At 45.8% G+C, this 478,017-nt stretch overlaps 20 protein-coding genes, 3 long non-coding RNA genes and 4 other non-coding genes across 62 annotated transcripts; 15 read left to right on the top strand and 12 right to left on the bottom strand.

The window, feature by feature from the left end:
* Positions 1-519: 519 nt before the first annotated feature.
* Positions 520-6,302, top strand: RFLNB (refilin B). Its single transcript, XM_032130156.1, has 3 exons — positions 520-775; positions 2,228-2,337; positions 3,594-6,302. Exons 1-3 carry the CDS (start codon positions 572-574, stop codon positions 3,922-3,924), a joined length of 645 nt encoding a protein of 214 aa, XP_031986047.1. The 5' UTR covers positions 520-571; the 3' UTR covers positions 3,925-6,302.
* A 7,338-nt stretch (positions 6,303-13,640) lies between these two features.
* Positions 13,641-46,353, top strand: RPH3AL (rabphilin 3A like (without C2 domains)). Of its 7 annotated transcripts, none has more exons than XM_032129940.1 (10): positions 13,662-13,720; positions 16,522-16,657; positions 20,473-20,583; positions 21,791-21,934; positions 23,470-23,599; positions 26,957-27,043; positions 34,282-34,462; positions 40,053-40,166; positions 40,581-40,763; positions 46,179-46,353. In XM_032129940.1, exons 3-10 carry the CDS (start codon positions 20,507-20,509, stop codon positions 46,211-46,213), a joined length of 951 nt encoding a protein of 316 aa, XP_031985831.1. In that variant the 5' UTR covers positions 13,662-13,720; positions 16,522-16,657; positions 20,473-20,506; the 3' UTR covers positions 46,214-46,353. The 7 variants fall into 7 exon arrangements, with proteins under 7 accessions (XP_031985830.1, XP_031985836.1, XP_031985837.1 ...); XM_032129942.1 differs by lacking the exon at positions 13,662-13,720 and adding an exon at positions 15,020-16,290; XM_032129941.1 differs by lacking the exon at positions 13,662-13,720 and adding an exon at positions 15,020-16,295.
* Positions 46,354-61,035: 14,682 nt separating this feature from the next.
* On the top strand, positions 61,036-89,902 carry DOC2B (double C2 domain beta). Of its 2 annotated transcripts, XM_032129936.1 has the most exons (10): positions 61,036-61,591; positions 71,388-71,467; positions 72,731-72,754; positions 76,609-76,683; positions 78,828-78,937; positions 85,052-85,178; positions 85,385-85,542; positions 86,851-86,932; positions 87,124-87,220; positions 87,838-89,902. In XM_032129936.1, the coding sequence occupies exons 1-10, from the start codon at positions 61,258-61,260 to the stop codon at positions 87,972-87,974; spliced, it is 1,224 nt and encodes a 407-aa protein (XP_031985827.1). In that variant the 5' UTR covers positions 61,036-61,257; the 3' UTR covers positions 87,975-89,902. The 2 variants fall into 2 exon arrangements, with proteins under 2 accessions (XP_031985827.1, XP_031985829.1); XM_032129938.1 differs by lacking the exon at positions 72,731-72,754 and having other exon boundaries at positions 61,051-61,591.
* Positions 89,903-90,442: 540 nt separating this feature from the next.
* Positions 90,443-95,759, top strand: LOC116454020 (pinopsin). 2 transcript variants are annotated; one of them, XM_032130106.1, is made up of 5 exons: positions 90,443-90,900; positions 91,442-91,624; positions 92,085-92,230; positions 92,419-92,658; positions 93,115-95,759. In XM_032130106.1, exons 1-5 carry the CDS (start codon positions 90,468-90,470, stop codon positions 93,250-93,252), a joined length of 1,140 nt encoding a protein of 379 aa, XP_031985997.1. In that variant the 5' UTR covers positions 90,443-90,467; the 3' UTR covers positions 93,253-95,759. The 2 variants fall into 2 exon arrangements, with proteins under 2 accessions (XP_031985997.1, XP_031985996.1); XM_032130105.1 differs by lacking the exon at positions 93,115-95,759 and having other exon boundaries at positions 92,419-93,101.
* TEX14 (testis expressed 14, intercellular bridge forming factor) lies at positions 95,753-124,234 on the bottom strand. Of its 7 annotated transcripts, none has more exons than XM_032130097.1 (31): positions 124,168-124,234; positions 123,656-123,809; positions 118,091-118,205; positions 117,661-117,826; positions 117,193-117,329; positions 116,496-116,577; positions 115,942-116,072; positions 114,997-115,110; positions 114,574-114,697; positions 114,022-114,200; positions 113,414-113,565; positions 112,576-112,766; positions 112,231-112,381; positions 110,983-111,920; positions 110,209-110,312; positions 109,156-109,235; positions 108,321-108,587; positions 107,662-107,762; positions 107,276-107,389; positions 106,830-106,920; positions 106,044-106,134; positions 104,880-104,942; positions 103,717-103,841; positions 102,809-102,999; positions 101,494-101,545; positions 100,933-101,004; positions 98,427-98,544; positions 98,146-98,241; positions 97,386-97,504; positions 96,932-96,995; positions 95,753-96,759 (listed from the first exon to the last, which is right to left on the bottom strand). In XM_032130097.1, exons 2-31 carry the CDS (start codon positions 123,789-123,791, stop codon positions 96,723-96,725), a joined length of 4,401 nt encoding a protein of 1,466 aa, XP_031985988.1. In that variant the 5' UTR covers positions 123,792-123,809; positions 124,168-124,234; the 3' UTR covers positions 95,753-96,722. The 7 variants fall into 7 exon arrangements, with proteins under 7 accessions (XP_031985988.1, XP_031985989.1, XP_031985990.1 ...); XM_032130098.1 differs by having other exon boundaries at positions 102,809-102,942; XM_032130099.1 differs by lacking the exon at positions 97,386-97,504.
* Positions 118,849-119,062, bottom strand: LOC116454178. Its single transcript, XR_004244032.1, has one exon. It is a non-coding gene; the product is annotated as a small nucleolar RNA U3 (small nucleolar RNA).
* On the bottom strand, positions 120,068-120,281 carry LOC116454179. The gene has a single exon (XR_004244033.1). It is a non-coding gene; the product is annotated as a small nucleolar RNA U3 (small nucleolar RNA).
* On the bottom strand, positions 121,450-121,663 carry LOC116454180. Its single transcript, XR_004244034.1, has one exon. It is a non-coding gene; the product is annotated as a small nucleolar RNA U3 (small nucleolar RNA).
* On the bottom strand, positions 122,670-122,883 carry LOC116454167. Its single transcript, XR_004244022.1, has one exon. It is a non-coding gene; the product is annotated as a small nucleolar RNA U3 (small nucleolar RNA).
* A 46-nt stretch (positions 124,235-124,280) lies between the features above and the next one.
* RAD51C (RAD51 paralog C) lies at positions 124,281-140,203 on the top strand. Its single transcript, XM_032130236.1, has 9 exons — positions 124,281-124,455; positions 125,125-125,383; positions 125,628-125,794; positions 126,786-126,919; positions 129,328-129,459; positions 131,561-131,627; positions 134,288-134,348; positions 136,574-136,634; positions 140,074-140,203. The coding sequence occupies exons 1-9, from the start codon at positions 124,338-124,340 to the stop codon at positions 140,179-140,181; spliced, it is 1,107 nt and encodes a 368-aa protein (XP_031986127.1). The 5' UTR covers positions 124,281-124,337; the 3' UTR covers positions 140,182-140,203.
* A 293-nt stretch (positions 140,204-140,496) lies between these two features.
* On the bottom strand, positions 140,497-148,137 carry LOC116454073. 2 transcript variants are annotated; one of them, XR_004244004.1, is made up of 3 exons: positions 147,765-148,137; positions 141,595-141,692; positions 140,497-140,936 (listed from the first exon to the last, which is right to left on the bottom strand). It is a non-coding gene; the product is annotated as an uncharacterized LOC116454073 (long non-coding RNA). The 2 variants fall into 2 exon arrangements; XR_004244005.1 differs by lacking the exon at positions 141,595-141,692.
* Positions 148,138-148,286: 149 nt separating this feature from the next.
* Positions 148,287-209,017, top strand: PPM1E (protein phosphatase, Mg2+/Mn2+ dependent 1E). 2 transcript variants are annotated; one of them, XM_032129599.1, is made up of 7 exons: positions 148,287-148,781; positions 196,473-196,591; positions 200,855-201,054; positions 202,461-202,649; positions 203,160-203,303; positions 203,567-203,660; positions 203,928-209,017. In XM_032129599.1, the coding sequence occupies exons 1-7, from the start codon at positions 148,378-148,380 to the stop codon at positions 204,989-204,991; spliced, it is 2,214 nt and encodes a 737-aa protein (XP_031985490.1). In that variant the 5' UTR covers positions 148,287-148,377; the 3' UTR covers positions 204,992-209,017. The 2 variants fall into 2 exon arrangements, with proteins under 2 accessions (XP_031985490.1, XP_031985491.1); XM_032129600.1 differs by lacking the exon at positions 148,287-148,781 and adding an exon at positions 181,182-181,285.
* An 818-nt stretch (positions 209,018-209,835) lies between these two features.
* Positions 209,836-231,168, bottom strand: TRIM37 (tripartite motif containing 37). Its single transcript, XM_032129597.1, has 25 exons — positions 230,981-231,168; positions 229,618-229,719; positions 228,266-228,306; positions 227,579-227,695; positions 227,213-227,300; positions 226,257-226,379; positions 224,992-225,115; positions 224,203-224,270; positions 223,607-223,731; positions 222,866-222,916; positions 222,521-222,602; positions 221,076-221,152; positions 220,503-220,682; positions 219,857-219,971; positions 219,523-219,735; positions 218,997-219,133; positions 218,205-218,302; positions 217,037-217,237; positions 215,106-215,417; positions 214,359-214,487; positions 213,693-213,876; positions 212,917-213,035; positions 211,321-211,473; positions 210,704-210,782; positions 209,836-210,407 (listed from the first exon to the last, which is right to left on the bottom strand). The coding sequence occupies exons 1-25, from the start codon at positions 230,999-231,001 to the stop codon at positions 210,404-210,406; spliced, it is 2,943 nt and encodes a 980-aa protein (XP_031985488.1). The 5' UTR covers positions 231,002-231,168; the 3' UTR covers positions 209,836-210,403.
* A 930-nt stretch (positions 231,169-232,098) lies between these two features.
* SKA2 (spindle and kinetochore associated complex subunit 2) lies at positions 232,099-241,691 on the bottom strand. The gene is made up of 7 exons (XM_032129503.1): positions 241,584-241,691; positions 236,841-236,930; positions 236,063-236,239; positions 234,813-234,899; positions 233,721-233,760; positions 232,978-233,110; positions 232,099-232,555 (listed from the first exon to the last, which is right to left on the bottom strand). Exons 1-7 carry the CDS (start codon positions 241,614-241,616, stop codon positions 232,429-232,431), a joined length of 687 nt encoding a protein of 228 aa, XP_031985394.1. The 5' UTR covers positions 241,617-241,691; the 3' UTR covers positions 232,099-232,428.
* A 453-nt stretch (positions 241,692-242,144) lies between these two features.
* On the top strand, positions 242,145-246,989 carry PRR11 (proline rich 11). Its single transcript, XM_032129502.1, has 10 exons — positions 242,145-242,307; positions 243,001-243,112; positions 243,531-243,678; positions 243,872-243,994; positions 244,261-244,488; positions 244,629-244,727; positions 245,230-245,339; positions 245,452-245,511; positions 245,600-245,696; positions 246,038-246,989. Exons 1-10 carry the CDS (start codon positions 242,160-242,162, stop codon positions 246,101-246,103), a joined length of 1,191 nt encoding a protein of 396 aa, XP_031985393.1. The 5' UTR covers positions 242,145-242,159; the 3' UTR covers positions 246,104-246,989.
* Positions 246,524-251,841, top strand: SMG8 (SMG8 nonsense mediated mRNA decay factor). Its single transcript, XM_032130342.1, has 5 exons — positions 246,524-246,583; positions 246,977-248,768; positions 249,531-249,676; positions 250,063-250,938; positions 251,479-251,841. Exons 1-5 carry the CDS (start codon positions 246,524-246,526, stop codon positions 251,674-251,676), a joined length of 3,072 nt encoding a protein of 1,023 aa, XP_031986233.1. The 3' UTR covers positions 251,677-251,841.
* A 1,334-nt stretch (positions 251,842-253,175) lies between these two features.
* GDPD1 (glycerophosphodiester phosphodiesterase domain containing 1) lies at positions 253,176-271,009 on the top strand. Its single transcript, XM_032129501.1, has 10 exons — positions 253,176-253,455; positions 257,688-257,730; positions 260,596-260,731; positions 261,340-261,385; positions 261,938-262,056; positions 262,671-262,760; positions 263,489-263,622; positions 264,131-264,190; positions 264,966-265,017; positions 265,526-271,009. The coding sequence occupies exons 1-10, from the start codon at positions 253,320-253,322 to the stop codon at positions 265,646-265,648; spliced, it is 939 nt and encodes a 312-aa protein (XP_031985392.1). The 5' UTR covers positions 253,176-253,319; the 3' UTR covers positions 265,649-271,009.
* Positions 271,010-272,809: 1,800 nt separating this feature from the next.
* On the top strand, positions 272,810-301,717 carry YPEL2 (yippee like 2). Of its 2 annotated transcripts, none has more exons than XM_032129731.1 (5): positions 272,810-272,890; positions 284,266-284,578; positions 298,953-298,996; positions 299,728-299,836; positions 301,110-301,717. In XM_032129731.1, the coding sequence occupies exons 2-5, from the start codon at positions 284,462-284,464 to the stop codon at positions 301,197-301,199; spliced, it is 360 nt and encodes a 119-aa protein (XP_031985622.1). In that variant the 5' UTR covers positions 272,810-272,890; positions 284,266-284,461; the 3' UTR covers positions 301,200-301,717. The 2 variants fall into 2 exon arrangements, with proteins under 2 accessions (XP_031985622.1, XP_031985623.1); XM_032129732.1 differs by lacking the exon at positions 272,810-272,890 and adding an exon at positions 273,032-273,117.
* Positions 301,718-323,361: 21,644 nt separating this feature from the next.
* Positions 323,362-337,271, top strand: DHX40 (DEAH-box helicase 40). 2 transcript variants are annotated; one of them, XM_032130211.1, is made up of 17 exons: positions 323,362-323,570; positions 324,183-324,328; positions 324,627-324,746; positions 325,853-326,083; positions 326,280-326,346; positions 326,793-326,924; positions 328,286-328,385; positions 328,700-328,786; positions 329,199-329,381; positions 330,225-330,305; positions 330,897-331,054; positions 331,891-332,005; positions 332,287-332,395; positions 332,714-332,808; positions 333,340-333,409; positions 333,749-333,977; positions 335,650-337,271. In XM_032130211.1, the coding sequence occupies exons 1-17, from the start codon at positions 323,432-323,434 to the stop codon at positions 335,784-335,786; spliced, it is 2,199 nt and encodes a 732-aa protein (XP_031986102.1). In that variant the 5' UTR covers positions 323,362-323,431; the 3' UTR covers positions 335,787-337,271. The 2 variants fall into 2 exon arrangements, with proteins under 2 accessions (XP_031986102.1, XP_031986101.1); XM_032130210.1 differs by having other exon boundaries at positions 335,647-337,271.
* A 641-nt stretch (positions 337,272-337,912) lies between these two features.
* On the top strand, positions 337,913-368,186 carry CLTC (clathrin heavy chain). Of its 7 annotated transcripts, XM_032129917.1 has the most exons (35): positions 337,913-338,062; positions 345,590-345,797; positions 346,534-346,536; positions 347,877-348,145; positions 348,460-348,621; positions 349,402-349,515; positions 349,901-350,074; positions 350,688-350,885; positions 351,532-351,732; positions 352,304-352,456; positions 352,778-352,900; positions 353,077-353,214; positions 353,304-353,468; positions 353,559-353,739; positions 354,094-354,257; positions 355,201-355,212; positions 355,923-356,048; positions 356,613-356,755; positions 357,138-357,372; positions 357,703-357,825; positions 357,921-358,066; positions 358,210-358,393; positions 358,703-358,895; positions 359,320-359,477; positions 359,646-359,810; positions 359,902-360,009; positions 360,113-360,280; positions 360,443-360,592; positions 360,688-360,819; positions 360,971-361,081; positions 361,690-361,860; positions 361,981-362,202; positions 363,284-363,304; positions 366,155-366,230; positions 366,762-368,186. In XM_032129917.1, exons 1-35 carry the CDS (start codon positions 338,021-338,023, stop codon positions 366,884-366,886), a joined length of 5,064 nt encoding a protein of 1,687 aa, XP_031985808.1. In that variant the 5' UTR covers positions 337,913-338,020; the 3' UTR covers positions 366,887-368,186. The 7 variants fall into 7 exon arrangements, with proteins under 7 accessions (XP_031985808.1, XP_031985809.1, XP_031985810.1 ...); XM_032129918.1 differs by lacking the exon at positions 346,534-346,536 and having other exon boundaries at positions 337,914-338,062; XM_032129919.1 differs by lacking the exon at positions 355,201-355,212 and having other exon boundaries at positions 337,914-338,062.
* An 853-nt stretch (positions 368,187-369,039) lies between these two features.
* PTRH2 (peptidyl-tRNA hydrolase 2) lies at positions 369,040-370,664 on the bottom strand. The gene is made up of 3 exons (XM_032129932.1): positions 370,577-370,664; positions 370,209-370,327; positions 369,040-369,691 (listed from the first exon to the last, which is right to left on the bottom strand). The coding sequence occupies exon 3, from the start codon at positions 369,668-369,670 to the stop codon at positions 369,152-369,154; it is 519 nt and encodes a 172-aa protein (XP_031985823.1). The 5' UTR covers positions 369,671-369,691; positions 370,209-370,327; positions 370,577-370,664; the 3' UTR covers positions 369,040-369,151.
* VMP1 (vacuole membrane protein 1) lies at positions 370,633-431,586 on the top strand. Of its 5 annotated transcripts, XM_032129927.1 has the most exons (13): positions 370,633-370,719; positions 373,559-373,689; positions 377,834-377,935; positions 380,199-380,334; positions 382,651-382,741; positions 383,660-383,770; positions 394,873-395,040; positions 398,980-399,111; positions 412,079-412,159; positions 415,125-415,241; positions 417,405-417,466; positions 427,452-427,554; positions 428,825-431,582. In XM_032129927.1, the coding sequence occupies exons 3-13, from the start codon at positions 377,860-377,862 to the stop codon at positions 428,966-428,968; spliced, it is 1,221 nt and encodes a 406-aa protein (XP_031985818.1). In that variant the 5' UTR covers positions 370,633-370,719; positions 373,559-373,689; positions 377,834-377,859; the 3' UTR covers positions 428,969-431,582. The 5 variants fall into 5 exon arrangements, with proteins under 5 accessions (XP_031985818.1, XP_031985819.1, XP_031985820.1 ...); XM_032129928.1 differs by lacking the exon at positions 373,559-373,689 and having other exon boundaries at positions 370,655-370,719; positions 428,825-431,586; XM_032129929.1 differs by lacking the exons at positions 370,633-370,719; positions 373,559-373,689 and adding an exon at positions 377,413-377,509 and having other exon boundaries at positions 428,825-431,586.
* Positions 414,654-425,956, bottom strand: LOC116453936. 2 transcript variants are annotated; one of them, XR_004243972.1, is made up of 3 exons: positions 425,740-425,956; positions 417,497-417,773; positions 414,654-414,790 (listed from the first exon to the last, which is right to left on the bottom strand). It is a non-coding gene; the product is annotated as an uncharacterized LOC116453936 (long non-coding RNA). The 2 variants fall into 2 exon arrangements; XR_004243971.1 differs by lacking the exon at positions 414,654-414,790 and having other exon boundaries at positions 415,124-417,773.
* A 7,657-nt stretch (positions 431,587-439,243) lies between the features above and the next one.
* On the bottom strand, positions 439,244-444,509 carry TUBD1 (tubulin delta 1). 3 transcript variants are annotated; one of them, XM_032129924.1, is made up of 9 exons: positions 444,420-444,509; positions 443,374-443,568; positions 442,931-443,078; positions 442,526-442,742; positions 441,770-442,001; positions 440,905-441,069; positions 440,122-440,253; positions 439,443-439,626; positions 439,244-439,355 (listed from the first exon to the last, which is right to left on the bottom strand). In XM_032129924.1, exons 2-9 carry the CDS (start codon positions 443,543-443,545, stop codon positions 439,253-439,255), a joined length of 1,353 nt encoding a protein of 450 aa, XP_031985815.1. In that variant the 5' UTR covers positions 443,546-443,568; positions 444,420-444,509; the 3' UTR covers positions 439,244-439,252. The 3 variants fall into 3 exon arrangements, with proteins under 3 accessions (XP_031985815.1, XP_031985816.1, XP_031985817.1); XM_032129925.1 differs by lacking the exons at positions 442,526-442,742; positions 442,931-443,078; positions 444,420-444,509 and having other exon boundaries at positions 443,374-443,454; XM_032129926.1 differs by lacking the exons at positions 442,526-442,742; positions 443,374-443,568; positions 444,420-444,509 and having other exon boundaries at positions 442,931-442,999.
* A 158-nt stretch (positions 444,510-444,667) lies between these two features.
* On the top strand, positions 444,668-459,825 carry RPS6KB1 (ribosomal protein S6 kinase B1). The gene is made up of 15 exons (XM_032129609.1): positions 444,668-444,891; positions 448,124-448,173; positions 448,780-448,900; positions 449,245-449,313; positions 449,737-449,884; positions 450,523-450,580; positions 450,900-451,000; positions 451,875-451,965; positions 452,168-452,258; positions 452,547-452,654; positions 452,949-453,011; positions 453,798-453,875; positions 455,230-455,337; positions 455,897-456,009; positions 456,515-459,825. The coding sequence occupies exons 1-15, from the start codon at positions 444,820-444,822 to the stop codon at positions 456,750-456,752; spliced, it is 1,509 nt and encodes a 502-aa protein (XP_031985500.1). The 5' UTR covers positions 444,668-444,819; the 3' UTR covers positions 456,753-459,825.
* Positions 456,177-469,767, bottom strand: RNFT1 (ring finger protein, transmembrane 1). Of its 3 annotated transcripts, none has more exons than XM_032129612.1 (9): positions 469,695-469,767; positions 467,589-467,992; positions 467,184-467,260; positions 466,506-466,606; positions 465,745-465,898; positions 463,972-464,130; positions 463,090-463,155; positions 462,552-462,653; positions 456,177-457,204 (listed from the first exon to the last, which is right to left on the bottom strand). In XM_032129612.1, exons 1-9 carry the CDS (start codon positions 469,697-469,699, stop codon positions 457,193-457,195), a joined length of 1,080 nt encoding a protein of 359 aa, XP_031985503.1. In that variant the 5' UTR covers positions 469,700-469,767; the 3' UTR covers positions 456,177-457,192. The 3 variants fall into 3 exon arrangements, with proteins under 3 accessions (XP_031985503.1, XP_031985501.1, XP_031985502.1); XM_032129610.1 differs by lacking the exon at positions 456,177-457,204 and adding an exon at positions 461,409-462,367; XM_032129611.1 differs by lacking the exons at positions 456,177-457,204; positions 469,695-469,767 and adding exons at positions 461,409-462,367; positions 469,174-469,270.
* Positions 469,768-469,779: 12 nt separating this feature from the next.
* On the top strand, positions 469,780-477,187 carry LOC116453799. 3 transcript variants are annotated; one of them, XR_004243941.1, is made up of 4 exons: positions 469,780-470,745; positions 471,337-471,412; positions 473,280-473,366; positions 476,638-477,187. It is a non-coding gene; the product is annotated as an uncharacterized LOC116453799 (long non-coding RNA). The 3 variants fall into 3 exon arrangements; XR_004243940.1 differs by lacking the exon at positions 476,638-477,187 and having other exon boundaries at positions 473,280-473,433; XR_004243942.1 differs by lacking the exon at positions 476,638-477,187 and having other exon boundaries at positions 469,781-470,592; positions 473,280-473,433.
* The last annotated feature ends 830 nt before the right edge of the window (positions 477,188-478,017 follow it).

Below are 478,017 nucleotides of genomic sequence, written 5' to 3'. Positions count from 1 at the left end.
ATCTGGCAGCTGTTTCAGTGCTCCCCAAAATCTCTGCTGGCAGCGCATTGGGATGGTGCACTGTGGGTTGGACGAGGGATGCTGGAGGGCAGCTCGTCGGGGCTGGTTTCACAGAATCCCAAAATCATTTATGTTGGAAAAGACCTCCGAGATCATCGAGTCCACCCCGGGGCCGATCCCCACCTTGTCAACCAGACCAGAGCACTGAGTGCCGCGTCCGGTCTGTCTTTAACCAGGGACGATGACTCCGCCACCTTCCAGTGCCTAACCCCACGCGGCTGCGGTCGGGCTGGGATGCAGGACGGGGGCTACGGGGATGGGGTCACCGGGAGGACAGGGACACCGGGGAGACGGCGAGAACCGGGACGACAGGGAGTGCCCGGAGGACAGGGACAGTAGCGGGACGGGGACACCGGAGGGATACAGGGACACCGGTGGGACACGGGCCGGGACACGCCCCGCCCCTGGCGTGGCCCCTCCCCGGCTCCGCGGCCGCCCCGCCCGCCGCCGCCGCCCGGGCGCAGGGAGCGCAGCGCGGGCAGGGGCCGGGGCAGGCGGCGGCGGCTCGGCCATGGTGGGGCGGCTCAGCCTGCGGGAGGTGCCCGACCTCCCGGACATGAGGAAGCGGGGCGACTCCGGCCTCGACAGCCCCGACTCCGGGCTGCCCCCCAGCCCCGGCCCGGCCCCGCCGCCCTGGCTGCTCTCCTCGGGCAGCCCCGACCGCGCCGCCGCCAACGGGCTCCCGGAGCCCGAGCCGCCCGCGCCCTCCGCCGCGGTGAGTACCGGCCCCTCCCTGCTGCCCGGGGCCGCCGGCACCCTCCGGGACCATCCGGCACCCTCCGGGACCATCCGGCACCCTCCGGGACCGCGGGACCGGCAGCTCCGCGCAGCCGCTGCCAGGCCCGGTGCCGCCGCGGCAGGTGCGGGGCCCCGGAGGAGCCGCTGCCCTTCGGACCCCGCCGTGCCGCAGCAACCGGGACCCCGCACCGGCGGCCCCGGGCATCCCGCGGGGAAAGGAGGGTGGAGACAAACCCGCGGGGGTGACCGGGGCTGGCCGGCGTGGGAATGGGTTGGAACAGCCGCCCGCCTTTTCCCTCCGTTGTAACCGAGCCCTCCGGCCGCTGTCGCGTCCCGGAACGGGTCTGCGCCAGGAGGGAAGGATCCCGCCGGGAACCGGGCCGGCCGGGGCTTTTTACAAAGCTCTGGGGTCGACTCTGGGTGCAAGGGAAGCTCCTCTCCCTCCTGCCCCAGGTCGGGGCTGGGACGGCATCGCAGCACGTCTTTGGAAATCCCTGTGGAAAGGGAACTCCCGTTATTCCGGCGCGACCCGGAGTAGTAACTTTATTCTGCATAAACAATGGTTTCGGTTAGTTTGGTTTTTCACCAAATAGTTTTTGGATGTTGAGCTGGTGGTACAAATACTTTGGAGACTTCAGATTTAGAGGAAAAATCCACTTTCTACAGGGGTGCTGCTGTGAAATTGGAAGAGGCCACAGGAGGGAAAGATGCTCACAGCCCCCTAGCCCCTCGATAGTAAGCACACGTGCAGAGCTGGCTTCAAAAACACACACGGCTTGGATTCCATCCCTTCAGGGCTGCTTTGGTTTCCTTGGGCTGTGGGATTCGGTGTCAGCTCACGGTGCTGAGTGTCCAGGAGGGGAGCACAGGGGCAGTCCATGAATCACCGCTCAGCGGGAATGAGTTCATCCTTCCCAACAAGTTGTGCGTGAATAAGGTTGGATTTAACGCCTTCCAACAGGAGCCAGGGCGTAGCTGTGGAGCAAGGAGGTGGCTCACAGCGAGGTGCCTGGTGATAATTTCCTGCTGCGGTCTGTCTGTGGGTGTATGGGGTGAATCCAGCAAGGAGAGAGCTCTCAGACACCTATAAAATGTTGGTTAGAACTTGACTGTGGGTTCATACAGGGAACACTGCACCAAGGGGTTGCATTCCTCTCTCATTTCCCAGAGTGGCTTCTCTGAATTAAGCTCCTGAAGTTAGGACCTTGTCTTCAAAAAATGCCCCTGGCCACCTCTTGGATGCTGTAGACCAGTGTGGAGTCAGGCCTGAAGGATGCACCTGTAGCACATCTTGGACTAGCAGATCCTCCTGAACCTCAACAGCTCCATACTGAGGGATAAACAAATCTGTTTTCCTGAGAATGTACTGCATTGTGACATAAAAGTTACAACAAAATGGTAACATAAACCCTTTTGCATTTTTTTGCAGAGTTCCGTGTTCTCTCCCAGCCCCGTTCTCTCCAGCTGCCCTCCAAGATTGTGTCCTTTATCTTTTGGCGAAGGAGTTGAGTTTGACCCTTTACCACCAAAGGAAATAAGGTAAATATGGTGTTACAGTCATCTCGTTTGGAAGGAGTTAGAGGAGTTAGCCTGCAAAGGAGCAGTTAGGCCTTATCAGTGCCTGTGAGTCAAGTTAATTTATTTGCAGAGCCATTGTTCACCGCAGCTCTACATTCCTGGACCTGGACATTTGTACAGGCTGAAGGAGTGTTCAGCCTCTTTTAATCCCACCCCTATGGTTGTTTTGTTGGTTATTTTTCCAGGAAGACTTTAATATATTTTACTTTCCTGCTTTTCCTTCCTTGCACTGCTCCAAAACTTTGCCTTTCAACTGATTAACCAGGAGTTAATCATCAGGGAAGAGCTTCAAAGATCTTTTTAGGATGGTTTCATTAAGGGAAAGGAATTTTGCTCTTGCAACCTCATGGTTTTATAATAAGCACTTTCTATCTTAACAGCTGTGGCTGGTTGTGTGAGCTGAAAGAAATGGTAACATTCAGAGGAGTGCATAATTCTTTTTTTTTAATGCTCTGCATCACTTCACAGCCTGTGAATTATTCCTTTGAACACCATGATTTGCAGTAATGAGAAAAGAAGGCTCTCAGTTGATGACTGTGCAATTGGAGGGAGGCTGATAAAATCATATGGAAGCCTAATGCAGGGGAGGGTAGGGCGAATTATGTCCTGGTGTGGGGAAGGAGCCCGTACTGTGGCTGGAACTGGAGGCAGTTAACTCCTTAGTTAGTGGAAAAGCCAGCACAGAGTTGTCACAGCACGAAGGAGGTGGAAACTTTCTTTAGCAACACAGGCAGGGAGGCTTTGGGTGTGCAAACTGCAGTGTTTTCCTGCCAGCTGAATCTTCAGGAGTTTGTCTTCAGAGAGTGCCCCATGCCAGGGGTGATAGCAGAGCACTCCCATGTGATTCCTGGCAGAGCAAAGCTGAGGAGATAACGTGTGCTTCCACGGGCTCGGCGCTCAGAGGAGTTGGGATGTTTGTGTGCCGAGCCTAAACGTGGATCAAGGCCTCTGGGTTTAGGAGTTTGCAGGAGGTTTGTACGTTCACAGAGCTCAGGGCTGAGAAGAAGTTTCGGTAGCGCTGGCAGCTGGGCTAAGCGGTGATAATCCTGGGAATGCTGCTAACATAAGGCTCTTTTCTCATCCCGTAAACGTGCAAGACACCAGCAGATGGTTCTGCGTGAGGTGGCAGCTCCAGGGCTGAGGAGCCACCCCGCTACCCGACAGCTCCTCTTCCCCACAAACCCCCGAGCAGAGCTCACGCCTCCCTTGCGTTGCAGGTACACCTCCTCGGTGAGATACGACTCGGAGAAGCACTTCATCGACGACGTGTACCTGCCCGTGGGCCTGAGCGTGGCCTCGTGCAGCCAGACCATCGTCTGCGTGCCCAACTGCTCGTGGCGCAGCTACAAGGCCGAGGTGCGCTTCGAGCCCCGCCACAGGCCCCGGCGCTTCACCAGCACCACCATCATCTACCCGAAGCACGCCAAGACTGTCTACACCACCACGCTGGACTACAACTGCCGCAAGGCCACGCGCAGGTTCCTCTCCAGCGTGGAGCTGGAAACCTCGGAGTACCTCGGCACCGACTGCGGCCTGGATGGCTGCTGACCGCGGCTGCCCCTCTTGCTCTGATCCACCCCTCGTGTACTGTGCTAACTCCACTTGCTAAAAGCAGGTACAGACCCTCTCTCTCAGCTCCTAACTCCTGCTTTCAAGCATCAGAACGGGCCCGAGCGCGGTTTTCTGTGGGAACATAACTTAGGAAGGGACTTGGCTCTTCACCTCTAAAAGCCGTGAGTTCCCTCCCCTTCCCCGCAGCGCAGTAATCAGGTGAAAATAATGGGAAGTGCTTTCCCAGAGGAGAAGTTGACAGGTAAGGAAGAGTGTGGGGTAGTGCCTGGTAGGTGGAGATCCATTTGATGCTTCGTGGGGATGTGCAAAAAAATAAGAGCAGTTCACTCTCTTGCAGAGAATCCACCTGGTCGTTCGGTTACACGTAGAGCTGTCAAGCATTTCAGTTTAGATTGTGTTATCTCCAGAAGAACCATCCCCTGGAAATTGCTGGAAAAGGCTAACAGAGAAAAATTCTGCATTTAACACACACAAAAATGTTAACACATGGCATTCACGTCTTGTGTGAAGGTGTAAATTGGGAAGAAGAGGGGTTCTGAGCAGAGCAGGAGATGAACTGTTTGTGCAGCTCCAGGCAGCAGAGAAAGGAGCGTGTGATTCCAGTTCTTCGGGTGATGAGGAATCCTCTGTGCTCACACCACCTGTGTTCTGTGTGACACACGAGTGTTTCTGTGCCTGCAGTACAGCTTGTAACAGAGAATACCAGGCCAGAAATTATCCCATTGTTGTCGGAAAGTCGGATCTTGGTGATTTGGAGGTGGAAAACCACAAGTGCCTTGTTTTTACCCACACTGACTGTGTGCACTAAGGGAGCTGTAACCAAAGCAAGGTTCAGATAAAGTGCTGGACAGAAGGATCCAGAATGGCAAAGGAGGTGCTGGATTGGGTGTGAGACACCGTTGTGGTGGGGTTGGGAGGAGGGAAATGGTAGCAAAGGACAGCAGGCAGGTTTTTAGCTCTGCTTCCCTGCTGAGCTTGTCATGGCAAAATCCGTGTCCTTGGGATCAGGGATGTCACTGGGATGGGGCAGCCTCTGCCTGTCTGCAGGCTGCTGAAAAACCTCTCATGAGTGCATGATGAGTTTGGGGACCAAAGGGAATAGCTCCAGATACTATGAAAGTCTGTCTGGATGTTACGTGAGTTCGTTTATCGTGTGCCTTGATGAAAATAAGACAGAGGTTTCCTTCTTTTCCCAGATTTTTTTTTCCTGTGTTGACAGAGTGCAGTGTGGAGAGCATCTGCTTTTGGGAGCGTGGGTTGTGCTGGTTTTTTGTGTGGTGTAGTCTCTCAGAAACACCTGATAGACCTGTCTTAGCTGGACACAGCTTTTCCATGTATTCCAAAACTCCTCCGAGGTGTGAGTGTGCAAAACCAGTCCTGGAGCAGCTTTTAAAGAGGACTTGGCAATGCACAGCCCCAGGGGTGAGTTTTGTCAGTGGCAACCTCGGGAGCCTGTTCTTGAGCTGTGCTTTAATGTGTGTTTGTGCAAGTGTGATGGATGGTGTGGAAGTGTATCCCAGGGAACTGAAAGGAGCTGGGAGACGAAGAGTGCAGCAGGAAGGAAGCCTTGAGTCTGTATGGTTTGGGGTTTTGTTGTTGCTGTTGTTAGGGGTTTTTACTTATTTATTAGCTCAGAATAGAACATCCTTCACCTTTGGTACTTGCCTCAGAAAGGCAGCTCCTGAAACAATCCCAGGATGAGAGAGAACATGGTCGGGCAGGCAGCGCTCTGGAGTTAAGAGCAACGCAGTGTCACCTTTAAACATCTTGGTCTCAGGCTGCAAGACTGGGGAGATGTGTCTTAAATGTGATGCAATCCTGCCCTAACTGCTGCCCCAGGATGTCCTTGTGGTGTAACAGAAGGCCCAGCTCACCCCACAGCCCGTGGGCTTTCACACTCTCCTCTGTGGGATGGGGTTGCTCCATCCCTCGCTCCCCGCACCTCGCTCCTGAAGCAGCTGGTGCTGGCCACTGTTGGACGCAGGATTCTGGGAGAACACGGACCCTGGATCACTCCCACAAATGCTCTCCCAGTGAGTCCACTTGGAACAGATCTAAGAGGATTGAAGTTGTAGCCATTAGTCGTTCCTAGAAGCAAAACAACCCACAAAATACCCCTCACGCTCTGGTTTTAGGATAAAGCACCTGATTTTTGTAAAGCAAGCAAACTTAATGTGTACCTCTTAAGAATATTTTAATTGGTAGAGATACCTTTTAAATTATTTATGTTCCAACATTTGCAAAGCTCTGATTAGCTCTGTGCAAGTGTTCTGGTGTCTGTGATGTTTCCCACCCCCCTCCTTCTGATTTTCAATTTGTCTTTTACTTATTGGTAATAAATGATCTGAAAACCATCCTGCAGGGAAGTCTCTTTATTTCTCATTCAAAGCTTTTCAGTGTTTATTGTGGTAGTTACTTAGAAATGAGTACATAATATTTCCTGCCAATCCCAGCTCCCCTCCTTTCTCTTCTATTTGTTGTTTACATATTCTAGGAGGGTGTTTCCTATATAAAACTGTCTATATTAAAAACCAAACCAACACCAAATGTTGTGGCTTTGTCAGTTTAGTAAGACACTGAAAAAGTGCTCTGGAGACAGCTGAAAATCCTCTCCATAATGTGTTTGAGTCGTTCATCTGGTATAGTTTTATTTTTAAAGAGAGTTTCTGGTATGGATTTCAGCATATCCTACAAGTGAAGAACTAATCCCTTTCAAATAGAACATGTATTTAACCAGGCAGGAATTTATTTTTAAAATGTAGATGCTCAAATGCTGCATTAGTAAACACAGCATAAATGTAAGGCTGGAGTGTGTTATGCATTAAACTTTATAAAACCAAACTAGATGATTATAAGCTATTGTGTCAAAAGAAATGCTGTGGTGTTTTTCTGGATGCTTAATCTGTTCTTTTAACCTTTCCACATTTGCAGGCGTGCTGATTTTGTTAGCAACTCTGGCAGAGCAGGAGTGGATGTAATTGAACATCAGTTAATTAATTCCTAATGGGATTTTTTTGCTTACTTTTTATTGTTCATCTGGTTATGTGCTTGTGGAAGCTCTAGAGTTGCGTGTAATGACATTATTGGGGTCTGGGGAGCCGTGGAGCTGCTCCGAAGCCGCTGCTTCCTGCAAAAGGCTCTGAGAGCTTTTGGGTATCCTGGAGTTTTGAAGTATTAAACAGGAGAAAAGCCAAATGTAAGCATCAATTCTGTGTAAAAGGGTCTATTTGAAGAGCCGTTAAGAAAAAAACTTTAAAAATCAGCACAGTGTCTTTCAGGGAAGTTCAGGGAGACTTTCAGATGTCACTTAACTTTCAAATGTTTCCTTTAGTGAGGGCTGAGCTGTTTTCCTTAAGTATTTCCATGACACTCTGTATGAAAAACATTCTTTCACTATAAAATTTGAAGGAGGGGAGTACAAGGCTGTTCAATGTGATTTTTAATTCATGTTGGCCCAATGAGCTTCTAATTAGTACCTGCCCTTCCAAGGAGACCCCGTTGTTCTGGATGTGCTGTTTCCCTCTCACGTGTGCTTATCCAGAATGTCACATCTGAGGGTCTGAGACAATAAATTTTTTGTAACAAAATAAAACATTCAACCTAACAGTTGGATCAAAAGCCAGGAGGTGAGGGTTGGATTCCCATCCTGACTTTGCAGCTCGCTCAGTTTCAAGGAAGGTAAGTCCCTGTGCCTGGAAATCATTTCAGCCTCCAAACAAGGTCTGGTCCTTCATCTGCTCACAAATCTGCAATGTACAGTGTGAATACCTGGAAAGGTCAGGAGTATTATTTAGAAATAAACCAACAGCAGTAATTAGGAATATTAGGAATACTCCAGGACAGACACACAGTGTGGCACTTCTAATTGTTGATGCAGTCTGAGTTGCATCCATATTTTAACAGGTTTGTTCGGTTTTTAAAATATAAGTGCTCTGTCCTCCACACAGACACAGACAGTGAGTAACCACTGCTAAGCTACAGAAATTGTTGGGATTTTGGGTGACACCCCTGGTGCAGCTCAGAGGCTCCTTCAGCATTCACTTCATGCTTTGCTCTTCCAGAAAATGACTGCAGGAATCTTCTTTAAATGCTGCTGCCATGGAGGGGTGGGGGATGCCTGGCAGCTGGGCAGTGTTCCTGGATATACAATTCATACCTTTTCCTCCTGTTCACCCTATAAACACGCAGCCTTTCCTCCTCTGCCACGGGATCCTCCAGAACCCCATCCCACCGGAGGCTTTGGCTCAGCTGAGCACAGAGACCTTCCTCTGCTCCACTAGAACCCAAAATGCTGCAGGTTGATGCTACAGCCTTGTTTATTTTTGCATCTTCCTGATTCTCCTCTGCAGTGTTTTGGGCTGAGTCAGGGTTCCTCCCAGGAGCTGGGATTTGAAGCGCTGGAGGGCAGTGGGCCCGCTGCTTTCTGCTTTTGTGGTGCTGGTTTTCTGTTAAAATGATAAATGCTGTTAGCAAAAAGGTGAGTGGTGCCTCTGAGGCTTTCCTGCTTATTTCATAAACCAAAAATGAAATGAGGCAACTGCTTGCTGTGCCTTAGTAAAAAGCCCAAATCTACAGGAAAAATAGTAATGGCCAAAAAATCTGATTTTTAAGTAGGAAATACCTATTTTTCCGATTGGCCAACACAGGGATTGTCACAGCTGTAAAATGTATTTATTGAGGCTGTTAATGCATTAATAGCACTTCTGCACTGGCATCAGGTTTACCGTGTTTGCCTGACTCAATTAAAGCAGGAAATTGATTCTGAGTTGTTGGGGATTTTTTAAAAGCCGTTATCCATTAATACAGAGAGCCACTTGATTTTAATTCTTTTTAATAGTAGGATTTCTGGAAACTTTCAGGCATCTTTTATACTGAGAAACTGGAGATGAATGGAATTTTTCCTTTACACAGAAGATTTTTGGAAATAACCCTTCCCTTTTCTGTAGTTTTACCAACCACTCACCCCCACTGATAGATCAGCGCTGTGACCCACACCTGTGGGAGCGTGAATATTTAAATATCAATATTAAATATTTACAGCATCCCAAATCCCCGGCAGTTCATGGAATTCTCTACTCCCTGGCAGGTGCCTTATGCCTCCTACTGCTTATTCGCTGTAGTTACATGCTCTCCATCTCCGGGATGCAGAGAATGCACAGATGCTGTGCAGGAAAATCTGTGTATGAACAGGGCTCAGGGGAAGGTTTTAAAGCACCATCGGCGGTTTCCTGGGAAGAGTTGGTTTTTCTCACCTGCCCTCGTGCTGGTGATGGTGGCACTCCTGCGTGGTGGCTTCTTCCTCCGTGGTGGCTTCGTGCCAGGTGCTGGTGCTGGAGGGGATCCCGGGTCCCGCCGCCTCCTGCCCACATCCCTCTCCTGCCCAAGGAGAACGGCGCTGGAATGGCCTCCCCGAGCTGCCACCGAGCCTGGCAGGGAGCAGGGGAAGGAAATTCAGCAGCCCCGGCATGGCCTCCCCCCTGTCTGGGACCCCTCTCCATCTTCCTTTCCTCTGTCCCTTCCCTCTCCATCTCCCCCCCCCAACCCCTTTCCTTCTTCCTCACCTTCCCCCTCCACCTCTCCTCCCTCCAGCCTTTTCCCCTCCATCCCAGCGCCTTCCCTCCGCCCTTCCCTCCCCGCAGCTCCGGCGAGATCTCCAGGGCAGCGGTGGCACAGGGACAAGCCCGGACTGGCCTCTTTGTCACCGGGTGCTGCGAGTGGCCTGTCCCCTGTCCCCTGTCCCCTGTCCCTTGTCCCCTGTCCCTTGTCCCAGGCAGTGCAGCCCCGAGGTGCCGCAGGGTTTGCAGGGGAAGCACCAAACCCCAAATCATCGCAGGCAGAGCAGCTCCCACCCCTTCCTAACACCTCAGCCCTGTAAATCAAGGTGCTGAGGGAAACCTCTCTCCCTTCCTTCCCCTTCCCCTTTCCCAGTTTGCCTTTTCCTTTCCCTCCCTCTCCACCTTTACTCCCACCAGAGTCATGAGAGCACAGTTTCTGAGGCAGCAACATCTCTCCTGAGGTTTTTGGGGCTGGTGCAGCCCTGCCCTTGCTGCTGGGTGTTGGTGGGAAGTGCTGTAAGACCCTCACAGCGAGGGAGATCAGCACATCTCCTCCAGAGGCGAAATTCATTCCTCAGAACTCCAGGAACAGCTGCTGAAGACACGTTCCTCTTCCTCCCTGGGATTAACATGTGGTTTAATCCTTTTTGGGTGTTTTCTTCTCCTCCCCGCCTGCTTCTTTTCTCCTGATCTGTTCAGATGTGGCGCTGGTGGTGGCACTGGGACAGGTGATGGTGGCATCAGACTCCTGCTCCTGCCACCGATGGTCTCATTCCCAGGCAGCAGCAGCAGCAGCAGGGGCTGGCAGTGATGGTGATCACTGATGCTGGACAGCAGCCAGAAGGTCCCCAAAGCCTGCCTGTGGATAAAAGGGATGGTGACACGGGGCAAAAGACAAGGAAAACGGCAGCAGCAGTGATGAGGTGTAAATAATTCATCCAGACTGGGAAGGGAGAGTGGTGTTTTTGGAGAGCAGCTGAGGGAAGGGGATTACTTGTTGCTAATGACAAGTGGTGGTTGTTGTTAATTTTATTATGATAAAACCTGACTCGCCAGCCAAAATTAGAGCCCAGTGGGAGCTGCTGGCCTGAGCTGCCTGTGAAGAAAATCATCTCCTGACAGCTTTTCCCTGGAATGCCAGGACAGGTAGGACCAATGTTCTCCTGCTTAACTGCCCTTTCTGCTGCTGCAGAAGGCTGGCACTTGGGGTGCCCCTGGCAGCAATTATGTTATTCTTGAAGGGCATCATCTCCAGGCAAATCCTGATGCACTTGTTGACTTTGAATGCAACTACACTGAGAATTTCCTCTAAATTTTCCAATTTATTCCCAAATGTGCATCATTTTCCCATGCCACAGAAGCACAGAAGGTGTGTGTAGATCTACACACAGGCTTGTGAAACGGTGTTGTGTGTGCTGCAGGCTCAATGGGAACAAGGAAAGGAGAATTAGACCTGAGCCTTGCCCAGGCAAGCAAAATGTGGATCAGAACTGGGAATTTTCCTTTAAAACAGATTTAAAAAGCAGCAGATTTTGCTATGAAGCATCAATATTCTTCCAGCGTTTGCTTTGTCTTGTACATCCTTGAGCAGGTGTGCTCTGTAAACAAGACCTTTTTTGGTTTAGATTAGGGACGGAATCATTGACCTTTTTATTAAGGAAAGGTAATTAGAGGGACGAACACAAATTGAATCAGAGGATTGCAATCAGAGCACCAGCTTGGAGAAAAGCCCTGCGCCTCCTGCTGTGAATTGTGAAGCAGCTGAACCGAGCTGGGGCAGTCAGGGAGATGGGGAAGCAGCGCCAGCTCCTTGCCAGTTGTCAGCCTGTTTTCCTGGGGAATGGTCGTTCAGAGACAAAGATCCAGCCAGTTTGGCCACCTGGTGCTTAAAATAGCTCATAATGAGCATTATTATTGAGTATTTACACTTTAATTGTCCACCTGAAGCCCTCATGCAAATGCTGGGCAGACTGTGACAATCCTCACCCGAAGGAGGCTGTGGTTCACCAGGGGTGAGAGCCAAGCCGTGGGAAGCAGCTCCAGCAGTGCCACACCTCAGCTCTGATCAGAGAACAGGAGCCCAGACCCTGCTCACCAGCCCAGTGTCCAAACTGGGAATCACTTCCTGGAGCACTCCAGGGCTGTTCCAGCTTGGGTCATTCTGCTGTACAACAAAGCTGCTTCTAATCACTTGTGGTTCCTCTGCAGGACACCCCAGCCACGAGCTGAACCTCTCCAAAAAGCTGCTCTCTATTTTCCATTCCTTGAGGAACGTCCCAGCCTGAGGTGACACAGGAGAGGTTCCCTGCATGCTGGGCTGGGAGGAGAAGGGATCAGCTCAGGGCACCCACGGTGCCCCGGTCAGCAGCACGGGTGAGCCTGCAGGAGGAGGTTGTTATCCCTTATTGTCCTTGTCACGGGGATATTTAAAATCTCTGGCAGCTGCGATCTGGTGAATAATTCAGTGAAACCCATCATCGATAAAAAAGAGGCTTTGAAGGGTTCTTTGGGCGGAACTGGAAGTGCCTGCCTTCTGAGCAACGAGTCTATTAAAAACTGACTTGGTGCTTTTGAAGATAAAACCCATATTTAGCCTTTAAAATTTTTTAATGTAATGTCATATTTATTCTCCGTAGCCCCCAGCTACCAAGGCCCAGCCTTGCAGGCAGACTCTGAAGCATCTGTGTGGGGACCCTGACAAGCAAATTCAACAGCAGGATGGATGCAGGCTCTGAGATGTGTGTCATTTCCCTGCCAGCACAGCTGGTTAAATAAGGTCATTTATCTTTTTCCTGAAGTTGGCTGAACCGTGTGTTTAATTTATTTATATTATTGACTGTGTGGAAGAACTACCCTGGTGTGAAATGTCATCATCAAGTGCTGTCTTCCACAGAACTGCAGGCTCTGCGTTCATGCAAAATGCATCCTCTGATGTATTTTTCAGCAGTTGCCTGAACCAAAAAGAAAAATATGTGCTAAGACTTGAACTTGATTCACGTGGAAGGTGGCTGAGGGTCCCTCAGCTTTTCCTGAGGGCTGGTGGATGTGTGGAGGTGAAAGGGTTTACAGAGGCTCCAGATTTCTCAAGAGCAGACTCTGAACAGGCAGTGGAGACACAATTTATTTTCTCTTCCGTTCTCTTTTCCCTCTCTCTCTTTTCCCCCATCCCTTCCTGTCACACGGCAAATTTACTCACAGCATCAGCCGGACATTTAGACAGTAATGAGCCCAAATTCCTGTGTTCTGGGACAAAGGAATAATTATGTTCCTGTGAATTGCTGTTGACTCACCAGAGGATCCCTTCACAAAACCAAATTGTGCTGCTGTTACCAGCAAATGTCTGTTACTGGAATTGCTCAGCAGATTTGGGCTCAGTTTTAACAGGTCTGAGCTCCCCGTGGTTGTCCCAGGCCTGGCACGTGGCCTTGTTTTGTTCTTGGTGTGAACATTTTTTAAACCCCTGCAAATTGTTGGGGTTGGGATTTTGTTTGTTTGTTTCTTGTGTGGATTTTGGGTTGGTTTTTGGTGGGGTTTTTTTTTTTGCTTTGGGGTTTTTGTTTGAGGGGTTTTTTTGGTTGTTGGAGGGTTTGTTTGTGTGGGTGTGTGGTTTGTTTGGTTGGGTTGTTTGTTTCATTTCTGTTTCAGGTGGGTTCTTCTGTCGTTATTATTTTGGGAAACTTTTTGTCTGGCCTTTCTGGGGTTGTTTTGGTATCACCTTTCCTTGTTTATAGTTGGGTATATTTTTCCTGTGGGTTCTTACTCTGTTTTGGGATGCACATCTGGCAGTACCCACCACCCAGAAAAGGTCCTGCACATCTGGCTGTGCCCACATCCCCGTTAGCCTTTCCTAGAGCACATCTTACTATGCCCACAGCCCCGTTCTGCTCTTGACCAACATCTGGCAGTGCTTGGAACTCCACAGAGGTCCCAGTGCACATCTGGCGGTGCCCGCATCCCCTCCAGCCTCTCCCAGCGCACATCTGGCGGTGCCCGCGTCCCCTCCAGCCTCTCCCAGCGCACATCTGGCGGTGCCCGCGTCCCCCCCAGCCTCTCCCAGCGCACATCTGGCGGTGCCCAGCGCCGCTCGGGGCCGCTCGGTGGCCAGCAGGGGACGCGCGGAGGGCGGGCGGGGGCGGGCGCAGGTGCGGCTCCGTTTCCGCCTCGTCCCGCCGGGGCAGCGGCTCCGCGGAGCGGCCGCGACTGAGGCCGGAGCGCAGGTGGGTGCGGGAGGCAGCGGCTCGGCTTTGCTCGGCTGAGCTGAGCCTAACTCGGCGCGGCTTGGGGCGCTCCGGGCGGAGTTGGAGCTGAGTTTCAGCGCTCGGCGCGCACCGGCTGTCGGGCACCTGTAGGAAAAGCGCCGTGCCCGGGATCCGTGGGTTCTGGGAATGGGGAGCAGCTTGGAGGGGCCCGGGGCACCCACAGCCGGGGCTCCAGGGGTGGGAGAGTTCCCGGAAAGGCTGCGGAGAGCGCTCCGGGAGCAGCTGGGTGATCGCCGGGATGTGTCCTGGGAGCCTGCGCTGGGCTCCTCAAGGGAATGAACTGTAAGGGGCAAAGATGTGGAGGGAAACCAGCCGGAGATGGGAGGTGAAAGCCATGTGGGAAAGTTACCAGCCACGTCCTGCTTTTGGGAGCTGCTGTTGGGCTTGCGCGGGTTGTGAGGTGGGGGAAGCCACGTGCATTCCGTGGAAGATGGCGTGTCCTGATTTTTGGGCGCTCTGGGATGATGGCTGTTGTATGTGCGGGTAACAACGTCATGCTGTGCCCACCCTCGGGGTTTTTGGGGTGCTGCAGGTTGGCTCAGGTGCTCTCCAGCACCTGGTCAAAGTCCACGGCTTTCGTTCTGCTCATAGCAACGATGACCAGGGCGATAAAAACCTTGGAGTGGCCACGGTTGTGGTGTTGTTCAAAGGATGCCTAAAACCAGTATTATGCCTTGAGGATGCTGAGAAAAGTTATTCCATCTTCCAGATGTGCTGGCAGGCCTGTGGCTCAGAGGAGAGGGAATTTTTGGCGAGGCCTGGCTGCTCAGCAGAGCTTCTCCACTGGCCACGAGCTGTTCTTTTCCTGGTTCACCCGAGGTTACCCGTGAAACTCCCTGGCACGTGGCTCTTCTGCAGGGGATTCCTTGACAAACGCTGGCCTGTGCTCAGCATTTCCCTCTGTTCTATTCTTTCTAAGAAACCTGATGCTTCTCTGGAGGCTGGGAGATGCCACACGCCAGCCTCGGGCCTCCCGAGCTTTTTAGCATATCAGAATAATGAAATGAGTTTCTCTAATTGGCCATTTAGATGCTAATTTGCTTCTCCTAGGCCTATGCCAGATCAACCTGCCCCAGAACGCGAGTCAGAGAGAGCCTGCTGTCTTCATGAATTATTCACTTTGCATAACACACCTGCCTGGCTGGGGATCAGGAGGAAATAGGTCCAAAGTCTGATAAATAAAGATACACCTTGGCAGGTGGAACAGTGCTGGCTTTCCTCCCCAGCATCAAGGGGTGCTGGGAGGCTGCTTTGCTTTGGCAAAACCTGTTTTTTTTTCACAACTCACCATATCTCAGGTAGCCACACTAACAAGTGCCTCTCGTCAATAAAGGATTGTTGGTGCTGGATGTCGGCTTTCCTGCAGAGCTGATTTTATCTTCCCACTCACAGGACTGGCATGGATCTCCAGGGCATTGTATTTTAAAAGCTCTTTATAAATTTCTTCTTAAAAGCAGTTTGGCTTCTTATTGCTGCTGCCGGGATTGGGAAGCAGCTCTGGTGGGTAGGAAACTTCTTGGTTTTCCCCCCAAACCTCATCCTCACACAGTTCTTTGCCAGCTTGGCCTTACACCATGAGGACACCTCCCAGCTGGTGTTTAATTTGGGCTGGGCCAACCAGAATGAGGATCTGAATGAGGTCGTCCCCATTTTGCTGGCTTAGACTGAGCTTTCATGGGGGGACAGACTGGGGAAAGTCTGTCTGATTTAGTCCTTAAGCTGCTGTCCCAAAGCTTTGTGGTGTTTGCTTGGATGACGTGTTTTGGCTTGGGCTGCAGAGCTGCAAGTCAAGCCTGATCACAGTGGCTTCCCTGTGTCTCTTGGCTCCCCATGTGCTGCTGAGGGTTCATAAGGAATGGCAAAAGGCTGCTCCTCAGCCATGCCCAGGTGTCTCTCTGCCTGGCAGAGGTGCTGGGGATCTCCTGGCTCTGCTGTGCTCGTGCTTGCTGCCTGCTTAGCCCTTATAAAATCATTTTACAGCATTTTATTGGTGCCTCCAGCAGGCTCCTGCTGGAGGGGCTGACAGACTGCTGGATGTGGGTGTGAATGAGCAGTTCAAAGTGGTTTGTGTGTGAGAAGAACTTGTCTGAAGCCCTGATTCAGCCTTGCTCTGGCTCTACTTGGCCAGACCATCAAAGCCAAGTGCGCATCTTCCGCACGCTCCTACGGCCCCCAGGGCTTTTCTGCCACTTCAAACCAGCCATGTGTTTTGAAATACAGCCGTGGGGCTTTAAAACACGAGGGGGAGAGCGGTGTCTGGAGCAAATAACCTTTCCCTGCTGTGTCTGGGAGGAAAAGGGACCGGCTGGTGGGCTGGGTTAACCTTATCAGTGCCTGCCACTCATTTACCCTCTGTCATGGCAACACGAGCAAACACTCACTCAGTTGCCAAGGTTCCCCAGGGATAATGGGGTCTGGCAGGAGCAGGGAGTGATTACACTGCTTCCTTTGAGGGAGCAGCCGCTGGAAGGGAAAAACGGGCCAGCAGGTACCTGGGAATCCTGGGGGAGGTGACGCCCCAGGAGCAGGTGAGGTAATTGCACCGGCACAGCACGGCTTGGGAATTGGGAGCTTGGCTCTAGCTGACTGTTTAGTTTTGATTTTTTTTAAATGAAGTATTTAAAAAAAAATTGTCTAATTAATTTCCTATGAAAACAAATTAATCTAGGCACAAGCTGCTCAGCTGAAATAACCAGGCAAAGGAAAGCTGACTTTCAGGCCTCCTCATGGGCCTGGGTAGGACGTTTTTGTATTTGCAGGGCTCTGAGGAATTGATGCTTCGTGGGCACCCGTAATGAGCTGGTGCAGGCTGTGCTGTCACTGCATGAGGAGGTTTTTCTGCTGCCATGAGTGCCCCAGTGTCAACCCTTCAGCTTTAAGTTTGATGTAGTCAAGGTAAAGTCAACATGTCTGAGGTGGAGGAGTGGGGAAGGGACTTGGTGTAGTGAGATGATGCTGAAAAAGCAAGCTGGTAAATTCGGGGCAGGAAAAGGTTGAGGCTGTTAAATACAGAGCTGCAGGCTTGGTCAGGCCCTGCATGATCCAGGAATCTCTGGAGGCTGGGAGGGTGATCTGGATAAGCATTGCTGTGTTGTGCTTTGCTCTTATATTCTTCTTTAAGCATCTGCTCTGGCAGCTGGTGAGGTGGCAAGTATGACCTGCTGTGTCTGTGCTCAGTTATTGAGGTACAATACATGATGTCCATGTTGATGTTCTGCTGAGAAAACCTGGCTTCCTTCTCAGAAATTCTTTGAAGAGCACCATGTCTGAGGGCTGTGTCTGCCTGCCATTGTTCCCTTTGCTCAGGCCCCACTGGAAGGCTTCTCCCTCCCAGGCTGAAGTCATGTTCTCAGTTCTGGTTGCCAGAGTACAACTCTTATCGTGGAGACAGCAGAGACAGAGCCACATCAGAGCTGCAGGCAGGGATGTGCTCGGTTCTGCATCCTCCAGGATGCTCCTGGCCCCACATGAAGGGTTGGCTCTGCAGGGCAGCGCTCCTCCCCCGTGCCAAGGGCAGCCAGGTGGACTCAGATTTAATGAGGTTTTGTTTCACATGACTTCCTCCATCACAGGAAAGGAATGAACAGGTGGAGTGGTTTTAAAGCAGGTCACAGAATATCGATAAGAGCTCCCCTTTGAATTCTGAATTCGGGTAAAACACAGAATCTTGGAGTGGGAGGTTTTCTTTCTGTGACACTCAGTGCTTGTGCTTTGCTGTCAAACTGTGTGCAGGGCACTTGCAGGTGGGCCAGGAGCTGTGGATTTCTCTTGCTCTCTCACTGGTAGAGACTGGCTGCTTCTACCCCTCAGTAGTTTGTTGAGAGGAGAGGAAGACAGGGAGGGGATGGCTCGGTGCTTACGAGTATTTCTGAGACAGAATGCAGGACTGCACGAGGGGGATGTTTCACCACAGCCCATGGAAATGACTCCCCAGGCTGGTGTGGTGTTGCTATCTGGGAGTTCCTGGTTTCCCTGTACTGCTTGTCCTGTACTGAGATAAGAGGGAAGATGCTTCACAGCTTCCACTCCTCTGGCGTCATTCCCATGCCCATGAGAGACAGTCCTTTCCCTCCAGTCCTGCTTTCCCCCCAGCAGACTGTGCCCTGCAGTCCCATTCCTGTTTCCTTCTCCAAGGTGTGTCCCCACCAGGCTTCTTCCAGAGGCAAAGGTGCAAAGGCAGCAGCTCCCATCAGAGCAGACGGCACATCCCGGTGCTGCCGAAAGACAACGCTCCTGTAAATATTTCAGGGAATAATCTCTCTGAAGGCTCTTTTGGGATCTGATGGTTCTTCAGGCTGTGCTTTGTTTGCCTTCTCTCTTTGCAGATGCTGCTCAGGGAACGGTGGAGGACAGAAAGCGTATGCTGAGTAACAAGAGGCAAAAGACCATGACATTGCTTGTTTTTGTTCAGTCACGCTGAGCAAAGCTCACTGTGCTGTGAGGCTGGAGAATGCCTCGAAGCATCTCCTGAGAAAAATGCTCAGCTCATGTGCTCTATTCTGACTCGCCTTCAGCTCTGGTAGAGCAGATAAAGCTCTGTTGAGGAGGGGCAGATGCTTCCAGCACAGCTTTTGCCACCCTGAAAGCACAGCTGCTGGCAGAGCAAACTCTTCTGCCCTGGCTGTGCTGTGGGGCTCAGCTCCAGCTTTTATTCCAAAGACCCCCCAGCCACCACAGGCTGCTTGCCTGGAGCCCTGCGTGGACACAGAGTGTGGGCTGTGCTATTCTTCAGGTGTTCCTGAGTGAGAGGGAGGAATACATGGTGCAGCTGAAGAGTAATTTAATATATGCATTTGTGTGGGGGGCTACATGTGCATATAATCCTGTAACCACACATCACAGGCTTGGGAAATCTCTGGAAAATCCCAGGTCAGCCATTCTGTGTGAAATTGTAGCTTCTCTCTGCTTCTAACCCAGGCCTGAGGGCGGGAGCCTCTGTGTTCCTTTGCTGTTCATGCCTGATTGCTCCCCGGTGTGTGAAAAGGCTGTAGGATGTGTGTGGGGAAGGTGTTCTCAGTGTTCTCTCCTCGCTTGAGATGGTGAGGCAGATTAAAAGAGCAGGAGGTGTTCTGGGACCGAATGGAAATGCAAATCCAGTGTGTGGCGCTGAGCAGAGTGGGGAGAGCAGTCGGTGCCAGGGTTCAAGGATTTCTTTTAGGGACGGTCTCTTTCAAAAGCCATCACCTTGACTAACGCAGTAAAGGTTTAAAAAATCACGTGTGACACTTCTGTCTCCTTCCTTCAGCCCTGTTTCCTGCAGCTTTCCCATCTCCTCCATGCCTCACTTTGCTGAACAGTCAGTGCTGTTCTGAGCCTTCACCCTTTTCACACACATTTCTCCTCTTCCCTCCTGCCTGTTGCAAGCACTGCATTTTCAGATTCTTCCCCAGAAACTGGATGTTCAGAGAGGAGGGAACTGGTTCCTTGTTTGTAACTCTGAGGGCTGAGGTGGGGTTTGGCAGGAGGGAGCTGTCAGTTCTGTGCCACAGGTCGGCGTTTCTGTGCTGGGGGATGTGTGAGCTCAGCACAGGAGGGAGAGTTTGATGTGTGAGGGGGCCAAGGCCATCGGGCTGTGCCTGGCACAGCAGCACAGAGCTCTGCGTGGCAGCAGCAGATAGCAGGGGTAGGTACAGCCCTGCTGCATGAGCGTGCTGGGGTTTGAGACTGGGAAAAGTGTTTGCTTGGGAACTCCAGCACAGCTGGCAGGTGACACACCCTGCCTGCCGTTGTATCTGACTGCTGGGTGCCAACCAGCATTAAACACCTTATCTCTGCCCAGCAGGTACAGTTTCAAAGCTGGCGAGTGTCTGTGCTGGGGACAAGTATTAATACCTGGAAATTCATGCATTAGGGCTTGTGAGACACTCACTCTGCTGGAGAGCAAATCCAGCTGGTTAAAAGCTCTCTACATCAAGTCGCGTTTAGCATCCATTGAAATCTTTTGGCTGTACCTGTCCCTGGGTGCTTTCCATTCATCTGAGCTGCTGATAGGACTCAGAACTCCTCAGCTGCGGAGTCTCTTCAGAGGGTGTTTCTCCCAGGAGCATCTGGAAGTTGGTTCTTGCTGCCTTTTCTGATCAGTTCAGTGGAATTTTCATTTCACAAGGAATCACTGGCGTGACCATGGTGGGGACAGGAGCCACAGCAGATCTGCTGCAAGAGGTGCTGTCTTAAGCATCAGAGAATGCAAACAAGCTGCTATTGTAGGCTGGAGTTATAAATATCAGGCTATTATGGAGGCAGTTTTAATGAAGGAAATGACTTGCCACTATTCATGCTGATTGTCGCGTGGGTTTTTGTTTGTTACCCCATTAAGAGGTTAAAAAAAAAGGCAACTGCAGCTTCTTTGTGTCCTTTGGAGTGGCTTTCTCTGTCAGAACTGCAGCGCTGGGGCTCTGGAGGTGGGGAGGCAGAGATTATTCTCACAGACAATGCTTTTCTCTAGTTTGAAATGAAAAATCAGGACTGACAAAGAGTGTCTGGCTTTTTTTTTTTTTTTTTTTTTTTTTTTTTTTTTGAGAGTATACCATAAAATCTAAACTTCCAGCCTTGCCTTCAAGGTACTTGGAGGTATGAGGTATTTATTGGCTTGTATTTTATGAGGATGATGATGGTATGTTTTTCTCTCTGTCTGTGGGTGAGAGTCTGTGTGCTGGCAGATCACTTCTGTTTGCTTTGCTGCAAGAGTGGCTGCTGTTCGCTTCTTTCAGGTGTGACCCTGCCACCCCTCCCCAGGCTGGGGCCATGGCTGACATGATTTTTGGCAGCGGGACGGGCCCCTGGGTTTGCCCCAACGACCGGCAGCTGGCCCTGCGAGCCAAGTGAGTGCTCCCCACCCTCCTCCTCCTCCTCCTCCTCCTCTTCCACTCTCAGCTCTGCTCTGCCAGCTTTCCTGGTGTCTCTGTGCAGCGCTGGGCTCTTGGCCTCATCCTGCACCCATGGCAGTCCATCCCACAGCCCTCCCCTGGGTGATAGGAAGAGCTTGGAGGCAGCCTCAGATCTCTGCGGCACCCTAAATATAATTGATAGCATCCACCAGCTGCCAGCACCTTTTTGTTTTAGGAACTTGTCATTTGATCTCATCTTCCCCTGAAGTTAAAATTACTGCATAACCTAAAGACTAAAAGGGTGGGGATGAGTCAAGCACTAGAGCTGCATTTTTCTTGGATGCTTTCCTTTCCTGGCAGCGGGGTCTGTGCCACCTCTGCTCTTGCCTGAGCCCCCTGGGCTCAGCTGCTGCTGCAGAGGGTTAGAAAATAGGGGAACACCCCATGTTTTGAGGGGGCTGCCTGGCTGGGAGCAGTGCACTCCCCTGGCACTTCCCCAGCCTGCAGAAAGCCTCAGCAAGACAGCTTTGCCCGAGGATGCGTTCTCCTTGCAGCCATAAGTTTATCCAGTGACCTCCAAACCCCTCCTGAATGGTAATTAATTAATTGAGCTGTGAAAGCTCCTGCCTGTCGCCAAGTGAGCCAAGGAGAAACATCAGCTGCTGCATGTGAGGCACAGAGGGTTTGCTGAAGTCCTCGTGTGAACCTGGGCTGCACCAAGGGAGGATGTTGCCAAATTTGTATTTCTAGGCATGCCCAGCGATTTGTGTGTTTGAACTGAGGGCATTAGGGATGTGGGACCTTCCAGGGAGGAGGGTGCAGGTGATCCCTGTGTTTGGGAGTCTGCTCTTGGCATTTGTGGTGCCAAGGGTGCCAGCGAGGGTGTCCCCAGGAGAGGCAGCCCAAGGGGCGCTGCTTCTCTTCATGGGCAAACAGGAATGGGGGCTCGGAGTGGGAAAATACAAACTGGAGCAGAAAGGGAGGTGAGAGGGCAAGGAGAGACAGCACAGCACTCGGTGCTGCTGGAAATGTGGTCAGAGAGAGGAGACTCCTGCTTTGGGCTTTAGTCATGGAACTGACTTCCCTGAGGGGACCCTCACGTGGGTCTGTGCCGGGGCAGCTTCGGTCTGTGGGGCAGGGCAGGGGTTTTGTGCTTTCCTTCCTTTCCCAGCTGAGTCCTGCCCTCCACCCCCTCCCACAGGCTCCAGACGGGCTGGTCGGTGCACACATTCCAGACTGAGAAGCAGAGGAAGATGCAGGCTCTGAGCCCGAAGGAGCTTGAGGTCATCCTGGGAGTCATCCGCAAGGCAGAGAGATTGGACATGGTGGAGCAGCAGCGCATCGGGTACGGTCACGTTCATTGTCCCCTTCCCTCCCAAGGAAAGGTCAGCACAGACAGGAGTGGCTCTCCCAGCTGCCTGAGCTCAGCCTCCATCACTCAGAGCATCCCTTAGGTCAGTGATTTTCCCCTCCCATGCTGCTTGTTTGGAGGTGACGACCATTGGGGAGGATGTCATGTTTTCCCTCTCTCTGAAGTCTTTTCATGCCTTCTTTGAGCCTTGGGGGTTGCTGAGGCTGCAGCCCTGACACAGTCCCTGGAAAATGCAGGCAGTGCTGAGGCAGTGGCTCTGGAAGAGGCAGGGAAGGTGCTGGGCTGGTGCACGGGTGGCTCAGGATCACTGCTGGCAGTGCAGTCAGGTTTTCCCTTGTCCGCACCAGGCCCCTGGGATTTTGCCTGGAGCAGAGAATGAGTTTATGTTCTAGTTGGCTGAGCCCTCTGGATGGGGTTTGCTAGCTTGAATTATTTAATTTACAGACAACCTTTTGCTGCTGCAGGTTCCTGTTTGTGCTCAGTCCTGCTGGACGTCTGGCCTGAGCTGTGTCTGTGATCGTCCTACACTGAGTGCCTTTAAAGCCGAGGAGTTGGGCAGCCCTGCAGCATTTCCAGCAGTGTTTGTGTTCATGAGACAGGAAACCCCTGGGACTCCCAGCCCATGGCCAGCAGGCCCAGCTTCCTGCTTCTCTGCTTCCCTGTGCAGCGCTCATTAGCGAGGGCTAATGAGAAGTGACAGCGATGTTTTTGTGATAAATGGGGGACCCCAGCAGCGGCCAGTGACCCTGAGCTGCAGCAAGTGCTACCCTTGCAGCTCCCATGGGGAAGCATTCTCTGAAATGCCTTTGTTCACTCCCAGGAGTTCTTTTGTGCTGGAGTCCAAGTCGAGGGTCATAAATCCAGTAATGATGGCTGGGTCTGGCTGTGCAGCCTGACCTCCCCACCACGGGCAGTACCTCCTTCGAACAGCCCTTGCTTTGCTCTCAGAATGGGCCCTTCCTGGTGGATGGGACATTAGCACTAATGAGAATGGGATTCATGGATAGCGGGATCGCTTCCTGCTGGTGCTGCTGCTGATAAATGGCCTGGCTGCTGCTGTCCCCCTCTACAGATGGAGGCCTGAAGGTTGCCAAGCAGTGATCTCATGGCAGAGCAACCTTGCTCTGCATGCTCTCCACACCCTGCATCCTAATTGCTTCTCCCGCCTTCCTCCCCTCTCCTAGCCCTGCTGTTGCAGACATTGTGCATGCCTATGTGCTTCCTGTCCTCCAAATGGGCTGTGGAACAGAGCAGGGAGCAGTTACTGGCACTCCTGTGCCATAGCCAGGCTCATTTTGGTCTTTGGATTTCAGTCTGGCCTTCCTGCTTCTGATGGGACGTGGGCACGGCAGTGCCTGCTGTGCTGCTTTCAGGGAGATGGAAAAATGGAGAGGGCTTGGCAGGTTTAACTCCTTTGCCTTCTCCCAGTGCTTTTTGACTTGCCCTGGTCTGAGCACTTAAAGCTTTTCCTGCAGTGCTGTGACTGCTGCTCTGCCTCTTGCCCGCAGGCGCCTGGTGGAGAGGCTGGAGAACATGAGGAAGAACGCGATGGGGAACGGCCTCTCGCAGTGCCTGCTCTGTGGGGAGATGCTGGGGCTGCTGGGCAGCTCCTCTGTCTTCTGCCAGGACTGCAAAAAGGTGGGTTTGGTGACACGTGCCTGTTCCTGGCAGCAGAACTCTCTAGGAAATGCCACCAGGCCCCTTGGAAGCTGGAGAGCTCTGCAGGGTTAACTGATTTTATTCTCATTGGTGCTGTCAGACCATCGAGTTTTCTCTTGCAGCCCGGGGATAGTAAGAGATTCCTCAGGATCCTGAAGTGCCTGAGGTGCACTCAGTGCTGGGATGGGCTGTGCCAGCCCCCTCTGCATCTCCCAGCTGGGGTTTGCAGAGTGGGACAAGGGGCAGAAATGTGCAGCCATCAGAGGTAACTCACAACAGAGCCTGTGAGCATTGCTGCTACTCACTGCAAGGTTTGCCCTGAGACCTTCCAAGAGGGCTCAAGTCCATCCTCAAGCTCCAAACCAGTTTAAGTTTTCCAGCCCTGTTCCTCAGGGACTGCCTGTGTTGTGTGCATTGTTGACAGGGAGAGCCCTGCTCTGCCAGCAGCCCAGGGATGACTCCTGCTGCTCTTGGCTCCACAGCCAAGGGGTTAATCTGTATTGCTGTGGAGATGATGATCTCCAAGGCAACCACCTCATCCTGCCTCTGCTGGGAGCCTGGTTTTCCTGCACTTGAAACCCATCTTCCCCTGGGGAGTCACCTCTGGGAGTTCCTTCATCTCAGCGTGCTGCCTGTGGCGAGGTGAGGGCACCTGCTGGGCGCTGGAGTGTTCCTGACTGAGTAAAACCTGCTGCTTTGCCATGGGCTGGTTCATGCTGGCACCTCTGCCAGTTGGCACTGCTGGCTCTTGTGGGACACAGTTCTCGTGCAGAGCAGGCTGCTGTGAGCTCTGCTGCCGAGCAGGTTCCTCCACTGGAGCCCGTGCACAGAAATCGCTCGAGGGATGCAGGGATGATGCAGAAGATTCCTTCTAAGGCAGTGCCTGGGAAAGGAAACACAAATCTTGGAGCCCCTGGGTCCTAAACCACGGAGACAGCAGCTTTTAAGGAAGGGGTGTGGAAGGAAGCAGCAGTGGGGAGTGAAAGGTCTGGTTGGAATGAGAGCAGCTCTGAGAGCAGCGTGGTCTCTGTGTGCTGTGGAGAATAAAGGGCTGGTGGCTGGCAGGAGACTCTTGGCTGTTTCCTGTATTTCAGGCATGTGGAATAACAGGATGTGCTCTATTCCTGCCTTCTTCCCGTGGCAGTTCTGCTCCCACCTTGTCAGGAGCCAGCTAAGTCACGTTGCCACGGGGCTTTTATCCAACTTCCTGTGAACCCTGTATACTGCTGAGGAGGCAGAGGCTGCTCCAGACACTTCCCAGCCCTGTCCATTTGCAGGAGTGACCCTCAGCTGGTGGCACAGTGTGAGCCTGAGGCACTGGGAGGGCTGTGACCAGAAAACCCCAGAGAAAAGCTGGGGTTTTTTTCCCATTTTTTTAATGTTTATTCCCTTTTTGTCTGGAGTCTGTAGGGCAGTTCAGGAGCATTCACATCCAGGTTGATTTAAGTGAGATCCTGCTTTTCCAGGGTGCATTTTGCAGCTGCTTTCAGACTGGCTGCACTTTTCAGCTCTGTGCCAGCCCAAGGCAATGCTGCCTGGATGCCCTGAGCTTCTCCCCTTCTGCTTTTTAATGTTGTGGAGTGAACTCAGGGAACAGCCAACCCTTCAGCAGAGCACAGAGTGAACTGCTTGTTCCCTCTTGTCCAGGGATATCCATCACTCATGCAGCGCTGTGTGCAATAAGCAATTTGTCAGGGAATTGTGGATTTTTGAAGTTCATCTTTTTCTGGCAGGCGCTGCTCTGTTACCGTGTCATTGCAGCCCATTTAATTCAATAACAGGAATTTGTAATGATGCACCTGAAACGCAGCAAAGAATTTACCTTCAGCAAGTCCCTTCTGCTGAGCTGAGGTCCTGCATTTCTGATGGGTCTTCTGAGTGCCACTTCCATGCTTTAAGAAGAATGCTTTTGGTATTAGTTTTTATTCTCTGGGAAATAAAGGCTTTGTGGCAAGACAAAGGTGCGTGCGAAGCCAGATGTGTTAACAACAGCAGCAGTGAGACAAAGCCCAGCGTGCCATTTACCATGCAGAGGGGATTGATGTCATGTGGAAAAGGTGAAGGATGAGTGGGAGAAAGAAGTGCTTTGTTTTGTGTATAATGAGAAATGGGGCTGCATTTAACGCCCTTGATTTTTATGTCTGCTTCCAGGGGTTGTGAGCGATGCTCAATTTCCCAGCGACTCTGCGGAGAAGGGGAGGAGGAAAACGCTGTTTTAATGTTGGGATGCTTCAGAATTCATGGCTGGGAGTAAAATCGGTTGGGAACTTCCACTAGAGGGAGCGTTTGAATGTGCTATCCGTGTGGGGATTGGGATGTTGGAGGGTATTTCAGGCTGAGCTGCTCCCTCAGGTTTTGGGTTGGGGGAGGGAGAGTTTGGGGTCGTTTAGGTGGTGCCTGTAATTGAATCTGCAAATCCCCCTTGGCTTGGGGAGCACCATGTTGAGGGTTGATGCACCAGACCCAACAGGTTGTTCATTATTCCTCTGGGAGGATGAGGATGGGGGCAGGAATAGTGGGATGGAGGAGATGAGACCTTCATCCCTGGACACAGGAGCAGCCTGGTGTGGGGGACATGTCAAACCTTACCTGGGGACATCCAGCCCTCGTGGTTTTCCTCTCCTCTTGTGAGTGGCTTTTCCTCTGTGAGGATCAAAGGTTTCATCCAATTTCTCATTCAAGCTGCACGCCAGGGCTGATAGGCATCAGCTTCATTATGTAATGTTGGGTGATTCAGGTTGTAAATGGCTTGGAATGCCAGCAGGGACTTGAAGGTTCCCTCGTGCAGCAATAAAGGCTGTGCAGAACCAGCAGACATTCAGGAAATGTGTGGAACCGTGGCCATGCCCACTTCCTAAACAGCCACAGATCAAGGAGAGTGTGCTGAGCTGGGGGGGAAGATGTGGGATTTAAGACCAGGGGTGTGAGGGGAGGGAGGAGAACATTCCCAGCCTTGCACTTGTGCCTGGTTACAGCTGCTTTCCACGCCACAGGGGCTGGGGGGTAGGATTTAGGGGAGTAAAAAAGCTGCTCTGGAAGTACACCTGTGGGTGGTGGGGTTGGATTTGTTCTTCTTCTCAGCTCTCTTCCCACCCTGAAGTCAAGGGCTGTGCTGTGGATTTGTCTTTGTCTCAGACAGACTTCAAGCAGCTTCCTACAGTCAGCGGTTCTCCAGGATAAACAGGAAAATTGTGCCATGGTTTAGGTTTCTAAGGAAAGCAAAGCAGAGCTGTTGGAGCAGGGGTTTCTCAGCCTCCTCTCCCCCAGGGGCTGTGGGGAGCTGCTAACACCACTTTTTTCCCCCCTTTTTTCTTTTTTTCTCTCTCCTTGTTTCAGAAAGTTTGCACCAAGTGTGGGATAGAAACTGTTGGAGCCCAGAAACGCCCTCTGTGGTTGTGCAAGATCTGCAGTGAGCAGAGAGAGGTAAAACACAGCTGTGGGGAGATGGGGCTCAGCGGCGTCCACCTGCCCACCCCAAATCTGTGCAGAGTGTGTGTGGGCTCTTCCCTGTGCCTTGGAAGGCAGAAAATGGCATTTGGGAGGCTTGGCTGGAGGCCAGGCAGGCTCAAACACACAGAGTGGTGACAACTTTGTTTTATGAGGGGGTGAAGGAGAAAAACCACACCTGGAGCCTGGCTTTGTGGGGTTTCTCTAGCTCTGGCCATAAAGAGACTGTTCCCTTACACGCTTTCCCTCCTCACTCTGTGGCAAATAAACTTGGCTAACTGGTTTTTTTAAATACAGCTTGAGAGATGTAGAGCATAACTGCAATATTTGTCCCACTAAAAATAACTAGGATTGCAGCCTTTAAATCTGTTTTCCTGCCTGCCTGCAAAATCCCATAACTTGCCAGTGTGTGAGACTTCTAATGCAGGTCTCTAAATTTTTATATCCTTCATCCTTGACTTTACACTGCAAAAAAAACCCAGTAATGGGCTGCCTCAATTCTTGTCTGCCAGCCAGCACCCACCAACATCAGGGCTCGTTGCTCTGTGCTGAAGAGAGGCCTGTGAATTTGTTCTGTGATTACAGACGGATTTTCACTTGTTCCCATCAATTTATTTTGGGCTTTCACTTGTGGTCCTTGAGCATCCATCCAGTCCAGCTATTTCTGACCAGTGTAACCTGGGTGCTCTGCTAAATCAAGTTTTGAAGTGTAGTGAGAGCGTTTGTGCAGGTGTTGGAGGTGCTGAATTTTTTTTTTTTGTATTAGTTGTGGAAACTTTGCATTGCTTAGGTTTTACTTTGGAGGGGTTTTTTTGTGTGGGAGCACTCACAAAATCTGTGTTCAGTTAAGATGAGGGATGCTTGGATGCAGCTGGTCTTTAAATTAGCAGCAGCAGTGTGGGTAGGGCAGGAGGAGAGCATTCCAGCTCCCTGGATTTGATAATAATTTGATACACTGAATCATCCAGATGTTTTGAATTCCAGATAGAGATCCCAAAATAGAGAGCGAGGCAGGTGCAGGTATTCTCTGCAAGGAAACACAGGGACTAAAATTTACTTTATTTCTTTTATTCTGTTTTGGTTTTTTTAAATCTCTCTGTACCACTGTGGGAGTTTTTCCTATTTCTTAAAAAAATGATAAGTAACCTGGTCACTGGACAGAGAATATTAACGTGTCCAGCACATGTTATGTGTGGTCAGAGTGTAAGGGTATGATAACCTTCAGCACTCACTCTGTGAGTCCTGAGATACAGCCAAAGTGCATCCCTGATGAAAATGGATGGACCTTTTCCTTCTCAGACTAAATTGTAGCCTCAACTTGCCTCTCAACCCTTAGCTTTTCCTTTATTTTTCAATTCCCTTTAAGGTGGGTTCAAGTCTGTCTCCTTTCTTGTTTATGCTAGTGCTGCTGCCCTGAACAGGAGAAGGTTGGAAGGGTCACAGTGTGGGCACACAGACATCAAATCATACATCCTCTCTGTCTTCCCACAGGCCCTGCCTTTATTTTGAGGGATTTGGGAATTGAGAATTAGCAGAAGCCTTGGGGCATGTCAGCCAGTGCAAGGAAGTTGAGGCAAATCAGGATAAATGCCTGGAAATTGGCTTTGATGGGTGGCTTTGGTCTTCCCTAAGTGTTTGAGGAACAGGGATCCAGGCAGGGAGCTTCAGGAATGCACTGGAGCACTGGTGGAGTAAAAAATCAGTATCTCCCTTCCTCTGTCCCCTTCTCAAAGTGACTTTAGCCACTGTGGCCCACCACCATCTCAGGATGGTGGGGCTGGACATTCCCATGCACCAGCTAACAGCTGCAGTGGGTGGTATTGTCCACACATCTTCCAGGTTATTATTTATCCCTGCAGGCTGGATTTAAACCAGTGTAAGTTTGTGACACGTGGTACCTGTCACCCCCTTCTGCTGCGTGGACAACATCAGTGCTGGCCTCGGTTGTGATTAAATAACCATCCTGCCTGGGTGAAAATGAACACCAAAGCTGTTGTTTACAGCAGTTCTCCAGTCAGAGTCGAGTGCTTGGTGCCCACAGATCCCTCTGGGAATCCCAGCCTCAGCCATTCGGAAGCTTTCTCTGCTGCTTTCTGTTTCCTTGAAAACCTCCCCTGGGAAGGCTGTGCTGCATAGCGATGAGGAACGAGTTGCTCTGACACTGTCTTATTTCTGGAGAGTGGAGGCGATGAATGGGCTCTGCCTGCTGTTTCCCGGGATTCTGACTGCATCCCAGCCATCCCGAACAGAGCAGCGTCGGGATGTGCAGGGCCAGGGTCTCCCAGGGGCCAGGAGGAGCTGGGAGGAAAGTGCTGTGTTCTGGCAGAGCCTGGATGTTCCTGCTGGCAAAGGGAACGTTCCCAGGGACCCACAGGCACCCCCCGCACCAAATATATAAAATAGACCTCACCTGCCTCAGGCCAGAGCCACTTGTCCCAGCTGTTTCCAGAGGGAGCTGATGGAAACCCCTCCTTTGTTCTTCCAGGATTCTGTGGATGTTTTTCTTTGCAACGTCTTTGGATGGCAATGGAATTGAGGATGATGTGGATTGTGGCTTAGTGTTCCTGCAAGCAAGGGTAGAAGCAAATCCAGCCACGCTCACGTTTTCTTTTGAGGGCAAGAATCTCCCTTCCTCCTTCCCTCCTCCTCGTGCCACGCTGCCTGTCCTGGCTGTGATCTTGCTTTGCCTTTCTGCACACAGAGTGTGGAGGGCTGATCCTCCCTGGGTCAGTGCTGCTCCTGCAGGGATGCCGTGGGAAGGTCGGGGGTGCTGATCCCTGGCTGCAGCCAGCACTGGCTGTGGGTTTGCAGTGAAACTTCCCCGGGAATGAGATGCCAGGGCAGGAAGGGAGCAGCTCCTGCGGTGCACAGGGCTCGTTGCAGCAGCTGTCAGAGCAGCAGAACGTGCCTGGCAGGAGTGGTGGTGGGTAAATACACAGCTGGAATGATTCCCTGCTGCCAGGCCTCTGGCAGAGCACAGTAACAGCACGGGCAGCAGTGCCCATGCTGAATTAGCTGTGTGTGGCCGAAATCTGCCTCTCACCTCCTGGCCTGAAGGGGAAAAGGGACCTGCTGGGTTTTGTCAAATCCCTGCCCAGCCCTTTAACTCTCTGCACAGCCTTATTTTGACTGATCCCACCAGGTTCTGCAGAGCACCTTCCTGAATTACCCCTTTATATATATAATTTTTTAAAAATATATATCCATAATTAGCGATGCTATCATTGTAATTAAAATCCTCTTGGAAGCACTCGTGCACATTTACATTTGAATTGACACATCTAGAACTGTAGGGATCATGAAAGCGATTTCGGTGGGGTGGGGGGAGAGATTTTTTTTTTTAAACTCCCTCGAATATGAAAGAGAGCGTCAGCTACCAGGGACAAGTTAAAAGTTTGAATTTGCCCCCTCTGCTTCGCTTTCCTTTAATTCCTTCTCCTTCACTACACGGCATTTTCATGGCTGCCTGCATTCCTCAGTTTATCCCAACAAACCACACAGGGGAAGAAGATTTTTGCGCTGGAGGAACGGAATCGTCTCCTCCCCTTTTGCCCCCGGGGCTTCCCTTTTCACTTACCCACTCCTACCACTTGGAACATTGTAAAGCAGCATAGCTCGGGGTTATTCCTGCCTGGCATGACGATTTCCTGGCAAAACATCCCACGGATGGAGAGGGGTGCTTATTTTGGGCGACTCTGGATCGACATCGGAGCGCTGTGCACCTGTTTGCAATTGAAAGAACTCATCAATAGCCTCTGCCGTATTATTTTGGGGGTGGCAGCGAGTAGTTAGACTCAAAATAGTGTCCTCTAGAATAGAGCCACGGGGGGAAAAAAAAGAGGCCTGATTGAAAGGGGGATGATAAATGGTTGAAGGCTGGCAGCCAGTGCAGCTCGAGAAGCGTCGGGGTCAGGGGGGCGATAGATTTTGCTATTCCGGAAACAAAGCCCCGAATGGTAATTTCAGTGCCTTTTAATTTCCTTCATCCTCAAGTGCTGAATGTGGGAGTTGACAACAGATTGCTGTAAATAATGTAATTGGAAATCTCTGTGTTATGGAAAAGCAGATGAATGCAAATAACGAGGCTGAAGAGCGCTCGCTCTTTCTGCGCTGCCAGTGGTGTTTGCAGCGTGCCAGGGCCGTGCTGGAGAGCTGGGACAAAGTGGCTGTGTGGGAATGTGCTGCAGGCAGGGGATGCCAGCAAGGTCCTCCCGGGGTGGCTGCATCTGCAGGTGCCTTTTTCTTTGCTGTAGCCCACGAGAAGCTGCTTCCCCACCTTTTGGTCTTTGCTGCTGTCAGCATGGGAAGCTAAACGTGGTGGTTTTCCTCTCACCAAGCTCGGGCTGCTGTGAAGGAAGGGGCTGCAGGATGGGAACAGCTCCTGCATGGCACGAGCAGGAGGTGGTAGAGCAAAATGTGGCTTTGCAGCAAAGATCCTTCCCTAAGCATCTCTGTTTAGGGGATGTGGTTTGGTGAGGAGATCTCTGGGGAGGCTGCGAGTGTTTGTTATGATTCCCTCAGCTGTGATCCATCTCTTTATCAGCAAGCCCTAATCTTTTGCCTGTTCAGGAGCTTGTTTTAGCACTTGTATGCTTGGGAAAGTTCGACCAGCAACATGGGTTTCACCAGGGCCCAGTGATTCTCTGTTAGGTCCCATTTTCAGGCTGCACTCGATGAAAATGCTCGATAAAATCCCCATCTGCTTCTACATGTGTCACTCTAGAGCTGCAATGATGGCTCGATGCAACTTTAATGGGAACATTATCAGGGTTATAAAAGGCATTTATCTGTCGTGGCCACGGCTGTCCCTCTCCCTGGTGAAATTCCAGCTCCACGCAAACTCAGACTGCCGTGGGGAACAAATTTCGCCTTAACGTGAACTGGTGGGAGCAACATCCTCCCCTCCTTGGCAAGAGTAAACTGCTCATAGACAGGAATTTTATTCTCAAGGCTCTGTTACAGATTTATTAATTTAAAATCAAGCAAGAACTTTGCTGTCAGGCCACTCTGGCCATCAATCAAATGCCATCAATAGCAGTCAGCAACATCGACCTGTTTTGATCCAAGGATGCTCAAATTGCCCCCTGTGCCCATGTGCAGAGCAGGACGTGATCCGTGGTCCTTTGGGATGGGCTGTGCTGCAAAGTGCTGCAAACCTGGAGGGGCAGAGGGACTGAATCCATACAGGGGAGAGCATCTTGCTGCAGCTGTTTTTGAGCTGATTTCAAAACAATTTCACTGCTGCCATAATAGGACCAAACTCTATTAGAAGCACCAATTTAAAGGGAATATGTATGCAGAGAATCAATTTTATAGTAGTGTTACCACATCAGATCTGGGTGTATGATGTCATTAACTCTTTCTGTAACTACTTGCTTTGGGGTAGTGAGAAACCTGGGGGTGACCAGCCTTTGCTCCAGCCATCCGTGCTGTGTCTGATTGGTTTTATGGTGTGCCTAAATTGGAGCTCGCCTGAAGATAATAGGTCTCTCCAGTGCTCCAAATTAAATTACAGATGTTGCAAGGTCTGTTCAGAGAGTGGCTGCACCAGAGGGCTGTTTCCTCCCCAGCAGTTTATCCAGGGAAGCTGTGTGTGCACCTGATTCCCAGTGTGTGTCAGGGATGGACAATTTCCACTGGCTGCCAGCGCTGTCCCTGTTCTCCCGCTGTGCCCCGTGGGTGCAGCTGCTCCCAAAACCTCCAGCCTTCCTCAAGGAGCTCAGGGCTTGCCCAGCCTGCAGCTCCTACCTGGGCCATGCTTACCTGAGCTGCAGTGGGCTGAGTGCTGTGCAGAGATGTCTGTCCCACACTTCAAAAATCTCTTGCATTTCCTGATCCTTGGAAACCAGAGCCTGTTCCTGCAGGGTCCCTGTGCTGTTGTACACACTGTACCAACTGCTGTGCAGTCCCCACATGCCAGCAGAAGGGACAGAAGGAGCTGTGTCAGCCTGTGCCTGCCTGGCTGGGTCACTTTGGCTGTTGGCACAGAGGAGAAGGAGCTGCCAAACCCACTCTGTAGAAGAACAACTTGTAGTGTTGGGAAACTGGCTTCCCAGCTTTTTGCCTGGAAGGCAGACTCACCATCCTGCTGGGTGGTTACCCAGCAGGAAAACGTTGGTGTAGCTGCAGGATGCTCTCACCTCGTGGTTTGCAGATCCTGCTGTAATGCACGAGCCTCTCCTTGCACGTGTGCTGGGTCACAGAGGTGTTTGCTTTCTTCTGCTGGCTGCTCTTCTTTTAGAAACCATATTACCAGGTCCCCCTCTGAGTTCAGATCACCTGCACTTGGCTTTCAAGACCCCAAACACAGAGATTTGAGCTCTCTGGACTGGGAACCAGGCAACCATCAGTGTCACGGTGCTGCTTTTTGTGCCTGCATGAGAACAACTCCTGAATGCCAGGTGTTGTCCTTGCCTTCTGCTTTGATTAAGCTCTAAAGGAAAAATGCAAATGTATTGCTGCAATTGGGGATATCTGCATTTGCACCCACTGCCATCATGATGAATCTGTGGGTAAAACGCTTTGGGAACTTGGAGTGGAAACGCTGATGATCTCCTTCGCTCTGAACAGAAATGCAAGAAATAAAAAATGATATTTTTACTATGTTAACTTATTTTTTGCCCTGGCTGCATCATTAGCTCATTATCAGGCTGCTGGAAGGCACACAAGAATTAGGTTTGTAGGAGGCCATTTCTCCTTGTCTGAGCTGCCACCCTTCTCCCTTCCCCTGGCTTACAGCAGGCTTTGTATTAAATATACTTAATAGAGTGCCTTCATCATAGGCTGCATTAAAGCTAAATTGGAGAGGAGAGGCTGTTCTTACAGGAGCTATTACAGTTTAGTGCTGGAGGTCCATTTCCTGCTGCAGGTTCAGGTTATTTGAGTGTCGTTCTCGTTCTGGGGTTTTTAAGCTCGTTACACGATCTGGCTTGGCCTGAATTGCTCTGTGAGATGAACACTGAGGCTGTGCTGTTGGTACGAGGCAGCACTTGTGCCATCACCTTCCTTCAATCTGTACCTGCTGCTTCTTCACAGCTGGGGTTTTGTAGCTGTGGAAAGAGGACAGAGATGAGTCTGGGCTGACAAGGATTGGGGAGGAATTTGGGGTCGGAGGAAGTGGCTGGGCCAAACTTGGTGGGGAGTTCATTTTGTGGTGGTTGTGCTCTCTTGCTGTACAAACCCAGCTTGAGCTGTCACATCTGTGTCTCTGGCAGGTCTGGAAGAGGTCTGGGGCGTGGTTCTACAAAGGGCTGCCCAAGTACATCACGCCCTTGAAGAGCAGCGCTGGCAGCAAACCCCTGGAGCTGCAGCCACAGCCCTGGCAGGGCGAGGCGGCCGTGCCGGAGCCCGAGAGCGTCAGGAGCAGCCGCTCCTTCACCTGGGCCAGGGGAAAAGGTTGGTTGTCCCACCCAGGAAGCAGGTGGGAGAAGGACCTGGCTTCTCCTGCTGCTGGCAGGATCCCAGTAATCAGGGAGGTTCTGTGTTGGAGGTGTTATCCCTCAAGGTGTGGTGTGTTTCTCACATGGATGTTGGAGTTGGTGCTGTGGTGTGTTTTTTGAGGATTCACTGATATTTAAGTGAGTGCTGATGGCCCTGACTTGTCCCAGTCCTCCTGGACTCCCCATCCTTCAGTCCACCCCTGCTTTCCTCCATTCCTTGTAGCCCCCACTGTTTTTCTGGGATGAGCCATGGAGCAGACACCTGCCTGCAGTCACAGCCCAAAGAGCTGCTCCTGGTGGACATCACTGTGCAGCCAGGGCTGACCCAAGGCTGGTCTCATTCCCTCCCTGCTTGGGGCTACCTGCTCCTGGCTTCTGCTGCTCTGCTGGGCAGATTCCTCAAGTCACTGTGAGCTGAGTTAGAAATTGCTCTGCCAGCATGTGAGTGCTGCAGAATCAGAGCTGCTGCCAGTCTGCTTTGATTTCTCTTCCCTTGTCTCTGTGTGGATTAGCAGAACTGTCTGGCCTCTCTCCCCTTCTGTCTTCTGCTGTTAGATCCCCTCAATTGGAGAAGATCTGTCGAGTGAACCAGCTGCGTGCACTCTTCCACTTATCAGAAGTGCAGGGGGAAATAACCTTTTAATAAAGAAATCTCAGGAGACTTGGGTTTACAAACCTTCCCTTCAGGGCCCAGCTAAGAAAGCACTCCCAGCCCTACTGTAACTTTTGTAATTAAAGACAAATTAGATCAGCGATAGACGGTTGTGTTTCCCTCCAGGAGATGCTTGGAAGGAGTTGTCTCAGCCGAGGGACTGATTGATGAGGTTGTTTTTTGTTCACATGATAGAGAAAACATTGAGCTGAAGCTGTTGAGCCCAGACTTGGCCTGCTGCTTAGCTCAGCTTTTCAGCTGAGTTTTGTTTCTTGGAGAAGGCTTCCCCATAAATACAGGCAGGAGCAGCAAAGGAGCAGGGGGAGGACAGCAAAGTGACCTTTGGTAAGCTTTGATGTGGGTGGCGAGCTGCCTTTCTCCCTGCCCTCTGATGTTTGTCTGGCTGCTGCTGTTTTATGGATCGGGCAATATTAATTTATGGCTTTATTTTCTGGTGCTTTCTTTCCCTGTTGCCCTTCTCTGTGAGGCTGCCTGTCCTCTGGACGGCTTTCAGTGGGCACGGCGGGCTGGAATTCATCTCTGGAGCAGGCAGCTTGTGCATCTCCCCCTCCTTTCACCTCTTTTGAAGCTGCCACTGCCAGGACTCCTGCTGTTTGTCATCCCAAAGCTCTGCCATGTGCAGGGCAGCCTCCTTCCTCCGTGGAGATGTGTGTCCATGATATTGCCATTGTGAATCTGCAGTGGGAGCTGGGCTGAGCTTCCCAAGGCAGCTTGGTTCCCCCTGCCTGGCTGATAGCATTTGTCAGCTCACACCTTGTACAGCCTCACCCAGACATGTCCCTTCAGCTCCAAGCAAAGCCCTGGTGCTTGTTTGGCAGGATGTTCCTGGGAATGAGCTCTGACAGGCTGCTCTCTGTGGGGTTTCCATTATCTTGGCCAGCCCTGTCCAACCCCTCTGCTCCTCTCTGATGTGCTGAAGGAGCCTTCTCTGAGCTCTTCAGGGATTCAAGTCAGGAGGAGCCAGCACGCTCCTGCCACGGCCCCTGGACATCCTCCATGCCAGGAGCTGCCTTTCAGCAGCGATGGGACAAACTTCAAATGTCCCTTTTCCCCCTCAAAAGGAAGGGATCAGTGCCAGAACCTGGGTATCTGCTCCCACTGCAGAAGGGTGGGAAGGCGGCAGGAACGGGCTCAAGGAAGAAAAGCCAACCCCACCAGGCAGAAGTTTTATTTTTGCACACTCGGTATTTCTCCTGTGCTCACTGACACTGGGATTTGCTGGTGCCTTTGGTTTTTCTGTTGTAAACAAGCAGTTGCCATGGGAACCCTGCTATTAGTTAAGGCACAAATGTATTGTCAGGAGGAGAATAGCAGCAGTATTTCTTGTGCTGGGCAGCAGCTCTGCTCCATGTGCTGGAATGTGGGTGGGATTCTGCGCTGGGTCAGGGGGTGGGAGCAAGAGCAGCGGGGCTTTCCTTCTTCCAGGCTCTGAGTTCTGTAGGCATAATGTGGAAAGGAGCTGGGTAGAAAGCAGAAGTGTGATCCCTGAGCTGTTGCACTGCTTGGCAGGAGGGCTGCCTGCTGCTCCACTCAATCTCCAGGGGATTTTCCTGTTCCAAGCACTGGGATGTGCCAGTGGCACCGGAGCAGCACCTGGGCAGGGGTATGCAGTGGGTTTGTCCAGTGTCTGTGAGCTGAAGGCCAAATCCCTGAGAGATGGAGCAGAGAGGGATGTGCTGGGGTGTGTCAAGTGCTCTGCAGGTCACCAAGGGGAACATCCAATTTGCCAACTTTGCAGTGACAAAGCTGCAACTTGTGCTGCTCCTGAAAGGGAGAAGGGTTGGGCCCAGTCACCTCTTCCTTCTTGGAGCAATGCTGGATGTGATCTGGCACAGGAGCTGCCCTCAGTGGGACCCTGGGCTGTAATAATTCTCATCATCTCTCACTTTCCCACCTGCAGTGACTGGGAGCTGTTGCTCTCCCTGCTCTCTGGATTCGGTGTTTGCCAAAAATTCGGGTGCTGCAGGGCAGCCCTGCTCAGGGATTGTGCTCATCCTGGCTGTGCTGGGGTTGTGTGGCTGTTGGAGCTGTGATTCCCACGTGCTTTTCCCGAACTTTTGACAGCTGCAGGAAGTGCCAAGAGCTTTGTGTGTGCTGGGCTGAGCCCTGCCCTGCGCTGGCAGCACGAGGAGCTCTCTCTGTGCCAAAAGCACACATCTAATAACAGATCCCAGCCCCAGCCAAGTGCTCCTTCCCCTTGGCCTCAGCACAGCCTCCCCACATCCTGATTTGCCTCTGGGGATGAGTACAGCCAGCACTTATGCTCCACCATTCCCTGTGGCTCTCTGATGCCTCTGGCTTGGGGATTGAACCATGTGTGGAGGGACACTGGGCTCTGCCAGCAGCTGCAGGGCTCCAGGCCCTCAGTGGGTGACCCATTCCCTGTGGGAATGCTGCTTTTCTAGCAAGTTTTATCTCGGCATATTTTATTTTATGAGCTTTTATTTTTTTCCAGTCAGCTGGAGATGGGGAGGGATAAATCTGTTCCGTTCTCTGAAGGAACAGCTGTCCAGTGACTCTTATTGATAGATCAGCAACTGCTGGAACACCAGATTTAATACTTCTGGGCTCTGGAAAGTGCCAGCAGAAGGTCTGGGAGCTTTGGATGAAAGATTACCTGAAAGGGAGACGGTGGTGCAGTGAGTAAAATACACTCTTACTGGCAGCAGAGGAAATGAGAGCAGACAGGGCTGGTCCTGTGGTGTGAGTGCCTTTGTGTCATTAGTATTTTCTTCCTCTTGTGCTGGCTCTCTCTGAGCTGCTGAATGGCAGAAGGACAGGCAGCTGAAGTCACCTCCACTGATTCACCGGGGCCTTCTACAAATAAATCCTGGCCCCCAGCATTTTCAGAGGATTCATGGAGGAAGGAGCTGCTCTTAAGCAATGGATTTTATGAATCCGGGAGGCCAAAAGAAAAAAACAAAAAGATGACGGCCAAGTGGAACAGGAGCTCATTTTCTAAGAGAAGTGAGCAATGAGATGGTCACAATGACTCTTAGAGCTGAGATTTGGATTTTAGAGGAAAAAACCCCACTCTGGTATGTATGGATTGTTTTTAGCAGTGTTTCTATAGAACTCCCCACCTCTCCCAGGGAGTTCTGGGGGAGTAATGAAGATGTTTTTTAGACAAACCTTTGCTTTGAGGACTCTTAGCCCCCCAGCTTGTAAAGGAGCTTTTTTCCCTCCCACAGCCCCTTTCCCTGCAGGTGAGAGCTCCCATTCCTGATGATGCCAGGAGGAAAAGGCAGCAGGGAGAGGCTGTGCAGGGTGTGTGTGAGGAGGTGCCTGCCAGGGCAACTTCAATAACGCTTTGCAATAACACTGGCAGCCAACTTTAATATCCTCAGAGATGTTAGCACTGCTTTGGGTGTTCATTTCTCTTTTTTTTTAATGAAATAGTTTGTGTAGTACAGATCGCTGCCTTGAATACAGGAGTGCCTGCAGAGGTGCTTGGCAGGAATGTTTTGACAGCTCCTGCTCTGTGCAAGGGGAAGGATTCCCATCCTTCTGCCCTGGGGAGTGCTGAAGGGTTTGGGCTGACACAGAGAGAGGAGCTGACAGCTCTGGGTTACCCCGTGGTTGTCACCTTGTGCCACTGCACCCACGTCCCTCTCAGGCTGGGTGCTGTGGGCAGCACGGCGTGGGGGCAACGTGGTTTGTTCAGGAGAAGAGAAAACAGCTCCTCACAGGAATGTGAGCTTCTAAAGACGTCCTGATGGACCTAAAAAAATCGTTGTGGCTTCCTTTTTCCACAGGAGGGGCTGTAGGTTGCAGTGTTGCCTACGGTACATCCCTCATGGGCCGATTTTGTACTTTTTACCAGGAGTTGTGAGCTGCTGTTTGAAGTGGCTGCTGAGCTGCCAGGAGAGCTGGTATCTGCCTGGTCAGATGGAGCAGTGCTGGAGGTGCAATCCCTCAAACAAAAGACAGATTTTTTTTCCCATTACCTTCCTCCTCAGCCCCGCCATTCCTGTTCTGAGATCAAACCATCACAAAAACCCAGGAATTGGGAAAAACACCTTTCTCATTTTACCCAGAGCAGCTGGCAGCCGAGTTATCATTTACACCAGTATAAGCAGGAGAGGTGTTTGCATAATTGCATGGAAAAGTGGAAAGAACCTGCCAGTTTGGGAAGCTGTGTCTGGCAAAACGAGGCTCCTTCAGCTCTTTTGGAAACTATGGAGAGTGGAAAGCAGCAGGACGAGAGCCAGGATTCAGGGGGAAGAAAACCACAGAGGAAAAAAGCAGCTTTGAAATGGGAGAACAGTCTACTTGAGGAAAAGGAGTGACCCTTGCCTTTGGAGCTTTGGGGATGTGGGAGTAACATAGTTCTGGGCAGTTTGCTGCTGGGGATGGTTTGATGTGCTCAGGATTTACCTGGCGTTTTCCTCTTAGATCCTGCAGGCCCTGACACACTTGAAATGCAGATTGGAGGGAAACAACCCCTCTCCCCACGTTACCCAGGGGTGGAGCAGGTGCAGCCAGGACCCTTCCACCTGCAACTGAGCAGGAACCACCCCTTAGAGGGTCACTTTGTGTGGCACAGGAGCACTGCGGTCCCCCGTGGACCCAGTCAGCTTTAGGAGAGAAGCCCTGGTGGTGTCTGCACCTGCTGCAGGTGCTGGCACCGCTGGAGTGTGTGCAGCAGAGTTATAAATCATCTGTAAAAAGTAAAACCACATCATGTCTGAGAGGAAGAGCGAGCAGCTGTGGGGGAACTGCAGGTAGGGTCTCCTTTGGAGAGGGAGAACGTGATCAGCGAGTCAGCGTTTGTTCCCGTTTTATTTGGATCCATCTGGCACCTCTTTGGGAAGTGTTATGAACATTGTGAATAACTGTCTCTCTTCTCTCCTCCCCCTGATCTTTCCTGCAGTGGTTTCCAGTGACAGTGAGAGCGACTCGGAGCTCAGTTCCTCCAGCCTGGATGACAAGCCCATCCCTACGGGATCAAAAGGCTCCCAAGGGAGAAAGCTCCAAGCAGGAATGGGTGAGGAGCTGCAGTTCCTTGTGGCTGGAGAGTGGGAAGTCTAAAGTGCTTGAATGTTTGGCTCTTGGCTCAGCTGCTTGCCTCCCCTCCTGGCTGTGGCTGTGCCAGGTGAGGGTCTGAGCCTTTCCCACTGGGATTTCTTCCTGGTGGTCATTCCATGGCCTGCAGCATTCCAGGGTCTGCCCTTGCAGCTGGGAGCTACTCCTGGCAGCAATCCCCGGCCAGCTCCTCACTCCTGGCTTTACAGCACTGGAATCACTGGTGTTTTTTGGGAGCAGAGCACAAGAACTGGGGGACACCCTGCTCCTGAGGGCTCCTGGCTGGAGCTGGGATGTTTCTGCTCCTTTAGGACCCAGCCCTACATCCACACCCCCTTCCCGCTCCCTCAGCAGCATCTCTGTCCTGTCCCTGCAGCACCCACGAGGGGACCCAGCCAGGCCATGAGCAGAGCCCTGGGGATCCCCCAGCCCCCCACGCTGTCGGGGAGCCACAGCAGCCTGGGCAGCGAGCAGGGGGTAGAGCTCAGCCCCACAGAGAGTGGCCAGAGTGACCAAGCCTCGGACAGGCGCGACAGCGATGCCGGCACCAGTGCCCCTGGTAAGCTGCACCCCATCTCCAGGCATATCCCTGCTTTTTGGGGCTGAATTCCCTGGGAGCACAGCTTTCCCAGAGGCACACAAAGCTGTGGCCTCAGGGTCACTTTTCCCTGCTCCTTTTTTGTATTGGCAGATGCTGTCTCAGTGTCGCACCTTCTTCCCTGAATGCAAAACCTTTTCTGCAACATGAGTAATCGTCTGGGGTGGGAGCTGCCTGGCCCCACGGCCAGGAGCACTCAGAACTTGGGGCTGTGCCCCTGCAGGGGTCTGGAGCTCCTCTCTATCCTGCAGAGCCAGCAGAACAGATTGAGCTTCTCCTGATGCAAAGAAGTCCAGCAGCTTTATGAGACTGAGTAATATTTTTCCTGAAGTAAGGTGGCTCTTAAAGCCAAGTATGGCTCTTCCCAGAACTCTGCAGTGCAGAAAAAAGACACTTTTCCCCCCTCAAAAACCTCAGAACAATTAAGTGACTGGGAAAGCAGAGGCTGCTATCACATCTGAAGCAGCTGTAAGAGATGCAAATGTGTTCTCTCTGCAGTTCCCACTAATTCAGTCACTAACCCCTCAAGTTATCATTCAGCACTGCTCCCTCCCGAGCATTCCTGCCCTCTGAACTGCCTCTCCTGTTGTTCCTGAGCCTGGTTAGTGCCGGGCATGTTGAGGCATAAATTGGATTAGAGAGAGCAGGTTCATCCTTCAGTGCAACACGGAGTCGAGGTCCCCTCCCCGCGCTTCCCGCTACAAACAGGCGGAATAAAATTTCTCTGCTCTTCCCTCCCTCCCCAGCTTTCAGGGACTTGCAGTTTTCTTTCATTTTAGTAAAAGTCAAACAAGTGATTCTTCTGCTCTGTCCTTCCTCCCCCTGGATTAGAGTCTGTCCTGGACTGGGTGGTTTATTTTAAGCCCCTGTTGTGTGTGGAATTAGAGAGGGCGGATTCCTGCTGTGGGTTGGCTCTACTGCCTGTTGAGGAGAGCTGCAGGTTGTCCTGTGGGGTTGGAATGGGTGGGGATAGCAGGTGTGACCCCTTTGGGTGCTGCTTCTGATGGATGGATCCACTCCTGGACAATGTGTTTGTACTCAGCGTTTTGTAGCTTCTCTGCCTGCTCTTTGAGCCAACTGCTGCCTGGCCATGACAGTGCAATCAGCATTTCAGAGGCCAAAAAAAAAGGAAAAAAAGGAAAAAAAGCTTTTTTCCTGCTAAAAACTCCTTATGCAAAGCTTGGCACAAGGGGTCAAAGCTTTCCAGGGGGATCTCCCCGTGTAGATGGGGGAGAGCTAAAATGACAGGCAGCATGGGCAGGTATTTAAAAAAGGAGAACTGCAGCAATCTCCTGAGGCCAGTTAAAGCTGGCCCTGAGATGTGGAGAGGATCCTGCTAAGGAAAAGGTTGAGCCAGGTTGGCTGCCTAGGGAGTTTCTGTAAAGATCTTTATTATGTCTGAGGTCATTTCTTTCCCAGGAGAAGGGGCTGCACTGTTCAGACCAGAGCCCTGGTACAGGGACTCTGTGGCCTCCCAAATCCAGGGGAGGGAGGCAGGAAATCAGCAGTGAGTACTTCAGGATCCCTTTGGGTGCCTCTCTTTGCCAACAAGCAGAGGCTGCTCTTGCTGTTGATCTCTTTAAAGAGTAATGGAGCTGATGCATGCTGGATGTCAGGACTGGCAAAACTCTTCCCAGCATCTTCCTTCCTGTGGGACAGCCCCCGAGCTCTGCCCTGCCCCGAAAGCAGAGCAAGGGACAAAGATCCTTCCTCATTTCAGCTGCTGAGCCTCAGCTGCAGAACGGGGCTGTTAAAAGATGATTTTCTGCGCTTCCTCTGAAGGGCTCTGCACCTTTAGAACACCATGTCAGCAGCAATTTTTGCTTCATATTATCACCTCAGGTGTTGTTCCACCGGTGACTTCCTTTGCACTTCTTTTTCTCACCTCTGCTCTGGCTCTGCTCTCGAGTGCAACTTCACAGAGCACTTCAGCATCCCGAAATCCCAGGCCACCTCCAGCACAGGGAATTGGGGAGTGGTGCTGCAAAAGCAGCTGCTCTCACAGTCCTGAGCTCTTTCAGCCTGAAGGCCAAGGCAGCAGCAGGGTGGTGGCCAAGGGAAAACAAGGAGCTATTAAAGAGGGTTTGTAGGTTTCCAGTGCGCTGCTCCAGCTCCGGCTGGGGTTTGCTGAGGCAGATAATGAAGCCTGGAGTTTGTCATAAAATGACTCATTGTCAGAGCTGCATTGGGATTTAGGCAACCTCAGCCCGTGAACCAAAGTTTCAGAAGAGTGGTGAGTTGAGAGGCTGCCAATTTTATTATTATTATTTTTTTTTTTACCACCTGCTCTCAAAGCCTTTCAAAAGCAGCATTTTCTGAGGGGCTGGTGCTGCTTCTGAAGCTCCAGTTCCTGGAGGTGCCTGCTCTGACGTGATGGCTTTCAAGAGGAAGGTCGCACACTCATTTTCCTGCAGAATGTTTTATCCTAAAGAAAATTAAATTTGCACATGTGGAAAGAGCACAATCTCCCTTTTTGCCTCTTACTTGCTCCCAGCTAGAGCAGGTGACTCACCTTGTTCTGGCTGCACAGCTGATGCTAAGAGATGCCTTGAAAAAGAGCAAAATCCTCACTTATGTTGATTATGACATTTTTGTTAAGGAAGGGGAATATTAAACAGAGTGAAACAAAGAAATTATCAGTATCTTACAGCGGTTTTCATTAGCCCAGGGAGAGCTTTTAATGGAGATCACAAATTTGAGCTTGGGACTGCTGCAGGGGTTTAGTTAAACAAAAGGCATCTCCCCTCAGTCAAGTTCTGCATTGACAGGTGCCAGCTGCTGGGGTTCTCAGCATCTTCAGAGGGCCTTGTCCCAGAAATGGGTGACTCCTGTTTGCTGTTCCATGAGCAGCTTGCTGGTGGGGAATGGTGAACGAGCTTGGCATGGGCTGTGGGGCTGGAGAAAGCTCTGATTCCTGCTGGAAGCCGGAGGTTTGAGAGGCAGCCACGAGAGAAGCTAATGAGGGAGTGCAAATCACAGCCTCCCCATCCCTGCCCGCTTGCCAATGTGTTGTCTAAATCATTAATACTTAAAGAGTGGTGCAGCAGCTGGCACTTAAACAGAGCCACGTTAAACAGGGCTGGGGCTGGGCTGGGAGCTGAGATGAGGATGGCACTGCCTGGTGAGGGGTAAGAAATGTCCTGGTTTGCAATCACAGGGTGAGACCTGCTGGAAAAACCCCCAGATGTGAGCAGGTCCAGCCTGGACCTTTCTGCAGCTCCTAGGTACCTCCCTTGAGCTGCTTTGTGCTGGGAGAGAGCTGAGAAAAGGGCTTGGAGCTGAGGGAGATGGACAGGGAGTGCTGCTTCCAGCTCTCTTTATTTGGGGAGATTTATGCCCTGTCTTTCAGGAATTGACTGAAATGAGGTGGTGTCTCTCTGTGGCATCCACTTTTGCTCATAAATATTCAAGCTGTTAATACATGAGCCAGGCAGAGCCATTCAGCATTATTTTTGTGGCAGGAAATTCTCTGGGCATCTTTGAAGTTGAAGCATTAACTGCTATTTTCCCTTCCATTCTGCTTCTCAGATGTCTGCTTTGCTCCCTCAGGGATGATGAGGAGGTAACATTTTGCTTCAGTGGGTCTGACTACTCCATTCCATGTAGGAAGAAAAAAAAAAAACTTGTCCTAACAGTAATTAGGCTCCAAATGGGGTAGTAATTTCTTTAATGACTTTCCTCATGAAGTCCTTGGGGAGTTGACTTTTGTTTTCCTGTGCTTGGTGAGAAAGTTGCTTAAATGTTTTCAGATTTGTTCCTTGTTTGTGTGAGCCATTGTGGATTTCCAGGGCTGACTTGGCAGCAGAGTGGAAGAGGTGGGTAATCCCTGCCCTGCCTCCCTCTGCCTGCATTTAGGGCCCAGTTTAGGAAGGGCAGAGGGATCAGATATAAAGGAAAGACCCTCACCCACACCCAGCCTCTCCCAGCCAAGCCTCTGCTTCCTTCACTGGCTGCCTCATCACATTTAGGGCACTGCTCTTTATGCCCTTTTTGCTCAGAGCTTGCTGGGATTGAGTTGTCCTGCTGCCGAGGAGGAGAAGTTTTCTGTCTTTCCCCAAGTGAAAAAATTGAATTGTGCCTTCATGGCTGAGGAGCTTTGAGTTGTCTCTGCCTCCTCACATCCACAGAGCACCGAGTGGTCCTGCTGTATTTATAAATAAAATACAGCTTTGGGTAGTGGCAGCGTTAGGAAATGATTCAAAGGTTTGCATTCCAGATACAATGCATTTGTGAATATGAACCTCAGGAGAAGCCTGTGCCCCCTTGCATGTTTGAGAGAATTAAAATATTTTCATCCTCGAATGGTAGAAGCAAAACATTTTCAGCTCTTTCGAGCCTGCCTTGAAGTTAAGTGAATAAAGGCTCGAGTAACTAAAAAAATAAATTACTTCAACTATTCCTGTAATTCTTTATGGAGTTTTAAATTGAAGGCTTCTTCCTTCAAAATAGAGGGATGACAAAGATTCATTCTCTCGGCTCTTTCGCTCAATATATCAGGGAACAAGTCTGCTGCTGAAGATGGAACTCCTATTTTTATGCCTTCTTTCACATTGCAGAGGTCTGTGCTGTGGTCTTTGATCAAACAGCCTGTCTGGCCTCCTGCCCCCACCTCCTCAGACTTATTCTCTGCCCTCTGCAATACGTTTGCTCCTCACGCTCCCAACTTTCTGTTCAGCGTTTACACAAAGCACCAAGGGCAAGAGTTGATGTCATCTTCCCAAACAAAGAAGGAAGGAAAGAGCAGAGGAAGTCAGTAAGATAGAAGTGAAAAGCTTGGATTTTGGAGTCTTTGTAAACACATGGAGGGGTTTTATGGCTTGGGAGGTTATCTTTTAACAGGGATGTCAGGCAGCAGCTGGTGGTCCTTTCTCCAAGAGGAGGAGCAGTGTGTCCCAGCAGAGCCTGGGTTTTGCCAGGGGTGCTGAAGTGATCAGCTCAGGTTTGTTTAGTCAACAGGAGACCAAATCTGGAGCAGAGCAGGGCCTGTCCTGTGCCCATCCCCAGCTGTGGGCAAGGGCCACATCCTGCTGTGGCTCCTGTCCATGGCCCATGGAGAGCAGGAAGGTCTCACAGCAGATCTGCTCTGTCACCCCTCAGAGCTGATGTTTCTGGGGAGCAGGTACTGAAGGGGCAGTTCTAGCAGCACAACTCCTTATTTCTCCTCCTCTCCGCTTTTCCTTCCCCTGTGTTTTCTCCCTTTAATCAAGTCTAATGGACCCTGACTGCTGGACTAATGATGCATAGATGTTCTCTTTATTATTTTTAGGAAGCTCTTAAAATGGCACCGAGCACGCAAAAGCAACGTAAAACAACTTGGTGGAGCCTCTCTCCTTCGCTGCTTTCCAAACAAAACTTTTGTCTTTGTTTATTTTGCAGGCAAACGACGGCTCCATGCCAGAACACGACTCTGATGGAGGAGAAGATGGAGCTGCTTTCTCCTGGATCCAGCACTCCCATTCCATAGACTTCACTCCAGACAGGGACTGCTGCCGGGGCCGACGTTGTGATGCTGGCTCTTCCACAGGCACTGGGACAGCACCTGCCTGTGCTCTGTGAACCCCAAAAGAGGCACTGGGGCTGTGATTTGCACTTGGCTCCCATGGGGAAGGGTCACTCCTTGTGTTTGTTGTCCTTGTTCTGGCTGGAGTGAGTTTGGTGTGGGCACCAGGAGCCAGCCCGTGAAGCTGTGCTCCCATTCCCTCCCTCTCTCTCTGCTCAGGGTAAAGAAACACTCCAAGGAACTTGCTGTGATTTTTCCACTCCTCCTGGCTGTGCACTGGCCCATGTGAGGGTGTGGGGTCAGGGGAAATGTGTGGTTGCTCACCCCCAGGCCCAGCTGGCTGCCTGTGAGCACCCGAATTGGATAAAAGCTTTCAAATGACTTTATCTTGTAAAGCTCTGCAGATTCCCCTCCCATGTGCACACCTTACATGAGCAAGGGCCTTTCTTTTGCCTTTTTCCTGTAAGTCTTGAGCATCTGGCTGACTGTGGTGGTGGTGTCATCGTGAGTCAGGCTGTTGAAAACTGTGTGCCCTGGTCCTGCTTATTCTCCGGGACAGACAATTTGCCTCAAAGATGAGAAAAATCAAATTACCTCACATCTCTAGAGAAATTAGATCTTTGAAGGCCTGAACAAAACCCACACTGGGCTGGTAGGAGTCTGTGGATTTTATTAAATGCTTTGGAGCTGACCTGTCTATTATGAAGAAACAAAGGATTCCAAAAAGTTCCCTCTGAAATCACAGAGTTAAAGGCAATTTGTGCCCATTAATGTCAGCCTTTCCCCTCAGTTATTACTCTTTTGTTCTGTTTTCCTTTGCACTGGGCGCTCTGTGTGCATGTAGTGTGTGTTCTTACAAATGGCTGCAGTATGAAGATAAATGAGATTGGGTGCTGGAACACTCCGGCAGGAGATCGGAAATCAATCCTCGACTTTCTTTTAAATGAACATGGCCCAACAGAGGACCATTCCCTCACTGCTCTCCCAGTTAATGTGCTCTGGCAGGTTGCTGGTGAAATGCTTCCAACCCTTCCTCTGTGATGTGTTCCTGCCCTTCTACAAATGAAAACAAAACCTTTGGGCCACATGGGCTCCCTGAGATGGCAGAAAAGGAAATCACTGAATGTGGGGTCCACACCATCAGTGTTGGAGAGAGCAAGGGATGAGGTTGTTCTCCACTGAGGGATATTTTATTGCATGGTCTGTGTTGTTAACCTGGCCATTAAGGCTTGACCAGCTGCTTCTCTGGAAGGGCTAATTCCAGAATTATTATCTGTATCTGAAAAAGTAACTCCAGCTGTCAGCTTTTGCTGAAATACTGGTGTGGTTTCAGAGCTGTTTCTTCTGAGAACTGTAGGGTCTTCAATTTCCAAAATGTTTAGCCACCAAAAGGAGTTCTGTTTTGCCTTGAAGCTTTTGACAGTCCAAGTGAGGCTTGTCGTGCTCATTACCTCAGACAGCCTGGCCTGCCAGCCTAAGTTAATTCCACAGCAGAAGGAGAAGGAAAAAGGCTTTTAGGAATTGACTCTATTTTCTTTAAACCTGTTACTTTCTCATCACCAGCTCTACACTGAGTTGGAAAGAGCTTTTAAAATCCAGAATGTCATTTCTAACTCCCCTTGAGTTCCTTGTGCTTCACTCCTGGGCAGTGCAGGCAGGTCAGTCGTGTCCCCATTCCCACCCCCACAGCATTTCCCCCACTGTGGGGTGCCAGCTCTGCTCAGGACCATTGGGAATCCTTGCTGGCTTGCTGTGCCATGGTGAGGCATCAGCTTGATGTTTACCTGAGGCCAGCTTTTATAAAACCCTCTCAGAGGTAAATTTGACATTGCTCTGGTGCCAGTGAGACTGGAAACTTTTCTTTCTTACCTCTGTATTTTAAGTCCATGGGGTAATTCCACCTGAGTTCAAACCAGAGTTGTTCAGTCAGCTGTGGAAAGACTGAGGGAAGGATCTGGTCCTGGACAATGTGATCCAGGCCCAACTGAATGTGATAGAGGATCATCTGCAGCCCTGTGCACTATTTTATTTTGAAGACCACTTTTCCCTTTGTGGTGATTCTCTTGGTTGTGTTTTGCAGCTTTCGTTGGAATATTATCCTAAACCTGTCCCTGTCTTTTGAGCTGGTTCAATGTGGGCAAAAAGGGCTCAGTGAATGTGCTCAGTCTGCCCTGGTCATTTGTGTTTATTATTTTCTTGTTCTCGTCTCCATCCCTCACAACTTCTGTCTGGTGTTTTACTACTGGAAACAATAAAGCTTTTGCTCAGTGACAACTTCTCGCCGTTCTTGAAACAGTAAAAAAGTTTTTTCATAGATGCTCTCCAAATCCTCCAGCAAGGCAAGACAATAACCCAGCCAGTGGAATTGTGATTCATGTGGCTGGAGTTTAACTGACTTCTGCACTTGAAAGTCATCTTTTGTCTTGTCCCCTCCTCGGTGCCTCGTGCTGGCGGTGGCAGGGGCACAGATTTGCTCCTCAACCCCTCTGTGAAGGTTTTCCACGCTGCAGCCACGACTCTCAAAGCAGCACCAATTGTCCTTTTGTCAAGTGCTGTCTCCTCAGCCTCCCGAGGCTCTCTGACAATCGGGGTCCATTTAACCTGGCCCACAGAGAAGTGCCTCTGCATCTCCTCATTGTTCGCCGAGTGCGCGCGGCCCTGGCCGCTCCCGTTTCCTCAGCACTCAGCCTCAAGGTTTCAAAGAGCTTTTTAATCTGTTTTTGCTTTCCCCATTCTAAAAGCACCTCGGTAATTGCTGTTGGGATTGTTCTGCTGGGGAGCTGCCATTAGTCCAAGGATGGAGCGTGTCAAGGACTGAGCAGCTCTTGTGTTGTTGCTTCCCCTCTCCGCTTGCCATGACAACAGCCACCAGATGGGAGAGTCGGCTGGGGGATCTCTCTGAGTCAGAAACACTGCCCGTGGATTGCCAAGTTCCCATGTTTGGTTTTTACAGTTGTGTTTCGGAAGGGGAGGGCAGTGCTTCCTCTGCGAGAGCCGTCTGCACGTTCAGCGTAGCCAAAGCAAACGGGCTAGCAGCTGGTGTTTGGGCAACATGGTTCTGGCCATTACTGAGGCTGGAGAGTCAGCAGGAGTGCTTGGGCAGTGACACAAATCGGCAAATAACCTCTGGAGTTCATTCTTTAAATTAAACCTGGCAGCAGTTGCTCCCCTCCCCTCCCAGAAGGTGTTTCCTTCAAGGGGAGGGGGCTGGTGGTAGCGGTGTCTCACCAGCCCACCTCTCCCTTCTCTTCCTCCCATCACTTTGTTCCTCTCCACCTCGGAGACTGCCCTTCCACCTTGTTCTGCAGGTGGGTGTGATGGACAGAGAGTTCAGGGAAGTTTTTTGGAAGGGCTGATGCTGCCCTCACGTAATGAGACTTTCAGCAGGCGTGGGATGGCAGGTGATGGGTCAGCACCTTGTGGAAAACTTTCATCCTGAGCTGCTCATTCAGATTCCTCCCTGACCATCTCCTCGATCAGCAGCACGTCCAGGCAGTGCTGGAATTGCAGTGAGAGGCATCCACAGAGATGAGGATCCATGGCAGCACAGACAGGGGCACGATGCCAGATATCACCTCCCCCCAGGTTGCTCTGGAGCTGACCAAATGCAGCAAAGAGGCGTCACCAGCTCCTTTTCTCATCCCTTCTCCCACCAGACTCATCACTGGAAGCACTTATTATCAGATTGCTGCTAATCAGAGCCTTATCAGGAGAGAGGTGCTGGCAGAGACACCTTCCCCCCGAGTGTGACTGACTCCTGATTTCAGAGGTGACAAATTACCACAGGACTGTGGCTGCTTTTAGCTATTTGCAATTATACAAACTCCTGTTCCAGCTATGCTGTCCCATCCCATGGGAGCAGCCCCTCATGAGTGGGAGCTGCCCTGGCCTCAGGTTTTAGGGCTGGATTTGGGAGCTGGGTGGAGAGATCACACCTCTGAGACTGGTCCTAACAACCCTGCACTGCTGCTGGGTATTTCAGAGACTCACCCTCAAAAGAATCCCCAGACTGAGCCATACCCAGCCCCTGGATGGGGACAGCAGCTGGATCACCCAGAGCAGCTGAGCCCAGCATTATTTATTTCTCAGCTGGTGAAGCCAAGCCCAAGAAAGCAAGAAAATCTCAGTGAACAGCTGAGCCCCACTGCGGGAGAGCAGGGGCAGGAGGAGCAGCCATCGAGCTGCCGGCGGGACAGACCTTCATCTTCAAATGACAGTCGTGCAAAATTAAACTCCTCCAAGCAATCACACCGTGGCCGTTCAAATGGTGCCTTGGAGGAAAGAAAAATAAACTGAGAAATGCAAATTAGGGATGTAAATCTTCCTGCCTGTGTCTGGGAGGTACCTGTTTAATTAGCATCATTGAGCAGCCTTGATGTGGTAAGTGCTAAGTAGGAAATTTGCCAGATTTCCCCGGTTTTGATAGCAGGTGACTTGTGTTCTGTTTGAATTCCCACCTTGGGATTTTTTTTCTGTGCTTGCCAGAGTTGCTGTGCTGCCTGTGGCATGAGGAATTGGCTCTTGTCACCTGGGCTGAGCAGATGCCACTGCACCAGGGAGGAGCTGGCCTGAGCCCTCTGTGTCCTGGGCACCTTGGCATCAGATTTATTTGTGTGATAAATAAGAGTATCCCTGCGAGGGTATGAGTTGGGGAGTTTCTGAGCCTTTGTTTCTCCCTCACCCCCGCCTACCCCAGCGCTCTGGTGCTAATTGGTACCACGTGAATCTTTTTAACACTGATAACGTTTGGGAGTTGTTGGATGCTTGGCCTGGGCTTGCCTGGGCATTTCAGGGGGGACTTCCCCGAGGTGCTGCCGGATCCCCCAGGCACTGCCTTGCCAGGTTTGCATCCCTCTGGCAGGCTCTGGATCCTGCTGTTTCCCAGATCCCTGCTCCTAACCTGTCACCGTGGGAGATGGTGGGATTAGGATGATGGAGTGCTTGGAGAGGATAAACAATAACGATGCTACACCCGAACAATGCTTTTCAGTCCCATCTTTTTTTTTCCTGTCGGTTCCCCATTCAAGCTTAATAAGATCAGTGCAGATAATTTCTGTATTTGTGCAAAACATCGTTTTCCCTCCTGTGCTTTGCCAGCTGCACTGCGATTGGGAAGGTGAACACATACTTTCTCCTGTATGGTTATGAATGGGTGCATCTGTTCCTCGAAGATAGGGAAAGGAGAGTGAAAGGACTGGAAAGGGAGGGAAGAAATCGGATGCAGCCTGGCACGTTACCTCTGTGGAGAGGGAAGCATGCAGGGGTCAGATTTTTGCAGCACGGGCTCAGTCCTGATGTATTGTGGAGGTGGGTGAGACAGAAAAGGGGTTTTGCTTAATGGGGCAGCACAGCCACCCCACAGTGGGGCAGGGAGCTCAGCCCCACTGCGATCAAGGTTTGTGCCTGGGGCTGGTCCTGCTCCTCCCCGGCTGGAAATCACACCTGCCTTGCTCCCTGGGCTCTCTCCCGACCTGTGCCAGGGGCTGCAGCCCCGATCCTGCATCTCTGCATCCCTCAGGATCTCACAGCCCTTGCTGAGGTCCAGCCTGGGGAGGATGCAGGGCTAGAGGTTGCTGTACAGCAGCAGAACTCATTAACTGGGCTGTCTTTCCTCCCTCCTCCGTCTTTCCCAAGACAGGTCCACTGGAGAGGAGAGGGAGAGAAAGGGGTTTAATTTTCTCCTGTTATCTGGTGTGTCCAGCTGTGAGCCACACCAGCAGCCCCGGGCTGATCAAACCCTCCAGTGGCCTCCATCCAGTGTCCCATCAATATTTTCAGTGCTCTGCCCAAGCCCAGGTCCCAGCAGTGATGCTCCAGCACGTTCCCTCCTCCTGCTGGATCCTGTTGGGCTCTTGCTTCATTGCCCGTGACACGGAGCCATCAGGCATTAGCAGTTGGCTTTGGCACCTAATGACACAATCAGCTGCAAACGTGTTCCTCCTCCAAAGCCGGGCTTTTTCAGCCAGAAACTCTGGTGCTGTCCCTGCTGTCGAGGTGAGAGTGCTTCTGACCCCTCTGTTTCTGTTTGTCATGTGCTTTTTGCTTCCGGAGGTTTCCAGATAGGGGAACAACTTTGGAATGAAATACAATGAAAACTTAAAATAAGGATAAAAGTTTCCCAAGGGGTCTTGACGTGGCTTTTATGGGTGAAAAGGTCCCCATTTAACAGCCTGAGTGGCTGAAGCAGAGATGTGCTAAATGCCAGGCTTTGAAGCTGCAGGGAAAAGGCCAGGCTGCCTTCCTCACCATCCTCACAACAGAGCTGGGCTCTGAACCCGATTCACCCAAGTGAGTGGCTTCTCAGTGCTCCTTTTCTTTCCAGTTTCTTCATTGGCAGAAAGCAGCAAGAAACCAAGTGGGTGTGGGTTGGTTTGAGTGAGCAGACCCTGGAAACACCACTTGAGCTTTTATTGAGGTGGCAGCATCGTTGTGAGCACCAGGTAAGGGCAGAGAGGGCTGCTCCAGCTCACAGCATCCCAGGAAAAAACTTCCCAGCGAACTCCCTGCAGGATTTGCTGCTCTCGTTGCTGCTGGTGGTTCAGGTAGGTTTAATCCCAAGGGCACTTTGGGGTTTTTAGCTCTTTGCACCTCGCAGGCCAGCACTGGGAGATAAATCCCTGTGATTTGCAGAGCTTTCAGTGGCAGTGAGGCTTGTGGTTCCCCCGAGCCTGCATGGAAATGCTTTGGACGCCCCTGGGCTGCTCCTGCTGTCTGTTTTCATGGCAGCCTTCAGATGGAGCCAACAGCAATTTTTTTGGGGCTGGAGATGCCTGGGAGTGAGTGTGCAGCTCCTGGCCCCTCCCAGCTCATAATTCCCGGGGCTGTGAAGGGATTTGGTGCCTCCCTGAGCAGCTCTCCTTTAGGAAAGCACTCAGGGACACGCAGCCAGGCAGCCGCCACGCAGCCGCCACCTCTCACCCTGTGATTTTGTGGGTGGGATGTAGGACTTTGTGCTCAGATGTTACTGCTCTCCTCTAAGGCTGCTGTGGAGCCCAGGAGGGGAAACTGCTGATTCCCTACAGCCCTCTAAACCTGGTGTTGCCACCAAATTGTTGCCATGCTGCTTTGAAGTGATTTTTTTGCCTTGCTGTGCTCCGTGGTTGCAGAGTCCGTGTTCCTATGCTAAGAAATCAAGAATCAAGTAATTGAATCTCCCTCCCCGTTCCTCTAAAATCAAGTAATTGAATCAAAGAGCACGTGATTTGAAAAGACAGAGAAAGGAGTTCATTTTGGGTTCCCTTTATTGGCCTCTTAAATTCTGAGCTTCGCAGCCTGCTGGGAGTGTTTTATCGATCCCTTTCCACAGCTGTGAGTAGGATGGACTTTAACTGCCCGTTATCCTGGCACCTGGGAGGCAGCAGGAGTTTGTGGGAACTGGGAAAGGGACAGCTTCAGCCTGGGTGACCCTGATGCTGAGGCTGGGGGTGCTGCTCCTGGCGTGGCAAAGGGCACAGTGAGGTGCAACCTGTGTGAGGAACACCCTGAGGAGGGAAAACTTTGCTGTTTGTCGGCACCTGAGCGGCTTGGGATTGTCCCCGACAGCAGGAGATGTCCCCTGGGGTGGAGCTGCCAATGGCCCGTGACTGGTCACCCGGGAAGCTGCTGAGGATGCAGCTTCATTGGGATGCAAATGGATGTAAATTCATGTAAACATATGTCTCCGTGCAGGTAGCAGCTCGTGCCCAAATTATGCAAATGTTAATCCAATAATGCTAATGTCATGATTATCCAGCAACACGGGGTTCATTAATATGGTTCCTTGGCTCTTACACCCATCACTGTCAACACGATTACGCTGAGGCAGAGGCTTCCAGCATCCCTGGCAGGTGGAGCCACTCTCAGGGAGGGAAGAGGACATCCAGGGCATGGTGGCACCAGGAAGGACCCTTCACCTGCCACGTGTCCTGGCCAAGGTGCCCCCTGGCTGCCCCCCCTAGGGAGGCCCTTCCTCCCAGAAGGAGACGTGGAGCAGATTTCCCAGTTCCTGCAGAGCAGCCAAACCAGCATTCCTCGATATCCGTGCTGTGATCAGATGAACAGGACTAGCAGGGCCATCTAGTGACTCCTCTGGCTGCTAAATGACCTGGGAGATGCCCCCCTCAACGGGTTTCATTTTAAAGTTTGTATTTTGAGGAATCCCTTTGTCTCCCATTTTTTTCAGCTGGTGAGTATCCTTTGCTCCAAAGTTTTGTTGTCCCAGATTCACCACAGAGCTGGAAAATGCTTGGGCTTCCCTACAGTGGAGAGGAACTTTGTCCTGAGTCGGGTGACATAAGGTCAGGCAGCTGAAGAGCCCGTGGATCCAAGAGCATCCTGCAGGCTGGCCTGCCTTCCTCAGCCCTGCCAGGAATGCTGCTCTCCAGGCAGGAATCAGCTTGTCTGGGCTTTGGCCTCAATTTCTTCCCTGCTGACCTGCAGGTGTTGCTGTGAGTTTGTGGCACATCCGTGAGCAGCCCTGCTTGGGTCAGGGAATCTGGGGTTGTTTGCCTCTGCAGCAGCCTAATCCCACAGTGAATCTGTGGGGTCTCTGCTTCCTGCTCCTCCTCTCGCTCCTCTTCCTGCTCTTTCATTTGTGTTGCTTCTCACAATGTTGGCATGATGCTGGGATTTGTGGATGGGGCCAGGAAAACGTCCTGGCATCCATCCATGATGGATCATTCTCTCACAGCTCATGGCTGAGCCTCACGATCCAGGGATGGGCAGGACATCTCCCAGCCCTGGGAGGAGCAGCAGGCAGGACAGAGCTGCCCCAGAGCTGTGACAGGTACAGGGACTGCATGGGGGGGGTGGTTTGGGTAGATTGCTTTTGACAGGATGTCGTTAGCCTGACGAGGATGTGGGAGAGGAGCAGCTATAAAGCTCTCTTAATGCAGCCAAATTGCTCTTTAACACTGCAAACCCAAGATGTTATTTCGTGAATCCCTGGAGCTCACTCTGCTGCTGGTTATTGGTGGCCTTTTCTCTCTGCTCCCATCCAGCTCCCAATTCCTGGAGCGTGGGGCGGGAGCAGTTTCCCGCCGGTGCCTCCGTGAAGCTCGGCTGCTTTCTGCCCTCACTTGGCTCCTCCTGCGTTGACTCCAGGAGCTGGTGTGACTCCTGAAATGCCTCTTCCCACCAAAATGTGAGCATAAAGTCTCTCCATTTCCATGGCAACGGGGCCAGGCCCTAAATGCTGATGGGAACTCTGTTTCTGGACATTTATGGAGTGGGAAGAGCTGGGGGTGCAGGAGGCAGCAGTGCCCAGCCCCAGCACAGCTCTCCGGGCCAGCATCCATGTCCCAGTCACCACAGGGTAAGGTGCTGCTGCCAAATTAACACCAGGCTTTGCTCCTGCCTGCCTGGGAAGTCTTGAGGAGGAATGTTCTCATCCTCCTGCAGCTGGGAGACAGTCGGGAAGAGGTAAAAGCAGGGTAAAACTCCTAAGACAAGTCAGCTGGATAATCTCAGAGGACATTGACTCCAGCTTGGAAAGGCACTGAGAGCAGATAAAATTAGTCTAATAGGAGTTGATGCTGCACAGGAGTCTCCCCTCCCTTGATTGCAAGGGAGTGGGTCTGCATTTATCTCACAGGCACACAACAGTCAGAGCCAGCACCGTGTGAGAGGGTGGCTCTGCCCAGCCTGGTGATGGCAAACCCCTGCTAAGGCTCTGGAGTTCAGAGGAACCCACAGATCATGAGGGAAATCAGAGAAGAAATGTCTAAAAAGGTTCATCCCTAAGAAAAAGCCCCTGAGGACTGGGCCCTTGGCAGTGCTGTGCCCCAGGATCGATGTCACTCTCCTCCTGGGCACCGTTTGGGTGGATTTTCCTGTGCACAGATCCACCCTGGTGAATCCCTGTGTGGATTTACTCTGTGCTGCACAGAGCTGAGATTTACAGCAGCTGATTAGCCCCTCTGCTTGGTTTGCAGGTGCCTGGAGTGCTGGCAGTGGCGTGTCAGGGTGCAGGAGCAGAGCACGGCCCCTCCCCGGCAGGAGGGCAGACATTCCCCAGGACTCCAAGAAACCAAGTGCATTAAAACTACAAAAGAAAACACCAAGTATTTTGGGATTCACATGGAAATGGCAGCATATGCTACATGCTAAACATCAGCCTCTACCAAAAGTAGAGCTATTCTGGGCCCATCCTAAAGATGCAGGGACAGCAGATGCTTCCCTCCCTCCTGGAAGCTCCTTTTCAGGCCCATGTCCACGTAACAAAATGCTGGCCAGGAAGATTCCATCCACCTTTGCTGCTGGTTGGGTGTTTCACAAAGTCTCTGGGAACCTTAAGCAGTATTTTGAGGGGAGAGGGCTCTTCCCTGCTGGCATTTGGCCCTCGCCTGGCTCTCTGCAAGGGTTTGTTTGTGTCTGCGCCGTAATAGGATGTGGGTTGTATTTCACCACAGCGATTTTGTTCACAGCTAGTAATTGCTGGTTAAATCTGGTCAAATAATGGTTGTTAGCAGGGCCTGTTGGAGCACAGATAACCTCAGATATTATCCAAGCAGAGGAGCAGTGGGGGCCAGGGTGCGCTGGGATATCAGCGCTGCTGAGGAGCCGTAATCGGCACAGCCTGGAATAAGCTCCTTAGGATTATTTTTGCCAAGTTTCCCGGTTATCATTATTATTATTATTGCTTTACTTAGCAAATGCAAAGGCTGTCTGACCAGGTAAGGAGTGCAATCCCCTGGATGGGCTCAGCCGAGCCTCCCCAGCAATCGAGGGCAGGGATCTTTGAGGGGAAGCTGCCAGGAGCTGTGCATCAGCCAGGAGACAGTGCCCTGAGTGAGCCAAGGAGCCAGGCACATGTTGCTTTTCAATTAACCCCCTTCCCATGCACACAGCCATGCTGGAGCTAGGCTCATTGGAAGGAATAAAAAATATGTTTCATAGCTCCCAGCCAGGGGAACTGAAGGCAGTGTCAGTCCTGAGCCACCCTGGAGGGATGGAGGGGTCTCTTCCAGCAGTGTTGGCATCCCCTGGCAGTGTTGATACCCCCCAGTTGATATCCACCAGATTGAGCTGGTGGTATCTGCTGGCACCCTCTCCTGCCTACAGCTGTGGGTACTTTCAGGCTTAAAAATGGTTGGGAAAAGCAAAATCCCAGCTAGGGCTGTGCAGGGTGGTGCTGCCTGTGTCACCTCCCTGGGGACACTGAGAAACCTCCCTGTCCCAGCCCTCCGAGTTCAAGGATGAGATCCAGAGGTAGTGCCTCCAAATGAAGGCTTTAATTTGGCATTATCCCTTTGTGCTCTCTCCAGGCTCTTCTCCAGCAGCACTAGCAGAGCAGGGGGCTTCTAAGAGATTTTGAGTTGACAAAGTAATAAATAAAGAACCAGTGGGTCAATCACTGAATCCCTGGCAAGCAGTGGGATGTGCTTTCCATTTGGAAAGGAATTGGTAAAACTGGAATCAGCCCCTGCTCTCATTGATTCAACCCTGGAACAGCAGCATTTGATGCTTAGCATTTGTAAGAAAATGGATTGAACTGTGTCCTTTTGGATGTGTGTTTAATCCATGTGCTGCAGTTTTGGGGGCTGTAGGAATATCCCTTCTGTTTGCCCACTTGCAGGGCAGTTCCAGAGGAGGAAGCTGGGCTGTGGCACAGGGAGAGTGAGTGCCACAGGCTTTTTCTGGATGTGCTTTGTGCCCCTGTTCAGGACAACATTGAAATTAAAAGCTGGGGGTTTTCGGAGCCTGGGTTGGAGTTGGAGTGATGGTTCCTGCATCCCACGTCCCAAGTACACTGTCACAGGTGCTGAACAGGATCTTGTTTTCTTGGGAGAAAACATGGCTTTTGACAGGCACAATTGCTCTTCCCCCTCATCCCATCCCTGCTTTGATGCTGGCCCTGTGATGGCCACCTCCACCTTCCCTGAAGGATGCCCCCACTTCCTACGGGGATGGATATTCCCTGTCAGAGTGGCTTTGCTTCCTGCCAGGCAGAGCTCTGGGTTAAAACTGGCGTTTTAACATTTAAACTCTGTCTCTTCCCTCTTGGGGGGCTGCTGGGGAAGTCAAATTCCCCCTTTCAGGGCAGCAGAGGCCACATGCGTGGGCACAGCAGCAGCTCTGACTCGCCCTGGCAGAGCCAGGGATCAAATCAAGTCACATTCCAGGGCATTAGACAGACGGTGGGAATTAAGAGCTTTACCTGGAAACTGGCTTTGTATCTGCAAGCCCTGCTTTTGTCTTCCAGCCCAGCTCTCTATTTTTGTCCCTTTCACCTTCCGTGTTGTCGTGTGTCAGTGTGTGCTGCCAGCCTCAGTCACGCTTGGGGAGCCCTCGGTAGATTTGGGGCTGTGCAGCCCCCAAGGAAACACTCAGGCAGTAAGGGAAGGTAGGAAAAGTGTGGTTTATCAAAACCAAGCTGATCTGGGACTCATTACAAGCTAAGAAAAGGCTCCAGCTGCTTTCTAGGCTTGGGATAGGGTAGGGATGAGAAATCCCACCTGGGCTATTAGCAGTGAGTCTTGGTTTTTGTTTATCTCAGTCTATGAGGCTGGTGATGGGGTGTTCCTTGAGGCCCACTCTTGCCCTGCTTCAGGGAGTTTGTCTGCTTCAATTCTGCCTTTTTTGTTCCCTTGTTGCTCTTCTGAATCCCTGGGTGAGCTGAGCATCTCTCAGTGGGTGCCGCTGGGCCCTGATCCTGGCTGTGGGCGGTGGATGCAGGAGGAAGAAGAGCTCAGAGGTTCACCTTCATTCCCCGAGCCTCGATTTTCTGTCCTATAAAATAATCCTTGCCTATTTGGGTCTTGTGCTCTTTCAGGAAACATTTGGAATGATGATGACGCTTTTGTAATGGTAGTAATGGCATTAGGCTCTCACACGTAACTTGATTTTATTCATTTATTTATTTGCCCTTTCTGAGAGGAAATTGCTGCAATTTTCTGGGCATCAGGCCCAATTTCTGCCTCGTTCTGTCTGAGTGCACACCACATCCTGGATGCTGCACCCAAAGATGGAGCCTGTGTGGATGAACACACCCGAATACGGAGGCACCTCCTTGCGCTCGCCGTGATGTTCCCACCCGGCATCGGCCCACCTGCAAGATTTTCAGCCTCCATGTGCAAAGCAGGTGGTATTTCCATCTGAATTAATGTCCTGGGAGTCCTTGGATGTGGGGAGGGGATAAAACTGTCTGAGAGTGGATCTGCTGTTAGACCTGCAACAGGCAGGAGCCACCTCCGAGTGAAAATATGGCAGGGACACAAAGGAGCAGTGAGCTGTCTCCTGTTCTCCCAGGTCATTAGAGCATCCTTAGATGTGCTTCATGTCTAGGTACAGAGCAGTGACAAGTTTGGATGCTTCAGGAGAGAAACATTCACTTCCCTGTGAGGACTAAATTAGGTTGGTTTGCCTGGTGTCAGCGTGTTACGACTCAGGGACGTGCGTTAACATTTACCAAAATCTGAATGAACTGAGCTCTGCATTAGACAGAAAGGTTGGGTGTCATTTTGTTGGGATTTGGGGGAAATCCTCTGAAGAACAGAGCTTTGTTTTTAATAGACACCTGCATGCCATGCTGCAGGAGACTGCAGCCCTGTGCGCATCGCTAAGGGATGTGCCAGGCTACCTGGTGGGCCAGGCTGTGGGCAGCTGGACATGGTGGTGGGTGACCAGAGCACACCAAGTGTCCCAGCCTCACTCCAGACCTGCCAGAACTGAGCCAGCAGAGAGGCTGCACGGGGTGTGCTGCTCCTCTGAAATATTTCAGACACATTTTCCTGGGCAGGGTGAGTTACCGGGCAGCATTTGCACCATTTTCTCACAGTGTTTCTCTTCTGGCACTCCTTGCTAAAAAGTCCACTTCCAGTAGCTTGTGAAGGCACAGATTTATTGATTTGAACACAGGGGGAGGTGAGTAAAACCAGCAGTTTGAGACCAGCTCCCTGAGCAAAGCACAGCTCAGCATTTTCAGGGGAGCCTGTGGCAGGAGCCTGTCCCTGTCCTGGCTGGTGCTGGGGCCCTGGCCGTGCCCAGGAAGGAGCAGGAGGGGTGCTGAGCATGGCCACACTGGCACTGAGCCCTGGCCCAGCCCACGGCTCGCTCCTCTGTGATGCTGTACCAGCCCCATGTCACAGCCACACGCTGGCTGGCAGAGGCTGTGCCACCCGGGCCACGAGCAGGGACCATGTGTTGCTTCGCCCCTGATGTGTTTGCAGGAGCTCGTCCAGCTGGTACTGAGCTCTGGGGGGACATTGCTGTGGGCTGGGGCAGCCAGGGCAGCAGGGATCCGAGTGGGGCTGTCCCTTCCCTGCTGAGCCACGGGGAGCGGGCAGCGGTGCCATCAGGATGTGGCACAGCATCTCCCTGGCACAGCCTGCAAGGAGCCGGGAGGGCAGGGGGGCTGCCACGGTCCCTGGGGGCTCTCAGGGTCCCTGGGGGCTGTCACGGTCCCTCTCCACGGCGCGCCGGGATGCGGCACAGCAGGACGATGGCTCCTGACACTGCCCGGTGACCTCAACCCCCTGCAGGGGTCTGGCAGGGACCAGCCCTGCTCTGGCAGGGAGGTGAATCCAAGCCCACCTCCCCACGCCCCATCACCCCAACTTCTGCCGGCTGCCCCCGGGGGTCCGGGGCTGTGCTGGGGAAGGGGCGGGGGGCCGGCTGCCCACGCTGGTGGCCGTGTGGCCGGGGCGGCGGGCCGGCCACAGCCCTCATTCCTCCGCTGCTGGGTACCGCTTTGTTGCAAGCTGGTGACATCACCCGAGAGCCCACCCCCTGCCTCTTATCCGTCTCTGTGTCTCGCTCATTTATTCCCAGGCAGCGCTGGCAGGCTCAGGGGCTGTGCGAACGCCAGGGCTGGCAGCAGCAGCATGCGTGCGGCGACCGAGGCTCAGGGCGCGACAACCACGTAAGGGGCCCGCCGGAGCCTCCCTCCTCACCTGCCTCCGCAGCCCCCGGCAGAAACTTCCCTCTCCCGCACGGTCCGGGCTTCTCCGGCAGGGCTGGGCAGCGACAGCCGCATGCATGACACTCCGAAAAGGAGAGAAAATGACCATAAGTATCCAGGAGCACATGGCCATTGACGTCTGCCCCGGCCCCATCAAACCCATCAAGCAGATCTCCGACTACTTCCCCCGCTTCCCCCGCGGGCTCCCCGCCGCCGTCGGCCGCAGCAGCAGCGCCCTGCGCCCCGCGGTCAGCCAGCCCTCGGTCAGCCCCGCCGAGGCGCCCCGGGAGGATGATGAGGATGTGGACCAGCTCTTTGGAGCCTACGGAACGACGCCCGCAGAGCAGCCGGCCAAGAGCCAAGCGCCCGAGGAGGTGGTGGACCCCGAGGGCTACGAGTCCGACGACTGCAGTAAGTTCCTAAGTTTCCATGGGAGTTTGCTGGGTGCTGAGGGCAAGGGTGGGTGTTAGGGCTGGTTGCCCATCCTGGTGCACCCTTCCAGTCATGCTGGCCGTCCCTGGGATCACACTGCAGCAGTAAGAAGCCCCCAGGTTTAGCCGGGGAGGCTCTCCCTGCGCTGCTCCGGGGTGGAACGGGGCCCTGGGAGTGTCCGTGCCGCAGCCAGGCTGGCTGCTGAACCCGAAGTAGGGAAGTCTCCTAAGAGCCACCAGTTGCTGTTGTGGTTGGTGCACTTCTCTGCCTCGTCCCTGCTCGGCTCCGTGCCTCCAAGGGCTGCCAGCTGGGCTCAGACCCCTTTAATCCGGCTCGGTGGTGCAGGCTGCTCCAGCCACCCTGCTGATGAGCTGGCGATCTGCTCCAGCATCGCCCGGCTCCACATCGGGGAGATTTGTCGGGAATCACATCCTTCCGGGCGATCTCTGCCCTCTCCCTCGGCAAACTCTGGCGTGTCATCTCCCCATTCCTGCAGAACTCTGCAGGAGACCAAGGGAGCCTTTGGAGCAGAAGCCTTTGGTTCTGGAGGATGCAGGTGTTTGCAGCAAGGGTTAACCCCTCCCCACCCAAAACGTCCTTCCCACCCGGCGCCGTGGAGCTGCAAGGCAGCTGCTGCCTGGCTCTGCCAGGCCACCGGGATAACACGATTTCCCTTGGAGTTAGAGAAACCCCAAGGGCTCGGTTCAGCCCAGCCTCCGGGGGCCGGATCCTGCGAGGGGCTGAGCACAAAGTTTGGAGCCGGGAGATGCCGAGGAAGGGAGTGGGTGCTGCTGGGCGCTGCTGCGTGCTCGTCCTGGGGGAAGGGGAGGCTGAGCTGTTTACGGCCCAGCGCCGGGCAGGCGGTGGCTTTGCCTTCGCACAATGTCACAGCCCTGCCTCGGCATCGCTGCCTCGCTGCCGGCCACTGGGCTGCTGCCATTGATTCCACAGCCCGGAGTGTGGCCCCAAGGAGGGCTCCCCGAAGGGCTCTGCTGCTGCAGGGTTGGCACGGCTCTCCCTGTGTCCCCGAACAGGCACAGCCCCGGGAGAGGCTGGGTGCCAGCCCCGAACTGCCACAGCCTCTGTCCCCATGCCGGTGTCGGGGTCACGCTCTCCGTGGAGAGGCGACAGCTCTGGCACTGCTGGGGAGAACATCTCTGCTAAGCCGTGTTTGTCCCAGCCGGGCAGTTAACGGGGACTTTAACCGGCTTTGGGTCATTTGCTGCTCTAATTATCTCATCGTCTTGGCTCACCCTGGAAGTAGAAACGGGAGCAGCTGGGCTGCAGGCCCATGGGGGTGTGTGGGAGCCAAAGCACCCGGGGCCCCAGAGTGCAGCGTTTCTCTGGGTGACTCACATGGAAATTGCCCAGGGCGCTGCATTCTGCATTTATCCTTCAGCGATGCTGGATCTTGGATGCAGGATGCTGGATGCAGGATGCTGGAAGCAGCTTGGCTCCATGCCAGGGCCGGCGGGTGTTTCTCTCACCCTGGCTGGTGCTAGGAAGTGTTTCTTGCAGCGTAACAGGTGTCAGGAAAACTGCTGAGGCTGTTTTGCCGGAGGTGCTGGGGTTTCGGCTGGCAAAGGCACAGCGGTGCCAGGAGCAGAGCAGGGAGGTGGCAATGCTGGTGTCACACCTCTGGGGACAGTGCGGGATGGCCCAGACACCCTGAGGACACTGGCTGGCATGAATGTGCAGGATGAGACTGTCACTCCCCCATGTTTAGCAGCCGAGTTGTAAATCCAGGCAAGAGCTCCCTGCACCCATTCCGCAGCCTGGGAGCAGGGAAGGGATCTGTGCAGCGTGACTCGAGCCATCAGCTACACTGGGGAATGTCATGGAGCTCCCCCACACCTCTGGAGGGTGATTCAGGGCAGCTGCATTAATCACCTGCACTAAATTTCCCCTGGAGAACCTGTCTGTGCCTGTATGCCAGGACAGCGCTGGGGTTTTGGTGGTGCCAGCCCCCTTGGGTGGCACGCGGGGTTCAGGGAGGTCAGGAGGTCCCCAGGGATGGTGGTGTCGGAGCCCAGGTGCAGCACCCACAAATCGAGGTTTTGCCAGGCACATCTTGCCTCACTCCTCAGAGATGCTCCCAGCCCCGGAGAGGCGCAGGGAGAGGGATTTTGCCGTGGCAGGATCCATCGGGAGGAGGAGGATGAAGATGGAACGGCTCCCTCCTCTTTGTCCCACCTGCCTGCGGGTTTCCCTCCTCCAAAGCCAAGACGATGCTGCCGCTGGCTGGGTGGGAGGAGGAGAGCTGCCCCTGCCTGGAGAAATGCAGCAATTGTCTGGGTTTCCCCAAGCTCCTTCCTGCCTGGAGTTACTGTTCCAGCCTGGGGGTTCTTGGGTTTTTCCAGCAGGACCGAAGATGCCATCCCAGCCCGAACTCCAGAACCCTGTCAGGGCTATGGGGAGTGGGTGGGCTAGGTCCTGCCCGGCCCTGCTGCAGCTCACTGGGCTGGTTGTCTGCACCCTGTTCCTTAATCCTTTGCTGAGTTGTGCTCCAGACCCCACCAGCAAACCTTGGAGTGTCTGTGGAGCCAGTGGGAACTGCCTTCTCCCCAGGATGGGGAGTGTCTGCTCCCATCCAAGCAGGGCGGCCTGACCCAGAGATTCGGCATCTTCAGAGAGCAGGGATGTGGCGGGGGGATGCGAGCATGGAATTGGTGCTTTGGAAAACTGAGAATCCCCAGGCTGCAGGAGGTGGGTGGAATCCTTCCAGAGCTGGGCAGGGGCCTGGCTGAGGTGGGAGGACAGGTGGGGCCAGCCATGGGAGGTGGCTGCAGAGGCTCAGCTTTGTGGCTCTGGGCACCTCTCCAGCCGCCTGTTGAATGCAGCGAGAGGCAGGGAACAGGCAGGGCCAGGGAACCAACACAGCATATAATGAGTGGAGACATCTGGGCTGACTCTGGGATCACTGGGAATTGCATGGAGCCAGCTCTTCCCATCAGACCTGCCAGCAGCGCTGCTGTGAGGATTTGCAGGGTTGCGTTGAGCACCTGCTGCCATTCCCTGGGAGAGGGACTCATCACAGGACTCTTCCTGCAGCGGGTTTGTCCCCAACAAAACTGCTGAGGAGGTGGAAGGAATGAGGCAGGAGCAGTGGGAAATGTGTATTTGGTGCAGAAGAGTGGTTTGGTGCTGTTGGACCAGTGTCTGCTGTGAGCTGAGAGGACCGGGCAGGAGGCTGGGAAGGGGGGATTTGCTCCTGCTGCCTCGGGACACGTGGCTGTCACCTCATCTTTGGTTCCCCTGGCTGGTGCCCTGTGACAGCAGCAGGTCCCTGGAGTCCCCAGCCACCAGGGATGCTTCCAGTGCACCCAATCAGGCAGCACAGTGCCAGGGAAACTTGGTTTGCAAGGAAAATAAGCAAATGCCAGCTAGATGGCAATGTGCCACCTGCGAGGAGCTGGCTCTCGCCTCCCATCTCCACCGATTTCACCCAAATGCTGCTGCCCCCTCCACTGTCTGCACTTTCCCCTTCATGGCACCAGCAGGAATTTGTACCTGAGGGATTTTTAAAGGTCTCTGGAACCTCTGCACAAGCAGAGGTAGAGACAGTCCCTGTGAGGCAGCACTGCCAGGGCTTCTCTCGCAGGGGACAGCTCTGGAGGGAGCAGCCATCCTCCTTTAACAATCAAGTTTCCAGCCCTTGGAGAAATGCCCCATTCCCTGAGCTGCTGTTTGGCTTTGGAAAGAGGCTCTGGTCACAATGGAATTTCCTCCCTTCCCAAATGTGTTTGGCTCTGGGTTTTCAGGTGCAGAAAGAGCCTGAGAGCTGGGAGCCAATATCCCTGGAAATGCTGCCCCATCCTGCTCCTGCCAGCACTCTGGGACTGTTCCTAAATGCACAGACCCAGCCAATTCCACGGCATGCCCGGTTTTATTCATGGAAGAGCAGGCTCCTGGTCTCTGGAGCTGCAGCAGCATGAAAACCACTTCTCCAAAGTGCAGCTGAGAGGCCAGTTCTGGTGCGCGGTGGCTCGTGATGCCTGCAGCGCCACACAAGTTATTTAGGAAGACTCTTATTTTGAGCAAAGAAGATAATTAGGCAGGCAAAGCCATCTTGGAGATATTAATTACTGGCTGCTTGAAGACATAAAGAAGAAGGAAGGTCTGAAGGTGTGCAGGGTTTGCAAGTCACCTGGCAGTGCTTTTGGCCAGACAGGGGGAGGCAGAGGAGACGGCGAGGAACGAGCAGGGTATTTACTTCTGAAACGCAGCTCCTTAGCATATGCTGCAACTGCTATTTATAAGCTTTGAATCGTCTTTTCAATCCAGATAAGGCCAAAAGAAGTATTTTTTTCTTGCTCAGGAAACTAAACAAACTCTGATTTCGGCAGAGCACAGCTTTGCCAAGCAGAGCACAGCCCGAGCTGAAGAAATGTGTGCGGGTACAGGGCAGTGTCACACCCAGGTGTCCCAGGGGAGCCTTGGGGCATCCCATGGGGTGGTAACTGCGGTGACTCTGGATTAGCTCCTCTCTGGTTTCCTGTGGGATAGATGGATATTTGGAATGTGCTGGTGTGGGTGAGCTCTCACTCTTTCCCACTGACCGTCCCAGCAGTGATCCAGGTGCAGCCTGCGCATCCTGGTCTCCCAAGGAGCCTTCCTCTTCCCAGGGACTGACCATGGCCAGGGACCCCCTGAAGTGCTGGAGAGGAACATGGAGCAGCAGGAGAGGAAAGCACACGAGGCTGAGAAGGGTCTGTCCAGGCATCCCTCCTCCAACATCCACGGAAGGAGCATATGGGCCATGGCCTCTGGCATCTCTGCTAATGAAGGAACCACACAGCTGCTGGATAACGAGGTTCCCTCCTCCCACCAGCCAGCCTGGCTGGCCCTTCACCTTTCCCAGTTTCAGGGTGCAGGAGGAGACACAGAACTGACACCCCTTGCTCTACCACGCTCGAGCTCAAGGGGTTCCCAGATCTCTCATCTTTGTATTTAACACTGAAGGCAGTTTTGGGGGGTTGTTAATTGCAATGCTGTATTTCATTAAAGGAGGAGAGAGAGAGAGATTTGAAGGCCATCTCTAAACTGAAATTGCTGAAAGTCTAATTGCTGCTGACATCAGGGACCATTTAGTGCTGTAAAACATAATTGCATCTCTGAACTGTTCTGAGCAGATAAGTGTTCCTCTGAACACTCCTCCTGGAGAAGACAGAAGAGCTGATGAGCATCCATCAACCAACCTCATGAAGAAGCCGTGTCTCCAAAACGAAGAAATATTCATTGCTGCAGATTTTAAGTGAAAAACCCATGGCCAGGCAGGGAGCAGTTGCAAGAGAGAGAAGTTGTGTTTGTTCCTTGCTCCTGATCCTGTTGAATTCAGCCACATCCGTGGATCTCCTGAGGAGGGAAGGTCTCCTGCCTGTGTGTTGGATCTGGTCCCTGCCAGGGTTTTTTGTGGGACTGGGAATGTCCTGCCCTGCTGGCAGCAACAGATCACAGGCTGCAGAAATTGATGGTGCTGTTTTCCAGGCATAACCCTGAGGGTTTTCCAGACCTCATGGAGCCAGTCCTCCAGCTCTTCCCCATCGTGTGCCACTGGACCTGGTCAGGACACCAGGGAGGCAGGAGCACACACACAGCCACCCACCAAAACGCTCTTCAGCAGCCCTGCTTGGAAGCAGCAGGAGGTAATTTCTGTTCCTCCCGAGGAGTCATTTACCAACATTTTATATGGGGCTGTAAGTGCACAGAATTACTTGCTGCCTTTCAGGACCTTTAAAATTATCTCCATTGCAAGGTAAAATTAAAGCAGTGGAAGAATAGGGACCTATCTTTTATAGTGCATTAAAAAATACCTAGTCTGAAGGTTACTGAACCTGTGCTTTCTGTAAGGGAGAGCTAATCCAGACAATCCCCAGCAGCCTTTTTACTGCTCCACTCTGATCTCCCTGGCACAAAATCCGTGAGCAGATTATCTCGGGAGCAGCAATGCTGATAAGCAGGGGGACTTAAGGCTTTTGGACTTCTTTTTAATTAGTTCTATAGCGGGGTTTTTGTGTGCACACCTCAACTTCTCCTGGCGTAGAGCTGTGCTGGGCTTTCTGATGGCAGTCACACCTGCCTTGGGAAGGGAAGGAATGTGCTCCATCATCACTTCCAGGCCTTGCTGAAGCTTTTTCTGTGAGTGTCAGTGGCTCTTCCATGTCTTGGGATGAGAAGTTCTTCTCCTTGGAGCATCCCAGGCTACAGAGAGGGTGGATCTGCCACCCAGGCACCTGCAAGGGCAGGGGCTGGGGAAGGGAGCAGAGCACAGATTTATCACCACGTTTTGCCTCTCATCCCCCAGGTATAGATAGAAGCTCCTTCAGCCTCGTCTCACCCTGGGCACTGCCGGGAAATGTCAGCAATAAACAATTCCTGCCGACTCTGGCGGCTGTGCCGGGCTGCCCACGGGCCCGGCCGAGCCCACGGACACATCTGCTGCTTGTGCTGCCCTCTAATAATTTCCTGACCCCCTGAATTAATCAAAACGCCCAAAAGTCAGTGGGAGAAGAGGCCACCTTCCCATGCAAAAGGGATTTATTTTCCCTTTTAGAGCCCGTGTTAAAAGCCAGGCCCTGCCCAGCACCTTCCCATCAATCTCTCCCAGTTCATGAAGAGGAAAGAGGGTCAGAACCTGCTAATGAGTTCAGCTTTCCTAATGGTTATTTTATCATTGGAACAGAATAATTGTAATAATAATGATACATCCTGCCTACTGTCTGGAGAGCGCCAAGCTGCCTTTGTAATGCCTGACAAAGGCATTTATTTATATTTTTTATTTGCAGCCTCTGTGATTAGAGGGCAGTGTTCAGAATAGCCCAGTCGAGTTAAATAATCCTGCTAACAGCGCTTTGAGTCTAATTGCTGCCCTTTTCTTTTTTAGGTACTTGCTCCCCTAATTAAGATCACAATCGAGCTGCATCTCATGTGGCAGCAGGAAAGCAATCAAAGAAGGGGGATTGGGTTGCTCTGCAGAGGTTTTGGGCCCAATTCTGCCAGCTGGGGATGCAGGATTCCCACAGCCAGGGCTGGATGTGCCGCTAGGGTTTGCAGGAGTGGGAGCAGTGAGACAGTGCTGGTGTGGTGGTGGTGGCTTGCCTGGTCACTGTCTCGGTGTGCTGACCATTCCAGGAGCACAGGGCTAAGGAGAGGCTCCTGAGGGTTCACAGGGTGCTGTTATGGGGTGCAGGGGTGGCTCCCACCCCTGGTGCAGCCAGAGGTCTCCTGCCACCTCCTCAGCCCCGAACTGGAGCTCCAGCCTTGTCTCTGCCTTCACAGCTGTGCTGGATCCATCCCTGGCTGCGCATTCCCAGGATGGAACAGAGGCTGTGGGACTGTCACCATGCCCTTAATGTGTCCCGTGAGTCCTGGGCATCTGCTGGCTCCTGGCTCTGGTGGCAGTGCTCACCTCCAGCTCCACAGCAGCACCTTGGCTGCCAAACCCCAAGGTTTTCCCCATCCCGTTTATAATCTCCAACCAGCCACGTTAGCAAATATTGTGCTGATGTTTCCACATCCCTCTGCCCAAAGGCAGACCCTTCCTTGGCAACTGAGACTTACCATCCACCAAAAAAAACCCTCTCTGTTTAGAGGGAAACCCCTCCAGGGTGGAGCAGAGCCAGGGCTGGAGCCTGCCAGTGCTGAGGCGAGCCCTGCACCCCTGTCTGTGCCCTCCCATCGCTGTCAGCTCCGGGAGGAATGGAAACTGCGGGATGTTTGCTCATGCACTACCAGTGCTGGGAGCAGGACCCGAGTCCCCACTGCAGAACAAGCTCCAGCTGCTGTGCTAAGGTGATTGTAGGTTTTGCCCATCTTGCTGGAGCAGCACTCCCCGCTGCCCTCGCCCCTGGGGCAGGCTGGGGCTTTGTCAGTGTTTCCTGGCCGAACTCTGTTTGCCTGCCAAGCTTTTTAATTCATTTTATAAATTGCCAAATCCAGCAGGCTGAACCGCTGGCCCCCTCCTGTGATAAAAATAAAATAACAGCTTGAACTCGGAGGGCCGAGCGGTGGGGCTGGCAGGAAGCACTGATTAAAGGGCAGGTGGAAATGATGAGGCTCCGAAACCGGAGGTTTCATCTTCCGCTCTTGAGTGAAAAATGCAGATCTGGGAAGTTTTGCTGGCTTGGTTTGTGGAGCCTCACACTCCTCGCACTGCCATCCTTGAGCTCCCTGTCTCCAGAGGCACTGGGGACACTGCTGCTCCTTCCTCCCTGCGGGATGTGCAGGGGGTTTAGCTGGGAATTGCTCTGGGAATGCTCATTTGAGCCATACCCAGATATGGTACCGCAGGTTTGGCCTCACCCCTCATCTTTGCCTGGCAGGTAAAACCCCACTGATTTGTGACTTACCCAGACCAGGAGCTAATGTGCCATGAAATTGCTCCACAAAGGAGGGGGGGGTACATTATTCTGGCTGAAACCTCTCTGGGTATTTACTCTGCTATGAACTCAAGATATTTGCTTGGGAGAAATGAGGTTTTTTTTGCCAGCGGGCAAACCTGTAGCTCCTTTGCCTTTGGGCTGGGAGATCACTGTGAAATTGCAGCAGGAAGGTTTCCGTCCCCTGAATATCCTTAAACTCCGTGGGTGCCTTGCTGCTATCGATGCTGGGGGGGGAAAAAAGCACCTTATTTCCTGCCATAAAGTTTGTCCAACTCCCCCCAAGGCAGCAAACCCAGCTTTGATATTAAGCAGAACTGTTCCAGGTTTTATTTTGGATTTTTTTTCACGTTCTGAACGCGGCGGGAGGGTGCAGTTACCTTGGAAACGGTGGGATGCTGTGTGGTAGCAGGGCAGCACTCAGGCAAGCCCCTTTTGGGAAGGTGGGCATGGAAAGGTGGGGGTTTGCTGGGTCCAGAGCCACCCTGGAAGTTCCAGGCTGGTGTCGGGTAAAGCTGGGCCAGGAGAGAGGCTGCTCCATATCCAGGCTTTGGTGTGCAAATCAGGCCTGGGAGCCTTGGAGAAGGTTAAGCCATGTTTTTGGAAAGCCTGTCTTTTTAAGGCTTTTCCTCTGCTTCGGATTAGTGAGACATGCTCAGACGGTCCAAAGGGAAAGAATTTCTCAAATCAAAAGTACTTTTGCTGCTGAGGCTCCTCTGGTTTTGTTCTGGTCCCCTGCCCCATCCCTGTGTCCCTTCCCTGGAGGTGCTGCCATTCCTGGGTCCTGCGGATGCCATAAAGGAATGCTGCTCTGATTAAAAGCTGTTGGTGTTTTTCATTTTAACCAGAAAAGCATTTCCATCCTCACTGGGTTTAATTTACAGTTTGCAGCCAGATTGGAGCTGGGAAAGGATCCCACTGGTGGCTCATTTGTTTGAAGGTGTCACTATACAAATACACGTTCTGGGAATGCCAGCGGCGCTGGAGGGGAGGATGTGCCAACAGCAGCTCTCGGCTGTGTCCCAGCCATTCCCAAATCTTCCCAGAGGACACCCTTCATCTCCTGGGGGATGGGAAGCTCCTGGCTGCAGTGAGGCTGCTGAGGGATGGGGATAAACCAGGTGAAAGCCCACAGAAGCAAAGCCGGCGCTGGGTGAGCTGTACCAACTCCTCCCTCTCACTCTTCCCCCAGGGCCGTGCCAGCCAACCTGAGAATGGCCACCAGCCTCCCAGCACGAAGCCACGTTTCATAACAGGGCTCCCAGCAGGATGTTTTATGTTTTATAACGTCTGCAGCCTGCTCTTCGGCATCTCCATGCACTCCTTTTGTGCTCAGAGGGAGAGCAGCCCGTGCTTGCCGGGTGCTGCGGGTTAATCACATCTCCTCTCCCTTGCAGCCACGCTGGGGACGCTGGATTTCAGTTTGCTCTACGACCAGGAGAACAACGCTCTCCACTGCACCATCAACAAAGCCAAGGTACGGCTCAGAGCTGGGTGACAGCAAGGACTGGCTGTGCCACAGGAACCCAACCCATGGCTGTGCCAAGCATCCCTGGCTTCCATCGGGGGCTCTGCTCTCTCCGACCGCAGCCACTCCTTTGCCATCCCAACACCTCTGCCCTCTCCTTCCCCTCCACCCCGGCCTCTCAGGGCGTTCCCAGCAGTCGGGAGCCGGCTGCTCATCCCCCGTGACGAGCTGGGATTGATGCTTTTTAGAGCAGCCCATCCCGATGTTGTTATTTACTTGACGCTGTGACCGGCTGTCGGTTTATAAATGGCTCTTTTAAATGCTGCTAATCACGGCCCCAAAGTGCTGCGCCTCAGCGCCTTTGCCGTCTGCGTGATTGAGGCAATTAGGGGCTTTTTGCACATTTGGGAGCAGAAACAGGGAGCTGAGGGCCTGATTCTGTCTCCGGGCCTGTGGAAGGTGCTGCTGGGTTCCTCTCTGCGTCACCCAGCCTGGTGACCAGAGCAACGAGGGCTCCAGGTGGGCTGGGGGGAGAAGACCTCAATCCCTGCGGATCTCGGGAAGAGATGGAGGGTTTTTACAGAAGGCAGGAGAAGAGGCTGTGAACTGAGCCCCAGAGGGTCAGACCACGCTGTTTGCCCTCAGAGGATGCGCCTCTCCCCTCCATGGCAGGTTTGCAGCCCCCACCAAGGTTCTCCATGTCTGGAATACAGCCTGTAACACCAAAGCTTGGGGATTTTGGGGATGAGCGTGGCAGGATCCGCCCCAGCCCTCCTGGAGCTGCTCCTGGCAAGGGCAGTACCCCCAGCTCCCCGGCAGGACAGCCAGGGCAGGGCTGAGGCAGACACTGGGCTTTGCTTCCCTCCCTGTCTCCTGTGAATCCGCCGGCAGCCTCTGGGTCAGGCTTCCCTCGGCGCACGCGGGAGCCGTGCCAAGGAGGAGATTTCTAATTGGGTTTGGAGTGGGTGGAAGACAGGGAGGAAGGAGAGCTGTGGGCAGCAACTGATAAATCTCACATCAGCGAGAGCACAGGCAGGGCTGACAAAGGAGAGCCCTGGTCCCTGCCGTGCCCACCCAGCTGATCCCATCCCAGGGGGTGTGGGGGTACCCCGGCATCGCCCCCGCCCGCAGGGAGGGCAGAGCCCCCCTCGCCACCCTGACATTCAAGCTCTCGAGTCCTGTTCATTTCCATTCTGCTCTCATTCTCCCATTTTTCTCTTTTATTTACATTGCCATCTGCTCGCTCTCATTTCATCTCTCGCCTGGGGAAAGCTGCCAAAACTTGACTACAGAAAGGTAAGGGCCAGGACCCCGCTGCCGGTGGCGGAGCCGGAGCTGGCTCCGGGGGTGTTGCGAGCAGAGCTGGAGAGGAGGAGATGGGGGAGAGCCCCAGCAGTGCTGGGATGTGATTTACCCTTGGACCAGGTCCTGGGTACCTGTCTCAGCCTCCAGGGAAAACGGCCTCGGGATGTGTCCAACTCCAGCAGCTCCTGGAGCCTCGGTTGCTGCCAGCAGCCCTTCAAACCTGGGCTATTTCAGCCACATGAGACGTGTTTTTCTTCCTCTCTGATAACCCCACACAACCTCCCTCTCTCCCTTTATTTCGCTTCTCTCTATTTTTTTTTTAATCCCCAGCACACTCATATCTGCTGCTGTTCCTCACGAGTGCTGTTATCAGCTCCTGGGGAGCAGGACAGAGGGAGCAGCCACCAGCAGCAGGTTCAATCCAACCTGTTGTGCCCCACCACCGATTCCCTGCCCTGCAAACCTCAGCTGCTGGAGGCTGGCATAGGCACTCCGTGTGGGAATTTACCCTGGTGCTGACCCTGGGGATGTGTGAGGGGTTTCTCGGTGTCAGTTCACTGCAGGATCTGCGAGATTCTGGGTGTCACCAGACAGGTGGGAGCAGGCAGGAGAAGACAGGAGCAGGCAGGAACAAGGAGGAACAGGCAGGAGCAGCCAGGAAGAGGCAGGAGCAGCCAGGGTGCCAGCGGCCACCTCACACTGATGGCTCTCGGCGCTGGCAGCAGCCCCGCCTGTCACACTTCAGGCACGGCTGAACTCAGGTTTTGTAGCTCAGCTCGGATCAATAGGAGGATAAATCAGGGCATTGTAGAAGCTCGTTCCTGGACTGCAGAAGCAGCCAGGCTGGCAGGAGGGCTCTCCCTCTCTGCTGCTGCCCTGCACGAACCCTGGCATTGTGTGGGTCTCTGCTGTCCTGTGTGGGACAGAGCTGGGATGGGCTGGGTGCCATCCCCACCTAGGAAATGGGGTGGAAAAGGATTTGATGAACGTGCAGGCACCTGGTTTTGTGCCCTGCCATGCCATGGCTTCGCTGAGGGTCTCACTTTGTGCTCAGTCCTACAGAGCCCAAGCTGCTACAGGGGATTTACAGGGGCGTGCAGCAGCACAGACACAGCAGGCTGTGCTAGCCCATAGCTCCAGTGGTCTCCTGCTTTTGGGAGAAAAGTGCCTGGGACAAGCCTCAGGGGGCTGTAGGGCAATGGTGAAGGAGCTCCTCGCCCCAGACAGGCCATGCCAGGCAGCTGCTGCCTGTGGGAGCTTCCAGAGCTGCTCTCCCTGCACCTCTGGCTGGAAAACACCCAGGAGTTTCCACCCCACTGAGCATTTGGCTGCTCCCTCCCTTCCAGCCGAGGCAGTGCTGGAGGTCTGCACTGAGCATTACTTATGGATTGACTCATAAATATTTATCACTGCAGGGAAATTCCTCCAGCTGTCTGGCTCCTTGGGGCTGTCAGGGTGGAAACGCAGATTGCCCCCTTTCAGAATGGGATGCCTCAGCCTGGGAGTTATCCAGGCTGGTTTTTGGGCAGGCAGCTCGTTGTGGGGTGAAAGATGGGATGAATCCATCTCCTGTGATCACTGGACGCCTCTAGCGTGGCATTAATCAGCAACCCGATTAGCCCAACTTGTAATTAAATCCTATTGATTAGCTAAATGTCACTGGCACGGGGAGCAGCTGGCAGAGCCTGGATGAAGGAAGCTGTGGGTCTCCTTAGGATTGCGGCAGAGATTTTGGGGTTGGGTAGAGGAAAAGATGAAATGAAATCTCAGCTCCATAAGTCAGTGCAGCAGCAGGAATTGTTGGAGCCAGTTGGATCTGAGGGGAGGCTCTGCCTCTGTGCCTTGTCCCTCTCTGCCTCTCATCCCTCTTGGAGAAGCTCCAGGCTGGTGGTCCCTCCACACAGGGGAAGCAACGTGGGCCCTCTTGTGGGAGGGATCATCCCCGCACAGGAGCAGCTTTGCAAAGCAGAGCCCTGTTAAATGCAGCTGTTTGTGCCAAACACGTATCAAGTGACACGGGAGGGAGGTAGACGTGACATTAGGAGCCATTTCCCGGGCTCCTGTCATTCCATCTTCCATAGCACATCTATTAAAAAAGCCTTTAATAGCCTCCTCAGAAGGTAATTTAATTGAGCTGAATTGATGGGTGAATTACAGAGCTGCCTGTCATTCTCCATCCATTTTCCCGGGAATCTGCCTGCTTGGTTCTGATTTCATTTGCTGTGCAGCCCAGGCAGGTTGGGCACCTCTGACCAGGGAGGTTGGGGAGAGCACAAGTGGATTGTGCAGGTGAATCCCTGAGGAGTGGGGACAGTCCAGCCCCTTCCTGCCCTGTCTGCCCATCCTCAGCATCTCCTGGGCCAGGGACATCACCCCAGAGGCTGCAGTTAAAGCAGAGCCATTTCACCTCCATTCACTGCTGATATTTTTATCCTTTGGCTCTGCTGTAGAAGCAAAATCCTCTTTGCTGGGCACCATTTGGCCTCCCTTGCCCCAGGGCAGCGCGTTTGTGTCTGTAGCAGAGCCCTTGCTCCAAATCAGAGACACTCCCAAGGTCAGGAGCATCCTGGACCGAGTTGTACAGCTCAGGGAGGGCCCTGTGGTGCTGTGGGTCAGGCTGGGTGAGTTATTCCCTACCTGGGAAGCATGGAAGTGATTCCCCCAGTATTTCCCTCCTTGGTTTGCCCAAATCCTGGATGATTGCATTCCTTCTGCACGCAGCCATTGCACCAGCATTCCATACAAACACTCCCCTGCCGCTGGATCCCTGGCAGCTGCACACACTCATTATCCAGGCACTCTGCTCATCACAAAAAGGGTGTGAGGACTCTTCAGCATCCCCCAGCCTTGTCTCCTTCCCCGGGCTGGAGCCAGGATTGGATGGGTACCTCTGCAGAGAAACCCTGCTCTGATCCAGGCACAGGATTGCCTTCAGCCAGCCCAGCAGTAATTCCTGCAGGGATCCCACAGCCAGGCTGGAAATAATCCAAGGACTTCCACGATGGAGCCATTCTCATTTCTACTTAGGACTGGTAAAATTTAGGCTCAATTTTTCACGCTCCTGCCTTGCTTCCCTGCCCTGTGGAGTTTTTTTTCCATGCAGCCTGTGCAGGTCTAGCTTTGGGCTGGGTTTGTGCATCACCCCTGGATAATTTTCTGGTGGTTTAAAAGAGGAACAGAGGCACAGCTTGTGTCCTCCCTCCGCCCAAAGCAGGATCAGCTGCAGGGCATCACTATAACCAACCTGATCCACATCATCCTTTAAGGGCTTGTAAAAAATCCATCAGGAATGGCCACAGCCAGTGTTTCCTTGGATTGGTGCTCCTGCAACCCCAGAATTCTCTGCAAACACCACAGCATTTGGCTGGCACCAGCCTCCCACTGGCCTGGAGCTGTTCTTCCTTAATATCTGGGAGTAGGTAGGTGCTATCACACCCTCTGGGAGCGCTTGGAAGTGGCACCACAACAGCAGAGGTGTGTGTTTGCTCTGAGGCAATTATTAAATGACAGAACCCTGTAATTTCAAAGCTGGGAAATCGCTGTGCTGATTTGCTTCACCCCCAAATTAATTGTGATGAGGGTGGCAGAGTCGGCTGCTGGGAGGGAGGAGTGGATGGTGCCACGTGCAGGTGAGGAGCTTCCCACAGCCCCTCCCGGGATCCACAGGCACCGCTGGAATGCTGAGCCTGGATCCTGCAGAATCCATGCTGCCCTTCTTCCCCAGTCCTGGGGAAAGCACAGCTGCTCCATGGACCAGTGAAACAGGATGGGCTCAGTGAGGCCACCCTGCCTGCCCAGCATGCCACTGTTATCCTGATTCCTGCTTTTTGCTGTTCCCTCTCCAGGGCCTGAAGCCAATGGACCACAATGGTTTGGCTGATCCTTACGTCAAGCTGCACTTGCTCCCCGGAGCCAGTAAGGTGAGGCACTTTTGCACTTCTTCCTTTCCTGGGGCTGCATTTTTTCCTTGGAAATCAGGCCTGGGAGGAGCTCCTCACCCAGAGCTGCACCAGACCTTGAATCTCTTGAGCAAAAGGTGGTTGCAGAGAGCCGGAGGTAGGAATTGGGGTTGAATCCATCCTCATAGGGATAGAAAATGCCTTTCTGGGAAACCACTGGCTGGCAGCCAGGTGCCAGCCCTGATTCCTTACCTTGGGAGCAGGAGGTGGGAATGCTGCAATCCAGGAGCCCCCGGGAAGCACCGAGTGAAACAATCTCAGCTGTAAACAAATCAGACCCTTTTAATTTTCTTTTTTTTTTTTTTTTGCCCTTACTCTTTTGCATTTAAAACCCCTCAGATCATAATAAAACAGAGTATAAATCATAAGGGAAATATTTCCATCTCCTTGGGTTCAGCACTTGCTGGAGAGAAGAGTAATTAAAGATATTGATGTGTGGTGAGAGCTTGGTGCGAGTGATGGGGACGTGGAATTTAAATGCTCGATGTGTGTGTTAGGAATATTAATTGCACTCTTATTCCACGCAAAAGGAAAGACCTTTTTTTTGGGGGAGGTGTATTTACTTGTTACGGTTCAGCTGGATTAATTCCTAATGTTCAGGGTGGCAGAGGGAGTTTTTCACTACATCCCGAGTTTCTGCTGGAAACAGAGCCGGGAGCGCTTTCATCAGCAATATTATCAGTCATTTCCATGTTTTGCAAAGCCATTGATTAGCATTTCTGCTGGAGCTGGTGGAGACTGGAGAGGTGGGAGGGGAGGGGACGCAGGAGCTGCAGGTTCACAAGCCACGGGGGTACCCTGTCCTCACCCCCTCTGCCTCTGGATTGCCCCATCCCTGTGCTTTGTTTCCAAACAGCACTGCCCGGATCTGCCCTGGGAGAGGGGAGCAGCCCTGGGGGCATCGTGGATTTGTCCTGGGCTGGATGCTTCTGCACAGCTGTTCCAGCAGCAGCAGGACAGTCCCTGAGTCTCTCAGGTGTTTCTGTCCCAGATTTGGGCTCTCAGGCACCTGGGGGTGTGGGAAGCAGGGCTGGGCTCATGCCCCATGCAGAGCTGGTTGCTGACACCTGAGTCATTCCAAATGGGAGAAAAAGGCACTTCTGGGGCTCAGCTCCTCTGATCTCACTCGTGTCCCTTCCCAGGGCAGATTTAGCAGCCGGGTGATGCTCATCATGTCACCCCCTTGGCTAAACCCGCTTTCCTTCCCAATCCCTGGAGCCCCAGCCCCAGGATCTGGTACCCACAGGTCTGAGCAGGCCATTGGGGCACTTTCCCTGCTGTCCTTGTCACTCAGGGCTCGTGAATCCAAGGTGGGGGAGGCAGAAGCTTCCCATAAACATCCACAAGACAACTTTGAGGTATTGATGTGCTGAGAGTTTCTTATGCCCAGCAGCAGCTGAGGCAGGGATTGAGTTGTCTGACACCTAATTAAAGGGAAAATTGCTGCTCTGCCAGGCTGTGCCAGGCTGGGAGCCTGCTGGAGAAGCCCAATCTGCAGCCTCAGCCTCTTTCTTCTGCTCTCGCCAGAAGTGAGGAGGGCTCAGGGTTTGAGGAGATCAATGTCCCCTGAGCTGGGGAGTGGCTGTGTGCCAGGATGTCCCATCCACGCAGGGGACACAAGCCCTGCTGTCCCCATCCTCCTGCTCAGCAGAGCTGCTGGAAGGAGCTGCTGGTGCTGACAAAATGCCTGTCAAGGAAGTTGTTTGGAGTCAGGCAGGATCAAGAGCTGTGCTGGGAGCAGGAGTGCAAGCAAACAGCCAGAACAGCAAATTGGCATTTTTTGTTGAATCCAAAAAGGATTTTTTCCCCCTCCCTTGCTCTCTCCTACTGCTTAAATGAAATCCTGGTCCGTGCTCTGCCAAGGTTCCCACTTTTCTGGCTGTTTCCAGGATGTGGGATTGGGTTGGGTTGGTTTGGAAATGAGGGAGTTGCTGTGTCCCTGCCCCTTTGGTTTTTGCTGGATTAGGGGTGGATTTGGGTGACAGCACTGGGGCAGAAGAGTGGCAGCACCCATTGCCCCTTCATCTCCAAACTGGGCTTCCTCTCCTGCCCAAACAGCCTCCTGGGGCCCATCCCACTGACCCCCACCTCCTTTGCTTTTCCAGGCAAACAAGCTGAGAACCAAAACACTGCGCAACACCCTGAACCCCACCTGGAACGAGACCCTCACCTACTACGGCATCACCGACGAGGACATGATCCGCAAGACCCTGCGGTAGGGCCCGATTCCGGGGGGACACAGGTCCCTTCCCCTCCCTCAGCCCTGTGCCAGCTGTCCCTCCCCATCCCAGTGACAATTTCCCACAGGTTCAGCCCCACAGGAGGGTCCTGGAGCTGCTCACAGCAGAGTTATCCCCCAGCAAAGCTGAGAGTTTGTGTGAGTGCCCTGCACACATCCATCACCCCAGAGCATGATTTACAGGCAGCCTGGGCTGGGATAACCAGTGAGGGGCCTGTTCCTGCTGCATCATTAACTTCAGAGCTCTCTGGCTGGCTCCTGCCTGCAGAGGTGCTGTGGTTTGGGTTTAACCTCTTCATGCCCAGCTCTCACTGGCACACGTTGAGGCTTTGCGGTCATGTCTCGCTGAGAAAATCTTCTCAGGGCAGTTCTGGGCCCCTTTCAAAGCTGAGCTTTTTGGGAGGAAGCTGGAGGCCTCTGTGAGCTACTGTCCAACTAAACAAAGAGTGCAGGTCTTTATTTTATTATTTTATTCTGTTGGTTCAGTCTGTGCATTCAACGTCTCCTGGCAGCATCTCCCAGGGGCTGAGAGAGGTTGTGTGAGGATGGGGAGGGGCAGGGGCAGAGCTTGGAATGATGCTCTGCAGGGATCTGAGTGTGAAGATTTGCATGTTTTGGCCTCTATCCCACCTGGATGAGGGCAGGAACTGTGGGCAGCCTCGGCTGCTCCATCACCACACTGATCTGCGACCCTGCTGCAGGCTTTGCTGTAAGATCCGCTCTCGAACAAAGGATTCTGCATCTTTCTCCAAGGACTCAGGGCTTTGCCAGCTCCGTGGCTGGAATCCCACCCTCCTCATTTGCAGGTGCCCTGGGAGTTTGTGATTTTCCCTACACCAAGAGCACAAAGCTGCCTTGTGAGAGGTGCTGCTCGGAGGTGAAGCGGGGCAGAACCCACCTGTTGCCTGCAGTGTGCAGGGAGAGGGGAAATTCAGCACCATGGATTATTATTTCACTTGGAAAACGTTAGTCACGCTGCAAGGACTGCAGGCTGGTGGGGCTGGGAAGCCTTCAGTTTGTTGTTATTATTGGTGGGTATTTTTTCACTCCAGGCTTTGAAGTTTTCAGCCTCCTGAAGCGTGGAAATCGGTTTGTAAGGAGATGTTGGCTGAGTTGTTTGCTGGAAGGCAACAGGGAGCAGGAGGGCTCGACCCCCACTCTTTCAGGGTCCTGGGAGCTGCTTCTCCCTTGGGAAGGGCTGTGATCCTGGAAGCTGTCGGATTGGGGATGCACCAAAATATGTGTGAGGCTAGATTTGCCTTTCTCCCCACAGAAATCCTGTGCTACCCCATCCCATTCCTGCCTGCCAGCCTGGGTGTCATGGAGCTCCTTGTGCCCTCCCCAAAGCTCAAAACTGTTCATGGACCCCTGTACCCCACCTGGGACCCCTCAATCTGCAGGGGAATGTGGCTGGATGGACTTTAAAGATCATCTCATTTGGGCAGGGACACCTTCCACTATCCCAGGCTGCTCTAAACCCTGTCCAGCCTGGCCTTGGACACTGCCAGGGATCCAGGGGCAGCCACAGCTTCTCTGGGCACCCTGTGCCAGGGCCTCCTCACACAGAAGGATTCCTTCCCAATATCCCATCTAAACTGACCATCTGTCAGTGTTTTGGTGTGGCTTGAGCTGTTTCTCTTCTATGAGCTGGCCCTTCACTCTCCCAGTGCCGCTTCCTGCAGGACACATCTCCACACGTTGTCCTGCCTTGGGTGCTCTGCTTCACCCATCCATCTTCTCCTCCAAATATCTCCTTTTCCATCAGGAAAAGCCAACTTCAAAGCCAACAGGATGCTGGTTTTCCCTGTGCTAATCAGGAGAGGCTCCTGCCAGGCAGCTGGTGCTACTTGAAAGAGCATTAGTGATGCTTCCCTAGGTCTGGGTGGTGACCATTCCCCAGGAGCCTCCCTGGTGCTGAGCTGGGCAGAGAACTCAATTCCAAAGTCTCTTTAATGTAAAAATAAAGGCAGAGATCAAAGCTGCCGCCAGCCTTCACCTCCCTGCAGCCTGGAGATGTGTCAGGGAAGCTGGAAAAGCACCCAGAACTCTTCCCTGCCCACCTGGTGGGACGTGTCCAGCATGGATTGGCAGGGTGGTGCTGGCATGGGGCACTCTGCCAGCGTCTGCAGCCTTTTTGGAGGGGACAAGTGGCATTTGTCAGAGCAGCTGGAGTAGGGACATCCCGGAGAGCTGGGAATTGGATCCCCTCCTGCCCAAGCCCCCCAGCCCCAACCCAGAAAGGTTCTCCCTCATCCCTGTGTGGCCTTGTCCAAACTGGTGGAGTGACTTTGCTGTCACAAACCCCAGGAGCCATCAGGGTTCTCCTCCCCAAGGCGAAGGAGAGGTGAAGGCGGCACTGGCAAGCAGGATTTTGTTAATGAACCAACCCCCTCAAAAAGCACCAGATATTTGGGATTTCGTGGAGCGTGGCAGGTGGGAGGATCTCGAAAGGTCTCATCCATTCATTGAATTAAATATCCCTGAGCGTAGCCCAAGGCTTAGCAGGGATGAAACCACCCACCAGCCTGGGAAAAGGCAGGTTCAGAGCCATGCAGAACACACTGCAGTGCACAGATGGATGGGACTGGGGACAGATTCCCTGCCAGCACTGGGGGGAAATCCCACCCTGGAGCCCCCATTCCCACCTGGACTCCGACCACAGGGTACAATGTCAGGGGGAGGCAGAGAAATGCTGCAGGGGAAACTGGAATAGGCAGAATACAATCGCCTCCATTTAAATAATACATGTAATATGCAATAAATAAATTGCATTCATAATAAATACCCGAGCTGGCCAGATATTGGATACAATTATTCATATCCAGATATATTGGCGAGTTGATGCATTATTCATGGGGTACTCAGCTAGCCCACGAATGCCAGGAATTCTTTGTTTAATCATGTGTTTGACAAACATCATGACTCATTAAATGTATTATTCAGAAAATACTATTCGATCAGGACTAATGAGCGGAGTGCAGCCACTTCAAGGTTTGGGGTCCCAAATTGCTTTACTCTGGATGAATGGGGTTTGCTTGGAATTGCAGGTGCACTTGTAATTATAACTCACTGCTGCTGTGGTTTCTGCACTCAGACTTTGAGGCATTTTGTGATGGAGCCCAGGATGGAATCCTCCTTTTTTTTCTGGCCAACTGGACTTTCTCAAGATATTATTTTTGTCTCCTTGCCTTTGTCTCCTGTCCTTAAACCAAGCCAGCATCACCTGCTCCTCATGGAGAGCCTCCTGTGTTGCCATAAGGGATCTTGGACACAGGGGATGCATCTCAGGCTCTGCTCTGTGTGGTTTGTGTGGAAAAGGGTCCTTGCTGACACCCATTTCCCCCTTTTCATGCTAGGAAAGAGGCCGAGGAACTCGTGTGAGGGAGCAGAAGCCATGAGTCAGCTGCTGGAGCTGAGCAGTGAGTCAGGACTCTAACCCAGGAGCCCGGGCTGAGTAGGAGGGAGGAGAAGTTTAATGAGCAGTGATTGTTCATTTGCTGCTTAGTTCCCTTCCAAGGTGCTTTTCACAGCCCTTAATGTAAAGATCAGGACCCCACAGAGAGGATATCCAACCCAACACTGGGCTGGAGGGATTGGGATTAATAAGGAGAGATGAGAAAGGGGTGATGCTCCAGTTACAGGCCGGGGATGGAAGGTGAATGAGGCTGCCAGAGGCATCTCGTGCTGCTTGTCATGGGGCTGATTTTCTAACCCAAGGCATAAAAATTCCATCACATCGATTTCTTGTAATAAAATCCAAGCTGCTGTGATTGCATTACGCCTTTTCCCAAAGGGAGGGCTGGGGCTGGAGCTTCCTGCTCCTCTCACTCAAAGCTCGCTGCCTTCACTGAAGGGCCAGGGCACTGCAGAGCTGGAAATCCCATTCCAGTGGGGATGAACTGCAGCTAGGAAGAGGAACTGGGACTGGGGGCTGAGCCTGAGGCACTGGGAGAGCTGACACAAAACCCTCTCTGGGCGTCGCACACAGATGGGCACAAAATGTGGGGACCCACCTGAGAGGTGACCAGAGGTGCCACAGGGACAACGGGGCTGGGAGAGACCTGGAGGCGTCTCCAGCTCCATTGTGCTGCTCAGGGCAGTTCCCAGGTCCTGCAGATGTGCCAAAACCTACTTCCTAAGGGACTTCCCATGTCCCTGAGGGCACTGAAACAGGGCCCAGTGGGCTCTCTCCCAGTGTGACACAGGAGATGCCTCCCCTACCACCACCACTGGAGTTTTCCATGTTTCTTTCCTGGGCTCTTGCCCATCCTAAGGCTCCTGCGCCTTCACAGCAAGCAGGACATTGTGTTTGGGATCTTGCTGTGCTTCTGGGGTGTATCTGGACATTGTCAGCAGAACCCTTACTCACATTTTTGAGAGTTAAACCATCCCAAATCCTGTCTCCCTGAGTGCCCAGGAGCCAGCACCGCTCCACAACTGCTGGGTGTACACAGAGATCCCGGGCTGCCAGCTCCCTGTGAGGCCATGTTCCCTCCTGTCCCTCCCCATCTCTGCCCAGATGGAGTTCCACATGCCTGGCAAGTTGACTCTGGAGCTGCTGTTTCTCCTTTGTAGGTTTTGTTCTTTACAAGAAAGACAAGAGGAAATGGGGAATATCGTGCCTGCATTTGAGATTCTCTTTGAGGATTTTACCGTGGTGGTGGGGTGTTTTTTTCGTGGGTATCTATAGTAACGCTGCATCCAGCCACAGTTTTCTGGAGAGCAGCATTCCCTGTTTTCCTACTCGATTTTTTTTTCCCAAATCCCTTTCCTCTGCTGCTCCCCAGCCTTGATGATCCTTGTCCCGTGGCTTCCTTGCTTCCTTGTTACTCGTTTGTGTGAGGGTGATCAAACCATCCTTGGATAAGCCACTAAACCATCCACAGATAACCCATCCATGGATAAACCGTGCAGATGCTGAGCAGGCCAAAGATGTGGTGTGCAATTCGTTGCTCTCAGGTGGGATCACAGGGCATTATTTATCTTGAATTGCTTTTCCCCCTTCCCCCAGTGGTCCCTGGGGACAGAGGTGCCACCCATAGGAGATGGAAACCAAAGGGAGTGGGTGAAAGAGGAAACAATCAGGTACCAAAAGGATGAGAAGACTCTGTAAGAGCATTTTTTTAAAAAGAAGAAAGGATGTAAGGGCAGGGAAAGGAAATGCCTTCATGGGCAGGGAGCCCAGCCAGTCCCTGCATGGCTCCAGAGGGGATGCAGGATGCTCCCTTTGGAGGGGGGTGGGGTGGCTTTCCCCATCACCAGCACTGCTGGGGAACAGCTGCTCCCTCAAGGGACCCTTCTGGCCCTCTCTGGGATTTCGGGAGCTGCAAGCAGAGGCTCTCTACAAGCACTAACTTTGCTCTTCTGTCGTCTCTCCTGACGCCCAGAGCGGGCTGGGAAGCAGCAGAGGAATGACTCATTAGCTGCCAGCTCAGGGAAAGGCATTTATAGCTTTTTCATGGAAAACAGCGTCACTGCCCTCGGAAGCAGCTGCCGTCACTGGGACCCCAGCGGCGCTGGGAGAGCCTCACCTGGCCGGGGTGTGATGCTTTCCATGGGCTGGGTGTGGAAATCACTGCTGGCATTGTGGGTTTGCTGGGACAGGAGGTGGCAGACCTGCTCTGTGTCCCAGCCAGGTCACCCTGGGAGCTGCCACGCTCCGTGCAGTGCCTGAGCCCCTCGGGAAGGGGCTGTGTGGGAAGCAGGCTTCTCCTGGCCATGCTGTCCAAGGGAGGCTTGAGGGAGAGCCTCCATGGCGGGGCAAAATGCAGCTCCAGCAACTCCGAATAATTTTGCTTTAGTCACTGATGACTTCGATGTTTTAATGGAAGAGTCATTAGGATGGTTGAGGCTCCAGCTCAGTTTTCTGACAGTGCCTGGGCTGGGATGGGAGTTTAGACCAGCGACTCACACCAAGAGCTGCCCTGGCCGGCCGTGCCAGCAGCTGGATGCATTCCAGCTGTTTTCCAGCTGCCTGCAGAGGAGGTGCCCTGTCCATGGCCTGGGGAAGGGTGACCTCAGCTCTTCCCTCACTGGGGGGACCTGCAGTGCAGGGGGGCAGCCCCTCCCCTCAGCCCGTGCCCATTGCAGGATCTCGGTGTGTGACGAGGACAAGTTCCGCCACAACGAGTTCATTGGGGAGACGCGCATCCCGCTGAAGAAACTGAAGCCCAACCAGACCAAAAACTTCAACATCTGCCTGGAGAAGCAGCTGCCGGTGAGTGAAGGGGGTTCAGAGCCTCACCCCACCATGGAATCACAGATACAGCAGCTTCTCCTGTGGCATGTGGGAACATGGAGCTGTTTGGTCCCTCAAACACCATGAGGGACGGGGAGAGGGGAAGAGCATCCCTTGGCTGGGGAGGTGTCTGGCTGTGGCTGTATCCCAGTACAGCCCCCAGACTGGGTGCATTCCCTCCCCAGATAGATAAAACAGAGGACAAGTCGCTGGAGGAGCGTGGCAGGATCCTCATCTCGCTCAAGTACAGCTCACAGAAGCAGGGCCTGCAAGTGGGCATCATGCGCTGCGCCCACCTGGCCGCCATGGATGCCAATGGCTACTCCGACCCCTACGTCAAAATGTGAGTGTGACAAATGTGAGTGTGACCCACGGCCACCCTGCTGTCCTCTCCCTGCTGTCCCCTCCCGCCTCTGCCCGGAGCGGGAATTAATTGCTCTCATTAGGAGATGCAAATGAGGCCGTCACGGCAGCAGCTTGCCTCTGCCTGGAGCGTCATTCCCTGGCAATTATTTTGGCAGAGCTTCCAGGTGAGGTGGGCGCAGGGCTTGGTGGCGTGGGGCTGTCCCTGCTGGTTTGGCCCTGACTCACCACAGCTCCTGTTTTTTGGGGGGATGGCATTTTTCAAATTCTCTGCAAAGAAGGGGTGGCCATGGCGAGGAAGGACCCTGTGCCTGTCCTTCCTCCCTGTCCCCACTGTGCTGACTCGAACTTGGGCACTTTCAGGGATATATTTGCTAAGGCAGAACTACTGGGATAAACCACACCTGGGAGACCAGGAATGGAGTTCAGCAGCAGCACACTTTCACCTTCTTATTGAATTGTTTTTTAGGGGTAGAGGTGTTTGTATAAAAAATCCCTTCTTGCTTTTTTAGATGCCCATGGGAGGCTCAGTCCCTGAGCAACACAATTCCCATCACACCCAGCCAGTTTTGGGTGCCCCCTGTGCCATCCACTGGAGATTGCATCTGCAGGGCTGGGATCAGAGCAGATAGAAAAGTGATGCTACTCAGTACAAGCCCTAATTTTTAAATTATGAGCAAGATGTGGAACGTGTAGCAAGGAAGCAGAACCGATGTTTAAAGGCACAGCACCAGCACAAACCCACAATGGATTGACTTTGGCCTGGCCCATGTTTTGGGTCCCCTCTCTTCCTGGTGACACTGTAATCTCCTTTGCTGTCCAGCTCTGGTGCTGTGCTGCAGAATACCTGCAGAGAACAGCTCAAAGCTGCTCCCTTCTGCTCCCTTTTCCACACTGATGTGGTTCCTGTCTCCTGGAGAGGTTCTGGATGAGCAGGCCGGTCACACACTCCTGAGTGTGCACTGGTCCTGGGCTGGGAGTGATGGATTTGGAGAGCATGTGTGCAGTGCCAGTGTCCCCTAGGGACTGGAGATGGGATAATCGGTGCTCTCTGATTGCAGCCAGCAGCTGGCTCAGTTCTAAGGTGGGGAAATGCTGCCTCCTCCCAGCCATCCCCAGCATTTTGACAGGGGAGAGCAGGGGAGGAGGATCTGGAGGTTCAGGGGGCTCAGCCACCCACCTCACCCTGGCTCTGCTCAGGAGCTGGTCCTGCAGCCACAGATGTCCCCACCCGTGGCCTCCTGTCCTCCTCACTGGGACTCATTGGGCTGCTTTGGTCTCGTTGCAGTTACTTGAAACCAGATGAGGACAAGAAATCCAAGCACAAGACAGCAGTGAAGAAGAAAACGCTGAACCCCGAGTTCAATGAGGTGGGTTTGGGGTGGGTGTGGCTCTCACCAAGGGGCTTTTCTCAACCTCAGACTTAAAAGATAAAGAAACCCCACTTTAGTCACTGTGTGAGGGATTGGGGTTAGGATCCCCATGGGCAGCAAAGCCTGAGGAGGAGGATGGACAGCCCCAGCCCCTGTTTCATCCTGACTTTGCCTCTGCTCCCCCACAGGAGTTTTTCTATGAGATCAAGCACGGTGACCTGGCAAAGAAGACCTTGGAAGTCACCGTGTGGGACTATGATATCGGGAAATCAAACGATTTCATAGGTGAGTGGTACACTCCAGAGGGTGTCCTTGGCCTCTTCTTTATTTATCTTCACTGTCTGTGCCTCCTATTTTTCCTGCACTCCTCCAGCCTCCCGGTTTGTTCTCCATCCCCACATTCATTCTCACTGGGTTTTGTTTCTGCTTTTATCCCTCTCCTGCACCTGAGCCTCTCAAGGAGCATCCAAGCAGGGAGAAAATGTGTCTGCCTCTCCCCTTCTGTTTTCAGATGTTTTCCTCTGAGTAAAAAACATCTTGAACAGGGAGGTTTCATTTATCTCTGTTGGATGTCCTGGCTTGTTGTGATTTTGTTGCTGGGCACTGTGATTTATCACTAACAAGTGCCCGGTACCTCTGACAGCTGCTGTGATTGCAGTGAGCCCTTGGCACAAGGGACAGGGCACTGCCTGGGACAGGGGCACTGCCTGGGACAGGTCCCAGATCACAGCCATGAGGGGGTGGGGAGGATGGGCTCTATTTCGCATCAGGTTCGATGCTGTGAGGATGCTGAATCACCCGGTTCCCTCCAGCATCCCCTGGCATCCCTCGGCATCTCTCAGCATCCCTTGCAGGGCTGATGCTCCCCCCCCACCTCTCCCTCTCTCTGTCTCTCTCCCAAGGCGGAGTCGTGTTAGGAATTAATGCCAAAGGGGAGCGGCTGAAGCACTGGTTTGACTGCCTGAAGAACAAGGACAAGAAAATCGAGCGCTGGCACACGCTGACCAACGAGCTGCCAGGCGCCATCCTCAGCGACTGAGCCCCACGAGGCTGCAGCTCCACAGCCTTTGGACTCCTCCCAGCTTTGGCTAACGGGGGATCCCGGGACAGCCAGGAGAGCAGGACACCCCACAGCAGGGCCTGGCTGCAGGGAAGCCCTTCCCAGGGGAGAAGGCACAGGTGATTTGCTCCAGCGGCCGCTCCCGGCTCCCAAGGCTTTTCCAAAATGCCTCTTTGCACCCTGCCACACTCACAGCCCCACTCTTGAGCATGCACGTGCACACAAACACACACACACACAAACACACACAGGTGTGCACCCCTGCATGCACTGCAGTCTGGCTCCTCTCCCAAATCCTGGCTCTACTCAGTTACCTTCTCGCTGCCTTGCAAGTCAGTGGCAACAATGAATGCGTCCGTCTGCGTCCGTGTGTCCGGCATCAGCAAAAGGCGTCCCTAAAAACACACAAAACCCAGAACTGTCTCCTCAAGGCAGCTTGTGCCATATCTCTGGTGGTTTGTCAGTCTCTGTGGTTTGGCCCTAAACAATCTTTTATGCATTTAAAGCTCCTCTGTTGGAATGATCTTGTCCCTGGTAAACCTGGAAGGAGTGTTTGCTTTCCTTCCAGGAATGTTGTGCTCGTCCTCTCCAGTAACTCATGGGAAGTCAGCAGAGCTGTGCAGACCATGGCTTTCTTCCTGGGATCGGGCAGCCTCACGTTTGGGAGGCAAAATAAAAAGCTCAGTGGAGCAGCCTGGCTGTTCCTGCTTCCCAGGATCAGCAGCAGCCGCTCTCCTAATGAAACCATGCCATGCAGCAGCACGGCTGTTTTTCCAGCAAAGCCAGCCTTCAGGCTGAAATTGTGTCATTTTTCCCTTTTTCATCCCTTTCCAATTCATCCCTTAAATAATGAAGATGCTGAGCCTCGGGGCTGAGCTGGGGTTGTGTTTGTGGTTCGGCACGGCCATGAGGTTGATCCGTTTTCTGCCTCAGACAGCATCCAAATCAAATAAATTTCTGTGTATGGCACAGTAATATTAATATGGCACACTAATAATATATTAATATCATCATAATAATCCCAGATATCATCCTCTGTGATCCACCTTGGCTGGTCTCTTCATCCTCATGCCACCAGACATCTGGTGGGATGAGCTAAAACTTTCTAGGAAATGCTGCACCGTTCCCAAAATTTTTGGAAGCCTTTAAACAATGATTTCTTAGGAAGAGCTGCTCTTTCCCTACAAGTGTCAATCACCCTCAGCTTCCAAGCCCTGTGCACGTGTTGCCAACTTCTTTTATTTTTTTTCCTGGGAAGCAATGGAATCTCTGGAAACCTACGTTTACTTTTCCCAGTGAGGATTGTGTTACGCCTTGTTTGATATGGGGGGGGAGAAAAGATAAAAAACCAACGTTCATAGGGGGTTTTTTTTTAATAACTTAATATTTGTAATGCATCCTGCAGATCTGCATGGATTTTATTGGAATGCTGGCAGCCTGTCAAGTCGGATGTTCCCACTAATCCTTTCTGGTCCAGCACCTTAAAACCTGGTTGGGATCTGAGCTTCCAGGGAAGCTCCAGGAGCACCAGGTTTGGCTGTGCCTCCCTTTTCTGGCAAAGTTCCTTTCAATCCATCCTTTGTTCCAGCACCTCAAACTGGTTTATGCCTGAGGTGGAGTAGGACATGTGCGTGTGGGCTCCTTCACTTTGTATCCCAGCCTTTTCTAAGTGGACACTCCGTCCGTCCGTCCGTCCATCCCAGCTGCATGCAGAGTTGGTGGTTGTCATGCCAGGCCTCGTGAAATGTTTGATACCAATGTTTTGCTACCATGTGAAGGCTGCAGAAACCGTCCTTCCCTGCATCCTGAGAGACTTTTGTATTTCAGTATTACCTATCTGTGTACTTTTGGTCAGGTTTGTTAATATTTATAATAAGAACCGAACATAAAAAGGTTAAAAAATAAAATTAAAAAAAAAAAAAAAAGGTTGACGCTGGTGCTGCAGCTTTTGAGTTTGGGGGATGGCAAGGATTTGGGGATAAATGGTTTTTAAACCAGAGCATTGGGGGCTGCTTGGCCCAATATAGCATAAATACTATATATGTACTTTAAAGTATTTATAAAAATATATATATGGGGATATCTATATATCTATATATCTATATGTCTATATCTATATAGATAGATAGAGAGAGAAAATACGTATATATGGCCCAATGAAGTATATATACCACATGTGTACTTATATTTATTTATGTTTATGTTTGTATTTAGTCGCCTTGAAGCCCAGCCAACCCAGGGCACAGGGAACGATGTCCAGTCCCAGGTGCCGAGGCCGGGCTTACAGGAAACTCCAGCTGGAAAGCATGAGGAAAAAAAATATTTACTCAATTAAATTATGCTCTGTTAAGTCATCAGATTTTTGTTTAAGTCACTCTTTATCCCCTTGGGAATAAAGAGCTGATTATAAAAAGAGGGAGGGAGGGAGGGAGGACAAACCCTTCAGATTAAAATAAAGCTTAAGATATTTGAATGCCCAGCTGCTCTGGGGCACGTCAGACCCTCCTGCTCTATAAAGAGGCTCCGCTTTTGGGGAGGGTCACCTGCCCCAGCTGCTGCTGCTCCATGGACAGCTCCTGGGAGCCCCCAAACAACGGCACCCCGGGGCCTTTCGATGGCCCCCAGTGGCCCCACCAGGCCCCCCGGGCCATGTACCTGGCGGTGGCCGTGCTCATGGGCCTCGTGGTGGCCTCGGCCTCGGTGCTCAACGGCCTGGTCATCGTGGTGTCCATCAGGCACAAGAAGCTCCGCTCGCCCCTGAACTACATCCTGGTGAACCTGGCCGTGGCCAACCTGCTGGTGACGCTCTGTGGCAGCTCCGTCAGCCTCTCCAACAACATCAGCGGCTTCTTCGTGTTCGGGAAACGGCTCTGCGAGCTGGAGGGCTTCATGGTGTCCCTGACAGGTAAGGAGATGAACTCCACACCTGCCTTGGGCTGCTGCTTCTGGGTTTAGCAAAGGGGCTTTGGAGATGTTCACCACCTAAAGTCGACGCTTGCATGTTGTGAAACTTGTGTCCTTCAGCTCTTTGTTAGCACAGGGAAGGGCTGGGGAGACTGTTGGCTGTGCCAGGTCACCACATATCCAGTCTTGGTCTTCACAGAGTGGGAAATGCCGCTTGGGGGCATGGGGAATCCTTGTTCGGGATGCATTTCATGGGTGCTGGCTGCTCTGTCAGCACTCATGGGGCTGGCTGTGCACCAGGGACAGGACACTGTGCAAAACCCCTCCTCGAGGACACTCTGTTGTTGTAACCACCAGGCATCCCAGCCACCCATTGCCATCTTCATTTCTAAGGGCCAAATACCACAGCTCTCCCTGCTGTAAGAAAAAACATCTGACTTCTTGTTCAAACAACATTTACTTGAACTAAATCATCATCTACCCAGTCCCAGCAGAGGCAGCAGAACCTGTCCCTGAGACACGACCCCTCCCTGTCCCCCCAGGCATCGTGGGGCTGTGGTCCCTGGCCATCCTGGCTTTGGAGAGGTACCTGGTGATCTGCAGACCCCTGGGAGACTTTCGGTTCCAGCACCAGCACGCTGCCAGTGGCTGTGCCTTCACCTGGGGCTGGTCCCTGCTCTGGACAACCCCACCACTCCTGGGCTGGAGCAGCTACGTGCCTGAAGGTAGGGGAGGTGACAGACTCCACCGTGTTGTCCTCTGGCATCTTGTTTTCAAGCCTGGGGTAGCTGGAGAGTGTCTGTGCTGGAGTTTAAAGGGCTAATGTCTCCTGTTAATATCTGCTGCTTGCCCAGCCAATAATCCTCTCCTGGAGGCTGTTCTTTGGAAGTTCCCCACCACAGGACACTCTGCAGCCACTCTTATCTGAGTCAGGATCTGCTCTGGCTGCTGGAGCAGCACCCAGCACACACCCAGCCCAAACCTGCTCTTGTAGGGGCTTGGCACAACTCCCCAACAAATCACAGAGGGCATCTGGCCAGCCAAAACCCCACCGTGCCTGATCTCCAGGCCCTTGGGGATGGAAAAGTGAGAGGTGCTTGGGTGCCATGGCTGTTCTGGAGCCCATTCCTGAGCCTTTATCCAGGCCCGTAACTGGTTCAGGCTCATTCCCGACCTTTATTCCAGGCCTGAGAACCTCCTGCGGGCCCAACTGGTACACGGGTGGCAGCAACAACAGCAGCTACATCCTGGCCTTGTTTGTCACCTGCTTTGTGATGCCCCTCAGCCTGATCCTCTTCTCCTACACCAACCTGCTGCTGACCCTGCGGGCGGTAAGTGCGCCCAGCTCAGGTGAGTCCGCGCTGTTCCTCTCCCAAAGTGTCCCCATCGGCATGAAGGGCCTCAGGGCAGGTTTTGGCAGAGCTGGCACCTCCTGGTGCTGCCATCAGGGCTCCCAAGGAATGGAAATGCTGTTCCAAGCTGCTGACAGGCATCTCCCTCTGTCCCCAACTCCCCGCAGGCCGCGGCGCAGCAGCAGGAGTCGGACACGACGCAGCGGGCGGAGAAGGAGGTGACACGCATGGTGGTGGCCATGGTGGTGGCCTTCCTCACCTGCTGGCTGCCCTACGCCACCTTTGCACTGGTGGTGGCCACCAGCAAGGACATCGTCATCCAGCCAGCCCTGGCATCCCTGCCCTCCTACTTCTCCAAGACGGCCACGGTTTACAACCCCATCATCTACGTCTTCATGAACAAACAGGTGAGAGAGAAAGCTCCAAACAAACAAGCAAACAAATCCACCACAGCTTCACTGGGGCTGCTGGAGAACAGCTTAACAGCCTCAGAAAAACTGGAGGAACTACCTATCCTATCTGGAAGTGTGGCCACAGGCTTGATCCCGGGGTTGCTGTGTAAGCAGCAAGGATTTGGGGAATAAAATGGAAAGGGAGGGAGCAGCCTGCGAGCCCGAACAAGAGCTCATTTTCCGCTTCCATGGTTTTATGGGGTCAGGCAACTCAATGTTGGATCACAGGCTGCTCGTTGAAGGCACTAAGCAAACAGAATGAAACTTTTATTGTCCATAAACTGCAAAGAGTTGGGCTGGGAATAGACAGAGATCTTTCCCAAAATATAACCAGTGTCCAACCCGCCGAGTCTTGAGGTGACACCGGGTTTCTGTTGCCACAAATAACCTGCTCCTTCCTTCCCTGCCCAGTTTCAGAGCTGCCTGCTGGGAATGCTGTGCTGTGGTTACCACCCCTGGGGGCTGGGGAAAACCTCTCCAGCTGCCCCCAGTCCCCAGGTCGCTGCAGAGGGGCTGAGAAACAAGGTGACACCATTGCATCCTGTGTGACGGCTGCCACATCCTGCCTGCACCAGTGCCAGCTCCAGGATCTGCCTGTTCCACCCACAGCAGCACAGAAGGGATCAGGGTGCAGCTGATGGGGGGCTCTCAGAGGTTGGAGAGGTCCCCAGCAAAAAAAAAGACATGACAGTGTCTTCTTGCTGGAGAGAAGCCATTCCATCATGGGAGAAACTGCAGATTTTCACTATTTCACTCTCCTAAGGAACCCACTCCCTCCCAGCCCCTCTCCTTGGAGCCTTTCAAGAACACAAAATAAAAATTTTTTCCACAGTGCACAACATCCCAGGTTGCTGTTTGGCCCAGAGTTGGGTGGAACGTGGTCTGTCACCATCCCCAGAGAGAGCAAGCCCTGCCTGCACTGCCTGGTCCTGTTGTGAAGTTCAGGGTGATGCTGTAAGTCTGGCATAAATCCAGCAGGAATGTTTAAGAGCCAACTGTGTTAATAAACACCAATAAATACTAAGCAGTTCAGCTGTTTGACTGGTTGACAGAGGGCTGGACAGAAAACACATCCCCTCCTGCTACCAGAGCTGGCACATCCCTCACGTCAAGCGCCACAAACATGGCTACAGAAAACCAGAAAAAACCCAGTGCAAAGACACAAAGTTAATGGGTTTTTTATAGTTAAGGCAATAGGAAAAGGTCTTAGTCCACTGATTTCCCAGCAAGGCTGAAAACACAAGTGGTAACAGCCCCCAAGGCACCACTGCCCATTAACAGCAAACAAAAAATGCCAAAGCCTGAAAGGATAAAATAAAAGATAAAAAACCTCCAGGAGGCTCTGCAGCTTCACACCTCATCTTGAATCTCAAATCACAGTGTTTATCTACCCCAGCTGCAATCACATTTCTGGTTTTGGAGGCAGATTCTGTCATTTAGGAACCCAGGAAAGGCTTCTAAAGGCGGTACTGAAGACAGCAAGTCGCTGAAACCGGGTTTCACCCAATTCCTCTGTCTCTAAAAAAGCCTGCCTGCCTTCAGAGTTGTCTTACAGGTTTTTGAGCCTGAACCCCTGAATTGCTTTCAAAATGAGGTGATCCACAGCCAGGCACCCCAGCAATTTGCACTAGGCTGGAGAATGATGAGATCTGGGAGACTGAGGGGTTTGTTTTTTCTCCATCTGAGATTCTCTGCTCCAAACCAAAAACAAAACAAAAATCCCCACACCAGCCCAGTACAAAGGAATGAAACACATTCGATGGAGCTTGGGGTGGAATTGAATTATCTTTATGATCCCCTCCGACCCAAACCATTCCATGATTCCATGACCTGGTGTGGGGGCACAGGACACCAATCCCCATCCCCGTGTCTCAGCCTCCCTCTCTCCTGCTGAGCACAACAGCTCAGCTCACAGGGCTCAGAGAGGAATTAGAACAGCTCAGTATCACTGTTTTAATTTAATTAATTGGGCTTTCATTCTCCGGGAAGCTGAAAAGCAGCATTAGATGGGCCCCTCTGATCTCCTCTGCTGTCTTGCACTGGTCCTTGTTTAATTGTTCCTGTTAATTACAGCTTTTGTGCCTTTGCTTTATGTTATCAGGATGATTTACATCCATGCTAAACTTAAATCTGGGAAAGTACAAGCAGCTGAGAAACTGAAATCTCTGTTGTGTTCTGGCCCCGATAAGGAGATCAGACAGGCTATGGGGCTACTTGAAAGGCCCTCCACCAACAGAAATAAAAATTCTGCACATTAAGATTAAAAAAAGATAGGGAGATGGTTCACAGTCTGCTCACCATTTGGTCCCACAGATAAAATAGAACAAGAAATGCAGGAAGCTGAGGAGATTGCACATGTTGCAGCCCAAAATGATGGATAATTCTGTGCGTGTGAAAACGCTCGTGTGCTGCTCTCCTCCACACTGCTGCAAGCCCCACAGGCTTTAGCTACTTTTTATTCAATTGAACAAGGCTGAAACACAACAAAAACACTGCCCAAAGTGAGAGGAAATGACCCTCAGTTCTGAGTCATGAGCCACCAAGGACAGGATCACACAATAAAAATTTGCAATTTAACTTTTGCACTCTGTCCCTGCAGGTAACACAGCCCCAGGGCCATGGGGAGCAGGATCTTGTTCCAGCAGCTCCTACCAGGAATAAAAATCCTTCTGCCTGGAGCACAAAAGTCCCACACAGAGAATCCAGGTTGGTACAAGCCTGGGTTAGAGAATATTAAACCTTTTTTTGGACAGAATTGTGTCACAGCCCGGGGCGAGGCCTGTTCTAGGCCTTGCTGCTATCCTGAGGCACCATCACTGCCACAACAGGACAAACACATGAAAGATTTTTATTTTCTCTGATCTATCCTCAGAAAGCTCCCCCACCTCTGCAGCATCCTCCCTGGATACTGCAACTGGATACTCTGTCAGCATCTGGTTGTATCGTGGTCTGATGATGGGAAGCAGCGTTAAAAACAAGTAAAAAACCCAACAGAACAACCCCAAAAAAGAACCTCCCAAACCAGAAAAAAACCCACATGGCAGCACAATAACCTTGGAAACTTTTATTAGTGTTGCAAAACCAAATTAACAGGTACAGAACTGGAGAATTTCCTTGCAAAAACAGGAATGAAGATGCAAAACTTGGCACACCCAGATGTACAAAACCAGCTCAAATCCCTGTGTCTGTCACATAGGGAACAGGACAACTTTCACTCCTGCACCTGAACAGTATTTATCACAAGAAACGTTAAATATGAAGTTGCTGTGCCCATCAAAATTCTAATCCAAAACTCAATTATATCCAGGGATTTTTGGGTTTGTTTTTTTGGATGAGGCCTACCAAAAATGGGGTTGAATTAAACATCAGGTATCTTCATAACAAGCACATTTTTTTCACATTCTTGTCTGATGCTGGCAGGGAACATATTGCTGCACTTGCAATCTCTGGAGAACACTGCCTTTTCCTCATTAGCTTTTTGCACAGCAATTAATCCCTTTAATCAGTCAAATCAGTTCAACACTAGATCACAAAAGCACTAAGTAAAGAGAAAACAAGAAATTACCTTGTTAAATTTAATGAGCAAGGAAAAACAGACACTACATGGGCTGTAACACTCCAGCATGGAAACATTTCAGTGCCTGAGCAGCACCAGCAGCCCACAGAACTACAATCATTTTGTCTTTAATGTGAAAACTGCATAATGCAACAGAGCAAGAAATTCTTTAGCTTCTGAAAAAGTGCACATGCAGAATAAAAACCAGCTTCATAAGGATGTGACAGTAAAAAACAGTTCACTTCTGCAACACTGACACTGCCTGGGCATGCAACAATGGCATAAAACCAGTACAAACCATATCAGAGCATAGAGCATTAGATTTTCTTCTGTACCTGCTGCTGTTAAAGGAAATCTGAGCTTTACAGGTACTTGTGTAGCCAAAAAGGGCTGTAATTCACAGACTAAACACTGTGCAAGCAGCAGCAAGCAGGTGATGTGTAGAACTTATTCACTCTGTGTTTTAATCATGGAGAGAGCTCTCATCCAAAACAATTATCCTGCAGGGGACAAAAAAAAAAAGGAGGGAAAAAAAGGTTATGCAGTTGTTTTTTTCTGATAGAAAACTACCAGTTGAAGGGAATGGGACTTCATACTGCCTCTTTTTCATGGGAAACAGGAATGCAGCTCATGCAACACATAAATTTCAGTTTAACTCACAGAGAGCCTCACCTGAAGGGTGGAGCTGGAGCCAGCTGCTGCTGGGGGTGGGGTTTCTGATCCTCGGGGTGCTCGTCTAAAAAACAGGGAAATTCAGCTCAGAATGTGAAAGCCACACAACACTCCAGAGACAGCAAGTGAATCAAGTGCTACAGGTTTTTCTGCTTGATTCCTTCAGCCACATTTGGAATCAGAACTCAGCCCCAGCTCTGGTGCTCCTGGTGCATCCCACAGGAGCCTCATCATCATCAGAAACCAATCCTGATTTCCATCCCTGAAGCCCAATCCCAGCTCAGTGCTGAGGTCTGACAGAAAACAGGGGCACAGCTGCAAATGCTGTGCAATAACAAGCACACTGATGTCACCTCCCAGACTTCTACCTTTAAAAACTACCATCAATATTTCCAAAAGTCACCAGAGATTTGGGACATTTCAAACTTTGGGTGCATCCAGCAGCTCTACAGACCAAGAGCACCTGCTGAAGTCCCTGCACAGCTTCCTGGTGCTCTGCCTCCAGCCCAGGCTCTGCTCTCCTCTACTCCATTCTTCCTTTCAGCATCTTCTGGATCCTGCAGGCTTGCAGCCCTTGAATGACAGAGTTTTGTGTATCATCCTCATTTTTGTTTTTTTAACAGGATGAAACAGAAAATTCTGATGCCAAACACAAGAATGTCTTATGTTCCTTAGTGAGACAGAAGTTAGGGATGACTTATGGCCACTCACTGTGGAGCTGTTCAGAGTTCCTGGGCTCTGATCTTTAGTTCTAAGAGGAAAAAAGGTTATTTGGGATACAAATTTTTACCTTAAAATGATGTTTAAATGACTTCTGCCATGTTCTTCAAATTTCCTAATATACTGCCATGAAAGCAGAACCATTTTCACAAACTCTTCTTTATAAAGAGCTTTCATGATTCTGTTCTCTTAATGCACATTTTTTCTACCTCAGAAAATTCTCCCATTCTGTCAAATTATCTCTGGTTTCTGTGAAGACCAAGCCCTGCCTTCCAAGCCTGTTGAAGTATTTGCTTTCTACCCACAGGAAACTGTATTAACAAAACATTATTTTCCCTCTCAGTTTAGTAGGTGAGTTCATACTGATGTCTCCAGGCAAGTTCCCTGACACTACTCCCTAAGGAGTCACAGCCCATTTTCTGAGAAGTGCTGCCCAGATCTGTACACACCACACAAAATAAACCCTTGAACACAAATATAAATTATCAGCTCACCCAAGAGTGAGTCCCCGAGGTTGTTCTTGGATCTCCCCATCTCCAGGAACTGCATGGAACATTCTTTCCAAAACATCATCGAGGCTGGAGTGAGCTCTGTTAAATAAAAGATTCAAAAGTGATGGTGACAAAGTTCATGCTGCAAATTTCCAAATAAAACAATCACAATTATCAGGGCATTTAAAGCTTTCTGTAAGCTTTGAAGCTTTGAATATGCTGAAAAGAAAATTTTACATCTTTGTAACTCAAAGCCAAACATGCCTTCCCATCCTTTTTCATACCTTTCTGTATCCTCTGCTAGATTAAATGACTCCTTAGTCCATAAACTCTGATTTGTCTTCTCATTTCTCTCAGATTCTTTTTCTGACTCTCTGTTTTCCATTTTAACTTGATCAGGAGCTATTCACATAAACAGCAAGATTTTAGTATCAAAGGAAGACAATAAAGACATTAAAATGTTGTTTTCTTTACTGCACTTGAGGAATTTCCAGTTGCCCACTTCTCAATCACTCTTTCCCCAGTGGCCTGATTTTCTGCCAGCTATACAAAATGCCATTATCTGCAGTCAAAGGTGGCCAGCAGAATAAATATTTCACTCCAACACATTTCCAGATTCACAGGACTCAACATTTTGTTTCCCACTGAAATCAAAAATGTATGTGGAACGAAATCTTTAATCTTCCCCTTTTCAATCCCAGATATGGGAGAGAAATCAACGGGAAACCTGAGGATGGGAGCTTGGTTAGCCTATTTATCAAAATCCAGTGATTTCCCCTCAAAGACTGATTTATCAGCAAGTTCTGATCCCCACAGAAATTAGGGTTAGGGTTGGGTTGAGGGTTGAGAGAGTTAAAGACCCTACAGCTGCAGGAACACTGGGCTGGAAAGGGCATCCCATGGTGATCCAAGCAAGGCCCCAACATTGCTGCTCCTCCAACTTTCTGATCTGGAAATTCATGGTGATGGGGTTAGACTTAGGCTTAGCCTAACGGGGGATATTTCAGCCCCTTCTGCCGGGCTGAGATAAGCAGGAGGCACGAGGCTGCCACAACAAATGGGAGTCTGAAATAGCTGTGCTTTATGCAAAACCACAGTGATTGAGCAGCCAGCAAGAGCCTGCTGCAGTCCTCTCCACCTAAAAACAACAAGCTCCAGTGAACTTCCATCCTTCAGGATAAGATTTAACAAAGCTGTGGGATAACCAAACATGTGCCAGCATCATTCTCAAGTGACTGTGCTATTTAGCTTTTTACAGACTTAACTCATGTTCTGCCTTTTTTTTTGTCTTTTTTTTTTTTTTTTACTGCTGCTCACTTTGTGACTCATTGAGGAGAAAAAAAAAGCACAGCCTATAAACATTTAGGCTTTCTGCTCCTCTGACACGACTTGTTGTACATCTAAAAATGATTCCCACTTAGCACCATTTGCATTTGCAGCAGCACAAAGATTCACCACTCTGCTGTCTTTGTAACAGAGCAGGAAATACAACATTCATTACCCCAGTGGAAGCTATTTTCTTACTCTGTGAAATCAGAGGCATCATCTCATGCTGGAGAATTAGGAACATTAACAGGTAGGGTGCACTGGCCACTTTCTGAACTGAATCACCCTCCCAGAATGGAAACTTCAGTGGTTTTGACATCACCTGCCCACCACCTCTCCTTCTGTGGGTGTTGTCACCTGTGTTTCAACACAGCCCAAGCTACAGTGGCATAATAAAAGCAGAAAATCAATTCTCATGGTTAGACCTGCAAACCTCCCACACCAGCTCCCTGTGGAGTTCAGAGGGAACGCACAGGGAAAGGCAGCAAACACTGGTGGGGGGGGACCAAACTAAAAAGTGCAGTTTATTGTCACAGCTGAACACACAGTGACAAGGACTCAGAGTCATTTTGCAGCACAGCAAAAGGAATTTTCTATTTTTAATCTCTACATTGGGACTATTAGCAACAAACCATTCATTTGCACTCCAGAGTCTTGCAATCCCATCCCTTTCAAGTCTGGAGAGAGGGAATCTTGCTGCTTTAAGTGTTCTGTTAAAAACAGCATTATTTCCATATTGATCTTGGTTGGCTATACACTAAAGTACCAGATGACTTTATGCATCCAACTCTAGAGGAAAACCTGTACATGAGTTATAATTATTTTATTTATTAACCTACAAACTGCCCCTGACCATCATCAATGGCATCACTGATGATGCCAATCTCCACAGGTTCTTCTTTTGGTGAATGAGGAAATTAAAATAAGCTCAGGATGTGTCTGGGTGTCTCATTTCTGAGAGCTGCGGACATTTTAATTATCCCAACGTCTGGTGTTAATTTAGGAAGAGCTCAATGAGGAATAAGGAAAGCAAACTCTTCTCTAACACCCTCCCAGTGAAAAAAAGGCAGAGTTTTTACACTTTCTGCCTGGAGATGTGAGTACAAAAAGAAATGTAAATCACTGAGCTCTGCACAGACACCCGGGGGGGTGCAGCTGCCTCCTCTAATGGGGAACATGAATTGCTCCAGGACACCTTTGAAAAATTCAGTGTACACCAAATTCCTCTCTGTGTTCAACTCCACCTGCACTCAGTGTGCTGTCAGCAGCAGCAAGGAACCACTCAGTGAAATGCAGAGGCTTCAAGAACTGCCAGTTATTTAAGCTGTTGATGCCCAACTTCCTAATCATTGACTGCAACTAATTTGGAAGCTCTTGTGTATTTTGGCAGTGAATTGTTTGGGAGAAATCCTGATTGAGCACAGCTGGAAAGCCTCCCACCGTTTGGGGTGAAGTGCCTCTTACCAATTTCATCCAGCAGCTCTTGGGCTGATGAAGGCAGCTCATCAATGGTGGGGGGAGATGCCTCTGAGAGTGCTGAGACAGAGAAAAAAAGCATTCTAGTTAATTAGCAGTGATTAATCCTTAATAACTGTGACATAGGCTTACACTCTGATAGCATCTTGCTTACATATTTCATTTAGCACGAGCCTGGCTCATTCACATTTTATCGAATTTCCTTAAATAATTCCATAATGGAAAAATCATTTCGAGCCACACTCGTACATTCAGCTCTCAATGCTGTATCAGAATTTGGAGGCCAGGAATATTTACACTTCAAACAGAGGTTGATTTAGAGGCCAGAGTTCTTGGTCTGCAGGTGCAAACACAAAATCCACAACCCAATTAGCACCAGCAGTACATGGTTGAGTGCAAAGCGATTTATCCCTCTAAAAAGTGACATCCAGGAGCAAAAAAAGAAGGGGAAAAAAAGGGAAAAATAATTAATAAACTGCAAAATTTCCTTTCAAGTCTGTTTCTCTTGAAAACAATTTATTTTGGCTGGGGTTGGGATAAAAGACTTACCAGGTGCCTGCCTGGTGTTTCTCAGGGATGAAGCAACTGGTGGCAACCCAACCTGTGTGAGATCAACCAGAACGAAACACAAGAAGGTAAATTGAAAAACTGCTGGCCTTCAATCCTCTCCTTCAACATTCTAAATCCAAAACGAGGTAGAACCTTCAATTAAAGCCTGAGCTGACCATTAAGTTTTAAACTAAGCTTTTCAATCTGTTCAGAATATGAACTAGAGTAAGATTGATGTGTCAAAAATTTTGCTTGGGTTGCTGTGCACCCCTATTTTAGCTTTAAGATACCATCAGCTACATAATCTTTATTTCAACGCTCTGAATGGACAGTTGGATGGGAATTTTCTGACTGGACAGTTCCAAGATTTCTTCAGTTCCCATTCTCTGCTTGGAATCTTTCATTATTAAAGCCAGGACAAAAATTAAAAGCCCCCCAAAATTAAGAATTTGTAACCAGAGGCAAATCCCCACTGCCCTCAGAATGGAAATATGCACTTAATTCTAGAATAAGATTTTGGACAAGAAGCGACACCATCGGCAGAGCCACTTAGGGCAGCTCTGCCTTGTAAATGAACTTAATGAATTCCAAGTGTTCTGGCCCAGGAGCAGCACGACACAGAGCTGCCTGTGCCAGGTCAGCCACACAACGAGCACTCCCTGCTGTCCTGCCCGAGCAAACTCTGATTTCATCTTTAAACGACAACCCCAGCAGTGAAAATAATAAGAAAGGTGAAAAGGCAATTATTTTATACAAAACTGTCTGCAAAGACAACTGAGATAATTCTTTGTGGCTCGGGAACACCTTCAGTGCCAAAAAGATCCCTGGAAATCACTGCAGTGACCTTGGAAACTCTGCACTCCAAAGGGAGGGGGTTTGACAGAACAGAGCTGATGAGATTGGGCACATTTGACGTGCAGGAAAAGGACAAGCCCCTGATAAAAGGGCTCATTCAAGCCAAGCTTTTCACAGGTTTTTATCACTTCGCTGTTCTGGCATTCCAAAGGCTGGGAAAGGGCAATTCCTTACAGCCAGAGAAGGGATGGAGGGCAAGGAAGGGCCACTTGGAGAGCGGCCAACATTTATGAGCAAAAGGAGCCCAGATCTTTGTATAATCAGTGGCAGCACTGCCTTGAAATCAATCAGGACTTTTATCATTTTATCAACAGAGCCACGATTCCAAAATACTCACAGCGACCCACAAGCATTTCTCTACTTGCATTTATTTTTAGGGAAAGTATTTTCAAAAATATTTTCAAGGAACATCAAACGAATATTTAAAGTAACTCATGGCACAAGTTATTTTCTGACTTACAGGCTCTTTCAGTCCAAATGGGCAAACTCTTGGAGCCACCACTGGAATTTCCATGCTCCTCTCCCCTTCATAGGCTGTGGTGAAAGTATTGAACACTGTGGAGGAGGTCTCTTGAGAGTCAGAAAAGGAAGAATCTGAAGAAAATTCATGGCAGTGTTTGTATTTCTCAAGGGCTAATGGAATTTTTTCTTCTAGAATTAAAAAAAAAAGGAGAGGAAAAAAAAGAAAAGACAGAGAAGCTGGAGAATTATTTTTGGAATTTTTGTATCTCTATCACATTTCAACAGAAGCAGAAAAAAGCTTAAAGGGAACAGGCACCTGCACAAGAAACTCTTGAGAAACTGTTACCCATAAAAGAGAAATCTGATAACCCAGGAGTTCCACCTCAGACAAAACTTTGCCAACTGAGAAATTTCAGCCACTGTTACACCAAATTAATGAAGCACAAATGTTAATTCATTACCCTTAAGCACTTCAGTTCAACAAACGTTTATCACCTTATTTAACTTCTTTTCCACACTCAAACCATACGGAGTGCTTATTAAATTGCCTTTAAAATGCTGAAATCCACAGGTATCAGTTCGAATTTCAGTGATTTAAACAATTCCTGATTTATGAAGGCTGCCAAGTAAATATCTTCCAGAGACCTTTCAGGCAGGGTTTTTTTCAGCTGTGCCCCTGTAAATTGTCCTTTAATTCAATGTCTTTGGACAATGAGATTTCAAACAGGAACAGCAGCATTTCTTGTGGTTACTCACTGCAAGCCTGACATTTCTGCACGGTGTGAGTGGAGCTTCCATGATTCACCTTGATGATTTGAACATCAAAAAGTCCTGGCAGAAAGGTCTGGCTGGCACAGAGAGGTGAAATCATTCCCTGTGAATCCTCTTTTCCCCTCCCTGCATTACCTGAGCCCAGGGGGGTGCTGACACTGGTGGGAGCGTGGCTCAGCCGAGGTGTTTTACACTCCACACCCCTCTGGAAGTTCTGCTCGCAGGGGATGCTGGACAAATCCTGAATATCTGCCACTGATCTGAATTATTGAGAGATGTTCTGACAGTTAGAATGGCCACTTCCTGCACCTGTGAATCACCAGATCCTGCTATTTTCAGAGTCTTGAAATTTTAATTTCGTGCAGTCTTATCTAGTTCACTGGAACGGAGGGAGATGTTCCCTTTGAAACTTCCCACAGGAATCTGGGAAGGCCCAAAATCACCATCTTCAGGAATGTTGCAGAGGCAGAAAAGGTTAATTATTTGCTTCCCCTTCCTTTCCAGGATTTCTTAAATAATTCTCCTATAGAACCAGCTCAGGAAGCTGCCTCCAGAAAGTGCAGGAAATACAAATGTGAACCAAAAGGTGGAAAAAACTCCCCAAAGCCAAGGGAAGTCCTCAAGGGTTAACAAAAATTAATGGGTCATTAACTAAGACTAAATCTAGGTCTTGAGAGCATTTAAAAGAACGACTCTGATAAAGTGAGAGTGCTGAAGATCTGCACAGGCACTGACACACACCCAAGTGACAAAAATGAAATCCAAATTAATCAAACCAACATTTTGGGGAGATACACCCTGGATTACATCGTCCTCAAAGAGCCATGAAAAGAACAGACACCTCCTGTAATCAGTAATTACATGCAAATCTCCATTAGCTGTAAAAATAAATTAACGTTATTAGTTGAGTCACAAACATATTCTGCTATTTTTTTTTCCCTGAGAATCACAGGACTATTTCTGCAATAAAATTTATTTGGCTCCACACTAACTATTTGCTCTTTAAAGTGATTTTATTTCCCCATGCCATATGGAGAGAAGAAACGAGGAATCCTCACACTTTAATGGGAAGAAGCACAGACAGATTAACAACACGTTAATTACTTATGAATATGAAAATATTTCACACTAAGGACAACTCATTTACACCAATCTCACAACTTTTCACAGGAAAACACTCTCTCAATGCTCTGGGGCGTTTTCTCTTGGTCTGTCCCATCTCCCTGTCTTGCACCAACACAGAATTTTGCAGTTAATGACCAATTTGCTGAAGTTTTGCTATAAAATGTGGCTCTTACACATCTTTTTCTTGGCATTCTTCCTGTGGCTCCCACAGTGTTGCTTCTCGTGCTGCATCCACACTGAAATGAGGGAGGAAAGGTCATTTTCACCCTCAGAAAATGATGGAAATAGAAGGATTTGGTTTCCTTTCTCTCAGGAAGTTTAAGCACTACCTTCTCTCTGAGGTAGACTGAAGCTTTTAAAACTTATTGCTTAAACATGGACAGCAGTAGGAGAAAAAAGTCATTTTCAAGAGATTATGGATTTGTTTTCAGTAAGGAGAAAACTTCTAATTGACATTTGCAGCTTCAGAACAAAGCTGAAATTAAAACAAATCAAAATCTAGGAATACACATCACTCCATTGTTTCATCATCCTTTGATCTGTCTCAGACTGTGCTGAGCCCACTCAAGGTCAAAGAGGATTAGGCAGATGCTCAGAGAGCAACATCCCCTCTGTCCTGCTAGCAAAAGTTCCTAAGTGAAGGGAGCAACCAAAACGATTCTTTTCTATCCCAAAGCCAAGTGATTTCCACTGCTGGTGCCTCCCTTTGGCCCAGGGAACTCAGCTCCTGTGAGGGGAGGAGGGAGCCCAGCACAGGGCTCTGCCCAAATATTCTCCATGCTGGTAAAATACAAAATTTACAGGGCAAGAAACCTTCCTGTTTTTCAGAGGAGACAACCAAATCTCCAAGATTTCAGAGACTGCCAAATCTGATGTTACCCCCAGGCAAGATCCAGTGAACGTTCCTGCACTGGGCTGGGCTGATCCCACTGGAAGGGAGAAGGCAGGATCTTCATTGCACTTGAGCTCCACAACCAAAGCACAACAAAATTAAAGCAGATGACTGAAGCCTTAATTTGAATTATCTTTGCTCTGTTTAAGGCCGTGGTTTATCAGTGGAAAAGGAATTCTGATACGTACATGGCTTTTTCCCCCTATTTTAGCTCCCTCATTAAGGCAAAAAACCCCCACCAAACTCTGCAAAAGACAAAAACCCCTTGAGACCAGTGAAAAACCCTTTCAGTATTTTCTTGGCAAGGAGCTGAGTTATGTAGATAATCATTAAAAAACACCACTGGCATCTCATTTGAATATTAGATATGTAAGCAGAATTAATGAAGAGAGCACACTTTATAAGCTAATTTATGCCTGGAGGAACAATGAAAATCAGTCTCTACCTGGCCACAGGCACTTGGCTCAGCTGATTCACTCCCAGCTTGTTACTGCCACAGCTCTGTGGGCTTGGGCTGCAGAAGGGTATTCTTCCTCCTGAATACAAATAACAAATGTTCCCTGTTACTGGCTTTTGCAAGTACAAAAGAAAACAACACAACTCATTGAGCAGGAAATTGCAACTTTATTAAAATTCTTTTTCTGGTTTTGTTTGAGTTCTTGCGACCCTTGTTGTTATCGAGAGACAAATGTGTTTTAAAGATGCATTTTCATAAACATGGCACAGCTGCCAGACAGTCACTGAAGCACTGGGGAATATCACAACATTTACAAATTCGAGCTAAAAGAGACAAGAGAGTAAGGAAACAACAATGACTCCTCCATTATTCTGCACACGCACTCTGTCAGCTCTCACTGTTTTTAAGCCCGAGATCCTCCCAGCAATGAGAATATTAATGTGTAAGTACAACTCTAATTCAGTTTCCAGCTCCACAGCAAGTTGCATAAAAAGATTAAACTTAGCCCCAGGGTAAAAATAAAAAGGTTTCAAATAAGTTTTTGTTTTGGCTTTTTAACTGAAACACAGCAAGTACATAAACACTGCATCTGGAATTATTTCAAACCCAAATCCTGAGTGTCCTGAACTCTCCCAAAAATAATGAGGAATAAGAGATCAATTAAGCCTGAAGAATGAAGGTCCAGTCCTGTGACAGGAGAGCTGCTGGCAAAAGTATCAATGCAACCACTCTGTGTCCCTGCCTCAGAAGTGCTTCAAGAAAAAGGACATTTACCTGGAGCCTGAATTCCTGATCCTGCATTTCCAGGTAATTTCTGTAAAAATCCTTCACAAATATCTTCTGCTTTGCCCTCAGTGTTTGAGGCCTGGAAAGGGAAAGGCATTAATTAAATTTTTGACACAGAAGCTGCAAAGGGCAGGACAACCCTCCCAGGATGATGTTCCCAACAACGAGAGTGAAGAGAGAAACTTTTCAGGAGGTCTTCAAACAGCCCAGACTGGATTTAAAAGTAATACAGAAAAGTTTTGCAGCTTCCAGAAATCAATGAAGATTAATTTGCTTACTCTTATCAAAATCTTTATTTGCAGGTCCTATTTCAAAAGAAAAGAATAACAATTAAAAAAAAAAATCTCTCATTTTCCACAGCTCTCTTCAAACCAAATGGGAGCACAATTAAACCACGTGTTGTGGAACTTATGTCCAAAAAATGTTATTTTTACCTCTGGTTCTGAACTTCCCTCAAGAGTAGGAGGAAGGAAATAATCAGGAGTGAAGAATTCTTCAGTGACATCAGGAGGTGAATTAAGGGAACAATGTAATTCCCTTGAACATCCCTGTGAAAGACATCACCTGAGACGATCCCAGTAACAAATACACACTTCAGCCAACAAAACACTGAAATTCTGAAATTCTATTTAATTTGTTCACTGACTTTCAACCCACCTCCTGCTCCTCGAATTACCTCGGCGGTTGACAGAACAGAACAACATAAAAAGGGGGAAGGAGGAGGGGAATTGTTACTCAGATCAGCACAGGATGCGACACCAGGCTAAAGTTTTCCACGGATAAGCAGCTGCAACTAAATTCCTCGGGTTTCTGTACATACTCTAGAGAGATTCTCAGCTTGCTGAGGAAGGACTGAACTCTTATGAATGGCTGTTCCAGACTCTGCTTGTTCATCTGGTGCTGGGGACTGGCAGCTCCTCCCTAGGATGTCAGAATTGAATAAAATTATTAACCAAAAAAAAAAAAAAAGGTGATGTGAAGTGAGTGATCTGAGGCACTGCTGGAATATCAGTGAGAGCAGACAGTGACACTAATTGTCTGTCAGGAGCACGGAGAAATAATGACATTTAAATGCTCACCTCATTAATTAATCTAAGCAGGGGAACCTTGCCCTGTTCCTTTGTCCTGAACTTTTTCAAAAGCTTTGCCCACTGAGCTGCTACAGAAGAAGCAGCTGTGTGGTGAGACTGGAAGAAATAAAGTGTGAAAGCACACTCGAGGGTCTGAAAGCTTTGGGTTTCTCATGCTGATAACAACAATCAGTAATGATGAAGGTCTCCAAGTTCTCATTCCCTCCACCTATTAACACCTAATACTCATCTCTGTTTATGCCCATCAAGGAGTGACTGACCTGCTCTGAGATAAAAACTCTGGAAGATAGAATGGACAATTCTTGTAAAAAATCACAGAAGCAAAAATCTGATCGGAAATGGAAAGAGACAAAAAGAGAACAGAGTATTTTTTGTTTCTCAGCCTCACCTGTAGAACTCCTGAGTGAGGGCTCCGGATCACTCTCCTCAGATTCAGTTCTATCCTCACTGCCCAGGTCCCAGGGCTCAGCAGCATCACCTGGCTGCCACCTGCACCTCTGCTGCTCGTGACTTTTTGGGGCTCTAGCAGGGACATGCTGGGAGGTTTCCTTTACACTTTCTGCTTCACTTTCAGACATGCATTCACTGGCAGGGTATGGACAGCTGAGCCCCAGCCGTCCTGAGGCCACTCTCCGGGCCATTCGCTTTACTTCAGCTACACAAAAAGAACAAAATTATCACTTCACACCACAGAACCTGGACCTTCAAAGCATCCCCTGTGTTCCATTGTGCCTGCAGACTTGGAAATGCTGAAGTTAGAGCTGGTATGAGGACAGCCTTTGTCATGGAAAGAGCTAAACACTTCCTTCCATTTTAAATAAAGCTTAAAACCTGCACAGATTGATATGGACGAGTCTCTACAGGAACCGGGTTTGTTAAGTTTGATTCTCTATTATCCATGCCCGTGCTGCCATCCACTGGGCACTGCCATCCTGCCCTTCCTGAATCCACACACTGTCCAAAACCAGGCTAGAAATTCCTTCAGCTCCACAAACCAAACCACCTCAACGTGCCTGGGATGATTTTATGCCTGGAATGTGCAAGACACGGGATCCCACTCACTTGGTTTCCATCCAAGAAAGACCTCATGGAGCTTCAGCACTAAAGGCACAGAGACCAAGGCACAGAGACCTTCCCTCGTGTTAGGGTTTAATGCAATGCACTGCAGCAACATTTCTGATATTAATGCTGAGTTAACACTGATTTAACACTGATTTACTCACTCCTCCATTCCGACTGCATCACCCTCCTCTTCTCACTGTTTTTTTTGCTGCAGAACTCAGCCCTTGGTTTTGGATAGCACCTGCAATAAATGATTGTGAAATGCACAAACTCCTTCAGAGCACGAGCATATTGTGTCAAGTATTCTCCAGCCAGGAAAAGGCTCCAAGTTGTTTTAACATTAATTAGAGCACGTGTGCTCTCAGCCTTTTAACAACCCGGCAGAACCAGCAGATTGAGCTGCCAGAAGCTTGGAAAGCACCGACAGTTATGTGGGTCTATTACAGATTAACCAGACAAGCTGTACACTCATCTCTGCATCTCAGAGCTGTCAACTGTCTTCAGCTGCTGCAGCTCCAAAACCACACCATGGATGGTGTGGGGATTGTTTTATTGAGGTGATCACAATTTTAGACCTGGACAACAACCACTTTCCCACCAGAGTTCACTCCCTGACCATCACTGACCATGTCAGCACCTGGAATATTTCTGTTCTAACCTTTAGCAACAGGTCTTTCTGATTCAAACAGGTCATGAATCCATTTTAAAACTGCAACAGTTTTCCTGATTTGACCCAAACATTGAAGGAGGCATCTGTCCCCCTCTCTCCAAGATTAATCTGCACAAGTTTTGCCAGGTAATTTTAACATGTCCTTTCCACTCATGCTTAGAAATACAAAGAGATGACATTAAAAGCATTTCTACTGGGAATTGAAGGAGGCTGTGCCCAGAGAGGAGAACCACCTTTATTAATACCTTCCCAGATTGCTCTCCTTAGGCACTGGTGCAGTTTTGGACCACTGACCTCCATCCCAGAGGCATGTGAAATCTTTTTTAACACCAGTCTTTAACACAAACTGCCCTGTCACAGCAGCTCCCCAGCAGCTCTGCAGCTGACAATGACTCACAGCAGGCTCTTCTCTGTACAGATGGTTTTTGGCTTCCTGAGAAACATTTAATGCCAGCCTTGATCCTGATGTGCCTCCTTCTGACAGTGTCTCTCTCCAGATGAATCTGTCAGAATTAACTCTTCTATGAATAAGATCAAAACTCACCACTTCTCCTCTTCCCTTCTCGCTGCAGGATGTGAATCAGCTCCTCTCTGACACTGCAAGTTGAACTTTTCTTGGCATCTCGCAGACACGTGTGGGAGTAAATGCTGAAATGAGTCCAACAAGCCCTGATTCAGCACACACTGGGCATTCTGCTAATTACTGGCTGAGCTGTCTGTGAGGCAGCCTAAGAACAGGACAGCACAAACTTTATTGCCCGAGTTGTATTTTAGCTGCTCTGCTCAGGAGAAAGGACAACAGCCCCAGGCCTTGGCCTAGCAAAAACCCTGCCCTGCATTTATAGCAGGTTTCAGGCGCAGGCAGGCAATCAAAACATGCAGCTTCCAGGGGGGATGAGTGGACCTGAATGACTCAAGATTGTCCCCACAGGAAATACTTGAATTTCTCTCTTTCTCTTCAGTCTATGTATTTAATAATGAAAGTGATCCAGAAGCCCTTCCCTGTAACAGCTTAGGCCTCAACACAAAAATATTTCTCCACTGGCCTTTCCCTGAGAGTCTCACCTCCATTTTAGTGCAAGATTTGGATTTTAACCCCACCCTGAGCCACTGGATCAGTATTGTCCTGGGAGGAGAGGAGAGAAAGAGGAAGTAACACAACTGCACTGCTGAGCTGTTTTCATTCCTGTATATAACATGCATGAATACATTTTAAAGGACAGATTCATCCCTCCTCTTGGACACCACCCATCCCTACATCCCTTGGCCTGCTAAGAAACACAGAAATGATAAAAAGGCCTCCTGCTCAACACTTTACCTCCCAGTTTAGGCTCACTTCATCATCCAGGCCCTTCCCCACGCTGCAGCCGGGATCACGATGCTTCGTCGCAATTTTACTCTTCCACTTCTCATTTTGAATGGCCTCTATTTCCTTGGCTGTCTTGGGAACAGCCTGGAAGCTGTTTCTGCCTGGTGCCTGACACGTTATTGGTGGTGGAATGTAGTCCCTGGATGGTGGAGCTACAGCCTTGTGTAAAAAAATATCAACTGCAGAAAGAGGGTTGTTGGTATTTTGGGAAGCAGCATCAGACCCATTCCAGTGCCTTCCTTGAAAGCTTTCCTTAGGAAGCAGATTCATCCTGATTTCCTGGAGCAGCTCCTTTTGCTTTCCCGTGGCCTTCAGCCTGTCCAGTTTCTCCCCTGCCCTGCACAGGGAATCTCCTGCCTCCTGCAGCAGGCTCTGCATAATCTTGAGGTTCAGGGCACATTTGCTGATGTGCTGCTCGGTTTGGGAAGGGCTGCTCAGCCTCCTGCCAGCATCTCCTCTCACCTGTGACAGGGCAAAGGCCTCTCTCACCCTTTCCTCTTCTTCCTCATCTTCTTCCTCCTCCTCCTCCTCTCCAGTGAGCCTTGTGCTGGACCCTGAGGATTCCCGTTCCTTCTCACCCTCCCACGGGCTCTGATCTTCCTTTTGCTGCCTTTCTGTATCCTTTAGAGCTTGGCCTAATCCAGGTCCTCCTTCCAGGAAGTCTTGGGGACCTTCTGGATAACTGGCTAAGATTTCATTCATTTCGAAGCTGCACAGGCTGCCATCCACATCACTCTCACTGGAGTGAGAAGCTCTTGTCTGCAGTTGAGAGGACACATCGAGACTTCTGTCCTGTGCAGCTGGCGCTGCGCTGGCTGCTGCCTCTTGCCCCACCAAACCACTGTTCTCCTTGGGAAAAACAGAGTCTTTGGGGGCACAAAAGCCACCTGAAAAATTCAATTTTAAGCATTAAGTCATTTCTCCACAAGTCTGACAACCACGCTGCTTTTGCACACTTAGGAAATTTTTTTAGAAATTTGGAAATGCTGAAAACTGTACCCGAACAAAACAGATTTAGAGCCTTGAGTCTACATTAACAATTAAGTGGTAGCTAAAATCCAAAGCCAACTGCTTCCTATTTTCAACTTACAACATCATAAAATCTGTGAGTGCCCCCATTTCAATGATTTATGTCAGGCTGTTGTGGGCTGAGGAACACGTGAAGGACACGTTGACACCCTGCTCCAAGAAACTCACCAGCCTTGCTGATCTCTTTTCCCTGGAATTCCAATGTTCTCTTCTGGAAGCTAAAAGCTGATGCCCAGCAGATGTTCACATCTGCAAGAACAGCAGGTCTCTGTGCTTTGGACATTTCATCAGCGTGGCCACTTTCAGATTTAACCAAGTCCTGTAAAACAAAAACAAATGGAATAAAACACAACTGTATTTGACAGCTGTGTGTCCCTGTCTGCCCTTCTGAGGGGGGGTCAGCTCCATGGTCAGAACACTCAGTGTTGGAGCACTTCCTCTAGATTTAAGCATTACAACTTGAATCTGAATGGACACAGCGTATCCGTCACAGGTGACAATGCTGGGAGGCACCTTTAGGTCGTTTTTCAGGACATATTGAATATCCTGAAGTTTCATGGAACGCTTCCTCTGCTTGGGTTCCAGCCCTGACTTGACAACATCATAATAGATCAGGGGGAGTCTGACATCTGCTTCCAGCTGCTCCCCTGACAGGATGAGCTGCTTAACAGCCGAGTCTTCCACACCTTTCCAGGGAGGGCTCTCTGCAAGACACAAGTACAGAGTTTATGTCACCAGCTGTACATTCATGTTAATGGAAATTAAAAAAAAAAAAATCACATTATTCCCTGTCCATTCCCTAATTTACAACTGAAAACAAGCTGGCATCTCCTCCCTGTCTTACTCCAACAGTGGATGCTTTAAAGGGAGCTGACAGAAATATCTGGAGGAGAGTGACACTGCAAACAACCCTGCTCTGGATTCTTCAGTGGGATTAATTTTTAGGGTAGTTGTTTATCCCATTTCACTGTCAGAATAGTCCAAGTGAATACAAAACAGACATTATCTGTAACAACAGCAACAATAGAGTAACAATAACTCATCTCTAAGCTAGCACAGAGATCAAAAACATGAAAGCTGCACAAGCTTGTTCTGAACACTGAAAAGATTTAACTGAATGTTTTGCTGTGCTGGTAGGAAGAAGAAAAATAAACAGTGACAGAAATACAGAAAATCACTGTATTTCTCCCATATCCACCATTAATTTAATCTTTTAGCCACACAATTTTAATTTTTCTGATCATATTTACAGAAGTTCCCAATAATCTTTGTTATTGTCATTAATTTTTGGGGGTTTTTGCCTGGTTCATTTTTGAAGTTAAACCATCCCAGCCCACAGCTGTGGATTCACCTGTCAAGGCCTCCTGCAGCACTGCACAGAAGCTGAAAACATCTGATTTGACTGTACCAGGTTTCTCCAGGATTATTTCAGGGGAGCACCAGCGAAACAGCTGGACTGGGACAGGAATTCGGGTCAGATCACTGTGCTCTCCACTGTCTTTGCTGCAAAAAGGGAAAAAATTGTAAATTAGGACATAAAACACATTCAACTACAAGGTTTATATTTAGGAATTAAACACCTGAGTGTGTTACAGCTTTTAGTTTAAATACCTTAAAGGTTAAGGGCACGTCTGCAAACAGAAATGTGCAGTAAATGTCTTTTGGCAGGGAAAGCAACACCTCCTTTAACAAATTTACACTAAAAAGAACTAAAAAAGAGCTGAACATTTCCCATCAGGAGCTTTACAAACAGCCCTTTAGCTTTGACCGTGGATAAAACACAGGAAGCCTGTAAAAATTTGTATTTCCATGTGTCCAGAGGAGCATTTCAGTAATAATTTACTGAAGTGAAATGAGTGGGGTCTCTCACACTCTTTATCTCACTTAATTACCACCAGTCCAACGAGGTGTTGGACGTTCAACCACACCTTTCACAGCAACCCTGAGGGAGTTTTTCACCTCTCTATCATGTACTCCAGGTTGCAGATCTTGGCCTCCCCAGAGGACACAATTTGGATGGCATAGGAGGAGAGGGAGCGATGGATAAATCCCCGGGAGTGCAGGAAACGCAGAGCGTCGATGATCTGGAGCAAAATGTGCAGAATGGTCTCAGTCTGCAGCACTGGGAATTCTGTACGCTGGGGAAAAAAAACCCAAAAGCACCAAATTTGCATGGCAGGTCTTTAAACTTGATGTAAGAGAAAGTTGTTATTATTTATGATGGTTATTATTTGCTGCAGAAGGCAGCAAAGAGAGCAAACAAAATTAATTGGAGGAAAAAGAGGAAATACATTTGTTTGCTCTCAATACCAAACCAAATAACATCACCTTAAAAAGAAGAGAAAGATATCAAATGACAACAATAAAACACAGATAAATTGATTTAAAGAATAAGGAAAGAACCAGAAACTCAGATACAGACTGAGGATTTTGTCTTCTTGAGTAAAGATGTCAGATGTAGTCACTAAACTTCTAATTAACTATTATTTAGAATTCAAGCATCCCAGTTACCCTTTCATGGAGGATGCTGTAGAGAGAGCCAAAGTGAACCCTTTCATAGACCAAACGAGTTTTCTCCAGGTCACTGGACAGACAAACAGACATCAACTGCAGCAAGTGAGGGTGGCGGAGTTTGCTGCAAAGGGAGAGTAAAAAGTAAATTTACAAGGCAAATCTGAGATGAAAAGAAGAAAAGCCCTGGCCTGCTCAGTGTTTTTATCAACAGGACATGAATGTTGGGTTTTCATTGGAATATATTTCAGTGTAAATGCATTTTTCACCGAAACACTCCATTTTAAAAGATCAGGAGCGGGAAGAGACAGAAAATTGTATTTCTGATCTGGGGAAGAAGTGCAATCCCAGACTAACAATTCCCCCAAGGTTAATCCCATTCCTCCCACCCCTGGAGACCCCAAACCCCAGAGACTTTCCCACCTGCTGTGCTCCTGCTCTGCCAGGAGGAGATCAGCCAGGCGCAGCTTCCAGCTGCTCTGGTGGGGCTGGAAGCTCAGCTCCTTCACTGTCACTCTGCTGCCTCCCCACATCAAGCTGCAAGGAGAAGAGGAATTCCTACCAAATGCTTCCAGCAGTGTTTTTCCCAGTTATGTGGTTATTTACCAAGAATTTTGTGGTGCTCTGGTGCTGCCTCCCGCTGTCAGGAATTTTAATCTGAGGGTCCTGCTCTTTCAAATGGACAATAAATTCATCCTGCTGAAGATTGATGCAGCAGGGCAGGGTCACTGCCCCAAATCCCACCCCTTCCATGACAAGGAATCCCCCTCACCAAAGGCCATCAGCCCCCTGTGACATAAATCAGAGTTTTGGGGACATTAAATCCCCAACCTGTCAATTCTCTGGCTGCCTCTGAGACACACTTGCTTAATACACAATAATTAGACAATAGAATATTATTATAATTGTTACCGATAATTACAACAATTACTGGATACCAAAGTTTTTCAACCAATACTCAGCCTGCCCTTGCAACTCTCATTTCACCACAGGTTTGAGCAAGTGGGCTGAACACCTGGATATCCAGAGGATTTCCTGGACCAACATTTACAAGGATTAAATGCTGAACAACATAATCTGTACAACCCCAAACATTATTTCCCACCACAAAGGGATCAATACTGAAACACTGGCATCAATGATTAGCCATAATTGGGTTAATACTGCCTGTAGGGTTGTTCTTGGCCTCTCAGATAGCAGAGTCTGACTCAGATATTAATCAATGAACAGCAGAAAACAAGGTGCAAAGCAGGAAATGGGGAATAAATATAGAAGAGACGTGGAAAGTTACCCAAACAAAGCACTGGTACAACAATTTGCTGTGTAATAGTAACAGAGAGGGGCTAAAATCCCTTTAATTCCACTTACTTGGTCATGACCATGTAGGGCCCAACGCGGTAAGAAAATGCTGGTTCATCATCAGCCTGAACCACATCTTTCTCCCCAATAATTGGGAGAGAGGCCAGGTAGCCCAGGTGGCCACTGCCTGCGAGATAGAACTGAAACAGGGCATCACCAAAAGGAAAATCCCACAGTTCCCAAAATCCAGCAAGTTCATTAACAACCTGAGTGTAATCAAGGGCAGCATTAGCTCAAAGATCACCATGAAATCTGAAAAATCAGTGCCAAAACCTAAACTTCCCAGTGAAGCTGGAACAGGCAAAGCAGAAGTAGCCCTTAGGAACCCCCACAGGGGACATTTAACAGGAATTTCTCCAGTTCCAAACCAAACCAGGACCTGTTAACCACCAAAGGCCTGAATATTTGTGCCCTTCACGGGTTTGTTCCCATCTTTTCAGCAGAAATAAGAATGCACTAAAAGTTAAAAATAGCACAGGTGGGATAATTACTGTGAGGAATAGGAGATTCTGGGAAAAAACTGCTCTGGTATCATTGGAAAATCACTCCCCACAGCATCTTACCTTCCCAAAACCAAAGCTGTAAATGTTCTTGGCCACACTGGGTTGTCCTTTCAGTAATTTACCCAGAGGACTGTCAGCAGTTCTAAGTATCAAAAACAAAAGCAGTAGGAGTAACTTACTGACTCCAAGGCTTGGAGTAAAATACAAATACAGACAGAGGGAAAAAAGCAGAATTTCTGCCAGAACCCTGCATTTGATTGGTCCCACACACATCATGTGGATGTTAAAATTCCAAGTTATTGTGCAGCTCATTAAAACTTTTTAGGTGCACTTTCATGATTGTTATTTATTTAAAGCAATATAAATAAATATATATATGCATACACAGAAGCATCCTGCACTGCTTTTTTGTTCACAAGTTTGTATTTTTCCCAACATGTATCTGACACAAAATCCCCTGAACAGCTGGAAACACCCCCCAAGAAAGATCTGCAGTGACCTTAAAAAGTCAAAACCCAAACTACTTCATGTTACCACTTCAATGCTACTAAAATCCAGTGTTTTTAATGCTGGTTTCGAGTTTATTTAATAAAGTTTCTCTTAATATACAGATATTTACGACTATCAAGTTTCTGTTTGGAACAGTCATGACAGAAATAAAATTTATCACAGTGGATTTAAATCTACTATTGGCAAAAAGACACAAGAACTGGTTAATTCTAAGAAAATAGGATACGGAAATAGAATCTATTGTTACCCTTGGACAAGGCCACCAAACCTCGAGGGGCTGCAGATCAAGGCCTTTGAGGAGCCAGCTTTCCTGAGCAGATCAGAGGGAAAATTCCAAACGGCAGCCTGCATGTGCAGTGTGCACTGCTGGATAAATTCCAGCATCTGGGCAGGAGGAGGAGGGAAAAACAATAAAAATATGGCTTCAGAAGAAGAAAAACCATTTCAGATTCATAAATCAGGACTATTGAAGAAATAACTGGTTACTCGCAGTGTGGAAATGGACATTTTGAGAAATGCATTAAGAGAAAAAACTTGAGGAAAATCAATTACATGACAATGGGAGAAAAGCTGACTTCAAACAGGCCACAAAACTTGAAACTTCACCTACAGAAACTCGTAATTTCGGGTTTCTTTTTAAGAGGAGTGTTGTCATAACAGGAAAGAGGAGTTTTAAATCAATATTGCAGTCAAGAATAAGCCTTGACACAAATACCTGAGCACTGCTTTCCTTCCTGGCTGACAAAGCCCAGTACTGGGGAGTTTTCCCCTCTCTGTCGTGGACTCTGAGATCTCCTCCTTCATCCAGTAACTTGCTGAGGATCCACTGGTTTCCCGAAAAAGCAGCTGCATGGACTGGGGTGCTCCCATCGTAGCAGCGACTGGGGAACAGCAAAAAAGGTTCAGCTGCACTCAGCAGGGGGAAAAGCAGTATCCTGGAATGCTTATGCGCTCCCAAATAACAGAATAAACCATGAAGAAAGGAAAATTATTTCTCTATTTACCTCTGAGGAGCTTTGGCTAAAATACCAATGTGCACCTTAAGCACTTGTTCATTTAAGCCCAGGGAATTTTGTGTTTTACACCGACTAAACCCAAAGATTGATTTCTATTTAAAAAAAAAAAATAAATGTTTGATACTTAACTGATTGGCATCCGAGCCATATTCCAGCAGCACATCCACTATTTTACCAAGCCCCAGCAGTGCAGCAGTGAAGAGAGAGGTTTGGCCCATGGAATTCACGGCATCCACAAAAATTCCTGCAAGGAAACCGAAGATTCCGAGGTGGTGCTTGTTTTAATAAAAGCAGGTGGTTGATCACCACTCAACTGACTGCTCTGAGGTGCTACAGATATGAAAATACAGCAGCAGAAGTTCAGAAAAAAAAAGAGCAAATGATGTTTTTTGTGACTTTCTATAAGGATTGAAGGCACTGCTCGTTCACGAGGATTTTAAATAAGGGTTGTGTAAGTAACAAATGGTACTTTTATGTGTTGTGTAAGGAAGTAGTAAGTGCTTATACGTACTGTTTAAATCAGAGACATGGATGTATAAGTATATATATAGAGATATATATACATATGATGGATATATAAGGAGAGGTGGATGAGCACACAACACAGGAGGACAGAATTAATAAATAAGTAAGGAATTGCTCAGAGCATGGTGCTGATAACACCGAGCTCGTGGGTTCAATCCCCTGCATGGGCCATTTACTGAAGAGATGAACTCTGCTTGTGGGTCCTTTTCCAATCAGAACCCTCTGGGATTTCCAGTGCTCTGTGACTTTGATTTTACTCAAACAGGACAAGGATGGGTCTGACACTCCAGTGGCTGGGAGAGGTGAATTGTGGTAGAAATTAATCTGTTTTTAAACCCAGATAAAAAAAAAAAGGGCCACAAACCACTCAGCCCGTGCTCTCTCCCTCCCGAGCCCCACCACGAGGGCCGGGAACGGTCATCAATGGCGAGCGGCTCCTGCCCAAGCAGCGCCGCACGCCCGCTTCGCGCTCAGGAGAGAACACCCCGCTCCTCCTCGTGGCTTGTGACGCCGGTCAGGTGCGATCACTCTCCTCTAGTGACCAACTACAGAAATGATCCCTGAAAGTATAGTCTTAACCCGCTCCCCGCGCACCCACAGCCCCGCCCCGCGCGCACCCACGCTCAGCACACCGCGACACCGCACCCCCCACTCCCCGCACACCCGCCACGAGCCGGCGCGGCCCCGCCGAGCCCCCGCGGCCGCGGGAACGCGCCCCGAGCCCCTCGGGAGCGCCCCCGCCCCGCGGAACGGCCGCGCGTGGCGCTCTGAGGGACGCGCCCCCCTGATTTGCATGTTCTGCCTGCGCTGGCCAATCAGAGGCGTCCTCGGCGCCCGCGCGGTTCCGCTCCCGCTCTCCGCCCCCCCCACGAGAAGTGGCGCTGCCGCCCGAGCTCGCGCTGTGACGATTGTCGCGACACGACAGAAGGCACCGTCACAGCCCGTGCTGCCGCCGCCCCGCGGCAACAAGAGCCCCGGTAGCATCACCAGCAGCGCGGCACGACTGTCGCCTGCCGCCGCGGCGGTGCACTGGCTCCCAGCCGCTCCCGAGGCTTTCAGGGACACACGCACGAACCCACCACAAGCACCCCACAGAGCATCGTTTAATGAACTCCGGCCTTTACATCTCTGCACTCAGCCAGAGCACCCCGGACACCCGCACCACGGCCCACTGCTCGCTATAAAGAGCACAACATGGAGCGGTTTCTCCCTAACCGCCATCACAATCTGCAGCCTGAGCGACACCAACTTCCACAAGCGATGAAAGGCAAACCCTCAACAGATTCCCCTCAGTCCCGTGTCACCTTCTGATCATCACCGTTCATCAGAGACGACTCCACCGCACCCAAAAAGTCCCGCTGCCCTGCACTGATAAATGCATCGGGAATACCATCGGCCTCAACACCCTCACCGGACATTAAAGCCTAAATCCGTGCGGCTGCTCCCGCCCTCTCCGGGGATCGTCCACAGCGAGAAGCGGCGTGTTCCGTAGGAGGAGAAGGAAGCACGCCTAGCAGGGAACATCCCCCTTTACTCAAAGCAAGTCTTTTTTTAGAACCAGAATAAAAAAAAGGGCCACAAACCACTCAGCCCGTGCTCTCTCCCTCCCGAGCCCCACCACGAGGGCCGGGAACGGTCATCAATGGCGAGCGGCTCCTGCCCGAGCAGCGCCGCACGCCCGCTTCGCGCTCAGGAGAGAACACCCCGCTCCTCCTCGTGGCTTGTGACGCCGGTCAGGTGCGATCACTCTCCTCTAGTGACCAACTACAGAAATGATCCCTGAAAGTATAGTCTTAACCCGCTCCCCGCGCACCCACAGCCCCGCCCCGCGCGCACCCACGCTCAGCACACCGCGACACCGCACCCCCCACTCCCCGCACACCCGCCACGAGCCGGCGCGGCCCCGCCGAGCCCCCGCGGCCGCGGGAACGCGCCCCGAGCCCCTCGGGAGCGCCCCCGCCCCGCGGAACGGCCGCGCGTGGCGCTCTGAGGGACGCGCCCCCCTGATTTGCATGTTCTGCCTGCGCTGGCCAATCAGAGGCGCGTGCCCGGAGCTCCCCCCCGCCCCGCCGCGACCCCGCCCGTGAGCGGGGCTGGCGCGGCCCCCGCAGCCGCTCCTCCGCGCTGGGCTGGCAGCGAGCAGCTCCTCGCCCATCCCCGACACGGCGGCTCCACGGACACCCAGCCCCCAGGGACGCGACGAGAGCAGCGGCTCGCTGGCCGCAACGCACTCGCCCCCCCACCCCCCCCCGCCTTGGCTCGTTCGCCAGTGTGCGGAGCCCATTCACGCACCGAGGCGAAGGATTGTTGTTGCTTTATCCTAGTTTAGGCCAAGCAGGGAACGGGGTGGTTCACACAAAAAGATGGCTCCCCGATTATCAAGACGTTACACAATTTATACATTTTTATGAAGGCATCGGCATTAACCGGTTACAAATTGCATCGCTACATTAATTACTACTGATCCCTTTATTTACTAGCTATATCTCTCGTTTCCCAGGGTAATTAGTCCGCTTCTGCTGTTCATCCCTCCACTTGGGCCGGGGCATTGTTATGAGTAGGTGGTCAGTGGGTCAGTGTTTGCGATGTCCCACGGCTGGAAGGAATTACCTTCCCCCAGGTACTGCTCAGTCCTGCTGACTTCTCCAGACCCCATTCCTCTGGAGACCGCGACCCATTTTCCTTTAAACAAAATATGAGCGAAGCCTCCAAGATTCCTAACGCAATTGTTTAATCTTTGCTGCTTCGCTGTAGTCACTGCTTACTGATAAAAAATGGAAGAGTTTGGTTGAGGGGCTTGGAACCAGCAGCTCCCGCAGCACTGCGCGGCTCTAATGCACCAGAAAGTCTGATCCCTGCACGGCACGACTAAAGCCAGAGACACAACTTTAAATAAACTGCCTACTGATAGATTAATGCCAAAATCTGTTTTTAAACCCAGATAAAAAAAAAAAGGGCCACAAACCACTCAGCCCGTGCTCTCTCCCTCCCGAGCCCCACCACGAGGGCCGAGAACGGTCATCAATGGCGAGCGGCTCCTGCCCGAGCAGCGCCGCACGCCCGCTTCGCGCTCAGGAGAGAACACCCCGCTCCTCCTCGTGGCTTGTGACGCCGGTCAGGTGCGATCACTCTCCTCTAGTGACCAACTACAGAAATGATCCCTGAAAGTATAGTCTTAACCCGCTCCCCGCGCACCCACAGCCCCGCCCCGCGCGCACCCACGCTCAGCACACCGCGACACCGCACCCCCCACTCCCCGCACACCCGCCACGAGCCGGCGCGGCCCCGCCGAGCCCCCGCGGCCGCGGGAACGCGCCCCGAGCCCCCCGGGAGCGCCCCCGCCCCGCGGAACGGCCGCGCGTGGCGCTCTGAGGGACGCGCCCCCCTGATTTGCATGTTCTGCCTGCGCTGGCCAATCAGAGGCGTCCTCGGCGCCCGCGCGGTTCCGCTCCCGCTCTCCGCCCCCCCCCACGAGAAGTGGCGCTGCCGCCCGAGCTCGCGCTGTGACGATTGTCGCGACACGACAGAAGGCACCGTCACAGCCCGTGCTGCCGCCGCCCCGCGGCAACAAGAGCCCCGGTAGCATCACCAGCAGCGCGGCACGACTGTCGCCTGCCGCCGCGGCGGTGCACTGGCTCCCAGCCGCTCCCGAGGCTTTCAGGGACACACGCACGAACCCACCACAAGCACCCCACAGAGCATCGTTTAATGAACTCCGGCCTTTACATCTCTGCACTCAGCCAGAGCACCCCGGACACCCGCACCACGGCCCACTGCTCGCTATAAAGAGCACAACATGGAGCGGTTTCTCCCTAACCGCCATCACAATCTGCAGCCTGAGCGACACCAACTTCCACAAGCGATGAAAGGCAAACCCTCAACAGATTCCCCTCAGTCCCGTGTCACCTTCTGATCATCACCGTTCATCAGAGACGACTCCACCGCACCCAAAAAGTCCCGCTGCCCTGCACTGATAAATGCATCGGGAATACCATCGGCCTCAACACCCTCACCGGACATTAAAGCCTAAATCCGTGCGGCTGCTCCCGCCCTCTCCGGGGATCGTCCACAGCGAGAAGCGGCGTGTTCCGTAGGAGGAGAAGGAAGCACGCCTAGCAGGGAACATCCCCCTTTACTCAAAGCAAGTCTTTTTTTAGAACCAGAATAAAAAAAAGGGCCACAAACCACTCAGCCCGTGCTCTCTCCCTCCCGAGCCCCACCACGAGGGCCGGGAACGGTCATCAATGGCGAGCGGCTCCTGCCCAAGCAGCGCCGCACGCCCGCTTCGCGCTCAGGAGAGAACACCCCGCTCCTCCTCGTGGCTTGTGACGCCGGTCAGGTGCGATCACTCTCCTCTAGTGACCAACTACAGAAATGATCCCTGAAAGTATAGTCTTAACCCGCTCCCCGCGCACCCACAGCCCCGCCCCGCGCGCACCCACGCTTAGCACACCGCGACACCGCACCCCCCACTCCCCGCACACCCGCCACGAGCCGGCGCGGCCCCGCCGAGCCCCCGCGGCCGCGGGAACGCGCCCCGAGCCCCTCGGGAGCGCCCCCGCCCCGCGGAACGGCCGCGCGTGGCGCTCTGAGGGACGCGCCCCCCTGATTTGCATGTTCTGCCTGCGCTGGCCAATCAGAGGCGCGCCCGGAGGGAAGCGCCCGGCCCCGCACTAAAAACCGGCGGCTCTGGATCAGCACAACCCATTGAGATCTGTGATCCTAAAACCGAACCAGAACGGCACCAGGTATTGGGTTTCATTTACAAAATCCCCTGTTCCTATGTGGTACAAATCTGGTTGTCAAAATCCCCAGTGTCTAAGCCGTCCCTTAAGAATTTGGCAATCCCAATTAAAATCCCATTTAAAGAGAATATTCCAACACCTGACTTTCAGAATTTTAGTTTTACAATGCCTCTATCATTTCCTTATGAGCACTTTACTAATAAAACATCAGTTTTCTTTTCAATTAACTTATTTTAATACATTTTTTGATTCAAGAACTATTCCCAGTTAACTGAAAATGGCAGCTATAAGTCATTTTGTTAATATATTTCGCTCAGAAAACTGGGTTCTAGAAGCAGTATGCTGACTATTTTTTACCAGAAATAACAGAATACAGGAAAAAGTAAATATTTTCTGCCAGTACTTGTCTAAACTTAGTTTTTACCTTTCTTCAGAAGCTTCTTCACTTTCACATAGTTCCCTTCCCTGACATACTCATGCAGCTCAGCTTCCAGGGAGTCTCCTTTTATACTTCCAAGCTTGACTGGGCATGGAAAAGGGGGAGGGATGGGATGAGCCATCTTCTTTCCTGAACAGAACTGGGGAAAGGTAGGAAACATTATCAAGCTGCAAAGCACTGCAGCTTAAGTAACTTATTTCTGACTTCAGAACCTGTAGTAACTTAAAGTTATGGCTGCTTCCTGCAGGAATATCCAAAGACGGAAGGGGAAAACAGCCTCCTGCCTTCCCTAAGAGGTTCCTCTCGCACCGGCCGGTGCGGGAGCACAGCGGGGACGTGAGAGGCGACAACCAGGGAATCACAGAACCTGCCGGGTGCAGCGGCCTCTCCGCGAGCACACCGGCGGAACGCACCCAGCGGCATTCCCGGGTCGGGAATGAGCGCCCAGCCCCTTCCCAGAGCCCACGGCCACACGCGGCCCACGCGGTCCCGCTCACCCGCCGCTCCAACGGCCCCGACACGCGGGCAGCGCCCCGCGCATGCGCGGCGGCCCCGCCCGCCCGGTTCGCGCCAGGGTGGGGCTGGGGCGGGGCCGGGGGTGGGACCGGGGCGGGACCGGGGCGGGGCCGGTGCCTCCCGGTGCCTCCCGGTGCCTCCCGGTGCCGCCATGCAGCGGGAGGTGGGCACGTTGCCGCTGGCTCCCGCCCTGCGCTCACGCCTCGCCGCCGCCGGCTTCCAGACGGCGCAGGAGCTGCTGGACACCGGCCCCTGCGGCCTGAGCAAAGGTACCGGCGGCCTTCGGCCCCGCGGGGCCTCCTCTGGATATTCCGGGCCCTTCCCCCTTCCCCATCCCGGCCCCTGGGACGCCCCAATGAGGCCTCTGGGAAAGGGGCACAGTGAATAATAATAATAAAAAAAAGACGATTCTGGTAAAAGATCAGCTGACACTGAGTGATGCAGGAAAACGAAAGGGTTCTGTTAGGCTCATTTCCTCTTCTTTCCCCAGCTTCCCTCTTGTTTTTACTACGTGATTTAAACAAAATAAGCTTCTTTGATGTCAGAAAATTGCCGTTTTCAAGGAATGTGTCATGATTCCTCCCTGTGAGGGTGGTGAGGCCCTGGCACCGGGTGCCCAGAGAAGCTGTGGCTGCCCCATCCCTGGAAGTGTCCAAGGCCGGGTTAGATGAAGCTCTGAGCAATCTGGGGTAGTGGAAGGTGTCCTAGGATGGAACTGGGTTGTCTTTCAGGTCCCTTCCAACCCAAACCAGTCTGGGATTTTGATTATGGGTAGCTTTATTATCTATGATAGTAAAAGTTTAAAAATCACACCGTTAGTGCCAGGGCTGTGTGCATGTTGTCCTGAGAGGGTGAATAAGAATCATTTTGTGTCATGCTGCAGAATCAGTCACTGCTTATAAAATAAAGGTGGTGTTTTGTGGTTTTGGCTTCTCTAGAAATTGGAATCTCGAGGGAAGAGGCACTGGAAGCACTGCAGGTGGTGAGGCAGGAATGTCACAGGGACGCAGCAAGGACGGCTGGGGATTCAGGTGCCACCAGGAGGTGCACAGCCCTGGAGCTTCTGGAAGAAGAGCAAACTCAGGGCTTCATCATCACCTTCTGTTCAGCACTGGACAACATCCTGGGAGGTGGTGTGCAGCTAACAAAAATCACAGAGATCTGCGGAGCACCCGGTGTTGGCAAAACACAGTTGTGGTATTTTATTTTTCCATGATTTCTGTGCAAGCAACAATCACTTTTTGTTTAACTCAGCTATGAAATGAGTTCATTTTTCTTGTTGTCATGCCTGCAATCCCTGATTCTTCTCCAGCATTGTAAATATAATAATGGCTGTACTGCTCCCTGTTCCGTGTATTCCTCAGCAGGAATATCACTCCAGGAGTGAGTTGGGACAGCTCTGGGGTGTAAATATTCCTTTTTTTCCTGTTTCCCATGGCAGTATGCAGCTGGCAGTCGATGTCCAGATCCCAGAGTGCTTCGGGGGTGTTGCTGGAGAAGCCGTGTTCATTGACACTGAGGGGAGCTTTATGGTGGACAGAGTGGTGGACATTGCAGCTGCCTGTGTGCAGCACTGCCACCTTATTGCTGAGGCTCAGCAAGAAGAAGGTACGTTGCTAAGTCATTTCTTTCTGCCTAGCAGGCAAGGATGGAGTGAAACAAGTGTCTCGTAGGCTGCAGTGTTACTTGTGGAGTGTTTGCTGACAGCTTTTTATTTCCACCTGTGTGTGTCAAACCCTGAACTACATCTGTGTCTGGAGAAGACTGAGCTGGTCTACTTCAAAAATAATTATTTTTCTACATGGAGATTTTGTGATCATTTTGATCTTGGGGGTTTTAGGTGCTGTGTGAGGTTTTGGTGTTTGCTCTTCCTCCCTTCCTCCCTTCTTCCATTTTTTTAATACCTTAATGATCATGTTTGCACCAACACTCAAACCCAACTCTCCTGAGCAAAACTGAGTGTTTTGTTTCAAAACACAGGAATAGGTGGGGAAAGAAAAAAGGAACAGCAGAATTTTATGAGGCAGTGTTGCTGCTGAAGGCCCATACAGTAAAACCATAGCTGGAATTCAGCTCCTCCATAAAGTCAATACAGCCAGGCTGCATTTAGTAAGAGTTTTCTTCTCTAAGTCATCAGTCACTTGGGGATAAGGACACAACTTTTATGTTACTCATGGAGAATTTATGCACCAAACTTCTGTTTGAACTGAGGTAAAAAGACACTGTATTAAACGAGCTACTGCCTGTATATTAAACAAGGGATGATTAATAGTCCCTGATGTCCTCTGGTGGTGTTCTGGCTTGAAAATGATTTACTGGAGAAGTTCTTGCTTCAGAAATAAATTTTTCATTGTTGGAGGCCTTCTTTGGAGGCTCCAGTGTGTCTGTGTGCAAATGCTGGGATAGCATGTGCTCACCACCTTCCTGACTTTCAAGCCAGATGGAAAATATGTTTCCACACTCCTTACCTTGCCTGTTCTGTTTCTGGGGGCTTTGCTGTTGCTATGTGTGGAGGGCAGGGTTTGGTGGGATGATGAAAGTAACAATATGCTCGTACAGACTTCTGACTCATTTACTCATCTGTTTGTTTTGTTCTCAGATCATCAGAAAGCTTTGGAGACTTTCTCTCTGGAAAATATCCTCTCTCACATCTATTACTTCCGTTGTCGTGACTACGTAGAGCTGCTGGCCCAGGTCTACCTCCTGCCAGAATTCCTGTCAGAGCATTCCAAGGTAGGGGTTATTGCAGGCTTGTCAGGAGGTGTCACTCATCTTCACGCTGAAGATTTTTGTCTGCTGTAGTAACATGAGTAAACACCTTGGTACCTCGTCAGCTTGGCAGTAAAATATTGGCTGATAGCAGAGTACAAATGTAAAGCCTTCTGCTTGTTTGCCTTTTCATTCCCATCCCAATTACTCTTGAGAGTAATTTGCTTTTGCCGTCCTCCTGAATTTCCACTCTGAGTTGAGGACGCTGGGTCTGTGCTGCCACATGTTCCATTTCTGTGAGCACTGAGCTGTGAATCACCACAGAACTGCTCCACACAAGAGCCTCTGAGCCACGGGGGTGTGTAGTGACCATGAGGGTGGCATCAGAAAGGCTTAGTGCCACTTTTTTTGCCCTAGAAGATCACTGAGGACCAGAGACATCCTGCACCATCTGGAAAGTGACTCTTCTTCTTTTCAGTGCATCTTCTGTTGCTACAAGCAACCAGAGCCTGCAGCTTGACTCTTGGGTGGACTGCAGCCAGAAAGTTTCCTAGTACCTAATGTCTTAGAGAAATGCTATTGTAAGGCAGATTTTCACCACCTCCCCTCCAGATTTCTAGGCTCTGCACTGCGGATCACTCCCTGTCAGGATCTGAGGAACATGACTGTGCCTCCTTCTATCAGAGCACAAATCAATGTTGGATTAGATTGTCTTTTGCGTATACTCCAAAATTTTTCATTTATGGGAGCTGCTGTGTTCTTGAAAACACAGATGGGAGCCTCACTTTTGCCTGGTGTAGTCTGGTATTTCCCTTTCCCTGCCAGGTACTAACGGTGCCCTGTTGTGTTTGCTCTTGTGGAAAGTACATGGCTTCATTAGCACAGTTCCACTGGGCTGCAGTTCCCTGGAACCATCTGTGCTGATTATAAGGGCTTGGCCTGCAGCCTGGAGTTGGTTGCAGGAGAACCACAAGACCTTCCTCTGATTCTTTGGACAGGCTGAGAGTGACTTGACAGATTGCTCATTGCAGTCCAGCTCTCATTAAAATTAGTCTGATCCCTCTGGAGCCAGGTCTGGGATCACAGGAAGCCTCCAGATTTTAGGGGTTTTTATGAGAGAGACAAAGTTGTAGAGGTTTAAGGATAAGAAAGATGTAGAGTTAGAGATCCAAATGTGCCGTTTGGAAATAAGAATTAGTTTGAGATCTTGTTAATAATATGAGAAAGACTGTTAGAAAATATTCTTGTCATAAAAAACCCAATTCTTTAAGGTCTGCTAGAGCCAAGCTGGCATGGACAAGGCAGGTGTTACCAAGCTCTCTTTATACTTTAAATACTTTAAGTTTTCCTGTCTCCTATCTTAAAACAAGTGCAACTGGGAGAAATTTAACTAAATTGCATCCTACCTGGGCAAATTTGTGATAGCCAAGTTATATAACCATGTATACATTCCTGTCTAGCATGTGTCATGTTGATGCTGTTAAACTGGTTGTTCTTAAAGAAATGATACATGAGGAAGATGTACAGACTCATGGGAAAGAATTTGCAGGAAGGAGGGGAAATGAGAATACAGATGAATATCTTCTTTTAATCCCAACTATTTAATCTTCTTTTGCAAATTAAGGGTCTGTTTTTGTCAGCTGGAGGCCCAGGACGATCTCATTGTGATGTTTTTGCAGGCTTGTATGTTCCAGTCATAAAGAGACTTCCCAGTAATGAGTTAAATCAATACAGCAGAAAATCAGGATTCTTGTGTTGTTTCCAATTTGTTATCTTGTGCAGTAATGCAAGAACTTGTAGACACTAAGGATTTGAGTGACATCTGAACATGCAGGCACTGTAAGACCATCCATCTCCCTCCTGTATTTCAAACTTGGGTCATCAAAACAGCCACAACAAATGAAGATAGAATAAATCAAAATCCCAGACTAATGTTTATACAGTGTCTTGAGGGTGATGAGCCAGCAGCTGCAGTGCGCTCTGACTTCAGCTAATGATTGCTACAAAAGAAGTAATTCAGCAAAGCAAACATCTTGAGGCAAGATAGATCCTCAGCTCCAGTGCAGTGTGCCTGGAATATCTTTAGCATCTGTTAAACTCTGTGTTTCCAAGACAGATCACTGATAAGAGCTGAGTTATCTCAGCAGTGGCTTCAGACAGCGTGTATTCTGATTTTGATTTGGATTTGATTTTTTAGGGAGAAGGTGAAATAAATTACTGTTTGTGGAGAGTTGACTGAAGTACAGTTCTGATGTTTAATGAATATTTTCTCCAGCTTCTCCCCTGCAAGGCTTCGAGTCCAGCTTTGCCCATCATATTCACCTAAGTCGGAAATGAAACATTCCACTGCACTTAAAAACAGGTCTGGCTGCTTTTTGTCATTTTTTTATAGGATGGTAATGGCAGTTTTTTATCTTTTCTTCTGCATTTAGGTCCGGCTGGTGGTGATTGATGGAATTGCCTTTCCCTTTCGCCACGACTTTGAGGACCTGTCCCTCCGCACGAGGCTGCTGAACGGGCTGGCACAGCAGCTCATCATCATAGCCAACGACCATAAATCAGCAGTAAGTCCAAGGCAGGCTTAAATCCCAAAAGATGCTACTTTTTTTTGCAAATAATCAAGGAGATGTGATTTGCTTTTGTCTCTAAATAGCAAAATAAAACTGCAGTAATGTCCTCTGCCTTCGTTCTTGCCAGTTTAAATGTAGAGGGATCACAAAGGCAAAACACCTAAAAGGTGGGAAATTCCTAGACTTGCCCAAATAAGTAAAATTTGCATCAACAGCATCCTGTGGATCTTAAGTAAGTGGTAGAATGGCATTTTTAATGCTGTTTGCCATCATCTCCAATGATTTGGTTGGACAAAGGATGCTCCTCTGATGACTTTACCTACAAAAATACCTCAGAGTATTCAGCAGTTCCAACACAACTTTCCACTCTTTGTTTAAAAATGAACTATGGAACCACTTTATCTGCTGGATTGGCCTTCTCTTCTGGCATCCATGGAAACCCAGAGCTTCCTTCCTGGGCATTGTTTCCACGTCACTGATGGTCTGGAGGCAGCAGAGCCGCAGCCAGCAGATGGCACTGGGAAGCTGCAGCTGTTCCAGAAGTTGTTTTGGAAGTCTCTGGCAGCTCAGAGAAGCATTGTTCCGGAATTAGAGCTTCCCCAGCCCTCAAAATGGTGTTTTTGCCTCTAACAGTATCCAGGTGACTTGTGACCTTGTCACCCACAACCCTCTGGCGCAGTTGGCTTTTGTTCCAAGCAGCTAAAAATAAAACTCCCCTTGTGCTTCCTTTGGGAGCTGTGGGAAGGGAAGAGCCCAGCATTCCCAAAGTGTCCTGCCATGAGCTGTGGAGCTCCTTCCTGCTGCTCTGGGCACCAGGGAGATGATGTTCCAGGGTCTGCAAAGCCTCAGGTTTCCTGAGTGCTTTCCATCACAGCTTGGTACCTGGTGACCTTGAACAGCAGCTGCTGTCATTGGACAGTTTTTCTTTGGTCAAGGATAAAATATAGAAATTATTTATTCTCAACCAGGCAGTAGTTTGGTGCAAACTTGCTAAATAAACTCTTGCTAAAGGAGTCAGAGCTTCAGGAATGGTTTTGCTTGGATTTGCCCTCTTGTTAGTGGTGTCTGAGTTAGTTCCACGAGCTGTGAGCAGGCTAAATCCAGCCTGCATGCCAGGGATTGCTTGTCAGGCAGCCTGGATGCTCTAATATGGAAGGAAGTCAGATCCTAAACCTGGACTCGGAGTGAGGATGCCCAGCCCTTCTCCAGCAGGGAGATGAGGAGGCTATTTGGGGCTGTTACCATGCACTTGTGATGAGTTACTTCTCTAAAATGTGCAATATCTGTGCTGGGCTCCCAGCTGTGGAAATGTTTTAGGGTGTGCTCAGCAGAATTGTTTCCTCTCACACACTTTCCTGAACTGCTCCAGCACGAATCCTCTGAGCATGTCAAACAATGGAACTCTCTAGGGTCTAAGATGGGTACAATTTTTCATTTTTAATGAAGTTTGTAATTAATATTCCTGGCTCTTTTCTGTCTCACCCACCCCCACTTCTACCAGGGATCTAACCTAGACTGTCTGTGAGCCTCCTACAAGTGATTGGGGCTGTGAAAACACTCCCCCGCTCTGTCTGTTCACTTCCATTCTGCTTTGTGTTGTACCCACTTGTGCATTTTTAGACTACAAGGCACAGAAATTCAGTTAATCACCAGGCTAATGCGCGTTGTGAGCAGCACCACCAAGTTCATTTACCCCAGGGACTGAGAGCTGGCTCCTCATGGAGCAAGTCACCTGCAGCTAAACATAGATCCAAACAGCATTTAGGACAAATGTTGTGGGATAAATAAGTTGTGTGGGGTTTGCATCCCTTGGAGAGGATGAAATGGAGGTTTCTTTAAAGTCTTGAATGAAGGAAATCTCCCATTCAAACCAAAAATACATTTTGCAGGGTTCTCTTAATTTGTTTTGAAAAGATGAGGCACCTTTACAGTTTCTCCTCATTAACACAGGAGCTTCATCACAGTTGCCAAGAGTTTTGCCTGAGTAACTGCTTCATCAGTAAAAGCTTTTTGAAAATTCCCTCTCTTCCCTCCCACCAGTATGGTGCTTTTCCAGGACATTTTCTTATTTCTTTGCTTCTGCTTCCTCTTTCAGGTGGTTCTGACAAACCAAATGACAACAAGGATTGGACAAAGCCAGTCCACGTTGGTACCTGCTTTAGGTAAGTGTTTAGCTTTGAGTTGAAAATTGATATAGGACTTCCTTTCCTTTGGCTTTATGTACAAAGAAAAATCATCCAAAAAATGTACCTGGGAGGAGTAATCCTGTAGCAGGAATGTGGTGAGGAAGAGGTTAAATCACTAAAAAAGAACCCAGCTTAATGGTTTCATACCCCAAACTAAGCTGCAATTTCCTAAATTCCCTGAGAACCATTCACTGCCTCTCCCAAACAGTTTAAATTGTTTATTTTCCCATTACCCTTGAACATGTTCCATTAATTATTTGCAAAGGCATTTCATATTTGCTGCATCACTGGAATTCTCTGCAGTTATGATGTAGAGGGAAGTTCTATGTGGGATCCTCAGGCACAGCCTGCCCTGAGCCAGGTTAAAGAGTTTTTTTTCTAGCTGCTCAATTTTGCCCTGTAATGAGCAGATACCTCATCCAGACCTTTCTGCTGCAGTCACAGGGGAAAATAAAACAGTTCTGAAGTGGAGATTTCTACAAATTAAGGAAAGGTTCAGCATTTAAATCTTATTTCAGGCTGTAGCTTTGCATTATTTTATGATTCACTTAAAGGGCACAAATTCTTCAGGTTCTGTGAGCTAAGTAATAATTCCCTTGTTCTGGAGAGGAGGGAGAAGGGGACAGTACAAAGACAAAGATGTTCCCAGAGTCTGTACAGGCACCAAACCATTTGGCACAGATGTAGAGTAAAATGAATAAACACAGCCCATCTCCTGCAGGAATGTGAAGAACGTGGAATTTGGAGCTGTGCAGGCAGACCCAGCTCGCAGGATCTGACCCTTTTTGTCAGTTTTGCCTCTTGCTCTCTGATGGATTATTTTTGGCAGCCTTTCTTGCTACAAACTCAATTAAAGCTAATAGAGTCTGTCTTTTTTTCACTGGCCAGCATTGTTTGGGAGATGTTGTGTTTATTGAGTCATGGGGACAGTAAAGAATGTGAAGACATTCAGGGGAGGTTATAATTCACAGATATCCTGCATTGCCTTGTGCATATTTTCTTTCACAAACAATTAATTTGACATGACCTCCCGTGGAGCTGACTGTGACTCTCCCCACATTAACAGCATTGTTAAACTGAGTAGTGTGAACTCTTCCAAAAATGCAATTTGGTACCAGCTGGTAAAATATTTAACCAAGTGGTTTTGATGCCCTGCTCTGAAGAGATGGTATTTCAAAAGTCTCATCATAAAGGCCTAAAGAGCCTCCCACTCCATGGTTTGGTGGAGCCAAAGGAACTGTTGAGGGAAGGGTCAGCAGCAAATCCCCAAGTAAAATCAATCAATCCTATTGCCTCCACTAAATAGGGGTTTTTTCCCCCATTGATTGGTAAGCCTGAAAAACAGCTTTTTCATGAAAGCATTAATCTCTAAACTCTTATTCAGCTCCTGTGCAGAAGGGAAGATCTTAATTATGGGGGGGAAGGGGGGGGGAAGAAAAGAAAAAAGCACAGATGCTGCAAGGTATTAAGTCAAGAGCTTTATGAAGGGGACAGCTTTCTTTCCCACTAGTGATAGCTAAGCTGGGTGTTCCTAAACTTTTCTACGAAATATATTTAGAAAGGAGGTCAAATATTAATCTACAGGCAGTTCAACTCAGAAATACCTCATTTTACAGTAGCATTTTTCACTCATATTCAATGCAGTTGGAAACGTGCTGGTGTGGAATTTGTAGCCATTGTAAAATGTGTTTTGATCTCTGCCTCAGAGCCATATCTGAGAGCCAAAATCTTTAATCTCAACTCAGATGTAGTGGAGCAAGGTCTGGCAAGATGCCTAGAGGGTCTAGGTCTTCATTACAGTGGGATCATTTTTTTCCTTCTCTGTGCTCTAATAAATACCAGAGCACAGGGGGCACGAGGGGCTGGGGGTGTGGTGGAGGCCAGGGAGGGATGGACAAGAAAGAGCAGGTAGACAGGGGAGACTTGACTGGTTTAAAGTGCAATCCATCTTTGGACTGCTGACAGGGATAAATAGAGGAAAAAGCACCCAATAAAGCTGTCTGTACATTGATTTGTGGTCAGGTGGGAGCTGACACAAGTGACTGTGCCCCTGAATCAGGATAACAATCCAAACTTCCTTCTCTCTTTCCACCACACTTCCCTACTCCTTGCTTTTGGTTGTGTTATTTTGCATTTTGCTGTCAGAAGCAGAAGACTGCTTCAGGGGCCCTTAATACTTTAATAATCATTGACTTTCTCCCAAAGCTGCTATCCCAAAGGGAGTGATGTTTGCTCATAATTATGCCTGAGAGACAGAATATTGCAGTTCTGAAGTAGGATTTAGACCTTCTCACCAGACTTCTTCAGTAGTAATTAGACACATCTCTTCTTCAAGCTGCCTCTGTTTTCAAGATTTGTCTAGTACCTGTCCTTTATTAGGCATCCATAACATTTTTCTACGAATATGGAAGTATTGCATCAAGATTTCTATAAAACACACTGACTACAGAAGTTATTTCTTGTCTCGGTGTATTTGTTGTGCAATCCTTGCAAGTATGAAAAAGATGTGATGCATCACTGCAAGAAGGACATGTTTTGTTTTAATCATGGGGGGTTTTTGAAGATTAATTTCATTTCAGCTTGCTGACAGTGGTGGTGGTATAAGAGATAATGATCTGTCATTTTGTGTCCCTCAGGAGAAAGCTGGGGACACGCTGCCACCGTCCGTTTAATCTTTCACTGGGACAACAGTCAGAGGTGAGTGAAAACGTGAGGAAAATCCATGTAATGACAAGTGTGGCACTGGAGAATCTTTCAGACTGAAGCATGGGTTTGAATTTGGCTCCTTGCCTTGCTCTGGTTGGTTGTAGCCACTATAATTTCTTCAGGTAGAATTTTTTTGCTTCAGTGTTTTCATCCCCTGTCAGTCCAGAGCTAGAGATGCCAAGGAAGGCATTAAAACCACCTAGACAGTGACCCTCAGGACAGGCCGCTGACCCTGAGCTTCAGGGGCAGCCACTGGACCCTTCTGCTTTGGAATGCAGCAGGATCCTGCAGAGCTGTGCAATTCCAGGTTCCAGTGACCTGCAGAGAGGCAGAAGGGGCTGCATTGATGGCCAGCACAGGGCTGAGGTGTGGAGGGTGGGTTGAACCCTTCTAAAAACAGTGTGAAATTCTGTCTGTTGCAATGAGATCTCCTCTGTTTCCTGGTTCTCCTTTCCCCTCTTTGCATTGCAAGGTCATTTCTCGTTCCTGGTCAGTTAAATTTGTCCTGTGTATAGTATCACCATGCAGCAGCTTGAGATTAAGGAGCTGTGCTGCAATTCCCTAATCTTCTGCAGTGAGCAAAAATGCTGCAGGAATGTTGTTGTGCAGAGTTTTGCTTGTTGAATTTGAAAGAAAAATGCGGTGACACTTTCTTGGGGAGTTTTGTTTTTAAATTCTAAGTTTGAAGGCAATGCAGAATGATTACAGCAGGCTGTTTAATTTGGAATTAAATTAACATCACTGATTAGTTAACAGTCTTTTTAGGACAAGTTGCATCAACATAATGATTGCAGTGAACAAAAGTTAATTTTATATATGAAAAGAACTTTTTTTCTTCTGCAACACAGCTAGGAAGGCTGCAGATAGAAGTTGCAGAAAACAAGCCAAGGATAGACAAACATGGCTTATTTGCTGATGTAAATCTGCAGCTAACATGGAGTGGGGCCTGCAGAAACAGCAATTCTGGATACAACTGTAAAAGCAGAAATAGCTCAATGCTGTCTTATTTTTGCAAAGGCTGCCTATAGCTGATGATCCATTGTGGTTTTGTTGTTTTTATGTCAGGTTATTGGGCACAAAGATCACTTGAGGATCCATTTGCCTTTTTTTAAAAAAAATTTTAAATGTGCTTTGGCCAACTCTGGTACCTGTCTCCTCCTTTCTGTCTACTACTGAAAATATCAGAGCTTAATTCTAAGGGTTCTCTTTGCTGGGAGGAAAGATCCTGTTGAGTCAGAGGCTCCAGCTGAGCTCTTGTGAAAGCCTGGCTTCTGCAGCTCCAGATTTGGGCAATTTTGTCAAGTATAACCCAGCATTTGAGTGTTCTGAGGAATTCCCTGTGTAGCTAACATGAAGTGGCAGCGTTCCTCAGGCTGTAATTACGTGCTCTCTAATAGAATGGCACCTCAGGGAGGAAAAAAAACCCCAAAAATAATTAACAGGATTTTTGGCAGGGTGTCTTGCTACAGAGAGCTGAACACTTTCTAGATTGGCTTATGTAAGTGTGAGTTTTGGGGAGGTGGGCACGGTGCAGACCAGCAGCACTGGCAAGGGTTGAAAACCCCTTTGCTTTTGAGCTGCTTTGCAATTTTCTCTCTGTATTATGCAAGCATTTACTGTAGAACACAAATCAAGGTGTATTGCTTAGAGTCTAAATGCACCAAATCAGGGAAGTGTCAGAGGAGAAATGAAAGGGGAACTACTTTCTCAAGGTTATGCTGTGTGTCAGTGGCAAGGGCAGGCATAGAAATAGAACATCTTCTCTAGCCTCTGGGTTATATTGACAGGCTTGTGAAATCTCTGGAAAAAGCCTCCCTAGAAGTACTGGAATTCTTGAGGGTCTCTCCCAGCTTTGAGAAGTCAGTGAACAAATGATTAATGGAGTAGGGAAGAGTTGTGCTCAAAACCTTTTTTGTTTGCATTTTAAGAAAGTGACATTTGGATTTAATTCATAATGAATATTGTTCCAAAAATGTCATCAAATTCTGTGATGAAACAAGGCTAATTAATCATTCACTCTTTTTAGTAGGTCTAGATTGTGTTTGAGCTGACAGGTCATGTAAGGATGAGAATCCACAGTTTGAATGACCTATATGAAAATACATCCATAAGAATTCCACTGGTACTGTAGGAAAACTTGGGTCTGGTCACTGAGCTATTTGGAATTTTTATTACTCTATTAATTAATCATAATTACCTGGGGTTTCTTTTACCAGGTTGGCCACATTGTACAAATCACCGAGTCAGAAGGAGTCCACCATAGCCTATCACATCACAGTGAGTATTCCTCTGGGGATGGAGATTCACAGATGGGAGCACATTGTCAGCTGTAAAGGAATTTTCAGACAAATCTGAGAATGGTCTTTGCTTTTTTAGTGTTGCTTTTCAGCTGCCTTCTGAAGGGAACCAGTAATACTGGGATATCTCCAGATTTAGGGGTAATTTGCACCTTTTCTCTTTAGAAAAGTGACCCAGCATTTTTTCCTCTCAGAGTTAAAATGCTTTTGATTTCCAGATCAAACTTCCAGGCAGCCTGTCCCCACCTGTTCTGCCGCTAGTGCTGCTTATTTTATCTGCCCTTGGTGTTAACTTTTGGCCTAAGTGCAATTACCAAGAACGATCTTAGCCTTCATTTTGGGAGACCTGAACTGTTTTTTCCCTGGTCAGGTAGGGTGTTGTTTCTCAGGTGGTTCTTTGCATCTGTTCCAGCTGAGTTCATCTTTTTAGGATCAGGATGACCAGAATTCAACCCAGTATTCCAGAGGCCTCACCAGTGCTTTGTTCCATAGGTATTTCCCCATCTCTGCTTTATGTGTGGTATCAACCATGTTGTGTTTATCCTACACTGACCCTACACCAGCCAATATACACAGAGTTTTCAGCCACTATCATGTAAGGAGCTTCCAGCTTATGGCTGGAGCCCTTATTCATCCCTAGTTAAATCCTGTGATTATTTCCTATTGTGGAGTGCTTAGATACATATTAATGAGAAGAGATGCTGTCTAAGCTGTATTTAGGTTTGAAAAGACAGCACCACTCAACTCTTATCTCCTCAAACGTCAGATCCATAGGTACAACTCCGTAACTATTTGCTGCGTGTCCTCATGGAAACACGTTGCCATAGCATTTTCTGCAGATTTTAATGCTGCCATCAGATGAGATCCTCAAACTTTCAAAGAGAAATCAGGTTTTTTTTTTTCCCCCCCACTCCTGAATGTGTTCACCTGGACAGAAGAAATACTGCAAATATATACTTTGATAAAGATTGGAAGGGGAAGTGGGATTGCATCCCAAGGTTGTTTGGATCATGTGATGTGAGTCCTTTTTTCTCCAGCTGACAAACAGATGGATTTTATCTCAGACAGTTTAATTGCCTTTTACTTTCACTTTTATGAGCACCATAAAACACCTATGCTCTCTTCTGTGTGAATGCACACAATCTTGAAATAGAGTTGAGAGTGAATCCTAATCAAAGATTAGTTAAAATTTAAGATTATCCCTGTGTTTTTTCCCTTAATCCTGATGAACTGCTTCAGCAGATGATTTCTTAAGTAAAAAATGTATTATCCCCATCTCTTTCATGAAATTCAGGTCTGAGAACAGTCTGCTGTTACCATTTCTCATTCCATAGTAAAACTGGGAGATGTCAATACATCCAGTGTTTCCAAGTCAGATTTGTGTATAACCAGCATACAAAAAAAAGATATTTAAAAACCAAAAAATAAATTCCTTAGGACTTAGAAATGTTCAAATGATGTGCTTTGGTACCATTGGCAAAGTGGCTGCTCAGTGCCCATGAGCTGATGAGATGTGTAAATTCATGACTGAGCTGTGGGGTTTTTTTATCCCTGTCCTTTCCAGCACTCTGGCATCAGTCACCACTCTGAGGGGGCTGTGGAACTCCTCTCCCATGAAATCCTTTCTTCCACAGGCTGATAAGGATTCATTCTTAAATGCAGAGTATAGAAATGGAAATTGATTTATGCACAAGGGAGTAAGCTCAGCTGATTCACCTGAATTTCCCAGGAATGTGACCTGATTATTTCATAGTGAAAGACAGAGACCCAGGATCTAAATTCCAGGGAGGAATTGTGTTTCCCTGAGCTGTGGAGGGTCTGCCAGGCCAGCAATGGGAACGCTGCTCAGGTAACAAGCCCATCTACCCTTGCCAGTCTTGCTGCAGAGGGTGTAAATCCAGAGGACATTAAGGAACAATTCAAAATGACAGAAGTCTGAGCTTTGTCCTTGGTTCCAGCAGCCACCTCCTCACCATCTAAAACCCACTCCCAAACCTCACAAATATACACAAAATTCTTGTGTTTTCAAGGTGCCTGCCTGTAACCAAGTACAACCATCCTGGGCAGTCTACTTTATGTTCTGGCCCTTATAACCCTTGGAATGCTTTCACTGGGAGTCAGCATTCTGGATTAAGTGGATAGTTGGCTACAGATCCACCTTTGTGCCTCAGGGAAATGGCAGAGATTAGATGCAGCGAAACATTAAACTTGAAGATTCCCCATTATGCTCTTTAGAATAACACTTGAGTTGCTTATAAATAGCAGAGGGGCTGCACAGATCCTGCCCTTGTGGCACCTCTTGTTGGTTGTTCCTTTAAAAAACCCGGGTTGGGTGAGGTGAGGCTTTCAGAAATAGAAATACAGGAAGGGGAGACTTAAACAAGACATTTTGCTCGGGTTTGGGATTGATCTTGGTGTGGGACACACTGGCATTTGGGAAGAGTCACGTCTGATGGTAATTCTGCCTGCTTTTTTCACGCTGCACCAACCCAAAATGTCAGCATTCCTGAAATGCTCTTGTCCCCACATTGTCTCTACCTGAGCGTTTTGGATCAGCAAAGCAACTTTGTGTTCTGATTAATGCCTTTTCCTCTCTAAGTCTGCACTGAGAGTCTTCACTGAGCTGTCAGCAGTGCTCTCTGCACAGCATTTGTCTGGAGATGGGAATTCAGATAGTTGCAGGCTTCACACAACGTCTCATCATCTCCATCTGCATCCATGACATGTTTAACTAACTGACTTCGAGGTCTTTCATATTTTAAAATGGTTAAAAATTAAATTGTGAGCTACAGTAACAGAAAATATGAGTGGTACTAGGCCAGCTAGAACACTTCAAGCACTCTCCTGGGTAGCAGCATGTAGTTTTCACTTCTACATTTAGTTTTTGGCAGTCAAAGGTTTTCATCCTATTGTGTCCCATAAATTACTATGCTGGAACAGTCTTTGCAGTCTAGAGGCAGATTCAGCTCTGCTGTTCTCTTACAATGTCTCATTGATGTTTTCAGTTCATTAAGTAGGTACATGGAACAAAAATATCCTAGGTTGTAGAAATTCACAGTTTTGTTTCTGAAAATGACTGAGGCAATTAATCCAGTCATCTCCTTGCTTCTGTGGGAGCTGATGGATTTGTCTTTTGATTTATTTAAATAGGCAACATAAGTTAATTTACAGAGAAGCAGTTTTTCATAGCCATAGGGGTGATAAACAGTAAAATGAAAGTGATAGCCTAGTTGGTGAAAATAAAATATCTTTAAAAAACAAAATGAGGCACATGTGTTGTAAAGTATGCAGTGCTGAGCTTAACCTGGTCTATAAACATAAATGGCAGCATCATCTCTCATTCTGATCTTCTGGGAACTGGTTACTCATGCTTTCTATCCCTACAAGCCTTAGCTCATGCTTTTCCTTCCATCTTCCAGTCCCATGGCTTCCGAGATGTGCAGCCTCCAGCTGTCACTCACAGCACAGAAGGGACTGAGATGAACCCTCGGAAACGGCCACGGACAGAGGAGGAGAAGCAGCAGTGATTCCAAAGTGGAATGTTAAAAACCTGCAGGAGAGCAGTGGCAGAGTGGATGTGCAGCCAAAGGCAGCCTGAGAGACTTTCAACTTCAGTTCCTGCTCTGGACTTTATTTTAATATTAAGACTGCAACGTGCAAGTTTCTGCAGCACAAACTTCCTTTGTGTATGGCATAATTGTACTTTTATAATAAAAATCTATGTTTTCTATAACAAGTGGCTTCAGCTTTGGCGTTGGGTTTTTTTTGTTTGGGTTTTTTTTTGGGGGGGGGCTACAACTCCATCTTTTCACACTGGGTAAAAAGACAATGAAATGAGAGCCTTCAGCACAGCACATTTAATGACAGGCATGTGGATCAGTCATCTGGCTTTGTGTGTACCTGAATTTTAAGGAGGTGGATGCAGCACTGTGCTCACCACAGGCTCAGAGCAGGACACAAGCAGTGGATGCTGGAAGAGAAATGCAGCTTTCAGTGCTACACCAGAGTGGGGCTTTAGCCCTCACCTGCTGCAAAGTCCTTGGTCAAGGACAATCAAAGCTCTGCTTTGAACTTCTCATTTATCCTGTAGTGGCAACAACAGAGATGAAAGACTGGATCTGAAGGACAAAGGATTTAATCCAGCACGATAATTTTATGTTCCTGTCTCAGTAAGTGGGAATATTTTACCATGACTCAGGCTTGAACCAAACTGCTGCATAGCTCTGACTTCCATGTTCTTCATTTCATTTCAGGCTGTAATCAGGATCTCTTTTGTTCGTGGCTGTAATAAAAAGGAAACCCAGACTTAGGCACCAGCAATATCAGCAGCTCCAGAATCTAAACCCAGAGAATGAATGTACTCTGAAAGCACAGCAGCTTTTTGTCCTCTTTTTATTAAGAGAAAACAAATCGAGGAGATTATTAGAGGAGAAGAAAGGTGCTGCACTGCAAAATAGTAATTACTTCAATTATGAGAAGTGTTTGTACACATGCACAGAGATGACCCCTTTTGGCAGAGCATTCGGTAATGTTAGAGCTGAGGAAACTCAGCCAGCAGCTAAATGGAGAATTCAAGTTGTGGGAGTCACTATCTTAAATTTTTAATTTAGTATACACTAAACTGACTTTGCCTTGAAACAAAATTCAGTGCTGAATCTGAGTCATAAAATCTCTCTATTCAAAAAAGGCTGCAAAAAAAAAAAAAAAGGCAGTGTTTTTTGCATCATTATAGGGTTTAAATAAAAATTACATAATAAAGTATTAAAGGGAAAAGTATTGAGTTGCCATGCAGCAAACCGGGCTGTGTCAAAATTTAAAAACTGTGAGTCAGGGAGAAGCTCTGAAGCAAGCAGCATGACATAAGGGAAGGGAGGCAGCGGGATCTGTGACTCAGACAAACATTTCAATGCAGAAGACACAGGCAAACAAAAGGATCCTACCGCATGTGATGTCAGCAAGCAAACGCTCCCGTTTGGGAATAAAGGCTTCCTACGTATTGCAGTGCGGGAGGAGGGGGGAGCTGGCACCGAGCTCTTGCCTACGTAGCCACAAGGAAAACCATCCATTAGGAATGTTGGAGCAATATTTTCAGGAGCTCTCCTGGTTCCTGGTGATAGCTGCTATCTAAGGGGTTTGGTAATTATGGAAAAATCCATTTCTCTCAATGCATTGTGCTGGGATTTAACACCCGCCCCACGTCCTTCCATGTGTGAGCAGAGTAACTGTGGCTCCCATATACTATTAATTTCAGCTGACTGTGGTTTTAATTTTGTTTGTAGTAGAGTAGCATCCAAAAGCCCCAGCTGAGATGCTGATCCTGTTATAACAAGATAAATGGTTTTGGCTGAGTAAATGTTAGAGCTTCCAGTGTTATGGGCATCATTATTCAAATAAAAAAGATGCACGGTTACTGGTTAACAGTGGGAGCTACAAAATGTCCAGAGGAAACATTGGAGGCTCTCTATGCTGAGATTTTTAAATTTTTCTCTCTTTTTTTCCTATTGAAGCTATTATAAAAATCAGTTCTGCAGACCAGAACTGAGAGAAGGATCTGTTGGCGGAGACAAAATTAGATTAAATGAGCCAGATTTCGTTCTCATCTGCTGGAGACAAGGAAGCTGTTCCAGGCTCAGAATTGCAGAGAAAGAAAAAATTTGACCATTGCCTCACCAGTAAATCTTCCATGGCAAGTTGGTTTTTTTCCATGTGCGCCTGGAATTCTCATGCATGTCTCACAGCATCAGTGCCCAACAGCGAGGGGCAGAAGAGAATTTTATTATTGCACAAAAAGTAAAATTCTAAGTAGCCAACCTCATGGCACTGCATCAAAAAGAAAACGGGTTGTTTGATTTGCTGCTTAAGTCCCAGTTTGCTGAAAGCCAAGGGCTTTAACTGTCATGCTGAGTTTGAAATGATTCCATTTTTTGTGGGGACGACATTTACTTGCGGTGGAGGAACTTATTTTGTCACCACAACAAGAATCCAGATCCCACCACAGGCCTTGGCAACAGGCAAACACTGCGGTCACAGGAGAATTCTCAAGCCCTGAGTCCTGCTTCAAAACTCTTTCATTTGGACAGGGAAAATAACAATTTATTTATTCCTGATTTGATGTGTTCTGCACCTTTTCCATTATGAAATACTGAGGAACCAGCTAGCCTCTAAGTAGAGTAAATATAAGAAAATGTGGAGAAGAAGTAGCTTAACTGGAGGTACAAAGGTGTAGCCAAGGTTCAAGGTAGGAAATCGGTCTCCTATTGAAGTCAATCACAAAGTGATTGATTTGTGTGGAAAGGAGATTTGGCCTCTAACCTGAGTGTTGAGTACAGAGCTGAGAAAAGTACATTTAAAATATAACAACCATTTTCCTGTTGAATTTCAGTTACTGTTCCTTTACTTATTTTACAGGGGGACTAAATTTAGAATTAGATTTATTCTCAGGTATTTCATGGATTAACAACAAAGGTGAAATCCTTACTGCCTGCTTTTTGAACTCCACCCTTTTTCCTGAACAAAAGAAGATAGGAAAGTTGGAAGGACAAGTCATTGTGCTCCAGCTTCCCAAAAGAGACTGTCTTTACCATGCTCAGGATAATAATTCTTTAGAAAGGCACATTAAGATGTGTTGTACTGGTTAATTCTATGTGAAATATATGTGGTAAAGTTTGAAGTATGGTTTGATGCTTTCTTATCCTTGAAGGAAATGGAATAAACAGAGCGCCGACATGGCACTAACACAAATATTACAGCAGAGCACAGAAGGGAAATAACAGCTTTTTAAAAGGATGAGATCCAGGGAGGTCAGTCTGTGTTCCCAAAGCAGCTCAAGCACAAGGGCCCTGCTAAGAGCTCGCCCAGGGAGCCTGGCTGCAGGGGAATGTGGCGCTGGCACTGTCTGGGAGCAGCCCGGCCAGCCCTCCTCCGCACCAGCCCCTCGGCTCCAGGAACCAGTGCCAGCTGCTACCTGCTCCGGGCTTCCCTCTGCCTGCTCCCCAGCCTGGGCACTCAGTGTCTCGTGGCTCCTGGCCATGCACTCATTTGGGATGATTAGGGTCAGGGGAGTTGGCTTCCCTTGGCTGGAGCAAGATGCCTGCATTAATGTTCTATCCTGAAGAATGAAATCACCGGGAACTGGCCCCTTTCCCAGTACTGAATTTCACCCACAAATGCACCCACTGTTAAACTGTCAGCTCCTGTCTTGCTTCCCACAAGCAAGAAATATTCCTACAATATCCACTATCTATTAGAGAGCCTAAGCTCTACACATTTTTAATTCTATCTATTGAAATAATAAATGGCATTAAAACCAATAGTTTCATCATTACACAAGTAGTAAAAATGTTAGATGATGTGCCAAAGGAATGCATAGAAAAGTGTGTATTTTACTAAGTCATCCTTCAAGAATTATAGCCAATTCTGCTCACTTTATTACAAGAATTACTTGCCATTGATTTCAACAGAGCCAAAGAAGCATCGGGATATTAAAAAAAAATAAATCACATTTCAGTTTCAAACAATGAGAATGGGGAATGTTTAAAATATTTTATAACATAGATAGGACAGTAAAAAAGAAACTCTACAGATCCCAACAAATGGTTCTAATTGGATCTGGATGTATTTCTCAAAGGCCACAAATATGCCGTTCGACTCAGTTTGCATTATTTTGGGGGCTTAAATTTCTGACACATATCCTTCTAATACTCTTAATTTATTTAGTGTGAACCGCTGCAAATTTAGCAACACAGTTACAACTACACTCACTCAGTAATTCTTTTTGTATCATATATGTTACTAAATTAAAATGTTTTGGGCTAAAGAACAAGTTGAGTCCTTAGCAAGAAAATAATGCCTATAAAGTGCAGCATGTCAATACTGTAACACTTCCTTTTACTAGATAAGCTTACTGCTTACTATGCTTTTGATAGTAAATGTGCTATGTCACACAAATCTATCTCTCTAAAGTTATTCATTCATTAATTTTTTGAAATGAACACAAGTTTCTGTGGCTAAATCATAGGGTTTGAGACTGTGGAAAGAAGTTAGAATCAGCTGCATCAATGGGATTTGAGGGGGACACTAATTCAAACCACACCCTTTCCTAAACAGGGGTTTGAATGGAAGGCCAAAAATGGAATTTTCCTTTGGGATGGGACTGGAAATTTCCATGACAGCTGGAAGTAGGATTCAGGCCTGAAATCCCGTGTTTTGCAAAGGATGGGGATATTTCAGAATAATCTTCGACTATTAATCTGGAAAAGCTGACTTGACCTGAAAAACTTTGAAGAAAAATAGTAAGAGAAAGAAAAAGAGAGAAGAACTTTGGTGTTTAGGAACACCCCAATACAGTATTTATTATGGTAAAGGAGTCAGTAAAATTGTGGTGACAGAAGTTACTCAGCTTTTTAAAGCTGCAGTTGAACAGACTGAACCTAAGAAAATTAACTGGGGCTTGATGGATGTTGACTCTGTCAACAAGAGTCTTCTTGCTGTATTCCTTACAAATTCTTGCTTCAGTCTTAAGCAACTGAATTATTAAAACTGAATATAGCTTCTAAAATTAATTCAGGTTTACTGGAAAAGCCCTACTTTTTAAAGGAAGAAGCCCTACTTTGAAGAGGCATTTACCATTGGATTTTTCCCATTAAACTCATTTGTATGGTATCAGATCATATATCACAGGTATGCTGAGTATTGTCAAAGCACTCTTCATGACCCTACGTGTCTTCTGTTTGTCAGCCCACAGGAATCACTTCCAAAGGTGACAAAGAATTAAAAAGCACTTCTTTTTGCCCACCATACAATTCAGGCCACCTCCCCAAGGCCTGTTCAAACCCTGCTTATTTCTCAACAGCAAATGAGAAAGAGGAAGGCATTGTTTTAAGGCTAAATTAAAACAGATTTCTTCCAAAACAATACTGTAAAATGTTCTTTTTTCAAACAAAAAGCAACATGATTAAGCTGAAATGGATACAAACACCCATGTTTCCTTCTCACATCAAGTTCAAACCTTATTCTCCATATGATTTGCAATGGCATCAGACTCACATGTTGTGAATTGTGAGTTTATTCCATCCACCTTCCCTCATCCCATAGGAACCATCCACCCAGCTGCTACCCAGTGATATCCAGAGTGTAGCCAGGCACTCTAAATTTAGCTCCCAGAGTTCCTGAACACTCCAAACATTTCGTAACAGCACCGAGCACAGGCTCTGAGGGATCAGTGGGTAGCACATTGTGCTTAGAGCTTCCTTTTCTGGGCAGCACTGAGGAGCAGGGTGGCTCCTCCTGGGGGAATTGCCCACCCTGGTGGCCCCACAGAGAGCAGGGCCAGCAGGTTCCTCCTGCCTGGCTCAGCCACACCACCCACAGTGACTCCAGCTTAATGGGAATGGTTTTCCACCTTTCCCTCCCAGAAACCAACGTCAGCATGGCTGGGAGCCATCAGCTCTCTATTTAATATTAGAGCAAAACAATCCCGACTTGACAGTAGTGCCAAAAGTTGACAAAGTGTCCTGAGTGTGGAGTTCTACTCTATTTCATTTTAATTAGTGTCTTCTGCCATGAGACAAATGATGAAAAGCACATGGGGACTGCCAAGATGAATCAAGGACATCTGGTAACTTTAACATTTCAATAAGAAACGGAGTAGGTATTACTCCCAGATTCTCTTCTGTGCTGTTGGAAACAACTAAAAAATACATAGAATTAACAAAAATTTTAGAGAAAGGCTGCCTAAATGCTTTTGAATCTCTTCTTAGATAGTTTTAATTGCTGTTTGTCATACAACATGAAGCTGATCTTGCATCTTGTTGAATTAGCTGTTACTTTCCTAAGACATTGTTACAATAGGAATTTTTATAATTCAGATCATATTACACCAAGGTTATCTGGATTATAGTTTCTTAGAAACTCCAATTGCCTTTGGATTCCTAGTGAAAAACAACTAATCATGAAGTTAAAACTGCTTTGTGATACTTGCATTGCTATTCATCCTCTCAGGGCTTGTGACTCACTGATGATGCAGAACACACAAACATAAAAAAAACCAAACCAAAATCCAGCAATGACATCGTCAGCTGCAACTGGGAGCTCTCTGCTCAAAAAGAACTGCAATGTTTCTTACCCTTCAGTGTTTCTTACCCTTCAAACCTACCTGGCACCCCTAAATAAACAAGTGTTAAACTGAAAATAAAGAAATGGTATAAAGAAAAATACTGCTTAGAGATAACCTTGCAGGAGAAGCGATGTGATTTTCTGTCACTGTCAGCTGTGAAAGACCAAGACTAACAGTGGCAATCACATTTTTAACTGTCAGGGCTTTTACATATTCACAAGATTGAATATGATCAGCCAATGCAGGTTGCCGGAAATATTCTAAAATTAGTTCGGCTCTAAAATAATTCACCAAATAGAAGACAGATTTACAGGAGCACCTGACATGCAGAGGTAATTACTACAATGCAGAGAACAACAGGTTTCAGCAAGATACTGTCCTTGTTACAATACATAAAAATTTGAGGATCTTTTTTCATATGAGGCCCCTGATTTGACCATTTTTCAAGGTATATCTGACATTAAGGATATCGTTCCCTCCCATGTGTACAAGCTATTCTAAATGTGTGGCAATTATACCTGTTCATTATTGGTATTTATGGACCTGATAGCTCTGAAAATAGCTTCCAGCAGCAATGAATAAAACAAGCCAAAATGCCTTTCACAAATGAAAGACATTCATTAGTCAGCAAGAGAATATTCAGTACAGTTTGTCTCCCACTGACGGGTTATCTTTTAAGTTTTGGTTGGAGTAGCATCTTCAGCTTCTCACAAGTTCTCCTTTGCCAGAACACGGAATGTGTAGATACTGCACAATACGTAGTTTATCATAGGATCATGGAATGGTTTGGGTTGGAAGGGACCTTAAGGATCATCTATCCAACTCCTGCCATGGGCAGGGACACCTTCCGCTGAACCTGGGTGTTCAGAGCTCCATCCAACCTGGCCTTGGACACTTCCAGGGATGGGGCAGCCACAGCTTCTCCGGACAACCTGTGCCGGGGCCTCCCCACCCTCACAGCGAAGAAGTCCTTCCGAACACCTAAACCAAACCTACCCTCTTCCTTTCTCATGGCCAGTTCCCCTCACGCAAACACGCTCCGATGTCAAACCCGCTCTCCGCGGCTGCTCCTGGCCCCGGCTTGGCGGGACAGCGGCGTCCCCTCACGGCGGGGTGAGCCCGGGCCGCCCCCCGCTGCCGCCCCGGCCCCGCGCACCCTCCGGCAGCCGCGGAGGCGCCGACGGCGGCGGCGGAAGCTCCAGGGAAGCCCCGAAGGAGGCAGGGATTAGGTAACAGGCGATGTGCGCTCAGGTTTCCTCCGGGTTCCTGTGAGGAACCTACGCGTCTGGCTGCCTTCGCATGACTCATCACAGCGGCGCGGCTGCCGCCGCTCCCGCTCCCCCGCCAGCGCCGCGGCCCGAGCCGCCCCCTCGGGCGGCCGCCGGACCCCGCCGGGCCCCCCTCAGCGCCGCGCGCGCTCCCGACGCCCAGGCGGCGCCCCCCCCCCCGCACCCCCCGCGGCGTGCGCGGCCCGCGGCCTGGGCTCGGGAGCGCGCGCGCAGGCGGCGGGCGGGAGGGAGGAGGAGGAGGAGGCGGCGGCGGCGGCGGGCAGGGAGCTCTCTGCGGGTGCAGTGCTGATCCGCCGGCGGGCGGCCGGGAATGCGAAGCGATGGCTGCGGGCGGCTCGGGCAGCGGCGGCGGCGGCAGCGCGGAGGAGAAGACCTACCGCCGCTTCCTCGAGCTGTTCCTGGGCGAGTTCCGCGGGCCCTTCGGGGCAGAGCCGGAGCCCGAGCCGGAGCCCGAGTCGGAGCCGGCGGCCCCCTCGCCCGCTGCCGAAGCCGCGGGCGACGCTGACGAGGAGCCCGGGGCAGAGGCAGAAGCGGGAGCGGCCGCCGAGGCGGAGGAGGGAGAAGGACGCGAGGGCGAGGGCGACGCCGGCGACCCTCAGCCGCCCGCCCCGCCGCCGCCGCCCCCGCCGCTGCCCTCGCTGCCCCGGCCGCTCTCGGAGTACATCACGGAGGAGGAGGTGGAAGGCGAGTGCCTGGACCTCTGCCTGCAGCAGCTCTACAAGTAGTGAGTGCCGGGCTGAGGGGAGCGGGGCAGGGCGCGGGGCTGAGGGACCCCCGCGTGTGGGGCTGAGGGGACCCTCCTGTGTGGGGCTGAGGGACTCCCCAGTGTAGGTCTGAGGGACTCTCCAATGTGGGGCTCAGGGGAACCCCCCCAATATGGGGCTGAGGGAGGGAAGAGAGGACAGGGAGGGATCCCCGAGGCAAAAGAGTTCAGGACTTCGGTGGTGCGGAGCAGCCCGGGGTCACAGCGTCCTGCTCTGTGCGGCTGCCCCTTCCGCAAAGAATCGTCTGCTCGGTGCTTTCTCCTTCCCTCTGGCCGGGACAGGCGAAGGGAAGAGACAAGGGAGAACCACGAGCATCCATCTGGAGAGCAGCTTGGTGGAGAGGGAGAGCGGTGGGGGAAATGTCTCACGCTCTGGTGCCAAAGCAGGGGGGGGGTTGCCTGTGGTTGATTGTGCTGGGGCTTGAAATTGAAATGTTCCCCCTGTGAGGTTTGTAAATGGGGAAACCTCTGCCAAGAATGGAAAAGAAGGGGCAAGAAAAGAGAGGTGGTTCACCCCACTCACCCTTCCAAAAAACCACCGCACATGGAGAAAACCACACCGTGTATTCACGGAGCCGGGAGAAAAGAGGAGTAGAAAACCTTGGGAGAGAGCTATCCATAATCATGGGGATTTTTCTGCCGTCAGCTGGGGAAAGCCGGCTATACTCGGTTCTGTACGGAGGCAGTTTCCAGATCTGTGCTTTCTAAAGGCTGGTGCATAAAGAGGAAACAGATGGGATCTATTCCCAGTGTGGAAAGTCTGTGGACTGAAACCTAAAGATCAGTTACCAGTGCCTTGTATTGTGCTCAGCTCCGGCTTTGAAGGCTCGAAATAGAAACGGTTGTTAGTGGCGATTCTTTAGGAACCTTTTTAAACTGATGCCACAGGAGGAGACAAATGAAGCTGTGAAAATCTGCACAGCACACCGGGGAGCTTTTCTGCCATTGAGCCGGTAATTGTAATGAGAGGTGTTACTCAGTCGCAGAAATAAATAAATAAAGAGAGAAAAGAACCGGGTTTTACAACTGCATAGTCTGTTTCTATCCAGTTCTCATCTGCCCTCTGCGTTTGTGGACGGTAGGGACAACACAATGATAGCTGCAGAGGACAAAGCTCTCCTATTCACACATGCTCGCCCTGCCACCTTTGGAAAGTCTCTGGAATACAGCAGCACATTCATAGGATGTGGTAGAGAGCAGAGAGGCAAGTCCCTTCTACCTATTTAGGACGTGTTTTGTTGGGTTATTTTTAAACAGGCTTGTGAAATCCAAAGTCACGTTAGTGGGAATAAAGTTTTAGACGTGGAGCAGATTATTTGAAAGTATTATTTGAAGTATACCTATGAAATGAACTCGAATTCCTCCCCCATCCCTTGTCTCTGCCTGTCCCCATACTCCAGATTCCCCAGTTTCTGAAGCTCGTATTCATGGCTGAAATTAATAAGCAAAAAATAAAAAAAGACATTTTGAGAGGATTCTTTTTATAGAGACAGCTCATGCCAGGTTGTGGTTCTTTGGGTCGTTTCAGCCTTCAGTATAAATCTTTGGATGGCCACTGAATGAAGCATCCCTTGGCTTTGTTTGTGGTGAAATCAATGCAGGCTTCCTTCTCTAGACAAAAACCAAGGTCCACCTCAAAATTAGGGGAGCAGGGGATCATGTTGTAAGAAAATAGTTTCCTATTTAATAATATTATAAGACAAATTGAACAACTTCTAAGACAGAGCTAAACTGAAATAGCTTTTTCTTGAATGATGGTGGAATCTGAGGTAAGTGCAAATATGCAAAAGTATTCTTCAGGTAAGGTACTGTATTTTTAGTTCACTCTCCAGTCGCCAGAGAAACTTAAAATGTGATAAGACTATAAAAGAGGCAAAAGCAGAATGTTTTCACCCTTTACAGCCAAGGGTTCAACTGGTCAGATGCTTCCAGAGGTGGGAAACTTCATGCATATGAGTAAAGCTGCTCTTGAGCCAAACAGCTGTGATAGTGTTAAAAAAAAAAAAAAAAAAAAAAGGCAGATTAAAACTCATGTAAAAGGGAATATTTCCTTGGTTTGTCATTAGCAGGAGAGACTATTCTGAAGGCATGTTTGCTGCAACTATATATTAGTCAAATGACTGGTTTGCATTCTATGTAGCATGAGGATAAAACCCATTGCTGTGAAAAATCCAACAGCTGTTTTTCAGCTATTTTAAGCACAGGGCTTTAGATCTTTTTGAGGAAAGTAAGACCATCTCAGAAATGAGAACATATTGCTAATCATGACAAAATATAATGGTTTTCTGCCACTGTGTAGATCAGTATCAAAGAGTTCTTATTTATGAGATTTTCCTGCCCTTTTCCAAAAGACTCATGTTCCCCTTTGAGGTTTCCAGTTCCTGTTATTTTTTCCTAGAGGCAACATATGCTTGGAAAATTAGATTAATGTAATCTTTGTATCTGTCTAAATGCCACAAAATGGGCACTGTGTATTTTCTTAGTGACCCTCTACAGGATGAAACCCATCAATAGGAGGTGCGTTAGATGGAGAAAATAGTTAAAAAGGGATTGCCTTGGAACCTTGGCTGATAACCACAAAATGAGCTTTCAGGCTATAGCTACACCATGCTATTCAAGAGAAAAATACATAATTTACATGGTTTCTTTGTAGAAACAAACATACCAAGGCCTTAAAACTTTAACTCTGAGACCTCATCACTTGCTCCTGCTGAATCAGGAGCAGACCTGATTTCTGACTCATTTTAAAGGAAGTTACTAACTCGATGTAACAAAGTTACATATCATGCGCTCTTCTCTTCCTCCTGATACTTCTATTAAATCTGATGCATTTAAAAATCTGGTTCTCGACAAGACCTCTGAAAAACAAGTCAGCAAAGTTGTGCTTGCCAAGAGAGGACACAGCCAGACTCTTACAAGTTGTGTCACCAGGAAGAACAAATTTGTCTTGCTGCTATGCTTTTTTTCCTGTGCAAATGAAATACTTTTTAAAATTCAACTGTATATTCTTCTTGCTTTTCTTTTTCTCTTTTTCCCCCCAAGCTTTGATGGGAATAGACATAGTTGGTATCATTTCTAGGTTCAGGTTTACTTACAGTGATTTTGGTGGTTCAACAGTTTTGCTTTCAAATGTTCACTTAGGAATTCCAATTTCATTTGAACAAGCTTAGGAAGTAGCCCTGCTTCTCCAGTGTTGAGTTTGCAGAAGATGGTAAGTAAAATAAAACTAAAATTTATTGTTCTGTCATCTTAAGTGCTTAACTAAGTCCCTGATGACAACGTGATTATTTTGAGGACTGCAAAAATCTTGCTTTGACTTGGAACATGAAAAGAAAAACTTCTAAGCACTGCCCTTTTCGATTTCTTCACAGAATGCTGTGCAACATTCACAGAATACTTAGATTCCAATAAAATGCAGTATTTGAAGTGAGTTTTTTAATTGATCCTTTCTCTTAAAGAGAGAAAACATTTTTTGGTTATGGATTTCCCACAGTCTTACTATAAAAAGAAATCAAGAAAGGCAATGTAGGCTCACCCTTTTAACACTGGAGTTATGTAAAATGTGGGCACTAAATGAGAATGGAGGTTTTGCCCCTCAAATTGCAATTTTAAATTAAAGAAGACCTTCTCATGGTGATTTTCCATGAGCAGAAATCCTTTTATTTATAAAGTAAGCTCTTGAAAACTGTTCTTCCTGCCGTCTCCATCTCTTGAGTGGAGAGATTGAATTCTCTCCCTTTAAAAAGCAGATACACATGTTTTAAACTTGCTCTCTTAACCCCTATCATATGAAAGCTGTTGTCACTTTAAGTTGAAATTCATATATGGTGCTGGATTGGCTTTCTTAGCATCATATTAAATAGGCTGTGATATTTTACTCCTTCATAATTTGTCTTTTATAATCAATTCTATTGATTGCAATCTCAAAGCCCTTTTAAGAAATATAATTAACTACTTGCCATGTCTAATATTAATCACAGGGACCAACAAAAAAGTCATTGCATCCTTTTTAACATAGTGCTTTTTTCATCATCTTTTGTGAGGTTTTACAATAGAAATGATAATGTTGGCCTGTGCCCACAATGAATGGCAGGAGTGGATATTGGGTGCACCTGGTTGGGGCATTTTCTATGGTTAATGAGATTGGATCAAGAACATTCAATTTAGACTCCATATTAGGAATATTTAGACTCCATATTAGGAATATTTAGTCTAAACTTGGTTTGGATTAGATATTAGGGAGAAATTGTTCCCTGTGAGGGTGGTGAGGCCCTGGCACAGGTTGCCCAGAGAAGCTGGGGCTGCCCCTGGATCCCTGGAAGTGTCCCAGGCCAGGTTGGACGGGGCTTGGAGCAGCCTGGGACAGTGGAAGGTGTCCCTGCCATGGCAGGGGTGGCACTGGATGGGCTTTAAGGTCCCTTCCAACCCAAACCAGTCTGGAATTTCCCATCGCCAGGTTGTAGCTGTGCTAACATCTCACAGGAGCCCCTCCATGATTAGGAATCCCTTCCAGAGGGTGGTTGTTGAGCTGGCTGGGTATGGCTGAGAATGCTGACATCAGACCCAAGGGATTTTGGTGCTAGAAATCCAGTGTTTCTCTGTAAAGAAATCCTAAATCATCCCACAGGAGTGTGTGCAGAAACTCAAGAGCTTCAGTATTGCTGTTAGTGCGTTGTCACTCTCAAAAAGAACCCGTGTGCTGGATGCTGGTGATGTCATGGCAGACACATTTCATCCCCTCTAGCCTGGAAATCATTATAAAAAGAGGTGGTGTTTAGAAATAAACATTTCAAAACACAACTATTTCTCTACACATTGAGGGATTCTTCTTGTTGTTTCTATTCAGCTCGTGCTCCCACGCTTTTAAAAATACTGAAGGAAATAAAATATTTTGATACTCATTTTAAAAAAAGGAATATCAGCTCAAATGAGCTATCCAAATTGCGGATTTACATTTCGTAGTGGTTAACATATAAGGTGACATTTCAAAACTTTCTACTTAATGATTAAAAGGATGCTGAGTTTTTCAAGCATGAGGGTGACTATGCTTAGAAGTTGCTTTATATAGCATTAAAAAAATCATTCTTGGTGAACAGATTATGGAAATATATTCATTCCAGTGCTTTTATTTCAATGAACATTGCTGGTAGTACAACACATTAAAGGGAATTAATGTTGTTAGGAGCTTTTCACACCAAGATTTTTTTTGACCCAAGAGCAATTTGCACAGTTTCTGCTCCTCCTAAGTGAGGCTGTTTGCTTTTGAGCACAAACTGACTGAACAATTAGATCTGTGCTAACACATTCTTTTTTTGGACCTTACACAACCACTTTTGAAACTAAAATCTTATTGGCCATCGTGTGAAACTGCTTTTGACTCTACCTTTTGGATGTGATGAGCATCATTCCTCTGGAGAGTTTGTTTGGTAATTCTTTTTTGCACAAAATACTCTGCATAGAACATTTTTATCCTTAAAATCCCTCATTGTAATTGCCTTCAACAGTGGCAGAGTATTTTTCCACCTGTTCTTTGAAGAACTTAGTTGTTGTTCTTTTCATATGCGCTGGTTAAACTTTTAGAAGGTTAAATTTTTAGTTTGTTTTGCATTATGTGAGCAGAAGTTTCACTGCCTTGGCTGCTGTGTCGGTGATGTTTGCTCTCATTCACTTTTGTTGTCTGGCTAAATTGCTTACATGATCACATTAAAAGCAAAAGCAACAGAGCATGCAGTACACAGGTAATGAGAATACTATTTATTACTATATTTGATACTCTGAAATATTCTCTGGCTGTTCCACACCATTTTCTTTCTTCCCATTGTTTGGTGCCTACTTGTTTTTGGTTTTTTTTCTTCTCGCTGTCTAGGAAAGACGTGAGAAATGGGATGAAATGGAGTTAGCAGTTTAAAACATTAGATGTTCTTTGAAGCATGCTGCAAGACTGTCTTATGCAATGCAATCACAATTATGTAATGCAAATTATTATAAAAGTAAATGTATCCTGGACAATATGCGTGTGTGACATGTTAGAAACCCATGACACCGCTAAATGGTCATTGCTATGTGTTGTAGTTTACGCCTCCTGTTTGGCTTGGCTGAAATCTCAATTACTAACCAAATATTCCAGATTTTTGTTGTTATAACACGCTAGTGATTAGATAAAATGATTGCAGACTGTGGACTTGTTTTACAGAAACATTTCTGCCGTGCCTTTGTACTTCATTAGGAAGAAACAACATTACCCGCCTTTAATAAGACATTTCATAAAGAAGTAATCATCAGAGCCATAAATTAGGAGTGCGTGGGAAATAGCTGCCCTTGGGTACTTCTATAATTAATACAGAAGTTAAACAAGTTAACCAGATTGGAGGATTACCTCAGTTTATGTTTATATTGGATGGAAAACAGCTGAGGGCAAGTAATGATTGAGTAACTGAAGTAGCATTTGAAGCTGTGGTGCTGCTCACAGCTCTGAACTCTCTGTGCACTCTGAAGCTGGATGGGTTTTGGTGGTGGAGCAGGATTACAAAGTGGGCTGCTAAACTTTGATCATGGGGAAATGGGCTTGGGTGCACACAAACCTGAAGTGGGAAACTGTAATTACAAGAAAAGGAATGTTTGATTAATTGGGTAAAATTGTGGGCAGCTCCTTCATTTTCTCAGAGGATATGATTTTGAAGCTGTTTTTGCTGGCCTTTGATGATCCAGTAAAGCCTGTTAAATTGTACATATCAATTTTTCCAGTTTATTTTCTCCTGCTCTTCATTTACAGTGAAGAATTTGAGTACTTTCTCTCATTTGAGAATATGATTTTTTCATAGGCTCTGTACTTCCATCACGGTGTAACTAAAAATAGAAGCAGCGTGTAAAAATAGGCCCTTGGCATTTTAACTTCTTGGCACTGTCTCAAGGGCTGTTCCTTTCACCTCAGGCTACGACCTTCTTACTGAGGTTCAGAGAGCTGAAATGAACATGGTGAGTTGTTCCTCGTTAGTGTTACAAACACAGTGCTCTGCATGTTAGATTAATTAGCTGCCAGAATGATTCTGTTCCTTTCAGTCCTAACTCAAAGTTCTGCGAGGCTGAAACCCCCATGCTCTAGTTGAGAATTCAACACGTTTTTGTTGTTTTCTTTTTCTCAACAAAATAAATGTTAAAAATCAGGTGTTTGGTTTGTTGGTTTGTAATAGATCACCTGAAAATCCAGGGAAACATTCCGTTCCTACTGGAACCTCTGGGACCAGCTGACAACAGTGATAAATTATCTAAAATTCCAACCTGCATAAAAAGTAGGAATTTAGTAAGTTATAAACTAATGGTACACAACATGACATTTATTTTAAACTAAGACTTTTCCAAACTTTTCCTATAACTGGTGTCATTCTGTTTGTCATCTCACTGTTGTGTTTAAGGCAAATATGATTGAATTAATGTATTTCTTTATAAAGATCCCTGTCTAAAAAGAGTTTATGCTCTCAGCTCTTTTATTACCACTTTCTTCTGAAAAGCTGGGTAAAAACCTAAATGTTTGGTAATGAGAAGTCAGAAGCTCAATATTTCTGGTGATTAGAGCAACAGTCCTGTTTGGGACAGATGCATTTCGTGCTTGCAGAACATGGGGGTGTTGGGTTGTTCTTAGTTCTGCTTTCTTACTGAAGTTTGCTCCTCAGAGAGTGAGGGATCTACCTGGTGTAACATGAACTTCATGTCTCCCCTTCTTGGCACTCCAAAAAAATCAGATTCTAAAATATACAAAGTACCAGGTTTTAGCAGAAAATTAATTGATCCGAAGCTGAAATGAATTGTTGGTCAAAGTGCCCCCAGTAGAAATAAGCATTGATAAAACAGAAGTGTGAGCTTTTAACCTTTTACCTCAGTGGTACAAACTGTGTAAATCAATGGAAATAATTATCTTCTATATAAACAGAGAGTGAGAGTTATCACTGTGTAAAACTGGTGCAATTCCCGCTGGGGTGAGTGGGAAATGCAGCTGCAGGTTCTGGGGATGTGTGTCCAGGCTGGAGAGGAGCCAAGCCTGCATTAAGTAACTGCTCCCCTTCCCCAGTGCATTGCTCAGCTGAGAACCAATTTGAAATGCTTTAAACTTTCCTCATTGCTGTCAACCTCTCTCAGTTTGGCTGATTGGGAATGACCCAAGTGATCATACAGGATGCTTCAAATCTCACTAATTACATTGTATACTAATTTTAGAGAAGCATTTTTGGCTTTCGGATACTTTTGGTTTAGCGCCTCACAATTCACATTCACATTGTTTTCCTAAGTGCTGATGCTGTCCATGACATGCAATAAAGTCATCTCCAAAAATGTGAGCCAAGCCACAAAGTTCTAAATCTGGCTCTGGGGATTAGAGAAAAAATAGTTTATCCTACAAAGTTACTAAATATCCTAAAAATATTTCTCTCCTCCCCCAAATTGTACAAACTCTTCCTGTGTCTTGGGAGATGCAAGTAGAAAGGTTTGTCAACAGGGAGTATATAGAGTAGAATACAGTAAGTCTGAAAAATACTTCTTTAATTCATCCTAGTTGAAAATTCAGTGCAGAACACAATGAACTCTAAATATTTAGGTTATCATTCTTTTAAAAAGCTGTTCTGCCATTTCTGTTAATGTAATTCTATATTAAATAGCTTTAAAAAACCAATTACAATATATATTTTTATATATTAGAAAATATATGGTTTACTTAATAAAAAGCTGGTTTTGCATTAATATATTAAAAACTATTCAATTTAATTTATTGTCCTCTGAAAACTGATGAAGTTGTGCAATTCCTGTTTCCATGCTCTGTCTGTGCATCTTAACAGGAATAAACCCCTAAAATATTAAATCTGGAATTTACGCCTTGTGGAGACAGTATTATTTTTTGGTTTTCTGAAATAGAGATAACAAAGAACATCTGTTGAGGAAATACAGAAAGAAAAAGGAAAGCACTTTGAGGAAGTCTGTTTTATGTTTGTAAAGATATGAAAGCCAGCTCATCAAGGTAGTGTGAAATAATAAAACAGAAAGAGGAAGAAAGAGTTAAATAATACCACAAACCTGACCCACCCATTCGTTCCTTAGAGAATCACTGTCAGTCTGTGAAAGGGGTTTGCAAAATAGAGAAACTCCTCAATTTCTTTGTCATGGCCAAGTTCCTGAGCTGAAGTTGGTTACCCAGGGCTGTGTTTGTACTTTGACATCACTGTGAGGTATCGGGGCTCTGCTGTTATTTTAATTTGGAGAAGGATCTGGTGCTTTCTCATGCTCTTGCTTTCATGGGGTTTGCTATTAATATCCTGCTACCAGCTCCAGATGCTTTTCAGGCTGCACTCTAAGGTTTTTTGGAAAGACTGATAAAATAATTCAACTGTCTCCTTTCAGTGGTGTACGAGGTATGACAGTGTTCTTTTTGCCTGTGGCTGTCTGGCAGATAGAACAGAAAACATTCAGAGGTGTTAAACCCTGGTAGTGATCCTGGTAGCAACAATAAACCTGGGAAGTTCCAGGAAAATGCCAAGCTACACAGTGTGTGTGTAAGTTAATCCGCATTGTTTGCATGTTAAGGACTTCCAAGTTATGTCAAAGGAAGTTTGGGCTAAATAAAAAGGCACAGGATATGACCCTCAAAAATTGCTGCTTTTAAATCCAAGAATAAACTAACACATCCTCCAGTTTCATAAAGCCTTATGTCTCAGAACTGAGTTAATTAATTTACTCTATATTTATCCTTTATTTTAAGGAAGATGATTTGTTTTACTTTTCTAGGAAAAAGGAAGGATAAATACATAAAGCAGGGCAGGAGGTTGGAAAAATTTATAGGGGAAAAAAAAAAAGAAAAGAGCAAGTCAGTTTTGGTTTAAAAGTAAACATTCAAAAATTCTTCTCCACTTAAGAAAATCCTTTTAATTCTTGATCTTTTCTTCCCGCCCTCTTCCTGTTTCATGATAAAGTTTTCATGCCTTTCTGTAGTTATAAATTAAATTATAATTATATTGTGCTGCTGCTACAAATAGTAATCCAGTTGGGAGTCTTGTTTGACAAGACTCTAGAAGAGTCCCATATAAAAATGGCATTAAAAATGCCTTAAAAATTCCTACAACCAGAATGTGCAAAAGAAAAGGTGAGTTAGAAAGTGCTGCCAAACTAAGTAATCACTGTATCACAACTTAGCTCAAAATGATACAACTGATGTAAATTTTAAATAATTGAGAAGAAACTCTGGTGTTGGGTTTGCTTCTGAAAAATGTACTTCGAAGCATTTTAGACTTTTACTCTGCAATCAAAGAGCTTGGAAACTTGCCTTAAAAAAAGAACAGTCTGAAATGTCAGTGGGGTTGTTTTCCAACAGACATGGCAGTCACCAATTAACACTTCAAGAAGAAAGGGGCAGAATGAGAAAATGTAATAGACACAGTGTCAATTGAAAATAATTTTAAAAATAAAATTGTGAGAGTAATTAGACCTGAAACGTTGAATCAGCTCAGACAATTAAAAGGAATTGTCAGGATGATCACTTCAGTTACCTGCCAGCTCCTCACCTAACAGGCTGTGTTTAAACCTCCCAGTAAAACACTGATTGCACCTAATCACCCAATCAGTTCCAGTTAAAGGCTGGACAGCTGAAATCGATACAAACTACAGCACTTCTCCCTCTGCAAGGTGAAAAATTGGATATTGTTTGATTCCTTGGGGAAAGCTGCACCTTTTCCCCAACCATACTCCTTAGTCAATGATGTAGCTGTAGTGCAACAGCTGAAATATCGTAACTATGGATTTGTGGAGTTGTCATCTTCCTTAAGTTTCACCATTCTCTTTTGCCAGAGTTAAGTGCTTCTTCCGTGGCAAAGGAAGTCTGACAAGGTAAACAGATGGTCCAAATTGTCTTGTTCATTCAGTGTTTCTGTGGTCTAAGCAGCTATAGATGCTTTTAGATTTCCAGGAGTAGCTTGAAAAGATAAATCTATCGCTCTCAACCAGTTCCTATTGTTGTTTTATACATGGGAAATAAGAATTTCTCATATATTGGAAATCTCATAACAAACAGAAGGACATTGACATGGCAAGTTACCCCTGAATGTGGTGCTGATGAACTCACACCAGTTCGGATGGGATTGGTCATTTGTTCTTTCTGATATCTAAGAGGAGTTGGTAATTATTAGATTTCTTCTTCCTCCTTTGTAAGGGATCTGGTTCTCTGCTTGTTGCTGGCAGAACTGAAGTGTGGAATGATGTGTTGACTTAATATCAAAATAAGGAATTTGCAGTATTAAGTATATTTATATAGTATATACTCTATATAATATAGTATATTAAGTATATTTGTAACTCCCCCAATTCCATTTTTCTTTTACAGGATATCCAACATATCCTGTAAAAGAAAACATTCCACAAGTATTATTCTTCTCCACAGATTCATCTGTTCTTTTCCACCTCCTGGATCCAAAGATAGTTTACACATCTCTGTTGTGTGAATGCATTCAATTGTATGAGGATGATGCCTCTCTGTATTTGCTTGCAAAGGTTTATTATTCATTTGTTGTAACCATAATCTGAGAAAAACCAAAATACATGCACGATAAGGCGGTATTTTTAAAACAGATACAAGGCTGATTAATTTTATTGACACTTTTACTGCTGCTTTCTGTGTGTAGTTATAAAACCACTGTAGTACTATCTGTGAAAAGAGGAGAGACTACTACTGCGAGTATGAGTAGCAAATACAAGCTGCCAGTCTCACTTAGAGCAAGGGGAAGTGACATGATAAGGAAATTTTACACTGAAGTGTCTAAAATCGTTGCCCTCATCATAACACTGGTAGGAACAACCAGGAAAGTTCACGAAAAATGGCAGCATAAACAAAGCACTTTGGGAAGTGTTGCCCTTGATATCAGGCTTGAAAATATCGTTCTGATTATTTTATCTCTGTAAAATATTGGCCGTGGTGTTCAATAATAAGAAAAAAAGCACACAAATGCACAGCCCTGCTCCTGTCTGTAACAGCTTTTATCTGTAGCCAACAAGCTTTTCCATGAGCCACCAGTGAGATCAAATGAGTTTTCTTAGTTAAAAATAACCTGATTGGAAGCTTATTAAAAATATAGAATCGGTTAAATGATGCGTTGGTGTGTGTATGTGCAAGGTCTTGTGGTGGGTTTTTTGTTCTGAATTAAGAATGCAGGAGAATTGTGACGTTTTCCTCTCCATTGTGTCTCAGGGAATGCCGTAGGAACTGAAATAAGCTGACCATGCTCTAAGGTGATTTAGAGTAAATGTGAGGAAGTAAGGAGTCAGAGGTGATGGCTTGGTCAAGATTTAGGCCTTAACACCAGCAAGGAACAGGACTCTCCCAATAAAGTGTATGAGGCACCTTATGGAATGTCCATTTATGTAAAAAACAGTGATAATCTGTGGGACTCTAAATCCATTTACTGTGCTCTTCAACTTCACCAGATTTGCTCCTGTGATAACTCTGAGCTGTCATTTCCCTGTTCCTGAAAGATACCAAAACCTGAAGAATCCAATCTGGCTGGCACGTAATCCTAAATGGCCACATTGGATATGGATTCTGCCTATCAGTTCTCTCCCTGTTTGTCTGGATAAGTTTCATTCAAGCCCTATTGATCACAATTAAGGGTTGAAATTAGAAATTGACTTTCATTAGCTCAAGGCAAATTAATCTCAAGGCACTGGAGGAGGTTGTACTCACTTTCTGTTAGTGAAGTTGACAGTCAGGTTCAGCTGGAATCCAAAAGTGCAGTGGGAAGGCTGTATCCCAATATCTTAATGTGACAGCTACCAAGGGAATTACTTTCAGAAGCAGAAGAAGGGAAACTGGAAACACTGAGGGGGTGGATGCAGACAGATATGACAGGATTCTAAGAACCTGGGATTCCTGACAGCGTAGGCCTTCAGAGCCCACCCACTGAGCTTTGGCAGGTAATAATCTAGGCAATTATAATACACTTATTTTAAGAGAATCTGTTGAGATGTTTGATCCGAGATCTTCATTACACATACAGCAAGGCTTTTGCTGCTGGAGCTCTGTTAATTTTCCCAATTATATTGAAGGCAAGAAGAGATTTCAGAATGGATTTCGTAATGGTGTAGCATCCAGTGAAGTGAGCACAAGTCTGACCACATTCTGCAGAACCTATCACCGTGGTATTCCTGTAGGAGAAAAATGTTCAGTCAACTTAGATGTGCTGCTCCTGAATGGAGCTGGCTGGGATCCTTGTGCTCTGCGTGTGGGTAATGATAATGCAAAAACCTGGCACGGGGAGGAATCACTGCAACTAAAGAGCTGAGATTGAACCCCCCAACTGCAGTGTTTCTCCAGAAACTCCTCATCTCAACAGAGCAACCCTGTGCAAATGATGGGAATGAAATGTTTACAAACGGTGGAATTTGTGTTGTACTACTCAGCTCATTCCTCTGACACAAAGCCACCGGACAGCTTTGTCTTACAGCTCACCAGATTAAGCACAGGGCTGGATCTCTGTGTGCTCTTGCAGAAGCCTTCCATCTCCCCCGCCCCCAGATCTTTGAATATATTCTGAATCTGGAATATAAAGCAGTGTGTATGTAATTGGGGAAAGAAATGGAATATATTTACTGGTGACAGGGGAGTTCAGGCTCTGGTGGGACAAATGGCAGCGCCTTTAATGAGCTTCACGGTGCAAGATTTAGTGGTATCGTGGAGGAATTCCTGTCAGAGTGGGGCTCTGATAGGACTTATCAAAGAGTACATGCTACTTATCTGTCTTAGGCAGGGAACTCTAACTCCCTTTAACTGTCAGCACATCTATAATCCTTCCAAGTCTGGAATTGTTGATAGAGTGCCAAATATCTTGGGTTATGGATTGCCAGAAAGAGGGAGATCTGTGTTTGTAATCTCAAACAAAGCAAATGCAGCTATTTAATGAAATTCTGCTGAGCTTTCAATATGCCATAATGTAAGCGTGGTTTGTTGTGGGTTTTTTCAGTATTGTTGTGGAGACAAGACAGAGGGATTGGGATATAGAGAGATTTGGGGATTATAGCTACCTATCTACAGATAGATAGCACAGGCAAACCCAGCCATTTATGTTGTTATTTTTGCATGATGGAAGTCTTAATACACACACTGGAATGTTCTGGTCAATTAGTACCTTTGTGGCATTATGAACACGGTGTTAAAGGACACTGGAGATGAGACAATGTTGTAGCATCAGCAATGAAAAAGTAACATCAAATAGGACAAAACAGCCTCGTGCTGAATGGTGTAATCAGCAAGGAGGCAATTTTAATTCTAACTCTCCATGAATCAACATCTGTCTGCTTGCTGGTTTATCTTTAAAGGCATACACACACAGATGTGCATGCACAGGCTCTGGAAAGAAATATATGTTAATTTAGGGCTGATTGAGGCTGTGGTTTCACTCCTGAAACCCAAGTCCTCTGCTAAATCTCAGCACAATTTCTGCCAGCTGCAGTACCAGGGGTTAGCTCAGCGTTCCTGCTCCCCTTCCCCAGTCAGTGCTCATCTAAAATTTCACACCACTGGCACTTCTGCTGGTGATTTACGTGGTACTGACAGTGGCACATGAAGAGCCACAACAATGTCACCAATTCCTGACATCTCAATTCCTTGCCAAGTGAGCAGAAGCTCATCGCTTTCAGCTCTCTTGATGCAGCTCCCATTAACTTTGGAGGTTCTTATTGTGAGGGGCAGTGCACCTTCTGCCCTCATCCTGCTGGAAGATATGGCTGTTAACAAGAATAATTACAGCAGATGAGTAATTCTTGTTCCCTGATAAAAACAGAAAAACAAAACAGAAGGGTTATCAAGCACTGGCACAGGCCGCCCAGGGAAGTGGCTGAGTCACTGTCCCTGGAGGGATTTAAAAGCAATGTGGATGTGACACTTGGGGACATGGGTTAGTGGTGGCCTTGGCAGTGCTGGGGAACAGTTGGACTTAATCTTTAAAGTCTTTTCCAACCTAAATGATTCCATTACTTTTTTTTTCCTTCATCCTTAACAAAGCCCTTGGGCGAACAGCTCCTACAAGCCTACATTTTTCTTCATTTCCTTTTCAACTCAAGAGTAATAGCAGTTAAATCTAGTAAAATAAATGTTGATTGATGGAGTTTATTCATCATGCCAGGCTAATGAGGCATCATAAATATATTTGTGAATGTGTAAAATCCATTGGGGGCAATGGCTTCAGTTGGATAAAAAATACAAATCCTCTTGTTTCACTTGTCTTGGAGGGAGGAACCAGCTGAGCGTGTCAGTGTTGATTCAGATTTTTTCAACCTTCACTGGTGCAAATAGGTTCTTTTTCAAAATTCTCCAGAGGAGAAACATGACAAAGCAAGCCTGTCTGGTTTTTGAGTTTATCCCCAGAGATGCAATCAAACAGCAGAATCAGATCCTGAATTTCAAGAAGGAAAATACATGAACATTTCCATTTTCCTTCTGCTGACATATTTTGTTTACAGAGTTGTGGCTGACAGGACTTCTGTGGCTCATCAGTGTCCTTGTTTCATTAACCCATGTTTGCTGCAGAGCTGGTTTCTGTTCTATAGGAAAAGAAAAGGGTTCCTATATATACATATCATAGTGTATACTGATAGTAAACCAGGGATCTTGACCTAAAAAAATCTGAAAATCTGCAGTTAGTGGTTAGAAAATGTCTGCCTGTGTTTAGAAATGTTTGTCATAATACAGGAAATTACAAAGGCAATTGGTAGGCTGGAATTCCTTTCACGTGGGCTGCTCGTTTGCATTTTAATGAGATGCTTTCTCATTAGTCCAAGAAATGCAGGTCAAAGAACCCGGGCAAAATCTGGTAATTTTGCTTCTTTGTATCCCTGTTCATCTCAGGAAATTTGGTTTGAGTGAGTGAATATGGACTGCCTGTTAATTATCAATATTATTTGTGCAGAGAGGAGCAAATTAACCTTTCCTTGCAAAAATACCTCACCACAGTATCAGTGCGTTAAATCAGTGAAAGGTTTGTTATTTGTGTTGATATCTCACTGTGTTTGGCAAAGTTCAAGAGAAGAATATTTCAATATCATATTCCTTTGGGGATGGTGATTGTGCTAGTTAAAATTTCCTGTAAATTGAAATGTTACTTTTAAGGTCATTATTCTTCATGCATAAGAATGGAAAGAACATGATGCATTTGTAATGGAACAGAGTATTGCTGTGGAAAATGTCAGGGTAAATTGTTCCTCTCGTGTACACAGAGGTACTGATGTCAAAGGTAAATGTTCTGCTATTAAATGGAATTTCTTTAGCTACAGAAAATGTTCTTAGACTCAACCATTGTCTTCCGAGGATCAGCTTGTCTGATCTGGGACTCAGCTCCGAGAGCCTGACACTCACATTTATCATGAGTAGCAAAGCCAGAGCAAGTGGCAACATCCTGACTTGCCAGAGGAAATTTTCTTCCTGTCCTTCTTCCAGTCAGGTTTTTAATGACCCTTCTGTCCTGGGAGAAGTGTGCAGGTGTCCTCCTGGCCCGGCCACAGAACAAACAACTCCATGCAATAAACAAGGGAGGGCTCTTATACTGGATTTTAAGGTAGTTCAGGTGATCATTTTCCATTAGCAAAAACTGGAACTATATCCGACTGGTTTGACCCTAATTTTCCTGGGATGTGACCATGGAACTGAGACATTTACACTGAATTGTGCTAAGTTCTGTGCTGACTGCCCTAGTTTGGCTTTGCCACCACAAATGGGCTGCATCCCATAACATTCCTGACTGGAAAAGGCCCATGGCATTCCTACCCACATTCCTGAGAGCTGGAGCCTGAACATGAATTATTGGACTGTGTGAAACACAGATTAAACCTGCAATTAATGTGATGGGGTGAGCACACTGGAGGGAAACTGCATTTTTAAGCTCTGAAAATGTTCTCAAGACTTAGGTAAATCTTTGTCAGTCTGTCAAGTTTAAACATTAGCTCCTAGATCCCAAAACTTGTTTCTGCCAAATTCCAATTAACGTTTTTTGAGGGGAAAGGTTGAATTTTGGGTTTGCCTTACAGAGGCATGCAAGAGCACACAGCATATCCAGTATATTTACTTTTTGAACTGTATAAACTCTTAGTTCTGCCTCCAAGAGCAGATATTCTACTCCTTTCATGGTTTATTATTGCCTTCTGTGTACTTTTTGTTGTCTGTACTGGGAGGGGAAGTTGTAAGGAGAGAAGCTAGACTGAGATCCCAATCAGAGACAATATTCACGCAGGGTTTATAAAGTAGGATAACAACATCCCTGTTTCCAGTAACTGCCACCACTCTGTTGGCTTTATTTTCCTTTAGTGAAGAGTAAACTGCCTTTTTAATAGACCTATTCATTATAACTCAGAAGAATGCTTCTCCCAAGAGGCAATACTCTGTTCAGAGCCCACTGTTTTGTATGTGAATTTAGGATGGATGTTTCTTCCCCTCATGCATCCCTTTACATTAATCTACAGTATGATTTTCCTGCCACTTTGTCACCCTCACCCAACAGCATGACATTGTTGCCACTAAGTTTATTCTACCCTGAGTAAATATTATATTAATAAATGTCGCTTAAGAGAAGGTGTGTATAGCACTGTTTAACTTTTAAATGCTTAACAGATCAAAATAATGAAAATAAATTGCTCCTGAGTTAAGTATAGGAGGAGGCCCATGAATTTTAAACAACTGGCCTCAGTTATCCTTCCTCCTGTGGTGCTTCCATTCAGATAAGCCCGCAGCAAAGCACTTGGCCTAAAGATGTTCATATGCTGTGGTCTCTCCATGGAAACAGTCTTAAACCAGAGAAAACAATTCCATTTTTAAAAAGGCTGAATCTCCTTTCCAGTTGGCTCCTAAAATAACTTTGAGCTCAGCCTCACACGTGCTAACTGCAAGTTAACTCGGCAAAGGCTGAGGCATGTTGTTAGAACCATTTTAAGGAAAAGTTGGGGACACTGCTGTGACAATCACTTCAGCTGCCAGTGTGGCCTTAAAGAATGATCTGTTCCTTTACCACTGCATTTTAATGTGGCAGCCCTTTTGGAAACCTGGGGATTATGAGCTTTCCTAAACTCATATTGTGGAATCCTGTCACCAGTTAACCATTTGCATTCTTTTCCAGAGGCAGAAAGTACAGTTCAGGTTCTTCCTTCGAGCTCTTTCAGCAGCTGAAGGTGAATGACCTTGTCTGTACTTCCCTGTTCTCTCCAGACAAACCCAAATTTTATCAAACACATAGGAAAGGGAAGGAATCAGCACTTTGGTTTAGTCATAATTAGCCTGAAAATTAAGCCAAACAGAGAGTTTCAGTATCTATTAGAATTAAATATGTATTGTAAGTTCCCTTGGAACTGATTCATTTTGTGTAATTTTCCCCTCCATAGCTCTTGCAGTAAATTTGCCTTAAGAGAAGGTTGTATTTAAGAAAACAACCTAAATTATTCTGACCATATGTCAGGGATACCCAGCGATGTGTATTTTACAGAAATGACAGCTTTATCCAAAAGACATAAAAAAGTCATTCTTGTTTTGGTGATTTTTGGCAGTGAGTGCTGTTGTGAACAACCTGGCTATGTGGCAATACACTGGTGCCACACAAAGTCCCCACTGTTCACAGGGTTGGGAACTGGGACAAAAAGATAAGTCAAGACTTTCCTGACTGGATGCCAAATCCTTTGTGAACTGTCTGAAATGCCCAGATTATGTTGATTCCTTATCACCAGGAGAAATAGCAAATGCTGTACAATTGCTTCACTCATGTTGCCAGGACATTACATCCTTTGGGTAAATTATGTATCCTTTTGGAATCCAAATTATTTTCATCCTAATTTTCAAGGTCCTATCTTGTTTTAGTCAATTTGTTTCCTCTCTGTTGATGACCTGTGCTGTGCCAGCTTCCTGCAGGCTGATGTTCCTTTGTGCAGCCATCAGTCTGTTCACCTTTCAGACCCTCTGTGCCCATTATACCCTCTCTGATCTTTGATGATGCTGTTTTCCTCTCATCCTTTAGCTTTCTTCAAGATTAATGTTTCCATCAGCCTTCCATTGCTGACTCATTCCTGATCTCCTCACTGACCTGCTCCCACAAACTGTAATATGTCAACCTATGAAAATAATTTACTTGAGAGAAAGAATGACCAGGAAAATAGATGGATAATTAGATAATCTTATCATTTCTCTTGCTGTTCTGTCTGTCAGGTGTCCTCCCCAAAAAGTTTAAAGCTACACCCTATTTTTACCCGTATTACTGCACATATCCAGCCATGGGCCTACAGAACTGAGGCTTCATTTGCTCTTTTTTTGGAGATTATTATCCTTTGTTCACAAGCTGTACAGCTCCTTTCCTTCCTGACAATTCTGGACATTTTTCAAGTGTTTCTCATCCAAGAGTTTTCAAACTCATCATTCATCTCCATGACTATCCCTACTCACATGGATTAAATTTTGTCTTGAGTTATTTCTTAGCATGGGGAAAAATGGGATTCTGGAATTGATTGGTTTACCAAAGAAAACCTGTATTAAAGCTGAGCACAAGCCTGAGTTTTCTTAACTTCCTATCCTGGCTGCTATACTTTCTTCCTATGCCAAGCTAAGACCTAGCAAATAAAATTCCAAAGGGTTTCTTGGGTTTGGTTACACAAATTTTAGCATCATTTTTGTCCTGGGGGAATATTGTCTCTCTGTTTACTCTGAGATACTTGGAATCTCTCAGGAAAATTAAATCATGTTGCTTCCTGTTTTTCTTCCTTGACTTCTTTTGTGTTTCCATAACCTGGGAGGGCTGGATAAATCTGGAAATGATTGTCAGCCTGAAGGACTTGTTGGACCTGGAATCAGAGAATTTGTGAAGAGTGAGCACTTCATACTTTGGTTCTGTTGTTCAAGTGTCCTGGGGATCAAATTGGGGTGCAGTGATGCCAGCCTGCCTTCAGAGGTTTGATGGTGGCAAAGGGACTGCAGGATGAGGAAAGTAATTTATCTTCATTAAGGTTTTTTCAGTGGCTAGCAAGTGAAAACTTCCTCTGAGGAGCAGGGTGATAACAGGAGATGGAAGCCAGTATGTTCAGTTTTGGATGCTACGGGAGCTGCTGCTGCAGCCATCTGGAAAGAGAGATTTCAAGTCTGCAGCAGGAGAATGAGCAGGAGATGAGGAGATAGAAAGAGTGAGAATTGAGGCCCCAAAGTGTCCTGCCGTGTCTCTACTCCTAAATACCCTGGCCTGTGAGTAGAGGAGGAGGTAAGAGGAAACCTCTACAGCTGGAGCTGCCCTTTGAATTGATATTTCACTTCCCAGGCCAGTGCTTTTCACATGCCCTAAAATTTAAAACAAATTGGAAATATTTCAGAACTGTGAGTATACACAGCCTAATCTGTTTAATTGCTGTCTGACAATATGAAATCAGTTCTGAATGTATACCATTCAGTAAAATAATAATTACCATAGCAACACACACTACATCTGAAACATAGCTCTTCCCTACAAAAACCCAGAAACAGAAAGCCTGAACTCTTCACACAGCTCTGAGAGCAATTAGCGAGGTTTCTTCTCCCCTTTCAAATCACTGTATTTGAAAGAGGCCGACAGATGTCGAAAGGTAAATAACAATCAAATGTTGTTTCTTTCTTCATGCTTAATTAGGGATAAATCAGTGCATTGTATCTTTCATGGCAGAGATTGTAACTAATTCTGTGCCCCAAAGAAATAAGTGCAGTAGGGACAGGAGGGCAGCAGGACACCATCCTGGTGCTTCTTAAGTCCTGCTCCCATTTGACCCAAAGGAAAATACATTTTCTGGCACCATTTCCCCAGGTTCTTTGTTGCAATTATTCTGCTCCTGGCTCAGAACTGGCAGTGAAGGTGCCCACCAGGATGTTCAATGGGAATGTTTGTTGCACATTAGAATTTGAAACTGTATTTCTGGAGATACAGTGGTTCAAGTAGAGAGGTGACTGTATTTTACTGGGGCACTTTTGTGTTCTTCTATATATAAAGCCTTGGCTTTGTGTGTGTGTAGCTAAAGTAGATTGGAAAACAGGGTGGCTTTCTGTGAGTATCCTCACAAAATGAGGTAAAATGCTTCAGTTTGAAAAATCATATGAATTTTCCTTCACCTGTTTTTTTCTTTTTCCCTGCAAAAAAAGACCCATTAGATCCTGCTAAGTTCCATGCTTCTATTTCTGAGTTTTACTAAAAGAGTATTAAGGAGTTTGACAGGAATTTGGAGCTAAAGGTGTGTGCAAGAGCATAGAATCAACAAACCAAAGTTAATACCAGTAATTGAGTGCAGTTCAGTCTTTTTCTGTAACTACAATGATAACACCTCTGTGAATATTGCTTGATTTTTATTTATTTATGTACAAATGTATGTGCATGAAGAGTTCAGTGATTTTCCTTAACTGGTACCATTACTGTCAGCACAGTTCAGATCCCTGAGTTCAGAGTTCCCAGCCACAAAATGACTTAAAAATTTGGTCTAAGAAAGAATAACCCCCTAGTCTGAGGTGTGTGATTTGTTCCCTTCTGTGGTTTAAAATGACAGAAGTGAGGATGAAGAGGCTTTGCCCTGCAGGGAGTAAAAAGCTCCTGAGCTGGGTGAGTGATGGATGGCTGCAGTAAAAATGGTTTTCTTTCCAGAATGAATTTAGAAGTCACTGGGTCCATAATGTGAACTCTGTGGTCTGCTGCCCTTGGGGGATTTTTTTTGGTGTTTTGTTTTGGTGAGGAAGAGAAACTGTTTTCAAAGATTAGCTAATTTAGAGAAGTGCTTATTGGATGTGTGCAGTTGATTTCCTGCCCATTATTCCATCAGCAGCAGTAATTGTTCAGTAGGTGCAGGCAGGATGTTTGGTGCTAAAACCGCTGAGGATTCAATGACAATCTACCCCCTGAATATTTAGAATTGATGAGAAACCCTCTCTTGTCTTCTTGTTGATTTACATGTGCAGATGATCTTTGCTACAAGTGAAAAATCCACTTTTTTCTTTCTCAAGCAGTGGAAAGGTGTTTTCAGTGCAGGCACCTCTGTCCTTCTGTAGGGAAAGGGCCACTTTTGGGTGCTCTTCCCTAAAAGATCCATCCTGATCCTGAACTGACGAGTTCCAGGATACCTGAGCAGTGCAGATTATCCAGATACATAAGAGCATTATGCCATTAGCAGGACTGATTTGTGCCATTTCATTGAGCATTCTACCTAATGGTAGAATGAGAATTTTAAAGCCAAACTTGGTTATATCTGTGCACTTAATTACCATTCTTTTTGATGCAACTTAGGGTTGTGTCAGGAAATATATTTTAATTAACTTTTCATGTGCAAAGCACTATAGACTAATAGATAATGGAGATTTTTGCAGTCTATTCTGCATATTCAGAGTAGCTTTGTATAAAACAACCAATATTTCATAAGTCATTTATGTTCAGAGAACAGAATTATTTCTTTGGCTACCTGCTCAAAATGTATGAAATGCAAATACAAATGTGGGAGAGGAGCAGAGAACTATTTTTCTCCAGATAAATACAGAATCCTGTCCTTTCCCACCACTCTATTGATTACTTAAAACGGAATGTCTGAAGTTTTCTGCATTTTCAGCAAACTGCTTCTTTGTGGGTGTGAAAACAACACTTTGATAACTCCATCTGTTTTTTTTATTCCTTGTCCTGTTTATTATTTTGTTACAGTGGATTTCAAATTTTATATCTGTGTTTCTCTGGGGAAGAATTTGTAGTTTTCAGTTGCTTGGATGCGCAGCATCAACAAAATCCCTTGGAAGGACTTTTTCCGGGAAGCAAGGACATGTTTATACTTGCAGTTGAAATTGCTTCTTTATTCACTTTTCTTTTTCCTAGCCTGGGCTTTCTGGGTTTCCATAACAACACCAAAACTCTTTCTATAGTGCCTTAGTATTTTCTCAACAAAATACTTGTTTTGTTTCCCCTCTTTTCTCCTTTTATTTTTTTTTTTATTCATCTCAAAATGAGCATAAATTGGAACCAACAGTGGGAGGAACTTCTTTCAGTAAGGAATTTGTAGGTCAGGATTGCTGCTGACTTCCTGTGATCAAATATGTTTTTTCCAGGGAACATGCCCGCAATCTTCACATTTTCCACTTTTTTTTTTCTATTATTCCATAGAAATATATCAGAGCAACCCAGCCTCCAGCCAGAGAGATCTGGGAAGAGCTTCCAGCACTTCTGGGAGCTCTGACAGGAGGGGATGGCTCAGGACAGACCCAGGAGGTTTAGGAACACTCTGGGCTCATTAAGTGGGATCCTTCCCAGTCAGAGTGGCCAGGCCTTGGAATCAGTGTTGGCCTTCACTGGATGCACCTTTTGGCAATGCTTTCTGATTAAAAAGGCTTAATTTTATTATTTTTAACCACTCTTGTCAGTTTGAAGACATTAATTGAATTTTCCCAGTGTGTTGATATCTCCAGAGAGATTATTTGTGACGTGAAGGATGGAACACTGAGAAATTTCATGGCTTTCCACTGATTTCTTTTTCCCCCCAAGCTATCCTCTGTTCTTATTTCTGCTTTAAATTTCTTTAAACCCTAGATTTCTTAAATAGCATTAAATTTATGTTGCAACTTTTGATTTCAGCTTGAGGATCACATAGTAATTGGGAACAGAGAGCAATGTCATCTTGAAGTCACTAGGTTAGAATTTTTTTATTTGGTTTTGATATTAAACAATTCATCTGGAAAAACAGTAGTAAAGAGATTTACTAATGCTGTGGTGTTACTTTGATCCTTTTGTTTAAAGGTAGCTTTTCAGAATTTCAGCACATGGGGGATCATTGTCACTCGTGTTTTGAATGCTGGTGGTCTGCAAATGAGGAAAATTCAAGTGTTTTCTATCATGTTGAGGCCTAATTCAAGGTCAGTCACTGTTGGCAGCAATCCTCTCTCTGCAATTCAAACCCTCACAGGGAAGAATTCCTTCCCAACACCCATTCTAAACCTCTCTCTTCCTTTTCTAACATATGTATTTTTTCTAACATTTGTGCATAAGCTTTTAACTTTTAAAACATTCATAAAATGACCAAGAATATTAAACCAAAGGTATTTATAGTGCCTGCAAGAGTTTTGTATTTGTGGGTACAAATTCTAATGCCTGAGCAGATGGTAGCACCTGCAGGGTTACAGATGTTTGTATCCCTCTGTGCAAAACCCAAGTCCTGTTGTGTTTCCAAAGATTGATTGCTGAGAGTTTACTTCCAAAACCCATTGTAACAGCCACAGTAAATATAAATAGTAGACAGGAAAGGCCACATTTTGGGAAGGTTATCCAAGAAGATGTGTGTGAAGGTTACTACAAAGAAAGACCAGTTCATTTTCTCTGTGTTTTGCTCTCGTTTTTTGTGTTAAAGCTGCAAACTACACTGTTAAAGTGTGAGTGTATTGAAGTAATTTGCTTTACAGGATGTGTTAAAAGGTTTTGCTGCATATAGATCTTCTTTCATGTGGTGTTAAAATGTTTCTTTCAGTTCCTCAAAATTCAGTGTGGTTGTTGTTGAAGACTTCTCCACCAGGCTTTGGCTCTGATCACTATTCCTTACTCCATTTCATTTTCCACTTTCACTAGGTTCATTAAGTATCTCGAGATGAGGATTTAAAAGATGGGTTGGAGGTCACATCATCCTCACCAATTTGTAATTATGTCCCTATTATCTCTAAAATCAAGACTGATCTTATTAAGTAAGGAGATTTCCCTCCCACTCCCTTGGGCATGCTAACCTGATTAACACAAGGTCATTCTCCAATTCTTTAAGTTGCTTGAACTACTTGTTTTTTGCAGTATCCTAACAAATAAGTTGCTTTCCACTCCCTGCCCATCCTGTCACATCCCTACACTTTGCTGGGTCTGTTGGCCTCATATTTTGAAGATCAACAGAGCAATCGATTAATGAGTGGCCCTTCAGGTGAGCCTTCACATGGATCCTGAATCCTGGGACAGAATTTCTCTGCTTTGTCCTGGCTGCATTCCAAGGCAGTTTTATTCTCTGTGTTATTTTCCTTTATTCCCTTACTACCAACAGCAAAGCATCCAGGTGCTCCTCAGCCTGGCAGAGTTCAGATATTAAATTTCAATTGTTTCATATCCCTGCTCTTAATCTTTTTTTAGGGCTTGGTTTGTTCTGTTAGAGAACTGTTGAAAAACTACTGCCTTGGGCCTTTTAGTCTCTACTTTCTGTGCTGCTTCCTGCATTGTGGATAAACCTGCATGGAAATCACTCCTAAGCTCAGCACTGTGTCCAATTCTCCAGCACACAATTTAAACACAGACTCCAGTAGGCCTGAACAAAAGGTCACACTTCAAAGCCTGGAATTCCTGTCCAAGGGACGAACAGCAGCACCAAGCATGTTCTTTGATATTTACTGGGTAATCGAATGCTTCTCCTCTCTTCAGGAAGCTCTCCAATAAATTCAGCTTAGAAAGTGTCAACAAAACTATTGTCTGCCACTGGGCTGTAAATCTCCTTGACATCCAAGTCATACTCAGTACTTTTGCAGTGGGAACTCGTACATCTTGATGTGGTGAGCAATCAGCTGGAAGCAACTTATTAAGAAAAATTTTGAGACTGGTTTTGCCTTTTGTGTTGCAAACTGTTGCTTTAAACTGTAGGCGTCTGTCTGAACATGAAGTGTCCTGGGGTGAAGCACTGGCAATTTACCTGTCTCTGCATGAAATTGGTAATTATTGATCAGCACATGCAATAGAAACAGTTCTGTGCTGGTTTAGAAGTCGTGTAGGTGTTGAACGCATTTACAGTAATTATGTATTTACAGCTAAAGTCAGAAAGAAAAAAGAGACAGGACCCTGCTCACAAAATGTCATGCCCTCCTCTCTTTTGTTTGAAAAATAAAGCAAATATTCTCCTAAACCCTGCGCCCCAGCACAGGTACAGTTCCTGTCTTTGTGTAACGCATATATTGTGTATTTGCAACATCCCAGTGGAGTCTCTGTGCTATCTCTGTTTCTGATTTCAGTTAATCAGTACCAGGTCTTTTTGGAAACAGCAGGAGGGAATTTTTCAGGAATCCACATAGCCTTTTGTGACTCCTTGTACTCTGAAAGGCTCTGCACCACTGGAGGCTGCTGCGCTTGGAGGTGCAGTGATGCAGCTTCCAGCAGGCTCTCCCCACACATGGGAGCAGTGCTTTGTAATCAGCATCAGGATACAGCTCATTCTTCCCTAATCCTCAAACAATTCACTCCAGGGATTCGTGCTAATGATCCTATATTCTAAATTATGTGCAATAATAATAATAATATTAATAAATACATCCTGCACAACATAAAGTGGAGTTTTCAACTAAAATGGCCTTCTCTCAATGCCAATTTGGGTGTTGCCTGGTTGCCTGAACCCCAATCTCCTTCCAGTCTTACAGATATCTGTAATTTGCGGGCAAAATTACACAGAGCCTAATCCTGCAAGGTGCTGGGAGAGCTCAGTTATTTATGGAGAAAACTGTGTGTTCATCACTGACTTGATTTGCTGCTTTTATTGTATGAGAAAGTTTTGTAGAGAAGGATGAGAAAGGTTGTCTGTTACATTTTCGATGGATTTGGGCAGCTCAGAATGCTGGATGTTCCCAGGTGCCTGACACACCTCATTCTACAGGAAATTGCAAGTCAGACTCTTGGTCTTCTGTATTGGTAAATTTTAGACAAATTTCAAGTACAAAGGTGGCATCTCCTGAGATCAAAGATCTCATTTTTAAAGACTTGTTGTGCCCTTGTTGTTCCAGTGCTAAATGTGGGAGGAGGAGCTGTCTGTGCATGGGGGAGTGTGAGACACTCACTGCTTTTTATCGAATTGTTGCTTGATTTACAGTTTTGCCATGTAATCCATGTTTTATACCAGATTATTCAGCTACTGAGCCTGCTGGGCTCTGACATTTGTCATTATATTAAAAGCTTGTTCAAAGGCAGCAAATAAAACACTTTTTCTTTCACTAAGTGAAATTCAGACAGACAAATCCAGCTGTTGCCTGTAAAAATAGCTACAGATGTCCTCAACAGGAAAAAGGTTTTCATGCGTTGTTATAGCAACAGAAATTCAGGAGAACTTTAAGATTAGGTATTGGCTATTTTTTCAAAATTCCCATTAAAAATACCCATCACAAATAATTTGCTTTTTAAAGAACCACTCTGATTTAATAGGAAGAAATTCCGCAATATAAAATGAATTCCAACTTGCAGGTTATATCTACCACTTTTAGATTACATGAAACATGATCTGTTTTTAATAAGTGGTCCAGTATCAGCTTGAAATATACTTCATGTTACCTGTGTGGCATTTTTTAGATGTCTTGATGTGGGACATCTGTTAATTCTACTCTCACTAATTGTTAACACGCACACACAAAATTGTGTAATCACGTTTTTCACAGAAATAGTTGTGTTGTGGCTGAAAGTCTGGAAATACAATGAGGGATTTATGCAGATATTTGGCTTTTCGAGTCTGGTATTCTGACTTGAAAGCATAAATATTTCTCCTCTGATTAATGGACTTTTTTTAGCAAGTGTCAAATCAGCTCATTTTTTGCTTTGCAGCTGCTTTTGCCTTGAGTCCAATTTGTATTCTGGGTGTTCCTTTCCCTAAGTTTAGGGATTGACATATGTGGCAGCAAGACTAATATTTCATTAGAAATCTTATCATTCTGAGTGCTGCTAATTTGTAGCACAGTTTGGTTGTGGTTTAGACCTCTGTGTTTGGAAGTTGCTCTTGTTACCTGTCCTAATTTCATAATAACAATCTAAACAATATTTGAATAGAAATCAACATCCCAAAGAGTGGAACTAACCTGGGAGGCAAATCATTATTCTTTTCATGCCTTTAGTGCTTCACTTCTCTTGCCCTTCTTTCCTCTCCTTTTGACTGACAATTTCAATATTGAAATTGTAACTTCCTCGGGTCATGAAGCATTTTCTGCAGGGCTCAGTAGCCACCACTTGCAATTCCAATGGAATGCAAGAAAAGACAGCCCAGATCCCGGATCTTCCAACACATATCTGTGTATTCCTGGACTTCTAGGGGGGACTAGGGCTTTCCATCACCACCATCCCTTGCTCCTGCTTTGCCTTTATTGCTCCTTTACCCTGTTCAGCATTTGGAAAGTGCTGTTGCACTTGGTGTGCTCCTCATTATTGTGGAGGTGACAGGGATGGTGTCCTCAGAAGTGCTGAGTGACAAAGATGACATCATTTGGATTCTTGTCACTGCCACCTGCCAAACTCACGGACAGAGCTGCAGAAGGGCTGCAAGGGGCACATGCAGAAGTAAAGAGGGCGAGGAGGCAGCACAAGAACCAAGTGCTGCTCTGTTATGCTCATACACAGCCCAATTTCTTTGTGGTGACCTTATTTACAGAGCTACCTCAGGAATTTGTGAGAATGGTAACAAAAATATATGGCAAACTCCTACAGAGAATTCCAATTAAATATCCAAGTGCTGTGCCATTTGAAAGGTTTTTGCTCTTGTGTCCAAACTAACAATTATCAACTACCTAATACCTGGAAAATGAATGTTTGAGACCTAACTGGAGACTATTAAGCACATTTTAGTGCCTCTTCAGTGTCACATTGCAGCAGCAAGTTTGTGTATTTACACTGCTTTCTTTTTTTCATTCGGATTTGTTTCCTTAAGAGACTTAATCTTGGAAATTTTTTATGACTAATGAAGGTAATGGTACTCCTTAGGTCATCACCTGAGAGAGCTTAGGTCAGCCTTGTACACTGTAGGAACATTAAATTGAATCATCTGAGCAAAAATAGATCATCAGAGAGCAGCAGATGAATCCATTACCAGGAAATCTGCTGCTCTTTCCAGTCTGGACAGGAGAGTAACAATCTCAGCTGAGGGCATATTACAAAGCTGGGAGAGGAGAGAGACGAGGCCATGGGAGAGAAAGGAACACCAGCAACTGATGTGAGAAGAACTGGATATATCCCTTTTTAAATAAACGTCTGTAGAGGAAGATGATGCATCAGTTCTCCTGATAAAACCAAACCTCATGAACCTCTGAGATCATCTGCCATAAGAACCAATTTATGGCAAATATCCATGTGGTCCTGGTTTTCTGACAGTTCTGTGGTGCTGTAGCTGTGCAATGTTTGATTTTATGTAGAAAAGGAAGCTGAAAATGAAGTATGAGAATCCAGGGTTGTGGTAATACCACGTTGTCTTTGTGGATTGTGAGAGCTCCTACTCTTGTGTCTGGATACCTTCATGAATCAGCAAAAGACTCTTCCAAGAACAGAAACTGCTTCTAGTTCTTCCATTTGAGATATCTGTGTGTTTGTGGTTATCTATGATCAGGGTCATAAAGTAATCCTGGGTGAGTTAGGAAAGTGTTCCGTATGCCTCTGAGTCCAGAGAAGAACTGGCTTTGCAATCAGGCTCCTCTCAGGTAATAGCTTTTTATCTCTGCAGTTTGATTCCCTTTCTGTGTCATGAGGACATAAAGATGAAGGTAAGAACCTTTTGGAAATCAGTAAAAACTTGTATTTACTTCTTGCCTTGCATCCTTGTGTAATTACCTTTTAAAGCCTTTAGCTTAAAATAATAGAATTAATTCATTTTTATACATACAGCAAGTGGTTAAAAATAACAACCAGTTTTCAAATTAGTATTGACCATACAGTTAAATAAACAGTTGAGTTCTAGGCCTGTTGAACTGTTAGAAAACAAACAGTTAATGAAAATGGGGTGCATAAAGGAAGGGGATATAAAAAACACACAGTTACTTGACTACTTAGCCTTATAAATAGCACAGAAATCATGTTACACGGAGTTGCATACGAAATAAAGCAAAAATATGCAAATGCTTGCCTTGAAAAGACCCAAGCATGAAAATAGCTTTCCTTTTCTTCTGTTCCCTCCTATCCAGAATGGTTTTTCTCCAGAATGTTTACTCTCTTCTACGTTGTTCATCAAGGCTTTCATGAACAGCATGGATTTTTCTATTTGGATCTGGTTCACATGAGGATAGTCCATCAGAGACATCCTGCCTGGCATGTAATTAAAACAGTGTCCTACCTGAGAAAGGATTCAATCCTAGCTGAAGGCTGGGCCTGATTCTGTGGAATCACTCTGCACCTTGGGAAGGATGTTGCCAGATCCAGTTCAGTGTCATATTCTCAATCAATGGCCTTGTGTTGCTTTTCTCATTCCATGCCTTTATTAGAAATTAATAGTCCAGTTTACAAATACTGGTAAATATTCCCTTTAAAACAAAATCAGTAAAGAAGCATTAAAATCTACTTCCAGTTAAATATTGAATGCAGTTGCAGTTAATGCTGTCATGTTCATTCAGTGGGACCTTGCCCAGTGCTTAGTAAACAAATCTAAACAAATGGGTGTGCGAGCTTTCAGGGTGAAGCTCTCCTGGATTGCCTGCCAGGCTTTCCATTACTCATAATCAAGGTATTTTTTTTTTTAATAAGTTGACCTGTTTAATGATAAAAATGCCTTTGAGTATAATTAAATTGAATTCTGTGTTTAAAGTGACCCTCTGATTCATGGGCATTTGCAGCAGAAAGAGCAAAAATAAAATTAAATCCTTATTGAAAGGTGCAGTAATTAAGTCTCTCAGTTCTGGTTCTCAGCAGCTGGGATGAGAGCAGGGGATCAGCAAAGGGTGTTGCCTGTAATGCACCCAAAGATCTGCCTGTGTGGGAGATGCTACCCTAAAACAATGATTTAAAATATTTTTTTTAATAGGGCAGAGAAGTCTTAGAAGAATTGAAATCATTACAGAATGATTCTTTACAAAGAGATGTAGAAGAGCTGATTCTTCAGTCCTGTAGCATTTTACAGCCATAAATGAGCAGCCCTGACTGAGAACAACCCCAAAATGTTACAGCCAGTGCAGATGCCTCGTGGATTTTGCTTTGACTGAGGGTTGGCTTCTCTTCCCTTGGGAGTTCAGTGGAAATGTGAGACTCTGGGCCTCAGAAAAAGATGCCTTTTCCCAGGCAGTCAATATATTATTGGGGGCCTGTTTTGAATTATTAAGCAGCTAATCGGATTCCAAAGGCATGTCTTTCTATTGCTTTGGATTAAAGGCCTGATTACAATTCCTAATTAGTCACCTCGATTCCCATTGATTTCCCAGAGTTAGGCCACACCACTCTCTTTGTGATCCAGCTCCACATTCCGTAGGCAGAAGACACCAGAATGTAGGGCAGGTGCTGGAGGGGGAGTGCACCACACTGCGCAATGTGACTGCAGGTTACGTTATGAGGTTAATTAATTAAGGACTATGCTCTGGAGATCCGGTGTCTCTTGAATTACCCTCCTTGCTTTAAGGAAAAGAGCTAAGGGAAATTTCACATGTTTTTAATAGAATAGAAAAACCATAGAAAATAGGGCTGAAAAGCAGCTCAGGAGGTCATTGAGTCCATGTTTCTACCTCAAGGTAGAACTCACTAAATCTAAACCCATCCTGGGAGCTCCTTTTCTGACCTCACCTCAAATCCTGGCAGTGGAGATCCCACAACGTCCTTTTGCAAGGCTATTCCAGGTCTTGGTGATGGGAGTTACAGGTGGAAAGTTTTCCTAGTGAGTTACAGGTGGAAAGTTTTTCCTAGTCTGAATCCCTCCTGTTAATTTTGTCAATCATGTTTATTCCTTCCTCATTAGCACAGGAAACAATATCAAATCTTCCTCGGTCTCATTGTTCCATGGGAATTCTGGTGTTTTCCTCGGCCATCATCATTTATTCATGGGCAACATTTTCTAAACTTTAGGTCCTTCTCACTGCTCTCTGATTTGCATTCATAAAGTTAAAATCTTTATTGCAGCTGAAGTAATTTAGTTGGAGAACAAAATATCAGAAAATAGACATTATCCTTGAATCCTGTAGGATGCATGGAATGGCTGCAGCTTGAGGAGTGAGGAAGCACAGCCTGTGCAAGGCCTCTCCTCTCCAGCACACGTGGGACAATCCGTGATCCTTGGGCTGGAAGTCACTGGAGGGGCTCTGCTGGCGTCACTGGCGTCGGAACGAGACCAGGGGCCCAGGAGTGAACTGGGGCGTGCAGGCACTCTTCAGCCATCTGTTGTTTTTTATTGCAGCCTCCAAAGCCTTCATACATTCATCTTACACGTTTCTTTTCAAATCTGAATGTGGTTTGTTTTTTTTTTTTTTGTTCCCCCAAAGGGAAATGAAATTGTAACCAGAAAAAAGATGGGAGTGGCTGGAAGAACACACCTTGCACTGGAGTTGTCTGGCTGTGAGGATTGTGGTGCATGTCTGGGTCTTGTTCTGCCACTTTCTCTCTGTCCCTTTGGTAAACTCTTCACCAGGTATTGCTGGGTGTGCTCCTTGCGATTTCCATCTTGGATCTCTTAGAAATTGTTCGTCGAATGTTGGGATTTTTGTGCCAAAAAAGCAAATGGATGATTCTTTTAAATCTCTTCTGCGTTTGGCAAGCTGAGAACCTTGGTATCTTTTGGTGAGTGTCTTATGCTTCACCTGGGTCTTTACCAGATGAATTTCTTATAGAAGAATTATTAGAATTTGAATTTACTGGCCATTACGAGGAAAAAATCCTAAGTTATTACCTATTCCACTGTATGATGATGCACTATATCAAGTTGAGTCTAGCAGAACTCTTAAATAAATTCCACTATCCATTTTGAAAATTGTGTGTAGTTTTGCATTAAATTATATTAACTGCTGAGTGTTGCTGTGATATGTGTACTGCTCCTTTTAAAAGGGTAAAAATCATATCATATCAGGAATGGCGTGGAGTCATATTTAAAATTTGTGTGGCAATGATAAAATGGACTTAAAAGCAAGGTAAAATAATAACTTAGAGTTGGCATATTGTGTATGAACAACCTGTAAATATTGTGCTAATGTTGTGAAGGGGCGGGCAATGATTGAATTTAAGGACATACTCTGAAGTTAATTATGAATTTTTGCCTGAGACTCAGCGCTGTGTCTGTCTGCAGCCTGGAGTAATTTCTACTGGAAGACTCAATCCCAACCATGCAGTGCCATGGACTTACTCTAACAGCATTTTTCTGTCTCAAATTTATGTAAATCCAAGTGTCTCCCTGACTACTCCCACTTACTAAGGGTTTCATCAGGAAACAACCTCGTATTAAATACATGGAGTGAGAAATCTGGGGGTTTACTTTCCTTTTTTTTTTTTTAATTGGTTGCTGCTTTTGATTTTTAAGAATGTGGTATTTCAACAGGCATTTTATTCCAATAGGGAGACTTCGAAGGAAATAGATATAGACTGATTATTGGAACAACCTGGAGTACAGCCAGGGGTTTTACTCCACTAATTTCCCCTATTTCCTGACCATTTCACATCCCATGCCTTTTTCTGCACCATCACTTCACAACAATCCCTTTTGGAGGGAAGAGGTCTGGCTGGAAGGATGTGCAAGGAAAATGTTGGGAGGTCTCTGTTAATTGTCATCCTTGGGTAACACAAGGCAGAGCTGATTTGAATTGTGTGGGCAAGGGCTGGGATGTGGGAGGGTGAAAAGATCCATAGAAAAGACAGAGAGGAGAAATGTCCAATTCCTGTTGCCATCTTGCTCCTTTATCAAAGGTAGATCCAGGATGCAGAATTCTTTGCAATCCTGACTAAATGTTATTCACTGTTTCTTGCTCTTATCAGTCTTCTGCACTATTTTCCTTCAATATAGTCCAGAGTGGCTGAAATGGAAGAGAAATCCATTCTAACTTGGAAGTAAAATATATCAGTGTGTCAATCTCCCTCATGAATGGGATGCCTGAGACATTCTCATGATAAGAAAGAGGTCTTTAATTACTGTAGCAGCAAGTAGGCAAATTAATCTCAATCATTCCATTAATTTTTTCCTTTCTTTCTATTTCTTTCTTTCTCTCTTGGTGAGGTTTTGCAGATATGAGAACCTGAGCAGTTACTCAGATGTGTCTTATTGTACTTTATTGTTCTTTTCCCTGCAAATTTTTCATGTCCTCTGTTCTTTTCTCTGCTAATTTTTCTTGTTCCCTGCATCAGAGAAGAGCTTTGATCAGTGAGGTGTTAAAATCAGTAATATTCACTTTTGTTTTCGACCGAGATCACATTAAACTGAACACATGTACTTGAAGGGCCACATATATTCCTTTTTTAGCCTAAATGAAACTTGCTATCAAAATGGACATTTTCTTTCTTACAAGATTAGATCTGTGTTTAAGAAATGGCTATAAATGCTAATTATTTCTTTTCAGCTTTTCCAGTTTCCTTGCTAGGAAGATTGGGGCAATACGTTTTGCAGGAGGAAGAATCCTAAAGGAATATCCCTTTCTTCCTTTAAGCCATTTCTGCAGGAAAGTACCAGAGATACAAAGTTCTCCATCAAACATGGAAACCTCTTTCCCTCATGCCCAGGAATATGATTGATCCCTGTGAAGATTAATGACATTCTCACGGTTCTTTTAAAAAAGGGAAGATGTGAGAAATACAACCATAAATAAATAAATAAATAACGTGGTCCCTTAAAGGCTACATGAGACCTTAAAAAAAACCAGGTAATTTACCCTTCTGTGCTGTCTAAATGAAGCTCACCTTTCCCTAATGTGATGGTGACTCAGAGCTGAAGGCTCAGGAGGAACTGTGCAATTGTTCTTGACAAGTTCTTCTAAATATCAAGAAGAATCCAATATCCCTGGAAACAGGGAGCCTGGGAAGTTTCCCTAATTGGATTTCTCAGCCTTCCTGCCACAGGCTGTCCCTGTGGGTGAGAGAGCTTGGTCTGTCTGGGCTCTCAGTGGCAGAGTGAGGTCAATTCCACTCTGCTGGGCATCAGTTTTTATTTTCTTTGGTGGTTTCTTATGTCTCTATTTTATTTTCCTGAGCATTTTCCTTTGCTGCCATCTCAGCCAGGTGAAAATAAATCAGTGCTCAGGCTCCAGCCTTGCTGAGCTTTATTTGGGAATGAAGTGATTGTCTCCCTGTCTTTGGTACTTCTAAAAATCTACAAATCAAATGAATGATTTCAGCAAAAATGTGGGATGGCTGATGATGACATAACCAGCCCTGATCAAAGAAACCGTATTAAATATTAGAAAACACCAAGTTTTGATAAAAGTGAGCATTTTGCCATCAGTCCATTATTGTTTTTTAACATCTCTAAGTCAAGAAGTGCTGTGGAATCGTGAACTGAAACAGGACAGAAACAGATGAGAATTCACTGAACAAAATACAGAAATATTTTATGAGGCAGTGGTAACTTTGTAAATACCTTGTCATTCCCCAGCACCTTCTGCCCAAGGATTAAAGCATAGTTTTCAGATATTAATAAATTAAATTTCATGGTATTCTTCCAAAGTTTTAAGGCAATAAACCTCTTTGACTCCTAGATGGATGGATGTGCAGGGATTAAATGATTTGCTGGCAGAGGTGTCATTTGTCAGCCCCAGAACTGGGAGCAGTGCTCAGGCTCCTATCACGTTACATCTTCCAATTTACCACTGCTGGGTTATTATAACTCAAATCTTGCTTTAGCAGTAACTTCTCCTGTGTTATCTCAGAGCTCAGCTGGTGTTCCTAATCTTTAGTTTTATCTTGCTATATTATTTTCAATCTAACCCGTTGCAGTTGTGTCTCTTGTGTCGCTTCCATGCCTCATTAAAAAGCTCACTCAGGCGGGTGCACCACCTGTATTTTGATTTGAAAACTCTCTGCCCTTGAGGAATCTTGATGCTGCCTGACTGTACGTGTGATAGATCCAATTGTGTGCTATTAGCAGTGTTTTACAGATAAACCCAGCAAAAATAATTCATTGTCATTTCCAGTGTGGATTTGGAATACTGATTTTATTTTTTACGTTTGGTGCTTTGTTGACCAATAAAAATTCTTGCACTTTCATGGCTCTTCTCTAAACTCTTTCACAGAAATCTCTGCTCCAACTAAGAAAACCTACTTGTATTTGATCTTTCCTTGATTGCCTCCTCCTGAATTTGTTCTTTTATGTGTATATAATTATTATTCTAATTTACTGCTGCCCTTAATCCAGAGCTGTGCCTTGCAGAGGCCCATTTGTTTCTTTATTTTTTTAATCATTGTTAGAAGATTTTATCTACCAATACCATTACCATAGTGTGTTTTGGAGACAGAATTGATCGAATTTATTTTCAAAACATTACTTAGCCCAGAGTTCTAATAATTTCTGGGTTAGCTACGTGGGTTTGTGTGACCTTTGATGTTCTACCTGCTCTAGGAATCTTCCTTCTTCCTTTTCCCAAGGAATCTGTGGTGATTGCTTATATTTAAATACATATATGTGTGTATATATATATAAAATGTATTTCAGCTGCAGATGTTGAGTATTTTCCTTCAAGGCAGTGTCTCAGTATGGTGCTAAAGAATGATGAAAGAAGGATGATGGAGACTGAGGATGAGATATCAAGGCAGACAGTTCTAATTTATATCCCACCACAAGTGTAGAAAATCAAGGTAATATTCACATTATTCTGGTTAAATTTTAGCCTCAATTTCTGTGTAGAGTCCTGCTGTTCTTTCCAGCATGGTTCATTTCTTGCTGTTTGTTCAAAACAGTTGTGTAATATTGCTATCCATGGTTAGCAATTTGCTGCTTTTCATCCAAGGTAGCTTGGATGTCAGTGCTGGTAGAAGTAATAATTTATTTTTAGATTCTAAATCCTTTGGGAATGCACAAAGCACTGTAGACATAGAAGATAATAATTTGTCTCCAAAGTTTCCTTATTTTTTATTGATGTTTTGATTTTGTATTCTCTCTGTCTGGTATCCCTGCATATCCTGCATATCCTTACATATCCCTGAATATGTATTACCGGGGTAATTGATAGTGTGGCTCCTGAGGAACTCTCTTAACTGCTGATTAGAGCTGTGACACTGCTCCATTGGAAGCAGCTTTGAGCCTCCTCATCACGGGGGTGAGTCAGTCCTCACCAGTGCATTATTTACAATCCGGGTTCAGGCAGCTTCAAACAAGTCCTCCTTGTGTTTGAGGAAGATTTCTTCTGATCTCAGTAAATTTCTGCCACATCCTGAATCAACTTCCAGATAATGTCACCTGTTTACATTTGTTTATCTTCCACAGAGATAAACCCTTAAGTTTTGCACATGATTCCATGTTCTCTGTGGGTTTGGCTCTGCACAGGATGGACCCAAGGCCTGGCACTGGGCAATGTCACAGATTTCCCTCCCTTTTCCACTCTTGATGGACTCAGGCTCATGTTGTCTACAGGCTGTTGTGTGCTGCCTCCTTGCTCAGGGTATTATGTAACAGATTCTTTCTTATATTTAGAGCTCGTCCCTCTTCTGAAGAGATCACAGGTTTGATAATAAGCTTAGGGGAAAAGTTGGCAATCTTCTTTGTGGAGGGGGAGAGGGAAAGCAGAGCTGTTGGGTAATTCTTACATGAGCTGCACTGGATTGAGGCAGCGTTGTCACCTCTGAAATGGGTGGTTTGAAGGTGTTAATCTCATAGAAAATCAAATGCAACAAGTAAGACTTAAAGACAAGACTGATTATGCTGCATAAACAAAGTCCCAAATTTTGGTGAATAGGCAGGATTTGTGTGGGAGAATTTGTGTAGTGTTGGAAGTCCATGGTAAAGAACCAACATCCATAATCTGGTGAGATTTGTAATGTCACAGCTATAAAAGGTGACAGATCTTTTTTTTTCAGTTGACCTTATAACAGTGATTGGAAAATGTGCAGAGATTTGTTTTTAAATGGGGCTGGGAATAATTTTAAGACATGTCTCCCAAATTTTAAATAATCCCCTGTACCTTCCAGGACAGGAGAGAGGCCACAGCACTGCAGGGTTGATCTCCAGTTTGTTGGGAATCAATTCCTAGAGCCTTTGTGAGCAAAAAGAGCTAAATTTAGCTGTGTACTGCAGGCAGGCTCTGTGTTCCACGGGCTCAGGACCTGCCTGGCCCCATGGAAAACCACATTTCTCAGCTTTGGACCTCACAGAATCTTCCCCACCTTGGTAACCTCAGAGTGTGGATCCTCAATAAACCTCGGAACTGGGAGAGGAGGGAGGCTGAGCCAAGGAAGGGGGAGCAGGGAAGCACAGAGATCCTGTCACTTGAGCCTGCCCCTCCCTGGGATGCTGTGCCTCATTCCTACAGTCTGACATGTCATGGAGCCACTTCCAGAGGCCTTAATAACCTGACATCGCCTCCAAGTGTTATTCCTCCTCCATTTCATCAGTATTTGGTAGGAGAAAGTCTGGTTGGATTTTTACCTCTCCAGATTTTCTTTTCTTTTGTTATTTTTTAATTCTTTTTACTCCTTAGAGATGCTACAATTTGCAGCATTTCCTGCTGTAAATAGATCCATATAGAAAGTGGAAGGTGAGCTATAAAAGGAAAACTGTGTGGTTGAAGCTTATGTTGCTACAACTACTCCCCCAGTTCTTCTCCCTGCAGCATCTGAGTGTAAATCTCTCCTTGGCGTTTGTGGGCACAATTGTCCTTGTGAATCTGTTGTACAGTGAATTTCCCGCTGGTGCAGTCCCCTGTGATGTCAGCACAAGGTGGAAAAGTCAGATATTCCCACAAATTTCCACCCAGGCACTGCCCAGCAGAGGCACATTATCCCAGCAGCCCATCGGGACAGATACTGGAATGCATCTTTTAAGCTACAAAGAACATTAAACTCAACATCTGTGTGTAACATAATTTGTCAAGTTAATGTCAAGATAATTTCTGTCCCTGTAGTTTTCTGTGTGTTCAATGTTTCATGATGTGGCCTCTTAAAAAGGAGTGACAGGGGCTGGGATTGCCATGCTCCAGCCTGGAATGGGATGTTGGATTTGCCGTTGTAAAATGTAGGTGATACTTTTCCAGCTGAATGGAAGGGGGATTATAGGCAAAGGGAGAAGAGAAACATTTAAATTCGACACTATTTTAAATAATTTACTGGAAGATTTAGATCCATGCTAAATGATATGTAAATAAGTAAGTTCTGCTTATTTATAATAATTTAGGATTAATCCTAAGTAGCCATTTAACCTGTCCAATGAAATCGAGCTTTCTGCCAGTGCTGTATTTGGGAGAGTCTCTCACCTGCTGTTCATGACTGTGATTATTGAAGATGGATGGCTGGACGTTTGGCTGCTGCCTCTTTAGGAAATCTTTTAAACCAGGATTGGTAACAGGCTATTTTACAGCCTGGTGAAAAACATCTAAAGGCTGCCATTGTGTCGTTCAGGCCAGAACAACCCAAAGCCCTAACGTATTTTATCTGCTGTTCTCTTCCTCAACACTATAAATAATTCAGATCTGTTGGCTTAACTACTACTGGCAACTGTTATTTATTAAGAATGACTGAAATAACTATGTGGCTCAGTAGAACAGAATGCATTAGGGACTGTAATGTGAAACAGAATAGCTAAAACATTTTGATTATCCTTTAAAGAAAAAGCCTAAACCCCTAAACCTGCCATTATCCTTTGCAATTCTGCAAAGGACAAGTGACAGTGGGAATTAGGATGGGATCTTTCTGAGTGACTAAAGGGTTTTTCCTTTAAAGGAGCACTCACCCCAATCATAGAGCCTCTTTTATCCCTCTAGCGTCTTGTTCCGTGGGCATCAATGTCAGTAATTGTGAATTTGAGGTTCCAGTAAAGTCTTTAATGTGCCCCACTGTGTAATCTTTGAATCTGCTTGTAGTTACATATCTGCCTGCAAAATTATTTTTAGAGGTACTGCATTGTTTATTCATGTTTGCTTTAATTTCTTTCTCTTGCATGTTGTGCACAAGAGCAGCAGGATTTTCTGGGAATCAGTGCACGGGAATTGCTGTTCTCTTGCTCCATCCCCACTTTAGGTTTAATTAATAATATCTGGCACTTCATCATTGGCTTTGAAATTGCTTTCCAGAGGTCAATAGCATTGTCCCTATTTTGCAGACACAAAATTCCGTGCTGGGAAGGGCTGACATCAGGCAGGCCATTGGTACAGCACAAACACAGCGTGTTCCCGCACGGAATTACATCCCGAGATGTATCACTGCAGAACACCAGAATGCTTTTGCAAGTCCACTGATTATAAATGGAGCATTTGGAATAAATTTTTTACCACCAAAAAGAGTTGACATCCAGGACTTGGATGAGTAATTATCTAATCTTACATCTGGCATAAACACCCAAGCCATTTGTGTGATGAAGTGCATTGCACAGCAGTGAGAAGGCAGCGAGGGAACATTCGCTGCTGACTCAGTGGCCATAAATCTTCCGGGGTGTGTTTTGCCTTATATTTGATATTTGTTCAGTGGGTTGAAAGAAGTTAAGTGATCAAATGTCATTTGGAAATCCTGGCCTGTAGCTCTTATTTTTTCTCAGTTACATGAAGACAAATGTTACAACAGGAGCACAGAGCTTTGGGGCCTGGCTCTGTGGGGTGTTACTGAGAGCTGGGTGTTTGAACAGGCACCATCTTCACCCTTTTTTAAAAAGTCATTTTACGTTTGTTTGCCTTAATGATGATCTGCAGGAGAGAGCAGGGGATGTGTTGCTGTGGAGCGTTTTATTTCATTTATTTGAAATTAAGTCATTAGCTATAACAGCAAAATGCATTTTTCTTTTTGACAGAGGACTTGGGTGTGTTAATCTGATCTCTAATAAAACAGAGGCTCTGCATTGGGGGATTCTTATTTAACTTGTATTTCTGGACATATCAGATCTGTATGGAATATTCCTTCCTCTTAAGGGAAGTATCAGTGAAAGTTTATTTATAACAGAGAGAAAAAATCAGGGCATGAATCAGTGGTAAGTAAATGATGTGCCTGAACTCTTCTGCAAGTTTGCTGCAACATGAACTTTTCTAGAGACTGTGTCATTAATATTTTATAGCAAGGAGAGAAATCATCAAAAACTCCAGCTAGGACATAAAATATCTGAAATAATAAGAATGTATATAAGTACCTTCAGAGTGAGCTTGGATACTCTCATTGATTTTAGACAGCATCTCATTCTGGCTTGACAAAACGCAGAATTCATAAATTAAATCTGATGTATACAGTGTACGCTTTTATGCTGATGTTGGCACACTTTCAGATGTAAAATTAAATTACTTTTTCCAATAAGGCAGCATAGATTGAAGCATGGAATCCTTTCTTTGCTAATGGAACCAGGAGAAAGATATTGAATTATGCTGACTTTCAAACTGACTGAGCACCAAAGAGAGAAAAATCAATGACATTTTTAATGTCCTGTGGAGCTTTTAAACAGGCCTTGGTCTGGCAGGGAAACTCAGTGTGAGGTAACTGCTGTTGACATTGGGTTTCCAGTGAAGAAATTTACTTCTCCAGGGAAGCAGCACCTGGCACTGATGTGGCTTTGTCCCCATTCCATTCCCAGCAGTGCCAAGTGGGCACTGAGTGGGTTTTGGAGCACTCTGGACACGCTCACACCCTGAGCAGAGAATGTGCTGTGTAAACATGCAGGATAATCCTTGTGAAACAACAACAAAATCCAAAAGGATCTTTCCTCTCAGTATAAATCCCTGAAAGTCACATGAGTGGGTAATACCAATAAATTACCTTTCTTTTGATGAATTAATGATAGGGTAAACACAGATTTATTTTCACTATGTTGTTTGCATTTGCAAAGCTGAATACTAAGGATCTAAGCTGCACAATCAATGCCCATCAAATAAGTGGCTTGCTGGGGTTTTTTATATTTTATAATAATATTTTTATAATTTTGTAAAGGGCATTTCATAGCAGCAATTAAAATTTTATTAGAAAACTATCCTGATCCCTCAGAATCTTGCTCCTCAGAAAATATTCTGATTTAGATGGGGGAGAGTCTATATTGGTACATCCTCAACATCTTGGTGTTATACCAAAGGTTCATGGATTGTGGTCCATTTTTCTCTGCATTTCTTCAAAGCCCAGGTTTCCCTTTCTTTTAATAACAGATGGATACAATCTGGCTGTGAAGTGCTGGGATATGATTTTCAACAGCAAACTTTGTATCTTCAGCTCTTTGCTGTAATGAAGAAAACCATCCCACAGTCACTTCTGGGAATTCAATTTCTTGCAGTTACTTGGCTTCCAGCTCCTTCGAGCAGATCCATGCTCGGTTTTTAGGGGTTGTTGGTGCTACAGGAGGTGATTTCTGTCATTTTTAAAGCAGCCATGCCATCAGCCCCAGAGACTGGAATATGAGTAACCTCAGAACTGCCATGCTGTGAGGATGAGTGAAAGAATAGAATTTGGTTTCAAAGATAATACCCAGGCAATTTATCCAGCCAGGAGCTTGGGAGAGGCTGGTTTGTGTGGTTTGGATTCTTCACAGTTCACCCCTGCAGGGTCAATGGTGTTTTATTGACAGTCATTAAATCACAAATGCTTATGAGTGGTTTGTGGGCAGCAAGCATTTATATTTTAGATACATGCTGCCCTTCATGACATTGTACCTCATCAAAGAGACAAAGGTGACCTTTTTATTTTGTCTTGCTCGCATTTTGGTGGTTTTATGTACTGTCGTGTGCACTTCACCCTCTGGAGAAGGGAATGCTACACAGCAGAAAGTGCATTAGAGGTCTGAGCCTAATTCACGTGTTGAGAACAGTGTGGTAAAAGCCAAGAGTTTCCCCTGGTGAAGCATCTTAATCCAGCTGTGGCAGAGGTTTTCTGATGAGCAGTGCACCTCTGGTTTGGTTATTTTTTAACATCCAGTTTAGATAGACTTAACTACAGGAACATATCTGTATAAAATTGGTCTAGAAAATGTCAGTGAGCAGAATGCAGAAGGTTAAATATTTGGTAAATGCAGTGTCTGCACAGACATGGGCATGATAAATGTATCTCAAACAGTGTCTTTTTGCAATGCTTGTGTATTATATTTCTGTTGCTTACAACTGTCAGCACAAGGACAGGATCGCTGGGGATGTGAGCAGGCAGCTGTCTCTGGGAAGCCTATAGATAGCAGCTTCCTTGGGTAGCACGTTTGCAGCTCCTTCAAACAGATTTATCAAGCATCTTTACTGTCTCACCACTGCCAGCTCAAATGACTTCTCAAGGAGCTTTGGTTATGCAAGCTTTTAAAAGGTGCATTGTTTTTTCTATTTGTTTCTTTTTGTGTTTGTGTGTGTGTGTGCCAGGTTTTTTTTAGTAACTCACTGCAGCAGATAAAATCTAGTGCAGGGTTTCGCCATGTGTTAGGGGAAAAAAAATAATACTCCATTTGTCCACCGTGACCAGGCTTTAAATAAGCATCAAAACTTCCAGCAGCTGTGCAGAGCAGCAGAACAGCACAGGTCAGAGAGTTGCTCTGGGAGTGAGGAGAGGAGAACCTGCAGAGATGGGAGCTGGAAATAGCATCCGCTTGGCAGAACCAGAGGATGCATCCATAATCATTTTGGGGTCTTGGAATGCTTCACAGAATATTCCCCTCTGAGTCCTGGGTGACCTGGAGGAGTTTGGAGACAAACAGGAGCCCCTCAGCTGCCTCCAAGTCCCTCTGGATGGCCATGGAAACAGGAGGTGGAGGAAGGGAGGGCTGGGGAAACAGCCAAAGGAGCTTCCCAAAGAATTTCTCTGCTCGTTACTGCTGCACTTCACAGCATGGGAACTTTCAGTAATAAAGATTTCAAAGGCTTCTTCAAAGAGCTTCCAGGCCATATCCAAAGCTCCATCTGGAAGAAGTCTCATGAGACTTTGGAATGTTTTGTAAATACAGGCAGGGGACAAACTAGGTTTTTCTTAACCTGAATCTAACAAAAGTTGCTTTCTAACAAGAGCTTGCAACAGGCCACGTGAGCGGGAGTGTTTCCCAAACTGCATCCCTGGTGGAAGGTCTTTTGGAAAGGGTGCCGTCAGCTTGTCATCCCTACAAAGTCTTTTACTAACACAGTAAATTATAGGCCTTTGGGGAATGTGCTGTACTTGGTTCTTTTCAGGTCATGTTCTTGGTCTTGGATTGCTGTGTGAAACCAAATATGCTGCTTTATCCTGTTTGCCTGTGGATTTGTTTTGTGTTCAGCAGATTGAATAGCATTTCTATTTCAATCATTCCTCATTCTAACTAAAACAATTGCTGTTCTGTGGTGTCAGGGGATTCCTGAGGTAACAGGAACACTGTACCTTTTGTGATTTACTGCCCATTTTGCCCCTTGAAAGCCCCAGTTCGTTTCGGTCCATTTTCCCTGCTTTGTTTGGGTTAGTGATGCCTCATCAGCTACTCCAGACCATGACAGCCTTTGGGATTTTCAGCACTGGTGGCCCTCATTGTGGATTTTAGGTAGGGGCTGCAACATCATTTTCCCATCAGCAGTGCTAATGCTCCAGAACTACAAGTTTTAAGAACTTGAGGTCTCTCTTTGCTGGTTTTCCCCTTTCCTGCAGCTGTTGATGACACTGTGAGTTATCCAGAGCTGTTGTTTGTCTGTGTGTTCCACTTAGCTCTTCTGGCAGTGTATGAGAAAAGAGTGAGAAAAAGCTAGGAAGGCTATCAAAAGTATGAAAGTATAAATCTTCTATAGATTGAAAATATCTCCCACTCTTGTCTTTGTGTTTTTCCCTTCAGTTGTGCTCTTATCAAGAAATTCCAGAATACATCACAAACACAGATTTAGGCCTTCTACAGCCTTCCTCCTCCTTCTCCTCTCGCCGAGGGAATGACATTCTCATCCCTTGTTTGCAGATGAGGAATGAAGGTCTGAGTGGTGAAGTGACTCGTCCAAGGTCAGCTGCTGAGTTAGTGGCACAGCTATGAATAGACAAAGGCATTTAGCTCTCAGCTCTCTGCTAAACAAGACAGAGCCCTCCCAGTTTCAAACTTCATGACTATTAACATTTGAGCATCTAGAATGTGGCAGAAGAATTTATTTTCAGTAGCCAGCAGGTAATCCCAGGGTGGAAGCTCCTCCCTGTCCCCATGGATCCTGGTGATACTTTCTGGGTTTTGTGAGGAGAGGGGAGAACTGCCCTCCTTGGATTGCTGTTTTGTGGGATGCTGTAGCTGCTCACCTGAGTGCTCACTTTGGTGATGGAAACAGAGATCCAGAGCTGTCTCTTCATTTGTCTTGGTGTAGCAGTAATGAAGTGTCCTTAGAGTAGTTTGCCTTCAACAGCTATTTTAAACCTCCAGTGCAATCTGCTGTTCCTTGAAGGGAAAAAGTAATTCGACTAAAAGTGCTCTGAGGAGCCAAGTGAGAGAAGTAAATGTTGAGTGGTGCTAATCAGGAAGAGGAAGTCATCTGTCTGCGTGTGGTCACTTCCCTGCTCACATGGCACAGCCCTGGAACAGCTGCATAAGAAGCTTTGTGATCAACAAATGTCAAGGGCAATTAATTCTTTGGCCAGCAGCTGCTATTATTAGGACAGAGAGTGGCCAGACATAGAAGGAAAGCCTTCAGCTGATTTATTTTCTCTGCCTTTCCCCTCGAAATTGATCAGTTGCTCAAACCCCCGTGGTGAACTCCCATGCAATAAGAATTTAAAATTTGCCATCTCTTTTTTTTTCAGTAGGAGAGTTTGTATTAGATTCAGAGCACAGAGGAATAGCTCAGGGAAGGCGTTTGGAAAGTCCTCCCCACTTTAATGCTATCAGGATGGAGAGGAGTTGTGTGTTAAGCTGGTAACATAATAATATGTGGGCTGAGTTAAACCCACCTCAGACTGGTTTTCTCAAACTTAATTAATGGAAGCAGAGCACTTTTAGGCTTGATTTAATACCTTCCTAGAGTTATTTCAGGATTGCTGCAATGCAACTGTGGGTGGTCTAAACACACCTACGCTGCCAGAGAATCAGGAAGGATGTACTTAAAATCCTCTAATTTATCTAATAACATCTTTAGCGGCTTTTTGTGTAGGTTTAGCATTGTAATGGAAATGCACTCTTTGGCTGGATAAAGAGCTGCTGTGTGGAACTGCTGGCTCTGGCTGTGAGGACACGTGAATAGCACATGGAGCTGGTGGGGAAAATACTCTGACCGGCTACACCCCCTGTAAATGCACCTTTCAGTTGTGTCATCGGTCACTGCAGTTAAAATAGTATCTCAAATTTCAGATACAAGTGTTCATGGCTCTGGGTATCGAAAGACATTGCTGTCCCCCCTCCCAGGCAGAGTTCCTCGTGTTAGGGATATTTTTTTTCTCTGCTGTTCAGATGCTGAGTCTCTATTTTAGGCGCTGTTGTTGCCCCAGTTCTTAACCAGGCTCCCTCTTTGCCCAGTGGATGTTCCTGAGGGGTTGTTTGTAAGTGACACAAAACAAGTTTGGTTTTTCTAAAGAGTTTCAGCACTGAGCTGCTCAGGGGAAGCCTTGGACTGGAAACAAGCTCAGATTCCTGCGGGTGCCCTGCTGGTAACTGCTGGCATAATTATTCTATCCCGAACATTGCAATTTCTGCCTTTTTGGAGGGAATCTCCTGTAACATGAGCAGAACCAGCATCACTGCGTGAAAAACCTGCTCTTTTTGAGCTAAATAAAGACAGAAAAGACAAGACAGAAAATCAGCTCCTCCACGTGCCAGAAGCAAGGGATGTCCCGGTGTGTTTTCCTGTGGCTCATCGCTCCTATACCGGGAATTGCCGGATGTAAGCTGGATCAGAGTTGAGCTCTGCTGGGACGAGTCGGCCCTAAGGCAGCTGATTTCCGCCAGCAGCGGAGCTTCCTGAGCGCTGCTGAGGCTGGAGCGGAATGCCCGGCTGCGACTTCCAGGGAAAACCTTAGGATGGGGCCACAACGAGGTGTGAGTGGCTCTCTGTGTGACTTCAAGGGCCAGAGCTTGTCTCATGACAATGTTGGACAAAGCTATTTATTGCTAATCTTATCCTTCAATCATTTATCGTTATGTTAAACAGAAGGAATAGGTTAAGGAATGTTTGTGTTCATTGCCTGTTCCCTGGATTTCTGACATGGAATTCTGTGGTTGATGGACAGTTTCTGGGCTGAAATCAGCTCTGTGCCTCTCTGTGACCCTGTGACAGTAGAATGTCTTGGGAAAGACATTGTTACCCCAATAATATCTGTGGAAACTGGAGGTTTCACACTGTGTCAGCAGGAGACACCTGGAGAAATTCAGGCTGACCAATGGGAAATGCAAAGTCATACATAAATTAAGAGGTATTAAATTCCTCTTGAATGAGAGAATGTATATTAAAGTGGCCTTGGCTTGCTATAGATTAATTAACCTTGGGGGATACCAGGTGTAATTAAGCTAGAGTGAGTTAAAGCCACTTTGCTCTGGATAGAAATCATTCCTGAGGAAGCTTTTTAACCTTATGCACATCAGCTCCCTATGGGTTAAACTTAACTTTCAGTGCCCCTTGGAGAGGCTTTGGACACTTTGAAATCTGACGAATTCTGGAATCCTGACTCCAATTCTTAGGAGAAACTGGACTTGAGTTAAAAGTGTATCATACATATGTAAAAAATGTACAGTCATGTGACAGACTCTGGAGGGCTCAATCTAGATTTGAAAAGAATTTAAATAGAGGTTATGAATTGAAACATTAAAACTTAAGAAACAGGGAACACAGGAGTGAAAGAGGGCAACTGAAATCCATCAGAGAGTTTGAGGTCTTGCTGCGGGGTTGTGGTGCTGTCTGGCGAAGAAGAACCTTGGTGAAAAATACCTTTATGTTACCTTACTGAATCACACTAAAACATCTTTTTGTGGATTTCTCTTTTTCTTTTCCAGTAATTGCCCTTCATTCCTGGCCTCTGCTTTAGCCAGAGCAACTTCAGATGAAGTCCTGCAGAGCGACCTCTCGGCGCATTTCCTGCCCAAGCACGTGGACAACGCCGACGGCATCATCCGTAAGTGCCACCTAAAGGAACCTGGACAGGATTTCTGGTACAGGAACATCCCTTGTCGATGTAAAAAGGTTAATGGAAAGCTCTCCACCACTCCTGATAGAGCTGGAGGTCTAATTTCTCAGTCAAAGCTTTCTCAGCTTTGGAATCACTCTTTTTAAGTGCAGCTTCATGGCTGTATCTGATGGTCCTGAATCTCTCTCTCAGCACTTTATACAATGTTCTGCTGGCAAGTGCCAGTTGTCCTCCCTCATCCTTGGAGCAAAGTCAAATATATGTGGGAAGAGATAATTTAATTCTAAATTATTTCAGTCAGTGTGGTTTTTACTATGGCTTGTAAGTTTTTTATATGGTTTTAGCAAAAGGTAGTATAAAGAGATTTCATTATTAAAAGGAAGAAAATTCCTTTTCCTCATTTATCTGTGTTGGCTGACAAGATTTTTGCAGCATCTAGCTCAAGGTCATGCACCGTAAATCATTTCAGGACTCTGCTGGCCTAACTAACCTTGAAAATTGGCTGGGTTGTTCATTACAACAAAGACCAAGGTATTGACAGAAATTCTGTCATTTGATCTTGAAAATACAGTCCCCAAACCACTTTGTCCATTCCTTCCTTTTTTGATTAAAAAACTCCCTGTAAATTATTCTGGGGATAAGGAGGATCTATAAATCTGGCTCTTCAAAAAGGAAGATGCTGCTGTGTTCCCCAGAGGCCCTTGGAAACCTGAGAAACAGAAAAACATGCTCTGAGTTCCCTTTCTGTAGGTATTGCTGCCTCCTCCTGCTGAGCAGGTAAATGGAATAGATTTGTCATTGTTCTGGCTGAGCAGCCTTCATTAATTTCAAAATTGAGATCTCTGAAACTTGCATAAATATTTGACAGTCTCCAAGGAAATGTTGACTAAGCCTCCACACAGAATATCTACAGAATTCAACAAAAAAAAGGGAAAAAAGAAAGGAAAAAACCCTCACACCTACAGAATTGCCATTTAAATATATCTAAGTCTGTAAGACACAGATGCAAACATAGATTAAGATGGGACCAGGCTGGAGCAGGCACTAAGCACAGAGCTCCAGATGCAGTTTGTTGAGGTGAATTGTCATAATGAGGGTACTTGGAAATAAAATATCCCTTTGCTGATGCAATGTGAAGTGTTAAATTGTGAGGCTTTAAGGGGAGAGGAAGAGAGAGAACATCTTCTGGCCTGTAGTAAAGCAACAGTTTCATAAAAACCCTGCCATTTCAAATAATCTAAGCGATAATTTTCCAAAACAGAACATCAGCTCAAGTGTCATAGAAATGACAGAATGGTTTGGGACATTAAAGATCAAGTCCCACCCCCTGCCATGGGCAGGGACACCTTCCACTATCCCACATTGCTCCAAGCCCCGTCCAACCTGGCCTTGGACACTGCCAGGGATGGGGCAGCCACAGCTGCTCTGGGCACCCTGTGCTCCATCAGTGCTTCATCAGCCACGGGTGCAAGGTTTGGCCTAGAAAACCCAAACAAAACCGGGGGGAGCAGCAGCTCCATCCTAGGGAACCTTCCCAGGGGAGTCCCTTGAGAAACCTGGGCTGGTGCTGAGAGGAGGTCTGCCCTCAGTGGTAGCATACAGGGAGACTTTCATGCTTTGGAAGAAAGCAGAGGGAAGTGTGGCAGGTGGTGAAAATGGGATTTCTACATCTTGAAGTTTGATGCTCAGAGTTCGCTGTGCCCTGATGCTGTTCGAGCTGCTGCAGAATGTGAAACCAAGCTGAATTTAGCTGGCTGGCTTTAATATCCAGTTCTGTGTCAGGTTTTTTTATGAACCCAGAAAGATTTTTACTCTGTGTAATACAAGGAGACATTTACCTGATTTGCCTCAAGTTTGAATTTGCTAGAAGATAAAAAAAAAAGCTATTTCAAATTTCCTTAGTGGCACATTTCACTCTGAGAATTGCAACGTGACAAATCATGTCCTGTACTTAGGAGAGTTCTTGGTGTGCTGGTGGAAAGGAAATGAGAAGCTCCATGACAGAAGAATGCAAATCTTAGAAGAAGGAGAACTGGCTGGAGTCCACAAATATAGGATTGCAAGAATAGGGGTCTGTTATATCTGGGGTGACCATGTGTCTTTGAATATCTGAGTCACAGGCCATGACTCTTCTCTTCCAGCTGCACTGGAGAGGAGCAAGAGATTTTCCATGAGAACTGAATGATATTGGATTTCTTTTTGGAAAGGTCAGGTTAAGGACATTTAGGTTTGGGGTTTTTTTGTGGAGGAAGAGAATCACATGGAAGTTTGCCATTGTTAAGGAGCCACCAAAGAGGATAGATAGCAGGACCGTGTGACCTAGTGGTGGTATCAAATATCCAGGAGATGTCACAAAGCAAATCATAATGTCCCATTACCCAGTTGTTCCAGGTTCTAGGAGATGGATCCTAGAGATCTCCAAAGAGATCTAGAGTTCCTGGATTAAGGAAAACCTTGGCTGTTGGTTCTGACCCTTGTCGTCACACTGTCCATGTTTTCAACACAGCTCACGAAATATGGCACTACAAAGCAGGATCTGATTCCCCGTATTCTTTTCATCCTGGTTCAGCCCTGCCATCTTTGGGAGCAGCAATGCCTGGGCTGGATTTGCCACTCACTGTGGTGCAGCTCAGCATTACTTCCAACCTTGGGGATTTGGGAACAGCAGGAGGGAAATGAAATTCTCCGTGACACAACCGCAGTGACAGCTGAGTCAGCTCTGGCTCAGCACGGCAACATTAACAATTGATGAGTAATTTCCAGCTGTGAGGGGGTGGTTTTTATTGTGGTATTTTATTATTCTCCTGTTTTAACCTCACGAGCAGTTACTGATGATGCTGACAGCACACAGGGTCCCCTGGGAAGGGTGTTAGGATCTCAGCAGGGCCACTGGGTTCACTGCCATCCTCCTGCAGAGGTGCCACAGCCACGTGACTCTGACATGTGCCCACTTCCCTTCACCTCTGCCCACTGGGGAGAAATCGGACAGCAAAATCTGTGGGCTTTCCTCTGGAAAATAGCACTTGGACACATCAGGCTGGATGAGTTCCCTCTTTAAATACATTACCCAAAGAGATTTCTGGTGGCACCAGGGAGAGCAGTACAGGGGGGGTGAGGAACCCCCACACTGTGGCAGTGGTGGGATGAGCCAGCGGTTTGATTTCCACCCCTTGGTTTTAAAGCTGTGTGATCAAGGAGCCAAGACTCCTTTCGGTTATTTATCCAGTGTATTTCCAGCTTAATGCCTCTTGATTGAACCAGCTCATAATCAACAGAGCTGGGACAGTATCTTGTTCCTAAGGGTCTTGGCCCCTTGGTCACTGCAGACCTAGGACAGAAATTAGTAAACGCTGCTTTTAGGCTCTTCACAGAATTCCTGTGAACGGAGAGATGCTGTAACTCTCCCCTCTCCTCCCTGCATGTGAGCCCCTCCTCCTCCAGCAGTGATTGGCACCCCTGGATTGCTGCTGTTTAGCTTTGAAGATCCCTGGCTTTGGTGAGCGATCATGAACAAAGAGATTTGGATGTGTTCAGCTCTGATGCTGACTTCCTGTTTTCCTCTCCTGGATTTCAGAACAAATGTCAAGTGCCTGAGTTTTCATGTTTTAAAATGACAATTTCTCAGGAGTGACAGTTCAGCATTTTCTTAAATGTGAGGCCTTTATGGTTTTCTCATTTGCTCTTGCAGATTTCTCTGACACACCGTTGTCAGGAATATGGGAATAATATGAAATCTGGAAATAGCTAAGAAGGCACCTGTGCACTGCTGAAAGTGCACAAAACATCTTAAAATGACTCTACTAATTCCTGCAGATTTTTTCCACTGTCTTGCCTCAGCTCTGCAGTGCAATGGTGTTTAGAATAGAGAATTTGGTCCAAACCCAGTGTGTCATTGTTATGGAGGGGGGGTTTTGTAGGTGGCACCCTGTGCCATGACAAAGTCCCTGTCAGGGCCACGTGAGGGATCCAATGCTTTTCGTGCCTTTCATTTTCTGTGCTGCTGCAAATGAGTTCCCCAAAGGCATGGGGAAATGTTTAAGTTAAAAAGACAAACAAACAATGAGCTGCTTACTGATGAATGCTGATTATGGTGAGTTTGGCTTCCTCTTTTCATGCATCAGAGCCCAGAATTTCCCTGCTGACATCAACTGCTTGGCTAAAACGGTTTTGTTTCATCTTTATAATGTATGCAAGGGAGAAAACTCTGACTTTATAACATTCTCAAGGCTTTGTGGTTTGTGCCTTCCCTAGAGATCGAGACAGTGAAGTTGGCCCGTTTAGTTTACAGCAAACTGCACGAGATCTGCAGCAACTGGGTGAAAGATTTCCCTCTGCAGCCCAAGCCCCACCGCTACTACGAGACCTCCATCCATGCCATCAAGAACATGCGCAGGAAGATGGAGGACAAGCACGTCTGCATCCCTGACTTCAACATGCTCTTCAACCTTGAGGTAAGCACAGAGCACGTGGGAGACACAGATTCTATGAGCAGTGGTTTCCATTCTGGGAAACCAGGCAGTTTTCCACTGAAAGGAAGTGAAAGGTGATGGACCTGAGGAGGGTTGGCAGTTGGTGTTGACCAGGTCACCTCACAGTTCATCTCTGAAGCCACTTGGCAGCTGGGGGTGGGTCTGCTCTGCTTTTCAACCCTTCCTCCTGGCAGGAAGAAGCCAAAAGCAAAAATAAGGAAAGAAAGTAAAAAAACCCCAAACCAAACCCAAAACTTACAGGACTGTGGGGTGCAGCTCACACAGAGTTCTAGCAATGTGAGTAGTTTGGTGGAACTGGGGCCTGTCTTTCCTTCCATTACTCTCTTGATGTGGTCATTGGTCAGACACTCATTCTTGCTCTCCCTTGAGATATAAAACTGGACACTGAGGAATGGGAAATATAAGGAAGTGGCAAGAATTTTACCTTAAGGATTAAATTGCTGCATAATTGCTTCTTTATTACACCCTGTCACTTTAATAACCATCTTCTGCCCCATCCACATTCTTACCTTTAAATGATATTAATGCAAACAGAGGCAGATGTTTCCTTTGCCTGTCAGTTGTCAGCTTTCTTATTCCAATTTGTGTTGGAGCCCATTACCTAAAAATTACAATGTGCAAATATTCCAGTCACTGAGCGGGCTGTCAAGGTTGAATTGGCTCTGTCAGTGGGTTGGTGTTGTGTGTGTGAATAGGCACAGGAGTTTCTGTCTCCTGGTACTGCGTTGTTTCTCTGAGCAGAGATGGGGAAGCTGAGAAAACTGCCTTGAGGATGAGTGATTTTGCTGTATTTGATTTGTGAATGTAATCACAATTTTCTGATGAGAGAGCACATGCAGTTTTTTTAAAACACAGGCATCTAAGATGATATGTTTTAGATTTAAGAAAAAAGAAGAGTGAAAGCAGAGGCTGGCTGGCTTCACATTTTAACTGTACTGGCATTTCATCCCCGGTGGATTCCAATCATGATGTAGACTTCATGCAAACCGTATTGGATGTTATTCTCTCTGTGTGGTTTTCGCAGTCACAAAATCTCCTGCACAATTTGATGAGAATGGCACTTCCTATTTGAGTTGTGTGACTGAGCTGTAACAAATGGGACCTAAGGAGGACTGAGAGCACTGCACAGGGGATTCTGGCAGGGCATCTCTTGCACTTTGCAGGTAGAATTCAACAACAAGGTGGAAATTTCCCATTGATGCAAGTGCAGGTGGTCAGGGTACTTTGCTTTTCCAGTGGAGACGCTGTCTCTAATTGCAATTTAATGAGGACACCACAAATCCCAAGTTCAAAGGTTTAAGACAATCCAGTGAGCTGCTTGCATTGCTTTCCCCTGAGTTTTTTCCTCCCTGTGTTTCCACTGGCAGGACCAAGAAGAACAAGCTTATTTTGCGGTGTTTGATGGTCATGGAGGAGTGGATGCTGCCATCTATGCCTCCATCCACCTGCACGTGAACATGGTCCACCAGGAGATGTTCCAGCATGACCCAGCCGAGGCTCTGTGCCGAGCCTTCCGCGTGACTGACGAGCGCTTTGTGCAGAAGGCAGCCAGGGAGGTGAGGGGCTCCCAAAGCATTAACCTCTACATTCTGCCTGTGTCAGAGGGGGGCTCCAAGCACAGCCCAGGGTCAGCACAGAGCTGTCCATGCACTGGTCCCCACTGGTGGCTTTCTGTCCATGGCTTCACATCCCATAAAAATGTCAGCTCCTGTTTCTCACAGCATCCAGCTCCTCTTAAGGATGCTGCTGCCATTCCCACACTCACCTGCTGACCAGGCTCAGTCCTTGGGTTCAGTAACACACAGGTGTTCCTGTCAGTGGCAGGAGGCAGCCAGAGCAGTCCCAGCAGTGCCCAGCTCCTGGCAGGTGGGTCCCATGCAGGGATGTCATGGGGAAAATTCGTGCTCAGCCAGGTTGGCTCCAAGGGGCTGTTATTGAGCAGTCGTAGCCGTAGGGAAAGCACTGCCTGTTCCTCCCTGGGAATAGGCTCTGTGCTGCAGTTTCAACGTGTTCTGTCCCTGAGTTAAGTAAGAAAATGCTTTGAAATGGAAATGTATTTTTTCCAGAGCCTGCGCTGTGGAACCACCGGGGTGGTGACTTTCATCCGAGGGAATATGCTGCATGTGGCTTGGCTTGGGGACTCCCAGGTCATGCTCGTGAGGAGAGGCCAAGCTGTGGAACTGATGAAACCTCACAAACCAGATCGAGAGGTGAGAATGGCCTCCCTAAACACCCCTGGGCAGTGACACCACAGGTACCAGCTTTGGGGGAGTGCTGCCATGCCAGGATCTCTTGGAGCAGCAGTGTGTGTTCCACTTAGCCTGCTTTGTTTGGATCTGTAAATCCAAACAATGCAAATCCTTTGTCTCATGGGGCCTGCTGTGTCTGTGAAAAACCAAGTACTTACAGGAGAGTTGAGTGTGTGATGCAGCTCTGACTGCTCTGTCCAAACCTCTCTTGTGTTGCTGTTCAGGATGAGAAGAAGCGCATCGAGGCCCTGGGTGGCTGCGTGGTCTGGTTTGGAGCCTGGAGGGTGAACGGGAGCCTCTCTGTCTCCAGAGCTATTGGTGAGTGGGCTTCCATTCCTTTTTGAGACTTTCTTTGCTTTTTAACTATAAAATTTTTATTTTCTAGTCATCAAAATTTGAAATACAGCTGAAGATAGACCTATGAGCAATAACCTCAATTTTTCCCCCTACAGTCTAAGGGAATAATTCCCACATAATTGCTTTAACTTGGGGTAAGAGTCATTGGCTCCACACTGAGTTAATAAAGGGCTGATGGAAGCTGTGGCTGCAAACCCACAGTTGTGTTTCTCTGCTGCTTTTCCACAGGGGATGCTGAGCACAAGCCATACATCTGTGGGGACGCAGACTCTGCCTCCACGGTGCTGGATGGCTCTGAAGACTACCTCATTCTGGCCTGCGACGGCTTCTATGACACAGTCAACCCCGATGAGGCAGTCAAAGTGGTGGCTGACCATCTGAAGGAGAATAATGGTGACAGCAGCATGGTAGCACATAAATTGGTGGCATCTGCTCGGGATGCCGGCTCCAGCGACAACATCACCGTCATTGTGGTGTTTCTCAGGGACATGAACGCGGCGGTCGCGGTCAGCGAGGAGTCGGACTGGACAGAGAACTCTTTCCAAGGTGGGCAAGAAGACAATGGGGAAGACAAGGAGAACCATGGAGACTGCAAACGGCCGTGGCCCCAGCACCAGTGCTCAGCACCTGCAGATTTAGGCTATGAAGGACGAGTGGATTCCTTCACCGACAGAACTAGCTTAAGCATAGGGTCCAGCGTTAACCCCTTGGATGATCAAGGCTATTTAGACCTGACAAAAACAGAAACTAGTACACCTCAGAGTGCCAAATGTCTGCCACCAGTCCAAGTGTTTAGTCCTGGCATACCAAAGAGTGCAGATTCGATCAGCAGCTCCCCGGTGAAGAGCGAGTCCCCAGAGCTCAGCGCGTCCTCGGGCTGCGGACAGAGCGATCCCAGGGAGGACGAGGCCCCTCTGAGCTCGGGTGCTGCAGGGCAGGGCATCTACAGGGTCAGGGGTTTATCCCCCGTCTTCTTTGGGCTGGAAGATGAACTGTTCAAATCCTTGGGAAAACGAGCTGCATTCCCTCACTTCCGGCTCTGCAACGGGAAGAGGCGGCGAGGAGCCAGGCTCAAACCAAAGTTTCACACACCGCTCTCAGCTCACGAGCCTTCCCAGGGAGAAGGATCCAGCCTGGCCTTCCCTGCCCGGGGCCGCAGGAGCAGGAGGGCGTTGGCCCGACCCTCCCCGTGGCGGAGGCTGCCCAGCCACGACTCTTACAGCGAGTGTTTGATGCGAAGACAAAGTCGTTGTATACCAGACCCACACCTTCATCAATGCTGTAAAATGTAACCACCCCCTCGAGTTCCCCTGTCAGACTCCCAAAGTAGACATTCCCAAAATAAAACTGGCATCATCAGAAAGCGAAAAAAAAGAGGTGGGCATTTCCGAACTGTACTCCAGTCCCCTGCCAAGCTCAACCCCTGTGTAAATAGATCTAGGAATTAACCAATGTAGTTGTTTCAATCTCTAATAAAGTTTGGTGGTGGTGCCACCCCGAGCAATGCCGCAGCCGCCCGACCACCCGCACACACGAGTGTCCAGCCACATCCAGCAGGGAGAGCCCAGCAGCCGCTGCACGTGGACAGACAACGCCAGGGCACGGCCCCTAAACACGCAGAAGGTTGCACCTGCCTGAGAAATGTCTGTGGAGCAATACTCAAAGAACGATCTGGGTTAGAACTGCCAAATTTTTTTAGAGCGGGGGGAAGTTTCCATAGAGTCGAGGTGTGGGGTTTTTTCGGTTTTTTGTTTTTCTTTTTGTGTTCTGCTTTCTGTTTATTCCAGGTGAGCGTTAAGATGAATTAGAAAATTGCATCCACTTTTGCAGGTAGATGACTAAAAGCCATACAGGGTTTACCAGGTACCTTAGGAATGGACACACTAAGCTCCTGCTGCTCTGGTCTCAGACTCCCATCGAGGTACAGACTCAAAATTTACCTTTTTTTTTTTTCTCATATAATATAAAATGCGGAGTATGAAGAAAATTTTTCTTGCAGTTTTAAAAAAAAATTATTTCCTATGGCTGGAGGTGCAGTGTAGGGAATTTCGTATCTTTCTGGTGCTTTTAGTGGCATTTTTCTCATTTCTCAGTTTAGGAAATTGTTCTCAATGAGTTGAACATGATTGTGCTTAATGCTTTGAGCCAACCTCTTCCCACCTTAACTTCATCTCAGGTCTTAAGAGAACCCAACCCGTGGAGGTGTCCAGTCCCACCCTCTGTCCCTGCACCCGTCCCAGCAGAGATCAGGAGCTGTTGGATGAGCTGTGTGGTTCTGGTGAGGATTCCCAGGTGGCAAAGGCAGCATTTCACATCCAATGGCAGCAGGAAGGATGCAGCACCACGGCTGCCATGGGGTGTGTTCGGGGTGTGCAGGGATGGATGCTGAAGCAATCCAAAGAGGATGGAAAGGCCGAGGATGCAGCAGAGCAGGGGCTGTGCTGGGCCTTCAGCGGAGAGGGTGGAATTCCCTGCCCGGGCAGGGCTCTGCTCTGGCTCCCCCGGGTCCAGGAGGGCCAGGGAGGAACTCAGCTGCCCTTCTTTGCATAAGCAGCGGCCACCAGCCCCTCCCCGCTCCCGAGGTGAGGTCACACCCTCAGGGGAGCCGCTAATTGGGACATAAATAAAGAGCCCGATTCCCATCAGCTCCACTAAGTCCAGATCCTGTTACTACCCTTTGTCACAGGGATGCATTGGGAGGAGTATGAATAAATAAGTCTTCATAGGCACTTAGTGAACAATTCATATCATTTTAGCAGTAACAATAGCAGTATTAGTGTTTAGCTAGAATTTGCAAAGTATTTTAATATTAAGTAGTCAAGAAAATTATTCAACACGACGAGATGGCGAGGCTTGAATTCTGCCAATTTCCGCTGCTTCTCTCTTTGATGCACTATTTTAAAAGCAATCTGATGAACAGCAAAAGGCTTTGTGAGCAACCAGGAGTTGGAGTGTGGCTTTAGATTCCTTTGATCTTTTTCAGACTTTGTTTTAATCTTACGGGATCATTGGCTCTTATCTGCCATCTTATTCTGCCTTAGCTGTTGTCAACGTTCTCTTTAGCTGCAGCTTCTGTTCCAAGTCAGATTTACCGAGGAAATTTGAGAAACCATGAAATGGTAAAATATGCAACCCTGGGGCATCTCTGTGGTGCCTTTGTTTTAAATTATTCACAGTAATAATGACTCATTGAAAGTCCATCTTTAGCTGACTGTCGTGTTCCGGAGAGAAAGGTGGTGTAAGTGCAATTCTTGACGTGAGTAAATTAGAATGCAAACCCGTCACGGATGATAAAACTTCTTCCCAGTCTGCAGGAGCAGTTGAAGAGCACTGGACTGCATGTGTGCTGTTTTGGGAAGGATCTAGCTTTTTTAGGTGTGGATTCATAAATGGTAATTCTGCGACTCATCCCATTTATCTTGCTAGGAGAAAAAAAAATCCACCATCGTAGTTGCAGTGTGGTCAGGTAAAACCATTGTATAGATAGAGCAAGTGTTCATTTCTTCACTAACTGCATATTTATAGAGTAGATAGGAACCATTTGTAAGGTAAGTCCTTTAAAGTTCTATAATATTAAAAGTAGTGGTTATTGGTCTGATTATGCTGCTCTTGATTCTACACACTAGACAAAAAGCAGTGCTTGTGAAATGCAGTGTTTTCTCTTAATGCCACTGGTGATAGGAAGTAGTTCCTTCAGTTCAAACTCCTGTGCCCTTATCTGCTGCTTGCTGACGTAAGCAATAATCCCTCTCTAACGGTATCTAAGTGTTCTGTATCTCGTACCTTGATCGTCTATCTGGTGACAGTGTAAAATATTAGGCTAATAGAGAAGTATCTCATTGTATTTATTAACTGTTGATACTGAGATTCAGTCTGTGACCTGTGTTTTGTATTTTTATCGTGTATCTTAGTGGTGGTGAAAATTTGTACAACGAATCTTTCCAATAAAGAGCTGAAGTATCCCTTTTCCGCGTTCACACAACCCCGCATCCCTCTCGGTCGACGCGGTGACCGTGGTTGCAGAACCAGGAGGTAGCAGTGACAACATGACTTTATTTTTGTTCTGTTTCAGTTGTGGTGGTTTTGAGGAAGGGGCTCAGGGCTGGTTTGCCTGGAGCTGCTCAAAACTCGCTCAGAAGCTCTTCACTGTGAGCACCGCGGGGCTCCCGTGCGGGAGGGGCCGCTGTGCTGTCCCAGCTCTGAGGAATGTGTGCGGTGCAGAGAGCAGAATAGCACCAGAGCAGGGAGCTCTTAACCCATTCCATTTGCACTAGAGGTGGGTGGAAACGCACGTGTGGAACTTTTCTTTACCTAGAAGTGCCATCCATTGTCCTGGCGAGTGAGAACCGTTCCGTAGCTGAGCTGTTGGGTTCGGTGGCGCCGCGGCGCCGAAGGACAATGGCCAAGCAGACTTTAACTTACACCACGTTGCTGGTGGTGCAGCATCCTAGAAACTCCGCCTGTTTTTGGAACACTGTGTGTCAGTTGTCCCATGGGCAGATGAGGCACAACGAGTTGTGTGCATAGACATGGCTGCTGTAGTTCAGGTCCACTCTCTCCTCACCAAATCCTCCCGACCCCAAGATTCTGCAGGAATAAAGCAAAATGAGAAAGATTGGTCTAAATTAGGGGCTGTTTTAGCACAATTTCGTCACTCAGCACTTAGTCACATAAACAAAGCCATCCAAGGGGATACTGCAGCTTTGTTCATGTCTGTAATTTAGGGCAATCTTTCTTTAATTCACATCCTCTTTGCGACAGGAACAAAACTTTCTACCCTTGTATCATGTGCAATAATAAGGAAGCATTAACACGACTTCTGATTCCAATGTCCGTGCCCCGCTCCAGCCCTGGCACCCCAGCCCTGGCACCCCAGCCATGGCACTGCCCTTGCCAGCGTTAAAGCTAAAGAAAAACAACCCCCACCTGTCAGGGTCTCATACAACCCTTGTCGTGTCCGGTTTTTCCTCTCCTTCCCTCTGGAAGACACCTCGGGACGAGACCAGGGGAGGTGGCTGAGCTCACCCCGAGTGCTGCTGCTCGTGGCCAGCCAGGCGCGTCTCAGCTCCTGGGTGCTCCTGCTGACCTTTCTGTAGTACCTTGTTCATGAAACGTGTTCTTTATCAAGTGAATAAATTCAAGCTGAATCATGTACCAGTGTTGGGACTTTTCCATTTGCAATCTTGTTCTACAGTTCACCCGCGAGTTTAGTTCTAACCATGTATTAGTCATCCATATTTTATTTATGAAAGCTGTTTACACAGGAAAAACTGTTGGAGTTTTACCAATATCTTAATAAAACAGTAATTTAAACCATACTCCAGATAGCCTGGTTATTTAAGAGCTAACAAAGGCAGCGAGCAGCTGTGCCTTTACTGTACTGAAAGGGGGTTTCCGTTGTGGGATATGGACGTGGAATTACTCTGTTGAGCTCTGGCTTCCATGTGGTTGCCCAGGACCCATTGTGGCCCAGCTCTGCTGTTTCACAGCCCAAAAGGGAGGGGCTGTTACAGCACAGCCCAAGGAGATCAATGTCTTCAAGCCTCTTTTCGCCCCTGTTCTTCACAAACCAACTCTAAAGAAGTTGTCCATAAGGTGAGCAAATCAACAGCTCCCCCCTTGCCCCTCCAACAGCTGGACACGGCCTCGAGTGCAGCCCCTGTGCCTCAGCAGTCATTTCCTTCAGCTTGGGCCTCTCATTGAGAGTAAAGCAGCTGCAAGTGCTGAAGAGGCAGAGCGCCATGATTAACCTAATTAAGCTGTGTGCAGTAATCACCACACAGCCCCAAACACTCACAAGGCACCTCCAGGGTGTGGGGCCTGGCCCTGGCCCCCAGCAGGCTCAGCACTGAAACAGGCTCTGCTTCCTCTGCCGCTGAGAAACATAAATCAACTTTGGGGAAAAACTCCGCATCCTTCTCAATTCCTGTTTGAATCGAGATTTAAGCATTTCCTCTGGCTTCTACAAACGGAATCCCAGAGGGGGTTTAAGTGCTTCTCACTGAATAATTAAGGAAAAAAGTGACAGGTGGATGGCAGGAAAAAGTCCCTCCATGAGCAGCCAGGCATTGCAGCAAGTGGAGCTGACCCTGACAGCCTCCACCCTTTTACTTATCCACACACAAACACCTAAGACTGAAGATTTCAACATTCATTTTATTAACAAAGTGCAAACAGTTTTAAACTAGGAGTTGTAGAGCACATTCACACGGACACAGGGCACAGGCAGCCACACGAGGACAACACCGGGCTCATGCTTTGTCACTAACCAGGCATCAGCTCCCAGAGGAGCTTCACAAGGATTTCAGCAGCTCAAAATGCAACGAACAAAGAGTTTGGCAATGGCTGTGGTTGGTCCACGTCACCAACTGGGGAAAACAATTGGAGTGGTGGCTGTTTTCCCCCAGCATTCCCAAGGACAGTCACACACTCATTCCAGCAGCACAGCAGGACACTCATGCCCCCCCCCCGGGGACGGGGCTCAGCACCTTCCCCACCACTCCTCAGAGCAGCTGAGGCTGGTGGAGCACGAGTGCCACCCTTCAGTGCTGGGCCTGCAAAGGTCGTTGTGCCCCAGGACAGGGTTAAGACAATGGCAGAAGAACCAGGCAGCCAGGGACAGCGGCCTCGGGCTCAGCTCCAGGGAATGCACAGCCCTCTCCCCAGGGATGCAGCCGTGGGTCTTCAGGCCTCAAGCCCATGCTCTACCTGCTCCAAACAAAGTCAGTTTGAACTGAAAACGCTCCTGCTGGAGCAGTTTTAAGGCTTCAAACACAATCTTACGAGTTAAAATTTTATGCCAGCTACTTCAACCCACTCAGTTTTGTACTGATTATGGAAGTGTTCAAAGCTCAACCCTCCCTCCCTCCTCCCAGACTGCCTCAGAGCCGGAGGGAGCTCAGGATCCTGACACAGGATGAGCAGTGGCTCTGTGGCTGCAGCTCCTGGAGCAGCACAGGGAAGGTGCAGCCCCAGGGCTGGCCAAGGAGAACCTTCCCAGTTACCTGGTGCTGTCCTCTCCAGGAACAAAGCTGGGATCGTCAGAATTGGCTTGATCCCCATCTGGTAACACCGAGGAGTGCTCTGAGGGTGAAAACAACACCAGAAAAACCCAGTCACCCTCACCAGTTAGCACTGGAACAGCCAGGGAATGCTCCCTCCCCTCACTCAGGCCAACACTTCACCCCCATGGCCTCATGGCTTTGATCCATTGGACTGGAAGTGAAAGCTTAACCAGAGGACTTTCTGAAGCTCCTCTGAACTGCTGGAAGCACATTCCTGCCAATTAAGATGCAAATCCATGTCTAAGGCAGTGGTTACCTCCCTGGAATTAGCCTACTTAGAGTGCCAATCCTGGCATACAGGGAGTTCCAACTGGGAACTGGAGCTATGGGTTTTCCAACCCTTCCCAGGAGACTCACCTAAACTGACTTCTCAAGGCTAGCAAGTGTTTCCCTCTCCTGTTTTGAGCTGTTTTAATTGGGATCCCAAGAGAAGAGTTCCAAATCTTACTGGCAGTTTCTTGAGCTTGAACACCTCCACAGCCCCTCCCAGGGATCTGTACCCAAGGAGCTCTGGGAAGACTGGGAATGTTTGGGAAGAGGGGCTCTATCAGCTCTACCTTCGCTGGGGGGCTGGACAGAGAAGGCCTGGTTGAACACCTCTGAGGGAGAGGTGGCATCTTCCTGCTCCTCGTTTTCTGTGTCACATTCGATGTCACTGTCACTGCTCATCCCTGGCAGGAGGTGAAGGACGTGCTTCTGACACACCCCAGCTGCAAGAGAAACCAGAGACACCCAGGGCAAAATGATGGGCAGCAGGATCTGCACAGCTGAAACGTCTGACTTTGTCCCATGGAAGAGTTCCTGCCAGCTCTTGGGATTTGATATCAGGAGAACTGAGGGAAGGAGCACTTTCCAAGCACTCAGGGGTCTGGGAGAGCACTGGGTACCAGCCCTGAACACAACTGGATTTGTCCTGTATGCCACCAGCTGAGCTGCTCAGTCTACTCAGCAACTGGGACAGACAATAAAAGTTGCTTTTCTAGGAGCTAAAAGGCAGCACAACCTGGGGGGTAGATGGACCTACCAGAGCCTTCAAGCAGCAATAGTGTATTTGAGTCTCACACAACAAATTTCCCCTCCAAAGCAGAACCAGAGCTGTTGGTGTCTCCAGGTGGTGACCCTGGGTGGGCACTGGGCAGCCAGAACTCTCCGTGGACAACACAGGGTCTGCTTGGCTCAGCCTCTTAAGAGCTGATACTCATTGCTAAGAAAAAGCAAAGTGAGGGGCCAACTCTACTGTAGTTTTTCCTCTGAAAGGAAAAAAATTGTAATATTTGCTTCCTGGGGTTTTTAACAATGAAGTATTTCAGTTTCTAAAGCGTTTTCCTATTGGGCTCCCTGCTCTGAGAGCAGAACTGCAGGAGCACATCATGATCACGCTGCAGTGACTAAGAGCAGAAATTCAGTTTTGTCACTGAGAGACCTTCTGTAAATGCCAACTCCCACACAATATTGCACACTGCAGCTCGAGATGGATGCTGGCACCTTAATATAGGCTTTGCGCTACAATCCAGTCATTGAAATTCAAATTAGTGCAGGGGTGGAAGGCAGGAGAGTTTTAGCAAGATAAGAAAAACTCTGTGTGGACTTTCAGAAGGGAAAAAAAAAAAAAAAAAAAAAAGCAGTGTTATTTTTTTCCAGCATGGAAAGGATGCAGGAAGGGAGGAGGAAAACTTTCCTTCAAGTCTCTAAGGAAACTGGATTATGTACAACACCCAGCATGAATGAGGTGCTGGAGAGGCTCTCGTGTGGCTGTGGAGAAAGTTACCACGGGGGGTTGTCCCTGAAGGCAGCAGAATTACAAGCCAAGGTCACTGACTGCTATTTTAATTAGGTAAGAAATTCTTCTCAAGGCCACTCCACTGAACAGCAAAGCAGAGACCTGGAGCTGTCTCAAGGTACAAAAAGCAGCTGCTTGTCCAGAGAGCGATGGCGCCACGTGACAGCCCCGATCCTGCCCCAACAGCAGCCATACCGAGCTCTTCTCTCCTCACTCAGATTTATTCTCCAGCTGCCAAATTACAGCAAAGTTCAGCAGCCATGGAAGCAGCTTTTGGGGGTGGTTTTCTCTCGTTCTTTCCCGCTCCAGAGGCGGAGCAGCAGCGCCCGGAGCGCGGCCACGCTGCACCTGCCCCCCACAACGTCCAATTTACCTTCCTCTGGTCCTGCAGAGGCACCTTCAGAGCCCATCCCCTGCAGCTCCCCGGGCTCAGAGCTGCTCTCCAGGCCACCAGACTGGGCTCCTTCCATCCGACATCCCTTGGAGTTTGAACTTGGGGAGAAATACAAAACCCCACGTTAGAAATTCAGCCTTAACTCAGTGGTGGAAACAAAGCCTTTTAGCACCACATTGAGTTTTACTCCTTATTTAAGTCTCCTACACACCCACTTAAACTTCCAGCTTTTTTTTTTAGCATTTTAATATTTCTAAATCAATCGAAAAACCTTGAAAAGTTTGAATATTTTCCCAAAAAAGGTGACTCTACTTATTTAGAAAGAATAACCTGAAAACTCCATTGCTCTTTGCTTAGCTGGCCAACAGAGAATTATCATGAAACAGCTGAAAAATCAAGTTAAGAGCAAAAAGCATCATCTTAAATGAGGAAATCAAAAGTGATTAAATTTCAGTTAGAGGGTAAGTGGGAAAACAGACCTGGACTGCCTTTCAATTCCAAGTGTCAAACTCCAGCCAAAGCTGATCAAAAAAAGAGAAAAATGGAAAAAAAAAAAAGGAAAAAGGAAAAAAGACAACTTGTAACCTAGTTATAAACCCAAAAATTGCTGTCCAGAGGGAACAGCATCAACCAAGTAAACTTCAAAGTAATTTTTCTTTCATGCTGCAAGCACCTGGTTTTAGGAGATTGTGGCATTTTTGTAGACCAAGGGAAGGTGGGGGAGGAGATAAGAGGAAAAATGAAGAAACCCTTACCCCAGAGCACCAACTTTTCTGTTCTTCTCTACAGCAGCCAAGCCATTCAAGCCAGAAGCTCCCAGCTCAGAATCTGATCCCTCACAGGGTCTCTCCTCCTGCTTTGGCAGCGCCTCGGCAGCCCCGGGGCCAGCCAGGGCCCGAGCGTGGGGCCGAGCACTCAGCTTGGAGCTCCCCAGGCCTCCTGAGCAGAGAGAGCACAGATGTGACCCACATGACCCTCCCCTCCTTCCCTGAGTGCTGGACAGGGGCAAAATTCCAATTTCTGTGGTAGAGGTTTTCTTGTGCTTGCACTAAGGGAAGGGCATCGTGCAACTCAGGAGCAGCACTACCATAAAATTCTTCCTGGAGTTTCCTTGAGTTCCCTCTAAGCTAAATCACAATTTAAACCTGGCTCAGTGCTGTTTGATCCGGGATTTTCACTGTCAAGTTCACTCCTGAAGTATTTGCTGAGACACCAGAACATAACACATCTATTTATGTTCTGGTAAGTGAATGTGAGGTGCTGCCTCCCAGCTCAGCTATCAAAGGTACAGTAACACTCCGTGGGAGAAAGGATCCATGCAAGTTTAAGGGAAACTCCAGCTGCCAAATAAAAGACTCCTTGAAAAGCTTTAGTACAAGAGATGCCAATTCCATCCCACCCAGGTGACAGTGCCCAGGTACCCTCAGCAGGGTGGCTGTCCCCCTTCAGGCGCAGGTTCCCATCCCCGCTGTCCATGGCTCTCCTCAGGGACAGGCTCCCGGCTGCTCCCGAGCGAAGGGGCTTGCCTGAGGTGCTTTTCTTACTGGCAGCTGCAAAAAAAGTGTAAAGATGTGACAAGTGTTCACTCAAAGCACTGCTGGACCCTGGCCTTATGCTTGTTGTAAGTGAAGCTCCACATTATTCTCATTTTTCATTAACTCCCACTCCTGCACAAATCCTGCCACACCTTCCTGTCAAAGGCCTGGCCTGGAGGGAAGCCTGGCCAAGACTGCACAAGTCATGTTCACCTGCCTTGCACTGAAACATCCTTCAGAAAGCTTCCTTCAGCCAGCATGAGATTATAAAGGATAGACAAACCTAAATCCTGGCTTACTTGTATTTTAGATTCCAGCAAGTCTGGACTGTTTTAATTTGTTCCCTGCAACAGCCTCAAGTTCCCAGATGGGCCTGATGCAGAGCAGTCAAGGGAGTGACCAGCTCAGACCAGTCAGAGCCTGGGTTAAACCTCAGAACATTGTCACTGCATCAGGTTTGGCAGTGGCTGTGGGGTGAAGTTTTGGTGTTTTACAGAGAAGGGCTGAAATCAGTTTCAGCAACTCAATGGCAGAGCAGGTTTACATTTCTGATCTCCAGCTGAACCCAAGTTTGAAGAACTGCTGGGGACATGAACCACCTGTAAAGATGATTTAAATCCTCCATGCACTTACAATTCCTTATGTAACAGCTGGTGACTGAAGACTTGGTCAGGAGCTCCATCCCTATCTCCTGCAGTTTGCTGCAGCTGTCAGTGCCACAGGCAGCCAGGGCCCCCTGCTCGATGGAGAAGAAGCTGGGCTGTCCCTCCCCTGAGCCAGCATTGCTGCTCCTCACTTCAGACAGCTGGTTCTTCACATCAGACATTTTGCTTCGAACTTCAGCCATCTGGGTTTTGAGTCTTTTCAGCATCTTCAGATCGGGGGGCACCCTCCACATGGCCTGGTGCCTCCGCTGGTCTCGATCCTTCAGGGAATAGGACGAGGCTTTGCCAAAGGAAAAGGCAGAGAACACAGCAGGTAAGGAAAACTATTCTCAAATAAACGTGGAGAGCTAAGAATTGTACCTTTTGTCCTGCTATAAAAGCGAGGGACACACATTCTGTCCTGGCACAGCACCACACTGAGGCTGCAAGCACTGCCAAGCTGCTGGGACAGCAGGGCTTGTTCCCTGTTGTGGAAGAAGGTTCCCAGTCCTGCTCAGTGGGAGAAGCCAGGCTCCCAGTACTGCTACAGGAATTCTGGTGACATCTGAGCTACCACCTTGCCAGCCAGGCTGCCAGGTCATCTCAAATTTTTATAAAACTTGTTGACTGTGTCTAGAAGATTCTCAGACCACCAACATCTCGTAACACAGAGAACTCAAAGAAATCTGAAAATAGGGAAGGAGTTCTCTTAATTACCTCACAGCAGAAGATCAGGTTGAGCAGCTAATACCTGAATAAGCCTCTGTGTTGCTCAGCTGGAATTAGATCAACCTGGATCTATCTGAAGTGTTATAAATTCTGGTTTTCACTGCAAATTCAGCTGTTCCAAACTCTAAAGTCAAGTGGCTCTTAGAAACCTTCACCTCAGGAGGTGAGGTCTGGCAAACTCCAAATGGAACAGCAGCTTTGTCTTTACTGACCAACTTCAGTAAGCTCTGGGAACAGTCAAATCCCAAGGGAAGCTCCACAAACCAGGTGATTTTGGCTGTGTGTTCAGTAGCTAAAGATTCACACTACTCAGCACAACAGGAGAGCTTCACCTGCTTGAGTGGCACAGCACAAAGTGCAGTGCCCTCTCCTGAGCTCCTTTTGTCCAGGGCTTTTTCCAAAAGCAAAACAGAACTGGGACTCACAGTTCATGTGCTGCTCCCATTTTTTTTTTTTTTGTACTTCTGGAAGTGACTTCCACTTTTGGAAATATGGATTACACTCACTGAAAATTCATGACTGTCTATGTAACAACATTTAAAAAGCTAATGACAAAGGAACAAAGAGTTGGAGTTAAATTCAGTACCACCAATGGCATTGTGGCAGCAAACCCAAGCATCGCTTGGAGCAAAGGCACAATTATTTCTCTTTTGTTCTACAAAGTCACCAAATGGTTGTGAGCCAGCAGCTCAAATAAGTGTCAATCATGACAAAATCCAATCAAACCTCAATAATACATTTAATTTCTCACTACCAGAGGAACAAGCAACCTCCAGGAAGAGCCAGGGGTGCCAGGACTGCCAGCTCTGCTGCTGCTGCACATGGAGTTAATTGCTGTTTTCGGGTCAAGAGTCCCAACTGAACCACAAATATTCCTCAATTATTTAAATACCATCACTATTTTTGGCTTCTGACATTTTGATCCATTTTCTTTTTTTTCTTTTCCACCCTTACAATCAGTCACATTTTTCTAGTTCTAATGGCCTCTAAATCCCAGGATTTATTTTGTTGGTTTGCACCGTGCTCCAAGTACTTCCAGCCACTCCAGCTGTATGCAGGGAGAGGTGAAGCTGCTGCCTCAGCACAGAATTGTGTTTTGTGTTGGCTTCCAGTGCCAACCCCTTCCAGGAAAGGGGCTTTTCAGTCATCCCACAGCATTTCCAGGCTGGAATTAAACCATCAGATAGTTACCTCTGTTCTGCAGAAGAGAGGCAGGAGGACGTGGCTGAAGGCCCCAAAGGTTTTCCATGCCATTTCTGTCTTTTAGGTCCAACAAGTGGATTAAAATTAAGGGATCTATATCCAGCAGACTGCTGCTGGCTGTGGAGCCCAGGGCGCTGGCTCCCCGCCGCGAGGGTCTCCCACTGGCACTGCTGTAGCTGTGGCTGGTGCCTGACCAGGAGAGACACAAAGGTGGCATGTGTGGGACACAGGCACGCATTATTCCCTGGGAAAAATAAAAAGACTTACACAAGCAGATTAGGAATGAAAGCATCCCATGAAACTTAAGGAGACACCGGTATTTCATGGATTTCTGGGTGCTGAAAGCAATCAGATATGCTTCTAATTGAAGAGTAAAATAAAAACAACTGGAAAGGGGGAAGTGCTCCACTTCCTACCTTTTATAAAAATCTCTTCATAAACAGATTTGTTAACAGATCAAGACAAAGATTAGACTTACTCTAAAGGAGTAAGGAGACAAACATGTCTGTCTCTGAACTTCAGAACTTTCAAATAGGGAGTTCTGTCGTTCAAGCACCAACAGACTTGTACAGCAGCACAAATACCAATTCCAGAGAACGCCGCTTCTGGCATCTTTGTCCTAAATTCCATAATATATCTCTGTGTTCCATATAGATATGTTTCTTTCAGAATCTTATGGCTAATTTGGGCTGTGATCATCTCTAGGCTGCAAAAAATCCCAGAACACCTTTCTGTGTTGCATTTAAAATGTATTTCTGCTTGACTTGTGAGGATTCTTTACCTTATTCCCTCCAGATTCTTTGGGTTTTGCAGTGCACTAAGCCCCAAGTGAATGTGTCACCCACTCAGAGGTCACACAGACATCAGTAAAAATTCCTTCTCAGGAATTTCAGAGACACAAAGCTGCCCTCCAAACTTTGACATCATTTTTAAACCAGCACCTTCAGATGATTTCCCCCCCCCCCCCTTTTTTTTTTATTGAACCAATGAAGTGTTTCTGCTACACTGCAATAATCAGTACAAACCACATGATGCAGCAGTTCCCAAAATAGAACTGCCTGCAGAACACGCAGCTTGGAGTCGCTTCCAAGAGGAGCAGGGGAAGGAATCCAGCAGCGTTCCGCTTTTATGGGAATTCTGGAGTCGTTTTTCATACCTGATGCTCCAGGAGTAGCAGCAGCTGCTGCATCCTCCATGAGATCTCCATCTTCCAGCTCCATAGTACTGCTGTACTCCACATCATTCTCTCCAGACCTTCGGGGATGATCAGGGTGGGAAAAGGAGAATACAACTGTTAGCTTTCCTCAGATCTTGTTAAATGTTATGGCACAAAAAAACAACATAAAGTGCTGTAAATTGTATTTCCTGCGTTCCAAGCTACCCAAACTGAACAAATGAAGTGTAGTAATTAAATGACTGACTCATTAACCAAGAGGCCAGAAGTGCCACATGTACCTAGACTGCAAAATCTGATCCTGCAACTCCTGTATTTGTAAGTGTTGCAGCACATTCTCACGTTTTAATTAAGATTCCAGGATTTGACATCAGCTCTGCTCAGCCTTGAATTCCCTAATTTAAATACCTGTCCTTATCATCACTCTCCTACTACTACAACACTTCCCAATACCAGACCTCTGTTCTGTTACAGTGCTGAGACAGATTTCTTAATAGTGTTTTGGGAAAGAACCTTCACAGATTATCACTTGTCAAAGACAGAATGCAGCACTAACATAAATAAAGAGATCAGAAAGACAGTAATTAGCTGACCAAAAATTCAATGTTTAGCACTAACTCTATCAGTTCATGTTGCTCCCAGTATAGGAACCACCTCTCAAATCACACTGGAATCCCACACACCCCAGCAAATTACTCAGTTTCCACTGGAATTGGGATGATTACCCTGGGTACAAGGCACAGGATGATCTGAAAGGCATTTAAAGTTACTTACATAGTTTCTTCATCAATATCATTTTCTTCAGTGTTACTGGTTGCTGTTGAACTTGCTGAAGAGCTGCTGCCATCAAGGTGGTTCACCTCGTCTTCACCAGCAAGATCTATATCCAGGTCACCATCTGAGAGCTCGTGCTACAGGAAAAACAGGAGGTTTTTGATAAAGAAACATTCACTTGCACCTTGATGCATCCCCAAAAGCTATGAGCAGACACTCTCTGTCCCTTGTGTCACTATCACACAGCAGTGAGGGGGCTCTCAAAGCACATTAAAGGCTGGGAACAACCACAAGTCAGATTTTTCAGCTGCAACTTGGAGACTTTTTTGTGGTGGGATCTTTTAAGCTCTGTTCTGGAACATCTCTCTGGAGTCACCTCTCACTTACAGCTTTCAAGTGTGTCATCTCCTATTTCCATAGCAAGGATAATAAACCTCATTTACAATTCAGAAGCTCCCCTGTTTCTATTGCTGCCTTATCACAGAAAGCTACATATAAACAGAGGCAGGAAACAGAGAATTCCTACATTGAAGTCTTCCTGCTGGGTCTTCTCTTCCTCCTCTTCCTTGTTCTCCCGCGCTAATCCTGGAGCAGTGAAATTCTCCAGCAGTGCTTCAATGCTTTGTCCAGGTTTCTTTGCTCTTGTCTCTGTGCCCTCATCATTCTGGGGACTGAGGTGAGTGTCTGGAGGGGAAACCCCTCGGGATTTCTGAGTCCGGGACAGTTCAATCGCAAGCCTCTAAAAGGTGACAAAAATAACAGAGAAGACAACAATGGAGCAGCATCACCAAATCAAGCACCTTTGTTAACTTGCAGCTACACTCTAACAGGTGATTTACATTCACAAACATCCCACTTACTTCTTTTAGGTTATTTATTTGCTGGATATAACTTGTCTGAGCTGCTTCCAGTTGAGCAATGTACCAGTGCTGATCCCGGCACTTCTGGAAGAAGGTTGGTGAGCGCACTTGGAACCTTCAAAGGAACATTCAAAAGGGGTTTTCTGAAGGAGTTTGTTTGGTTTGGGGTTTGTTTCTAAAATGTCCCTTCCTCCATCCAAAAAAGCCCTGCAGAAAAACCTTAAAACTTAAAATCTAGTGGTGAAATAAACTTAACAGACAACAGGTCCTTTGTGGACTCAGTGTCCTGAACACCCTGACTGGCCACAGTGAGTTCCGTAGGAGAGACTCACAGACTTCCTTTATTCCCAAAGTTCTCCAATGCTCACTACAACTGTTCCTAAAGAGAGGGAGAAAGCATTTTTTTCCTTTAATTCTGGTAGCTACAGGTCTCTAACCCTTATTAGTGCCAGGAGCAGCTACTCCTCCAAGAAAGATAACATTTCCACAACTCCCTTTGGCACATTTCCGTCTTTAAAGCTGCTGACAGTGAAATCCATTTAGAGCAAAACACATCACTAACCTTTTAAATTCAACCGGTTAATTATTCCCTATTTCAGCAGTAGATTGGTGATGATACTTTGAAAGGAGAGCAGGGAAGCCCCACCTGAGGATCACGGTGTCGTTCTGTCGGTTCAAGTAGCCCTCGTTGGCCAGCAGGTCCAGGCGGAAGAATCGGTTGTAACCCCAACATTCCCCAACTTCAAAATCAGAGGCAAACTCCCGAATGATGTTTTTGGTGGGATCATTGGTGGATTGATGGACCATTTCTACACGGTATTCATACCTGCCCAGGGGAAAGGCACAGGGATTAGGGCCAAAAGGTGTCCGAATTTCTGAGTGGGTCAGGTTTAAGAGCTGCACTTCCCTGCCCAGCTGAACAGGTGAGTCAGGCTTACAATTTACTGAACACTTAAATAAACAAGGAAAAGGAAAAGGAAAACGGAGTAGAGAACTCCAAGACCAAACTACCACACAGATACTCTTATCAGTTCTTTTGCCACCTTCTTTTTTATCTCAAGAAAGCCACTGAGTAACAACTTTAAAATATTATCTCTGTGCCTGATTCAAAGCTCAATGGACAACAGAAGTCTCACCATTCTTTTCCCAAGGGCTCTGCAGTCTCTGCAAACACTGACAGAAAAACCCCACCATCTGTCCTTACTGCAGGTTTGCTTACTTGGATGTCTCTGGCAATCCAGCAGACAGCTCCAGGAACACTGACAGGTAGTAGCCCCGAACTACTCCATTTCCATCCTTGAAATGAAATTGAGAGGTTCATTAAAAATAGAAAGGAAAAACCAGAAAAAATAAAAAAAACCAAAGCACTGATACAGAAGACTTAGAAAAGTTTAGAAAATAGCTTCAATCAACACTGGATTTGCAGCAGGAATCTACTTTGGATGTTACAGTTGTGATTTTTAGACTTCAGTGGCCTCCTACTGTAACATGAATCAACAAGAAGCACATACACAGTGCAGTGCTGGTATCTCAGATATAAATCTCAAGACAAAGCTTTAATTACTCTAATAGCACTTTAGATATTTGATTAAGTGGAAGTCTGAATAGACAAACACTTAATGTACCAGAAAAATATTATTTCAGGTTAAACATTAGTTCTGAAATATTTTACATACAGTCACATTTCAAAGCTACTTATTTTTTGAGAAAAGAGCAATTTGTTCAGAAAAAAATCCCATGCAACATGAAAAGTTAGGGCAGTTAACTAAGCAACAATATTAGAGTCACCAGAAGTCAAGAAAAAATACAGCAAAACCTCCATTACACTCACCTGAATCAAGGATGAAGAATGGCTCAACTTGAATCCTCCAGCTTGAAGAAACATTTCAACTTACCATTGAAAAAATAAATTTTAATGCCTTCTGACAGCACAGCTCATGGAGCTAATCCTGAATTTACAGTACTCTGGAAACTTCCACACAGTTCCACCTCTGCACTGCAATAATACAATTCTGGGCATCCATGGGCTTCACTTACAGAGTCAATTCTCCAAGGATGCCACAAAAATCACTAAGACAGAGCTGGTGCTCCACCACCAAACTCCTCCTTCTCCACACAGCTGCAGGAGCAGCACTGACCAGAGCAGGGAATGTGGAAAGATCCCAGCTTGGGGGTCAACATTCCAACATGGACAAAGCTTCAGAAACTGGAATATTCGGCCCACTGAAGGGACATAGCAAAATACACATTTTAATGTCCAGTTTGAGAATTGAATGCAGAGTCAACAACTAATACTCGGTCCTCCTCCCACCTTCCCCAGTAAGTATTACTCAAACATAGAGTAAGTTACTCTGTACCTCAGTTCTGTAAGGAACATCTGCAAAAAACACTGAGGCATTAAAATATCTATTAAGGTTCCTATGCCATATTAGTAGGACCCATCTTTAATTGCTTTTAAATTAACCAGACAAACTATACTGAGAATGTTCTCACTGGAGATCTGGAGGCAGAGAGGGAATTCCCCAGTGGTTGGTGATCAATTCTTAAAATGTTCTTTTCCTACAGCTTTTCATATACAGCATGAGACAAACTGATGATTCCTCACTGGAAAGCCTGGGAATGAACTGGGATGGAATAAAAACTGCAGTTGAAGACAAAACTCACCGGGTAAACTTTTAATCTCCAGCACAGTCCTGACACCTGCAGGGGAGGGCTGTACACGGGATCCGCTCGCTGGCGCAGGGTACTGGTGAGAGAGGAGGAAAAATATTTGGTACTGGGACAAAGCAAACCCCTCATGGAGCCATGAGCTGCACAGGCAATTGTCCTTCTCATGGAAAATAATTGTTCACCTGGTAAACAAGAGATTGTTAATGGAATTTCTGTAGTTTAGTCCACATCTCACAGTTTTCTGTGGAGATTATTCTGTGTTTTAAATAACATTTCTCATGTAGAGAAGGAACAGAAGGATGTTCCCAATATTCACAGTAATTTAAGATACATTCTTACCTGAAGTTTTCCAAGACAAATGTAGTTGAGTCATAGGCTGGAACCAATTCACTGTGGGGGAAAAGAATAAACACATTACACTTGAATAACATGGCATTAAAAATCCCAACTTTCACAATCTGTAGAAGAATTTTAGATGATTTAGGTCACCAGAGCCACTGCACTTCACCAGGACTACACTGGGTTATTGCAGTGTAATTCCATTTATAAGCCTCCTTAGGAGGAGATCCCTTGGTGCCACTAGAAAACGAACATTCAGATTTAAACCAAGACACAGCCAAACCAATTTTTGCTGAGGAATTCTTGAGACTTCTCTGACTTTCCATCTTTTGAAGACATTTTTTCAGCACAGGCTCCCTCAGAACCCAGCACCAGCAGCATTCTCCTGATGCAGAATTGTGCTATGAAGTGGTTTTGGCTGTATATTCTGAATTAAGGTGACCTGCAGAGGCATCTCATGAGAGCCTGGCAATTATATACTGAATGACCCAATAATAAGAGAAAAAAGGACAAATCAGTAAACTAAGTGTAAAAGAGAAAAAAAAAAAACTTGTGAGCTGGAACCCACTGTCCTGACTCCCCAGCAGGGACTACAGACACAAAATGAGCCCTGCTGGGACAGAAAAGCCTACTTGCAGCACAGGTTACTACCAGGAGTAAGCTAAGAGGAAAACTCTCCTCTCAAGTACTTTAAATATGTTTTTAAACACTGAACAAACAGAACAGAAATGCAACACTCACCTTGTGAAGTCTGGGGGGACAGGAGTGGTGACAAACGAGGCCATGGGCTTCCGATGGACCTGCTGGAACATCATCAGGATCTCTGAGCTTTTGGATATCAGCTCACTCTTGCTGCAGGACCGTAACTATACAGGGAAAAAAGGAAGGAAAAACATCCTTAGCTGAGCAAAAATCAGAGGTTTTATCCACTTTTCTTTTTAAACAACTAAATTGCACGTTTATCACAGCTTCAGAAAGTTTCCCCATGACACAACGTAAAAGGGAGCTTGGAGGTTTTGGGTTTTGGTTATTTTGTTTTCCAGAATTCCACAATGAAAGTTACAACAACTAGTGTGTATTTCCCTTAGGTTAAACTAATTTATATACAACTGGGTAGTTTTGTACGATATTGCCACTAATCCCTGTACTAGTTTTTCAAGCAATACAACACCTTTTGAGTGTTTCTAGAAGACGTACTTGTTTTTAAGAAGAAATCGTGCAACCTAAGGCCACTTCAGTGAAGAGATATCCTCCAGAAATCTCCATCAATTAATAGTTTTAAAATGAAAAAGAAATCAAGAAAAGCTAACTGAGGAGGGATCTCTTTTCATAATCACCTGATGTTCTACTTCTTGAAGCAGGGTTTCTAGAAGTTCAGTTTCTTGAGTAAGTGATGTTTTTTGACCTGTTTAAAGAAAAGACATGGTAAAACCCCCAAAACCACATACTATTTCTTAAGAAAGTGTACTTTTCATTTTCTTTTTTCCCTCACATGGAAGCTGCCCCAGAACATACTAAGGTAAAGGATTTCTAAATATACCAAGGTTGATTGAGAAAGCATTTGAAAAGCAAGTCTACATTTTTAATTAGAGCTGTAGTGAAGAACTCATTTGAGGTTAAGTCAGTAACGAAACCCTCTGTGTCCCAGAAACAGCAGGATTGTTGTTTTGGGGTGCTTTTTTGGACACAAAAAAAAGCAGTTTTGACTCTTATCCAGACAAGCCTCACTCATATTAAAATTACACTAAAAGGAGCATTTATCACAAAGATGTAATTTTCAAACTTTTCTAATTAGAAAGATGCACTTCTTGACCAACATAAATGATGAAGTAAAAGCACTTTAGTTGAAAGGTGCTAAACATCCTCCAGCTAGATGGGAATGTTTTCCAAGATATTATATAGGAGTTTTTAATAGAATATAATCAGGTTATGTCAAATTTAGACCTTATCACAGTAACTACCTCATTAACCAAAAGCTTTGCTGCAGGTGGAAGTTTTCTACCAGCAGTGAGCTTGCTCAACACCAGGCAGCGTGGAAGGAGTCATGCTCCCAGGAAAACAGTTTCTCAGCGGATTTATACATTGTTAACAAATTTCTCCTCCTCCTCACAGAGGCCAATACCCACCCATCAAAGTGATGAGCTTGTTCTTGAGCTGGGTGTCCAGGCGGGCGATCATCATCTCCACGGCGTTGCGGATCTCCCGCACGCGCTCGTCCTTGGCGCTGCGCACGGCCTCCACGTTCCGCTCCTGAACGCGGCAGGAAAAACACGGACAAAAGCCTTCACACATCTGCATCTTCCACTCATTCACACCTTGACTCCACTCTCTCAGATCCCAGAAATGCTTAAGTCTCCCTAAATCCCCCATGAGGAAAAACAGGAGCTTTGGTTTTGAGCGTTGCTCCTGGAGCAGCCAGGATTTCACCGGGTCCCTCAGCGTGCCCAAAGGTTAATTGGGAAGCTGAGCAACATTGTCTCATCACACAGGGATTTGTCATATGGGGATTCTTTAGTATCAGACCTGTAAATGCAGCTGCCAGTTTCTCTTCTGCAACTTGTGCAGCACAGAAAAATTATTTTTGTGGTAACGAGAATGATGTGATAAAAACAGAAAAGCTCTTTGTGGTAATAATAATGGATAAAACCAGCATCTATCTCCCTGGCAGGGGAAGGCCACAAACTCTCAGCATTTTATAAACACAAGTGGCCCATGTGGTGATAAAGTCACATCTGAGCTGGAGCAGAGCAAAACTATCAGTGCATGTGGCAAACAACCACCTGAACAACAGGCAAAAATCATACAGAAACTCAATCAAAAAATTTCTGATTTTATCTGCACAAAGACTACACATCATAAATGTAACACAAAAGTAATCCTTCCTGGGAACCAAGAAACTGCATCAAATTGCTGGAATTCCCTCTGAAACTGCCCAAGCTGAACGTGCCAATATTTGTATCTGACACGTTCACAGGGAAGAAAAAGGAGATACACGAACAAATCTCCAACTGGTGAGCTGCTCATCCTGCAGACTCAAATGCATTTACAGATTATTATCCTAGAAAAAGGAAAACAAGCTGCTAGAATAAAGCATTTTTATTCTTATTTAGCCTGACAGAATGTACTTTAAGTGTTGACAAAAACACATCTTTCAAAGTACTGTGCAACTCCAGCTTTTAAACAGCACTCACCAAAAGAAAAATTGTATTACCTAACTCTAAACCAGAGCTGAGAATATTTTGATCTTTTCACATTGTATAAGAAGAGTCAAATGAAAAAGCAAAAAGATCTCACTGTGGAATAATCCCATCACCTTCTAACAGGTACTACTTCCACTTCCCACTTTACAGTTATCCTTTGCCACTGGAATACTACAGGAAAACTTCCTTACCACTTCCTGCACCAAACTGATCAATTCCATGAGTCTTCTCCTAAGCTTTGCCACTTCTTCATTTACTTTTGTGACGTGCTGCTCGTAGATTTCTGCCAGTGGTTTAAAAGTGTGTCCTCCATGCTGTTCAAAGAGAAAAAGGGGGAGGAGGAGGAGGTGGTGAATAACAGAGCATCTCTTTTCCACTTTATTCCACTCCTATTAAATTCCTGAAAGAGAAGGGAAGAAAGCCTATGAGTGTATCACTCGTTCTGGAAAGGTTCCAAAGCAGATTGTATGTAGGAAGTCAGTCTTTCGCTTCCCTTTGTAAGAAGTCATGAATTTGGCTCTCATTCCATCAAAACTTCCTGTCAGGAGTTATTTGGAGTCTCAAGAGTCCTCCGAAAATAAACTGCTTCATTCACTGTACAGTCCTTTACCAAATCAAATATTGATAGAAGGTTTATTTTTATCATTATTATTAAAACACCCTTCCCAAACAAAGGCAGCACACTGTTAACCACTTACATTCCAGACAGCAACAGCTGTTGCTCTTTGAAATACCCAGCTGGATGGATAAACTCTGAGGAACTGTGCTACAGCTTTGGAGATTAGAGGCCAGGACAATTAAATAACAAGTGTTATCTGTGTTTTTTGAGCAAGGCTTCTTCCTTTGCCCACAAAACTCTCTCCATCACACAGAATTTGTCCAAGACATCATGAAGGTTATAACAAGGAAGGCAATTCTGACCTGCTTTTGGCAAAAATTCAATTTCCTTCTCTAACTACAAACAAAAAGTATTGTGTTTCACAAGCAATGTCATTAAGTAATAAATACACATAAAACTGCAGGATTTGCATGGCAATCCAAGAGCTGTAACAGCAGTTTCACAGCATTTCTAGTTCTTCAAAACCACTGTCAGACACAAAGCCTGAAGTCTCTCACACCATGTGCATTCCAGCAAGTCTCCTCTTACCATTCCTCCCCAAAGTGCACACTGGTGGCAGATACACTTCTTGCAGGTCCAGCAGAAAACACTGAGCTTCTCATGATGATTTTCACACCTTAAACCAAAAAATACACATATCACCAACAGAAAACAGCAATGAATTTTCTACAAACTCAATTTAATATTTTCACTTGTTTTGCTACACAATCCTGCAAGTAAAGCACAAAACATCTTTTGCAAGAACAGTTACATTCAGTAAAAACCTTCTGTAAGATTAATGTTGCTTTTAGTATTCTCTCAAGAAGCACTTCACAGATACAGAGAGTACATTACTAAAATTGGCTCCTAGAACGCAAACCACAAAACACTTCATGCAAAGAACACTCCATTTACTTGTCCTTTTCATTCTCTTCATGCTTTGTGAGGCTGCAGAGCTGAAGTGTGTCCAGCTGCTGTGTGACCTCCTCTGCCCAGCGACAGTTGACAAGCTCTCGGAGCTGCAGGGGGGCTCTGCAAGAAGGATGGCATCGTTAGAGCAGGAATCTGGCTCCAGGAGCCAAAGGAGAAGCACTGAAGTGAATTCAGTTCAATTCTACACTACTAGAAGAGTCACAGGCAAAAAAAAAAAGCAGAAATTGTAATAGTTATTCCAAGGGAAAAAAAGTCAATTAGCTCATTTGGGGACTGGGGAGAGGTAGGATACAGGATAGCTGCATGAGCACATCACACAAATTACAGGCATAAAAAATGGACACTTTCACACTGAAAACTGAAGCTTCTGGGCTCTGACTTTTTTAAGAAGAATATAAAGAGGAATTCCCTCTAGTTACTCTTATTACACCAGCTACATACACAGCAGTGTTATGTGGGAAGAACAAAGATCCTGCTTAGCTTGTCACAAAACTAGAACACATTTTACAATAAGTATTATACCAGGGCCAATTTTTATAGAAACAGCAGGCAGGTCTCAAAAAAAAAAAAAAAAAATTCAAGCTTAAAAATATAGTGCAACCTGCACTGAAAAAGAGATTGATCATAACAGGACAATCCACTCAATTCCTGATATTAAAAATACCTTACCTGCAATGAGGGCACTGAGCTCTTTGTTCAGTCAGCCAACGCTGTGATGAAAAAAGGAAAAACCTTTTTAAACAGAGTGGAATGAAAGAACTGCAGGCAAACATGTTCCATCATTAATTAGGAGTTACTTATTTTTATTATAGCTTTCCTATATTTTTTTCCTTTTTTCAACAAATTTTCAATTTAACTATTCAACCACTTAGTCACAGAAGAAACTGCTACTTGTGTCTTAGTAACAAGCAACCACTTGGCTTCAGATGTCAGAGATGCTTCAGTTAAAATTATACAGAGAATTTTGAGGTACCAAATATTGCATTAGAAACCACCCACCTGGCAGATTCCCAGAGTCTTAGACTAAAGAGTGTGTTTCAATAAAGGAAAGAAAAAGACACCACAAGTATCTTTTTCAGAGTCTAATTAGTCTTCAAGATAATTTATTTCTTCCTCTTGGGTTATTTATAGACAAATTAAATACCTGAAGTTCAGTGATCAAATCCACAAGGAGCCTGGGAATGTTTCTCTTCCAGAAAGCTCCAGGGACAAACAGCTGAGCAAAGAACTTCACCTGCCCACTACAGCTCACAAGTGTAAAAGCTCAGCAGTTGATGGGTTTATATTTGTCAGCTCTCTACTACATTTAAAGAGTCTCATGAATAATCTCTCACCACCCAGCAACAATATGTCATCTACAATCCTTAATATGCAGCACAAATCCTTCACCTACAGCTCTTGTCAGAGCTTCCAGAGCGAAGGATGAACGTCTGTTCCAATTTCTGGAAATACTACTGGAGGTCTGGAAACCTCAGCTGAACCTTTTGCTGCTACAGCAACACAAAACAGCATCTGGATTTGGAACTGGAGCGTGATACACTGGGAACCACGGCCTCAACAAAGGAATGAGGACTGAGATGCTGCCTCAGACTCCCCTGAGAAAGATTTAGCCCCAGCTGATCACACCACACCAGCCTGACAAGCATTATAAAACACCTCCAGGATACAGGAGGTGATGCTATGACCTTACCAGATGCAAAGTCAGCATCTGATTTCTGTCCCAACTTTTGTCTTCCATGCAGGCATCGCCAACTCTCAGGAGGTGCTAAAGAAGGGATCATTGTGTGTCTCTTCCTTAAAGCAATTATTCCAGATGGTGCCTATAATTAGCACCACTGAAGGCAATGCACAGCCTGCCTACTTCTTCCTCAGGGGTGTTATAAAAGGTTTTGAAAGGGAAACTAAAGGAGGAAACAAAAAAAAAAAAAAGGAATCCTTGGAACTCCAGGAAAAGAATGTCTTCATAAGCTCAGTTTTCAGTTCGAACATTTGAAAGAATAAACCAAACCAAGCAAACTCACACGGATACAGCTGAAACAGCAGAGCTTGGAGCAGTGAGGGCACAGGCGGGCATCCCGCAGCTTCTCCATACAAATAAAACATCGGAACACCTCGGCAATGCTCTGCAAAGGGGGATTATCACTATTGTTAAACATGCTTCAAACACACCAGGGCTGCATTTGTTTTCCAGGCACAGTGCCAGGTTTCAGTTCCGTTCCAAACAGCGCATCTCCGAGGGAGACCTAACGTGGACATAACAACTCTCCCCCTCAGCTTTTCCTACACTGCACCAGCTCCCAGCACCCATTTTAAAACACTATTCTCCTTCTTCAAGGAAGAGCTTCTATTTGTCTTATCTCTTTTGGAGCAGTCCTTCCTGTAGCCAAGATATTCCTGCTTGTGATCGAGCGGTTGCCAGAAGAAATGGTGTTGTAGCTGCAGACAGTGGACTGGCACTAAACTATTTCTGAATTGTGGTAAGTGCATGTACGTGTTACAAACAGGAGGGCTTGAATTGAATTGGGTATTTTTTTTATTTTTAAAAGACTTATTTTTTTTAAGGTCTACCATTAGCACCAGCTCTATAATTTCTACACTCTCTTCTACCCCATTTAATCAATCTTGGGTGATAAAAACATTTCTCAAACAAGAAAGGTATTTTGAAAGCAATGTTTGCTTTCCATATTGATAGATAGTTAACTGATAAAGACGTTTTACCTTCTGTATCATACAGGAGCTATAACCCTTCTGGTTTTAACTATGGAACTTCACAAGGTCCTTCAGAGGTGCTAATTTTTCTCCCCACATCATTGAGATTGTGAATCAGCACAAAAGCACGACATCTTTAATTTTAAAGATACCACAGTATCTCCCATATATTAATGTTTTCTTTAACAGTTGCGAGCCATTGAAACGCACCATATGCGTTTACAGGAGGCGATCACAGCCGGTCTTTTACATTCTTCCCCAGCCTGGCTGTGACACAGCCCCCAGCAGGTGTTTGAGCTGCCGGGTTACAGCCACGGTGCCAAGGCGGGTTCCGTGTGTGCCAGGTCTCTTCCCACGCCCCCACCCACCCATCCATCCCTAGATCCATCCACCTCCGGAACTGGCACCTGCGGAGCTCCGCCAGCTCATTTCCGACCCCCTCCCCACCTGCCGCCTCCCTGCCCACCCGAGCCAAGCCCCGCAGCGCCGCAGGCTGTTCCCAGAGCCCGGGCCGCCGCCGCTTGGTACCACTCGGCCTTTTTCCCCCCGCTCACACAGGGGACAGGGACCCTGCGAGGGGCCCCGGCAAACCGGGAGGGTGCGGAGGAGAAGCCGCAGCCGCTGCCCCCTCACCGCCCTGAGGGAGCGCGCGCCGCCCGCCCGCCCGCCGCTCACCTCCACGCTCTGCTCGTCCATGGCTGCGGCCCCGCCGGCGGAGGGAGCGGGGACGGCTGTCCCCGGCCTCCCTCTCCGTGCCCGCGGGTGAGGAGCGGAGGCTCCAGGAGAGTTGTTTTTTAGGAGTGGACTCGGCGCTCCGGCCCCGCGCACCCGCCGGGCCGTGACCGCGGCAGCGCGGCCGCCCCGCCCCGCCCGTGCTGCGCATGCGCGGGGCCGCCCGCAGGGGGCGTGGCGGCGCGAGGGGCGCGCGGGAGGAGCGGCAGCGCCTGAGGGGAGCCGGCGGAGCGGGAGCCTCGGGCTTGGGTTTTCCTTTATTTTTCGTTATTTTCTCTTATTTTTCTTCATTATTTCTATTAATTCCTCCTTGCCGGCGAGGTTTCAGGAGCGGGGATGGGTTTCGGCTATTTTCAGTTGTTATAACCAGCGTTCACCAATAAATTAAATGTTTAACGCTGCTGAGTGTAGTGGCAGCAAGGATCGAGACCTCTATTGGAAGTAGATCAGTGTGATTAAAAACTACTAAATAAAGTTTGTGAAATTAATTTCTTGAAGCTGATAAGTTACTCGTAGGTAAAAGGGCACACTTGGCAGCGCACATCAAAAAATCAAGTTGTTCCTGTTCTTTTCAATACCCAGCCTGTTTCTTTTCCCATCAAACCCTAAAGCAGTTCACAGATGAGCTCAGAAACCAGCCTTTCCCTGCCTAAGAGCACTAATTCAAACTTTCTCTCCTTTGACAGACACAACTTTTCATAGGAAAAAAACTGAATACAACTTCAGGTATCTTACTCTCTCAAATTAGGCTGAAATATAACAAGATCAATGTAAAAAATAAGATATAAAATATCTATATTACATATAGAAAAACACAAAAATATAGAAATATTAAACATAAGAATGGTTTTCACTGTTAGGGTGGCCAAACAGTGTAACAGAGGTTGTAAACTCTTCATCCTTGGGAATTTTCAGGACCCTGCCCTGAGCTGCAGTCCAGGCGCTTGGACTGGACAGTGCCCAGAAATCCCTTCTGACCCCAGCTGGACTGTAAAAAACCCAAAGGATTTCACATCAAAGGAAAATTAATCAGGTCAGGGAGCAGGTTCAGGGGTCAGGAGTCACGTAAACAAAAGTATAATAAATCTTTATTCAGGAATGCAAGTACAATTAAGAGGCTTTAGAAACCCCTCAGGAATGCAGCAAGGAAGTGGAAGTGTCACAACATTCCTCAAAAATGCATCAACCATAATCCTTTAAACAGGCAAGGTAAAGTGCCAACCTCAGTGTTTTTGAACTCTCCAATTCCAAGTATTATCAACAGAATGTGTATACAGAAACATTAACAACTTCCCAACAGCGGACTTTAAACTCTTGTTCCAGAGAAATTCTTGTTCCTTAATAACCCAGGAGCTGTGACCAAGATGCTTCTGTAACAGATGAGCTTTCATTTACACAGCTAATTTAACATTTCCTTGTTTGTTGAGTTCCACAATCCCGAGTTCTTTCAGGATTTGAATTCTTGAGTCAGTGGCTTTCATATTCATCTTGTTCATCTGTGAAATACTCAGTGCTGCTCTGTAAGACAAAAACAATTTAGTAAAACATCAGGTCTGGCAGAAAAAGGCTAAAACGCACATGCTATTTAATCAATGATTTTTGTAAGTGCTCTGTAAATCTCAAACTTATTCATATTACCATCAACTTTTCTGTGATACCTCAAATCATAGCAGTCATTTCTAATCTTAGGGTTAAAGAGAGAATTTCTGAGTCAAAAACTTCCTGGTTTTGTAATACCAGCCTGTAAGAAATCCCCAGCACTCACCCCAGAGAGGGGTCGGAGAGGGGAGAGCAGAGTTTGGGCTCACAGTTTAGTGTCAGGGCTTTTTGAAGTTACAATATGGCAGTGAATGCTTAAATTGCTGGCTTTATTTAATTTGAAAAGGCTGAAATTCTTTACAGTTTATAAAATTCTTTTAATGAATGGCTTTGAGTCTTACCTGTTCTTCTTTACAACGAAGTGGTTAAATAACCCCTTGTACAAATAGTTCAAGTCTGCTAATTTGACAGTGCTTCTGACGCTCCTGGGCACACTCATAAATGTTTCCTCAGTCAATGGTTTGAACTGGGGGTCTAAAAAGTTGGAAATAGAACATATTTGTTAAAAAAACTGGAAATGGAAAATATTTGTTTCTTAAGAAATTGGGTCAAAGATAGAAAGTACTTCCATTACTGTTCAATCACCCCCCTAAATGGGACTAAAGGAAGATTTTCCAGCAAGAGAAAGGAATGAAGAAACAATCACTGTACCTGGAGACTTAGTAAAAAATCGTTTAATTTGAGATCTGATGAGAATTGATAAATTTGGTCTGTCAATGACTAGTTGGTCTTGTTTTTAAAAAAAAAAAAACCGAAACCAACTGTGCAAATTCCTTTCTCAAAGCAGGGATAAATGGATTTAAAAAGAGCTATTTCTAAGGTAAGATTAGTGCACCATTTCTTCCAGACCATAAACACAACAGTTTTCCACTTCGGTCCCATCAAAAGCAAGGAAAAAAAAATCCCAGAAACACAACAACTACTCATGGAACGTAACTAAGGGGTCAGGTCCTTCTAGTAAAGTCTAAATTCTTCACATAAAACCAGTAGATACTGGTGCTTGAGACTGAAAACAGTGAATTTACTGCCTATCACAGCTTCTATGAGAAGAAAACAGTTGGAAGTTTATTTTTTCAGCACCCACCTTCAGCTGAGTCAGGGACTGTAGGTCCTGGACAGGATGGCTAAAAATAAACAATAATGTCAGTATTTGTTAGTATTTTGCCTAAAAATCATTTTTTACACTTTAATTTCTGCATGAAATTGACATTAATTACATTTTACCATTGGATAACCAAAGATCTTGCTATGATCTGAAGTCAACAGCAAAATCTTAGGGATTAAACACAGTTTCAAATAAATTAAGTTTAAAATGGATACAGAAAGATTTATATGCAAGTCAGATGAGCGTCTCCAGCTTTCCAGCATGGATCTGAAAGCACTGCACATGATTTAGAATTAATAATGGACATAAATTGAGAGCATTTATCAAGGGAGGAGCCCATATTTGCAAACAAAGAGGGAGTGAAGCTGCAGGAATTGGACAGGTTTCATGCAAACCAACAAGCAACAAAGGGACAGAAAGTGAGGTCTCCTGTGACAGTGGGCAGTGAGGAGAAGTAGAAAAAGAAAAGGTCCATCAGAGAAACACCCTCTGTTAAGCTTATTTAATATTTTTAATATGAGACCCAGAGCAAATATTTGCAGATAATTATACTGGCTAATTACATATTGAGCTATGGGAGAAGATCTGACTTTTTAACAAGTATTAATTTAGATCTATGTTCTATTGCATTGCAGTTAGAATAGATTGTTACTCATATCCCAAAATTTGTTGAATATTTCACAGGAAATTAAGTTTCTCCCCACTTTGAGATACTTTGGTTTGAATCAATGACATTCCTCACTCCCACCCAAATGTTTCTTTATCAAGAAGATCAACAAGAGCAACCAACTGCATCTCTGACAAGAAACATAAACACATCCCAATTAAAAAATAACAGGAACAAAGTCTTCTCAAAGCTAATTTTTCCTTTGTGGACCATCTAATTGGAACAATTAAAAAAGCTTAATCTGTATAGAATAAAAATGAAAAAGTCTATTAAAGAACTTAATCCCATTTCTGAAAAATTCCATTCATTCGAGAGGTATTAAATCACCAAATCAGCCCCTTCTGCATTCAGCTGCACTCGGGATTAAAGGTTTCTGGAATACTGACACTCCATGCCCTAATTACCTCTTCCACTGGCAATCCCACTTCTTTTCCAGCTTGCAAGTTTAACTGCTGAGCTGCAGTCTGTTCTTCTGCTGACAGAGGCAAGCTCTGGAAAAAAAAAAAGCAAACACAGAGAAGTCTGATACTTCAGTTCCCGAGGTGATGATATTTACAGAAGGACTCAATGCTTGTGCAGCCTTTTGCTCATGGAAACTGACAGTAGACTCCTGATTTCCTTCCACTGAAAGCAAATGTACAAGCTAAGTATTTCTGAAAAATCAACCATAATCTTCCTCTAGTACCAATGCTATAAATTAGTCAAGTAAGATAAATTTTTCAATTAAAAAAAAGAAGACTTACATTTCTCCAGAAGTTTAATCCACCTTTGGTTTAGGAAATACAGAAAGTACAAGAAAATCTTTACCTAAAGCTCTACATATAACTCAAGAAAAGGATCTTCCACTTTAAGAAAATCCCAAGTATAAAATTATTCTGGGCAGAATATCCTTGAAACACAGTGAGATATGATCTGTTTTCCTTTCTGTGACATATAACCACTGTCTTTTAAATCATGATACAGCCCATTTTGTCTATAAAAAGTTACCAGTAACTTGCCCAGAGCTGTTGACAGATTAAACCCAATCTCCAGGTACTGTCATTAGAATATTGATCTAAATCACCTTATTTGTAAAGGGACAAAATTAATGCTTTCACAATCTCTTCAGTAATGAAGCAGTGTCTGAAGACCACTTATGAAAATGTTGTTTGTTGTTGGGTTTTTTAACAACTTAAACATTATCTTAGGAAAAACAGCTTTGGACTAACAGCAATCCCAGGGTGTTTGTTACAATGGTTTTAACTTTCTCCCTTCAGGCAGTGAAAATACAATTGCCATTTAAAAGTTTTTTAGCCTTTTAAAACTGGCTTCACTTTCTATTTTCTTTAAGGTGTCTACTTCCAAAACCTGTCAGTGTGGCCCTGGGACACAGCTGTGCACAGAGGTGTTGATTCCTATGAAATGACCCAAACTGTGCCACTATTCACACTCCTCAGCTCCAAATCTGACCACCACCAGTTGTAACTGCTGGGGATTGGGATTTATAGGAGGACCTTCAATCCTGCCAGCATTCCTTCTGGGAAACTGTCTCCTTATCTTCTAAGAGTCTGCACAAACAACAGTTTCCAATGGAACCACTCGTGCTACATAAAGGCTACAAAGCTCATGTTCGTTCCCGGGAGTGAAAACAAAGTGATTTAAATGAAAATACCACCTCCAGTTCAGTTCGTTGCTGCAGTGCCTGAACTATCTCCATTGTTTTCTCCAGGGCAGCACGGATGCTCTCCATGGATTCCTTCTGCTCCATGGAAATTTTTTCCATCTGCACACACAGGGATTTGTAACGGGATTTCAGCACTGGGAGTTCTTTCAGGAGAGCAACTGGATTCTCCTGTGTGAGTAGAATATTTAAATTATGTAAGATGATAAAATTAATGTGGCCACAAATCAATTAAAAGTGCAGCTGTTGGAGACACCAAAATTTAACAAGAAATGACCCTTTACAATGAAAATGTACCAGAGAAAAGGACTTATTTATAAAATCCTTTACATTATGTCATTTATTGTTTTCTTCTCATCTCTCCCCCAAAGCTGAATTTGGTCATTGCTTGTTGGCAAGTTTATCTTGGATCTCAGAGCAAGGGTGAGTTTTAGCTCAGATTGGAATCTGTGGCCTGAATTTAGGTGTTAACACCACTAATTTCTCAGAGCAGAACATGGGAGAATTTCACTATCCCAAGAAACCAAAGGAGTTTGGTTTGAATTCATGTTAGGCCACTTATCTTGATATGTGACACAGCAAATACTTTACAATAACAATAATAATAATAATAATAACAACAACAACAATAATAATAATAATAATAACAATAATAATAATAAAAGCCTGATAATAGATGAAAGAACAGCCACATATATTTCAGGTTTAAAGAAAAATATCCATTTATTACCAACTTCATGCAAAAAAATTGAATTTAATCTGAAAATACTACCTCTGCTGCTGTATCATCAGGAAGACTTTTCAATATTTCAAACTCCACTCTGTGCTGAATATAATCCAGATCAGATTCTGCTTTCTGGAACTAAAATATTTAAGGTCAGGCACAGTATATTAAAAACCAAAAACTGCAGACAAACCCCAAACTGTGTTTCAGGAAAGCAGGAGGCAGCTGCCTCCCTTTGAAAGGTTCAGGGACCATAAAAGTTTTCAAATTTAACTTTTTCAAATATTAAGAGTTCTGTCAGCAAAACTACAACACTCAGTTATTTACACAGAGGAGGTTATGAGTAAATTCAGGATCCAAGAGTATCATCAGAGCTTTTATTAATAATTATATTAGGGATGTGTTCTTTCAGATGGTTTTAATACCCACAAAACATTTTATTGCTCCCTGATAAAACAGACTGACGAACAGCTCATAAAATTGATGACATCACTTTTCTTTCCTTGGGATAAATAAGCCACCAGAGAATTGTCTAATTGCCTTGTAAAACAGTCTGCTGATAGCATTACTACTTAATTAATTTTAGTCTGCAATTTTAATATCTATTAAAGACTTCCACTTTCAAGAAAGGCAGTTTTCCCAGCTCCCAAGCAACTCATTAATTCTTTGACATAATAACTCAGTGATTTCACAGTCACAGAAGAGACAATGATGAAAGCAAGTTTGAAATGGTTGTGACTTCCTTAACTTGGTTTTCACTGTTTATATTGAGATTAACCCCAAAGTGACCATTCTGATTTTTTTTTAAGGATCAAAGTAAGGATGCATTTGTTACAGGCAGTGCTACAAAGCAACAAATATTCACAGTCTGCGGTCAGGCTGGGATTCCAAAAGGAAATTTATGTTTTAAACATCAGCCTTGGGATCCACCTTCAGGAATGGCCATTAATGCCTTTGAGGATCTGGAAACTCAGCCTGAAGGAATGGGATTCGATCCAGGATACTCTGCAGTGAAAGCCTCTTTCTGAGGGAGTGAAGATGGATGATGTTTCATACACCTCCAGTACATTTTCAAATAATAGCTTAAGAAAAGGAAAATAAATCTAGTGAAGAGCCTGTGCATCTATAAATCAAGGGGAAAGCTTTCACCCAGTACTGCCATAACTCACCATCTGCCCAAGAAAACTCCTTCCTACACCTGCCCCAGAAACCAGCCAGGACAAAATCCAAGAATAAAATACTTTTCAGTACACTGTACATTTTTAAAGAGTTCATGAGGGATTTCTTCCCTGACTGCTCAATGGTTTCTGTTCTCCTCCACTAAGAAATATTTGTAGGTTTTCATTTCCACAGCAGGCACCCCCAAAAGAACATTTTTTGCTTTTTTCTAGCTCCTCCATTTTATCAGTTTTTGGGAAAGCAGACAACAAAGATGAGCTGCTTTCAAAATGAGCCATTAAATATTCAATACTGATAACCCGAGACTTCCACAAGGAGCTAACTAACATCATGCTACTACTGTGATTCAGGACATTAAAAACTGGATGTGAAGCTAAATGTGGCTAGAATATTAAGATTTGTGACAAGATTAACACAGTTCAGTAGGACTGTTTTTATTTTATAAATATTTATTTCTTGCTGCATTTCAGGAAACCTCCACCGGCAAAAATCTCCCCTTAATGTTTCAGGTCAGAAGCATTTGCAGGATGATTATTTCATGGCAACCACATAGAAAATGCAGGGTTTGAAGTGTAAATTTGTAATTTACTCACAGGCTTAGAAGAAAATGTTAGAAACTGAGGCAAGAGTGAGGCCAGTGCTGAGGGCTCTGCTCTCAGATGCTTTGACAATACTATTGCACTGCTCTCTGTATAGTACAGTAGTGCAATAAAGTCAGAGCACTCGTTAGCAGCAACAATTCTGGGCAACAATCAATCACACACTCACCAAAAAAAAAAAGGAAAAAACCACATCAACTCAGCCAGAGGTTTCTGTGGATCGTGAAGAGTTGGATAAGGTTAAAGCTCACCAAGTCCTAACACGCACATACAAAAACTCACATTGTTATTATTCATAATCTGTCGTTCCACTGATCAAGAGGGGAAAAAAACCCAACCACTCAATAAAATGCTCAACAGATCTGTCAGAAATTCAATTTCAAACTCCTTGGTTCTTTTTAAACTGGAAATTCCATTTTCCAAGTGTATTTATTGCTTGGATTTGCCTCATAGCAAGCTAAGATTCTAAACTGCCATCACACAGATGTTCTTAAACTGCATTACAGGGAATATCTTCTAGACAGCCAAGTTTGTTCTTTATAATTTGCAGGTGCTGAATCACATTAAAATGAACTTAAGCACTCCTTTCCCAACTCTGGGGATGTCCTTTACCACTGGAGTGTGAGAGCACCATCACAGGGAGGGTGTATTCCATAAACCTCAGTGAAGGTGGGGTTTTTTAACACAACAGTAACTTGTTTACTTTACTGAGAGCTTGAGAACTCTCGGGGTTTGAAGGTGCTGAGATCCTTAACAAAATGCAAAGAAACCTAGGAATGGAGTGGAGAGAGGGGGATGTTTCCTGATGTACACAGAGCTGAGTCACCTGGACCATTTCTAAGACACAGAGATGATGGCATTTGTCATTAAATGACAGTCAATGTTTCTCCTTGGCAAGTGAGTAGAAGACAATGAGTAAGAAAAAACAAACCAGTGGCAATCTCATTTTACAGCTATTTTGCAAATCACCTTCTGGTCTCAGACAGTGACTTGGGATGTGACTGTAACCACAGTAAGAATACAGAGTAATGCAGATTGTATTGCTGGCCAATGCCCTTTTAACATTGCACTGCTTTTTGTGCATCATCACCAGTAGTACAACATAAAAAGGGCACTGGACAGACACCACACAGGGACAGAGGAGGTGCAGTATCCCAAAAAACAGGGACAGCAATGAACCGAATTGCTCTGAATGAAGCACTTGCAGCTCATCTGAGAGTTTAACCATTTGTTATCCGGTTTTGGCAAATGGATCTCCACAAAGTTTCCCTCAGTGCAGGCTGGGCATTAAAGGTAAATGAGATGATTGTGCACAAGGATGCCCTGTGTGTTCATTGCAGGCCTGACTGTGCCTCTTGAAGCTGCTGGAAAGATCCCAAATCCCAGCTGACTCCAAGGAACTTGTGCAGCCCAGTCCTGAGTCCTGAAATACAGCGCCTGGAGTTCAGGGAATCATGGAATGGGTTGGGTGGGAAGGGACCTTAAAGCTCATCCCATTCCACCCCTGCCATGGGCAGGGACACCTCCCACTAAATGAGGTTGCTCCGACCTGGCTTCGACATACTCTTATTTAAATTAGCAGTTTTATGATCTTTTCCATAATTAATCTAATACTGTAGATGTTATGGTGCTCCTGTCACAAATAACCATTGATTACCTGGTATTTTCATACCCATTGTTCTCTTCAAGCTCCCACTAATTACTTTATCCCTGCTTTCATAAGACTAAAAAGAAGCTTTCCATGAAATTCATGTCAAAACCTCCAGGGAAACTAGAAGTGTTATTTTATCACACTTCTGTGGAGAGAGCTGACTTCACAGGAAATCCAGGACGAGGAAACAACAAAGCAGAAGGAAAAGCAAGAGGCACAAAGCTGTGAGATGTGAGATTATTCTGAATTCCAGAATAAAAGCACCCGTTAACTTAAAGGGAGCAAAACCACCTCCCTGTTCACATGTCCTAAAATGAGAATCACTTTCAATAAAACACAAAAACAAACCATTACTATAAATAAATAAATAAAACCTCTAACCCAAGTATCTCTAAACATATTTCTGAATTAAACTAGCCTTAAAAAAGAAAAAGAATACTAATATATGGGGAGATCAAGCTTACACTATGGGGCACAAATGTAAAAATATTATTTAGAAGCAAGACCAAGGTTTGAGGGAGAGCACAAAGAACTTGGCTGGTTGGACACAGCTTCGCAGTGCCCCTCCAATGAGGGGAAACACAGCACAGCTCTTTTTCGGGAGGTTAATTTTTGCCTTTTTTCACTTTTCCAGGAGTGGGGCAGGCAGAGAGGCTACCATTACATATGGGACAGCCCCGTCGTGCTTCGGGGGGCTGCCTCAGAGCACTGGAAAGGAGCGAAAGGCTGGAAAAACTACAGGAATTTGGGGCTCGGGAAGGGAGGGCCGAGGGGGCCATCGCCCCGCTTCCCCCGCGCGGCCGCGCCAATGGACCAGCCCAGCCCGCCTCTCCCCCCCGCAGCGAAAATGGTCCAGCCCAGGTGAGCGCTCCACCCTCGCCCCCCGCTGGGAGAAAATGGACTAGTCCGGGAGCTCCACTCTGCCCCGCGCCCCCCTCCCGCCGCGGGGACATGGACGGCCCGGCCGCGTCCCCCCGCAAGGCGGGCAATGAGCGCGCCCACCCCCACCGCTCCCCCCAGGTGCGCGGGAAATGGCCGCGCCCTGCCCCGTGCCGAGGGGTGAATGGAGCGGCGCAAGCCCCGCCCCTCGGGGGGGGCGGCGGAATGGACCGGCCCGGCCGAACCCGCCTGACCCGGACGCGGCCGGCGGGCGCCCCATCGAGGGCGGCGCGGGCCGCGCTCAGGGCCCGGATGGGGAACGCGGGCGCGGCTGAGCGGCCGCTCTTCCGTCGCGCCGCGCCCGCGCCCCCGCTCTCCCTCCCTTCCTCCCTCCCTCCCGCGGCGGCCCCGCGCCCTCCGAGGCGCCGCCGCCACCGGCCCGCGGCGCGGCCGCCCCTCAGCGCGGCCGCCGCCCGCCCTCACCAGGGTCTCGAGCCTGGTAACCGCCGTCTCCATGTTGAATAGTTGACATTCCTCAGGCGGCGGCGGGGAGATCCCCACCCCCCGCGCCGCGGCACGGGAGAGTCGGCGGCGCCCATTGGCCAGCTGTCACTCGCCGCGCGCCTCCCATTGGCTCGCGGCTCGCGGGGCGCGCTCGCCATTGGCCCGCGGAGAATGTAAACCCGCTCCGAGGTACGGCCGAGCCCATTGGCCCGGAGTGGGCTCCGGCGGTGATTGGCCGGGGCGGGGCGCGCGGCGCTGGCGGGAAGCGGCGCGGGCCCGTCTGTTGCGGCTCTGAGGGGGCGGGGGCGCCGCTCCCCCTTCCCGCTCCTCTCCCGGTTGCGCCGGTGGCCCCGGCGGGGCCGCTGCTCTCCCCGTTCACCCCACCGGCCTTCCCCAGGCGAGCGCTGCCCGCAGCCGATTGGCGGGACCGAACCGCTCGTCCAATGGCGGCGGCGCTCGCCTCAGCGCGCCCGGGACGGGGCGGGGCAGCGCCGGCCCCTCTCCCGCAGAGCGCGGGCGCGCCTCGACGCGACGGCCAATCAGCGCGCGGCTTACATGCGCCGCGTGGGGGGGCCGGCAGAGAGCGGCGCTGCCATTGGCTGGGCGCGGCGCGGGGAGCGGTTTGAATCGGCGGCGGCGGCGGGCGCGGAGCGCGGCCGGGGGACTGGGCGGCCCCGGGACACCCCCGGGGATACCCCCACAGGTGTGTGTAGGTGCGGGTGTGAGAGAGCGAGAGGGAGGGAGAGGAGAGGAGAGAGAGAGGAGTCCCCGCTCTTGCGGGGTCCTAGGTGAGCAGGGCTGGGCTGTTACCGGTCACCGGTCAGTGACCGGCCCGGGCCGCCCTCAGCATCCTTCCCCGGACTCTTCGTGTCTTTTGTCACCGTTCTCCCCAGGCGTCATTTTCCCCAAATTCAGTACTTGTCACGTCAGGATAAAGAAAAACTGAACATCCGTTTATTTATTAATAGTTATGACGTTTCTGTTTCGTTTATAATATTTCTTATTACGTCTTCATTTATGTGTGTGTCTATAATATTATTTATAGTATATTTATGTATGTATTTAATTCACTCATATTTTTACTGTATTTATAATAGCTATTTATTAATGCTATATATCTATGGTATAAATAGAAAAGGGAAAAAGAAGTTCATGTAAAATGGTGCTTTCTGCATTCACTACTCGTGCACAAACACATCTCCATGGATCATACTAAATTAAGGATATGTTTTTTATCACTGGTACATGATAATTCCACCAAGGCAGCAGTGACTAACCTCTGACTGACTGGTTTTCTGAGGTGCAGCCCACGTTACTCTCTTTGGTGGCATCTCTGTCCCAATGTACAATTTGGTTTAGCTCTCTACATTCATTTTAAATTTGTCTTTTTCACCAGCAATGGCAAGGTATAAGAAATGCAAACGAAAACGAAGAGCCCGAGCAAATTTTCGACTGGAAAAAAAGAGAAATGCTGTAACCCCTCAGGGCTCAGTTTGTTCCTCTCCACGGTAAGAGGCTCAGCTTGAACTTTGCCTTCTCACTCCATCCCTGGGTTTGCTGTTTGCTCCCAATGGTTCATGGAAAAGAGGGAAGGATTTGTGCCAAGTAGATGTGGCACTTCGTATCTTTCGGTGTTATTCAGTTGAAGGCTGGACATGATGACCTTGGAGGTCTTTTCCGACCTTAATGTTTCTATGATTAGTAACCAGGAAAAGCAATTTGAATAAAAAAGTGTTTCAAATAGGATTCCCCCCTCTCCTTTATTGATATGTATCTTGGCCTTTCCAGGTTTCTGTGATCACATTTACTCTGTTGTTACCTGCTGGTACCTACCTGTAGTTTCCAGATGATTGGTCACAGTTAACTTTTTTAGAGGTTGAGATGGTAAATAAAGTTCTGGCCTCATTCTGAAATGTTCTGTTGCAGGTCACCAGCTCATCTCCCTTTGAGCACATCACCAGTCCCAAGGTGCTCCCTCTGGTCCTTAGCCTTGCCCAGCGTAAAAAATGTGGTAAAACCCTTGACAACAGCAGCATCATTTCTGTACTGGTGGTGCCAGAGCAGGGTTGCACAGGTATATCCTTTCTCTGATATTAGATTTTTCTGTTTCAAACAGGGATTAATGCTGTTTACTTTGTGGAAATACTTCATTGTACCAATTTCTTTTGTTCTGTTAGTACCCCTCCTAAAATTCAGATTGATCTTTAGAAACATCTGAAGAAAGTCAACACACAAATATACATAATCTGCTTTCTTTTTGTGCTTAGAGCTTTAAGGTGGTTAAAGACACCGTATTTCCATCACGAGTCTACCTAAGGGAACTAAATATGTTCAGGGAGAAGCTGGAGAAGTTGGAAAGTGAATTTTCCAAGCTACAAGGAGCACTCCAGGTCAGTCTCAGTCCGGCTGGGGCAGGGGAACGTTTGCCTGTGTGAGAATGTGAGGAACTGTGGTCAGTGCAGATACACTGAAATCTGAGCAGCTCCTCAGGGGCATTCTCTGCACTCAGAGCTGCTGAACTGCTGCTACCTCACAGCAGGAGGGAACTGTTTATATCCTTATAGCTCAATCTTAGCCAGCACCTTTGTTGTCTAAAATCCCGCCTACTTTTGCCAGCAGATTTAATGTTCTCTTTATTTATTTGTGTCGCTTTCAGATGAACGGAGTGGCAGCTTTGTCTTCAGAAAGTTCTCTTTGCCAAAGGTGTCATAAGCCAGTTCTGGGTGCTCCTGTGGGGACAGAGATGGATCCACCACCATCAACATCCGTGCCATCCATACCCCCTCTTCCTCCTCCTCCTCCTCCACCACCGCCGCTGCCCCCACCAAAACTGCCTCCAGCACCTCTCCTCCTCCAACGGGGCACAGCCTCCAAACCACTGCTGGTAGGGAATCAGAAAGTTCCTCTATTTTCGATTTCATGTCTGCATTCTCTTTGGACCTGGATTCATCGGGAATGAGCCTCTCTGTGAGCGCTCAGTCACTTTCCCATCCTAATTTCCCTTCCAAACCCCTTTGCTTTCAGGCACCACCAGTGAAAAAGGATGGGCCCATGCACATCACCCTCAAAGACCTCCTGAATGTTAAACTGAAGAAGACAAACAGCAACCTGAGAATGGACAAGGTAAACTGGAGGACACGGGGATGAATAGGTGGTGGTGTATCAAGGGAAAATCCACCCTGGAACTGCTGTATTTCCTGCAAAATTGATGCTCATCCAAACACCCAATGATCAGTTTCAAGTAACCATTCTAATTCTGCACCTGGGCTTTGGAAGGGAAGAAATAAAGTGACAAACTCCAATCTCACCTGGCACTCAGGACAGCTCTAATTTTACATTTAAGGGTGTGGAGCTTTCATGTAGCTTTGCATATTATCAGTAGATTTTGGACTTGCTTTTGCCCAGCTGGAATTTTGTTTGCAGAAGTGTTTAGGGTTTTTTTTTTTTGGTTTTTTTCCTAAATAAATCTATTTTTATCCAAGACATATTCAAATCTTAATAATTCAAAAAAAGCATAAAAGCCATAAACCACAAAAATCTTTCAGAGTATAAATATTAAATGGATTTCAGGGTAGTGAGACCTTCTGAAGTTTTATTTGGGGTAACGTTTCTTTCCTTGCTTTAGGAACAATCACCAGTGAAGCCATGCAGGGCATTAATTACAGTCACAGATCTACAGAGTGTTAGTCTAAGACCTAAATCCAAGCCATCAGCTCATGCTACAAAATCTTTAATGTAAGATGTTTCTTCCTTATTTTGATATTAGATTTTTCTGTTTTAAACAGTGGTTAGCATTTCTTACTGAGTGGAAAATATTTCATTGTACCAATTTCTTTTGTTCTCTTAGTACCTCCCCTAAAAATCAGATTGATCTTCGGAAACATCTGAAGAAAGTCGATATACAAAGGTCTGCTCCTTTTTATTCTCTTGAATTCTATTTTTCTGATCTAGAAAAAATAGAGAACCAATCAAACTCATCATGATTCCCCTTTCAGAAGTCCTGGTGGCACTCCTCTAAATAATAAAGAAAACACTGAAAGTGGCTCTGGGCTGACACCGATAATGACACAGGCACTACGGCGCAAATTTCAGGCAAGTCACTCTGTTTCTCTTCTTGGAATCATAAGGTGGCTTTAAAATCCACAGAATTCCTTACTGATTGAAGGACACTGCAGAATGGACATTCCATGGCAGATTGTTTGAAAATCCCAAGAGGAAAAATTGCTTTTTTGGTGGCCATTTGGGTGCCTCAATGCCGACTTTAAAAGTCATAGTTCCACTTTGCAGAAGAAGAAAATGGGAGGGTTGATAGCATCTCTTGTTTGAATGATTTGCTGTGTCTGTTTCATGGTTTCAGCTACGAATTGCACTGTTTTACCTCAGTGATGATGAGTTCAGATATCCAGGTTCTGACCCTTCCCTTCTTTTGACAGATGGCTCACCCAAAGAGTCCCTCGCCTGCACGGTTGAGTGCTGCAAACAGCTTTGATGAAAAGTAAAAAGGAAAGTAGGTTTATGGAACAATGTATTTTCCATTTGTGGTCAGGAAGCCACTTGAATCCCATTTTTAGCACACTCAGGCACAGGTATTTGTAAGTAAATCTAGTGCACAGGAAAACGGGCCATTATGAAACCCTGTAAAGCAGATTGTGCTTTTTAGCTCTCTCTAATGTCTCTCGATTTGGTTGCATCTTCATTCATAATGGAGGAAAAAAATAGGAAATTTCCCAAGTCTTTTGACACCTGGGTGCTGCTGAAGCAGGGACTATTATGTTCCCAGCACTGGTGCTGCTTGTCATACAAATATGTGTGTGTTTGCTGAAATTCAGTATTTTTATATCTTTTATATCTTTTTTTAACAAAAAATATCTTGACGGTATTTGTACAGTTTCAAAGAAAAGCAACAGTTTAATGCACTAATGTTATTAAAGTGGAAAGCTGCAAGATTCAACAAACAGTTCAAGTCTGTGGCTACAAATGTACGAAGCCGCTGCACCGTGTATCACTGCTGGCTGGTGTCTGATCACTATTAAAAGGCTGCACTGCTTAAAGACAAGCAACTCAAAGCCTCCTTCCAAGTCCAGTTCAGGGGTGGGCAGAGGTTGTGCCTGTACCGCGGCTCAGCTCAGGACACGGACCAGGACAAGGGCAGACCGTGAGTCCCGGTGGCACAGCCCTGAGCGCGCATCCCGCTCCCACCGCGCGGACCCGGACCCGAACCGCGGGGCCGGTGTTGGCTGTGCGGACCCGGACCCGGACCCGGACCCGAACCGCGGGGCCGGTGTTGGCTGTGCGGACCCGGACCCGGACCCGGACCGCGGGGCCGGTGTTGGCTGTGCGGTCACACCCTCGGCGCGGTGCCGCCCCCGCAGCCCCCGCTCCCTGCGCCGTGTCCCGCCCTCCGGGGCGGGGCCGCTCATGCGCGGGGCCGGGCCCGGGGCTCCGCCGCTTCCGGGCGGGAGCGGAGCCGGGGCCGGGCGATGCCGCTGCCCGGGACCGGGCCGCCCGGGGCCATGGGCACGGCCGTGGGGCCCATGAGCCTGCGGGAGCTGCTGCTGGCGGCCGAGGCGGGCGGCGCGGCGGGCGGCGAGGAGGAGGTGTGCGTGGTGGGCATCTTCGGCAAAACCGCGCTGCAGCTGTGCTCCGAGAAGGAGGCCCTGGTGAGCACCGTGTGCGACCGGCAGGTGTTCCCGCTGTTCCCGGAGGAGGATTCCGAGCTGGCGGACGGCGCCGCGGGGCAGGAGGGTGACCCGGCGACAAAGGACTACAACCAGCTGCAGGCGTACTACAGCCAGGAGAGCCGCGTGCTGTACCTGGTGCTCACCTCCATCTGCGACACGCCGCAGCTGCTGCGCGCCTGCAGGGACCTGGCGGCGGCCGAGAACCGGGAGGCCGGGCCCGGCCACCCCTCCGGCGGCCCGGCCCCGCTGCCCCACGCCGAGGCGCACGAGTTCTGGAAGCACCAGGAGAAGCTGCACTGCCTGAGCCTCCTCTACCTCTTCTCCGTCTGCCACATCCTGCTGCTGGTGCATCCCACCTGCTCCTTCGACATCACCTACGACCGCGTGTTCAGGGCGCTGGACGGGCTGCGGCAGAAGGTGCTGCCCTCCCTGAAGGCTGCCATCAAGGACTGCCCGGTCGGCAAGGAGTGGAAGCTCAACTGCAGGCCATGCCCTCCACGCCTCCTCTTCCTCTTCCAGCTCAACGGGGCTTTGAAGGTGGATCCGCTGCCAAGCAGGGGCCAGGACCCCTGTGGTCACCTGGAAAAGCCGCCCCCCAAGAAGCATTCCCCCAAGAGGAGGCTGCAGCACGCTCTGGAGGATCAGATCTACCGCATCTTCCGCAAGAGCAGGGTGCTGACCAACCAGAGCATCAACTGCCTGTTCACCGTGCCAGCCAACCAGGCTTTCGTGTACATTGTGGCCGGTGGGCCCCAGGATGGAGATGATCCCGTGGCCATGCTTCTCGACCAGCTGAGGAGCAACTGCACTATGAGAGAGACTGACTCGCTGCTGGCTCCCACCCTGTCGGGAGCCAGGAGGTATCAGATGATGAGGCACGGCCGGCAGCAGCTCTCCTTCCACGCAGAGAGCACCAGCAGCAGCTCCAGCTCCTCTGGGCAGCTCGTGGACTGCACCCTCAAGGAGTTCTTGTGGCAGCACGTGGAGCTGGTGCTCAGCAAGAAGGGCTTCGAAGACAGTGTGGGAAGGAACCCACAGCCCTCTCACTTTGAGCTCCCGACCTACCAGAAGTGGGTGGCTGCAGCTCTAAAACTGTATGAAGTGACCATCGAAGGCAAAGACGATGACCCCACCTGTGGTGAGCTGAGCTCAAAAATCATGAGCAGCATCAAAGTTTTGGAAGGCTACTTAGACATAGACACCAAGTTCTCCGAAAACCGTTGCCAGAAGGCTCTGCCCATGGCCCACAGTGCCTACCAGTCCAACCTGCCCCACAATTACACCATGACAGTGCACAAGAACCAGTTGGCCCAGGCCCTGCGCGTGTACAGCCAGCACGCCCGGGGCCCAGCCTTCCACAAATATGCCATGCAGCTCAACGAGGACTGCTACAAGTTCTGGAGCAACGGGCACCAGCTCTGCGAGGAGCGGAGCTTGACCGACCAGCACTGTGTGCACAAGTTCCATCTGCTCCCCAAAGCAGGTAAAGATGCTCACTTGTGCTTTGGTGTCATGGTTTAGTTTTGTATCTGCTTTAAAATGTCTTAGGCTGAAAGCACCGACTCTGAAATGTTGCAGAAGATGAAAGTTTGCAGCTTTGTGTTCAAGGACTGGATGTGGCACTCGGTGCTCTGCTCTAACTGATGAGGTGGTGACCAGGCAAAGGTTGGACTCGATGATCTCAGAGGTCTTTTCCAACCCAAATGATTCTGTCATCATCTCTGTACAGTGGGATCATAGCAGAGCTGCTGTGCAGGTTTCCTTTATGTTGTGTGATGTTTAGGAGCCAGTCCACTGTGAGTAATAACTCTGATTTTTGTAGTTACTCTGATGTTCTGATTTAGTGGTAACTCTGGTTCTGTCTTGCTAATTAGAAGCATTACACCGGAATCCTTCTAGTAAGAGGGGTGTAAGAACAAAGTTCTCTAAAAAGCATAAGTGTCCCTCTTTGTTTTAAATAATTGGTTGATCAGGGAGTCAAAACTGACTTCTGCACGTTTATTGTAGGCAGAAGAACTTTGAGCCTTCAGGAGGAGGTTGTAGAAACAAAGACTATTTGGTTTAGTGGTATAAACTCCGCTGGAACTTTGTATTATTAAAAGTGGGAAAGGGAGGAGTTGCTTGACAAACTGGTGGCAAATCACTTTGTGTATGTGTATAGCAGGGAGGGAGCAATGGATGAAGAGAATAAAAAGGTTTTGAATGGTGAGCAATTTACCCAAGGTTTGATTGATTTTGCTTTTAGGGGAAAAGCCAGAAGCAGACAGAAATCCTCCGATTCTGTACCACAACAGCCGGGCTCGTTCCACTGGTGCCTGTAACTGTGGAAGGAAACAAGCTCCTCGGGAGGACCCCTTTGATATCAAAGCAGCTAATTATGATTTTTACCAGGTAACTGTTAGGTCTATTGGTACTTGAAGCAGTGCTTTTGTTTCATCTGCAGAGTCTGTATTCTGAAGTGACCACAAGTTTCCTCTTAACCTTATCAACTTGTTGCTTGGGGAAGACATTTCTGGGAGCAGAAATGGGCTGACCAGGCTGGGCAGTTCCAGTCTTCACCAGTGCACACACACAGGAGCACCTGTTTATGTACCTGTTTACATTTTGTGTTGGTTCACGTGAATTCTAAATATACAGGTCTGTGGGCTGTGTTCCCACTGCTGCTTTGGTTCTCACATGGTGCAAACCTCTTGAATCTTAATTGTAGCTGCTCAGTGTTGTGACTCTGAGCTCCCTCGTCTCGGGGTGGATACTAAACCACGTTTTCTTTCTCGTAGTTGCTGGAAGAGAAGTGCTGTGGAAAACTGGAGCACATCAACTTCCCCATATTTCAGCCAAGCACACCTGACCCAGCGCCTGCTCGGGATGAATCATCACCCGCCCCTCCGGAAGGCGAGATCGAGAAACTCAAAGAGAAAGAACCTCAGACTCAGGGAGAGAGCACAGGCCTGAGCTTAGCCCTGAGCCTGGGCCAGTCCACGGGCAGCCTGGGCACTTACCCACCCGATGCCCAGGGCGGAGGGGACAATGCAGAAAGCCACGGGCAGAGCGGGGACTCCAAGAGTGAGAAGAGGCCGAGCCTGGTTGATCGCCAGGCATCCACTGTTGAGTACCTCCCCGGGATGCTCCATTCCAATTGCCCCAAAGGCCTTCTGCCCAAATTCTCCAGTTGGTCACTGGTCAAGCTGGGGCCTGCTAAGGCTTACAACTTCCACACAGGCTTAGATCAACAGGGCTTTATCCCAGGAACAAACTATTTAATGCCTTGGGACATTGTCATCAGGACGAGAACTGAAGATGAAGGAGACTTAGACACCAATTCCTGGCCTGCACCCAACAAGGCTGTTCCTGGGAAAAGAAGCGCGGTGGTGATGGGAAGAGGCCGGCGGAGGGACGACATCGCTCGAGCTTTTGTGGGGTTTGAATATGAAGATGCACGTGGGAGGAGGTTCATGTGTTCAGGGCCTGATAAGGTGATGAAGGTGATGGGAGGGGGGCCAAAAGAATCTGCCCTCAAAGCGCTCAATTCCGACATGCCCCTGTACATCCTGTCCTCGACGCAGGGACGGGGCCTCAAGCCCCACTATGCCCAGTTCATGAGGCTCTTCGTGGTGGTTCCTGATGCTCCTCTGCAGATCACCTTAACGCCTCAGGTAAGAAGTGCAGGAGGGAATCTGAGAACAGCAGAGGCAGGGGTGGTTGTGGAAACATTATTTGACATGGGTGACAGGAAAAGAGTCTCAAGAAACTCCAACTCAAACCAACTTCAGCCGAGACAGTCATTTCCAAAAGTATTTGTTACATAAGCACTTGGGATTTCTTAAACTTCAAGATGCCAAATTTATTGTTTGTATAAAGTAAGTTTAAAAAAATGTTTTATCAAGGATGAGTTATTGGCATTCCCTACTGTAATAATGGCTTTTTTTTTAAAAAAAAAAAAAGCTAACAATGACTCTGTAAGAATGACGTTGTCATTTTAAATGTCATGGAGAAAAGCAGTGACTTATTGCTCAGATAGTTATTATTAGTTACCGTTTGAATTTAGGAGGCAAAAGAATGTTGGTTTTCTTAACTCTTCACCATTTTCTCCATTTTTCTAATAACACATTTGGAAAAGCTCCATTTGCATTTTTTTACCTTTTTGAGGTAGTAGTGATGTTTGATTACCTACGCATGTTTTCTTCCGATTTTAGGTTCAACCAGGGCCACCACCCTGTCCCATATTTTACCCTGAGAAGCAGGAAATCACCCTTCCCTCTGATGGACTCTGGGTGCTGAGGTTTCCCTACGCATATGTGACAGAACGGGGGCCCTGCTTCCCTCCCAAAGAAAGCCAACAGTTAATGAGCTACAAAGTTCTCCGAGGAATACTGAAAGCAATTACACAATGAGAATGGTTTGGGCTGGATCTGTTTTAGTTTAAGAAGGCTGTCTTCAGTCTAATTCATGGGTTTTGGTTACCCAACAGTTGTCACTGCAATTGTGTGAAGCCCCCACTATTTCACTGGAACACGGTCAGATTGGAAATAAAGTTGATATCAAAGCAGGAAAAGGAATCTGAGGCATGTAAATTTTCCTTTTAATAAGTTTTCATATGTAAAAAATAAAAGCTGGTTTTCGTAAAGTGCTGATCCTGTATTACTAGATGTTTTGATGACAGTGCTTTACCCCATCCTATCTTTTTACATACCTATTTAGGAATATTCAAAAATTAGCATTGCCTTAAATCAAGAGTTTACTTTGTCATATTGAGGCAGTGATGAGCAAAATATTTTCTGGTTTTCTGAACAAGCTATTTGTATGTAGATGATGCTTTTAATGTGATGATGGGAGAAATCATCTTGTCTTTAGAAAAAAAAAAGATACTGCAGTTCTGATGTGTATTAACAGCAAATGCTGCTCACCTGTATCAAGTGACTCGTGGTGCCAAGAAATCAGCCACAGTAAATCAACTTTTAACTGAGGTAAGATGTATTAGTGACAGCAGCTGTATGCTGAGACCTAATTTAATTTCTAGAATATTTGTTTCTAATTAGCATGCACACAAAATTTAATTTGCCAGTTTGCTATAGTACAGTAATTATACTGCATGACCGGAGCTGAGACCTGGTTTCTGCTCAGATATGACATCTCTGAGGGGCTGGGTGAAGAAAACGCATCCCTTCATTTGGAATACAACATTAGGGGTTGGATTAGATGGTCTTTAAAGATCCTTTCCAAGCATTCCATGATTCTGTGATCTCTCGGGCTGGGTGTGGGAAAAGTGTCCCTCCCCTTTGGAATACGACGTCGCTGAGGGGCTGGATGAAGAAAACACCTCCCTGCGTTTGGAATATGACATCTCTGGGGAGCTGGGTGTGGGAAATGCATCTCTCCTGTACGGAATACGACATTAGGGGCCGGACTAGATGATCTTTAAAGATCCAACCCAACCATTCCATCATTCTATGATCTCTGAGGGGCTGTGTGGGGAAAGAGCATCCCTCCGCTTTGGAATATGACGTCTCTGAGGGGGGGAAAACCACATCCCTTCATTGGGAATACGACATCTGAGGAGCTGGGTGTGGGAAACGCATCCTTCCACCTTTGAGGAGAGAGCCGGCACAGCCAGGTAGAAAACGAAAGCGTGTAATTAAGATATACCCCACAGCACTTGCGAAGTGCTTTTTGACACTACCAGCCCCGCCCGTGAGGCGGGCGCTGGGCGGGGGTGCGGAAAACACATCCCTCCACCTGCGAGCAGGGGGCCAGGAGGGCGCGGTGGGCTACAAAAGAGCGCAATTGCGACTTGCCCCCACAGCGATTGTGAAGCGGCCGCGGCTGCCGGCAGCCCCTCACGGCCGGCTGGGAAGGGCGCGGGGCTGCCGCGCCTGCGCGCTGCGCTCCCCCGGGCGGCTGCGCGGGCGCAGAGGCTCCGCTGCCTCAGAGCCTCCGGGTCCCGCAGCGGCTCCGCCTCGCCGCGAGCCGGCTGCGGGCTGGGACAGGGACGCGAACCGCGGCAGGACGGGCCGGGGCAGCCGGTGACAGGCGCAGGATGTCGGCCACGCTCTACGTGCTCTCCACGCTGGGTGGATACGTCCTCACCTCCGCTCTCCTCCTCAAGTGCCCGGGGCTGCTCCACCGGCCCAAGCGGCAGCGCTTTCGTTGCCGGCACATCTCGCACCGCGGCGGTGAGTGAGGGGGCGAGGGGATGCGGGAGCCTTCCTGCTCTCAGCCGCTCCTGAGGGATGGTCCCCGCCTGGCTCCCAGCGCCCAGCGCTCCGCGGCCCCCGGGCGATGCTCCCTCACGGCCCCGGGGCGCTGCTCTGTCCCTCGGGGCACGGGAGGGTCGTGAGGGGCTGCGCGGTGTCTGTGGTTTGCAGCGGGCTCCCTTTAAACCTTCCTCCCACAGCCTAATTTTAGGTGCCACCTGCTGACCAGTGCCTCGGTTCAGCGCGGAATTAATCTCCGAAGTCCAGCCGCGCCAGCCGAAATCAGCTTTGGTTTTTGCGTGGGGCGTGATGTTTTCCCTCTCAAACGCGTCTGTATTTTTTTTCTCTAACGATTCTGTATCCTGGTATTTCTCTCCCCAACCAGAGGGGTGTCTGGCTGTTGCTTAGATCAGGTACAAGAGATCAGTCTTCTTGCCTGTGACCGCCTGTTTGCTTTGCTTTCTGTTTCAGGGGAAACAGAATTTGCTGTGACTCTGTTCTTGCTCCCCTTGGTGTTGCAGGCAGACAGTGAATGGCTCAGTGCCCTGGTAAAACCGATCCCATTTGAGAGTCAGGCATGTTGATTCTGTCTAAAAGAGCTAAAATAGGTTTTTAAGTTTCTTCTACCTTTTCCAAAGCGTTGGGAGGGAGAAAATGCAGCAAGTTGTGTCTTCCTTTTCTGTAGAGATCAGTTCTGTGCTTTTCCCTGCTGCCTCACTTAATTTTTGAAAATAGGCAGCTTTCTAGTAAGTATCTTTTGATATTCTGTGGGAGAGATGTCTGATGCTGCATTTAAACAGTTCTCAATGTCATACTTAGTGCCAGTTTATGCAGGGGTTGATCACAGTTTTAGCCAGTGGTCCTTAACTACTGCTGCTGCCTTGAATTATCAAAATAAAAAATCTAGAGCTGATCTCTTAATGATTTTATTCCTGGCACTTCTTTCATTTAGTTTATTCAACAGTTTAAGTTTCTTTATAATTATAGCCTTAAGTATAGCATAAAATGCGCCTTTTGGTGTGGAATGTGTGTACTATCTGTTTCTTGGTATGTATATTATTCCTTCAACGAGAGAAAAGGCTCTTAATTTTGAGGATTTCCTGGGTTTTTTTTTTTTATTATTATTATTTGTAAGTGGTTAAAAACTTGCAGGTGGCTTTGTTGGAACTTGGTATGATCCCCTTAATCTTCTGTTCTCACTCCTTTGCAAGGAACTTAGTTAAGATACACTGCCCTAAGCCTCGAATGAGAGTGCTTGGGCCAGTTGCTCTAAGCTCCATCGGAACAGCAGGAAAGCCTCACTTAAGGGAGGATTATTCCTCAGGCATTCAAAGTCCACTGTCTGTGAATTGTTCTGCGTCCTGTGAAATCCACCTGAGGCAGGAGCACAGCCCTGAACGTTGCAGCAGCTTCTTGCTCATCCGAGGCTGAAGATCACTCATGCTTTACTGTCCGTGGTGTTTACCCTGTAACATAAATTCCTGTGGGACTTGAGTTCTCCTTTAGTCATGCTGTAGCTTTAGACTCAGTGTCAGGTTTCCTATTGCATTACTCCAATTAACTTCGGAGATCAAGGTAACACTTAACTTTGTTTGGCTTTTTCCTCTCTGAGATGAAACCTTGTACAGTGAAGTTTTTTAAGTCTGAGGGGTTTGATTTCACTTGCTTTTTCGTTCAAGAATTTTCTCACCTCATTTTGTAGAATCATCCCTGAATTATTTCTGCACTTTGCATAATTTTAAAATTGGTCATTTCTGAGAATAATTACTAAGTCTTGATATTTTGTGCTGGAGTGCTCTGTCAATGCCAGCAGCCCTGGATTGCAGGGTCTCTGAGAAAGGGTGGCACGATGATTTTTATAGAGAAGAGTTCAGATTGGAAAATCATCTGAACTGAAGTTCATCTCATCTGACCAGAGCAGGTCCTGGTCCAGTTAGGTTTTGAATACATCCAGGGATGAAGTCTCCACAACCTCTCCAGGAAGCCTATTCCAAAGTTTGATCACTCTTGCAATAAAAAAGGGGGGTTTTTTTTCTTATATTTATAAACTGAAATGTCTGTATTTAAATTTGTTCTCATTCCTCTTGTCCTTTCCCTGGGCACCACCAAGAAGAGTTTGCCTGAGTCTTCTTTACTCCCTCCCATCTGGTATTTACCGGTGTAGGATCCTCCCCAGCCTCTGTTCTCCAAACAAAACAATTCCAGCACCCTCAGCCTCTCATTGTACACAAGAATCTCTCATCCCTTAATTTTCACAGCCCTTCCTTGGGCTTACTCCAGTAGATCCCTATCAGTCTTGTGCTTTGGAGCCCAGAACTGGATGTGGTGCTCCAGGTGTGGTTTCACCAGTGCTGAGCAGAGGGCAATGATTACCTCCCTTGACCTGCTGGCCCCAAAAACTTCTGAGGGTCATCTGCTTGAGCCAGTGCTTGGTGTTGGCTCTCTCTTGGCCGTGGTGGTGCTTTCAGAGTGCAAACGTGCCCTCACAATGTCTGGATGTGCCTATTTTGGCTGGGAAAGGTCGGTTCCACGTAGGGAATGCAACAGCACATGAAGCTGGAGGAGCGTTAGAAGAACCGTCAGGAGCCCTTTGGTCAGCCCAGCCTTCTCACTTTTCAGGGGACAAAATTACTTGGATCAAATAACTTGTGTAGTTCCCTTTTCTGTGTGTGGTTGCTGATTTAGAATTCTTGTCTCAGCTGACCTCTCAACTTTGTTCCTTATTTCCCCCAAGTGCTACAAGTCAGGCATTTGACTCACCATCCCTGGCTCTTGACCTCCTCCCTGACATGTGATTTGTTAGATCAGCCACTTAAAAGTTTTATGTTTGGAACTTTCTGCCCAGGAATGTTAGGATACTCTTGCTTCGTTCACAAGTTGAAGACCTGACTCAGGTATTTTTGCCCTTCCCTCACCGTTCAGGATGTATGGGCTGTATTGCCACAGCTGATCAGTTATCTAAAAACCTCAATTATTATTGCAGTTAATTTGTAACTAATCAGCCAGGTCCTGTGCAGGGGTGTCCCATTTGTTAGGCAATCAGCAGATGGATGCCATGAGCTTCTGGTGCTCTCCTTTGTCCCTTGGTTCACTTTTGCCACTCAGCCAATTCCTAGTTCTGCAATCAAATCCCATAAAATATTGGTGAATGTCTGATCAGAGATGCTGCTCTGGACTCGCCATATTGTTTTACATTAAACCCTGCAGATTTTTGTCATCATGGTTCTAAGTTAAGTCTTCCATTTTGTAAACCTACCTGAGAACAACAATTTTTAATTGATAGTTGTGCATTGTTTTAATTAACTGAACAGGTTTAGGTAAGTATGTCCTGGTGAGGCCTTGTTAATAGGCAAGGCCTTAATTGGAGCTCTTATAATTGCTGTTTACAAAGTCTGTCATTCATTACTGTCAAAGAGCAGTTAAAATTTGCATAGATATCTTCATCAGCACACGTATCATCCTGAGGTTGTTTTGTTTTTCAGTCTATAATATTGCCTATTTTCTGAGGTAAGGAGAAGGCACAACCTTTTCCAGTCCCTAATCAGACTGATTTTTAAAGAATTTTTTTTTTTTTTTTTGCAGAGAATGCTGGTTTAGGAGTTGCAGAGTTTACTCTTGCCTGAGAGAAAATTAAATTTGCTTGTCCTTTCATTTCTGAACTAAAATTGATGTGTGTTTCATTCCTCATGTGTGAGACCTCCTTTTTCCAGCAGCACAAACCTTTATTGACAGATCTGTGCTGCTGGGGAATATCCTTGTACTGAAAAAAGAGGTTGTCACCTCTTTGAGCATCAGCTGGGGTATACGTTTAGGGAGTGTCAGTTTTAGAGTGTCTTGGGTGCTTTTATTCATAGTTTTTTGTTTGTGTTTTTTTCTCATTACTCGTCCCACCAACTCTTAAATAGATTTTTGCATATACTGTGCATGTGGGGCTTATTTTCTTAGCTATACCTCTGGTAAAATAAACACTTTGTTTTGACTATTCAAAGTGTTACACAAATCCAAGATAAGTTCTTTCCTAAAATCATTCTACCTGGAGAACGTTGTGTCTCTCCAGTAGGTTGGTGGCAACAGGGACTTCTGCCTTGAGCTTCATACTCATTTCTCAAAATAAGTACATTTTAAAATCTGTTATTTTTAAAATTCATTTTCAGTGGGATTGAGAGGAGGAAAAGGATTTTGTGTAAGTTTTATTTTTGTTATTTCTGCAGGTGCTGGGGAGAACCTGGAGAATACAATGGCAGCCTTTCACCAGTGAGTACAAAAGGATGAGAATGCCTAAATTAGGTGTTCTCAGTGTCTTTATCGAGTGCAGCAATCAAGGGAGGTGGGATTTCATCAGTTCTTTGGGGTTACAGTGTCCTGTTTCTGAAAGTCAGCTCTCCTCTGGGTGACTCATGGATTGCCAAACATCCACTCCAGTTTCACCAGAAGGAGTTTAGATACCACAAATTATGGTCTGTGCACAAGAACAAATGGAAACAAACCCCTGAGGTCCGATCTGTGTTAGCCAATAAAACAGAAACAATACTGTGCTTAATGGTGATTACTTCTATTAATTTATTTATCATTATAAAGCTAAAAATGCTGCTGTTTGTTTTTTTTCCTGCACACACACTGCAGTCACGCAATGTGTGAAAGCCTCTTACCCAGGGGTTTAGAATGGGATTGGGACCAGAAAGCCTTTTTAAGCCTCCAGCATTTAAGTAGTGAATTTTAACAAGGTTCTCAAAGGCATTTGGAAAAGAAGCATATCTGAAACTCCAGCTGCTGCTGAGAAGGGACCCCATTATGTGGGCTCCTCTTTGTCTTGTTTGGGATTTTTCTAACTTGCTTTGTGCTTTGGAGCCTCATCAGTTTGCTGTTTCCCTGCAGCCTGAGGGGTGCCAGCTTTCCCAACCAAATAAAAGAAGCACTGCACTATTTTCTATCTCCATGGAAGCTCAGTGTAGTTTTGTGTGGCTTTTTGGTTTTTTTTTTTTTTCTGCTGGCCTGCTTTTTTTCAAGGCAATGGAAACTCTTCTGGCTCCTTCTGGGAAGGGTTAAAAAGGCTTTGTCCTTCACATTTGCTCATTCCCATCTCCATGAGTGAGGTAGCAAAAGGAGTGGGGTAGAAGATTGCTGATCTAGTTGGTGAAAATTTATCAGGATTGGCTCAAACAGCTGGTGTGAGCTGATCAGTTTATAATCCATCAGATTCAGTGTGAAGCCAAGCAGGGTGTGTCTGCAGGAGCTGTTCCTGCAGGTTTGCACAAGCAGGAATATTGGCTGTTGCTGTTGTTGAATCCAGAAGAGAATGTGTGTATGGGGGGATGAGACCTTGTTTCTATACTGCTTAATTTACAAATATTCTGGACAGAAATTACAAGCTTTTTGTACCAATGACAATATTTTGATTTGTTTTCTTTATTTAGGTAAAGTGCATAATAGATGGGGGGGAGCTGTAATCTTGTTCTACCATATTTAAATGCTTCTGTGGTGGTTTTAGATTATAAAATAACAGCTTTTAAGCAAGAGCATTCTCATCCTCATTTGCAAATGTGAGCCTGCCTCACATCTTGAGTTCTGGAGCAGTTGGATCTGAATCCACAACGATGTTCTGAGTCTGGAGCCTTCTCTGGAGCAGTGTGAATTTGACAGAGCAAACTGATTTCCAGCTGGGAAAGCTCAGCACTTGAGGAAGCTTATTTAGCAGTGAGCTGCTCGTAAGGGCCTGGCAGAGTCTCAAATTTGTTAACAAGGAAAGTTGTTGTTCTCCCTTTTCCATGCAATGTCAGCCCTGACTTTCTTAAGCAAGAAATATTGCTAATAAAATTTGCTGTTGAAATGATAAAACCTGGTACTACATGGGAACATCTACGAATTTGGCAAATCTCCTGTGGCAGATTTGGAGATGCTTTCCCTCAGGAGAAAAAAAATCACCCAGTACAGCCTGTGATTCTTCCATATGTAACAGGATTTTGTTCTTCTCCTAATTCTTAATTAGCAGCACTGGAAAACCGTTCACAAATTGGCTTTAATTTGACAACCCTTCTTGATCATTATCCCAGCTGGACCAGAAATTGTGTTAAACACTTTGGGGAGTACGTTCTGGTGGTTTTTTTTGTTTGTTTGTTACTGCATTTGTGGATGTTCATGGCTTGTGTTCAGCAGCCAATAAAGCCCATAAGGAAAAAGCTGTTACTGAATTTAAAGAGCTTTGATTCTCAGGTAGACACAACTCACAGGTGGTGTAGGTTTGCTCAGAGATGGATAAAAAGAAGGTTTTGAAGGAACAGTTCAGACTTCTATCTGTCTGCTGGAATGACACCTCTTTTCTAATTAAATGAGCAATTCAGTGCTTGTTGCAGTAAAGCTTTTTTTTTGTATTCTGGCGTCAGGTTTCTTGTACTTGTTTTTCATCAATGTCATTATCACTTTCTGCTTTCTTTACTCCTGTGGGCTAAACTCCATGGAATGGATTTGGGAAGGGTGTTGGAACAGGAGTAGCTATTTTGCTTTGAAAAATATGACTGGATGTTTAGTGGTTTATTTCTTTTTCAATTTAAATGAAAAATTTTCATGAAAATAATAATTTCTTCAGGTTGTTTTGCTGCCCAAAAGAAAGCCAAAAGCCTGAAAGCCCCACTGCTAATTTCCTGGTTCATCCCTTCCTGATTAATGTAAATCAAGTAAAAAAAAAAAAAAAAAAAGCAGCTTTCACATCCGTGTCATTTTTTGTTTCTTACCGTAAATTTGATTACTTTTTTTCAAAACCTCACTTCTTCCAGTGGGCAGATGTGCTGCTGCAAATAAGCACCCCACTCCAAATCTTCAACCAGTCCTTCAAGAGTAGGTTTCTCAATCCTGGGGTGACAGGCTGCAAGCCATAGGTTTGCTTCCTGATTCCTATGGGAGACAGAGCCAAAAATCCCATCTCTGCTTCATGAGATGTTTTTTATTCTTGTGTCGGCTTCCTACTGCAGCAGAGTTGTTTGCTCCTTGCTCTGCAGCAGGATTGTGAGGATTCCTTGCACCATAAAGCATCCAAAGTACTTCCAGTGGGATTAGTTTATGGAATGTGTTGGGTTTGGAGCTGCACAAAGAACTCGAGTGGTTCAAGGCAGACTTTCCTTGCAGCGCAGTTAATTTGGGGACAGACATGTTGGAGCTGGATTGTCACCTGACAAAAGATGAGCAAGTGGTTGTGTCCCATGATGAGAACCTGAAGAGATCAACAGGAGTTGATGTCAACATATCTGACCTCAAATACTCGGTGAGTTGAGGAGAAAATGGGCTCTGGGGGGTGTTGAAAAATGCATTTGTGGGGTGGGCAGGGGGCTCTGTGCATGTCTGTGTGTGCCTGGTGCCCAAAACCAAAGAGGAGGATTCATCTTAATAAAAAAACCAAACAAACCACCCCCAAAGTTCACTAAACTCCCTGGGCAGTCAGAGGATCAAACCTGGCACATTCCAAAGGGTGATTAACTCCTCCAGTATCAGGTTGGATGAATGGCTCTGGAGCTGGGATGTTTTGCCACACTGATGACAGAGGAAGATTAATCAACAAGCTCTTCCTGGTGTGACCAGCTTCTTAGTGGGAAAACTGGGAGATGATTCCCTCCTGCCTTGACACTGGAATTTTCAGAATTCTCAGAAAGGCATCTGGGAATGTTTTGCCTTATTCAACTACAGGTGGCAAAAATCTAACAATGCCAAATAGTTCAATTAATACTGAAAGTGGTGCTACTAAATCACTTTCGTGGGTGAAAAGACTTTAAAGGTAAGTGGCTTATGAATTACGATTTTTTTTGCCTTTCTGGAGGAGGGTCATGATTATATCCCTGCATGTGAATTAATGTTCCATTTCTCTTTGTTTTTAAGGAACTTCCACCCTATCTCTGCAAGTTGGATGTCACATTTCAGAAAGGTGAGATGTTTGTCTCTTGCTGTTTCACTTTTCCATTTTGTAGTGTGGCAGTTTCCTGCTTTGGCAAAGGGAGTAGAAAAGTGCATTTGCTTCTCTCAATATCATGATGAGAGAAGTTTCAAAAGAAAAATACAATCCTGGCTGTAGAAACCAGTACAGTAGTTACTGTAGGTATGACTTGGAGTTCAGAAGGAAATTTTGTCCTTATTTGGTCTTTTTCATATTTATCTTGTTGCATTTGGTGTGTGGTAACTGAGCCTGTCTTTGCTATTTCAGGATTTTAACTTTGCCTGCACTCCTACTGTTGCTAAATAATGAGTGAATTTCATGAAGTTAAAACATGAATGTGCAACATGCTCAGGGCATTTTCATTATGGAAATGAGCTTGTCATAGTTAATTACAGCTGAATGAAGTCATTTTTTTGATTAAAAACGTGATAATCCTAGGAACTTTATAAAAAGTTTTAAGTTAATGAGTGCTCTGACATTTCTGGTTTTATCTGTGGTTTGTTAAAAATGGCCACAGCAGTGACAAGTTTCTTGTTTCCCCAGAATGTCAGTGTGAGGGGAAGGACAATCGTATCCCACTCCTGCAAGAGGTGTTTGAGGCATTTCCAGAAACTCCTGTCAACATTGACATCAAAATGAACAACAACGTATTGATCAAAAAGGTACGTGAGAATCTCTGCTGAACTGAGAGTGAAGGCAGTGGAATGATGCTGATATTCCAAAAGTTTTTTTGGAGTTGTGGCAGTTTGTGATACCAAGATCTGTTCTTGGACTGCTTCACCCTTCATGTGTTGGGTCTTGCTCTGTGTGTGAGGTAATAAAGGAGACAGAGAAGGGATCTTGTGCAAGATATTCAGTAAAAGCTCTTTAGGACCCTTCATCTGGGTGAGAAACTGCTCCAGCACAGCTGGAGACATGTTTGGTTTGTACTTCCTGGGGAGGATGTTCTTAGGGACTGTTGCTCCCCAAAGCAGCATAAAAACATGATGTTATTGTGTAGATGTGTTCAGCACAGAGAAGGAAATCTTTCCAGCAAATGCTATTTTGTCATTTAGGTTTCTTGAATTCTTTAGGGCTTTTTGTAGGTGTAATGGTCTTCTATCATTGTCCTGAACACCTGTTTATTTCCCGTCAAAGCACCACAACCACTTTATGATGGGAGAGAGTAGAGAACTCTCTTCTATAATGATCTCCAAAGCAAGTAGAGTTCCAGTTCAGTAATGCTGCACTTAATTTCCAGTGACTCCATGTGAGAGTTGTGCTTTCTGTGCTGCAGGTCTCAGAGCTGGTGAGTCAGTACAAGAGAGAGCATCTGACCGTGTGGGGGAATGTCAATTATGAGATTGTATCTAAGTGCTTCAAGGAGGTAAGGCTGAGTCCAGCTAAGCTTTGTTACTGTGTGCTGACAAAACCTACAGAAAAGCACCCTGCAAATCAAGATTTAACCAGCTAGGCCAGGCTCCTACTTGTGGTGAGAAATTCTGTGCTCAGATTGTATTCTGCTTGCCATACTGCTGAAATAAGACAAGCACAGTTAACACTCCTCTACCCTGCCATAAAATACTTGAGGAATTATGCTTACTCATGCTTTATTCTTGTTTTATGAAATATAGGACATGGCAATTTTATGCCAGGGGTTCTTAGAGCCTCTTTTGCACATCGTTCATCTGATAAAAAGCAATTTTTTCCAAGGATTGCTTATTGTCTGTTTCTTTGCATGAAAATAATGGATATGGCCACTAGTGGACACAGTTGCATCAGCATAAAGCTGTTGTTTCACAGCTATAATTCTCAATCTCCTTTTTGTGCTGATGAATTTTACAATTTAGAATCAAATTAAAACTGTGCTTATAAGTCCAAGGGAGTTATGCACCTGAGTGAAATTCATCTTGTTGATAGTTCAGTCTAGTTGATTATTTCAATTTATCTGTGCAGGACAACACCCCAGTTCCTACCTGAAGAGCAGTTAGATTTATTCATATAAAGCAGTTTAATCTTAGGCTGAACTTGAGACATGCATTGATGAGTAAATCTAATTGCAACAGACTCAAAAACTACCAAGATAACTGAGAATCTCTTCCCTGCTTCCTGCAGAACTCTGACATTCCCATCATCTTCTGTGCCCAGCGTGTCCTCCTGCTTCTTGGCCTGTTCTACACTGGTCTGCTGCCATTCATTCCCTTCAAGGAGGAATTCTTTGAGATTCCCATGCCTTCCATCATCCTCAAGTGAGTTACAGCCCATCAGTGGGTGCTGCACTGGCATCAGTGTAAAGCAGGTGAACCATGATGCCTCCCTGAGCACTGGTTTTGTTGGTGTCCTTGGGCTGAGGTTACTTTTCTGTTGGTTTAGGCACTTTTGGATATTCCTGAGGGAATTCTGTGCATGGTAATACACAGCAGTTCTGTACTTACAACTAATGCTTGCTCTTTTCTCCTCTTTTCTTAGAACAAATTAGTCTGATAGGGCCAGAAGACAAGTCAGCAGTAGGATGGATATGAGATTTCACAATCTTTCTCATCTTCACTCAAAGTGCTGCAGAATTCTCATCTCTGCTGCTTCTCTTAAATGTAGCTCACTTCTCTTGTATAACCCAGTTCGAAGTCACTGTCTTGAGCAGTGAAATTACTGCTCTAATTTGAGCAAGATTAATTCCTCATGTTCCTTTTGCAGGAACATCTCAACTAAGATTTTAATCTGTGCTCTGGTAATTTTTGGTTTCCTTTTCCTCAACAGGCTGAAAGAACCAGAGAAGATGTCAAGAAGCCAGAAATTTATTATCTGGCTGGCTGACACGTAAGATTCTCATCTGATTATATTTTTATTTATATTTTGCCTTTAGATTAACAGTTGACTCAAGCAACTAAGATTAGCTATTTCTACATCTATGCATTATATTTTTTCAGGGGTTTTTTTTTGTCAGTGCAGGATAAATCATATTCAAATCTTACATAGGTGTGCTTTATGCTTTTTATTTTCCATACACTGAAGCATCCTAAGGTGCAGTAACAGTGGGCATTATTCCAATTGTGTGTGAAGCTTCTGTCCTTAAGTGTGCTCAGCTAATTAACATGCGGTTAGATGCAGAATGCAGATTTCATGGATGTGAGTGTTCCACAATGTTATCAGAGGAGAGACACTGTTTGCCTTACAAGGAACACTTTGCATTTTAAGAACATCTGTGCTTCAGAGGGAGTTTAGTCATAGGTTTTCAGTGACTGCAGTGTCTCCTGGCTCTTGCTCCTGTCTCTGACATCTGTTAGTTTAATTTCTCCAGTGGCCAGGATATTTTCATGTCTTTTGAAGGATAAAATCTCTCTGAAAGCAGAGTGCTTGGTTCATCAGACATGGTATAAGGTACCTTTAGGATGAAGGATTTAGCTGCTGGATTTGATCTTCAGCAGAGTTAATACTTGAATTGCTTAAACTAGGAGTTTCCTAGAATTAGCTTTCTCTTGTGGAAAACATTGACTCTACACACTTTATGGGAACTTCATTGCAGGACATCAACAGACACTGAAAACTCCATATATACTTGAAGTTATTAATTAATCTCCCTCTCCTTCCCCAGGCTGCTGATGAGGAAGGCACTGTTTGACCACCTCACGGCTCGGGGCATCCAGGTACAGTAGGGCAAAGCTAAAGTGAGAATTCAAACCAGACAGACACAGCCTTAAAAGGGGTTCCTGTTCCCCCCAGCATGTTCTTTGTGTTTCTGGGACTGTAAGTTGCTGTTTAGTTCCTAAGCAAAAGCTGCTGCTGTTATATTTGCAGTGCTCTGATTGCAAAGGAAGATTTATGCATTTGGAAAAAGATTTTTTTCATTGAAATCCTTTAAGTTTAGGGATTTTTTTTCCCCCACTTCAAACTTAAGCCTATAAAATATGCAAAACTGGTTATCTGTTGTGGGGCTTTCACAAAATAACATTTTGACTTTTAGAAGGACCTGAAGTCTCAGGTAGTGGAGTTGGAGTCACCACTAAAAAATGTCCCTTTTGGAAGGTGAGGAGGAAAAGTTGGCTATGTTTGTATGCAGCAGCATCTCCCTCAGATAAAACAATTTAGGTCAAAAGTCACCTTTTAAAACAACTGTTTCCTGTAATAACTTGGTTCTTCTATCCCATTTCATAGGTGTACATTTGGGTACTGAATGAAGAGCAAGAATACAAGAGAGCATTTGATCTTGGAGCTACTGGAGTGATGACAGACTATCCAACAAAACTGAAGGAGTTCTTACATAATTACCCAGCATAAAGGAGGAAAACTGAGAAAGTCCTTCCAGAACAGATTGTGAGCCAAGGATTTTCCTCATTAAAAAAATAATTGAGGGCAGCATGCAGAGATCATTTTTGTTGGAAAGATATAATTGATGATCTGTTACCTTATCAAGTCACTACCTAATGTAAAGGTTGTCTATTTATTTTAAAACTTTGATTACATAGTTTACATTTGTAAATAGCTCATTTAGCAACAGGACGCTTCACAAATGGTGATGATTAGGGAGAAAGTTGCCTGATAAGGTACCTGTAGATAATAAGCATTATCTTACCTGTCACAAGTGTTCCTAAGCAGCTGTCAAGACATGTCAGTTATTCCAGTTATATTCTAGTGAGCAGAAACTGAAGAATTTCTGAAAGTGTAGCCTGTGTGTTTGCATTTCTTGTGTTGCTTTTAGATTTCAGATAACTTCTAGAGGGAAAAAAAAAATAGAAAAAGAGGCACAGGAGAAATAGCAAAGCAGACCCTGTGGCTGGCCAGGTAGTGAAGTGTACTCAGTGAAGGTGGTCACTTTTTAGCCAAAATTAACTCAGTATAAATTGACTCCATTATTCTCACTGACAAGAATGTTGACTTTGAGTTGGAATTGGATTTAGACCCTTCCTGAGGTGATGGCAACACTGTGGCTTGTTGGTCCAGGATTTACATCAGGACCTGGGTTTGACACTGAGTTCCACTGCAGGGTCCAGGCTTGCCCCTGGTTCTGGCCTGCCTGTCAGGCATGGCAGTAGCTGGATTTCCAGGATGGAAAATTGCACTTATTACAGGTTGCACTCACTTTGAAATAGCCTTTTCACAGTGTCCTGAAAGTCTTTTGCACATTTGTGGTTCTTGATGAACGAGAAGTTGTTTCTAGGGTGAGGGACCAAAGAAGACTTAAATTTGGTCAGGAGTTTTAGGGACAAATGAAAATGTTCCTATTAAATGAATTCACCCAAAGTAGATCTATATGTATATTTATAAAGGGAGGGAGTGTCAATCTAGAATGTGTGTAGACTTCAGTCTTTTCTCTCCACAAAAATACATCCAATATCCATTAAGTTTATGTGCATGGACATGGAAATAACTGGCAAAAGCCTGGAAACCCCAGGTGTGCTGGAATGGGGTTAGGCAGGAAGGTATTTCTAGAAGCTTCCCATGCTGTTCTGTCCTTGTGATCAGGAGTTATCCATGTGTCAGACAGGTTGGAGCCTGCAGTGCCCGTGTGCCTTGGTGTGCTCATGTCATGGTTGGGAGTTCAGGAGGAGTTTGATTACTGTGGCTTAATTACACCCAATGTATAGAGCTCAGTCACTGAATCATCAGATGCTCTCTCTAAACAAGGGTTTTGTTCAGTTTCTTGAAGGAGCTTCATGTGAAAATGATAGATCTTAATAATAAACACAATAACCAATGTGTATTTACTGCAAGGTGCACCCACTGTGCTAAAAACTGATTTTTAAGTAATTTTTTTCCCCTTTGTAGCTCAGATTTGGGAGGGTTCTTGTTTCACCCCCCTGGCTGCTGTGCCATATTTATAATTGTGGAGCATCTTTGCTGTTCCACTGCCTGTCAGGAGGCTGTGAAATTGCCAGATCCATCTGCATGGAGAGTGTTTGTTTCTGCACCCCAGTTCCTTTCTGAGGAATATGTCTGTCTGAAATGGAAAAAAACTACTGCATTTAGGATTCCAGGGAACATGTGGTGATGGGGGCAAATGAGTTAATGTTGTCCTTTTGAATATCTGCCTGGTGAAGATGACTGCAGATTCAATTTCCTCCTAATTTAATCAGCCTTGTTGCTTATTGAATGGAAGAGAGGAAAATGTAACTTCCTAACTGTTCATGGGGGGAAAAGGATGAAATTATTTATTAGGTACTAAGCTTTCTGTTTCCCTTTCAGACCAGTTCTGTCTGGTCACATAAGTGCTAATAATCAGTCAAGTCACAGCTCTGCCTGCTTTTTAGAAGTCACAGAATAGTTACAGAAGATGTTTCACACACAGCTCAGTAAGTAAATTTAAAAATTCCACCTTTCTGTCCTAATCCTGGGTTATTACCTGTTTGTAGCTCCAGATAGTTATTATGCTGTGTGGTTTTTATAAACTCAATTTTATTGCTATTGAATTTTTGACACACACACCGATATTAAGATGCAAATACAATTCTGGTTTTAGAGAATACCATCAAATAGCTCTTATACATTAAAACATTTTTGTTTAGGTTAGCTATACAAAACTTTTCTGTTTTGTTAGGAAGAGCTAAGTTTTAAAATACCAGTTTTGATCTCTGAGTTTGTCTCAAGTTTCCCTCACCACTCAATAAATAGTTTTCCATTATTCTATATTGAATGACAAAACACAGGTACTGAAGTGACAGTGGTTTATATTTAATTTTAATATTTTTATTCTCTCTCTAGTAGTAGAGATGGAAATTTTTGGCTTCTAAGACTTTTCAACCACGTTTTTGTCAGACCACCAGTGTTCTTACATCTGATGTAGCTTCTGACTGTGCTGTTTATACACTGACCTCTCTTGGATAAATCTGTTGCTCAATATCTGAAATTTGATTGGGAAGGGAAAGGGTCCAGTGCTGGAAAGGCTGCTGGATTTACTCATTCACCTGTTTGGGTGAGTAGAGGAGCTCAAGTTTGATCTCTTGAGACAGATAACGTGCCATGGACAAATCCCAGCACCAATGCACAGGGCTTAGGCCATGATAACTGTTTGTAACAAAATAACATGGAATTGGGGTTACTGTAAAACATTTGTTGTATCAAATCCTTGTTTTGAATATTCCAGAACTCAACTGTGTGGTTTTTTTTTTTTTTTTTTTTTTTTTTTAAACCACTTGTACAGAAAAGCTTTTGTTGAGAACTTGCACAACTGTCCAGGAGGATGTTCAGTTAATCTCTCTCTCTGAGGAGAGATTCTTTTCAGGTACTTTTAACTCTAATTATTGTTTTAACACTGCGTTCTCAACCCTGTTGCAGACTATTTTATGTATGATGGATGATGCATGTATTTCATGCACTTTTAATTTGCAGAAAGTCTCGTGGACCTCTCTAGCTCCAAAGCTATGAAGTGATTTTTCTTTTCATGTGAAGAAAGATGTGATGCTTTTGAAATGTGGCACATTAAAACATCTTTGCTCATAAAAGATCTAAAACTGAATGCTTGTTAGCTGTGACTTCTTTCCCTAAAAACCTAATTTCTGAGACTGATTTTGTGTTTACAGTGTAGTTGGTTTGAGTTTGTATTCCACAGGAATTCCACTTGCAGCAAGTTTCTGTCCTTTCTGATGATCAGCAGGATAACATTTCCTCTAGTCCTAGAGGTAAACTTCCAGCTTTCCTACTGGACTGCCATTAAATTACATTAAATACTAGGTTTTAAGGTCAAGTATAATTTTAGAACCTTGAGGGTTCATATTGAGGTAAGAGAGGTGAAGTAGGGGTTTGTATGTTAGTGTTTAGTAACTTTGAAAGGATTTTTCCAGCGTGATGAGAGGATTCTCCAGATGGCTCTGGATGCTGTTTGATTTCTTAAAATACATCCTAAATGTCTGGTAAACCAGAATAGGGAATTGGGGGACATTAAAGAGTCTTTGAACTCTTCACTTCAGGTGGTGTAACCTGTCATAAATCTGCAGCTCAAACAGAATATTCAGAAAAACTTCAGAACAATTCCCAGCACTTTATCCAAAGCAAGAAGGCTCGAGGTGCTGATTATTTTAAGGAATTTTCAGAATATATATTTTTTTACTCCGGTTTGCCCCTGGAATTCCCAGTGTACCCTTGGAGAAGGGATGAATTTTGGTAGGAAAGCTGAATAAATCAGAATCTCCGGCCCCTGCTCGCTCCTGCCGCGGGAGGCCGCCACAGCCCGCACATTCCCGATGGATTTCCAGAGGGATCCGTCTTCCACACAGCGATTCCCAGAGCCAGGCGGGATGAGGAACCCGCAGTGCAGAGCTGGATTAAAAAGAAATGCTCCTTCGGTCCCAGATTCTCAGTTTTGCCATCGGTTTATTAAAGCTGGATTTATGGAAGGGGGAGTTCCTAATTGTAAAATCTGGAATATTGCTATGGAAAGGAAAACGAGGGATGAGCTGTAGGTGTTGAGTTTTACAGCTGCACAGTCATGGCTTGGTGATTTTTGGGGCAGGATAAAGCACTGGGAGATGCTGGCTGGTTTCTTGTTGGACCAAAAATAGTGATGCTGCAAATTGGGGGAAAAAAAAACCCTAATTCTGTTAATGATGGAAACACCTGAAGGATGCTTCCTCATGTCTCTAAAAAATGTAAAGTATTCCCATTTTACAAATAAAGAAAAAGGGCAGCATCATCTGATATATCTTGATTACAAGGCCATTAACACCTGCTGCAGATAAAATTTGGGAATGCCAAGAAACTGAGATTTTTATCAGATTTAAACGCATTTAATTCCCAAGATGTTGAGGCAGTAGCTCAGTGGGTGATCTGGTATTTCTTCCCCTCTCAGTATTGCCATGGCAAAAGTTTCCCCCAGGCTGTGATGCTTTATCAGCTAGGCTTTTCTTGTTAAAATGATAATTAAGGTTTAAACTGATGTCAGACTGAGCAGGGAAAAACAGTAGCTGTACTGCTCAGGCTCCAAAAAATGACTGTTTGCAAATAGTGAAATTAAAAATCCCGTTCAGTTGAAAGCCAAGTTGTCAAATATTGTAGAGCCGAAATTCAGGGGTTTTTAAGAAAAAAAATCAATAGATGTCCTCAAAGCTCAGCCCAGTAAAAGTTTTCATGGTGCTGCTCAAGCTGTGCTTGCAAAGTTTGCAACCAGACTCTGTAACTCAGAATCAAATGTGAAAACGGGGCTTGAAGCTTTAGTAAGGAGCATTTAATCCAACCAGCATTTTATTTTGCAAAAGTGAGTGAAATTCTGCTGGTAAAACACTGTTACCCCTAAAAACCTTCAAATTTTTGTAAATCATAGGGGTTAGAACATAAAGAAGAAATTTTGGCTTTTTTATGGTGGTATTTTACTACAACTTCAAAGCTGTGTGAGCCCCCAGATTTCCATGGCAATGCTGACATTAAAGCAATATAATTCCAATTGATCCCCATCCTAAACCAACCTTATTCCAACAGAAACCTTTGTGTGTGTATGTGTATATATATATATAAAGAATATTGATGTGCACCTTATAAATAATAATGTATTTTTATTATGAAACTGAAAATTCTGCTGCACAGGTGGAGGGAAAAAAAAATAATTTCACTGCTGTGCAGCAGCCTCTTGATGATGTAAATTTGTTTTGCTGATGGTTTCTTGTGGTTTCTGGGTGATTTAAAGTTCAAGTAAATTCTGTCACCACTTCCTGCTGATAACCTTGTCTACATCTGTTAAATACAGAACTTTTAGCACCGAGGGAGAGGGGCTGAAAATGTGGTGTTTGCTCTTTGCTGCTGGCAGGGGAAGGAAGGAGGTTATCTAAGACAAGAAGAAGCTTAAAGTAAGCCTTCAAAGCAGGCTCCTCTTGCAGCTGTCTGAAGATAAGACAGCAATTTTCCTCTTTATTGGGTGTATTTAATAGCTGCTAACTACCCTGGTGCTTGAGTCTTTGTTACCAGCGTGTTTCAATTGTACCACGAGTGTACAGGGGGTTGGAAAAAAAAAATGTCATTTAGTATTTAAAATCTCCTTGTGGAATTCCTTAACCAGCTGCCAGCTGGCTCAGTATTGTGATCCAGAGGGGTTGGGGTTGGCTTGTGTGGAAGGGAAATAGTTTATAGCACAAGGTAGAATGTTGTTTTACCCACATGAAGTGTCCCAGTTAATAGAAATATTGCCTTATTCGTCCATATATTTAACATTTGAACCAGAACATTGCCCTTGCCGTTACCAGGAATTACCAATTAAGGAATTCTGCAGTAAAATACTGCTAAGAATTTGCTTAAGCAGAGAGTGTTAGAACAGGAATAATCTCATAAAGCAAATATATTTCATCCCCGAAGATGTAGAACATTAATCCTTGGGTGTGAGAAATGGACAGATAGAAAATACTAATTAAATATTTTTAATATTGGAAGTGTCCAAGGCCAGGTTGGAGCAACCTTGGGATAGTGGGAAGTGTCCCTGCCCCTGGCAGAGGGGTGGAATGTGATGGGCTTTCAAGTCCCTTCCACCCCAAACCATTCTGGGAGTATTAAACGTGTACTTTACACACTGAATTATTGTTATTAGCTCTCAAAGGCTGGGCTGGGAATAAAAACGTGCAGGGGGAAGCCTTCGAATTATCTCGGCCTGAGCTGCTGGGTGCTCGTGTCTTAATTACAGAGCTTTGAGGGGATGGCATTTAATTGGGGTTTGCTGTGTGTGTGTGCTCAGGCTCTGTGAGCACATCTGCAGATGTTTGGGTATAAAATTGCCAAGACCTCGCCTGGAAAAATTCATGGCAAGGGCAGGGATGGAGATTTCCAGGAGCAATATGGAATATCCTCATTTTTGCAGTTAGCCCGTGGTGCGTTGGAGAAGCTGCATTAGCGCTGCTGGATCTGGGGGTTAACACTGGTGAATTTTGGGGCTAGTATTGGTGGATTTGGGGGTTAATATTGGTGAATTTTGGGGTTACTATAGGTGGATTTTGTGTCTGTGCGCTGCCACTGCTCCCTCGGGGGCACCCCAAGAGCCCACCCCACGCACTAGACACCGCTAATTACCGCCGTTTATTAACGGCCGCTAATTACCTGCGCGGGGAAAGACGGAAATAACGCACAAACCATACGAAAGAGACCACACCCCCCCCCTTCCCCTGCGCCGTGGCGCTGACACCCGGGGACGCGCTGACACCCGGGGACGCGCAGACCCCCGCGCATCCTGCGCGCACCCCAGGCGGGCGCGGCGCCTTTAAGAGGCCGCGCCGTGTTTGTTGTGCGGCCGCGCGAGCCGCGCTCCCATTGGCTGCCGCAGCCGCTGCGTGCGGGCCCGGCGGTGCGCGCGGGGGGGGGGAGGGGGCGGGAGCGCCGCGCCAGCGCCGCGCACTGAATGGCTCGGCAAAAATGGGCTGCGGCCGGCGACAGCCAATCCGCGGCGTGTTGCTATGTGCCGGTGGGCGCTGATTGGCTCGGGGCGGTGTCGTTCAGTGCCGGCAGGGTATAAGGGGAGGGAGCAGGCGGCGGGCGGGGGAGGCGCTGCGGGCTCTGTGCGCGTCGGCGGCCGCCGCGCTCGGTCCGCGCCGGGACGCGCTCGGTGCGGCCGCGGTGAGTGAGGGCGGCACGGAGAACGTGAGGGCGTGAGGGGCGAGCGGCCGCCGAGGAGAAACGTCCCGGCCCGCGCGCGGCGGGGCCGGGGCTGGGCGGCCGGGCGCAGCTGCGCCACAGCCGCATCTGTGTCCGTGTGTCCCTGTGTTTCCCCCCTCCATCCACCCCGCGGCTGCGTGAATCCGGGGGAACATCCCTGGGAGGCTCCATCGGGACCGGTAGAGGAGGTGGGGGAGCCCCCGGTGCTGGCGGTGGGAGAGCCGGGCTGGGCGAGCGGCGGCCTTTGTGTGTGCGGCCGGGCGAGGGGATGGAGGCCGGGGGGCAACCGGTCCGGCCGGGAGGGGTTCGGTGCCACCGACCCGGGGATCAACAAGGAGACGCCGGGGGAGGACGAGGAGGAGGAGGAGCAGAGGTGGCCCTTCCTCGCCACCCATCTCGCTGTGGCGATGAACGCGCTGTACACCCTGACCCCGCAGGTGGGACGGGGCGTGCGGGGGGCTCGGGCGGTGACCCCGCCGAGGTGCAGCGTCTTCCCTCGGGGCTCCGGGGCAGCAGCTCCGTTTGCCAGCGGTGCTGCGAGTCCCCGGAGCCCGGGCCGTGCCCAGCTGTGTCTCTGCTACAGCGCTGACATCGTGCCCGGGGGGGCACAGGGATTGCAGGGCGCCCTGGGGATGCCCCTCCCAGGGCAGTTCTGGCCCACGAAGCACCGGAACCGGGCGCACGGTAACTCAGCTGGTCTGTGTTGTTGCTGTCGCCGGTGATAAGGGTGTAGCAGCTTCCTCTTCTGCGGAGCTCCGCCGAGGGCCGGGGCTGAGGGTGAAATGGTAACGGGGTTCTGCATCTCCACAGAAACATCTGGGTTTGATCCAGAAAAGCCAGAGAAATTCGAGGTGGCAGAAGTAGCCACGGGTCCATAGCTTCAGGTTTTAATGCTGATTTTTGAAGCCAAACTGACTTGAAATGCTCCTGTTTAAAATGTGATTTTTAACGGGGTAGGGAAAAAAAGAAGTGGAATCCTTGCCTCCTTACCCTACGATTTACTGGAGTGGCTTTGTCCCCACGTTTTTCTGTCTTAGAAAACAGCCCGAGGAAGGCCTGTCAGACCAGTGTTCCTCGCGTGCAGTTGGGCAAGGGCGGGACAGAGCACAGCACCTGCCTTCCTGCACTGCCTTCTTGCCACTGCCTTCCTCAGGGCCTGCTCCAGATAAGGATTTTTCCTAATGCGTTTATGGTTACTTAAAGCTGGGCAGTGCAGGGAGGCCTGTGCTGAGTGAGAGGGTTGTAAACAAGCAGATACTGAGGGAGCTTGCTTTGTAATCCGTGAGAGGATTCTGCCTGGAAAGGATGTGTTTTGTGACTTCATCCTCACAGAGCACTCCCACTGATTCTGTTCAAGATCTCATCGTGTTGGATCCCCACCTCTGGTTCCTTGTAAACATTGTTTGCTGTGTGTGGAACAGGGAATTGAGATGTTCTCCTTTTCTCCGTGGATCCCTGATTCCTGTTCCCTGCTGAAAGGCCATGTGAAAGTGAGGGCTATGCTTTGAAGCTGAAGTTGGGAATACTGTAGGGAGGCCAGAGATGTTGCTTTCATCTGATGGAGATGTCAAGTGTTTCTCTTACTTATTTATTATTTTAGTTTTCTTTGCAGGTGTCTCTTTCCCAGTGCCAAGATTGGAATAACTGGCAAAACTGTGTTGGTCCTTGAGCTCCCTCGTGTCCTCTGGATCCATAGATTCTGAATAAATTATTTCCTTTCCTTGCTGCTCGGTGTGTGCAGTTGAGTCAGGGTTGTATTGAAGAAGACAGTATCCCTACCTGTAAATCCACATTCCCTCAAAGGCTCCTTGACTCATGGATTGAATACCTGTTGCTGAGAGGGAATTTAATTAAGGAACTGGTCACTCTGGGTCCTGGCTGGCAGTTTAGAAAGTGGGAGCTCCTTCATCTGGTGTGGTACTACGAAAGCATTTCAGGGATTGCAGAGGAGTAAAAAACCATTTATTTCTAGTTCTTGCATCACGGCCTTGCCTTTGACCATGTGTGTGGAAGAAGAGACACCAGTAAAGCCAGGCTTTGGTCATTACCTGGCAGAGCTTTGTTGGCTTGAGCTTAAGCAGAGTCTTCATTAGAGGTCAGCTGTGGAGTGCTGGAGCACAGGGATCACAGAGTGGAGTCTGGAATGGGGAAATTGAGAGTTCAGTTCGCTGGGCTGTTCTGAAGCTGATCAGGATGTCCAAGATGTAGCAGAGTGTAGTTATTGCTTGGAAACCAGGATACACAGCTGCCTTTTTTCCCCTCCTTGATAGAGACCTGTAAGTTGGTCCTTCAGGATGTTCGCTCTTTTCTGTGCCTGTTTATTTGCAGGTCTTGTCTTTTAGATCTAGTCACAGTAGCTAATGGCTAAGGACAGGTTTTCTTTTCCTTCTAGAAGCCAAGAGGAGTCCATAGAAGAGAGGGACTATTCTGACTCAAAGATTTTTCATTTCTTTAGAGCAGATCTTAGGTGGTAAATCAGTGTCTGTTGGTCGTGTGATGCTGGTTGAGAATGTGGGTTTCTTATAGTTTGTCTTTTTTGGGGGGATAAAAAGTTTTCCAGGAGTGCTGTGCACTGGGCCTGAATCACGTTCCCTGTTGCCCCTATTGGTCCTGGTTTTCCCTTCCCTGGAATTTGGAGTCAGTTACCTCCGAGTCTGGTTTTTGCCATGTCATTTTGCCTTTTTGTCCCTGTTTGTCAGGGTCTGTGGCTGTCCTGCAGCACATAAGCTGATCGGTTTTGATTCTTCTCCTTCTCTGCAACCCTTTACTGGACAGCCCCATCTTCCAGGCCTGTGTGGGAGTGTTTCCACCCTCTGATGTGGGATGTGTTGGCCATCAGGAGCAGCTCCGTCTCCGGAAGCGTCACTGGACTGGCCAAGCTACTTAAGGCTGCAGGAAATAACATAATTAATGAGACTTAGTTCTCCCACATCTTGTACCTGACAATCTCAAGTCACTTGACAATGCTAATTAAAGCTAATCACGCTCCTCTGTTTTTAGTAAATAGCTATTATCCCTGCTTCACTCTTGCTTTAACAAATGATAGTGCCAGGCACTGTGAGTCACTGGAGGTTATGGGAATGCAACCGAGCTGCCTTCCGGTCTCCTCACTGACATGTCCATCTAGAGATTGGTTCTTTTACACCTGCCCAGGTGTTGGTGGAGAATGTTAGAGTGTGAGATGTTCTGCTGACTCACAAAAATACATCACTTTTAGACTCCTTTTTCACTGCTGTCGTGACTTGTACAGAGCGAAACTCCCGCAGTCGAGCAAAGGCTACTAAAAGTTCCAAAAGCTGAGGATGCTTTGAATTTGCCCTTCAGAGAACTTTCTGATCTGCTGAGAGAGAAGGCAGAGTGGTGCCACTTCTCCTGTTTCACATTGGCACCATGAGGACAAAACATAGCATGGTGTGACCTGGGCATTACACGGCTCAGCCGTGGAGCTCCAGAAGAAACTCTGAGGTTTCACTGATGAAATATGGCTGGAGCAAGATGTTACTAAAAACAGACTGTCCAGCATCACAAACAAAAAAAGATGGGGTGAATTATTAGCTGTGGGGAAATAAGAAATCTTCACGAGGATCCCAGGAACTCCCAGCTCAAACATGTGTCAGTAGGCGCAGAACTGTGCGAGGTGAGTCAGTTCACCTACCTTGCCAGGCTAGAGGGGATATCCAGGAGGAACTAATGACAAAACCTGGCAAGGTAACAGCTGACTTGACCTTCTTAAACTAGATTCAGTTTTAAAGTATCTGTCATGTGAAGATTCAAGCTCTAAATCCTCACCTGACTTTGCCACCTTGACACACGGCGCTGCTAAAGGAAAGCAAGAAGGGTGGTGGCTGAAGTGCTGCAGTTTGTCCCTTGTTAATGCAGGAACTGTTGCATTAAAAGTGCTTCTGACAGAGATGGGTCAGAATTCACCATGTTATCCTTTGCTTTACTCAGAAAAGAGTCAGATGTACCAGGGTAGAAAATAAAGTCCCTGTCTGTCCCATGACAGATGAGCTGCTGAGCAGAGCAAGGCCAGGCTAAAGATGTTCCTGGGAAGAACCCTCTGAGCAGGTGGGGTTTGTAGGCAGGTGAAAATTTAGGAATTTGATAAGGGGAGCTTGTAGTAGTGAGTCATGGCAGGCAGCTCTAGCAAACCCTTCTTTAATGTCTTTGAGGATATTGGAATGATCCTTGCAATAGATAAATGTTCTCACTGTGTTCCCTGGCTTTATCAGGGAGAAATGGATGATCCATCCAGCAGCCCCAGGTAATTGAATCCTGGTCATACCCACGTTTGCCAGAGAGGGAGATAATAAAGCGATCTGAGGAACACTACAGCAAATGAAACGATACGAGATTGATTTGGACAGCCAGACTGTTTTGCAATTAAAGCAAATCAAGCTGAGAAGTTGGGATGATGAAGAGCGTTTCCATTTTTTGTCAGTAAGTGATTGGTTGGATGGGAAGAGCTTTTCCTTGATGCTTTTAGTTCGGGATGGTGTTAGAATAACAAGGCAAGGGTCTTGTTTCATTTTGTGGAACACACTGGCAAAGTCCTTGATCTGGGGCTCCAGATGTGACCTTCACCTTGAACGTGTGGCTTGGCTCAGCACGAGGGTGGGTTTGAAACGAGGAGCTGCAGCCCAGCCAGTTCCGCTGCAGAGCTCTTACCCCTTCCTGGGGCTGCTGGAGCTTTGCAAAATGTAGAGGAGGAAATGGAGTCACTTGTGTGTTAAATTAGTCCAGCTTGCAGCTTTTATTTGTGGCACGAGTGGGATTTGCTGGTGGGAGCAGACGGAAGCGCTGCCTCGTTCGGATTCGCGCTGCTTCTCCAGGCGACTTTTCCTGCTCTGTTTGGTACCACTGGAGTGGCCTCTGCTGGAATTGGGCCCTGGATTTGGCTGGAGGGACCTGAAGGTGGGCAGCTTGCAGCTGTAATCTCACCCTGCTGCTCCTTAGCAGCAGCACAGGCTCTTCTGCATTGCAAAGATATCGCTGCCAGGCAACTCGGGAGAGTGGGAAGAGAATTCAGCCAGAGGTGTCAGTCATTCCTTGGAGAGGCTGAATCTTGCAGTCCCTGCTTTATGTGGTTTCAGAGACAGGCCTGGAAAAAGTAATAAATTATAATCTTTCAGTAATACCTTTAAATAAAAAAAGGCTTAAATAAACCTTCTGTAATAAATTATGAAGCCAGGTGATGTCTGTCCTAGCTTGTCCCCTGCCTTTTTGAGATGCAATTGTAAAGGAAAGGCTTTGATTAAAATATCCAGAATTATTTCCCTTCTCTGCTTCCCAGTGTTGTCTGATGATGCTTTGAGTCGTGGGGAGAGATGAGTGAGCAGTGCTGACACTGAATGGTCCAAGCCCAGCCTTAGGCTGTAAAGAAACTCAGAAAATTCTCATTGTCTCCTGCTCTCTGTAGTCAGGAGACAGAGAAAAGCACCTCTGCACCATCTTCACTGAGTTATTTTAACCTGTTCTTTCCCTTTCCAGTTGGCTGAACGCTGTAATTCACACAAGAATTCCTGATTGGAATGCAGGAGCCCTGTGGACTTGCTTCTTGCATTTAAGAACCTGAAGATGCACTGGTGTGGGTTATGAAAATAAGTGAAACTTTTAAATTTGATTTAATCTCCAAATTGGCAGAACATAAATCAACTATGTAAAGAACCATTTCTTAAAAATATTTTTAATATTTATTTTTAATAAGCTTAATGGGTTTTTACTGGATTACAGTGACAAAACTACACAGACTTAAACAAAATTCTAACCCGAAGTGAGTTTTAAAATTTGCTCTTTGTTGCTTTTAAGTTTCAGCTCATTTTCCTGTACTTTCCAGATGACCTTTATAGGAAGCCTGTCCATCAGAGACACCCCGGGGGGGTTGTTGTGGGGTGTTGTGTCTGTTTTTGATGGGAAGAGTTGTGATAGATATGGAGTGATGGTCTTAAAGAGCGAAAAAACCACCAAACCCCAGCCTTTCAAAGGTGATTAATATAATCAGCCTGGCAGTTCTGCCGGGTTTGGTGGTGGGAGCTGTTCAGCAGGATAACACGGGGTTTTTCCTGCCAGGCTGGCTGTGGAATGTGGAGCACGGCAGGTGCAGCAGGGTTGGCATCCTGCCCGTCCCGGATTCCCTGTGGCCGGCTGGAGAGTCTGGGATTGCCTCCTGCTGCAGCTCTTCCTGATGCCCTCTAGTGGTTTCCTGGCAGGTGTCTGGAATGCTGTTTGCTATCAATATCACCTTTATCCATCCATCCATCCCTCCATCCATCCCCTTTTTCCCAAAACCATGAAGTGCTTCCTCGCAGTGCAGGAAGACATGAAGTCACTTGCTAGGAGACACCCAGAGGAGGAAAAGGGGTTAAATATTATTATTTGTGTTGTAGTTGTGTCCATGCAGCTGATAGAAGTGCAAAAGGTTCCTGTTCCACATATTCTCATGTTCTTTTCCTGCTTCCAGGGTCTGGAGGATGAGCTGAGGGAGTGCAGGTGTTAGAGAAGGACACTCGGGGATCAGTGGTGCTGCTGAGCTCTTTGCAGTGTCACCTTAGCCAGGGTTTGAAATTCGTGCATTTCAGAAACTCGATGCTGAAGGAGTGAAGCACATTGTGTTCACCCATCTGCTATTTCAGCTCCTTTCTTGGCTTTCCCCTGTGTTCCCTGTTTAAATTGGGGATGCTCATCCTTCCTCCCAGACCTTCCACAAGGTACATCCCACCCTCCCACCTTCAGACGATCCAGTTCATCTTTCCCAGAACTGAGGATCTCCACACTGCCCCAAACCAGGATTTTTTGTCACCATCAGAGTATAAAATGCTCCTTTAGCAGTGCCAGGTGTCTCTGAGGGTCCGACACTTGACACTGGTAACTTCTATTCCATAGGAAAGCAAAACTGGGCATCAAACCCAGACTCCAATTAGAGACCAGCCTTCCTTCTTTAAGCTGCAGTAAGGAATATTAAGGCAGTTTTTGTCAAGAAAACCCTAGTAAGTGGCTGTACTTACCTTGAGAACCTGGAGCAACCCAGGCTGCCACACCTTAGACACAGAAAACTCTACAAACCCAGCTCCTCTTGTGCTTTCCTCACACTGGCAATCAGCACAGCTCAAACTCTTTCTATATTAATGAGAAGAGACCCACCAAGGAAGAAAGGTTGGGTTTCCAAATATCTGGATTGTTTCAGAGCTGCAGCAAACAGCTTTCTATAGCATTTGCTGTATTTCAATAAGTATTTCACAGGCTGAAATTTATCTTTAAAATGGAATAATCCCTAAAACAAACTCTCAGACCCAACAAACCTGTTGTTTGTCCTGCCACAATGAACATTTGCATCTGAGCCGCATTGCAAATGGATTTTATTCAAAATTAGACTTGTGTGTGATGGTTTTATTCTCTGGCATATGGACTTGTACATGCAGTGGCCTTGTCTGGCAGGTGCTTGGCACAGACTTCCTCCCTTTTTTTGTGTTTCCTGAATTGCTGACAGCTTTGTGTGGAAAGTGGGTGTTGGACACCCACAGGTGGAGGGTGGATTCTGAACCAAGAAATTGTCCAAATGGCAAAATGTGTGGCGTGATTTTTCCATCAGGAAGTTGGTATCTGCTCAAAACTCAGCAGGATGAAGCAGGACAGCCCAACACACCCAGTGCAGGCAAGCAGAACATTCAGCTGATTCTCTCACTGATAACCCACAATAAATGATGTTGAAAGCTTTTTCTTTAGAATTCCTTCCTTTTGTCTAAACCAGCTTTCTGACTTGTGAATTAATTAATAGGCACAAATTTCTCTTCCATTGAATTGAGTGAATCCCATCCCAGAGATAAATTTCTCCTGAATGAGAAAAGAAAAATAATGGATGATGTTGCTGGTGACAGATACTCATCTCTCTGACAGTACTGGGCATGATGATAAAGTGAGCAAACCCTCTTTTGTTCTGTTTTAAAGTGAGTGGAATGACTCCACTGATGCCCACTGCCTATGATGCTGATGCGCATGAACTCATCATTCTGAAAACCAGAGGCACAGCCCAAATTCATCCTCGTGCCTTTGTTCTGCAGTAGAACAAATGCACTGTTAGCTGGTAATTGTCTCTTAATTCAAATGTAGTTGTCATTAGGATATGAAAAATCCAAGGGGTTGGGTTTTGCATTGCTGGGAGCCACTGAATACATTTCAAAATTATATTTAAGACAGAAATTGGTCCTTACAAGCTGCTGGCTGTGCTTGTAGGATGTCAGAATACATTTCCTGTAGGTTTTCCCTCCTCTCCCACACTTGGATGAGGACAGAGCTCTTGGTAGACAATGCACATGTGATCAGTCTGTGTGAAAGTGCTGTCTTGATAAATTATAGCTGCCGTAGCTGAGCTTATCTGAAGTTTTTATTCAAGGCATTTTCTTAACGAGGCTTCCCACCAAGATCTTGGCTCACAAATCTTTATTCTCTGCCCTGCCTGAAGCAGAGAGATCGAGTTTGCCTTCTCAGCACAGCCCTGAGAACAGGAATTGCAGTTCCTCTGATACCATCTCGCCTGAATATTTTTTTTTTGTCTGCTTTTAAAAGGTCAAATGTTTTTTGCTGATGTTCAGTGTGTTATGAGGTCAAATAAATGAATGCTCATGAAATGCTTTTGCAGAAAGCTGTGTGCAGCAGATAATTCCTGTGTGTGTTCATTGCTCTGTCAGATAAATGCAGCTGTAGTATTTCCTGCTTTATTCATTGTTCTGGAGCATTGATGCTTAGCAGGCCTGGACAGAGGGGTCAGCAAACAACAAATTAAGGGATTGCTGTGATATTATTCTGGTTGGGGTTTATTTATCTCTCCACTGGGCTCTGGGGGTGCCTGTGGATTACCTTCTCCAGCTGATCAGGAAAGGAAAGTTTGGCACGACAGGATGGAAGTGGTAAAAGTGGTGATGAGCATTTTACTGATCCATGCTGAAGTGAAGGAGAGAGGGCTTTGCACCATTTCATTACAAATCACTCAAGTTTAAGGTTTAGACACAGTCTGGATTCTCATTCAGGAATCAGTGATAGCCAGTCCTTCCTGGTGCTTTCCTCCAGGTGCTCTGTCCAAGGGAATCTGTCTCCAGACAGGGCTTGGTGCCTTGGGATGCAGTTGCATTTGGCCCCAGGAAGGGCACACTTGGTCTCCTGCTTCCCTGCACTTGGATGCTCACAGATTCCAGGTTCTGGGATGCCTTAGGGCTGGCATAAAACACGTCAGCTGCTCAATCAGGGCCTTGGAATTCGGGGATGGTTTTGTATCAGCTGAAAATGAGGATTCTGCTTTGGTTTATGTCTGGTTTCTGCCCTGTTGCAAATTTAGGGTGCAGTCCTTGAGCGTGTCTCACCTGGGATGGGAAAACAATGCTGACTAATGCAGAACTCTGTTCTGTCAAAATTCTGGTGCACACAGAGAACTGGGGCAGGATACAGGTGGAGACTGATTTATCTTCCTTCTCTGATGAGTGTAAAAAGCAAATCTTGTTGAAATCCAGAGCTGCAGCTGTGGAGCAAACAATGCCCAGCCCTTAGCAGCTGGCCAGGTAAATTCTTGGCAAGACCCCCTTTGGGCTGAACAAGAGAGGGGTGAGTTCCTAACAAGCTGGGAAATGAACCCTTCTGTGCCACGATGGGTCCTGCTTAGCTGTGGCTGTAACTTGAATTGGAAAAGGTTAATCTTGATTAGTTGGTGTTTGCAGAAAGCTTTAGGAATGAGCACTGCTGTGGAAGTGCTGACTGTTATGATCATGATAGATATGCTTTATCAGCAGTTTGCCTGATGAGCAAGATGCTTTTTTCCCATTTGACTGTGAGGAAGCTGCCTCCTGGACAGCAGAAGAAAAATATTTCAGAAAAAAAGGAACAAAAAAATGGGTATCCTGTTGTGTGTCTCCTATTTACTGGATTCTGCCTCCTTTTGAGCACTGTGTGTGGTCATGGTCCCTCTGGTACTTGCAGGGAGCTACAAGACAGAGAGAAAGGGACCGTTTATAGGAACAGGGAGTGACAGGACAAGGGGGATGGCTTCACACTGACAGAGAGGAGGTTTAGGGTAGGTATCACCAAAAAATCCTTCCCTGTGAGGGTGGTGAGGCCTGGCCAAGAAGCTGTGGCTGCCCCATCCTTGGAATTGTCCAAGGCCAGGTTGGACAGAGCTCTGAACGCCCTGGGATGGTGGAAAGTGTCTCTGCCCATGGCTTGGATACCTTGAATCTGCCTTGTCAACTGTGACAAGGCTTGGGGAAAGTGTTGGAGGCAGGGTTTTCATGGGTGCCTAAGATGTTGTTTCTTGTTTTCTTTATTTTGGGGATGGGTGGTGGTGGTAGTGGGGAAGCTGGTGGTGTTCCATGTTTGATACACAAAGTGCAGGCTCAGAAACTGAGCAGAACCACGTGTTTTATGGAAAGGAAAATCCTCCTGGGAGGAGCAGTCAGAGTTCACGATTAATTTGTAGAGCACACATGCATGCCGTGGATCCGGGAGGGAGGAGAGCTGCTTCCTTTATGCTTTTCCATCCTCAAAAGGAACACTTGTAGCTGGTAAGACTTTTATAGGTGTGGGATCTGAAAACTCCATTTCTGCCAACAAAAAGAGACCCAGACTTGAGCTGCCTGGCAGGTGCTGTCAGATGATGTCAGAGTGTGAAATGGTGTTTCCTTCCTGAATAGGGTTTTTAACTGTCTCTTGCTATCAGGAGTAGTCTTCAGAGGCTGCTGTCAGATGTTCAGATTAAAAAAAAATAAAATACTGGAGTGCGGTTTATAGAGTAGCTTCTACCTTCAGAGCTTGCAGGGAGTTATAAAGGAGAGTGTAATGAAGGAATCCTGCATTTCCCATGTGGAAAGTAAGGCAGAATGGGGAGAAAAACTGGTTTGGTGACTCATATCCTTACCTGGTGGCTCAGAAAACCCAGGTCCAGCTCCCAGTTTTCCCATGGGCTTCTGGGGTGTCACAGCAGTGACTCAGACAGGGGACAGCAGGGAAAGTCTTCCGACCTCTGCTCCTCACTTTCTCCCTGGGTGGCAGAGCCCGGGGCGGTGCCGAGTTCCCCAGAGGGGTTTGGGAGACCAGGCTCGATGGAAATCATCCCAGCATCTTCACACCTCTGCAGTCATTTCCAGAGCCATTAAGTGCTGGAAGAATGGATGGAGATAACAGCAGCAGGGAGGTTTGAGGGCAGCCAGCAAGCAAATAAATCTCCATCCTGCTGATCTAATTCCCAGGCATCACTCCTGTCTCCTGCTCCTCAATCCAACCCTAAATCCCCGTGCGGGCTGGGACAGCGCTGTCACCTCTGCGAGCTGAGTGTTCTGTCTTGTTTTCCACCACAGGTTTGTGTGAAATCCCCGTTTCCTCTGCCCACATCTCTTCCTCTGGAGCATCACCAGCGTGTGGAGCCTGCCCCACACACCCATCCCCTGCCAAACCACGGCCTTTACCTGCGTGTTCCGGTGTTTCCCGTGCGACCCGTCCTGCGGGAGCGCCTCCTGGGCCACCCCGGAGTTCAGCCAGCGCTCAGTGGCTCCAATGGTGAAGATGACAAGGTCCAAGACTTTCCAGGCATATCTGCCTTCGTGCCACAGGACCTACAGCTGCATCCACTGCAGGGCCCACCTGGCCAACCACGATGAGCTCATTTCCAAGGTAGGTGCTCCCAGGAGCGGACGGTTTGCTCACCTTGCAGATCAGTGGCTGTGGAAGTGCTTGGCCTTATCCAGCTGCCTTTTTCCTTGGGAAATGGCCTCTCAGCCCAAAGGATCTATTTGTGAGCTGCTATTTGTTTTAACTGATTGGGGTCTTCAGTATCCTCACAGGTTGCAGTGGAGGGGCTGGTACTGATCCCTTCGGTCTCGTGACCAGGGAATGGATGGAGCTGAGTCAGGGGAGGTTTAGGTTGGATATCAGGAGAATGTTTTTCACCCAGAGGGTGATTGAGCACTGGAAGGAGGTTCCCCGGGGTTTGGTCACAGCATCAAACCTGTCTGAATTTCAGAAGCATTTGGACAAAGCTCTCAGGCACAGGGTGGGATTCTTGGGGTGTGCTGTGCAGGAGGTGGACTCCGATCATGGTGGGTCCCTTCCAGCTCCTGAGGGGTGTTAGGATAAGCTAAATTAAAAGCTCTCAGAGCCAATAAGTGTTTTGATGCAGAAGGAGCAGGCCAGTAAGAGGACCTTGTTCTGAAGTGGGAAAACTAAACTTTCCCAGTGTCTGCTGGAGCCTGCAGTGCCTGGCTGTGGTCAGGCGTCGAGTTCCCAGGTCTCGGCTGCCTTGGAATAACTGTTCCGTAAAGTTTATTCAGCTTATAAATTCTGTGTTCAGAAAAAACAGGCACAGCCAGAGATTTATGAGCTGAGCTGAGTGGAAATGCTGCTGTGAGCTCTGTGTGTGCAGCTGAAACAGTTCAGCTTCTTGGAGCAGCCTGGAAAGGCTGGGATCGCCAGGGACAGAGGTGCTGTGCCCAGTTGGAAAGGGGTGTGAAGTGTAAATGAAACAGCATCTGTGCCGTCGAGGTGAAATTGCTTCACCTTTGGGGGCAGCTGGGTGACTCCAGACTCCTGTGCCCAGTTGAGATGGGGGAGTGACTCCCTGGATTTTCATTTGGTACCCTGGATTTTGTGTTGGGACACAGAAGGTGCTTTACTGGATGAGAAAAGAAGCTTGTTTTACTTGCTGTTTTTACAGTAGATTAGCGTTTGTGCTCTGCTTTTTTTTTCTCGACACAGCTGGTCCCCAGCCAGGGAAAAACAAGGCTGTACATTCCCAGTGCTTTCACCTTTGATGCTTCCTTCCCCTCCTTGTTCCATGTCCATGCTCCAATGCAGCCAGCTTTGCAGGTTAAGTAGCTTCCAGCAGGGCAATGCCAGTGCTGCCAACTGCTTGGAATTTGAGCTTCTAGCCCAAGGCAGGCAGAAACTGCTCAGGAATGCTGACTGCTAAAATACAGACAGGAGAGGAAAGGAGGAAAGCAAAATGTGAGGGTGTGTGTGACTTGTGGAAGTGTGCTGTGGGATCTGCTCCTTCAAAAAGTTCGTTCTAGACCAAGGTGTAAATAGTTGGGTCCTCACTGCTGGTGGAGCCACTAGCAAGTCATGGAATTTCAATGCAAAGGGTTTGGGGTTTCAGGGTTTGTTTCTCAGGGTTGTAAACATGAATAAAAACACATTCTTTGTGTAATTGGAAACCTTATAAAAGTAGTTGTGCAATCGTGGCTTGTACAAGTGGCTGTTTGACAGAACAGAAGGGCAGTCCCTGCCTCAAGGGGCTTCCAAAATGTGGAGGAACTTTCCCAGGCAAACTTAAATTGTTGCCTTTTTATCTGTTTGAGTTCAGTTTGCAGAAAGCCTCGGGGAAATGTTTCAGTTCTTTCATCACAGCCTTACTTTCACATCCCTGAACCAGGCACTGCTTGTTTTCCATATGAAAACGTGGCAGAGGAAAAGGGAGGAACGAGGATGGGAAAGGGAGTGGGAGATTCTGCAAACGGGGGCGTTTCTCAGGCTGTGGAGCAGCTCATCCTGAACCTGACTGTGCCACTCGAATCCAAACAGCCCAAATGACACCATCCTTGGGAACATTCCCAAGAAAACAGGCTTTTATGGAACAGCAGGGTGTTGGTGATTTGCCTCCATGAAATTAATTCCTCTGCTCCTTTTGCCCCGAGCTGTGCAGAGACCACACGAGAGCTGGGCTGCTCTGCACTCCAGGAGCTTTTAGCTCCTTTGGATGCACACAAGTTGCAGCACTGGCTTGAGCTGTTGGATGAAGCACAAGCTGGAGCTGAATCCCAGGATTGTTCTGTGTCAGTCCATACTTTCATTTCCTCTCCATCTCCCAAGTTTCCCCTCCCAGCCCTTCAGCACCAGTGTTAACTTAACTCTGGCTTCAAAGTGTTTTGCCAGGACCAGGTATCCAAAACTCTTTGACAAATATGCCTTGGCAGGGCAGTTTTTGCTCCTTTCTCTACTTCAGGAAAACCTTGTGCTTGTGCAGGGGTAGAGAAGGTTTCTCAATAAACCACTGCTATTTAAAGAAAACAATCGATGCTGAGGCTTTTAAGAAAATCCAAAGCTGTTACATGAAGCCAGTTACCAAAATGTTTCTTACTTGGCCTTTTATCTCCTGCAACCTGAGGGAGAAAGTGGTTTAGTGTGTCTGATTTGTAACAAGATCTGAATTGTAGGTCGGACTGTCTGGCCAAGAAAGGCCTTATTGACTTAGAAATATTAAGGTGATCAGATAAATTGGGTGGAGTGAGTAGTTTTCCTTTCCGTGTTCCTTTGGTGTCTGGGTTAGCATGAGTGGAGGTTCTTGTTCCCTTGGAGCAATGCATCATTTAAAAGGCTGTGCCAAATTTAGTACATACTCTTGTTTCATTGCTTTTTCCAGTGCTTAAGTGGGCTGAGACTTTGGGAACTCAACCCTGCCCTGCAACAGATTCCTGTGTGACCTTGAGGAAGTCACTGGATGTCTTTATTCCTTCTTCTCCCCACCTGAAATGCTGCTGCTTTGTCCACTCTGCTTGGAAGAGTTTGGAGCAGGTCCTGTCTGCTCCTCCAAATTAGTACAGGGTGTCCCAATCTTCTTTGATTGTAATGTAAAAACAAAACCACTGTGCCAGGCAACTGTACTTAAAAAGCACATTTCAATGCCAAAAAATAAGTGAAAGGTACTTCTTGTTACAGGCACAACATCCCATGGTTTTTAGAATGTTTAAGAAAAAAATATATTCCATAATCAATGTCTCCAGGAAGGAGTCACAGGAGGTTTTCTTTTCCATCATTTTCTGGTGGGGCCTGAGCAAACAGCCAACAAAATAGACACTTAACAAGGTAAACAAGTTTCTCCAACTGGCAGGGGTGATGCTGATTTCTACCTCCTCTGTGCCATTCCAACTCTTTGTGTGCCTTTTCTGTTTGAATCCACACGTCCTTGGTGCCCTTCAAGGAGGTTGGGAACAAGAGCAGAAAGATCCAGGCCGAAGATGGCACTGGAGTGTCTCGGGTGCTGGTTTTTTGTGCTATGTGAGCAGTAATTCAGCAGAAATGTCCCTGATTATGGAAATATGTGGAGAATGTCTTGTGGGCGTCCTGCAGTTTCTTTTTTTCCACGAATTGCTGTGATCCAACTGCTAAACATTATGCAGTGATGTATCCTCTGAAGTTAGCCCGAGGCTTGCCGGGGAAGTTTAATGTTTTCCTTTGATGTCTGCATGGAACCTCGCTGAACATGAATGGGAAATTCTTCAGCACAAAAGGCTGCAGCTCCTCCAGCACTGAGAATTTAGGAAAAATAGAGGACTTCTGTGTGCCTGACTTTCTTATTTGGGGTTGGGTTGTTAATGAGGGAGCACTTAGAAGCTCTTTTTGATCTTCTCAGTCGGGAGTTGGGAGGTTTATCAGGAAAATTCCCTCCCAGTCCTTCTGGCCTCTCTCTTCCCTGGCTGCTGGAGACTGAGCCTGGTGGTTCAGCAGCCTCTTGGTGAGATTTATGGCTCGCTGAAAGCTTCAAACTTTGCTCCATGTTGCAACTGGAGGATCTGAAAAGGATTTGAAGCTTTGGTGCTTCCAGAGAACTTTTGGAGGAATTCAGCTGCTTGGAAGTATTTGATGCACCACATACAGGTGAAAGGAGCGGCAGTTGTTGGGTTTTTTGGTTTGGCTCTTTGCTTTTTTTTTCTTTTTTCTTTCTTTCATGTGGACAAGGCAGTGTTTAATGTTCTTCAGGGCTTTACATGTCAGGAACCAGCTGATATTTGTAGTTCAGTTCACTCTGAAGATGTGAAGTTATTTGCTGGCTGGGGGCAACGTGCACAGAAGGTAGAAGAATAATCTTAAAATTACAACGTGGTAATCTTTGACTTAATGGAAAAAGAGGCATTTTATAGGTGTCCAAGACAAGTCTGATGAAAATCCTGCATTTCCATCATAGGAAAAAGCAGTGTATGAGGTGAGATGGGTATTCCCTTCTCAAGGGTGAAGTTCTTATATTTCATTACACAGGTTTTATTCTTGCTTTAAAGTAGATCTTGTTCCTTCCCAAATATGAATTTAAGTTCCCAGCTCCACAGTAATGAACTCTTCGGGCCAGGAGGAGCCATCACATCATCACACCTGACCTCTGGAGCATGGGCCAGTGGATTTCACCAGGATTGCAGCAATTCTTGCAGGAAAAGCATTTAGTCTCCATTTGAAGACTTCGAGAGGAAAAATTCACTGCTCCCTTTGGTCATTTTTTTTCCCAGTGGTTAATCATCCTTACTATTAAAAATCAGAGACTTTGAACTTAGATTTGTCTGACTTGTGCTGCCTGTCACTGGCCATTATTTTATTTCTTTTGCTAATAAAATACATCTCTAGTCCCAATAAAATACATCTCTAGTCCCTACTCTTCTCCCTGTAAAAGGTCTGCAGTAACCAAAGTAACTCTTGATCGCTTTTTGGATAGACTAAACAGATTCAGCTCTGTCATGGTGCAATTTGATTTTTTCCAGTTCCATATAATTTTTGTGGTTCTCTTCTACATTTTTAGCATTTCAATATCTTTTTTAGGGATGGGAACAGGGCTGATCTCATTGTTGCAGCCTCACACTCAGCAGCAGCATCTTTTCAGCTCACACGTTTCATAATTGTATCAGTCTCACTGGCTCAGCGCTGCACAGAAATCTTCTGTTCATTTATTTGCTGTGAGCTCTTCATGCACCAGATTTATCAATTTTATGCACATTTCTAGAAGCTGTCCAGTAGCTTTTGGATCCTCCTTTCCAGCTCTTGTTCCCTAATGAATTTGCCACTTCCAGGCATTATTCAGAGCTTGCTCTTAATTGCAAGTATTAGAGTTCAAGCAGTAAATGATAAACAGCAAAGCAGCTCCGGGAGAAGTCATTAGGAGTTTTTTAGCTTCCCATTTCACTGCTGTGAACGTGAGAGGGGAGGCACCTTGTAATTCTTGGCTTCCATGAAGTTTAAAATTAAATGCAGGTCGAGAGGATTTCAATCCTCAGTAGAACAATGTGTCATCAAAGCTGTTCAATGGGCCTTTTCCTTCAGCAGGAGATGGAGCCTTGATTAGACTTTTCCAGACAAATCCATCCCCAGAACCCTTTCCAGGCAAGTTGGTGTTTGCAGGGAGGAGGGCAGAGGGTCTGAGGTTGCTATTTGAGTCCCTCAGCTCTGTGTTTGGGAGGGAATAAACAAACAACAAGTGCCCTTTGCAGGAAAAAGTCAGGATGTGAAATCCGAGCTGAGCGATGAGAATTTGTGGTGCCCATTCCATAATGCAGCCACCTAAATTAGATCCTTCTGTCCTGTGGAATTGCTTCCTCTGGGGTTTATCCTACAAGTGACTGTGTTCCCTCAGATCCTACTGTCCATAAAGGGACTGAAGAGAGTCAGGATCAGCCTTTCATGTAGTCAGGTTATGGTTGTTTAATAGAACGAGCCCAAGGTAATTTGTAGCTCCTTGCATAATTGTGTTTATACAGCAATTAACTGCTGTGCGATTTTAAAAATATTTCATTCTGTTCCAAAAAAAAGAAGGGAAAAGACAATAAATCATAAGAGTTTAGAATTCCCTTTCAAGGAGGAGGAACAGGGTAAAAATGGATTTTTCTAATCCATCACTTTCTTCATGGAAACAGCTCTCCTTTTATCTGCTGCTTCCTCTGCCTTAGAATTGATGACCTGGGCATAAATAAAATATTGTTCCCATTTATTATCCAGGGAGCTGCCAGGGACAAAGGACAGTTGAATCATCAGAGTTTTTGCTGCAGCTGCTGCAAATCCTGAACAACTGAAGCTCGGAGCTGGTGAGGTCTGAGCCTTCCTGGGGGTTTCAGCTGTTGGCCCTTGCAGCTGGAAAAGGAGGGAATTCCAGCAGGCTCCAAGGCTTGCTCCTGCAAGGAGCTGCCCTGGGAATTTCCCTTGCAGGTGTGTGGTTTTAATCTGGTTTATCGTGGTAGGAGCAGCCCAGGAACAACAGAGAGCTCTGGTTTAATCTGTAATTTAATCACCCACACAAATATGGGGGCAATGCAGGGGGGCTTTTCCCACCTGCTGCCTTTGGGGAGAAGACCCTGAGGGGTCCCTGATGATAATTCCTATTTTAGAGTAGTAGGAAATGCTGTCAGAGGGCTTCTCACATCTGCTTTAGGGGAGCTGTTGTGTCTGCCAGGCAGCAGCACATCCCTGTAGGAGTCTGTAGGAGCCTGTCCTCCCTGGAGCAGCATCTGCAGTTTTCCTCATCCAGCAGGACTGGAATGGGCAAGGATTGAAGCTCAGGGAGACAAAGAAACTCCCACCCAGAGTCTCCTCTCTTAAAATGCACAGTGGGAATCACAACTGGCAGGATAAGTAGCAATAACAAAGGTAGAAACTGGGGCTGAATACCTGGAATTGGGGAGATTTCCAATGATCCCTTTCAGCAATGATTGCCATGGAAAAAATGAGTTAAAATCTGATTGAACTGGAGCATCTCAAATAAAATCAGCTCTGAGGACACATCCACAGGAATAAAATAGATTCCAGTACCAAAACTTGTTTTGACAAGAGACAAACACTGAGAATTTAGGTGATGGATTAAACAAGGAAGGATAACTCGAAATTCTCAGTCATGAGGTGTCTGATGGCTTCATCTCCCTGCAGTGGATCTTCCCCAGGGACACAGGGGAGCTGCTGCCCTGGACAGATCTGCTTTTGCTGAGAAGCAAGTCTGCCCTCACTGTCAGCATTGCTGCTATTATGGGCTGCATTAATGGCAAACAGTGCTCCACTGATACGTGGGCACTCACTATTACGCTGCTAATTAAATAACTCGTTGCATTAGCAGTTTCCATCTTCCATCCCAGCTCTGTGTTTATCTCCAAAACCCATGCAGCAGCAATAATTAATGTGGAAATAAAGGGCTTTATTCTCCCCCTGCTGCTGCTTTTTAAAATGACTGGATTGGTGGATGCTTTGAGCCTACAGGAAAACAGCAGCACTCAAAAGTGGGGGATAAAACCCACAGGAAAAATCACATTTTCCGTCCCTGTCTATCCAGAAAGGGCTTCATTGTCACCCTCTGTAGTATTTCACAGTAAATAACAAAATTCTCTTCTGCATGCCAAATGTAAATGGCTGTCACTGGTGACTGAAGTGCCAGAGGTGCCAAACTCATCTCAACTCCAGCTCTCAACCAGGGAATGCTGGTGCCTGTTGGGCATGAGGCCATGGAAGTGCAGGGATCAGGGTTAACCAATGCCCAGGCTCCCTGCCCTTCTGGGATTCATAATCACACACATCTCTCCTCGCTGCCTGGGCTGCAGAGAACGGAGATCTGCCTCCTGGAGCTGCTCTGCTTTTCTCTGCCCCTAAATAAATTGGAGTAATTGCTTTTAAAAGTAAACACTCCATCTGCTCTTTCTCCCCACAGTATTTTCATCCTTTTTCATCTTAAAGTCAAGTTTTGAAGCACAACAGCAGCAGTAACCAGAGACTGTGGAAATCACAAGAGAAGCTCCAAAATATTGTGAAGTTTTATAGAAGTAATAAATTTGATGTATTTCTTTTATTTGCCTTCAGTAGTTTGCGCCCTTAGCATTCACATTTTGAAATTTCCCTTTGAAGTCTGTGAGCTGGAAACTCATTTAAAAATAAATAAGAACAGAGTCCAGGAGCCCAGGGCTTCAGGAAGGAGGGGGAATAGCACTGGGCTTGTGATAACATGAGGAGAATTCAATGTGAAGTGAGTCAGAACAGCCTGGCCGGCACATGAGGGACAAGGGGACAGAGCAGTTCACAACTATTTTGTGAATTTTGACATTTTTATAGAGTTTGGCTCAGGATTTAGCTCAGAGCAGTGTCTTAATCTGTGTTCGAAATCCAAGTGCTCGAGGAAAAGCCACCCCCTCGATTTTAGGCAGTTTGTACTTCCCTGAGTGCTGCTCTTCATTAATTGCAGAGCCTCAGATGAGATTCTGTCTCTCCCTTTTGCAACTGCAATATGAAATTTCCCCTTTGAGAGACATCCCCTGCCCTGCCCTCTGGTTATGGATTGCTAACTGGGAATGTGCCCCTGGATCCTGACCCATTTAAATCCATTCATGAAGCCCCACATGCCTGTTGGTTTTCCATCTTCCTGGGCAGAGTGACATTCCAGAGATAATACTGGATGCCCACTGTGCTTCATGATACTTCAGCATTTTCACAGAATCTTCTGAAAATGAGCATTTTTCTTGGCTCCAGCTCCCAGAAGTGTGAGAGGATGGGAGATTTGAAAACCAAACCAAACTGAACCAAAAAAGTCCTTCTTGAAAATAATTTAAAAATGAACCGTTCCTTAGCTTTGCCTGAGGATTTTAAGGATCAGGAGCTGTTGTATGTCACTGGAACACTGGGATTTTGGAGCCCAAGGATTCTTGTGGGTTGGAGTGGGGCTAGGAGTTGGGAGGCAGAATAAAAAATTGCAATGGTATCTCCCATCAGAATAAAACCAGACAAAAAGCCTTTCATCTGTGCACCTTCCTGCTCACAGGCTGCATAACCTGAGCCACAAAATCCATGTGAGCTGCTGGGATGGAGCTGTTCCGAGGATGGAATGCAGCAGATCCTGGTTATTCCCTGTGTTTTTGCACTGTGACATAAACTGCAGGGGAATAAAGGCCGTGCTGAATTAATTGAATTATTTCAGAGATGAGTTTGGTCCGCTAATTCCATATCGACTTTGGGCTTTAAATAGCTTTAAATAAACCGTGTTAAAACTCAATTAAAACTCAGGAATGCAGCTGGAACAGGGTAAGGTCACATCTGTGCACGAGGTGGAATAATGGAACCTGTTCCCTTGACATGGGTCTGTGTCTTGTGTAATCGGAGCAAAATTGAATCTCTGTTTAATCTGATCATGGGCTGCCTCTTCTGTGAGGGAGAACAAGGTGGAATTAATGAACCCTGAGGAGGTCTCTGTAGTCTGTGTGGATACAGGGACCAAGTAATTGAACTCCTGCTCCCATGGGAAATTCTGGAGTGTGATGTGAGTGGATGTTTGGAATGGCTGGTGCAGGAATCTGCAGCAGGAATTTTCAGAGTTTTATTTTCCAGTTTCCTCCCTGCTGCTCAGTGACTCACGAGGAAACTCCTCACGGAGCCGTCGTACACCTGGTGCTGTTACATGAAGTGGTTCCTTTACACACATTCCAGGGCTCATCTTTTTTAATCAAATCAGATCAAATAGGGCTTGAAAGGTGCCATGAAGGCCGAGCTTTGTGTGGGATGTGGGAAAGCAGCAGGTAGGAGTTGAGATTAAGTGCATGAGCATGAGGGAACCTGGGATTTGGGGCACATCTTGGTACTCAGACTCGTGTCACGTTGGATTGACGTCACATCTTGTCTTACTTAAAGATGTCCTCTCCCTGTTCAAGCTGTATTTTATGAGAACATCTCATCTTTGATGGGTTTAAGGGTTAAACTAGCAGCAAGAATGGATAAAGCTTCCAGTCAGTGTTGTGCTATGGCTGGAGTAACTCAAACCCAAAAGCTGGGAAATCGGTGATCCCAGATCTCTCTGGAGAGGTCGTTGGGTGGATTTCTCAGGCACAGACTCAGTGCCTGAGGGTTTGTAACATCCCTTCTCTCACTGAAATATCACAGGGAACGTGTCCTGTTTGGGCAGTCCTGGTTCCTGTGCTCGTTTGGCTCCTCCTGACGCGGCCGTTCCGCATTGCCCAGGACGTGCCACGGCCGTGGCTCTCTGGGGTGGCTTTGGGCCCTCAGTTCCATTTGCATCCCTGCAGTGGGAATTATTTCAGGAGCAGAGCGTGAAGGGGCACACGCTGTTCCTTTTCCCTTTTGGACCTCTTTGGGACCAGTTGCCTTTTCATTTCTGTTTTATTGGATTGTTAAAAGGCTGCCAGCTGGATATAGGTAAGTGGGGGTTTTCTCTGCTGCAGTCTGCAGGGAACAAGCATCACTGTGGAGCCATTTAGTCCTGGCAACTGCTTCCTCTTTTTCCAGATGATTCCAGCAGCTCTTTTTGTGTTTAGCCTATTGTCAAATACCGTCACAAAGACTTGGGGTATTAATCCTGTCATCTGCTCAGAGAGTGGAACTGCTGAGTGGGCTCTGCTGTGAATGAGGAGCTGGAGGTGCAGGGGGAAGCAGGACGGTGTTTTTAGAGTTTGTGCCTTTCCCTGGCATCACTGATGGAATGTCAGAATTGCCTCCTGTGTCACCAGAGAGGGGAATGTGCCAGAGCAAAGGTCTGGAGGTGGAACAGGGAGCAGGCTGGAGGGGTGGAAGGGCAGAGCCCTGCTCTGCGTGGCTCTGCCAAGGGGAGCTCAGAGTGGGTTCAGCACTTTGGGCTGAGAGCAGAGTGTAACAAATGGACTCACCCAAACCAGCAGCTCCCAAGGTCATGGCTGCTGAATAGAGCAGGATTCAGGGTCCTGCAGGCTGGGTCCATCCCTGGTGAGCAGGACCTGTCTGCCCCAGAGGAGCTGGATGTGGGTGCAGGTCCCACTTGCTCCTGCAGCAGGACTGGTTGAGCAGCGTCTGTGAAACCCCAAATCCCTCTCTGCACACTCAGTCTCTCACCAGAGCTGCAGTTCTGCACTCTGCCTCTCTGCCAAAGCATGTAGAGAACTCCCTGCTCCACAGGCCCCCACACTGTGGCCAGGAAGCACTCCCTGGGATTGTCCTGGATAACGGGGTAAAGAGGGAAAAGCCACTTCCCTCAAACCCACCCCACCCCTTGCAAAACATTTGTGTTTTTTAAAACAACGATTTCACAGCTCTGATTTGGGATCAGCACAGCTGAGGGGCCATAACAAGTGCCTGCAAACTGAGTGGCAGGAGCTTCTTAAACCAGAGCAGCTGCCAAAGCATCTTAACATGGAGCTTCTGCCATGAGGAGAGAGCTTGGCAGGCTGGGATCTGCTCCAAACTGCTGACTCCAGGCTTGTGGCTCCCCACCTGGATACTCCAGTCAGCCCTCCTCAGGCCCTGCAGCTTTTGGATGCCTCTCTTCTGAGCAGCCCAGGAGTGGGGAAGGTTCCTGAGCTGAGTGTCAGGAGGAATGAGCTGTCGTGCATCTCAAATCCCAACAGCTCGTGTTGTCTTTTGGAGGGCTCAGGCAGGATGGGGAGGGAGGGTTGTGTTGCTGGCATGTCCAGATGTGTTTCCAGCCAGACTCTGAGCATTAGCAGTGCAGGAAAAAATCTGTGCTTGGGCTTCCAGTGAGAAACAACAACAGAAAGATCCTTTCCATTTTTTTCAGCTGGAAAGTGATGCCAGGAGCTGTTATTTCAGAGAGCAAGAAGTCTGGATTTCTGTGGGAGGTGGGGTGAGATGCACCTTTGAATGTGTATCAGGAAAATCTACACAGAGAAAATGCAGAGCACAGAAAGTAGGTCTGGCTGCTGGCTGTCACTTCAGTGAAAATCAAGTGTCTTGTGGAAATCTTTGCGTGTCTCTTAGAAAAACAAACAAAACAACAAAAACAAACACAGGAGCATCTGCTCGTGTATAAATATACCTGTTTTTTTCTGATTTTGTAGCTCCCATTACAGCATATGCCGGTTTCTCTGGCGTGCCAGAGGAGCAGGAACATCTCCAGGAAATGCTCAGGTTACAACACTGAGATAAAAGCTGCCTGTGCCACCTTTGTAAAGATACAGCCAGCTGAGTCTTAGAGAGGGCAAATGCACCGGGGAACTTGTGATTACCAGACTTCTCTCCCTTCTTTTTACATGTTTTGCCAAATCCTTTGCTGGCTGCAGGGTGACTTTAAGATGGCACTGAAAGCTGAGCAGTGGTTTGTTGAAAACTTCTGCTTTGGCAGGGGATAAATAATGTGATTTTTTTTTTTTTCCAGTGACCACCCTTAGATACCCTCAAGCACTGGCTTGAGCTGGAAGGAAGGGCAGGCACCTCTGGAAGGATGCTACTGTCCCTGGGAGTGGAACAATGTCCAGTGGGCCCCAGCACAGCTGATGGGATTGGGTTTGTTGTTTATTAAAGACAGGCCTTTGTACAGCAGGAATGGAAAATCCTATTTCTGTACCAATAAAAACTCTGCTCCCATAGTTGCTGTTACTGGCAAACTCAGCCACTTTGGTGTTTATGGAAAAGTGTTTACTGGGGAGGACTGGATGGTGAGCAAGCTTCATCTGCTTTCATTTTGCTCTGATGGCACACACGTTGCTGTGGGACTTTGTGTTTCATCCCTGAACTCTTTTCCAGGGCATCCCAGTCGTGCAGCAGGGACAGGCAGTGCCCTCCTGTTTGCTGCAGCCAGGTCTGGCTTGAACCCTCCTTTCTGGCCAGGGAATCATCATTTGATTTCCCCCCAGGACACCGGGATGGTGCAGGGTGTGTTTGGGAGCAGCCAGGCTGGTTGGATGGGGGGTATGACAGCAGCAGGAGCACAGAGCCCGAGTTCTGCAGAGGGATTAAAAGCAGCTTCTCTAATAAATGCAATTACACAAACATGCTTGAGCCGTGTGTCCTATTTAATTCCTTCCCAAGAAAAGAGGCATTCCTCGGGGCACTGCTTTTGTCTGAGTCAAAGAGATATCCCAGTGCCTCGGGCATCCTCTCTGAATCCACAGTGGCTCTTCTGTGCCCTGGGTGGCAACTAATATTGGGCTTCAGATTGCTCTGAAGAACAGTTATTCCTGCAGGACCGAGAGAATTCTGTGCCAGGCAGGGAATTTATAGCTGGCAGAGCCCTTGCTGCCATGCAGACCTCACAGGCAGCTGGCACTGCTGGCTGTGGCTCCCTGCCCGGGTGCCCTGTGGCATTTTTGCCCTCTGAGGTGCCTCTGCTCTGTGGAAAGGATCCTTTTGCCATTGGGGATCTTCCCAAGGAAGCTGTCAGGGCTTTGACTTTGCTGCTCCACGAGGCAGGAGTTGGGCAGGTGCAGGAGTGCACTGGTGGAATGGGAGGACCCAGGGAGGGCAGGGACCCCCCTGAGATTGTTTAATGTGATGTGGGGTTGCTCTTAACCAAATAAATGACCATTGTTAGAGGGCCAGGGAGGTAAAACATGAATGTTTCTCTTTCCTCAAAACCCTGTCCCCCCTTTTAAGGGTTTTTGGTCTGAAATCATCAGCTGAGGTTTTAAGAAAACCACTGAACATTCCAAGGTTCCTGGTGAGGTGCAAAGGATTAAATGGTCCAGAAAAGCAGCTTTTTGACTTCCCCAGCTCCTGCCCCTCAGTGCAGGCATTCCCTGAGGTGTCCCACAAGGTAACCTGTGTACAGACAGCCCAGCTCTCGCTCAAGCACCAAATGTTTAATTCAGTGTGTGCTTGTCAAAGCGCATTAAAAATGCAGGTGGCACTTGGTGCCTGTCTGCCAGGCACTGTCACAGACATGGCACACTGGGATCTGCTGGGAAGTGCTGGGAGTGCCTGCAGTGTCCTGCCAGGCTGGCACTGCCCTGCTCCCTCCAAAACGCTGCCTTTCCATGGTGATGCTCAAAGATCCTGAGGAAATGTGAGGCAGAGAGGATGGGCCCGGATTATCTGGGGTGGTTTGGCTGCTCCATGCTTCTCTTGTCCATCTTCCTCTCGATCTCCTGCTGTGTTTAACCCCAGTCCTGAAGATCTCCCAGGCCCCAGTAGAGCATGAGGCTTGCACACACCTCAGGGCTGAGGCTTTTGTGAAATCCCTGGAATTGTGTTTGTGTGCCATAGCTCCTGGAACAGATAGATCCCAATCCCTCAGCTTGGTTCAGCATCTGGCTGTGCAATTCCCAAGGGGAATTAGTGTGCAAGTGCAGTTTGAAAAGAGATTCAAACCAATTTTTGGCAGCCTTCAGGTGAGGCTGAGGTGTGGTGTGAAGTTCACAAGCACTGAATGGGTGAGAAGGGATTTTGCTGGGACACAAGAGTGAAAACTCAACTCTTGAGCAGCACGTTGGGCCTGTATGAGAGCACTGGTGATTCCAGGTGTGTCCTGAGAAAAGGGCAGGTGTTAGAGCTGGATAACAGTTGCCTCTTTCCTCTCAAGCAGCCAACTGAGCTTTGTTTTCTTGCCTTCCAGTCCTTCCAGGGCAGCCAAGGACGAGCGTACCTCTTCAACTCCGTGTGAGTACCCCGCGCGCGCCGCACCGCTCGGGGCGGATTTAACAAAACCCTCCTGAAAAAGGAAAAAAAACCCATAGTTTTCGTCAGAAAACCTCTGCCTGGGGCTTGGGAGCTTCCTGAAAAGTTGGAGAAAGAGGCAGAAATAGCCCCTGATTCATATTTGAGTTGTGTAGAGGTTTCAGATAAGCAGCAAGGAAAAGGTGATTTTTTTCGTCATCAGGTTGAGCCATCGGAGCTAATGGCTGAGTCATTCTCTTCTCCCAGGGTGTAGTTGGACCAAAGAGCCAGAGTTTTATAAATGTGGAGATATCTAAATATGCACTTCATGAAAACTAAGTATAATTTTCCCAGTGACTGGAAATAGTGTTGGGGAGGTCACTGCTGGTCTCTCTTTCAGCAGAACTGCTGATTTCAGTCACATTTTTCAATTTTCCATTTGGGAAAGTAAAAGTACCATTTTATCAATTTGAGAATGAAAATCTTTCTCAAATGCCTAATTAGCACAAGTGACTGGAGTGTTATTAATCTTCTGTTCAAAGCTTTGAATAAAAATCCTATTTTACCTTTTCATTCTGCTCTGGAACTGTGGGAGAGCTTTGTTCTGGGCACAGCTGGGAAACTCAGAACCTCCTGCTCATGTTTTCAAACACTGCAATGAAATCATTGTCAGCTTTATTGGAGCATCTTGATGGGGAAAGGCACTAATGGGGAGCATCTGTGCTTTGTCCCAGAGTTAACGTGGGCTGTGGCCCTGCAGAGGAGCGGGTGTTGTTAACAGGATTGCACGCCGTGGCAGATATTTACTGTGAAAACTGCAAAACCACGCTGGGCTGGAAATATGTGAGTATTTGTGTCCCTGGCTTTGCCCCTGGGCAGCTTTGCTCCAGCTGAGGGGGTAGAAAGACCGTTTTGGGAACCCAAAATGCAGGTTTTCATCTCTAACCATCTATTTTCCTCCTGCCTTGTGTGTGTTGTGCTTGGAGCATCAGCTTTAATGTAGTTGGTTTTTTACTAATAGTTTACACCTGGTTTTGGTGAGTGCCCCTCAGTGACATTTAACATAAATGAGGATCATTTCAGTCTTGTGGTTCACACTGTCTTCTTTCTATTATTCTGGTAGATGTTATCAGAATAATAGAATGCTCCATTAATGCTGTGTTCTTCTCACTGGACATGCTGTTGAACATGAGTTTATCTGTTTGCTCTTCATAAATTCAATTACCTCCCAATAAAATCTGATGTTAATCCTAATTTCTGCTTCTGGACAAAACCATTTTGTCCAAACATTTTCACCAGTGTCTAAACAAATCCTAGTTTCTATCTGTGGCCTCTGGGCAGAAATATTCTTCACTAAATCAGTTGAAAGGCTGTAAAAAACAAAGCATCAAAAATTGATGGGGTAGGAATCCATGCAGAAACACGTTGTGGGTCTCTCAAATAGAGCAAGGCACTCAGGGCATCAACTGAGTAAAGGAAAACACAGAATTCCATGAACAGCAAGGAATGACCTCCTGCCAGGTGAGTTTCAGGTGCACAGGGAGAGCACCTGAGCAGAGCTGAGTTGGTTTGGAGATGCAGCCTCAGTAAGGGGAGTCCCTCCTGCTCAGGGATGTTGGCAATCCCAGAGGTTTCCTGGGTTTCCACAGCTGCAGGCATGGATCTGTGCAGAGTGGGATCTTCACATGGGATTCCATTTCCACATTTAATTCCCCATAATCCATCCCATTCTCAGTGAGAACCACTTCATCTCTAACAAACTTTAATAAATTCCCACACCACCCTGGAGAGAGGTGGATTTTACCACCAGTGATCCCTACATCCTGGTCCATGGAGAGTTGCCATTGGCCTACAGAAATCTGCATGTTCCATGCTGCCAATTCCTTTTTCCCAGCCTGTAAAGACAGCTAGTAGTAGGATTTAAGGTTCTAGAAGTAGGATTTAAGACTTTTTTCCCCTCATAGTTTTCCTGAAAGCCGACAGGAAGACCTGCAGTTGACTTTTTCTCTGTAGGCAAGGCTCAGACTTGCACCAGCATTCCCAGATCTGATCCATAACGTGCTTTATATCCAAATATCACCTTGATCTCACTCTTCCTCCTTGTTTTTTTTTTCAGGAACACGCTTTTGAAAGCAGCCAGAAGTATAAAGAAGGCAAATACATCATTGAACTAGCTCACATGATCAAGGATAATGGCTGGGATTGAGTGGGAAGAGCCCAGCCCTAGCAGCGTGTAAGAGAATGCCATCCAACCGAACATTATATCCAAGAGTGAGAGAGTGACTGAACGCTTGGTTCCATGCATTTAGAGGCTCTGCAATCCGGGAGCATCTTCACACCCTTCTCCATCTTTATTGGTGACTGGCCTCTAAATTTCTGTCTCTCTGTCTCTTTGCTTTGTCTCTGTTTGTGAGTTGACCCTGGCTGCTTCTCTCTCTGTTCTGGCGTTGGCTCAGAGAATGCACCGAATGCCCGACAGCCATTCCATGTGCCCAGTGCTCGATCCAGCCTGACCTGGGCTCTCCTGGCACCTCCCCAGGTGCAGGAGGAACACCCCGAGGTTTGGGCAGGAGAAGGTGGGAGAGGGGTGGGGGAGTGGGCCCGCAGGAGAACCATCAGAAGGTGACGCTGTGCTTCTCCTTTCAGTCCTGGTTAAGCAAGGCTTGAAACCATCTCCTTGTCTAAAAGGACAGAGAAATCTCTCCTTGTCTGAAAGGACAGAGAAATCTCTCCTTGTCTGAAAGGACAGAGAAATCTCTCCTTGTCTAAAAGGACAGAAATTACCTCACGGCTGCGTTTTCTCTCCGAGTCCCGAATCCACCGGCGGAGCCTCAGCCCGAGCCGGCTGAGCCCGAGGCAGAACCAGTTCCCCCCACAATCTGTGTTTTGTTTGCTATTTATGAACTTGTTGTTTGAGGGGGCAGGACCTGGAGGCTGGAGAGATTCCCTGCCTCTCCTTTTTCTTGCTGGTTCAGGGTAGGGAGGCCGAAGGTCCCAACAGAGCACGGCTGTGGGGAGCGTCCTCACAGCTGGAGAAACCAAATCCTGACTCTTGAGCCCTTCAGAGAGGAGGAGAAAACCACTGCAGGCAAGAGGAGGCTGGAGCTGCAGCTTAGAAAATGTGGCAGGGGTGACTAAAGGCACGTGCAAGGCAAGGAAGAGGAAATTCCGTAGAGGAGGATGGGGACAAACAGTAACAGAGGGTACCCCTGGATTTCCTGGCCTCCCCTGAGCACCCTGGGCGGTGTTTTACCAACCTTTCACAAGTGCAAGTGGGAAAATGCTGTTACAGAACCTTTTCCTTGAATCCCAGGCCCCACTGTGGGAGCCTGGCACAGAAATGGTGCGAGAGTGGGGCGAGGAGGGAGCCGAGTTCCTGGCGGTTGTGTTGCACAGGTGGATATTTCAAGCCCTGAGGTATCCTCCCCAAATCCTTTCCCCCTTTTCCCAATCCCAGCAGCCTGGTGCAGGCACAGGGAGAGTGGGAAAGGAAAAAAAAAAAGAGATGAAACATCTTCCCACCACCCCTGGAATGATCTATGCCTTTTGGGGGGGGGTAGATGTGGGTGTCAAAACTGCAAGGGACAACGAGTCCTTCCCATTTTAATTTTCCATTGTGATTCCTGGGCACCTTCCCGAGGTGGGTGGTGGGGAAGGGGCGTCGTGGGCGAGAGGGGAACTGTGTGAGGCCAGAATGACAACACGGAGTTTGCTCTGCAACAGTCCAGCCAGTACCTGGTGCATAACCCGAGACTAAGGAGCTGAACTTGTTTATCTCTCCCTCTGTGAGTTTTTCTTTCTGTTTGCAGAATTCTTTCAAGTCAGTTAATCCATGGGGGGAAATCTTTCTTAATCCAGAAGGAAGGAGTATTGTGCAGGGGGTGGTGACTCCTTATGAAACAGAAGCTTTGGAGCTGATGTAATCTGTTGTCTCTGGCCCCCACCCCTGAGAGATTCCAGGGGGCTGTGGAAGAGTCATTTGGTGTGAAGTTGGCAGGGAATGGGAATAGAGACTCTCCTTAAGGATCAGGGTGGAATTTAGTGTGGGATCCTTGTGCTGAAACCCAAACCTGATGAAGCAGAGGTGGTTTTTTTTCTCTCTCAAAGCTCTGTTCTTGACAACCTTGGAGAAATGAGGTGGAGTTGGCCAGGCTCCTGCAGGGGATGGAGTTGGATCCATTTGTGACCAGCCTGTCCAGAGGTGGCTTCTGCCCTCACCCTTCTGCTCTGGCTGTGTAACAATTGCTTCAGCTTTTGTTTGGGATTGTCTCTGCTTCCATCAGCCACATTCCCTCCAGTGACAAATCCAGTAGAAATCAAAGATTCCACAGCACCTCTTGTCCTGTGGACTCTGGCACTGACCTGGTGCCATTTCCCTGTCCTGTGGTTGAGGATCCGTGGCAATTTATTGAGTTTTGACTAGAGGGAAGTGATTCCTGTTCTTCAAAGAGCTCTTTAGTCTCCACAGAGCCTTTAAAGGAGCTGGGAGAGGGAAGGGATCATCCCAAATCCTATGAGGTTGAGAAGAGCACACAGAGCTTGTGGTTTGATGTTGGTATTTGGAGTGACTGCTGATGAAAAAGCGATATAAAAGGCAGGGCTGTGCAGAGAACTGCTCTGAGAAATTAACAGCTCCAGAGAGCTGCCAGGTGTGAATGTTTTTATCCATTTATTTGGGACAAAAAAGGACAGTGCCCATCAGACCTGGCTGGATTTTACTGGTCGCAGGTGTTGGGCTTTGATGGCAACCAGTCCCAGCTTGAATAGGGCAAGGTCTTAATCTGCTTTTAACTGGTTTTGTCCCATCAGCATTGGCAGAGCCCGGCCTCGAGCCCTGCTGGGAACTGGTGTGTGTGACTGTGGCTGTCCCCAGCACCCAGAGGATTCCCTGGGGAGGGACTGGGATGCCCTGCATAGGTGGATGAGGAGAAATGGGCTTGTGCAGCTCCTGGGTGTGTCCAGGAAGCAGGAAGAGCTTTCGTTGGCTGCTGATTGCCCTGGGAGCTGCTGTGCTGGGGGCTGGCAGGAATGTGGGATCTGTGCTCCTGGGGCTCCCACAGCAGCACAGGGAGAAGTGGGGGAGTCCCAGAGTGACACACTCAGAGATAACCAAAGAACTTCCGTGCTGAGCTGAGCCAGGTGGGGCCTTTTCCCAGGAGAAATGGACATGTGGCCCATGGGAGCTGCCTCCTGAGCACTTGGTGCTGTTTTCCATGGGCAGCATCCTCGGGAAAACACGGACAGCAGCGAGTTTTCCCTCTTTTTTGGATGTCCAGCCTTGTGTCTGGGCAGCTGTGAGCACCCTCGAGTTTACATCCCCTCCTCTACCCCAAAGCTCAGACTTGAGTAAGTTTTAAATTGTTCTTGCTCTGGTGAATTGTCTGGTGTGAAATCCTGACCCCTGTAAGAAATATTCAGATGATAATATATACAAAGCTGAAAAAATAACCCCCAGGCGTTATCTTGTGAAATATACGTTTGTAAATAATATTTAATTTTTTTTAAAAGAAATAATATATTTGGTGCTGTTTTCTCAGAGCCCCTCCCTGAGAGCACTTTTTTTGTTGTTGCTGTTTATGATGATCCTGTTGCCTTCTGTATTTGTTGGAAAATATGTTTAAAGGGAAACAAAAATCATAATTTACATTGTCCTCTGAAGTGGATCCGTGTTTCCTCTGGATGTGGCAGGAGAGGGGACTCGCTCCCACTCCCAGCTGGCAGATTTGGGGCTGGGTTGGGGACAGCAGCCCCCAGGGTATTTGGGATGGGAGGGGCTGCAGGCACTCAGGAGGGCTCCAGTTTCCCTCTGGGTTTCCCTGGGGCCGAGCCCAGCGTCACCTCGTGCTCCCACCAGGAATTCCCTGGAGCCCGGTGGGGCTCCCGACTTTGCCTGGATTGTAGGATCCAGGCCTGGAACTTTGTCTTGCACCAGTATTGGCTGGAGTGAAGCAGATCCGGAGCTGTAGGAATTGGGATTGGGCAGGAGCTGCAGCCTCGGATTCGCTGTTGCTCGGGGACAGCAGGGATGGAGGGTGGAGCTTTTTAAAAACTCGATGTTGTTTTTAACCTAAACCGTAAATCTTTGGATCCTGGTTTTATTTTTGAGGGGAGTTTTTTTGTTGTTTATTATTTGTTTTAAACCAGGCTGCTACATAACAAATTAGAGTAAAAGTTTACCTCTCTTGGCAGTAAAGTTCATTTATTTTGTTCTCCTTTCTGTCTTTAATCTCCCCCCTTCTCGCCCTTCTTCATTTTTATTTCATTTGGTCTCTTGTTTATCCCAAAGTGGACCAACAGCACAAACCACTGGACTGTGTTTTGCTGAGCAAGGAGCTTTTCAAGAACTGTTGCAGGCTCTTGAATTCTCTGGGTTTGGTGCACACGACTTCAAAACACCCAGGAACAAAACAAACCCTGCGAAATAAAACCTGATGTTCTCGTGGCAATCAAGTGAGAATTTTCTCTGTATGCATTTTTCTAACTGGTCTGTGAGAGTGTGAATCATGCATTTCACTGCACTTCCCTGTTTCCAGAGGAGCTTCCACAGGAAGCAGTTTTGGGATGAAGAGGGGACACCAAACACCAAGCTCAGCTCAGTGGGAAGGAGCTCTTCCCACCACAGGAGGGGCCTCAGTGCTCAGAAACAATCAGGTTAGACAGAGATTTTTCTGCAGAAATCCTGGTGAAAAAGAACAAGCAGAAGAGGGGAAACAAAATCATCTTGAATTCAGAAAAAAAAAATTAAAAACCAACATATTTAAATGCAAGCAGAATGGCATTGTGTAAGGTACAACCACAAATAAGCTGTTCTCATCGTTACAACTGTGTGTATCCTTTGTTTTGTTCTTCCTAAGGAAATGGGAATGCTTTCCCCACTGACAAAACTAAGGACAATATTTCCAATACCAGCCTGTCTCTGGATGCTCTTGTGTTTACAAATTGTGTATACTTTTATTTCTTTGATCTTATTTTAATTTTTTTTTTTTTTTTTTGGCATATTCTTTCAGGTCGTTTGCTTCAGTCATAAATGCAATTGTTTGTTTTCAAATAATTGGTTTCACCTTTTCATGTATTTGTACATTGTATATAGTTCTTCAGTATTAGAGGGAGGCGTATTGTTTGTCATATTTACAATATGTGTTGGTGCTCATTTGAGAAAATAAAATTTTCAAGTACTAAAGCTGCTGGTCCAAATTTCTGCTCTGTTCTGTGCAAATCCCTGAAATCCAGAGCTGCTCCCAGGGGATGGGATATAGCAATTCCTGCTGCCTCCACCTCAAATCCAAGCACGGACAGGTGGAAGGCAGTGCTTTATTCGGGTTTTTCGGGATGGGCTGATGCAATCCCTGTTCATCCCACTGCTGGAGGTGGCAGGGCCCTGTCCCCGTGCCCTGTCCCCATGCCCTGTCCCCGTGCCCTGTGCCAGTGCTCCATGCTGCTGCGTGCCCTTAATTCCCCACGGGACCGAAAAAGCAACTTAACCCTCTTTGGAGAGCGCGGGGCCCTGAACTCTGAGCCCTGAACTCTGAGCTCAGGCCATGGCCAGAAAAGCTGCACCTGGGAGGAGCTGGGGGTGTGGGAGGTGAGGAGAAGCCGGGGGATTCCTGGGAGGTGGGAAAGGACCAAGGAAGATGTGACCGGGCACCGACATCCCATGGCCTGGGCAGCAGGACACTCCATGCACTGCAGTCAGGATGGTCGGAGCTTTGGTTTCACCACCACCTTAATTTGCTGTTCTTGGCACCTCACCAGCCTGGGATACTCTGGATGTGTCCCTAAGAGACGGGAGAGTCAGGCACTGCCTCCGCCCTGGGGACAATGGCATCGCCAAAAAATGACCTTCAGGCCCCTGTGCAGGCTCCCGGCACTGGGCTTGGTCCTACAACCCCCGGAGCTGCTGCCGGGGCACTCGGGAAACCCAAAGGTTTTAACCCTGTGTGGTGTGGGCAGTGGGAATCCCTTGGGGTGGGGAGGGGACCCGCAGATGAGGCTGCTGCTCTCCGATGGGAGCGTTCCTCGTTCACCGTCACAGTTGTGTGCGCGGCTCCTCACCCGCCCAGCTGCGAGTCCTGCAGGGAAAATTCCCCCAGGAAAAAGCGTCGTGCTCAGTATTTCCCACCCCGAGCATCCGAGTGACAGCAGGAGGGACGACTCAAGGCTGTCCCTGAGCAGTGGCCTTGGGAAGAGCCTCCAAATCTTTATCAGGCCGTTGGGATGGAGGTGGAAAAGTGCCAGGACCGCGGCAGCCCCGGCGTGGAACGACCCCCGGGGCTGGGGGGGGGACCGGGACCCGGCGGCTCCCGCATCCCGGAGCTGTTCCCAGCCGGGGCGAGGAGGGAGAAGCTGCGGTTCGGGATGCGGGGCAGCCTCTCCCCGACTGTTTCATTAACCTGCAATTAGAGCGGGGCCGAGCCGAGCAGCAGCTATTAATAGCCCGGCAGATAAAGCTGACTCAGGCGGCAGCAGCCCCGGGCTCCGGCAGCGGCTCTGCAAGAGGGAGGGATGGGTGGATGGATGGGTGGATGGATGGATGGATGGGTGGATGGGTCCCCGGTCCCCGCGAGGTGACAGCGCTGCAGGAGTCACCGTGACCTTTCCCGTGGCCAGAGGACGGGCCATAAAGAGCGGCGGGGCCGAGCTTGGGGCAGCTCTCGACTCCTCTCCCATCCCACCGGCCACAATGAGGGTTGGTTTTTTTTTTTTTTTCCCAAAGGATGATCACGAAGCTAAAAATACAGCAGCGCCAGTGGCCTTTAATCCCGGTTCAAGAGCGATCTGACACTCCTGCTCTGCTTCCCAGCCGGCTTTTTGGGACGCTGGCACCGGCCAGGGATGCTGCCAGCTGCTGCTCCATGGGTTCACTTGATCCCTTTCCTCCTCCGCTCGGGGTCCAACCTCACGGATGCCCCTGGGCTTCCCCCAGCACCTCCTCTCCCGGCGGGACCCCGGCTCCGACCCGAGCAGGATTCTCTTGCTGACAGGGAGGATTTGCAGTAGCGTGTTCAGGCTGCCAAACATGCCGGGGTTATTTTTACCCGGCTCCAGGGTGGGGTATAAATAGAGCCGAGGCCGTTCTCTGTTGCTGACCCAGAAATGTCCCACAGAATCGGGCCAGGCACGAAGGAAATGTCACCCGGAACGTGGTCACCCCTGCAGGGACCCTGCCCTGGCTGCAGAGAGGGGAAATAACAGAGCCCTGGTGCCACCCCTCTTCATGTGGCCCCCAAAAACCACGGAGCCAGGCAGGTTTCTGCTCTGTTTTGGGGAATCTGGGGGAGTTGTGAGCACAAACTTTGTCCAGGGATGGGCACTTGTAATTAAATCTCTCCAGGATTAAATCCCTTCATCCCTCAGGGCACCCCAAGTCTGTCAGAGGGGATCAGCCCTGTGAGGGCAGGCACTGGGGGACTCAGGGAAAGGCTGCTGGAAGGACAGCAGGGACAGGGGGTGGCAGACATCACCAGCTCGACTTCTGTGAAAAAAAAAAACCCCATGGAAGCTTTCCAGCCTGGCCTGTTATTTATGGCTCGGGATCAAGCAGCTGCTCCCGGCGGGGGCTGCCCCGCTCTGCTCCACAGGGAAGGCTCCTGCAGACAGTTTGTTCCCAATGTATGGAAACTTCTGATGAGGTGAAGTGAAATGCTGGGGGAAAAAATCATAAAATCCTTTAGCAGGGGCCCGACCTCGCCCCGTGGAGCTGTGCCACTGGGTGAAGGGCTCTGAGCGAGGCTTTGGACGCCTGACAGAAACAGCAAATGCTATAGGAGCGCTTTTATAGAGCTCTGCTTCCTTGTGAAAGCCAGACTGATGTTTTCTTTTCCACTTGGACAAGGATTTTCCCATAATTGTGCTATTTTTATGGAGGTCTCAGACAGAAACAGAGGGCCTCTCCCAGCCAAGCCCTGGTGCTGGAGGAGCTGGAGCACTGGAGGGTTCAGCCTCTGACGTAGGTTCCCTGTCTTTGCCAAGTCCCTTTGCTGGCAGATGTCTCACCCTGTGGAAATGGGGGATTTGCTCCATCTCTGCTTCACAGGGATTTTTTTTTTTTTTTTGGAGTTCCCTGCCTGGAGATGAACTGTGGTACAGATGCTGCCTGAACCAGGGGGAAGCAGATGAGCCTTTGTGGCACAAAATGGGAGCTCAGCCAAAATTCCCTCTCTGAGGACACAAAAATTAACACCTCACCAGTCAATATCAATTTCTGACAGAGAAGGAGCCCTTATCTCCCCCAGGGCAGCTCATCAACACCCCAATTACTGCTGAAGAGATAAAGGGTAAGGAAGCACCAGGAATGATAGCTGAGGTGCCCCTGAGGAGGTACCAGCTGTGCCCATCACCAGGGCCTCCCCCAGTCCCCAGGTTTTGCTGGTTTCTGGACATATTTTTCCTGGGAGGGAGCTTTTTTGAGGAGTGGTGGTGCTGCTGGAACCTCAGCTGGGTTTTGCTGCTCAGTCTTGCTGGGTGTTGCGGCAGGTCAGTGGGAAGGAGCCAGGTGGGAGCAGGTTTTATGGGGAGGAAATGAAGTGGCTGAAGGGATGAGCCTCTGTTATCTCTAATCTGAGTTGGATTTCTGCCCGACTGCGGGATTGGAGCTGCTATTGAGCTGCTGTGCCTCCGTGTGCCCGGTCACTGGGGCTGCACAGGAGGCTGGCACTGGGACTGTGATGGGGGACTGTTGATGCAAATCCTTTTGCAGGCTTGTGGAGGTGAATTTAATCTTTAGAACACTGAAGCCTGGTGGGAATGAGCTGGGCTGGGCTGGGAGCTGCCAGCAGCCGGACGGCTCCGCTGCCGGCGCCCGGAGCCATTAGCACGGCACTAATAATGTCCTTTATTAAATCATAGCCACGTCATCAGCTGCACTTGGGGATGTGACTGCTTGCACGTCCCTTCCCAACCTGCCTGCTCCTCTGCGTGCTGTGGGAGATGATTTTTTCTGTGGGCTTTCAGCAGTTCTTTGCTTTGGGGATCCATCCTACAGAAGGGGCTGGTTTTTACTCAATTTATCCCCAGGTCCTGATGGCCTCAGAGACACAGGGAGTTTCTTTGTCTGCATTTAATATTGGCAGAAAGGGTCTGCACCTTGCCCCCTGTGAGCTCCTGAGTGAAATCCCTTGTACCAAACCTGAATTTCCCCCAAATACAGATAATTCAGCCCAAACTGGGCTCCTGTGCTCTTTGTACCTGCCTTGCACCAGGCCAGGCTTTGCTTGGATTTACTGGAGCTGCTTCCATGAATCCCCACCACAACCCAGCTCTGACCATGTGCATTCCATGCCCTGGGTTCTCAATCCCAAAATATTTTGGAACCAGGCAAGGTTCAAGCCTTAGGAAAACCCCACCCCTGCTGGAAATGCTGGATAATGGGGACAGGGCTCCTTTTGGATTAGTTGCCCACAAGCAAGAAAAGCTATTTTGAACCAGAAGCTGGGAATGTTTGAGCTAATCCCAGGTGGAAGCTGATTAAGGGCTCGTGGGGGGAGATTTGGAGCAGATCCTGGTGGCACAGGGAGCCCGGCCACGTCCCCTGGCTGCTCTGCCCAGCCAAACCACCCCAATCTCCAATGAGTGAGAGGAGGTGAAGCTCAGGGCAGCCTTTCCCGAGGTGTTGGAGGGGATTTCATTGCACAAACCCTTGCCAAGGTCTGTGGAGCTCAACCCTGACCTTTGGCGGGGAAGGGGAGAGCTTTGTGCTCCTTTCCAGGCTGGTGAGCAAAGGGATCACAGGGGGCACCTTCCTGAGCCCTTCAGCCCCATGTTACCCACACCAGGGAGCTGGCAGTGTGTTCATCCTGTCATATCCCAGGGAAATATTTGGATTTTGGCCATCATTTTCAGGGGCTTGTAAGTTTTTCTGTGGGAGATTCCCACCCTGGGCTGGGTGAGCTCTTGCTCCATGCTCTGAGTGGGCAGTGGCTGTGCCAGGAAACAAAGGGTGCAGGATTTGGGTGGGATTTTGAGGAGGAATTGCACAGATACAGCTTTCCCCAGGGAAGGTGCTGCATGGCTCATTCTCATGGATTTCTCCATTCTGCTGTGCCAAGCACGGGGATGTCACATGTGACACCCAGCATCGCTGCATCTGGTACAGGACGGTGGCACAAACAGCAAATTTTGGGTCAAGTGCCTTCGAGCACTTGGGGGAGGAAATCTTAAAGGCAGACGTGGGGCATCTTCCCAACAAGCAGAGCAAACTCATCACGGTGGGAAGAGTCCTGCAGGCCAGAGCTGCAGCTTGGGCCCCGCTGAATTCAATATTTGGGTTTTATTCACCTTGCCCAACAGCAGCCCCTTGTTTGAGACTCACAGAAACACGACCCAGGTCCTGTGCCTTGCAGCTCCTGAAACCACAGAGCTTCCTCCACACAAACCCTGAATTCTTCCCCACATCCTGCCCTGGGCAAACACAGAGCAGGACTGAGAGCAGCGCTCAGCAAACAGCAGCAGGAGTAAACACGGTGGCGTTTCCTCTCCAGGAAAATATTGACTTGCCTCTCTGATCACTCCTGGACTGAAAGCACATTTGGAGCAGCTTTTAAGGAATTGCTTACATTTGATTTTCCTTATATTTTTTTCCACGTGGAGCCCCACAGCAGCAGCATTATGGCGAAGCCTGAGGTGTTTTTAAAGACCCTGTTTCAGGTGTTTAGGTGCTGCTGCACATAAATCACACCTCAAACCATGAGCCCTTGTCTGCTCATGGGCCCTCAGTGCTCCAGATGTTCCTGAGGCTGAGCCCTTCCTGCCCAAGGACCCCCAAAATATCTTCCTGCCTCCTTCCTCTGAGCCTGACCATCCCCAAACCCCCATCCCAAATTTACCTGCTGCATGGGGGGAGCACCAAACGCTGGGCTTGTTCTGGGAATTAAGGGAGTTTTCCTGCCAGCACGGAAGGAAGTCCCAGGCGAGCTCTGTATGTAAATTTTTCATGCATATATTTGCATATATCTGATCACTGGGAAAGCTGGGAGCAAAGTTTCTGTGTAATGATGCTCAGCCCCCCTGCTGTGGGTGTCTGGGAGAGGGGAACTGCAGGGAGAGCCCAGCATGTGCCCCTCTCCTCATGTTATCCCTGTTTCACCGCTGGGATAAAGCCAGGGAAGTATTTTCCAAGGATTTGGAGGGAGAGGCTGTGTGCCCTGGGCAGTGTGGGGGCAGGTGGTCACTGCAGTGCTCACAGAGGTTTTTGGGGACAGAACATCCTTTGCTCCTTTAGATGAGAAATTCCTTCCAGGAATTAATTCTGTTGTCTCCTTGGAAGATTACAGATTAACTCGCTCCGATCGCTGTTTTCCTTCCCTTAAAAGTGGAGAGTATTGGCAAATCTTGTTTTTCAGAGGTCCAGGCTGTAATCTGGGACTGCTGGCCCCTTTTTCTCCTCTTTCCCACAGTGGGGTACAGGATCAGAGCATCCCAAAAGTGGCTGTAGGCAGGCACACAAAGCCTGGATCTGAGAGTGGAGCTGGGGAAGGAGACACTGGGAGCTGCAGCCACGGGGTTGAAGAAACATTTCTGGAACCCTACACCGAACCCTGTTCCCTCCTGCTTGTCGTGTGTCCATTTTCCTTTGGAATGCACCCAAAAGCTGGGGAAGCACAACTGCAGGTTCTGTCCATGGAGCCGAGCCGTGCCTGCCAGTGGTGACGTCACAATTCGTGTCCGGATTAAAGGGAAATTAAAATTAATCCTCAGGGTCCAGGGAGATCTCTGGGGTTTAGCATTTTTTTTCCCTGATCATTCAGTATTTTTAGCAGATGCTTTTTTATTTTTAGTTCCTCGCAGAGGCAGCAGGTACAGGAAATCCCATCCCTGTCCCAGCAGCCTCATCATCTGTGCAGGGGAGTGATGGGAGGAAGGATGGTACCAGGGAAAATAAAACTGGCTGGGGTTGGCTGTGCCACGCAGAGCTCCTCAGAAGGGAGAGAATAAAACCCCAGTAATTAAGCAAGGGTAAAGAATCTGAGCCGTGCTGTGCTGTGAAACTCTGCTGGGAATGTGCTGCTGGTTGGGGTGAGACCCCCCAGACCCCAGAGATCCTGTGGGATCCCCCTGCAAGGAGCCGCTGGCTCTGGCACTGCTGGGCTGGGGTGAATCCCAACAAAACCAGGGAAAGAGGAAATGGATCAGGGGTTGCATCAGGCCAGGAGCAACCATCAATCCTCCCCAATGAACAAGAAGTTCAGATAAACCCTTTGCTGTGCTCAGCCTCGCAGCATCCTGAAAATTGCAACAAAAAAGTGAGGTTAATATTTAATTAACTTCTCTCCTTCGGATCACTGCCGCCATGCACGGTGTCACGCTGGAGCAGATCCCAGTGCCCTCAGGATTTATATTTAATTCCACAGGGTTTGCAGAGGCAGGAGGTGCATGAGGGGCTGTGTTGGTGTTGGTGGGAGTGGGTGAAACCACTTTGCTGCAAATACAAATCCCTTCCCACCGAGTCCAGCCGGGCACACGGGTGCTAAGCCAGCACACGAGGGCCCGCCGTGCCTGGCATCTGTGTCAGGTGGCTGAAAAACACATGGAAAAACTGTTGGCTGAGCAGGGCACAGGCACGGGGCTGTGCAGGGATCTTAATTAAATCACTTACAGCTGGATTTGGGAATGAGCCCTGGCATGCACCGCTCCCAAATTCCACTTATAATTCCACTCTGTGCAGGGCGAGGGACACTCGGGCCCTCCCCGCCCGAGACGCCGCACCCGCGGCTTTGGGGTGGCGTGAAAAATTGATTTCTTGATTAAAGTCTAATGTGTGGTATAATTAAGGAAATCCTCCCGGTTCACAAAGTCATTAGGAGATGATTAATTAGGATGAGGCTGGGAGCTGTCTCCTGCCGAGGAGCAGGCGCGTGGCTGCCGCACCCCCAGGACCCCAGGGCAGCGGGGTCATCGTCACACACAGGATGGAGCCTGGCCTTCCCTGGCAAACCCACCCCGGGAATCTCTGCAAACACAGCCTGGCCAGCTGAATTTGAGATCCCTCTAAGCCGCTGCTGATGCTCCTTCCATTTGCAGTTTAAGGTCTTTTACTTCAAAACATTTAATTAAATGGTCACGGTTTAGCTGCAGAGCCCAAGGAAGTTCCTCCAGAGATGATCCATCCCCCTCCATGCCCATCCTGCACCTCCCAGATGCCCATAACACAGCCCTGACCAGAACATTTTGCTTTTTCCCCAATTGTCTCCCCAGTTCTTGCATTAGTTTTATTTGTGATAAAGAGAGCAGAGGCAGCAGCTGCTCCAAGGGGTTTTTCGTTGCCTTCCAGAGACCTGGGGTTGATGCAGACACCAGGAGTTCATGCTGGGGACTGGTGTCTGCATCACAAGCTGGTTTTAGTCTTGAAATGGTAATTGAATACTAAATGGTAGATCTGTCAAATAGATTGGGTGAAAAGATCAATTTGCTTTAGATAGAGGAGACCATATTTCATGGCAGAAAAAAGGAATTAGGGAGAATCAGTAACTCAGCCTGTCAGTATGCACTGGTGGGAGTTATTATGTGTGTCTCAGACGTGTCTGATGAGTCTGAGGGTGAAAATTATTATGGTTGAAGGAAATTTTGGTCACACAGCTGCTTTAGTGGCTTGTTTGTAAACAGTTCTGCTATGCTTGACACATAGATGTGAGCTAGTTTAGGCTCAATGAATGAGTATTGAATGAGGGGGAAATGTTTTTCTGCAGTCCAGTAGTGAGAATTTTCTATTTTCTTTTCATTTCCCTTTTTCTTTTGAGAGGGGAAGCAAAGTCTGGAGAGCTGGAGAAGTGTCCGACACGGCACTCATAGGACAGGGGTAGCAAGGTATCTTTTTTTATGTCCACACTGAAATTGTGTTCTGAATGTTTTAAGAAATGGGTTTAATGAGCTCTGTGCACCCCCAAAATCGCCCCACAAGGGCACCAAAAGGTGTTCAGGTGCTGATCTCCCCCCACACTGATTACAATTTGCTAATTAACCTCCTCCCCTCCAGGAACTGCAGCAGGGGAGAAGATGCCCTGCACTGCCAGCCTGCCCTCCCTCGTGCCCTGAAGGGCTGTTTTCTCTTTGTAAGTTAAGGAAAGAAAAAAATGAAGTACTAGGGAGTAAAATTAAATCTACCATGAAAATGCACCACTCTGGCAAACAGTAACTGCAATTACATCCCCAGCCTCACCCTGTCCAAAGGACGAGGTGGCTGGAAGTGCTGCTCACGCCAGCTCATGTGTCCTGGAGGGGAATTAAGTCTGGTTTTGCTGTGGTATTTTACAATCCTCATTCATTTCTCCAGTGAGAGAATAAATACTCTTTAAAAACATCAGGTTTCTCAGAGCTCCATCCCACCTGGCCTTGAGCACTTCCAAGGGTGAGGCAGCCACAGTTTTTCTGGGTAACACTTCCTCAGCACCCTCACAGGTTCTTGCCCCAAAAGAATCTCTACTCTGAGCAGTTCAAGCACTCCTCTTGTGCCTGTGAGCATGTGGAGGGAACAGAGTGCACAGCATCAGCTGTCAGGGAGCAAATCTAGTTCAAACACACAGTTCTTATGCTGAAGTCGTTAAATCTTTGGCTAAACTAAAAAGGCAGAGTGAATAATGTTTTTAATATGCTCAGGAAATCCTCCACACTGGATGAGATCAGAAGAAGCCATTAGCGAGGATGGACAGGGATTCTTCTCCAAACAAAGGCCGATACTGAGTAATTGCAATTCTATAAACAGAGCATCACTTCAAAAACTCAATGGCTGCCCCAGCAGCCGGGGAAGCATCAAACCCTGGGGTTTAATGTGAAGGTAGATGGATGGAAAATAATTAGGAGCCTTACAGTTCCAAGCTTATTTTTCCAATCCACATTGTCCTCGAGCCATTATATATTTAACGGGTTTGCTCTGCACTAATGGGAATGGAATTGCCAAATTCCATCTGCACTTGAGGACCAGCCTTCCCCAGCTTTGTTCCTGGGAATTAAAGGACAGAGACGAGGCTTTTTTTTTCTGAATACACTCGGTTTTATTTTTCGCAAAGCTAAAGAGCTGCTTGCTTTATAGATTAGATTTTTTTCTGACATCAAATTGCTGCAAAAAAACCCAGCAAAAACTGTAACTTAATATAATAACTAAGACAGCGCAGGGTTTTATTAGCTGCCAACAACTGAGGAGCATCCAAGGGGTTCTCAAACATCAGTTAACCCTCAGAACACCATTAACCATGAGTGCTGTGATAATAATTTTATGGGGAGCAAAGAGGTGGGGCAATTTATTCACCAGTCCATGAATTTCTGTCTCCAAGTGCCTTCCCAGGTTAGCTGTTAGTCACCCTGCAATACATCTCCTTCATTTAATGTCGAGTTATAAATCCCAGCCTTTAATTTAAGGAGCAGGTCCGTGCTGGGCTAGCAGTCATCATTTGCTAGTAATGGACTCAAGCTGCAAAATTTGGCTTCAAAGCTCAGAGCTGTGTGGATTTAGGGTTTTAGCTCGCCCGTTATAGAAATAAGAAACAGATGGGATTTGCAGGCCTGGTTCGGACTCGGTGCTTCTCATCAGGTCAGTGTTGTTTAAGTCAAATCAGATTTTCAGCCTGATTCCCTCCTGCCCCTGCCTGGTGCTCTGATGGCACACAAACTATCCCCAGGGCTGGAATCTTTAGAATACTGGGTATGTTCTGTACATCTTGGAAAAGAAATATTACCACTGGTTCTGCAAGTGGTGTGGAATTAGAGGCAACTGGGAACATTTGTAGTTAGCCCCAGCAAGGTCCTCAACATGGATTTATATATCAAAGTTCTCATATTTTTAGAGCTGAGAACTGTACAATATTTCTTTCTCATCTAATAAGGGTTCTGTGAGACGCATGGAAGGGCTGGGTTTGAGATCTTCTTAGCAATTTACACAAACAGAGCATCTTGCCTCAGTTTGTTGTAGACTCCACTCCTTGTGGCAGACCTGGCAGAATGATTCCTCAGGGATGGTTTCCAAGGGAAATGGTGGCTTACTCCTCTATCCAGACTGAGTCTGGGTATCTTCCCTTTGGAAGCCTCCCTTCAGCTGAACAAATTATTAAATTTAGTAGTGAAAGAACAGGCTCAAACCACAGTTTGCAGAAGGTGAGATGAGAGTAGCTCATGGTCCTGTCTGGTTTTTAACCCAAGTGTCATTTAAAATAGGGTTGTTCAGCATCTCAGAGTTTGTGGTGGTGCAGAACCGTCTGTGGTTTGCTCTTGTGTGCCACTCATCAGGAATTCCTTGGAAAGGAGAATTTCCTGAAGCGCTTTCACTCCTTCCTGATGGCTTGTGGAGATGGTTTTAGCTGGAAAAAGGGATTTATAAAAGCATAGTGCTAAAGACTCGCAGACAGGCGTTGCCTCAATCAGCGCTGCACAACTCATACGCACACCACGAGATTGCCAGATCGTGGGCAAAATAAAGAGCTGCTGTTCCCAGGCTGCCTGTGCAGCAGCCCTGCTGCTTTTGCCAGGGATGCACAGAACTGGAGGATCTAATAAGAAAACACTTTCATGTTGGTTGAACTTCAGTGCCAGCCCAGCTGAGACTAGGGCAGTGCCTGGGGACAGGCAGCCACGGTGCTGCTGCGGAGAATGAAAAGCGAAGGAGGGCAAATGTTCAGTCTATAAAGGCTTCCAGCCTAATGTAGGATTAGTGGAAAGAGAATGGACTGCACATTAAAATTCACGAAGGAGTACGATTTAAGATCCATGAATAACAGAGCCACAATTATGCAGGACCAGGGATTTGGGTTTGTTTTTGTTTTTTTCCAGAGCTGGTGGAAGAAGTGAAGTCATTACCAGGACGTGGTGTGTGGCTGCCGCGTGCTCTGCCCTCCTTGCTGGATGTTGGGGGCACGCAGAGCTGATGATACTGAAAGGTTTAACGCAGGGACAAGAGGGAATGGGAGAGGTTGTAGAATCCCAGACAAAATATGAGGGGGTTTTTGTGGTTTGTTTGATAGGCTGTTTGTCCCTGGGTCTTGAGGCCGTCTCTGGTAAGGAAAAGTTTTAATACTTGTTTGGTCTGGACAGATCTCTCAAGTTTGGGGGATGTGGCACTTGGGTATTTGTCACTCTGGACACCTTCTCCGACCCAGAGCCTTGGTCAAGCCACTTGATCTCCTGGAGCTCAGCTCCCTCTTCCAAAATGAGCCCACCCAGAGGGGTGTAAGGGATGAGTTCATTACTGGGAGGTAGTTAGGGATAAAGGGTTTCAAACCTGCTTTTTTCTTCTCAATTAAACCACATGAACCTCATCTCCTTCAAAACAAGGCTGTGGAAGGAAATCACAGGTGAGCCTGGACCTACAGTGGGGACCATGGGAAGGGGAGGAAGGCAACGCCCAGCTCATCAACCTCCAGTTTTTTGTTACTTAATGCGGGAGAGCATCAAGGAGATCTGGTTTTTCTTAATGACTTAGCATGAGAAAAGCTCATGCTGGGGTTTGATTCTTCATCCTGTGTTCCCCTCCACGAGGACAGAGGCTGGGAAGTCAGCTGCTGTTATTCCATGGTCTTAATATAGAACAAAAGAGTAGTATTTTGTCCTAGATCTAACAGCTGGAGAAATAAAACTACTTTGGGTGGCAGGAGATGCTGCCACATGTCAGAGGACATTTCCAGGGTAGTTTAGGATATCTGCTTGTTCTACAGTCACAGAAATATATTTAAATCACAGCCATGGTGCACTCTAATGGGAATGTAGAGCCTAAGTGAATTATTGATTGTTTTGCACATTTGATAAGGGAGTCAGAAGAGGAAGGATGTCTGATATACAGAAATAGATTGGGAGCCTCCCATGGGTTGTAACAGAAGTGCAAGCGTGAGAAGGTCTTAAAATAGCCAACAGCATTCACTACTGCAGGTACAAAAGGCCTTGAATCAGTGAAATACTTCAGGTGGAGATCCAGGGAGATGGATCTGCTCCATGCCTCCTGGATTTTTTTCCCCTGCTTGCTCTCAGTGTATGTGCTAAGTGCCCATAAGCTGCCTTCCTTCATCTCCTTAGGTAAGCGTGGGATGAAAATGTTCCAATTTAACATGAAAACCACAGACACCATTTAGAGATTTAGGTATTCTCCAATCTGCCCTACCCCAGTCTCCAGGGAGACTGTTCCCATGCCATTCTGCATTTATATTTCTGCACAGATAATTTCACTGATCCGAGGGCTGCTTGGAGGATTGCTGGGGAGCTTTTTTTAAACCACAGACACCGTGTAGTGGCTTTGTATGAGCGTCACTGAATTGTTTCCAATATTCAGCTCCTCACCTGTCTGGATGGTGTGTGAGGGCTGACAGACAGATGGATGGACAGACTGTGCTCTGTGTGAGAATGCAAACAGCTGAGCCAAAGCTTAATCCTCTCCCCAGCCCGTGACCTTTTTTATTCATGCTTGCACCTGGCAGGAGCAGCAATCATTCATGGATGTGGCCTCAGAAACAGCTGCAGATCTGACACTGGAGTTAAATTTAAAAAGGGTGATGCAGGCGAATGTCTGAGGGGGGCAAATTAACAAAATCACTTCCTAGACCAACTTTAAAAAGAAAACAGGGCTTTTAAGGATATCAGTTGAGGCCTGCAGTGAGTATGCCAGGTCTCTTCTGCTGAACACAATGATGTTTGTGCAGAAACGTTTGCAGAACTGGGGCACAGAGACCTGAGTGTGTGACTGTGACTCACTGCAGGTCTGGGCCATGTGCAGACACAGCTCCAGCGCCTCGGAGCAGCTGGGAAGGGGAATGGGACCGGCCTCAGTGTGAGCTGGGCAGGGCTTTCTGGCCAACAGCAAGAGGAGGAGCAGTTGCTGTGGCAGTTCTCTCCCCCTTTGTGCTGGCGTAGCTCAGTGAGACCAGGCTGAGGAGCTTCTCAACGCTGCAGTCGAGATGGGCTCTCAGCAGAGAACTGCAAATCCCTCTCCAGCACGGAAATATTTTATTCCACCAGAGCAATTCCCAGCCTGGATCTGGCCGGACACTGCCCACCTGCAGAACAAACCAAGATAAACCAGTGCAGATTCCCGCCAGTGCTGTATTTCCTGCAGCCTTTTTTTTATCAGAAACCTGGGAGTGCAGTTAGGAGTAACCTGGCTGTCCTGGCAGAAGGCTGCACCGTAGGAATTGTTGCTTTCCATGGAGCTAAACACAAGGAAAAGAAATTCATTATGGAGGAGGAAGGCTAAATGTCTGATTCTGTCTTCAAAAACAAGCAATTTTTAACAAGCGGAGCAAGATTTGCAATAAAACTTGTCAATTTGTAAATGTTTGGTAGCAAGGCACTGTAAGACAGCAGATGGAGGTGTGAAAGGGGTTTGGGTTTTTTCCTGTCTAACACCTCCTTTCTCCAGCACTCTTCCTCTGTTTTAAGAATAACACTTCTTCAATAATGACTCACAGCCAGTGCCACAAAAATCCTGGCTGTCAGAAAAACTGCTGGGTGGCTGACAGGAGTGCAGCTTGCAGGGAACATTGGTTTCTTCTGTCTCTGCTGAAATCACAGCTCGGGGATTGTTCTTCTAGAAAGTGGCCCTACTTAGAGATTCCAGGCACAAGGCAATTACCTGTCTTTCCTTGCTGGATGTAATTAATAGATGTGGTTTTCTTCACAGGCACCGAGGGATGCCATGTTCGTCATGGAATGGACCACATTGTCCAGAGCCAGGAGATGAAAATTCCCTAGGAAATCAGGCCTCTCTTCTGGGAAGATGGATAAACTCCACGGTGTACCAGTAGGGACTGGAATATTCCCCACATCCTGCTAGATCTCTGCTAATCGGAAAAGAGATCCTCTGCTCAGAGGGAATAAAGACATCCTGAGGGATAATCCAGCAGAGGAAGCTGGCGGGGCCGCAGCCTTCTATCACCTCACAGAACTTGCAGTTATGTGGGGAGCTAAACGTCAGGAAAAGAGCAATTTCAGATTTCCTGGATGGCCTGAAGGTAACAGTGCTGCCCCGTGCAACGCAGTTAGTGCCAGAGCAGCTGCAGGGGTAGGAACACATTTCTGGGTTATTGGAGCAGGGAATTGTGCTAGGATTGCTGGGTTCTTCCCCCAGCTCTTTGATTTGTGGTGTGTGCAGACCCCTTAATTTGTTTCTGTTTTCCCCATCTGTGAAACTGAGATAAGATCACAGGGGAATTGTAAAGTGTGGTTCATTAATGTTTATTAGACAGAGGGAAATCCTTAAATGAATGGCACTGTATTCCAGGAGGACAAAGTTCAAGACTGCAAAGGGGTTGATTAAAACCAAATCTGCTATTCCCAGCCTGGGAGGATAAAATAAAAAAAGAGAATTGAAAAACCTTACCTAGCCCTATATCTGCCAAAAGCAGGATGTGATTTAAATAAAATAATGCAAACTGCAAGTGTGCGTGCATAAATGTGTGTCTATTAAAACCATTAAATACTTCTTGGTATATACACACCAAAAAGTGTAATGAGGGCGTTTGAAGTTTCCAATGTGTATATGATCACCAATAATTGTAAATTACCAGTGGCAACATGACACAAGTAAATTGTGAGCCGATAAATGTGATATTCTCCATAACGGGGTGTACCAACATAAAATGTATTGGCACATTCCTCTGTTTTTTGCCAGATTGTTGCAAACCAGCTTATTGTGGGATTTTACAATGCCCGGTTGTTGGCAGACTAAGCAGTTATTTGTAGGTTAGACACAGCTGAAGGTGGCAACACTGGGCACTGACAGAGTATCTTCCAAGCCTCAGGGTGCACATTCCCAGTGGGGAAATATTTCTCCCATCGCACCAGAGGCGAAAATTGAGGGAATTTGTGATAACCAGAGTCAGTGGATGGCCTGAATTCACTCCTGGTGTGACACCAAATTTACTGTGTGATCCTTTTCACTGATAGAGCCTGATGGGGGGTGAAACAACAGTGTGTGAAGGGAGCAAACTCTGAGGTACGGGCAAAATACACCACAAAAATCGTGTTTTGGGGAAAACGGGGGAGCTGGACTGCAGCTGGTTTGTGTTCAGTGTTCAGCGCTTGCCACCTTCAGGTCTGCTGTGAATTCGCAGATGGTGCTGCAGAGCTGGGGCGAGCGCCTTCATTTGTTCATCACAGGAAGCTCTGGGGTTATTAATGCCCTTAAAAATCAGATTTGTTACCCGGAGTGCAACAAGGCGATAAAGGCACACTCCAGAGAGACATCGATTATTTATTTCAGCCTTGCCAAGCCTGAGTACCGAGCAGAATCCCACAGATCAGGCACCCCAACTATCAAAACTTTTTACTATTTATACATTTTAGCAAACAAAGGAATTAGTGTTCATTTGCCACGAGTTACATATTTCTCTTGTTAATTAGTAGTCTATCTTCTATTGGTTAATGATTCGCTTCTGCTGCTAATTAGTGCCATGCTGAGTCTTTCTCTTCTTTGGGGTCAGTGGGTTTCTTGGCTCGGTGGTCACAGAATTACCAGAATTACCTTTAACCCACTTGGAGCTGGGTTGGGTTTATCATTTTCTCCCGTATCTTGGGAGTTCTGCCAGATGTCCCATAAATTCTGTGTTCTTTGTGTTTACTACCAGAGGGCATCCTTTTTTTTTTTCCCAAGCTTCGTTAACCTGCCCCTAGGTCTGAGAGCACTGAAGCTTGTCCAGCCCCAAACTTTTACAGTTCTAACAACAAGTAATTTGTTTTTTCTAACACATCACTTAGAGCTTGCTGGCTGCTCTCTGTTTCAGAGATTACATCTCCCTTCTTGTCGATTAGGCTTGAAAGTATAAAAAGATCGAACATCAAAGAACTTTCTTGAGAAAGGTTTTGGGGAAGCAGGTTTGTTTATCAATATTTTATTATTTTCTATAGGTGTACAATTGCGTTATGTCCAGTATTGTGTAACGGTCTAATGTAACACAATATGACACTTAGCTGACCTATGGAAAGAAGATATTACTCTGATTTAGGATAGAGTTCGAGATTGTTTCTTGTCGCTTAAAAACGTGGCAGGATGTTTTCTTTCTAATCAGGATCATTCAATCAGAGATTTTAAAATGTGGCAGGATGTTTTCTTTCTAATCAGGATCATTCAATCAGACATTAATGTGTGGAGTCGAGAGGGTCAAGTTTTGCCACGAAATACATCTGAGCAACCTGGCCTGGTGGGAGGTGTCCCCGCCCATTGATTTCTAGGTCCTTCCAACCCTTCGCATTTTGTAATTTTGAGATTTTTCTGATTTTTGTGGAGTTTCTCGAAGATTTTGTAACTCCGAGGCGCCGTGAGGCGCTGAGGGGAGAGAGGGGGCGTGGCCTGTGGGGGCGTGGCTTAATGAGGAGGCGGGAAACCGCGCGGGGGCGTGGCTTAATGAGGAGGCGGGAAGCTGTGGGGGCGTGGCGCGCATGCGCGGGGCGCGCGCGGAGGGCGGGCCCGGGGGGCGCGCGCGGGGTCCCGGCAGGTGCGCGCGCGGGCGGGGCCTCAGGTGAGGCCCGGGAGCCGCCATGGACGGCCCCGCCCTGCCCATCCGCCGCTCCCGCCGTGAGCTGGTGGAGGCCGTGAGGGAGCGGCCCTTCCTCATCGTCACCGGCGAGACGGGCAGCGGCAAAAGCACGCAGCTGCCCAAGTATCTCTACGAGGCAGGTAACGAGTCCCCCACTTCTTCTCCGCCCCCCCCCCCCCCCCCCCCGCGGGCTGCGGATGTGGGACACAAGCAGCGATAAAGTCATGTAGTTGTCTCCCTGTCCCCTCGCGGGTGACGCAGCTTCGGGCTGGGCTGTGGTGACAGGAGGTGGATTGATTAAATATTTTAAATAAAAGAGAAACCAAACTGTGGCCGTGTGTACGTTATGTAGGTACGTGTTATAAAGTGACCGTGAGCAGCACAACTCAGGGTCCCTGATTGTCCCACAATCACTGGGGGTGTTCAGTCTGGAGAAGGCTCCGGGGGTGACCTTAGAGCCCCTTTCGGTGCCTGGAGGGGTCTGGAGTGCCAGGGCAAGGGGGAATGGCTTCCCACTGCCAGAGGGCAGGGTTAGATGGGATAGTGGGAAGAAATTCCTCCCTGTGAGGATGGTGAGACTCTGGCACAGGTTGCCCGGAGAAGCTGTGGCTGCCCCATCCCTGGAAGAGTCCAAGGCCAGGTTGGATGGAGCTCTGAACAACCTGGTCTAGTGGAAGGCGCCCAAGGCAGGGGGTGGAATGAGCTGATCTTTAATGTCCCTTCCAACCCGAGCCCTTCTGTATCTCCCACAGGCCTGGCCAAGCACGGTGCCATCGGTGTGACCCAGCCCCGGCGCGTGGCCACCGTGTCGGTGGCACAGAGGGTGGCCGAGGAGATGGGCTGTGAGCTGGGGGCTCTCGTGGGGTACCAGGTCCGCTTCGATGACTGCACCTCCGAGGTGGGGCCCTGGGGACTGCCCTGGGGGTGTGGCAGGGTCCGTGAGGGTGAGCTGGGGTCTGTGGGCTGTCTCAGAGCTCTGGAAGTGTCTGTCCCAGCTGTTTGTGTGCTGTAACTGCTCTGAGGAAGTTTTTTGGGCACCTTGCAGGTGAAACGCTGCCAAGCACCTGTGCTGTGGTGCATGAGCAGCTGTGCTGGAGTCTCAAGTGTGTCCTGGACAAATGTGTGATCGGTGTAGAAGTGTTCAATTTGAAATAAAAGCCCAGGCCAGCAGCTGAATGTCTCGTTAAACCTTTCAGGACACTGCCATCAGGTACATGACTGATGGGTGCCTTCTGAGGCAAATCCTGACAGACCCTCTCCTCAGCAAGTACAGTGTCATCATTTTGGATGAAGCCCATGAGCGGAGCCTCAGCACTGTGAGTGTCACCTTGTATCTGTATTTTGGGTCGCTGTTTCTCCTTTTCTGGGCTCTGCTTGTACCTTCCTTTCACTTCAGCACGATCCCCAGGGATTTTGACTGACTTTCCATGGATGTGCTTCATCCTTTTGCTATCCTAAAAGCACAGAACTGCTGCTTTGTTTATTACATGAGTTGAAAATAAGATGTGGCCTCTAATAGTGTTAGAATTCTTATAGTTGATGCATTTAAATGCAGTTAAGACTTTGCTGGCTGTTGAATACTTTCCCAAAATTTCCAGGAGTTTGAGCCAGAACACAAACTTTCTAGAATTGAAAAAACAAAGACACAAATATTTAAAAAACCAAACACAAAAAAAAAACCCCTGAAACACCCTTCTTGCCCTAAGCAATGTTTCTTAGGGTGTGTATATGACTGTGCAAAGAGATTATGGCTTTTGGGACCATGGAAGTATCTAGACCTGAGTCCCAAAAGCTCTCAAATGTCACCCTGACCCTTCTGTGGCCAGCAAAGGGACATTCAAGTCACTCAGACCTCAGGAGATTGTGCTGTGTGTCAGACAACCTCCTGCTCCAGCAAACAATGTCCCAGTCCAGCTAGGAAAAGGGAAAATGCTTTCTGAATCCCAGTTTGCCCTCAGGCATCTGAGGGTATGGCAAATAACTGAGCTGAGGTGATGGAAGGAGCAGATTTGTAATTCAGAGCACCACAGAGTAAAATAAACTTCCTGAGGTTGTACCAGTAAATAAAACCAAAGAAGGGTGCACACTCGGTCAGGGGACATAGGCTGGGAAAGGGAATGAAAAAAGGGTCTGAGGTAACTTCTCACAAATGACTTGACCAAGAGAGTATAAAAATGAAAAACAAAGGAGTTGAAGTTACGCTGGTGGTGTCTATAGGCTGTGAGAAGAGCTGGAAAAACATTAATTAAACTCTAGAAACCAAAATGTCCAGGGTAAATGTAGGTTTTCTTCAGAGTGCTTAGGCCTGGAATATGTGATTTTCACTGACTCAAGTGGGATAAAATCCTCAAACTTCCAAGTTTGTCAGGCACTTCTAACAAAACTAGGGTACTAACATCAGTTGCTTCTGTTTTTCTGCCAGGATATTTTATTTGGCTTGCTGAAGAAGCTGTTCCTGCAGAAGAAGCCAGCAGGCAGGAGGACAGACATGAAGGTGGTGGTGATGTCGGCCACCCTGGAGGTGGAAAAGCTCTCAGAGTTCTTTGGGCACTGCTCAGTGCTGCACATTCCAGGAAGAAGTTACCCTGTCAAGGAGATATTCTGCAACCTGCTGAGCCCCAGGGACGTGGGCAGCTCTGCCTATGTCACAGAGGTCTGGTTTGCTTTGTTTTCTCTGTGTTTCCTCTGGTTTTGGGGTGATTTTCATCGGGAGGGGGCACAAGAATGAGCTGCTGTGTTGTGTTCTCAGCATCTCTGCAGGAAATAGGGGAGAATCAGTTGGTGTGACGAGTCCTAGACAGAATAAGTGGGATTTCAATTGGTTTTGGCTTGTTTGTTGTTTGTTTCAGGCTGTGAAGGTCACTCTGGATGTGCACTTAAATGAACCAGAAGGCGACATCCTGGTTTTCCTCACAGGTGAGAATTTTCCTGGTTACTCCAAGCAAAGCAAAGCAAAAAAGCTTCCAAAGCCTGTCTGGTTTCTCCCAGAGCAGTGAGAAGGGAAAGGTGCAGGTTGATGTGAAATTATAGTTTCCAGAGTATTTTAGGAATAGCCAGATTGACTCTGTGTTGTCTACATGGCTGACTTTATTGTTAATTCAGGGAGGGAGAACTATTTGAGCTGTAAAACCTTACATCAGTGCATGGGCCAGGCCCTCAGCCATCTTCTAAGGAAAATCCTTGGTGAGAGGCCCTGTGGAAAGGCTGGATATCACCTCCAAACCCCCCTCTCATTAATTCCTTACTTTAATGATATGACAACTCCGTAGCAGTGACAAAACAACCTTGTTAAAGATGTTGCAAACCAGGAAGGCAGAGTTGTAGCTTCTGAAGTCACTGAAATGCTCTTGTGTGTCTTTTAGGCCAAAATGAGATAGAAAGAGCTTGTGACTTGCTTTTCAAGAAAGCAGAATCCATCGATTACAGGTACGAGGTCCACGACCGGGCTGTGGAAGGTCTGCTCATCCTGCCTTTGTATGGCTCCATGTCCACAGGTGAGAGCACAGAAGGTCACTTAATTCACATAAACATTATCCTCATCAAATTTGCTGCTGGGGTTGGGAAAAGGGCGTTAATTAACCCCTTTGTTGCCATACTGTCGCACTTTGGGGTGGGGGTTTTTTTGTGATCTTCAAAGTAAATCAAACTTCAGCTTTCTCTGCTTGCACAGGAGCCTCCAGTTAAAATCCAAATCCACTGCATATGACTTCAAGATCCTCAGTTAGGAAGGGGCTATTGTGTAACTGAAAGTCCAGTTGTCCTCACATGTTATGTTATGTTATGTTATTTTAATTTATTTTATTTTATATTATGTTATTTTACATTATTTTATTTTATGTTATGCCGTTTTATGCTATTTTATGTTATTTTATATGGCAAAGATGTTGCCAGTGGGTTTTTGGTGGTGAGAAGGGGAGATAGCAGCAGTGCAGTGTTCCAGGACAGAAAATAAGGTTATCAGAAGGAGTCACTGTTTTATTTGGCAGCAATATCACAGTTAAGTTTCAAAGAGTTAAAAACAGAGGCCCCCCTGACCTTTGCTGAACACAGATACTGTATTTTCAGAGGGACTGGAGTGACCTGGGGCTGAGTGAGTGTTCAGAAGAGCAGGGCAGAAATTTCCCTCCAAAAAAGATCTGCAAAAAGAGCAAAACTTGTATCTTCTAGAAAGAGCAAAATGAAAAGTTGCATAAAAGGAAATCAAAGCTTCTTTATTACTCCATGAAAGGTGATTCCAACCTGAGAGTGATGTTTTATTTTGATTTTGTGGCACTGTTTCAGAGGCCATTGTATTAAAGAGAAAATGTTCCTCAAAGTGATTTTTATGTCTTTCAAAACTAAGAAGGGAGAAAATTTCAGGGGAGGGTTGAGTTTCCACCTCTTCTCTGTTCCTTGGAAAGCCAAATGAATGAATGGGAACTGCATATGCTGCTTTGTGACATGATAAATGAAGATTTGCTGGAAACAACGAGGGGGGATAATTCAATTTTTTGATGTCCACATTTATTTTCTCTGATTTTTAAAGCCCTTCAAATCTTTCTTGAAGATTCTGTTAAGATCAGACATCTTGTTTGTTTTTCCTAGCTCTGGGTTAGGAAACATCCAGGAGAGTTGCCCTTGCTCCCATCTCCAAATCTTCTTGAATATGTGAACAATAAAGAAAATATTCCCTGACTTCTGGCACATGCTAAAATAATACCAAATCTGTATTTTGGAATTTTATGTGACTTGCTTTTTAATGCTATTCAAATGACTTTCACTAAGCATTTGGGTAAATGTGCACAGTTCGAGGTGTGGTTTGAGGCCAGAGCTCTGTAACAGAACAGACTGTTTGACTGAATATCTGTCATTTTAGATCAACAGAAAAGGATATTTTTGCCAGCTCCCAGAGGCATCAGAAAATGTGTGGTCTCCACAAACATTGCTGCAACATCTCTGACCATTGAAGGAGTCAGGTACTGATTTCTGTCCCTCATAAAAAGCTGTAACAGAGGGAATAATTCAGAAAGGTCTGGCTTTGGAAAAACACAATTATTCTGCTACTGTACCTGCCCTGTTGCTTTCTTTTTATTTTTAGGTGTGTAGTAAGAAAATTCTTGATATTATTATAGCCTTAGAGGTGACCAATATTTTTGGACTTCAATTTGAAATCAAATCTTGGCTCCACTAGATAAAAAGTAGGGTAAATGTGGGGTTTTTTGATGAACTGCATCTGGCAGTTACCTGCTGAGCCCTCTTATTTTTACCTCTCTGGATTTTGTTTTTTCAGGTATGTGGTAGACAGTGGCTTTGTGAAGCAGTTGAATCATAACCCCCGAGTTGGTTTGGACATCCTGGAGGTGGTTCCCATCTCAAAGTAAGTTACAAATGTCACTTACTTGCTGTTTCTGGGAGCTGCTCTGGCAATAATGCTCTGTATCGGTTGATCTTTAAAAAAAGAAATAAAACGCTAGGCAGCAACCTCGAAGCTCCATGATTTAAAGCCACTTTATTTGTTGCCAAGTAAAAAGTGGTTCAGGACATACAATTTCCTAAAAGTTACAGACATCAGGGAGGAATTGGAAGTGCGTTGTTTGAGCAAGGTTTGCACTGGAAGCTTAAAAAAACTCTTCCATGCACAGAAATTCTTCCTTATTTCTGTCATGGCTGGATTTTTGAGTTGCTACGCAGGAATATCTCTTCCATCTCCAAACAGAGAACTTTCTGTACTTCTTTGGGTGGTCACAGAAGGGATGAGAGGTTTGGATGTTGGGGTTTCTTTTGGGCAGGAGTGAAGCCAAGCAGCGAGCTGGTCGGGCCGGCCGGACGTCGGCGGGGAAAAGCTACGGACTGTACAGCAGAGAGTTCTGGGAGCAGTGCATGCCCGACCACACCGTGCCAGAGATCAGGAGGACCAGCTTGACATCTGTGATCCTCACCTTGAAATGCCTTTCCGTGCATGATGTCATCAGGTGACCTCCCTGGAGAGGGATTATCCCCGTCCCGGAGTCTCGGCACCGCCCCCGGAGTGGCAGGAGGCAGGATTAGATCCCCAGCCAACTGTGACACTTCAGTCAGCTTTGCTGCTGTTCCCCAGAGTAATTCCAGCTTGGAGCTTGAGCTCATGTCCAGTTTGAGGCTCCACCAAAACTCCCCTCTCTCCCAAATTAAATGCATGGTTCGTAGTGTTCCTTTAAAACACTGATTTTTATACCCAAAAAGCTTCATCTCTGTGGGATTTTTTAGTTCTAAGATCATACAAGTGCAGAAAATGCAGTTTGAGCTCAAGTCCAGTTTGAGGCTCTGCCAAAACTCCCCTCTCTCCCAAATTAAATGCATGGTTCGTAGTGTTCCTTTAAAACACTGATTTTTATACCCAAAAAGCTTCATCTCTGTGGGATTTTTTAGTTCTAAGATCATACAAGTGCAGAAAATGCAGTTTGAGCTCAAGTCCAGTTTGAGGCTCTGCCAAAACTCCCATCCCTCCCGAATTAAATGCACAGTTCATAGCATTCCTTTAAATACTTAAAATCCTTAAAATACTGATTTTTATACCCAAAAAAGCTTTACCTCTGCGGGATTTTTTTAGTTCTAAGACCATACAAGTGCAGAAAATGCAGTTTAGTGTGTGCCATGCTGGGATTTGTCATCAGAAATTCCTCAGCTGGAGGCTGTACATGCAGTAACACACCCATATGCTGCAGATGATTGTTACGATTATCTAACTTTGGTCAGAAAATCTGCATTGGGAGGTTTTAAAAATTATTTTAATAAGTATGAAAACTAACAACGCTACTTCATTTTTTAAACCATAGATTTCCCTATTTGGACCCCCCTGAAGAAAGACATATTTTGGAAGCTCTGAAGGAACTTTACCAGTGCAGTGCTATTGACAGGTAAAATCCAAAGGGATGTAGTCACCACAAGAATTTCAAATCTAATGCTTAAGCTGGTGTTTTGTGTGGACTAAAGGAATTCCCCCCTCAGGAGCAGAATGTGTTTCCTTATTTAACTTCCAGGAAGTTTACTGGGGTTTAATATACTGTCTATAAAAACAGGGATAGAGCACAATTTGGGGATTGGGAGATAGAGATCAAGTTCTCCTCATTGTCCTGGAGTTCCTAAGTGACCTCAGACAAGTTACCTCAGCTCTGTAGTTCCTGAGGTCACATCCCAGACTGTTGTGGCTCAGGAGCTCAGGCTCTGGCTGGGAGGTCCATCCAAGAGCTTAAGACAGGAAGTGAGATCTTATCCTAAGCTTCCAGGAATTCTTCTTGTAAATTCAAAAAGAGCTGGCTGTGCCTGCCATGGAGCAGAGACAAGCAAGCTGGAGAAATGTGGATAATTCTTCTGCTTGTGACACTTCTCCATGTCCCCAGCACCTGTCTGGGCACTCACAGTCCAGAGGGAAGTGCTTCTTACCCAATTTACATTTAAACATCATTTCATTGAATCTATTTTTTTTTTTTTTTTTCCCCTGGGATAAGGAGAGGCCACGTGACAAGACTGGGAGAATTCCTGGTGCAGTTTCCCCTTCCTCCCAACCTGTCCTGTGCTGTCATAAAAGCTGCTTCCCTGGACTGTGAGGATCTCCTGCTTCCCATTGCAGCCATGCTGTCCGTGGAAAACGTCTTCATCCGTCCAGGTGGGAAGCCCCTTTTCCCAAAAAAAGCTTTCACAGCTTTCCATGGTCTTGGAGTCAGGGCACTCTGTGTGCCAGGAATTGGACAACAGCTGTTCCAGAGACCTCAGAGCAGCAGGAATTGGGTTGTGTCTGTCCCAAGGCTGTCGAGCTGGAAAAGCAGCGTATGCATAAACTGAGAGGTCATGAGGGGAAATCTCTGTTACAGGAGGGAAAAGGCAAAAATAAAAGGGAAAAAACCACCAGAAAACCCAAATGCACCACAGCAGATGTGTTACTGTTGGTCTGAGTGCAGACAGCAGGGACTGATTGTTTTTAACAAATGGGGCATCACCTCTGGATTATCTTTTCTGTTCGCTAACTCTGAATTCCCACTGAACTCACAGATCCACTGGTTTTTTCCAGGCTCTAACTTATTTTAAGACCTCCGTTACTGTGGCAGTAGGACAAAGTTGAGCTCAATAGATTAGAGGGTGCTCTGATGGGGTGGGTTCAACAGCCTTGGTCTCCCTCTCACTTGATCCCTGTGAGCTGTTTGTTTATTCCTTTACCTTTCCATGTCAGCCTCTGGATTGATTGTGAGTGAGAAATACTTTCTAAGAGACTGGAATTCTTCATGCCTGGTGCTGACTGATGAGATTGATCATAGATTGAATAGCATCTACGTGCTCTTGTTCAGCAGTAGTGGAAGGAGGAAGAGCTGTAAATGCAGCTGTAGAAGGAGAGACAAAACTAAAAATAACAGGAATACAGAGCCAAGGCTGCCAAACACACACTAACACAATATTAGGTAGTGATAAATAAAGATGACTTTAAGTGAGATATAACTTATTCCTCAGGTGATCCTCAGAAGCAAAAGGAGGCTGAGCTTCAACACCAGGAACTTGCCTCACAAGTGGGAGGATGCAATGACTTTGCAACCCTCTTAAATATTTTTGAACAGTGCAAAGCAAGGTATAAAATGTTCCCTTTACAGTAAGTGGTTTTGCATTGCTCATAACTCCCAGTTTTTAGATGTGCTGCAGATACACATGCGTGTGCTCATTCCTAATTTCAGATTTATTCCTTGGTGTGGTCTGTAATTTCCATCAAGACACCTTTTATTTAACCCAACAAAGTATCTGCCTGTGTAGGTTGTTGCCTTTGTATGACCATAACAAAAAAAAAAAGAGGCAAGTTTCTTTACAAGCAGATTACAAAGGGCCTCTTTATAATTCAAATATTCCTGTTCTCAGCAAGTCTCCTTCAGCCTGGTGCCAGGAATACTGGATCCACTGGAGAGCTGTGAAATCTGCTTTCAGTGTGGAAAGACAGCTGAGGGAAATAACCACTAAACTGAAACAGGTGAGAAAATAGAATTTCTGGGTATGTTTGAGCTGTGTAAGTTTATATTTAAGAGATGTAGTGGATGTTGAGCCTTTCCCAGATGGCTGCTGCCTTTCTTCAGGAGAAACTGATCCACTTAAATATTTTTTTAGAGCACCTTTGCTTGCATAACTCACAGGTGCAGTGGTGGTAACAGGCAAGAGGGAGAGTTTTTCTCCTTTCCTCATGCTTTCCATACAGCAAGAAACCCACAGTTTAAAATCCATGGGATGGAGGGGGTATAACTGCTTTTTCTTGAAGAAAGATCCTCATTCGTGTTGGTTTTTCTTTTCCCAGCTGCCAGACTTCCCTAAAGAGACATTTGAGGGCTCCAGAACTGAAATCCTGAGAAGATGCCTATGTGCAGGATACTTCATCAACGTTGCTAGGAGGTAAGGAGTGAAGTTTGGAGAGCTGAATGGAAAAGATGCTATGCAAATTGCATAAAAGTGTGGCTGTATGTTGGTAAAAGTAGCAAAGTAGTAACTGCAGGTGAAGGAGATGTTTCTGCAAGGGGCTGGAAGCCTGGGAAGCTCTCTGCTTTTGACTCTTCACTATTCCAAGGATGTCAGCAGCTTCCCAGGAATGTAATTTTTCTGTCTGTGAAATGAACCAGCTGATGAGTGGTTCCAGATACTCAACTAAAGGGCTTGGAGATTTCCAGTTATCACCCTGTGGTTACTGTGGTGTTACACCTGCAGTGCTGCTGTGGTAAATTAGATATATTGTATTTCACTTTTTAAATGTTTTTTTACAGTCTAATTCTGGAAGCACTTTCTTCCAGTTACATACTTGAAATTTTTTTTTTCTATACTGCTGCTGCTTTGTTTAGTTGAGTGTTGCTGTCTGTGTCGCTGTCTAATCACAGCAATGTGGGATTTGTTTTGTTGGTTTTTTAATTTCTTTTTTCACAAACCTTTCAGATCTGCAGCCAGGACATTCTGCACAATGGATGGACATGGCAGCATAGTCTACATCCACCCTTCATCCACAGTGAGTGCCCAAACCCTGCTGATAAAGTAGCAAAGGGATCTCTAAAAGGATTAAGGGGCAGGTCCCTAAACTCTCCCTGGTGTTTGCTGCAGTGTTCATTTTGAGAGTGGGGAAGAGCCTCACTCTTTCAAACTTGGTAAATGTTTGGTTTATGAAGTGAGTGTGACACAGGCTGCACTATCTCTCTGGCTCTTTGGATCTCATGGGCAATTGGAAATCGTTGCACCTCAATCTGAAAATCCGGGATAACACCCCCTCGCATCTCAATCACTGCCATTCTGATGGAGGTGGGGGCTCTAAAAATCAAACCAGTTGGGAGATGATCTTTTGATTTTTCAGCTCTACAACCAGGAGACCCTGCTGGAGTGGATCATCTTCCACGACGTGGCCGTGACCTCCAAGATCTACGTGCGCACCGTGTGCCCCGTGCGCTACGAGTGGGTCAAGGACCTGCTGCCCAGGCTGCACCAGGTGGACGCCTACGAGCTGAGCAGTGTGGCCAGGGAAGAGGTGACTGAGGAGGAGATAACCAAGTGGAAGCAGAGAGAGGAGCTGAAAAGGCAGTGTGGTAAGCACAGTGCTCGTCTCTGTCCGTGTATGTGTGGTTTTTGTTGTTGTTTTGGAGCCCTGTGTGTTTATTTTGGCACCTTCTGGGGTAGAAGGTGTTGGTTTGCGTTTGATGTGTGGAGTTCTGGTTGTTTTATTCTTCCCACAGCTCTGCAATCCTTATTTTCTGTCCCAGCAGTGTGAATTGTGGTGTTTCTGTGCTGCTTCTTGCCACGCTCCCCCCTTTTGGTGTCCTAGAGCAGAGCTTGAACAGAGTTGAATAAAAACATTTTGAGTCTGGCTATTTAAGTTTGCGAAGGACATTTAGCCATTGATGCCCAAATAATGCTGCCCTGGGAGAAGTCCTAAGAGCCATGGGGCAGAGGGAAGAAAAAAAAAATCAAAAAACATCACCCAGCAATAAACACAGAGGAAAAAGTCTCACATTTTGGTGAATGTCTCATTCTGACAATGAATTTAATGCCATATGTTTAAATAGTCAGTTTTAATTAGAACTGGTGCCTGCTAACTGATCTGGCTGCTTGACATTCTTGGGATTCTTCTGTCAGCAGGTTCCTAAAGCAGCCAAGTATTCAAAGGACCTCTTTACTCCTGAGCTGACCCTTCCAAAACATCCATTTTTTGTACAGTAAATACAGATTCTCTTCAATTTCCTTAACAAAGGAAAAAATGCAGACTTTTGGGCTCAGACCAGCATCTCTTTCTGCCCTGCATTATTGTATAAATCCACTAATTTAAACATGAATTTGATTTGGTTATAAATAATGCAGAGGAGCCTCATCAATTTATCTGAAGTCCAAGGAAATGCTCTCCGTATCCCCCTTTACATCATGGCTTCATCAGGCAATTGCCAATTAATTGGAGTTTAATATTGACCTTACAGATGTTTTATTTCTGGGACCTTCATGAAAATAGGTGGCTGAAGAGCTGACAAGACATAACAATTACAAATAGTCTAACAGTGGATGCTGATTAAAGCTCCTTCCTCTTTATCACAGAACCTTGTGCCCAGCCCCCAGGACCAGGCTGCTGTAGCTGCTTCACTCACACAAATTTTAGGCTCTCAGAGTCTTTGATTATTTTTCTTATTGTTATTTTAGACTGAAAGTATTTTCTGCTTCTCTTCCCTTCTGTGAGAAGCAGTCCCAAGGTCTCAGTGCTGTTGGGGAATGTGCATTTCTAATGGTGGCTGATCTGCAGAATTGACTTTTCCCACTCCCTTATCTGCATGTTTTCCTCTCCCTTCCTCCTGCCTCCGGAAATTTTTTGAAGATAGTTTATCCCAATGTTTTTTCCTGCTCCCTGTGCTGTCCCTGTCCTGCCTAAACCCTGAGTTTGGGATGTGCAATTTAGAGAAGAAATGGGTGTGTAGAAGGCAGGATGCATATTCTCTGCTAGAATAAGAAGCAAGATTTGGGGATGAGATGAGCCCAGCTGCAAATATTGACATGGGAGCTAAGGCATGATTTTATTTTTAATTTTTTTTCCCTCTTGCTGTGGTACAGTCTGTCCTCTCTGGAAGTCATTCAAATGGCTGCCTGGGACTTGGAAAAAAACTTGAGATTCTGTTGAGGTTTTTTTTGGTATTTAACAAATAGGAGAACTTGAAATGCTGGGGGTGGGGGTCTTGACACAGAAGAGTTTATTTCTTTCTCTCCTCTTGCCCCCAGAAGGAGTCACAGACAACTCTGCAAGGAAGATGGAGAGGAGGAATGATGACCAATCCATCCAGGATGCCCGAGCTCGATACCTGGAGAGGAAGCAGCAAAGAGCTCAGGGTTTAAGCAGCCCAGTGAAGGAAATGGGGTAACATTGGTGGCAGCTCTGCTCCCACTGCAAGGGGAGGCAGTTTGTGCAGGTCTGGGGATGTTTGCATAATGCCAAATGACTGACAGGAGTGCAGGGAAACTTCTGCTTTGTGCTCAGTTCGAGTGCCAAAGAGGACAAACACAACCTTCCCTTTGCTGCATCCAGCAGGGAGAACTTCCCAAGCTGAATTCTGTTGCTACAGGTCAGTGGCAACAATTGAGTGGCCTCAGCTGTGGCTGAAGCCCTGATACCAAGTGTGGTGCCAATTCTCTGGCATTTATTTGACTTTAAAAGGTCTCAGTGCTATTATAAATAAAACTTCCTTAAAGGTCAGTTGGGGGTTATTTTTTTAAGGAGTGGAACTGTAACTTTTTTACCCATTTTATTCTGTCTGATGGTGGTCATACAGACTTCATGCTCAGGAAAATGTGCAGGAAGGGCTCTTTGAAGGATGGAACCAGCAGGATTAACTCCAAAGGGACATTTCCCACCTGCATTCTGTGTTGTTCCTGCCCTGTGCTGTGCTGTACCAGGAACACACAAGGAAATAAAAGTGGTTTTCCTTAAGCACCTAAAAAAGCAAGGAGCCGTGGTGCTTTCTCATCATAAAGTTTGTTTCCTTCTCAGTAAAGAAATAATCCTGTTTTATCACCATAATAATCCAAAAAACGCTCCAGGGCTCGAGTGAGGAGTTTGTATAAGAATTTCCAAATAATTGGAAGAACTTGCTGTCGTTTTTCCTGCCTCAGCTGTGTGCTCTGTGTCACCCTGGGCACTGGTTCAAGTGCTGCTGTAGCCTGAATAAACCTTCACCATTCCACCTCTGCCTCACCTCAAGCATTCCAGCGCTGCCCAGCATCACAAACTCTCCAAAACCTTCGGATTCTTTGGAATATGACAATATTATGGCCCATAAAAGCGCTGGGTCTGCTAATTGTTCCTCTGCCTGTGATGGATGGCAAAGGGTTTTGTTCTTTCACACTGCTGCTCAGGCTCTGCTTTGGAGCAGCAGCACTTGGGCTTGACTCATCCTCTACTCTGAATTTTGCTGTTTAATTTGATCTATATTTGCAGTGTCATAGCCCCTCATGAGTCAAATGCCATCTGTACCACCCAGTGGGCCTGAAATGAGTACACAGAATGCCCACTGTTCCTCGGGGCTATAAATCTCTTGGCAGATCCTAATGCTTTCTGATCTTTTTTTTTTTTTTTCCCCCACAAGAAATGAGGGATTTTTCTCCCACCCTGTGTTCCAGGGTTTCTCAGAGGTTTTGAAAATGGGGAATTTAAGACAATGTAAAAAATATCTGGGGAAATAACCGCGAGATGCAAAATAAGACTTCAGCCATCCCAAGTGTTCCAGCACACACAGCTCTGGGCAAAGCACCTGGAATGCTTCAATCATCCCAGAAAAAGAGTTCAGTTTTTACCGTTTTCTACGTGCTGGAGTTAAAGTGTGAGTTAATAAAACACAGAAAGAAATGTGGAGCTTCGTTCCTTTACTGTACTCATTAACAGGAGGCCGTGAGAAGAGTCCTGGGGCGCAGCCCCGGGGGGTGAGGGACAGGGACACCGGGGGAGGGGAAACATCACACCCCGGTGCCAGGGACACGCCGAGGGTGGAGGACCCACGGCATCCCGGTGCCAGGGCCATCCCCGTCCCCTCGGTGGCCCCAAGTGGGGGAGATCCCTCCCAGCGCGGTGACAGGGACACCCCGCGGTGGGCAAGAGGGGTGGTCCAGGGGCACCCCCGGTGTCCCTGCGGTGTCTCCCCGGTGTCCCCCCGGTGTCCCCCCGGTGTCCCTGCGGTGTCTCCCCGGTGTCCCCTCGGTGTCCCCCCGGTGTCCCCTCGGTGTCCCCTTGTCGGGCCGCCCTGCCCGGCCCACGTGACCGCGCGGGCCGGCCCGCGCGCGGGGCGGAAGTGACGTCGCGGCCCCTCGGTCGCATGATGTGGCAAAAAAAAAAAAGGCCGGGGAGGGGAGGGAGGGAGTGATGCGTCCTCAAATAGTCCCTTCCGGCGGCGCATCACCGCACGCCGCTCCCATTGGCGCTGTTCGCCCAGATCCCTCCGCGCGGGAGGCCGGCGGCGGCAGGTGCGGGTATCCTTCCGCGGCGGTATCCTTCCGCCGGCGGGGGCAGCTTCCGCACGGCCCCGCTCCGCCATCGCGGCCCTGCTCCGCCTGCACCGCTGAGCCCGGCCCGGCCCGGCCCGGCCCGGAGCGCCCCGCCGCCGCCATGGCCCAGATTCTGCCCATCCGCTTCCAGGAGCATCTCCAGGTGGGCGCGGGGGCGGGCGGGCCGCTGTCTCGCTCCGCCGGGGGAGCCTCCCGGGGACGGTGCCGGGGGAGAAGCGCCGGGCCTGCCCGCGGTGCCTCCGTGTGGGGCGGCCGAGCGCCCTCGGCGGGGTGTTCGCCCTCCAGATGTCCGAAGGCTCGGGGAGCGCTTCCCGAAGGGCACCTTCCGGGAGGGGCCGGGCCGGGCCGGGCAGCCCGCCCTTGCCGGTGGCCCGCGGGCCGTGGCCCGGCGGGGTGGGCGAGGCTGGCGCGGTGCCCGTGCGGGCCGGGCGGTGCGGGCGGGGCGCGGGTGGCTCCTCTGCGCTTCCCGGGGCAGCGCCGGGGGGAAATCCCGGCTCAGCGCGGGGTCTGTAGGGCACGAGGGGTGAGCTGGTCGGGTGGCCGAGCTGTCTCTGTGTGCTGCTTAATTTTATTTGTTTGAATGGTGGTGAAGCCTCTGTAGTTCTAAAGACAGGCTAAATCGTTTTGCCGGTGTTCCCGCTTGTAATGTCATCTTCTGGAAGGAAAAGCACATATTGCAGTGAAATGTGGGAGCTGCTGCGGCTCCCTGCAGTGCAGCTGTGGCAGTGCAGGTGCCCAGGTGCCAGCTCTGGTGTCCGCTGGCCTCTTCCCAGTCGCAGCTCTGGCTCTCATTGCACCATAACCACATGCTAATCGTTTATTTCCGAGTGATGGCCTTTAATTTCTCTAACATGACTTCCTGGAGGCGCTGGTAGCACATCCTAAGCGGGCTCTGGTGCGGGAATGCAGGGTTACCTTCCCGGAGCAGTGTGTGCCTCCCGTGTCCGTGGGTGAAGCTGGAGCACAGGGAGGGGTCTGGAAGTGGTGATCCAGTTGTGCAATGGGCACTTCCTATCTGACAGGTCTGAAGGGCGAAGTTCTATGGGCCACGGTGTTACTAAACTTGGTTTCACTGCTGAGGAGCGTTTTTTGAGGAGAATTCGTGTAATAAAAGCTGCATTGGCACACCTGGCCAAGGTCTTCTGGCAGCCTGCTGCCCTGTGGTGCCAGTGTCTGTGTTTAGTTTGTGTTCAGCTAACTGGGGCTGTGGTGGGCACTAAGGTAGTGATGGATTTGCATGATTTATAGTGACTTTTCTCCAAACTCAAATAGGAAAAAGTTAATACTTATTTGAAGGTTGCAGCTGTTCGTAGTGTCTAAAATCGCTGCTGTTGTTTAGGTGGGCAGCTGAGCACTGAATTATTTTACTCCAATATCGTTTTAAAGCCCAGCCAGAATTCATAGTTTAGGTGTCCCTGTAGTGAGCAGCACAGACAGGAGAACCTCAGGAGATGGCCAGAGCTTCAGCTCCAAGCAAGTGCCTTGTCCTGGTAGCTGCAAAGCCCAGAACCAGGTACTGAGGAGGTTCTGCACACTCAGGAGAAACTCATCCCTCTGAGCAGCCCAACTCTCAATCAAGTGTTGTGGCAACACACCTCTGATACATTATTTAAGACCCCAACCTTGCATGTGACCCACTGCCAGGTCTCTAATGACATGAGTGCTGTTACATAATGAAACTCATCTGCTTCACGCCAGAAGTGCTGGGAGCTTTCAGGCTAGCACATGGTGGAGCAGGACTGTTCTGACTGATTTATCTGTTTATTTGGGGTTTAATTTGCATTTTCTCTGCCTGTGCCTATTCAGTGTGGAACACTGGCTGAACCAGAATCTTTTACAGCTGCACGTAGGAGCTGATCCTTTCTGGGATGGGTGTGCACCCCTCTGAGCCTGGGTGCACGTGGCTCTTGCCCTTAATGCTGCAGTTGGCTGCAGCTACTGAACTTCCTCCTTTCGTTTCATTGAAAAATTTCAGAAGAATTTGAATTCTAGGAGTTAATTGCTTTTCTGCTGGAGGTTCTGACATAAATTTTGAGAGCAGAAACATTCATATTGCGATGTTTTTTGCTATCCAGGCTGCTCCTAGGAAGTCCTCATGGACTCAATAATACAATTTCTTGAGCTGTACCTGACCCACATTGTCTAGGAAACTTGTTGTACAGGTGTTGTGCAGCACTTGCGAGTTTGTAGTGATGCTTAATGAAAGATGAGGTACCCAACTGGAGCATTAGCTATAAAAAGCAGGTGATGGATTTACATGAGAAAGTTTTTGCAGGCTATTATTGAAATCAGTCAACACACAGTGTGATCGTAGCTTTCCACGGATTCATTATTAGAGGTTAAAAAATGGTCAAGTACAAAGCTTGTCTGATCTTCAGCTTCAGGCCAGTCCATTGCCTGTTGCTGTGCAGCTCGGCTGTGTGATTTGGGAATGAAGAGAGAAAAGCTCCAGAACCTTGCTCCTGAGTGCCTCATCTCTTGTGTGCACAGTGCTTTGTACCCCTAATTGGAGCTAAAGGTGTACTTTGGACAAGAAGTTAAGGGAGGGAGGTTTCTGGGGAGCTTAAACCAAAAAGTGTTGTCAGGTTTCAGGGTTTGTTTGTCTGAGTCCCATCACATGCTCTGCAATCTCAGCAGCCCCAGGTGTGCAGGCTGTTATCTGTGTGGTGTCTGTTGGACATCCCTGCCTTGCCACCAAAGAACATCAACAACAGGCTGTGGAGAAACTTTCCATGGGAATTTTCAAGGAGGAACCTGATTCCTGTGCTATCAAAACTCATGTTATTAAACTTTATATAGCTACTTCTTTTTTTTTTCAAAGTGGCTATGAGGAAACAATCCACTGTGCATGTAGTGGGAGATCAGAGTTCAGTGTGTGGGATGATTGCAAATCTGCTTGCTTCTATCCAGGCTTCAGGGATTCCTAAAATGTGCCAGTGTGTGTTCGAGGGTGAAAGTAAAACAGCTGCTTACTGTGGTGGGTCAGTGGAGCTTTTCTAAGATGACAATTCTTGGTGAGTGAGAAGGAACCAGATGAATTAGCAGCTGATGAACTGTGATCGCCAGTTAATTTAACCACACTACCCTGAAATATATGAATACTGAACTTGGACCAGGCCCCCTGCTGTACTGAGTTAAGGCATTAATAAATACTCTTCTGAATCTAAATATTTTTGTAAGACAATGTAGACAGTAGAGAAAACTGTCATCTCAGGCTGTGCACTTGATACCAAGACAGAACTGCTTTTTTAACACTAGGAAAAGGGGGTTTGTATCTATTGTTCATTGATGGAGCAAACCTGAATGGCAGCTGTGCTGTACTGCTGTGGTGGTGCTTGGGTGGCTCTTGGAATCACAGCTGTGCCAAAGAATAAAACAGGACAGCCAGAGCACCATAGAATAAAACATAAATTCAATACGTTGTTCTAAAAATGACAAAGAGCAAAATTCTTCCATGTATTGTGCTGACAGTGAGTTTAATACAGCCTAAACCACAAAATCTCTGCTGTAACAGCATTAGTTTGAAGCAGTTACATCCTTTGTTGATAATACAAGTCAGGAATTAGAGGACTGCTGTGCTTAATGCTGTTTTGGTGGGATTCTTGCTCTCTACTTCTTAGTGGATCTGAATTCCTAAAGCCAGTGAGTTTAGAGTATTCCTGTGGAGGGAAAATACCTAACAGAGAACTGAAATGTCTTGTGGAGAGAGAGATTGCGTGTGTGTGTCAACTAATTGGATAGGAGCAATTAGTTAAGCAGTTTATAAGCTGCTCTGGGCATGTCCCTCGCAGCAGGCACTGAGGTGCAGGGCCCTGGCTGCCTTGGTGGCCATGCTGATTTAGTGCTTCCTGCTGGGATTGGGGCCTCAGCCAAAGATAAGGAATGGGATTCAGTGGTTCTGAACTCCAGTTTCAGCAGGTACAGCCTCAGTGGTGGAGCTGAAACAGTCCCAGAGCACATCTGTGGCTGCTGAGAGCGGGTGGTGCCTCGGCCTGCTGAGGGTGAGGCAGAAAATAGGAAGGATACAGAAATAGGAGAGCTCTTGAATGTTAGAGAGGTCCCTTATCTGTTGAAAACATGACTTCCTAGCCTGCCACAAGCTGTAACTCTTACCTTGCACTGGTAAATATGAAGTACTTTGCTGTGGACTGACTGTTGGGACTCTCAGAACTGCAGGCAGTAACTAACAGAGCAGCACAAACATAAATAGTTCTGTGTGACTTAAGTTTGCTTTTCTGAATTTTCATGTATAGAATTAAAAGAGCAGCTGAAGTGTAGCCTGGTGTCTGCCTTGTTCAGTCAAAGCCCAGTAAAGCATGGCCTGAGAGAGCTAATGTGACTCACTGCACATTGGGGGACTTCTCAAAAAAAAGGGAATTTTCCAATTAAGTGGCATTTTGCAGCTATGTCATTTCTAGCTGCATGTAGATAAGGAGTCTCTGGGCAGGGGCTGAGCAGCTGCTTGTGGCCACAAGAGCAATGGTTATATCCTGTTGAGTGTGAGAGTCGAGGTGAAATGTGTGCTCAGCAGTTCTGTGCCCTTCCTCATAGGCAAGGAGAAATTATCTGACAGCTAAGCAGACTGTCACAAGAAAGGGAACATTACAAGAAGGGGTCAACAAAGAGACTCCTGTCAGCAGTTTTACCGTTCAGTTTGATGTCCCATCCATGTGACAACTTCTCTGGCTAAGTTACCAAGAATGCACTTGAATTATCTTGCAGTGAAAAAATAATTCTGGTAATCAGACATTGCCTTACTATGTTACAATGACTCACATCTCGGTGCCGCTCAGATAAAGGCCATCACAGAATTCCATGCTTCAGCAGAGCCTGCAAGTGACTGAAGTATCTGATCTTGGGTGAGATGAGTCCTTTGAGGCGACATCTCTGCTGAACACAAGAGTTGCTGCTGTCCCTGACAATCTGTTTCATGGTTCCACTCTACTGGAGCAGCTATTTCACAGAACACTTTATTCCTAGCAGGAGTGTGGTGTAACTGATCTTTCCAACAAATGGTGGTGTAAAATAACTCGAACTGTAAATCAGTTGCCTAAGCACAGTTAGCAAGTTCTGCTTTCATGTCTGCTTGAAAGCCAAGGAAGTGGGTTTTTTAGTAAAATGTAGCAATGTCTTAAATTCCCTTTTTTAATTTATGAATCAGTGAAATGTAGTGGACCTAGTGCAACATTAAATATTTGGAGTTTTTTCCCTTTGTATAAAGAGGAGAGGTAGAAAATCTGCCATTAACCCCTGTACACCTTTAGTTGTAGTTCAACTCACGAGTTTGTACATGGAATAGTATTGAAATTTTCGGAATAAAAGCCTTCAAAGAAATATTTGCTGTCATGTTTCCTAACAGTAATCTTCATCTGTTTGCTTTGCTTAGCTTTATAAACACGCCTGCCCCACTCACCTGAACTTTAGCCTGTTTGGGCAGGAAAACAACCTATATTCCAGGGAATGATCTCTGCTCAAGAGTTCTGGTGCAGCCAAGAAATTTACTGTTGGCTTTACCAGCTGGGCAAGGCAAGTGCCACTTTTGGCCAGTGACACTCTTGTGTAACCAGACAAAGAGATTGTCACCACCAGAGCCAACTTCCTGACCCTTGAAGCAGACGTGGTTCACACTGCTTCACACACTTGGTTTGTTGAGATGAAAAGGTGAAGCGTTAGCAGAAGGAGTTTGTGTGCTTAGAGACCTTGCTGATGGTTGCACCTCCATCAGAAAACTTCTCCAGGCTTTCTTCAGAGCTCCTGTGCCAATCTCCTGTGCCAATCTTCTAAACCTTTGCAGAGAAATACCACACCTTTGATAACAGAAATGCAAAAAGTCTCCCATCTCCCACCTAGGGTTAGTGCCTCAGACCTGGCACTAGCAGATGGCAGTTTGCTGTGATTAAGGTAAATCTGTCTTGAAATATCCAAGCACCTTTGATGTGGTGGTTTTGTCTAGACCTCTGTAAGACGTCCTGCCATCTGCTCGGACTTGCTTCTCTGATTTGTTCTGTCGACAACCTTTGAGTGTAGTGCTGTAAGTTACTGCCAAGCTTGGCTCTCTGCAGCTGCCCCCCTCTACCAAATTAACAAGGAAACTTAGTGCTTGATAAATGATTTTGCACTTGTTAAGCCTGCAGCCCTAGCAAAAGGAATTGCCACATCCCAGTAAGTCACTCCAGTAAGTCACACCGAACTCTCACATCTTCAAACCTTCCCTCCCTGCAGGGGTGTGACTGGGTTGTATATAACCCTGCCTAGCTCGTGTACAATGCCAGAGTCCCAGGTCTAGAGGACACTGCTCCAAGTGTGAAAAGGAGATATGAGCTTGAATCTAAAATTTTCTAAGTGGCTGGACAATATGTAGTCAGGTGCTGGGATGATGGACCTCAAACACTCACTTAAATCTGAGTAAAAGAGTTCTGACCTGTCAAGGAGGTAGGGTTTGATTTTTTTTTTTATAGCTGTCAAACACTGTCACCGGGAAATTTCCTGCCTTTATTGTCAGGTATTCCCTGGGCAATCAACATCATCCATCAAAGTGACTTTTGTGAAGCTTGTTCTGTTAACTTGGTGTGCCATAGCTCAGATGTTACTTGTTCCTCACATGTACTGTTGGAGAGCCTGGGCAAAGGGGAAGTGGAGTAAAATCCTCTTTATCAGGAGCTGCAAACAGGCAGGAGCAGAGCTGGGGCATGGCCTCCTTGGAGCTGGTGCAGAGCACAGCTGATAAGAGCTGAGTGCTCCAAACCAGGGCAATCATCCTAAACTGGCTTTGAAGGTCTCGCCCTTCTTGGGACATCTTGGGTTTGAAGGTCTTCCAGAAAGAAAAATACCAGAATATTAGAAGTGATAGTTCTTCTAATAGTAGAAAACTGGAGTTCTTAAGGTATGGACGAGCTGGATATCTGTGTGTGAGGTGAACTGACCATGCTGCATTTTCACTGTTAAAAATGCAATAAACTTTGTTTCCCTACCGACATCCTCGTACAGTAGCTTTGCAAAAGTGCTATTAACTAAACTGTTTTGTTGCAAGCAGTGCAAGAAACATAAATTAAAGGTAGGTATTGAAAGGCTTAGGGGAACAGACTGTGGCTCAGCAGAGAAGGAAGCAGTTTATTGATAACTTTGGTGTTAAGTAGGGCCGTGGCTGAGCCATTGCTGATTTCAGTAGTGCCCAGCTCTGCCTCCTCCTGCAAGACAGGCCTGGGCTAATTGCTAGACAGGCAGCTTTTTTTAGCTCCACAAGGATAAAGATAAAGCTCAGACACCTCACGTGTAATGTTAAGCTTGAAATAGTGATAGCTGTCAAACCCAGTGGATGAGTTCAGGGAGGAAAGCTGGTGAGAGTGAGGACTGAAGCTGCAAGTCCAGCATGGCGAGTTCAGTGTGCCTTAAACCACATGAGGGGGCTCAAAAATTGAGTTATTAATGTTTAAGTTGTAAATAGACCTTGAAGACAAGACACCAAGTGCTTGAATGCTGCAGGGCTTCTCCAGGAAGCCTGCTGGGCTTAGTTGAAATTGTGCAACACAGTGTGTCATGCTGGTTTTGGGTAGCATGGCTGTTTTGTGACAAAATGAAGCAAAGTCTGATATTTCCTGTGACATTCACAAAAACTTTGTGGCTATACCAAGGTAATCACTTAATGTTAAACCTTATTTTTCTCTTCCAGCTCCAAAATCTGGGCATCAACCCAGCAAACATTGGGTTCAGCACTCTGACAATGGAGTCTGACAAATTCATCTGCATCAGAGAGAAAGTAGGAGAACAGGCTCAAGTGGTGATCATTGACATGAATGACCCCAGCAACCCAATCCGAAGACCCATTTCAGCTGACAGTGCTATCATGAACCCTGCCAGTAAAGTCATTGCATTAAAAGGTATGAAGTCCTGATAAAGGGCTGTTTGAAGTGGATGGAAGGCTTTCTGTAGAACTAGTTTGAGTGACTGAGGTCTCTCAGGTAATTTATGTGGGAGGATCCTGTAGCAATTTTCCACAGCTTAATGGGAGCTTAAGTTGAATGCATTTTCAGTTCTTCTGGAGGCAGCTGGGCAGGGAGCTTCAGCTGAAGCTTCCTGCCATTTGCTGATCATTAGGATGAGTTTTTTCCTTCAGTCCAAATGCTTGCAGCTTCTGAGCAGAGAGAGCTGGAAGCCAAGTGTAGGCTTTAAGGAATCATGTTAGAGGGAAGAGAGGGAACAGTATAAGGTCTATCAGTTAAACCTTTCCTTAGAGAAAGGAAGACTGAGGCTGGGAAGGGGGGACAAATATTCCTGAAGGCCTTAGTTTGGCCTTGCTGAAAGAGACCAGTGCATATTTATTGTATCAGTCAGTGATAAGAGCAGTAGAACTATGCAGAGAAGATTTGTGTGGTGAAGGAAGTACAAGGTCAGCTAGCTTGGTATCTCGGATGATACAGAGAACAAGCATTCCTCTGGAGTCTCCAGAAATGTCTGTCTCTTCCCCTAAGAGCCCCAAAAAGCCTTCAGTGCAGCCATTCTAGAAATGCATGTATTGCTAATGGAAAGATTTATATGTATCCAATGTTACCTAACTTTGACTTTAATACTGTGCTACTGTTTTGTCACAACTTTAATGCTTTCTTGTGTGTGCAGATGGTGAGTTACTTCAATTGACTGTACTAGTTCCTGTTGTGTCTTATGACAAGAAAAAGCAGAATAAAATGGCTCAGATTGATGGTGTACATGGCTGAACAGTGGTGTTTAAGCAACTGAAGGCCTAAAACTCAGAGGTTTTTCATACCCTCCCAAACAAGGGAGTCCTTAAGATTCCAAAAACTATCCCACTCAAGAACCCAAAGCGTACTTAAATCATTGGGATCTTGATACTGGGCTTTTTATGAACAGGACTGACCCTTTTGACTCAAGTCTAGATTTTGCCTTGTAATATACCTTGCCTAGCATGTAGGAATGTGTTACCTGAATGTCCTTCTCCCTTGACCCTAAAGCTCCAGCTGCACTAGATGCAGAAACAAACTGCTGCCTGTAACCTGAGTAATTCTGTAGTAGAGAGATTTCTCCAAGTTCTGGAGAAACTCCTGACTCAGCATCTTGCATCAATTGCTGAACTAATGGCTTTGAACTAGATCAGTCCTTGGTGAGCACAGGCACTTGCCCCTGTGGCACTGTGACTTCCTCAGGCTGGGCTGCAGTTAGTAACTGTAGCAGATATTCTGACCTGCATCCAGTTTCATGGGATCTTCTATATTTCTCCTGGGCTACGCTTGTGTGTGCTTAAATAACTCTTTCCTATAAGTAGTAGAACTGCTCCGAACCTTTCTTATCTTCTCAACAGGAAGAAATAATTTCTTAGGCCACTGTGTTATAAAAACTGGTAGAAATGACTGCAGGTGGCTGTTCAGGATGTTTGTATGCACCATTCTATGTGATTTGGAGAACTTTTCCTCTTGCCTTCTAGAGCTTGTGTTGGTCACTAGATTCCTTCCCTTGCACAGTTCCTGTCAGTCTGGTTTGCAGTCAGTAGCTGTGTATCCCATTAGTGCAACCCCAAGGTTTTGGTTAATTAGCCTGAATTACAAAAGCTCTCTGCCAACCTGACTGTTCCATGTTGTGCCCTTTTAATATTTAAAACAGATGTGGACATAGCTTTTAATGCCACTGGCATAGCTTCCCTCACAACTCCAAAGAGCCTCAGCATGATTGTAACCTGGTTTTGATGTACGTGAAATATCCTCCAACCCATTTGTGTGGCTGAAGCTTTTGTCTCCTACCAACCTGTTCTCCACATCTGTTTGATTGCTCAGTAGTGGCAAATTGGTAAAATCATCCCTAGGAGTGTGGTCTGGTTCAAAGTAAAAGCTGGTCCCTGAAGGTCTGCCAGTGTAGAACAGCTTTTTCTTGAAGGAAGTCCCCAGGGTTTCATGTCCTAGTGCAGCTCTTCTGCTCTGTCACATGGCTAATGATGCTGTGTCTTCTAGCTGGGAAAACGCTGCAAATCTTCAACATTGAAATGAAGAGCAAGATGAAGGCTCACACCATGACAGATGATGTCACCTTCTGGAAGTGGATCTCTCTGAACACTGTTGCCCTTGTGACGGATAATGCAGTTTACCACTGGAGCATGGAGGGGGAGTCCCAGCCTGTGAAGATGTTTGATCGCCACTCCAGCCTTGCTGGCTGCCAGATCATCAACTACAGGACTGATGCCAAGCAGAAATGGCTCCTGCTGACTGGAATATCTGCACAGGTACTTCGCCTCCAGGAAGGTGTGGAAACCCCAGAGCATGTCTTGTTGTCTCCTTCTATGGGAACAGGACCGATGTGTTTATTTTATTAAATGCAAATGCTTGTCTTGAACTTCAAATAACAAACCTAAGTGTAACTGAAAATCTCACTTTAAAGTAATTGGATTTGTAGTGATATAAGCACTAGTACAAGGTTAAGAGTTTGAAATGATGCTGTTGTAAGAGGAAGCTTGAAATGGCAGCATATTTACCAGTATTAACTTAAATGAAATTACTGAGTGCCTATTTTTCCTGACACTTGTTCTTTTTTGTGTAGCAAAACCGTGTAGTGGGAGCAATGCAGCTGTACTCTGTGGACAGAAAAGTGTCACAGCCCATCGAGGGACATGCAGCCAGCTTTGCACAGTTCAAGATGGAAGGGAATGCTGAAGAATCCACTCTCTTCTGTTTTGCAGTAAGAGGGCAAGCTGGGGGTAAGGTAAGGCTTGGTTCTAAATATACTGTAATCTTTAGTGACTCACCGTGGTTCTCTGCTTCCAGGAGAACAAGTGGTTTAATGCAAAAAGTTGCATTTAAGGAAGAAAGTGAAGGACTGTGTCAGTCTGGATATGGCATATGGTGCATGCAGAGCTTGGACTACCTGGTGTAGCAAGAATCTGTGAGTGGAGAAGTTAAGTGGCATGTCATGACCAGCCTAGTTAGCTGCTTGAAACATGTGACTCTCAGCTTCACAGGCGAAGCTTGAGGGAAAAGCTGTCGCAATCTTTCTTTGATGCTGATCCCTGGTATCAGACTCAACTAATTTCCAAATTATTGGATGAAAATTTTTTAAAATGAAGCAATAGTGTTGCAAGGCTAAATAGTGCTCCAATGCCAATGCTGGAATTATGTGAGTTACAGCAAAACCAGGGTAAAATCAGAGTTAAATTCAGAGAAACTGAATCTTCAGAACTGTCTCTAGAATGTGAACCAAGTTAAAAGAGTGCATCTAAAGTAACCCAGCAGAATCCTGAAACTTCCAAGTAATTAGGGGTAACTAAAGATTGTATTTAACTGTTTCCCTCTCCTATGGTACATGAATACCAGATGCCACACCTTTAGCCAGTGACATTTAGCCAGTGAATTTAGAAAGATTAACTTAGTTTGTCTTTGCATAAATTTGGGATTAAGGCTGAGCAGCAAGAAGATGCTGTAACTTCATTGTTGAATCTATTGTTAAATAAATTGGATGCAAGAACTAATGTTATCTCTTGCACAGCTGCATATCATTGAGGTTGGCACACCACCCACTGGGAATCAGCCCTTTCCAAAGAAAGCTGTGGATGTCTTCTTTCCTCCTGAAGCACAAAGTGACTTTCCTGTTGCTATGCAGGTATGACAACTGCAAACAGATCTGCAGCTCCTCTTGGTGGATGTGATTGGAGCAGGGCACTGGGAGTCAGCTGGTTAATGTGGACCTGAGGGTTGGCCCTAAACTGGTGTGACTGGTGTGACTGCTGCTCCTGCTTCAGTAGTGGTAAAGTAAAGGTGGAGACAAGCATCATTCAAAAGCAGCCTATTCTTATTTATGGAAGAAATATCCATGTGTTTTAACTGCTTTTCAAGCTCTTCAAACATCATTCTGCTGTGATACTACTCAAGTAAAAATAAAACAGCACTTCTGGCTGTCCTGAAATGGCCCAGCTGTTTGCTGAGTCTCAAAAGCACCAACTCATTTATCCAGTGCCAAATTTGAGTAATCTATTTGTGTTTTGCAGATCAGTGACAAGCACGATGTGGTGTTCCTCATAACAAAGTATGGCTACATCCACTTGTATGACCTGGAAACTGGCACCTGTATCTACATGAACAGGATCAGTGGAGAGACCATTTTTGTTACTGCACAGCACGAAGCAACAGCTGGAATTATTGGAGTAAACAGAAAGGGACAAGTAAGGAAACCTGGCCTGGAAACCACTTCTTTAGCTAATCTCACTGGCTCTTTGTGATACACTGCAGGGTTCCTATCTATGTCTAAAAGTTTCCAGAGATGGTGACTTTGAACTCTGTTCAGAACATGTGAGGTCTGTCAGTGCTGTGAGCCCCAAAATAAATTTGCTGTTCTATCTCCATACACATCTAACTCAACTGCTTTAAACAAGTTACTAACATTGTACCGCCATGCCTTTAGCCCAGATTGATTTTGGGTGGTATTGCTGGGCATGGGGAATATGGAGCAGACTTGTTCCTGGTATCCCCTAGGATTGGTTACTTAAGACACTGAGTACAGGTTTTAGAAAGAGCCCTGTATCCCTGAAAGATCCATTGTGTTTCTACCTCTGCAAATACCTTAATTAAACTATTAGTTGCCTGCTTTGATGCAGACAATGGATGACATTGGCTCTTTCTAACCAGAGGTCTCTTTAATAAAATGACAAGTATCAGTTATCAAGGGATGAAAAACTTTCCATGAATACCATAACTTTCCTCTTAGAAGTTAGCTTAGCCTTTGTCTCACTTTTGATAATTGGACTAACTGGAGGTTTCCCCTGATGGTTTATTCAGGTGCTCTCAGTGTGTGTGGAAGAGGAGAACATCATTCCCTACATCACAAACGTGCTGCAGAATCCTGACCTGGCTTTACGGATGGCTGTCCGCAACAACCTGGCGGGGGCCGAGGAGCTCTTTGCCAGAAAATTCAATGCACTCTTTGCACAAGGGAACTACTCAGAGGCAGCAAAAGTGGCAGCTAATGCCCCAAAGGTAAAGTGTTCAAACAGCACTGAACTCTGCTGGCTTCAGCTTCTTGCTTCAGGAAAGCTCAGTGAATTTTCTAAGTGCCAAGGGCACAGTCTTGTTGTTGCTCCTGTCCTAAGGTGTACAGGTGCTTCACAGGTATCTTGGGTGCTGACACTGATTGCAGGCTGGATGATCTTATGAGTTTGTAAAGCCCACAGAGGAGGGGAGGAATAAATGATGAACTAATGGCTATGAGTCACAGTGTTTCTGGTACTTACCTTTACTTCTCCAGTTACGCCAAAAAGTGTCTGTGAAAAGACAACCTCTAGCAGAGGCTTATCCTGGAAACAGGATAAAAATGTACAGACTAAGACTAAATTCAGATGAGAGGAATTTGCTTGCAAGGCCAAGGGTGTCGTAATTCTGGACTTAAATCTGCATTGCTACTGAAATAAATTTAATGGGCTGTTAATAGCACATTTTCTGTCAAAGCATCTCAGTGCCTGAACTGATGTTCAGCCGTATTGCTCCTGACGTTCTGGGCTGGCAAAACATAGAAATGCTTGTGACAGCTACAATGACATTACCTCCAGCTTCCTGGAGCAACTCTTGCCAAGCCACAATAGCAGAAAAGAAAATTAAAGTGGCTCTCTCTCTCTCTCTCTGGCAGGGAATCCTGCGTACTCCAGACACCATACGCCGGTTCCAGAGTGTTCCAGCTCAGCCAGGGCAGACTTCCCCTCTCCTGCAGTATTTTGGCATTCTGCTGGACCAAGGGCAGCTGAACAAGTATGAGTCACTGGAGCTCTGCAGACCAGTGCTCCAGCAGGGCCGCAAGCAGCTCTTGGAAAAATGGTTAAAAGAAGATAAGGTAAGTTCGGGATCCATACCTTCAGAGTCGTGGGTGGGAAGGAGCAGCACTGTGTGACAGCCTCCCCCCTTCCCAGGAAAACTCAGCTGGGAGCTCAGCTGTGACAGCAAATAGCTGAGCAATAGGTGCTCACTCTACCTGTCACTATGACTCGAGTTACTGCAAGAGCATTGATCAAATACTCAGAGCTTCACTCGTTCTATCTTTAAAATCACAGCAGGATGAGCATGGAAAGCCTCCGAGCTGCTGCTGTGCTTTGCCAAACCATTCCTTTGGATGCTGACTGCAAGTGCTTTGAGCTGTGGTTACATTTGTGTAATTAGGGAAGACACACACTGATACAATGTGTCACCCAGTTGTTTTTGGCTCTGAAAATGCCTTTGACTCCTGTAGAACAGCATGAGGAGCAGAGCCCACTAGATGACTGCTGGGAAAGTCAGCTCAGGCTCTCAAGCTGAACCTTAATTTTTTAAAGAGAAGTCCAAAAGGAAGATAAATGAGGAAGGGGGTGGTAGTGCATTTCAGCATGGCACTGTCAGGGTGGGCTGACTGCGTGTCTGTTTCTGAACAGCTGGAGTGCTCGGAGGAGCTGGGAGACCTTGTGAAATCCGTAGATCCCACGCTAGCACTTAGTGTCTATCTGAGAGCCAACGTTCCAAACAAGGTCATCCAGTGTTTTGCTGAAACCGGACAAGTCCAGAAGATTGTTTTGTATGCTAAGAAGGTGAGAGAAAATTAAATTGCTGTATCTATCCTGTGTTTAAGAATAACAACTGCATGTTCCAAAGTAGCTAAAAGTAACTGTGGGGGAATCTGAGAGCCTGTATAGTATTTACTTTTGCCTTTATGAATAATTACTTTTGCCTTTATGAATAATCACTGCTAGACTTCATACATGAGTCTTTTTCTTCTTCCCCATGTATCCTTTCCCAAAAGAGGAAATCCTGACTGGGTTGTGTAATCTCCTGACAGCAGCTTTTACTGAGCTCTATATTTAACAAGGTGTGTGCTCTTGCTGAGTTTTCACTTTTCATCATCTCTTCAGGTTGGATATACTCCAGACTGGATTTTTTTGCTGAGGAATGTAATGAGAATCAGCCCTGATCAAGGACAGCAGTTTGCACAAATGCTCGTTCAAGATGAAGAGCCTCTTGCAGATATAACACAGGTAAATAACTATATTTTATTGCTATGAAACGTTGACTTCAAAGCATTAAGTTGGTAAGAGGAGCCATGCTCTAACCACCAGAGCTATGAGTTTGAATTTAACTTTGGAAGCTGCGTTGATGCTTAAATATGCTTCAAGTTCCTAATCAAAAACCTAAATTTCTTTTTTTTTTGCAGATTGTGGATGTCTTTATGGAATATAATTTAATCCAGCAATGTACAGCCTTTCTGCTGGATGCCCTGAAGAATAATCGTCCCTCAGAAGGTCCCCTGCAAACACGTTTACTTGAGATGAACCTCATGCACGCACCTCAGGTACGTGCTCAGAGTTCCTGGGGCTGGACGTGACAGATACTGGTGGCAGTGTTCAGGAACTGAGTGAAAATGTTCAATATTCCTTCTAGGTTGCTGATGCCATCCTGGGAAACCAAATGTTTACTCACTATGACCGGGCTCACATAGCTCAGCTGTGTGAGAAGGCTGGTTTGCTGCAGAGAGCACTCGAGCACTTCACAGACCTGTACGACATCAAGCGTGCGGTAGTTCACACTCACCTCCTCAATCCTGAGGTAAGGCATCAAACACCCTGCATCTAACAAATCCAGCCTTTAATAACTGCTGTTCTGCTCAGCTCTAAAATGGCTTGTGTGTCTTTGCAGTGGTTAGTGAATTATTTTGGGTCCTTATCAGTAGAAGACTCTCTGGAGTGTCTGCGTGCGATGTTGTCCGCTAACATCCGTCAGAACCTGCAGATCTGTGTCCAGGTAGCTTCCAAATACCATGAGCAGCTGTCAACACAGTCACTCATTGAGCTCTTTGAGTCCTTCAAGAGCTTTGAAGGTGAGTTTGTACTTCTGCAAGAGGAGCTGGTGCTCACCTCGTTATAGATGTGTGTATGAAGGACTGTCTCTGCTGAAATCTAGAAAGCCATAATGAACTTACGTAGTTAGGCCTCAAACTGTCTTGAAACAGACCTAAACGTTAAAGTTTTCCTGTTTAGGATGGATACCGTTATTCAGTTGCATGTTGTTTTTCTGAAATCCTGGAAAATGTTTGGAACTGTAGAAAAACCCAAAATGCTGGCCTGTTTCCCTTGTCCAAAATGGTTATCTTAAATTTCTGTAGCCTTTGGCATTGGGGCTTTTGTACTTTTCAACAAGACTAGCAAATAATGTGTGGACTGTTTTTCTCCAGGTTTGTTTTACTTCCTGGGCTCCATTGTAAACTTCAGCCAGGATCCAGATGTGCACTTCAAGTACATTCAAGCTGCATGCAAGACAGGACAAATTAAAGAAGTGGAAAGAATCTGCAGGGAAAGTAACTGCTATGATCCAGAACGTGTTAAAAACTTCCTCAAGGTAACGTTTGGGTAACACTGGACCATCTGGGGCTGTTTGGGGTTCTGATAAAAGATGGTGTGTCACTAGTGAAATGAGGCAGCTCTGTAAAAATAGATGAGTTTTAAACCTTTGCACTTAAGGATCCAAGTGTCCTCAAACCAGAGGCATCTGCCATGTTGACAGTGCCTCCTAATGAAGTCCGGGCCTGGAATACTGTCTAAAAAATGAGAATGTCAGGTCAGTTCCTCACTGCTCTTGGTAAGGTTAATCTGGCTTGAACTCTTAACCTGTAATAATTGCACCAGCTCGCCTAGAACTTGTTCCAAATGTCTGCTGTAAAGTAGGAAGCAGTTTGCTTAACTTGAGAACACCCATAGTGCCAAATGAGTTGATAACTTAATGCTTATTTACAATGCAATCAACTCCAACTGAGCAACTACAGAAACAACAGATGAATAGAGTAAATTAATGCCATAAATGCTTTCAGGTTCAGGGCTGATCTGTCTTATTCATACACACTGAAATTGCAGCCAGGTGAGCCATGGTTTAGCTCTGCTGGGAGATGCCAGTCAGTGTGAATATATCCTGACTGATCCAGAGCATTGCTGGAGAGTAGGAAAAGATGGTGTGCTCAAAGTTCAGATTCTGTAGTCTTAATGCTGAGCTTATTGACAAACACAACACTCTGAGAAATACCTGAGGAACCGTGTGGGAGGGGAAAACTTTATCTGGGAACATTTCCTGCCTTCATGTTTGTTGGTTACATAGCATAGTCATAGATTTTGCTGATCATATCTGAAGATGGCAAAACTCTTCCCAAGAGAATTCTCTAAAACTAACCTGGTGTCACCGAGGTGTAAGGTATGTAATTTGATCAAGCCACCTAAGATATGTTATCAAGCTGTCAAATTCCTGATGAAAGTTATTGTTTTTTGTGCTGTTCCATGTCTGGAATGTGCAGGACATGTACCAGGTAAATCTCCCAGTACAGGCCTCCCTGTGTAAAGTCCTTAAGTGTAATTTATATGTAGGATTATATTCTGGGATGTGCATGTTGGAATAAGTGATCTGAAATATGCATCCGGAATACTGTCTGCCACATAGACTAAGCTTCTGTACTGTAACCATTGTAACCTTATGCTGAAAGTTGGAATGCTTTTAGAGAATTAATCTGATAAGCAATTTAAGCAGTACTGCTATAGAGCTTAATTCTTATTGTTCTCTAAATCCATAGTTAGGAGGTATCACAAGACACATGGCACTCGAAGTCAATTCTGTATATAAGTTTTACGTTATACAACCTTATCTAGTCTTGGTTAAATTTCTTTTGAAATCCCAGGGTGCTAATCCTGCACACCAAACACCAGTGGCAGCTAAAAATACTCTCTATAGCCTAGGCTTGTAATAGCTGTATTGTGTTGTACAACTCTGTAGAGTCTGCCATGCAAAGGAGCAGGGTTAAACTCCAAAAAGCTTCTTGCTCCTCACGCCCTGCAGTGGGTGTGAGTGCTCCCACTTGCTACATACTGCAAACAATCAGCTGAACAACAAGCTGTCGTTATTTGGTTGACTATTGAGTTTTGGCTTTCCAAATTCAGCTGCTTTGACAGTTTAAGTGACTGTATTATTTGTCTGCTTAAGTCCAAGAGCAAAACCAAATTACTAAAGCTTTTCTCTTTCTAGGAAGCTAAACTTACTGACCAGCTGCCTCTCATCATTGTGTGCGACCGCTTTGACTTTGTCCACGACTTGGTGCTGTATTTGTATAGAAATAATCTCCAAAAATATATTGAGATTTATGTACAGAAGGTAAGTAACAAGTTGTCCCTTGCCTTCAGTGAGTCAAATTGATCAATCTTTACAATATTATATACAACTACAGGCATCATGTTTAAGTATTCTGCAAACAGCTTTGTACTTGAGACTGACATTTAAGTGATTATTAGTGGCCTCCAGTAAATTTGCCCTGATGTGAGTCAGATCTCATTCTTCAGTCAGGTTAAGCAATAACTCCCACTCATGTGCCTCTTGAAGGAGGAGGACTTGGTAGAATAACTTTGGAGTTCTTGGGGTGATTTTAACTCTAAGCATTTTGGAGGAGGAGGAGGGGGAGTTCTCCTTTTTACTTCTTGCAAAGTTGGTTGCTCAGGAGCTCTTCCTATGGGAACTGAATGAGCCACTGAGCTGGGATGGGAACACCTGTTGACTGAAGAATTGACTTTTAAGCTTGTTCAGAACTTCAGGAGGCTGGGAGTAAAGGCAGGAAGATGGGCTCAGTCTTAACAAGTGACTTTCATGTGTAGTTCTGGGGATAAATATTGGCTGTCCTTGCTCCCTGACAACACACTGACCTCTTCAAATGCTTCTGTTTAGGTGAATCCAAGCCGTCTGCCAGTTGTTATTGGGGGACTGCTTGATGTGGATTGCTCTGAAGATGTGATAAAGAACCTCATCCTTGTAGTGAGAGGTCAATTTTCGACCGATGAACTTGTTGCAGAGGTTGAGAAAAGAAACAGGTATTAAACTTCTGTAAGTCTCTTAACAATTCCCAGTCTGGCAGTGTTTGCTGCTCATCCATCAGTGCATATCCTTGTCACAGAGCTAAAGCTGGTACTGACACAAGCAGAAGCTGCCACTGGTGAGAACCAGCTTTAATTCTTGGCTGATGTGGGGATCTCTCGAGATAGATAATGAGTCTTTGGTGTGTGTTCTTCATAGTGTCAGAAAGTTACACCATTATAATAATGAGCCAAAATGTAGGTTAAAACAGAGCACTGTAACTCTGGTTTAGTTCCTGACTCTATCCTACACCAAGGCTGGCTGGCTTCCAGAGTGTAGAAATTGTGCAACTGGATATTTACTTACTCAACCTCTAACGTGAAAATCACTTCCTTCTAGGCTGAAGCTGCTTCTGCCCTGGCTGGAAGCAAGAATTCACGAGGGCTGTGAAGAGCCTGCCACTCACAATGCACTGGCCAAGATATACATTGACAGCAACAACAACCCAGAGAGATTCCTGCGGGAGAATCCCTACTATGACAGTCGTGTTGTTGGCAAGTACTGTGAGAAGAGGGACCCTCACCTGGCCTGTGTGGCTTACGAGCGTGGACAGTGCGATCTGGAGCTTATTAATGTATGTATGCCCAGGCAGCTGCCTCGTGGGTGGGGTTCTGACATCAGTGTCGTGGGGTAGATAGAAAGCTCTTTGACAAAAGCATGTATTTCCTAAAATGTATTAAGCTGGGAAGTGCATGCTTCTAACGCAGAAGGCGAGGTAGCTGTTTAATCTCCCTCTGCAACTTAGTGAGAAATAGGAAGCTCTCCTGCACATCCTAAAATGGGAGGCTAATGAAATATCAAAGCCTGGGATTTCTAGTCTGCACCTCAGTTCAGAGTTGCAGTACAATTAGCTGTAGGCTCCATAGCTGTGCCTTCGCTCTGACCGAGCTGTGCCTTTCTCCAGGTGTGCAATGAGAACTCCCTCTTCAAGAGTCTCTCCCGCTACTTAGTTCGTCGTAAAGACCCCGAGCTCTGGGCCAGTGTGCTACTGGAAAGCAACCCCTACAGAAGACCCCTGATTGACCAGGTACAACTGGCAGGACATTCACAGCCTTGCCTGTCCTAACTGGACTTGCAGAACCTGACATCACTGATTTGCCCATGCCTTGACTCTGCCTGCAGGTTGTCCAGACTGCGCTGTCGGAGACCCAGGACCCCGAGGAAGTCTCTGTCACTGTGAAGGCTTTCATGACTGCAGATCTTCCCAATGAGCTCATTGAACTGCTGGAGAAAATAGTTCTGGATAACTCAGTGTTCAGTGAGCACAGGTGTGTGAAATCAAAACTAAGCCACAGGAAACTTGGAGTTATTGCTGTAATGTGAGACAGCAAATAAACTAATACCTTCTCCAGAGGGCAGGGTGAATTTCTTGATCATGATTTGATAAGTACTATTTTTTTTCTCTCTTCAGGAATCTGCAGAACCTTCTCATCCTTACAGCTATCAAGGCTGACCGCACCCGTGTCATGGAGTACATCAATCGCCTGGATAACTACGATGCCCCTGATATAGCCAATATTGCTATCAGCAACGAGCTTTTCGAGGAGGCATTTGCTATCTTCAGGAAGTTTGATGTCAATACATCAGCTGTGCAGGTATCTTCCATTCTCAGGTTGTAAAAACTCCCTGTGCATCCCCACACAAGGACTTTGCTGGTGCCTTCAGTGCTTAAAACCAATTAGCAAAGTGCCCAAAGCTGCTCAGTGTCTTGTCTTACGAAGCAGAACAAATAGTGTTTATTGAAACTTTGTAAGCCTAAAATCACTTGGCGCTGTGTGGGTTGTATGGAGTCAGTCCCTATTTAAAAGCTGTGGGTCCGTTGAGGAACTTACATAAACCAGAGCTTAGTGTGTTGTAAAAGTGACCTTTGTGAGAGTGGCTGATCATGGTCATCCTTTTTGCAGGTGTTGATAGAGCACATTGGGAACCTGGACCGTGCATATGAGTTCGCTGAGCGCTGCAATGAACCTGCAGTGTGGAGCCAGCTGGCCAAAGCACAGCTCCAGAAGGGGATGGTAAAGGAAGCGATTGACTCCTACATTAAAGCAGATGATCCTTCCTCATACATGGAAGTTGTTCAAGCTGCTAATGCCAGTGGTATGACTAAGTTTTATTTACATCTTGGCTGTTGATGTTGCTCAGCTCTTTTGCCTGGCCTGCTCAAACTGCAGTTTTGCCAGACCTGTATCTTGATGCAAGTAGAGGAATCTGGCCCTTCAAGGACTGCCCTAAATAAGAATGGGAAAAGGTAGTGTGTTCCATTTGCAGATAATCAGTGGCCTGTAACTTCCTTCTTTAGCTAGCTGGAGACTTCTTTCAGAGGCTCTGCATGAAGTTAAATAGGATTTTAGTTAGGCCCATTCTAAGATGATTTGATTAATGCATAATGAGCAGTGTGAAGGTTGTTGATTGTTGGGGAATAGCTGTAGAAATATGTCAAAATGAGGTTCAGCTGATTGTTTAACTGAAACACAAGTGTCCCTAGTGGTGGGAAGTAAACATTCTGAACTCTTTTCCATAGGAAACTGGGAAGAACTGGTAAAGTACCTCCAGATGGCACGCAAGAAGGCCCGGGAGTCGTATGTGGAAACAGAATTAATCTTCGCTCTTGCTAAAACAAACCGCCTGGCAGAGCTCGAGGAGTTCATCAATGGACCCAACAATGCACATATCCAGCAGGTGAGTGAGACTGACTTTGTTTTGCTGAATCACAGAGGGGTGTTGGGAATTTTGTCTCTGGATATGCAGATCTTGGCCTTTAAATCCATTTTGGTAAGGGCTTGAATGCCACACATTTAGTGTAAGGCTGCAACTGTGCAGGAATAACCTGGCTGTGCTCTGCCCTAGGTTGGTGATCGCTGTTATGATGAGAAGATGTATGAAGCAGCCAAACTGTTGTACAACAACGTGTCCAACTTTGGCCGTTTGGCCTCCACTTTAGTGCACCTGGGCGAGTACCAGGCAGCCGTGGATGGTGCTCGGAAAGCCAACAGCACTCGCACGTGGAAAGAGGTGAATTTACTGGCTCTGAGTTCAAGGACTTCAAAGCTGTAGCCTGTTCAGAAACCTTGATTATAAGCAGTAACACAACTCTCAATTCCAGGTTTGCTTCGCTTGTGTGGATGGAAAAGAATTCCGCCTGGCTCAGATGTGTGGGCTCCACATTGTGGTGCATGCAGATGAGCTGGAAGAACTAATCAACTATTACCAGGTAATTAAGCTGACTCCTGTTGTACAGTCAGTTCTGTCATGGCAACCCTGTCAAAATCTGAGATTCTGGATGTTTCCTGATGTGAAATGTTTGTGTCTCTAAGGATCGTGGCTACTTTGAAGAGCTGATCACTATGTTGGAAGCAGCGCTTGGACTGGAGCGAGCACACATGGGGATGTTCACAGAGCTGGCAATTCTCTACTCCAAGTTCAAGCCACAGAAGATGAGGGAGCACTTGGAGCTGTTCTGGTCCAGAGTCAACATTCCTAAGGTGAATGTCTGAGGCTTGAAATCTAGCTTAAAACACACCTTTTTGGGCTGTCTGTACCCTGGCTTTTGCACCAGCAGCTCTTGAGGTTGTTAATGGCACTAAAGCCTGAGCACTGGTGGAAATTGCAGTTAACATATATTGCTAATTCTGCCTCCTGCTTAGGTTCTGAGAGCTGCAGAACAAGCCCATCTCTGGGCTGAACTGGTGTTCCTGTATGATAAGTATGAAGAATATGATAATGCCATAATCACAATGATGAATCACCCAACAGATGCTTGGAAAGAAGGCCAGTTCAAAGATATCATCACTAAGGTATTGCTTTCCTAGTGAAAGTTATGTCTGTTTTTCCTTTGCATTTCCCCACAATCAAACTCCTGCTCTGAACATGCATCTTTACTCTTCTCTAGGTGGCCAATGTGGAGCTGTACTACAAGGCAATTCAGTTCTATTTGGAATTTAAGCCTCTCTTGCTCAATGATCTGCTGATGGTGTTGTCCCCTCGGCTTGACCACACTCGTGCTGTCACCTTCTTCACAAAGGTAATTTTCTTGCTAACCAGATCAATGCAAAAGCTGGGGAAGCATTGAGCTGTAGTGGCATTTTAAAATGCTTAGCTACTCGCCTGCCAGGGAAGATGCTAAGAGACTTCCACAATAACTGACTTAAATGTATCTCCCTGATTCCGTAAAGGTTAAACAGCTGCCCCTGGTTAAGCCTTACCTGCGCTCTGTTCAGAATCACAACAACAAATCAGTCAATGAGTCCCTCAACAACCTCTTCATTATTGAAGAAGACTACCAGGTATGTCTTGTCTTGAAGCACATAGTTCTGGATGTATCTCATATCCTCAGTCTTTGTTTAATGTGTAGAAACACAGTTTTCTTTCTCATTTTCAGTAGTTTTTACCTGCTTGCTGTTAACTTTAATTCCTTAAGTTCATGTTCTCTAACACTTCAAACTGAATTAGTGGTGAGGAGCCAAGGATTAAGTGGAAAAGTGTTAGTGGCTTTCTGAGAGCTTTTTGTGTCATTCCTACTGGGGGTAGAGTGGCTACTTTGTTATGAGTGTGACAGCTTTTATTTAAGGCAAACAAACAGTGGGTGCTAAGAAAAGGACTCACGGAGGAGGCAAACAGTTGTGATGTGGCTGTTCCACTGTTTTCAGAGAACAGCTGCCTGGTATTCAGAGGCTCTTAACCTACTGAAAAATACTGACTGAAATACTCTAAACTCCACATGTGTCAGACAGCAGCTTCTCAAATAAAACAGCAGATCTCTGCAGGTCTGGCTAGAATACTTTATCCTCCTAACAGGAGGAATACAGAACTAATGGAAAATGTTGCATTTTGTGGATGCACTTGTACATCTGAGGTGTGAGTAACTTTTTTTTTTTTTTTGTGCTTCACTCAGGCTCTTAGGACTTCTATAGATGCTTATGACAACTTTGACAACATTTCTCTTGCCCAACGTTTGGAGAAGCACGAGCTAATAGAGTTCCGAAGAATCGCTGCCTATCTCTTCAAAGGCAACAACCGCTGGAAACAGAGTGTGGAGCTCTGTAAGAAGGACAGGCTGTACAAGGTGAGACCCCACCCAGGTCAGCTTTAACAGCCTTGGCTTCTTTGGCTCTAAAGGGAGCTCAGTTAACAGCACCTTGTGGATTGTTGTGTGCCCCGAGGCTGAGGCTCTCTCCCGTTGCAGGATGCGATGCAGTACGCTTCTGAATCCAAAGATACCGAGCTGGCAGAAGAGCTGCTGCAGTGGTTCCTGCAGGAGAACAAGAGGGAATGCTTTGGTGCTTGTCTCTTCACCTGCTACGATCTCCTAAGGCCGGATGTTGTCTTGGAAACAGCGTGGAGGCACAACATTATGGACTTTGCCATGCCATACTTTATTCAGGTCATGAAGGAATACTTGACCAAGGTAAGAGCAGGTGCCTCTCCAACATCCAGAGCTTCTTAGTCACTGTGGTGAATGCCTTGAGACTGTCTGCTTGCTACTAACATTGATTTGGGCTTTGTCCAATGTCTGTCTGTCCATGTCCACACTTACTTTTCAGTCCATCTGGGGAGAGACTTCGCCCTCTAAGAGGCTGAAACACTTACAGGCTCCACCCTCTCTACCAATTACAGAACCTACATCAGTAGTATTTGCCTGACCCTGGGCAGTGTCTAAAGTAGTTCCAGGCTCCAGGCTTTTCCTGTGCTGTGTCAGGAATCCCCGGTGGGATCAAGCTTTAACTAAATTCTAGACTGTGTACTAAAACAGCTTTATAGCTAGATCTGGAAATAACTTACTCTGCTGTGCATTTAACTCTAAAATGTGGCTCTGATACTTAATGGCACTAATTATGACTCAACTCTTACTTGAAGTGACTCAGGATGGGGGAACTACTTGGTAATGCTCTGACAGACTTGAACAGACTTGAGTTAAATCTAACTGTCACTAGCAGGATTTGCCCAGCTCAAGCTTTTAGAGTATCTTTCAGTGAAATGCTGTAAATTCCTTAATGATTAAGACTCTTCCAAGCTGAAGTTCAGCTTTTACTTTCATGCAGTCAGTGAAGACCAGGGTGCCTGTTTGTCCAGAAGTTTGCCTGGCTGTTCCTTCTAAAGGCAGGACTACCTTGTATTTCTGTAGCCAGCCTGAAATGCTGTTTTGGGGGAGGTGGGGAGCTGGCTGAGCAATAAAACTGTTTGTCAGAGGTGCCTGATGAACCAAGCTAACACCAGGCCTTTGGTGGGAGTAGGAAGATTCTTAAAGATAAAAATCTCCTGATCTGCTAAAAGATTAGGATGTAGCTTTAGTGTAGCTAATGAAGTCAATGCAGTAAGAGCCAGCAACAAGCAGAGCTGCCTTTCTAAAGCAGATACTTCTGGTGTACCTTTGTTTTTACTCGCCTGTACCTTAATTATTTCTTCCCTGACGCTTTTGTTTCTACCTTTTTATATGCTAAATATGGAATTTGATTTTTCTAAGCTGCACCTTCTGAATTCCTTTGCAGGTTGATGCAATAAAGGAAAAGGTGAAAGTTGATTCTTGTTTTCCATCTTTAAGTCTGGAGGACTAAGTCTAAGGATTCTGCATGAGTTTTTTCTTTCCTATGTTTACTACACTGCTGCTACTGCTTTTTCCCCGAACAAAATATCACTAAAGCATATGCAAATTGTTTAACTCTCAGTAGCTAGTGCTGTAGGAGAAAAGTAGTTTCATTTGCTACTAATAAGCTAATAGATCCTCAGGAAGGGCATACAGGTGATCAGTTGGATCACAGTCAGCCTGGTATTCAAACAACACACAAATACTTACACAAGTGCTACTATTTGACTGCCAATCTGACTGGAAGAACCTCCTACAATAAGAAATGAGTCTGTGAATGCACAGATCAGTCTGGCATTTGCTAGTTGAAGGGCTGTGATCCAGTTCCTGATCTCTGGACCATGACTAATGCGTGCTGACCGTAGGCAGAGTAGATACTGGCTGCTTTCAGAGGGACTCTTCCTCACTCAGGTGTCAGTTCTCATGGTGCTGATCTAATCCACACAGTGCTCTAGTTCATGTAGCAACTTAAAACTTCAGCTGTTACACCAGGTCTGTGGTTCTCCTCCCTGTAGTAAATTTCTAGTAGTTGTCCAAGAAAAGACTGCCTTCCAAGCTCTCCAGCTTCACTAAACTTCTCTTGCTACCTCATTAAAAAAAATACATAAAAATGGTAATGCTTATTGCTCTTCTGAGGCTACTCCAGGGCTTGCCTTTTGCTATGTAACTTTGACCTTCAGAAGGGCAATCCAAGGTTTTCTGTCCATCTCCTTCCCTACAAATGCCACCGTGATCCTCCTTAGCCCAGGGGTCAGCCCTAGCATGAGTTTTCCATTAATGTGGTTCAGCAAAGGGCAAACCAAAGCGACAAACAGCTTTGAAGATGGACTAAATGCAAAAACTGCTGGTTGTAAAGACACCACTGGAACTGAAGGCTAAGACACGTAGTGTAAGGTCCTTCAGCAGCTAGTAAGGAAAGTAGGAAAGCGTGTGTGTGAAAAAAGGTAATTGAACTGCAGTGTTTGCATAAACTACGCATGTGTAGCAGTCATTGCAATTACATCCCACTACTCCTTAAGCTCCAAGGCATTGCTGTGGGCTGCGTGTGGTTTTTTGGGGGGAGCCTGTCTGGCAGTCATCTTCAGACCTCACTCGTGCTTCAGTACTTTTGCCTCTTTTTCATGCACACATAACACGATAACATTGAATGCATGTTACTTTTCCTCTGCAGCTTATTGCAGTCCCTGTGGAAAAGCCTTTAAATCAATCTTGCTCCAAGTGTGTAGGGCCCTGAAGCTGGTGATGCTCGAGCAAGTGGTGTAAGAACCATCCTGCAGGCTGGTTTCAAACTTGCGCTTGTTCTTGTCAGTATTTGTTCAGCTCTGAGGGGAGGCATCAAAAGTGGGTCCAAAATGCATTGAATGTCCTGGGCTGGAGGCTTTCCAAGTGTGAGTAAGCCAAATGCCTCTGCTTAGTAGCAAACTCTGCACATTCTCCTTGGATTTGCATCTCTAAACTTGTGCTTCTGTGTTCAGTGTGTTGCTGTTTTGAGTTAAAAACAGTGCAGTTCCCAGCACGGTGTCTGGAAATGAGTCTTGGAGCATTGGATACGATCCTGTACACTTTGGCAGCAGCAAGCCAGATACTGTGGGAGGCAACCACCAGGCTGGCCATGGAAGCCCAGTCAATGAGGGAACTCGAGCTCAGGACTTCTGCCACTCCCTGGAGTTGTGCCTCAGCTTGAGGTTACAGAGGAACAGGTTTATGGAACACAGGTTGTAACTCACAGCTGAAAGGAGGAGCTCACAGCTCTTGGAGCTGCCAGCAGATACTTGCTCATGTAGCACAATTAAGCTGCAAACTCACTCTTGGATGTTGTAGCTGAATAAATAACACTGACCCTGTGTAAGTGCAGGAAACCTTCAAACACCTTTATCAAGGGCACAAATGAAATGAAACATTAATCTTGTGAGTTGCATTATTGTCTTTCAAAGTAATTGGCATGATTATCTCTGACTTTGTTCTAAATCTTACCTCCCAGGTAAAATACCGATACCTCATTTTGTGGTTTTAGTTTCAGGGCCTGCCTTAGACTGTAGAAATGCTGAGTTCCCTTGGATCTGTCTTAGAAATGAGCTATATTTCACTACAGAAGAAGTTTCTTCTCTTGCCTTTCTGTAGGGGTGGGCAAACAGCACCATTGCGCTCGCAGTGCAGCTGGCCAGGCTTGTCTGTTACTGTGTGTAAAGCTGGAAGAATTGGAGTAGCTGTGGGTTTAGGCTGACTGCCACACAGTTCTGGAGTGGAAAAAGCAAGTCTTATACACATGCATTCTCTGCATTTGAACTTAAATTGCATGAGTGAATGGGTTTGGAAAGTGAAATCTTGAGGCTCAAGTGACATGTCGGATGCTATTGCAGTCTGCTCTATCCAAATACAAACCAGATTACTTTGCCTCAATGTCACCTCCAGGGAAACTTCTCCAGGTCTGGGCATTATCTTGACAATTGCTCCAATGCCAGAGGTCTGCAACTGAGACTGAGCTCAAATCTGAGTCTGTGTACAGCTCCAGTCCAGTACAGAACATTTTGTACAAAGCTTCAGTCTGGAGTGAGCTTTCAAAGTAGTTGAAAATCCCTCAATGAGGGTTTTTTTTTCAGGAAACAGACAATCTTGACTGCACCAGTACCAACATTGCTACTTGAATTGATCTTAACTTGTAAATGGTCTCCTTTTCTTGATGGGTGTTAACATACCACTAAGGCTTTTCCACTTCTCTGCCACGAATAAGTACCTGTTTTAGAGGAGATTTTTTAATTGTTGGTCTCAATTCCAGGTGGATAAACTGGATGCATCAGAGTCTTTGAGAAAGGAAGAGGAACAAGCTACAGAAACACAACCTATTGTTTATGGTAATGCTTTAGTTCATGTGTTATCAATAACATAGTTCACTTTTAAAACAACCCTTCCCTAATCTTGGTTTTTTCCCAAGGAAGTCCTGGGAAATGGGAACGTTCTTCATGTGAAATCAAGTCTTAAGGAATGTGTTCCAAAATACTAGATAAGTGCCACTCTGATGCTGTGGCTGCTAAGGTGGGCTGGGGACTGCAGGATTTAAGGTTGTCCTGGCTCCTTAAGGAAAGGTCTACAGGAGGCTCTGCTATTCCAGGGTTCCAGCAAGTGATTATTTGGATCTTGTGCAATATGCTTCATGTCTAGCCTGGGTATTTGCTTTATATCCAGGTTATTCTATCAGGAGTTTCTTCGTATACTTTACACTGTAGTGTTTTTACTGTGCTGTGCCCTGAGTTTTGTGGGGAAATACCCATTCTGGCTCCGAAGGGTAGGGACTTCCTGCTTCAACATACAAATATCTACAGAAAATTTGCAGGCATTTTGCTGACTGAGTTCAGGAGGAGTAAGATGCCCCTTGTGTGTTGCAGGCCAGCCCCAGCTGATGTTGACAGCGGGACCCAGTGTGGCAGTTCCTCCGCAGGCACCTTTTGGCTACGGCTACACGGCCCCTCCGTACGGGCAGCCACAGCCCGGCTTTGGCTACAGCATGTGAGATGCAGCACAAGTCAGTCTGGAGCAGCAACTTTTCTTACTGAAACTCCACCGTCCCTCCCCGCTTTAACTCATAACAGGGAAAAGCAAAGAGTTCTGCCTCGTGTTCTTGTAACCTTTATTTCATGAAGGACTGTTTTTTCTAGCGCAAACGATTTGAATCACTTCTGTTAAATCTTTTTCACATTCCATGTCATTTAGACTTTTACTTTCAAAAGGGGAATAGTTTAAACGACTTTGTTCAAGTGGGCTTTTGCAGGACTGCTTATTACCATTAAGTCTATTGTGAAGATTCTGATTTGCACTCTATAGTGTTACACTCTAATATTGAATCTTAAGTTCATTGTATGTGAGCAGCTTACGGTATGTACTGTCTATTCTAAATGCATTTAAGTCTCACTGTATATTTGGAGAAAGCTAAAGCCAAGATACTTGTATTTGACCTTGCAAAACTGCTGACAAGAGACAACACTAATCAGCATATCCTCCCTGGGTTGGATTGCATAGCTCTAAAAGAATTTAAAATGCGTACAGACAACCTTGCCTGACTTAAAATGAGTAAAAGTTTTGGTTTTGTTTCTTTTTTTCCCTTAACCTATGCAGGTTTTTCCAGTTATACATATAGAAAATGCTAGTGTCTTTTTGCTCACTCCATATGTAACAGATGACCTTATGTTGTGCTGTATCCTGTGCTTTTGTGGGACATTCCATTCAGGAACAGAGCACCATGATTCCAATCTGTGTATTTACTAACCCTGCCCTGAGGTTTGTGTATGTTGGATATTGTGGTGTTTTAGATCACTGTTTTGAGTGTACAGAAGAGAGAATTCAAGCATATTGCTGTTCAGTTTTGTTTGTGCAATTTGAAATTACGCAATTTAAAAATAAATTACTGGACTGTGGACATGCTGCATAGTGGTAGCTTCACTTTACTGTCTTCAAAAAAGGACCTTTGGACTCAAACCAAGTATTCCAGTGCTGGTAGTGGGGGGCAGTGCAGGTGTGTGCAGCCAGGGGTCTGAGGGGCTGGCAGAAGAGTAGCAATGGGGACCAGTGGTGGGGTCTTGCACTGAGGGGGCAATACAGGAAAATATGTAATGCTTTTTCTAGAGAGAGATTATGCCAGAGAGAAGAAAATAGCACTTTTCACCAGTTGGCTGCACTGTGGCCAACTCCAGCATATCTGACCAGATGATACATTAGGATTGTAGTAAGGTGTGCCAGTTAAATTGAGATCATGTTCTAGGTATGTAAATTGCCTTAAACATATTTAGCTTCAAATAAAATTGACTTAAATGGTTCTCTATGAATACTGTCATATTTGAGTGTAATGAGTCTGACAGCACTGGACAGATTTCCAACACCTTTAGAAGCTCCAGCAGCCACACTGGGCATCAGGATGCAGCTCTAAGGCCAAATCCCCTTCCCTTTTCCTCCTGTGAGCACCACAGTTGTGTCCTGTGATCCTGGGGCTGGGCACTGCAGCACTTCCATGGAATGGGGGTCTGGCAGGGGCTCACCTGCCCCAGGCTCTGTGGTTCGCAGTAGTCTGCACTGAGTCTCTGGAAAGAATTTACTGGAACCCCTAGGGTGCTCTGTACTCTGTAACAAGGTGCTTTAAACCCAGGATGGCCTTTTGGTCCCAAGAAAACCAGGGTTTAAGTCTGTCTCTGCATGCCCAGTTGTTTATATGAGGGTAACTCCCCACACCTTGGCTCAGCTGCACATTTTTGCACGTGTAGGAGCTACACAGACCCCTCCAGAGGGAAGCTCAGCTTACAGCTGCTCCCCACAACTGTTTACTGGTCTGGGCTGCAAATCCAGTTGAACTGGTCAGCCTGGGACCAGTTACAAGTTGTTGCAGCAGTTGTTTGGGCAGGAAGCTGGCTACAGTTACCCCTAGCTCCAGTTCTTAACTGCTTCACTGGCTGAGCCTTTCTCAATTAGAGAATGTATTCACTTCAAAGAATAGGCAGAAAGAGGAAACTCTTAAACTCTGTCAACCACCGTGCAAAATCCTCAACCAATTGCACAAGTTGTAAATTTACTGGGTTCCTTCTTGTGCCAGCTCTGCTTTCCTCAACTGCCCTGAGCCTGGAGTTTTCTTTCCCCCTTTGGAACACAAGCTAGAGAAACTCATGCTTTACAAATTTAAATCTTACAAAACTTGCTTATTTTATTAACATTGGAAAAAAAACCCCAACTTGGATTTTTATCCCACCAGTACTGACATACATGAACGCATCCAGGTCTTTTTGGTACTGGTTTAGAAGAGTTTAAGGTGACCAGAAACTTTATCTATGACATCAGCTGGTCCTGGTCCGATCCCAAGGACTGTCCTGGAGCCTGGAGCTATCTGGGTACGCCCAGCATCCTGTATCAAGCTCACAGTCAGCCCCAGGCGCTTCGCCTCAGCCAGGAGCTGCACCAGAGTCTCTTCATCGGGAGCTTTGAGGACCACTTTAGGTTGTCCACAGTATTCCCACTGCTTCAGGAGCTCGGGATCCCTGTTGTGGACCTGCTTGTAGGCAGAGACAGCAGCGTGGGAGCACTGTGCTGCTACTTTGCCCTTGCCCATTTTCAGGTCGTTGCGGACGATCAGCACCAGCTTGAGCTCCCCGGACTCTCCCATGATGTCGGCCTCACCCCCCAGGCTGCTGGGAGTCTCTGGCATTCCAGCTCCAGGCTTCCTGCAGAGTCTGCCCCGGATGCCCCAGCCCAGGCACACACCGCACACAACTCCAATGATGACATTCAGCAACTCGGGCTCAAAGAGAGAAATCATGGTGGATTTTGGAGAGTGGCTCTGAACGGGGGGAAAGACAGAATTTACTTGAGAGTTTTGCAGCTCCTGAGAGCATTTTGTGTGCTCTTGCCTGGTTTGCACTTGGTTATTTGAGGACAAAGAACATTTGCTAGAAACACAAAGGAACAGCTCCCCAGACACAGCTCTCTGATTGCAAACACCTCACCGGTGATGGGCTTCGACTCAGCAAGCAGAGCTAAGATAAAATGGCAAATTATTATAAAATCACAGAATGGTTTGGGATGGAAAGGACCTTAAATTTCATCTGTTCCACCCTCTGCCAATGGGCAGGGACGCCTTCCACTAGACTAGGTTGCTCCAAACCCCATCCAGCCTGGCCTTGGACACTCCCAGGGATGCAGGGGCAGCCACAGCTTCTCTGGGCAACCTGTGCCAGGGCCTCTCCACCCTCACAGAGAACAATTCCTAGTATCCAATCTAAACCTCCTCTCTGTCAATTTGAATCCATTCCCCCTTGTCTTGTCACCCCAGGCCTTTGTAAATAGTCGTGCCCCACCTTTTCTCTGTAAGTTCCCTTCGCGTATTAGAAGGCCACAATTAGGTCACCCCGGAGCTTCTCTTCTCCAGGTTGAACACTCCCAATTCGCTCAGCCTTTCCTCATGTCAAAATTACACCTAAAAACGGGGAGAGAAATGGTGCAGTGGTGGAGGTTTTAAGCCAATACCCCAAATTCAACTGAGGAGCGGGGCCGCCTCCAGCTCCACCGCGGGCTGCGGCAGCTCAGCCCCGCCAGGCCCGGCCGCGCTGGAGCCCGAGAGGACACGGAGGGCAAAGACCGAGCGGGAACCGAACCGTGCGGGACCCCGCGGCCCTCAGGGGGGCCAAATGAGGGCCACGAAGGAACATCCCCCCTCACCGCTTACCTGCCGCTCCCCCGCGCCCGCCCGGAGGTGACGGAACCGCGGCGCTCGGGAAGTGACGAGCCCTAGGGGCGGGACGGGGCGTGCTGTGCCGGGCCCTGTTCCGCGTTGTGCCGGGCCCAGTGGAATCGCCGGCGTGGAGTACGGTGAGTGCGGGGTTGGGCCTGGGGCTCTCCCGGCGGGCGAGGGTCTCGTCACCGGCCCTTCAGCGGCACCCCTCAGCGCTGCCCATCGCGCCCCTCAGCGCTGCCCATCGCGCCCCTCAGCGCTGCTCGCCCCGCTCCCCTCACGGCTTCTCCAGCTCTGAGGTGACGGCGGCGAGGGGGGACTCCCGGGCCGGGCGGCTCCGGAGCCCCGGCGGGACCCCCGGGCCGGGCGGTGCTGTGCGAACCGAGGGACCCGTGTGGCCAGCCGGGGAGCGGCCGGGAACGCTGTGGAGGAGCAGGTCGGAAGGAGAGGCTGGTCCTTGCCGGCCTTCAGGGCGAGAAATGTGCCGCTGCCATCTCACCCTGCTGGAGAGCGGCTCTGCTCTTCCATAGCCCCAGGAAGGGTGAGATAGACTCGCCCTGCTCCGGCCCAAGGGACGGTGCCTGATGACACAGGGAGAAATCCGTGCTTTTCCCTGCGGAGAATCAGATACCGATGGCCTTTGTCTGCTTTTCCAATAGAAATGGGCTGTGTTTTCCCGGCTGGGTCCTCCCTGCATCCCCATGGACCGCCTGGGGCTTGTGGGTGTGAGGCCCAAATCCACGGGAACATTTCTGCTGACTAGGGTTAAGCACCTTGTCTGGTTTTTATTTCTCTAGCCAATGTTATCTGGTGTTTACAGGAGATAATAAAGCAGCAAGGATCTTGTTTTATTCCAGTTTTGCCTCTCAGATGCTTGGCAGGTCATGTAGGTGACCTGAGGGAAGGGGTGGTAAGTGTGTTTGATAGCAGCTGTTTATCTATGAAGTGTTACGAATCCAGGTTATCCCCTTTCAACTGCACCTATGATATTTCTGCAGGGTTTTCTCCTTTCCTTGTTTTCTCTGCTATGTGCTTACCAACAAGTATGTATCCTGGTTTAGTTAATGGTGACAATATGGGTTTAGGTGGAGAAAGTGTGATGTTACTCTTTCATGCCTGGGAGCACATGTGTTGTGTTTGGGCAGTGGATTCTGGTGCTGTTTTGATGTTAGGAATTCTGCTCTTTTGGAGATTGTTTCAGCTCATTTTGATGGGGGGTTCTCATGCTTCATAACACCTCATAATAACATATATCAGCTCTTCTTAGTGCATTAATTTTCGTAATGAAACAGTCTTTGTTATGTTAGTACTCTTTCTTCCAATCCATTATTTCTGCAGCATGGAATAAACTTTCCTTTATTCCTTACTGGATAAGTGACAGTTGTAACGATGGCTTCATCCCCTGTTTTCAGATGAGGGTTTCAAAAGCCAGTTTCCAGTTGTGCAATGGGAGGTGAGCTCTCTTTATTAGTTTGAGCTTTGTTTCACGTCTTGCTGAGCAGCTGAAATTAAGGGTGTTTGTAATTGCTGTGGGGAAGGGTAGTAGGAGACTTAGTAGCTTTCAAGTGGGTGGTAACAATGAGGAAGGTGAGTAGGCTGGAACAACTGCACTCTTTCCACCTTAAAGCTTTTTTCCTAAGTTGTTGTCTTGGAATTTCTTCTGAATGTCATAACTGCCTCTGACTACATCTCAGGAACAGCTCTCCTTAAGGTGATCTGTGTCATTAGTGCATGCTTGGAGATTCCTTATTTCTTAAAAAGCTGTGGCTTTAAAACAGAAAAACCCCTATAATTCCTGATGCATGGGGATGGGAGACATACTGTTATCTGCCAGCTGGAACTTTAACTTCTCTTCCTTGTGAATAAGTGTGAGCTGGGTGGACTTTGCTATTCCCTGAGGACGAAGGGCACAACCTCGAAGCTGTTGCAACACTGAGCTTTTTGTACCCCTGTACCAGCTTCCAACACAGGCATGGGACAGCACCAAAACCACCAAACCTTGCTGGTTTTGGTGCTGCTTGGCCCAGAGGAACCCAGGAGATGCTATTAGTGAGGCAGGCAGTTGTTCAAGCTTATTAAAAAAATATTTCTCTTTCTCCCAGGGCTCAGAATTGGCCTGTGTGAGCCTTGTCTGGGCAGTGTGTCCTCACTGGATGGCCAAGTGTGAGATCTGAATTGGCTCCACTTAGAGACTGTTCCTGTGAAAAGCAGAACTTGTTACCTAAGGAGCTGCTTTCAGCCACTCTGGGCTTTGTCAGGTCCTCGTGTTCATCCCTTTTCATCTGTGCTGTGCCTCCTCTGCATATCCTCTTATCCCTGGGTCTCACCTTTTCATCTATTTATTGCACAGCGTCTCTACTGAATTATTTTAGCACTTGATTCTACTTCTGGATGTAATCAAAATGCATGTTTCACCAGAAAAAAGACACCAGAAAGAACAGTTTAATATATGTGGTTTTAATGGTAGGGACAGAACTTTCTGTCAACTCAAAAGAAATTTCATGGCATTCCTGAAGCTCATGTTACAACGGTCTTTCCTAAAAGGCATCCCAAAGTCTTTTTGGAAAAAAATGTGAATTTTAACTCTAAATTCTAAGATGATTTATTCGGGTAGGAATTGGAAAATAGGTCTGGTGTACAGAGGCATAACCCACAAAATGGAATCCTGTGGTCTTTAACTGAATTACTTCTCCTTTGAGGAATTAAACTATTTTAGTTGGGAAAACATTTTTAGTATGGGAATAAATGCACTCATATCAAAATAACCCATTACAGCTAAATCTGTGGAGATTTGGAACATCTTTCAGATGTGGCCTAATTTATTTTAATTGAATGCTTCCCAGGAGTGCTGAAGGACTGGAAAAAATCGAGCAGTTACTTTTTCTATTTTCTGTCATCTTCAGGAAAGTCATTAACCTCCAAGTGAGGGGCTGTGTCACTTCAGTGTCACATGAACGGTGTTCTCTTGCTCTGTAGGGGCAGCAGGTTTGCAAGAGGAGTCGCTTTGGGCTCGAGTGCTGCAGAGCTGAGGACGTGGTTGGCTCTTCCACTGCCTTCAGATCTTGGAGAAGTGGTGGAGAGGGAATAACTGTGAGGAGCTGAAAGGGGTATGTAACGTTTCACTTCCAAACTGATCCCATCCTTCACCTGAGTGTGTTCCTGTGCCAGGCAGTCTTTGGCTTTCGAGGGAAAGTGCTCTCCAAGCTGTTTCTTTGCCAGGAAATTGTTAACTTATTCTCTCTGTAGAGCATTTCATGACTGAAAAAAAAACCCTCACAGATGAGCAGCACTGTCTAGGTTAGTGCAATTCCTTACCCACCTGGAAAGGCTGGATTTTAATCCTTTGTTCTCCTTATTGTAAGGGAAGGACAGGAGTGTAGAGAAAGAAGAAGAAGAATTATCAGAAAAGTTGAGGAGAAAGAAGCAGCAGGATTGGAACATTTGGCTTAAAATGCAAGGAATAACTGGAAATGATGTGTTCCTGAGGTGGCTGGGGGGGGAACAACAAAATGCTCCATGCTCTAGCCCTGGTTCTGGGAGCTGTGTGACCAGGAACTGATAGAGATGAGAGTCAGGGCTCTTTCAGTAAGAAGTGGTAAGAATTAGTGATTCAAACAATGTCTGGGAAAGCAGTGAGATCATGAAAACAGCTTCCTTGTTGTTCCAGCACACTGGAAAGGAGTCCTCCAAAAATCCTTAGTACAGAACATGAGTCCACATTCTGCTCCTCCAAGTGAGTGTGCAAACACCCAACTGCCTTGTCCAAAACTGTTTCCTTTTGCAGAAGTGCACCCAACACTTGGGTGCTTCCACAGCCTCCCCAGAGCTTCAGAGAAGAGACTTTAGTCCTTTTCTCTGATTACAGAAAGCAGATACTGCAGTGCCCAATTTTGTTGTGTTCTCATGCTCTGATAGCTTGTTTTGCTTTGTCTCACTTATGCTGTGAAGTGCCAGTCACAGTTACCATAAACCCTTTTTGTTGACTAATTTGCATTTTTGACTAGCAATAATTGTCTTTTTATACTTCATGTTTTGGGTTGCACTAAAGCACAATGGTGTATTGTGGGCTTTTTGTTCAGCCCTACAAAGCAGTTCCTGTGTGAGCACAGCTCTAACAAATGATCTAAGCCACCCTGATACAAAAACTGTCCATAGTTGTTTTCCTCGCTCTTTTAAATAGTTTATTTTTATGTTTGCTGATAACTACTCCATGTAGTAGGCAAATTTATTTTTAGAGATGGGCTCTGTGTCTTTCCCAGCATCTGTCAGAAGTGAAGTTCTGTTTAGCAGATGGAATTTAATTTCCTGTGGTGAGTTCTCATAGATTCGGTGTAGACTTGAGGATATGGAGTGAGTTAATGAAGGACAACTCCATTTGGGGTCAGACTCCCACTCCAATTAATCCCTGTGAGAAGGCATTAGTGCAGGACTAGTGATTCTAATGGGCATCAAGCAGCACAGCAGATCAAGGGTGCTGAGCTGAGGGGATGTGCATCCTCCAGTCCCTTTGCTAAGATGCTTTAAGTATAATTAGACTTGGGCAAACCAGGGAGGTTCTTTTCTGGAGCCAGGAAGGGTTTGTAGCCCGTTCAGCCCTGCCATGTGATGGGTATCCACTCTCCAAGCCAGCTCTGGTTTTAAATAGGAATTTTTAGAGCTTTCCTTCAGAATGGTTGAACTTTAAGACCTTTTTGACAAGTATTTGTCCTACAGAAGTATGGATGAGGATTATTCATCTGCTTTACTGCAAATGTTGACTTGTATACTTGAGGTGGTGTTATGCAAAGCTAATCCTGGATTAGTGCCTTTCCAAGCAGGCAGGGTAAAAGTGGCTCTGGCAGTTGAGCTCCTGAATAAAAAGCTGTCATGCCTAGGGAACAACACACCTGAGACCCCCCCAGCGATGCAGGAATTTTATGGATTGCACTGGAATTCAGTGTTGTGCACAGCCTGGGCTTTAGCATCAAACATGGAGGGCAGTTGGCATTACAATAAATGAACTTCCTTGGAGTGTAATTAAGCTGAGAGCAGAGACCAAACCGGTTAAGACTTTAATTTTGAAGGCTAGATTTGCCCACATTGAAAAAGATGGACTTCAAAATGAGGAACGTGTGGCTTCCACTGAAATTTGTGGTGTTTTTCCTAATCTTTGCTATATTTAAGTCAACAAAATGTGACTGAAGTTCCCTAAACCAGACCACTTTTTTTAGTGTGGTTGTGGGTGCTCAACAGCTCTGGATGGCTTTTGCTTCCTAAGCAGCTTTCTGTGAACATCAGGCTTGCCGTGTGTGGGTGTGTAATTTAAATATTGCCCTCTGCAATTTGAGCTCTGTGTGTGTAAATTCATGTGGCATACATGTGTATGTGTGTATATAAACTTACACTGTAGATGTTCATAGATACTTATTTAAATGTATATAAAAATAAGCATAAGTAAGTGCAGTCAGTAGAAACAAAACCCTCCACCATCCACCTGGACTCGCTGTCCTGATGGATTTGAGGGGTGGCTGAACATTTGATCCTGATACTGCCATAGCACCTGGCCAGTTATCTTCACCTGAGGACTGGGGTAGCTCCAGTGGCTCCCAGAGTGTCAGGCTGCTCTAAACTCACCTGGGGAGAGGGAGAGGTTCACGTTTCCCTGGGGTTTGAGCAATCCCTGGGTTGCAGGTGACTGCAGAGTGATGCTGTAGAGCTCCCACTGCAGCAGCTCAGGGCTCTTGTCCTTGGCTGACTCTGGAGCCCTTGGCATTTTTCAGCTTTTGCAAATTTTTTAGGTGGTTTGGGTATTCTGGGGTTCACATTGCAGTGAATAAAAACTGTAACACGCTTGAGATGAGTTTCTGCTGCCTTGTTTAACCAGACAGATTTCTATTTCTGCACAATTTGTGTCAGAGGGAGGTGTTGGAGAAAGGACTCCTTCCTTAGACCTCAGTGCTTCTCACTACTGGATTTTAACTAAAACCTTTAATAATCAGATTATAGCTAGCAGTTTCATCTGTAATGCAAGTAATGCACAAGGCTTGTACCTGTTTAGAAAGCACCTTTTTAAAACTTACTTGTGAGACCCTGGAAATGCCAAATACAGTACCTGAAATCTTGGAACATTTTATTTAACAATTTGACAAAATTGCTGCAGTCTGAATCCAGGGGGTGATCTCACTCCTATTTACCAAACCTGAGTTGCTGCTTGGCTCTTAAGCCTAACATAAATCAATGGGGAAGTATTTTTTCTGTAGAACTTTAATTTCCTCCACTGGACAGTTTTATATAACCTGTCATTTTAATACTGCACCACTTTTCTTTCCAACAAAAGCAATGTATCAAAAACTGTAAATCAGGTTTGCTTACAGGGAGAAATATAGTGCAAATAAGATGTTTTAGCTTTGTGGGGCTCCCTTTTCCAAAACAAAACTCCAGAAACTGTTCTAAGATTCCGGAGAGGGTTTTTAAAACAAGGAGTCTGACTGGTTACTCTCTTTGTGTTTGATTGCATAAGAATTGTCAGCTGTTCATGTTGGGTTTTTTTTAAGGGAAAAAAAAAAAAGGCAGCTCTTGCAACATTCTGGTTTATGCTGGCCCCCAGTTCTTGCATTATTTACTCTCCTGGATAAGGAAAACCACTTCTGTTCTTTTGGTTTGTTTTTTTTTTTTAGGGCTGATATCTCTAGAGAGAGGCTAAACCAGCAGAGTATGGACAGTGTGAGCAAAGCTTCCATCAGAGAGCTCTTGTCCTCTGAAGAGTTTGCCTTTTGTGCTTCAGAGATACCAGACTGTGCAAAACAGGAGATGCAGCTCTGTATCTTGGTTACCACACTGAGGGCTAATCTTTCAGCCAGGGAGGTTTTTGACATAGTAACAACCTGCAAAGCTTTAGTGCCAGGATGAGGAGTGAACCTGAAGCACCAATCTCAGGATGGAAGTGAGGTTTGTATGAAGCTCTGCTCTTCCAGGAGCCCAAACAGTGGGTTGGGTCGTGGAAGGGGTTGTTTAAAAGAGCTTTTGTTCAGATGTTAGAAGTGAGGGAGTTTTGCCATTTGAGTGAAAAATTTAGAATTATGTAGGTGGGAATGTTTTCATCTTTGTCACTGTGGGAATTGAATCACTTTCTCCTGGTTGATGGTGTAATGCAGGATGACTGACTGTGAGTTGGATTTGGAGAGCTGCTGGGTGTTTGCCTGTATCCTTTGACCATGGAGTCCTTCTAACCAGAAACACACCTTGTGCTTTTTGGGTTTCTTCTGCTCTTAGATCCCCACACGTGACTGATCTATGAAATGGCAGAGAATGGCACAGACTGTGACCAGAGACGCATAAGAATGAGCAAAGAGCAGCACAATGGAAACTTCACAGGTAGGTGGAAAATCACTTTGTGTTCTCAGCTGGCCTGTTTGGGGTGGAAAATGACCAGCACAAGATTGAAAAGGAATTGATGTTGCATTTCTGTTGAGGCCAGGCTGGATGGGGCCACCTAATCTAGTGAGTGGCACCTGTGCCAGTGCCAGGGGGTGGAATGAGATGGGCTTTAAGGCCCCTTCCAACCCAAACCATTCTGGGATTCTGTGACTTTACTCCCACATAATGCAAAGGGCCTCAATGCCTGAATCAATCTCAGAAACCTCAGTCAGCTCTAAACCTGAAGCCTGGAGGATTTAGGATTTCAGAGCCATGGAATAGATTTATGCTGTGTATTTCCATTCACGTTTCTCTTACACTCTTTTCTCTTCGTCTTGATCTGTGGTTCACGTACATTTAAGCCCCACAAAGCTGACCTGGGTACCAACAGGGGCTACAACAACAAAAAAAAGAAAACCTAAAAAAATTAAACTCTGTTGGCAAATGTGTGGCTATGGAAGTCAGGCTGTACAACCCCACCCTTTGGCACTGAAAAGTTAGTTCTTGGTAATAAAAATCTGTTTTACACTGGGACAGATCCAGTTATTAGTCTCCCAATTTCTAGCTGTTCTGTTGAAATTCAATGTCACTCTAATTTATTGGTTTCAGTGATAAATTACCAACAAAACAGTTTTAACTACTTCACCTCCTGCCTCTCCTCTGTTTTTCCTACTGATATGTCTGAAGTAGCTTGAGGTTAATGCTTAGAACTCATGCAAAATAACCTGAAAACACTTAATGAAGATTTTTGTGTCACTGAATTATCTGTGCTGTGTAGTAAAGTATGGAAATTATAATCCTCTTTGTTTGTTTCCTGTCAGCTTTGAATGTGCCAGTTCCACATTTAATTAAGTTTTGTAATCAAGTGATTTCTCAAGTTGTGTGCAGTCTTACACCATTGTCTTTTACGACCTTTTACTAAAAACAAGGTCATAAAAACAAGGTTGAAACATTTTTATTACACATATTAAGCGAGAAAGATTAACTGCATGTTTGTATGTATGGAACAAATTAAAGCCTTTTACTTAAAGCCTTAAATCATTCTGTAACTCTGAGGGAATGTGGATGTTCTCCAGAATTTGCCATTGCAGGATTTCTGTTAGTTCATCTAAAGCAACTGATTTTACAGCTAAGGAATACAGAATTAAGTGGGCTGTGTGACTAATGAGATCTGCAATTCCTGTGTAAATATCAGCATCTGATAAGGCAAAATGTTTCAATTACTGGAGTAAGACTGAAATAATACATCTTGGGTTGCAATATGCTGGAGATCAAATGAGATTAATACTTTAAATGCAACAACTTTTTAAAAATCTAAAATTCATTAATATTATTACAATGCAAAATAGCATACATGTGTTGTGACTGTGTAGTAAGTGATGTTTAAACAAGTTTGGTGTCTGTTTGGATACAAGTGTATTTTGTCATTGTTTACTGGTATTATTTTTAAAATCTTATTCCAGAATTCCTTTTCCTTAAAAGTTTAAAAATTGTTACTGCTCCTTAGCTTGACAACCTTTGAACAAGCCATTCTCCCCCAAAAAAACCAGCTCGGGTTTGAGAGTTTGTTCATCTGATTGTGAGCACAAAATAACACCTTGATAAGAAAAACCTTTTTGTGTCCTTGCCTGGCAGTGAGCAGGGCCTGGGCTGGGTGTGAGCTCAGTCCCAGGCAGGGCTGTGCTCCAAAAGCAGCTCCTTTCCACAGGAGGAGTTTGGGGGAAGCTGGACAGGCTCCTGGCTGGGAGGGCAGGTGCTCTTATCCAGTTACACGGTGGCTGAGGGGGATAAAGAGCACGTGTAATTCCATCTGCCTCCAGCGCAGGAGGCTGGGAATAGCTCTCCTGCCAAAGAACCAACTCCGAAGTTTGGAGTGAAATGTCCCTGCAGTGGCTGCTAAAGTCACGTTTGACCTGGGGTGGTGGCTGCTTGTAGCTCCCCGGGCAGTGCCCTGCAGAAAGGCTGCTGGAGGTGCCAGGCCTGTGGCACCCTGGTTTCCTGAATGCCTGCCAGCTACAGGGGGGAGCAAACCACTGCATTTCCTGGATATCACCTGAATCCTGAGGCACTGGAAGCAGATGCTTTGGGATCAGGAGAAAAGATGACTGAGAGCTCACGTTAACTTCCTAACAAATAAAAAAGAAATCCGTGTATTTCAGTGGGATAGAACCTGACCTGCCAGCCTGTGCTGTTACATATTTCTTTTGCTTTTCATTTGCAGATTCCTCTATGTTGAGTGAGCGGAAGCGAAGGGAACGAGAGGAGAGGTTGAATATTGTACTGTGGAAAAAACCGCTTGTTACCTTGCAGTATTTTTGCCTGGAAACTCTAATAAACTTGAAGGAATGGACCATAAAGTAAAGATCATTTCTTTAACTTCTACTAAGCGTTCTGGGGAAACCCATGCTCTGATTCAGTAGGTCATTCTGACATCTCACTTTCCCTGATGATTCACAACTTGAAAACTGTTTTTTTCAGAGAACATGTTTATTTTTGTTCCTTAAAGGTGGCTGCTGGAACATCCCTCACTTGTAGCTGTGCACTCAGACCTTCTGCCTAAATTACCTAAATGCAGCAAGGTGCTTGGGGGAGCAAATGGCAAACTGCCTTTCTGAAGAGTTGAATATTCCAATTTGAAGGAGTGGGACAGTGTTTAGCGACCCTTAAGGCAGGGGATATTGTAGTTACAACTGCGGTGTTAAGCACTGACCTACTAATGCAGGTATTGGTATCACTGAGTAATCTTCAAATAGCTCAGCCAGGGCAGAGATCAGGGTTATGTGGAGCTTGCAGTGATGTTTATGATGCTGTAAAGAGGACTTTGCTTCTCTGTGGGCCCTTTTACAGCAGGAAATGATTTATTAAAGCACTTTCCCTGAGTGTTATTTTCACACTGGATAAAATCAGCTTTTATTCCAGTGAGAGAATTTGTTAGGACCAGTCCTGCCATTCCCTGTTAGTGCTGAAATGTAGAGCCAGTTCTTAAGGCACAAGGCCCGAGGGTTTAGGCTGCCAAAACATGCCAAGAATAGCAGCCATCCAGCGCTTGTGTTGGTAACTGGGCTCTGTTGTGCTTGGGATTGAGTTCACCAAGCTTTTCCCAGTCAGGAGGCAGGATCTAATGTCACCTTGGGTGACTCCAGCTGTTGGGCTGCTCCTCTGCAGGGTGAGCTGAGCCTGGTACTCAGGGTTGTGCTCACTGACCCTCAGGGCTAGGCTTGAGGTGCTGGCAGTTCAGATTTACTGAGAGAAACTTCTATTTTCCATTTTCTTTTGAAATTATTTGTATGAAAAATACAAGGTTTATGTAGTGTAGTCTTAATTCCCTTCTACACACCACGTCCCAAAAAAATCTAACCCCCAAGCCTATTTATTTTATTATGTACATTCTTTCAACTACCATTAGGAATTGTCTCTGAGAACTGTTTTACTGGGTCTGACATCTGTAATTTCTGAAAATCTCCAAGCATTTATTTAAACTAAGCAGAAATAACATTTGAGGATTTATTTTAAGACCTCAAATTTTATTTGGCTTCCTAGACATGCAATTCTGTTACAGATAGCACTTGCCTCCTCTGCTGAGCAGCACATTCAGTTGTCTGGCACTCCCCTGACAGAATCTTTACAGAAAATAACCCTGACTATTATAAGCTATTAAGTTGAGACCTCAGATTGACTCTTAATGATCTCCTGTGTTCCATTGCATAAGCTGTGTTTTGAATGAAAATCACTTGAAGGTTCAGTTGTTGTACTAATGTAAGCAGCACTAACTTTAATTTTAAAATATTTTGAGTGTTTTTTTCAGTTTGCTTAATATGAAATATTTGGGACTGTTTTCCTGTATTATGTCTCACATTTCTATCTCTCTCTGTCTAAGTTACATTTATAGTTTGCTGTTATAGTCTGGGAAATTTAAGTGATGCTAGCACTTGTTTTTCATTTATCTTTATTAATTTTATTTCTGGAAAATAATAAGTGTATTTGCTAATCTACTGTGTGTGGCCACATACACATCAAGCAGAAAAAAAGAACCGTAAAACCAAACATGCTCAAAAATTATTTGGTAGCAAATTACTTTGGAAAACACTTTTCTCCCTTTACTCACCTAATGCTTCAGAGTTACCTAAATCATATTTATCAAATTTGGAGCTGTTACAAGAAATTCATTTTAATAGATGAGGGGAAACAAAATAATGTAAAGATGTGTTCCTGTGACTGTCACTGTGGTTCTGCCCAGCAGCACAGCTGGAAATCAGCATTTCTGAATTCCACCCAGCTCGTCCTTGCCCAGGGCCAGTGCAGGGCCTGCTCTGCTCTGTGCTTGGCCACAGCTGCTGCTCAGGGCCTGGGTCTGACTCTTGGCTCCAGAAGCTGAATTGTTTTCAACTTGTGTTTGTTTTCAGACAGTTACTTTGTTTTTCTTTGTTAAAAAAAATTAAATATGCGTGGCTGAACTTTGATCTCGCTTGACAGCGAAGCAGAGATTTCTCCCTAAAGAGTAAAGGCTCCCCAGATATTTTCTTGGGAGGTTTACACTTCTATTAGAACAAACTTTTCAGCTGCCATTGTCCCTCCTGAGTACATCCAGGCAGCCCCAGTCCCCAGGGGTAACTGAGTTACTTTGAAATGCATGCTCAATGATGAAAAACCCTAATTTGCCATTTGTCTTTAAGATTGTGGCGTCGGCGAGGTGTCCTGGTGTGTGTGTTGCTGGCACTGGCACTGCTCACAGCCATGTACTACATCGAAGGAGCACATCAACAGGTACCACCTCTGCTTCCCTGGCTGCCTCACACTCCCTGTCCCTGTTCTGGGAATTGAATGAGTTGTGCTGGGATCTCCATGAATTTATAATGTACCTTTTGAACTGCTCACTCCGGGTTTGTTTCTCAAGTCGTGACTGCTCCGTTGGCTGTGCATGAGTTGTGTTTCAGAGGTGGGGAGGGATGAGCCGTGTCATTTGATCTGTTGTGTTGGATCTGGAGGTGTCTCATCTGTTCCTGAGTAAAGCACACCTCGGGTGCTGCAGCACTCCTTCACAGCTGCTGTCAATAAGCTTTTCATAGTGGTGGGAGCTCTTGAGGGAAGATGTTACCCTGAGTCGTGGCAGAGCTTCGTGGTTCCCAAGAAATGATTCTTGTGTTTCTGTGGAAGGGTCTCCTGCCCAGCTGGGACAGGCACATAGAGAGAGATAAAATGGTTTGATGTCTGTGTGCAGCAGACAACCAGCATTTTAATGTTTTCTTAAAAGTAACAAACCTGCTACTCACTGCTCCAAGATACAACATCCAACAGACTCACTGGGAGTGCAGCTGATTTTATTCCTTTATTTAAGCTGTTCAGACAATTCTCTGAGCTGCCTGGGCTCTACTAGACACTGTCTGGGGCTTGCTTCTCGTGGGCCTCTTCTGGATTTCAACCCCCTACTGTTGAACCTGAATTTTCATCTATCTCCTTGGAAACTTGCTGATTGCAAGATGTGGGTTTTTTCTTTTGAAAGTGCACTGTTTTCTCTATGTGTCTGTGCTGTAACTATAATAAATTGCAAACAGAAGTATCTAGGATTCTATTTCAGTTGTTATAATCCAGATAAATGTCTGTGTTGACTTATAGCTTAATTTTCTCCCTTGGAGATATCATAATTTATATATTTTTTTCTTTTTTGTGACTTTCCTTGCTCAGTATGTGCGGTACATGGAGAAGAAGTTCTTCTGGTGTGCCTACTGGGTAGGATTGGGCATTCTCTCCTCTGTTGGGCTTGGAACAGGTCTCCACACCTTTCTGCTCTACTTGGTAAGGATATTTCCACACCATGTCCTTTCTGAATTGAGTACTTTGATTGGTGCAGATTTTAAAATATGTGAATAAATAATTTTCTGCAAGTTCTAAACATCAAGTACTTCTAAAGCTGGTGCTCTAGTGGATGCTATTCGTGTTCTACACTGCATCACCTTGTTTTGTAGTTTGTAAGCTCTGTGTTTATTGATGTGGATATTGGCCTGCTGTTGGTTAATCCTCACTTTGAAACAATGAGCCAAATCTGCAAGCTCTATCCTCTGATCTCCTCATTTAAATGAAGCATTTTCTGCTGTGTGCAGCTCAAGTGCTTCCATTTAAAATTTTTCAGAGTATTTTTTTAGTAGCTTAAAATGATCATTTTTCTAACTGAAACCACAAAAGTAGGCAGCTGGTTTAAAGTTCAGTCTGTATTAATTTTGCTTTGGAAATAATAGGAAGAAAATGTTTTCCTATGAAGATAAAATATCTTCTGAAAATTTGCATGATGTTGTTTATCTCAACTTAGCTATGAAAGTCAGGGAGATGTTTGGGTGTGTTTTGCTTTTGGCCATTGGATTAGTTCCTGGTTTATGAAACCACTGTCCTGGATTCAAGAAAAGGATTCATGGCCACAAAATAATTGAAACCAGTTCGTGCAACAAATGTCATCTTGTATTTGGAACAATTACAGATGTTTACTTTCAGAGCTGCTTTAATCATTAACAATAACACAGAAAACACTACAAGAAACTCCTGCCTTTCCCCCCAGCAAGGCAGTGCCTGGGAGATGGAATGGCATGGGATGAGTAGCATCAGATTTACTCTTAGTGGAGCTTCTGTCCTAAAGACTGTGGAAGGAATTCCTACTAAACAAAACCAAGTTTGTGCATTGAGCACTGTCATACTCCAGGCCACTTCAAGATGATTTTGGCACATGAAATCTTCCTAAGACAGCACCACTTCTTTTCTTAAAGGAGGTGGAATGAGTTAACTTTTCTTTTGCTCTATATTTAAAAATCAGAGTTCTAAATTACTTCAATGTAGAAAACTTAAATTCCGTAATACATCGCTTTGGTGATACTGTGGGGTACGTGAACCTCGTGGATGTACTTTGGCCATGACCTGAGCTGACAATGAAGTAACTTACAGAAAATATAAATTCTCAGTTGATTTATCAGTATAACTTACGATGGGTGTTCAAGAGGTGAACAATCTTCCAAAGATTACAGGGATGTGTCACCCAGGAGAAGAAATTGAGTTTAATATTGTGAGGGAAGGTATTTATTTGGAACATAAGAGGGAAGGTTTCACATAACTTTGTTAGGAGGGGGAAACAGACTGAATAGGTTACAGTGAGTGATTAGAAGATGCTTATAGAGTAAAATTAATAAAAATGTACCATCAACATCTGAAATGTAAATACTACAGAAGAAATGCTGGTTTGCCTTAAATATATGAGGCAGATGAGCATGTTCCTATTACACTGAGGGAATTTCGTGAAGGCAGTGAGTGTAGGAAGAAAGAGAAGTCAAGATTTGCTTCTCTTTTTTTCTCCTGAGCAAGATTTATTTCTTAGCATGGTCTGCTGAGGTCAATTAACACCTTCTGGGCCCTGTCTGAGCACCTCATGGTTTACACCTCGGTGGAACCCACGCGGTTGTTGCCACTAGATGGCAGAAGGAGTGTAAAAACAGCAGTTCCTGGCCCTGGCAAACCGTGTTTCCGTTTTAAGTACCTGAACTGTTAATATTCTTATCACTGCAGCTGTATCAGCAAGGTGTGCATGGAATATGTTATCACTGTAGTAAAACAGTGCCTGATACCTGCTCAGCTGGAGCTGCTGTGAGAGGGAACACAGAGTACTAACATAAGGCTGCTGCTGCAGCTTTTAGGGGTGAACTCTTTCAGAGAAGTGTTCTGGGTTTAACCCATCTGGAAACAATGCAATTAGAAGCTCCAGCTCTCAAAGGGAGGAGTTGTAACTATTTTGCTTTGTTATTTTTACAGCAGTTCCCTCTAAAAGTAGAAATATGACACATTAAGTGGGACTCTCAATATTAACTTCTGCATTACCGTTGATCTACTTTTCATGTTCCATATACTTTAATTATGTTTCTTCATTATGGTAAAACTTATTCTTCCATTGACTCAAAGAAAGGAAAAGTTACAAAACAAATCCTCCCCTGCTTTAGTGCCTGGATTTGCTGGCAATAGAGAATAGACCCAGTAAGTGCTTTCAAATTGCTTTTAATTAATTGCTCATTTTAAAGCTGGATGTACAGGGAGATTGTTGGGAATGCAATTACATGCTGGGAGAACAATGCCCTTGGGCCCACCCATGTGGTGCTGAGCTCTGCTGGGACTTGCAGCATTGTCTGTGCCACTGAGGGCACGTGGAGGAATTGATGGCATGTAGGCACCTGCTCAGGCTCCTTCAGCTGTCACACAGGTGCATCTGAATTAAATACACTGGATTATCCATTTACTGGATATGGCCATTCCCAAGCACTGGAAGTGGTTATGCAATGGCTGCAGTATATGAATAACTCCGATGTTTGCTTACCCTGGCCTGCTTAGCTGTTTTTCCAGTGTTGAAAACTGTCATTTGTCTGGATCTTTTAGAGCATCTCTCACCAGCTGCTTTTTGGAGCTGCATTCCAGTGCCAGGAGAGATCCCAGGGTTAGCTGAGAAGAGAGTACTTGGAAACAGTTTGCTAAAAGTGGAATTGACAGTTTTAAAGCAGCCTTAGTGTGGGAGGGGTGTTACTGCCTCAGGATCATTTTGGTTCACATCTGATTGGGATTTTTTTGGTCACCAATCCTTGGTGCAAGAGGGACAGGTCGAGTGTGTGAGTTTGACACCCAGCTTTTTATTGCTGTTCCTGTGATTTGAGAGCTTTCTATGTGTTATAAAGGGCCTGAACATTGTCTGATGTGTCAGTTCCTAGTTTAATGCTGCTTCCTTAGTTGTTGCCAGCACTAGATGTAAAATCTGACATGGCTTTTTGGGAAACAATTCTCATGCTGCACTTGGCACTGAGCTAAGGGCTGGCACAGAGCAGATCTTCATCGCAGGAACAGGGAAGCAGACCACTCTTCCAAGAATCCTTTCCATTCTGACACTTTCAAAACAAGTCTGCTGGCTTATTTTCCTGCAGCCCATTAAAGGTTTTTCACAATTCTTTAAAAACAACCCTTAAAAATAGTAATCATGATGTGGTTCTGTAGGAAATAAAATATTATGATTAATGACTCTAAATACTGGTTTTAGCAGCACATGGCTTTTTCCTCGGTCCTGCGATGTTTTCTGTTGGTGGTAGATTAAAATATGAACAGCATGAATCACCTCATTACCAGCAGAGGATGGCTGAGGGTAACTCATGAGGAATTTCTTGTGTTTGTACATCTCTGAGAGATCTTTGCTGCCGAAAATGAATGAATGAGGTGGCGGTGCCGGAGGGCTCCGGAGCAGGGGACAGTAGGTGGAGTGCTGGGTTGGGATCATGGGCTGTGGCCATCCCCACCCAACGCTCTGCCTCGTGCTTTGGTTTCACTTCAGCTCTGAAAAACGGACTGTCAAAGATGTGGCCAAAAAAATGGGCTTAAAAACGAGTGGTTGAGGGCGGGAAACGTCCCCTCTCCCTGGGGATGGGAAATCCCTGAAGGGATGAATGGCACCGAATTCCTCACCGGTCAAAAGCTCAGGGCGAGCTCTGGCTGTTTGCATTTGTTTGTGTTTTTGTTGCTTAAATGTGAATTCTATTTGCTGCTGCTGGAGCCGAGGGGGCAACTGCTGAGGGGGTTTGTGCTGGTGGCCAGGCCCTGGGCGAGCACAAACAGGAAATGTGAGGTACAATAGCCATGGTTGTGCCGAGGTCACACACCAGCCCGGATATTTCAGCGCTGGAATATGTGGGTTTGTCAGGAATTCTTACAGGGCTGCTCAGCAGCAGAGTGGAAGAGGGCACAGCAAAAATAAAGAGCAGAAATGTGCCTTTAAAGAGAAAAGTGAGTCAGAAAGGCAGTGCCCTTATTGCCAGTGCTACCCTTAGAGAGCCGGGCTGGGTTTGTCTGGGTTTGAGGGCTCAGCATCTCACTTTCATTCTGAATTGGTTCCCCTCACCAGTGGTCACATTCTGGCCTCCCCAAACAGTCATAGTTTGCAGCTGAAATGAGTCCTGTGTTGGCCCTACCCAAACTGGTTTAGGTTAGAATTTGAAGATTTAAAAGCCAGACACTTGTGCAATAATGAATCCATTATCTTGGAAAAAAAAGATGTTGGTGGTGTAAATAATTTTAAAAAAACAAACCCACACAAATAAACGGTTTCCTGTCAGGACTACTGAAAGCTTTTTTAAGTCAAACCTAATTCCTTTTAGTCTTCTTGTTCCAGGAGCTGAGCTTGTAAGAGGACTCATGATAAAAATTACTTAAGTCCTTCTTAAAAGAGAAGCTCAAAAATGAGGCTTACTCCACTTTTATGAAGTACACAGAATAATTTAGAAACCCACACAACTTATTCTCTTTTCTTTTTTTTTCCTTCATTTACTTCCTCGTGACTAATACAGGAGTATTTTCATAGTAATTATCAGCTTCAGAAGAGGTTTTGCACTTTCCACGCAGATCATTCAAAACTATTGTGAGTAACCCAGAAAATGATGGTTCTGTGTGTAAAGGAAAAAGTGAGAAACAAAGGCTGAGCTGCCTCAGCCAGGTGGGAGGGTGTAGCAGTGCTCCCCTTCCCAGCGCTGAATTCTTTTTGTGAAGTGAGGTGTTCATTTCCAGCCCTCACTGTTCTCCAGTTCACACATCAACTTGCAAGCCTAAAACAAAGGAAATAAAAACGGGTTATGTCTAATACCTGTGCTCAGATTACTGCTATTGAATTGCTGAGGGGGTTTAAAGAAAAATACATGGAGGGTGCAGAAGGCAGAAATTAATTCTAAAATAAGTTGAAATGGAGCCTGTTTGTGTGAGGGTCGTTTTTGTCTCTTACTGTGTCCTTTGTTTCTTTCCTGTCTTTAGACTACTTCCTCCAGCTGGAATACTTGAATCAACATAAAACTTTTTTAAAAATCATTTTTGCAAGTATCTCACCAGAAACTCCTGCTTACAGCTCACCTGGGCTCTGTTCTGCTTGAAACTGCAGTACTGATATTAATAATGCACTGATGAACTGGGAGGGTCTGCTGGGTTAACTGAACACTGCTGCTAAATCAGTTGTGCAATCTGGGTGTTTCTTAAATCTTCTGGTGGCTCGCTTGCATTTTAAAAATCTGAGATGGAAAGTGGTGTTTTCAAGGAGAAAAACGTTCATTTGAAGTCTTGGTCCCTCTAAGTGCACCCGTTGTTGTGTCTGATCCCTGTAGACACCTACAGAGAGTAAACCCAACACTGCTGGCTTAGGTCAGACTGCGCAAGAACAGTCCCGTGGGGTGATGGAGGAGTTAATGGGACAATGGAGGAGTTAATGGGACGATGGCTGCACCCTTTTCTTCCTCCTGAAGGTTGATGGACTTTACCTTTTAGAAGCTGACGCCCTGTTTTCATTATCTGCTCTCCACTTCCTCAACGTTTGTTCTGTCAGATCTCTGCCGGGAGGGCACATTGTGCTTTCTCCTCATTTGCTCCCTGGAGTTTCTACTTTTTTTTTCTTTATGCACAGCCTGAACTTTATACCTTTCATGTCCTGCTTCCTGGAGCAGGTTGGAAATAACGATAATTGTGCAAACCGATCTCTAATTGGAGATTCTAAAGCCAATCACAACTGCTGGTAGCAATTTGAATAGATGCTGAGGTTTATTCTTCAGAAATGAGTGAACGGCTAGGGAAGGGCAAGGACAAAACCCTGACAGATTATTTTATTATTTTATTATTTGTTTTCTGTCAGCACAAGAGGATGAGTTTATATTCTTGCAATTGTGCCCTCCCCTGACATGAGTCTGTCTGCTTCTATAGAAGGTAGTGGGGACCACAGCCTTAAAAAACATCTGCTTTTCATGTTACTCCTCAGAGCAGCACCGTGGCCCTTTACACACGCAGTGGTGCCACGTGCTGCTCCCTCAGTGGTTCTTGTTTAGTTAAATTCAGAGTTTGTGGCCGATCATTTGGAATTTCCATCAGCTCTGCACTATGGGGCAAGGCTTGGCTGAAGTGGGAATAGAATCTTACCCATAGCCACGTGAGTGTAAAATTAATACGTGGCTTCAAATGCTGTGAAGGTCTTCTAAACCCAGCCCTGACCACTTGATGGATGTTTGTGTCACTTGAGGATGCTCTAGGTACAGGATCCTCCATCCCCAGCCCTGATTTGCAGCCAGCACCACATACCAGACGTTATAGAATCATGAGACATTTTAATCTCGTAACACAGACAGACAAACGGGACATATTTACCAGCCACCTCCAGACCAAGCTTCTCCCTCTTAATCACAGAGCAGTTCTCTTTGTGGGTAGTTGTTCACCGCTCTCAGAGATAAAAAAGATGCTGTACCGTGGTGTGACTTTCTGGAGAGGTGTAATGACTTCGTGGATAAGTATGGGATGAGTCGTGGCCTGGGGCACCGCTTGCAGGATGTTTCCCATGAGAAGCAAGCTTTTGTTTTTCCAATTCATCTCCATCAAATACAGTTCCCCACCCCCGTGCAAGGGCTGAGTCTTGAACCCAGTATGAAAAGCAGCGTATCCATGGAAGAAAACAGATTTTTAGTGCATTACGTTCAGCAAGGAGTTCAGGGTAATATTTTTCTTGCTGGCAGACATATCACTTTTCTTTGAGAAATGTTTCTAAATTAAAGCCAGTCTAAAATTATATCTTGCCCCAAAATAAAAGGTTAAAATTAGATGTGGTTGTTCTTGTATCACTTGAGCAGCCTGGCCGTTCTGTGAAGGGGGAATGTGAGAAACCAACACTCGATACAGGAATTGTTTGGAGCTTTAATAGACTTCCCAGTCCAGGTGCTCAGAATGATTAATAATGTGAAAATATGATTAATTTTTCATTGGATATTCAGTCACTTTTCCTTATGGTAGAGACTTTCTGCTGTAAGAATTACACAGATCAGCATGTTTTTAAGGATTTTTAACTCATGATTTTTTTTACATGTGGCTGCTGTCTCTTTCTACTTCCAGAGATGAATTTCCAAGCATAATTTATAGATAAAAAGATTTTACTTTCTAGAAATTTCATAATACATCATTTTAAGTAACTCATTTCTGAGGATTAGCTGTGCCATTCCGACTTGGGTGCCTTCAATCACTGGAACAAAACTCCTTTGAAGGCCTGTGAGTTCAAGAGTTCGAAGTTACCTTCTCTGAGACACTGGGGTTGTGCAGGCAGGGATTTCCAATCTCCCCTAAACTGCTGTTGCTAAAAAATAGATCTATGTTGAGTTCATCTCGATGACCAAATCTTGTCTTGTTTGATTTGCAAATTGTACAGATATTTCTAACACATCACATTCCGGCCTGACCACAGGCTCCTTCTGGTCGTCAGCAGTGGCAAGCGAATGTTTCTCACCCGAGTCAGCAGAATGCTTCTCAATTTCTTCTCTGCTATCCCTTGTTAGTACCTCCTGCAGCTTAAAAGGAAAAAAAAAAAAAATCATTGGAAGAGGGTGAGGGAAAGACAGTTGGTGTTCAGGATCTTACATGCCTTGAGTTTCAGCAACTTTTCCTGGTTTGGCAAGGAGCACATCTAAATTGCCCGGGATTTAGTATTTGGCGTGATGGGGTTTGAAGCAGTTTTGCAAATGCCCTTTTCAAAGGTAGAGCTGCAGTCACAGTCAAGGGGGGGACATCTGAGAGGACTTCCCCAAGTGTTGAAACAAACTGAACTATTGCAGGGAGGCAAAACACTCAGTATTTCCTGCGGCCCCATGCGGAGGAGGGGGAGAGGGTGGAGGAGTGTTATTTGTGAAGAGGATTAAAAAACTGGATGAGAATGAATCCTCCTGGGTATATAGTCAGGGGTTTTCCAAAGGTGGCACCTCGAGCCTGTTTGAAGCTGGTTCCTTGCTCCATTCAGAGTTAAACCATCACTAAATACAAATGAAATATAAATGAACCACCGCTAAGCCTCCCGTTCCTCCTCCCAGCCCTCTGCAGCCCTGGGCCTGTTCAGCCAAGCATTGTTTGGAGGTGCTTGGTAACCAGGGCTTTGGGGAAGCTCCAAAAGCAGATGTTGGGGGTGTTGCTCTGAGCCTGCCAAGCCTGGAACAGTGTCCCTGTGACCCACAGGACACCCAGACACAGGAGGAGGATGCAGGATTGCTCTGCTTCCCTTCGGCTCACTCCGGTTCCATCCCACACTTCATCACTCTAAATGAACCATTTGGGCTTCACTCTTCATTCCAGTTCAAATGTGGCTTCTGTGGGTTCCATCACTCCGACTTTTTTCCATTATAGAATTGTTTACATTGCTCTGGGAGAGTTCTGTTCCCTTGGCGTGGGTTTCAGGTGGCTGTTTGCAGCTGTTTTGTGAAATGCCTTTTTTTTTTTCCATTGGCTACTCCCTGTGAAATTTTGCCTTTTGGAGACATTTGTTGAGACTGGGAGGGCTCTCAACAGGAGGGTTTTGAGGTTGTTCAGCCACTTCAGTGTGGCAGCTCTGCTGGCAGAGGCTCCTGCAACATCTCCAGTTGGGCATTTTGTCCTTGTGTGCTCCCCTGGAATTTTAGGATCCGCTTTATCCACCCTGGGTGCACTTTGGGAAGAAAATGCTGAAGCCCTGCAAGGGCTGGGGGCTGCTTATCACTGCTGATAGTAGTGATTAAATTTATCTCTTGCTATTCTAAATAAGCAGCTGGCTGTAGTTGCTCTGTTCTATGGTGTGTATTCCAAATTTTGTGGAAGTGAAAGCCACACCTCTGGATTCCCACACGTATCTCACTGCCTTGGCCACGGCCTCAAGGGAGCCGAGGGAATGGTCATTTACAACTCAAACACGGGGGAGTTTCCTCCATGCAAATCTGCCTTTCAGGAGAGTTTCACTGCAAATTTCTGCAGGTGAAAACCATTAATTTTAGGATAATGGCTTGAGACTTTCTTTTTTGGTCCCAAGGTAGCTGTCAGACCTAGGGAGGGGCAAGCAGGGGATGGGATTAAATTCCCTAGGTTTCAGAGTGCAGTGGAGAAAGGTTCCCAGGTTTGCCATAAATGTACTTTACAATTTTAGGGAAGATTCAACTCTCTTTGCATCTGCCCTCGATGAGTAAAATAGAGAGATGTTATTTATTTAGCTCTGAAGCTGCTGTGGACAGAGGATCTTGCTACAAGTACCAAGAAGTTTATTGCCACTGGGGCCTATAGAAATATTGATAATAGAAATTATTGCTCATTGGTTCATTCTCCCAGTCTTTGTTCTCCCTTCCATATCAAAATCACTCTTGTGTATCAATTTCCAGATCCACTCTTTTTCAGTTTTATTTCAATGAATCTTCTTCTCCCCAAGAGAAACTGTGCCTCATTTATCATCTCACAGGCTCTGTATTTCTGCAATCCAAAATACACCCAAGCACTTGGAATTAGTCTCCTGTAAAGTAACAAGGAATAAATAAAAAAATTTTTTTTGCTATCAGAGCAGCTTGTGCTTTACCAACTGCATGCCAGAAGAATGGGTTTATTTTGAATTCTTTGCATATGACAACAGTAGTTGCAGCTGCCATACAGAAAATATAAACTGGTATTTTATTTCAACTTTCTTAATTCACTGAAAAATTACAGTGGGGATGTAATTGCCTCAGTCCAGAGCTGTGAAATGTTGGTGAGTGAACCTCATCTTCCCAGCAAATCCAGGAGTGATGGAGCTTCTCCTTTTGTGTGGGACCTGCGGTGGAATTTCACCCTTTAATGTGCAAATGAAGCTTTTGGGGGCTGGATGTGTCCCTGGCTCCCGCATTTCAAAGGGAGCTCTGGGAGCCCTGTGCAGGGAAGGGCAGTGCTCAGGTCTGCCACACTTTCCCTCTGGTCTGTAATAAATTTAGCTTTGATTTTTTGGGGGGGTATCAAACTCCCTTTTTCACTCTAATAAAATGAAAATAAATTAAGATTGCAGATAAAAACATAGAAGAAAATTGCTGGCAATATTTCCCAGCCCAATGTCAAAACCCATAAAATAATGAATAGCAGAAGTTAAGGTTTGTGTAATTTGTTCTGCACTTAATGAAACTTCTAGATTTATTTAAATCTGTGGTTTTTACATAAAGACCTCAGTTTAATGTAGTAATTTTTTTTTTCCCCTCTTTTTTCCCTGGACAGTGTTTCCATGACCTTTGTTAAGTGACTGTTTTTTAGGTACAATGTCTGGTGTTCAGAGTGTTTGAATTGCTTCTCAATTCTTTTGTATTAAAAATAATGGCAATTCTTTCAGGTTTTTAAACTATGCAGCAGTTCATTTCTTGAATAGATTTTTATGCTCATTTTATTTGGAGGTCTGGCCAAAAAAAATCTTTCAATGTAAGATGGAGACTAAAATTAATTCAGTTAAATGGTATTTAAAGAATGTTTAGGTTTTGAATTACATTTCAAACCATTTTTAGCAAACAGCAGTGAGGTCATTTTCTTGTTTACTCAGAAAAAACAGACACAAATTAAACAACTGGCTGTTGGAGAAAAATACAGAAGTTAAGAAAGTCTGCTGCAAGATGTCATTAAACCCAGTCATTAAAAAAAATCAATACATAATTTAAATGCCTAATCCTCTAAAAGCAGCAGTAGGGAAAACACCTCCTCTAATAAAGCTGTAGGTCATAAATACCTTAAGGAGAGCATTGTAAAATATTTGAAAACTCCTGGTTTTTATAAGAAGTAAGGATTCTTTTTTTTTTCCTTGGCAACCTCATAAGTGGCAGGGCAAAAACTGAAAGGCTCCCTAACAATTTAGTGGCTCAAAAGAAAGATTTAATTTTTTTAAAGTACATTAGTGGCTCAGCATTGCAATTCAGATAGTCTAAAAAAAAAAAACAGCCAACAAACAAGAATTTTACATAAATCACATTATCAGTGGCCAAAGTGAGAAGCACTAAGTTTTAGCCTAGGGACAGTTGGGGGAGGCTAATTTGAACTTTTATTCTAACATAAAATGCAATTGAAATTTCTTTGGGTTTTTTTTTTTTCAGGGTCCACACATAGCATCAGTCACTCTTGCTGCCTATGAATGTAACTCTGTGAATTTCCCTGAGCCTCCTTACCCGGATCAAATTATCTGCCCTGATGAGGAGACAACTGAAGGCTCCATCTCCTTGTGGGCAATCATCTCAAAAGTCAGGCTGGAGGCCTGCATGTGGGTAAGGCTTGTTTAGAAAACCAGCAATTTCCATTGATGTATTTAATTTCTGTGGCCAGCAATAGACAAAAATTCCTGAATTAGCAAAATAATGATGGTTTACACTGCCCAAGGTAATGTGAAAAGTTGCTTTCCTGGTGAACCTTTTAGCCCTGACAATTTTAATGCTTATTAATAGGATATCTTTTATCAGCTGCAGTGCTGTTTGCTAAATGCCAGCAGAAAACTTGAAGGCTGTTGATGTAAAAGGCAAATTTTAGGCAGGGTGTCTGTACCCCAGATGATCTGGCACCTCTCAGGTCTAAGCAAGAAATAATTTCAAAAATTTTAGGCTGTAACACAAGTGAAGCTGCAGTTCCTCATCTGCAGGACTCAGGCCCTCGTCTCACAGCTTGTTCTGGGCTGCATCAGTGAATTGGATTCAATAAAAAAGTGTTATTTTGCACAATTTTACATATTTTATTTCTGTTTCTCTGCCTGTTTCCACGTTTCACTTAAAAGCTGTCCTGCTTTTCCTGTTTAAGTGAATCAGGGTCTTAGGAAACGCTGCCATTGGAACTTCCTTTCCGTTTTCCTCTTTTTTTTCTCTGCAGCTTCTTGTAGAAGTTTAATTTTTAGAGGATTTTGGTCAGCTAGGCTGGTTTTTTTCATTACATGTAGATCACTTGGAATTGCAGTTTACACAGATGCATCTGCTGTGAACTACATGCCAAATTAACTTTATTTTGCTGCTGACTTCCTGTCTTAGCTGATGATTTAATTACTAAATTCTTGGTTGTCCAATTGAAATGCAGAGAAAGGAAATTCTAAAAACAGTATCTGATGCCTTCCCTGGTGTTCTTTAATTTATCAGGTAATTGGTCACTACAATTTTTTTAATGTAAGCAGTTGTGTTAGTTAAAAAAATTCCAGTCAGGTTATGTGAATTTACAGACTAAAGTCAAAACAGTAACAGAGAAAAGTGGATTCACAGCCCTGTCAAAAAGCAAAGTACACCTTAAATTTCACACCTAATGAGAGGCCAGATTTGCCTGAATGCTCAATAAGTAGCTAAACATACAAATACTTACAAGACTATAATTATATATAAGATTTCTCTTTATTTTCTTCCTCTGCTGAAATCTGTTTAATGGAGACCAGCAATAAAAATGGCATTTATAGCTAAGTTTCTAGGGCTAGAAAATAAAAATGCAGCTGAGGGTAAACATCTCTTGCTTCATCTGCAGCATTTAAAAACTGAGCTATGAGAAGAATTAAGTTTAGGAATGAATGAACAGAGTTGCAGCCTCTGGAATCTCGTGTCCTCCAGAGCAGCCATGAGGGAGAACAGGCAGTGCCTTCGTGGTCTGAGCTGTGTTCCTTGGATTAGATTAGAGAAGGGACGAGGGAATAGGAACATTTGTATCCCACTTTTTCACCCTTCCCCCCCTTCTTCAAATTCCCTGTCAGCTACCTTTGCACTGAACTCTGTCTCCTCTGGGTTTTCCCTTGGGAGCATCCTCTGTCTACCAGTGGTGTCTAATGTAATGTTATGCTTTCTTGGAATGTTTCATGAGTACATAAACATTGCTTGCTAATTTCCTGTAAGCCAAATCAAGTTGGCAATTGCCGCTCCTTCTTCCAGCGTGTTTCTTTTGTCCTAATTCCAGCTCACTTCTTATGGAAGCTGTTAAAGAGACTTATTTTTGCTTCTGTCACTCTGAAACTAAATGTCCACTTAGCAAAGATAATGGTGACTTCCAGAAAGTGAAAAGGCTGATTTTTGCAAATCATCCCAGGATGACGTTGCAGAGCTGTGAGTGCCCAGGCTGAGCATTCTGTGGGGTGAAATGTGAGGATTTACCTGCACAAGGGGTTTCATTCAGGTCACCAAACCATCAGCAGCCAACTTCAGCCAGAGATTAAAATCATTACTAGTCCCCGGCATGTCTGTGATGGCCATTCCTGCTGATAATGAGTGTTACAAGGATTAAATATCCCTGTGCCCAAGGAATTATTAGGTGGAATGAAAATGATGCTTTTTTCAATCCCTGTAAAAGTTGGCTCCAGCAGCCCTGGCCTGCAGAAGGGCTCAGAAACAATCTCGTAGGTGAATGCCAGTTTTCACAGCCTCCCATCCCATGGGGACAAGGAATTCAATAGTACCCTATATTTTTAATGTGTTGCAGCCTTTTTGGTTTTTTACAAGAAATAAGGGGAAAGAATAAAAATGTTTAATTGCTCGGGATTAGCAGAACAGGCAGCCTGTGTCCTGAGCAGGATCAAATCTGTTTGAAAGACTCTTTCTAGTGGAGTAATTTCCCAGTTTCCTTTTCTGAATGTATTTGTGTAAAAGCATTTTGATTAGCATTTGCCTTTCCAGTTTGTTGTTAGTCTAAGGAATCTCCATGTAAAACTGGCATTCAGAGTTAAGTGGTGAAAATAGCTAATGTTACAAAAAGCAGTTCAATAGTTACTGGTTTGGAGCCCTTAATTGCACTTAAGGAACCTATCTGCAGCAGACATGAAATCATATGATTTTTGTTGCACTTCTGAAATGTTTTGTAATAATGAGCATGTGACTTAACCAATTTAAAGAAAGTTCATGTCCAGTACACACATGCAAACCTCTTCCTCAGTTCACAGAACGAAGCCAAAGCAAATTGGCAGAGCCTGGAGGAGCAATGTGACTTTTTCTTCTTGCATCACCCTGAGAACATAACCTCAAGTTAATTTTTCTGAAGTGTTGTTGCTACTGTTTTCAGGCTTATCTTCCCCTTGTGTCAGAAATATGCAGATTAATGGAGTTCAGCTTGTTGCAGTCGTTTAAATTTTTTCTTCTGTGGAAAACAAGGGCATAAACATTGGAGGCCGTGCACTTTGGGTGCTTAAACTGAGAATTTAACAGCTTGGGTAACTTCGGTGGTATTTAAAACCACAACCTGTTGATTTGGAATATCCACAGCAGCTGGAATTCTTGCTTGCAGCTGTGTATAGAGCAGGAACAAAGGAAATTGAAAAGCTTTCACATTGCTTCAAAGGAGGAGAAAAGCATTTGTTACTCACTGCTGACCCTGGGAGAGAAAAGCCATCTGCAGGGAGCACATTCCCGTACAGTGCTCAACTATTGTCTCTTACCTGCCCTAAATTTAAACCATCCTGAGTTAATTCCAAGTTCCTGTTCCATTAGCCTCTGTTTATCCATATGTTCAATCTTAGCTGTCTCTCTTTTTTCTCTTGGTTAAGCTAAAGTTGCCTTTACCCACAAGACTGAAGTGAGTCATTTGATGTCCTGAGAAAACAAATATAATTTTCCTGCGGTGAGAAAGCAGCCCTCCTTTCATCTGGGGTTGGCTCCAGTTATCCCAGCTGAAGGAGAGGGGAAACTCGAGCTCAGGCTTTGCTTTACCTTTTTTTTCCTTGTTGTAGTAAAACCCGAGCCTGTTTTCTAACAAACTCTTGCCCAGAGTCTCATGACTGAACAAGCAAACTCTGGGACAGCACCGGGGAGGAGCTCCTGGATTATTCTGAAGGCCCCTCGGGATCAGGGGCTGTCACATGCTGGGGAATGTGTCTGGCATCATGTGGTGGGGTGAGACACAGCAGTGCTGACTCAGGATGTGTGGGATAGGGATGTGTGGGACAGCAGGGCCACCAGCTCCAGCCTCCCACGGCTCCTCCACGCGCTGCTCCACGGGGCCCCAGCGATGCACAGGTCCTGTCTGCCCGACCCTGCAACCCCCCCAGGCTTTCCCCTGCACAGAGAAAGAAAGGGAAATAGGGATTCAAAGTGGACAGCATTCTGTTGGAAATGATGGGAATTCTGACCTGGTGGATGAAAGCAAACTGCTCCAAACAGCTGGTCTCGTCGGCTCGGAGAATGTCCACGGGATTTGTGCGTGTCACATGTTTTGTGTTTGGGAATAAACAGGAAAATAAATCAGGATTGTTTTTTTCCCAGGGTGCTGGTACAGCCATTGGAGAGCTGCCCCCGTATTTTATGGCGAGGGCAGCCCGGCTCTCTGGTGCTGAACCTGATGATGAGGAGTACCAGGAATTCGAGGAGATGCTGGAACACGCAGAGACTGCACAAGTAAGGACAGCGTGCAAAACAACAGAATTAATAAAACACAGAACAACTAAGGAGTAAATAACCATTCCAATTAAGCGAGAAGGGGCCAAAAAATCAGTTGGTGTGAGTTCACAGGGGACTTCCCGGGGATGGAAAAAGATCCTACACTGGGTAGATACCCGTGGTGATGGGAGGACAAGAATGCAGCTTGTTGGAGCAGATGAAATAGTGCAGCCAAGTATTTGCTACAAGTACTGCAATTATTTAGATTTCCAAGAACAGCACAATAAAGGTAGGGAGACACTGGGCTGGGAAAACAGGGGTAGAGGAGCTGCTGTTCCATAATCCTGGTGGTTCTGGCTGCATTTAAAGCCTCCCTGGGCCAGAGATTATTTCCAGCCTCAGCTCATCCCTTTCAGATGACATTTGCCTGCTGTGCCACTGACACCCTCAGGGGCCAGTGTGTGACCCATTCATCAGCCTGAGGAAACGTTTTTCCTGATGTGGAAATGCAGCAAAACTGCTCCAAGTGCTTTTTTGTTGCTCTTGTCATTTATTTTCTCAAGGGGTTAAACAGAGCACATTTTGCAATTGATGCTGCACATCAGTCTGGTACTACTGTGGATAATTTTTCCTTCAGGTCAGGAGTTTGCATCCTGGTCACAAGTTACTGATAGTGTTCTAGAAGAAATTAAACATTTTTTCCTCGTGCTGCTTGCCACTGAATTTTTCCCTCTGTATTTTTCCTTCTTATCCTGTTTTGTCTGCCACTAAGTTGAAACTGGTCATGAGACTGCTGTTAAAAACCAGCAGATGCTATTTACCATGCACTGATGTCTTTAAACTCCTCTGCCAGGGTATTTTCTGGAGATAAATACATACTTTTTTTTTTTCCTCCTTCAAAAACATGGATGAAGCTTTTCCATGAAAGTGGTTAGTCTGGAAATACTGAATGCAATCTAGTAATTCTAACAGTAAACCCTGTGTTTCTTGAGAGCCTCCCCCTACTAGAAGGTTCCAAAGGGTTTTTCTGCTATTATAAATAGTAAATTCTTCTGTTTTTTTAAAGATGCAGCAGGGGGAAGAAAGAATCTGCTTTGTTCTTTACTCTCTCATCAATCTTTGCTGTGCAAAGTAATCCCCTAACTGTACGAAAATCAAGTTGTGGTAAAAAAACCAACAACGAAACCAGTGCAATACATGACTTCAGTATCTGTGTTTACTGAAACTCTCCCAGCAAATTATATGTGTGTACAGTTGTGGGAGCAGCCAGAGATGGTTTCCAGAACGCACAGGGAGATTCTTGGGAAGACAATTTTTGCTAGAGAGCATTTTGTCAGGCCAGGCCAAACTATAGCTGTATTGACTGCCCGGAGTGAACAAATGGCCTTGTGGAATTAATGAAGAAAACTGATGGTGTTATTTACCAGTACTTTTGATTTTATTTTCTTGGCAATTGAATTTGGATTGAAGCGTGTTGTTTGGTGGATGGATGGCCAGCAAAAAAAAAAGAAGTGTTTTAAACTCCACTTGTGGTTTGGTTTCTATAAACTCTTTTAACATGAGGTTTTGACAATCCGATTAAATTGTATTGTGCTCATAAAACTGACAGTTCAGTTTTTTCCATTTGCTAATGTGACTTCCTTTTTGCTTTTGGCTCCAATCATGTTTTCTCTGGATGTCTGCGGGAGACAGGCCTGCCTTTCCTATGACCTCTGTAAATCCCAGTCTCCAGCATATCTTATCACTCTTTGCCCTGTAATTTGTATTCATGTGCAGTGGTGATGTCTATTTTTGAATTGCTCATTAACAATTGTTATTACCTCCATCAGCTTTCTCCCACTCTCCCGAGTTTGACACCTCACACGGGGGCTGTGACAAGTGTCCTGTGCCTCGGGGATGCTGCAAATGCTTGATGTCAGGTGACAGGAGCCTTCCTTCAGTATAAAGGCCTCGTTACATCCAGCCTTTTGGAAAGGCTTGGGAATGGGTGTTGGATTTTGAAGAATAGCTGAGCTGCTCTTTGCCTACAAGGCAGAGCCAGCTGCTCTGACGTTTTTGCTGCGTGTGTGTTGCTCAGAGAGCTCGTTGCTGCTGTTCCTCAAAAACAATGGTAATTTGGAGAAACAGATGAGCATCTTCTCTGGTGTGAATAGATCATGGCTATAGCATCCAGCCTGAAGGATCTGTGAGGGGGAATATGCTTGCTGGCTGGGCACTTAAAAAAAAGGTGGCCTAAGAGGATTAAACAGCATAAAGGTTTAATGCTCCATTCAGAGTTACACAGAGTAAAACGCCTTTTACTTTAAAGAGTCTATTGATGGATTTTCTGTCCTGAATCTCACATCTGAGTGACCTGCCTCCTTGTGCTGGCTTTTGAGAGAGCTCATTAACCTGCAGCCGATGTGTCTGTCCTGTACTTTCCATTAGCACACTTGAGAAAAAGCCCCTTATTTTAAAGGAACACTCACTTCTCCTTCCTGTGTCCCTTTGTGTGCTCACCAGCGAGTCCCAGTTCCGTGCAGGGAGTGTCAGAGCTGCCTCGTGGCCGTGCCCTGCAGAAGGGGGGTGGTTTTCACTCCGGGCTCTTTGTCCCCAGAGCTGCCACAAGGCAGAGCCCAGCACGCCCCAGACAGAGCAGCTCGCTGGGATTTGTTCATACTTAAGGCAGTGTTTAAAACCCACCGGGATCTCAGCTGCTGTTAGCTCTCTTCCAGTCGAATTCCAGAGTGAAGGAGTGTTTTTATCAGAGCTCCCCTTTTAGCCACAGGGAGTATCTCCAGTGCAGCCGTTCAAAGCAACCTCTCAATTAGGGGAAGTGAATCCACTGCTCAGCGCTGGGGCAGCACTTTGGTAATGACACAGTCACAGACACTTCGTGCAGTTTTGTGTCCCCACACACATGAGCAGGGACTCTCTTTTTGCCAGTTTAATAGTTGCTGGTTGGTGATTTTTCTCGGTTCTCTGTCATGCTGAAACACTTCAAGCTGAGGAGTGAAAAAGCAGCTTTTGGTGCCAGCTTCCCTCAAGGTGCTCAGTGACAGTGCGTGGGCATTGCTGTATCCTGGTACTCCTTGCTAGGAGGGGAAAGTACTGATATCTTTGCATATCTAATCCTTAATGGCTGTAAGTGTTTGGCTTCATTAAGTGGCATTTCTGTAAGAACTAATGATTTACACATCGGGGCTTTGCTTCTGTGCAGCCTTGCCGCAGCCAAATTTCCATGTAAAAATATTTTCTAGTTGCCTATGTTACTATCAGCCACTGCTGTTTGTTTACTTTCCAAGCTGTGTCCTGCCTCGGGAGGAATACAGGCTTGGAGAAGGGTTAAATGCATAGAAATGCCGAGATGTAGCAGGACTGGTTTGGAAATGATCGAGTGCTATCTGCACACTGGCTGTCAGTTGTTGCTGGGACCTGTTTTTGCCTCCACTGAACCTTTACTGGTTGTGGTTTGTCTGGCCATCACATGACTTCTCTGAAAATTCCCCCTCCCCTCCATTTCCAGTAAACTGTTTGAACAGGAGTGACTCAGACTGAAACCAGCTTCCCTGTAACCACAGGGCTTGTTAAAGAATTTGTCAACGTGGACTCGAGAGGGTTCGTATTAAACTGAGCTGCAACCGCCTGGCATTGGTTGCGTCAGGAGTTCCACCGAGCCACTTCCTGCTCCCCGAGGGCTGCAAGGGGTTAAACCCATGGATTCTGTGATGGTGACAGTCACACACATGCTAATCCCATCTTCCCAGCGTTTCTGAAAACCCTGGGTTGCTTTTCCACATCTTCACGTGGGGTTGCTCTGTGCAGGAGCAGAACAAAATCCGTGCCACACCCCGGAGAAGCCAGCGCTGTGTTCTGACACGACACTGACTTCACTCACGGGGAATGATTAGGCTCAACTAATAAGTGAAATCTCACTTAATTAGCAGCGTTAAAGATGGCCAAATTATAAACGGATCTCTCCCGTGATTAAATTAACAGCTCCTATCTGATAAGTTCCTGCTTGAAAAGGCTGCTGGCTTGTTTAATCAACAGCGTTTAAGGGTACTTGGTAGAAGAAAAAAGAAGTTAAAGGAGACCACAAGCAGGTTTTATAAAGCATTTATCATAAAAATGGAAGTGGAAGGGTCACGTACAATAACTGGGAAACCTTGACTTCTTCTTTTTCCCCTTTTTTTGCTTTCCCAGAAATCACTTGTTTAAACTGAACATCAAACTCCACTCATCCTTCCTCTTGCTCACTCTTCCAATCACCCCCTTTCCTCATCGGCTTCCTTTCTTTATTAATTGTGCTGCACAAGGAGGTTGCTGCTGTGGGTGGTCACCAGGAGGCTGCTCCTCACACCCTGCATTCCTCAACTTTGATGCCTGTATTTGTTAATAGCTGTAGGGGAGGGTTCTTCCCCTCTTTTAGGGTGGCCTTTAATTAAATAGAAATTCAGAACTGATCAAACCTTGAAGCTGCACTTCAGAAACTCCCCACAAGCACTGGGGAGTGAGGTGGCAAAGTGACAGTGTGTTTTCACAGACAATATAATGAGCAGTGGATACTCTGAATACAGCTCAGTTTTGAACTCTTCTCCAAAATTACCGAGTTTAAAATACGTTTTGGAATGAGTCAATGACAGCTTTAAATAAGGGAACTTGATCTTGAGCACTTGCTGAGAAAAGAGGTAGCAAAGAGTTAAAACAGGCAGAGGGTAGACAATAAGAGCTGTGAGTAAGGAATGTGTAAACCTCCTCCTGGCTGGATTTCTTTGGGCACTGGCAGGAGAACGTGCCCACATTGTTCTATTCATTTGCACACCTGCTCACAGATAAGGAAGAAATAGCACAGAGCACTGCACTAATTACTAATGGTGACTGGAGATGACTTTTTGAGTTCTGTTTTGAAGGGCTTTTTGTATCTGTTCCCTAAAAAATTATTTTAATGTTTAGTGTGTAAGTACATAAATCAGAAATCACCCCGGCAGTGAGGAAACCTGGGTTACTTTGCAACATTTTCGCTCAGTATTAGGTCAGAAGGATTTTCTCAGTAACAAATTTCTCACTTTGCAACAGAAATGAGAAATAATGTCACCATGTGTCCTGGAAATGCTGGAAGCTGCATTTACACAGGAGTTGTGGAGAAGCAGAGGGTTGGATTCTGCCATTGGATTTGCGTGCCCTGTTCTCTGTGTGTTGGGAATGCTCAACACAAGTTTCTAAGGGGAAAATTTGGCCCTAAATACTTGATATTTCACTCCTCAGCATTCTGAGAAAGACCAATAAATGATCAAAAGCTGGGTCAGAAAAGCTGCTTTAAATATTTTTTTAAGGACAACCTTCAATAACTGATAGAAATTACTTATAGTATCACAATCAAGAAGATGGCTGCTTTTTTTTTCCCCCTGCTCCAGACACTGTTTAAATATCTGTGTTGTACAAGAGTCTGGTATGCAGACCACTTCTCTGAGCTGTCTGGGAACCTCTGTCCCTTCCAGGGAGAACAGGGCTGAGGTTGCACATCTGGGCTGAGAGGGAAGACTTGTGTGTGCTAAAGGCTTTGTCAGAAGTTCCTCACTTCAATTCTATTTTAATCCTTAACTTATGTCTAGGTCCCGTGTGGAGAAACAGTATTTTTTTCAGCTGATGGCTTTGAGTTCTCAGGTTTGTCAGAGATAGAAAACGTAAATTTTCATGACTGGTTATCAAAAATTCCTTCCTTACAATGTCCGGATCTTAAACTGCCTCAAAATAGGGATTGATGCTTTAGAATGGATTTTTAAAAAAATTGACAATGTCCTGGAATTGGCAGAGCTGTGGCCACAATAACTGATGGCAGTTGTAGCTTTGAGATAAATGAGCAGCTGCAGTGGGGTTTGGGGGAGTGCTGGGATGTCCCTTTACTCCACTCCTCTCCCTGCCTGTGGCTGTAGTATCTTGTCATGGAATCACAGAAGAAGTCACCTTGAAAGGGACCTGAGGCAGTTCTTAGTCCAACTTTTTCTTTTCTAGTCCAGCTCAGGTTCCTCAGGGCATTGTCTGGGCTGGTCCTGGAGCTGCACAACCTCCCTGGGAAATCTCCTCCAGTGCTGGTGACATTCCCACTGACAGCTCCCTTCCCTGAAAATGGGTTGCAGGATCTGCTCTGCCAGGTCTCCTGCGAGATGTGAATAGAAAGTGGTTGTTCAGCAAGGAAAGAAATCGTTTCATTTCATGTTTTTGTGCAGGGCTGGAAAGCTGCAGAGTCTCAAAGTGGACACATCGCCGCTCTGAGGAGCAGAGGTGGCAGGGAATGTGGTTAAAGGGGCTACAGCTCTGCAGGACAGATCTGATAAGGCCGAAAGGACACGCTCCTTCCTCTTCCTTTAGGCTATTTCCTTTAATTGTGTCTCGTTCTTTATAAAATTTCTTTATTCATACAGTGTGTGAAGCAAAAGGACTTTTTATATAGAAGTCTGAGGGTTTCAGTTCTAGTTGTGGAAAAAGCTGGCATTAAATTTGAGTTACAGAGCTCACTGAGCTCTATAATCCACGTTCCTTTTGGCATTTCCCTGCTGAGCCTGGGTGTCGTGTTGGATTGTAACAGGCTGAAATCTTGAAATTAAAGCTCCTGAGATGGGGTTTGTTGTAAAGAAGCATTTTCTGGTTCTTCCCTGGAGAAGGGGGATGGAAATAAAAAGTTCCTGTCATGATACAGATGATTAATGAAACGAAGAAAATACCTGGAAGTTCCTACTGGAACTAATGGACTGATCTAGAGCTGGTTGACTTCATTCCTGTTCCTGTTCATGGGGAGATCTTATTTACCATAAAGTGGAAGTTTCACACTTTTACTCCAAGACAGGCTAAAATTAAATGACCAGAGAAAGCCATGGCTGCTCTTGGAATGGACACTTCACTCTGTTGTCTCTGCTCCCCCAGGACTTGCAAAGGTTTCAGCTCCTCACACGACTCCGTGGCTTCTTTTGTCTGTCTTTTCTAACATCACTTTTAAAATCTGCTAGGAGGACAATGGGTTTCATTGTATTTTCTATAGAAAAACTGCAGCTTTTCTGACCCAAGAACTAACGTTAGTTACTCATGTCTGAGTTTACAAAGTCCCAAAGATGATCATCCTCCTGATTGTCTCTGGATTGCAGCATCACCCCTTAACCTTAACATGCAACCAACCTCAGGAATTTGAAGACAAACAGATGTGGAAATAAATCCCTCACAATCTGTGTCCAGCATTCTCGTCCTCAGAATGTAGAATGTAGTAGAAAAATCCACCTGTAGATTTAATTTCTTGTTGATTTGTGATTTGTCTATAATACCTACTGTATGTTCATCCTTGCCTACAAATATTCTGAATATTGAAGTCTTACCAGTTTCAAGCCCTCAGATCTCCAGCACAGTCTATTTAATGAGACTTTGTGGGTGCTGCTCTCTTCTTTCCACAGTTCTTTGGAGAAGCCAAGGCTGTTTTATTGCTGTTTGGTCGCCTTCATCTTGTCCTTTTAAAACTGTTTTCATGTTCAACATTGACATCTTTTTCTCTTGCAGCTTTTCCATGATTACCCAATTCCTTTTCCAGAATTTAATGTCTCAGAAAACCCAGACTTCTCATGAAGTGAAACTTATTTAGAATCTGGAATGTCTGTCCTATGCCTGTTGTGTGTAAATCCCTTTCTTTCATCAAACTTAGTACTTGCTTAGTTCTGCTGCCATCCCCTCACTGCTTTCAGTAATCCTTGAAAACTTTTTCCATCTTCCTCTTTTGGGGGTCTGATTTCCCAGACAGGACCTTTCTTCCCCGTATTTTTGGGTGATAAGGAGGTTTAAACCTTACCCCTCACACCCTCTGCTCTCCAGGCATCAAGATGGAAATATCCCCTTTTAGTTTGCCCCTTGTTTGCATTTAACTGGAAGTATTTTGGAGAAAGCTGGAACAAAGATCCATGAGCTACTATCACAATATTCCTGCTTGTAATTCACTCATGAGATCTGTTGCCTCTGAGGTTTTGGGGAGGGTTGAGAAGTCATTTTTGGTCAGTGAGTGATGAACAGTTTGCAGGGATGTGTTGTGACCTCCCAGCCTTAGGTACCTCTCTGACTCCTTCACAACTGCTCCTCTGCAGTCAGTGCATTATTCCAAGGAGTTAATAATTCTTCCCAGTCCTCTGAAATCCTGGAATCCATTGCCTGGCCACAAATGGTCATTCTCCCATAAGTTGTGTTTGATTCCATTGTGTTGTAACAGAAAGCCAGAAGAAACAAAACACTGTGAAGCTCATTTTTAACATAACTCGGATTTTTACATAAAGGGGGGCACTGTCTTTGCAGGCAGCTCTTTAAATGTTAAGAAATCTATAATTTTGGTGATCTAAATGGTAGCTTCATATGCAGTCTTCAGTCTTTGGGGGGAAAAATGTTCTCCTCTTGAGATGATTATCTGGATAATTAAACTTTTTTATTATAACAAGAATAGAAATAATGCTCATCCTTGTGTTAAATCTGCCAGTATTATCAATGTATTTGTAAAGTGCTCGAGGTGTTTACAGCAGAAAAGAAATGGGAAAGAAGATAAGGTTTTCCAGGCCTCAAATCCCTGGAATCTGGATCGTGTTTTTCAGAGATTGAGCTGGGATGTGATGGGAGCCATGGGTTTCTCAGTGCTCCTAAAAATCTGATTGCAGCTGTTAGAAAATGAACTGTCACATCGCATAATCTGTGCAGGCTTCAGAGAACATATCTGCAGAAGCATTACAGGTTTTCTCTGTGGAATTCAGTCCAACTCCGATTATTCAGAGCTCCTTGGATACCTCCAACTACTCCTGTGGATCCATCAACCAGCTCTGCTCTTGCAGAGAAAAAAGAGGTTTCACAGTTTCAATGGGAACAATTAATTGAAATTAATTTCAGAGGGAAAAGAGGAAAACTTATTTACTAAAATAATTTTGTTTTCCTTGAGCTTGTTAGTTAAATCTGGTGAGCTGCTTGTTCTTCCCTCACCTTCAGAGGAGCTCACCAACTTTACAGTGAAAGAAGAAGAGAGAGATTGAATTACAAATGGAAACGAAATAAAACAGAGGGATGGGACAAAGCCTTGTAATTTAGACAAGGTTGTCCATTCTTTCTTTCAGGAAGGACTTTTCCAGGGGTAAAAAGTCCATATTTACACAGAGCTGCTCCACAAAGGAAGAACACTGTGGCAGAACCATGTAAATTCTCTTTACCACCCCTTTAGGTGTGGAGCTTTGGGAGGGTTTTTTGTCCTATGGAGCCACTGGGGTCAATCAAATGATGAAAATTTCCTTTTTCCTGAGGCTGAGCAGATCCAGGACAATTCCCCCTGAGCTGCCAGCTGGGCCTGGGGAATCATCCCTGACCTTTCCGTGCCTCTTGTTCCCAGCCCGGTTCTTGGGATCTGATGATTAACCCAATGAAGTCATGTTTAATCATTTAACCTTCCTCTGCCTGCGCTGTGGCACTCACAGGAAATCTATTTCCAAACCCCAAAAACTCAATCATCTTTGAAAGGGACACAGTGAGCTAAAGCATCCTGAAATGTTATAAAGAATGAATCACAGTTAGCTGAGAGGCCAGTCCAGTCTAGAAACTTTAATTTGGGGGGAAAATGGTTTGCCTGTAAGTAGCTGAACTTTTGTCTTTTTTCATGTATATATATATATATATAAATAATATTATTTTTTAAAGCAGAAAGTTATTTTCTTTCATTTCAAATGCTTAAAAAAACAGAGGAAAGATTCTTCCCCATGCAGGCTTTAGAAAAGAAAAAAAAAATCAGTTGTGAAATTAGGTAAAAGTTGTGAAACTGGGGATTGTATTCTCGGAGAAATGAAACTTTTAAGGCTTTTTTATTGTTGCAGATGTCGCAAAGATTTGTCAAATAAAATTTAAGGAAGGAACCAAAGAGAAATAGTTCTGAACTTGTTTTCACAGAGTAAATGTTGAGGCTGGAATTCATAGTTTTGTTGCAACCCTGGTAGGTTTGTTACCCTGCAAATTATTCATAGCTGTGATTACCTTAGATCATAGAAAATAGGTTAAAAAATCTTTAATTTGCCTTTTGGCTTATTTAGAAAATTTGAAGAAAGGAAAACAAATGACAAGTTCTTGAGTGAAATTTTTAGAACTTAAAATTGTGCTTTCCATGAAGTACTTTGTGATAGACAATGTAAAACCAAAACTTAACAAAGAAACAAGCTGAGTAATAACTTTATTTTTTTAAGTTATTCATTAATAAGGTGAGAAAAACTTCTCCAACATTGGTTTCAGTTTGGTTTGGTTTTTTTTTTAAGGCAGACTTGTTACACTTTTTAAAAAGACTTTCATCATTAGTTTTGTAATGTTTTATATGTTTTTAGCTGGAGGGGAAATATTAGTTTCAAGGCAGCCTTGAATTTTGCAGCAGTTGAGAAATGTGGGTGAGGGAAGCTGGTTCTTTTTAAGAAATGTGGTTTAAAATGGTGCACTGTGCTTACCCTAAGTTAATACAATTTATATCTAATTATAATAATATATTTTATTAAAGCAGCTGTGCTGCAAGTATTAATTTAAAGGTCATTTGCTAGAGAGTTTATTTGCAATTCCAGCTTGTGAAAATGAATACAACAGTGCATTAGCAACACAGTAAAAGATAATGGGGGAATAAATTAAAATCAGAATAGAAACAACTTCCATGCAAATAAATCATGGAGCCATTTGAATAATTGTCTTGGAGTGTTTTATTTTAAAGATTCTTTGCCCTGAGATTTATGGAGCTGCAAGAAAAAATATTTATTGGCTTATAAAAGTGAAAATATTGCTCCAACCCCTGAGCTTTGGGAAATGGGGGAGAAAATAGGATCTGAAAATGTCCTGGTCACACTGTTCCAGAAATCCCTGAGGAAGGAACTATTTCAGGACACCTTTCCCAAGGACAAAATCTGGTTTAGCACTTTTTGGTGTTAAATTAATTGGTAAAGAAATCCTGAGGAGTGATTTTCACTTGTGTGTTTGGCTGGAGAATTGGGAGAGCTGTTGTTTTCCTTGGGGAAAATCCTAGGTATTTTATTCCCTCCATCCTTGGCAGCCCATCCCAAATCCTGAGGGTCCCCATGTCAGGGATCTGGGATCCCCTTTTTGGGTTCTGTTTCCTTGGAAATAACCACGAGGGAATTGCAGTTGGAGCAGGAACTGCCCTGGATGTCGCAAGATTTTTGGGCTTGGTTGTCTGTAAATTGTCATGTTTTGTTGTTTATAACAATTTATGGCAAAATTCGCTCTTTTAATGAAAAAAAAACACCATGAAAAAATTAATTTTACTTTCCAGATTGTTTCCTATCAGAATGAGCTCAAGGGTTTGGTGTCAGCCTTGCTGGGAGCAGGTTTAATCCCTCGTGTTCTGTGGGGATCCTACGAGTTCAGTGGGAAAATAGCAGGAAAAATTTTCATTAAAAGAGCGAATATTTGATCTCTTCCATTTTGTAATCACGATCCCGAGGTGTAACTCCTGGTCAAAATGTGCAAATTCACCCTTAAAGAATATTCTAGAGGGTTTTAATACTCCCCTGTGGTTACAAATGTCCCACTGTAAGATTTAGGAAATCTCATTTCTTTGGCATTTTTCTTTCAATTTTAATGTGAGTTACTTTGCCAAACATTAAACACAATAAACAGAATTATTCTGACTAAAGTAGTTTTTTTGGGGGGTTTTTTAATTTTTGAATTGAGAATTTAACTGTTTGAAAGCACAGTAATGGAGAAAAGTTACTACTTGAAAAAGGGGTTTAAAAAAGGTGGGTTTAAAAAAAAAAATAGATTATCACAGATCTATTATTTTTTAATCTACCATAGAAAATTTTGTCAATTCTACAACTCAAAATTTTAATAATATGCAAGAACATTGTCAAATAATTGTAGTTTTCTTGTATTGGTGTTTAGTATTTAAAGTTTCAACAGAACTTTAACAAAGTTAAAATAGCATAAATGTGATTTTTCTGGATTACACTGCAGTTGCTTTAATCAAGAATTAATGATAGTCTAAATTCTACAATTCAGTAGTAAAGGGTGGAATTTAGACTATCATTAATTATTGATTAAAGTAATTTCCTTGTGTAATTTATTGCATTTCTCCTGGAAAATCAGAATTTTATTGCTTATTTGTAGGTTTTTAAAAATGAATTAATAATTATTTTTTAATGTTTGCTATTCCCAAGGATTCCCAGCTTTCTGTAACTGTTGTGGCCAAGCCTGAGTAGGGAGCACTGACCTTGCTTTTATTTCTCTGGACAGTTTTGCTCCAAAAGAATTTAATCTCCTGTAAATTCACTTCTCACATTCAAACAAACTGCTTGTGAGAATCTTTATTTTTGCTTTTTAAAGGGTTTCCTGGGTGTTTGGCAAATGTTGGGACTCAGGAGTAAGGTCTGATCACAAAATAAAAGGAGGCAGCTTTGTACAGAACAGCTCCAGTCACAGGGGCTGCACCTTCCCTGCTTTTAAAGTCATTTGGGCTCAACTTGATGGATTTTAATGAATTTTACAAGTCTGTTGTAGGCAGTACCTGGAATTGGCTGTTTTGATTGAGATCATGGGTTTGGGAGAACAGATCTAAGGATATAATGGGATTGTTGTGCTCTTTCTGTTCTCAAAAAGTACCTTTTTAACACTGGAAATGGCACTGAAGGAATTAATTCCCTCTGCTTGTTTAAGGAATAAGGTATAAGCAGCACAGGCATTCCAAAGATATGGGGGAATAAATACTGGAAAACCTGTTTCCATAGCAGTGGGAGCTTAGTGCCACTCGCAGGGTTTGGAAAAACAAAACTCAGTGGCTGTGGGTGGGCAGATTTCCACCCTGAGCACCATGATTGTCCCTCTAAACTTAGGGTTTCAAACTGGCCTTTTTGGTTTAAAATTTCTCCCAATTGCTGGCTAGGAAATCCTGGAAATCACACCCTTTCTGAGCTCTGTTTGTGTGGGGTTTTCCTCATTAACACCTTTGTTTTCCTGTTTGCAGGACTTTGCTTCCCGGGCTAAGCTGGCTGTGCAGAACCTGGTGCAGAAGGTTGGGTTCTTTGGGATCCTGGCCTGTGCCTCGGTGAGTTTTTCCCAGGAACAGGGGGATTTATGGGCACAAGCTGCAGCTTGGATGTACTGCCATGGGATTCATTTTTGTTTGCAGTTTCTGTGATCTCTGGGGTGCTCAGGGAAACAAAATCTGCTGGAATTGTGTTATGGTTTCTTTAGGTGTTCATGTATTGTATCTGGCATTCTTGACATCTTCAAATCCAGAGGTGTGCATGGATTGGAGAGTGGAAAACCACCTGCAGAAACCCTGGTTAGGGTGTCCATCCATTGCAATCCTCCCAAATCTGCTCTTTGGGTCCTTAGGAACCAGAGAGGGCAGAACAAGGAAACAAATTTCAGTCATGGCTGTGGAGCTACAAACTGCTCGTGGCCTTTTTAATCAAGAGGTGAAAGGAGCATCTCCAGTGATGCTGTTTTAGTTTTTGAGTAGGATAATGCTCTTCTTTCAGAATAAAAAAAATATTGGAGGTTTAAATCTCTCTCTGGAACTGGGAGGAATGGTGTGCGTTGTTCTTCACCCCACACACGAACTGTGGGATGTGATTGCAGTGAAGGGGGGGAACTTTGGGACCCCCCCCAATCCCATTTTTCTGGAATTACCACGGCATTACCCAGCTGCTGAGGTTTTCACTCCACACTTGCCCAGCATCTCTTGGTTTCCTAAACTGTAAAGATGACACAGCCAACTGCTTGCTCAAATGTAGGTAACCTGTGTTAGCTGGGGAGAATTAATCTGATTGGAGTTGCTGACATAAAGCTCCTGCTCACTAATCCTTTGAAATGTCTTCATGTTTAGAGTGGAGTCGTAGCCTACGAGCTGCTCCTTAAATCCTCCCGGCTGGGGAGCTCTCAGGGTGCTGCTCCCTGCTCTGACTCAGTGTCCTGGGAGACATCCCTGCCCCATTCCCTATTCCTGTGTCACCCCCACGGCTTGGAGGTGGCAGGGATGAGTGACTGGGCAAGGTGGAGAAATGGAGAGCAGGAGGAAGAGAGGTGGCTGTAAACACCCTGGAGTTCCTGCTCAGTAATATTTAAACATTTGCTTAACTTCTTCCCCACTTTGCTGCGCAGGCCTTGCTCGGGCCCTGAGCTCCAGCTGGGCTGGGGGAGGGATGAGGAGCCACCAGGGCACGGCTGAGGGTTTGTAAATGTGCTCACACAACAACTGCAGGAGAAAGGGAGAGGTGAAAGGTTCCAGAGGCGTTGCAAAAGCGGGGATGCAGAGCTGTCCCTTTGCATGGCACCTCTGGGTGAGGCAGGGGGACCAAGGCAGCCCCCCATGTGTGCTCCTTGCATTTGGCTGTGCCCCCACGAGCCCCAGGGCTTTGACTCAGGGTTTCTCTGGCTTCTTGCTGCTTCTCTCTGCACTACCAGGTGTCTCCTCTGCTTGCTTCCCTTAAAATTGTGATCTTACTTCTGGATTTTAGGCAGAGTTTTATTTGATGTGTTTTTTATGACTGGAGGACTTGCTGGTGAAGTGGTAACCACTGTCCCAGCTGTGGGTCCTTGTCTGTTAAGTGGTGGCTTCTAAACGCTGCATAAAAACACCATCAAATGGAAATTAGAAGTCTGCAAGTTTATCCAGTGAAGTCAACTGACTGTCCTGTTGTTTAGTGGCAGTAAGGAAGTCAGAATTGTCTGGAGTTTATTTCTATATAAAGGCAGCTCTGGGGAAGGAGCAAAGCAAGAATCAGCTCCGAAGTTCCTCACTGTGACTTGTGAGAATTTGCCCTCTTGTCTCTGTGGGCTTTTTTTGGCAACTTTGAGTAACAAGCACAGAGAAAACCTCGCTGGCTGCTCAGACACCCTCCTGAGGACTTGCTGAGTAACTTCTTGCCATGGTGTGCTCAGAGGCACCCACAGCACCCCTGCCCCAAACTCACTGCAGGGATTAAAATGTTCTGTGAACCGACAAAAGAACCCTCAGACCAAGCAGCCAAGAACACCCTGGAGACCTGGAGCAGCCTTGGCTCCGGGGAGCCAAACGCTGTGGAGTCAATAATTGACCAGCTCCTGTGCCCAGAGCAGCTGCCCCAGGTAGGGAGGGAGCTGCTGCAGCCGAGGTGGAGCCTGCTCAGGGACCGTTCCGGGGCACGATTAGAGCCCGCTTCAGATTTCTTCCTCTGCAGGTGCTGTTGTGGCTGCTCATAAATCTGAACTGCTGCTCTCCAACAGCCCAGTACAACCCTTTCTCACAGGTTGCAGGCTTGGTGGCAGAGTGGTGGCAGAGTGTCCTTTATTCTTTCCCAATCGACACTCTTTCTTTCTTTCTTTCTTTATGTCACAAAACGCCACCAGTGCTGCAGTCTGTCACCCCAGCACCACACTGCTCCTGGGAGTGACCCTGCTCAGACACTGCCCCTGTGCTCCAGGCTGAGAGGGAAAGGTTGGAATTCGGATACTTTCTTGGTTTCATTTCAGAAATATTTTACAGATAGTATCACAATACCAAAAGTCAGGCCAACAGTTTAATAATAATAAAAAATTCTTTTAATTTTAAATGAAATGCATATGCTTAATAAAATCTAATCAGTGCTTTTAAACTGGATACATATGACTATAAATGCCAGTTTTTAATGTAGTTTCTCAGCTGGAAATCACTGGGGATCAGCTGGAACATTGGCTTCCAAGAGTGATGTGCCTGTCAGGGAGAAAATTCGATAAATCACTCAAAATGGCTTTGCTGTGGTTTCTGTGCATTTCACATGGAAAACTTTTCATTGGCTTTTTTCAGGATCCAGGGGTAAGGGGGGACCATGAGAATGGAATTGTCTGGGACATTGTCTAGCTGACTCCCAGAGACTTAAGTTATGTGGTGTGACATCAACATTTTTGTAATTATTAAGGCACAAGAGTTTTGGATCAAGTTGGGAGAAGGGGAAACTGTTCATTTTTCAAAATTTCAAGGTCTGTCGTGTTCCTGTCCATCCAATGTGTGCTGCAATTATTGAACCTCTTTCCCTTGCACTCCACAGATCCCAAACCCCCTGTTTGACCTGGCTGGGATAACTTGTGGCCACTTTCTGGTTCCCTTCTGGACCTTCTTTGGTGCAACCTTGATTGGAAAAGCCGTGATTAAAATGCACATCCAGGCAAGTGCTGCCCCTTCCTCGGGGCTGGGGCGGGGGGGAGGTGAAGCCTTTGATTCTCTCCCTGCCTGTTCCACTGTGTTACTTGGGAATGAATCCTGGAGTCTCCTTGCCCGACCTGAAGTAATGGAAATTAATTTGGTGCAAGGGATTTACAATAAAGGAGCTGCTGGGCTCCTCCAAACTGAGGCAAGTGAGTAATTTATAGCTGCTGACCTGCTCAGGAAATTGGTGGTTAGCCAAGGTATTTACCTACAGCCTGTACCAGACTGCCAGGGCTCCCACTCGGAGTGAACTCGCCTTTTTGGTAGCAAACACTCATTTGCACTTTGAAATGCCCTTTTTAGCTCAGTTTAGAAAACCCCACTGCGCCCTGTGGGGCTGGGCCAGCCCAGTCTGGGCGGATTTGCCGCAGTTTTGGGGCTGGAGCAGCGATTTTTGGTGTCCCAGGCCAGCTCATTTGGAAAGGGCCTGGCTTTGGTGGGCCCCGTTTTTCCTGCTCACTCAGGGCTGTGCCAGATGTGCTGAGTTTGACAATCCAGTTGTTTTCACAAGATGTTGAGTTTTGCTTGTAAGTGCGTCACCGTTTGGTCCAAGGAGAGATGAAGTTTTGATTCCCTGGAGGATTTTCTGGTGTGGTCAGGGCTGTATCATGAGCTACGTCTCTGTTTGGGATGTTTTCAGCTGAGTTTGGGTTTTTGCAGTGCCTGTTCCTCTGTTGTTTGGAAATCTCTGCTGTGACTCCCATCAAAATAGCAGAAGCTTTTAGTATAAAATAATTTGTATTACAGCCTCATCAAGCTGCTTTAAAAATCTTTGTTTTGCCCTAAACACAAGCTTTTTTCTTCCAGTCATTTTTAAATGGTTATTTTGTTTTGCCCAGTGCTTAAACAGAAAACAATAAATAGATTTGGAAATTCTTCCGTTTACTGGGATAGAACAGCTTTTTCTCCACACTTATTTTTGTATTATCTGAATTTTCTTCTGCTTTTAAATCCGTGTGTTGCTCAAATGGGTTCTGGCAACACAGAAAAGTGAAGTAATATTAGATCAATATTCCTTTTATTATTTTAATTGCCTTGTTCAGCTACCACAGTGTTTGCTGTGTAATTTATAGTGCTCCACACTCAGATCCCATGTAAGTGAAAAAACATTTCCCAGTGTCTTGTTGGTAAATCATCTGATTTTGTAATAGGCTCAGCTTTTAGAATTCTCTTTTTCAAGCACACCCTTGTGCAATAGCCTTGATTTTTTTGAGTGATCTGGCTGGACTTGGAATTTAGGAAATCTGAGAGTCATGGAAAGGCTTTTAATGCAATGTTCAGACAGGAAGTGAGTGACTGGTGCAGTGGCCATCCCGGGGCTGCTTTGAACTGGCCCCTTCCTCCGGACCACAGGAGCCTCTAGCTGGAGTCACAGCCCTTGTTCCCAGCCTGGGGAGGGCAGCTCTGCTTAGGCCAGGCTTAAATTGGTCTGAGGAGGCTGTGGGAGCTGTGTGTACCCTCAGCTACCACTCACAGGCTGCTCACTCCTTGCTGGCGAGCAGGACAAATGTGCAGAGGCTGTTTTAACAGCATTTTAAGTGGTTTTAGAAGTGGTAAAATCATGGGCATTGAGATTTTCCGCGAAATAAGATGTGTTACAGAAGTTTTTAATTGAAATTACTCTGTTGCAAACAGTTTGGTTTATCACAGGCACTCTCACAGGTGCCCAAAGGCTCTTTCTTTGTTTTTCATTGATTATTTTTTGTTGTTTCTGTCTGAATCAGGGAGACTAAAACACATTATTTTTCCCTCCTGTGATCTGGAAGCCCACGTGTTTGTGTGAGGGGCTGTGAATTTCTCTGGCTGTTTTTCCATTCAGACATTGTTGACGGAGTAAAGTGACCTTGAGCTTCTGGGAATGGGAGTTTGGGGAGGATGAGAATGGGCAGCAACTGGCTGCAAAAACACTGCAAGAAATGCAAACTGTGAGGAAAGAGAGGCAGAAAGCGAGCAGCTTTTCTTTCTCCTGCCTCTTTTTGAGGAGAATGTTGAAAAATAAAGAGGAGAGGAGGGAAAGCTGGGTAGGAGCTGCTTGGGAAGGAACACAAAGTGTCCCCCCCCCCATTGTCTGTGCTTCCCCTCGGCTCCAGGCTTTCTGTAACTGCTCTTTTCCTTCCTACAGAAACTCTTCGTTATTATCACGTTCAGCAAACACATCGTGGAGCAGATGGTGGCCCTCATCGGGTGAGTAATTCCCAGCACAGTAATTAATACCTGCACCCATTAAGTGGAAAAGTACTGGAGGAGTCAGCTCAGATGTGCTGAGGGCGTGCTTTGTTCCAGGCTTAGCCTCACACAGAGTTTAGGTCTCGCTTGCAGCTCCTTCCCCGAGTCCTGGGAGAAGTTTGCTGGCCCGGAGGCTCAGGGTTGTGGGATCAGCACTGAACCTTCACCCCAAAGCAGGATCCAGCTCTTCCACTCACACATCCCTGCATTTACAGCTGCACATGGGCTGTTTGCCCTGCATTTTCTGCAGTGGTGTAGTGTGATCCTATGGCAAAAAATGAGAAAGTTTATAGAAAATTATAGAGAAAAATCACAGAATTCTGTGATTCTCTGTTAAAAACCTGAGATTTTATGCAGTGCTCCAAGATGAAAATAAACATCCTCCTTAACTGGAACTACCTTATACATTTACAACATTAAATCTCTCATAAAACATCAGAATGAGGAATTTGGTCTGTAGAGTTTGATCCCCATTCTGTTAAATTTGGTAGAAATGAGTTTCCATGGATGAAGTGTCCTGATTTTGAGAAGGTTTGGTTTGGGTTATTTTTTTTATTAATTCTTTAGTAACTGGTGCCTATTTTATTTTTTAAGTTAAAATATCAGTTTAAAACAGGAAAATTAGGCAAACCCTCAGTTGGCAACTGAGAGGGGGAAAAACAGACAAAAACCAGATTTACACTAATGAAGGTGGGACACTGAAGGTGAAGTGTTGGATTTATTTGCCTCACATTTTACCTGTTCAGTCATGAAATTCTGTGTCATTTTAAAATCCGTTGTTGATGCTACCCTTCCCTGTCAGATAATCCAGCAAATGCCATCAAACCATGCAGGAGTTTCATAAACTACTTGGATGCAAACAAAGGATGCAGTTAATGAATTTAAATGTAGGCAGCTGCATCAAACCCTATGGATTGCATCCAAAATTCCCATTTAATTGTTCAGAGCAGGGTGGAAGCTCCTGCCTGTTCTGAGGGCACTGCTGGGTTCAGGGATATGCAGGGTTGGAGTTTTAAGTGTGAGTCTCTAACATGGAAATGGAAAGTTTTATTGTCAGGGGGGGTTGGGTTTTTTTAAACTAAAATGAATCCAACCTCTAGTCTAAATCCATAAAATGAATTCCAAGGTGTTTCTGCTTCTCCAGGGTTTCTTCTCTGGGGCAAATGGATATTTTGCTACCCAAAGTGTAATAACTATTTTCACATAAAATCCACACTCCTCAAGAAAAGTTTGAGGGGAGGAATGTCTAGAAATAATTCCTTTTAAAACAAAACTCCAGGCAGGGATGCTGTACAAAGAAAAGGAGTGTCAGAAGAACCTGGCAGGGCATTTCACTGATGAAACAAATCCTGGCTTTATTATTCCTGATCTTCTGCTCGAGCATCTGCTTTGTACCTAAACTCACAATGAATTTGTTGCTTTGAACATTATTTTGAAAAGAGGGGGAGAGAGAGAGAGAAATGTGGTTTCTTTTAAGCATCTTGAGTTTTTTTCAGTATCAATCACTCCAGACAGTTTGATCTGCCCCTAGCTCAGGTACATTTCCAAGGATTTACTCTCCTGTGGATGCTTTGAGCCAAAACCAGTAGATTTTTCCTACTTCATCTGTCTTGGAGATAATTTTGCATTGAATTACTTCGAATGCATTCACAGGAGCTCTGCTGGGTTCGAGTTTTATTGGAGGGTTGATGTCAGAGTTAAAAAATGTTCCTGGGAGACAGTGAGATTTTTGGAATGTCCCGGTATCCTTGACTTTTCTCAAGCTGTCTCCAGCATTACCTCATCAATTTCTGTTAGAGTGGAGCCTCAAACATGTTAAACAATACCTTGCTCTAAAAGCCCTATTATTGAATTAAAACAGAGCTCTGTTTAATGGTCAGTAACTTTATTTTAATCAAATTCTATCCACCACAATGACTTTAGACTTTCTTTGTCTGGGCTGTTGCTCTTACACAATAGGAAATATCTGAGCACAACACCTGAAAATAATGAGCATATTGATAGCCAGGATAAATGGAACCTAGACAGAAGATTAAATTGTGAGATAAAGTCTGAGAATATCTGATTTTATAAGCCAAGGAGAATTTTTTGACAATTATGTGATTTTTAGTCAAAAAGCAAAGCTGATTCATGTGCAGACCTTGCTCTTTATTGTCACTGGATGCTGCTGGGTCTCACAATGAGCCTGCCATAATCAGGCTGCTTTAATATCATTTAATTTGATTTTACAGTTTTGTCTAGGTCTCCATTACAAACAGATCATAAAATATTTTTTTTTGGTTAATTAAATAAAAAAGGAAATGGAAAAGAAAACATGGCAGGAAATTAAGAAGCTGTTTATAGAAAATTTGAAATTTTTTGAGAATTTTTTTGGTGGTAGCTGGAGAACAAAAACAGGACAGAGGGTGAGTGCTGGCAACAAACGTCGGGGAATGAGGGAGATGAGTGGGTTTGAGAAGTGGGGTTGGTGTGAGGTTGAAATCCAAGCTGAGAAGGATTTCCAGAGGTGCTGGAACTCACTGGGGCTGGGAATTTCCAACCAGTTCCACCAGTCACTGCTTTGAGTTGTTTTGTTGGTGCCTCAGTGCTGGAAGAGGATCCTGCTCTCCCTGAGCTTTGGTGAGGGAAGATGCTCTGGAGGAGTTCTGTGTCCTGTCCCTTCAAGAAGACTTTAATGCTGATTTTAGGCCAAACCCAGCCCTGTTCAGACATTTCATTATGGTGTGTGTTGTGGGGTTTTTTGGCTCCTCTATCTTTCCGTTCCTATTTTTTACCTACAGCTGCAGGGCTGTTTGTGAAGTCACACTGTACAAAGCGCTTCAAAGCAGGATGATGTTTGCTGGGAAGTGGCAGTTTTAAATGCAGATTAAGAATGCCCAGAAAACTACTGAAGAAGTAGTTCTCAAAGCACACACCATCCACAAAACAGTGGCCATCCATTCTGGTGGTAAATGTTCAGAAAGAAAAAAAAAATCTGCATTTTTTTAGGGAGAAATCCCACCCTGCAGGCAGAGATTCCCTCTGGCTGTGGGTGATGATGAACTCTGCAGTGTCTGGGATTGTTCACCAAGAGGTGCCCAGGTGCTGCACCAGGGCTGGATCCTACAGCAGTAGCAGTGAATTTTACCTGCAGTAAATCAGAATCCCAGAATGGTTTGGGTTGGGAGGGATCCTAAAGCTCATCCAGTCCCATCCCACCCTGCCGCGGGCAGGGACACCTTCCACTATCCCAGGCTGCTCCAAGCCCCATCCAGCCTGGCCTGGGACACTTCCAGGGATGAGGCAGCCACAGCCTCTCTGATGCCTTCCTAATTTTAAGACTCATCTATTCAGGTAATTAGTGAGTGAATAAACTGATTTGAGGTTAAAACAGAAACCAGTGAGATTGTGCTACTTTGATTTTTAAGTCCCTTGCTCAGTGCTGCGTTCTGTGGGTGTCACCTCTGAGAATCCAACAAATCCACCCAAAAATATCAGGGCTCCTGAAGTGTCCTTAACTCAGTGGTTTTTGTGGAACAGCTTTCCACCCTTCCCAGCTCTGCAGGCCAGTGTGAGTGATTGCACAGCTGAAAGAAAAGCAATTTTTTGGTCACAGGTACTGGAAGCATTGCCTGGACAAACCAGTTTGCTGCTATTTCTTGTGCCATAATTCTTTGCTTACAACTTAATCTCAGTTGATGCTGGTAAAGGGAGCGTGGTGTTCCTTTCACCAAAAAAGCACAAATGAGATCATGGTGACTGATGTGACTGGAAAGTTTGCTTAAAGACTGTTGGGGGTTTTTTAGTCAAAAATAATTTACAATACAGATTTAGGTTACTTCTTTAGAACACAAGGCAAGAAGTGATAAAGGAACAACCAGAAATATTGTCCTGGGGTGGGAAGAGCTGGGCAGTCACTTCACAGCCTCCTGAGAGGAATTTTGAGAGGTTAAACCAATACCCCTGGCACTTGTTGGTTCAAAACTGAACAACCTTCCTGGCAGAGGTTCATCAGAAACCTGGGGGATGTGCCCTAGGCACAACAGAGCAGCTCCACACAAAAATGGCCCTGAAAAGGGACACAGATGTGGCTGAAATTTGAGGAGCTCTGGTGTTGAAAGCCTTCCAGTGGATCACAACAGAATTAGAAGAGTTTATTTGCAAAAGGCTTGAAGGATTTAACTCTGAATAAGCAAGGGTTTTTACCCTAAATTGAGTTTTTAAAAAAGAATCTTTAAAAAGCAAGCAGAAGTTTTGTTCCAAAGAGCAGCAGTGAGCAGAGCTAAGGACGGGCAGGTCAGAGATGTTGCAATTCCTAATTTTGAAAGGATTGATTTAACATAACAGAATGTCCCAAGGAGAAAGCCCTGGAGCCTCCTGGGCTGCCGTGGGCATTGGAGCGTGGCTCAGGTGGAAACCACGTCAGACCTGGGCCCATTTGAGCTCTGTAAACTTCACCAAGATCTTTCCTTTCTTCATCTCATAAAGCAAATGAAGCTGCCAAGGAGCCTTTTAACCCCCAAACCTTCCTGTTGATCCTGACCATAAACCAGATTTATTTTCTGCAGCTTCAGAGCTCTGAGCACAGAAAACAGCTCAGTTCCAGAGCCGTGCTGAGGCCGGGGGTGGTGGTGGGAGCTGGGGGCTCTGGTTGCTCCTCAGGGGCTGGGGAGCCCAAGTTTGGCTGGAAAGGGAGCTGGGTCCAGCTTTGGGCTGCCCCAGCCCCCAGGATTCAGGTTTTGGGAAGCCCCAGATTTCCCTAAACCCAATCCAGGTTTGGACTGCCCCAGATCCCAGGATTCAGGTTTTGGGCAGCCCCAGCTCCCAGAGCTGAGTCAGGCTCAGGCTGAGCCCCTCTGAGTCACTGCAGGGTCCTGCTGGTGGTGCAGCCTCGGGGAAATGGATGGTTTAAATACTGTGAGAATCTTTATCAGCACAGGAAATGACAGCTCATTAAAATACTAACCGTTAAGCCAGTTTAGATCACTGTCTGGAAAAAAATTAACCATTGAAGGCTCAGAGGACTCACAGGAAGAAAGGTGCCCTGTTTAGACAGGGGACACGTTATGGAAATGATTCAGCTTTGCTAATTGGCCAGTGACATAAAAATATTTCCACTGGAATCTGTTTTTCAGTGGTTTAGAAAATGTCTGACTTCCAAAGAAGTCGATACCACCGTGCTGGAGTGAAACTTCTGAGGGAGGGAGGGAGGGATGGCTGAAATACCCAAATTCGGTGCCTGTTCCTAAATGTTTTATGGCTTTGGAGCTGCAGGATGGATTTTTCTTGTGTTCTCACAGGGGAATGGAGAAATGGGAACCAATTGGTGTTGGTGGGATTGTTTAATGGTGTTTTCCAAAATTGTTGGGAAGGTGAAAGCCTTTGCCTTCCCCCTCCGGCCTGGCTGTCAATAGTCTGATTGAAATAAATTATTTTGGAAGAGCTGAAGGTCCAGGCAGGGAGGAGCCCATCGCAGCACGTTCCCTTTCTTTGTGAGATCCCTCAGTGCCACTTCACTCCCTTTCTGCAGCGGGAGATAATCCCTGGCCTTGGGCAGTGCCTGGGCAGTGCCAGCCCCACGGGGATTTGCCTCTCGCTGCTCTTCTGTTGTTCCCTGTTGTCTTCATTTGGAATTGTCGTGGCATTTCCCAAAGGATGTTTTTCTCTCGGTGTTTCAGCCCAAAAAAGCCGAATCTGGGCAAAACCTGCTGGTGTTTGTCCCGAGCCCCCGAGCGTGTGGAGTCTGAGGGAAAGGGATTTTCCAAGCTGAGGGCTGTGGATATTGGAGGGATTATCCATAAAGTGGGGCCGTGACTCAAAATTGCATCACCTTCCCGAGGTGTGTCCAGCCTTGTTTGCACCTTCTGTTTCCCCATAGGGCTCTGGTTTCCCTCCAGGTTAGAATTTCCTTGATTAAATTAAATTAAATTAAAGAAATCCCATGTTTGTGACCCCCTAGTGCTCCCAGTTTGCTGAGCATCCCCCTGGGGGAAGGATCCCAGTTTTTCACAGGGGTCAGGCTCAGGGCTGGCTGCACTGAGGTTCTTACTTACATTTTTAATTTCCATCAGAACAGCTCAGGGTTAATCAGCTGCTTCAGCATCTCTGGATGTTCGAGGTCTCTTATAAATGGGAAACTTCCATAAACTTTCAAATTTTCATTCATGAAAAATCCTGTGGTTTTGTTCCCAAAATTTGAGTCTGCAGTGGCAGCTTCTTTCTTTTGGAAAACACTTGTGAATTCTAACATTTCTCTCTGGAAAAGCAGGCAAATATCCACAGGTGCTTTGATAAAATGGGAATTCTATATCCTAATTTATGGTCTGACAGATTTTTTGCGAGATATTGGTGCAATGACACTGAAAGGCAGCATTTGATAGAGACTTGTGCTTCAGCATTTAGCAGAGTTGGAATTAATTCCTGAGTGTTCCCAACCTCTCCAAGCATGGGCTGAGAGATTTCAGTCACTCAAGAGCAACAACCCATACTCCTAAAGATCTTGTAAGATGAAAATTATGGCTTATGATTAAGTAGTCTTAAGTAAGTATTTTTAATATTAGTAAAAATGCAGATGACTGGAATATCAAATTCCTCCTTTTTGTAAGCTGGCCCAGGGAAAATACACTTTTTTCTCCTGTGGGTTTAGTGCTTCATCCTGGTGCCTTTGAGTAAAATCCTCCCTGTAGTTCCAATGGTTCTGTTAAAAAGATTTAAAGTTTCCCAAAAATCACTTAATGACCAGTGAAAGGCATTTGAGGTGCAGCTGTTGACAGTTGTTCTTGGAAAAGAAAATTAATAAATTTAAGCACAGATTTGCTGTAACTGGACTGGAAGTTTTAGGAGTCAGATTCTGCAGGTTCTTGGTGTAATTTTTAAAATAATCCTCGAGCAATTTTGCTGAATCTCTGTCATGTGGTGCTTCAAACAAATGGGAATTTTGTTTGATTTATTGGAAAAAGAGCTTTGGAATTTGTCATTTGGATAGAAATCATAGCTCTGAGTTAAAAATAAATAAATGTGCATCTGTTTAATTACAGATACCAGGTAACAGTTCTGAAAACAGGCACCAAGGGGTTTTTTCAGTGAATACAGATTTTTAATGGGTATCTATGTTGTAGTATTGGAAGTCATGTTTTTGACTGAAATGTTATGCTTTTAATAAACTTAAGATTATCAAAGGCTAGTCCAATTTTGGGGAGCTTGTTCTCAGTTTCAGTTCCCTGTGAAACATTAAAATTTAGCAGAGAATCAGAATGGATCCGAACAAAAATTTAATATTTAACGTTAAGAGTTTCTAAAACAACTTCTGAATCAAAACTTCTTCTGAATCAGAATTTCTCCTTCCATATTCTTGATTTGAAAGAAAATGGGTTTGATTCCCGAAGGAAAACGCAGGGAATGGGGTTTGCATTATTCCGGGATTATTTCCCAGCATCTTCCTTCTCCTGTCCTGTGAAATTCGCGGTTTTTGAAGGTGCTGAGTGCAGGAATTGTGATGCAAATCTGGCCCCTCTGGCCCAGCCCTGCCTGGTCCTACCCGGATCCCACAAAATTCATCCCCAAGTCCTCCCCTTCCTCCTCGGATCAGCGCAAAGGGATCTCCGAGTTGGATTTGTGAGGTTTGCAGGGACACAGAACTCACTTATTTCCAATTAAATTAAATTATTTTTAAGATTTTTAGATTTAAGATCATGCCTTCGGATATCAGGTGGCACATATCTGGGTGATTAAATGATTTAATTTGATCCAAAAAAGCACCAGTAACTAATACTATGCTGCCAAGATGGGATTTCAAGAATTTCATGTGGATTCCTGATTTTTTAGGTTTTCCTCTCCTTATTTAAATCTCTGCACAATTTTTTTCAGAATTAAAGTCTTTACAAATGTACAAAAATTTGCAGATTTAGAAGCTGAGGTCCTTGCATTGAGGATCTTGTAGATCTTCAAAATTGCTTTAATAAAATTATTTTGTGCACTTAATTAATTGTCGTGCTTAGAAAAGGGGGAAAAAAAAGGGAATTGTTTAGTGAGAAAAATTTTGAAATATTGTTTTGGTGCACCAGGAGCTCCTCAAGTCTCTGAACTTGGGTTTCATGTTTTTGTTCTGTGTTTAATTCAATTTGGGGACTGACTGAGTTGAGTTTCTGTGAAGAACGGAGTCATTTGAACACCACCCTGTTAATCATTGATCCCTCATCATTTAAATATTCCTCATTTCTTAATCATGCAGAAGTCGAAAAGTAAACCATTACCTTGCAGTCGCTCTTCAGGCTCCCAAGAACTGTCTGAAAAAGAAAAGAAACCTCAAAATGTTCCTCATGTTCAGAGTGTGACTCGTCCCGGAGTCCCTGGGAGAGCTTTTCCCAGGAATAGTCAGCGCTGAGACGGCTCTGGAACACTGGGAATCCTTTGGAACATTGACACACTCTTGTGTAAAATGGATAAGGGACGTGCTTTGGGCTCCACAGGTTTTTGTTTCCCTGAATTTTTACCAGTCTGGGCAGAGAATTTCCTCACCCGTTTGTCTCACGGGGCGGTGAATCACGGGGGAAGCGACCTTCTGCTGGGAAATGGGTTCAGAAAACCTCCTTTGCCCCTGGCCATGAAGGAAATAGATTTACTGGAGGAGAATGAGACACTTTGTTTCGTGCTTTTCATAAATTCCTAAAATTAGAAAGCTGTTAGTTTTTAATTGGGCTTTGGCCTGGAAAAGGGAATATGGTGTCAGAATAGGAGGCTGAGGGGAATGGTTTGAGTCACCCAGAGGGAGATGGTCAATTGTACAACCTGTTGGATGTACAAGTGGTGTATCCTGGGTCTGAAGTGTGTTTTACTAAACCCTCCCTGGAGTAGCAGCAGGAGTGGTGGAAATAATAAAACCAAATAATCAAAATTTAGGTGAGTTTTTTTAATGTAGAAGAGCATGGTGATTTCTTTAAAATTAAACAAAAAAATCTCCTTTCTCTTTGAAATCCAAGTGGTCAGTAATGAGAACTCCCCCGTGGCTGGAGTTAGGATGAGGTGGATGGTGTGGATCCAACTTTGGGAGCGTTCTCCCCACACAGCTCAGGCCGTGGTGATCATTTAGAATTTATATTTGATTTGGGAGTTTTTTAGAGGTTGTGACCATTCTTAAAGGGTTTTGGATCTCCTGCTAAGTAGGATTTAAGGAAAAGCTGCTGGAAGCCTGGAGGCTGCTGAGAGCCTGCCCAGCATCAACTCAGAGCGCTCCCGTTCCCAAAGCGGGATGTTTCCAACATCGGGAGCAAGGTGTTCAGCTTTTGTGCGAGCCCTCTGCCAAGGAGCCTGGCCCGATTCGGGGCAGGGTTCAGATCGCTCCTTTGTTCCTTTGTTAATCCCGGCTCGGGGGAGGCGCTCCAGGATCTGCTCCCGCATTCTTTTTGGGAAGGGATGACGCACGGATTGTCCTAATAAGGACTTGGCTGGGGCGAGGGGCCGGCTCCGTGCGGGAGAGGGGGCGAGGCTTGGGGCGAGCAGTTTCTTTTTTAACCGAGGGATGACACAAGCCCCAGTCATTTCCTTATTAATCGGTTCAAACCAGTTCTTACAGGAACTGCCGCTGATAAATGTGGGACTTCTCCGAAGTCATTCATTGGGTTCTCAGCGCCGCTGCCTCCTCCTGCCTCCAAGGAAATGCTCCCGCGCCCGGCTTCTTCCTCTCTTCCCAGCACTGTCTTGCTCAGAAATATTTTTCTTTTTAAGCACTTTTTGAGGATGGGGAAATACATCCCTCCCGAAGTATCAGATCAAAAGATGAAATGTGTTTTATTTCGTGGGTTTCTGTTTTCTTGAGTAGCTTCAAGTTTCCTTCTGAGCTGTGGCTCAGCCTTTGAACTTTGTTCTAATTAGGTAAAGTGGTAAGTTTAAAAAAAATGTTTTTTTGTTTTTTGTTTTTTTTTTCTTCCCTATTTTGTCTTGTTCTCTGGGATGAACTTTCCATCAGTGCTATTCCGAGTATAGGTCCTTCTCTTCAGAAGCCATTTCAAGAATATTTGGAAGCTCAGAGGATAAAACTTCACCACAAATCCGACAGTGCTGTGCCACAGGTAAGACCCTCTTTGCCTCCCTCCCTCCCCAGCTCATTTTTCCCTTCCCTGCCTGTCTTTGCATTGTAGTTTTTACCGATGGAACTCCCGATTCTGTTTTTCAAAGATCTGCACTGACCCAGGGAATAGATAAAAATCTCATTTAAAAAGCAACCTGGGAATTAAAAATATTAATTGTGTGCAACTGCATTTAAATCCTTTTGAGAATAAATGGAAGTATAAAGCAAAACCAGTGGTTTGTCCTGCCTCTGCATTAGCTGCCTCTTGGGAAAGTTAAATTTAAGGAGAAAAAAGTTGCCTTTCCATGTGCAATGGTAACAGACTGGGCAGCACCGCTGCCTTAGAAGCCAGTGGGATCTGTGGCTCAGTGGACAGTAAGAGAAATAAAATCCCCAAGCCTTTAGTCTTTGAAAGGAAAAAAAAATTACAGTGTTCAGAGCAGGTACAAGGGGCAGAAGTGTACTTTCATACAAAAAAAACCCCTTAAAATGTAAAAAGCAGTATTTTAAAAAACTTGCCCTGAATTTTCAGTGGAACAGAGCAACTTTGATATGAAATTCTTTAGGCTGCTGAGGCGTTTTGAGATAAAATCCGTGAATCCAACTCACATTTCACGTGCAATATTTGTAGCTATTGGGAATGTCCCTTTGCCCATTTTACCACAAAAGAGCCGGACTGGGGAGGCTCTGGCTGGAGTCAGGAAATGTGCAGTGATTTCTGGGCAGGGATTTCTGGGCAGAGCATTGCTGCCCTCCTTTGACAAAAAGCACAACGTGAGAATTCCCGTGAAGTGGCACCGGCGCCTCAACTTCCAGGGACACCAGAGTCGGATCCTAATGGGGAGATAACCCAGAATGGGCAGTTTAGGGAAAAAACACATTGTTAACCAATGACCTGATTGTTTTCTCTGCGAGGAACATGACGGGGGATGTCAGGCAGGGGCTGCTAATTCTGAACTCCACGAATTGTTAGCGAAGACCAAACAATAGTGGGAATAATAAATCACTGTGGGAGCACACTGGGAACGATCGGGGTTCGTCATCTGCCCGCCAGTGGATTTGGCAGCCCCTCCTGCATTGTCTTTCAAGGGACTAAAGTCAGCTTTGCAGAGGGACCTGCAGGAATCCTGTCGAGTTGCACTTAGTTCCTGTTTTTAATTTGATTAATTGCAGAATAAAGACACTGTCAGGCTTTCCCCTTTCACCCAGAACTCTCCGTTGTTCTGTCCACTAATCTTTATTCTCCTCCTCCTTCTGTTTTGTCTCTTCAGGGGGAAAACTGGCTATCCTGGATGTTTGAAAAATTGGTGATTGTCATGGTTTGTTATTTTATCTTATCTATAATCAACTCCATGGCCCAGAGCTATGCCAAGCGACTGCAACAGAAGATGTACTCCGAAGAAAAAACCAAATGAGCTTGGGAAAAATGGGAAAAACCCCAGGATGGGTTTTGGCAGACACGAGAAATGACACATCTTTTCATATGTTTAAAAATCAGCATTATTCAAAAGGGGGAAAAATTTTTTAACATCAAATTTCAACTCTTAACAAGGTTTTTTTTTTTGTTTGATTTTGAAAGTAATTTGGATATTAGAGCAAAGGTTTCACTGACAAACTTAAAAATGTTAAGGTAAGGTGTAAATGCTTCACGAGTCTGGGTTGTGGTTTACAGGATGGACAATGGGATGTTAAATGGAGTTTAACACAAATGTTGTCCATCCAAATTACTTCCAAAACTGATTATTTAATACTCTCCGTCTCCTGATTTAACTTCAGACTGACCTGAGGGTAACGTTTCCTTTTGAAGGGTGGCTGTTTTGCTTTTTCCATAACTTTCAAGACCATCAAAATGTAAATAACTGAGTACAGACTGGGTACCAACTGTTGCATGTCCCTCATGGTAAGGCTGTTCTGTCTGAATTCCCAGTGTCCCATTGCATTGCACGCTGGAAAAGCCACCCTCTCGCACTTCATGATGTTAGCAGAGATGGTTGATGTCAAATGCTGAAGCCAACATTTTTTATTCTGTATATTTAGAATGAAGTTAAGATAAAAACTTTATAAAGTCATCTTTGATCATTCCAGAATTTCTTGTGTCAGTCTTTTTAAGCTGTTTCTTTTCCTCTCTCACTTTTGGATGCTCTGTACATGTTTGCTCATCCTTCCTGTACTAATGGTGCTCAAATCCTTTGTTCTTTTTTTGTTTTGTTTTGTTCTTCTTTTGTTCTTTTTTCTTCAGAACTTCTTGCTTAGCAAAGGAAGGAGGGAAGGCCATGCCTTGCTTGAAGCACAGTCACTGCTTAAATAGATTAAATAGAGAACAAGATTGGTGATCCTAAATTCTGCTCAGGTGTTTGCCCCTGAGGCCAGAACTGTGGGCAGTGGAGGAGAAGAGAGGGGGAGGAGTTAAGATTCCAGCTGAAAGCAGAGTTTATGGCTACCCAGCAATGGTGCAGAGAACTTTAGAGAACCCTTAACCTCATGCTTTTAAAGTCAGATTTGTTATGATCAGTGTGTGTCAGTTCTGATGTACAGGAACAGAATTGATATTAAAATGGCTCTTTTCCCTCCTTAGTGCATAAATCCCCACTGCTGCTGTACCTGTATCGCTGCTCTGATCACTTCTGAACGATTGTTTTTTACTTTTATCCTAAGGGGTAAGCACCAAGAATTAATTTGCCTTTCTAATTAGCGTTCTCAGGAGGTGGCCCAGAGTCCGGGGCAGCTGAGCTGCTGCTCCTGCTTAGCTTAGGCTGCTCGGTGCCCCAGGTTAGGCAGGGCTGGAGCCAGGTGTGTTCGACCCTGCCCGAGTGTCCTGTCGTGTTGCCAGCGTCGTGCCATGCCATGGCTGTACCATCCTGTCGGATAGCTTATCAGACTGATGTTGACTGTTGGATCTCATGGCAACAACAGTCGGTAGGCTGTCTGACATTTTGGTATCTCTCATCTGACTGTTTCTCATCCATCCCCAGCTGTTTCCATTGAGCATCAGCAGCACATCAGTGTCTTTGGTTGGGCTGGAAATGAGCTCAGAGGGCCCGCGGTGCCGCGGTCCTGCAGAACAAAGCCCTTGTAAAGCTTCCCCTGGGGGGTGAGGTTTGTACCGATTCTCTTGGCTTCACAGGGACCTTCAGGCAGTGCTGGGAATGAGTGGGGAGGATTTGCATAGACTGCTCGGACAGATTCAATTCCAATATCTGAAAGTCTGAGCGCAGGATTTGCTACGAGGGAGTTGAAAGCACAAAGGCCGTTCAGCTGCTCCTGGTGATTTTTAAAAGGTGAACAGTATTTACTAAATCTTTCAAATTTTTGCCCTAAATATGGCCTTTGAAAATAATGTCACAAAGAACTCGTTCTGGTACAATTACAAACCCCACAGCTCTGTTTGGAACTTCACTTTTTCAGCCTACAGACCCCTCAGAGTTGCATTTCCCCTCAGGACACTGCATCAGTGACAGCCCTTGGCTGCTCTCCCCACTTCTAGTGGCAGCTTTTTGGTCCCCAAATCTGTCACCTGAGGGACACAGGTATTTATTAACCTCTCACACTTCTGGGAGGGGTTGGGGTTCCTGTGTGCTCTCAGGTTGGAATTAGGACTCTGCAACAACAACTAAATGAGAAAAAAAAACCCTTTTCCTAGAGCCTGAGCCAGCAAACTGCACCTTTCTAAATGCTTTAGAGGTCTCCTTAAAATTCTGCCTCTTGCCTGCTGGAAAACCACAAGGAAAACTGAAAGCTTCCTCCCACTTTTGGTTCAATATGTTTACATGTATACAGTGTGAAATATATATATATCTATATCTATAGTTCTTCAGCTTGTGTTTCCATGTGTCCATTCCAATAAGCTCTGCTGTTAATTTGAAGCTTTCTAACACTTAAGGAAGTGATCATTCTACCTGCTTCTACCTGGGATATAAGACTTGGTAAAAGGTAAAAAAAACCTAATAACAGAAACAAAAGTGACACAAACCTGATGAGATCTGCAATGGATAGCTTTATGTTGCTTAAATAAACAAAGAAATAACGTTTCCCAGTGTTTATTTCAGCTGGATTGTTTCCATTCTCTGTATTGAACTCTCTTGGTAACACTGTGACATTTGCTGTCCCAAACATTCTCCAGTGTGAACACAGAAGATAATTCAGCAGTTGCATTTTGTGCCTTTAGAGAAAGACTCAGCCTTTAGCATTTGACCTGAAAACATGGATTTTGCTCCCTTAACCCAAAGTTTCCTTTTGTTGCACATAATCTTCATTACACATTGGAAGCAGTCAGTCAGTTCAGTGTGTTGGACACAAATCCAAAGGGAGCTCTTGCAAGAGGAACAATCTTGGCACAAATCCCTATTTTTAGCTGCTATTTCTTGTAGTTAGCCACTAAACAAAGTATCTTGGGGGTTGTTTTTCTGGGAATGACTGAAAATCAAACGGAAGTAATAGCCCTCTAAGAACAGCTAATGACTTTAATGTGATGGAGATTTTTTTTTTTGTCTCAATATCTGTGGAACGAGGTCAGGTAGGGCTGCAGCTCCTCCTCCTCTGCGTTCTCTCCTTGTTTTCCTGCCTGCCCTGAGGACTGTGCCTCCCCGAGCTCTCTGAGGGCACCGAGAGGTGTCAGTGCCCCTTTGCTGGCAGCCACCCCGTGCCCCAGCAGGCAGGAATTGTTGGTGTAAGCAAAGCTCAGGTCACCCCGAGCCAGGTCAAGTCAAACCGTCCAGTTCCAGCCTCACATCCATCAAAACAGTCAGGAAAGCTGCTGCTCCCTGTCCTGGAGTTCCTTCCCTCCGTGCCAGTGTCACGCTGTGTTTCTGTTCAAGCAGCTCCCTCAGAACTCCCCCAGCTGCCTGTTCCTGCTAAAAGATCCTTGTCATTAACACTTGACAGTGGCTTAATGCTGTTCCAGAGAGTCCTTCCCTGCTGTGCTTTTGGCCTTCATTATTTAATTTGTTAGAATCAGCCTCCCTCTCGCTACAGGCACAAGCTAAACACTCTGGATGTTTCCCTGATTATCAAGCAGAAATGTAAATATTAGTGAACAAAATTGATGGCAGGTGTAAAGATAAGTGGGGGTTGGGTGAGTTCCTTGGAGGTAAAAATAATCGGTTTTCTTTGAAGCACATGGTTAAAAAATACTTTGTAATCAGCAGTTAAAAAGGCTGAATGTAATTATAGATAAGGTAATTGAAATTACTCTTCTGAGATGTAATATTATGCCCTTTTTTCTGTAAATTTGCTGGGTTTTTGGAGAAGAAGGAAAACCAGTAAGTACTTCACCCAGGTCTCCGGATTGCAGCAGCCGGTGGTGTGTGGGTGTGGGAGGGGATCCTGCTGGGCAGGTGAGGGATCAGTGCTGGATCACTGTAACCTCAGGAGAGGGGAGTGGAGCAATCGCCTTCCCTGTGAAACACCTCTGATGGATTCAGACATGAGGGTAAATATTTGCATGTGCTCTTGCAAACTCATTTTTAGAAGGATTATGCCGAAAAACTCTCAGAGCCTGCTGTGGCTTTGCTAATTCAAGTGCCTAATTGAGGGCATGAAGTGCTGGCATGAATTTCATTATACATTTCACTTGTTTATTGATGCATCCACTCGGCTTTCATAAAAGGCAGCAGAACATTGTTCTGGCAGTGGTGTCAGAGGGAGAGGCTGGAACAACCTGGGTCAGTTGTCACAAGAGGGGAAGGAGCTCAAACACAGAAACTCACCGCTGTTCTGTCACCTCCCAGGCACAAGCAAACGGAGAGAGCCCAGCAGTTAGTGAGTGCTTGGAATGTGTTGGGAATTCAGGAGAAAAACTGGTATTTTGGTCAAAAAAGGGGATTATTACCCCATCTGAAGAGGCTGTTGAGGCCATTCATTGTGTTCATTTCTGGTGGTGTTCAGGTGTGGTAAAACAAAGGTGCAAATGTGAACCTGTGGAATGGGCCCAGCTTGGGTTTAGTTTGCTTTAACGCTGCCCTTTGTTGTGCTGAGGGCGTTTTATTATTGTTGTTATTATTATTCTCATCCCTGGAATGAGTCAGAGCAGTGGCTCCATTAGCATTAAACCAAAGGTCACCTTTCTCTAGAGCTCGTTTGAGAAGCTGCTGAGGTCGGGGGCAATGTGGCATCTTCGTGTTCCAGGGGAGTCGCTCCCAGTTCATTGTTCGGGTGTTCCAAGAAGCTTCCCGGGGTTGTTGCCGGGGTTGCCCGGGCAGTGGCAATAAGGAAACTGGCGGCTGTTTCCTGCTGAAAGGCGAGAGATAGGAGTTGTCAGCTCGGGGTATTGTTCCTGCTCCGATAACGGCCCCGCGGCCACACCCGGCTCCTGGAAACGGCTCTTCTGGCCCTGTAAAACGGGTTGGTGACTCTGGTACCACCTGTAAGAAATTCTTAAGAGAGCCAATGCATTTCCCAAAGCTTGTTGTATCCACCGGAAATGACCTTGTGGTGCCTTTTTCCTTTTGTACCCTCAGGAAATAACCTGGCAGTTCCCTTGCAGGAGCTGCTGCTGCTTAAACATCAATACCTTGTTCAAGGCTCACACTTTGAGGGACTGTGGCTTTCCTCAGAAAGTTTATTAGGATCTTTCCATCCTTTGATGAGAAAAGCAGGTTGCTGTGCTCGTCATTTCTCTGTCTCAGAGAGAAAACACATGTCCAGATTTACAACATTGTGCAAATCTTGCCACGGTCACAAAACCTCTCTGGTCTGGTTCAAACCCTCACTGATCTCAGTGCCTCGTTTGCTGCAGCTGTTTTCTGGAGAGCTCTTAATATTTAGGATATTTTCATAACAACACATTTCATTTCTCAGATTCCTGGATTTGTAGGTCTCTCCTCAACCCAGCTGACCTCTTGTGACACAGTCAGTGCATTCCTGGGTGTTGTGTAAGGCTCGAGGTGGGGAGCAGCAAGGAAGAAACTTTTAAGATGCCTGAAGCTGGTATTTACTTGAGTTCCAAGTAATGGATGCCAAAAACATTTTCAAGGCAATATTTTGCTACTGCAAGTGGTGATTTTAATTCTGTTGCCTCCTTTAACTTCTGTACAAAGTGTCTCTCACACTTCTATGTGTGGCAAACCCCACTACAGCCCTGGAGCACCGGAGCCTTGTGGCTGCCGAGGAGGAGCCAGGTGTTTGTGGGAGAAGTGAGGCAATCTCTGGCAACAGATTTCAGTTGTGACTGAGAGATTGTTCCAATTAAGTGAAGAAGGAAAGGGTTTAAGTGTTGTTTGGCAGGTCCTGAGAGCCTTTGCTTGAAACTGTCACTGATGTCCCATCCCTTGGGCCTTGGAGCCCTCTCTGCCCTTGGTGTGGAGCAATTTTTGGCCAAGTTGAAGCCTGAACTTCAAGTTTCTTCCCCAAATTTGGCGTATAAAGGAGAGATTCACAACTTCAAATCACTACATAAACACAATTGCTGACTTAAATGACTCACAGTCAGCTAACACAGGCTGGAGTTACCCGAAGTGGGGTGGGGAGGAAATTTCCTGGTGTTTGTAAGTGACAGAAGGACAGGACAGCCAGCAGCAAGCATGGAAAGATGGATCCTTGAACTCAGGATTGTTCCAGGCCATCTGGAAAGCAGCAGCTCTGAATTAGTGCCCAGCTCTCACCACCCTCACTGAGGATATTCCAGGGAGCAGCCACAGCTGCCCTTGCCAGCCAAGTCCAGGCAGGATTTTATTCCACCTTCAGCCTGTGGGATGAGGCCACTTCCCGCTTGGCTCCAAGGGCTCTGCTCTCCTGACGTGCTCCTGTAAATGATCCATTACATCTTGGAGACTGCTGGGCAAAAGTTCAAATTCAATCCTGCCATCTGACCACAATTACACCATTCTCAGGCAACTGAAGTGTATTTTTGTGAGCCTTAAATAAACGTGACATTGTCCATGTAACCAAGTATGTAGAATGATCATTTTTGCAGAACGCACCCATTTCAGTGCAAATCCAACACGGGGCTTGTTTCTCCTCACATACAACCAGTGAAACAAAAGCTCAAGCAATGTTTTTCTGTCTTGTTGTTGTTGTTTAACCAGTGGCTTATTTTAGTTTCTCCACTTAATGCTTTTACTTTTAAAGTAGGAATATTGGCCTAGAGAGCACCTTCATTTTACTTACTTTTTATCTTACAGTGTAACATTTGGGATTTTAAAAGTTAAGAAGGTTTCTAGCACCTAATTCACACAGATAAGTGTGACTTTCTTATGAGCCACTGTTTGATATCTCTCAGGCTTGTATGAACATGGGGTTAAAATTTACATATCTTCCATGATCTTTATCATGAAACACATTTACTCTAAAAATTGCCTTTATTTTTCCTAACGAGCAGCTTCTCCAATCTCTTCTCTCGGGCCGTTTTCACCTTTTCCACGTGCTCCCTGTGGTTGGCAGGAATATTTGTTTGGCCACCCTGCTGTAGCTCCTGGAAAGGGTTAAACGGGGTTGTGCTGCTCCAGGGCGGGGGCTGAGTCAGTGCCCCACCCGGGCAGGGGAAGTGGCCGTCTGCAGGGACAGGATTCCCACAATGTGAGCTCAGAAGGGACCATTGTGAGCCCCAGTTGGACTGAAAGAGCCGGAAAGGCTCAATGGTTCAAATTCAGGATTATCAGCTCCACTTCCAGCCCGTTAAAAGCTGCCCGAGTGTCCGGGCTGTGCCTCTGGAGCGTGGGCAGAGGCTGGAGCAGGAAGCTCCGGGGGAATTTGCTGCCTTGGAAAAGCTGTGTCTGGGCTGCCCTTGAGGAAAGGCAGCAGCTCAGTTCCTTTTTGTGCTCTATCGGATCCATGAATCACTTTCCTGATTCCTCCTGTGCAGTTTTTAAAGTGGTGTCGAGCAAAAAGCAGATTTCTTTAAAGTACACTTGGTCCTATTTCCTTTTGGATGTTTGGGCTCTCATTTCATAATATTTATCTCTACTAAATTTATTAGCAAATGCAGAAAGAAGTGAATTATTCATTCAATACCCTTTTGTACCTTAGTGTTTCTCAGTAATGTTTCAACTGGTAATTTGAATACAACTTCCACCTTTCATGTATTAAACCCTGGTTGTTGTGGGAACCACAGATTTTCTCCCTTATATATATCCTTCCTTCCTGTGATGGTGCTGGGTTTAACCTTAAAAGCACCAATATCTATTATTTATGCCCCTCCCCCCAAAAAATTCTATCTGTAACTACCTCAGTGCCTGTCACTTGCCAAACATTTTAAAGCATTTTAGGTTACTAAAGGTTATTTTTGTTCCTGGGTTGGATTTTGGTGAGTTTGTTTTGTTTGTGGGTTGTTTTTTAGGGGGTAGGGCATTTTTTTTGTTTGTTTTGTTATTTGTGTTCAAATATTCTCCTATTCATGAAATGTCTGCTATAGTTGGAGTCCTTGAATCAGCTTCCAAGTGAGCTGCACCTGTCCATTCCAACAAACAATAGTGAGATTTGGAGCATTGTTCCTGGTTTATGGACATCCTGTCGGGACTTTGCCTACAACAAGCAAGGTCAAGGCCACTGATTCTGCTCTTCCTGTCTCTGAGCCATTGGCTTGTGCTGACCTTTGATCTACCTCATTAATTGTAATTGTTAATGAAATTAAGGCCTTCTTCCAGGCTCCATTTCCATAATTAATTTCATCAATAACAGAGAGAATTACTCCTCCACCTTTTAATGTAATTGTAAGTGATGATTATGTGATAGTAGCTATTTACTTCCTGTCACTTTGACCCTTTCCACATCCTGGGGAAAAAATAAAGGAATCCCATCACAGATCAAAAAAATGAAGGCTCAGTTTGGGAAAGGGTGTGAGAATTTCAGGACTGAAAAATATTCACAGGAAGAAGCTTAGAGATGCATAAAACAATTCCTGTCAGCCCCTTCTCCAGAGCAGTAAGGGATTATAACAGCTAAAATCTGAATTTTTGCTTTGGAGTTAGACATCTTACCTGTGTGCTGTGTTTCCTGACGTGGCACAAATTCTGCCATCAAACAAACAAAAAAAGACCAAATATCCTGCTCCATTAGCTGGAAGTGCCATAAATAATAAATATGGGTCTGTATCATTCATAGGGCACTAAGCACCTGCTGTGTTTGCTTCATGCTCAGAGTTATGAATACATAGAGATAACATGAGGTTATTTCTGCAATAAAGTTATTTATTGCTACAGCAGTACAATGACCCATTGCTCTCTTCCTTGTTTCTCAGAGAACTTACCTGTCCTCAGCCTTTTGAAAGTCTCTTTTACCTGTTCTGTGAAGTGAGGAGGAAAAGGATTCCTGGGATTTGGCCATTTTTTCATGGAGTTACCTATTCTCATTTCTGATACTGGAAATTCTGTTTGGGATCTGCTGAAAACACCAGGGAAATTTATTTCTGCGTTGCTGAACATCCTGTGCCTTTTGGAGGAGGGAGAAGCTCACCATGGTCTCCTTTCCTGACCCTTTGTTCCTGCAAACTCAAATTGCCTGTGCTGTTTGTCTGAACTTCTTGTGCAATCTTTCCTGCAGTTTCTTCTGTGAAAATACCCAAATTAGACAATGGTTGAAAGTGACAGAAACACATCAGAAAACCCTTTTTGACCAGAGCAGGCCCCAGCTCTGAGCTGCCATCTTTTCAATGAAATGGCATGGGAGAACAGTGTGATGGGGGGAGGAATGGCAAGAATTCCCAAAGCTCTCCCTACCATTAATGAAAAGCTAATAGAGGCTAATAGAAGAAAGCTCTAATCTTTAATTCTACTGTACTCTTTTTATTTTATTTTAATTCAGTGTGTGCCTTCCCAAGCCATTCCATCCCTTCTCCTGCCAGGAGGGAGCTGCAGCTTCCCAGGGCACCACCTTGTGGTCGTGGTAAAATTGTGCAAAAAAAGAGCCAAGTCCTTAAATTGACTTTGGAAATCATAAAATGTATTCTATTAATTATATTATATCAAATAAATGCTCTTAGAGCTGCAATCTAACAGCCCTCCTCATCTCAAATATGTTTAAATAATTAACAATGTAATTAGCTTATAACTTACAGGGAGAAGAACAGGAGTAGTTTTGCTAAGTGAAATGGTCAGAAAAGGACATAATTATCATCTCTAATATAAATTGAGGATGAAAGGGAAATGAAGAACTCTTCATATTTCTTTTAAAAGATGGTTCAAAACTTTTGTTGTTTTGTCAAAATTAAGGTCCTTAAAATAGAATTTAATCTTGGTTTGCTTTAAAGGAAAGCAAATTGTATCTTGAATGGCACCCAGATGGGGCTTGGATTAATAATTCTGATTCTGTGCATTTGTATCAATACTGAAGCATTCAGAGGGCAAAGTGTTATAATGAAAATTTGGAAGTGGAGGATCAGGAATGCCTGCCTGCTGCAGTCAAGCACTTGTTCAATTTTTATCAAATATTAGATCACGGTAGTTGAATATTGAAGGGCCAAAAATGATGTTCAGAGACACAGCTACAGTATATAGCAAATGTATTGAAAAATAGGTATTTATTATTAGATATATTAAATACCTATATATATATAAATAAATATATTAAATTATATAAAGAATAATATGAATATATCAATGTATTCAGTTCAGATTCAGTTCTTGCTATTCAAACACAGACACACTTCCTAAGACTGAAAAATAACTCCAGTACAATAACTCACATACTTCAGGAAGTTGATGGAAGGTTTCCCAGCTTGGTTCTTTCAGTAAATCTCTATTTCAGACCATTTTAACAAAAAAATGAAATCACAGGTTGGTGTAACTGGAGATAACTTGTTCCAGGGTTGTGAAGCAGTCCAGGAAATCTTCCTCTTGAATTCCAAACTTTGTGTACTGGTGAAGGTAAGCCCTGTGTTGAAGAATGGGTCAAACATTAGAAATCAATGAAGATATTGGCAATTATTAGTGAAGTATCAGCATAATTATTTTCACTTACTTGGAAGCAAACATATTCCAAGCTTTTCCTACGATGCTGTCGAGAGGTTTCAGCAGGAACTGGCTGTTGCTGACCAAAGAAGCAGACTTCTCATACTTGTTAAATGCTCTGGGTGTTTTCCATGCACTAAAAGCATCCTGAGGGTTTAGCCATGATGTGTATAATGAGGGATCTTGGAAACTTCCTGTAGCAGAAACAGGACAGCCCTCTGGACAAAACCCAAACTTGATCCCTGTGTGGCCTGATCAATGCTGTCAGATCAATTCAGTCCTGGGAAAACATCTGCAGAGTGGGCAGCCTGTTGAAAATACAACTTTTAAACAGATTCATTAGATTATCTAGAAGCACTCTTGTGTGGATACTTCAGCTGCCAGCAATGCTCATCACTCCAGAAACAGCTATATATATTTTCAGACATTATAGCCAAGAATTCCAGATATACAGAATTGAGTCTCTTCCTCCTTCCCTGAAGTGCTTCAGGAAACTCAAAAGTAAAATATAACAGCCCTAAGCAATTAGACAATGTGGCCTTGGACAGCAAAATGTTTCTAGAGGGAATATTGACCTTAGGAGTCAAAACATGTGGTCTTGGGATGTTTCCACTTACATCAGATACGGTTTCAAAGAGCAGTGAGATGTGAAACCAGAATCCCTGAGGTGCTGTGCTTCTCCCTCTTACCCAAGTCTACGTCGTGCACATCTTTTCCTCTCAGGATAACCAGGTTGGCAATGGAAGTATTGAAGTGCAGAGGTTTGTTTGTGGAGGGGATGGAGGAGCCTGGGTGTGGTGGTCGTACTTGCCAATCAATACCTTTGGGATTTGGGAAAAAGAGATATAAAAGGAAGTTAATGTTTTGTGAAGATGCAGATGGGAACTATCACTGTGCCCCAAACTGAGCCCATACTGGAGTTTGTAGCTGCTGCACATGAATTAAGCAGCAATCACACAATGCCCAGAGAAAACCACTGCTAATCCAGCAGTATTTGCCTGGTAGTCACTCTGCCAGAGAAAATGGATACCCGTTTCTATACTTAGCAAGCCTCCAGCCCATTCCTTGCATAACTGGGAGCTGTAACTGAATTCTCCATGTGAATTATATGGGAGAGCTGAGCCTGATTTTTATGAGTAGAAGGTGTAAAAGGAAAAAGCAGAGCTCACTATCCAAGGAATGTTCCAAATGAGTTATGTAAATTAAGTGCACAGCCACAAACTGTTCATTTGGTTTGTGTATTTTCAATAGTTATAATTAACTGAGATGTCTGGAAGCAGAGCAGGAGCTGCTGTGGCAGCTGAGGGAATGGTTAAAGGAGCAGCTGGTTTTGTGGGGGCAAATTCCTGCTGAGGGCAGCAGCTCCTTTCTGAACTGTGAGCTCCACAAAACATTAAGCTTTATTCCATCTGTAAAAATAAACGTTTAAAGAGTGATGGAGACTGAAGGGGAGTGAATGGTGTTTATTTTACCTTCCTCCATTTTAGCATTAGCAATGAGCATCTGCCTGAGGTGTTTGATGAGGCCAGGCCAGCTGAAGGTGCTGTAAGCCAGAGAGTTCTCAGGCATTTGGGGGATGTTGCGCAGGCCCAGCAGCTTGAACTCGGGATGTGGAACCAACGTCTCCATTAAGTCTCCTGAAAGAAGAGATCAACAGCTGCTCATGTTTGACAAAAATATTGCATAGGGCAGCTAAAATGGGAGAAGAGTGAGGAATGTTCAGAGATTTAGCAATTTCAAAGTCATGCAAACTTGCTGTGTATTACTGAGTTCTATACAGGGTGTTAGTAGCTTTTATTTTACAATTTAGACTTTCTCACTTTAGTCTGGCTCAAAATCTCAAGGACTCTCTGTGCTCCAGACAGATGTGAAAATTTAATTTTACAAGAAATATGGGCAACTTTTTCCAATTCCTTAAAGGTACAAATGTCAGCCTGTTGTGTGTTGTTACCCAGTTGTCTGCTCACCTCTTCTGCCTGAGCAAAACACAAAACTCTCAGTTTGTTTCAGTTCAAACAAACTTCTAACCCAAAGTGAAGTGTGAAAATCAGTCCAAAATTACTGCCCTGCACAAATTTCCTCTGAAATGTAAATAGGTACAAGGGTGTCTGTGATCACTTGAAAAAGGAGAAACAGGGTTCTTTTGGTAAAGAATGAAACCAGAAGTGGGGGGATCTATTTTTGATTTTGCTACAACATTGGGATTGAACTTCTAAATTGGTCTTTTCCTGTCTTAAAACTTGGGATGTATCCAAATACATAGCAAGGAGACTGAAGAACTTCGATTCACAGCTGAACTGACTCCAGAAAGGTGTGTGTGGATGTTGGGTTTGGTACCTAATGGGTTTCTGCTGTAGCCTGAGCCCTCTCCTGCTGTGTGAGTGGGCTGGAAAACACTGCCCAGCTGGTGTGCAATGACTTGATTCACATCCCTGAAGGAAATCTGTTTGATATTCATCAGCTGGGCACAGATCTTGTGGATGACATCATTTTCATGGACAAGAAGGGCATCTGATGACTGGTACAGATGTGACAGAGTCAAAACAGAGTTGTAGTTTTGAACAATGACCTGGAAGCAAACAAAAAACCACACACAAACAAGAGTCAAACAACTTAATCTCTTTCTAGTTTATAATCCTCTGGCTCCTACTGTTTCCTTAGTTGTAATTTAGGAAGTGATTAATTTTCTTTGCCAGAGTGCAGAATGAGGTCAAGAGCTCAGAGCCTTTTCACAGAAAGAAGGCAAGACGCGTGAAAATCAGGTTATCCATCTCTCTCCATAGAAACATGCTGGAACAAGATCTGCCTGGGAACTGATTATAATGCTGAGATAAGAGCATATCAGGAGATTATCTAGTTAGATAGCAGAGCTTCTTGTGACTCTGCACCACTTCAGCACCTAAATTATCAAGATTTTTTGGTGAAAATTCTTTAGCTGTGTTACTGAGTCATTGGAACTTTTTCAGTGTAAAATGTACCTATTTTCTAGTTTATTTCTGTTGTAGGTATTTTGTTTAAAAGTAAACTGTGATTATGAACATAGAAATTCTACATAAACTATTATTATCTATTAAAAGGCAATATGACATTCACCTCCCCAGTGCCATAGGGCCAGATAACGTGGTTTAGTATGAACGAGGTTGGAAAAGCATCTCTCAAGCACTGGGTCACAAATGCTCCCAGGCCTGATCCTGTGCCCCCAGCCATGCTCATTATTGTGAAAAATCCCCCGAGTCGGTCACATTTCTCTGCTTCTTTCTGCACCAGATTCATGATGGCTTCTTTGTGTCTGGGCCCATGAACAGAGTAACTGTGGGGTAACAGACAAAACAGCAAGAAAGGGCAGGTTATACTGAAATAAAAGCAGAAAGGTGAATTTATTCATAAAGCCAATTTTACTTTAACTCTCACAGCTGCTCTATTAGCACTCCTAGGGAGTCTGAGCAGCTCATCAGCCTCCAGAATTCCCTCAGTGGAGCTTGAGGCAGCTGTTCCTACCCGTTGGCCCAGTTGTTCCCAGATCCTTGCTTCTGACAGAAGTGGGAGTGGCTGTTGTATTTCCAGTGGCCAGACCTGGCAGCCATGGATAAGGTCTGGCTGATCACTTTGGGCTCCATGTCAACAAGCACAGCCCGGGCAATAGGTACTGCACAGAAAGGAAAACAAAATTGGGGAAAACGTGCCAATTATTTAGGTGAGATGGATGGACTTGGATGGATACAATATCCCAGGGTTATTCCTCCCACCCACACTAGCCACCCCATTAATGGGACAAAACAGAACGGATTTGGCCATGCTCTGATTTCTGCGGAACCATTTATTGTGTCAAAAACAAATCCAAACTCCAGAGACCATAGATCTTACAGGAAAGAAACCACTTGATGTTTCTGTGTGCTGAAACCAGACCCTGAGAGGGGAAAAAAACCTCTTTAAAACTGTACCTCCAGATTCCTCCTCGCAGAAGAACCGTTCCTTGCAGGAATCATGGTAGGATTCGTTCTCCTTCTTGGAACACAACCCGTGGCTGCCACGGATGTCACTGCAGAGAGCACTGAACACCTCATGCCCAATCTGGTTCCCACACTGTCCAAGCTGCACTGTGACAATTGACATCCTTATTCGCTTGGTATTTAAGCCTGAAAAAGAAAATTATTTGTTTTCGCGCTTTTGCTTAGTAAAGCAGGATGGAAACACGAAATTATAACCCAAGAATTACAGAACTGGGATGAAAACTCGAAAATTTTAAGCCTGTTCAAAAACGTAGCTATTGTCCAGTTGTGTACTGCACCAGGCCTGATGCCAGAGCCTGCTTAGGTGACAAAAGGATTCCCTGGAGAATTCCCCTTGTTTCCACCACACAGAGCAAAGTGTTTGACTCCATCCTGATATGTTTTGACGTTTTTCCCCACTCAGCATTTGACAGCAGCTCTGCTTTCTCACTTTTCTATTTTTTCACTGAAACAAGGTCAATTTTTTTTTAAGCTCTCTTGGTTATTCTGGGCTGCTGTTCCTCACTCCCACCCCAGCTGTGCAGCAGCACTCCTGTACCAGCATTCCTTGGATCGCTGCCAGTGCCTGTGACGCGTTCTGCAGGCAGGTACGAGCTCATTGCCATTGCCGGGCCTGATTTCAGCACTGCCGCCAGCCTGCCTGGGGCCAGCCTGAGTGTCACTAGGAGACCGAGTCCTCTTCACGCAGAAAATAAATAATTATGCGAATTGTCCCAAAAAAAGGCTCATGTCCAACGCGTGTAATACCGACCCTCCTGTACCCCATTCTCTGCATGGGGAGCCCCACTCGGGTCCCCGCAGCCACAGGACGCCCCTCAGGGAACGCCGCCATGTTCCCGGCGCTGCCCGCCCTCACGCCCCTCGGTCCCGAGCCCCGTCCCCGAGCCTTTCTCCTCGACAGCCGGTCCCGGCAGTCCCGCTGCCTTTCCGGGATTCCGATCTCGGTCCGGGTCCCGGTTTCGCCCCTCAGGGCTCACCTCGTCCCCGACTTTCGCACCCCGGCTCCGGCCGCGCCTTCGAACCGCCCGCCTCGCGCCTGCGCAGAGCGCGCTCCGGGCAGGCGGGCACGGCGCTCCCGCCCGCGGGGGCTTCACGGCGCTCTCTGCGCACGCGCCGCCCGCGCGGCTTCACCGCGCCTTCTGCTCACGCGCAGCGCCGGTACCGGGGGTGGGCGGGCGCGCGCCGCGCTCACCGCGCAGGCTCGGCGGGGCCGGGGCGCGCGCTACGCGTGCGCGGCGGGCGCGGGCGGGGCGGGTGCGCAGGCGCGCTGCGGCCGCGCAGCCGGTGATGGCGGCCGCGGCGGCGCTGCGGGGCGCGGGCCCATGAGGCGGCGCAGGCCCCGGGCACCCGGCGGAGCCAGCGAGGGGTGGCGGCGCCATGGCGGGAGTGTTCGACATCGACCTGGACCAGCCCGAGGACGCGGGCTCAGACGAGGAGCTGGAGGAGGGGGTGAGAGCGAGAGCCGAGCCGGGGAGGGAGCGGGGGAGGCCGCGGGGCCTGAGGGAAGGAGGGAGGGAGGGAGGGCGCGGGAGGCGCCCCGGGGCCGGGCGGGGGCCGCGCTGAGGCGGCGGCGGGAGCGCGGCGGGGCCCGAGTCGCCCGTGCTGCCCCGGTACGTTCGCGCCCGGAGCGGGCTGGGGCTGCGGGCAGCGCCGAAGCTCTTGCCCGCGGAAGTTCGGCGTTGCGATCCCGGCACAAGCGCCGCAGCGGGGTTTTTTTTTATTATTTATTTATTGTCACATGTCCGAGCGTCAGTGCAGAAATGCCGATCTTTCTGGAGCCGTGTAAAGTCGCTGCTCTCGCGCCAAAATTAAAAGCAGAGGTTTAAAATGCTGCGTTAGGCGGGTTAGCGGCTGTTTGCGTCTCGTGCTTTCGTGAGCAGTGCACCTGATAATGTGCGGTTTGCAGTTCGTGATGTTCATCTAGATTCTGTCAAGGCTTTAGGGGATTTTATTGCATCATCTATTTATATTTTTCTAGAGCTTCTGTTGCTTTTTGGTGTTGTTTTGTATATCAACCGTTTGCTATTGCTCAAGCGGCCACTGCATTTACGTTCTGCTCTTTAAATACTAATGACGTTCTTGGAGTCTTTGAGATCACGGAATCATAGAACGATTTGGGTTGGAATGGATCTTAAAGATCATCTCAGGCCATGGGCAGGGACACCTTCCACTATCCCAGGTTGCTCCGAGCCCTGTCCTTGGACACTTCCAGCCACAGCTTCTCTGGCCAACCTGTGCCAGGGCCTCCCCACCCTCACAGGACAGAATTTCCCTCTAATATCTAATCTAAACCGCCATGCTCTTGTAAAAAGTCTCTCTTAGTGTTTCCTGTAGATTCCCTCCAGGTACTTTCCTTCAGGAGATAAGCAGATGTTCTGTTACCCGCATTCCATGTAACCTGTAGAGACGTTGTTTGACAGCTGAAGGCTCGAAAGCTTCTCAACCTGCAGGAAAAGCTCTGTCTGTCAGCTCAATAATCAATGAAACACTTGGCTTTAGAAAACGTTGCTTGCATCACACTGTTAATGCTGCCAAGAACAGGTTCTGAGCGAGGTGGCAAGAAAGTTGAGTTTGTTCTCTCTTGCGTTCCTGTAATTCAGTCTCAGGGAACAATTAAATCATTGTGGATTTTAAAACATTGCCATGACTGGCATTTTTATGGACATTGGCAACCTTGGTTGGTCACAGGTACCTTTTGGCAAACAGATAAAGGAGGGTGAGAATGGACTTGAGATTAAAACAACTGAACAGCAGGAAATGTAAGAGCAGGCAAGAAGGGGAACATCAGGAATATGTAAGGGGAAAAACATTCCAGTGGAAGGTATCTCCATAGGGTGTGTGTGTCCTGCAAGGATCAGAGAGATGATGTAGCCAGAGCAGTGGAGATCATTAACCTGGGCTGAGCAAGGGGGACACTCAGGACTGTGTTGTCAAATTTCTGGAACTGGTCCCTGGTATCTCCCAAAAACTGTGAGCTCAGGAGGAGCCCAGGCAGCTCAGTCATGGGTTTGAATAGGCACAGCCATCCTGGAAAATCTGAAGAGTTGTTTAAAAGGAGTTTCCTCAAAAGCTATGTGGTTGTTTGCACTAATTATTATGGTGAAAGAAGCCTCAGCGTTAATTTAGGTGTTTGTAATGAATGAAACAATGTATGGACTGAAGGGCTGGTGGCTTTCCAGTGCCTCTCTTGGTGTTGCAAAATGAGAAGAAACCTTGAAAAAAAATACCAGAATGGTATCTGAAGTGAGTTTTGGTTAAATTAATACTGAGAATGAAACCCAAAGTTCACAGGAGCAAGAGAAGCACACGTAAACTTTGCCAGAGCCATTGGGTAACAGGAGGAGTTGCTGTGGGAACTGAGGGGTGTTTATTCTCTGTGATGAATTTTTAAAAATTCATTTGTTGGCATCTAAGAGTGGGGTCAAGGGCAGCTTTAGTGGGTTTTGTTGTGAAACATGTCAATAAGCTGGATTTCTATAATAAATGTCAGCAGGAGGACATGAGCTGGCAGCTCTCTGAGCTGGAAACAAACCTGATCTTTTGGACTCCCTAATTGCCTGTGGTGTTAGTAGGTGGAACCAGGAGTTAAATTCTCCTCTAGATCACCCAAAATAAACCAGCCTCTGTAAACTTTAACATTGAAATGGTTTGGAAGCTGTTGAAAGTTTCAAGTTTTCTTCGGTTAGTGTTTTCACTTGGGTAATATTTTAAAATGCACTCTTTGGCTTGGGCTGATTTTTGCAGATCTCAGTGGTTTTTCTTTTTCTTCTGCCTCTCTGAATTTCACAGGTCACTCAGTATATTTATATTCAGTCTGTAGGTTCCAGGCTGTTCACCACTAACTCGCAGTTGTTATTTTGTGTCCATGTTTTTAAAAATAAGAATGTGAAGGTACAGTCAAGCTCACTAGAAGCTTGCCCATTACATTCTATTTGTATTCATTCCAGCTGTCTGCTTGCTTTGCACTTCTTCTGCCATGTAGAGCCACATTTAGAGGGAGGTATTATCTTGCAGAAGGGATCAGGTTGGAAATTCTTTGAAGAAAATATCTCTTCAGAATTAAACCACATTCCTTAGTGGTAACTGGTTCTGATGCTGAAGTGCAGGAACTTCTTCAATACTGATTATTGGTCAGAAGAGCTGTTTAATACCAAAGTAAAGCCAAATTCTTTCATCACTATTGGGATTTGATTTACCAATACAAAATAATAAAACCTTCTCAGTAGATGATTTGTTTCTAGTGCAGATGAGTCCCAGTTCACAATCCTTATTACTGGTCTAATTTGCATAGTACTGCAATAGGGCTTGAAAATTTCTATGTAAGAGCAATTTTAAAGAAAAATTGCAGTACCTTAACATTTTTCAAGTTCACCTGGGGGCGTGAAGTTGTACCTCTAATATTTAAGTGATTGAATAACAGTGCAGCCAGGTAAGACAGTGGTTCCCTGTGTCACAGTTTGAGACACATGGCAGTACTGCAAATCTTGCACGGAATTTAGTAGATTTTTTGATCTTCTGCTGATAGATTATTATTCCTGACCTGTTTAATTATATACTATGAGTTACAATTACGTAGAGATTTTGTCTTTTCAAACTTAAAAAGTTGTAAAACACATCAGTGCATTTATTTTTGACGCTTTCTTTTTCTAATTCATCTTTCTTCTTCCCTTCTCATTCTCAGGGTCAATTAAGTGAGAGCATGGACCATGGAGGAGTTGGCCAATATGACCTGTAAGTTGCCGCTGGAAAATATTCTGTATCATTCATGTTAACTACATATAACTTCTAATTGTGTTACATTGTTAAGGTAAATAGAAAATTTTGTTATTCTGGTTCAATTTCGAGTCGTTTCTAGATGTTCCACTATTTCCTCACATTAAAATTTGTCAACTGTATCTTGAAATAAAAATAATAAAAAAAAAATCCGGTGAAAGTTGCTGTTTGTCTTTTGATCCTTGTTTCTCCTAACAAATCTCTTGTCTTTGAATAATATTTGTAATATGGATATAACGACATAAAACGATATAAAGAAATATCTGAGTCAGTTTGAGGCTTTCATCCTCTAATCTTAATTCTGGTGTAATGCAGAGATGTGCATTAAAATGAAGGGGTTTGAAGGAAATCTTGATACTATAAATCCCTCAAATTTGCAGGTAACCTTTTCTGTGCAAGTTGCAGCTTTGCACACAATAAATAATAATTCCTGTGCTGGGAGTTCTCCAGATCTCCCAGGATGTCACTGTTAGGTGAGACAGACACTTTCCAGGGAATCATTGCTTTCATTTGCTCAGTTCTCAGTACCAGGTAGATTCACACCCTTGTTCTCCTCTTCTGCAGTGGAATGGAACATTGTGAAAAATTTGAGATCTCAGAGACCAGTGTGAACAGAGGCCCCGAGAAGATCCGCCCGGAGTGCTTCGAGTTACTGCGCGTGCTGGGCAAAGGTGGCTACGGCAAGGTCAGAAACCTTCCACAGCACTAAATCCTTCAGGCCCTCAGTGCTCCCTTGCTTTGCTCTGACCTCCCTTTCCCCTTCTCTGAAAAGTTCATTCTGCCAGAGGTAGAATGGGGTAGAACCAAGCCCAGCTGCCAAGGTTGGTGTCATGGGAAGGAGGTCCTGGCAGAGCCTCACCTGCTGGAAGCAGCAGGAAATGTCCCAAACTCCTTCTGCATCCAATCTCTGCTTCTTGCCTTGCAGTTAGGGGGTGATCTCCTCTCTCTCTCTTGCACAACTTTGCTTTTTAACTTGTGGCAGTTAATGCAGCTGAAACATGTGATTGCTGTTGTGTTGGTGTTGTTTAGGTGTTTCAAGTACGAAAAGTAACCGGAGCAAACACCGGGAAAATATTTGCCATGAAAGTTCTTAAAAAGGTAACCTGAATTTCACTACTGTCTGGATCCAAAAAAAAAAAAAAAATCTATCCCTCCATTTACCTTTTACAATTATCTAATGATTTAATATCTCTAAAAATAACTTTTAGTGTAAATGCAGTTGTTGCCTAGATACAGTTGGAATTAGAATTAAACTTCAAATTTTTCTGCCTGGGTAGTTCTTAGCAGCTCATTTAAATAGGTCAAGAGGTCCCTTCCAACCTAAATTATTGTGTGATTCTATGAAATAAAGACTTAAACTTCTGCAAGAAGCCTCTCATGTAGATACTATGGTGAAATTTAATTTTTTAATGCTGTTGCTCATATGTAGTGTTGGGATTTAATAAACTCAGAATTGAACTCAATATAAAAGTCTGCCTTGTTTGGCATGTTCTTGTGCTCACATATCCCTGCTTTTTGCAGGCAATGATTGTAAGGAATGCCAAGGATACAGCTCACACGAAAGCAGAGAGGAATATACTGGAGGAAGTGAAACATCCCTTCATTGTAGACTTAATTTATGCCTTTCAGACTGGTGGAAAACTCTACCTCATCCTTGAGTATCTCAGTGGTCAGTATATGACATTCTTTTACCTGCTTCTTGGGGTCTTACACAATCAAGAATTTGGGGTTCTTACCCTACAAGTAAAAGGCCAATTAATGATGCCTTGGTGTCCTAAACTGAAACAGGTTTGTATTAAAAAGACATAGAACAACAGAGATAAACTTTCTAATTCAATAAATAAAGAGGAATGAAACATAAAATAGTTGTTTTTCATGACAGTACAGGAGAGGAGGGGTCTTAATACTTTTTCTTCCACTAGATTTGTCATTTTTGTGTGTTACACTTAGGTTCTGTGCAGTCCTACAGAGTTACCTGAGAGTTTAGTCTTTGCAGGTTCTTTGTGACAGAAGGAAGTGTTACCTTCATGCCATGGTTAGGGAAACAGACACAGATCAGAAGCAATTTTTTCAAGCTGTAACAACAAAAAGCAGGGACAGAAATGCTCGTGTTTTTTAAATGCTGATTTTTTTCAGGTTGCTGGAATCCTGAGGGTAGCAGAATAGAGGCTTAGTTGTTTCTTTGTGAAACAGCCCATTGTACAGCAGGCAAAAATACCTATTGCTTATAGTTTTCCTAGAAAATAGACTTTTGACTGACTAAAAATGATACTTTTAATTGAGTATAATTATTTTTTCTCATGACAGGAGGAGAACTATTTATGCAGTTAGAGAGAGAAGGGATATTTATGGAAGACACAGCTTGGTAAGTGAAGCTATTTTTGTAAACTAATAGTTTGGGTTTTTTTCCAAGTGCTAAACTATATTTAACTGCTCATTCATTATAGGGTGTAGTGAAAGAGCAGTTCAGTGGGTTTGGGGAGGGTGTATGTGTGCTGTACTCACCAGTTTGTGCTGGTGGAACTCCAGTCTTACAGCAGAGGAGGGTCCACTGCTGGCTGCTCAGTGAGGCTCTGTCCATAGGGCTGTGGTCAAGATTTGGGGGTTGAAGACTGTGAAAGAGTTGCTTAAGATGCTCTGCATGATTGAATATGTCTGATTTTGTTGCATAAATTCCCTTTCAGCTTCTACTTGGCAGAAATCTCAATGGCACTGGGGCACTTGCATCAAAAAGGAATCATCTACCGGGATCTGAAGCCAGAAAATATCATGCTTAATCATCAAGGTAGAACCCTAGTAATGAGTCAGGCTGCCAGTCCTTTGCAAACAATTCTCCAAAAGGTCACAACACCTCAGTTTTAGGTGAATTTCCTTAGAACAGTGGCAGGGTTGTTACCACTGCTGGGATGAGTGAAGAGCTGCCAGAGCTAACTGCCCTCAAACACAGCCTCCTTGGTTTAATAGGCCACAGCAAGCTCCAAGTTCCATGGACCCAGGCATGTTTTGAGCGGTTGATTTACTATTTCTGCACCTCTGGATTTATTTTCTTCTGCTGGATCATTGTGAAGTAGAATCTGTGACATTTTAGTCCATGGGGATGACTGGTGGTAGGAAAGGCAGTTTGGGTAGAATGCCAAATCATCTGTGGCTGAAATGACTTAGGCAGCAGCTGACACTTCCCACTGACAGCAGTTTCAATTCCTGATTGCACTGTTACAGTGACTGTGTGACACTGATTAGTCTGGCAATCTGTACCACCCAGAATTTTCATGTTTTCTTAAACAACTTATTTACTTAGTCTGAGTCTTTGTACTGAATTATTCAGAGCACTTTACAGTTTGTGGAAGATCATTCTATGAATTTTGAAGCAAGCAGTAAAATTCAGTAACCTACTTTTTTAGCTAAATAATGCTCTACAGTCTTTAAATACATTTGTCTGTATTTGAACAAGTTTTGGTAGTTTCTCAAGTGGCACTGCTTGGTTTTCTCTGTAAGTTGTTCCGTTTTATGGCTGCATTGCTTTGTCAGACCACTGAAGATGTCTGAAAGTAGTTCAGAGTTATTACATATCCAAGTTAAAAATTCCTAATTTTTTTCAATGTTACTTCTACAAATGGCAGAATTCTGAGAAGCCTTAAATTTGATATATCTAATTTCAGGTCATGTAAAACTGACTGACTTCGGATTATGTAAAGAATCCATTCACGATGGGACAGTCACACACACATTCTGTGGAACAATTGAATACATGTGAGCTGCATGATGAAATACAAAAATATTACTCTGCTCTGGGGGTAATGGCTGCATTTTGCCTTTTTTAACTGATGGTTCATGTGTTCAGTCACTTAGGGCAACTTTACTTGATAAATGGGATTTTGTTTGAAAACTGGCAGTCACAATTCATATTAAGGTTGTTAAAACACTTCCATATTTTTGATCTTTCTGCTTATAGGGCCCCTGAAATCTTGATGAGGAGTGGGCATAATCGTGCAGTGGACTGGTGGAGTTTGGGGGCATTAATGTATGACATGCTGACTGGAGCAGTAGGTGCACAGTTATAATTGCATGTATTTCCTTTTGTAGCTTTTCTGTTTCCCTGTACCCTAACTCATCTGCATGTATAAATACCTATAATTGTATATATATACACACTGCAAGTAAGAAAGAACCAAAAGACAGCTCTCAAGTTGTGTTGACTACTGACATGAGCTGCTTTAATTAATTTGCAGTAATTTTACCTGCTTTGTAAAAGACTAAAGTGACTTCTGTGTACACAAATAAGAGATCTGAACAAGTCCTGTTTTTCCTTCTGTCTCAATGGTGCTTTCCAGCCTCCTTTCACTGGGGAGAACAGAAAGAAAACAATTGACAAGATTCTCAAGTGTAAACTCAACTTGCCTCCCTACCTCACACAAGAAGCCAGAGATCTGCTTAAAAAGGTAAGAGTTTTCATGAATGTCAGTACTCCACATGTATGTAGAAAATATAAAATACAATGATACCACTGTGGCTGTTCAGTCCAAGCTTGGTTTATTACTGAATAAGTCACCTTTTTGTTGAGTGGTACAGATAGTGATTTCCCTTGAAAATACAACTGTTTTCAAGTGAATGCAGATTTTTCTGATTGTTCTGTATTCATTCTGTACTCATTGAAGTGATGATTCATGGCAGAACTAGTCTGGTCGTAACAGCGTAACTAATTCTGTTTCTTTGGATGTTATTTCGTCATCAAGCTGCTAAAAAGAAATGCTGCCTCACGTCTAGGAGCTGGTCCAGGAGATGCTGGAGAAGTTCAGGTAACTTGAACTTAACTTGAGAATTCTTGAATTACCTCATTGAAAATAAAACAGCTTTGAAGGTACCTCAGGGAAGGAGAGTGTCTGTCTTGAAAGGTAATGAGCAGAAAGGCAGCCACATGTGGCAGCTCATCAAAACCTGAAGGCTTTAAAGCTTAACAAAAGCAGCTGTCTACCTATTTGATAATATGAGATTTGGAAAATAACTTCTATTCTTCAGCTCTGTCTTGCAGTAGATCATTTCTAGTAATTGCACAATGCTAATTGTGCAGCCCTGGAAGACTGAGGATACTCTTAGCAGTCTGATGAAAAACCTACCAGCCCTTGCATAAGTGCAGCTCTTTGAAGGGAAAAGTGTAGCGTAGATAAATGCTAAGGAAGAGGCTGAGTCCTTGTTGCTTCCAGCTTGACTTTGTTTTTGTGATGACACTGACAAAGTATTAGAGAGTCCTTCATATTTCACAGTTCTGATAATTTGTCATTAATGCAGCGTTTTGTCATGGTTTGACAGTTGGAAAATGCAGATGTATTTTGCATGTAAACTGGCTTTTTCTAACACTTCCAAGGAAATGGGGACGTGTTGTCTGACTTGGAGGTGTGATCTCAATTCTCAGCTTTTCCAGCTACTCTGAGGTAGTGCTACAGAATATTTTACACTAGACCCAAATGTGATTTTGGAAAGAAAGACACCAGAAAAAGGGTCTGGATAGAACATGTTCATAGTTAAACTCTGGGATCTGTGCCCTGGAGGCAGGTGCTGACTCTGTGCTGTTGTCACTCCTGCAGGCTCACGCATTCTTCAGACACATCAACTGGGACGAGCTGCTGGCACGCAAGGTGGAACCTCCTTTTAAACCCTTATTGGTATGTACTGGCAATACTGGGAGACAGATATTCCCTGTGTGCCTTTTAGGAAAGCCCTTAATAAAACTTAGAAACATTCACTTTATAAACCAGAGTGCCACTGATTCCTGGTACTTGAGTTACATCAACTCGGGGGACACATTCACTCTTGTCGATTAAAGCTGGCAGATCTGATCTAGCACCTGATCTGCTTCAGTTTGAATTCCTCCTGCTTCTGACCCGTAGGTTAAACAGACCTGCAAGTGCAGTTCACTCTGAGATCAGCTTCTAAACCCTATACAGTAAGTCAGTACTTAGTTTCAACTAAAATAATAGAGTTGCTAAGCAAAAGTAAATTAAATCACCTAATTAAGCATCTTCTGTGTTTGCTTATTAATCTTTACAATGCATCTTGTGCATTATAAGCAGTAGTTAGAGTTTACCTCAAACCAGTGATGTGATGAACAAGTTTTTATTATCCCATCTTATATTTTGATGGTGTCAGTTTTTCCCTCTGGGTACAATCAGCTACAGCAGCTGTGGGTATTGCCACCTCTGTAATTCCCAGCTACTAAAATTCCACTTTAAGCTGGCTTAAGCATCACTAATGTCAAGCATTCTATAGCATGAGGACTCCAGACCTTTTCCCCCTCCCCCTTTGGAATGAAATTCATAAAGATTCAAGACTGGTATTTCCAAATATTTAACTGAAGATGGTTTTGGGTTTTTCTGTTAGTAGCAATTTTATGGAAGCTCCTTGTAAAAACCAGATGGTTTTTCAACTTGTGCTTCCATGGTTGCATGAAGGCCTGCACAAATGAATACCTGCTGCCTTTCCAGTGACACGAGGGAATGAGAGAAGGGATCTTGGAATTACTGTTATTCTTTGATCAAATGAAACAATCTTCCTCATAATCAGTTATTCCAGAGTTGTCCTCTATCCCTCAGACTATAAACACTTCTGTATCTGCAAAAATGGGACAAAACTATCTGGAGCAGCTTCCTAAAACTAAATAGTTGCAACTGTTCTATACTGGTTGTGACAAGGGCTAAACTTGCGAGAAACTGGCATTGTATTTCTAAAAGTTTTTGTTTGTAATTTGAGAAATTTTTTTTTAAGGCATCTTTTTAATTTGTGTTCCTTTTTGATCCATAATTTTTGCCCCTCCCCCTTGCCTTTATTTCTCAGTGTCAGTGCCCATAGTGACCTCCCACTGGCAGCGACAGGATTCCGACACCACTCCAGGGTTTTACTCCAGCAGAGCTCTGCCAAAAACCTATGGAATGAACTCCACCCAGAGGCTGCACTGCTCACCGCTAAGCCATTTGGTTGATATCTGTAATATAAACCCTTAATCATTTTGTTTTTGCAAAGCAATCTGAAGAGGATGTGAGCCAGTTTGATTCAAAGTTTACACGTCAGACACCTGTTGATAGCCCAGATGACTCAACTCTCAGTGAAAGTGCCAACCAGGTCTTTCTGGTGAGTGAGCCAGGGACAAGTGAGGAATGACTCTGGAGAGAGGGAGGTTTGCTACTGGAAATGGGGGCATTTCAGCTAAGTGCATTCTGTTGACTCCTAACCCTTGAAGCAAACTCTCTAAACCTAAATCCTGTAACAGGTTTGAAATGTTTAAAGGCTTTGAAAATACTTCGGTTATTGCTGACGTTTTCTTTGTACAGCAGCCAACAAACAGTGCTGCCCATGTGGAATGTCAGCATTCTGATTGAGAGTTGCACTGTGAGCCCTGCACATGGCATTGCTTTCACAGTCATGCAGAGACAACAATGGCCAGCCTATAGAGCAAAATTAATTAAATTGAGTGTGCCTGTGGGAATGTGTGATCTGAGGAGAAATAGCCGGGATGTAGCAACTTCCTAAAGTCCCACTGTTTGCTTCAAGGTGTGACTAGAAGTTCATCTGTCTACATTTACTGTTCTTTTTATAATTTTCCTATAATAATCATATTTTCAGAACTGTATAAGTGATCCTGAATGCAAGCCTTGCCTGTGAGTTGCAGTGCCTTTTTCTTGTTTTGCAGGGTTTTACGTATGTGGCTCCATCTGTACTTGAAAGCGTGAAAGAGAAATTTTCTTTTGAACCAAAAATCCGATCACCTCGCAGATTCATAGGTAGCCCTAGGACACCAGTCAGGTACTTCTTTATCTTCTTTTTCTTTCTTTTGTAATACACTTTTTGACAAGTAGTTGAAATAAGTCTGCACTAGAAATAAAAAATGCAGCCTTGCTTCTGACTAAGCCCAGGACTTCTAATAAAGTGATTCTGTTTTATAAACCACATTATTAAAGACAAATCTATGGTGTTGGGCAGCACAAGAAGTTTTAATTTGTTGCTTTTCAGTGCTGATACAGCCTCAGAGTGGTGACTTTGATACGCCTAAAACTGTTTCAGAACATCCTAAGCACTAAAGAATCCTGTTAGTACAGGAAAACCCCTCTGCAATCACCTCGAAATGAGAGAATTTTACAAGAGACTGTGGTAGAAGCCAGACATGGAAATTTCTCAAACTCCTGGGAGTGGAAGGAAGAATTAGAATTGCTTCTCAATGGGCATTTGAGGCCAGTTTCCTGCAGAGTGAGGGATACACCTTGGTGTGCTGTGTATGTCTCCATCTCTGATTTTTCTGTTTGTTTTAAAGCCCTGTAAAGTTTTCCCCTGGGGAATTCTGGGGAAGAGGTGCTTCTGCCGGCGCATCAAACACCCAGACACCTGTGGAATACCCGATGGAGACCAGTGGAATAGAACAAATGGATGTGACAGTCTGTGGAGAGGCTTCAGCACCACTTCCAATCCGGCAACCAAACTCTGGGCCATACAAAAAACAGGCTTTTCCCATGATTTCCAAACGACCGGAGCACTTGCGCATGAATCTATGACAACACCATTTTTGTAAGCCTTGGAAGGTGGAAAACCAAGAATGGACATGAGCCCCCTTGAAGTTGAAATTTGAGGGCTTGCTTGGTTTACTTTAAAAAAGTGACAGTATCAAAGAGTCGGTCATTGCACAGAGAGACTTGGAAAGCAAAGAAAAATGGATTTTTTTTCCTGTCAATCAATGGTGCATAAAAAAAAAACTTTAGCAAATGGTATTGCAGAACTCTAGGCACATCATCTTACTGATTCCAGTGACATCTTCTCACCTTATCAAGGATCTTTCAGCTTGAGAGCTCAAAACTGACAGTATTAAGGGGCAGGATGTTGCTTCAGAATCACTGGTGTAGTCGTGAATGTGTCGAGGAGGGTTGGCCCTTTCACTAGGCAGAGTTTGGAATGCCTGCAGGCTTGCAGCTGAGGGGTAATTAGCATGCAAGCTTCGTTAAGCGGTTTCCTACAATGGGGTGGAATCAAAGAGGAAAGCTAAACTTAATTGGTGTTTCACATTCAAAACATAATGAGTTTTTTTTATATATATATATAAAAATATATATTTTTCAAATAGATTTTTTGATTCAGCTCATTATGGAAAGTATCCCAAAATGAAAAAGGCAAACTTAATTGGTTGCTGAGAAGAAAGTTCAAGGCTCTAGTTCTGATTCTCCTCCTCATGAACCAACCAATCAATAAGTGAATCACTTGCTGACCAGCCTGGCAGTGTGGGGTGGGAGAGAACTGTTTCCCTGCTTCCCCAGCTGAAATCCCTGTTTGTCCCTGCAAAGACAAATGGATCTAATCAAACAGCAGTGCTGCTATGTTCTAGGCTTAACTGGAAGCCATGGGCTCACACACGTCCTGCTTATTTCATCCCTGTCCTCAGCAGACATTTCACTGGGAAACATCACTTTTGTACACGCTGGTCCTCAGCTGGGCACAGCTGAGCAGCTCAGATTCTTACCCACAGAGAGATCAACAGTGCAGCAGAGCACAAGGTCAGCAGAAATCTCTAGGAAGTACCACAGGAAACACAGACAAATCCTCCAGAGTATAAGGAAATAAATATTTTTTTAACCAGTGGGTAAGAATTTGAGGATTTTTTTTATTATTATTATTAATAATGAAATTTTGCTTATGGTAGTTCCCTGCCATTATACATTTCTAAATTTATCAACATTTTTTTCTATGCTGGGGCAATAAATTTGCTGATTGTATGAGAAAAGTGTTCAATGGCCTTTCAGTGAATGTCTTCCACAGTGGGTCAGAACTTTAGCAAACTTTAATTTAGCAAATATGTTCTTAAGGACACTATTTATGTTTTTAAAATTGTCACGATCTGTACAACTGACTTACAGGTACAAAGAATAAAATAAAGGTAAACTTTACCTTACTTTAAATACTTCCTGCCTTAAAGAGAAAGCATTTCCATGAACATAGCTGGTGAAAGGGTTAATATCTGCAGAGCTTTACCCTAGAGTTAGAGTGTGGATGGTGTGTGCGTGTGTGTGGAGATGATCATGCAGCTGCATACAAGTCCTGTCACTTTTTGCCTGCCACACGTTGCATTATCTTTAGTCAAACTGTGCAAAGTCTACTTCTGGTGTTTCACAACAGTAGGGATTTTTTAATTCTAGATTCTGCTTACTCTGTGGATACTGAATCTTTTTGAGCCATAGGATCCAAGCCATAAAACTCTCTCTAAGCATTGAATCCAATCACAGTGCTCTTTGCTAAAATTGGCAAGGCAGAAGGATTCAGCGATACCTTGATGTTAACAAAGAACCAACAAAAAAAAAGGTTATGATTGAACAAAAATTAGTATTTTTTTTTTCCTTCTTGATAAGCCTTTTGTTGGAAAACTTAGGGGTTTTTTTTAGTTTTAACAGGAAAATCAAGTTACCTTACAGTGACATACTGGAAGATTGCCATTGTTCAGTTGGTGACGTGGCCACGGGTGATTTTGTGGAACCAAAATCCAGGTGTTCAGGAGTGTTTGCTTTGGGCCTGTCTGCAAACACACAGCACCTGGACTTTCCTGACATTCACTGAGGATAAAGGAACTTGGTTTAAAAAAAAAAAAAGAACTTTTTAGAGGCAGATCTCTCTTGATCCTAGTTACAGCTAACAGTTGCTTTTTGCTTGGCTGGATAGAATTGTCCAGTGGAATTGGTTTAATGGCTGGCAAGAATGGCAAGAGTTGTTTGTCTGAGTTCACTGATCAATTACAAATCCCACCATTGGTTTTCCGAGGAAATTTCATGTACTGTCAATGTTTCATCCCGTAGATTCTAAGTTGAATTCCCTACCATAACTGTGAAACTTTTGGAGTGTGACTCAGACAGCAAGCACACACTATGCAATATGGTTTATCCTGTATTTATTTGTAAAAATATCAGACATAGATCCTCTATATATATATATAATAGTGTCAAAATTACTAGTTGTGAACTAAGGGGAGTGGAGTTCTAGCTCCTGTCTGGCTATTTCAGATAAGTGCAGAATGCATTGAATATTGGAGAGCTTAACAAGTGCTTTCTTTTGTTCATTTAAAAATGTCTTAAATTTTTCATTAGAGTATAGAATCTTATTTTTTTTATTTTGTACAAGGTGCGCTTTTTTAATTATAATCACTGAAAAATTCACTATAATTTGATTTTATAGGATTTTTGTAGCATTACAAAAATATAGTAAAACTGAGGTTAATACCTGTTGTGGCTAACCATATAAAAGTATTAAATCTTAAACTTGAACAAAAGTCATATTTTTTTTTACTAGATGTTAAATAGGGAAATATTTTGTTCTGCAGGTCATTATCAGAAAAGGTTTCTAGGTCAGCTGTGTTACCAGCAGTTTTCCTTTTTCCCATTTGATGCAGAAGCTATTCTGGTATAAGATATTCAGAATTCCATAATTTTTCTCTGTGGGAGTGATGCATACATTTGACGCCATTCGTGTACTAAATTGTAATTTTGGGAATGCTGGAATAATTCCTACCAAGACTGTCTTAATTGTGCCATCTGACATTTGAATGTCATCCTGGTATTAGCTCATAATAAAAGATAAAAATCAACGAGTCAATTGTTCTTTTGAATATCCCTTTTTTTTTCTGCTGTGTTGTTTAAAAGCTGAACTTCTGGAGAACATTTGAGTCCACTCTAAGTGTACAGTTGAAGTTTATTTTGAGTCAGTTCTCTTTTTAATATTAACTTCCAACCAGTTCTCAGTGTTAATCAAAAAGTGCATCAAACATTGAGGGAAGCTGTTCTGGTTTTAGGGCAGATGTTTGGGGTTTGGTTGGTTTATTTAAGTTCTGTCTCTACAGCAGGCTCACTGCTGTTTCATTTTCCGAGTTCAGAAGGAAATCCATTATCCAAAGGAGAAGTCATTAAGAACAAGGCAAATTACTTGAATATTTTTCCTGCAGATCCAGTTCCCATATATGAACTTCTCCAGTTGTTCTCTTCTAGACTAAATCCATCTGTAACTGTCTGCAAGAACACCCTTGAGCTGCCTTAGCAGAAACAAAGGTAATCCCTGTCCTGGTTTTCATCTCTCACAGTTTACTGGAACTAAACATCCTCAAGTGCTAAACAAGGTGCACGTGAATAGCAACTAAATGCAAATTTAAACATATTTTAATCCAAGTGACCGATTTCTTTTTATTTTAGGGAGTGTCTTTCCTGAGAGCTCTGAAAGGGAGGCAGGAGGAATTCCCTTAGAACTTTAAGGATCTGAGAGGTCCCTTCTGGTTCTTTCCCCTGGATTCTTGGGCTTTAAAAAGTGGCTGTTGGTTGTCATTTGTCACCTTGTGTGTCCCTGCACACTCAGACCTGCTGGGTGTCTGTGGCAAGCAGGGCAGTGGCCCTGGCCGGGATCAGGAGTTCCATCCCAAGAGTGGATCAGAGAGGATGGCATTCCTGGATGTGAGGTACTCACTTTCTTCCCTCTGTAACTGAGAATTACCTGTTTCATGTATGAAGTGTAAATCTAAACCACTTGATAAAAATCTCTTTTCATTCTTGGTTTTTTAATAAAACATGTTTGTTAATATTACTGGATTTGGATAAAAAAATCAACAGAAAGAGAGAAAGAAGAGAAATTGTTCCCTGATCCCTGTTTTTGACCAGTCTCCACACTTACTCCAGTTGTTAGTACAATGTTCTAGACAAAGACCAAAGGATGAGGGTTGACTCAAAGCACTGTTTGTTGTGCTCCATGGAATAATCCTGGTGAGCTTTACAGGCCAGATGTAAATGACATTTCTTAGCTCGAATCTGCTATCTCCTTAGATTTTTATTCTGAATACTGGATTCTGCCCTTGGAGCTGTACCTTTAAGGGTATCCAAGTAAGTGTTTCACTTTTTAATTGTTTTTCTTGAATTTACAAGTTTTCTAAATGTCTTCAGGCAAGACAAGCTCAACTTAATGGTAACTGAATGTAACTGTCCTGTAACAGAATAATTGAGTGATGTTTTCAGTCTTATCTGAATAGCAAAGGGAAAAAAGAAAATCAGGGAAGAAAGTGAGGTTATACAGAAGTTAGTGCTAGAAATTACATAAAAACTGATCATGAATAAATTGCATAATTTAAAGGGGTTTTGTTTTCTTTAACAAGAGAAATATACCTGGCAGTGAGCAGTTGTTACGTGCTTATGTATGACTTAATACCAAAACAATAAGAAGTCTTTCTTTATTCAACATGCATCAAACAAATAGATTCAAATGCATTTATTCTCTCTGATTTTTATGCAAACTACAAATTGCAAATAGAGTATAAAATAGATTCTCCCCTGTAAGAAAATCTGGTTTCTGTTATGACAAAAATATAGTATTAAAGATTTCTTTTTAAAATACCAGCTTTATAAAATGCTAAATGAAAAACTAACATCAGTGGTTGGTTTAAAGCCAAAAGATTAAGCCAAGGATCCATTAGAAGCCCACAAGAACCTAAAGGGGAAATGCCTTATTCTTGTGCTTATCTACAGATGCAGGGACAAACAGATGCTGTTCCAGGTGCACTAATAAGCTCATTTCTCTCATTTACTGGGTAGGCATTAAAGATCTTTAATGCCAAGAGTGACAAGCAGCTCTAATTCTCACTGTAGTCCAGAGTATAAAATTTGCTCACAATTGTAAGAAAATCAGTAGGTTGACCTTTTGGGTTGAGTTGTGTTAGAAGGATAAATGCAGTTTAGTACAGTCTGGAACCCTATTAAACTTTAAAATAAAATGTTGAATTAAGAAATAATGCAGCACGTTTCAAGGATTTGACTGTTTCCTATGAGAATCACAAGAGAAGCAATGCTGGCTTTTCAACATTCATTCTGAAAACTTAAAAAAGGTCAAGTTACCATTTTCTGCACTGTTTAAAATCCTGGAACGTTTCAGAGAAGCATGAATTTGGAAACTCCTTCCTTGTGCCACCTACAATTTAATCTGCAGTAAACTGAAAAACCTTAGTACGAACAAAGTTGTTTGATAAGCTTTAGAAAATCTGTAGATGCATAGATGTGGCTCCATCCTTCCACTTGTTAACATGGTCTGAAATAACAGTTCTGCAGAGTGGACAGGTTTTTTCTCTATTAAACCATAAAGAGATGCATTCTTCACAAAATGTGTGCTGTAATGAAAAGAATGACAGCTTAGAGCTTCTAAGCTCTTCTATTTATAAGGTTGTATATTATTTGTACAGTGCAATTTCTAAAAATCATCATACACTCATCTAATTTTATGCCATTTTGTTTACCAGTTGTTTAAAATACTCTTTAATTTTCACAAAAAATATTTGGGATTATGTGTATTACCTGACAGATCAGCAGAATAGGCTTCTGAAATTCAGCTTGGCAAATGGAACAAATATCATCAGATTCAGAGCACTGTCTCTTGCTGGCTGGCACCCCATAGTGCTGTAAAACAAAGGATTTTCAGCAAATATTAATTTTGAGGGGGATGAAAAAGCCAAACCCAAATACCAAGTCCGAAAGGAATTTGGAATAAGGGCTGCTGTGTCAGGGAAGCTTAAATCCCTAATCCAAGGAAACATTGCTAATTTTTAAAGTAGAAGCAGGACAAAAATGATTATTTCACATCCTTTTATCTGAAGGGATGTGCAGAATAGATTTTTTTTTTTGGTGGGTGATTTTGTTGTTGTTCAGGTGACAACATTTTCATGCAGTCAAGATATTCAGACTCTGAAATGGGAGAATGAGTATACAGGGTTTAATTTAAAAATGCATTTGTTTATCGCTAGAACAATGCGAAGGAATAGGAATGAGGAATTTCTAGAAGGATTTTCACTTAAATTGGGGTTATGATTTTGTCGTAAGAGAATTCAGTACTCACTGGGCGTGTAAAAAATATCCGTAGGACCTGCCTGAAGTTTCTCCATTGTCCAAAAAAGTTCAAAAGCTGAAATGGAAAAGAAAACTTATGCAGTATTTTTTTCACTGTGAACTAAAAAGCTTCCAAGGTTTTGATTCCAGCACTGGAGGTCTCATTGCTGGTTGGAAGTTGGAAGGAACATAAGCACAGCTATAGTTCAGACTGACCCTATTTTAAATGTTTGATAGGTAACCAAACTAAGAATTTAGGCTGAAGTTCTTCCTAGTGGGTGTCTGGTTTTTGAAAGTGTTGAGGTTCTGAAATGAAGCACTGGAGTGCAAATGTATCAGCATTAATATCATATTTGCAGTGGTCTTGAGTCCTGTAATTAAGGTACCAGAGCATGGTGATGTTTTGGTCGTGTTCAAAGCCAAACTTTTCCCAAGTCTGTTTATATATGGGGCAGATGAGCTCTTTGGAGAAGCAGAGAGCCAGTATGAACACATTGAACTTGCTTAGCATCACACAGGATACTCCAGCAGAGAGGATTTCATTTCCTGGTAAATGGTGATTCTTTTAGCTGGTAATTCTATCTTTATTTTTCCAAGTTCTTTTCCTCAGTATCTGCTGATGGTCTGATCAGTGTCTGATGTAAGCAGACCTATGGTAGCAGTGTCCTTTGCTTTGCAATCCCAATCCATGGCCAGAAAAAGATGATTTTGAGTCCTGAGGCAGTTTTCCTGGAAGGCTGTATCAATAAAACTGAAGCACCAAGTTGCCAGTGAATTCAGAGGGGAACTTTCAGAAATGTGTTGTGTCTGTAACCCTCCAGTGATTATTCCTGCAGAACAATCACTTCAGAAGTTTCTGTAAAGTTTGAGAAGAGTATGGAAGCTTCCATACCTTGAGGATGAGGTAGAGAAGGCCCAGCAGAATCCCAAGGGTCCATCCCAGTGCAGTGTCCAGCTCCCCATAGGCAATGAGATAACGGAACCAAACTGGTATGGGGACAAACATACGATAATACTGGCAGAGTTCTTCTAACAGCATGTACCAGTAGCCCTAAGCAAGACATGCAAAGGAATAGCTCAAGATTTAAAACACAAAGGATTTGCAAAATACACAGAAAAGATGCATTGTTATTCTTTTGAGTAGCTGCTTCTCGTAATGAAACAAATGTGAAGCACAAAAAAAAAGATCAGAGGATGAGTTTCACCACAAGTGTCCAAGTAACAGTAACAGAATTCATTGCTGAGCTGCAGAAAATCAATTAATAGGCTGAATTGGGATGGCTTGGCAGATGCCTACCTGCTTAACAAGGCTGTCAGACTTAATTTCATAAGCATTAAAAAAGGTAAAGTTAAATGTAAAAGGAGAATAACACAAATTTGGTCACATAGATCAGTTTGTCATGAGCCAGAGTTGTGTCCTGCACTCAGGGTTAAAAAATGAGAGTAAGGCCCATTCTTTTATTAATAAACATAAATTACAAACTCTTTTCCTGTAAACATTGTTTCATGCCTAAAAAAACCCTTACCTTGTGACAGTAAACTCCTTTAAGGATGGGGTGATATAAAAACTGGGGGGGCAGGAGAGAAGCATAGGGGAGCTGGATTGAACCAGAGTTCAACACCCTAGAATTAGTGAATAACAAAACACAAGTGTCCTGCACAGAACACTGTGTGTGTACATGTATAATCATAAGTATTTAGCTTAGCTTTTAAGGAAACAAAAGTTTTAAGAAAAACTGTATTTGTAACTCTTTCTATATTGTACTCTGGATAATGCCACAATCTGCCACTATTGACTAGATTTCCTTCTTTATTTTAGCCACAGTTGGTGTAATGGAATTTTCAATAACTTTTTTTGCATGTTACATCACTAGCTGTAAAAAAAAATAGAGATCTTGATTATAAATCAGTATTTAGAGAAGCCAGTTGTACCTGAGAAGAACTTGTTCTGGTACATTATAAGAGATAAAAACGTCTCAAAACATTCTGTTCAAATGCTACCACATCAAAGTGTACTTGTTAATTTATTTTTTCTGAACCAGCACTAGTAGTTGCAGTTTTAAGATAAAATGTAATTGGTTTTGCCTGCCTCACCTCGGGAAGCAGATAAATAAACCACCAGTGAGTGTAAGCTTCTGAGAAAATTATTAAACCTCACTGATTTGAGAAGTTAAGCTATGAATCAAATTCCTTCATCTGATACAAATATTGCCTAAGTTTATTAACAACAAAGAAAATTCAGGATTATTTTTGAAGAGACAGAAAAAAACAGCTGTTTGCATATGCAGATCTTAAAATCTTCACAGTTCTTGTTGAGCATGTACAAAATTTTCTGTGCTCCAGCTGCTCCAGGCCAACTGCCCGTGTACACATTCCTACAGAGCAGAAAATAAAAGGTTTCTTCAACCCCCAACTTGGAGACAGAAATAAATCCATTTATCCAATGATATAATACAAGCAATTGTTTCAGATCAGACTGAAAACCTTTTTTAGCACCAAGCAGAGAAGAACATGAAATCCACAGGGTTTTCTTGCCCATGGTGAAGTGGTGGATTATATACAGACATTTAATTAAAGATTTTTCTCTGGGTAGAATTTAATAATTAGTTACTTTTACTGTAAGAGAATCTTCACAAGGAAGCAAAACTATAGCTGGTTTCCTTACCTTGGATTTAAAGGACATGATAAAAGAAGGCACCAGGAGAATAAAGCACTTCAAGCCCATGAAGAGGAATTTCAGAATAAAGTCTGTGACTCCCACAATCCAAAGCACCTCCCAGAAGTTCGTAAAATCCACAGTGGGGCTTAAGAAGATTAAGCTACAAAAAGAAGTATCAGAAGTTACTGGAGCACCCTCTTTAGAGGAAACTGTAACCTGAGCTTATCACAGCACGTTTAATTAAAAAAGGAAACCTGGTTTACACAAAAGGAAAACATTTGCTAAGAAAATGAACTGTAAATGGATCATTGAGGATCTCTGACAACTTTTCCATCTTGGAACCTTTGCTGTATCTCCACCACAGCCTCCATCCTCCAGAGCTCAGTTTGCTGTCTCAGTTTGGCACTTAGCCTTTGATTTCCAGCCAAGGCTGCAGCTACAGAATGGTCAAGGGGGGGAAAATCAATTAGAGTCAAACTCCACAGAGCCCCAGGATGCCACGTTTGGTATTCCCAAGGGTCAGAGCTGGGAATCAAACCCAGGAATGTTCTCTGTGGTACAGTAGTGCCATTAAGTCGAGTATGGAGTCTAGGAAATTCCAACACACTTTTTCTAAGGACAGCACCTGTTGAGTTTGGCAGAAGAGGAGGAATGGAGATTAAAGTGAAAGAGAAACCAACGCCACAATTAAAGAAAAACGGCAGATGAAGTGTCCCCAGTTCACGTCTGAGTAATTTATGGTGGGGTCAAGCTGTTTCTCTACTTACCTGTGATACAAGGACTGAGAGTGGAAGGTGTAATACAAGAGGAGAGATGATCCACTTAGGTAGAGTAGTAACCAAGTGCACTGCAACTTGGAGCACCGTTCCTGCAAGGTAAAGACACATCTGCAGTCCCTGCCTCAGAATCAGTGCTGAAATACATCCCCAAACACCAAGTGTGTTGCAACTGAGCAATTACTACCAGAGGACTTTATCTTAGTGGGTTTAGACCCCATAAAATAGGAGAACTCCATGGAAAAGCAGTAATTTCAGGATTTTCAACCTACCAATTTCTAGGTGTACCAAGGTTTTTTCTGAAGACAACCAAAACCCACCCTACTCTGAAAAAACAACAGGCTTCCCTTAGGCAGTGAACACAGAGCTGAAAATTTAAACTGTCAACTGCTATTCCATTCCACAAATACAGTTAAGAAGTTAATCCACAACTTAGGAAAAAGTGATTTCAGTAGTCAGAGGGGAAAAAAATCACCCTCTTGAATTTTGCAAACCTTGTTATCTGAGAAGCTCCCCTGTACAGAAGCATTAAGACTGTATTTCCATCTCGATACCTAATATTATTAAGTAAATAAAACACTATCTCCATTCACATTTCTTTCAAAAATGGATTAATTTGTTTAAGTCTTGGGAAACTTAAAGAATTTTGTTGCATGGGGTGATACTTACTCTCAGAAAAACCTGATTTACTATGCTTTTGTTTGCATACGCGTAAGTTGTTAGCAGCCCAATTCCAAGAGAAATGCCTATTAGGAAAATAGCATCAGTTATAAACATGAAAAGGAAAAAAAAAATCACTGAACTGGGTTAAAAAGCAGCCACTTCTAATATGTCTTTGTAATTAGAATTAATAGCTCAGACTCTCAAGCCAGGATAATTAAGCACATTGTACATATGCCAGCAAAGGAAACAGAAGCCAGTGAAATGTAGTTTAGTAAATCTCTCTGATGAATAAAGCAAATAAAAATAAATCTAAAAATAAATTGAATTACATTTCAGGCATGGTTATTAGTATATTTCTTGGTGGGGGGGAGGAGGGTCTGTTCCCTCAGAGCTGATTTTGTTATACTCTACCAGTTATGTGCTGCATGAGCAGTTTGACACACAGGATCAGGAGATAGGGCAGGCTCTTGTGCAGCCACTGCAGGAGATACCGCAGCTCCGACAGGGAGCTGCTGCCCTGCTCCTCCGGGTCTGGAGCGGCATCCTCGGGCCCTCCTGCTTCCCCATGGGCGTGCCCGTGGGAGCGGCTCTGGGAGCCCTGCCTGGAGGCCCGGGAGGTCGAGTTTTCCCTGGATTCCCCCGCGCTGGAGCTCAGCTGGATGCGCACGTCCCCTGTGCTGGAGTGGCAGGAGCCCTCTCCCGACAGCCTCGGCGAGGAGGAAGAGTCATCAGCGCTTCCCTGGATGCTGTGGAGATGAGCGCAGCTGGGTTGCATGGTGGGGTCTTCTCCTGGAGTTTTTTCTAATTTGTGTCTCCTAGAGCAGGATATCAAAAGGAACAGTTGAAGAAAGAGAGAAATAGTTCAGGAAAATAAAAATAATCTAACAGGTTGTACTGAGTGATTGCACAAAGGTTAAGATGCTCCGAGATACTGCCTGAGTTTCACATCCCGTCTCCACAGGACAACCTCCTGTGTCCCATATTAAAATGATTTCTTTTCCTCTATCGCAGCCTGTAGTAACCTGGCTGCCTTAGGAACAGCTAAAAGTGCAAATCAGAACATCAAAAGCTGCTGCACAGGAGACCAGCACTGGCTTGTATGGGAGAGATCTTGGAAGTGCTGCATAATTTCACAAAGATAGAAACAGCAGTGGGCCAGAAAAGGAGCAAACACTGATGGGAAGGAAGCAAGGAGCACATTTCCATGCATCCATTAATTGATGAGCACTGGTTCAGACACGTCCAGTCAAAAGCCAGTGCATGCTCAAAACTGAGGGCCATTATGAGATTAATGAGATTATCCTGTCTGGGGAAGGGAGCAGAACCAGGTTAGGCCATTTTCTAAGAAGCATTTAAGAGTGAAAAATGAAATGCAGCCAAATGAGGTCTGATTTATCTTTCCTTTGGCATCTTTTGGATGTCTTCTGGGCAGTTTTTCACTTCTGTGTCAGTCTTTGATCAAATAGGGTTAAATCAACTTCTCTGGACTGGTGTGACATCAGAGTAACGATTTTGGAGAATGCCTTGAAGCTGGATTTGGCACCAATACTTGTCACTATGGAGTAATATTGAAACACTGAGAATTTTGTTACAATCCTTTCCCTATTGTTCAAACTCTTACAGATTCCTCTTTGACATGTTTTGTTGGGGGGTTTTTCACAGCTAGTTTCACTGGGGATACAAAAAGGTTAAAGCAAAATTGGTTTTGCACAGTTCTTGATGCCTTTGCACAAACCTCAAATTTTTTAGCCTTTAAAATGAAGATAATATTCAAGAGTAAAACCATTTTAACATATGGATATGAGAACTTAGTACTATTTACAAATGCTGCTCCTACTACTATTTTTTTGTTGTCCAAAGATGACATCATACTTCAAACCAGCCAAAATCCTCATATTTTTTTTGCACATGAATAAAGCCAATGAACTGGAGATGGTATTGACTGTGTAAACAGTGTTACTGAGCGATGTTTTAAGAGGAAGAAATAAAAAACCACCTCATTTGCACTGCAGTTGGTGTTTTGAGGCCGGGTTCTGCAAGAACTGACAGCTTGGTGTTTAAAAAGCCGGAGCTGGAGGATCGCAGCCGCCCCTGGCACGGCGCCGAGCAAACTTTCAAATCACCGAGTTATTAAATGGGATTTCAGAGAAGACTCCCGCACGCACCCAGATTTTGTTCTCCCCCCACACAAAAAATAAGCTAAAATCAGCTAAAATAAGGCGCTTGGTAAAGGCCCTTCGAACATTCCCTGTCTCTCTCGGGGCCGTTGCTTCCCCCGCGCTCCGGGAGCTGCTCCCGCACCTCGCCGGGACCCCCGGGAGGCTTTGAAACGCCAGGAACTCCCCAGGAGGGTTTGCACCGGGAACCCCTCGGTTGGGTTTGTACCGCCGGGACCCCCGAGACCCCCGCACAGGGAAGGAAAGGATGATCCCGCAGCCGCCTCCCCGTGTCCCCCTTCCCGCCCTGCGCTGTGAGGGGGCGCGGGGGGCGGCCCCTTTCCCGCCCCCTGCCCGGTACCTCATGGGGCGCCCGGCACCTCCCGACCGCCGCCCGCCGCCATCGCCGGGGCCGAGGGGGTGGGAGAGGGTGCGGCGGGGGGAGGAAGAGGAGGAGCCGTGAGGGGAGGAGGAGGAGGAGGAGGAAGAAGAGGAAGGAGAAGAAGGAAGGCTCCGAGCTGGGCGTTGCTCTGGCAACGTCGCGGCCTTCGCCCCGTCATGGCCCGTGAGGGGCGGCTCCCCTCAGCCTGAACCCCGCCAAAACGAGGGGGGAGGTTCCTGTTGGTTTTTGTTGAAAGCCTCAATTAAAATTAATCTGGGAAGGCAATAATAAGGAAGGAAATGAAGGGATATATATAAATATATGTGTACTGCGGTATCATTACTTGTCGGTGGCGATTAAGGGAGTCCTGCTGTCTGGAAATTGGCTTTGCCTCCCAGGAAACCTGAGGAAAGAGCTGCCCTAGTTAATGCTGCTGTAGCTCTTGGGAGAGGCTTGGAATGAAATAGATACAGGTTTTCTTTTGAAATATGCTCTTGAATAAATTAGTTTGCGTCCAGAAATGGCATCTGTTTTCCTTGGCTCAGATATTTTTCTAGGAAAAGTGTTTAGATATGCAGCTCACACGGAAAGTGGGGCTAATATCTGAGCAGCTTTGAAAATCGGTGCATCGGAAAATGTTGTTTTTAGAACAGAAATGCTGGTTTAATTCCAAAGTTTAAATCCAGAAATGCTGTGGGGTCAGTAACTCCTGGAGAGGGAAAGGATGGGCCCTTAGACGTAGATCTCATGAGGTGAAAAATGAAGTGTTTGGCGGAGTTAAGTGGCCTGGTGTTCAGTGACACCATCTAACAACAAACCTCTTTTCTTTTCAAGGAAGTCGCTGAAAACACTGGCTGCATCTCTGTGTCTCTTGGAGGTAGGTTTTGAGGAGGCAATTTGGTCCACTTTTATGATGTTTTTGAAAACGGTGCCTAGAATTTCCCGACTGGAAGTTTGAGGTCACATATCCTCTGCATTTCGCTTGGGCTGTGGCTGATGGATTGGAAGAAACCTGGGCTGGTTATTACAGGTATACTTAAGTATTAAACATACCCACAGGCCTCCTGTTCCTGTAGGCCCTCTGAACTCAGAAGACCTTTCTCATTTGTGTAATTTTTCCGTCTAATTATCACAATACTGCTCAGTAGCAGCACCAGTGCAGATTTCAGATGCGTGGCAGGAAGCACTCGAAGAATTTCATGGCCATGTCCCCATCCTTCCAAGGATAACATAAACCTGTTGTGTTTGGCTTATGCTGTGCCATATTGTTCATTCTCCCACTCTTTGCTCAGTCAGTCACTCGCATTGTGTTTGGATTATGAAGGACAATGTGAAAAAAGTCTTACTTTGCTTCTCGAATCCGGGAAAGCAATTATAAATCTTTTATTTTTAAATAGTGCTTTATGATTGGAGATTATGCATGCCTTCTGTACATCTCTTGGAAGGGTATAAATATAAAAGATTTGTTCAGCTGTTTCTTTTTTGTAATTATAAAATGCATCAAAGTACAAATGTAGCTTTAAATCCACGTTGTTCTCAAACTGTTTCTCATTGCTACATGCACTGGAAATATGAAATTAATTCGTGGCTGCTTATTAATCAATGGTGTTTGCTCATGCAGGTCACTTGCTGATTTATCTCCAATTCACAGCTCATTAGAAGGTGTGTAACTCTTCAGAGATGTTGTTATTTAACAGGTATGTTTTCCTAGTGCCGTTAATGACCTCTGGATTTAGTAACTCCTGACACAAGAGAGATTTGGGAGATTATTCACAGAAAATTGGAAGTCTTTTCCCATGGGTATTGCACATATTAGGTCATGGAATACCTGGTGATAAATTTACCAATTTGTATTTGGATCCTACTCCCAGGATGCCAATAAATTTCATAGAGTGCCCAGGCACATTTCCAGGTGTTTACACACTCAGAAGTGTCCCAGACTTTCTCATCCTCCCAGGAACAGGTGGTACCTCTTTAATTGGTGCAATCACTGCTTTTCATCAGTGTGTACCTGCTTTTCCTGGGGTTGTTCAGTGCATGAAAACATTGGAACAAACTCTGATCCTTGTGGAACTCTGCCTGGCATGCCCTAGCAGCTCAGTACCTCTGCAGCAAAAGTCACTCTGTGCTAAAAGTTGCTGAGAACGTGTTTTATAGACAAAAATATTAGAAGAACATATTTTGTGTCCTGAAGGAGCTCTGCAGAGATCTGAGCAGGTTAAGGGATTACAATCTTTTGTATTGCCTTTTTTAAATCAGAAGGTGTGGAAGGGACTGGTGCTTTAAAATGAGGTGTGCAGCATCATCTGTGGTGGAATTTAAAAAAGCTGATCTCAGATACAGGGAAAGCAATTTTAGTTAATGATATGATAAAAATTGGGCTTTTTGGTAAGTCTGTAGAATAGCAGAATGTCCTGAATATTCAAAGGCTTTATTGGTTGTCTTCATTTTACCCAAAATGCTGCTTGAGTGTGGAAGACTTCTGCAAAATTAAGAGGGTTTAGTTTAAACTGTTTGAAGGATTTGAAAGTCTTGCCAAGAGGCTCAAATAACCTTTAAAATTCGAGTGTTTCCTGAGTTTTGAGTGCTCCATCTTTTAAAAACTGTCTCCTGCAACTCTACAAACCCTGACTTTAGTTTGTATTTCAAGCGCAGGAAAACAGCTCCTGTGCTCCTGTATCTGAGATGGTGAAGAATAGAGCCCAGTTTTGAAAACATCCCTGAGGTGATGGCTGAGTTTCACTGCTGAACTCTGATCCTCTAAGCTTTGTCAAGGAGACTCGCAAGGAATTCGAAGCAGATATTTTTATATTGCAATGACATCACCCTGTTCCCTGAGGTTTCCAGAAAGCTTACAAGCCTCTCTGTGTACAGCAGCGTGTTCATTCCTGTGAAATCATTCTAAACTAATTCTACTGCAATGGTGTCATGTAATTGTTCCAAAGCTGCTGAATTAGATCCCGGAGTCTTGGTTTTTTGGGTAAAGATAAAGCCTTGAATGAGAATCAGCCAGCAGAGCCACAAAGGGCAGCTGTAGTTTTTGCTCCCTGCACAGGAGGGTGCTCAGCCTCTGTCTTTATCTGCAGGAAGGAGCGATTCCCGAGGTCATCAGAACCAAGTGGAAAGGCTGTTTCCTGAACAGGGCTTTTCTTGTAGTGACACTGGAGCATCTGTTAAATACAGTGACTCAAAAATTATTCAGCTGTTACAGAATTTCGGGAGGTGTGTGTTAATTGCTGCTGTTAGACCATTACGGAGGAATTTAGGTCAGAAGATGTAATGATCATGACGTTGGTATTCTCTAGTGGGTGTCCTTAAAGGTGCCAGAATTTTCAATTGAATCTTTGAAGTTTCTCAAAATCAGGGTTTTTTTCCCATCTAATGTGTTCATCTGAACGTGTGAATCCCTGTGTGAATCGTTCAATGTAACAATGAATTCTCATGTGTGTAAACATGAGTGGATTTACTAGGAAGGAGTAGATGAGTTTGTTAATTTATATTCCATTTGTAGTACCTGCTAGTAGTTATATCCTTAATTATTCTGTATTTTCCTTGTTAAATCAGAGAATATCCAGAGCTGGAAAGGACCCACTGGGATCATCAAAGCCCAATTCCTGGCCCTGCACAGGACAGCCCTAAGAATCCCACCATGTATGTGATATATAGCAATATATTTTATGTTCAAAATCCAAATTAAATGTTCCAACATAATTCATAACATGGAATCTGACTTTATATTTACCTTTTTAGGGATCAAAGAGGGGTCTTGGATGTTGTTGTCTGGTCAGATTTTAGTTAATTGATTTCTCTGTCTGAAAGCAATTTGCCAAACCTGTGTGTTATACGATATTCCAGGCCTCTGGATGCATGTCCAATTTCGTCACTAAGGAAAGACAGTTTTGTTTTTAAAAAGCAGATGTCTGGAAAAGGAAATATCTCCTTTCAGACCTTTTGGAATAAATACAAACCCAGAAATGTAGTAGGCAAAATCTTGTGTGCTGTGGGTGAAGGGGATTTCGTCCCATTAACATCAGCACATAAATATTTGCTTCATTTCAGTCAATATTTACCTCACAGGTCAATAAAACTTGTTTTGCACTTCACAGAGTTAATATTTACTTGCTGTTTTTAGCTTGGTGACAATATTTAAAATTATCTTAAGGGTACGGGGGCATTTCTATTTCTTTTCTAACAAAAGAAGATTTTGTTCTGACAGAGGTGTGTTAGTTTATTAGGAAGTGTTATTCATGAGTAAGACCATGTTTGTCATGTAATAAGATTATCCAGATTATGCCTGTAACACTTTACAAGTATGAAAATGATTTTTTTGCTTGAAAGGGTCAAGTGACTAAATGTCTTACCAAATTTAAAAGTGATTGCTCATGTCTGTAAAATTAGGCAGTAAAAATTAGGATGCAGACACTAATTCAGAAGGTAAAGTGAAATTAAAGTACTCCTTATTCTGAAAATTATTTTTGTTTTGGAAAGCAAGCACTAACTTAGTCATTTTTTCAGTTAAGTCAAAGCACAGTGGCCAGGCTTGTATGGCTTAGGAGGAAATGCAGAGATGAATTTTAGATCCTTATTGTTGACTAGACCACATTTCCAAATGTGCAAGTTCATTTCCACAGAAGAATCTCCCCCCACGACATTTCATATTTATATCATAGTTGGCTGTCCATTATTTCCAGTGGCTGAGGTTTATTAGGAGTTGATACATGACTTTCAACCTGCTCCAGCCTTTGTCTGCAGCCTCTGGGTGAGAGACAGGCCCGGCTCCTTGTGTCTGCTCCAAGGAGATAACAGGGGTGCTTGTTAAGCCACACGTGTTATCTCACTGCCATGTACCCTGTTCCTGCATGCTGCCCCCAAACCCAGTCCTGAGCAGTTTGTTTACATTTCTGTCACACAGCAAAACTAAACATCTCCAATTCTGTCCCTCAGAATGGTGATTTTTTTGATTGATACAATTAGAGATGAGGGTGAGGTTATTTAATTGAAGTCTTCAGTTGAACTAACGTCTCTGAACTGAATCACAGCACACCCATATCCCTCAAACTGTCAAACAAAACATCTGTTTATGATAATGATTATCTTAATTGAAGAGTTCTAGCTCATGCCATGCTTTTCTTCATTAATAGAAAGAATTAATGGAAGAATAATTAGAAAAGTACTTTACTATTTAACTAAGAACTACTTCTGAAGTGAAACACTGCTGAAGGAATATTGGAATTCATCTTAGGCTCCTATATAAACTTCCTCCTGGTGAACTCAACCAAGTTAACCATTTTTCAGCCTCCAATGCTGCAGTAAAAATGTTCTTCCTTAAATCTGGCTTGCTTGCAGTCAGAGTCTGACACACTGGATTTAGTACAGCTGCAGAATTAACATTTGAAACTCCCATGCTACACGGTTTCCCCACGTGTTACATAAAAATGCTGTGCAGTTCCTCTCTCCAAGGCTCCTCTCTTAGGGCTTTAGCTGCCTGTTTGCCTCGCCTTTGGTTACTGTTTTAATTTATACACAATCCAGTTTTACACACTCACCCAAATTACTATTTATTGTGAGATGCATATGGTAAATTAATAATTTTGCCCAATATTGACTTAACATTCAAGGTGTAACAGCTTCAGAACATATTTTGAAGATACACTGTGTTTCGGGTGATGGAAGGAAATGTGGGTTTCTTTGAACATCTGAGCTGTAGAACTGTGATGGTTTGGATGTTGAGTTTCCACTCAAGAACAAGAAGTTTTCAGGATTTTTCATCCAGAGGCTGAATTGCATTCAGGAAGATTTTTGGAAAAGTAACTCATTTGATTTAGGGAGTAGATGGATTTTAAAGTCCCGTGGTAGGTAAATATCACCAGGAGTACCCCCTCCTCCATAGGTTTTCAAGGCAAAAGTAGTTCTGTCGTTTTTTTTATTCTAAAGAAATATTTCCTAACCTTTATTTTACAAAGAGTCCTTCATAGCAACCAACTAAATTTTTTTTTACTTTCATCAGTTTTTCAGCCCAGATTTGGAAATCACTCCTTCCCTCTTTATTCTAATGGTCCTTCCCCTCCAGGAAAATCTCAGCTTTGATTCCTCTGGAGTCAGCAGTGAAGGATAGATTGGGAGCAGTGTGAAATTCTTGCTGATGCTGCTGCATCTCCTGACAGGAGAGCAGAGGCACAGAGCAGGAAATAGCATCAACATTCTTCATGAAGCAGAGAAAATAGGTGCAGGCAAATACTTTAAATTGAACTACAATGAAATTATTTCTTATGGCCCAGTTTCTCCCTTCCATCCAGAATCTGTCATTTAGGTGATTGGGCCAGCAGGTGCAAACGTAATTGAATTCAGGGAAATAAATAAGGAGGGAGGCTGGGGATTGTTTGCTAAAAAGGAGACATCTATTTTACTAATTAGAAGGATTTATAGGATGTTGCACTGAAAAATAGATGATTATTGATAGTTCATCTTAATCATGAGAGTTACTTTATGGTTTGAGTTTCTTCCAGCAATAACCAGGAGCAGCACCCCCTCTGCTCTGGACACTTGTTTGCAACTGGAAACTTTCAGACAGGCTGCAACAGAAACAATGTTGTCAATTACAGAGGAGGTGGCAAAAAATATGTGTTACATCTGTCTTTGAATTAGTGACAAAGAAGTTGGAATTGCTTTCAGTTTATTGTAAGAGCGTAAAAAGTTATTGGACTCTAGGAAAGTAAGATGGAAATTGCTTTTGATAATCTCATCTAAAGGTATTTTAATGGAAATCAGCAGTAGGTGTTAAACTAAAATATTTGTCAGTGGACACTGCTGAAGTGAAAGTTAAATATTTTTTAAAGTTCATTTATTTTAAATGTAGTAGTGCTGATAACACTGGCGCTTAGGTCAATATAATTTCTCATTAAAATTCTTTTAACACTCACAGCTTTATCAGTTACCAGCGAGCTCATCACGGCAGCCAGGTATTAATTACACATTTCCCATGCCTTTATCTAATTCATTTCTCCATCCTGCACTTCAATAATTTGAATCTGAAGTACATCAGGAAAACAGAGTTGTCTCCTCTGTGGAGAACTTGAGCAGAACTATTCCTCACAAAGAGTAACAAACAGCCAGACTGAATTACCACGGGGGAGGTTGCAGCTGAGGTTGTAAATAATTTGAGAGACATTTGTGATACATTTCCTTCTGAAAGGGAATAATAGAAAAAACCCCAAATCCATAGGATAAATTTGGCTCAGCAGCCTGTTTGCTATTTCACGTCTAACACTCCTTTTGGAGATACACCAGTTACATCCAGCTGAGGCCAGTTCAGTTTTATGTGCCGGGTAAAACGGAGCGGATTCGCAAGGCTCTGGCCCGTTCTCTCGTGTCTGTCCCTGTGTCTGTCCCTGTGTCTGTCCCTGTGTCTGTCCCTGTGTCTGTGCATCTTTCCAAACAATTCGGAGAAAAAGGAAAGTTTTGCGGTGCGGGTCACGTGGGCAGCGCGCGCCGCGTCACGTGGGGCGCGGGGCGGAGGGGGCGGGGCCCGCGGCCCCGGGGTCGCAGCCCGGTCTCCGTTCGGCGGCGAGCATTAACGGGCTCCTTTGTTTGTTTGTGTTGTTCTGTGGCTGGGGCCTTCCTTTGGTGGGCTGTTTCGTTACTTCGGTCTGGTTTCTGCTGAAATTGCATATTTGAATCGCTTCTTTGAGTATTGCTTTGAGTAATCAAATCGCTGTAAACAGCTGTGCTTTCTGCTCAGAGACAGCCCTGGTTCCCCCACAGAAGTATTGGATCCAGCACAGAGGTAGCAACAAAGGTCCCGAAGATATATAGCTTGACTTGCACGGAATATTTAAAGTCAAGTTTACATATTCCTGTTCATACTCCGCTGACTCTCTAGCACCTGACCCGCGATGGACGCTGTTCTTCTGCACTCAGTTCTAAAGGGATAATTATCCTATTTAAATATTAAACACCAGAGTTCTTTTTTTATTGTTAAACCAATATTAAACTAGGACAAAGCTGATTTACAGTCTATGGCAGCGTATTCCAGAGTCGCTGGCATTGCAGCTGATGTCCCGTTCCAGCAATATTGGCACTGCCAGGAGGCACAGAAATGTAGATTTTAATCAAAAAACTTTATTTGAGATCCACTTCAGTTAAATTATAAGTTAATCTTGCCATGTGAACTTCCAGGCTGTTAAAAAGGGCAAATGGCTGCAGTGTCCTCTGAAACAATTCAAACCCTATTTTTCATCAGGAGATGATTCCACTACCCTGGAACTGAAACTTGGGTGTCTTTTCCTCACAGATTGTTATTTAA

The sequence above is a fragment of the Corvus moneduloides genome, chromosome 20 (genome assembly GCF_009650955.1).
Source record: "Corvus moneduloides isolate bCorMon1 chromosome 20, bCorMon1.pri, whole genome shotgun sequence".
In the NCBI taxonomy this organism is placed as follows: Eukaryota; Metazoa; Chordata; class Aves; order Passeriformes; family Corvidae; genus Corvus; species Corvus moneduloides.
Note: the sequence above shows the minus strand (reverse complement) of the source record. Positions and strands in the feature narration are given on the sequence as shown.

What these genes read in the sequence shown, in the direction of transcription:
- RPH3AL (XM_032129939.1), top strand. Translation starts at nt 20,507, where the DNA reads ATGGCTGACATGATTTTTGGCAGCGGGACGGGCCCCTGGGTTTGCCCC. An exon ending in GTGGAGCAGCAGCGCATCGG is followed by an intron (nt 21,935 to 23,469) that starts GTACGGTCACGT and finishes TCTTGCCCGCAG; the next exon opens with GCGCCTGGTGGAGAGGCTGG. An exon ending in TGCCGGCACCAGTGCCCCTG is followed by an intron (nt 40,764 to 46,178) that starts GTAAGCTGCACC and finishes TTTATTTTGCAG; the next exon opens with GCAAACGACGGCTCCATGCC.
- TUBD1 (XM_032129924.1), bottom strand. Translation starts at nt 443,545, where the DNA reads ATGTCAATTGTCACAGTGCAGCTTGGACAGTGTGGGAACCAGATTGGG. An exon ending in CTGCGAGGAGGAATCTGGAG is followed by an intron (nt 443,079 to 443,373) that starts GTACAGTTTTAA and finishes CTTTCTGTGCAG; the next exon opens with TACCTATTGCCCGGGCTGTG. An exon ending in GGCCCTATGGCACTGGGGAG is followed by an intron (nt 442,002 to 442,525) that starts GTGAATGTCATA and finishes GTTTGCTTCCAG; the next exon opens with GTCATTGTTCAAAACTACAA.
- RAD51C (XM_032130236.1), top strand. Translation starts at nt 124,338, where the DNA reads ATGCAGCGGGAGGTGGGCACGTTGCCGCTGGCTCCCGCCCTGCGCTCA. An exon ending in GTTGGCAAAACACAGTTGTG is followed by an intron (nt 125,384 to 125,627) that starts GTATTTTATTTT and finishes TTCCCATGGCAG; the next exon opens with TATGCAGCTGGCAGTCGATG. An exon ending in CACTGGGACAACAGTCAGAG is followed by an intron (nt 134,349 to 136,573) that starts GTGAGTGAAAAC and finishes TTCTTTTACCAG; the next exon opens with GTTGGCCACATTGTACAAAT.
- SKA2 (XM_032129503.1), bottom strand. Translation starts at nt 241,616, where the DNA reads ATGGAGACGGCGGTTACCAGGCTCGAGACCCTG. An exon ending in CTGATGATACAGCAGCAGAG is followed by an intron (nt 236,240 to 236,840) that starts GTAGTATTTTCA and finishes CTACTCACACAG; the next exon opens with GAGAATCCAGTTGCTCTCCT. An exon ending in TGGGATTGCCAGTGGAAGAG is followed by an intron (nt 233,761 to 234,812) that starts GTAATTAGGGCA and finishes GTTTATTTTTAG; the next exon opens with CCATCCTGTCCAGGACCTAC.
- RNFT1 (XM_032129610.1), bottom strand. An exon ending in GCTCATGCAGCACATAACTG is followed by an intron (nt 467,261 to 467,588) that starts GTAGAGTATAAC and finishes TTTTCCTAATAG; the next exon opens with GCATTTCTCTTGGAATTGGG. An exon ending in TAAATCAGGTTTTTCTGAGA is followed by an intron (nt 466,607 to 467,183) that starts GTAAGTATCACC and finishes TTTACCTTGCAG; the next exon opens with GAACGGTGCTCCAAGTTGCA.
- GDPD1 (XM_032129501.1), top strand. Translation starts at nt 253,320, where the DNA reads ATGTCGGCCACGCTCTACGTGCTCTCCACGCTGGGTGGATACGTCCTC. An exon ending in ACAATGGCAGCCTTTCACCA is followed by an intron (nt 257,731 to 260,595) that starts GTGAGTACAAAA and finishes CTTTCCTTGCAG; the next exon opens with CGCAGTTAATTTGGGGACAG. An exon ending in TCACGGCTCGGGGCATCCAG is followed by an intron (nt 265,018 to 265,525) that starts GTACAGTAGGGC and finishes CCCATTTCATAG; the next exon opens with GTGTACATTTGGGTACTGAA.
- PTRH2 (XM_032129932.1), bottom strand. Translation starts at nt 369,670, where the DNA reads ATGATTTCTCTCTTTGAGCCCGAGTTGCTGAATGTCATCATTGGAGTT.
- TEX14 (XM_032130097.1), bottom strand. Translation starts at nt 123,791, where the DNA reads ATGGCTCATCCCATCCCTCCCCCTTTTCCATGCCCAGTCAAGCTTGGA. An exon ending in TTTGGTGGCCTTGTCCAAGG is followed by an intron (nt 116,578 to 117,192) that starts GTAACAATAGAT and finishes TTTGATACTTAG; the next exon opens with AACTGCTGACAGTCCTCTGG. An exon ending in GATGCAGTCGGAATGGAGGA is followed by an intron (nt 108,588 to 109,155) that starts GTGAGTAAATCA and finishes CTTTTTGTGTAG; the next exon opens with CTGAAGTAAAGCGAATGGCC.
- PRR11 (XM_032129502.1), top strand. Translation starts at nt 242,160, where the DNA reads ATGCGCCGCGTGGGGGGGCCGGCAGAGAGCGGCGCTGCCATTGGCTGG. An exon ending in CCCCGGGGATACCCCCACAG is followed by an intron (nt 242,308 to 243,000) that starts GTGTGTGTAGGT and finishes CTTTTTCACCAG; the next exon opens with CAATGGCAAGGTATAAGAAA. An exon ending in CATGCTACAAAATCTTTAAT is followed by an intron (nt 245,340 to 245,451) that starts GTAAGATGTTTC and finishes TTGTTCTCTTAG; the next exon opens with TACCTCCCCTAAAAATCAGA.
- DHX40 (XM_032130210.1), top strand. Translation starts at nt 323,432, where the DNA reads ATGGACGGCCCCGCCCTGCCCATCCGCCGCTCCCGCCGTGAGCTGGTG. An exon ending in CAAGTATCTCTACGAGGCAG is followed by an intron (nt 323,571 to 324,182) that starts GTAACGAGTCCC and finishes TATCTCCCACAG; the next exon opens with GCCTGGCCAAGCACGGTGCC. An exon ending in GAGGTGGTTCCCATCTCAAA is followed by an intron (nt 328,787 to 329,198) that starts GTAAGTTACAAA and finishes TCTTTTGGGCAG; the next exon opens with GAGTGAAGCCAAGCAGCGAG.
- LOC116454020 (XM_032130105.1), top strand. Translation starts at nt 90,468, where the DNA reads ATGCCCAGCTGCTCTGGGGCACGTCAGACCCTCCTGCTCTATAAAGAG. An exon ending in GAGCAGCTACGTGCCTGAAG is followed by an intron (nt 91,625 to 92,084) that starts GTAGGGGAGGTG and finishes CCTTTATTCCAG; the next exon opens with GCCTGAGAACCTCCTGCGGG. An exon ending in TGCTGCTGACCCTGCGGGCG is followed by an intron (nt 92,231 to 92,418) that starts GTAAGTGCGCCC and finishes AACTCCCCGCAG; the next exon opens with GCCGCGGCGCAGCAGCAGGA.
- RPS6KB1 (XM_032129609.1), top strand. Translation starts at nt 444,820, where the DNA reads ATGGCGGGAGTGTTCGACATCGACCTGGACCAGCCCGAGGACGCGGGC. An exon ending in TTTATGGAAGACACAGCTTG is followed by an intron (nt 450,581 to 450,899) that starts GTAAGTGAAGCT and finishes ATTCCCTTTCAG; the next exon opens with CTTCTACTTGGCAGAAATCT. An exon ending in GTGCCAACCAGGTCTTTCTG is followed by an intron (nt 455,338 to 455,896) that starts GTGAGTGAGCCA and finishes CTTGTTTTGCAG; the next exon opens with GGTTTTACGTATGTGGCTCC.
- YPEL2 (XM_032129731.1), top strand. Translation starts at nt 284,462, where the DNA reads ATGGTGAAGATGACAAGGTCCAAGACTTTCCAGGCATATCTGCCTTCG. An exon ending in GCGTACCTCTTCAACTCCGT is followed by an intron (nt 298,997 to 299,727) that starts GTGAGTACCCCG and finishes GCTTTGTCCCAG; the next exon opens with AGTTAACGTGGGCTGTGGCC. An exon ending in CCACGCTGGGCTGGAAATAT is followed by an intron (nt 299,837 to 301,109) that starts GTGAGTATTTGT and finishes TTTTTTTTTCAG; the next exon opens with GAACACGCTTTTGAAAGCAG.
- VMP1 (XM_032129928.1), top strand. Translation starts at nt 377,860, where the DNA reads ATGGCAGAGAATGGCACAGACTGTGACCAGAGACGCATAAGAATGAGC. An exon ending in TTGAAGGAATGGACCATAAA is followed by an intron (nt 380,335 to 382,650) that starts GTAAAGATCATT and finishes TTTGTCTTTAAG; the next exon opens with ATTGTGGCGTCGGCGAGGTG. An exon ending in CAGATGGTGGCCCTCATCGG is followed by an intron (nt 417,467 to 427,451) that starts GTGAGTAATTCC and finishes ACTTTCCATCAG; the next exon opens with TGCTATTCCGAGTATAGGTC.
- PPM1E (XM_032129599.1), top strand. Translation starts at nt 148,378, where the DNA reads ATGGCTGCGGGCGGCTCGGGCAGCGGCGGCGGCGGCAGCGCGGAGGAG. An exon ending in CTGCAGCAGCTCTACAAGTA is followed by an intron (nt 148,782 to 196,472) that starts GTGAGTGCCGGG and finishes TTTCTTTTCCAG; the next exon opens with TAATTGCCCTTCATTCCTGG. An exon ending in CTCACAAACCAGATCGAGAG is followed by an intron (nt 203,304 to 203,566) that starts GTGAGAATGGCC and finishes GTTGCTGTTCAG; the next exon opens with GATGAGAAGAAGCGCATCGA.
- DOC2B (XM_032129936.1), top strand. Translation starts at nt 61,258, where the DNA reads ATGACACTCCGAAAAGGAGAGAAAATGACCATAAGTATCCAGGAGCAC. An exon ending in ATGATCCGCAAGACCCTGCG is followed by an intron (nt 78,938 to 85,051) that starts GTAGGGCCCGAT and finishes TGCCCATTGCAG; the next exon opens with GATCTCGGTGTGTGACGAGG. An exon ending in GAAATCAAACGATTTCATAG is followed by an intron (nt 87,221 to 87,837) that starts GTGAGTGGTACA and finishes CTCTCTCCCAAG; the next exon opens with GCGGAGTCGTGTTAGGAATT.
- SMG8 (XM_032130342.1), top strand. Translation starts at nt 246,524, where the DNA reads ATGTTATTAAAGTGGAAAGCTGCAAGATTCAACAAACAGTTCAAGTCT. An exon ending in TCAAGTCTGTGGCTACAAAT is followed by an intron (nt 246,584 to 246,976) that starts GTACGAAGCCGC and finishes CCGCCCCCGCAG; the next exon opens with CCCCCGCTCCCTGCGCCGTG. An exon ending in CCATCTGCTCCCCAAAGCAG is followed by an intron (nt 248,769 to 249,530) that starts GTAAAGATGCTC and finishes TTTTGCTTTTAG; the next exon opens with GGGAAAAGCCAGAAGCAGAC.
- CLTC (XM_032129917.1), top strand. Translation starts at nt 338,021, where the DNA reads ATGGCCCAGATTCTGCCCATCCGCTTCCAGGAGCATCTCCAG. An exon ending in AATGGTTAAAAGAAGATAAG is followed by an intron (nt 351,733 to 352,303) that starts GTAAGTTCGGGA and finishes GTTTCTGAACAG; the next exon opens with CTGGAGTGCTCGGAGGAGCT. An exon ending in CTCTTGCAGATATAACACAG is followed by an intron (nt 352,901 to 353,076) that starts GTAAATAACTAT and finishes TTTTTTTTGCAG; the next exon opens with ATTGTGGATGTCTTTATGGA.
- TRIM37 (XM_032129597.1), bottom strand. Translation starts at nt 231,001, where the DNA reads ATGGACGAGCAGAGCGTGGAG. An exon ending in TTCAAGAAGTAGAACATCAG is followed by an intron (nt 223,732 to 224,202) that starts GTGATTATGAAA and finishes TTCCCTGTATAG; the next exon opens with TTACGGTCCTGCAGCAAGAG. An exon ending in TGTCCAGCCCCCCAGCGAAG is followed by an intron (nt 210,783 to 211,320) that starts GTAGAGCTGATA and finishes TTTCACCCTCAG; the next exon opens with AGCACTCCTCGGTGTTACCA.
- RFLNB (XM_032130156.1), top strand. Translation starts at nt 572, where the DNA reads ATGGTGGGGCGGCTCAGCCTGCGGGAGGTGCCCGACCTCCCGGACATG. An exon ending in CGCCCGCGCCCTCCGCCGCG is followed by an intron (nt 776 to 2,227) that starts GTGAGTACCGGC and finishes ATTTTTTTGCAG; the next exon opens with AGTTCCGTGTTCTCTCCCAG. An exon ending in TTACCACCAAAGGAAATAAG is followed by an intron (nt 2,338 to 3,593) that starts GTAAATATGGTG and finishes CTTGCGTTGCAG; the next exon opens with GTACACCTCCTCGGTGAGAT.